This window comes from Pseudophryne corroboree, chromosome 3, assembly GCF_028390025.1.
Source record: "Pseudophryne corroboree isolate aPseCor3 chromosome 3, aPseCor3.hap2, whole genome shotgun sequence".
Lineage (NCBI taxonomy): Eukaryota > Metazoa > Chordata > Amphibia > Anura > Myobatrachidae > Pseudophryne > Pseudophryne corroboree.
In genome coordinates this window covers 53603300-54180015 of record NC_086446.1, presented here as the reverse complement: position 1 = coordinate 54180015, position 576716 = coordinate 53603300, and the positions used below count along the sequence as shown (strand labels likewise).

Genomic DNA, 576716 nt, shown 5'->3' with positions numbered 1-576716 from the left:
TGCCTCTGTTTACAGGCAAAAATTGTAGGCATCCTAATACAGTCAAAAAACTGTTAATATTGTAGACACTGTGATGGAGAAATACAGATTAGAATTAGTGGTGTGCTGTAGGTGTTTTTTATCACATAAAGGAGGAAATTAATTCCTGCTCTACAAGTGAACAAGCCCTTAGGGTGAAACGCGTTTTCTGCAAGGGGGGGGGGGCTCCGTCCACACAGTCTTATCATGGCATTATCCTAAAACACCGGTTCGGCTTCCCTGGCTTTCTGACTGATTGGAGATTCGTAAGCCCCCACTATCTTGTGGATTTATGCCACAGATAGCGACACTCCATTTAGGGAGATTCATATTAATTAATATTTTCCCTTATTACACATGTTATTTTTCAGTATGATCATTTTGTTGTCAATGGGCTTCTCCTCTATATTAGCTAAATTCTCAGTTTCTTTTCTAACTGAGGCCAGGATAGCATCACTAATAATATTGTTATCTTCTACATAAATGTAACCCTGCTTAAGGGTTTATACAGCACTTATACTGAGGTAGTTCAAATATTTTAATAAAAATTAAGTATAAGCATATTAAAGTTAACTAATGTTTTTATATGCATTTTCTGAGGTAAATAATATAGTTCACATATATGTACTTGTATGTACATTGATATAAATGTAGTGGTAAATACAATTAAAGCTTATTTTATGGTTTCACAGTTCATCTAAACGGTTAATGTCCTTGTGCTCCTAACTGTCAATCACCTAGTGGGGTGATTACCAGTGGGCGGGGCATCACCTCAGAGTGGGTCATGTGACTACTAGAGAAGGGTGGATAGGTGCTGTCAGTGTAGCTGACAATGAGACTGCAGATCCTCTGGTGAGAGCACACACCTCATTGCTGCTCCGGCCGTCGCCCACATTAGAGCTGAGTAGTATACATTGCGGCGGCCGGAGGGGGCTTAGTGTGTGACGCCAGAGCAGAGCTTCCTGGCTGTAAAGGTGGCGTCAACGGCATTGAGGCTCAGCACTGTTCACAGAACCCGGCATCAGTGCTAGTCAAATCAACCAGCAGTATTAGAAGGGCGCGTCTGTGACAGGGAGGCGGAGAGGGTTCCTTCCTGTACCCCAAGTTATGGCAGCTCTACCTACTACAGACACAGACTCTGACAGTCACAACACAGAAGCCGCAGCAGCAGAGGCTCCATTCTGTGTGGCTGTAAGTGTAAGGGAGAAGTTGGGGGAGTGTCGGCAAGAGGCGGAGACTGAGCAGCAGTGAGGCATTTGTAAGTGTAATACTATACTCACCCCAGCTACACCGAGGCAAAGTGACAGCCCCTGCCCTGCAGCTAATATTGCATGCACTTGTAACTTCAAAGGAGTAAATATCTTAGACTAATACTTTGTAGCTATTATAGCAGCTAAGTGACCGTTAATCCAAGAAGATAAAGTACAGTATAGCTGCATAAAATATAATTGATCTCATCTACGGAGGTTCATAATGTTATGATACCAGTACGTCTGACCGGAGGAGATCTTATGACGGAGGTCAGAGTACTGGAATGGAATGCTGGTTACGGGAGCAGGAAAGCCTAGTAACCCCTGGCGCCCTAACTCCGTTGTCTCGCCCGTGTTATCAGAAATCCCCTGCGAGACTATGGTTGCTTGAGCCCATGGCAGCCGCGTTTGAAGGGCGGATTATGTCTGCCCAACTCCGATGCCCCCTCAGGTCTTAATGGGAGACAAAGGGAAATCCGAGACAGGGTGATAACAAGGGGCCCTCTGACTAAGCAACCAGGCCAGGGGCTACAAGCTAACTAACTTAAATCAGAAGTATGTGCGGACTAACCGCCAGGAAAAAGGACAACCAAAAATCCACGAATCCGTTACTCCTATCCAGCACCGCTGGATACCAGAGTGGATTCGTGGGAGCGGAATCCTCCGCAAAAGCTCCGAAACACAATAACCAAATAATAAATAATAAGCGGTCTAGCCGCAACACACGGCTACGCCGCGACTCACGAACACCACAGGATGTTAAAGGTGCTCGGTCAGGACTCCAGGAAAAGATGACGACTTCCGAGTATTGGACCACTGAGGACAGGAACGACCGGATAGACAGGACTGGAAAACTCTCTGCAACAGACACAGCAAACAGGAAGCTATTACCGGCGTCTGTGAGAAGTCCAGAGAGTGCTTTAAACTGGGAGCTCTCCAATCAGGAGCCAGACAGGGTAATTTCACAATAATGCCGTGCAGCTGCATGCTGCATGGCCAGGATACCAATCAAGTGTTTAATCAAGACCCAGCAACGGGGAACGCGGTCCGACAGTGGCGTCCCCGTTGCTAGGGTCAGAGCGGCTCCGTGCGCCCGGCGTCTTAGCGTTGCTAGGGAGCCGGCGGCTGTCCGCGTGCGGCGTCCCTAGTTGCTAGGCGCCGGGCCGCACTGACGGGCGGACCCTCGGCACCTAACAGTACCCCCCCCTTGAGGAGGGGTCAAGGAACCCCTAAGGCCAGGTTTCTGAGGAAATTCTCGAAAAAATGCCTTTTTGAGCCTCGGGGCATGGAGATCCTCATCCAGGACCCAAGACCTTTCTTCTGGACCATAACCTCTCCAATGTACCAAAAAATAAAGCCGACCCCGGGACAACTTGGAATCGAGAACCTTCTCCACCAAGAACTCCTGCTGACCCTGTACATCTATTGGTGATTTCCCCTGAGAGATCTTCCGAGGAAATCTACTGGAAGAAACGTATGGTTTCAATAAGGAGCAATGGAAGGTATTTCCGATCCGGAGAGTTCTTGGTAAACGTAACCGGAAAGCAACTGGATTGATTTTTTTTACAATAAGAAATGGTCCAATAAACTTAGGGCCCAATCTGGCCGAGGTTTGTCGAAGTTTAATGTTGCGAGTCGACAACCATACCCTATCTCCAACTTTAAAAGTGCACGGCCGCCGGAGCCTGTCAGAAAAATTTTTCTCCCGAAATGCCGCTTTTTTGAGAGCAAGGTGCACTTTTCTCCAAATGAGTCTGAGATGAGCGGTCAAAGTCAGTGAGGAGACAGAGGAATGTTGAAAAAAGGAATTAGCTCTGGGGTGAAAACCAAAAACTGTAAAAAATGGAGACACATTGGTGGAGGAATGACAGGCATTGTTGTAAGCAAACTCCGCCAATGGAAGAAACTCGGACCAGTCATTTTGGAGTTTGGCTGAGTACAAACGCAAATACTGTTACAATGACTGATTAACTCGCTCAGTCTGCCCGTTGGATTGGGGATGGTAGCCAGACGTTAAAGACAATTTCATCTTTAAAGAGGCACAAAAAGACTTCCAAAATTGTGCAATGAATTGTGGACCCCGATCAGAAACAATATCAGTGGGTAACCCATGAAGTCTGAAAACATGGCGGAGGAACAAAACTGCCAATCCCTGGGCAGATGGCAATCGGGGAAGAGAAATGAAATGGGCCATCTTGCTAAAACGGTCAACTACCACCCATATGACTCGGCATCCAGCTGACAGAGGTGAGGTCCATCACAAAATCCATGGAAATATGAGACCATGGCCTGAGAGGAACATTCAAGGGCATAAGTTGACCGATAGGCAAGGAACGGGGAACTTTATGCTGTGCACAGACCTGACACGAAAAAACAAACTCCTTAGTGTCTTTGGAAAGACCTGGCCACCATACTGAGCGGGAGACAAAGTCTTAGCGATCCCCGGATGCCCGGCAACTTTGCTGTCATGGAACTCCGTCAAAACAGTTGCTCTCAAAAACTCAGGGACATAAAGACAACCAGCAGGAGTATTTCCAGGAGCTTGATGTTGAAGCTGCTTTAATTGGGTAAACAAATCTTGTGTGAGGCCTGCCCGAATGACTGAAGACGGAAGTATGGGAGTAACAGGACTGACATCATGAACTGGAAGAAAACTGCGTGACAGGGCATCCGCCTTGGTATTCTTGGAACCTGGCCTGAAGGTAATAATAAACTTGAAACGGGTAAAAAATAAAGCCCAACGAGCTTGCCGGGCATTCAGCCGTTTAGCTGATTCAATGTACTGAAGATTTTTGTGATCAGTCAAGACTGAAATGGTATGTGTTGCTCCCTCAAGCCAATGCCTCCACTCCTCGAAGGCCCATTTAATAGCCAGTAATTCCCGGTTACCAACATCGTAGTTGGATTCAGCAGATGAGAATTTCCTGGACATAAAGGCACAAGGATGTAATTCAAGAGAATTCGGATCCTTCTGAGATAGGATAGCCCCTACTCCAACCTCCGAGGCATCAACCTCAACAATGAAAGGCAATTCTGGGTTGGGATGTCTGAGGACTGGGGCTGAGACAAAGGCTTGTTTCAAAGCCTGAAAAGATAACTCAGCTTCACATGACCAGTTGGTTGGATCCGCTCCCTTCTTAGTCAGTGCCACAATGGGAGCAACTAGGTCAGAGAAAGAGTGAATAAATCTTCTATAATAATTCGCAAACCCTAAAAAGCGCTGAATTGCTTTTAAGTTGGTGGGTTGCGCCCAACTAAGGATGGCTTGGAGCTTCTTCGGTTCCATACAGAATCCCCGAGGGGAAATAATGTACCCTAAAAAGGATACCTCCGTAACATGAAATTCACACTTCTCCAGTTTGGCATACAGGTGATTTTCAAGTAATTTCTTTAGAACCTGACGCACCTGGGTAACGTGTTGTTCAATAGAGTCAGAGTATATCAAGATATCGTCTAAATAGACTACTACGAATCTTCCAAGAAAATCACGGAGCACATCGTTAATGAGATCCTGGAAAACTGCCGGAGCGTTAGACAGGCCGAATGGCATAACCAGATACTCATAGTGACCCGACTGAGTACTGAATGCCGTTTTCCACTCATCCCCTGACTTGATTCGGATGAGGTTATATGCTCCTCTCACGTCAATCTTAGAAAAAATCACAGCCGAACGTAGCTGATCAAAGAGGACAGAAATCAGGGGCAAAGGGTAAGTATTTTTTACTGAGATTTTATTCAATGCTCTAAAGTCAATGCAAGGTCTAAGTGATCCATCCTTCTTCTCTACAAAGAAGAAGCCTGCACTTAAAGGGGATTTAGATGGCCTGATAAATCCTTTCCCTAGGCTTTCTTTAACATATTCATTCATGGCCACAGTTTCTGGTCCGGACAATGCATATAACCTTCCTTTAGGCAAAGTGGCACCAGGAATTAGCTCAATAGCACAATCATAAGGCCGATGGGGAGGCAGAATGTCCGCATTGCCCTTGGAAAATACATCAACAAAATCCTGGTATTCCACAGGAATGGGTGCGGGAATGACAGCAGCTATTCTGATGGGAAGCGTAATACATTCCTTATTACAGATGGTACCCCATTGTGAGATCTCCCCCGACTGCCAATTAATGATGGGATTATGAAAGGCCAGCCAAGGGTGACCCAGAACCACTGGAACTGCTGGGCAATGGGTAAGGAAAAATTCATTTTTTTTCGGAATGAAGAGCTCCTACAGACAATAGTACAGGAGGTGTACAGAGAGAAATAACCCCATTGGACAAGGGACTCCCATCTAAACCATGCATGGTGATACACCTACCCAAGGCTAACTGAGGAATACCTAAGGCCTTGGCCCATGTTAAGTCCATAAAGTTTCCTGCAGCTCCACTGTCAACAAAAGCCGACACCGAGGAACAGAGGCTGCCAAAGGAAACTTTAGCTGGGACTAATAGTGAATTATTTGAGGAGATAAGCTGCAGACCAAAGTGAACCCCCTCACAATTCACTTGGTCGAGGTGTTTCCCGACTTGTTCGGACAACTACGGGCAAAATGTCCCTTATTCCCACAGTACAGACAAAGACCAGAATTTTGCCTTCTGGTTCTTTCCTCAGGAGACAGCTTGGAGAGACCCATCTGCATGGGTTCCTCTATGTCCACAGGAATGGAAAAAACACAAGGGGTAGACCCGACAGGTGCTCCTTTTTCAGCCCTCCGCTCTCTGAGACGACGATCAATCTTAATAGAAAGCTCCATGAGTTTATCAAGAGTCTCAGGAGCGGGATACTGAAGGAGACTGTCTTTTATAGACTCAGATAAGCCGAGGCGAAACTGACTGCGCAGGGCTGGGTCATTCCATCCACAGTCGTTCGACCAACGGCGAAACTCCGTACAATAAATCTCTGCGGGATTCTTAACCTGTCTGAGAGCACGCAAATGACTCTCGGCGGATGCCTCTCTATCAGGGTCATCATACAATAGCCCCAAAGACCCCAGAAAGGCGTCTACAGACAACAATGCTGGATCGTCTGTTTTTAAACCAAAAGCCCAGGTCTGGGGATCCCCCTGAAGTAAAGAAATAATAATTCCGACCCGCTGAGATTCCGTACCTGAGGAGACTGGTCTTAAACGAAAATAAAGTTTACAAGACTCTTTAAAATTAAAAAACTGCTTTCTATCCCCAGAAAAACGGTCAGGCAAATGCATTTTCGGTTCAGGAATGACCCTTGGGGAAGTTCGTAACAGATCTTCCTGTGACCTCACCCGAAGGGATAGATCCTGAACCATCTGAGTAAGTTCTTGAATCTGACTAACTAGAAGCTGACCAGGATTTGGCCCTACACCAGTGGGATTCATGAGGCCGACAAATCTTCCAAACTGAATTAAGGGAAAGAATCAAACCCTGTTTAATTTAAAATTTTAGTTTGGCCGGTAATAATGTTATGATACCAGTACGTCTGACCGGAGGAGATCTTATGACGGAGGTCAGAGTACTGGAATGGAATGCTGGTTACGGGAGCAGGAAAGCCTAGTAACCCCTGGCGCCCTAACTCCGTTGTCTCGCCCGTGTTATCAGAAATCCCCTGCGAGACTATGGTTGCTTGAGCCCATGGCAGCCGCGTTTGAAGGGCGGATTATGTCTGCCCAACTCCGATGCCCCCTCAGGTCTTAATGGGAGACAAAGGGAAATCCGAGACAGGGTGATAACAAGGGGCCCTCTGACTAAGCAACCAGGCCAGGGGCTACAAGCTAACTAACTTAAATCAGAAGTATGTGCGGACTAACCGCCAGGAAAAAGGACAACCAAAAATCCACGAATCCGTTACTCCTATCCAGCACCGCTGGATACCAGAGTGGATTCGTGGGAGCGGAATCCTCCGCAAAAGCTCCGAAACACAATAACCAAATAATAAATAATAAGCGGTCTAGCCGCAACACATGGCTACGCCGCGACTCACGAACACCACAGGATGTTAAAGGTGCTCGGTCAGGACTCCAGGAAAAGATGACGACTTCCGAGTATTGGACCACTGAGGACAGGAACGACCGGATAGACAGGACTGGAAAACTCTCTGCAACAGACACAGCAAACAGGAAGCTATTACCGGCGTCTGTGAGAAGTCCAGAGAGTGCTTTAAACTGGGAGCTCCCCAATCAGGAGCCAGACAGGGTAATTTCACAATAATGCCGTGCAGCTGCATGCTGCACGGCCAGGATACCAATCAAGTGTTTAATCAAGACCCAGCAACGGGGAACGCGGTCCGACAGTGGCGTCCCCATTGCTAGGGTCAGAGCGGCTCCGTGCGCCCGGCGTCTTAGCGTTGCTAGGGAGCCGGCGGCTGTCCGCGTGCGGCGTCCCTAGTTGCTAGGCGCCGGGCCGCACTGACGGGCGGACCCTCGGCGCCTAACACATAAACATTGTAGAGATAGCTACATTACTCAGCTCACATAATAAGCAGCACCATCTGTGACATTGCTACCTATTGCGTTAACTCCATAACAGTTGCAGAGAGAAGAGTAGCTAACAGAACTACACACACGTTAGTAGAAGAGTGGCAGGACCGTGGAGTGGCTGCATGTGTGACTCCATATAGTAAATGAGAGGCTCGTAACTAAGATCTAATGGAGGCAGATGAAGAGAAATATGCTGCCTTTTTGGATTTTAGACAAATGTAGCTATAATATGTAAAGCAAAGTTAAAAACAGGAAAGGAAATTTTTATTTGATGGTTACAGTTGAGTTTTATGGAGGAGTGCATGAAATATAAAAGGACTGAACTCTTTCCTGAAGGAGATTAAACGCAGCTATATTGAGTAGGTGAATTGTAATTTTCTGCGTGAATCAAAAACATTTATACATTCAACTAAAGAGTTTGTTAAACAGAGAAATATAACTTCAAACTCAGTTTAGGCTTACAAGGAGAAGCGACAACATACAGTACAGCACATATAGTGCTGACTAATCCTTCACAGTGGAACTAGTGAAATACTTAAAGATATCTCACAGTTAACAAAACTTAAGATCCTCCTTAAAGGGCCCCAACGTAAGTGCACCGACGTTACTGCAGAACACAGTGAGACAAATTTGAACCCAGGTTTATAGTTATGATTTTTGGTTTTATTTTGTTATTTGTATTTAATAGGGCATATCTATGTGTTCTGCAACTACATACGGCGCAACTATTCGATAAATGTTAATGTTGGAAATGTTATTATACCTATGTGCTTACATTAAAACCTATGTACTTGTCTGTTGCATAACATTCTAGTGTAATATTCTTTGTGAAAGCAGATAAAGAGTACAGGTATTCTTATACAGCAACAATTTCAGGTGTAAATGTCATGGTATTGTTTAAAATAGTACAATTGTAATCTCACATGCCTATACATAGGACACAGATTGCCTACCTATCAGGCTTACCCAAGCAAGCCAAATAGAATATAGCTTGGGTGAAGGCACATATGTATTAAGTACCCCTGGGTGGTGAGAGAGGGGTTACATTTGGAGGCACTGTTGAGATTAAGCGGTTGATGAAGGAAGTGCATATTCAGAACAAAGGCAAGGGAGAGATCCAGCTCCATGTCATCCTTCTGCAACCTTACATTACCAACGTTTCTCGAAATTCAAAGGTAGAGTAAATCAGTCCCAGGATCAAGAAACAGCAAATTCAGATGCTAAAGACTTGATAACTTTAGAAGCTTCGTCAGAGGAAGAACATAGTCTCAGTGACAATCATAGTGAAGTACATGATCCCTTTACCCTAGCCAAATATCTTAAATTTTCCATCCAAAGTCCAGTACTAAATGAAGTCAATAGGTCAGGTGTAGAAGAACAAGGGAAACCAGCACGATCAGAGAACACTATCCCAGGGAGGCATGAAGGCTCTGTAGTTCCATCTCTCCCTAGTTGGCCAACAGTCAAAATGATTGAGATGAGGTGGCTTGCTAACGGATGTGAATGAATATAAACTATTTTAGCATAGTGAGTAAGGTAGATGGTGCATTGGCCCCTACAGATAGAAAATGGTGACAATGCACCAGGGGGAGAAATGTAACCCTGATTAAGGGTTTATACAACACTTGTACTGAGGTAGTTCAAATATTTTAATAAAAATTAAGTATAAGCATATTGAAGTTAACTAATGTTTTTATATGCATTTTCTGAGGTAAATAATATAGTTCACATATATGTACTTGTATGTACATTGATATAAATGTAGTGGTAAATACAATTAAAGCTTATTTTATGGTTTCACAGTTCATCTAAATGGTTAATGTCCTTGTGCTCCTAACTGTCAATCACCTAGTGGGGTGATTGCCAGTGGGCGGGGCATCACCTCAGAGTGGGTCATGTGACTACTAGAGAAGGGTGGATAGGTGCTGTCAGTGTAGCTGACAATGAGACTGCAGATCCTCTGGTGAGAGCACACACCTCATTGCTGCTCCGGCCGTCGCCCACATTAGAGCTGAGTAGTATACATTGCGGCGGCCGGAGGGGGCTTAGTGTGTGAAGCCAGAGCAGAGCTTCCTGGCTGTAAAGGTGGCGTCAACGGCATTGAGGCTCAGCACTGTTCACAGAACCCGGCATCAGTGCTAGTCAAATCAACCAGCAGTATTAGAAGGGCGCGTCTGTGACAGGGAGGCGGAGAGGGTTCCTTCCTGTACCCCAAGTTATGGCAGCTCTACCTACTACAGACACAGACTCTGACAGTCACAACACAGAAGCCGCAGCAGCAGAGGCTCCATTCTGTGTGGCTGTAAGTGTAAGGGAGAAGTTGGGGGAGTGTCGGCAGGAGGCGGAGACTGAGCAGCAGTGAGGCATTTGTAAGTGTAATACTATACTCACCCCAGCTACACCGAGGCAAAGTGACAGCCCCTGCCCTGCAGCTAATATTGCATGCACTTGTAACTTCAAAGGAGTAAATATCTTAAACTAATACTTTGTAGCTATTATAGCAGCTAAGTGACCGTTAATCCAAGAAGATAAAGTACAGTATAGCTGCATAAAATATAATTGATCTCATCTACGGAGGTTCATAAACATTGTAGAGATAGCTACATTACTCAGCTCACATAATAAGCAGCACCATCTGTGACATTGCTACCTATTGCGTTAACTCCATAACAGTTGCAGAGAGAAGAGTAGCTAACATAACTACACACAAGTTAGTAGAAGAGTGGCAGGACCGTGGAGTGGCTGCATGTGTGACTCCATATAGTAAATGAGAGGCTCGTAACTAAGATCTAATGGAGGCAGATGAAGAGAAATATGCTGCCTTTTTGGATTTTAAACAAATGTAGCTATAATATGTAAAGCAAAGTTAAAAACTGTAAAGGAAATTTTTATTTGATGGTTACAGTTGAGTTTTATGGAGGAGTGCATGAAATATAAAAGGACTGAACTCTTTCCTGAAGGAGATTAAACGCAGCTATATTGAGTAGGTGAATTGTAATTTTCTGCGTGAATCAAAAACATTTCTACATTCAACTAAAGAGTTTGTTAAACAGAGAAATATAACTTCAAACTCAGTTTAGGCTTACAAGGAGAAGCGACAACATACAGTACAGCACATATAGTGCTGACTAATCCTTCACAGTGGAACTAGTGAAATACTTAAAGATATCTCACAGTTATCAAAACTTAAGATCCTCCTTAAAGGGCCCCAACGTAAGTGCACCGACGTTACTGCAGTACACAGTGAGACAAATTTGAACCCAGGTTTATAGTTATGATTTTTGGTTTTGTTTTGTTATTTGTATTTAATAGGGCATATCTATGTGTTCTGCAACTACATACGGCGCAACTATTCGATAAATGTTAATGTTGGCAATGTTATTATACCTATGTGCTTACATTAAAACCTATGTACTTGTCTGTTGCATAACATTCTAGTGTAATATTCTTTGTGAAAGCAGATAAAGAGTACAGGTATTCTTATACAGCAACAATTTCAGGTGTAAATGTCATGGTATTGTTTAAAATAGTACAATTGTAATCTCACATGCCTATACATAGGACACAGATTGCCTACCTATCAGGCTTACCCAAGCAAGCCAAATAGAATATAGCTTGGGTGAAGGCACATATGTATTAAGTACCCCTGGGTGGTGAGAGAGGGGTTACATTTGGAGGCACTGCTGAGATTAAGCGGTTGATGAAGGAAGTGCATATTCAGAACAAAGGCAAGGGAGAGATCCAGCTCCATGTCATCCTTCTGCAACCTTACATTACCAACGTTTCTCGAAATTCAAAGGTAGAGTAAATCAGTCCCAGGATCAAGAAACAGCAAATTCAGATGCTAAAGACTTGATAACTTTAGAAGCTTCGTCAGAGGAAGAACATAGTCTCAGTGACAATCATAGTGAAGTACATGATCCCTTTACCCTAGCCAAATATCTTAAATTTTCCATCCAAAGTCCAGTACTAAATGAAGTCAATAGGTCAGGTGTAGAAGAGCAAGGGAAACCAGCACGATCAGAGAACACTATCCCAGGGAGGCATGAAGGCTCTGTAGTTCCATCTCTCCCTAGTTGGCCAACAGTCAAAATGATTGAGATGAGGTGGCTTGCTAACGGATGTGAATGAATATAAACTATTTTAGCATAGTGAGTAAGGTAGATGGTGCATTGGCCCCTACAGATAGAAAATGGTGACAATGCACCAGGGGGAGAAATGTAACCCTGATTAAGGGTTTATACAACACTTATACTGAGGTAGTTCAAATATTTTAATAAAAATTAAGTATAAGCATATTGAAGTTAACTAATGTTTTTTATATGCATTTTCTGATGTAAATAATATAGTTCACATATATGTACTTGTATGTACATTGATATAAATGTAGTGGTAAATACAATTAAAGCTTATTTTATGGTTTCACAGTTCATCTAAACGGTTAATGTCCTTGTGCTCCTAACTGTCAATCACCTAGTGGGGTGATTGCCAGTGGGCGGGGCATCACCTCAGAGTGGATCATGTGACTACTAGAGAAGGGTGGATAGGTGCTGTCAGTGTAGCTGACAATGAGACTGCAGATCCTCTGGTGAGAGCACACACCTCATTGCTGCTCCGACCGTCGCCCACATTAGAGCTGAGTAGTATACATTGCGGCGGCCGGAGGGGGCTTAGTGTGTGAAGCCAGAGCAGAGCTTCCTGGCTGTAAAGGTGGCGTCAACGGCATTGAGGATCAGCACTGTTCACAGAACACGGCATCAGTGCTAGTCAAATCAACCAGCAGTATTTGAAGGGCGCGTCTGTGACAGGGAGGCGGAGAGGGTTCCTTCCTGTACCCCAAGTTATGGCAGCTCTACCTACTACAGACACAGACTCTGACAGTCACAACACAGAAGCCGCAGCAGCAGAGGCTCCATTCTGTGTGGCTGTAAGTGTAAGGGAGAAGTTGGGGGAGTGTCGGCAGGAGGCGGAGACTGAGCAGCAGTGAGGCATTTGTAAGTGTAATACTATACTCACCCCAGCTACACCGAGGCAAAGTGACAGCCCCTGCCCTGCAGCTAATATTGCATGCACTTGTACCTTCAAAGGAGTAAATATCTTAGACTAATACTTTGTAGCTATTATAGCAGCTAAGTGACCGTTAATCCAAGAAGATAAAGTACAGTATAGCTGCATAAAATATAATTGATCTCATCTACGGAGGTTCATAAACATTGTAGAGATAGCTACATTACTCAGCTCACATAATAAGCAGCACCATCTGTGACATTGCTACCTATTGCGTTAACTCCATAACAGTTGCAGAGAGAAGAGTAGCTAACAGAACTACACACAAGTTAGTAGAAGAGTGGCAGGACCGTGGAGTGGCTGCATGTGTGACTCCATATAGTAAATGAGAGGCTCGTAACTAAGATCTAATGGAGGCAGATGAAGAGAAATATGCTGCCTTTTTGGATTTTAAACAAATGTAGCTATAATATGTAAAGCAAAGTTAAAAACTGGAAAGGAAATTTTTATTTGATGGTTACAGTTGAGTTTTATGGAGGAGTGCATGAAATATAAAAGGACTGAACTCTTTCCTGAAGGAGATTAAACGCAGCTATATTGAGTAGGTGAATTGTAATTTTCTGCGTGAATCAAAAACATTTCTACATTCAACTAAAGAGTTTGTTAAACAGAGAAATATAACTTCAAACTCAGTTTAGGCTTACAAGGAGAAGCGACAATATACAGTACAGCACATATTGTGCTGACTAATCCTTCACAGTGGAACTAGTGAAATACTTAAAGATATCTCACAGTTAACAAAACTTAAGATCCTCCTTAAAGGGCCCCAACGTAAGTGCACCGACGTTACTGCAGTACACAGTGAGACAAATTTGAACCCAGGTTTATAGTTATGATTTTTGGTTTTGTTTTGTTATTTGTATTTAATAGGGCATATCTATGTGTTCTGCAACTACATACGGCGCAACTATTCGATAAATGTTAATGTTGGAAATGTTATTATACCTATGTGCTTACATTAAAACCTATGTACTTGTCTGTTGCATAACATTCTAGTGTAATATTCTTTGTGAAAGCAGATAAAGAGTACAGGTATTCTTATACAGCAACAATTTCAGGTGTAAATGTCATGGTATTGTTTAAAATAGTACAATTGTAATCTCACATGCCTATACATAGGATACAGATTGCCTACCTATCAGGCTTACCCAAGCAAGCCAAATAGAATATAGCTTGGGTGAAGGCACATATGTATTAAGTACACCTGGGTGGTGAGAGAGTGGTTACATTTGGAGGCACTGCTGAGATTAAGCGGTTGATGAAGGAAGTGCATATTCAGAACAAAGGCAAGGGAGAGATCCAGCTCCATGTCATCCTTCTGCAACCTTACATTACCAACGTTTCTCGAAATTCAAAGGTAGAGTAAATCAGTCCCAGGATCAAGAAACAGCAAATTCAGATGCTAAAGACTTGATAACTTTAGAAGCTTCGTCAGAGGAAGAACATAGTCTCAGTGACAATCATAGTGAAGTACATGATCCCTTTACCCTAGCCAAATATCTTAAATTTTCAATCCAAAGTCCAGTACTAAATGAAGTCAATAGGTCAGGTGTAGAAGAACAAGGGAAACCAGCACGATCAGAGAACACTATCCCAGGGAGGCATGAAGGCTCTGTAGTTCCATCTCTCCCTAGTTGGCCAACAGTCAAAATGATTGAGATGAGGTGGCTTGCTAACGGATGTGAATGAATATAAACTATTTTAGCATAGTGAGTAAGGTAGATGGTGCATTGGCCCCTACAGATAGAAAACGGTGACAATGCACCAGGGGGAGAAATGTAACCCTGATTAAGGGTTTATACAACACTTATACTGAGGTAGTTCAAATATTTTAATAAAAATTAAGTATAAGCATATTGAAGTTAACTAATGTTTTTATATGCATTTTCTGAGGTAAATAATATAGGCCCTCATTCCGAGTTGATCGCTCGGTATTTTTCATCGCATCGCAGTGAAATTCCGCTTAGTACGCATGCGCAATATTCGCACTGCGACTGCGCCAAGTATTTTTACAATGAAGAAAGGATTTTTACTCACGGCTTTTTCATCGCTCCGGCGATCGTAGTGTGATTGACAGGAAATGGGTGTTACTGGGCGGAAACACAGCGTTTTAGGGGCGTGTGGATGAAAACGCTACCGTTTCCGGAAAAAACGCAGGAGTGGCCGGAGAAACGGGGGAGTGTCTGAGCGAACGCTGGGTGTGTTTGGGACGCAAACCAGGAACGACAAGCACTGAACTGATCGCACAGGCAGAGTAAGTGTGGAGCTACTCTAAAACTGCTAAGTAGTTTGTGATCGCAATAATGTGAATACATCGGTCGCAATTTTAGGATGCTAAGATACACTCCCAGTAGGCGTAGGCTTACCGTGTGTAACTCTGCTAAATTTGCCTTGCGACCGATCAACTCGGAATGAGGGCCATAGTTCACATATATGTACTTGTATGTACATTGATATAAATGTAGTGGTAAATACAATTAAAGCTTATTTTATGGTTTCACAGTTCATCTAAACGGTTAATGTCCTTGTGCTCCTAACTGTCAATCACCTAGTGGGGTGATTGCCAGTGGGCAGGGCATCACCTCAGAGTGGGTCATGTGACTACTAGAGAAGGGTGGATAGGTGCTGTCAGTGTAGCTGACAATGAGACTGCAGATCCTCTGGTGAGAGCACACACCTCATTGCTGCTCCGGCCGTCGCCCACATTAGAGCTGAGTAGTATACATTGCGGCGGCCGGAGGGGGCTTAGTGTGTGAAGCCAGAGCAGAGCTTCCTGGCTGTAAAGGTGGCGTCAACGGCATTGAGGCTCAGCACTGTTCACAGAACCCGGCATCAGTGCTAGTCAAATCAACCAGCAGTATTTGAAGGGCGCATCTGTGACAGGGAGGCGGAGAGGGTTCCTTCCTGTACCCCAAGTTATGGCAGCTCTACCTACTACAGACACAGACTCTGACAGTCACAACACAGAAGCCGCAGCAGCAGAGGCTCCATTCTGTGTGGCTGTAAGTGTAAGGGAGAAGTTGGGGGAGTGTCGGCAGGAGGCGGAGACTGAGCAGCAGTGAGGCATTTGTAAGTGTAATACTATACTCACCCCAGCTACACCGAGGCAAAGTGACAGCCCCTGCCCTGCAGCTAATATTGCATGCACTTGTAACTTCAAAGGAGTAAATATCTTAGACTAATACTTTGTAGCTATTATAGCAGCTAAGTGACCGTTAATCCAAGAAGATAAAGTACAGTATAGCTGCATAAAATATAATTGATCTCATCTACGGAGGTTCATAAACATTGTAGAGATAGCTACATTACTCAGCTCACATAATAAGCAGCACCATCTGTGACATTGCTACCTATTGCGTTAACTCCATAACAGTTGCAGAGAGAAGAGTAGCTAACAGAACTACACACAAGTTAGTAGAAGAGTGGCAGGACCGTAGAGTGGCTGCATGTGTGACTCCATATAGTAAATGAGAGGCTCGTAACTAAGATCTAATGGAGGCAGATGAAGAGAAATATGCTGCCTTTTTGGATTTTAAACAAATGTAGCTATAATATGTAAAGCAAAGTTAAAAACTGGAAAGGAAATTTTTATTTGATGGTTACAGTTGAGTTTTATGGAGGAGTGCATGAAATATAAAAGGACTGAACTCTTTCCTGAAGGAGATTAAACGCAGCTATATTGAGTAGGTGAATTGTAATTTTCTGCGTGAATCAAAAACATTTCTACATTCAACTAAAGAGTTTGTTAAACAGAGAAATATAACTTCAAACTCAGTTTAGGCTTACAAGGAGAAGCGACAACATACAGTACAGCACATATAGTGCTGACTAATCCTTCACAGTGGAACTAGTGAAATACTTAAAGATATCTCACAGTTAACAAAACTTAAGATCCTCCTTAAAGGGCCCCAACGTAAGTGCACCGACGTTACTGCAGTACACAGTGAGACAAATTTGAACCCGGGTTTATAGTTATGATTTTTGGTTTTGTTTTGTTATTTGTATTTAATAGGGCATATCTATGTGTTCTGCAACTACATACGGCGCAACTATTCGATAAATGTTAATGTTGGCAATGTTATTATACCTATGTGCTTACATTAAAACCTATGTACTTGTCTGTTGCATAACATTCTAGTGTAATATTCTTTGTGAAAGCAGATAAAGAGTACAGGTATTCTTATACAGCAACAATTTCAGGTGTAAATGTCATGGTATTGTTTAAAATAGTACAATTGTAATCTCACATGCCTATACATAGGACACAGATTGCCTACCTATCAGGCTTACCCAAGCAAGCCAAATAGAATATAGCTTGGGTGGAGGCACATATGTATTAAGTACCCCTGGGTGGTGAGAGAGGGGTTACATTTGGAGGCACTGCTGAGATTAAGCGGTTGATGAAGGAAGTGCATATTCAGAACAAAGGCAAGGGAGAGATCCAGCTACATGTCATCCTTCTGCAACCTTACATTACCAACGTTTCTCGAAATTCAAAGGTAGAGTAAATCAGTCCCAGGATCAAGAAACAGCAAATTCAGATGCTAAAGACTTGATAACTTTAGAAGCTTCGTCAGAGGAAGAACATAGTCTCAGTGACAATCATAGTGAAGTACATGATCCCTTTACCCTAGCCAAATATCTTAAATTTTCCATCCAAAGTCCAGTACTAAATGAAGTCAATAGGTCAGGTGTAGAAGAACAAGGGAAACCAGCACGATCAGAGAACACTATCCCAGGGAGGCATGAAGGCTCTGTAGTTCCATCTCTCCCTAGTTGGCCAACAGTCAAAATGATTGAGATGAGGTGGCTTGCTAACGGATGTGAATGAATATAAACTATTTTAGCATAGTGAGTAAGGTAGATGGTGCATTGGCCCCTACAGATAGAAAACGGTGACAATGCACCAGGGGGAGAAATGTAACCCTGATTAAGGGTTTATACAACACTTATACTGAGGTAGTTCAAATATTTTAATAAAAATTAAGTATAAGCATATTGAAGTTAACTAATGTTTTTATATGCATTTTCTGAGGTAAATAATATAGTTCACATATATGTACTTGTATGTACATTGATATAAATGTAGTGGTAAATACAGCTTATTTTATGGTTTCACAGTTCATCTAAACGGTTAATGTCCTTGTGCTCCTAACTGTCAATCACCTAGTGGGGTGATTGCCAGTGGGCGGGGCATCACCTCAGAGTGGGTCATGTGACTACTAGAGAAGGGTGGATAGGTGCGGTCAGTGTAGCTGACAATGAGACTGCAGATCCTCTGGTGAGAGCACACACCTCATTGCTGCTCCGGCCGTCGCCCACATTAGAGCTGAGTAGTATACATTGCGGCGGCCGGAGGGGGCTTAGTGTGTGAAGCCAGAGCAGAGCTTCCTGGCTGTAAAGGTGGCGTCAACGGCATTGAGGCTCAGCACTGTTCACAGAACCCGGCATCAGTGCTAGTCAAATCAACCAGCAGTATTAGAAGGGCGCGTCTGTGACAGGGAGGCGGAGAGGGTTCCTTCCTGTACCCCAAGTTATGGCAGCTCTACCTACTACAGACACAGACTCTGACAGTCACAACACAGAAGCCGCAGCAGCAGAGGCTCCATTCTGTGTGGCTGTAAGTGTAAGGGAGAAGTTGGGGGAGTGTCGGCAGGAGGCGGAGACTGAGCAGCAGTGAGGCATTTGTAAGTGTAATACTATACTCACCCCAGCTACACCGAGGCAAAGTGACAGCCCCTGCCCTGCAGCTAATATTGCATGCACTTGTACCTTCAAAGGAGTAAATATCTTAGGTACAGTATGGGATTAGGTGCGCCAAAGGGACAAATTGGAGTTTGTTTGAAAAGGGATGATGTGTAAAATGATAGTCAAACTAATTTTTGAATCTCACAAGGGTGTTCTTTTATTTAAATCAGAAAAAAGGGGGGGAGGGGTGATAATGGATATGGAGAAAAGGGGAGTGAAAGAGCTGGGGGGAGGGGGAAGGAAAAAGGTTGTGAAATTTTTTTGTAAATGTCTCAATATCCGTATTAATGGATATATTATGGGTTAGTATGACGTATTGAAGGCACTCAGGTCAGTGGCGTCCCACCTCTGTAGTGCCTATATTCTTGTAATGCTGTCCAGAGCCTGTATGTGGTAAAATTTGTTTAGTCAGGAAAAAAGTAGAAAAATGCAGAAAAATGATGGGGGTCCCCCCGGAGGGTCGGTGCGGCAAGGGGTCCTGGTGATCGCTAAGGGTTAGGTAATGAGGGCTCCGGACATACCGTCCGCCCCTGGGCTCTGTCAGTACACAGTGTCGCTCTTTTGAGAACACTGTGACTGGCTGTGCCAATTGGGGAAGCGGTCACCGTCTTGGAGAGGGAGAAGGACGACTGCTTCTAGCCCTGCTGGGCTATCTGCCATGTCCTTTCCTCTCCTACAGAGTCCCTTACCTTATCCTCGTAGCCCCGTCTTGTTCCCTCTTGCCGGCGGCCTTCTCCGTTCCTCTTCGGCGGCGTTCTCCTCTTCCTTCCGGGTTGTTCCGATCACGTGATCAGGGTGCGAGGTCGCGATGTTATCCGGCCGTGCAGCAGCGGTTCCCTCTCTCCCGTCTTCGTTTATTTTTGGCTCTTTCTGTCTGGAGGTTGTGTTAAGTAGTAGGTCATGAATAAAAGCAGGGTGCTGCACCCTGCTTTTATTCACGACCTACTACTTAACACAACCTCCAGACAGAAAGAGCCAAAAATAAACGAAGACGGGAGAGAGGGAACCGCTGCTGCACGGCCGGATAACATCGCGACCTCGCACCCTGATCACGTGATCGGAACAACCCGGAAGGAAGAGGAGAACGCCGCCGAAGAGGAACGGAGAAGGCCGCCGGCAAGAGGGAACAAGACGGGGCTACGAGGATAAGGTAAGGGACTCTGTAGGAGAGGAAAGGACACGGCAGATAGCCCAGCAGGGCTAGAAGCAGTCGTCCTTCTCCCTCTCCAAGACGGTGACCGCTTCCCCAATTGGCACAGCCAGTCACAGTGTTCTCAAAAGAGCGACACTGTGTACTGACAGAGCCCAGGGGCGGACGGTATGTCCGGAGCCCTCATTACCTAACCCTTAGCGATCACCAGGACCCCTTGCCGCACCGACCCTCCGGGGGGACCCCCATCATTTTTCTGCATTTTTCTACTTTTTTCCTGACTAAACAAATTTTACCACATACAGGCTCTGGACAGCATTACAAGAATATAGGCACTACAGAGGTGGGACGCCACTGACCTGAGTGCATTCAATACGTCATACTAACCCATAATATATCCATTAATACGGATATTGAGACATTTACAAAAAAATTTCACAACCTTTTTCCTTCCCCCTCCCCCCAGCTCTTTCACTCCCCTTTTCTCCATATCCATTATCACCCCTCCCCCCCCCCTTTTTTTTCTGATTTAAATAAAAGAACACCCTTGTGAGATTCAAAAATTAGTTTGACTATCATTTTACACATCATCCCTTTTCAAACAAACACCAATTTGTCCCTTTGGCGCACCTAATCCCATACTGTACCTACCATTATCGAAGTTTGAGGAACTTCTGCAAATAGGTAGCAGCCTTAGGGCAAACCAAATACCCACCTGCATGAGCGCTGGATAACCTCCCCTTTTAGAGTAAATATCTTAGACTAATACTTTGTAGCTATTATAGCAGCTAAATGACCGTTAATCCAAGAAGATAAAGTACAGTATAGCTGCATAAAATATAATTGATCTCATCTACGGAGGTTCATAAACATTGTAGAGATAGCTACATTACTCAGCTCACATAATAAGCAGCACCATCTGTGACATTGCTACCTATTGTGTTAACTCCATAACAGTTGCAGAGAGAAGAGTAGCTAACAGAACTACACACAAGTTAGTAGAAGAGTGGCAGGACCGTGGAGTGGCTGCATGTGTGACTCCATATAGTAAATGAGAGGCTCGTAACTAAGATCTAATGGAGGCAGATGAAGAGAAATATGCTGCCTTTTTGGATTTTAAACAAATGTAGCTATAATATGTAAAGCAAAGTTAAAAACTGGAAAGGAAATTTTTATTTGATGGTTACAGTTGAGTTTTATGGAGGAATGCATGAAATATAAAAGGACTGAACTCTTTCCTGAAGGAGATTAAACGCAGCTATATTGAGTAGGTGAATTGTAATTTTCTGCGTGAATCAAAAACATTTCTACATTCAACTAAAGAGTTTGTTAAACAGAGAAATATAACTTCAAACTCAGTTTAGGCTTACAAGGAGAAGCGACAACATACAGTACAGCACATATAGTGCTGACTAATCCTTCACAGTGGAACTAGTGAAATACTTAAAGATATCTCACAGTTAACAAAACTTAAGATCCTCCTTAAAGGGCCCCAACGTAAGTGCACCGACGTTACTGCAGTACACAGTGAGACAAATTTGAACCCGGGTTTATAGTTATGATTTTTGGTTTTGTTTTGTTATTTGTATTTAATAGGGCATATCTATGTGTTCTGCAACTACATACGGTGCAACTATTCGATAAATGTTAATGTTGGCAATGTTATTATACCTATGTGCTTACATTAAAACCTATGTACTTGTCTGTTGCATAACATTCTAGTGTAATATTCTTTGTGAAAGCAGATAAAGAGTACAGGTATTCTTATACAGCAACAATTTCAGGTGTAAATGTCATGGTATTGTTTAAAATAGTACAATTGTAATCTCACATGCCTATACATAGGACACAGATTGCCTACCTATCAGGCTTACCCAAGCAAGCCAAATAGAATATGGCTTGGGTGAAGGCACATATGTATTAAGTACCCCTGGGTGGTGAGAGAGGGGTTACATTTGGAGGCACTGCTGAGATTAAGCGGTTGATGAAGGAAGTGCATATTCAGAACAAAGGCAAGGGAGAGATCCAGCTCCATGTCATCCTTCTGCAACCTTACATTACCAACGTTTCTCGAAATTCAAAGGTAGAGTAAATCAGTCCCAGGATCAAGAAACAGCAAATTCAGATGCTAAAGACTTGATAACTTTAGAAGCTTCGTCAGAGGAAGAACATAGTCTCAGTGACAATCATAGTGAAGTACATGATCCCTTTACCCTAGCCAAATATCTTAAATTTTCCATCCAAAGTCCAGTACTAAATGAAGTCAATAGGTCAGGTGTAGAAGAACAAGGGAAACCAGCACGATCAGAGAACACTATCCCAGGGAGGCATGAAGGCTCTGTAGTTCCATCTCTCCCTAGTTGGCCAACAGTCAAAATGATTGAGATGAGGTGGCTTGCTAACGGATGTGAATGAATATAAACTATTTTAGCATAGTGAGTAAGGTAGATGGTGCATTGGCCCCTACAGATAGAAAACGGTGACAATGCACCAGGGGGAGAAATGTAACCCTGATTAAGGGTTTATACAACACTTATACTGATGTAGTTCAAATATTTTAATAAAAATTAAGTATAAGCATATTGAAGTTAACTAATGTTTTTATATGCATTTTCTGAGGTAAATAATATAGTTCACATATATGTACTTGTATGTACATTGATATAAATGTAGTGGTAAATACAATTAAAGCTTATTTTATGGTTTCACAGTTCATCTAAATGGTTAATGTCCTTGTGCTCCTAACTGTCAATCACCTAGTGGGGTGATTGCCAGTGGGCGGGGCATCACCTCAGAGTGGGTCATGTGACTACTAGAGAAGGGTGGATAGGTGCTGTCAGTGTAGCTGACAATGAGACTGCAGATCCTCTGGTGAGAGCACACACCTCATTGCTGCTCCGGCCGTCGCCCACATTAGAGCTGAGTAGTATACATTGCGGCGGCCGGAGGGGGCTTAGTGTGTGAAGCCAGAGCAGAGCTTCCTGGCTGTAAAGGTGGCGTCAACGGCATTGAGGCTCAGCACTGTTCACAGAACCCGGCATCAGTGCTAGTCAAATCAACCAGCAGTATTTGAAGGGCGCGTCTGTGACAGGGAGGCGGAGAGGGTTCCTTCCTGTACCCCAAGTTATGGCAGCTCTACCTACTACAGACACAGACTCTGACAGTCACAACACAGAAGCCGCAGCAGCAGAGGCTCCATTCTGTGTGGCTGTAAGTGTAAAGGAGAAGTTGGGGGAGTGTCGGCAGGAGGTGGAGACTGAGCAGCAGTGAGGCATTTGTAAGTGTAATACTATACTCACCCCAGCTACACCGAGGCAAAGTGACAGCCCCTGCCCTGCAGCTAATATTGCATGCACTTGTAACTTCAAAGGAGTAAATATCTTAGACTAATACTTTGTAGCTATTATAGCAGCTAAGTGACCGTTAATCCAAGAAGATAAAGTACAGTATAGCTGCATAAAATATAATTGATCTCATCTACGGAGGTTCATAAACATTGTAGAGATAGCTACATTACTCAGCTCACATAATAAGCAGCACCATCTGTGACATTGCTACCTATTGCGTTAACTCCATAACAGTTGCAGAGAGAAGAGTAGCTAACAGAACTACACACAAGTTAGTAGAAGAGTGGCAGGACCGTGGAGTGGCTGCATGTGTGACTCCATATAGTAAATGAGAGGCTCGTAACTAAGATCTAATGGAGGCAGATGAAGAGAAATATGCTGCCTTTTTGGATTTTAAACAAATGTAGCTATAATATGTAAAGCAAAGTTAAAAACTGGAAAGGAAATTTTTATTTGATGGTTACAGTTGAGTTTTATGGAGGAGTGCATGAAATATAAAAGGACTGAACTCTTTCCTGAAGGAGATTAAACGCAGCTATATTGAGTAGGTGAATTGTAATTTTCTGCGTGAATCAAAAACATTTCTACATTCCACTAAAGAGTTTGTTAAACAGAGAAATATAACTTCAAACTCAGTTTAGGCTTACAAGGAGAAGCGACAACATACAGTACAGCACATATAGTGCTGACTAATCCTTCACAGTGGAACTAGTGAAATACTTAAAGATATCTCACAGTTAACAAAACTAAAGATCCTCCTTAAAGGGCCCCAACGTAAGTGCACCGACGTTACTGCAGTACACAGTGAGACAAATTTGAACCCGGGTTTATAGTTATGATTTTTGGTTTTGTTTTGTTATTTGTATTTAATAGGGCATATCTATGTGTTCTGCAACTACATACGGCGCAACTATTCGATAAATGTTAATGTTGGCAATGTTATTATACCTATGTGCTTACATTAAAACCTATGTACTTGTCTGTTGCATAACATTCTAGTGTAATATTCTTTGTGAAAGCAGATAAAGAGTACATGTATTCTTATACAGCAACAATTTCAGGTGTAAATGTCATGGTATTGTTTAAAATAGTACAATTGTAATCTCACATGCCTATACATAGGACACAGATTGCCTACCTATCAGGCTTACCCAAGCAAGCCAAATAGAATATAGCTTGGGTGGAGGCACATATGTATTAAGTACCCCTCGGTGGTGAGAGAGGGGTTACATTTGGAGGCACTGCTGAGATTAAGCGGTTGATGAAGGAAGTGTTATGCACACCAGTGCCTACAGGAAAGTACTGGTGTCAGAACTGTTATGCACTCCAGTGTCTGCTGGAATGTACTGGTGTTTGAACTGTTATGCAAAACAAATGGACTCACAGACAAACTGGGGAATATGACATAACGTACACAGAAGGTGATAGGGTAACAAAATACACACAAAGTGAACAGAGAAGCCCAGAGGCTAAGGACCTGGCTATCTCCCTTGTATTAGAACTGCTCAGATGTAAAAAGCAAGATGTTGTGTTTTAATACGTAGAGAACCCGAAATGCTGTTGCTAAGGGCAACAGCAAAACCCTAAAGGGTTACCAACGGGTGTGGCAGTAAACTCCTTGGTCAGAGATGGAATGATAGACACAAGGAGAGTCTCCACAATCCTGATTCTCACTTGCAGTGCACAGGTTTTAGCTTACTGCCACTAAACTGACCCCTGACACCTAGCACAGTGAGACAGGATTAGACAGGCAAGTCTTAGAATACAGCCGCAAACTTGCTAAGTTCACAGAGTAGTAACAGAACCCCAGCAAGCTAAACGACTGACTCCAGTCTTACTGCTAGGTCTGGATTGGCAGAGTGTAATACCAAATCCCCAGGCCTATTTGCAGTAAGCAACAAACAAATACAAAGCTACACAGTACTGGCTAGCTTTCATGAACTGACTAACCAACAAAGATTCAGCAGCATCTGCTTACCCTGAAAAGAGGCCTTATAAAGCAGGTGCTGTCCACGCCCCACTCAGACCTCACAGACTGTGAGCACAAAAACCAGCACCGGATCCCCTGCCGTGCACAGAGCCTATAACCACTGCACAGCAAAAGACCCGAACCGGAGTATCAGCTGCGCTCAGGTTACTCCACTAGTCTCCCGGTTGCCATGACGACGTGGCAGCACAGGGCAGGAGACCCTAACAGTACCCCCCCTCTGACGAGGGGTCAAAGAACCCCTACCACCGGGTTTATCGGGGAACTGCGAGAAGAAAGAGCGTATCAGTCTGGGGGCATGAAGATCACAACTGCGCACCCACGACCGCTCCTCCGGGCCATACCCCTTCCAGTGCACCAAAAATGACAGCCGACCCCGAACCACCTTGGAGTCAAGAATCCTTTCAACAACAAACTCCCTCTGGCCACGTATCAGAAGAGGGGAAGGTCTTCCACTGGAAGAAGGATTACTAATCGCCCGTTTTAAAAGGGAACAATGAAATGTTTTATTGATACCCAAAGAACGGGGCAGATCTAACTGAAATGCCACCGGATTGATAACCCTGGTGATCTTATAAGGGCCGATGAACCGGGGGCCTAACTTATGAGTTGGCTGTCTCAACTTCAAATTCTTGGTAGACAACCAGACGAAGTCTCCTAATTTGAAGCTGCAGGGTCTTTTCCGCTTATCAAAAACCCTTTTGGTCACTAATGACACAGACACAAGGGCTTTCTTCACTTTCCGCCAAATACCTCTAAGGACCGAAACCCCAGAGGAACCACCAGGCGTGGAGTCCAGGGGGTCAAAAGAATTGGCCTTAGGATGATGCCCATACACACAAAGGAAGGGAGAGATCCCTGTAGCAGAGTGAGCCGCGTTGTTATAGGCAAACTCCGCCATGGACAGATGAGCAACCCAGTCAGTCTGACACTTGGAGACATAACACCTGAGGAACTGCTCCAAGGACTGGTTCACCCTTTCAGTCTGCCCATTAGACTGCGGATGGTAGCCTGACGACAAGCTGACAGAAATCTGGAGATCGGAACAAAATGCCCTCCAGAATTTGGCCACAAACTGGGATCCGCGGTCAGAGACCACATCAAGTGGCAACCCGTTAAGACGCACAACATGCAGCATAAATAATTCAGACAGGCGTCTGGCTGATGGCAGCCCAACCAGTGGAACGAAGTGCGCCATCTTCGAAAACCTGTCAACGACAACCCAGATGGCTGTCATCCCCGAGGATTTGGGCAAGTCCACCACAAAATCCATTGAAATGTGGGTCCATGGCTTAGATGGGATAGAGAGTGGATGTAATGGGCCAACAGGAACCCCTCTAGGAGTCTTATTTCGGGCACAGATGTCACATGCCCGAACCCACTGATCCACATCCTTAGCCACCGAGGGCCACCACACCGCCCTAGATAGCAACTCCCGAGTTCTGGCAATACCCGGGTGACCTGCCGACTTCTTGGCATGGAATTCCAGGAACACTCGCTGTCTTAACCTAGGAGGCACAAACAAAAGACCTACCGGAAGGTCTGGAGGAGCCTGCTCCTGTGCTCTAAGGACTAATGATAAGAGGTCCTGGGTAATGCCCACTTTAATACATGATGGGGAAACAATGGGCAACGGCTCCTCGGTGGTCTCCTGGATTGGAGCAAAACTCCGCGAGAGCGCATCAGCCTTGATGTTTTTTGACCCAGGGCGATATGTTATCAAAAAATTAAAGCGAGCAAAAAACAAAGCCCATCGTGCCTGCCTGGCATTGAGACGCTTCGCTGACTCTAAATATGCCAGATTCTTATGGTCAGTGAGAATTGAGACCACAAACTTAGCCCCCTCAAGCCAGTGTCTCCACTCCTCGAGTGCATCCTTAATAGCCAACAATTCCCGGTTACCCACGTCATAATTCATCTCGGCAGGCGAAAATTTACGGGAAAAGTAAGCACAGGGATGAAGGCGATTATCAGACACTCCCATCTGAGAAAGCACTGCCCCAATACCCATCTCAGAGGCATCCACCTCCACCACAAAAGGACGCTCTGGATCTGGGTGTCGCAGCACCATGGCCAAAACAAATGCCCTTTTGAGACGGGCAAAAGCCGCTTTAGCCTCACAAGACCAGTGAGCAACATCCGCCCCTTTCTTAGTGAGTGCCACCAAGGGCGCCACTATAGACGAAAATCCAGCGATAAATCGTCTATAAAAATTCGCAAAGCCCAGGAAACGCTGAAGCGCCTTCAAACTAGTGGGCTACACCCAATCCAGGACTGCCTGTACCTTGGAACCCTCCATTTGGAAACCTTCTGGGGAGATAATATATCCTAGAAATGCGATTTGCTGAACTTCAAATTCGCACTTCTCCAGCTTCGCCCCAAGCCGGTGGTCTCTGAGTTTCTGGAGGACTAAGCATACATGCTTCCGATGTTCCTCCAGGGAATGGGAGAAGATTAGGATGTCATCTAAGTATACAACTAAGAATCTATCCAAATATTCCCTGAGCACATCATTCATGAAATCCTGGAAGACTGCCGGGGCATTACAGAGCCCAAAAGGCATCACCAAATATTCATAATGCCCTGAGTGGGTATTAAAGGCTGTCTTCCATTCATCCCCCTCTCTTATTCGGATTAGATTGTACGCACCGCGTAGGTCAATCTTAGAAAAAATGGTGGCAGTACGAAGCTGGTCAAACAAGACCGAAATGAGAGGCAGTGGGTATGAGTTTTTAATCGTGATACGGTTCAATTCCCTGAAGTCGATGCAGGGTCGCAACGAACCGTCCTTTTTACCCACGAAGAAGAACCCCGACCCAACTGGAGACTGTGAAGGTCTGATAAATCCCTTAGCCAAGTTCTCCTGAATGTACTCTGCCATAGCCTGAGTCTCAGGACGTGACAGGGAGTACAACCTGCTCTTGGGAAGCTTAGCATTTGGCAACAAATCAATGGCACAGTCATAGGGGCGATGGGGAGGTAGTACCTCTGCAACTTTTTTGGAGAACACGTCCGCAAAATCTGCATAACACCCTGGCAATCCTGGCAAACTTAGCTGCGAGAGCCTGACTGGAAGGCTCAAGCAACTCCTGAAACAATCAGTACCCCAACTAAGAATCTCCCCAGAGACCCAGTCAAATTGAGGATTGTGGGCCCTTAACCAGGGTAACCCCAACACCAATGGGGCAAAAGTACAGACAGTCACATAAAAGGACAATTTTTCAGAGTGTGTGGCTCCAATAAACAAAGAAATCTGGCTAGTGCAAGAGGTAATTTTACCTTGGGATAATGGTTCCCCGTTTAACCCACAAATCTCAATTTCCGATGCCAAGGGTACTAAGGGAACAGAGTGTTTCAGGGCGAATTGGCGGTCCATAAAAACCCCGTCGGCCCCACTGTCCACAAAGGCCTCAGTCTTAACAGTTTGACCGAGGATCTTCAAGGTCACCGGAATGATAAAAGTCTTCTTGGGAAATTCTGACTTCTGGCCTGACAGGATATTTCCCATCACCCTCAGGCCCTGAAGTTTTCCGGCTTTTCTGGGCATGATACTACCACATGACCTTTATTCCCACAGTACAAACACAACCCCTGCTGTCTCCTCCGCATCTTCTCACGCGAGGAGAGGCATGTAGCCCCAATCTGCATAGGCTCCTCAGAAAATTCCTCAGAGTCTGAGGTTCCCTTGGGAAGGAAGGAAATCTCAGTCTCCCTTTCAAGCCTACGCTCTCTCAGCCGTCTATCCACCCGGATGGATAACTGCATGAGCTGATCCAAGCTATCAGGCAAGGGATATTGTACCAGTTGGTCCTTTATCTGGTTAGAAAGACCTCTTCGGTACTGGTGTCTCAGGGCTGGGTCATTCCACTGGGTATCATGGGCCAACCTCCGAAACTCCGTACAGTAAACCTCAACTGGCCTTCGCCCTTGCTTAAGGATCGAAATCTGAGCCTCGGCTGAGGCCGTCTTGTCAGGGTCATCATACAACATGCCCAGTGCCGTAAAAAAAGCATCAACACTTTTAAGCGACGGACAGTCAGGCTGCAACCCATATGCCCAGACCTGTGGGTCTCCTTGTAGCAAGGAAATCACTATGCCCACCCGCTGAATCTCCGACCCAGAAGACTGAGGCCTAAGCCGGAAGTATAGCTTGCAGCTCTCCTTGAAACAAAAGAACTGCGAGCGATCTCCAGAAAAACGATCCGGGAGATTTACTTTCGGCTCCTTAACCCCTGCAGGTGCTGCTGCTGCGGGAGCTCCGCCAGCAGCCTGGGAGGTGTGCATTTTAATGGACAAATCATTAAATTGTCGAGTCAGGACCTGCACCTGATCGACCACCTGTTGCAACGTATTTTGAGGGGTATGCTCCATATTCCCACAAAATTTCAACAGGAGTATTAGGCTGCTGAATATGTTATGCACACCAGTGCCTGCAGGAAAGTACTGGTGTCAGAACTGTTATGCACTCCAGTGTCTGCAGGAATGTACTGGTGTTTGAACTGTTATGCAAAACAAATGGACTCACAGACAAACTGGGGAATATGACATAACGTACACAGAAGGTGATAGGGTAACAAAATACACACAAAGTGAACAGAGAAGCCCAGAGGCTAAGGAACTGGGTATCTCCCTTGTATTAGAACTGCTCAGATGTAAAAAGCAAGATGTTGTGTTTTAATATGTAGAGAACCCGAAATGCTGTTGCTAAGGGCAACAGCAAAACCCTAAAGGGTTACCAACGGGTGTGGCAGTAAACTCCTTGGTCAGAGATGGAATGATAGACACAAGGAGAGTCTCCACAATCCTGATTCTCACTTGCAGTGCACAGGTTTTAGTTTACTGCCACTAAACTGACCCCTGACACCTAGCACAGTGAGACAGGATTAGACAGGCAAGTCTTAGAATACAGCCGCAAACTTGCTAAGTTCACAGAGTAGTAACAGAACCCCAGCAAGCTAAACGACTGACTCCAGTCTTACTGCTAGGTCTGGATTGGCAGAGTGTAATACCAAATCCCCAGGCCTATTTGCAGTAAGCAACAAACAAATACAAAGCTACACAGTACTGGCTAACTTTCATGAACTGACTAACCAACAAATATTCAGCAGCATCTGCTTACCCTGAAAAGAGGCCTTATAAAGCAGGTGCTGTCCACGCCCCACTCAGACCTCACAGACTGTGAGCACAAAAACCAGCACCGGATCCCCTGCCGTGCACAGAGCCTATAACCACTGCACAGCAAAAGACCCGAACCGGAGTATCAGCTGCGCTCAGGTTACTCCACTAGCACTTGTCTCCCGGTTGCCATGACGACGTGGCAGCACAGGGCAGGAGACCCTAACAGGAAGTGCATATTCAGAACAAAGGCAAGGGAGAGATCCAGCTACATGTCATCCTTCTGCAACCTTACATTACCAACGTTTCTCGAAATTCAAAGGTAGAGTAAATGAGTCCCAGGATCAAGAAACAGCAAATTCAGATGCTAAAGACTTGATAACTTTAGAAGCTTCGTCAGAGGAAGAACATAGTCTCAGTGACAATCATAGTGAAGTACATGATCCCTTTACCCTAGCCAAATATCTTAAATTTTCCATCCAAAGTCCAGTACTAAATGAAGTCAATAGGTCAGGTGTAGAAGAACAAGGGAAACCAGCACGATCAGAGAACACTATCCCAGGGAGGCATGAAGGCTCTGTAGTTCCATCTCTCCCTAGTTGGCCAACAGTCAAAATGATTGAGATGAGGTGGCTTGCTAACGGATGTGAATGAATATAAACTATTTTAGCATAGTGAGTAAGGTAGATGGTGCATTGGCCCCTACAGATAGAAAACGGTGACAATGCACCAAGGGGAGAAATGTAACCCTGATTAAGGGTTTATACAACACTTATACTGAGGTAGTTCAAATATTTTAATAAAAATTAAGTATAAGCATATTGAAGTTAACTAATGTTTTTATATGCATTTTCTGAGGTAAATAATATAGTTCACATATATGTACTTGTATGTACATTGATATAAATGTAGTGGTAAATACAATTAAAGCTTATTTTATGGTTTCACAGTTCATCTAAACGATTAATGTCCTTGTGCTCCTAACTGTCAATCAACTAGTGGGGTGATTGCCAGTGGGCGGGGCATCACCTCAGAGTGGGTCATGTGACTACTAGAGAAGGGTGGATAGGTGCGGTCAGTGTAGCTGACAATGAGACTGCAGATCCTCTGGTGAGAGCACACACCTCATTGCTGCTCCGGCCGTCGCCCACATTAGAGCTGAGTAGTATACATTGCGGCGGCCGGAGGGGGCTTAGTGTGTGAAGCCAGAGCAGAGCTTCCTGGCTGTAAAGGTGGCGTCAACGGCATTGAGGCTCAGCACTGTTCACAGAACCCGGCATCAGTGCTAGTCAAATCAACCAGCAGTATTAGAAGGGCGCGTCTGTGACAGGGAGGCGGAGAGGGTTCCTTCCTGTACCCCAAGTTATGGCAGCTCTACCTACTACAGACACAGACTCTGACAGTCACAACACAGAAGCCGCAGCAGCAGAGGCTTCATTCTGTGTGGCTGTAAGTGTAAGGGAGAAGTTGGGGGAGTGTCGACAGGAGGCGGAGACTGAGCAGCAGTGAGGCATTTGTAAGTGTAATACTATACTCACCCCAGCTACACCGAGGCAAAGTGACAGCCCCTGCCCTGCAGCTAATATTGCATGCACTTGTAACTTCAAAGGAGTAAATATCTTAGACTTATACTTTGTAGCTATTATAGCAGCTAAGTGACCGTTAATCCAAGAAGATAAAGTACAGTATAGCTGCATAAAATATAATTGATCTCATCTACGGAGGTTCATAAACATTGTAGAGATAGCTACATTACTCAGCTCACATAATAAGCAGCACCATCTGTGACATTGCTACCTATTGCGTTAACTCCATAACAGTTGCAGAGAGAAGAGTATCTAACAGAACTACACACAAGTTAGTAGAAGAGTGGCAGGACCGTGGAGTGGCTGCATGTGTGACTCCATATAGTAAATGAGAGGCTCGTAACTAAGATCTAATGGAGGCAGATGAAGAGAAATATGCTGCCTTTTTGGATTTTAGACAAATGTAGCTATAATATGTAAAGCAAAGTTAAAAACTGGAAAGGAAATTTTTATTTGATGGTTACAGTTGAGTTTTATGGAGGAGTGCATGAAATATAAAAGGACTGAACTCTTTCCTGAAGGAGATTAAACGCAGCTATATTGAGTAGGTGAATTGTAATTTTCTGCGTGAATCAAAAACATTTCTACATTCCACTAAAGAGTTTGTTAAACAGAGAAATATAACTTCAAACTCAGTTTAGGCTTACAAGGAGAAGCGACAACATACAGTACAGCACATATAGTGCTGACTAATCCTTCACAGTGGAACTAGTGAAATACTTAAAGATATCTCACAGTTAACAAAACTTAAGATCCTCCTTAAAGGGCCCCAACATAAGTGCACCGACGTTACTGCAGTACACAGTGAGACAAATTTGAACCCGGGTTTATAGTTATGATTTTTGGTTTTGTTTTGTTATTTGTATTTAATAGGGCATATCTATGTGTTCTGCAACTACATATGGCGCAACTATTCGATAAATGTTAATGTTGGCAATGTTATTATACCTATGTGCTTACATTAAAACCTATGTACTTGTCTGTTGCATAACATTCTAGAGTAATATTCTTTGTGAAAGCAGATAAAGAGTACAGGTATTCTTATACAGCAACAATTTCAGGTGTAAATGTCATGGTATTGTTTAAAATAGTACATTTGCAATCTCACATGCCTATACATAGGACACAGATTGCCTACCTATCAGGCTTACCCAAGCAAGCCAAATAGAATATAGCTTGGGTGGAGGCACATATGTATTAAGTACCCCTGGGTGGTGAGAGAGGGGTTACATTTGGAGGTACTGCTGAGATTAAGCGGTTGATGAAGGAAGTGCATATTCAGAACAAAGGCAAGGGAGAGATCCAGCTCCATGTCATCCTTCTGCAACCTTACATAACCAACGTTTCTCGAAATTCAAAGGTAGAGTAAATCAGTCCCAGGATCAAGAAACAGCAAATTCAGATGCTAAAGACTTGATAACTTTAGAAGCTTTGTCAGAGGAAGAACATAGTCTCAGTGACAATCATAGTGAAGTACATGATCCCTTTACCCTAGCCAAATATCTTAAATTTTCCATCCAAAGTCCAGTACTAAATGGAGTCAATAGGTCAGGTGTAGAAGAACAAGGGAAACCAGCACGATCAGAGAACACTATCCCAGGGAGGCATGAAGGCTCTGTAGTTCCATCTCTCCCTAGTTGGCCAACAGTCAAAATGATTGAGATGAGGTGGCTTGCTAACGGATGTGAATGAATCTAAACTATTTTAGCATAGTGAGTAAGGTAGATGGTGCATTGGCCCCTACAGATAGAAAACGGTGACAATGCACCAGGGGGAGAAATGTAACCCTGATTAAGGGTTTATACAACACTTGTACTGAGGTAGTTCAAATATTTTAATAAAAATTAAGTATAAGCATATTGAAGTTAACTAATGTTATTATATGCATTTTCTGAGGTAAATAATATAGTTCACATATATGTACTTGTATGTACATTGATATAAATGTAGTGGTAAATACAATTAAAGCTTATTTTATGGTTTCACAGTTCATCTAAACGGTTAATGTCCTTGTGCTCCTAACTGTCAATCACCTAGTGGGGTGATTGCCAGTGGGCGTGGCATCACCTCAGAGTGGGTCATGTGACTACTAGAGAAGGGTGGATAGGTGCTGTCAGTGTAGCTGACAATGAGACTGCAGATCCTCTGGTGAGAGCACACACCTCATTGCTGCTCCGGCCGTCGCCCACATTAGAGCTGAGTAGTATACATTGTGGCGGCCGGAGGGGGCTTAGTGTGTGAAGCCAGAGCAGAGCTTCCTGGCTGTAAAGGTGGCGTCAACGGCATTGAGGCTCAGCACTGTTCACAGAACCCGGCATCAGTGCTAGTCAAATCAACCAGCAGTATTAGAAGGGCGCATCTGTGACAGGGAGGCGGAGAGGGTTCCTTCCTGTACCCCAAGTTATGGCAGCTCTACCTACTACAGACACAGACTCTGACAGTCACAACACAGAAGCCGCAGCAGCAGAGGCTCCATTCTGTGTGGCTGTAAGTGTAAGGGAGAAGTTGGGGGAGTGTCGGCAGGAGGCGGAGACTGAGCAGCAGTGAGGCATTTGTAAGTGTAATACTATACTCACCCCAGCTACACCGAGGCAAAGTGACAGCCCCTGCCCTGCAGCTAATATTGCATGCACTTGTAACTTCAAAGGAGTAAATATCTTAGACTAATACTTTGTAGCTATTATAGCAGCTAAGTGACCGTTAATCCAAGAAGATAAAGTACAGTATAGCTGCATAAAATATAATTGATCTCATCTACGGAGGTTCATAAACATTGTAGAGATAGCTACATTACTCAGCTCACATAATAAGCAGCACCATCTGTGACATTGCTACCTATTGCGTTAACTCCATAACAGTTGCAGAGAGAAGAGCAGCTAACAGAACTACACACAAGTTAGTAGAAGAGTGGCAGGACCGTGGAGTGGCTGCATGTGTGACTCCATATAGTAAATGAGAGGCTCGTAACTAAGATCTAATGGAGGCAGATGAAGAGAAATATGCTGCCTTTTTGTATTTTAGACAAATGTAGCTATAATATGTAAAGCAAAGTTAAAAACTGGAAAGGAAATTTTTATTTGATGGTTACAGTTGAGTTTTATGGAGGAGTGCATGAAATATAAAAGGACTGAACTCTTTCCTGAAGGAGATTAAATGCAGCTATATTGAGTAGGTGAATTGTAATTTTCTGCGTGAATCAAAAACATTTCTACATTCCACTAAAGAGTTTGTTAAACAGAGAAATATAACTTCAAACTCAGTTTAGGCTTACAAGGAGAAGCGACAACATACAGTACAGCACATATAGTGCTGACTAATCCTTCACAGTGGAACTAGTGAAATACTTAAAGATATCTCACAGTTAACAAAACTTAAGATCCTCCTTAAAGGGCCCCAACGTAAGTGCACCGACGTTACTGCAGTACACAGTGAGACAAATTTGAACCCGGGTTTATAGTTATGATTTTTGGTTTTGTTTTGTTATTTGTATTTAATAGGGCATATCTATGTGTTCTGCAACTACATACGGTGCAACTATTCGATAAATGTTAATGTTGGCAATGTTATTATACCTATGTGCTTACATTAAAACCTATGTACTTGTCTGTTGCATAACATTCTAGTGTAATATTCTTTGTGAAAGCAGATAAAGAGTACAGGTATTCTTATACAGCAACAATTTCAGGTGTAAATGTCATGGTATTGTTTAAAATAGTACAATTGTAATCTCACATGCCTATACATAGGACACAGATTGCCTACCTATCAGGCTTACCCAAGCAAGCCAAATAGAATATAGCTTGGGTGGAGGCACATATGTATTAAGTACCCCTGGGTGGTGAGAGAGGGGTTACATTTGGAGGCACTGCTGAGATTAAGCGGTTGATGAAGGAAGTGCATATTCAGAACAAAGGCAAGGGAGAGATCCAGCTCCATGTCATCCTTCTGCAACCTTACATAACCAACGTTTCTCGAAATTCAAAGGTAGAGTAAATCAGTCCCAGGATCAAGAAACAGCAAATTCAGATGCTAAAGACTTGATAACTTTAGAAGCTTCGTCAGAGGAAGAACATAGTCTCAGTGACAATCATAGTGAAGTACATGATCCCTTTACCCTAGCCAAATATCTTAACTTTTCCATCCAAAGTCCAGTACTAAATGGAGTCAATAGGTCAGGTGTAGAAGAACAAGGGAAACCAGCACGATCAGAGAACACTATCCCAGGGAGGCATGAAGGCTCTGTAGTTCCATCTCTCCCTAGTTGGCCAACAGTCAAAATGATTGAGATGAGGTGGCTTGCTAACGGATGTGAATGAATCTAAACTATTTTAGCATAGTGAGTAAGGTAGATGGTGCATTGGCCCCTACAGATAGAAAACGGTGACAATGCACCAGGGGGAGAAATGTAACCCTGATTAAGGGTTTATACAACACTTGTACTGAGGTAGTTCAAATATTTTAATAAAAATTAAGTATAAGCATATTGAAGTTAACTAATGTTATTATATGCATTTTCTGAGGTAAATAATATAGTTCACATATATGTACTTGTATGTACATTGATATAAATGTAGTGGTAAATACAATTAAAGCTTATTTTATGGTTTCACAGTTCATCTAAACGGTTAATGTCCTTGTGCTCCTAACTGTCAATCACCTAGTGGGGTGATTGCCAGTGGGCGTGGCATCACCTCAGAGTGGGTCATGTGACTACTAGAGAAGGGTGGATAGGTGCTGTCAGTGTAGCTGACAATGAGACTGCAGATCCTCTGGTGAGAGCACACACCTCATTGCTGCTCCGGCCGTCGCCCACATTAGAGCTGAGTAGTATACATTGTGGCGGCCGGAGGGGGCTTAGTGTGTGAAGCCAGAGCAGAGCTTCCTGGCTGTAAAGGTGGCGTCAACGGCATTGAGGCTCAGCACTGTTCACAGAACCCGGCATCAGTGCTAGTCAAATCAACCAGCAGTATTAGAAGGGCGCATCTGTGACAGGGAGGCGGAGAGGGTTCCTTCCTGTACCCCAAGTTATGGCAGCTCTACCTACTACAGACACAGACTCTGACAGTCACAACACAGAAGCCGCAGCAGCAGAGGCTCCATTCTGTGTGGCTGTAAGTGTAAGGGAGAAGTTGGGGGAGTGTCGGCAGGAGGCGGAGACTGAGCAGCAGTGAGGCATTTGTAAGTGTAATACTATACTCACCCCAGCTACACCGAGGCAAAGTGACAGCCCCTGCCCTGCAGCTAATATTGCATGCACTTGTAACTTCAAAGGAGTAAATATCTTAGACTAATACTTTGTAGCTATTATAGCAGCTAAGTGACCGTTAATCCAAGAAGATAAAGTACAGTATAGCTGCATAAAATATAATTGATCTCATCTACGGAGGTTCATAAACATTGTAGAGATAGCTACATTACTCAGCTCACATAATAAGCAGCACCATCTGTGACATTGCTACCTATTGCGTTAACTCCATAACAGTTGCAGAGAGAAGAGTAGCTAACAGAACTACACACAAGTTAGTAGAAGAGTGGCAGGACCGTGGAGTGGCTGCATGTGTGACTCCATATAGTAAATGAGAGGCTCGTAACTAAGATCTAATGGAGGCAGATGAAGAGAAATATGCTGCCTTTTTGTATTTTAGACAAATGTAGCTATAATATGTAAAGCAAAGTTAAAAACTGGAAAGGAAATTTTTATTTGATGGTTACAGTTGAGTTTTATGGAGGAGTGCATGAAATATAAAAGGACTGAACTCTTTCCTGAAGGAGATTAAATGCAGCTATATTGAGTAGGTGAATTGTAATTTTCTGCGTGAATCAAAAACATTTCTACATTCCACTAAAGAGTTTGTTAAACAGAGAAATATAACTTCAAACTCAGTTTAGGCTTACAAGGAGAAGCGACAACATACAGTACAGCACATATAGTGCTGACTAATCCTTCACAGTGGAACTAGTGAAATACTTAAAGATATCTCACAGTTAACAAAACTTAAGATCCTCCTTAAAGGGCCCCAACGTAAGTGCACCGACGTTACTGCAGTACACAGTGAGACAAATTTGAACCCGGGTTTATAGTTATGATTTTTGGTTTTGTTTTGTTATTTGTATTTAATAGGGCATATCTATGTGTTCTGCAACTACATACGGTGCAACTATTCGATAAATGTTAATGTTGGCAATGTTATTATACCTATGTGCTTACATTAAAACCTATGTACTTGTCTGTTGCATAACATTCTAGTGTAATATTCTTTGTGAAAGCAGATAAAGAGTACAGGTATTCTTATACAGCAACAATTTCAGGTGTAAATGTCATGGTATTGTTTAAAATAGTACAATTGTAATCTCACATGCCTATACATAGGACACAGATTGCCTACCTATCAGGCTTACCCAAGCAAGCCAAATAGAATATAGCTTGGGTGGAGGCACATATGTATTAAGTACCCCTGGGTGGTGAGAGAGGGGTTACATTTGGAGGCACTGCTGAGATTAAGCGGTTGATGAAGGAAGTGCATATTCAGAACAAAGGCAAGGGAGAGATCCAGCTCCATGTCATCCTTCTGCAACCTTACATAACCAACGTTTCTCGAAATTCAAAGGTAGAGTAAATCAGTCCCAGGATCAAGAAACAGCAAATTCAGATGCTAAAGACTTGATAACTTTAGAAGCTTCGTCAGAGGAAGAACATAGTCTCAGTGACAATCATAGTGAAGTACATGATCCCTTTACCCTAGCCAAATATCTTAAATTTTCCATCCAAAGTCCAGTACTAAATGAAGTCAATAGGTCAGGTGTAGAAGAACAAGGGAAACCAGCACGATCAGAGAACACTATCCCAGGGAGGCATGAAGGCTCTGTAGTTCCATCTCTCCCTAGTTGGCCAACAGTCAAAATGATTGAGATGAGGTGGCTTGCTAACGGATGTGAATGAATATAAACTATTTTAGCATAGTGAGTAAGGTAGATGGTGCATTGGCCCCTACAGATAGAAAACGGTGACAATGCACCAGGGGGAGAAATGTAACCCTGATTAAGGGTTTATACAACACTTATACTGAGGTAGTTCAAATATTTAAATAAAAATTAAGTATAAGCATATTGAAGTTAACTAATGTTTTCATATGCATTTTCTGAGGTAAATAATATAGTTCACATATATGTACTTGTATGTACATTGATATAAATGTAGTGGTAAATACAATTAAAGCTTATTTTATGGTTTCACAGTTCATCTAAACGGTTAATGTCCTTGTGCTCCTAACTGTCAATCACCTAGTGGGGTGATTGCCAGTGGGCGGGGCATCACCTCAGAGTGGGTCATGTGACTACTAGAGAAGGGTGGATAGGTGCTGTCAGTGTTGCTGACAATGAGACTGCAGATCCTCTGGTGAGAGCACACACCTCATTGCTGCTCCGGCCGTCGCCCACATTAGAGATGAGTAGTATACATTGCGGCGGCCGGAGGGGGCTTAGTGTGTGAAGCCAGAGCAGAGCTTCCTGGCTGTAAAGGTGGCGTCAACGGCATTGAGGCTCTGCACTGTTCACAGAACCCGGCATCAGTGCTAGTCAAATCAACCAGCAGTATTAGAAGGGCGCGTCTGTGACAGGGAGGCGGAGAGGGTTCCTTCCTGTACCCCAAGTTATGGCAGCTCTACCTACTACAGACACAGACTCTGACAGTCACAACACAGAAGCCGCAGCAGCAGAGGCTCCATTCTGTGTGGCTGTAAGTGTAAGGGAGAAGTTGGGGGAGTGTCGGCAGGAGGCGGAGACTGAGCAGCAGTGAGGCATTTGTAAGTGTAATACTATACTCACCCCAGCTACACCGAGGCAAAGTGACAGCCCCTGCCCTGCAGCTAATATTGCATGCACTTGTAACTTCAAAGGAGTAAATATCTTAGACCAGTGGTTCTCAAACTCGGTCCTCAGGACCCCACACAGTGCATGTTTTGCAGGAAACCCAGCAAGTACACAGGTGTATTAATTACTCACTGACACATTATAAAAGACCCACAGGTGGAGCTAATTATTTCACTTGTGATTCTGTGAGGACACCTGCAAAACATGCACCGTGTGGGGTCCTGAGGACCGAGTTTGAGAACCTGTGTCTTAGACTAATACTTTGTAGCTATTATAGCAGCTAAGTGACCGTTAATCCAAGAAGATAAAGTACAGTATAGCTGCATAAAATATAATTGATCTCATCTACGGAGGTTCATAAACATTGTAGAGATAGCTACATTACTCAGCTCACATAATAAGCAGCACCATCTGTGACATTGCTACCTATTGCGTTAACTCCATAACAGTTGCAGAGAGAAGAGTAGCTAACAGAACTACACACAAGTTAGTAGAAGAGTGGCAGGACCGTGGAGTGGCTGCATGTGTGACTCCATATAGTAAATGAGAGGCTCGTAACTAAGATCTAATGGAGGCAGATGAAGAGAAATATGCTGCCTTTTTGGATTTTAAACAAATGTAGCTATAATATGTAAAGCAAAGTTAAAAATCTGGAAAGGAAATTTTTATTTGATGGTTACAGTTGAGTTTTATGGAGGAGTGCATGAAATATAAAAGGACTGAACTCTTTCCTGAAGGAGATTAAACGCAGCTATATTGAGTAGGTGAATTGTAATTTTCTGCGTGAATCAAAAACATTTCTACATTCAACTAAAGAGTTTGTTAAACAGAGAAATATAACTTCAAACTCAGTTTAGGCTTACAAGGAGAAGCGACAACATACAGTACAGCACATATAGTGCTGACTAATCCTTCACAGTGGAACTAGTGAAATACTTAAAGATATCTCACAGTTAACAAAACTTAAGATCCTCCTTAAAGGGCCCCAACGTAAGTGCACCGACGTTACTGCAGTACACAGTGAGAGAAATTTGAACCCGGGTTTATAGTTATGATTTTTGGTTTTGTTTTGTTATTTGTATTTAATAGGGCATATCTATGTGTTCTGAAACTACATACGGCGCAACTATTCGATAAATGTTAATGTTGGCAATGTTATTATACCTATGTGCTTACATTAAAACCTATGTACTTGTCTGTTGCATAACATTCTAGTGTAATATTCTTTGTGAAAGCAGATAAAGAGTACAGGTATTCTTATACAGCAACAATTTCAGGTGTAAATGTCATGGTATTGTTTAAAATAGTACAATTGTAATCTCACATGCCTATACATAGGACACAGATTGCCTACCTATCAGGCTTACCCAAGCAAGCCAAATAGAATATAGCTTGGGTGGAGGCACATATGTATTAAGTACCCCTGGGTGGTGAGAGAGGGGTTACATTTGGAGGGACTGCTGAGATTAAGCGGTTGATGAAGGAAGTGCATATTCAGAACAAAGGCAAGGGAGAGATCCAGCTCCATGTCATCCTTCTGCAACCTTACATTACCAACGTTTCTCGAAATTCAAAGGTAGAGTAAATCAGTCCCAGGATCAAGAAACAGCAAATTCAGATGCTAAAGACTTGATAACTTTAGAAGCTTCGTCAGAGGAAGAACATAGTCTCAGTGACAATCATAGTGAAGTACATGATCCCTTTACCCTAGCCAAATATCTTAAATTTTCCATCCAAAGTCCAGTACTAAATGAAGTCAATAGGTCAGGTGTAGAAGAACAAGGGAAACCAGCACGATCAGAGAACACTATCCCAGGGAGGCATGAAGGCTCTGTAGTTCCATCTCTCCCTAGTTGGCCAACAGTCAAAATGATTGAGATGAGGTGGCTTGCTAACGGATGTGAATGAATATAAACTATTTTAGCATAGTGAGTAAGGTAGATGGTGCATTGGCCCCTACAGATAGAAAACGGTGACAATGCACCAGGGGGAGAAATGTAACCCTGATTAAGGGTTTATACAACACTTGTACTGAGGTAGTTCAAATATTTTAATAAAAATTAAGTATAAGCATATTGAAGTTAACTAATGTTTTCATATGCATTTTCTGAGGTAAATAATATAGTTCACATATATGTACTTGTATGTACATTGATATAAATGTAGTGGTAAATACAATTAAAGCTTATTTTATGGTTTCACAGTTCATCTAAACGGTTAATGTCCTTGTGCTCCTAACTGTCAATCACCTAGTGGGGTGATTGCCAGTGGGCGGGGCATCACCTCAGAGTGGGTCATGTGACTACTAGAGAAGGGTGGATAGGTGCTGTCAGTGTTGCTGACAATGAGACTGCAGATCCTCTGGTGAGAGCACACACCTCATTGCTGCTCCGGCCGTCGCCCACATTAGAGATGAGTAGTATACATTGCGGCGGCCGGAGGGGGCTTAGTGTGTGAAGCCAGAGCAGAGCTTCCTGGCTGTAAAGGTGGCGTCAACGGCATTGAGGCTCAGCACTGTTCACAGAACCCGGCATCAGTGCTAGTCAAATCAACCAGCAGTATTAGAAGGGCGCGTCTGTGACAGGGAGGCGGAGAGGGTTCCTTCCTGTACCCCAAGTTATGGCAGCTCTACCTACTACAGACACAGACTCTGACAGTCACAACACAGAAGCCGCAGCAGCAGAGGCTCCATTCTGTGTGGCTGTAAGTGTAAGGGAGAAGTTGGGGGAGTGTCGGCAGGAGGCGGAGACTGAGCAGCAGTGAGGCATTTGTAAGTGTAATACTATACTCACCCCAGCTACACCGAGGCAAAGTGACAGCCCCTGCCCTGCAGCTAATATTGCATGCACTTGTAACTTCAAAGGAGTAAATATCTTAGACTAATACTTTGTAGCTATTATAGCAGCTAAGTGACCGTTAATTCAAGAAGATAAAGTACAGTATAGCTGCATAAAATATAATTGATCTCATCTACGGAGGTTCATAAACATTGTAGAGATAGCTACATTACTCAGCTCACATAATAAGCAGCACCATCTGTGACATTGCTACCTATTGCGTTAACTCCATAACAGTTGCAGAGAGAAGAGTAGCTAACAGAACTACACACAAGTTAGTAGAAGAGTGGCAGGACCGTGGAGTGGCTGCATGTGTGACTCCATATAGTAAATGAGAGGCTCGTAACTAAGATCTAATGGAGGCAGATGAAGAGAAATATGCTGCCTTTTTGGATTTTAAACAAATGTAGCTTTAATATGTAAAGCAAAGTTAAAAACTGGAAAGGAAATTTTTATTTGATGGTTACAGTTGAGTTTTATGGAGGAGTGCATGAAATATAAAAGGACTGAACTCTTTCCTGAAGGAGATTAAACGCAGCTATATTGAGTAGGTGAATTGTAATTTTCTGCGTGAATCAAAAACATTTCTACATTCAACTAAAGAGTTTGTTAAACAGAGAAATATAACTTCAAACTCAGTTTAGGCTTACAAGGAGAAGCGACAACATACAGTACAGCACATATAGTGCTGACTAATCCTTCACAGTGGAACTAGTGAAATACTTAAAGATATCTCACAGTTAACAAAACTTAAGATCCTCCTTAAAGGGCCCCAACGTAAGTGCACCGACGTTACTGCAGTACACAGTGAGAGAAATTTGAACCCGGGTTTATAGTTATGATTTTTGGTTTTGTTTTGTTATTTGTATTTAATAGGGCATATCTATGTGTTCTGAAACTACATACGGCGCAACTATTCGATAAATGTTAATGTTGGCAATGTTATTATACCTATGTGCTTACATTAAAACCTATGTACTTGTCTGTTGCATAACATTCTAGTGTAATATTCTTTGTGAAAGCAGATAAAGAGTACAGGTATTCTTATACAGCAACAATTTCAGGTGTAAATGTCATGGTATTGTTTAAAATAGTACAATTGTAATCTCACATGCCTATACATAGGACACAGATTGCCTACCTATCAGGCTTACCCAAGCAAGCCAAATAGAATATAGCTTGGGTGGAGGCACATATGTATTAAGTACCCCTGGGTGGTGAGAGAGGGGTTACATTTGGAGGGACTGCTGAGATTAAGCGGTTGATGAAGGAAGTGCATATTCAGAACAAAGGCAAGGGAGAGATCCAGCTCCATGTCATCCTTCTGCAACCTTACATTACCAACGTTTCTCGAAATTCAAAGGTAGAGTAAATCAGTCCCAGGATCAAGAAACAGCAAATTCAGATGCTAAAGACTTGATAACTTTAGAAGCTTCGTCAGAGGAAGAACATAGTCTCAGTGACAATCATAGTGAAGTACATGATCCCTTTACCCTAGCCAAATATCTTAAATTTTCCATCCAAAGTCCAGTACTAAATGAAGTCAATAGGTCAGGTGTAGAAGAACAAGGGAAACCAGCACGATCAGAGAACACTATCCCAGGGAGGCATGAAGGCTCTGTAGTTCCATCTCTCCCTAGTTGGCCAACAGTCAAAATGATTGAGATGAGGTGGCTTGCTAACGGATGTGAATGAATATAAACTATTTTAGCATAGTGAGTAAGGTAGATGGTGCATTGGCCCCTACAGATAGAAAACGGTGACAATGCACCAGGGGGAGAAATGTAACCCTGATTAAGGGTTTATACAACACTTGTACTGAGGTAGTTCAAATATTTTAATAAAAATTAAGTATAAGCATATTGAAGTTAACTAATGTTTTCATATGCATTTTCTGAGGTAAATAATATAGTTCACATATATGTACTTGTATGTACATTGATATAAATGTAGTGGTAAATACAATTAAAGCTTATTTTATGGTTTCACAGTTCATCTAAATGGTTAATGTCCTTGTGCTCCTAACTGTCAATCACCTAGTGGGGTGATTGCCAGTGGGCGGGGCATCACCTCAGAGTGGGTCATGTGACTACTAGAGAAGGGTGGATAGGTGCTGTCAGTGTTGCTGACAATGAGACTGCAGATCCTCTGGTGAGAGCACACACCTCATTGCTGCTCCGGCCGTCGCCCACATTAGAGATGAGTAGTATACATTGCGGCGGCCGGAGGGGGCTTAGTGTGTGAAGCCAGAGCAGAGCTTCCTGGCTGTAAAGGTGGCGTCAACGGCATTGAGGCTCAGCACTGTTCACAGAACCCGGCATCAGTACTAGTCAAATCAACCAGCAGTATTAGAAGGGCGCGTCTGTGACAGGGAGGCGGAGAGGGTTCCTTCCTGTACCCCAAGTTATGGCAGCTCTACCTACTACAGACACAGACTCTGACAGTCACAACACAGAAGCCGCAGCAGCAGAGGCTCCATTCTGTGTGGCTGTAAGTGTAAGGGAGAAGTTGGGGGAGTGTCGGCAGGAGGCGGAGACTGAGCAGCAGTGAGGCATTTGTAAGTGTAATACTATACTCACCCCAGCTACACCGAGGCAAAGTGACAGCCCCTGCCCTGCAGCTAATATTGCATGCACTTGTAACTTCAAAGGAGTAAATATCTTAGACTAATACTTTGTAGCTATTATAGCAGCTAAGTGACCGTTAATCCAAGAAGATAAAGTACAGTATAGCTGCATAAAATATAATTGATCTCATCTACGGAGGTTCATAAACATTGTAGAGATAGCTACATTACTCAGCTCACATAATAAGCAGCACCATCTGTGACATTGCTACCTATTGCGTTAACTCCATAACAGTTGCAGAGAGAAGAGTAGCTAACAGAACTACACACAAGTTAGTAGAAGAGTGGCAGGACCGTGGAGTGGCTGCATGTGTGACTCCATATAGTAAATGAGAGGCTCGTAACTAAGATCTAATGGAGGCAGATGAAGAGAAATATGCTGCCTTTTTGGATTTTAAACAAATGTAGCTATAATATGTAAAGCAAAGTTAAAAACTGGAAAGGAAATTTTTATTTGATGGTTACAGTTGAGTTTTATGGAGGAGTGCATGAAATATAAAAGGACTGAACTCTTTCCTGAAGGAGATTAAACGCAGCTATATTGAGTAGGTGAATTGTAATTTTCTGCGTGAATCAAAAACATTTCTACATTCAACTAAAGAGTTTGTTAAACAGAGAAATATAACTTCAAACTCAGTTTAGGCTTACAAGGAGAAGCGACAACATACAGTACAGCACATATAGTGCTGACTAATCCTTCACAGTGGAACTAGTGAAATACTTAAAGATATCTCACAGTTAACAAAACTTAAGATCCTCCTTAAAGGGCCCCAACGTAAGTGCACCGACGTTACTGCAGTACACAGTGAGAGAAATTTGAACCCGGGTTTATAGTTATGATTTTTGGTTTTGTTTTGTTATTTGTATTTAATAGGGCATATCTATGTGTTCTGAAACTACATACGGCGCAACTATTCGATAAATGTTAATGTTGGCAATGTTATTATACCTATGTGCTTACATTAAAACCTATGTACTTGTCTGTTGCATAACATTCTAGTGTAATATTCTTTGTGAAAGCAGATAAAGAGTACAGGTATTCTTATACAGCAACAATTTCAGGTGTAAATGTCATGGTATTGTTTAAAATAGTACAATTGTAATCTCACATGCCTATACATAGGACACAGATTGCCTACCTATCAGGCTTACCCAAGCAAGCCAAATAGAATATAGCTTGGGTGGAGGCACATATGTATTAAGTACCCCTGGGTGGTGAGAGAGGGGTTACATTTGGAGGGACTGCTGAGATTAAGCGGTTGATGAAGGAAGTGCATATTCAGAACAAAGGCAAGGGAGAGATCCAGCTCCATGTCATCCTTCTGCAACCTTACATTACCAACGTTTCTCGAAATTCAAAGGTAGAGTAAATCAGTCCCAGGATCAAGAAACAGCAAATTCAGATGCTAAAGACTTGATAACTTTAGAAGCTTCGTCAGAGGAAGAACATAGTCTCAGTGACAATCATAGTGAAGTACATGATCCCTTTACCCTAGCCAAATATCTTAAATTTTCCATCCAAAGTCCAGTACTAAATGAAGTCAATAGGTCAGGTGTAGAAGAACAAGGGAAACCAGCACGATCAGAGAACACTATCCAAGGGAGGCATGAAGGCTCTGTAGTTCCATCTCTCCCTAGTTGGCCAACAGTCAAAATGATTGAGATGAGGTGGCTTGCTAACGGATGTGAATTAATATAAACTATTTTAGCATAGTGAGTAAGGTAGATGGTGCATTGGCCCCTACAGATAGAAAACGGTGACAATGCACCAGGGGGAGAAATGTAACCCTGATTAAGGGTTTATACAACACTTATACTAAGGTAGTTCAAATATTTTAATAAAAATTAAGTATAAGCATATTGAAGTTAACTAATGTTTTTATATGCATTTTCTGAGGTAAATAATATAGTTCACATATATGTACTTGTATGTACATTGATATAAATGTAGTGGTAAATACAATTAAAGCTTATTTTATGGTTTCACAGTTCATCTAAATGGTTAATGTCCTTGTGCTCCTAACTGTCAATCACCTAGTGGGGTGATTGCCAGTGGGCGGGGCATCACCTCAGAGTGGGTCATGTGACTACTAGAGAAGGGTGGATAGGTGCTGTCAGTGTAGCTGACAATGAGACTGCAGATCCTCTGGTGAGAGCACACACCTCATTGCTGCTCCGGCCGTCGCCCACATTAGAGTTGAGTAGTATACATTGCGGCGGCCGGAGGGGGCTTAGTGTGTGAAGCCAGAGCAGAGCTTCCTGGCTGTAAAGGTGGCGTCAACGGCATTGAGGCTCAGCACTGTTCACAGAACCCGGCATCAGTGCTAGTCAAATCAACCAGCAGTATTAGAAGGGCGCGTCTGTGACAGGGAGGCGGAGAGGGTTCCTTCCTGTACCCCAAGTTATGGCAGCTCTACCTACTACAGACACAGACTCTGACAATCACAACACAGAAGCCGCAGCAGCAGAGGCTCCATTCTGTGTGGCTATAAGTGTAAGGGAGAAGTTGGGGGAGTGTCGGCAGGAGGCGGAGACTGAGCAGCAGTGAGGCATTTGAAAGTGTAATACTATACTCACCCCAGCTACACCGAGGCAAAGTGACAGCCCCTGCCCGGCAGCTAATATTGCATGCACTTGTATAACTAGAGATGAGCGGGTTCGGTTTCTCTGAATCCGAACCCGCCCGAACTTCATGTTTTTTTTCACGGGTCCGAGCGACTCGGATCTTCCCGCCTTGCTCGGTTAACCCGAGCGCGCCCGAACGTCATCATGACGCTGTCGGATTCTCGCGAGGCTCGGATTCTATCGCGAGACTCGGATTCTATATAAGGAGCCGCGCGTCGCCGCCATTTTCACACGTGCATTGAGATTGATAGGGAGAGGACGTGGCTGGCGTCCTCTCCATTTAGATTAGGGTTGAGAGAGAGAGAGAGAGAGATTGACCTGAGGCTGTGATACTGTAGAAGAGAGTGCAGAGTTTAGTGACTGACGACCACAGTGACCACCAGACAGTGCAGTTGTTTGTTTTATTTAATATATCCGTTCTCTGCCTGAAAAAAACGATACACACAGTGACTCAGTCACATACCATATCTGTGTGCACTGCTCAGCCCAGTGTGCTGCATCAATGTATATATATATCTGACTGTGCTCAGCTCACACAGCTTATAATTGTGTGGGAGACTGGGGAGCACTGCAGTGCCAGTTATAGGTTATAGCAGGAGCCAGGAGTACATAATATTATATTAAAATTAAACAGTGCACACTTTTGCTGCAGGAGTGCCACTGCCAGTGTGACTAGTGACCAGTGACCTGACCACCAGTATATATAATATTAGTAGTATACTATCTCTTTATCAACCAGTCTATATTAGCAGCAGACACAGTACAGTGCGGTAGTTCACGGCTGTGGCTACCTCTGTGTCGGCACTCGGCAGCCCGTCCATAATTGTATATACCACCTAACCGTGGTTTTTTTTTCTTTCTTTATACATACATACTAGTTACGAGTATACTATCTCTTTATCAACCAGTCTATATATTAGCAGCAGACACAGTACAGTGCGGTAGTTCACGGCTGTGGCTACCTCTGTGTCGGCACTAGGCAGCCCGTCCATAATTGTATATACCACCTAACCGTGGTTTTTTTTTCTTTCTTTATACATACATACTAGTTACGAGTATACTATCTCTTTATCAACCAGTCTATATATTAGCAGCAGGCACAGTACAGTGCGGTAGTTCACGGCTGTGGCTACCTCTGTGTCGGCACTCGGCAGCCCGTCCATAATTGTATATACCACCTAACCGTGGTTTTTTTTTCTTTCTTTATAGTCATACTAGTTACGAGTATACTATCTCTTTATCAACCAGTCTATATTAGCAGCAGACACAGTACAGTGCGGTAGTTCACGGCTGTGGCTACCTCTGTGTCGGCACTCGGCAGCCCGTCCATAATTGCATATACCACCTAACCGTGTTTTTTTTTTCTTTCTTTATACATACATACTAGTTACGAGTATACTATCTCTTTATCAACCAGTCTATATATTAGCAGCAGACACAGTACAGTGCGGTAGTTCACGGCTGTGGCTACCTCTGTGTCGGCACTCGGCAGGCAGTCCGTCCATAATTGTATACCACCTAACCGTGGTTTTTTTTTCTTTCTTCTTTATACATACATAGTTACATAGACATCTCTTTATCAACCAGTCTATATTAGCAGCAGACACAGTACAGTACGGTAGTTCACGGCTGTGGCTACCTCTGTGTCTGCACTCGGCAGGCAGTCCATAATTGTATACTAGTATCCATCTCCATTGTTTACCTGAGGTGCCTTTTAGTTGTGCCTATTAAAATATGGAGAACAAAAATGTTGAGGTTCCAAAATTAGGGAAAGATCAAGATCCACTTCCACCTCGTGCTGAAGCTGCTGCCACTAGTCATGGCCGAGACGATGAAATGCCAGCAACGTCGTCAGCCAAGGCCGATGCCCAATGTCATAGTACAGAGCATGTCAAATCCAAAACACCAAATATCAGAAAAAAAAGGACTCCAAAACCTAAAATAAAATTGTCGGAGGAGAAGCGTAAACTTGCCAATATGCCATTTACGACACGGAGTGGCAAGGAACGGCTGAGGCCCTGGCCTATGTTCATGGCTAGTGGTTCAGCTTCACATGAGGATGGAAGCACTCAGCCTCTCGCTAGAAAAATGAAAAGACTCAAGCTGGCAAAAGCAGCACAGCAAAGAACTGTGCATTCTTCGAAATCCCAAATCCACAAGGAGAGTCCAATTGTGTCGGTTGCGATGCCTGACCTTCCCAACACTGGACGTGAAGAGCATGCGCCTTCCACCATTTGCACGCCCCCTGCAAGTGCTGGAAGGAGCACCCGCAGTCCAGTTCCTGATAGTCAGATTGAAGATGTCAGTGTTGAAGTACACCAGGATGAGGAGGATATGGGTGTTGCTGGCGCAGGGGAGGAAATTGACCAGGAGGATTCTGATGGTGAGGTGGTTTGTTTAAGTCAGGCACCCGGGGAGACACCTGTTGTCCGTGGGAGGAATATGGCCGTTGACATGCCAGGTGAAAATACCAAAAAAATCAGCTCTTCGGTGTGGAGGTATTTCACCAGAAATGCGGACAACAGGTGTCAAGCCGTGTGTTCCCTTTGTCAAGCTGTAATAAGTAGGGGTAAGGACGTTAACCACCTCGGAACATCCTCCCTTATACGTCACCTGCAGCGCATTCATAATAAGTCAGTGACAAGTTCAAAAACTTTGGGTGACAGCGGAAGCAGTCCACTGACCAGTAAATCCCTTCCTCTTGTAACCAAGCTCACGCAAACCACCCCACCAACTCCCTCAGTGTCAATTTCCTCCTTCCCCAGGAATGCCAATAGTCCTGCAGGCCATGTCACTGGCAATTCTGACGAGTCCTCTCCTGCCTGGGATTCCTCCGATGCATCCTTGCGTGTAACGCCTACTGCTGCTGGCGCTGCTGTTGTTGCCACTGGGAGTCGATGGTCATCCCAGAGGGGAAGTCGTAAGCCCACTTGTACTACTTCCAGTAAGCAATTGACTGTTCAACAGTCCTTTGCGAGGAAGATGAAATATCACTGCAGTCATCCTACTGCAAAGCGGATAACTGAGGCCTTGGCATCCTGGGTGGTGAGAAACGTGGTTCCGGTATCCATCATTACTGCAGAGCCAACTAGAGACTTGTTGGAGGTACTGTGTCCCCGGTACCAAATACCATCTAGGTTCCATTTCTCTAGGCAGGCGATACCGAAAATGTACACAGACCTCAGAAAAAGAGTCACCAGTGTCCTAAAAAATGCAGCTGTACCCAATGTCCACTTAACCACGGACATGTGGACAAGTGGAGCAGGGCAGGGTCAGGACCATATGACTGTGACAGCCCACTGGGTAGATGTATGGACTCCCGCCGCAAGAACAGCAGCGGCGGCACCAGTAGCAGCATCTCGCAAACGCCAACTCTTTCCTAGGCAGGCTACGCTTTGTATCACCGGTTTCCAGAATACGCACACAGCTGAAAACCTCTTACGGCAACTGAGGAAGATCATCGCGGAATGGCTTACCCCAATTGGACTCTCCTGTGGATTTGTGGCATCGGACAACGCCAGCAATATTGTGTGTGCATTAAATATGGGCAAATTCCAGCACGTCCCATGTTTTGCACATACCTTGAATTTGGTGGTGCAGAATTTTTTAAAAAACGACAGGGGCGTGCAAGAGATGCTGTCGGTGGCCAGAAGAATTGCGGGACACTTTCGGCGTATAGGCACCACGTACAGAAGACTGGAGCACCACCAAAAACTACTGAACCTGCCCTGCCATCATCTGAAGCAAGAAGTGGTAACGAGGTGGAATTCAACCCTCTATATGCTTCAGAGGTTGGAGGAGCAGCAAAAGGCCATTCAAGCCTATACAATTGAGCACGATATAGTAGGTGGAATGCACCTGTCTCAAGCGCAGTGGAGAATGATTTCAACGTTGTGCAAGGTTCTGATGCCCTTTGAACTTGCCACACGTGAAGTCAGTTCAGACACTGCCAGCCTGAGTCAGGTCATTCCCCTCATCAGGCTTTTGCAGAAGAAGCTGGAGACATTGAAGGAGGAGCTAACACGGAGCGATTCCGCTAGGCATGTGGGACTTGTGGATGGAGCCCTTAATTCGCTTAACAAGGATTCAATCTGTTGAAATCAGAGCACTACATTTTGGCCACCGTGCTCGATCCTAGATTTAAAGCCTACCTTGGATCTCTCTTTCCGGCAGACACAAGTCTGCTGGGTTTGAAAGACCTGCTGGTGACAAAATTGTCAAGTCAAGCGGAACGCGACCTGTCAACATCTCCTCCTTCACATTCTCCCGCAACTGGGGGTGCGAGGAAAAGGCTCAGAATTCCGAGCCCACCCGCTGGCGGTGATGCAGGGCAGTCTGGAGCGACTGCTGATGCTGACATCTGGTCCGGACTGAAGGACCTGACAACGATTACGGACATGTCGTCTACTGTCACTGCATATGATTCTCTCAACATTGATAGAATGGTGGAGGATTATATGAGTGACCGCATCCAAGTAGGCACGTCACACAGTCCGTACTTATACTGGCAGGAAAAAGAGGCAATTTGGAGGCCCTTGCACAAACTGGCTTTATTCTACCTAAGTTGCCCTCCCACAAGTGTGTACTCCGAAAGAGTGTTTAGTGCCGCCGCTCACCTTGTCAGCAATCGGCGTACGAGGTTACATCCAGAAAATGTGGAGAAGATGATGTTCATTAAAATGAATTATAATCAATTCCTCCGCGGAGACATTGACCAGCAGCAATTGCCTCCACAAAGTACACAGGGAGCTGAGATGGTGGATTCCAGTGGGGACGAATTGATAATCTGTGAGGAGGGGGATGTACACGGTGATATATCGGAGGGTGATGATGAGGTGGACATCTTGCCTCTGTAGAGCCAGTTTGTGCAAGGAGAGATTAATTGCTTCTTTTTTGGGGGGGGTCCAAACCAACCCGTCATATCAGTCACAGTCGTGAGGCAGACCCTGTCACTGAAATGATGGGTTGGTTAAAGTGTGCATGTCCTGTTTTGTTTATACAACATAAGGGTGGGTGGGAGGGCCCAAGGACAATTCCATCTTGCACCTCTTTTTTCTTTTCTTTTTCTTTGCATCATGTGCTGATTGGGGAGGGTTTTTTGGAAGGGACATCCTGCGTGACACTGCAGTGCCACTCCTAAATGGGCCCGGTGTTTGTGTCGGCCACTAGGGTCGCTAATCTTACTCACACAGTCAGCTACCTCATTGCGCCTCTTTTTTTCTTTGCGTCATGTGCTGTTTGGGGAGGGTTTTTTGGAAGGGACATCCTGCGTGACACTGCAGTGCCACTCCTAGATGGGCCCGGTGTTTGTGTCGGCCACTAGGGTCGCTAATCTTACTCACACAGCTACCTCATTGCGCCTCTTTTTTTCTTTGCGTCATGTGCTGTTTGGGGAGGGTTTTTTGGAAGGGACATCCTGCGTGACACTGCAGTGCCACTCCTAGATGGGCCCGGTGTTTGTGTCGGCCACTAGGGTCGCTAATCTTACTCACACAGCTACCTCATTGCGCCTCTTTTTTTCTTTGCGTCATGTGCTGTTTGGGGAGCGTTTTTTGGAAGGGCCATCCTGCGTGACACTGCAGTGACACTCCTAGATGGGCCCGGTGTTTGTGTCGGCCACTAGGGTCGCTAATCTTACTCACACAGCTACCTCATTGCGCCTCTTTTTTTCTTTGCGTCATGTGCTGTTTGGGGAGGGTTTTTTGGAAGGGACATCCTGCGTGACACTGCAGTGCCACTCCTAGATGGGCCCGGTGTTTGTGTCGGCCACTAGGGTCGCTTATCTTACTCACACAGCGACCTCGGTGCAAATTTTAGGACTAAAAATAATATTGTGAGGTGTGAGGTATTCAGAATAGACTGAAAATGAGTGTAAATTATGGTTTTTGAGGTTAATAATACTTTGGGATCAAAATGACCCCCAAATTCTATGATTTAAGCTGTTTTTTAGTGTTTTTTGAAAAAAACACCCGAATCCAAAACACACCCGAATCCGACAAAAAAAATTCGGTGAGGTTTTGCCAAAACGCGTTCGAACCCAAAACACGGCCGCGGAACCGAACCCAAAACCAAAACACAAAACCCGAAAAATTTCAGGCGCTCATCTCTAGTCATAACTGCAGGAGCATTACCACTGGGGGCATAACTACTGGGGCTAAATGACTGGGGGCATTACTACAGAAACATTACTACTGGGGGCATTACCATTAAGTGCATTACTACTGGGGGCTGTACTAATGATGGCATTGTAAAGGGGGCACTTTATAAGGGGCAACACTCCTGGGGACATAAGGGGCAATACTATTGCGGGCATTGTATAAGGGGCAACACTACTATGGGCACTATATAAGGGGCACTACCACTGTGGGCACTACCAGTACAGTGGACATTGCATAAGGAGCACTACTACTGTGGTCATTGTATAAGGGGCGCTACTGCTATGGGCATTATGTGTATTACAGGGTGCTACTACTGTGGGCATTATTACTATTGTGTGACCACGCCCCTTTCTTTTTGAGATCATGCCCCTTTTTTGAGGCCACACACCCTTTTTTGGCGGCGTGCGTAATAACTTTATTTCTTTTTCTCCTTGGGGAGGGGGGTGAGTTCCAGCACCTCTCTAGGACCACTCTATGCACTGGGTTTAAGGTTTGGTACATGGGATGGTTCATCAAACATGAAAAGCTGTATTGCTGGAGAAAACTGAGGCTTTGACTGACACAAAAGGCTCATTTTCGCTTTGCTCTATATATTAATGTGGTTACTGCTCATGATAACCACGCTGGGGAAACCTACTTAAGTCTTAAAAAGGATCTCCTGGTTCTGGTTATATCATTCTCACATGGCATAGCCAGAATAGAAGCATTAAGAAATGTTATATTTTTTTTTAAATAAAGCGCTTGTGTAATTCAGTTCTGGTTAAATTCTGTTTTACACAAAAAAGGAACTTGCTAATCTTCAACTGTAGCTCACCTGTGCTTGTGGCTGTCTGATACTCAGCTGTAGCTCACCGGTGCTAAGTGGTTATCTGATATGCAGCTGTAGCTCACCAGTGCTGCATGGCTATCTGATACACAGCTGTATTTTACCAGTGCTATGTGGCTATCTGATACTCAGCTGCATTTTACCAGTGCTACATGGCTATCTGATACTCAGCTGTAGCTCACAGTGCTGCGATCCTATCTGATACTCAGCTGTAGCTCACAGTGCTGCGATCCTATCTGATATGCAGCTGTAGCTCAACAGTGCTGCGTGGTTATCTGATACTCAGCTGTAGCTCACCATTGCTATGTGGTTATCGGATATTCAGCTGTAGCTCACCAATGCTGCATGACTATCTGATCTGATACTCAGCTGTATTTTACCAGTGCTACGTGGCTATCTGATACTCAGCTATAGCTCACCAGTGCTGCATGCCTATCTGATACACAGCTGTAGCTCACCAGTGCTGGGTGGCTATCTGATATGCAGCTGCAGCTCACCAGTGCTGTGTGGCTATCTGATACACAGCCGTAGCTAACCAGTGCAGCATAGCTATCTGATACTCAGCTGTATTTTACCAGTGCTACGTGGCTATCTGATACTCAGCTGTAGCTCACCAGTACTGCGATCCTATCTGATATGCAGCTGTAGCTCACCAGTGCTTTGTGGCTATATGATATGCAGCTGTAGCTCACCAGTGCTGCGTGCCTATCTGATACACAGCTGTAGCTCACCAGTGCTGTGTGGCTATCTGATACGCAGCTGTAGCTCTCCAGTGACACATGGCTATCTGATACGCAGCTGTAGCTCACCAGTGCTGCGTGGCTATCTGATACACAGCTGTAGCTCACCATTGCTATGTGGTTATTGGATACTCAGCTGTAGCTCACCAGTGCTATATGGTTATCGTATACTCAGCTGTAGCTCACCAGTGCTGCATGGCTATCTGATCTGATACTCAGCTGTATTTTACCAGTGCTACGTGGCTATCTGATACTCAGCTGTAGCTCACCAGTGCTGCGTGGCTATCTTATATGCAGCTGTAGCTCACCAGTGCTGGGTGGCTATATGATACACAGCTGTAGCTCACCAGTGCTGTGTGGATATCTGATACGCAGCTGCAGCTCACCATTGCTAAGTGGTTATTGGATACTCAGCTGTAGCTCACCAGTTCTACATGGCTACCTGATCTGATACTCAGCTGTATTTTACCAGTGCTACGTGGCTATATGATACTCAGCTGTAGCTCACCTGTGCTGCATGCCTATCTGATATGCAGCTGTAGCTCACCAGTGCTGTGTGGCTATCTGATGCGCAGCTGTAGCTCACCAGTGACGCATGGCTGTCTGATACGCAGCTGTAGCTCACCAGTGCTGCGTGGCTATCTGATACACAGCTGTAGCTCACCATTGCTATGTGGTTATTGGATACTCAGCTGTAGCTCACCAGTGCTATATGGTTATCGTATACTCAGCTGTAGCTCACCAGTGCTACATGGCTATCTGATCTGATACTCAGCTGTATTTTACCAGTGCTACGTGGCTATCTGATACTCAGCTGTAGCTCACCAGTGCTGCGTGGCTATCTTATATGCAGCTGTAGCTCACCAGTGCTTGGTGGCTATATGATACACAGCTGTAGCTCACCAGTGCTGTGTGGCTATCTGATCTGATACTCATCTGTATTTTACCAGTGCTACGTGGCTATATGTTACTCAGCTGTAGCTCACCAGTGCTGCATGCCTATCTGATATGCAGCTGTAGCTCACCAGTGATGCATGGCTGTCTGATACACAGCTGTAGCTCACCAGTGCTGCGTGGCTACCTGATACGGAGCTGCAGCTCACCATTGCTAAGTGGTTATTGGATACTCAGCTGTAGCTCACCAGTTCTACATGGCTACCTGATCTGATACTCAGCTGTATTTTACCAGTGCTACGTGGCTATATGATACTCAGCTGTAGCTCACCAGTGCTGCATGCCTATCTGATATGCAGCTGTAGCTCACCAGTGCTGCGTGGCTATCTGATACGCAGCTGTAGCTCACCAGTGCTGCGTGGCTATCTGATACGCAGCTGTAGCTCACCATTGCTAAGTGGTTATCGGATACTCAGCTGTAGCTTACCAGTTCTACATGGCTGCCTGATCTGATACTCAGCTGTATTTTACCAGTGCTACGTGGCTATATGATACACAGCTGTAGCTCACCTGTGTTGCATGCCTATCTGATAAGCAGCTGTAGCTCTCCAGTGACGCATGGCTGTCTGATACGCAGCTGTAGCTCACCAGTGCTGCGTGTCTACCTGATACGCAGCTGTAGCTCACCAGTGCTGCGTGGCTACCTGATACGCAGCTGTAGCTCACCATTGCTATTTGGTAATCGGATACTCAGCTGTCACTCCCCAGTTCTAAATGGCTACATCATCTGATACTCAGCTGTATATTACCAGTGCTACGTGGCTATCTGATACTCAGCTGTAACTCACCAGTGCTGCGTGGCTATCTTATATGCAGCTGTAGCTCGCCAGTGCTGGGTGGCTATCTGATACTCAGCTGTAGCTCACCAGTGCTGTGTGGCTATCTGATCTGATACTCATCTGTATTTTACCAGTGCTACGTGGCTATCTTATATGCAGCTGTAGCTCACCAGTGCTGTGTGGCTATCTGATACGCAGCTGTAGCTCACCAGTGACGCATGGCTGTCTGATACGCAGCTGTAGCTGACCAGTGCTGCGTGGCTACCTGATACGCAGCTGTAGCTCACCATTGCTATGTGGTTATCGGATTCTCAGCTGTAGCTCACCAGTTCTACATGGCTACCTGATCTGATACTCAGTTGTATTTTACCAGTGCTACGTGGATATATGATACTCAGCTGTAGCTCACCTGTGCTGCATGCCTATCTGATATGCAGCTGTAGCTCACCAGTGCTGTGTGGCAATCAGATATGCAGCTATATGCCACCAGTGCTGTGTGGCTATCTGATACGCAGCTGTAGCTCCCCAGTGCTGCGTGTCTACCTGATATGCAGCTGTAGCTCACCAGTGCTGCGTGGCTACCTGATACGCAGCTGTAGCTCACCATTGCTATGTGGTTATCGGATACTCAGCTGTAGCTCCCCAGTTCTACATGGCTACCTGATCTGATACTCAGCTGTATTTTACCAGTGCTACGTGGCTATCTGATACTCAGCTGTAGCTCACCATTACTGGGTGGCTATCTGATATGCAGCTGTAGCTCACCAGTGCTGTGTGGCTATCTGATATGCAGCTATATGCCACCAGTGCTGTGTGGCTATCTGATACGCAGCTGTAGCTCCCCAGTGCTGCTTGGCTACCTGATACGCAGCTGTAGCTCACCATTGCTATGTGGTTATCGGATACTCAGCTGTAGCTTCCCAGTTCTACATGGCTACCTAATCTGATATTCAGCTGTATTTTACCAGTGCTATGTGACTATCTGATACTCAGCTGTAGCTCACCATTACTGGGGTTGCTATCTGATATGCAGCTTTAGCTCACCAGTACTGGGTGGCTATCTGATATGCAGTTGTAGCTCACCAGTACTGGGTGGCTATCTGATATGCAGCTATATGCCACCAGTGCTGTGTGGCTATCTGATCTGATACTCAGCTGTATTTTAGCAGTGCTATATCGCTATCTGATACGCAGCTATACCTCACCAGTGCCACATGGCTATCTTATACGCAGCTGTAGCTCACCAGTGCTGTGTGGCTATCTGATCTGATACTCAGCTGTATTTTACCAGTGCTACATGGCTATCTGATATTCAGCTGTAGCTCACCATTGTTATGTGGTTATCGGCTACTCAGCTGTAGCTCACCAGTGCTATGTGGTTATAGGATACTCAGCTGTAGCTCACCAGTACTGCATGGTTATCTGATCTGATACTCAGCTGTATTTTACCAGTGCTACGTGGCTATATGATACTCAGCTGTAGCTCACCAGTGCTGCGTGGCTATCTTATATGCAGCTGTAGCTCACCAGTGCTGGGTGGCTATCTGATACACAGCTGTAGCTCACCAGTGCTGTGTGGCTGTCTGGTCTGATACTCAGCTGTATTTTGCCAGTGCTACGTGGCTATATGATACTCAGCTGTAACTCACCAGTGCTGCATGGTTATCTGTTCTGATACTCAGCTGTAGCTCACCAGTGCTGCGTGGCTATCTGATACACAGCTGTAGCTCACCAGTGCTGTGTGGCTGTCTGGTCTGATACTCAGCTGTATTTTACCAGTGCTACGTGGCTATATGATACTCAGCTGTAACTCACCAGTGCTGCATGCCTATCTGATATGTAGCTGTAGCTCACCAGTGCTGTGTGGCAATCTGATACGCAGCTGTAGCTCCCCAGTGCTGCGTGTCTACCTGATATGCAGCTGTAGCTCACCAGTGCTGCGTGGCTACCTGATACGCAGCTGTAGCTCCCCAGTGCTGTGTGGCTATCTGATACGAAGCTGTAGCTCCCCAGTGCTGCGTGTCTACCTGATACGCAGCTGTAGCTCACCATTGCTATGTGGTTATCGGATACTCAGCTGTAGCTCCCCAGTTCTACATGGCCAGAGCCGGCCTTAGCTATAGGCAGGCTAGGCATTTGCCTAGGGCATCCAAGCATGTCTAGGGGCATCCAAGCATGTCCCTGCAGTATCTCATGTTGGGAGGGACAGTCTGCAAACTAACTGTTACTTTCCAAATGTATTCAATCAGTACTGGTATACACTGCTGTTTACATTTGTCAAATAAAAATGCATACTCTCCCTTAAAGTTCTTTAAACTCCCTCTGACATGCTTGAATGCCCCTGACTTGTGAGACCTCAGACAGACAGCAGAAGCCCAGTAACTGCAATTCCTGGACCTGTGACATTTTCACTGACTATATAAGGTTATTACTAAATGGCTCCTTATGATACCACGTGTATTTGGAAGATTGCTTCACATTAATCTGACATCACCTATACTCATACTTGCCTACCTGACCCTCTCCATGAGGGAGAAAATGCCCTGTTCCTGGACTTTCCTGGTAATGTATGATTGCCATCACCTGTGGTGAGCTAGGTAATTGATAAGAAAGGTGTTTCACCACAGGTGATGGTAATCATACATTACCAGGAAAGTCCAGGAACAGAGCATTTTCTCCCTCATGGAGAGGGTCAGGTAGGCAAGTATGCCTATACTGTTTGTGCACATGGGGGAGGGGGACCCTGCCATCCTGTGTGTGTCCCTTATCCCTGTGCAAACCCCAGGTGTCTGCAGGGACATAACATGGGCATGTGTTCTCCCCACACTTTATTTCCTAGTCAGTCCATGCCGTAAAATTCCCCTGCCAGGATGGTATACTCTGTGAGGTCACATCCCTTGTACGGGTGTCCCTTGAACGGGTGCGAGCGCAAACACGCACCCACCCACCCATCCTGCCATTCCCTATCTCACAAAACGCAGTCACAGATCCTGGGAGCTGCATGGGCGCACACACTGACTGCAAGCACGCCAGCAAGCAAAAGTAAGTTTTATCAAAAAAGCTACAAGTATTACTAATGTGGGGCATATGTGTAAGGTGCATTACTGTGTGGAATTATGTGTATTATGGGCATTACTGTGTGCCATTATGCAGGGTTGAACAGGTCCACAGGGTAACCCCCCCGGTGGGCCCCACTGCCTCAGTGTTGCTGCGTCAGATGCAGAACTAGCGGCGGGGCTAGGGGGCACCAGACAAAATTTTGCCTAGGGCATCAAATTGGCTAGGGCCGGCTCTGTACATGGCTACCTGATCTGATACTCAGCTGTATTTTACTAGTGCTACGTGGCTATCTGATACTCAGCTGTAGCTCACCATTACTGGGTGGCTATCTGATATGCAGCTGTAGCTCACCAGTGCTGTGTGGCTATCTGATATGCAGCTATATGCCACCAGTGCTGTGTGGCTATCTGATACGCAGCTGTAGCTCACCAGTGCTGCATGGCTACCTGATACGCAGCTGTAGCTCCCCAGTGCTGCTTGGCTACCTGATACGCAGCTGTAGCTCACCATTGCTATGTGGTTATCGGATACTCAGCTGTAGCTCCCCAGTTCTACATGGCTACCTGATCTGATATTCAGCTGTATTTTACCAGTGCTATGTGACTATCTGATACTCAGCTGTAGCTCACCATTACTGGGGTTGCTATCTGATATGCAGCTTTAGCTCACCAGTACTGGGTGGCTATCTGATATGCAGTTGTAGCTCACAAGTACTGGGTGGCTATCTGATATGCAGCTATATGCCACCAGTGCTGTGTGGCTATCTGATCTGATACTCAGCTGTATTTTAGCAGTGCTATATCGCTATCTGATACGCAGCTATACCTCACCAGTGCCACATGGCTATCTTATACGCAGCTGTAGCTCACCAGTGCTGTGTGGCTATCTGATCTGATACTCAGCTGTATTTTACCAGTGCTACATGGCTATCTGATATTCAGCTGTAGCTCACCATTGTTATGTGGTTATCGGCTACTCAGCTGTAGCTCACCAGTGCTATGTGGTTATAGGATACTCAGCTGTAGCTCACCAGTACTGCATGGTTATCTGATCTGATACTCAGCTGTATTTTACCAGTGCTACGTGGCTATATGATACTCAGCTGTAGCTCACCAGTGCTGCGTGGCTATCTTATATGCAGCTGTAGCTCACCAGTGCTGGGTGGCTATCTGATACACAGCTGTAGCTCACCAGTGCTGTGTGGCTGTCTGGTCTGATACTCAGCTGTATTTTGCCAGTGCTACGTGGCTATATGATACTCAGCTGTAACTCACCAGTGCTGCATGGTTATCTGTTCTGATACTCAGCTGTAGCTCACCAGTGCTGCGTGGCTATCTGATACACAGCTGTAGCTCACCAGTGCTGTGTGGCTGTCTGGTCTGATACTCAGCTGTATTTTACCAGTGCTACGTGGCTATATGATACTCAGCTGTAACTCACCAGTGCTGCATGCCTATCTGATATGTAGCTGTAGCTCACCAGTGCTGTGTGGCAATCTGATACGCAGCTGTAGCTCCCCAGTGCTGCATGTCTACCTGATATGCAGCTGTAGCTCACCAGTGCTGCGTGGCTACCTGATACGCAGCTGTAGCTCCCCAGTGCTGTGTGGCTATCTGATATGAAGCTGTAGCTCCCCAGTGCTGCGTGTCTACCTGATACGCAGCTGTAGCTCACCATTGCTATGTGGTTATCGGATACTCAGCTGTAGCTCCCCAGTTCTACATGGCTACCTGATCTGATACTCAGCTGTATTTTACTAGTGCTACGTGGCTATCTGATACTCAGCTGTAGCTCACCATTACTGGGTGGCTATCTGATATGCAGCTGTAGCTCACCAGTGCTGTGTGGCTATCTGATATGCAGCTATATGCCACCAGTGCTGTGTGGCTATCTGATACACAGCTGTAGCTCACCAGTGCTGCGTGGCTACCTGATATGCAGCTGTAGCTCACCAGTGCAGCTTGGCTACCTGATACGCAGCTGTAGCTCACCATTGCTATGTGGTTATCGGTAGAGATGAGCGCCTGAAATTTTTCGGGTTTTGTGTTTTGGTTTTGGGTTCGGTTCCGCGGCCGTGTTTTGGGTTCGAACGCGTTTTGGCAAAACCTCACCGAATTTTTTTTGTCGGATTCGGGTGTGTTTTGGATTCGGGTGTTTTTTTCAAAAAACACTAAAAAACAGCTTAAATCATAGAATTTGGGGGTCATTTTGATCCCAAAGTATTATTAACCTCAAAAACCATAATTTACACTCATTTTCAGTCTATTCTGAATACCTCACAATATTATTTTTAGTCCTAAAATTTGCACCGAGGTCGCTGTGTGAGTAAGATAAGCGACCCTAGTGGCCGACACAAACACCGGGCCCATCTAGGAGTGGCACTGCAGTGTCACGCAGGATGTCCCTTCCAAAAAACCCTCCCCAAACAGCACATGACGCAAAGAAAAAAAGAGGCGCAATGAGGTAGCTGTGTGAGTAAGATTAGCGACCCTAGTGGCCGACACAAACACCGGGCCCATCTAGGAGTGGCACTGCAGTGTCACGCAGGATGGCCCTTCCAAAAAACCCTCCCCAAACAGCACATGACGCAAAGAAAAAAAGAGGCGCAATGAGGTAGCTGTGTGAGTAAGATTAGCGACCCTAGTGGCCGACACAAACACCGGGCCCATCTAGGAGTGGCACTGCAGTGTCACGCAGGATGTCCCTTCCAAAAAACCCTCCCCAAACAGCACATGACGCAAAGAAAAAAAGAGGCGCAATGAGGTAGCTGTGTGAGTAAGATTAGCGACCCTAGTGGCCGACACAAACACCGGGCCCATCTAGGAGTGGCACTGCAGTGTCACGCAGGATGTCCCTTCCAAAAAACCCTCCCCAAACAGCACATGACGCAAAGAAAAAAAGAGGCGCAATGAGGTAGCTGTGTGAGTAAGATTAGCGACCCTAGTGGCCGACACAAACACCGGGCCCATCTAGGAGTGGCACTGCAGTGTCACGCAGGATGGCCCTTCCAAAAAACCCTCCCCAAACAGCACATGACGCAAAGAAAAAAAGAGGCGCAATGAGGTAGCTGTGTGAGTAAGATTAGCGACCCTAGTGGCCGACACAAACACCGGGCCCATCTAGGAGTGGCACTGCAGTGTCACGCAGGATGTCCCTTCCAAAAAACCCTCCCCAAACAGCACATGACGCAAAGAAAAAAAGAGGCGCAATGAGGTAGCTGTGTGAGTAAGATTAGCGACCCTAGTGGCCGACACAAACACCGGGCCCATCTAGGAGTGGCACTGCAGTGTCACGCAGGATGTCCCTTCCAAAAAACCCTCCCCAAACAGCACATGACGCAAAGAAAAAAAGAGGCGCAATGAGGTAGCTGACTGTGTGAGTAAGATTAGCGACCCTAGTGGCCGACACAAACACCGGGCCCATCTAGGAGTGGCACTGCAGTGTCACGCAGGATGTCCCTTCCAAAAAACCCTCCCCAATCAGCACATGATGCAAAGAAAAAGAAAAGAAAAAAGAGGTGCAAGATGGAATTGTCCTTAGGCCCTCCCACCCACCCTTATGTTGTATAAACAAAACAGGACATGCACACTTTAACCAACCCATCATTTCAGTGACAGGGTCTGCCACACGACTGTGACTGATATGACGGGTTGGTTTGGACCCCCCCCAAAAAAGAAGCAATTAATCTCTCCTTGCACAAACTGGCTCTACAGAGGCAAGATGTCCACCTCATCTTCACCCTCCGATATATCACCGTGTACATCCCCCTCCTCACAGATTATCAATTCGTCCCCACTGGAATCCACCATCTCAGCTCCCTGTGTACTTTGTGGAGGCAATTGCTGCTGGTCAATGTCTCCGCGGAGGAATTGATTATAATTCATTTTAATGAACATCATCTTCTCCACATTTTCTGGATGTAACCTCGTACGCCGATTGCTGACAAGGTGAGCGGCGGCACTAAACACTCTTTCGGAGTACACACTTGTGGGAGGGCAACTTAGGTAGAATAAAGCCAGTTTGTGCAAGGGCCTCCAAATTGCCTCTTTTTCCTGCCAGTATAAGTACGGACTGTGTGACGTGCCTACTTGGATGCGGTCACTCATATAATCCTCCACCATTCTATCAATGTTGAGAGAATCATATGCAGTGACAGTAGACGACATGTCCGTAATCGTTGTCAGGTCCTTCAGTCCGGACCAGATGTCAGCATCAGCAGTCGCTCCAGACTGCCCAGCATCACCGCCAGCGGGTGGGCTCGGAATTCTGAGCCTTTTCCTCGCACCCCCAGTTGCGGGAGAATGTGAAGGAGGAGATGTTGACAGGTCGCGTTCCGCTTGACTTGACAATTTTGTCACCAGCAGGTCTTTCAACCCCAGCAGACCTGTGTCTGCCGGAAAGAGAGATCCAAGGTAGGCTTTAAATCTAGGATCGAGCACGGTGGCCAAAATGTAGTGCTCTGATTTCAACAGATTGACCACCCGTGAATCCTTGTTAAGCGAATTAAGGGCTGCATCCACAAGTCCCACATGCCTAGCGGAATCGCTCCCTTTTAGCTCCTTCTTCAATGCCTCCAGCTTCTTCTGCAAAAGCCTGATGAGGGGAATGACCTGACTCAGGCTGGCAGTGTCTGAACTGACTTCACGTGTGGCAAGTTCAAAGGGCATCAGAACCTTGCACAACGTTGAAATCATTCTCCACTGCACTTGAGACAGGTGCATTCCACCTACTATATCGTGCTCAATTGTATAGGCTTGAATGGCCTTTTGCTGCTCCTCCAACCTCTGAAGCATATAGAGGGTTGAATTCCACCTCGTTACCACTTCTTGCTTCAGATGATGGCAGGGCAGGTTCAGTAGTTTTTGGTGGTGCTCCAGTCTTCTGTACGTGGTGCCTGTACGCCGAAAGTGTCCCGCAATTTTTCTGGCCACCGACAGCATCTCTTGCACGCCCCTGTCGTTTTTTAAAAAATTCTGCACCACCAAATTCAAGGTATGTGCAAAACATGGGACGTGCTGGAATTTGCCCATATTTAATGCACACACAATATTGCTGGCGTTGTCCGATGCCACAAATCCACAGGAGAGTCCAATTGGGGTAAGCCATTCCGCGATGATCTTCCTCAGTTGCCGTAAGAGGTTTTCAGCTGTGTGCGTATTCTGGAAAGCGGTGATACAAAGCGTAGCCTGCCTAGGAAAGAGTTGGCGTTTGCGAGATGCTGCTACTGGTGCCGCCGCTGCTGTTCTTGCGGCGGGAGTCCATACATCTACCCAGTGGGCTGTCACAGTCATATAGTCCTGACCCTGCCCTGCTCCACTTGTCCACATGTCCGTGGTTAAGTGGACATTGGGTACAACTGCATTTTTTAGGACACTGGTGAGTCTTTTTCTGACGTCCGTGTACATTCTCGGTATCGCCTGCCTAGAGAAGTGGAACCTAGATGGTATTTGGTAACGGGGGCACACTGCCTCAATAAATTGTCTAGTTCCCTGTGAACTAACGGCGGATACCGGACGCACGTCTAACACCAACATAGTTGTCAAGGACTCAGTTATCCGCTTTGCAGTAGGATGACTGCTGTGATATTTCATCTTCCTCGCAAAGGACTGTTGAACAGTCAATTGCTTACTGGAAGTAGTACAAGTGGGCTTACGACTTCCCCTCTGGGATGACCATCGACTCCCAGCGGCAACAACAGCAGCGCCAGCAGCAGTAGGCGTTACACGCAAGGATGCATCGGAGGAATCCCAGGCAGGAGAGGACTCGTCAGAATTGCCAGTGACATGGCCTGCAGGACTATTGGCATTCCTGGGGAAGGAGGAAATTGACACTGAGGGAGTTGGTGGGGTGGTTTGCGTGAGCTTGGTTACAAGAGGAAGGGATTTACTGGTCAGTGGACTGCTTCCGCTGTCACCCAAAGTTTTTGAACTTGTCACTGACTTATTATGAATGCGCTGCAGGTGACGTATAAGGGAGGATGTTCCGAGGTGGTTAACGTCCTTACCCCTACTTATTACAGCTTGACAAAGGGAACACACGGCTTGACACCTGTTGTCCGCATTTCTGGTGAAATACCTCCACACCGAAGAGCTGATTTTTTTGGTATTTTCACCTGGCATGTCAACGGCCATATTCCTCCCACGGACAACAGGTGTCTCCCCGGGTGCCTGACTTAAACAAACCACCTCACCATCAGAATCCTCCTGGTCAATTTCCTCCCCAGCGCCAGCAACACCCATATCCTCCTCATCCTGGTGTACTTCAACACTGACATCTTCAATCTGACTATCAGGAACTGGACTGCGGGTGCTCCTTCCAGCACTTGCAGGGGGCGTGCAAATGGTGGAAGGCGCATGCTCTTCACGTCCAGTGTTGGGAAGGTCAGGCATCGCAACCGACACAATTGGACTCTCCTTGTCGATTTGGGATTTCAAAGAACGCACAGTTCTTTGCGGTGCTTTTGCCAGCTTGAGTCTTTTCAGTTTTCTAGCGAGAGGCTGAGTGCTTCCATCCTCATGTGAAGCTGAACCACTAGCCATGAACATAGGCCAGGGCCTCAGCCGTTCCTTGCCACTCCGTGTGGTAAATGGCATATTGGCAAGTTTACGCTTCTCCTCCGACAATTTTATTTTAGGTTTTGGAGTCCTTTTTTTACTGATATTTGGTGTTTTGGTTTTGACATGCTCTGTACTATGCCATTGGGCATCGGCCTTGGCAGACGACGTTGCTGGCATTTCATCGTCTCGGCCATGACTAGTGGCAGCAGCTTCAGCACGAGGTGGAAGTGGATCTTGATCTTTCCCTAATTTTGGAACCTCAACATTTTTGTTCTCCATATTTTAATAGGCACAACTAAAAGGCACCTCAGGTAAACAATGGAGATGGATGGATTGGATACTAGTATACAATTATGGACGGGCTGCCGAGTGCCGACACAGAGGTAGCCACAGCCGTGAACTACCGCACTGTACTGTGTCTGCTGCTAATATATAGACTGGTTGATAAAGAGATAGTATACTCGTAACTAGTATGTATGTATAAAGAAAGAAAAAAAAACCACGGTTAGGTGGTATATACAATTATGGACGGGCTGCCGAGTGCCGACACAGAGGTAGCCACAGCCGTGAACTACCGCACTGTACTGTGTCTGCTGCTAATATATAGACTGGTTGATAAAGAGATAGTATACTCGTAACTAGTATGTATGTATAAAGAAAGAAAAAAAAACCACGGTTAGGTGGTATATACAATTATGGACGGGCTGCCGAGTGCCGACACAGAGGTAGCCACAGCCGTGAACTACCGCACTGTACTGTGTCTGCTGCTAATATATAGACTGGTTGATAAAGAGATAGTATATTCGTAACTAGTATGTATGTATAAAGAAAGAAAAAAAAACCACGGTTAGGTGGTATATACAATTATGGACGGGCTGCCGAGTGCCGACACAGAGGTAGCCACAGCCGTGAACTACCGCACTGTACTGTGTCTGCTGCTAATATATAGACTGGTTGATAAAGAGATAGTATACTCGTAACTAGTATGTATGTATAAAGAAAGAAAAAAAAACCACGGTTAGGTGGTATATACAATTATGGACGGGCTGCCGAGTGCCGACACAGAGGTAGCCACAGCCGTGAACTACCGCACTGTACTGTGTCTGCTGCTAATATATAGACTGGTTGATAAAGAGATAGTATACTCGTAACTAGTATGTATGTATAAAGAAAGAAAAAAAAACCACGGTTAGGTGGTATATACAACTATGGACGGGCTGCCGAGTGCCGACACAGAGGTAGCCACAGCCGTGAACTACCGCACTGTACTGTGTCTGCTGCTAATATATAGACTGGTTGATAAAGAGATAGTATACTCGTAACTAGTATGTATGTATAAAGAAAGAAAAAAAAACCACGGTTAGGTGGTATATACAATTGTGGACGGGCTGCCGAGTGCCGACACAGAGGTAGCCACAGCCGTGAACTACCGCACTGTACTGTGTCTGCTGCTAATATAGACTGGTTGATAAAGAGATAGTATACTACTAATATTATATATACTGGTGGTCAGGTCACTGGTCACTAGTCACACTGGCAGTGGCACTCCTGCAGCTAAAGTGTGCACTGTTTTAATATAATATTATGTACTCCTGGCTCCTGCTATAACCTATAACTGGCACTGCAGTAGTGCTCCCCAGTCTCCCCCACAATTATAAGCTGTGTGAGCTGAGCAGTCAGACAGATATATAATATATATAGTAGAGATGAGCGGGTTCGGTTTCTCTGAATCCGAACCCGCCAGAACTTCATGTTTTTTTTCACGGGTCCGAGCGACTCGGATCTTCCCGCCTTGCTCGGTTAACCCGAGCGCGCCCGAACGTCATCATGACGCTGTCGGATTCTCGCGAGGCTCGGATTCTATCGCGAGACTCGGATTCTATATAAGGAGCCGCGCGTCGCCGCCATTTTCACACGTGCATTGAGATTGATAGGGAGAGGACGTGGCTGGCGTCCTCTCCGTTTAGAATAGATTAGAGAGACACTTGATTTACTAATTTTGGGGAGCATTAGGAGTACTCAGTACAGTGCAGAGTTTTGCTGATAGTGACCACCAGTTTTATTTATAATCCGTTCTCTGCCTGAAAAAAGCGATACACAGCACACAGTGACTCAGTCACATACCATATCTGTGTGCACTGCTCAGGCTCAGGCCAGTGTGCTGCATCATCTATTATCTATATATAATATTATATATATCTGTCTGACTGCTCAGCTCACACAGCTTATAATTGTGGGGGAGACTGGGGAGCACTACTGCAGTGCCAGTTATAGGTTATAGCAGGAGCCAGGAGTACATAATATATTATATAGTGAGTGACCACCAGACACACAGTGCAGTTTATTTAATATATCCGCTCTCTGCCTGAAAAAAGCGATACACACAGTGACTCAGTCAGTCACATACCATATCTGTGTGCACTGCTCAGGCTCAGGCCAGTGTGCTGCATCATCTATTATCTATATATAATATTATATATATCTGTCTGACTGCTCAGCTCACACAGCTTATAATTGTGGGGGAGACTGGGGAGCACTACTGCAGTGCCAGTTATAGGTTATAGCAGGAGCCAGGAGTACATAATATTATATTAAAATTAAACAGTGCACACTTTTGCTGCAGGAGTGCCACTGCCAGTGTGACTAGTGACCAGTGACCTGACCACCAGTATATATAATATTAGTAGTATACTATCTCTTTATCAACCAGTCTATATTAGCAGCAGACACAGTACAGTGCGGTAGTTCACGGCTGTGGCTACCTCTGTGTCGGCACTCGGCAGCCCGTCCATAATTGTATATACCACCTAACCGTGGTTTTTTTTTCTTTCTTTATACATACATACTAGTTACGAGTATACTATCTCTTTATCAACCAGTCTATATATTAGCAGCAGACACAGTACAGTGCGGTAGTTCACGGCTGTGGCTACCTCTGTGTCGGCACTCGGCAGCCCGTCCATAATTGTATATACCACCTAACCGTGGTTTTTTTTTCTTTCTTTATACATACATACTAGTTACGAGTATACTATCTCTTTATCAACCAGTCTATATTAGCAGCAGACACAGTACAGTGCAGTAGTTCACGGCTGTGGCTACCTCTGTGTCGGCACTCGGCAGCCCGTCCATAATTGTATATACCACCTAACCGTGGTTTTTTTTTCTTTCTTTATACATACATACTAGTTACGAGTATACTATCTCTTTATCAACCAGTCTATATATTAGCAGCAGACAGTACAGTGCGGTAGTTCACGGCTGTGGCTACCTCTGTGTCGGCACTCGGCAGCCCGTCCATAATTGTATATACCACCTAACCGTGGTTTTTTTTTCTTTCTTTATACATACATACTAGTTACGAGTATACTATCTCTTTATCAACCAGTCTATATTAGCAGCAGACACAGTACAGTGCGGTAGTTCACGGCTGTGGCTACCTCTGTGTCGGCACTCGGCAGCCCGTCCATAATTGTATATACCACCTAACCGTGGTTTTTTTTTCTTTCTTTATACATACATACATACTAGTTACGAGTATACTATCTCTTTATCAACCAGTCTATATATTAGCAGCAGACACAGTACAGTGCGGTAGTTCACGGCTGTGGCTACCTCTGTGTCGGCACTCGACAGCCCGTCCATAATTGTATATACCACCTAACCGTGGTTTTTCTTTCTTTCTTTATACATACTAGTTACGAGTATACTATCTCTTTATCAACCAGTCTATATATTAGCAGCAGACACAGTACAGTGCGGTAGTTCACGGCTGTGGCTACCTCTGTGTCGGCACTCGGCAGCCCGTCCATAATTGTATATACCACCTAACCGTGGTTTTTTTTTCTTTCTTTATACATACATACTAGTTACGAGTATACTATCTCTTGATCAACCAGTCTATATATTAGCAGCAGACACAGTACAGTGCGGTAGTTCACGGCTGTGGCTACCTCTGTGTCGGCACTCGGCAGCCCGTCCATAATTGTATATACCACCTAACCGTGGTTTTTTTTTCTTTCTTTATACATACATACTAGTTACGAGTATACTATCTCTTTATCAACCAGTCTATATATTAGCAGCAGACACAGTACAGTGCGGTAGTTCACGGCTGTGGCTACCTCTGTGTCGGCACTCGGCAGCCCGTCCATAATTGTATACTAGTATCCAATCCATCCATCTCCATTGTTTACCTGAGGTGCCTTTTAGTTGTGCCTATTAAAATATGGAGAACAAAAATGTTGAGGTTCCAAAATTAGGGAAAGATCAAGATCCACTTCCACCTCGTGCTGAAGCTGCTGCCACTAGTCATGGCCGAGACGATGAAATGCCAGCAACGTCGTCTGCCAAGGCCGATGCCCAATGTCATAGTACAGAGCATGTCAAATCCAAAACACCAAATATCAGTAAAAAAAGGACTCCAAAACCTAAAATAAAATTGTCGGAGGAGAAGCGTAAACTTGCCAATATGCCATTTACCACACGGAGTGGCAAGGAACGGCGGAGGCCCTGGCCTATGTTCATGGCTAGTGGTACAGCTTCACATGAGGATGGAAGCACTCAGCCTCTCGCTAGAAAAATGAAAAGACTCAAGCTGGCAAAAGCAGCACAGCAAAGAACTGTGCATTCTTCGAAATCCCAAATCCACAAGGAGAGTCCAATTGTGTCGGTTGCGATGCCTGACCTTCCCAACACTGGACGTGAAGAGCATGCGCCTTCCACCATTTGCACGCCCCCTGCAAGTGCTGGAAGGAGCACCCGCAGTCCAGTTCCTGATAGTCAGATTGAAGATGTCAGTGTTGAAGTACACCAGGATGAGGAGGATATGGGTGTTGCTGGCGCTGGGGAGGAAATTGACCTGGTGGATTCTGATGGTGAGGTGGTTTGTTTAAGTCAGGCACCCGGGGAGACACCTGTTGTCCGTGGGAGGAATATGGCCGTTGACATGCCAGGTGAAAATTAGAGATGAGCGGGTTCGGTTTCTCTGAAACCGAACCCGCACGAACTTCATGTTTTTTTCACGGGTCCGAGCAGACTCGGATCCTCCCGCCTTGCTCGGTTAACCCGAGCGCGCCCGAACGTCATCATGACGCTGTCGGATTCTCGCGAGACTCGGATTCTATATAAGGAGCCGCGCGTCGCCGCCATTTTCACACGTGCATTGAGATTGATAGGGAGAGGACGTGGCTGGCGTCCTCTCCATTAGAAATTAGATTAGAAGAGAGAGAGAGATTGTGCAGAGTCAGACAGAGTTTACCACAGTGACCAGTGCAGTTGTTGTTAGTTAACTTTTATTTATTTTAATATAATATATCCGTTCTCTGCTATATCCGTTCTCTGCCTGAAAAAAAAGATACACAGCAGCAGCCAGTCACACAGTGTGACTCAGTCTGTGTGCACTCAGCTCAGCCCAGTGTGCTGCACATCAATGTATAAAAGGCAAAGCTTATAATAATTGTGGGGGAGACTGGGGAGCACTGCAGGTTGTTATAGCAGGAGCCCCCAGGAGTACATAATATTATATTAATTTAAAATTAAACAGTGCACACTTTTGCTGCAGGAGTGCCACTGCCAGTGTGACTAGTGGTGACCAGTGCCTGACCACCAGTATAGTAGTATATTGTTGTATGTATTGTATACTATCTCTTTATCAACCAGTCTATATTAGCAGCAGACACAGTACAGTGCGGTAGTTCACGGCTGTGGCTACCTCTGTGTCGGCAGTCGGAACTCGGCAGGCAGTCCGTCCATCCATAATTGTATTACAATATATACCACCTAACCGTGGTATTTTTTTTTCTTTCTTTATACCGTCGTCATAGTGTCATACTAGTTGTTACGAGTATACTACTATCTCTTTATCAACCAGTGTACAGTGCGGTAGTTCACGGCTGTGGCTACCTCTGTGTCGGCAGTCGGCAGGCAGTCCGTCCATCCATAATTGTATTATTATTATAATATATACCACCTAACCGTGGTTTTTTTTTCATTCTTTATACCGTCGTCATAGTGTCATACTAGTTGTTACGAGTATACTACTATCTCTTTATCAACCAGTGTACAGTGCGGTAGTTCACGGCTGTGGCTACCTCTGTGTCGGCAGTCGGCAGGCAGTCCGTCCATCCATAATTGTATTATTATTATAATATATACCACCTAACCGTGGTTTTTTTTTCATTCTTTATACCGTCGTCATAGTGTCATACTAGTTGTTACGAGTATACTACTATCTCTTTATCAACCAGTGTACAGTGCGGTAGTTCACGGCTGTGGCTACCTCTGTGTCGGCAGTCGGCAGGCAGTCCGTCCATCCATAATTGTATTATTATTATAATATATACCACCTAACCGTGGTTTTTTTTTCATTCTTTATACCGTCGTCATAGTGTCATACTAGTTGTTACGAGTATACTACTATCTCTTTATCAACCAGTGTACAGTGCGGTAGTTCACGGCTGTGGCTACCTCTGTGTCGGCAGTCGGCAGGCAGTCCGTCCATCCATAATTGTATTATTATTATAATATATACCACCTAACCGTGGTTTTTTTTTCATTCTTTATACCGTCGTCATAGTGTCATACTAGTTGTTACGAGTATACTACTATCTCTTTATCAACCAGTGTACAGTGCGGTAGTTCACGGCTGTGGCTACCTCTGTGTCGGCAGTCGGCAGGCAGTCCGTCCATCCATAATTGTATTATTATTATAATATATACCACCTAACCGTGGTATTTTTTTTTCTTTCTTTATACCGTCGTCATAGTGTCATACTAGTTGTTACGAGTATACTACTATCTCTTTATCAACCAGTGTACAGTGCGGTAGTTCACGGCTGTGGCTACCTCTGTGTCGGCAGTCGGCAGGCAGTCCGTCCATCCATAATTGTATTATTATTATAATATATACCACCTAACCGTGGTTTTTTTTTCATTCTTTATACCGTCGTCATAGTGTCATACTAGTTGTTACGAGTATACTACTATCTCTTTATCAACCAGTGTACAGTGCGGTAGTTCACGGCTGTGGCTACCTCTGTGTCGGCAGTCGGCAGGCAGTCCGTCCATCCATAATTGTATTATTATTATAATATATACCACCTAACCGTGGTTTTTTTATACCACCTAACCGTGGCAGTCCGTCCATAATTGTATACTAGTATCCAATCCATCCATCTCCATTGTTTACCTGAGGTGCCTTTTAGTTCTGCCTATAAAATATGGAGAACAAAAAAGTTGAGGTTCCAAAATTAGGGAAAGATCAAGATCCACTTCCACCTCGTGCTGAAGCTGCTGCCACTAGTCATGGCCGAGACGATGAAATGCCAGCAACGTCGTCTGCCAAGGCCGATGCCCAATGTCATAGTACAGAGCATGTCAAATCCAAAACACCAAATATCAGAAAAAAAAGGACTCCAAAACCTAAAATAAAATTGTCGGAGGAGAAGCGTAAACTTGCCAATATGCCATTTACCACACGGAGTGGCAAGGAACGGCTGAGGCCCTGGCCTATGTTCATGGCTAGTGGTTCAGCTTCACATGAGGATGGAAGCACTCAGCCTCTCGCTAGAAAACTGAAAAGACTCAAGCTGGCAAAAGCACCGCAAAGAACTGTGCGTTCTTTGAAATCCCAAATCCACAAGGAGAGTCCAATTGTGTCGTTTGCGATGCCTGACCTTCCCAACACTGGACGTGAAGAGCATGCGCCTTCCACTATTTGCATGCCCCCTGCAAGTGCTGGAAGGAGCACCCGCAGTCCAGTTCCTGATAGTCAGATTGAAGATGTCAGTGTTGAAGTACACCAGGATGAGGAGGATATGGGTGTTGCTGGCGCTGGGGAGGAAATTGACCTGGTGGATTCTGATGGTGAGGTGGTTTGTTTAAGTCAGGCACCCGGGGAGACACCTGTTGTCCGTGGGAGGAATATGGCCGTTGACATGCCAGGTGAAAATTAGAGATGAGCGGGTTCGGTTTCTCTGAAACCGAACCCGCACGAACTTCATGTTTTTTTCACGGGTCCGAGCAGACTCGGATCCTCCCGCCTTGCTCGGTTAACCCGAGCGCGCCCGAACGTCATCATGACGCTGTCGGATTCTCGCGAGACTCGGATTCTATATAAGGAGCCGCGCGTCGCCGCCATTTTCACACGTGCATTGAGATTGATAGGGAGAGGACGTGGCTGGCGTCCTCTCCATTAGAAATTAGATTAGAAGAGAGAGAGAGATTGTGCAGAGTCAGACAGAGTTTACCACAGTGACCAGTGCAGTTGTTGTTAGTTAACTTTTATTTATTTTAATATAATATATCCGTTCTCTGCTGGCGCTGGGGAGGAAATTGACCAGGAGGATTCTGATGGTGAGGTGGTTTGTTTAAGTCAGGCACCCGGGGAGACACCTGTTGTCCGTGGGAGGAATATGGCCGTTGACATGCCAGGTGAAAATACCAAAAAAATCAGCTCTTCGGTGTGGAGGTATTTCACCAGAAATGCGGACAACAGGTGTCAAGCCGTGTGTTCCCTTTGTCAAGCTGTAATAAGTAGGGGTAAGGACGTTAACCACCTCGGAACATCCTCCCTTATACGTCACCTGCAGCGCATTCATAATAAGTCAGTGACAAGTTCAAAAACTTTGGGTGACAGCGGAAGCAGTCCACTGACCAGTAAATCCCTTCCTCTTGTAACCAAGCTCACGCAAACCACCCCACCAACTCCCTCAGTGTCAATTTCCTCCTTCCCCAGGAATGCCAATAGTCCTGCAGGCCATGTCACTGGCAAGTCTGACGAGTCCTCTCCTGCCTGGGATTCCTCCGATGCATCCTTGCGTGTAACGCCTACTGCTGCTGGCGCTGCTGTTGTTGCCGCTGGGAGTCGATGGTCATCCCAGAGGGGAAGTCGTAAGCCCACTTGTACTACTTCCAGTAAGCAATTGACTGTTCAACAGTCCTTTGCGAGGAAGATGAAATATCACAGCAGTCATCCTACTGCAAAGCGGATAACTGAGGCCTTGACAACTATGTTGGTGTTAGACGTGCGTCCGGTATCCGCCGTTAGTTCACAGGGAACTAGACAATTTATTGAGGCAGTGTGCCCCCGTTACCAAATACCATCTAGGTTCCACTTCTCTAGGCAGGCGATACCGAGAATGTACACGGACGTCAGAAAAAGACTCACCAGTGTCCTAAAAAATGCAGTTGTACCCAATGTCCACTTAACCACGGACATGTGGACAAGTGGAGCAGGGCAGGGTCAGGACTATATGACTGTGACAGCCCACTGGGTAGATGTATGGACTCCCGCCGCAAGAACAGCAGCGGCGGCACCAGTAGCAGCATCTCGCAAACGCCAACTCTTTCCTAGGCAGGCTACGCTTTGTATCACCGCTTTCCAGAATACGCACACAGCTGAAAACCTCTTACGGCAACTGAGGAAGATCATCGCGGAATGGCTTACCCCAATTGGACTCTCCTGTGGATTTGTGGCATCGGACAACGCCAGCAATATTGTGTGTGCATTAAATATGGGCAAATTCCAGCACGTCCCATGTTTTGCACATACCTTGAATTTGGTGGTGCAGAATTTTTTTAAAAACGACAGGGGCGTGCAAGAGATGCTGTCGGTGGCCAGAAAAATTGCGGGACACTTTCGGCGTACAGGCACCACGTACAGAAGACTGGAGCACCACCAAAAACTACTGAACCTGCCCTGCCATCATCTGAAGCAAGAAGTGGTAACGAGGTGGAATTCAACCCTCTATATGCTTCAGAGGTTGGAGGAGCAGCAAAAGGCCATTCAAGCCTATACAATTGAGCACGATATAGGAGATGGAATGCACCTGTCTCAAGTGCAGTGGAGAATGATTTCAACGTTGTGCAAGGTTCTGATGCCCTTTGAACTTGCCACACGTGAAGTCAGTTCAGACACTGCCAGCCTGAGTCAGGTCATTCCCCTCATCAGGCTTTTGCAGAAGAAGCTGGAGGCATTGAAGAAGGAGCTAACACGGAGCGATTCCGCTAGGCATGTGGGACTTGTGGATGCAGCCCTTAATTCGCTTAACAAGGATTCACGGGTGGTCAATCTGTTGAAATCAGAGCACTACATTTTGGCCACCGTGCTCGATCCTAGATTTAAAGCCTACCTTGGATCTCTCTTTCCGGCAGACACAGGTCTGCTGGGGTTGAAAGACCTGCTGGTGACAAAATTGTCAAGTCAAGCGGAACGCGACCTGTCAACATCTCCTCCTTCACATTCTCCCGCAACTGGGGGTGCGAGGAAAAGGCTCAGAATTCCGAGCCCACCCGCTGGCGGTGATGCAGGGCAGTCTGGAGCGACTGCTGATGCTGACATCTGGTCCGGACTGAAGGACCTGACAACGATTACGGACATGTCGTCTACTGTCACTGCATATGATTCTCTCAACATTGATAGAATGGTGGAGGATTATATGAGTGACCGCATCCAAGTAGGCACGTCACACAGTCCGTACTTATACTGGCAGGAAAAAGAGGCAATTTGGAGGCCCTTGCACAAACTGGCTTTATTCTACCTAAGTTGCCCTCCCACAAGTGTGTACTCCGAAAGAGTGTTTAGTGCCGCCGCTCACCTTGTCAGCAATCGGCGTACGAGGTTACATCCAGAAAATGTGGAGAAGATGATGTTCATTAAAATGAATTATAATCAATTCCTCCGCGGAGACATTGACCAGCAGCAATTGCCTCCACAAAGTACACAGGGAGCTGAGATGGTGGATTCCAGTGGGGACGAATTGATAATCTGTGAGGAGGGGGATGTACACGGTGATATATCGGAGGGTGAAGATGAGGTGGACATCTTGCCTCTGTAGAGCCAGTTTGTGCAAGGAGAGATTAATTGCTTCTTTTTTGGGGGGGGTCCAAACCAACCCGTCATATCAGTCACAGTCGTGTGGCAGACCCTGTCACTGAAATGATGGGTTGGTTAAAGTGTGCATGTCCTGTTTTGTTTATACAACATAAGGGTGGGTGGGAGGGCCCAAGGATAATTCCATCTTGCACCTCTTTTTTCTTTTCTTTTTCTTTGCATCATGTGCTGATTGGGGAGGGTTTTTTGGAAGGGACATCCTGCGTGACACTGCAGTGCCACTCCTAGATGGGCCCGGTGTTTGTGTCGGCCACTAGGGTCGCTAATCTTACTCACACAGCTACCTCATTGCGCCTCTTTTTTTCTTTGCGTCATGTGCTGTTTGGGGAGGGTTTTTTGGAAGGGACATCCTGCGTGACACTGCAGTGCCACTCCTAGATGTGCCCGGTGTTTGTGTCGGCCACTAGGGTCGCTAATCTTACTCACACAGTCAGCTACCTCATTGCGCCTCTTTTTTTCTTTGCGTCATGTGCTGTTTGGGGAGGGTTTTTTGGAAGGGCCATCCTGCGTGACACTGCAGTGCCACTCCTAGATGGGCCCGGTGTTTGTGTCGGCCACTAGGGTCGCTAATCTTACTCACACAGCTACCTCATTGCGCCTCTTTTTTTCTTTGCGTCATGTGCTGTTTGGGGAGGGTTTTTTGGAAGGGACATCCTGCGTGACACTGCAGTGCCACTCCTAGATGGGCCCGGTGTTTGTGTCGGCCACTAGGGTCGCTTATCTTTCTCACACAGCTACCTCATTGCGCCTCTTTTTTTCTTTGCGTCATGTGCTGTTTGGGGAGGGTTTTTTGGAAGGGACATCCTGCGTGACACTGCAGTGCCACTCCTAGATGGGCCCGGTGTTTGTGTCGGCCACTAGGGTCGCTTATCTTTCTCACACAGTCAGCTACCTCATTGCGCCTCTTTTTTTCTTTGCGTCATGTGCTGTTTGGGGAGGGTTTTTTGGAAGGGACATCCTGCGTGACACTGCAGTGCCACTCCTAGATGGGCCCGGTGTTTGTGTCGGCCACTAGGGTCGCTTATCTTTCTCACACAGTCAGCTACCTCATTGCGCCTCTTTTTTTCTTTGCGTCATGTGCTGTTTGGGGAGGGTTTTTTGGAAGGGACATCCTGCGTGACACTGCAGTGCCACTCCTAGATGGGCCCGGTGTTTGTGTCGGCCACTAGGGTCGCTTATCTTTCTCACACAGTCAGCTACCTCATTGCGCCTCTTTTTTTCTTTGCGTCATGTGCTGTTTGGGGAGGGTTTTTTGGAAGGGACATCCTGCGTGACACTGCAGTGCCACTCCTAGATGGGCCCGGTGTTTGTGTCGGCCACTAGGGTCGCTAATCTTACTCACACAGCTACCTCATTGCGCCTCTTTTTTTCTTTGCGTCATGTGCTGTTTGGGGAGGGTTTTTTGGAAGGGACATCCTGCGTGACACTGCAGTGCCACTCCTAGATGGGCCCGGTGTTTGTGTCGGCCACTAGGGTCGCTTATCTTACTCACACAGCGACCTCGGTGCAAATTTTAGGACTAAAAATAATATTGTGAGGTGTGATGTGTTCAGAATAGGCTGAAAATGAGTGTAAATTATGTTTTTTGAGGTTAATAATACTTTGGGATCAAAATTACCCCCAAATTCTATGATTTAAGCTGTTTTTTAGGGTTTTTTGAAAAAAACACCCGAATCCAAAACACACCCGAATCCGACAAAAAAAATTCGGTGAGGTTTTGCCAAAACGCGGTCGAACCCAAAACACGGCCGCGGAACCGAACCCAAAACCAAAACACAAAACCCGAAAAATTTCCGGCGCTCATCTCTAGTGAAAATACCAAAAAAATCAGCTCTTCGGTGTGGAGGTATTTCACCAGAAATGCGGACAACAGGTGTCAAGCCGTGTGTTCCCTTTGTCAAGCTGTAATAAGTAGGGGTAAGGACGTTAACCACCTCGGAACATCCTCCCTTATACGTCACCTGCAGCGCATTCATAATAAGTCAGTGACAAGTTCAAAAACTTTGGGTGACAGCGGAAGCAGTCCACTGACCAGTAAATCCCTTCCTCTTGTAACCAAGCTCACGCAAACCACCCCACCAACTCCCTCAGTGTCAATTTCCTCCTTCCCCAGGAATGCCAATAGTCCTGCAGGCCATGTCACTGGCAATTCTGACGAGTCCTCTCCTGCCTGGGATTCCTCCGATGCATCCTTGCGTGTAACGCCTACTGCTGCTGGCGCTGCTGTTGTTGCCGCTGGGAGTCGATGGTCATCCCAGAGGGGAAGTCGTAAGCCCACTTGTACTACTTCCAGTAAGCAATTGACTGTTCAACAGTCCTTTGCGAGGAAGATGAAATATCACAGCAGTCATCCTACTGCAAAGCGGATAACTGAGGCCTTGGCATCCTGGGTGGTGAGAAACGTGGTTCCGGTATCCATCATTACTGCAGAGCCAACTAGAGACTTGTTGGAGGTACTGTGTCCCCGGTACCAAATACCATCTAGGTTCCATTTCTCTAGGCAGGCGATACCGAAAATGTACACAGACCTCAGAAAAAGAGTCACCAGTGTCCTAAAAAATGCAGCTGTACCCAATGTCCACTTAACCACGGACATGTGGACAAGTGGAGCAGGGCAGGGTCAGGACTATATGACTGTGACAGCCCACTGGGTAGATGTATGGACTCCCGCCGCAAGAACAGCAGCGGCGGCACCAGTAGCAGCATCTCGCAAACGCCAACTCTTTCCTAGGCAGGCTACGCTTTGTATCACCGCTTTCCAGAATACGCACACAGCTGAAAACCTCTTACGGCAACTGAGGAAGATCATCGCGGAATGGCTTACCCCAATTGGACTCTCCTGTGGATTTGTGGCATCGGACAACGCCAGCAATATTGTGTGTGCATTAAATCTGGGCCAATTCCAGCACGTCCCATGTTTTGCACATACCTTGAATTTGGTGGTGCAGAATTTTTTAAAAAACGACAGGGGCGTGCAAGAGATGCTGTCGGTGGCCAGAAGAATTGCGGGACACTTTCGGCGTACAGGCACCACGTACAGAAAACTGGAGCACCACCAAAAACTACTGAACCTGCCCTGCCATCATCTGAAGCAAGAAGTGGTAACGAGGTGGAATTCAACCCTCTATATGCTTCAGAGGTTGGAGGAGCAGCAAAAGGCCATTCAAGCCTATACAATTGAGCACGATATAGTAGGTGGAATGCACCTGTCTCAAGTGCAGTGGAGAATGATTTCAACGTTGTGCAAGGTTCTGATGCCCTTTGAACTTGCCACACGTGAAGTCAGTTCAGACACTGCCAGCCTGAGTCAGGTCATTCCCCTCATCAGGCTTTTGCAGAAGAAGCTGGAGGCATTGAAGAAGGAGCTAAAAGGGAGCGATTCCGCTAGGCATGTGGGACTTGTGGATGCAGCCCTTAATTCGCTTAACAAGGATTCACGGGTGGTCAATCTGTTGAAATCAGAGCACTACATTTTGGCCACCGTGCTCGATCCTAGATTTAAAGCCTACCTTGGATCTCTCTTTCCGGCAGACACAGGTCTGCTGGGGTTGAAAGACCTGCTGGTGACAAAATTGTCAAGTCAAGCGGAACGCGACCTGTCAACATCTCCTCCTTCACATTCTCCCGCAACTGGGGGTGCGAGGAAAAGGCTCAGAATTCCGAGCCCACCCGCTGGCGGTGATGCAGGGCAGTCTGGAGCGACTGCTGATGCTGACATCTGGTCCGGACTGAAGGACCTGACAACGATTACGGACATGTCGTCTACTGTCACTGCATATGATTCTCTCAACATTGATAGAATGGTGGAGGATTATATGAGTGACCGCATCCAAGTAGGCACGTCACACAGTCCGTACTTATACTGGCAGGAAAAAGAGGCAATTTGGAGCCCTTGCACAAACTGGCTTTATTCTACCTAAGTTGCCCTCCCACAAGTGTGTACTCCGAAAGAGTGTTTAGTGCCGCCGCTCACCTTGTCAGCAATCGGCGTACGAGGTTACATCCAGAAAATGTGGAGAAGATGATGTTCATTAAAATGAATTCTAATCAATTCCTCCGCGGAGACATTGACCAGCAGCAATTGCCTCCACAAAGTACACAGGGAGCTGAGATGGTGGATTCCAGTGGGGACGAATTGATAATCTGTGAGGAGGGGGATGTACACGGTGATATATCGGAGGGTGAAGATGAGGTGGACATCTTGCCTCTGTAGAGCCAGTTTGTGCAAGGAGAGATTAATTGCTTCTTTTTTGGGGGGGGTCCAAACCAACCCGTCATATCAGTCACAGTCGTGTGGCAGACCCTGTCACTGAAATGATGGGTTGGTTAAAGTGTGCATGTCCTGTTTTGTTTATACAACATAAGGGTGGGTGGGAGGGCCCAAGGACAATTCCATCTTGCACCTCTTTTTTCTTTTCTTTTTCTTTGCATCATGTGCTGATTGGGGAGGGTTTTTTGGAAGGGACATCCTGCGTGACACTGCAGTGCCACTCCTAGATGGGCCCGGTGTTTGTGTCGGCCACTAGGGTCGCTAATCTTACTCACACAGTCAGCTACCTCATTGCGCCTCTTTTTTTCTTTGCGTCATGTGCTGTTTGGGGAGGGTTTTTTGGAAGGGACATCCTGCGTGACACTGCAGTGCCACTCCTAGATGGGCCCGGTGTTTGTGTCGGCCACTAGGGTCGCTAATCTTACTCACACAGCTACCTCATTGCGCCTCTTTTTTTCTTTGCGTCATGTGCTGTTTGGGGAGGGTTTTTTGGAAGGGACATCCTGCGTGACACTGCAGTGCCACTCCTAGATGGGCCCGGTGTTTGTGTCGGCCACTAGGGTCGCTTATCTTACTCACACAGCGACCTCGGTGCAAATTTTAGGACTAAAAATAATATTGTGAGGTGTGAGGTATTCAGAATAGACTGAAAATGAGTGTAAATTATGGTTTTTGAGGTTAATAATACTTTGGGATCAAAATGACCCCCAAATTCTATGATTTAAGCTGTTTTTTAGTGTTTTTTGAAAAAAACACCCGAATCCAAAACACACCCGAATCCGACAAAAAAAATTCGGTGAGGTTTTGCCAAAACGCGTTCGAACCCAAAACACGGCCGCGGAACCGAACCCAAAACCAAAACACAAAACCCGAAAAATTTCAGGCGCTCATCTCTAATATATAGATGATGCAGCACACTGGCCTGAGCCTGAGCAGTGCACACAGATATGGTATGTGACTGACTGAGTCACTGTGTGTATCGCTTTTTTCAGGCAGAGAACGGATATATTAAATAAACTGCACTGTGTGTCTGGTGGTCACTCACTATATAATATATTATGTACTCCTGGCTCCTGCTATAACCTATAACTGGCACTGCAGTAGTGCTCCCCAGTCTCCCCCACAATTATAAGCTGTGTGAGCTGAGCAGTCAGACAGATAATCAGATATATATAATATTATATATAGATAATAGATGATGCAGCACACTGGCCTGAGCCTGAGCAGTGCACACAGATATGGTATGTGACTGAGTCACTGTGTGCTGTGTATCGCTTTTTTCAGGCAGAGAACGGATTATAAATAAAACTGGTGGTCACTATCAGCAAAACTCTGCACTGTACTGAGTACTCCTAATGCTCCCCAAAATTAGTAAATCAAGTGTCTCTCTAATCTATTCTAAACGGAGAGGACGCCAGCCACGTCCTCTCCCTATCAATCTCAATGCACGTGTGAAAATGGCGGCGACGCGCGGCTCCTTATATAGAATCCGAGTCTCGCGATAGAATCCGAGCCTCGCGAGAATCCGACAGCGTCATGATGACGTTCGGGCGCGCTCGGGTTAACCGAGCAAGGCGGGAAGATCCGAGTCGCTCGGACCCGTGAAAAAAAACATGAAGTTCGTGCGGGTTCGGATTCAGAGAAACCGAACCCGCTCATCTCTAGTTATCGGATACTCAGCTGTAGCTCACCAGTTCTACATGGCTACCTGATCTGATACTCAGCTGTATTTTACCAGTGCTACGTGGCTATCTGATACTCAGCTGTAGCTCACCGTTACTGGGGTTGCTATCTGATATGCAGCTTTAGCTCACCAGTACTGGGTGGCTATCTGATATGCAGCTGTAGCTCACCAGTACTGGGTGGCTATCTGATATGCAGCTGTAGCTCACCAGTACTGGGTGGCTATCTGATATGCAGCTATATGCCACCAGTGCTGTGTGGCTATCTGATCTGATACTCAGCTGTATTTTAGCAGTGCTATATCGCTATCTGATACGCAGCTATACCTCACCAGTGCCACATGGCTATCTTATACGCAGCTGTAGCTCACCAGTGCTGTGTGGCTATCTGATCTGATACTCAGCTGTATTTTACCAGTGCTACATGGCTATCTGATATTCAGCTGTAGCTCACCATTGTTATGTGGTTATAGGCTACTCAGCTGTAGCTCACCAGTGCTATGTGGTTATAGGATACTCAGCTGTAGCTCACCAGTGCTGCATGGTTATCTGATCTGATACTCAGCTGTATTTTACCAGTGCTACGTGGCTATCTGATACTCAGCTGTAGCTCACCAGTGCTGCGTGGCTATCTTATATGCAGCTGTAGCTCACCAGTGCTGGGTGGCTATCTGATACACAGCTGTAGCTCACCAGTGCTGTGTGGCTGTCTGGTCTGATACTCAGCTGTATTTTACCAGTGCTATGTGGCTATATGATACTCAGCTGTAACTCACCAGTGCTGCATGGTTATCTGATCTGATACTCAGCTGTAGCTCACCAGTGCTGCGTGGCTATCTGATACACAGCTGTAGCTCACCAGTGCTGTGTGGCTGTCTGGTCTGATACTCAGCTGTATTTTACCAGTGCTACGTGGCTATATGATACTCAGCTGTAACTCACCAGTGCTGCATGCCTATCTGATATGTAGCTGTAGCTCACCAGTGCTGTGTGGCTATCTGATACGCAGATGTAGCTCACCAGTGACGCATGGCTGTCTGATACGAAGCTGTAGCTCACCAGTGCTGCGTGGCTACCTGATACGCAGCTGTAGCTCACCATTGCTGTGTGGTTATCGGATACTCAGCTGTAGCTCACCAGTTCTATATGGCTACCTGATCTGATACTCAGCTGTATTTTACCAGTGCTACGTGGCTATCTGATACTCAGCTGTAGCTCACCATTACTGGGTGGCTATCTTATATGCAGCTGTAGCTCGCCAGTGCTGGGTGGCTATCTGATACACAGCTGTAGCTCACCAGTGCTGTGTGGCTATCTGATCTGATACTCAGCTGTATTTTACCAGTGCTACGTGGCTATCTGATACTCAGCTGTAACTCACCAGTGCTGCGTGGCTATCTTATATGCAGCTGTAGCTCACTAGTGCTGTGTGGCTATCTGATACGCAGCTGTAGCTCACCAGTGACGCATGGCTGTCTGATACGCAGCTGTAGCTGACCAGTGCTGCGTGGCTACCTGATACGCAGCTGTAGCTCACCATTGCTATGTGGTTATCGGATTCTCAGCTGTAGCTCACCAGTTCTACATGGCTACCTGATCTGATACTCAGCTGTATTTTACCAGTGCTACGTGGCTATATGATACTCAGCTGTAGCTCACCTGTGCTGCATGCCTATCTGATATGCAGCTGTAGCTCACCAGTGCTGTGTGGCTATCAGATATGCAGCTATATGCCACCAGTGCTGTGTGGCTCTCTGATACGCAGCTGTAGCTCACCAGTGCTGCGTGTCTACCTGATATGCAGCTATAGCTCACCAGTGCTGCGTGGCTACATGATACGCAGCTGTAGCTCACCATTGCTATGTGTTTATCGGATACTCAGCTGTAGCTCCCCAGTTCTACATGGCTACCTGATCTGATACTCAGCTGTATTTTACCAGTGCTACGTGGCTATCTGATACTCAGCTGTAGCTCACCATTACTGGGGTTGCTATCTGATATGCAGCTTTAGCTCACCAGTACTGGGTGGCTATCTGATATGCAGCTATATGCCACCAGTGCTGTGTGGCTATCTGATCTGATACTCAGCTGTATTTTAGCAGTGCTATATCGCTATCTGATACGCAGCTATACCTCACCAGTGCCACATGGCTATCTTATACGCAGCTGTAGCTCACCAGTGCTGTGTGGCTATCTGATCTGATACTCAGCTGTATTTTACCAGTGCTACATGGCTATCTGATACTCAGCTGTAGCTCACCATTGTTATGTGGTTATCGGCTACTCAGCTGTAGCTCACCAGTGCTATGTGGTTATAGGATACTCAGCTGTAGCTCACCAGTGCTGCATGGTTATCTGATCTGATACTCAGCTGTATTTTACCAGTGCTACGTGGCTATCTGATACTCAGCTGTAGCTCACCAGTGCTGCGTGGCTATCTGATACACAGCTGTATCTCACCAGTGCTGTGTGGCTGTCTGGTCTCATACTCAGCTGTATTTTACCAGTGCTACGTGGCTATATGATACTCAGCTGTAACTCACCAGTGCAGCATGCCTCTCTGATATGTAGCTGTAGCTCACCAGTGCTGTGTGGCTATCTGATACGCAGATGTAGCTCACCAGTGACGCATGGCTGTCTGATACGCAGCTGTAGCTCACCAGTGCTGCGTGGCTACCTGATACGCAGCTGTAGCTCACCATTGCTATGTGGTTATCGGATACTCAGCTGTAGCTCACCAGTTCTATATGGCTACCTGATCTGATACTCAGCTGTATTTTACCAGTGCTACGTGGCTTTCTGATACTCAGCTGTAGCTCACCAGTGCTGTATGGCTATCTGATCTGATACTCAGCTGTATTTTACCAGTGCTACATCGCTATCTTATACTCAGCTGTAGCTCACCAGTGCTGATACTCAGCTGTATTTGACCAGTGCTATGTGGCTATCTGATACTCAGCTGTAGCTCCCTAGTGCTGCGTGCCTATCTGATATGCAGCTGTTTCTAACCTGTGCTGTGTGGCTATCTGATCTGATACTCAGCTGTATTTTAGCAGTGCTATATCGCTATCTGATACGCAGCTATACCTCACCAGTGCCACATGGCTATCTTATACGCAGCTGTAGCTCACCAGTGCTGTGTGGCTATCTGATCTGATACTCAGCTGTATTTTACCAGTGCTACATGGCTATCTGATATTCAGCTGTAGCTCACCATTGTTATGTGGTTATCGGCTACTCAGCTGTAGCTCACCAGTGCTATGTGGTTATAGGATACTCAGCTGTAGCTCACCAGTACTGCATGTTTATCTGATCTGATACTCAGCTGTATTTTACCAGTGCTACGTGGCTATATGATACTCAGCTGTAGCTCACCAGTGCTGCGTGGCTATCTTATATGCAGCTGTAGCTCACCAGTGCTGGGTGGCTATCTGATACACAGCTGTAGCTCACCAGTGCTGTGTGGCTGTCTGGTCTGATACTCAGCTGTATTTTGCCAGTGCTACGTGGCTATATGATACTCAGCTGTAACTCACCAGTGCTGCATGGTTATCTGTTCTGATACTCAGCTGTAGCTCACCAGTGCTGCGTGGCTATCTGATACACAGCTGTAGCTCACCAGTGCTGTGTGGCTGTCTGGTCTGATACTCAGCTGTATTTTACCAGTGCTACGTGGCTATATGATACTCAGCTGTAACTCACCAGTGCTGCATGCCTATCTGATATGTAGCTGTAGCTCACCAGTGCTGCGTGTCTACCTGATATGCAGCTGTAGCTCACCAGTGCTGCGTGGCTACCTGATACGCAGCTGTAGCTCCCCAGTGCTGTGTGGCTATCTGATACGAAGCTGTAGCTCCCCAGTGCTGCGTGTCTACCTGATACGCAGCTGTAGCTCACCATTGCTATGTGGTTATCGGATACTCAGCTGTAGCTACCCAGTTCTACATGGCTACCTGATCTGATACTCTGCTGTATTTTACTAGTGCTACGTGGCTATCTAATACTCAGCTGTAGCTCACCATTACTGGGTGGCTATCTGATATGCAGCTGTAGCTCACCAGTGCTGTGTGGCTATCTGATATGCAGCTATATGCCACCAGTGCTGTGTGGCTATCTGATACACCACTGTAGCTCACCAGTGCTGCGTGGCTACCTGATATGCAGCTGTAGCTCACCAGTGCTGCTTGGCTACCTGATACGCAGCTGTAGCTCACCATTGCTATGTGGTTATCGGATACTCAGCTGTAGCTCACCAGTTCTACATGGCTACCTGATCTGATACTCAGCTGTATTTTACCAGTGCTACGTGGCTATCTGATACTCAGCTGTAGCTCACCGTTACTGGGGTTGCTATCTGATATGCAGCTTTAGCTCACCAGTACTGGGTGGCTATCTGATATGCAGCTGTAGCTCACCAGTACTGGGTGGCTATCTGATATGCAGCTATATGCCACCAGTGCTGTGTGGCTATCTGATCTGATACTCAGCTGTATTTTAGCAGTGCTATATCGCTATCTGATACGCAGCTATACCTCACCAGTGCCACATGGCTATCTTATACGCAGCTGTAGCTCACCAGTGCTGTGTGGCTATCTGATCTGATACTCAGCTGTATTTTACCAGTGCTACATGGCTATCTGATATTCAGCTGTAGCTCACCATTGTTATGTGGTTATAGGCTACTCAGCTGTAGCTCACCAGTGCTATGTGGTTATAGGATACTCAGCTGTAGCTCACCAGTGCTGCATGGTTATCTGATCTGATACTCAGCTGTATTTTACCAGTGCTACGTGGCTATCTGATACTCAGCTGTAGCTCACCAGTGCTGCGTGGCTATCTTATATGCAGCTGTAGCTCACCAGTGCTGGGTGGCTATCTGATACACAGCTGTAGCTCACCAGTGCTGTGTGGCTGTCTGGTCTGATACTCAGCTGTATTTTACCAGTGCTACGTGGCTATATGATACTCAGCTGTAACTCACCAGTGCTGCATGGTTATCTGATCTGATACTCAGCTGTAGCTCACCAGTGCTGCGTGGCTATCTGATACACAGCTGTAGCTCACCAGTGCTGTGTGGCTGTCTGGTCTGATACTCAGCTGTATTTTACCAGTGCTACGTGGCTATATGATACTCAGCTGTAACTCACCAGTGCTGCATGCCTATCTGATATGTAGCTGTAGCTCACCAGTGCTGTGTGGCTATCTGATACGCAGATGTAGCTCACCAGTGACGCATGGCTGTCTGATACGAAGCTGTAGCTCACCAGTGCTGCGTGGCTACCTGATACGCAGCTGTAGCTCACCATTGCTGTGTGGTTATCGGATACTCAGCTGTAGCTCACCAGTTCTATATGGCTACCTGATCTGATACTCAGCTGTATTTAAAAAAAAAAAAAAACTATAACCAGGCGCTAATGTATCATTACCATATTTAGATAATAGTATTACTGGTAAAAAAATTTTGCTTTATAAATGATATTACATTCTGCGTACAAACCAGCTGCAGGAGAAAGCTTGACTTGGGGTAAGTCAAGTCAAAAAGAACCGGCACTACACAGTCCCGGTAACACTAGAACAGCAAACGAATCCCCTCCTGCGCTATAAATGTTATGATATGGCTCAGAGTTCAATGAAAAACAAATATATAACTTATTATATTATATATATTTTTTATTTTATTTAATAGTATTTCATATAAATATATATATAAATTACACTTCTGACCGGTCAAATATGAAAAATCATTTACATATCTCTTGCCTAACTAAAGGAGGTGGATCTAGGATAAACTTCTGTGCACAGAAAAAATGTAAAAATATAAAATTAATAAAAAATCAGTCCATATGAAAAAGGTTACCCGCTAGATTCACACCCATGGAATAGGTAGCATATTCATGTGTTGTATTGTATTGGATATCCTCAATACGTTACCACTTTGCAAAGAAGACAATGTTGTGCAATAGAACTGCTCCCCGCAGGAGCCTTACATGCGGCTTGCACCAGTGGTTGTCACACGGGAAAGTTCAAATGACATGTGAGACGGACTCGGGCTGCGGGAACGGCGCTTCACTAGCGCCTGCTGTGCTGATATTTCACCCGACTTCCAGGCTCTATGAGTCCACGTCTCCAAGTGCCGTATGCAGACACCTCAGTCACGGTTGTAATGTCCCGTTCTCCGTTGCTTCCACAGATAATACTGCTGAATGAAGGTCTATTATAAGGGTGTAATGTAGCTGGTATATGGGTCCAAAAAGATCTGCTTCTGACGCGTTTCGCTCCTCTTATGGGGGCTTCCTCATTCTATGAGCCCCCATAAGAGGAGCGAAACGCGTCAGAAGCAGATCTTTTTGGACCCATATACCAGCTACATTACACCCTTATAATAGACCTTCATTCAGCAGTATTATCTGTGGAAGCAACGGAGAACGGGACATTACAACCGTGACTGAGGTGTCTGCATACGGCACTTGGAGACGTGGACTCATAGAGCCTGGAAGTCGGGTGAAATATCAGCACAGCAGGCGCTAGTGAAGCGCCGTTCCCGCAGCCCGAGTCCGTCTCACATGTCATTTGAACTTTCCCGTGTGACAACCACTGGTGCAAGCCGCATGTAAGGCTCCTGCGGGGAGCAGTTCTATTGCACAACATTGTCTTCTTTGCAAAGTGGTAACGTATTGAGGATATCCAATACAATACAACACATGAATATGCTACCTATTCCATTGGTGTGAATCTAGCGGGTAACCTTTTTCATATGGACTGATTTTTTATTAATTTTATATTTTTACATTTTTTCTGTGCACAGAAGTTTATCCTAGATCCACCTCCTTTAGTTAGGCAAGAGATATGTAAATGATTTTTCATATTTGACCGGTCTGAAGTGTAATTTATATATATATTTATATGAAATACTATTAAATAAAATAAAAAATATATATAATATAATAAGTTATATATTTGTTTTTCATTGAACTCTGAGCCATATCATAACATTTATAGCGCAGGAGGGGATTCGTTTGCTGTTCAGCTGTATTTTACCAGTGCTACATCGCTATCTGATACTCAGCTGTAACTCACCAGTGTTGCGTGGCTATCTTATATGCAGCTGTAGCTCGCCAGTGCTGGGTGGCTATCTGATACACAGCTGTAGCTCACCAGTGCTGTGTGGCTATCTGATCTGATACTCAGCTGTATTTTACCAGTGCTACGTGGCTATCTGATACTCAGCTGTAACTCACCAGTGCTGCGTGGCTATCTTATATGCAGCTGTAGCTCACTAGTGCTGTGTGGCTATCTGATACGCAGCTGTAGCTCACCAGTGACGCATGGCTGTCTGATACGCAGCTGTAGCTGACCAGTGCTGCGTGGCTACCTGATACGCAGCTGTAGCTCACCATTGCTATGTGGTTATCGGATTCTCAGCTGTAGCTCACCAGTTCTACATGGCTACCTGATCTGATACTCAGCTGTATTTTACCAGTGCTACGTGGCTATATGATACTCAGCTGTAGCTCACCTGTGCTGCATGCCTATCTGATATGCAGCTGTAGCTCACCAGTGCTGTGTGGCTATCAGATATGCAGCTATATGCCACCAGTGCTGTGTGGCTCTCTGATATGCAGCTGTAGCTCACCAGTGCTGCGTGTCTACCTGATATGCAGCTATAGCTCACCAGTGCTGCGTGGCTACATGATACGCAGCTGTAGCTCACCATTGCTATGTGTTTATCGGATACTCAGTAGAGATGAGCGCCTGAAATTTTTCGGGTTTTGTGTTTTGGTTTTGGGTTCGGTTCCGCGGCCGTGTTTTGGGTTCGAACGCGTTTTGGCAAAACCTCACCGAATTATTTTTGTCGGATTCGGGTGTGTTTTGGATTCGGGTGTTTTTTTCAAAAAACCCTAAAAAACAGCTTAAATCATAGAATTTGGGGGTAATTTTGATCCCAAAGTATTATTAACCTCAAAAAACATAATTTACACTCATTTTCAGCCTATTCTGAACACATCACACCTCACAATATTATTTTTAGTCCTAAAATTTGCACCGAGGTCGCTGTGTGAGTAAGATAAGCGACCCTAGTGGCCGACACAAACACCGGGCCCATCTAGGAGTGGCACTGCAGTGTCACGCAGGATGTCCCTTCCAAAAAACCCTCCCCAAACAGCACATGACGCAAAGAAAAAAAGAGGCGCAATGAGGTAGCTGTGTGAGTAAGATTAGCGACCCTAGTGGCCGACACAAACACCGGGCCCATCTAGGAGTGGCACTGCAGTGTCACGCAGGATGGCCCTTCCAAAAAACCCTCCCCAAACAGCACATGACGCAAAGAAAAAAAGAGGCGCAATGAGGTAGCTGTGTGAGTAAGATTAGCGACCCTAGTGGCCGACACAAACACCGGGCCCATCTAGGAGTGGCACTGCAGTGTCACGCAGGATGGCCCTTCCAAAAAACCCTCCCCAAACAGCACATGACGCAAAGAAAAAAAGAGGCGCAATGAGGTAGCTGACTGTGTGAGTAAGATTAGCGACCCTAGTGGCCGACACAAACACCGGGCACATCTAGGAGTGGCACTGCAGTGTCACGCAGGATGTCCCTTCCAAAAAACCCTCCCCAAACAGCACATGACGCAAAGAAAAAAAGAGGCGCAATGAGGTAGCTGTGTGAGTAAGATTAGCGACCCTAGTGGCCGACACAAACACCGGGCCCATCTAGGAGTGGCACTGCAGTGTCACGCAGGATGTCCCTTCCAAAAAACCCTCCCCAATCAGCACATGATGCAAAGAAAAAGAAAAGAAAAAAGAGGTGCAAGATGGAATTATCCTTGGGCCCTCCCACCCACCCTTATGTTGTATAAACAAAACAGGACATGCACACTTTAACCAACCCATCATTTCAGTGACAGGGTCTGCCACACGACTGTGACTGATATGACGGGTTGGTTTGGACCCCCCCCAAAAAAGAAGCAATTAATCTCTCCTTGCACAAACTGGCTCTACAGAGGCAAGATGTCCACCTCATCTTCACCCTCCGATATATCACCGTGTACATCCCCCTCCTCACAGATTATCAATTCGTCCCCACTGGAATCCACCATCTCAGCTCCCTGTGTACTTTGTGGAGGCAATTGCTGCTGGTCAATGTCTCCGCGGAGGAATTGATTATAATTCATTTTAATGAACATCATCTTCTCCACATTTTCTGGATGTAACCTCGTACGCCGATTGCTGACAAGGTGAGCGGCGGCACTAAACACTCTTTCGGAGTACACACTTGTGGGAGGGCAACTTAGGTAGAATAAAGCCAGTTTGTGCAAGGGCCTCCAAATTGCCTCTTTTTCCTGCCAGTATAAGTACGGACTGTGTGACGTGCCTACTTGGATGCGGTCACTCATATAATCCTCCACCATTCTATCAATGTTGAGAGAATCATATGCAGTGACAGTAGACGACATGTCCGTAATCGTTGTCAGGTCCTTCAGTCCGGACCAGATGTCAGCATCAGCAGTCGCTCCAGACTGCCCTGCATCACCGCCAGCGGGTGGGCTCGGAATTCTGAGCCTTTTCCTCGCACCCCCAGTTGCGGGAGAATGTGAAGGAGGAGATGTTGACAGGTCGCGTTCCGCTTGACTTGACAATTTTGTCACCAGCAGGTCTTTCAACCCCAGCAGACCTGTGTCTGCCGGAAAGAGAGATCCAAGGTAGGCTTTAAATCTAGGATCGAGCACGGTGGCCAAAATGTAGTGCTCTGATTTCAACAGATTGACCACCCGTGAATCCTTGTTAAGCGAATTAAGGGCTGCATCCACAAGTCCCACATGCCTAGCGGAATCGCTCCGTGTTAGCTCCTTCTTCAATGCCTCCAGCTTCTTCTGCAAAAGCCTGATGAGGGGAATGACCTGACTCAGGCTGGCAGTGTCTGAACTGACTTCACGTGTGGCAAGTTCAAAGGGCATCAGAACCTTGCACAACGTTGAAATCATTCTCCACTGCACTTGAGACAGGTGCATTCCATCTCCTATATCGTGCTCAATTGTATAGGCTTGAATGGCCTTTTGCTGCTCCTCCAACCTCTGAAGCATATAGAGGGTTGAATTCCACCTCGTTACCACTTCTTGCTTCAGATGATGGCAGGGCAGGTTCAGTAGTTTTTGGTGGTGCTCCAGTCTTCTGTACGTGGTGCCTGTACGCCGAAAGTGTCCCGCAATTTTTCTGGCCACCGACAGCATCTCTTGCACGCCCCTGTCGTTTTTTAAAAAATTCTGCACCACCAAATTCAAGGTATGTGCAAAACATGGGACGTGCTGGAATTTGCCCATATTTAATGCACACACAATATTGCTGGCGTTGTCCGATGCCACAAATCCACAGGAGAGTCCAATTGGGGTAAGCCATTCCGCGATGATCTTCCTCAGTTGCCGTAAGAGGTTTTCAGCTGTGTGCGTATTCTGGAAAGCGGTGATACAAAGCGTAGCCTGCCTAGGAAAGAGTTGGCGTTTGCGAGATGCTGCTACTGGTGCCGCCGCTGCTGTTCTTGCGGCGGGAGTCCATACATCTACCCAGTGGGCTGTCACAGTCATATAGTCCTGACCCTGCCCTGCTCCACTTGTCCACATGTCCGTGGTTAAGTGGACATTGGGTACAACTGCATTTTTTAGGACACTGGTGAGTCTTTTTCTGACGTCCGTGTACATTCTCGGTATCGCCTGCCTAGAGAAGTGGAACCTAGATGGTATTTGGTAACGGGGGCACACTGCCTCAATAAATTGTCTAGTTCCCTGTGAACTAACGGCGGATACCGGACGCACGTCTAACACCAACATAGTTGTCAAGGACTCAGTTATCCGCTTTGCAGTAGGATGACTGCTGTGATATTTCATCTTCCTCGCAAAGGACTGTTGAACAGTCAATTGCTTACTGGAAGTAGTACAAGTGGGCTTACGACTTCCCCTCTGGGATGACCATCGACTCCCAGCGGCAACAACAGCAGCGCCAGCAGCAGTAGGCGTTACACGCAAGGATGCATCGGAGGAATCCCAGGCAGGAAAGGACTCGTCAGACTTGCCAGTGACATGGCCTGCAGGACTATTGGCATTCCTGGGGAAGGAGGAAATTGACACTGAGGGAGTTGGTGGGGTGGTTTGCGTGAGCTTGGTTACAAGAGGAAGGGATTTACTGGTCAGTGGACTGCTTCCGCTGTCACCCAAAGTTTTTGAACTTGTCACTGACTTATTATGAATGCGCTGCAGGTGACGTATAAGGGAGGATGTTCCGAGGTGGTTAACGTCCTTACCCCTACTTATTACAGCTTGACAAAGGGAACACACGGCTTGACACCTGTTGTCCGCATTTCTGGTGAAATACCTCCACACCGAAGAGCTGATTTTTTTGGTATTTTCACCTGGCATGTCAACGGCCATATTCCTCCCACGGACAACAGGTGTCTCCCCGGGTGCCTGACTTAAACAAACCACCTCACCATCAGAATCCTCCTGGTCAATTTCCTCCCCAGCGCCAGCAACACCCATATCCTCCTCATCCTGGTGTACTTCAACACTGACATCTTCAATCTGACTATCAGGAACTGGACTGCGGGTGCTCCTTCCAGCACTTGCAGGGGGCATGCAAATAGTGGAAGGTGCATGCTCTTCACGTCCAGTGTTGGGAAGGTCAGGCATCGCAAACGACACAATTGGACTCTCCTTGTGGATTTGGGATTTCAAAGAACGCACAGTTCTTTGCGGTGCTTTTGCCAGCTTGAGTCTTTTCAGTTTTCTAGCGAGAGGCTGAGTGCTTCCATCCTCATGTGAAGCTGAACCACTAGCCATGAACATAGGCCAGGGCCTCAGCCGTTCCTTGCCACTCCGTGTGGTAAATGGCATATTGGCAAGTTTACGCTTCTCCTCCGACAATTTTATTTTAGGTTTTGGAGTCCTTTTTTTTCTGATATTTGGTGTTTTGGATTTGACATGCTCTGTACTATGACATTGGGCATCGGCCTTGGCAGACGACGTTGCTGGCATTTCATCGTCTCGGCCATGACTAGTGGCAGCAGCTTCAGCACGAGGTGGAAGTGGATCTTGATCTTTCCCTAATTTTGGAACCTCAACTTTTTTGTTCTCCATATTTTATAGGCAGAACTAAAAGGCACCTCAGGTAAACAATGGAGATGGATGGATTGGATAGTTTACTAGTATACAATTATGGACGGACTGCCACGGTTAGGTGGTATAAAAAAACCACGGTTAGGTGGTATATATTATAATAATAATACAATTATGGATGGACGGACTGCCTGCCGACTGCCGACACAGAGGTAGCCACAGCCGTGAACTACCGCACTGTACACTGGTTGATAAAGAGATAGTAGTATACTCGTAACAACTAGTATGACACTATGACGACGGTATAAAGAATGGAAAAAAAACCACGGTTAGGTGGTATATATTATAATAATAATACAATTATGGATGGACGGACTGCCTGCCGACTGCCGACACAGAGGTAGCCACAGCCGTGAACTACCGCACTGTACACTGGTTGATAAAGAGATAGTAGTATACTCGTAACAACTAGTATGACACTATGACGACGGTATAAAGAATGAAAAAAAAACCATGGTTAGGTGGTATATATTATAATAATAATACAATTATGGATGGACGGACTGCCGACACAGAGGTAGCCACAGCCGTGAACTACCGCACTGTACACTGGTTGATAAAGAGATAGTAGTATACTCGTAACAACTAGTATGACACTATGACGACGGTATAAAGAATGGAAAAAAAACCACGGTTAGGTGGTATATATTATAATAATAATACAATTATGGATGGACGGACTGCCTGCCGACTGCCGACACAGAGGTAGCCACAGCCGTGAACTACCGCACTGTACACTGGTTGATAAAGAGATAGTAGTATACTCGTAACAACTAGTATGACACTATGACGACGGTATAAAGAATGGAAAAAAAACCACGGTTAGGTGGTATATATTATAATAATAATACAATTATGGATGGACGGACTGCCTGCCGACTGCCGACACAGAGGTAGCCACAGCCGTGAACTACCGCACTGTACACTGGTTGATAAAGAGATAGTAGTATACTCGTAACAACTAGTATGACACTATGACGACGGTATAAAGAATGGAAAAAAAACCACGGTTAGGTGGTATATATTATAATAATAATACAATTATGGATGGACGGACTGCCTGCCGACTGCCGACACAGAGGTAGCCACAGCCGTGAACTACCGCACTGTACACTGGTTGATAAAGAGATAGTAGTATACTCGTAACAACTAGTATGACACTATGACGACGGTATAAAGAATGGAAAAAAAACCACGGTTAGGTGGTATATATTATAATAATAATACAATTATGGATGGACGGACTGCCTGCCGACTGCCGACACAGAGGTAGCCACAGCCGTGAACTACCGCACTGTACACTGGTTGATAAAGAGATAGTAGTATACTCGTAACAACTAGTATGACACTATGACGACGGTATAAAGAATGGAAAAAAAACCACGGTTAGGTGGTATATATTATAATAATAATACAATTATGGATGGACGGACTGCCTGCCGACTGCCGACACAGAGGTAGCCACAGCCGTGAACTACCGCACTGTACACTGGTTGATAAAGAGATAGTAGTATACTCGTAACAACTAGTATGACACTATGACGGTATAAAGAAAGAAAAAAAAATACCACGGTTAGGTGGTATATATTGTAATACAATTATGGATGGACGGACTGCCTGCCGAGTTCCGACTGCCGACACAGAGGTAGCCACAGCCGTGAACTACCGCACTGTACTGTGTCTGCTGCTAATATAGACTGGTTGATAAAGAGATAGTATACAATACATACAACAATGAATATACTACTATACTGGTGGTCAGGCACTGGTCACCACTAGTCACACTGGCAGTGGCACTCCTGCAGCAAAAGTGTGCACTGTTTAATTTTAAATTAATATAATATTATGTACTCCTGGGGGCTCCTGCTATAACAACCTGCAGTGCTCCCCAGTCTCCCCCACAATTATTATAAGCTTTGCCTTTTATTCATTGATGTGCAGCACACTGGGCTGAGCTGAGTGCACACAGACTGAGTCACACTGTGTGACTGGCTGCTGCTGTGTATCGTTTTTTTTCAGGCAGAGAACGGATATAGCAGAGAACGGATATATATTAAAATAAATAAAAGTTAACTAACAACAACTGCACTGGTCACTGTGGTAAACTCTGTCTGACTCTGCACAATCTCTCTCTCTCTTCTAATCTAATTTCTAATGGAGAGGACGCCAGCCACGTCCTCTCCCTATCAATCTCAATGCACGTGTGAAAATGGCGGCGACGCGCGGCTCCTTATATAGAATCCGAGTCTCGCGAGAATCCGACAGCGTCATGATGACGTTCGGGCGCGCTCGGGTTAACCGAGCAAGGCGGGAGGATCCGAGTCTGCTCGGACCCGTGAAAAAAACATGAAGTTCGTGCGGGTTCGGTTTCAGAGAAACCGAACCCGCTCATCTCTAATACTCAGCTGTAGCTCCCCAGTTCTACATGGCTACCTGATCTGATACTCAGCTGTATTTTACCAGTGCTACGTGGCTATCTGATACTAAGCTGTAGCTCACCATTACTGGGGTTGCTATCTGATATGCAGCTTTAGCTCACCAGTACTGGGTGGCTATCTGATATGCAGCTATATGCCACCAGTGCTGTGTGGCTATCTGATCTGATACTCAGCTGTATTTTAGCAGTGCTATATCGCTATCTGATACGCAGCTATACCTCACCAGTGCCACATGGCTATCTTATACGCAGCTGTAGCTCACCAGTGCTGTGTGGCTATCTGATCTGATACTCAGCTGTATTTTACCAGTGCTACATGGCTATCTGATACTCAGCTGTAGCTCACCATTGTTATGTGGTTATCGGCTACTCAGCTGTAGCTCACCAGTGCTATGTGGTTATAGGATACTCAGCTGTAGCTCACCAGTGCTGCATGGTTATCTGATCTGATACTCAGCTGTATTTTACCAGTGCTACGTGGCTATCTGATACTCAGCTGTAGCTCACCAGTGCTGCGTGGCTATCTGATACACAGCTGTAGCTCACCAGTGCTGTGTGGCTGTCTGGTCTGATACTCAGCTGTATTTTACCAGTGCTACGTGGCTATATGATACTCAGCTGTAACTCACCAGTGCTGCATGGTTATCTGATCTGATACTCAGCTGTAGCTCACCAGTGCTGCGTGGCTATCTGATACACAGCTGTAGCTCACCAGTGCTGTGTGGCTGTCTGGTCTGATACTCAGCTGTATTTTACCAGTGCTACGTGGCTATATGATACTCAGCTGTATCTCACCAGTGCAGCATGCCTCTCTGATATGTAGCTGTAGCTCACCAGTGCTGTGTGGCTATCTGATACGCAGATGTAGCTCACCAGTGACGCATGGCTGTCTGATACGCAGCTGTAGCTCACCAGTGCTGCGTGGCTACCTGATACGCAGCTGTAGCTCACCATTGCTATGTGGTTATCGGATACTCAGCTGTAGCTCACCAGTTCTATATGGCTACCTGATCTGATACTCAGCTGTATTTTACCAGTGCTACGTGGCTTTCTGATACTCAGCTGTAGCTCACCAGTGCTGTATGGCTATCTGATCTGATACTCAGCTGTATTTTACCAGTGCTACATCGCTATCTTATACTCAGCTGTAGCTCACCAGTGCTGATACTCAGCTGTATTTGACCAGTGCTATGTGGCTATCTGATACTCAGCTGTAGCTCCCTAGTGCTGCGTGCCTATCTGATATGCAGCTGTTTCTAACCTGTGCTGTGTGGCTATCTGATCTGATACTCAGCTGTATTTTACCAGTGCTACGTGGCTATCTGATACTCAGCTGTAACTCACCAGTGCTGCGTGGCTATCTTATATGCAGCTGTAGCTCACTAGTGCTGTGTGGCTATCTGATACGCAGCTGTAGCTCACCAGTGACGCATGGCTGTCTGATACGCAGCTGTAGCTGACCAGTGCTGCGTGGCTACCTGATACGCAGCTGTAGCTCACCATTGCTATGTGGTTATCGGATTCTCAGCTGTAGCTCACCAGTTCTACATGGCTACCTGATCTGATACTCAGCTGTATTTTACCAGTGCTACGTGGCTATATGATACTCAGCTGTAGCTCACCTGTGCTGCATGCCTATCTGATATGCAGCTGTAGCTCACCAGTGCTGTGTGGCTATCAGATATGCAGCTATATGCCACCAGTGCTGTGTGGCTCTCTGATATGCAGCTGTAGCTCACCAGTGCTGCGTGTCTACCTGATATGCAGCTATAGCTCACCAGTGCTGCGTGGCTACATGATACGCAGCTGTAGCTCACCATTGCTATGTGTTTATCGGATACTCAGCTGTAGCTCCCCAGTTCTACATGGCTACCTGATCTGATACTCAGCTGTATTTTACCAGTGCTACGTGGCTATCTGATACTAAGCTGTAGCTCACCATTACTGGGGTTGCTATCTGATATGCAGCTTTAGCTCACCAGTACTGGGTGGCTATCTGATATGCAGCTATATGCCACCAGTGCTGTGTGGCTATCTGATCTGATACTCAGCTGTATTTTAGCAGTGCTATATCGCTATCTGATACGCAGCTATACCTCACCAGTGCCACATGGCTATCTTATACGCAGCTGTAGCTCACCAGTGCTGTGTGGCTATCTGATCTGATACTCAGCTGTATTTTACCAGTGCTACATGGCTATCTGATACTCAGCTGTAGCTCACCATTGTTATGTGGTTATCGGCTACTCAGCTGTAGCTCACCAGTGCTATGTGGTTATAGGATACTCAGCTGTAGCTCACCAGTGCTGCATGGTTATCTGATCTGATACTCAGCTGTATTTTACCAGTGCTACGTGGCTATCTGATACTCAGCTGTAGCTCACCAGTGCTGCGTGGCTATCTGATACACAGCTGTAGCTCACCAGTGCTGTGTGGCTGTCTGGTCTGATACTCAGCTGTATTTTACCAGTGCTACGTGGCTATATGATACTCAGCTGTAACTCACCAGTGCTGCATGGTTATCTGATCTGATACTCAGCTGTAGCTCACCAGTGCTGCGTGGCTATCTGATACACAGCTGTAGCTCACCAGTGCTGTGTGGCTGTCTGGTCTGATACTCAGCTGTATTTTACCAGTGCTACGTGGCTATATGATACTCAGCTGTATCTCACCAGTGCAGCATGCCTCTCTGATATGTAGCTGTAGCTCACCAGTGCTGTGTGGCTATCTGATACGCAGATGTAGCTCACCAGTGACGCATGGCTGTCTGATACGCAGCTGTAGCTCACCAGTGCTGCGTGGCTACCTGATACGCAGCTGTAGCTCACCATTGCTATGTGGTTATCGGATACTCAGCTGTAGCTCACCAGTTCTATATGGCTACCTGATCTGATACTCAGCTGTATTTTACCAGTGCTACGTGGCTTTCTGATACTCAGCTGTAGCTCACCAGTGCTGTATGGCTATCTGATCTGATACTCAGCTGTATTTTACCAGTGCTACATCGCTATCTTATACTCAGCTGTAGCTCACCAGTGCTGATACTCAGCTGTATTTGACCAGTGCTATGTGGCTATCTGATACTCAGCTGTAGCTCCCTAGTGCTGCGTGCCTATCTGATATGCAGCTGTTTCTAACCTGTGCTGTGTGGCTATCTGATCTGATACTCAGCTGTATTTTACCAGTGCTACGTGGCTATCTGATACTCAGCTGTAACTCACCAGTGCTGCGTGGCTATCTTATATGCAGCTGTAGCTCACTAGTGCTGTGTGGCTATCTGATACGCAGCTGTAGCTCACCAGTGACGCATGGCTGTCTGATACGCAGCTGTAGCTGACCAGTGCTGCGTGGCTACCTGATACGCAGCTGTAGCTCACCATTGCTATGTGGTTATCGGATTCTCAGCTGTAGCTCACCAGTTCTACATGGCTACCTGATCTGATACTCAGCTGTATTTTACCAGTGCTACGTGGCTATATGATACTCAGCTGTAGCTCACCTGTGCTGCATGCCTATCTGATATGCAGCTGTAGCTCACCAGTGCTGTGTGGCTATCAGATATGCAGCTATATGCCACCAGTGCTGTGTGGCTCTCTGATATGCAGCTGTAGCTCACCAGTGCTGCGTGTCTACCTGATATGCAGCTATAGCTCACCAGTGCTGCGTGGCTACATGATACGCAGCTGTAGCTCACCATTGCTATGTGTTTATCGGATACTCAGCTGTAGCTCCCCAGTTCTACATGGCTACCTGATCTGATACTCAGCTGTATTTTACCAGTGCTACGTGGCTATCTGATACTAAGCTGTAGCTCACCATTACTGGGGTTGCTATCTGATATGCAGCTTTAGCTCACCAGTACTGGGTGGCTATCTGATATGCAGCTATATGCCACCAGTGCTGTGTGGCTATCTGATCTGATACTCAGCTGTATTTTAGCAGTGCTATATCGCTATCTGATACGCAGCTATACCTCACCAGTGCCACATGGCTATCTTATACGCAGCTGTAGCTCACCAGTGCTGTGTGGCTATCTGATCTGATACTCAGCTGTATTTTACCAGTGCTACATGGCTATCTGATACTCAGCTGTAGCTCACCATTGTTATGTGGTTATCGGCTACTCAGCTGTAGCTCACCAGTGCTATGTGGTTATAGGATACTCAGCTGTAGCTCACCAGTGCTGCATGGTTATCTGATCTGATACTCAGCTGTATTTTACCAGTGCTACGTGGCTATCTGATACTCAGCTGTAGCTCACCAGTGCTGCGTGGCTATCTGATACACAGCTGTAGCTCACCAGTGCTGTGTGGCTGTCTGGTCTGATACTCAGCTGTATTTTACCAGTGCTACGTGGCTATATGATACTCAGCTGTAACTCACCAGTGCTGCATGGTTATCTGATCTGATACTCAGCTGTAGCTCACCAGTGCTGCGTGGCTATCTGATACACAGCTGTAGCTCACCAGTGCTGTGTGGCTGTCTGGTCTGATACTCAGCTGTATTTTACCAGTGCTACGTGGCTATATGATACTCAGCTGTATCTCACCAGTGCAGCATGCCTCTCTGATATGTAGCTGTAGCTCACCAGTGCTGTGTGGCTATCTGATACGCAGATGTAGCTCACCAGTGACGCATGGCTGTCTGATACGCAGCTGTAGCTCACCAGTGCTGCGTGGCTACCTGATACGCAGCTGTAGCTCACCATTGCTATGTGGTTATCGGATACTCAGCTGTAGCTCACCAGTTCTATATGGCTACCTGATCTGATACTCAGCTGTATTTTACCAGTGCTACGTGGCTTTCTGATACTCAGCTGTAGCTCACCAGTGCTGTATGGCTATCTGATCTGATACTCAGCTGTATTTTACCAGTGCTACATCGCTATCTTATACTCAGCTGTAGCTCACCAGTGCTGATACTCAGCTGTATTTGACCAGTGCTATGTGGCTATCTGATACTCAGCTGTAGCTCCCTAGTGCTGCGTGCCTATCTGATATGCAGCTGTTTCTAACCTGTGCTGTGTGGCTATCTGATCTGATACTCAGCTGTATTTTAGCAGTGCTATATCGCTATCTGATACGCAGCTATACCTCACCAGTGCCACATGGCTATCTTATTAGAGATGAGCGCCTGAAATTTTTCGGGTTTTGTGTTTTGGTTTTGGGTTCGGTTCCGCGGCCGTGTTTTGGGTTCGAACGCGTTTTGGCAAAACCTCACCGAATTTTTTTTTGTCGGATTCGGGTGTGTTTTGGATTCGGGTGTTTTTTTCAAAAAACACTAAAAAACAGCTTAAATCATAGAATTTGGGGGTCATTTTGATCCCAAAGTATTATTAACCTCAAAAACCATAATTTACACTCATTTTCAGTCTATTCTGAATACCTCACACCTCACAATATTATTTTTAGTCCTAAAATTTGCACCGAGGTCGCTGTGTGAGTAAGATAAGCGACCCTAGTGGCCGACACAAACACCGGGCCCATCTAGGAGTGGCACTGCAGTGTCACGCAGGATGTCCCTTCCAAAAAACCCTCCCCAAACAGCACATGACGCAAAGAAAAAAAGAGGCGCAATGAGGTAGCTGTGTGAGTAAGATTAGCGACCCTAGTGGCCGACACAAACACCGGGCCCATCTAGGAGTGGCACTGCAGTGTCACGCAGGATGTCCCTTCCAAAAAACCCTCCCCAAACAGCACATGACGCAAAGAAAAAAAGAGGCGCAATGAGGTAGCTGTGTGAGTAAGATTAGCGACCCTAGTGGCCGACACAAACACCGGGCCCATCTAGGAGTGGCACTGCAGTGTCACGCAGGATGTCCCTTCCAAAAAACCCTCCCCAAACAGCACATGACGCAAAGAAAAAAAGAGGCGCAATGAGGTAGCTGACTGTGTGAGTAAGATTAGCGACCCTAGTGGCCGACACAAACACCGGGCCCATCTAGGAGTGGCACTGCAGTGTCACGCAGGATGTCCCTTCCAAAAAACCCTCCCCAATCAGCACATGATGCAAAGAAAAAGAAAAGAAAAAAGAGGTGCAAGATGGAATTGTCCTTGGGCCCTCCCACCCACCCTTATGTTGTATAAACAAAACAGGACATGCACACTTTAACCAACCCATCATTTCAGTGACAGGGTCTGCCACACGACTGTGACTGATATGACGGGTTGGTTTGGACCCCCCCCAAAAAAGAAGCAATTAATCTCTCCTTGCACAAACTGGCTCTACAGAGGCAAGATGTCCACCTCATCTTCACCCTCCGATATATCACCGTGTACATCCCCCTCCTCACAGATTATCAATTCGTCCCCACTGGAATCCACCATCTCAGCTCCCTGTGTACTTTGTGGAGGCAATTGCTGCTGGTCAATGTCTCCGCGGAGGAATTGATTATAATTCATTTTAATGAACATCATCTTCTCCACATTTTCTGGATGTAACCTCGTACGCCGATTGCTGACAAGGTGAGCGGCGGCACTAAACACTCTTTCGGAGTACACACTTGTGGGAGGGCAACTTAGGTAGAATAAAGCCAGTTTGTGCAAGGGCCTCCAAATTGCCTCTTTTTCCTGCCAGTATAAGTACGGACTGTGTGACGTGCCTACTTGGATGCGGTCACTCATATAATCCTCCACCATTCTATCAATGTTGAGAGAATCATATGCAGTGACAGTAGACGACATGTCCGTAATCGTTGTCAGGTCCTTCAGTCCGGACCAGATGTCAGCATCAACAGTCGCTCCAGACTGCCCTGCATCACCGCCAGCGGGTGGGCTCGGAATTCTGAGCCTTTTCCTCGCACCCCCAGTTGCGGGAGAATGTGAAGGAGGAGATGTTGACAGGTCGCGTTCCGCTTGACTTGACAATTTTGTCACCAGCAGGTCTTTCAACCCCAGCAGACCTGTATCTGCCGGAAAGAGAGATCCAAGGTAGGCTTTAAATCTAGGATCGAGCACGGTGGCCAAAATGTAGTGCTCTGATTTCAACAGATTGACCACCCGTGAATCCTTGTTAAGCGAATTAAGGGCTGCATCCACAAGTCCCACATGCCTAGCGGAATCGCTCCCTTTTAGCTCCTTCTTCAATGCCTCCAGCTTCTTCTGCAAAAGCCTGATGAGGGGAATGACCTGACTCAGGCTGGCAGTGTCTGAACTGACTTCACGTGTGGCAAGTTCAAAGGGCATCAGAACCTTGCACAACGTTGAAATCATTCTCCACTGCGCCTGAGACAGGTGCATTCCACCTACTATATCGTGCTCAATTGTATAGGCTTGAATGGCCTTTTGCTGCTCCTCCAACCTCTGAAGCATATAGAGGGTTGAATTCCACCTCGTTACCACTTCTTGCTTCAGATGATGGCAGGGCAGGTTCAGTAGTTTTTGGTGGTGCTCCAGTCTTCTGTACGTGGTGCCTGTACGCCGAAAGTGTCCCGCAATTCTTCTGGCCACCGACAGCATCTCTTGCACGCCCCTGTCGTTTTTTAAAAAATTCTGCACCACCAAATTCAAGGTATGTGCAAAACATGGGACGTGCTGGAATTTGCCCATATTTAATGCACACACAATATTGCTGGCGTTGTCCGATGCCACAAATCCACAGGAGAGTCCAATTGGGGTAAGCCATTCCGCGATGATCTTCCTCAGTTGCCGTAAGAGGTTTTCAGCTGTGTGCGTATTCTGGAAACCGGTGATACAAAGCGTAGCCTGCCTAGGAAAGAGTTGGCGTTTGCGAGATGCTGCTACTGGTGCCGCCGCTGCTGTTCTTGCGGCGGGAGTCCATACATCTACCCAGTGGACTGTCACAGTCATATAGTCCTGACCCTGCCCTGCTCCACTTGTCCACATGTCCGTGGTTAAGTGGACATTGGGTACAGCTGCATTTTTTAGGACACTGGTGACTCTTTTTCTGAGGTCTGTGTACATTTTCGGTATCGCCTGCCTAGAGAAATGGAACCTAGATGGTATTTGGTACCGGGGACACAGTACCTCCAACAAGTCTCTAGTTGGCTCTGCAGTAATGATGGATACCGGAACCACGTTTCTCACCACCCAGGATGCCAAGGCCTCAGTTATCCGCTTTGCAGTAGGATGACTGCTGTGATATTTCATCTTCCTCGCAAAGGACTGTTGAACAGTCAATTGCTTACTGGAAGTAGTACAAGTGGGCTTACGACTTCCCCTCTGGGATGACCATCGACTCCCAGCGGCAACAACAGCAGCGCCAGCAGCAGTAGGCGTTACACGCAAGGATGCATCGGAGGAATCCCAGGCAGGAGAGGACTCGTCAGAATTGCCAGTGACATGGCCTGCAGGACTATTGGCATTCCTGGGGAAGGAGGAAATTGACACTGAGGGAGTTGGTGGGGTGGTTTGCGTGAGCTTGGTTACAAGAGGAAGGGATTTACTGGTCAGTGGACTGCTTCCGCTGTCACCCAAAGTTTTTGAACTTGTCACTGACTTATTATGAATGCGCTGCAGGTGACGTATAAGGGAGGATGTTCCGAGGTGGTTAACGTCCTTACCCCTACTTATTACAGCTTGACAAAGGGAACACACGGCTTGACACCTGTTGTCCGCATTTCTGGTGAAATACCTCCACACCGAAGAGCTGATTTTTTTGGTATTTTCACCTGGCATGTCAACGGCCATATTCCTCCCACGGACAACAGGTGTCTCCCCGGGTGCCTGACTTAAACAAACCACCTCACCATCAGAATCCTCCTGGTCAATTTCCTCCCCAGCGCCAGCAACACCCATATCCTCATCCTGGTGTACTTCAACACTGACATCTTCAATCTGACTATCAGGAACTGGACTGCGGGTGCTCCTTCCAGCACTTGCAGGGGGCGTGCAAATGGTGGAAGGCGCATGCTCTTCACGTCCAGTGTTGGGAAGGTCAGGCATCGCAACCGACACAATTGGACTCTCCTTGTGGATTTGGGATTTCGAAGAATGCACAGTTCTTTGCTGTGCTGCTTTTGCCAGCTTGAGTCTTTTCATTTTTCTAGCGAGAGGCTGAGTGCTTCCATCCTCATGTGAAGCTGAACCACTAGCCATGAACATAGGCCAGGGCCTCAGCCGTTCCTTGCCACTCCGTGTGGTAAATGGCATATTGGCAAGTTTACGCTTCTCCTCCGACAATTTTATTTTAGGTTTTGGAGTCCTTTTTTTACTGATATTTGGTGTTTTGGATTTGACATGCTCTGTACTATGACATTGGGCATCGGCCTTGGCAGACGACGTTGCTGGCATTTCATCGTCTCGGCCATGACTAGTGGCAGCAGCTTCAGCACGAGGTGGAAGTGGATCTTGATCTTTCCCTAATTTTGGAACCTCAACATTTTTGTTCTCCATATTTTAATAGGCACAACTAAAAGGCACCTCAGGTAAACAATGGAGATGGATGGATTGGATACTAGTATACAATTATGGACGGGCTGCCGAGTGCCGACACAGAGGTAGCCACAGCCGTGAACTACCGCACTGTACTGTGTCTGCTGCTAATATATAGACTGGTTGATAAAGAGATAGTAAACTCGTAACTAGTATGTATGTATAAAGAAAGAAAAAAAAACCACGGTTAGGTGGTATATACAATTATGGACGGGCTGCCGAGTGCCGACACAGAGGTAGCCACAGCCGTGAACTACCGCACTGTACTGTGTCTGCTGCTAATATAGACTGGTTGATAAAGAGATAGTATACTCGTAACTAGTATGTATGTATAAAGAAAGAAAAAAAAACCACGGTTAGGTGGTATATACAATTATGGACGGGCTGCCGAGTGCCGACACAGAGGTAGCCACAGCCGTGAACTACCGCACTGTACTGTGTCTGCTGCTAATATAGACTGGTTGATAAAGAGATAGTATACTCGTAACTAGTATGTATGTATAAAGAAAGAAAAAAAACCACGGTTAGGTGGTATATACAATTATGGACGGGCTGCCGAGTGCCGACACAGAGGTAGCCACAGCCGTGAACTACCGCACTGTACTGTGTCTGCTGCTAATATATAGACTGGTTGATAAAGAGATAGTATACTCGTAACTAGTATGTATGTATAAAGAAAGAAAAAAAAAACACGGTTAGGTGGTATATACAATTATGGACGGGCTGCCGAGTGCCGACACAGAGGTAGCCACAGCCGTGAACTACCGCACTGTACTGTGTCTGCTGCTAATATAGACTGGTTGATAAAGAGATAGTATACTCGTAACTAGTATGTATGTATAAAGAAAGAAAAAAAAACCACGGTTAGGTGGTATATACAATTATGGACGGGCTGCCGAGTGCCGACACAGAGGTAGCCACAGCCGTGAACTACCGCACTGTACTGTGTCTGCTGCTAATATATAGACTGGTTGATAAAGAGATAGTATACTACTAATATTATATATACTGGTGGTCAGGTCACTGGTCACTAGTCACACTGGCAGTGGCACTCCTGCAGCAAAAGTGTGCACTGTTTAATTTTAATATAATATTATGTACTCCTGGCTCCTGCTATAACCTATAACTGGCACTGCAGTAGTGCTCCCCAGTCTCCCCCACAATTATAAGCTGTGTGAGCTGAGCAGTCAGACAGATATATAATATATATAGATGATGCAGCACACTGGCCTGAGCCTGAGCAGTGCACACAGATATGGTATGTGACTGACTGAGTCACTGTGTGTATCGCTTTTTTCAGGCAGAGAACGGATATATTAAATAAACTGCACTGTGTGTCTGGTGGTCACTCACTATATAATATATTATGTACTCCTGGCTCCTGCTATAACCTATAACTGGCACTGCAGTAGTGCTCCCCAGTCTCCCCCACAATTATAAGCTGTGTGAGCTGAGCAGTCAGACAGATATATATAATATTATATATAGATAATAGATGATGCAGCACACTGGCCTGAGCCTGAGCAGTGCACACAGATATGGTATGTGACTGAGTCACTGTGTGCTGTGTATCGCTTTTTTCAGGCAGAGAACGGATTATAAATAAAACTGGTGGTCACTGGTCACTATCAGCAAAACTCTGCACTGTACTGAGTACTCCTAATGCTCCCCAAAATTAGTAAATCAAGTGTCTCTCTAATCTATTCTAAACGGAGAGGACGCCAGCCACGTCCTCTCCCTATCAATCTCAATGCACGTGTGAAAATGGCGGCGACGCGCGGCTACTTATATAGAATCCGAGTCTCGCGATAGAATCCGAGCCTCGCGAGAATCCGACAGCGTCATGATGACGTTCGGGCGCGCTCGGGTTAACCGAGCAAGGCGGGAAGATCCGAGTCGCTCGGACCCGTGAAAAAAAACATGAAGTTCTGGCGGGTTCGGATTCAGAGAAACCGAACCCGCTCATCTCTATATCTTATACGCAGCTGTAGCTCACCAGTGCTGTATGGCTATCTGATCTGATACTCAGCTGTATTTTACCAGTGCTACATCGCTATCTTATACTCAGCTGTAGCTCACCAGTGCTGATACTCAGCTGTATTTGACCAGTGCTATGTGGCTATCTGATACTCAGCTGTAGCTCCCTAGTGCTGCGTGCCTATCTGATATGCAGCTGTTTCTAACCTGTGCTGTGTGGCTATCTGATCTGGTACTCAGCAGTATTTTACCAGTGCTGCGTGGCTATCTGATATGCAGCTGTAGCTCACCAGTACTGGGTGGCTATCTGATATGCAGCTGTATCTCACCAGTACTGGGTGGCTATCTGATATGCAGCCGTAGCTCACTAGCAGTGGCGTAACTACTGCCCCCGCAGCCCTCGCGGTGGCTTGGTGGCGAAGTGCTGCGGGGGCGATTCCACTGATCTAGCGCAGATTGACATGCGGTGTAATGGGCATTACGGTGTGTGGCATAATGTATCACGGACATTACGGTGTGTGTCATAATGTTTCACAGGCATTACGGTGTGTGGCATACTATATCACGGGCATTGTGGTATGTGGTATAATGTCTCAGGGGCATTGCAGTGTGTGGCATAATGTATAACGGGCATTGCGGTGTGCGGCATAGGGTATAACGGGCATTTCAGTATGTGTCACAGTCATTACGGTGTGTGTGGTATACTATATCATGGGCATTGTGGTATGTGGTATAATGTCTCAGGGGCATTGCAGTGTGTGGCATAATGTATAACGGGCATTGCGGTGTGCGGCATAGGGTATAATGGGCATTTCAGTATGTGTCACAGTCATTACGGTCTGTGTGGTATACTATATCAACGGTATTGTGTTATGTGGTATAATGTCTCAGGGGCATTACGGTGTGTGGCATAATGTATCACAGACATTGCGATGAAAGGCATAATTGTCACAGGCATTACGGTGTGTGGTATACTATATCACGGGCATTGTATGTGGTATAATGTCTCAGGGGCATTGCAGTGTGGCATAATGTACAACGGGCATTGAGGTGTGTGGCATAGGGTATAATGAGCATTGTGGTATGTGTCACAGGCATTACGGTATGTGGTATACTATATCACGGGCATTGTGATATGTAGTATAATGTCTCAGGGTCATTGCAGTATGTGGCATAATGTATCACGGACATTGCGGTGTGTGTCATAATGTGTCAGGCATTACGGTGTGTTGTATACTATATCATGGGCATTGTGGTATAATGTCTCAGGGCCATTTCAGTGTGTGTCATAATGTGTCACAGACATTGTATGTACTATTATGTATCAGGGGCATTGCAGTGTGTAGCATAATGTATAATGGGAATTGCGATTCCTGTCATAATGTGTCACAGGCATTACGGTGTGTGGCATAATGTGTCGGGGGCATTACAGTGTGTGCATATTGTGTCATGTGCATTATTGTGTGCGGCATAATGTCTAAGGGCCATTGTGTGGCATTATGTGGCATAATGTATACTGGGCATTACCATAAGGAGGAAAAATGACAAATAATGTAAGAGGCATGAGTCAGGATTATTTTACTTTCCTGTGGTGGCTAACGTCTGTGTGTGCAGGTTGCAAAACTGGGGTATAAGGTAGTCTTTTCCTGCAATGCCACACCCCTTTATGCCTAACCACGCCCATTTCAACGAAGCCATGCCTCTTTTTGCTGCGCGCGCATGTTTGTCTTTTTACTAGTGCCAATTATGTGGGATGGGGGGGGGGGGGGGGGGGGCGCTGAAGAAGTTTTTTGGCTTGGGGGAGAAAAAATTCTAGTTACGCCACTGCTCACCAGTGCGGCATGGCTATCTGATCTGATACTCAGCTATATTTTACCAGTGCTACATGGCTATCTGATATTCAGCTTTAGCTCACCAGTGCTGATACTCAGCTGTATTTTACCAGTGCTATGTGGCTATCTGATACTTAGCTGTAGCTCCCCAGTGCTGCTTGCCTATCTGATATGCAGCTGTTTCTAACCATTGCTACGTGGCTATCTGATACTCATCTGTAGCTCACCAGTGCTGCATGGCTATCTGATCTGATACTCAGCTGTAGCTTACCATTGCTACATGGCTATCTGATACTTATCTGTAGCTCACCAGTGCTGCATGGCTATCTGATATGCAGCTGTATTTTACCAGTGCTGTGTAGCTATCTAATATGCAGCTGTAGCCAGGGGCGGATTGGGAACTAAAAGTGGCCCTGGAAAAATTTCTAGAAGTGGCCCCATGTGGGAGCCAACACCAAAGTAGGTGGGATCAGTACACAAGGCCATAAATATGGGGTGCGAGCAGTGCCATCGCGAAAGGTTCCTGGGGGGCAGCACCGTTACTGTGCCTTGGATGTACTTAGAATTTAAACTTTTGTTTCCACGTGCCTTCAGACTGGCACTGCACTGTAAATGCTCAGTATGAGCCGAAATTCACATTACGCCACACAGTATGAGTCAAATTCAGATTACGCCACACAGTATGAGCCGAAATTCACATTACCCCACACAGTATGAGCCAAACTCACATTACCCCACACAGTATGAGCCAAACTCACATTACCCCACACAGTATGAGCCAAATTCACATTAACCCACACAGTATGAGCTGAAATTCACATTAACCCACACAGTATGAGCTGAAATTCACATTACGCCACACAGTATGAGCCAAATTCACATTAACCCACACAGTATGAGCTGAAATTCACATTACACCACACAGTATGAGCCAAATTTCACATGACGCCACACAGTATGAGCCAAATTCACATTAACCCACACAGTATGAGCTGAAAATCACATTACCCCACACAGTATGAGCTGAAAGTCACATTACGCCACACAGTATGAGCCAAAAATCACATTATACCACACAGTATGAGCCAAAAATCACATTATACCACACAATATGAGCCAAAAATCACATAAACCCACACAGTATGAGCTGAAATTCTCATTACCACACACAGTATGAGCCAAATTCTCATTACCCCACACAGTATGAGCCAAATTCACATTACACCACACAGTATGAGCCAAAATTCACATTATGGCACACAGTATGAGCTGAAATTCACATTACGCCACACAGTATGAGCCAAATTTCACATTACGCCACACAGTATGAGCCAAATTCACATTAACCCACACAGTATGAGCTGAAATTCACATTACACCACACAGTATGAGCCAAAAATCACATTAACCCACACAGTATAAGCTGAAAATCACATTACGCCACGCAGTATGAGCCAAATTCACATTATTCCACACAGTATGAGCCAAAATTCACATTACCCCACACAGTATGAGCCAAATTCTCATTACCTCACACAGTATGAGCCAAATTCACATTATGCCACACAGTATGAGCCAAAATTCACATTACGCCACACAGTATGAGCCAAATTCACATTATGCCACACAGTATGAGCCAAAATTCACATTACCCCTCACAGTATGAGCCAAATTCACATTATGCCACTGTTAGGCGCCGGGGTCCGCTCGTCCGTGCGGCCCGGCGCCTAGCAACCAGGGACGCCTTACGCTTACAGCCGCCGGCTCCCTGGCAACGCTAGACGCCGGGCGCACTGAGCCGCACGGACCCTAGCAACGGGGACGCCACTGGCGGACCGCGTTCCCCGTTGCTGGGTCCAGTTAAAATGATTGTGCACCTGTTTCCTGGCCGTGCAGCAAGGCAGCTGTACGGCATTTATGTAATCAGCCCTGTCAGCAGCTGATTGGAGGACTCCTGTTTATATGCACTCTCAGGGCTTCTCACAGACGCCGGTAATAGCTTCCTGCATGCTGTCCTTGTTTGCTGAGAGTCTGTTTCCAGTCTTGCTGTATCCGGTCGTTCCAGTCTTCAGTAGTCCTGTACTCGGAAGTTGTCATCTTGTTCCTGGAGTCCTGACTGATCACCGTTTAACATCCAGTGGTGTTCGTGAGTCGCGGCTTTGCCGTGTGTTGCGGCTTGGCCGCTTTACCATTTATTATTTGTGTTTTGGAGCATTTTGCGGAGGGTTCCGCTTCCACAGTTCCACAGGTCCACTCTGGTATCCGGCGGTGCTGGGTAGGAGTATTGGACAAGTGGATTTTTGGTTGTCCTTTTCCCTGGCGGTTTTTCCACACATACTTCAGGTCTTTGCTAGTTAGCTTGTTGCCCCTGGCCTGTTGTCAGTCAGAGGTCCTCTTGTTATCATTCTGCCTCGGATTTCCCTTTGTCTCTCATTAAGACCGGGGGGCACCGGAGTTGGGCAGACATAATCCGCCCTTCAAACGTGGCTGCCAGGGGCTCAAGAAACCATAGTCTCGCAAGGGATTTCCGATAGCATGGGTGAGACAATAGAGTTAGGGCGCCAGGGGCAACTAGTCTTTCCTGCTCCCGTTACCAGCATTCCATTCCAGCGCTCTGGTCATTGTCATAAGATCTCCTCTGGTCAGGAGTGCTGGAATCATAACATTATTACCGGCCACACCAAAACTTAAAATTAAACGGGGTTAAATTTTTTTCTCATTCAGTTTTGTAAGAGTTTATCGGCCTCATGAATCCAACAGGTTTAGGGCCAAATCCTGGTCCTCTCTTAGTCAGCCAGATTCAAGAACTTACTCAGATGGTTCAGGATCTTTCCCTTCGGGTGAAGTCGCAGGAAGATCTTTTGCGAACTTCCCCGAAGGTAGTCCCTGAACCAAAGATGCATTTGCCTGACCGTTTTTCTGGTGATAGGAAAGAGTTTTTTAATTTTAAAGAATCCTGTAAACTTTATTTTCGTTTAAGACCGATCTCCTCGGGTACTGAATCTCAGCGGGTTGGGATTATTATTTCTTTGCTCCAGGGGGATCCTCAGACCTGGGCATTTGGTTTAAAAGCAGAGGATCCGGCCTTGTTGTCAGTAGACGCCTTTTTTGGGTCTTTAGGGCTATTGTATGATGACCCTGATAGAGAGGCATCCGCTGAAGGTCAGTTGTGCGCTCTCAGACAGGGTAGGAATCCTGCAGAGGTTTATTGTACGGAGTTTCGCCGTTGGTCGAACGACTGTGGCTGGAATGACCCAGCCCTGCGCAGTCAGTTTCGCCTCGGCTTATCAGAGTCTATAAAAGACAGTCTCCTTCAGTATCCCTCTCCTGAGACTCTCGATAAACTCATGGAGCTTTCTATTAAGATTGATCGTCATCTCAGAGAGCGGAGGGCTGAAAAAGGAGCACCTGTCAGGACAACTCCATGTGTATATTCCATTCCTGAGGACGTAGAGGAGCCCATGCAGATGGGTCTCTCCCGGCTGTCTCCTGAAGAAAGAGCCAGAAGGTAAAACTCTGGTCTTTGTTTGTACTGTGGGGGTAAGGGACATTTTGCTCGTAATTGTCCGAACAAGTCGGGAAACGCCTCGACCAGGTGAATTGTGAGGAGGTTCACCTAGGTCTGCACCTTATCTCCTCGAATAACTCCCTTTTAGTCCCAGCTAAAGTTTCCTTTGCCAGCCTCAGTTCTTCGGTGTCGGCTTTTGTTGACAGTGGAGCTGCAGGAAACTTTATGGATTTAACTTGGGCTAAGGCCTTAGGCATTCCTCAGTTATCTTTGGGTAGGTGTTTCACCATGCATGGCTTAGATGGGAGTCCACTGTCCAATGGGGTTATTTCCCTCTGTACACCCCCTGTACTACTTACGGTAGGAGCTCTTCATTCTGAAAAAATCGAGTTCTTCCTTACCCATTGCCCAGCAGTTCCAGTGGTTCTGGGTCACCCTTGGCTGGCCTTTCATAATCCCACCATTGATTGGCGGTCGGGGGAGATTTCACAATGGGGTACCTTCTGTGATAAGGAATGTATTACGTTTCCAGTCAGAATAGCAGCTGCCATTCCTGAACTCATTCCCGTGGAATACCAAGAGTTTGCTGATGTGTTCTCCAAGGCCAATGCAGACATTCTGCCTCCACATCGGCCTTATGATTGTGCTATTGAGCTAATTCCTGGTGCCGCATTGCCAAAGGGAAGGTTATATGCTTTATCCGGGCCAGAAACTGCGGCCATGAATGATTATGTTAAGGAGAGCCTAGGGAAAGGATTTATTAGGCCATCAAAATCTCCTTTAAGTGCAGGCTTCTTCTTTGTGGAGAAAAAGGATGGCTCGCTTAGACCTTGCATTGACTTTAGAGCCCTGAATAAAATCTCAGTTAAAAATACTTATCCTCTGCCGCTGATTTCTGTCCTCTTTGATCAGCTGCGTTCGGCTGTGATTTTTTCTAAAATTGACCTAAGAGGAGCGTATAACCTCATCCGAATCAAGTCTGGAGATGAGTGGAAGACGGCCATCAGTACTCAGTCGGGTCACTACGAGTACCTGTTGATGCCGTTCGGCTTGTCTAAGGCTCCAGCAGTTTTCCAGGACCTCATTAACGATGTGCTCCGTGACTTCCTAGGGAAATTCGTGGTCGTTTACGTAGACGACATCCTGATTTATTCTGACTCAATTGAACAACATGTTACCCAGGTGCGTCAGGTTCTTCAAAAGTTACGTGAGAATCATCTATATGCCAAGCTGGAGAAATGTGAGTTTCATGTCACGGAGGTATCTTTTTTAGGGTACATTATTTCCCCTCGGGGATTTTTCATGGAACCTAAGAAGCTCCAGGCCATCCTTAGTTGGGCGCAACCCACCAATTTAAAAGCAATTCAGCGCTTTTTAGGGTTTGCGAATTATTATAGGAGGTTCATTCATTCTTTTTCCGACCTGGTTGCTCCCATTGTGGCTCTGACAAAGAAAGGAGCGGATCCTACCAACTGGTCGCGTCAAGCTGAGTTGTCCTTTCGGGCCCTGAAACAAGCTTTTGTCTCGGCTCCAGTCCTCAGACATCCCAATCCAGAATTGCCCTTCGTTGTGGAGGTTGATGCCTCGGAGGTTGGAGTGGGGGCTATACTATCTCAAAAGGATCCGGAGTCTCTGGAACTACATCCTTGTGCCTTTATGTCCAGGAAATTCTCCTCCGCTGAATCCAACTATGGTAACCGGGAGTTACTGGCAATAAAATGGGCTTTCGAGAAGTGGAGGCATTGGCTGGAGGGAGCAACACATACTATTTCAGTATTGACTGACCATAAAAACCTGCAATACATCGAATCAGCTAAGCGGCTGAATGCCCGGCAGGCTCGTTGGGCTTTATTCTTTACTCGTTTCAAATTTATTATCACTTTCAGGCCAGGTTCCAAAAATACCAAGGCGGATGCCCTGTCACGCAGTTTTCTTCTGGTTCACAATAACAGTCCGGTTACTCCCATACTTCCATCTTCAGTCATTTGGGCAGGCCTCACACAAGATTTATTTACCCAGTTAAAACAGCTTCAACACCAAGCTCCTGGAAATACTCCTGCTGGTCGTCTTTACGTCCCTGAGTTTTTGAGAGCTACTGTTTTGACTGAGTTCCATGATAACAAAGTTTCCGGGCATCCGGGGATCTCTAAGACTTTGGAGTTAGTCTCCCGCTCAGTATGGTGGCCTGGTCTTTCTAAAGATGTTAAGGAGTTTGTTTTTTCATGTCAGGTTTGTGCACAGCATAAGGTTCCCCGTTCCTTGCCTATCGGGCAATTTATGCCCTTAAATGTCCCCCTCAGGCCATGGTCTCATATTTCCATGGATTTTGTGGTAGACCTTCCCCTTTCAGCCGGATTCCGAGTCATATGGGTGGTAGTGGATCGTTTTAGCAAGTTGGCTCATTTCATTGCTCTTCCCCGACTGCCATCTGCCCAAGGATTGGCAGTTTTGTTTCTCCGCCATGTTTTCAGACTTCATGGGTTGCCCACTGATATTGTTTCTGATCGGGGTCCACAATTCATTGCACAATTCTGGAAGTGTTTTTGTGCTTCATTAAAGATGAAATTGTCATTAACATCTGGTTACCATCCCCAATCCAACGGGCAAACCGAGCGAGTTAACCAATCATTGAAACAGTATTTGCGTTTGTACTCAGCCAAACTCCAGAATGATTGGTCCGAGTTTCTTCCATTGGCGGAGTTTGCTTACAATAATTCTTGTCATTCCTCCACTAATGTGTCTCCATTCTTTTCAGTTTTTGGTTTTCACCCCAGAGCTAATTCTTTTTTTCAACATTCCTCAGTTTCCTCGCTAACCTTAACCTCCCATCTCAGAGCCATTTGGAAAAAAGTGCACCTTGCTCTCAGAAAAGCGGCCTTTCGAGAGAAAAAATTTTCTGACAGGCTCCGACGTCCTTGCACTTTTAAGGTGGGAGATAGGGTATGGTTGTCGACTCGTAACATTAGACTTCGACAATCCTCGGCTAGATTGGGACCCATATTTATTGGACCATTTCATATTATTACAAAAGTCAACCCAGTTGCTTTCCGGTTACGTTTACCAAGATCTCTCCGGATTGGAAATACGTTTCATTGCTCCCTGTTGAAACCATACGTTTCTTCCAGTAGATTTCCTCGGAAGATCTCTCAGGGAAGATCTCCAGTGGATGTACAGGGACAACAGGAGTTCCTGGTGGTTCTCGATTCAAAATTGTCCCAGGGCAGGCTTTATTTTCTGGTTCACTGGAGAGGCTATGGTCCAGAGGAAAGGTCTTGGGTCCTGGATAAGGATCTTCATGCCCCGAGGCTCAAGAGGGCATTTTTTCGAGAATTTCCTCGGAAGCCTGGCTTTAGGGGTTCCTTGACCCCTCCTCAAGGGGGGGGTACTGTTAGGCGCCGGGGTCCGCTCGTCGGTGTGGCCCGGCGCCTAGCAACCAGGGACGCCGTACGCTTACAGCCGCCGGCTCCCTGGCAACGCTAGACGCCGGGCGCACTGAGCCGCACGGACCCTAGCAACGGGGACGCCACTGGCGGACCGCGTTCCCCGTTGCTGGGTCCAGTTAAAATGATTGTGCACCTGTTTCCTGGCCGTGCAGCAAGGCAGCTGCACGGCATTTATGTAATCAGCCCTGTCAGCAGCTGATTGGAGGACTCCTGTTTATATGCACTCTCAGGGCTTCTCACAGACGCCGGTAATAGCTTCCTGCATGCTGTCCTTGTTTGCTGAGAGTCTGTTTCCAGTCTTGCTGTATCCGGTCGTTCCAGTCTTCAGTAGTCCTGTACTCGGAAGTTGTCATCTTGTTCCTGGAGTCCTGACTGATCACCGTTTAACATCCAGTGGTGTTCGTGAGTCGCGGCTTTGCCGCTTTACCATTTATTATTTGTGTTTTGGAGCATTTTGCGGAGGGTTCCGCTTCCACAGGTCCACTCTGGTATCCGGCGGTGCTGGGTAGGAGTATTGGACAAGTGGATTTTTGGTTGTCCTTTTCCCTGGCGGTTTTTCCGCACATACTTCAGGTCTTTGCTAGTTAGCTTGTTGCCCCTGGCCTGTTGTCAGTCAGAGGTCCTCTTGTTATCATCCTGCCTCGGATTTCCCTTTGTCTCTCATTAAGACCGGGGGGCACCGGAGTTGGGCAGACATAATCCGCCCTTCAAACGTGGCTGCCAGGGGCTCAAGAAACCATAGTCTCGCAAGGGATTTCCGATAGCACGGGTGAGACAATAGAGTTAGGGCGCCAGGGGCAACTAGTCTTTCCTGCTCCCGTTACCAGCCACACAGTATGAGCTGAAATTCACATTACACCACACAGTATGAGCCAAATTCACATTAAGCCACACAGTATGAGCCAAACTCACATTACCCCACACAGTATGAGCCAAACTCACATTACCCCACACAGTATGAGCCAAACTCACATTACCCCACACAGTATGAGCCAAATTCACATTAACCCACACAGTATGAGCTGAAATTCACATTACGCCACACAGTATGAGCCAAATTCACATTAACCCACACAGTATGAGCTGAAATTCACATTACGCCACACAGTATGAGCCAAATTCACATTAACCCACACAGTATGAGCTGAAATTCACATTACACCACACAGTATGAGCCAAAAATCACATTATACCACACAGTATGAGCCAAAAATCACATTAACCCACACAGTATGATCTGAAAATCACATTACCGCACACAGTATGAGCTGAAATTCACATTACGCCACACAGTATGAGCAAAAAATCACATTATACCACACAGTATGAGCCGAAAATCACATTAACCCACACAGTATGAGCCAAATTCTCATTACTCCACACACAGTATGAGCCAAATTCTCATTACCCCACACAGTATGAGCCAAATTCACATTACGCCACACAGTATGAGCCAAAATTCACATTATGCCACACAGTATGAGCCGAAATTCACATTACGCCACACAGTATGAGCCAAATTTCACATTACGCCACACAGTATGAGCCAAATTCACATTAACCCACACAGTATGAGCTGAAATTCACATTACCCCACACAGGGGTAAATTTACTAAGCTCCCGATTTTGACCGAGATGCCGTTTTTTCATCAAAGTGTCATCTCGGTAATTTACTAAGCACTAATCACGGCAGTGATGAGGGCATTCGTAATTTTTTGCAAGTCCAAGTAAAAAATTACGAATGAATACACCATCGGTCAAAACGCGGCTGTTTAAGTATGAATCTCGGTCATTTACTAAGAAGTGCAAAGCAAAAAAAGAACAAACACTGCCGTGAAAAATTACAACTCGTAAAAAAGTGCTAAAAAAAAACAGACCTTTTTTTTTTCCCGTGATTACATAGGCATGCACGGATCCATGAGATCCGTGCATGTATATCAATGGGAAGGGGTGGGAAAGTGCTTATTTTTTAAAAAAAAATTGCGTGGGGTCCCCCCTCCTAAGCATAACCAGCCTCGGGCTCTTTGAGCCGATCCTGGTTGCCAAAATATGGGGAAAAAAATGACAGGGGTTCTCCCATATTTAAGCAACCAGCATCGGGCTCTGGTCCTGGTCCTGGTCCCAAAAATACGGGGGACAAAAAGAGTAGGGGTCCCCCGTATTTTTAAAACCAGCACCGGGCTCCACTAGCTGGACAGATAATGCCACAGCCGGGGGTCACTTTTATATAGTGCCCTGCGGCCGTGGCATCAAAAATCCAACTAGTCACCCCTGGCCGGGGTACCCTGGGGGAGTGGGGACCCCTTCAATCAAGGGGTCCCCCCCCCCAGCCACCCAAGGGCCAGGGGTGAAGCCCGAGGCTGTCCCCCCCCATCCAATGGGCTGCGGATGGGGGGGCTGATAGCCTTTGTTGTAATTGAAAAGATATTGTTTTTAGTAGCAGTACTACAAGGCCCAGCAAGCCTCCCCCGCATGCTGGTACTTGGAGAACCACAAGTACCAGCATGCGGCGGAAAAACGGGCCCGCTGGTATTTGTAGTACTACTACTAAAAAAATACCCAAAAAAAGACAAGACACACACACACACCGTGAAAGTATAATTTTATTACATACATACACACATACATACATACTTACCTTATGTTCCCACGCAGGTCGGTCCTCTTCTCCAGTAGAATCCAAGGGGTACCTGTTGAAGAAATTATACTCACCAGATCCAGGGGCCCAGGGTCCTCGGAGAAATCCTTTGTAATCCACGTACTTGAAAAAAACAACAAAACGCTTACCCGAGCCACGCACTAAAAGGGGACCCATGTTTTCACATGGATCCCCTTTTCCCGACTGCCAGAAAACCCACTCTGACTTCTGTCTAAGTGGGTTTCCTCAGCCAATCAGGGAGCGCCACGTTGTAGCACTCTCCTGATCAGCTGTGTGCTCCTGTCTTCACTGACAGGCAGCACGCGGCACTGTTACAATGTAGCGCCTATGCGATACATTGTAACCAATGCTGGGAACTTTCTGCCCTGCGGTTGACCTAAAGTGACGTCACCGCTGAGCAGAAAGTTCCCAGCATTGGTTACAATGGAGCGCATAGGCGCTACATTGTAACAGTGCCGCGTGCTGCCTGTCAGTGAAGACAGGAGCACACAGCTGATCAGGAGAGTGCTACAACGTGGCGCTCCCTGATTGGCTGAGGAAACCCACTTAGTCAGAAGTCAGAGTGGGTTTTCTGGCAGTCGGGAAAAGGGGATCCATGTGAAAACATGGGTCCCCTTTTAGTGCGTGGCTCGGGTAAGCGTTTTGTTGTTTTTTTCAAGTACGTGGATTACAAAGGATTTCTCCGAGGACCCTGGGCCCCTGGATCTGGTGAGTATAATTTCTTCAACAGGTACCCCTTGGATTCTACTGGAGAAGAGGACCGACCTGCGTGGGAACATAAGGTAAGTATGTATGTATGTGTGTATGTATGTAATAAAATTATACTTTCACGGTGTGTGTGTCTTGTCTTTTTTTGGGTATTTTTTTAGTAGTAGTACTACAGGTACCAGCGGGCCCGTTTTTCCACCGCATGCTGGTACTTGTGGTTCTCCAAGTACCAGCATGCGGGGGAGGCTTGCTGGGCCTTGTAGTACTGCTACTAAAAACAATATCTTTTCAATTACAACAAAGGCTATCAGCCCCCCCATCCGCAGCCCATTGGATGGGGGGGGGGCAGCCTCGGGCTTCACCCCTGGCCCTTGGGTGGCTGGGGGGGGGACCCCTTGATTGAAGGGGTCCCCACTCCCCCAGGGTACCCCGGCCAGGGGTGACTAGTTGGATTTTTGATGCCACGGCCGCAGGGCACTATATAAAAGTGACCCCCGGCTGTGGCATTATCTGTCCAGCTAGTGGAGCCCGGTGCTGGTTTTAAAAATACGGGGGACCCCTACGCTTTTTGTCCCCCATATTTTTGGGACCAGGACCAGGCGCAGAGCCCGATGCTGGTTGCTTAAATATGGGGGAAACCCTGTCATTTTTTCCCCCATATTTTTGCAACCAGGATCGGCTCAAAGAGCCCGAGGCTGGTTATGCTTAGGAGGGGGGACCCCACGCATTTTTTTTTTATTTTACAGTGTTTAATAAAAAAAAAAAAAAAAAATGAACCCCAGTACGGATCACACAGATCCGGCCGAGATTGATTGTAAAAAAAGTCGGCAGTGTTTTGCTAATCACTGCCGTAAAAAACTAAAAAAAACCACGAATGACATCGACATCGGAAGAAAAGAAAAACCCGAATACGACAGCTTAGTAAATTAGTCGTAATCAATTCAAAAAGTTGCAATTTTACACTGTCGATGTCATTCGTGATTGAACTTGGACATGATTCTGGAAAATACGAATCTTAGTAAATGTACCCCACAGTATGAGCCAAACATTAAAGATGAGCGCCGGAAATTTTTTGGGTTTTGTGTTTTGGTTTTGGGTTCGGTTCCGCGGCAGTGTTTTGGGTTCGAACGCGTTTTGGCAAAACCTCACCGAATTTTTTTTGTCGGATTCGGGTGTGTTTTGGATTCGGGTGTTTTTTTTTAAAAACACTAAAAAACAGCTTAAATCATAGAATTTGGAGGTCATTTTGATCCCAAAGTATTATTAACCTCAAAAACCATAATTTACACTCATTTTCAGTCTATTCTGAATACCTCACACCTCACAATATTATTTTTAGTCCTAAAATTTGCACCAAGGTCGCTGGATGACTAAGCTGGGCGACCCTAGTGGCCGACACAAACACCGGGCCCATCTAGGAGTGGCACTGCAGTGTCACGCAGGATGGCCCTTCCAAAAAACCCTCCCCAAACAGCACATGACGCAAAGAAAAAAAGAGGCGCAATGAGGTAGCTGTGTGAGTAAGATAAGCGACCCTAGAGGCCGACACAAACACCTGGCCCATCTAGGAGTGGCACTGCAGTGTCACGCAGGATGGCCCTTCCAAAAAACCCTCCCCAAACAGCACATGACGCAAAGAAAAAAAGAGGCGCAATGAGGTAGCTGTGTGAGTAAGATAAGCGACCCTAGTGGCAGACACAAACACCTGGCCCATCTAGGAGTGGCACTGCAGTGTCACGCAGGATGGCCCTTCCAAAAAACCCTCCCCAAACAGCACATGACGCAAAGAAAAAAAGAGGCGCAATGAGGTAGCTGTGTGAGTAAGATAAGCGACCCTAGTGGCCGACACAAACACCGGGCCCATCTAGGAGTGGCACTGCAGTGTCACGCAGGATGTCCCTTCCAAAAAACCCTCCCCAAACAGCACATGACGCAAAGAAAAAAAGAGGCGCAATGAGGTAGCTGTGTGAGTAAGCTAAGCGACCCTAGTGGCCGACACAAACACCTGGCCCATCTAGGAGTGGCACTGCAGTGTCACGCAGGATGGCCCTTCCAAAAAACCCTCCCCAAACAGCACATGACGCAAAGAAAAAAAGAGGCGCAATGAGGTAGCTGTGTGAGTAAGATAAGCGACCCTAGTGGCCGACACAAACACCGGGCCCATCTAGGAGTGGCACTGCAGTGTCACGCAGGATGTCCCTTCCAAAAAACCCTCCCCAAACAGCACATGACGCAAAGAAAAAAATAGGCGCAATGAGGTAGCTGTGTGAGTAAGATAAGCGACCCTAGTGGCCGACACAAACACCGGGCCCATCTAGGAGTGGCACTGCAGTGTCACGCAGGATGTCCCTTCCAAAAAACCCTCCCCAAACAGCACATGATGCAAAGAAAAAAAGAGGCACAATGAGGTAGCTGTGTGAGTAAGATAAGCGACCCTAGTGGCCGACACAAACACCTGGCCCATCTAGGAGTGGCACTGCAGTGTCACGCAGGATGGCCCTTCCAAAAAACCCTCCCCAAACAGCACATGACGCAATGAAAAAAAGAGGCGCAATGAGGTAGCTGTGTGAGTAAGATAAGCGACCCTAGTGGCCGACACAAACACCGGGCCCATCTACGAGTGGCACTGCAGTGTCACGCAGGATGGCCCTTCCAAAAAACCCTCCCCAAACAGCACATGACGCAAAGAAAAAAAGAGGCGCAATGAGGTAGCTGTGTGAGTAAGATAAGCGACCCTAGTGGCCGACACAAACACCGGGCCCATCTAGGAGTGGCACTGCAGTGTCACGCAGGATGGCCCTTCCAAAAAACCCTCCCCAAACAGCACATGACGCAAAGAAAAATTAAAGAAAAAAGAGGTGCAAGATGGAATTGTCCTTGGGCCCTCCCACCCACCCTTATGTTGTATAAACAGGACATGCACACTTTAACCAACCCATCATTTCAGTGACAGGGTCTGCCACACGACTGTGACTGAAATGACGGGTTGGTTTGGACCCCCACCAAAAAAGAAGCAATTAATCTCTCCTTGCACAAACTGGCTCTACAGAGGCAAGATGTCCACCTCATCATCATCCTCCGATATATCACCGTGTACATCCCCCTCCTCACAGATTATCAATTCGTCCCCACTGGAATCCACCATCTCAGCTCCCTGTGTACTTTGTGGAGGCAATTGCTGCTGGTCAATGTCTCCGCGGAGGAATTGATTATAATTAATTTTAATGAACATCATCTTCTCCACATTTTCTGGATGTAACCTCGTACGCCGATTGCTGACAAGGTGAGCGGCGGCACTAAACACTCTTTCGGAGTACACACTTGTGGGAGGGCAACTTAGGTAGAATAAAGCCAGTTTGTGCAAGGGCCTCCAAATTGCCTCTTTTTCCTGCCAGTATAAGTACGGACTGTGTGACGTGCCTACTTGGATGCGGTCACTCATATAATCCTCCACCATTCTTTCAATGGTGAGAGAATCATATGCAGTGACAGTAGACGACATGTCCGTAATCGTTGTCAGGTCCTTCAGTCCTGACCAGATGCCAGCATCAGCAGTCGCTCCAGACTGCCCTGCATCACCGCCAGCGGGTGGGCTCGGAATTCTGAGCCTTTTCCTCGCACCCCCAGTTGCGGGAGAATGTGAAGGAGGAGATGTTGACAGGTCGCGTTCCGCTTGACTTGACAATTTTCTCACCAGCAGGTCTTTGAACCCCAGCAGACTTGTGTCTGCCGGAAAGAGAGATCCAAGGTAGGTTTTAAATCTAGGATCGAGCACGGTGGCCAAAATGTAGTGCTCTGATTTCAACAGATTGACCACCCGTGAATCCTGGTTAAGCGAATTAAGGGCTCCATCCACAAGTCCCACATGCCTAGCGGAATCGCTCCGTGTTAGCTCCTCCTTCAATGTCTCCAGCTTCTTCTGCAAAAGCCTGATGAGGGGAATGACCTGACTCAGGCTGGCAGTGTCTGAACTGACTTCACTTGTGGCAAGTTCAAAGGGCATCAGAACCTTGCACAACGTTGAAATCATTCTCCACTGCGCTTGAGACAGGTGCATTCCACCTCCTATATCGTGGTCAGATGTATAGGCTTGAATGGCCTTTTGCTGCTCCTCCAACCTCTGAAGCATATAGAGGGTTGAATTCCACCTCGTTACCACTTCTTGCTTCAGATGATGGCAGGGCAGGTTCATGCGTTTTTGGTGTTGCTCCAGTCTTCTGTACGTGGTGCCTGTACGCCGAAAGTGTCCCGCAATTCTTCTGGCCACCGACAGCATCTCTTGCACGCCCCTGTCGTTTTTTTAAAAATTCTGCACCACCAAATTCAAGGTATGTGCAAAACATGGGACGTGCTGGAATTTGCCCATATTTAATGCACACACAATATTGCTGGCGTTGTCCGATGCCACAAATCCACAGGAGAGTCCAATTGGGGTAAGCCATTCCGCGATGATCTTCCTCAGTTGCCGTAAGAGGTTTTCAGCTGTGTGCGTATTCTGGAAAGCGGTGATACAAAGCGTAGCCTGCCTAGGAAAGTGGTGGCGTTTGCGAGATGCTGCCACTGGTGCCGCCGCTGCTGTTCTTGCGGCGGGAGTCCATACATCTACCCAGTGGGCTGTCACAGTCATATAGTCCTGACCCTGCCCTGCTCCACTTGTCCACATGTCCGTGGTTAAGTGGACATTGGGTACAACTGCATTTTTTAGGACACTGGTGAGTCTTTTTCTGACGTCCGTGTACATTCTCGGTATCGCCTGCCTAGAGAAGTGGAACCTAGATGGTATTTGGTAACGGGGGCACACTGCCTCAATAAATTGTCTAGTTCCCTGTGAACTAACGGCGGATACCGGACGCACGTCTAACACCAACATAGTTGTCAAGGCCTCAGTTATCCGCTTTGCAGCAGGATGACTGCTGTGATATTTCATCTTCCTCGCAAAGGACTGTTGGACAGTCAATTGTTTACTGGAAGTAGTACAAGTGGGCTTACGACTTCCCCTCTGGGATGACCATCGACTCCCAGCAGCAACAACAGCAGCGCCAGCAGCAGTAGGCGTTACACGCAAGGATGCATCGGAGGAATCCCAGGCAGGAGAGGAATCGTCAGAATTGCCAGTGACATGGCCTGCAGGACTATTGGCATTCCTGGGGAAGGAGGAAATTGACACTGAGGGAGTTGGTGGGGTGGTTTGCGTGAGCTTGGTTACAAGAGGAAGGGATTTACTGGTCAGTGGACTGCTTCCGCTGTCACCCAAAGTTTTTGAACTTGTCACTGACTTATTATGAATGCGCTGCAGGTGACGTATAAGGGAGGATGTTATGAGGTGGTTAACGTCCTTACCCCTACTTATTACAGCTTGACAAAGGCAACACACGGCTTGACACCTGTTGTCCGCATTTCTGTTGAAATACCTCCACACCGAAGAGCTGATTTTTTTGGTATTTTCACCAGGCATGTCAACGGCCATATTCCTCCCACGGACAACAGGTGTCTCCCCGGGTGCCTGACTTAAACAAACCACCTCACCATCAGAATCCTCCTGGTCAATTTCCTCCCCAGCGCCAGCAACACCCATATCCTCCTCATCCTGGTGTACTTCAACACTGACATCTTTTATCTGACTATCAGGAACTGGACTGCGGGTGCTCCTTCCAGCACTTGCAGGGGGCGTGCAAATGGTGGAAGACGCATGCTCTTCACGTCCAGTGTTGGGAAGGTCAGGCATCGCAACCGACACAATTGGACTCTCCTTGTGGATTTGGGATTTCGAAGAACGCACAGTTCTTTGCGGTGCTACTGCTTTTGCCAGCTTGAATCTTTTCATTTTTCTAGCGGGAGGCTGAGTGCTTCCATCCTCATGTTAAGCTGAACCACTAGCCATGAACATAGGCCAGGGCCTCAGCCGTTCCTTGCCACTCCGTGTGGTAAATGGCATATTGGCAAGTTTACGCTTCTCCTCCGACAATTTTATTTTAGGTTTTGGAGTCCTTTTTTTACTGATATTTGGTGTTTTGGATTTGACATGCTCTGTACTATGACATTGGGCATCGGCCTTGGCAGACGACGTTGCTGGCATTTCATCGTCTTGGCCATGACTAGTGGCAGCAGCTTCAGCACGAGGTGGAAGTGGATCTTGATCTTTCCCTAATTTTGGAACCTCAACATTTTTGTTCTCCATATTTTAATAGGCACAACTAAAAGGCACCTCAGGTAAACAATGGAGATGGATGGATACTAGTATACTTATGGATGGACTGCCGAGTGCCGACACAGAGGTAGCTACAGCCGTGGACTACCGTACTGTGTCTGCTGCTAATATAGACTGGATGATAATGAGATGTAGTATATATAAAGAAGAAAGAAAAAAAAACCACGGGTAGGTACTAGGTGGTATACAATTATGGATGGACTGCCGAGTGCCGACACAGAGGTAGCTACAGCCGTGGACTACCGTACTGTGTCTGCTGCTAATATAGACTGGATGATAATGAGATGTAGTATATATAAAGAAGAAAGAAAAAAAAACCACGGGTAGGTACTAGGTGGTATACTATTATGGATGGACTGCCGAGTGCCGACACAGAGGTAGCTACAGCCGTGGACTACCGTACTGTGTCTGCTGCTAATATAGACTGGATGATAATGAGATGTAGTATATATAAAGAAGAAAGAAAAAAAATAACCACGGGTAGGTACTAGGTGGTATACAATTATGGATGGACTGCCGAGTGCCGACACAGAGGTAGCTACAGCCGTGGACTAACGTACTGTGTCTGCTGCTAATATAGACTGGATGATAATGAGATGTAGTATATATAAAGAAGAAAGAAAAAAAATAACCACGGGTAGGTACTAGGTGGTATACAATTATGGATGGACTGCCGAATGCCGACACAGAGGTAGCTACAGCCGTGGACTAACGTACTGTGTCTGCTGCTAATATAGACTGGATGATAATGAGATGTAGTATATATAAAGAAGAAAGAAAAAAAATAACCACGGGTAGGTACTAGGTGGTATACAATTATGGATGGACTGCCGAGTGCCGACACAGAGGTAGCTACAGCCGTGGACTACCGTACTGTGTCTGCTGCTAATATAGACTGGATGATAATGAGATGTAGTATATATAAAGAAGAAAGAAAAAAAATAACCACGGGTAGGTACTAGGTGGTATACAATTATGGATGGACTGCCGAGTGCCGACACAGAGGTAGCTACAGCCGTGGACTAACGTACTGTGTCTGCTGCTAATATAGAGTCTAGACTGGATGATAAATTATTGATGAGATGAAATCAATATAATATCACTGTACTGCAGCCGGACAGGTACTATATATATTTATTATGTAATGACTGATGACGGACCTGCTGGACACTGTCAGGTCAGCAGCACAGCACCGCAGACTGCCAGTCTGCTACAGTAAGCTACTATAGTAGTATGTAATAGTATAAAGAATGAAAAAAAAAAAACCACGGGTAGGTGGTATACAATATTATATATATATATATATATATATATTATATACAATTTTATATATATATATATATATTAAACTGGTGGTGATTGATTATTAAACTGGTGGTCAGGTCACGTTGCAACTTGCAACTAGTACTCCGAGGCCTAAGCAGACTATCACAAAATAAAAAATATATTATTATACTGGTGGTCAGTGTGGTCACACAATGGCAGTGTGGCACTGACTCTGGCAGCAAAAATGTGCTGTGCACTGTACGTTATATGTACTCCTGAGTCCTGCTCTCAGACTCTAACTGCTCCCCACTGTCAGTGTCTCCCCCACAAGTCAGATAATTAATACAATACACTGCAGTCACACTATCTAATCTTCTTATCTATATCACTTCAGCAAGTAGTATATATAGTAGTATAGTAGTACTCCTCCTAAGTAATAATGCTCCCCAAAATTACTACTAGTACTGTGTCTCTCTCGTCTCTCTCTACTGTGTCTCTCTCTCTACTGTGTCTCTCTCTCTTCTCTAAACGGAGAGGACGCCAGCCACGTCCTCTCCCTATCAATCTCAATGCACGAGTGAAAATGGCGGCGACGCGCGGCTCCTTATATAGAATCCGAGTCTCGCGATAGAATACGAGCCTCGCGAGAATCCGACAACGGGATAATGACGTTCGGGCGCGCTCGGGTTAACCGAGCAAGGCGGGAAGATCCGAGTCGCTCGGACCCGTGAAAAAAAATATGAAGTTCGGGCGGGTTCGGATTCCGAGGAACCGAACCCGCTCATCTCTACCAAAAATCATATTAACCCACACAGTATGAGCTGAAAATCACATTACACCACGCAGTATGAGCCAAATTCACATTATGGCACACAGTATGAGCCAAAATTCACGTTACCCCACACAGTATGAGCCAAATGCTCATTACCCCACACAGTATGAGACAAATTTGCGTTATGCCACACAGTATGAGCCAAAATTCACATTACCCCACACAGTATGAGCCAAATTCACATTATGCCACACAGTATGAGCTGAAATTCACATTACACCACACAGTATGAGCCAAATTCACATTAAGCCACACAGTATGAGCTGGAATTCACATTACCCCACACAGTATGAGCCAAACTCACATTACCCCACACAGTATGAGCCAAACTCACATGACGCCACACAGTATGAGCCAAATTCACATTAACCCACACAGTATGAGCTGAAATTCACATTACGCCACACAGTATGAGCCAAATTCACATTAACCCACACAGTATGAGCTGAAATTCACATTACGCCACACAGTATGAGCCAAATTCACATTAACCCACACAGTATGAGCTGAAATTCACATTACACCACACAGTATGAGCCAAAAATCACATTATACCACACAGTATGAGCCAAAAATCACATTAACCCACACAGTATGATCTGAAAATCACATTACCCCACACAGTATGAGCTGAAATTCACATTACGCCACACAGTATGAGCAAAAAATCACATTATACCACACAGTATGAGCCAAAAATCACATTATACCACACAGTATGAGCCAAAAATCACATTAACCCACACAGTATGAGCCAAATTCTCATTACTCCACACACAGTATGAGCCAAATTTTCATTACCCCACACAGTATGAGCCAAATTCACATTATGCCACACAGTATGAGCCAAAATTCACATTATGCCACACAGTAAGAGCCGAAATTCACATTACGCCACACAGTATGAGCCAAATTTCACATTACGCCACACAGTATGAGCCAAATTCACATTAACCCACACAGTATGAGCTGAAATTCACATTACCCCACACAGTATGAGCCAAAAATCATATTAACCCACACAGTATGAGCTGAAAATCACATTACACCACGCAGTATGAGCCAAATTCACATTATGCCACACAGTATGAGCCAAAATTCACGTTACCCCACACAGTATGAGCCAAATGCTCATTACCCCACACAGTATGAGACAAATTTGCGTTATGCCACACAGTATGAGCCAAAATTCACATTACCCCACACAGTATGAGCCAAATTCACATTATGCCACACAGTATGAGCTGAAATTCACATTACACCACACAGTATGAGCCAAATTCACATTAAGCCACACAGTATGAGCTGGAATTCACATTACCCCACACAGTATGAGCCAAACTCACATTACCCCACACAGTATGAGCCAAATTCACATTAACCCACACAGTATGAGCTGAAATTCACATTACGCCACACAGTATGAGCCAAATTCACATTAACCCACACAGTATGAGCCAAAAATCACATTATACCACACAGTATGAGCCAAAAATCACATTAACCCACACAGTATGAGCTGAAAATCACATTACCCTACACAGTATGAGCCAAATTTCACATGACGCCACAAAGTATGAGCCAAATTCACATTAACCCACACAGTATGAGCTGAAAATCACATTACCAAACACAGTATGAGCTGAAATTCACATTACGCCACACAGTATAAGCCAAAAATCACATTATACCACACAGTATGAGCCAAAAATCACATTAAACCACACAGTATGAGCCAAATTCTCATTACCCCACACACAGTATGAGCCCCATTCTCATTACCCCACACAGTATGAGCCAAATTCACATTACGCCACACAGTATGAGCCAAAATTCACATTATGCCACACAGTATGAGCCAAATTTCACATTACGCCACACAGTATGAGCCAAATTCACATTAACCCACACTGTATGAGCTGAAATTCACATTACACCACACAGTATGAGCCAAAAATCACATTAACCTACACAGTATGAGCTGAAAATCACATTACGCCACGCAGTATGAGCCAAATTCACGTTATGCCACACAGTACGAGCCAAAATTCACATTACGCCACACAGTATGAGCCAAATTCACATTATGCCACACAGTATGAGCCAAAATTCACATTACCCCACACAGTATGAGCCAAATTCACATTATGCCACACAGTATGGGCCAAAATTCACATTACCCCACACAGTATGAGCCAAATTCACATTATGCCACACAGTATGAGCTGAAATTCACATTACACCACACAGTATGAGCCAAATTCACATTAAGCCACATATTATGAGCTGAAATTCACATTAAATATGCCCCCAGTAGTGCCATATACAAATACCCCCAGAGGTGCCAGATACAGATAATCCCCCAGTAGTGCTCATCGCCGCCGCCGCTGCTGGTTTGCTGCCACTACTTGTCCTCCTCACTGATGCCCCCCTGCGGGGGTGACCATTTGAAACATAGCGCTGGCCGTCAGCATATCAAAGCTTTCGGTCCATCAGCCACTCAAGAGCCGCTGCTGCTTGTCCGCAAGGTCCGATTGGCTGGTGGCCGACACCACATTTAGAATGGCCAGGAGCGGGGAAGGGGGGTGTTGAGAGAATTGATCGGCAAGGAAGGTGCTGACAGCCAGGTGGGATTCAGGCAGGGCCAGTTCTCCTGATAGCGGGTGGTGGCCACTGCGTGCACTGCACTACATTGGGTCAGCCATCGGGGAGGTGGCCCCACACACCAATAACCCCAGAATCTGCCAAACTGTGTTTAATCCATGTGCTCCTTGCATGTATCTGCTTACCTACCTCAGCAATATCTCCCTAATTAAAATTTATTTAATTTAAATATCCACCGGGGCTTCCCCCCCTCCAGCAAAACTAATGGCCAGTCCGGCCCTGCCTAACACATAATGTAACTTTAATGGACATATACTGGACCCATACACTGACAATAAGATGATGGTTTTTAGACTTATCATATTGGGGGCCATTATGACCAGATAGCTCGCTGCAGTTGTTCGTAGCGATCGGGTCGGAACTGTGTATGCGTCGGTGCCGCAGGCTCTTGATTGGCTGATGGACCGCAAGCTTTGATATGCTGAAGGCCGTCGTTTCCTAGCGATCGCCTCTGCCTGATTGACAGGCAGAGGCGGTCGATGGGTGGGAGGGTGCGGCACGGCTTCATAAGAGCTGCCATTATGGGGCGCAGTCCGGACCTTGCGGGGGGCGGGCCGCAGTGGCTGCATGATGTCACAAGCAGCCACTGGGACCAGTGGCAGCGACGAGCAACTCCAGGCCAGCCGCAGGAGCTGCGTTGCCAGGGAGTTACTCAACAAGTACAAAAGCATCGCCGCTGTGCAATGCTTCTGTACTTGTGCGGAAGGGGGGGGGGGCGGACAGACATGCGGGGCAGACTAGCCCTGTGCTGGGCGTCCCCACGTATGTCTGGGAACATGATTGTAGCCGTGCTAAATTGAAAATTGTGGGCCGTGGGAGGGGCGGAGCCTTAGCTCCTGGATGGTGCTGCTGTAACCAGGCAAAAAAAATAAAAATCCTGAGGGAAGGAGATCTGGCTAGAGAAATTGGCACTGAAGGGCCTCCACACTGCTGTTCTGCAGCAGCTGATCGTTGCGGAGCAGGGAGAGCACTTCTCCAACATAGCACCTCCCTGCTCACCCCCTCTTCGGGCCTCACACAGTGCACACTCCGATCATGTCTCTACCTGAAGGTCTTGTCACACACTGATGCCGACAAGTGAAGAGCCTCTGCTCAGACTGCCCTGCAGGACTCTTAAGGCAATGTGACGTCTCCCTTGCACACCCTGCCCTCTGGCATTTCTGGACTTGTGGGAGACTCAGGGAAAAAAACTTTTACCCAGATTTGCCTACCCTCCTAGCAGGAGGCTGAATGCGGGAGGGAAGAGCAGCTGACAACGTGTAAGGGGTGGGTGGGGGTGCGGGGCCGGCTCTCCTGATAGTGCCCAGTGGCTACAGCAAGGCACAGCAGATGATGTGGAGGGGGTGTGGGAGAGGGAGCATGGGGAGGCTCTCCCCACAGTGACTGCTTACCGCAGTGCACTCAGTTATTTCATGAAACAGTTCACAGGTGACACGGGGGGGGCATGTAGGAAAGGCGGCCCCTCACACCGGCCGTCCCACCGGGGGGGGGGGGGGGGGGGGTCATGGCCAATCCGGGCCTGGTTGTAGCTTACCAGTGCTGCGTTGCTATCTGATATGCAGCTGTAGCTTACCAGTGCTGTGTGGCTATCTGATATGCAGCTGTAGCTTACCAGTGCTGTGTGGCTATCTGATATGCAGCTGTAGCTTACCAGTGCTGTGTGGCTATCTGATATGCAGCTGTAGCTTACCAGTGCTGTGTGGCTATCTGATACGCAGCTGTAGCTCACCAGTGCTGTTTGGCTTCCTGATACGCAGCTGTAGCTCACCAGTGCTGTTTGGCTTCCTGATACGCAGCTGTAGCTCACCAGTGCTGTTTGGCTTCCTGATACGCAGCTGTAGCTCACCAGTGCTGTGTGGCTATCTGATACATCATACACAGCAGTAGCTCACCAGTGCTGTGTGGATACCTGATACGCAGCTGTAGCTCACCAGAGCTGGCTATCTGATACGCAGCTGTAGCTCACAAGTGCTGTGTGGCTATCTAATATGCAGCTGTAGCTTACCAGTGCTGCGTGGCTATCTGATAAGGTTCACTACGATATGCCGGCGGTCGGGCTCCCGGCGTCCAGCATACCGGAGCCCGAACGCCGGCTTACCGACAGTGTGGCGAGCGCAAATGAGCCCCTTGCGGGCGCGCTGCACTCGCCACGCTACTGGCACGGTGGCACGCGTTATTCTCCCTCCAGGGGGGTCGTGGACCCCCACGAGGCAGAATAAGGGTCGGTATGCCGGCTGTCGGGATCCCGGCGCCAGTATACTGTGCGCCGGGATCCCGTCAGTCGGCATGCAGAAGACCACCCATCTGATACGCAGCTGTAGCTTACCAGTGCTGCATGGCTATCTGATACACAGTTGCAGTTTACCAGTGCTGCATGGCTATGTGATATGCAGCTGTATTTTACCAGTGCTGGGTGGCTATCTGATACTCAGCTGTAGCTCACCAGTGCTATGTGGCTATAGGATATGCAGCTGTAGTTCACCAGTGCTGCGTGGCTATATGCAGCTGTAGCTCACCAGTGCTGCATATCTATCTGATACGCTGCTGTAGCTCACCAGTGCTGCGTGGCTATCTGATATGCACCTTGGACATTGGACATACACCACTAATGTTTTCACAACATCTGATGCTGCTATCAATGGTGCAACAAGTGTACTGCACCATCGATGTCAAACCCACTTTCCATGGCCATAGATCATCACTGGATTCTAAACATCGATGATCAATGCCCATCCCTAGACATGAGGTGTTTGCAGTGTCATAAAAGAGGGGGGTTGAAGTTGATTAATGGTTAAAAGGAGACATACAGGAAGGACAGACATATAAAGTACATTTTATCTAGCTATTGTATGTGCAATACATACAATGTAAGAAGTTCTATAGGACAGACATACCCCTGCGGTGGTCACAGTACAGGACGTTGGCAGAGCTGGAGGAGGTAATATAAAATCTGTATTACATATTGTATTATATTATTATTTAGAATATTTCACTAATACACAACATATACTGGAATTTATTCACAGCAATGTAATAACTGATCTGTATTATTCTATATAAAATAGCACTAATATACTATATATACATATAATATATTATGCCTCACACACATGGCTAGATAGGTCTTGAAGGGTGGCTGTATCTCTCTCTCTCTCTCTCTCACTATATATATATATATATATATATATATATATATATATACACAGTATATGTAAACACTTTTTATTTCTCAATATACTGTATACAAACAGTACATATATTAAACAACCCCATTTTCCTTTATTAAATGTATTCGGAGTAAGTCCATTAAGAGGCTGTACATACTACACTATGGGGGATATTCAGTCACCTGCAATCATTGATCATGGGTAACTGTCTCGCCGGGGGCTATTCAATTAGCCTCGATAAGCTGGCGTGAGAAGCGGCTTATCTGGGATTTTGTTTCACCTGCCTCAGGCAGGCGAAACAAAATCCCCCAAAACAGCCCCGTTTTCAGCCGAAAGTGGGTCTGTTTCTACTGAAAACACAGTGGGGGGTAATTCCAAGTTGATCGCAGCAGGATTTTTGATAGCAATTGGACAAAACCATGGAGGTCATTCCGAGTTGTTCGCTCGCAAGGCGATTTTAGCAGAGTTGCTCACGCTAAGCCGCCGCCTACTGGGAGTGAATCTTAGCTTCTTAAAATTGCGAACGACGTATTCGCAATTTTGCGATTACAAACTTCTTAGCAGTTTCAGAGTAGCTTCAGACTTACTCGGCATCTGCGATCAGTTCAGTGCTTGTCGTTCCTGGTTTGACGTCATAAACACACCCAGCGTTCGCCCAGACACTCCCCCGTTTCTCCAGCCACTCCTGTGTTTTTTCCGGAAACGGTAGCGTTTTTCCCCACACGCCCATAAAACGGCCTGTTTCCGCCCAGTAACACCCATTTCCTGTCAATCACACTGCGATCGCCTGAGCGATGAAAAAGCCGTGAGTAAAATTCCAAACTTCATAGCAAATTTACTTGGCGCAGTCGCAGTGCGGACATTGCGCATGCGCACTAAGCGGAAAATCGCTGCGATGCGATGAAATTTACCGAGCGAACAACTCGGAATGAGGGCCCATGTGCACTGCAGGGGAGGCAGATATAACACTGCAGAGAGAGTTATAGGCCCTACACACTGGCCGATATACTGAAAGATATGAACGATCTCGTTCATAAATGAACGAGAACTCGTTCATATCTTTCAGTGTGGAGACTCCAGCGATGAACGATGCGTGGCCCCGCGCTCGTTCATCGCTGGTCTCCCGTCGGCTGTGCATGCAGGCCAATATGGACGATCTCGTCCATATTTGCCTGCACTTCAATGCAGCCGGGTGACGGGGGGAGTGAAGAAACTTCACTCCCCCCGTCACTGCCCCCCCGCCGCCGGGTCGCTCGTCGGCCGTATCCGCCGTCGGGCAGCTCGGCGGCGGGTCGGCCAGTGAGTAGGGCCCCTTAGATTTGGGTGGAGTGTGTTCAATCTGCAATCTAATTTGCAGTGTAAAAATAAAGCAGCCAGTAGAAACAAAATAACCCACCCAAATCTTACTCTCTCTACACATGTTATATCTGCCTCCCCTGCAGTGCACATGGTTTTGCCCAATTGCTATCAAAAATCCTGCTGCGATCAACTTGGAATTACCCCCAGTATTCGCTGAACCTGTTTGTTTTCGGGTGAAAAGGATGTTTTTTTATGGGTGAAAAGAATCACCTGAAGCTTCTTTGACAGTAATTGAATACCCCCCTAAGGGCTATATTTTCTATAGGTCATTTATCATTGACTTTAATCAATTTCAAAACAATAAAAATCGATCTAACTTTATATTTTGTGTCAGGAACACTCTTACTAACAGATTATTATTTTTTATATTAATTTATAAATGTTGATATACTTTTGCCATCCAATGGGCATCAGCTGCTTTTACACAAAAAAAACCCCAGTATGAATTGGTTTTGATTGTCATTTAAAAGCCATCATCTATACACGTCAAATTTGAAGCCCTACCCCGCTGTAAATCTAATGAGAAATCACGGTCGATTTTAAGCACTGCTTTGCTGTTTTAAAAATGTAAAAATTTGTAAAATGTAAAAAAAAAAAATGAGGTTTGGTCCCTACCTTACTTGCCCTGGGCTTCTGAGCCTAGGCTGGTATTAAAAAATATGGGTGTCAAACTGCATGGGGGCCTCCCTATTTTCCAATAACCAGGACTAGGCTGAGGATAACCAGGACTGCTGATGCTATAGCAGGGGGCATGCAGCAACCAGCTGCCGAATGATCAGCCCAGGACTCATATCCTAGGAAAATGGGGACCTTTCTCCACAACCACAACTAGGTGCACCCCCAGGGCTCTGCACCCCCAGGGCTATTGGCACAGAGGTAATGTCATTGATAAAGCAAAGATGATATTGTTATTTAAAGGTGGACTGCAGGTCCCAGCAAGCCTGCCAAAGCATGATGACACTTGATGGACCACAGGTACCAGCATGCCCAGACATTAAGGGTCCACTGGCTCCTGTCCTCCACCTGCACAATAATATTAATAGAAGCCCAGTAAACACACACACCAACTATTTTAATATCTTATGAAATAAAGACACCATAACACATCCCTGATTTACCCACTTATTTCTTACATAAGAAGTAAGAAAGAGAGAGGAGTCATTTACACAAGAGCCCTTCTAAAGGTAACTTTCTATCACACAGAATTGGCACTTGTATAAAGAGAATGATTTTTATATAAATATAATATAAATTTCTAAGTATACATATAGTAAATATAAGTACAATATGTTTAAACTAATTCAACATATAAATGTGTAATAAATAAAAAATCATTTAAGCGTATACTTTTAGTAAAAACACACATTTTACAGGTGTAACTACAAAAACAATCATGGCCTATTGCGAAACTCGCCAGTAAAAGCTGGCGAAAAATAGTTATGCAAAGTTTCAGACAATTTACACGAAAAACCAGTGATACATAAGGTTCCCATTCATTTTCAATAGAAGTTGGAAAAGTTTGAAAAAATAACTGAAAAATATAATTTATCAAAAAAAATTGATAAAATCGAAAAACTTACATACTTTCAGACAATACTTAAAAAATGTGAAAAGTATAGAAAAGCGAATTTTGGGGGTGATTCCAAGTTGATCTCAGCAGGAAATTTTTTAGCAGTTGGGCAAAACCATGTGCACTGCAGGGGAGGCAGATATAACATGTGCAGAGAGAGTTAGATTTGGGTGGGGTGTGTTCAAACTGAAATCTAAATTGCAGTGTAAAAATAAAGCAGCCAGTATTTACCCTGCACAGAAACAAAATAACCCACCCAAATCTAACTCTCTCTGCACATGTTATATCTGCCCCCCCCCCCCCACCCCCTGCAGTGCACATGGTTTTGCCCAACTGCTAGAAAATTTCCTGCTGCGATCAACTTGGAATTACCCCCTTTATCTCTTTTTTTAACGCAAATAACTGTTGATTCATCAGGCCCATTATTTTATATCTCCTTATACAGTAGATTATACTAGAGATGAGCGTCTGAAATTTTTCGGGTTTTGTGTTTTGGTTTTGGGTTCGGTTCCGCGGCCGTGTTTTGGGTTCGAACGCGTTTTGGCAAAACCTCACCGAATTTTTTTTGTCGGATTCGGGTGTGTTTTGGATTCGGGTGTTTTTTTCAAAAAACACTAAAAAACAGCTTAAATCATAGAATTTGGGGGTCATTTTGATCCCAAAGTATTATTAACCTCAAAAACCATAATTTACACTCATTTTCAGTCTATTCTGAATACCTCACACCTCACAATATTATTTTTAGTCCTAAAATTTGCACCGAGGTCGCTGTGTGAGTAAGATAAGCGACCCTAGTGGCCGACACAAACACCGGGCCCATCTAGGAGTGGCACTGCAGTGTCACGCAGGATGTCCCTTCCAAAAAACCCTCCCCAAACAGCACATGACGCAAAGAAAAAAAGAGGCGCAATGAGGTAGCTGTGTGAGTAAGATTAGCGACCCTAGTGGCCGACACAAACACCGGGCCCATCTAGGAGTGGCACTGCAGTGTCACGCAGGATGTCCCTTCCAAAAAACCCTCCCCAAACAGCACATGACGCAAAGAAAAAAAAGGCGCAATGAGGTAGCTGTGTGAGTAAGATTAGCGACCCTAGTGGCCGACACAAACACCGGGCCCATCTAGGAGTGGCACTGCAGTGTCACGCAGGATGTCCCTTCCAAAAAACCCTCCCCAAACAGCACATGACGCAAAGAAAAAAAGAGGCGCAATGAGGTAGCTGTGTGAGTAAGATTAGCGACCCTAGTGGCCGACACAAACACCGGGCCCATCTAGGAGTGGCACTGCAGTGTCACGCAGGATGTCCCTTCCAAAAAACCCTCCCCAAACAGCACATGACGCAAAGAAAAAAAGAGGCGCAATGAGGTAGCTGACTGTGTGAGTAAGATTAGCGACCCTAGTGGCCGACACAAACACCGGGCCCATCTAGGAGTGGCACTGCAGTGTCACGCAGGATGTCCCTTCCAAAAAAACCCTCCCCAATCAGCACATGATGCAAAGAAAAAGAAAAGAAAAAAGAGGTGCAAGATGGAATTGTCCTTGGGCCCTCCCACCCACCCTTATGTTGTATAAACAAAACAGGACATGCACACTTTAACCAACCCATCATTTCAGTGACAGGGTCTGCCACACGACTGTGACTGATATGACGGGTTGGTTTGGACCCCCCCCAAAAAAGAAGCAATTAATCTCTCCTTGCACAAACTGGCTCTACAGAGGCAAGATGTCCACCTCATCTTCACCCTCCGATATATCACCGTGTACATCCCCCTCCTCACAGATTATCAATTCGTCCCCACTGGAATCCACCATCTCAGCTCCCTGTGTACTTTGTGGAGGCAATTGCTGCTGGTCAATGTCTCCGCGGAGGAATTGATTATAATTCATTTTAATGAACATCATCTTCTCCACATTTTCTGGATGTAACCTCGTACGCCGATTGCTGACAAGGTGAGCGGCGGCACTAAACACTCTTTCGGAGTACACACTTGTGGGAGGGCAACTTAGGTAGAATAAAGCCAGTTTGTGCAAGGGCCTCCAAATTGCCTCTTTTTCCTGCCAGTATAAGTACGGACTGTGTGACGTGCCTACTTGGATGCGGTCACTCATATAATCCTCCACCATTCTATCAATGTTGAGAGAATCATATGCAGTGACAGTAGACGACATGTCCGTAATCGTTGTCAGGTCCTTCAGTCCGGACCAGATGTCAGCATCAGCAGTCGCTCCAGACTGCCCTGCATCACCGCCAGCGGGTGGGCTCGGAATTCTGAGCCTTTTCCTCGCACCCCCAGTTGCGGGAGAATGTGAAGGAGGAGATGTTGACAGGTCGCGTTCCGCTTGACTTGACAATTTTGTCACCAGCAGGTCTTTCAACCCCAGCAGACCTGTGTCTGCCGGAAAGAGAGATCCAAGGTAGGCTTTAAATCTAGGATCGAGCACGGTGGCCAAAATGTAGTGCTCTGATTTCAACAGATTGACCACCCGTGAATCCTTGTTAAGCGAATTAAGGGCTGCATCCACAAGTCCCACATGCCTAGCGGAATCACTCCCTTTTAGCTCCTTCTTCAATGCCTCCAGCTTCTTCTGCAAAAGCCTGATGAGGGGAATGACCTGACTCAGGCTGGCAGTGTCTGAACTGACTTCACGTGTGGCAAGTTCAAAGGGCATCAGAACCTTGCACAACGTTGAAATCATTCTCCACTGCACTTGAGACAGGTGCATTCCACCTACTATATCGTGCTCAATTGTATAGGCTTGAATGGCCTTTTGCTGCTCCTCCAACCTCTGAAGCATATAGAGGGTTGAATTCCACCTCGTTACCACTTCTTGCTTCAGATGATGGCAGGGCAGGTTCAGTAGTTTTTGGTGGTGCTCCAGTCTTCTGTACGTGGTGCCTGTACGCCGAAAGTGTCCCGCAATTTTTCTGGCCACCGACAGCATCTCTTGCACGCCCCTGTCGTTTTTTAAAAAATTCTGCACCACCAAATTCAAGGTATGTGCAAAACATGGGACGTGCTGGAATTTGCCCATATTTAATGCACACACAATATTGCTGGCGTTGTCCGATGCCACAAATCCACAGGAGAGTCCAATTGGGGTAAGCCATTCCGCGATGATCTTCCTCAGTTGCCGTAAGAGGTTTTCAGCTGTGTGCGTATTCTGGAAAGCGGTGATACAAAGCGTAGCCTGCCTAGGAAAGAGTTGGCGTTTGCGAGATGCTGCTACTGGTGCCGCCGCTGCTGTTCTTGCGGCGGGAGTCCATACATCTACCCAGTGGGCTGTCACAGTCATATAGTCCTGACCCTGCCCTGCTCCACTTGTCCACATGTCCGTGGTTAAGTGGACATTGGGTACAACTGCATTTTTTAGGAGACTGGTGAGTCTTTTTCTGACGTCCGTGTACATTCTCGGTATCGCCTGCCTAGAGAAGTGGAACCTAGATGGTATTTGGTAACGGGGGCACACTGCCTCAATAAATTGTCTAGTTCCCTGTGAACTAACGGCGGATACCGGACGCACGTCTAACACCAACATAGTTGTCAAGGACTCAGTTATCCGCTTTGCAGTAGGATGACTGCTGTGATATTTCATCTTCCTCGCAAAGGACTGTTGAACAGTCAATTGCTTACTGGAAGTAGTACAAGTGGGCTTACGACTTCCCCTCTGGGATGACCATCGACTCCCAGCGGCAACAACAGCAGCGCCAGCAGCAGTAGGCGTTACACGCAAGGATGCATCGGAGGAATCCCAGGCAGGAGAGGACTCGTCAGACTTGCCAGTGACATGGCCTGCAGGACTATTGGCATTCCTGGGGAAGGAGGAAATTGACACTGAGGGAGTTGGTGGGGTGGTTTGCGTGAGCTTGGTTACAAGAGGAAGGGATTTACTGGTCAGTGGACTGCTTCCGCTGTCACCCAAAGTTTTTGAACTTGTCACTGACTTATTATGAATGCGCTGCAGGTGACGTATAAGGGAGGATGTTCCGAGGTGGTTAACGTCCTTACCCCTACTTATTACAGCTTGACAAAGGGAACACACGGCTTGACACCTGTTGTCCGCATTTCTGGTGAAATACCTCCACACCGAAGAGCTGATTTTTTTGGTATTTTCACCTGGCATGTCAACGGCCATATTCCTCCCACGGACAACAGGTGTCTCCCCGGGTGCCTGACTTAAACAAACCACCTCACCATCAGAATCCTCCTGGTCAATTTCCTCCCCAGCGCCAGCAACACCCATATCCTCCTCATCCTGGTGTACTTCAACACTGACATCTTCAATCTGACTATCAGGAACTGGACTGCGGGTGCTCCTTCCAGCACTTGCAGGGGGCGTGCAAATGGTGGAAGGCGCATGCTCTTCACGTCCAGTGTTGGGAAGGTCAGGCATCGCAACCGACACAATTGGACTCTCCTTGTGGATTTGGGATTTCAAAGAACGCACAGTTCTTTGCGGTGCTTTTGCCAGCTTGAGTCTTTTCAGTTTTCTAGCGAGAGGCTGAGTGCTTCCATCCTCATGTGAAGCTGAACCACTAGCCATGAACATAGGCCAGGGCCTCAGCCGTTCCTTGCCACTCCGTGTGGTAAATGGCATATTGGCAAGTTTACGCTTCTCCTCCGACAATTTTATTTTAGGTTTTGGAGTCCTTTTTTTACTGATATTTGGTGTTTTGGTTTTGACATGCTCTGTACTATGCCATTGGGCATCGGCCTTGGCAGACGACGTTGCTGGCATTTCATCGTCTCGGCCATGACTAGTGGCAGCAGCTTCAGCACGAGGTGGAAGTGGATCTTGATCTTTCCCTAATTTTGGAACCTCAACATTTTTGTTCTCCATATTTTAATAGGCACAACTAAAAGGCACCTCAGGTAAACAATGGAGATGGATGGATTGGATACTAGTATACAATTATGGACGGGCTGCCGAGTGCCGACACAGAGGTAGCCACAGCCGTGAACTACCGCACTGTACTGTGTCTGCTGCTAATATATAGACTGGTTGATAAAGAGATAGTATACTCGTAACTAGTATGTATGTATAAAGAAAGAAAAAAAAACCACGGTTAGGTGGTATATACAATTATGGACGGGCTGCCGAGTGCCGACACAGAGGTAGCCACAGCCGTGAACTACCGCACTGTACTGTGTCTGCTGCTAATATATAGACTGGTTGATAAAGAGATAGTATACTCGTAACTAGTATGTATGTATAAAGAAAGAAAAAAAAACCACGGTTAGGTGGTATATACAATTATGGACGGGCTGCCAAGTGCCGACACAGAGGTAGCCACAGCCGTGAACTACCGCACTGTACTGTGTCTGCTGCTAATATATAGACTGGTTGATAAAGAGATGGTATACTCGTAAATAGTATGTATGTATAAAGAAAGAAAAAAAAACCACGGTTAGGTGGTATATACAATTATGGACGGGCTGCCGAGTGCCGACACAGAGGTAGCCACAGCCGTGAACTACCGCACTGTACTGTGTCTGCTGCTAATATATAGACTGGTTGATAAAGAGATAGTATACTCGTAACTAGTATGTATGTATAAAGAAAGAAAAAAAAACCACGGTTAGGTGGTATATACAATTATGGACGGGCTGCCGAGTGCCGACACAGAGGTAGCCACAGCCGTGAACTACCGCACTGTACTGTGTCTGCTGCTAATATATAGACTGGTTGATAAAGAGATAGTATACTCGTAACTAGTATGTATGTATAAAGAAAGAAAAAAAAACCACGGTTAGGTGGTATATACAATTATGGACGGGCTGCCGAGTGCCGACACAGAGGTAGCCACAGCCGTGAACTACCGCACTGTACTGTGTCTGCTGCTAATATAGACTGGTTGATAAAGAGATAGTATACTCGTAACTAGTATGTATGTATAAAGAAAGAAAAAAAAACCACGGTTAGGTGGTATATACAATTATGGACGGGCTGCCGAGTGCCGACACAGAGGTAGCCACAGCCGTGAACTACCGCACTGTACTGTGTCTGCTGCTAATATAGACTGGTTGATAAAGAGATAGTATACTCGTAACTAGTATGTATGTATAAAGAAAGAAAAAAAAACCACGGTTAGGTGGTATATACAATTATGGACGGGCTGCCGAGTGCCGACACAGAGGTAGCCACAGCCGTGAACTACCGCACTGTACTGTGTCTGCTGCTAATATATAGACTGGTTGATAAAGAGATAGTATACTCGTAACTAGTATGTATGTATAAAGAAAGAAAAAAAAACCACGGTTAGGTGGTATATACAATTATGGACGGGCTGCCGAGTGCCGACACAGAGGTAGCCACAGCCGTGAACTACCGCACTGTACTGTGTCTGCTGCTAATATATAGACTGGTTGATAAAGAGATAGTATACTCGTAACTAGTATGTATGTATAAAGAAAGAAAAAAAAAACCACGGTTAGGTGGTATATACAATTATGGACGGGCTGCCGAGTGCCGACACAGAGGTAGCCACAGCCGTGAACTACCGCACTGTACTGTGTCTGCTGCTAATATAGACTGGTTGATAAAGAGATAGTATACTACTAATATTATATACTGGTGGTCAGGTCACTGGTCACTAGTCACACTGGCAGTGGCACTCCTGCAGCAAAAGTGTGCACTGTTTAATTTTAATATAATATTATGTACTCCTGGCTCCTGCTATAACCTATAACTGGCACTGCAGTAGTGCTCCCCAGTCTCCCCCACAATTATAAGCTGTGTGAGCTGAGCAGTCAGACAGATATATAATATATATAGATGATGCAGCACACTGGCCTGAGCCTGAGCAGTGCACACAGATATGGTATGTGACTGACTGAGTCACTGTGTGTATCGCTTTTTTCAGGCAGAGAACGGATATATTAAATAAACTGCACTGTGTGTCTGGTGGTCACTCACTATATAATATATTATGTACTCCTGGCTCCTGCTATAACCTATAACTGGCACTGCAGTAGTGCTCCCCAGTCTCCCCCACAATTATAAGCTGTGTGAGCTGAGCAGTCAGACAGATATATATAATATTATATATAGATAGATAATAGATGATGCAGCACACTGGCCTGAGCCTGAGCAGTGCACACAGATATGGTATGTGACTGAGTCACTGTGTGCTGTGTATCGCTTTTTTCAGGCAGAGAACGGATTATAAATAAAAGTGGTGGTCACTGGTCACTATCAGCAAAACTCTGCACTGTACACTACTGAGTACTCCTAATGCTCCCCAAAATTAGTAAATCAAGTGTCTCTCTAATCTATTCTAATTCTAAACGGAGAGGACGCCAGCCACGTCCTCTCCCTATCAATCTCAATGCACGTGTGAAAATGGCGGCGACGCGCGGCTCCTTATATAGAATCCGAGTCTCGCGATAGAATCCGAGCCTCGCGAGAATCCGACAGCGTCATGATGACGTTCGGGCGCGCTCGGGTTAACCGAGCAAGGCGGGAAGATCCGAGTCGCTCGGACCCGTGAAAAAAAACATGAAGTTCTGGCGGGTTCGGATTCAGAGAAACCGAACCCGCTCATCTCTAGATTATACATGGTCCTTTATGCATGGAATTAGTCACTGTAGTGCAGAGAGAGGGGGGGAGAGGGTACAAATTACCTGGGCCCAGGTCTGATGGAGGGGCCCAGTGGGGGCCCAGGCCCACGCCTCCTTTGATTAGTCCATGCCCCCTAAAAAGTACCTGGGCACAGCCAGACTCTCTACTGCACTAGCTGGGAGGCATGCCATACTCCTGTGAGTGAGTGCTTCTCATGTGCTAGACATGCCCCCAAAGAGGCGTGGCCATGACCCCGCATGCTGTGGTCACACCCCCTCCAGTGGGGGCAGGGGGGCCCAGAAAATTGTTGTACCGGGGTCCAGGATTTCTCTTGATTTCTGATGCCTGCTGTAGATTAATGTTAACCTGTATAACTGTGACTGTATCCAGTTACTTTTTATGATTTTGCAGAGACAGGTTATAGCTTTGGGAAAAGTCTCATGGTTTACAAGTCTATGTGTAGTGTGATAAAAAGTATTTAAGTCCATATGATAAAAACAGTTCATTACTCGGATCTGTCAAGATTCTGGCAGTGTAACCTGATGTTAGTTGTTCAGCTCTATTAATTAGTCACTGATTAAGCTGTAAATGTAGTTATAGTGTAACTGCTCTATAGAGAGCTTTGTCTATTCTACCCAGTAGAGTTAATTAGGGGCCTCTTTATTACGGCATTTTTTTTCATAAAATGATGTGAAACTATAGGGAGCCAGATTAGGGCGGGGATGAAGGGGCATACTGTACCCCGGGCCCCCTCTGTCAAGGGGCCCCCCAGCCCGAGCACACTGACATCACTAGCTCTCCCTTTTATGCAGCAGCAGAACCAGGCTGCCAGAATCATGTGAGATGGAGAGTAAGCACTGCAGGCAGAGACAGATTTCATGAGATTCCGACAAAGCTTCCTGAGCAGAGGGGAGAGAGCTGTAAGTGACCCAGGGATTCCAGCTTCTCATCCTCCGCCTGGGTGTCTGTGTCCTGTGTAACCTGTTATCTAATGAGAGCAGTCACATCTAGAGAGAAACATGCACAGAGTCCTCCTGAGTCCTGTCCCAGTGTCTTAGTAGTACAGAGGCTGCTGCTACTGTATTTTTGCAAGATAAATGGTAGATTTTATGTTTCTATGTGTATTTTAAGTTAAGTTGCCTTTGTTCCAGTACAGAACACAAATATCATAAAATAGTTCCCTCTCTATTAGGTGGAAATAAAAACAGTACCCAGGCATTTTTAAACTATTAGTTTAATTTGAATATACGCCATTGGTTTATATTTAATATACACAATTCATACCTCCCAACATGACCCATTCCATGAGGGACAAAATCCTCTCTACCTGGACTTCCCTCTTAATTTATGATTGTAATCATTTTTGTTGAAACACCTTTTTTTTATCAATAAAACAGTTCAACACGTGATGCCAGTCATGTATTAAGAGGGAAGTCCAGGCAGGGCCGTAACTACGTGTGTGCCAAGGGGGCTTGGCACACAGCGCAGTTGCCCTGAGGGCGCATGGCCAGCGGCATGTAATGAGTCAAATTGACTCATTACATGCCGCCTCTAAGTCCCTGCACCGTGCGCCGCAGCCGCGCTGGAGGAGAGACCAGCGCCGGGCAAGTGAGAAGGAGGAGGAGGGAGGGGGAGCAGGGAGCCGCAGCAGCGCTATTTCATTGGTGGTAAGCAGTGGCGTAAGTTCGTCCTAGACGCCCGGAGGCAATATAAATACAGGTGCCCCCCTATATAGAGGCAAACATTTTTTATATATATATATATATATATATATATATATATATATATATACATACACACCACACCAATATTGATCCTGCAGGCTATATATATATTTATATATATATATATATCCTGCCATTCTTTGCAAGCATAATGGCGTATGCATGAACAAATTTCCAAAGGACAGCTCTTGCGGTGAGAGCTATTCTTTGCCATGATACAGTAGAACTTCCCGGTGTATGATCCGGAGTCCTATCTGTGCATGCGTGGGCTGATGCGCCCCACTAGGGGGTGCTGGGAGGGGTCCAATGGGAAATGTGATAGAAGCCCATCTAAAGATGGTGTTGCCCACCGCATCCAAGCCCTGGGGTCTAGGCTTGGTGGATAAGTAGTAAGCCGCCAAACCTCTGAAAACTGCATTTTTGGAGGTTTGGCTGCATTTTTAACCTTGTGCTAATGATACATCCCTGCAGACCAGTGCCAGTTTAGGGTCCACATGGGCCTGGAGCTGAAAGTGAGTCTATTATGTGACCGATACTGCGGGAGGGGAGGCAATCATTTTGCTGGCTGTCGGGATTCCTAGCGGTCAGGATACCGACACCAGAATACCGTCTCACAGGTCTTATTCCCATTCGTGGGTGTCCACAACACCAATAGAGTGGGATGGGAACCACCGAGACCACTGCGTTGCGAGCGTAACAAGCAAGGGCCTTCATTGCGCACGCCCCCTGCCAGAATTCTGACGGACGGGATGCTGCTGTCAGGATGCTGACAGACGGCATCCCGTCTGTCGGTAAAACATATGTATTCCCTGCGGGAGGACAATTAATTATGGGAGGAAGATGGGGAGGGATGGTCGCGGGCGGGCAGAAGGACTTGGCAAATGGGGGGGGGGGGCAGATGGAGTAACAGAGGTCTGGAGGACGGGATGAGGCAGGATGTCATTGTATATATGACAAAAATGCAGATTCATTAAACGGGCATTGAAACGTTGCACTACTTCAATTGGTGTCAGTGTGCAAATCATTGGAGTGCCGCACCACCTCTATTTTGCTAAACTACTTTGCTGTGAGGGCACCCAATGTATTAGTCTATTATGTGGCTGTGCCAGACCCCTACCTCTATCTATATATGCAAACATACATACAGTATACTGGCAGTGCACTTGTACAGGGAGAAAGGGAGCATAGATGGATACCTTGTGTAGTGAAAGAAGGCTCTTCTCTCCTCCCCAATTACCAGAGGCAGAGCGCAATAAGAAGTGGAATCCAAGGCAAGCGTGGTACCAGCTCTTAAACACCGCCTCGCACGTGTGTCCATCCATCCCGTCCCCCCCTTCCCCACAGCAGCGGGGCAACGGTAGCAGCAGCTCCTCTTCTACCTCCCACAGCAGGCGCGCACCAGCGTACTCTCCTGGGGTTTGCGCTGTAGTGGCGGCTTACAGGAATGAGTCAGTTCAGTGACGTAACTAGAAATTTTTCTCCCCCAAGCCAAAAAATTATTCGCCCCCCCCCCCTCCATAATTGGCAGTATAGAGTGTGTGGCTTCGTTGGGATGGGCGTGGCTTACCATAAAGGGGCGTAACATTGCAGGAAAAGACTGTTTTCCAACCTGCACGCCCAGGCGGGAAAGAAAATTAATCCTGATTCATGCTCCTTACATTATTTGTAATTTTTCCTCCTTATAGTAATGCCCAGTATACATTATGCCACATACTGCAGTGGCCCTTAGACATTATGCCACACACAATAATGCACATGACACAATATGCACACACCATAATGCCCCCGACACATTATGCCACACACCGTAATGCCCCCGACACATTATGACAGGAATCGCAATGCCCGTTATACATTATGCTACACACTGCAATGCCCCTGATACATTATACCACACACCGTAATGCCTGTGACACATTATGACAGGAATCACAATGCCCGTTATACATTATGCTACACACTGCAATGCCCTTGATACATTATAGCACATACAATGTCTTTGACACAGTATAACACACACCACAATGAGCCTGAGACATTATACCACATATCACAATGCCCGCGATATAGTATACCATACACCGTAATGCCCGACACATTATGACACACACCGCAATGTCCGTGATACATTATGCCACACACCGTAATGCCCATTATACATTAAGTTCTACAGTAAGGCTTCTAATTACTTTTAAATTACCTGCTCGTTGCCAGGGGTTTCATGCTCTTGGTTCCATGCACGGTGCCAGGGGTTTTCATGCTCAGGTTGTTATGCTCGTTGCCAGGGGTTTCATGCACTGGGTGTCATGTTCGTTGCCAGCGGTTTCATGCTCTTGGTTCCATGCACGGTGCCAGGGGTTTTCATGCTCAGGGTGTCATGCTCGTTGCCAGGGGTTTCATGCACTGGGTGTCATGCTCGTTGCCAGCGGTTCCATGCACGGTGCCAGGGGTTTTCATGCTCAGGGTGTCATGCTCGTTGCCAGGGGGTTCATGCACTGGGTGTCATGCTCGTTGCTAGGGGGTAGTGCGTGTTGCTAGGGCCGTGCTCCCAGTGCCACATATGCCCCCAGTGCCAGATATTCCCCCACAGTGTCAGGTATATGCCTCCAGTGCCAGGTACATGCCCCCAGTGCCAAATATACCCCCCCCAAGTGCCACATATGCCCCCTCAGTGCCTGCTCCCCCCCGTGCCAAATATTCCACCACAGTGCCACATATGCCCCCTCAGTGCCTACTCCCCCACAGTGCCAAATATTCCACCACAGTGCCACATATGCCCCCTCAGTGCCTACTCCCCCACAGTGCCAGCTACATGCCCCCAGTGCCAGATATTCCTCCACAGTGCCAGGCATATGCCCCCAGTGCCAGATATTCCCCCACAGGGCCAGGTATATGCCCCCAGTGCCAGATATTCCCCCACAGTGCCAGGTGTATGCCCCCAGTGCCAGATATTCCCCCACAGGGCCAGGTATATGCCCCCAGTGCCAGATCTCCCCCCCACAGTGCCAGGTATATGCCACCAGTGCCAGATATTCCCCCACAGGGCCAGGTATATGCGCCCAGTGCCAGGTATATGCCCCCAGTGCCAGATATTCCCCCACAGGGCCAGGTATATGCCCCCAGTGCCAGATATTCCCCCACAGGGCCAGGTATATGCGCCCAGTGCCAGGTATATGCCCCCCAGTGCCAGATCTTCCCCCCAGTGCCAGGTATATGCCCCCCAGTGCCAGGTATATGCCCCCAGTGCCAGGTATATGCCCCCCAGTGCCAGGTCTTCCCCCCCAGTGCCAGGTATATGCCCCCCAGTGCCAGGTCTTCCCCCACAGTGCCATGTATATGCCCCCCAGTGCCAGGTCTTCCCCGACCAGTGCCAGGTGTATGCCCCACAGTGCCAGGTATATGCCCCCCAGTGCCAGGTATATGCCCCCCAGTGCCAGGTCTTCCCCCCCAGTGCCAGGTATATGCCCCCCAGTGCCAGGTATATGCCCCCAGTGCCAGGTATATGCCCCCCAGTGCCAGGTCTTCCCCCCCAGTGCCAGGTATATGCCCCCCAGTGCCAGGTATATGTCCCCCAGTGCCAGGTCTTCCCCCCCAGTGCCAGGTATATGCCCCCCAGTGCCATGTATATGCCCCCCCAGTGCCAGGTCTCCTCCCCCCCCAGTGCCAGGTATATGCCCCCCAGTGCCTGCTCCCCCCCTTGTGTTGGAGGGACACGGAGCGCATCGCGCGTCTCTCCTGTGTCCCTCCCTGGCTCTCTCCCCCGGCTGGTCTAATACAGGAAGTGCCGGTTCGTGAGCCAATCAGAGCTCACGAACGGCACTTCCTTAGACCGGCAGGGGGAGAGAGCCAGGGAGGGACACAGGAGAGACGCGCGATGCGCTCCGTGTCCCTCCAACACAGCAGGGAGGGAGACCGCAGATTGACATGCGGACGCTCGTCCGCATGTCAATCTGTGTACCTGTCAGAGGCGCCACTGCGAGGCGCCCTCTGCAGGTTAGGAGCCCGGCGGCAGCCGACTCCGCTGCCTCCCGGACTTCCGCCCCTGGTGGTAAGCGCCGCTGCAGCATCCCCCCTTCCGTCTGTATTGGCGGCCCGGCGCAGCTGTGGATGCTGGGATGCGGTTCCTTCATCCCAGCATCCACAGCAGCGCCAGGCAACCAATACGGAAGGAGAGGGGGATGCTGCAGCGGCGCTCACTACCAATGAAATAGCGCTGCTGCGGCTCCCTGCTCCCCCTCCCTCCTCCTCCTTCTCAACTGCCTGCACACTGCACAGAGAGGGAGATGCCTGCCAGCACGAGGAGCCTGTCAGCGGGGAGAAGGTAAGTATATCCCTCTCTCTCTCTCTCTCTCTCTCTCTCTCTGGGGGACACCGTCTGCCGCAATGTGTAAAAAGGGGGACTGGCTGCCGCAATGTATAAAAAGGGGGTCTGGCTGCCGCAATGTGTAAAAAGGGGGGGTCCTGGCTGCCGCAATGTGTAAAATGGGGTCCTGGCTGCCGCAATGTGTAAAATGGGGTCCTGGCTGCCGCAATGTGTAAAAAGGGGGACTGGCTGCCGCAATGTATAAAAAGGGGGTCTGGCTGCCGCAATGTGTAAAAAGGGTGCCTGGCTGCCGCAATGTGTAAATAGGGGGCCTGGCTGCCGCAATGTGTAAAAAGGGGGACTGGCTGCCGTAATGTGTAAAAAGGGGGACGCTGTCTGCTGTAATGTATAAAAGGGTCTCTACCTGGTGTAGTGGCGCTACTGTGCAGCGTAATTTGAATAATGTAGACTACTGTGCACCGTAGTATGAATGGCTGTTATTTTGTGGCCACACCCCTTCCCCGTGAAGCCACGCCCCTATAATTTTTTTGCGCGCCTGCGGATCGCACTGCCCCTGTCTTGCATGGGGGGGGGGGGCACTGTCGTTTCTTGCACACAGCACTAAAATGGCTAGTTACGGCACTGAGTCCAGGTAGAGGGAATTTTGTCCCTCATGGAATGGGACATGTTGGGAGTTATGCACAATCTAATATACACCCTACCCATAAACCAAGGCCCTCCAGTCTTAAGAGCCCAGGGCCCCCCCAAGACTTAATCCGGCCCTGGAGAATTAGCAGCGTGGTTTACCCTGATTCACTGCATGGCTATATAGGCTATTTAATTGAATATCTTTTTTTCACACAACATGGTAAACAGCCACGGGGTAAACCCTGCAACTAATTGAATTATCCCCTATATGTATCACTGCTGCAGTACATACTTATAACCTTGTAGAACCTGGCAGCATTGGACTTATGCTCTGCTCCCGGACTTCAAACTCCACTTCCCACAGTTATCAGATTTAAGAACCACATCCCAGTGAAGCCATGATTAAGCTCCGCCTCCCAGTGATGTCAGCAATCAATACTAGGGGGCAGGAAGGAGGAGGCTGGATAGGTAGAGAAAGGCAGTGACATGGGCTAACTGTGTCTCTGCAAGAGGCAATGGCGTCATGGCAGGTGCAATCATGTCCCATGTACAGCTTTAGCCTATGACATCAGGACCTGAGTCTATCAAGTCTCAGGGCCCCAGTGTCCATGTAGAGGAGGTGGCCATTTTAGCTGGGACCGAGAGAGAAAAGAGAAGACCCATGTTGCCCTGGTATTTTGGGGGTTATGTGGCCCTAGCCATGAGGGCTCAGTATTTAAAGGGGGGGGGGGGAAGCCCCTATGCTAAAAAGGGTCTCCCTGACAGCAAACCCTGGGGGCAGTCAGGAGGGGGAGTTACCCTTTGGACTAAGAGGAGGGGCTTGCCCGTATGAGGCAGAAAGGGGACCCCTTTAAAAAGCCACACATAATCGTAGAGCACCCAGTGAGGTTGGGCAAGTGGCACAGGCAGTGGCTGCAGTGTGAGTACAACTGTGTATGGGGATTTACTGTCATGTAGCAGACAGCTGTTTGCTGTGATTTGAGAGAGACTGTAATCGTAGATTCTTTGGCACCACTGGTCCCAGAATGTCCTGGTATATACTGCTGTTATATCATCATATCTTATCATGTCACTGCAGTTAAGCACTGTGCTGGAGGGGGTGTTCTACTGTGGTCTAATGTAACAGTTTTGGGATAGCCATCGTTGGGTTACCCATCGATGGTCACCATTGATGGTTGACATCGATGGTGTGAAACCATCTGCAAGGGAACCATCGATGGTTTCACCCACCGATGGTCACCACTGAATTACTATTATTATTATGCTGTGGGCCAATCAGAGCCCAGGGGCGGGGCTTCATGGGAATGTTGGGGGTGGAGTTAAACTCAGTAATTCTACGCAGTACTCCCTGGATGGCTGCCTCACCTGGTACCCTGTCATGGTGGAATACACAACCCATGGAAGTTATTACTCAAAATGTCTACACTAATCCTGCATTATGCTTACTGTGCGCTCCAGGTTTTCTTCTTTTTCTATGTCTGCAGCTTGTCTATTGCTGTATTACTTAATTCTACTGAATTATGTGGCTAATTCAGATCTGATCGCTGCTGTGCGTTTTCGCACCGCGGGCGATCAAGTCTGAACTGCGCATGCATCTCAGCCCAGTGATTGCCTTTGCCTGATTGACAGGCAGAGGCGTACGCTGGGTGGGAGGGGGGCGTTGGGTCGCCATTTTGGGGATGCGGGTGTGGGGGGCGTGCCGCGGTGGCTGCGTGACATCACATGCAGCCACTGCAACCCGGAGAGTGACGGGTAGCTCCCTGCCAGCGCGCAGGGGGGGGGGGGGGGGGGGGGGCAGAGCCAGACATGCGGGGCGGACTATCCCTGTGCTGGGTGTCCCCCCGCATGTCTGTGAAAGTGATCGTAGATGTGCTAAATTTGGCACATCTATGATCAAGTCTGAATTAACCCCTATATGCATTGTTTTTGATGTCTGTAAAGCACCTTGAGTCCTGCTGGATATTATTCTACATCGCCCATAGACCATCAATGACTTTGAATCACTAGTGTGCCCTGAGCAGTCTCCAGGTGTGCCGCCATAGAAGCAGAGCCCGTCAGTATTTTGCCGCTACTGAAACGATCTGGAACGATCCATACTGGTGGGTTTAGTGGTTGCAGAGCCAGTTCTAATATTGGGCCCGGGCAGTATTCGGCTCTTCTGGCTTTCTCAGATGTGGCTCAGGTGTTACCTATGGAGAAGCTGCAACATCACCATTATATTGGAATGTGCCTTGGCAATATTTAAATCTTGTTCAGTGTGCTGCGAGCTGTAAAAGGTTAAAAATCTCTGCTATAGCTGATACAATTAATATGCAGGAGGAGTTGGCAAGATATAAAGTACAGTAGCCTAACATAATCATTATGCTTTGTGCTGGAAGAGAGGAGTAAGTTCTAAAGTTATACCTGCTATTACCCTGATTTGTCCTGTTTTTATGAGATGGTCTGATGCCTGATCTATTTGCACTGGCACCTGTAATTCACTACCACAGCACACCTGTATTAAACACCCGAGTATTCAGTGAACCTCTGGTACCTGTGCCTTACCCAAGACCAGCCAGAACAGTAAGTGTGGTGCAGACATTTGTACCCAGTTCCAGGGGTTTAAAGCCTAATGCAGAAGGGTTCACAGAAATCTGCAAAAAGCTACCTATCGGTGCAGATCATAGTCCCCATTATTATCAATGGGGACTACGATCTGACCCTTTTATTGAGTTTGGTCTCATAGGTTTACATAGTCCTCACATGATACAAACAACTGTATGCTTATGGTGATATATTTGCAGGAGAGGGATCCTGCTATCCCTCTCCAACAGCCTCCGCTGGTACCAGAATGTTATACTGTGCACACGCATAGTGGCCCTCATTCCGAGTTGTTCGCTCGCAAGCTGCTTTTAGCTGCTTTGCACAAGCTAAGCCGCCGCCTACTGGGAGTGAATCTTAGCATAGTAAAATTGCGAACGAAAGATTCGCAATATTGCGAAAAGTCTTCTCTGTGCAGTTTCTGAGTAGCTCGAGACTTACTCTGCCAGTGCGATCAGTTCAGTGCTTGTCGTTCCTGGTTTGACGTCACAAACACACCCAGCATTCGCCCAGACACTCCTCTGTTTCTCCAGCCACTCCCGCGTTTTTTCCAGAAACGGTAGCGTTTTTTCCCACACGCCCATAAAACGACCAGTTTCCGCCCAGAAACACCCACTTCCTGTCAATTACATTACCATCACCAGAACGAAGAAAAAACCTTGTAATGCTGTGAGTAATATTCCTAACTGCATAGCAAATTTACTTGGCGCAGTCGCAGTGCAAACATTGCGCATGCGCAATAAGCAGAAAATCGATGCGATGCGAAGAAAATTACAGAGCGAACAACTCGGAATGACCACTTGTGTTAGATTCCGTAGAGGAAAAGACTCCTCCAATATGCTGGGAATGTACTGTAAGTCACAGAGACAGCGTTTATTGCTTCTGCTGTCCCTGCCAGTTAACATTAGTACATACAGTAGCAGGGATAGTTTCACTTAAAATGAAAATATCTATTGCAATACTGTTAACACTGCAGTACTGCAAATATAATACATAGGGCCCTAAGGAGTCTATGTACTAAGGGCCTAATCACTAATGTGCGAAACTGCACAGTGGACGATTATTGAATGACTGCGCATGTGTACGGATCGTAATGAACAGGTGCAACGCCAAACTGCAAGGTGAACATAGGCTGATTTGCAGGAAGTGGACGTTTGTGGGTGGTAACTGGGCGTTTTCTGGGAGTATCAGGAAAAACGCGGGCGTTCCCAACAGGGCCGTCTTAACAGCAGTGTAGGCCCCTGGGCACAGCAATGCACTGGGCCCCCTACCCATCCTCCAGCAGTAGGGGTGGGGGGTGCTAGCAGCGGCAGATTTGATGTCCCGCGGGCCGTAGTGGGTGCTCTATCTTTCACTCAGCATGCAGGACCTGGAACAGTAATTTCTGCTAATTACTCCTTTACTGCACAGATGGGGCTAAACTGTAAAAGGGGGCATTGGGCTGAATGAAGAAGCTCCGGTACGTGACTTCCAGGGTGCTAGGGGGTGTTTAATACGTAGGGGAGGGGTTAATAGTGGAGTGGGCTAAATATTTATAATTTTCTGGTTGGAGAGCAGCTTGCCTGGCTGCAGATATCTCAAGTTCCTGAAAATGTATTTCTTAGCTTTGAATCGGTTTAAAAAACTAGAGAGTCCCACCTTTCAGAAGGTTCTGAGGAGTTGGGGATCAGATTTCTGGAGCCAGAGCAATCCACCAATGAAAATCTAAAACTGCATATTCGGCGTCTGGAGCTGGAGCAGGGACCAGCTGCTTGAAGGCTGATATCTCTGGTTCTGGCAATACTAGAGACAAGCTGCCAGTGTCCACAGAAAGTGGAGAGTCTCGGGTTTTGGAGTATACCCTCAGAAAAACTCTAAGTCAGACAGAACCCGAGATATGTGGCTGGGAGGAGCAATTAACAGGTTTGGATTGGGACCACTGCTTTCAAGTCGGATATCTCCGGTTCCCCAGGTCCGATTTTCAAAAATCTGGTACCCCTGGAAAGAGGGGACCCTCAGCTATCAGCCTAGGGCCCTTATACTCCTGGGGCCCTTGGGCAAGAGCCCATTGAGCCCATACGAAAAGACGGCCCTGGTTCCCAAGCATTTTCAGGGTGGGTGTGTGATGTCAGCTCCGGCCCCGAACAGCCTGATTGTTTTGTACTGAAGGAGTAAGTCCTACACAGACTGGAAAAATCATTAGCTGGTGAATGAGTTGTGAACGGATTTGCATATGTCTGCCGAAGTTTTAGTATGGCGTACGCATGCATTCGCACACTTGCACAAGGTGTGCTTTCTCTCTCTATGGGCGGCGGCTAGCTGATCGTAGCCCTCTGCAAAAACGCACGGCAGCGATCGGGTCTGAATGAGTCCCTAAGCCTTGAAGAGAGCTAAAGAGGATGTAGATAGTATCAGCCAATTAGCTCCTAACTGCCATGTTACAGGCGGCATTTAAAAAAATGACAATTAGGAGCCGGTTGGTTGGTACTTTATCTCTCTCCATGTTATCTCTCTCTAAGGCTTAGTACATTGATTTCTAATAGTCAGTGACTGAGCTGTAAATGTAGTTACTGGTGGAAATCTACTAAGGTCTCGATTTGATTTAGTTTACTAAACACAAATCACAGCAGTGTTGGGGCCACAGGCATTTCTATAATGTGTGCAGTACACGGGTCCCTTAGTCCAGAGGGGGCCACACCGCACACACTGCACCCATTGTTCTAATACTCACCCCTGTGGAGTCCCGCGCCGACATCACTGGTGCTGTTAAAACCCTGTGAAAGTGGCGCAGCGGCCATTTTCATGGAGTTCTGCACATGCGCAGTAGACAAATCTCTAGGAAAATGGCCGCCGCACCGTTTTCCTGGATATCTGTGCATGCACAGTAGAATCTGAGCTCTCTAGTGCTCAGACTCTACAGCAATCCTGCAGAGAGGAGGGGGCCCGTACGGGTGGGGCAGCACACGGGCCTCCTCCTCTTTTAAAGCACCCCTGGTTGGGGCAATTCCTATTGAGATACACTGCCGTCCACACAAATCCGAATCAATAGTCCATCGGTCAAACACGGTTGTATTTTCACATACACCTCATACAACGTGAAAATTTACTAAGAATTCAAATTCTGGCAGGTTTGGAGAATCATGCACGGATCAGTGAGATTTGTGCATGCTTCTATGTGTAGCAGTATGAGAAAGAGTTAAAAATAAAAATAGCGTGGGGTCCCCCCTCCTAAGCATAAACAGCCCTTGGCTCTCTGTGCCGGTCCTGGTTGTTAAAATACCAGGGAAAATTATAGGGGTCCCCACTCCCCCAGGGAACCCCGGCCAGGAGTGACTAGTTGGGGGGGAGGGGGGGAGTAATGTCAAAGCTGCAGGGACCTATATAAATGTGTCCCCCAGCTGTGGCATTATCTCCCTGGCTAGTGGAGCCCGGTGCTGGTTTTAAAAATGCAGGAGACCCCTATGTTTTTGGTCCCCCATATTTTTGGAACCAGGACCGGTCCAGTAGACTGGGGCAGGTTGTATAAATACTGAGGAACCCCTGTGCAATTCTTTCCAAGTGTTTTAGCAACCAGGACCTGCTCAAAGAGCCCAGGGATGGTTATGCTTAGAAGGGGGGACCCCATGCTATTTTATTTTTTATTTTTAACTATTTCAATACTGTACACATTTGAAGCCCTGCATGAATCTCACTGATCTGGCTGGGCTTCATTGTGTTATGTCCGGCAGTGTTTTACTAATCTTTCCTGTAAACACTGCCCCGACATAGGGCCTAATTCAGACCTGATCGTAGCAGCAACTTTGTTAGCAGATGGGCAAAACCATGAGGGTCATTCCGAGTTGATCGTAGCTGTGCTAAATATAGCACAGCTACGATCATAAACTCAGGCATGCAAAGGGACGCTTAGCACAGGGCTAGTCCAACCCACATGTCAGTACCACTGCTCCCCGCACAAATTCAAATGCATTGCACAGAGGCGACGCCTTTGTTTTTGAGGAGTAACTCCTGCCCAGTGCAGCTCCTGCGGCTGCCACTGCCCGTACCCCCAACGGTCCAGCCACGCCTGCATTGGCCGGGCCGCTCCCCCTAAATGGTGGCTTAACGCCGCCGTTCAGCCCCCTCCCACCCAGCGGCCACCTCTGTCTCAGGAGTGATCACTAGGTAACGAAAGCTGCCATGCGCCGGCGCATGTGCAGTTCCAAACCGATTGCTGCTCTGCAACAAACTGCAGCGAGCAATCGGGTTGGAATGACCCCCCATGTGCACTGCAGGGGGGCAGATATAACATGTGCAGAGAGAGTTAGATTTGGGTGGGGTGTTAAAACTGAAATCTAAATTGCAGTGTAAAAATAAAGCAGCCAGTATATACCATGCACAGAAACAATATAACCCACCCAAATCTAATTCTCTCTGCACATGTTATATCTGCCCCCCTGCAGTGCACATGGTTTTGCCCATCTGCTAACAAAGTTGCTGCTGTGATCAGGTCTGAATTAGGCCCATAGGTGGTCATTCCGAGTTGATCGCTAGCTGCATTCATTCACTGTGCAACGATGAGGCAAAAAAACTGTCACTTCTGCGCATGCGTATGCAGCTCAATGCGCACGTGCAATGTACTAATACATTGGCTGATGTAGTTTCATACAGGGTCTAGCAAAGATTTTCAGTCGCACTGCTGGCCGCAGAGTGATTGACATGAATGGGGCGTTTCTGGGTGTCAACTGACCGTTTCCAGGGAGTGTTCGAAAAAATGCAGGCGTGTCAGGAAAAATGCAGGTGTGGCTGGGCGAACGCAGGGCGTGTTTGTGACATCAAAACAGGAACTGAACTGTCCGAAGTGAACTCAAGTGCTGAGTAGGTATTAAGCTACTCTAAAACTGCACAAAAAAACTTTGCCACCTCTCTGCGATCCTTTCGTTCGCATTTCTGCTAAGCTAAAATACACTCCCAGTAGGAGGAGGCATAGCGTTTGCACGGCTGCTAAGAACAGCTAGCGAGCGAACAACTCGAAATGACCACCATAGTGCCCTGAGGAAGCCTATTAGAGCGAAATGCGCATTGGTGGTGTAGCGATGTGTCTCCCATTGAATATTATACACTAGCAATTGACAAATTATGAACTCTTGATTTTTGATATATGTAGGAATTTGGCTGTGATCTATCTAATAGGATAATTGAAATGTTATATTTGCTTTACGGGTTAATCTGTGGCCCAGCTCTATCAGCTGCTATGCTTCTCATGCAACCCTTACATACAATGGGATGGTGATGATTATGACTGTATTGTAACCAAAGATAGGAGACTGTGCACATACAAATCCAGAACTGTCAGTACACCACATACACTATCAAGTACATACAAGTGTCTCTATTGTGCTGATAGTGATACAGTATATGCGGTCACCTCACATTGATTACCAGTTACTATAAGAAATACAGTGCAGTATATTGTGTGACATGTACAAGTGTCTCTATTGTACTGATAGTGATATAGTATTTGTGCTCACTTTAGACTGATAATCGGTCACTACCAGGAATATAGGGGGTAATTCCAAGTTGATCGCAGCAGGATTTTTGATAGCAATTGGGCAAAACCATGTGCACTGCAGGGGAGGCAGATATAACATGTGCAGAGAGAGTTAGATTTGGGTGGGTTATTTTATTTCTGTGCAGGGTAAATACTGGCTGCTTTATTTTTACACTGCAAATTAGATTGCAGATTGAACACACCCCACCCAAATCTAACTCTCTCTGCACATGTTATATCTGCCCCCCCCTGCAGTGCACATGGTTTTGCCCAACTGCTAAAAAATTTCCTGCTGCGATCAACTTGGAATTACCCCCATAGTGCGGTAAATTGTGTGGTACTACCCTAATAAGGGTCAATTCTGACCATTATACTGCACATATAATTGCTCTAGAGATACTGAAGGGACAGCAGTAGTCTTGCAATATATATAACCCTCCAGCTTCTTATCACCATGGCATTAATATAATATGGCCAAGGGGCAGCTTAGCTAATATACAGTATATTACTTATCTTAATTGTGGTGTATTTCTGATTCATGTAGTAATTGGCAATAACCGCACTGATAAGTGACTGATATCTTCCATACCAGTATAGCAAAATAATCCTCGTAATTATAGAACACATTTTAACCATTAACTCATAGTACTCCAACTCCTACTTTTCTTTGTTGATATGCAGCCCACTATTGAAGCCATATACATGTATACACTGCCCGCTGTCTGTGTGTAACTGTACTGTCATTATCTAGCTGGTGAAATTGACTTATATTTTACTGATTCTCATAGTAAACATATTCCCAGCATCATAACAGGCTCAGTCTACATTTATTAGGGTATTTGGATATTCCAGTAACATTGCCCTGCAACCATTTATTATGTACCAATATAATGCCCTAATATTAAATAGCTGCACTATTGTGCTATATCATTTCTACTGTTATTATTATATGCCTCTGCAGAGCCGGCCCAAACCAATATGATGCCCTAGGCAAGATTTTCGCTGGTGCCCCCTAGCACTACAGCTAGTTCCACCTCTGACCTTGCACCTCTTTCCCAGCACCATCACCTCTCACCCATAGCAGTCCTTATTTTGGTGTTTGTACCCCCTATATTTTAAATAGGAACAAGTCACACATTTGGCGCACAGCTTAAAAAGGAGTGTGTTTTTGCTGGCAAGGGGCATGGCTACACAATAGTAACCCCAAATCCAATTACACAACACAGTACTGCAACTTTATTCACATTTGATCATGCGATAGTGTACATAATTCATATTACATCCCACAGTAGTATCACTTTACCTTATAAACGTTACTCCTCACAGTAGAGCTACTTATTCACATTACATCACACTGAATTGCTCCTTATTCACATTACACCACACCGTATTGCTCTTTATTCACATTAGATGACACAGTAGTGCCCTTTCTATACGCAACGCCACATAGTAGAGCACCTTATACACATAATGCCACACATTAGTAATGCATTTATACACCTAATTCCACACAGTAATAACCCTTACACATATGACACCTTATTAATGTCCTTATAAACATAACGCACCTTACACATTAGGACAACCTTTATTAATGCCCTTTTACACATAATGTCTATTACACAAATGCCTCACATTATTAATGCCCTTATACACATAATGACACACATAGTGCCCCTTACACATATATTGCACATTATTAATGCATTTTTTACATGACACACATAATGCTCCTTACACATATTCCGAACACTACTGCACAACCAACCCACTCACATGCACACAGCACTCACACTGCCACTAACACTGTGACCTCTGCTTGGATACAGATGTCTCCTCATAAATCTTGCCTCAATGCTAACGCCGGGCATACCTTTTTTAATGAAAATGCATCTTATTTGCATTGCTATGTGGCTAGGATGTACAAACAGCTTCTGCTGATTAAAATGATATGCAGCATGCCGATATACTGTGTGAGACTGTGGCTGTATCTGCATATGAAATGCTACACACAGAATATAGGCATGCTGCATATCATTTTAATCAGCAGAAGCTGCTGATGCCCCTGGGCATATCAAATGCCCTAGGCAATTGCCTAGTTTGCCTATGCCTATGGCCGACTCTGTGCCTCTGGCTGTTTCATAGTGGTAGTGAACTAGTGTTACTACATTTAGATACATTAGTTACCACCGAGTTGTATCATAATATGTATCTACCTCCAGCTGCTGAACAGTGGCAGTAAATCAGTATTGCAACATTTAGATACACTTGTTAGTACTACCTTGTATCATTACCTTTATATAGTGGACTGCAACACTTTCTTACCGTAAGACACTTGTCTTATTTTACAATCCACTTGATCAACGGAAGATTCATAGATCATATCTACTGAGCTAGTGCTGTTACATCACTCCACATAGTTCTAATTCTGGGTTCATTAATGTGTCAATAATAAAACACACACAATACACATAGGAAAGAACACATCTGCTATTGTTTTTAAATCTTTATTCACTGAATTGTTTTTTCATTCTTTTCACATTTTTCTTCTGATTTTAATACTTTGCTCGTTAAATAATAAAGGACGTTGCTAGTCCCAATATTACAAAAATAGGACAGGTATGGAAAACTCGGGGTTAGGTGCCATCAAAGGGAGTATGGAGTATAAGATGTGTAAGTAAGAAAAGGAAAGGAACATGAGGAAAGAAGTCCCTGCTCTTGCGAGCTTACAATCTAAAAGGTGAAGGGCTTACAGACCAGAGTGACACAGATGGGGTAGACAATGAGCATAGACAAGAAGGTTAGGAGGATAGTTGGCTGGGTTTGGTGAAGAAGTGGGTCTTGAGAGCCCGTTTGAAGTTTTGTAGAGAGGTTGAGAGTCGGATGGGGAGAGGTAGAGAATTCCAGAGATAGGGAGCAGCACGTGCAAAATCTTGTAGGTAGGAGTGGGAGGAGGTAATCAGTTGGCAGGAAAGATGGCGTGCATTAGCAGAGCGAAGAGGACGGGTGGGAATGTAAACAGAGATAAGGTCAGAGATGTAAGAGGGAGAAGAGTGGGTGAGGGCTTTGTAGGTGAGAGTAAGAAGATTGAATTGGATTCTGAATGGGAAGGGTAGCCAGTGAAGGTCCTGCAAGAGAGGGCATGTGGATGTAGTACGTTTGGTGAGGAAGATGAGATGGGCAGAAGCATTGAGTATAGATTGGAGTGGAGAGAGGCATTTTTAAGGGAGGCCAGATAGGAGTAGTCCAATCTGAAGATGACCAGTGAGTGGATGAGGGTTTTAGTAGCATCCTGGTTGAGAACGGGGCTGATCCTGGAGTTGTTTTTGAGATGGAAACGGCAGGTTTGTGAGAGGTACTGAATGTGTGGTTTGAATGAGAGGGTGGCATCAAGGATTACTCCAAGACATCACACTTGGGGACAGGAGGAGAAAGTTGTGCCATCAATGGATAATGAAATTGTGGGAGGAAAGGTTATGCAGGAGGGAGGGAAGATGATCAGCTCAGTCTTACACATGTTAAGTTTAAGAAAGTGCTGGGACATCCAGGAGGAGATACTGTAGCAGAGAGACAGTTGGAGATAAGAGTGTGGAGAGCAGGGGAGAGGTCAGGGGAGGAAAGGTAGATTTGAGTATCATCAGCGTAGAGATTATATTTTAAGTCAAAAGCGCTAATGAGCTCACCTAATGAGGATGTGTAGAGAGAGAAAAGGAGGGGCCCAAGAACAGAACCTTGGGGGACACCTACTGGTAGAGGAAGTGTGGGGGGAGGTGGAGTCATGAGAGGAGATAGAGAAGGAACGGTCAGAAAGGTAGGAGGACAGCCAGGAGAGGGCAGTATCATGCAATCCAAGGGAGTAAAGGATTTGCAGGAGGAGTTGGTGGTCTACAGTGTCAAAAGCAGCAGAGAGGTCAAGGAGAATAAGCAGAGAGTAGTGGCCCCTGGATTTAGCAGCAAGGAGGTCATTACATATATATATATATATATATATATATATATATATATATATATACACACTGAATAGAAGGGACCTCACTCAAAGGTTTTTCCACAAAAAAGCTTGTATTGAAAGCAAATAATCAGGACATTACATCAACGTTTCGATGCAAGGCTGCTCCGTCTTCAGGATGTATCCTAACACATACACAGTGATACAAACAACAAAAAAACATTGACTTACCCCACTTACTGTATGTACCATACACAGTGCTCTAATTGCTCCCCCACGTGCAGAGCGCGGGACCCTGCTTGTGCGGCGGGGCTCACCATAGTGACGTCACTCCATGTCCATGGCAACAGCTCAGGCCACTGGGGTGTTCCTATTGGTGTCATCCCGTCGCCCGGACAACCGGAACGCAGTGTGCATCACCAACCAAGAACACCTCACGCGGTGCCTGGATGCCTGTCACAACTGCACCAGTGTCCTCAGCAGAGGCGTAACTAGGGGTTTTGGAGCCCAGGGCAAGATCAATAATGGCGCCCCCCCCCCCAAAAAATAATAATAATAATAATAATAATAATAATAATAATAATAATAATAAAAATATTAAATAAATAAAATGATAATAATACAAAAAAAATACAAAAGGAAAGTATGTGCAGACGCCACCGGTGTCACTGTATACAAAGATGTCAGGGTGTGTATGTACAGATGTAGGTGCAGTGGTTGAAGTTGAATTTTTGAAGGCGGAATGAAAGAGTGCAGATAGAAATTATGCGCGCGCGCGCTCCGGAAAAGGGGCGCGGTCACTCAAAAGGGGCGTGTCCTTCAGTGTAGTAGGACCCCTTATACTATCTAGTACTGGTGCCCCTTTCACATTATAGCACACAGTATGAGCCGAAATTCACATTATAGCACACAGTATGAGCCGAAATTCACATTACCCCACATGGTATGAGCCAAAATTCACATTATAGCACACGGTATGAGACGAAATTCACATTACCCCACATGGTATGAGCCAAAATTCACATTATAGCACACAGTATGAGCCGAAATTAACATTACCCCACATGGGGGTAAATTTACTAAGGTGGGAGATTTTTAGAACTGGTGATGTTGCCCATAGCAACCAATCAGATTATATCTATTATCTGCTAGAAGCAGCTAGATAAATGGTACGTAGAATCTGATTGGTTGCCATGGGCAACATCACCAGTTCTAAAAATCTCCCACCTTAGTAAATTTACCCCATGGTATGAGCCAAAATTCACATTATAGCACACGATATGAGCCGAAATTCACATTATAGCACATGGTATAATTCACATTATAGCACACGGTATGAGCCAAAATTCACATTACTCCACATGGTATGAGCCAAAATTCACATTACCCCACACGGTATGAGCCGAAATTCACATTATAGCACACAGTATGAGCCGAAATTCACATTACCCCACATGGTATGAGCCAAAATTCACATTATAGCACACAGTATGAGCCGAAATTCACATTACCCCACATGATATGAGCCGAAATTCACATTACCCCACACGGTATGAGCCGAAATTCACATTACCCCACACGGTATGAGCCGAAATTCACATTATAGAGGTATGAGCAAAAATTCACATTATAGCACACGGTATGAGCCAAAATTCACATCACCCCACATAGTATGAGCCGAAATTCACATTACCCCACATGGTATGAGCCAAAATTCACATTACCCCACATGGTATGAGCCAAAATTCACATTACCCCACACGGTATGAGCCGAAATTCACATTACCCCACACGGTATGAGCCGAAATTCACATTATAGCTCACAGTATGAGCCGAAATTTACATTACCCCACATGATATGAACCAAAATTCACATTATATACACACGGTATGAGCCGAAATTCACATTATAGAGGTATGAGCAAAAATTCACATTACTCCACATGGTATGAGTTAAAATTCACATTATAGCACACGGTATGAGCCAAAATTTACATTATTCCACATAGTATGAGCCAAAATTCACATTACCCCACATGGTATGAGCCAAAATTCACATTACCCCACATGGTATGAGCCAAAATTCACATTACCCCACACGGTATGAGCCGAAATTCACATTATATACACACGGTAAGAGCCGAAATTCACATTATAGAGGTATGAGCAAAAATTCACATTACTCCACAATGTATGAGTTAAAATTCACATTATAGCACACGGTATGAGCCAAAATTCACATTACCCCACATAGTACGAGACGAAATTCCCATTACCCCACATGGTATGAGCCAAAATTCACATTACCCCACACGGTATGAGCCGAAATTCACATTACCCCACATGGTATGAGCCAAAATTCACATAACCCCACATAGTATGAGCCGAAATTCACATTATAGCACACGGTATGAGCCAAAATTCACGTTACAGCACATGATATGAGCCAAAATTCCCATTATAGAGTAAGGGGATCCTACCCCCAGAATTAACATGGCCTGTGGGGCACTATGGTGAGGGGAGCCCACCCCCTTAATAGACTAATTGCAGAGTTTAGCATCGGGAGGGCGGCAGCGGTTTCTCACCCCAAGCTGCGGCGCTTCTGCCACCTCCGACACTCCACATCTTCGACACCACCCGGGATGCAGAGCACCGCACCGGGTATGCACCCTTTTAAGTGTGGTCTGCTGCGCTCCGAAGGGGTTCTTCTTTCCTGCTGCAGGATCCCGATGTGCGCCTTCCTCCCTGCTGTTACTGTCACAGTAAGCATTAGTATCGTTTACTGCAGAGGCCATTTACTGAGGCATATGTGTTAAACCTCGGGAACTGAGATGCCCTTCTCACCATACAGCTGTGTGGCCGAGCCGGGCGGGGGGACAGCCAGCAGCAGCATGCCAGATATCAGCAGCAGAGGGTGCGGGCTGTACATACTTGAGGCAGCTGGATATTCAACAGTGCTGAAAGCCTCCGGAGCCCGCACCCCCGGAGCTGCAGTACACCGGCAGAGGACACCTATCTCCCGAACCCTGCGTAGCCCAAAGCTGGAGATCAGCAGCATGTTGAACGCGGAAGCAGAAGCTGCTTATTGCCGGTCAACATGCGGCTGATCTCCGGCTTGGGGCTCCGCACGTGCCTTACAGACCTCACCCTCGGCTGCTGATATCCGGCATGCTGCCCCTGCTGCTGACTTTCCACCTGCCCGGCTCGCTCACCCAGCTGGATGGTGAGTGAGAAGGGCATCTCCATGCCCGTGGTTTAATACATATCCCTCTTCGGTAAATGGTCATTAGTACATCCCGCCCACACACACAGACTGCCCCTCCCCCTTACTTACACACACACACACACACACACACACACACTGGCCACCCCCAAACCCCACACACACCCACTCAGACTACACACACATTCTCATACTTTCCCCTTCCCCACACACACTGGACTGCAAAAATGTACACACACTCACACTGTCCCACACACACACAATTAACACACACGCACACTGTCCCACACACCAGTGGCGTGCGGTGAGGTCAGTGGCTGGTGAGGCACTACAGCAATAATGCCCGCCGAATCCTGACGATGACCCCTACCGCCACCGAGCCAATGCCCATTACTGCCTCTGAGCCAATGCCCGCTGCCACCGCCAATGGCTTCCAAACTCGCCCACCATCAACTGACCCAGCCCTCCGCCACTAACTTGTATCTCAGTCCGATGCCGCCACTGCCCGCTGCATGCCTGCTCATCATACTTGTGATATATTGTACATTTTTATTGAAAAAAAATAATAATTAGTGTTTGGGACTGGGAAGGGAGTGGGAGGAGGACATGAATGCTATTCTGTTGTCCAGGGCTTCCATTACCTTAATGGAGAAGGGTATGAATGGGTTAAAAAAAAATAAAAAATACGTGAGGTCCCCCCTCCTAAGTATAACCAGCCTCGGGCTCTTTGAGCCGGTCCTGGTTGTTTAAATACTGGGAAAAAATTGGACAGGGGTTCCCCGTATTTATACAACCAGCATCGGGCTCTTAGTCCGGTCCTGGTTCCAAAAATACGGGGGACAAAAGATGTAGGGGTCCCCCCGTATTTTTAAAACCAGCACCGGGCTCCACTAGCCAGGGACATAATGCCACAGCCGGGGGACACATTTATGTAGGTCCCTGCGGCCGTGGCATTACCCCCCCAACTAGTCACCACTGGCCGGGGTTCCCTGGAGGAGTGGGGACCCCTAAAATCAAGGGGTCACCCCCCCTCCAGGCACCCAAGGGCCAGTGGTGAAGCCCGAGGCTGTCCCCCCCATCCGTGGGCTGTGGATGGGAGGCTGATAGCCATGTAAGTAAAAAAAGAATATTGTTTTTTTTTGTGGAACTACAAGGCCCAGAAAGCCTCCCCCGCTTGCTGGTACTTTGAGAACCTCAAGTACCAACATGCAGGGAAATAACGGGCCCGCCGGTACCTGTAGTTCTACAACAGAAAAAATACCCAAATAAAAACACAACTCACACACCGTGACAGTAAAAATTTATTAAAACACACTGACACACTCACACATACTTACCTATATCCCACGCTGGTCACGTCCACTTGTCCAGTAGAATCCAATAGGGGAATCTGTAAAAATGAGAGACCCATTACTTACCTACATCCCACGCCGGTCACGTCCACTTGTCCAGTAGAATCCAATAGGTGAATCTGTAAAAATGAGAGACAGATTACTTACCTACATCCCACGCCGATCATGTCCACTTGTCAGTAGAATTCAGTAGAGGAATCTGTAAAAATGAGAGACAGATTACTTACCTACATCCCACGCTGTTCACTTCCACTTGTCCAGTAGAATCCAATAGGGGTACCTTTAAAAATGAGAGACAGATTACTTACCTACATCCCACGCTGGTCACGTCCACTTGTCCAGTAGAATCCAATAGGGGAATCTGTAAAAATGAGAGACAGATTACTTACCTACATCCCACGCTGTTCACGTCCACTTGTCCAGTAGAATCCAATAGGGGTACCTTTAAAAATGAGAGACAGATTACTTACCTACATCCCACGCTGGTCACGTCCACTTGTCCAGTAGTATCCAATAGTGGTACCTGTAAAAATGAGAGACAGATTACTTACCTACATCCCACGCTGGTCACGTCCACTTGTCCAGTAGAATTCAATAGGGGTACCTGTAAAAATGAGAGACAGATTACTTACCTACATCCCACGCTGGTCATGTCCACTTGTCCAGTAGTATCCAATAGTGGTACCTGTAAAAATGAGAGACAGATTACTTAGCTACATCCCACGCTGGTCACGTCCACTTGTCCAGTAGAATCCAATAGGGGAATCTGTAAAAATGAGAGACAGATTACTTACCTACATCCCACGCTGTTCACGTCCACTTGTCCAGTAGAATCCAATAGGGGAATCTGTAAAAATGAGAGACAGATTACTTACCTACATCCCACGCTGTTCACGTCCACTTGTCCAGTAGAATCCAATAGGGGTACCTTTAAAAATGAGAGACAGATTACTTACCTACATCCCACGCCGGTCACGTCCACTTGTCCAGTAGTATCCAATAGTGGTACCTGTAAAAATGAGAGACAGATTACTTACCTACATCCCACGCTGGTCACGTCCATCGGTCCAGTAGAATTCAATAGGGGTACCTGTAAAAATGAGAGACAGATTACTTACCTACATCCCACGCTGGTCACGTCCACTTGTCCAGTAGAATCCAATAGGGGAATCTGTAAAAATGAGAGACCCATTACTTACCTACATCCCACGCCGGTCACGTCCACTTGTCCAGTAGAATCCAATAGGGGAATCTGTAAAAATGAGAGACAGATTCCTTACCTACATCCCACGCTGTTCACGTCCACTTGTCCAGTAGAATCCAATAGGGGTACCTTTAAAAATGAGAGAGAGATTACTTACCTACATCCCACGCTGGTCACGTCCACTTGTCCAGTAGTATCCAATAGTGGTACCTGTAAAAATGAGAGACAGATTACTTACCTACATCCCACGCTGGTCACGTCCACTTGTCCAGTAGAATTCAATAGGGGTACCTGTAAAAATGAGAGACAGATTACTTACCTACATCCCACGCTGGTCACGTCCACTTGTCCAGTAGAATCCAGTAGGGGTACCTGTAAAAATAAGATTTTACTTACCGATAAATCTATTTCTCGGAGTCCGTAGTGGATGCTGGGGTTCCTGAAAGGACCATGGGGAATAGCGGCTCCGCAGGAGACAGGGCACAAAAAGTAAAGCTTTTCCAGATCAGGTGGTGTGCACTGGCTCCTCCCCCTATGACCCTCCTCCAGACTCCAGTTAGGTACTGTGCCCGGACGAGCGTACACAATAAGGGAGGATTTTGAATCCCGGGTAAGACTCATACCAGCCACACCAATCACACCGTACAACTTGTGATCTAAACCCAGTTAACAGTATGATAACAGCGGAGCCTCTGAAAGATGGCTTCCTTCAACAATAACCCGAATTAGTTAACAATAACTATGTACAATTATTGCAGATAATCCGCACTTGGGATGGGCGCCCAGCATCCACTACGGACTCCGAGAAATAGATTTATCGGTAAGTAAAATCTTATTTTCTCTATCGTCCTAGTGGATGCTGGGGTTCCTGAAAGGACCATGGGGATTATACCAAAGCTCCCAAACGGGCGGGAGAGTGCGGATGACTCTGCAGCACCGAATGAGAGAACTCCAGGTCCTCCTTAGCCAGAGTATCAAATTTGTAAAATTTTACAAACGTGTTCTCCCCTGACCACGTAGCTGCTCGGCAAAGTTGTAATGCCGAGACCCCTCGGGCAGCCGCCCAAGATGAGCCCACCTTCCTTGTGGAGTGGGCCTTTACAGATTTAGGCTGTGGCAGGCCTGCCACAGAATGTGCAAGTTGGATTGTGCTACAGATCCAACGAGCAATCGTCTGCTTAGACGCAGGAGCACCCATCTTGTTGGGTGCATACAATATAAACAACGAGTCAGATTTTCTGACTCCAGCTGTCCTTGCAATATATATTTTTAATGCTCTGACAACGTCCAGTAACTTGGAGTCCTCCAAGTCACTTGTAGCCGCAGGCACTACAATAGGCTGGTTCAGATGAAATGCTGACACCACCTTAGGGAGAAAATGCGGACGAGTCCGCAGTTCTGCCCTGTCCGAATGGAAAATCAGATATGGGCTTTTGTAAGATAAAGCTGCCAGTTCTGACACTCTCCTGGCCGAAGCCAGGGCTAGAAGCATGGTCACTTTCCATGTGAGATATTTCAAATCCACCTTCTTTAGTGGTTCAAACCAATGAGATTTTAGAAAGTCCAAAACCACATTGAGATCCCACGGTGCCACTGGAGGCACCACAGGAGGCTGTATATGTAGCACTCCCTTAACAAAGGTCTGGACTTCAGGGACTGAAGCCAATTCCTTTTGAAAGAAAATCGACAGGGCCGAAATTTGAACCTTAATAGATCCCAATTTGAGACCCATAGACAATCCTGATTGCAGGAAATGTAGGAATCGACCCAGTTGAAATTTCTCCGTCGGAGCACTCCGATCTTCGCACCACGCAACATATTTTCGCCAAATTCGGTGATAATGTTGCACGGTTACTTCCTTCCTTGCTTTAATCAAAGTAGGAATGACTTCTTCCGGCATGCCTTTTTCCTTTAGGATCCGGCGTTCAACCGCCATGCCGTCAAACGCAGCCGCGGTAAGTCTTGAAACAGACAGGGACCCTGCTGAAGCAAGTCCCTCCTTAGAGGTAGAGGCCACGGATCTTCCGTGATCATCTCTTGAAGTTCCGGGTACCAAGTCCTTCTTGGCCAATCCGGAACCACTAGTATCGTCCTTACGCCTCTTTGCCGTATAATTCTCAATACTTTTGGTATGAGAGGCAGAGGAGGAAACACATACACCGACTGGTACACCCAAGGCGTTACCAGCGCGTCCACAGCTATTGCCTGCGGATCTCTTGACCTGGCGCAATACCTGTCCAGTTTTTTGTTGAGGCGAGACGCCATCATGTCCACCATTGGTCTTTCCCAACGGGTTACCAGCAAGTGGAAGACTTCTGGATGAAGTCCCCACTCTCCCGGGTGAAGATCGTGTCTGCTGAGGAAGTCTGCTTCCCAGTTGTCCACTCCCGGGATGAACACTGCTGACAGTGCTATCACATGATTCTCTGCCCAGCGAAGAATCCTTGCAGCTTCTGCCATTGCACTCCTGCTTCTTGTGCCGCCCTGTCTGTTCACATGGGCGACTGCCGTGATGTTGTCCGACTGGATCAACACCGGTTTTCCCTGAAGCAGAGGTTCTGCCTGGCTTAGAGCATTGTATATTGCTCTTAGTTCCAGAATGTTTATGTGAAGAGACGTTTCCAGGCTCGTCCATACTCCCTGGAAGTTTCTTCCTTGTGCGACTGCTCCCCAGCCTCTCAGGCTGGCGTCCGTGGTCACCAGGATCCAATCCTGTATGCCGAATCTGCGGCCCTCCAATAGATGAGCACTCTGCAACCACCACAGAAGAGACACCCTTGTCCTTGGAGACAGGGTTATCCGCAGGTGCATCTGAAGATGCGACCCTGACCATTTGTCCAACAGATCCCTTTGGAAAATTCTTGCGTGGAATCTGCCGAATGGAATTGCTTCGTAAGAAGCTACCATTTTTCCCAGGACTCTTGTGCATTGATGTACAGACACCTTTCCTGGTTTTAGGAGGTTCCTGACAAGCTCGGATAACTCCTTGGCTTTTTCCTCCGGGAGAAAAACCTTTTTCTGAACCGTGTCCAGAATCATCCCTAGGAACAGCAGACGAGTTGTCGGCATTAACTGGGATTTTGGAATATTCAGAATCCACCCGTGCTGTTTTAGCACTTCTTGAGACAGTGCTAATCCCATCTCTAGCTGTTCTCTGGACCTTGCCCTTATTAGGAGATCGTCCAAGTATGGGATAATTAATATGCCTTTTCTTCGAAGAAGAATCATCATCTCGGCCATTACCTTTGTAAAGACCCGAGGTGCCGTGGACAATCCGAACGGCAGCGTCTGAAACTGATAGTGACAGTTTTGTACAACGAACCTGAGGTACCCCTGGTGTGAGGGGTAAATTGGAACGTGGAGATACGCATCCTTGATGTCCAAGGATACCATAAAGTCCCCCTCTTCCAGGTTCGCTATCACTGCTCTGAGTGACTCCATCTTGAACTTGAACTTCTTTATGTACAGGTTCAAGGACTTCAGATTTAGAATAGGCCTTACCGAGCCATCCGGCTTCGGTACCACAAAAAGAGTGGAATAATACCCCTTCCCTTGTTGTAGAAGAGGTACCTTGACTATCACCTGCTGAGAGTACAGCTTGTGAATGGCTTCCAAAACCGTCTCCCTTTCGGAGGGGGACATTGGTAAAGCAGACTTCAGGAAACGGCGAGGTGGATCTGTCTCTAATTCCAACCTGTACCCCTGAGATATTATCTGCAGGATCCAGGGATCTACCTGCGAGTGAGCCCACTGCGCGCTGTAATTTTTGAGACGACCACCCACCGTCCCCGAGTCCGCTTGAGAAGCCCCAGCGTCATGCTGAGGCTTTTGTAGAAGCCGGGGAAGGCTTCTGTTCCTGGGAAGGAGCTGCCTGTTGCTGTCTCTTCCCTCGACCTCTGCCTCGTGGCAGATATGAATAGCCCTTTGCTCTCTTATTTTTAAAGGAACGAAAGGGCTGCGGTTGAAAAGTCGGTGCCTTTTTCTGTTGGGGAGTGACTTGAGGTAGAAAGGTGGATTTCCCGGCTGTAGCCGTGGCCACCAAATCTGATAGACCGACTCCAAATAACTCCTCCCCTTTATACGGCAAAACTTCCATATGTCGTTTTGAATCCGCATCGCCTGTCCACTGTCGCGTCCATAAAGCTCTTCTGGCCGAAATGGACATAGCACTTACCCGTGATGCCAGTGTGCAGATATCCCTCTGTGCATCACGCATATAAAGAAATGCATCCTTTATTTGTTCTTACGACAGTAAAATATTGTCCCTGTCCAGGGTATCAATATTTTCAATCAGGGACTCTGACCAAACTACCCCAGCACTGCACATCCAGGCAGTCGCTATAGCTGGTCGTAGTATAACACCTGCATGTGTGTATATACTTTTTTGGATATTTTCCATCCTCCTATCTGATGGATCTTTAAGTGCGGCCGTCTCAGGAGAGGGTAACGCCACTTGTTTAGATAAGCGTGTTAGCGCCTTGTCCACCCTAGGAGGTGTTTCCCAGCGCTCCCTAACCTCTGGCGGGAAAGGGTATAATGCCAATAATTTCTTTGAAATTATCAGCTTTTTATCAGGGGCAACCCACGCTTCATTACACACGTCATTTAATTCTTCTGATTCAGGAAAAACTATAGGTAGTTTTTTCATACCCCACATAATACCCTGTTTAGTGGTACCTGTAGTATCAGCTAAATGTAACGCCTCCTTCATTGCCAAAATCATATAACGTGTGGCCCTACTGGAAAATACGGTTGATTCGTCACCGTCACCACTGGAGTCAGTGTCTGTGTCTGGGTCTGTGTCGACCGACTGAGGCAAAGGGCGTTTCACAGCCCCTGACGGTGTTTGAGTCGCCTGGACAGGCACTAATTGATTGTCCGGCCGTCTCATGTCGTCAAACGACTGCTTTAGCGTGTTGACACTATCCCGTAGTTCCATAAATAAAGGCATCCATTCTGGTGTCGACTCCCTAGGGGGTGACATCCTCATATTTGGCAATTGCTCCGCCTCCACACCAATATCGTCCTCATACATGTCGACACACACGTACCGACACACAGCAGACACACAGGGAATGCTCCTAACGAAGACAGGACCCACTAGCCCTTTGGGGAGACAGAGGGAGAGTTTGCCAGCACACACCAAAAGCGCTATATATATAACAGGGATAGCCTTATAATAAGTGCTCCCTTATAGCTGCTTTATATATATCAAAATATCGCCATAAATTTGCCCCCCCTCTCTGTTTTACCCTGTTTCTGTAGTGCAGTGCAGGGGAGAGACCTGGGAGCCGTCCTGACCAGCGGAGCTGTGAGAGGAAATGGCGAAGTGTGCTGAGGAGATAGGCCCCGCCCCTTTTCCGGCGGGCTCGTCTCCCGCTATTTAGTGAATCCAGGCAGGGGTTAAATATCTCCATATAGCCTCTGGGGGCTATATGTGAGGTATTTTTAGCCTTTATATAGGTTACATTTGCCTCCCAGGGCGCCCCCCCCCAGCGCCCTGCACCCTCAGTGACTGCGTGTGAAGTGTGCTGAGAGGAAAATGGCGCACAGCTGCAGTGCTGTGCGCTACCTTTAGAAGACTGCAGGAGTCTTCAGCCGCCGATTCTGGACCTCTTCTGACTTCAGCATCTGCAAGGGGGCCGGCGGCGCGGCTCCGGTGACCATCCAGGCTGTACCTGTGATCGTCCCTCTGGAGCTGATGTCCAGTAGCCAAGAAGCCAATCCATCCTGCACGCAGGTGAGTTCACTCCTTCTCCCCTAAGTCCCTCGTTGCAGTGATCCTGTTGCCAGCAGGACTCACTGTAAAATAAAAAACCTAAGCTAAACTTTTTCTAAGCAGCTCTTTAGGAGAGCCACCTAGATTGCACCCTTCTCGGCCGGGCACAAAAATCTAACTAGAGTCTGGAGGAGGGTCATAGGGGGAGGAGCCAGTGCACACCACCTGATCTGGAAAAGCTTTACTTTTTGTGCCCTGTCTCCTGCGGAGCCGCTATTCCCCATGGTCCTTTCAGGAACCCCAGCATCCACTAGGACGATAGAGAAAATGAGAGACAGATTACTTACCTACATCCCACGCTGGTCATGTCCACTTGTCCAGTAGTATCCAATAGTGGTACCTGTAAAAATGAGAGACAGATTACTTACCTACATCCCACGCTGGTCACGTCCACTTGTCCAGTAGAATCCAATAGGGGTACCTGTAAAAATGAGAGACAGATTACTTACCTACATCCCACGGCGGTCACGTCCACTTGTCCAGTAGAATACAATAGGTGTACCTGTAAAAATGAGAGACAGATTACTTACCTACATCCCACGCCGGTCACGTCCACTTGTCCAGTAGAATACAATAGGGGTACCTGTAAAAATGAGAGACAGATTACTTACCTACATCCCACGCCGGTCACTTCCACTTGTCCAGTAGAATCCAGTAGGGGAATCTGTAAAAATGAGAGACAGATTACTTACCTACATCCCACGCCGGTCACGTCCACTTGTCCAGTAGAATACAATAGAGGTACCTGTAAAAATGAGAGACAGATTACTTACCTACATCCCACGCCGGTCACGTCCACTTGTCCAGTAGAATCCAATAGGGGAATCTGTAAAAATGAAAATTATATTTACAAACTTCAATTCACAGGAGGAGAGACAGAGAGAGAGAGAGAGAGAGAGAGAGAGAGAGAGAGAGAGAGAGAGGCCGGGGGGGGGGGGGGCGGAGAGAGAGAGACTAACCTGCTGCTGCTGGGGAGAGCCGCACACACTGCAGGGCCACGCCAGGAGGACAAAGCCGGCGGAGGAGGGGGAAGCCGCACACCACCGCTCCTGTCAGCGGGAGGACGGAGCCGGTGGAGGAAGGGGAGAGCCGCAAGATACCGCTCCTGTCAGCGGCCGAGGACGGGGGACGGGGGGAGGGCACACTGCAGACGCTAATCACCGCCGGGACAATTAACACACACTCACACTGTCACATACACAATTAACACACACGTACACTGTCCCTCACACACACACAATTAACACACACACACTGTCACACACACACAATTAACACACACTCACACTGTCACACACACATAATTAACACACACACTGTCCCTCACACACACAATTAACACACAATTAACACACACGTACACTGTCCCACACACACACACACAACACACTCACACTGTCACACACACACAATTAACACACGCACACTGTCCCTCACACACACAATTAACACACTCACTGTCACACACACACAATTAACACACACTCACACTGTCTCACACACACACACACACACACACACACACACACACAATTAACACACACGCACACTGTCCCTCACACACACAATTAACACACTCACACTGTCACACACACACAATTAACACACACGCACACTGGCCCGCACACACACACACAATTAACACACTCACACTGTCACACACACACAATTAACACACACTCACACTGTCACACACACAATTAACACACACGTACACTGTCCCTCACACACAATTAACACACACTCACACTGTCACACACACACAATTAATACACACTCACACACACACAATTAACACACACCCACACTGTCCCTCACAGACACAATTAACACACTCACACTGTCACACACACACACACACACACACACAATTAACACACACGTACACTGTCCCACACACACACACAAAATTAACACACGCACACTGTCCCTCACACACAATTAACACACACTCACACTGTCACACACAATTAACACACACACGCACACTGTCCCTCACACACACAATTAACACACTCACACTGTCACACACACACAATTAACACACACTCACACTGTCACACACACACACAATTAACACACGCACACTGTCCCTCACACACACAATTAACACACTCACACTGTCACACACACAATTAACACACACGCACACTGTCCCTCACACACACACACACACACAATTAACACACTCACACTGTCACACACACACACAATTAACACACTGTCACACACACACAATTAACACACACGCACACTGTCCCTCACACACACAATTAACACACTCACACTGTCACACACACACAATTAACACACTGTCACACACACACAATTAACACACACGCACACTGTCCCTCACACACACACACAATTAACACACTCACACTGTCACACACACACAATTAACACACTGTCACACACACACAATTAACACACACGCACACTGTCCCTCACACATACAATTAACACATGCACACTGAGTCACACTCACACTGTCACACACACACCGTCCTGCACCCCCTCCCCCCTCCAAACTGTATGGCCCGCTCACCTGCAGTACTTCTGAGGCCGCGCGCGCGTACCTCCGAGATCGCGGTCACGCGCAAGCGCGATCGCGCACAATACAATTTGCAGGGAGGAGGAGGGGAGGGGAGTAGGGGAGGCTCCAGTCCTGGCTGCCGCTGCCTGTCCAGTGTGACAGGCACAGCAGCCGGGGAGACAGGGAGACCGCCGCGGGTAGCGCCGGCGGAATCCCTGTCGCATGGGGGCGAGCGGGCCGTGCAGGTGCCGGTGGCGCCTTCTCTGTTGGGGCTTCCACGGCGCCCAGGGCACGTGCCCTGCTCGCCCCATGCTAGATACGCCTCTGGTCCTCAGCAAAGGTCCTTGCGGCATCTGCAATGTGTGAACAAATATACAAAAAGTGAATATAAAAACAAAGTGAAATTAAAAATACACATACCCAGCGGGTACATCGGTCTGTAGGTCAAAGCATAAGCAATATCGTTGATTGATGGTATGACTGCTGCAAAATATAATCTATATGGACCACTTAGCCTATCCATGTACACTTAATGCATGCAAATAACATATTGTACTACAGCATGCTGTGGTCCACGGCACAGCCGGCCCTAACCAATATGATGCCCTAGGCAAGATTTTGGCTGGTGCCCCCTAGCACCACTGCTGGTTCCACCTCTGACCTTGCACCTCTTTCCTAGCACCATCACCCCTCACCCACAGCAGTCCTTAATTTGGTGTTTGTACCCCCTATATTTTAAATAGGAATAGTTCGCACATTTGGCGCACAGCCCAAAAAGGGGTGTGTTATTGCTGGCAAGGGGCATGGCCACAAATAGTAACCCCGCTTCCAATTACGCCACACAGTACTGCAACTTTATTCACATTTGATCATGTGATAGTGTCCATAATTCATATTACATCCCACAGTAGTATCACTTTTCCTTATAAACCTTACTCCTCACAGTAGAGCCCCTTATTCACATTACATCACACTGAATTGATCCTTATTCACATTACACCACACCCTATTGCTCTTTATTCACACTAGACGACACAGTAGTGCCCTTTCTATGCACAACACCACATAGTAAAGCACCTTATACACATAATGCCACATATTAGTAATGCATTCATACACAATTACACACAGTAATGCCCCTTACACATATGACACATATTATTAATGTCCTTATAAACATAATGCGCCTTACACATTATGACAACCTTTATTAATGCCCTTTTACACATAATGTCCCTTACATATATGCCACACATTATTAATGCCCTTATACACATAATGACACACATAGTGCCCCCTACACATTTGCTGCACATTATTAGTGCCCCTATACACATAATGACACACATACAGTAGTACCCTGTTACACATATGCTACACATTATTAATGACCTTATACACATAATGACACACATAGTGCCCCTTTACACATGTTTCACATTATTAATGCATTTTTACATGACACACATAATGCTCCTTACACATATTCCGAACACTACTGCACAACCAACCCACTCACATGCACACAGCACTCACACTGCCACTAACACTGTGACCTCTGCTTGAATACAGATGTGTCCTCATAAATCTTGCCTCAATGCTAACGTCATTCACCTTTTTCTAATGAAAATGCATCTCATTTGCATTGCTATGTGGCTAGGATGCACAAGCTGCTTCTGTTTATTAAACTGATATGCAGCATGCCTATATACTGTGTGAGACTGTGGCTGTATCTGCATATGAAATGCTACACACAGAATATAGGCATGCCGCATATCATTGTAATCAGCAGAAGCTGCTGATGCCCCTAGGCATATCAAATGCCCTAGGCAATTGCCTAGTTTGCCTATGCCTATGGCTGGTTCTGGTCCACGGGAAACATATACCACCATATGAAAAGCTTTCTATATTCAGCAAATACAGGCTGTTACACCTCTACATGTCTAACAATTCACACATTCTATGCTCCATCTAGCAAGAATCACACCAGGTGGTGGTGTATTCAATATGTTTGTTCTACAGATGAACGAGGCAGACTGACACTAAGCATTACTACAGTATTACAACATAATTTTTCATTTAGCCCACGTGGTGCATCTGTATCATATATATATATGTTCTTCGGACGTAAGTCAGCTGCGCCTTCAGTGTTCAACAACAAATTGTGACTGTTGCTATTATCCAAAAGTGATAATCAAATATGCGTACCGAACATAGGAAGAATATCAGCTTGTAGTTGTATCTTTGCAATAAGTCTTCCTCCTAGCCTCCTCTTCCCACAATCGCTCAGATGTTACTGTATATGATATTTCACATAAGAAGTGGATGGGGACAGTGTATCAGTAAAGCGCACCTCGTAATATAAAGTGACTCTGTGCTTACATGCAAAAAAGTGCTAAACTGCTCAATGTGCAAAAAATGTGGATGCCACCTTGTGGTAATACTATATTCACCAAACAAGGACAGTGACAAAACCTCCAATGTAGGTATCACCCAAAATACTCACTTTTGGGATATCATGTGTCTAGATAGATTTTCAGAGTTGTCCATAACACAGTAAACCTTAAAACCAAAAAATTCCCAACAGGGAAGAACACATCTGATAGTGTAATATTGTTTTTTTAAAATATTTATTACACTCTACACAACAAAATATTAAAATGGACTCGTACAATTTAAAAAGAACATATGCGCTTATCTATTTATCATGTGGCAGAGCGGAAGACCAGCGGTAAGTGCCCAACGCATTTTGTCCCTTAAAGTATGTTGCGACTTCTTCAGGGGTTAGTAACTGTTGGAAACTGCTGGCCCGCTGCCCTCTACCCTGCTGCCCACTTGCGAGTTTAGTCATGTGTTGACCCAGCGTTGGACTGTGCGATTCATGCTGAATTGTGTCATTGTAGCCATGCCCTTCTCCGTACAATTCCAGTAATCCCAACAGTGCAAAGCAGGGGGTAAGGCGGTGATGTCACGCCCCTGGGACTCCCACATACTGTACCACCTCCTAATGGAGCCACACCCCATGCCCAGCTTCTGCTGCGCCCACCTGGCTGCCCTCTCCTGGAGAGGGCAGCCAGGAAGTCAGCAGCAATAGCCCAAAAACTGCAGTTGTGTGAAAGTGTGTAAGTCCTATTAAAAGGTCTCCAATGAGACCTGCTTACAGATATTTTCTCATACATCTTTGCTGCAGTCATGCCAAACAGCCCTTCTTGGCATGCCAGGTCGGGGCCGGGTGTATTTTTGCTTCTTCTTTGCCACAAATGCTTCTTAATTGCAATGCAATGAGGAGATTGAGCTGATTAATATATCTGTGTGCGACTGAGTCCCTGAATCTACATAAAAAGTGCTACAATGAAGCAGCCGCAGCTTTTTTTCTAATACAAGTTCTGTGCTGCTCCATACAGACTCAGGGCCTTATTCAGCATGGATTGCAATTGCAAAGCTGCTCACAATCCTTAGCAAATGCAAATGCAGGAGGAGGTGCATATCACCTCCTTCCTGCATACCACCTCCTCCCTGCATACCACCTCCTTCCTGCATACCACCTCCTCCCTTCATATCACCTCCTCCCTGCATACCACCTCCTCCCATCATATCACCTCCTCCCTTCATATCACCTCCTCCCTGCATACCACCTCCTCCCATCATATCACCTCCTCCCATCATATCACCTCCTCCCATCATATCACCTCCTCCCTCCATATCACATCCTCCCTGCATATCACCTCCTCCCTGTATACCACCTCCTCCCTGCATATCACCTCCTCCCATCATATCACCTCCTCCCTTCATATCACCTCCTCCCTGCATATCACCTCCTCCCTGCATACCACCTCCTCCCTGCATATCACCTCCTCCCATCATATCACCTCCTCCCATCATATCACCTCCTCCCTGCATATCACCTCCTCCCATCATATCACCTCCTCCCTTCATATCACCTCCTCCCTGCATACCACCTCCTCCCATCATATCACCTCCTCCCTGCATATCACCTCCTCCCATCATATCACCTCCTCCCTTCATATCACCTCCTCCCTGCATACCACCTCCTCCCATCATATCACCTCCTCCCTTCATATCACCTCCTCCCTGCATACCACCTCCTCCCATCATATCACCTCCTCCCATCATATCACCTCCTCCCATCATATCACCTCCTCCCTGCATATCACCTCCTCCCTGCATACCACCTCCTCCCTGCATATCACCTCCTCCCATCATATCACCTCCTCCCATCATATCACCTCCTCCCTGCATATCACCTCCTCCCATCATATCACCTCCTCCCTTCATATCACCTCCTCCCTGCATACCACCTCCTCCCATCATATCACCTCCTCCCTGCATATCACCTCCTCCCATCATATCACCTCCTCCCTTCATATCACCTCCTCCCTGCATACCACCTCCTCCCATCATATCACCTCCTCCCTTCATATCACCTCCTCCCTGCATACCACCTCCTCCCTGCATATCACCTCCTCTCATCATATCACCTCCTCCCATCATATCACCTCCTCCCTGCATATCACCTCCTCCCATCATATCACCTCCTCCCTTCATATCACCTCCTCCCTGCATACCACCTCCTCCCATCATATCACCTCCTCCCTGCATATCACCTCCTCCCATCATATCACCTCCTCCCTTCATATCACCTCCTCCCTGCATACCACCTCCTCCCATCATATCACCTCCTCCCTTCATATCACCTCCTCCCTGCATACCACCTCCTCCCATCATATCACCTCCTCCCTTCATATCACCTCCTCCCTGCATATCACCTCCTCCCTGCATATCACCTCCTCCCTGCATACCACCTCCTCCCTGTATATCACCTCCTCCCTGCATACCACCTCCTCCCATCATATCACCTCCTCCCTGCATACCACCTCCTCCCATCATATCACCTCCTCCCTTCATATCACCTCCTCCCTGCATATCACCTCCTCCCTGTATATCACCTCCTCCCTGCATATCACCTCCTCCCTGCATACCACCTCCTCCCATCATATCACCTCCTCCCTTCATATCACCTCCTCCCTGCATACCACCTCCTCCCATCATATCACCTCCTCCCATCATATCACCTCCTCCCATCATATCACCTCCTCCCTGCATATCACCTCCTCCCATCATATCACCTCCTCCCTTCATATCACCTCCTCCCTGCATACCACCTCCTCCCTGCATATCACCTCCTCCCATCATATCACCTCCTCTCTTCATATCACCTCCTCCCTGCATACCACCTCCTCCCATCATATCACCTCCTCCCTGCATATCACCTCCTCCCATCATATCACCTCCTCCCATCATATCACCTCCTCCCTGCATATCACCTCCTCCCTGCATATCACCTCCTCCCTGCATATCACCTCCTTCCTGCATACCACCTCCTCCCTGCATACCACCTCCTCCCTGCATATCACCTCCTCCCATCATATCACCTCCTCCCTGCATACCACCTCCTCCGTGCATATCACCTCCTCCCTGCATACCACCTCCTCCCATCATATCACCTCCTCCCTTCATATCACCTCCTCCCTGCATATCACCTCCTCCCTGCATATCACCTCCTCCCATCATATCACCTCTTCCCATCATATCACCTCCTCCCTTCATATCACCTCCTCCCATCATATCACCTCCTCCCTTCATATCACCTCCTCCCTGCATACCACCTCCTCCCATCATATCACCTCCTCCCATCATATCACCTCCTCCCTGCATACCACCTCCTCCCTGTATATCACCTCCTCCCTGCATACCACCTCCTCCCATCATATCACCTCCTCCCTGCATATCACATCCTCCCTGCATACCACCTCCTCCCTGTATATCACCTCCTCCCTGCATACCACCTCCTCCCATCATATCACCTCCTCCCTGCATATCACCTCCTCCCTGCATACCACCTCCTCCCATCATATCACCTCCTCCCATCATATCACCTCCTCCCTGCATATCACCTCCTCCCTGCATACCACCTCCTCCCATCATATCACCTCCTCCCTGCATATCACCTCCTCCCTGCATATCACCTCCTCCCTGCATACCACCTCCTCCCATCATATCACCTCCTTCCTGCATATCACCTCCTCCCATCATTTCACCTCCTCCCTTCATATCACCTCCTCCCTTCATATCACCTCCTCCCTGCATACCACCTCCTCCCTGCATATCACCTCCTCCCATCATATCACCTCCTCCCTGCATATCACCTCCTCCCATCATATCACCTCCTCCCTGCATATCACCTCCTCCCTGCATACCACCTCCTCCCATCATATCACCTCCTCCCTGCATACCACCTCCTCCCTGCATACCACCTCCTCCCATCATATCACCTCCTCCCATCATATCACCTCCTCCCTGCATATCACCTCCTCCCTGCATACCACCTCCTTCCTGCATACCACCTCCTCCCATCATATCACCTCCTCCCTGCATATCACCTCCTCCCTGCATACCACCTCCTCCCATCATATCACCTCCTCCCTGCATACCACCTCCTCCCATCATATCACCTCCTCCCTGCATACCACCTCCTCCCTGCATACCACCTCCTCCCATCATATCACCTCCTCCCATCATATCACCTCCTCCCTGCATATCACCTCCTCCCTGCATAAAACCTCCTTCCTGCATACCACCTCCTCCCTGCATATCACCTCCTCCCTTCATATCACCTCCTTCCTGCATACCACCTCCTCCCTTCATATCACCTCCTCCCTGCATACCACCTCCTCCCATCATATCACCTCCTCCCTGCATATCACCTCCTCCCTGCATACCACCTCCTTCCTGCATACCACCTCCTCCCATCATACCACCTCCTCCCATCATATCACCTCCTCCCTGCATATCACCTCCTCCCTGCATACCACCTCCTCCCTTCATATCACCTCCTCCCTGCATACCACCTCCTCCCATCATATCACCTCCTCCCTTCATATCACCTCCTCCCTGCATACCACCTCCTCCCTTCATATCACCTCCTCCCTGCATACCACCTCCTCCCATCATATCACCTCCTCCCTGCATATCACCTCCTCCCTGCATATCACCTCCTTCCTGCATACCACCTCCTCCCATCATATCACCTCCTCCCTGCATATCACCTCCTCCCTGCATACCACCTCCTCCCTGCATACCACCTCCTCCCATCATATCACCTCCTCCCTGCATATCACCTCCTCCCTGCATATCACCTCCTTCCTGCATACCACCTCCTCCCTGCATACCACCTCCTCCCTGCATATCACCTCCTCCCTGTATACCACCTCCTCCCTGCATATCACCTCCTCCCTGCATACCATCGCTTCCCTGCATACCACCTCCTCCCTGCAAACCACTTTCTGCCCTGCATATCACCTCCTCCTTGCATACCACCTCCTCCCTTCATATCACCTCCTTCCTGCATACCACCTCCTCCCATCATATCACCTCCTCCCTTCATATCACCTCCTTCCTGCATACCACCTCCTCCCATCATATCACCTCCTCCCTTCATATCACCTCATTCCTGCATACCACCTCCTCCCTGCATATCACCTCCTCCCATCATATCACCTCCTCCCTGCATATAACCTCCTCCTTGCATACCACCTCCTCCCTGCATACCACCTCCTCCCTGCATATCACCTCCTCCCTGTATATCACCTCCTCCCTGCATACCACCTCCTCCCTGCATATCACCTCCTCCTAGCATACCACCTCCTCCCTGCATACCACCTCCTCCCTGCATACCACCTCCTCCCTGCATATCACCTCCTCCCTGCATACCACCTCCTCCCTGCATACCACCTCCTCCCTGCATACCACCTCCTCCCTGTATACCACCTCCTCCCTGCATATCACCTCCTCCTTGCATACCACCTCCTCCCTGCATACCACCTCCTCCATGCATACCACCTCCTCCCTGTATATCACCTCCTCCCTGCATATCACCTCCTCCCTGTATATCACCTCCTCCTGCATATCACCTCCTCCCTGCATATCACCTCCTCCCTGCATATCACCTCCTCCCTGCATACCACCCCCTCCCTTCATATCACCTCCTCCCTGCATACCACCTCCTCCCTGCATATCACCTCCTCCTTGAATACCACCTCCTCCCTGCATACCACCTCCTCACTGCATACCACCTCCTCCATGCATACCACCTCCTCCCTGTATTTCACCTCCTCCCTGTATATCACCTCCTCCCTGCATATCACCTCCTCCCTGTATATCACCTCCTCCCTGCATATCACCTCCTCCCTGCATACCACCTCCTCACTGCATACCACCTCCTCCATGCATACCACCTCCTCCCTGTATTTCACCTCCTCCCTGTATATCACCTCCTCCCTGCATATCACCTCCTCCCTGTATATCACCTCCTCCCTGCATATCACCTCCTCCCTGTATATCACCTCCTCCCTGCATATCACCTCCTCCCTGCATACCACCTCCTCCCTGCATACCACCTCCTCCCTGCATACCACCTCCTCCCTGTATACCACCTCCTCCCTGCATATCACCTCCTCCTTGCATACCACCTCCTCCCTGCATACCACCTCCTCCATGCATACCACCTCCTCCCTGTATATCACCTCCTCCCTGCATATCACCTCCTCCCTGTATATCACCTCCTCCCTGCATATCACCTCCTCCCTGCATATCACCTCCTCCCTGCATATCACCTCCTCCCTGCATACCACCTCCTCCCTGTATATCACCTCGCCCTGCATACCACCACCTCCCATCGTATCACCTCCTCCCTGCATATCACCTCCTCCCATCATATTACCTCCTCCCTTCATATCACCTCCTCCCTGCATACCACCTCCTCCCATCATATCACCTCCTCCCTTCATATCACCTCCTCCCTGCATACCACCTCCTCCCATCATATCACCTCCTCCCTTCATATCACCTCCTCCCTGCATACCACCTCCTCCCATCATATCACCTCCTCCCTTCATATCACCTCCTCCCTGCATACCACCTCCTCCCTGCATATCACCTCCTCCCTGCATATCACCTCCTCCCTGCATACCACCTCCTCCCATCATATCACCTCCTCCCTGTATATCACCTCCTCCCTGCATACCACCTCCTCCCATCATATCACCTCCTCCCTGCATATCACCTCCTCCCATCATATCACCTCCTCCCTTCATATCACCTCCTCCCTGCATACCACCTCCTCCCATCATATCACCTCCTCCCTTCATATCACCTCCTCCCTGCATACCACCTCCTCCCATCATATCACCTCCTCCCTGCATATCACCTCCTCCCTGCATACCACCTCCTCCCTGCATATCACCTCCTCCCTGTATATCACCTCCTCCCTGCATATCACCTCCTCCCTGTATATCACCTCCTCCCTGCATATCACCTCCTCCCTGCATACCACCTCCTCCCTGCATACCACCTCCTCCCTGCATACCACCTCCTCCCTGTATACCACCTCCTCCCTGCATATCACCTCTTCCTTGCATACCACCTCCTCCCTGCATACCACCTCCTCCATGCATACCACCTCCTCCCTGTATATCACCTCCTCCCTGCATATCACCTCCTCCCTGTATATCACCTCCTCCCTGCATATCACCTCCTCCCTGCATATCACCTCCTCCCTGCATATCACCTCCTCCCTGCATACCACCTCCTCCCTGTATATCACCTCCTCCCTGCATACCACCTCCTCCCATCATATCACCTCCTCCCTGCATATCACCTCCTCCCATCATATTACCTCCTCCCTTCATATCACCTCCTCCCTGCATACCACCTCCTCCCATCATATCACCTCCTCCCTTCATATCACCTCCTCCCTGCATACCACCTCCTCCCATCATATCACCTCCTCCCTTCATATCACCTCCTCCCTGCATACCACCTCCTCCCATCATATCACCTCCTCCCTTCATATCACCTCCTCCCTGCATACCACCTCCTCCCTGCATATCACCTCCTCCCTGCATATCACCTCCTCCCTGCATACCACCTCCTCCCATCATATCACCTCCTCCCTGTATATCACCTCCTCCCTGCATACCACCTCCTCCCATCATATCACCTCCTCCCTGCATATCACCTCCTCCCATCATTTCACCTCCTCCCTTCATATCACCTCCTCCCTGCATACCACCTCCTCCCATCATATCACCTCCTCCCTTCATATCACCTCCTCCCTGCATACCACCTCCTCCCATCATATCACCTCCTCCCTGCATATCACCTCCTCCCTGCATACCACCTCCTCCCATCATATCACCTCCTCCCTGCATATCACCTCCTCCCTGCATACCACCTCCTCCCATCATATCACCTCCTCCCTGCATATCACCTCCTCCCTGCATATCACCTCCTCCCTGCATACCACCTCCTTCCTGCATATCACCTCCTCCCTGCATATCACCTCCTCCCATCATATCACCTCCTCCCTGCATATCACCTCCTCCCATCATATCACCTCCTCCCTGCATATCACCTCCTCCCTGCATACCACCTCCTTCCTGCATATCACCTCCTCCCTGCATACCACCTCCTCCCATCATATCACCTCCTCCCATCATATCACCTCCTCCCTGCATATCACCTCCTCCCATCATATCACCTCCTCCCTGCATATCACCTCCTCCCTGCATACTACCTCCTTCCTGCATACCACCTCCTCCCATCATATCACCTCCTCCCTGCATATCACCTCCTCCCTGCATACCACCTCCTCCCATCATATCACCTCCTCCCTGCATATCACCTCCTCCCTGCATATCACTTCCTCCCTTCATATCACCTCCTTCCTGCATACCACCTCCTCCCATCATATCACCTCCTCCCATCATATCACCTCCTCCCTGCATATCACCTCCTCCCATCATATCACCTCCTCCCTGCATATCACCTCCTCCCTGCATACCACCTCCTTCCTGCATACCACCTCCTCCCATCATATCACCTCCTCCCTGCATATCACCTCCTCCCTGCATACCACCTCCTCCCATCATATCACCTCCTCCCTGCATATCACCTCCTCCCTGCATACCACCTCCTTCCTGCATATCACCTCCTCCCATCATATCACCTCCTCCCTGCATACCACCTCCTCCGTGCATATTACCTCCTCCCTGCATACCACCTCCTCCCATCATATCACCTCCTCCCTTCATATCACCTCCTCCCTGCATATCACCTCCTCCCTGCATATCACCTCCTCCCATCATATCACCTCCTCCCATCATATCACCTCCTCCCTTCATATCACCTCCTCCCATCATATCACCTCCTCCCTTCATATCACCTCCTCCCTGCATACCACCTCCTCCCATCATATCACCTCCTCCCATCATATCACCTCCTCCCTGCATACCACCTCCTCCCTGTATATCACCTCCTCCCTGCATACCACCTCCTCCCATCATATCACCTCCTCCCTGCATATCACATCCTCCCTGCATACCACCTCCTCCCTGTATATCACCTCCTCCCTGCATACCACCTCCTCCCATCATATCACCTCCTCCCTGCATATCACCTCCTCCCTGCATACCACCTCCTCCCATCATATCACCTCCTCCCATCATATCACCTCCTCCCTTCATATCACCTCCTCCCTGCATATCACCTCCTCCCTGCATACCACCTCCTCCCATCATATCACCTCCTCCCTGCATATCACCTCCTCCCTGCATACCACCTCCTCCCATCATATCACCTCCTCCCTGCATATCACCTCCTCCCTGCATATCACCTCCTCCCTGCATACCACCTCCTCCCATCATATCACCTCCTTCCTGCATATCACCTCCTCCCATCATATCACCTCCTCCCTTCATACCACCTCCTCCCTGCATATCACCTCCTCCTAGCATACCACCTCCTCCCTGCATACCACCTCCTCCCTGCATACCACCTCCTCCCTGCATATCACCTCCTCCCTGCATACCACCTCCTCCCTGCATACCACCTCCTCCCTGCATACCACCTCCTCCCTGTATACCACCTCCTCCCTGCATATCACCTCCTCCTTGCATACCACCTCCTCCCTGCATACCACCTCCTCCATGCATACCACCTCCTCCCTGTATATCACCTCCTCCCTGCATATCACCTCCTCCCTGTATATCACCTCCTCCCATCATACCACCTCCTCCCATCATATCACCTCCTCCCTGCATATCACCTCCTCCCTGCATACCACCTCCTCCCTTCATATCACCTCCTCCCTGCATACCACCTCCTCCCATCATATCACCTCCTCCCTTCATATCACCTCCTCCCTGCATACCACCTCCTCCCGTCATATCACCTCCTCCCTGCATACCACCTCCTCCCATCATATCACCTCCTCCCTGCATATCACCTCCTCCCTGCATACCACCTCCTTCCTGCATACCACCTCCTCCCATCATATCACCTCCTCCCTGCATATCACCTCCTTCCTGCATACCACCTCCTCCCTGCATACCACCTCCTCCCTGCATATCACCTCCTCCCTGTATACCACCTCCTCCCTGCATTTCACCTCCTCCCTGCATACCATCGCTTCCCTGCATACCACCTCCTCCCTGCAAACCACTTTCTGCCCTGCATATCACCTCCTCCTTGCATACCACCTCCTCCCTTCATATCACCTCCTTCCTGCATACCACCTCCTCCCATCATATCACCTCCTCCCTTCATATCACCTCCTTCCTGCATACCACCTCCTCCCATCATATCACCTCCTCCCTTCATATCACTTCCTCCCTGCATACCACCTCCTCCCTTCATATCACCTCATTCCTGCATACCACCTCCTCCCTGCATATCACCTCCTCCCATCATATCACCTCCTCCCTGCATATCACCTCCTCCTTGCATACCACCTCCTCCCTGCATACCACCTCCTCCCTGCATATCACCTCCTCCCTGTATATCACCTCCTCCCTGCATACCACCTCCTCCCTGCATATCACCTCCTCCTAGCATACCACCTCCTCCCTGCATACCACCTCCTCCCTGCATACCACCTCCTCCCTGCATATCACCTCCTCCCTGCATACCACCTCCTCCCTGCATACCACCTCCTCCCTGCATACCACCTCCTCCCTGTATACCACCTCCTCCCTGCATATCACCTCCTCCTTGCATACCACCTCCTCCCTGCATACCACCTCCTCCATGCATACCACCTCCTCCCTGTATATCACCTCCTCCCTGCATATCACCTCCTCCCTGCATATCACCTCCTCCCTGCATATCACCTCCTCCCTGCATATCACCTCCTCCCTGCATACCACCCCCTCCCTTCATATCACCTCCTCCCTGCATACCACCTCCTCCCTGCATATCACCTCCTCCTTGCATACCACCTCCTCCCTGCATACCACCTCCTCACTGCATACCACCTCCTCCATGCATACCACCTCATCTCTGTATTTCACCTCCTCCCTGTATATCACCTCCTCCCTGCATATCACCTCCTCCCTGTATATCACCTCCTCCCTGCATATCACCTCCTCCCTGCATACCACCTCCTCCCATCATATCACCTCCTCCCTGTATATCACCTCCTCCCTGCATACCACCTCCTCCCATCATATCACCTCCTCCCTGCATATCACCTCCTCCCATCATATCACCTCCTCCCTTCATATCACCTCCTCCCTGCATACCACCTCCTCCCATCATATCACCTCCTCCCTTCATATCACCTCCTCCCTGCATACCACCTCCTCCCATCATATCACCTCCTCCCTTCATATCACCTCCTCCCTGCATACCACCTCCTCCCATCATATCACCTCCTCCCTTCATATCACCTCCTCCCTGCATACCACCTCCTCCCTGTATATCACCTCCTCCCTGCATATCACCTCCTCCCTGCATACCACCTCCTCCCATCATATCACCTCCTCCCTGTATATCACCTCCTCCCTGCATACCACCTCCTCCCATCATATCACCTCCTCCCTTTATATCACCTCCTCCCTGCATACCACCTCCTCCCATCATATCACCTCCTCCCTGCATATCACCTCCTCCCATCATATCACCTCCTCCCTTCATATCACCTCCTCCCTGCATACCACCTCCTCCCATCATATCACCTCCTCCCTTCATATCACCTCCTCCCATCATATCACCTCCTCCCTGCATATCACCTCCTCCCTGCATACCACCTCCTCCCATCATATCACCTCCTCCCTGCATATCACCTCCTCCCTGCATACCACCTCCTCCCATCATATCACCTCCTCCCTGCATATCACCTCCTCCCTGCATATCACCTCCTCCCTGCATACCACCTCCTTCCTGCATATCACCTCCTCCCTGCATATCACCTCCTCCCATCATATCACCTCCTCCCTGCATATCACCTCCTCCCATCATATCACCTCCTCCCTGCATATCACCTCCTCCCTGCATACCACCTCCTTCCTGCATATCACCTCCTCCCTGCATACCACCTCCTCCCATCATATCACCTCCTCCCATCATATCACCTCCTCCCTGCATATCACCTCCTCCCATCATATCACCTCCTCCCTGCATATCACCTCCTCCCTGCATACCACCTCCTTCCTGCATACCACCTCCTCCCATCATATCACCTCCTCCCTGCATATCACCTCCTCCCTGCATACCACCTCCTCCCATCATATCACCTCCTCCCTGCATATCACCTCCTCCCTGCATATCACCTCCTCCCTTCATATCACCTCCTTCCTGCATACCACCTCCTCCCTTCATATCACCTCCTCCCTGCATACCACCTCCTCCCATCATATCACCTCCTCCCTGCATATCACCTCCTCCCTGCATACCACCTCCTTCCTGCATACCACCTCCTCCCATCATATCACCTCCTCCCTGCATACCACCTCCTTCCTGCATACCACCTCCTCCCTGCATACCACCTCCTCCCTGCATATCACCTCCTCCCTTCATATCACCTCCTTCCTGCATATCACCTCCTCCCTGTATATCACCTCCTCCCATCATACCACCTCCTCCCATCATATCACCTCCTCCCTGCATATCACCTCCTCCCTGCATACCACCTCCTCCCTTCATATCACCTCCTCCCTGCATACCACCTCCTCCCATCATATCACCTCCTCCCTTCATATCACCTCCTCCCTGCATACCACCTCCTCCCGTCATATCACCTCCTCCCTGCATACCACCTCCTCCCATCATATCACCTCCTCCCTGCATATCACCTCCTCCCTGCATACCACCTCCTTCCTGCATACCACCTCCTCCCATCATATCACCTCCTCCCTGCATATCACCTCCTCCCTGCATACCACCTCCTCCCTGCATACCACCTCCTCCCATCATATCACCTCCTCCCTGCATATCACCTCCTCCCTGCATATCACCTCCTTCCTGCATACCACCTCCTCCCTGCATACCACCTCCTCCCTGCATATCACCTCCTCCCTGTATACCACCTCCTCCCTGCATATCACCTCCTCCCTGCATACCATCGCTTCTCTGCATACCACCTCCTCCCTGTAAACCACTTTCTGCCCTGCATATCACCTCCTCCTTGCATACCACCTCCTCCCTTCATATCACCTCCTTCCTGCATACCACCTCCTCCCATCATATCAACTCCTCCCTTCATATCACCTCCTTCCTGCATACCACCTCCTCCCATCATATCACCTCCTCCCTTCATATCACTTCCTCCCTGCATACCACCTCCTCCCTTCATATCACCTCATTCCTGCATACTACCTCCTCCCTGCATATCACCTCCTCCCATCATATCACCTCCTCCCTGCATATCACCTCCTCCTTGCATACCACCTCCTCCCTGCATACCACCTCCTCCCTGCATATCAACTCCTCCCTGTATATCACCTCCTCCCTGCATACCACCTCCTCCCTGCATATCACCTCCTCCTAGCATACCACCTCCTCCCTGCATACCACCTCCTCCCTGCATATCACCTCCTCCCTGCATACCACCTCCTCCCTGCATACCACCTCCTCCCTGCATACCACCTCCTCCCTGTATACCACCTCCTCCCTGCATATCACCTCCTCCTTGCATACCACCTCCTCCCTGCATACCACCTCCTCCATGCATACCACCTCCTCCCTGTATATCCCCTACTCCCTGCATATCACCTCCTCCCTGTATATCACCTCCTCCCTGCATATCACCTCCTCCCTGCATATCACCTCCTCCCTGCATATCACCTCCTCCCTGCATACCACCCCCTCCCTTCATATCACCTCCTCCCTGCATACCACCTCCTCCCTGCATATCACCTCCTCCTTGCATACCACCTCCTCCCTGCATACCACCTCCTCACTGCATACCACCTCCTCCATGCATACCACCTCCTCCCTGTATTTCACCTCCCCCCTGTATATCACCTCCTCCCTGCATATCACCTCCTCCCTGTATACCACCTCCTCCCATCATATCACCTCCTCCCTGCATATCACCTCCTCCCATCATATCACCTCCTCCCTTCATATCACCTCCTCCCTGCATACCACCTCCTCCCATCATATCACCTCCTCCCTTCATATCACCTCCTCCCTGCATACCACCTCCTCCCATCATATCACCTCCTCCCTTCATATCACCTCCTCCCTGCATACCACCTCCTCCCATCATATCACCTCCTCCCTTCATATCACCTCCTCCCTGCATATCACCTCCTCCCTGCATATCACCTCCTCCCTGCATACCACCTCCTCCCATCATATCACCTCCTCCCCGTATATCACCTCCTCCCTGCATACCACCTCCTCCCATCATATCACCTCCTCCCTGCATATCACCTCCTCCCTTCATATCACCTCCTCCCTTCATATCACCTCCTCCCTGCATATCACCTCCTCCCTGCATACCACCTCCTCCCATCATATCACCTCCTCCCTTCATATCACCTCCTCCCTGCATACCACCTCCTCCCATCATATCACCTCCTCCCTGCATATCACCTCCTCCCTGCATACCACCTCCTCCCATCATATCACCTCCTCCCTGCATATCACCTCCTCCCATCATATCACCTCCTCCCTGCATATCACCTCCTCCCTGCATATCACTTCCTCCCTTCATATCACCTCCTTCCTGCATACCACCTCCTCCCATCATATCACCTCCTCCCTGCATATCACCTCCTCCCATCATATCACCTCCTCCCTGCATATCACCTCCTCCCTGCATACCACCTCCTCCCATCATATCACCTCCTCCCTGCATATCACCTCCTCCCTGCATACCACCTCCTCCCATCATATCACCTCCTCCCTGCATACCACCTCCTCCCATCATATCACCTCCTCCCTGCATATCACCTCCTCCCTGCATATCACCTCCTCCCTGCATACCACCTCCTTCCTGCATATCACCTCCTCCCTGCATATCACCTCCTCCCATCATATCACCTCCTCCCTGCATATCACCTCCTCCCATCATATCACCTTCTCCCTGCATATCACCTCCTCCCTGCATACCACCTCCTTCCTGCATATCACCTCCTCCCTGCATACCACCTCCTCCCATCATATCACCTCCTCCCATCATATCACCTCCTCCCTGCATATCACCTCCTCCCATCATATCACCTCCTCCCTGCATATCACCTCCTCCCTGCATACCACCTCCTTCCTGCATACCACCTCCTCCCATCATATCACCTCCTCCCTGCATATCACCTCCTCCCTGCATACCACCTCCTCCCATCATATCACCTCCTCCCTGCATATCACCTCCTCCCTGCATATCACCTCCTCCCTTCATATCACCTCCTTCCTGCATACCACCTCCTCCCTTCATATCACCTCCTCCCTGCATACCACCTCCTCCCATCATATCACCTCCTCCCTGCATATCAACTCCTCCCTGCATACCACCTCCTTCCTGCATACCACCTCCTCCCATCATATCACCTCCTCCCTGCATATCACCTCCTCCCTGCATACCACCTCCTTCCTGCATACCACCTCCTCCCTTCATATCACCTCCTCCCTGCATATCACCTCCTCCCTGCATATCACCTCCTCCCATCATATCACCTCCTCCCATCATATCACCTCCTCCCTTCATATCACCTCCTCCCATCATATCACCTCCTCCCTTCATATCACCTCCTCCCTGCATACCACCTCCTCCCATCATATCAACTCCTCCCATCATATCACCTCCTCCCTGCATACCACCTCCTCCCTGTATATCACCTACTCCCTGCATACCACCTACTCCCATCATATCACCTCCTCCCTGCATATCACATCCTCCCTGCATACCAACTCCTCCCTGTATATCACCTCCTCCCTGCATACCACCTCCTCCCATCATATCACCTCCTCCCTGCATATCACCTCCTCCCTGCATACCACCTCCTCCCATCATATCACCTCCTCCCATCATATCACCTCCTCCCTTCATATCACCTCCTCCCTGCATATCACCTCCTCCCTGCATACCACCTCCTCCCATCATATCACCTCCTCCCTGCATATCACCTCCTCCCTGCATACCACCTCCTCCCATCATATCACCTCCTCCCTGCATATCACCTCCTCCCTGCATACCACCTCCTCCCTGCATATCACCTCCTCCCATCATATCACCTCCTCCCTGCATATCACCTCCTCCCATCATATCACCTCCTCCGTGCATATCACCTCCTCCCTGCATACCACCTCCTCCCATCATATCACCTCCTCCCTGCATACCACCTCCTCCCTGCATACCACCTCCTCCCATCATATCACCTCCTCCCATCATATCACCTCCTCCCTGCATATCACCTCCTCCCTGCATACCACCTCCTCCCTGCATATCACCTCCTCCCATCATATCACCTCCTCCCTGCATATCACCTCCTCCCTGCATATCACCTCCTCCCATCATATCACCTCCTCCCTGCATATCACCTCCTCCCTGCATACCACCTCCTCCCATCATATCACCTCCTCCCTGCATATCACCTCCTCCCTGCATACCACCTCCTCCCATCATATCACCTCCTCCCTGCATATCACCTCCTCCCTGCATATCACCTCCTCCCTGCATACCACCTCCTTCCTGCATATCACCTCCTCCCTGCATATCACCTCCTCCCATCATATCACCTCCTCCCTGCATATCACCTCCTCCCATCATATCACCTCCTCCCTGCATATCACCTCCTCCCTGCATACCACCTCCTTCCTGCATATCACCTCCTCCCTGCATACCACCTCCTCCCATCATATCACCTCCTCCCATCATATCACCTCCTCCCTGCATATCACCTCCTCCCATCATATCACCTCCTCCCTGCATATCACCTCCTCCCTGCATACCACCTCCTTCCTGCATACCACCTCCTCCCATCATATCACCTCCTCCCTGCATATCACCTCCTCCCTGCATACCACCTCCTCCCATCATATCACCTCCTCCCTGCATATCACCTCCTCCCTGCATATCACCTCCTCCCTTCATATCACCTCCTTCCTGCATACCACCTCCTCCCTTCATATCACCTCCTCCCTGCATACCACCTCCTCCCATCATATCACCTCCTCCCTGCATATCAACTCCTCCCTGCATACCACCTCCTTCCTGCATACCACCTCCTCCCATCATATCACCTCCTCCCTGCATATCACCTCCTCCCTGCATACCACCTCCTTCCTGCATACCACCTCCTCCCTGCATACCACCTCCTCCCTGCATATCACCTCCTCCCTTCATATCACCTCCTCCCTTCATATCACCTCCTTCCTGCATACCACCTCCTCCCTTCATATCACCTCCTCCCTGCATACCACCTCCTCCCATCATATCACCTCCTCCCTGCATATCACCTCCTCCCTGCATACCACCTCCTTCCTGCATATCACCTCCTCCCATCATATCACCTCCTCCCTGCATACCACCTCCTCCGTGCATATCACCTCCTCCCTGCATACCACCTCCTCCCATCATATCACCTCCTCCCTTCATATCACCTCCTCCCTGCATATCACCTCCTCCCTGCATATCACCTCCTCCCATCATATCACCTCCTCCCATCATATCACCTCCTCCCTTCATATCACCTCCTCCCATCATATCACCTCCTCCCTTCATATCACCTCCTCCCTGCATACCACCTCCTCCCATCATATCACCTCCTCCCATCATATCACCTCCTCCCTGCATATCACCTCCTCCCTGCATACCACCTCCTCCCATCATATCACCTCCTCCCTGCATATCACCTCCTCCCTGCATACCACCTCCTCCCATCATATCACCTCCTCCCTGCATATCACCTCCTCCCATCATATCACCTCCTCCCTGCATATCACCTCCTCCCTGCATATCACTTCCTCCCTTCATATCACCTCCTTCCTGCATACCACCTCCTCCCATCATATCACCTCCTCCCTGCATATCACCTCCTCCCATCATATCACCTCCTCCCTGCATATCACCTCCTCCCTGCATACCACCTCCTCCCATCATATCACCTCCTCCCTGCATATCACCTCCTCCCTGCATACCACCTCCTCCCATCATATCACCTCCTCCCTGCATACCACCTCCTCCCATCATATCACCTCCTCCCTGCATATCACCTCCTCCCTGCATATCACCTCCTCCCTGCATACCACCTCCTTCCTGCATATCACCTCCTCCCTGCATATCACCTCCTCCCATCATATCACCTCCTCCCTGCATATCACCTCCTCCCATCATATCACCTCCTCCCTGCATATCACCTCCTCCCTGCATACCACCTCCTTCCTGCATATCACCTCCTCCCTGCATACCACCTCCTCCCATCATATCACCTCCTCCCATCATATCACCTCCTCCCTGCATATCACCTCCTCCCATCATATCACCTCCTCCCTGCATATCACCTCCTCCCTGCATACCACCTCCTTCCTGCATACCACCTCCTCCCATCATATCACCTCCTCCCTGCATATCACCTCCTCCCTGCATACCACCTCCTCCCATCATATCACCTCCTCCCTGCATATCACCTCCTCCCTGCATATCACCTCCTCCCTTCATATCACCTCCTTCCTGCATACCACCTCCTCCCTTCATATCACCTCCTCCCTGCATACCACCTCCTCCCATCATATCACCTCCTCCCTGCATATCAACTCCTCCCTGCATACCACCTCCTTCCTGCATACCACCTCCTCCCATCATATCACCTCCTCCCTGCATATCACCTCCTCCCTGCATACCACCTCCTTCCTGCATACCACCTCCTCCCTTCATATCACCTCCTCCCTGCATATCACCTCCTCCCTGCATATCACCTCCTCCCATCATATCACCTCCTCCCATCATATCACCTCCTCCCTTCATATCACCTCCTCCCATCATATCACCTCCTCCCTTCATATCACCTCCTCCCTGCATACCACCTCCTCCCATCATATCAACTCCTCCCATCATATCACCTCCTCCCTGCATACCACCTCCTCCCTGTATATCACCTACTCCCTGCATACCACCTACTCCCATCATATCACCTCCTCCCTGCATATCACATCCTCCCTGCATACCAACTCCTCCCTGTATATCACCTCCTCCCTGCATACCACCTCCTCCCATCATATCACCTCCTCCCTGCATATCACCTCCTCCCTGCATACCACCTCCTCCCATCATATCACCTCCTCCCATCATATCACCTCCTCCCTTCATATCACCTCCTCCCTGCATATCACCTCCTCCCTGCATACCACCTCCTCCCATCATATCACCTCCTCCCTGCATATCACCTCCTCCCTGCATACCACCTCCTCCCATCATATCACCTCCTCCCTGCATATCACCTCCTCCCTGCATACCACCTCCTCCCTGCATATCACCTCCTCCCATCATATCACCTCCTCCCTGCATATCACCTCCTCCCATCATATCACCTCCTCCGTGCATATCACCTCCTCCCTGCATACCACCTCCTCCCATCATATCACCTCCTCCCTGCATACCACCTCCTCCCTGCATACCACCTCCTCCCATCATATCACCTCCTCCCATCATATCACCTCCTCCCTGCATATCACCTCCTCCCTGCATACCACCTCCTCCCTGCATATCACCTCCTCCCATCATATCACCTCCTCCCTGCATATCACCTCCTCCCTGCATATCACCTCCTCCCATCATATCACCTCCTCCCTGCATATCACCTCCTCCCTGCATACCACCTCCTCCCATCATATCACCTCCTCCCTGCATATCACCTCCTCCCTGCATACCACCTCCTCCCATCATATCACCTCCTCCCTGCATATCACCTCCTCCCTGCATATCACCTCCTCCCTGCATACCACCTCCTTCCTGCATATCACCTCCTCCCTGCATATCACCTCCTCCCATCATATCACCTCCTCCCTGCATATCACCTCCTCCCATCATATCACCTCCTCCCTGCATATCACCTCCTCCCTGCATACCACCTCCTTCCTGCATATCACCTCCTCCCTGCATACCACCTCCTCCCATCATATCACCTCCTCCCATCATATCACCTCCTCCCTGCATATCACCTCCTCCCATCATATCACCTCCTCCCTGCATATCACCTCCTCCCTGCATACCACCTCCTTCCTGCATACCACCTCCTCCCATCATATCACCTCCTCCCTGCATATCACCTCCTCCCTGCATACCACCTCCTCCCATCATATCACCTCCTCCCTGCATATCACCTCCTCCCTGCATATCACCTCCTCCCTTCATATCACCTCCTTCCTGCATACCACCTCCTCCCTTCATATCACCTCCTCCCTGCATACCACCTCCTCCCATCATATCACCTCCTCCCTGCATATCAACTCCTCCCTGCATACCACCTCCTTCATGCATACCACCTCCTCCCATCATATCACCTCCTCCCTGCATATCACCTCCTCCCTGCATACCACCTCCTTCCTGCATACCACCTCCTCCCTGCATACCACCTCCTCCCTGCATATCACCTCCTCCCTTCATATCACCTCCTTCCTGCATACCACCTCCTCCCTTCATATCACCTCCTCCCTGCATACCACCTCCTCCCATCATATCACCTCCTCCCTTCATATCACCTCCTCCCTGCATATCACCTCCTCCCTGCATATCACCTCCTCCCATCATATCACCTCCTCCCATCATATCACCTCCTCCCTTCATATCACCTCCTCCCATCATATCACCTCCTCCCTTCATATCACCTCCTCCCTGCATACCACCTCCTCCCATCATATCACCTCCTCCCATCATATCACCTCCTCCCTGCATACCACCTCCTCCCTGTATATCACCTACTCCCTGCATACCACCTACTCCCATCATATCACCTCCTCCCTGCATATCACATCCTCCCTGCATACCAACTCCTCCCTGTATATCACCTCCTCCCTGCATACCACCTCCTCCCATCATATCACCTCCTCCCTGCATATCACCTCCTCCCTGCATACCACCTCCTCCCATCATATCACCTCCTCCCATCATATCACCTCCCCCCTTCATTTCACCTCCTCCCTGCATATCACCTCCTCCCTGCATACCACCTCCTCCCATCATATCACCTCCTCCCTGCATATCACCTCCTCCCTGCATACCACCTCCTCCCATCATATCACCTCCTCCCTGCATATCACCTCCTCCCTGCATACCACCTCCTCCCTGCATATCACCTCCTCCCATCATATCACCTCCTCCCTGCATATCACCTCCTCCCATCATATCACCTCCTCCCTGCATATCACCTCCTCCCTGCATACCACCTCCTCCCATCATATCACCTCCTCCCTGCATACCACCTCCTCCCTGCATACCACCTCCTCCCATCATATCACCTCCTCCCATCATATCACCTCCTCCCTGCATATCACCTCCTCCCTGCATACCACCTCCTCCCTGCATATCACCTCCTCCCATCATATCACCTCCTCCCTGCATATCACCTCCTCCCTGCATATCACCTCCTCCTTGCATACCACCTCCTCCCTGCATACCACCTCCTCCCTGCATATCACCTCCTCCCTGCATATCACCTCCTCCCTGCATACCACCTCCTCCCTGCATATCACCTCCTCCTAGCATACCACCTCCTCCCTGCATACCACCTCCTCCCTGCATACCACCTCCTCCCTGCATATCACCTCCTCCCTGCATACCACCTCCTCCCTGCATACCACCTCCTCCCTGTATACCACCTCCTCCCTGCATATCACCTCCTCCTTGCATACCACCTCCTCCCTGCATACCACCTCCTCCATGCATACCACCTCCTCCCTGTATATCACCTCCTCCCTGCATATCACCTCCTCCCTGTATATCACCTCCTCCCTGCATATCACCTCCTCCCTGCATATCACCTCCTCCCTGCATATCACCTCCTCCCTGCATACCACCCCCTCCCTTCATATCACCTCCTCCCTGCATACCACCTCCTCCCTGCATATCACCTCCTCCTTGCATACCACCTCCTCCCTGCATACCACCTCCTCACTGCATACCACCTCCTCCATGCATACCACCTCCTCCCTGTATTTCACCTCCTCCCTGTATATCACCTCCTCCCTGCATATCACCTCCTCCCTGTATATCACCTCCTCCCTGCATATCACCTCCTCCCTGCATACCACCTCCTCCCATCATATCACCTCCTCCCTGTATATCACCTCCTCCCTGCATACCACCTCCTCCCATCATATCACCTCCTCCCTGCATATCACCTCCTCCCATCATATCACCTCCTCCCTTCATATCACCTCCTCCCTGCATACCACCTCCTCCCATCATATCACCTCCTCCCTTCATATCACCTCCTCCCTGCATACCACCTCCTCCCATCATATCACCTCCTCCCTTCATATCACCTCCTCCCTGCATACCACCTCCTCCCATCATATCACCTCCTCCCTTCATATCACCTCCTCCCTGCATACCACCTCCTCCCTGCATATCACCTCCTCCCTGCATATCACCTCCTCCCTGCATACCACCTCCTCCCATCATATCACCTCCTCCCTGTATATCACCTCCTCCCTGCATACCACCTCCTCCCATCATATCACCTCCTCCCTGCATATCACCTCCTCCCATCATATCACCTCCTCCCTTCATATCACCTCCTCCCTGCATACCACCTCCTCCCATCATATCACCTCCTCCCTTCATATCACCTCCTGCCTGCATACCACCTCCTCCCATCATATCACCTCCTCCCTGCATATCACCTCCTCCCTGCATACCACCTCCTCCCATCATATCACCTCCTCCCTGCATATCACCTCCTCCCTGCATACCACCTCCTCCCATCATATCACCTCCTCCCTGCATATCACCTCCTCCCTGCATATCACCTCCTCCCTGCATACCACCTCCTTCCTGCATATCACCTCCTCCCTGCATATCACCTCCTCCCATCATATCACCTCCTCCCTGCATATCACCTCCTCCCATCATATCACCTCCTCCCTGCATATCACCTCCTCCCTGCATACCACCTCCTTCCTGCATATCACCTCCTCCCTGCATACCACCTCCTCCCATCATATCACCTCCTCCCATCATATCACCTCCTCCCTGCATATCACCTCCTCCCATCATATCACCTCCTCCCTGCATATCACCTCCTCCCTGCATACCACCTCCTTCCTGCATACCACCTCCTCCCATCATATCACCTCCTCCCTGCATATCACCTCCTCCCTGCATACCACCTCCTCCCATCATATCACCTCCTCCCTGCATATCACCTCCTCCCTGCATATCACCTCCTCCCTTCATATCACCTCCTTCCTGCATACCACCTCCTCCCTTCATATCACCTCCTCCCTGCATACCACCTCCTCCCATCATATCACCTCCTCCCTGCATATCACCTCCTCCCTGCATACCACCTCCTTCCTGCATTCCACCTCCTCCCATCATATCACCTCCTCCCTGCATATCACCTCCTCCCTGTATATCACCTCCTCCCTGCATATCACCTCCTCCCTGTATATCACCTCCTCCCTGCATATCACCTCCTCCCTGCATACCACCTCCTCACTGCATACCACCTCCTCCATGCATACCACCTCCTCCCTGTATTTCACCTCCTCCCTGTATATCACCTCCTCCCTGCATATCACCTCCTCCCTGTATATCACCTCCTCCCTGCATATCACCTCCTCCCTGTATATCACCTCCTCCCTGCATATCACCTCCTCCCTGCATACCACCTCCTCCCTGCATACCACCTCCTCCCTGCATACCACCTCCTCCCTGTATACCACCTCCTCCCTGCATATCACCTCCTCCTTGCATACCACCTCCTCCCTGCATACCACCTCCTCCATGCATACCACCTCCTCCCTGTATATCACCTCCTCCCTGCATATCACCTCCTCCCTTCATATCACCTCCTCCCTGCATACCACCTCCTCCCTGCATATCACCTCCTCCTTGCATACCACCTCCTCCCTGCATACCACCTCCTCACTGCATACCACCTCCTCCATGCATACCACCTCCTCCCTGTATTTCACCTCCTCCCTGTATATCACCTCCTCCCTGCATATCACCTCCTCCCTGTATATCACCTCCTCCCTGCATATCACCTCCTCCCTGCATACCACCTCCTCCCATCATATCACCTCCTCCCTGTATATCACCTCCTCCCTGCATACCACCTCCTCCCATCATGTCACCTCCTCCCTGCATATCACCTCCTCCCATCATATCACCTCCTCCCTTCATATCACCTCCTCCCTGCATACCACCTCCTCCCATCATATCACCTCCTCCCTTCATATCACCTCCTCCCTGCATACCACCTCCTCCCATCATATCACCTCCTCCCTTCATATCACCTCCTCCCTGCATACCACCTCCTCCCATCATATCACCTCCTCCCTTCATATCACCTCCTCCCTGCATACCACCTCCTCCCTGCATATCACCTCCTCCCTGTATATCACCTCCTCCCTGCATACCACCTCCTCCCATCATATCACCTCCTCCCTGTATATCACCTCCTCCCTGCATACCACCTCCTCCCATTATATCACCTCCTCCCTGCATATCACCTCCTCCCATCATATCACCTCCTCCCTTCATATCACCTCCTCCCTGCATACCACCTCCTCCCATCATATCACCTCCTCCCTTCATATCACCTCCTGCCTGCATACCACCTCCTCCCATCATATCACCTCCTCCCTGCATATCACCTCCTCCCTGCATACCACCTCCTCCCATCATATCACCTCCTCCCTGCATATCACCTCCTCCCTGCATACCACCTCCTCCCATCATATCACCTCCTCCCTGCATATCACCTCCTCCCTGCATATCACCTCCTCCCTGCATACCACCTCCTTCCTGCATATCACCTCCTCCCTGCATATCACCTCCTCCCATCATATCACCTCCTCCCTGCATATCACCTCCTCCCATCATATCACCTCCTCCCTGCATATCACCTCCTCCCTGCATACCACCTCCTTCCTGCATATCACCTCCTCCCTGCATACCACCTCCTCCCATCATATCACCTCCTCCCATCATATCACCTCCTCCCTGCATATCACCTCCTCCCATCATATCACCTCCTCCCTGCATATCACCTCCTCCCTGCATACCACCTCCTTCCTGCATACCACCTCCTCCCATCATATCACCTCCTCCCTGCATATCACCTCCTCCCTGCATACCACCTCCTCCCATCATATCACCTCCTCCCTGCATATCACCTCCTCCCTGCATATCACCTCCTCCCTTCATATCACCTCCTTCCTGCATACCACCTCCTCCCTTCATATCACCTCCTCCCTGCATACCACCTCCTCCCATCATATCACCTCCTCCCTGCATATCACCTCCTCCCTGCATACCACCTCCTTCCTGCATACCACCTCCTCCCATCATATCACCTCCTCCCTGCATATCACCTCCTCCCTGTATATCACCTCCTCCCTGCATATCACCTCCTCCCTGTATATCACCTCCTCCCTGCATATCACCTCCTCCCTGCATACCACCTCCTCACTGCATACCACCTCCTCCATGCATACCACCTCCTCCCTGTATTTCACCTCCTCCCTGTATATCACCTCCTCCCTGCATATCACCTCCTCCCTGTATATCACCTCCTCCCTGCATATCACCTCCTCCCTTCATATCACCTCCTCCCTGCATACCACCTCCTCCCTGCATATCACCTCCTCCTTGCATACCACCTCCTCCCTGCATACCACCTCCTCACTGCATACCACCTCCTCCATGCATACCACCTCCTCCCTGTATTTCACCTCCTCCCTGTATATCACCTCCTCCCTGCATATCACCTCCTCCCTGTATATCACCTCCTCCCTGCATATCACCTCCTCCCTGCATACCACCTCCTCCCATCATATCACCTCCTCCCTGTATATCACCTCCTCCCTGCATACCACCTCCTCCCATCATGTCACCTCCTCCCTGCATATCACCTCCTCCCATCATATCACCTCCTCCCTTCATATCACCTCCTCCCTGCATACCACCTCCTCCCATCATATCACCTCCTCCCTTCATATCACCTCCTCCCTGCATACCACCTCCTCCCATCATATCACCTCCTCCCTTCATATCACCTCCTCCCTGCATACCACCTCCTCCCATCATATCACCTCCTCCCTTCATATCACCTCCTCCCTGCATACCACCTCCTCCCTGCATATCACCTCCTCCCTGCATATCACCTCCTCCCTGCATACCACCTCCTCCCATCATATCACCTCCTCCCTGTATATCACCTCCTCCCTGCATACCACCTCCTCCCATTATATCACCTCCTCCCTGCATATCACCTCCTCCCATCATATCACCTCCTCCCTTCATATCACCTCCTCCCTGCATACCACCTCCTCCCATCATATCACCTCCTCCCTTCATATCACCTCCTGCCTGCATACCACCTCCTCCCATCATATCACCTCCTCCCTGCATATCACCTCCTCCCTGCATACCACCTCCTCCCATCATATCACCTCCTCCCTGCATATCACCTCCTCCCTGCATACCACCTCCTCCCATCATATCACCTCCTCCCTGCATATCACCTCCTCCCTGCATATCACCTCCTCCCTGCATACCACCTCCTTCCTGCATATCACCTCCTCCCTGCATATCACCTCCTCCCATCATATCACCTCCTCCCTGCATATCACCTCCTCCCATCATATCACCTCCTCCCTGCATATCACCTCCTTCCTGCATATCACCTCCTCCCTGCATACCACCTCCTCCCATCATATCACCTCCTCCCATCATATCACCTCCTCCCTGCATATCACCTCCTCCCATCATATCACCTCCTCCCTGCATATCACCTCCTCCCTGCATACCACCTCCTTCCTGCATACCACCTCCTCCCATCATATCACCTCCTCCCTGCATATCACCTCCTCCCTGCATACCACCTCCTCCCATCATATCACCTCCTCCCTGCATATCACCTCCTCCCTGCATATCACCTCCTCCCTTCATATCACCTCCTTCCTGCATACCACCTCCTCCCTTCATATCACCTCCTCCCTGCATACCACCTCCTCCCATCATATCACCTCCTCCCTGCATATCACCTCCTCCCTGCATACCACCTCCTTCCTGCATACCACCTCCTCCCATCATATCACCTCCTCCCTGCATATCACCTCCTCCCTGTATATCACCTCCTCCCTGCATATCACCTCCTCCCTGTATATCACCTCCTCCCTGCATATCACCTCCTCCCTGCATACCACCTCCTCACTGCATACCACCTCCTCCATGCATACCACCTCCTCCCTGTATTTCACCTCCTCCCTGTATATCACCTCCTCCCTGCATATCACCTCCTCCCTGTATATCACCTCCTCCCTGCATATCACCTTCTCCCTGTATATCACCTCCTCCCTGCATATCACCTCCTCCCTGCATACCACCTCCTCCCTGCATACCACCTCCTCCCTGCATACCACCTCCTCCCTGTATACCACCTCCTCCCTGCATATCACCTCCTCCTTGCATACCACCTCCTCCCTGCATACCACCTCCTCCATGCATACCACCTCCTCCCTGTATATCACCTCCTCCCTGCATATCACCTCCTCCCTGTATATCACCTCCTCCCTGCATATCACCTCCTCCCTGCATATCACCTCCTCCCTGCATATCACCTCCTCCCTGCATACCACCTCCTCCCTGTATATCACCTCCTCCCTGCATACCACCTCCTCCCATCATATCACCTCCTCCCTGCATATCACCTCCTCCCATCATATTACCTCCTCCCTTCATATCACCTCCTCCCTGCATACCACCTCCTCCCATCATATCACCTCCTCCCTTCATATCACCTCCTCCCTGCATACCACCTCCTCCCATCATATCACCTCCTCCCTTCATATTACCTCCTCCCTGCATACCACCTCCTCCCATCATATCACCTCCTCCCTTCATATCACCTCCTCCCTGCATACCACCTCCTCCCTGCATATCACCTCCTCCCTGCATATCACCTCCTCCCTGCATACCACCTCCTCCCATCATATCACCTCCTCCCTGTATATCACCTCCTCCCTGCATACCACCTCCTCCCATCATATCACCTCCTCCCTGCATATCACCTCCTCCCATCATATCACCTCCTCCCTTCATATCACCTCCTCCCTGCATACCACCTCCTCCCATCATATCACCTCCTCCCTTCATATCACCTCCTCCCTGCATACCACCTCCTCCCATCATATCACCTCCTCCCTGCATATCACCTCCTCCCTGCATACCACCTCCTCCCTGCATATCACCTCCTCCCTGTATATCACCTCCTCCCTGCATATCACCTCCTCCCTGTATATCACCTCCTCCCTGCATATCACCTCCTCCCTGCATACCACCTCCTCCCTGCATACCACCTCCTCCCTGCATACCACCTCCTCCCTGTATACCACCTCCTCCCTGCATATCACCTCCTCCTTGCATACCACCTCCTCCCTGCATACCACCTCCTCCATGCATACCACCTCCTCCCTGTATATCACCTCCTCCCTGCATATCACCTCCTCCCTGTATATCACCTACTCCCTGCATATCACCTCCTCCCTGCATATCACCTCCTCCCTGCATATCACCTCCTCCCTGCATACCACCTCCTCCCTGTATATCACCTCCTCCCTGCATACCACCTCCTCCCATCATATCACCTCCTCCCTGCATATCACCTCCTCCCATCATATTACCTCCTCCCTTCATATCACCTCCTCCCTGCATACCACCTCCTCCCTTCATATCACCTCCTGCCTGCATACCACCTCCTCCCATCATATCACCTCCTCCCTGCATATCACCTCCTCCCTGCATACCACCTCCTCCCATCATATCACCTCCTCCCTGCATATCACCTCCTCCCTGCATATCACCTCCTCCCATCATATCACCTCCTCCCTGCATATCACCTCCTCCCTGCATATCACCTCCTCCCTGCATACCACCTCCTTCCTGCATATCACCTCCTCCCTGCATATCACCTCCTCCCATCATATCACCTCCTCCCTGCATATCACCTCCTCCCATCATATCACCTCCTCCCTGCATATCACCTCCTCCCTGCATACCACCTCCTTCCTGCATATCACCTCCTCCCTGCATACCACCTCCTCCCATCATATCACCTCCTCCCATCATATCACCTCCTCCCTGCATATCACCTCCTCCCATCATATCACCTCCTCCCTGCATATCACCTCCTCCCTGCATACCACCTCCTTCCTGCATACCACCTCCTCCCATCATATCACCTCCTCCCTGCATATCACCTCCTCCCTGCATACCACCTCCTCCCATCATATCACCTCCTCCCTGCATATCACCTCCTCCCTGCATATCACCTCCTCCCTTCATATCACCTCCTTCCTGCATACCACCTCCTCCCTTCATATCACCTCCTCCCTGCATACCACCTCCTCCCATCATATCACCTCCTCCCTGCATATCACCTCCTCCCTGCATACCACCTCCTTCCTGCATACCACCTCCTCCCATCATATCACCTCCTCCCTGCATATCACCTCCTCCCTGTATATCACCTCCTCCCTGCATATCACCTCCTCCCTGTATATCACCTCCTCCCTGCATATCACCTCCTCCCTGCATACCACCTCCTCACTGCATACCACCTCCTCCATGCATACCACCTCCTCCCTGTATTTCACCTCCTCCCTGTATATCACCTCCTCCCTGCATATCACCTCCTCCCTGTATATCACCTCCTCCCTGCATATCACCTCCTCCCTGTATATCACCTCCTCCCTGCATATCACCTCCTCCCTGCATACCACCTCCTCCCTGCATACCACCTCCTCCCTGCATACCACCTCCTCCCTGTATACCACCTCCTCCCTGCATATCACCTCCTCCTTGCATACCACCTCCTCCCTGCATACCACCTCCTCCATGCATACCACCTCCTCCCTGTATATCACCTCCTCCCTGCATATCACCTCCTCCCTTCATATCACCTCCTCCCTGCATACCACCTCCTCCCTGCATATCACCTCCTCCTTGCATACCACCTCCTCCCTGCATACCACCTCCTCACTGCATACCACCTCCTCCATGCATACCACCTCCTCCCTGTATTTCACCTCCTCCCTGTATATCACCTCCTCCCTGCATATCACCTCCTCCCTGTATATCACCTCCTCCCTGCATATCACCTCCTCCCTGCATACCACCTCCTCCCATCATATCACCTCCTCCCTGTATATCACCTCCTCCCTGCATACCACCTCCTCCCATCATGTCACCTCCTCCCTGCATATCACCTCCTCCCATCATATCACCTCCTCCCTTCATATCACCTCCTCCCTGCATACCACCTCCTCCCATCATATCACCTCCTCCCTTCATATCACCTCCTCCCTGCATACCACCTCCTCCCATCATATCACCTCCTCCCTTCATATCACCTCCTCCCTGCATACCACCTCCTCCCTGCATATCACCTCCTCCCTGCATATCACCTCCTCCCTGCATACCACCTCCTCCCATCATATCACCTCCTCCCTGTATATCACCTCCTCCCTGCATACCACCTCCTCCCATTATATCACCTCCTCCCTGCATATCACCTCCTCCCATCATATCACCTCCTCCCTTCATATCACCTCCTCCCTGCATACCACCTCCTCCCATCATATCACCTCCTCCCTTCATATCACCTCCTGCCTGCATACCACCTCCTCCCATCATATCACCTCCTCCCTGCATATCACCTCCTCCCTGCATACCACCTCCTCCCATCATATCACCTCCTCCCTGCATATCACCTCCTCCCTGCATACCACCTCCTCCCATCATATCACCTCCTCCCTGCATATCACCTCCTCCCTGCATATCACCTCCTCCCTGCATACCACCTCCTTCCTGCATATCACCTCCTCCCTGCATATCACCTCCTCCCATCATATCACCTCCTCCCTGCATATCACCTCCTCCCATCATATCACCTCCTCCCTGCATATCACCTCCTCCCTGCATACCACCTCCTTCCTGCATATCACCTCCTCCCTGCATACCACCTCCTCCCATCATATCACCTCCTCCCATCATATCACCTCCTCCCTGCATATCACCTCCTCCCATCATATCACCTCCTCCCTGCATATCACCTCCTCCCTGCATACCACCTCCTTCCTGCATACCACCTCCTCCCATCATATCACCTCCTCCCTGCATATCACCTCCTCCCTGCATACCACCTCCTCCCATCATATCACCTCCTCCCTGCATATCACCTCCTCCCTGCATATCACCTCCTCCCTTCATATCACCTCCTTCCTGCATACCACCTCCTCCCTTCATATCACCTCCTCCCTGCATACCACCTCCTCCCATCATATCACCTCCTCCCTGCATATCACCTCCTCCCTGCATACCACCTCCTTCCTGCATACCACCTCCTCCCATCATATCACCTCCTCCCTGCATATCACCTCCTCCCTGTATATCACCTCCTCCCTGCATATCACCTCCTCCCTGTATATCACCTCCTCCCTGCATATCACCTCCTCCCTGCATACCACCTCCTCACTGCATACCACCTCCTCCATGCATACCACCTCCTCCCTGTATTTCACCTCCTCCCTGTATATCACCTCCTCCCTGCATATCACCTCCTCCCTGTATATCACCTCCTCCCTGCATATCACCTCCTCCCTGTATATCACCTCCTCCCTGCATATCACCTCCTCCCTGCATACCACCTCCTCCCTGCATACCACCTCCTCCCTGCATACCACCTCCTCCCTGTATACCACCTCCTCCCTGCATATCACCTCCTCCTTGCATACCACCTCCTCCCTGCATACCACCTCCTCCATGCATACCACCTCCTCCCTGTATATCACCTCCTCCCTGCATATCACCTCCTCCCTGTATATCACCTCCTCCCTGCATATCACCTCCTCCCTGCATATCACCTCCTCCCTGCATATCACCTCCTCCCTGCATACCACCTCCTCCCTGTATATCACCTCCTCCCTGCATACCACCTCCTCCCATCATATCACCTCCTCCCTGCATATCACCTCCTCCCATCATATTACCTCCTCCCTTCATATCACCTCCTCCCTGCATACCACCTCCTCCCATCATATCACCTCCTCCCTTCATATCACCTCCTCCCTGCATACCACCTCCTCCCATCATATCACCTCCTCCCTTCATATTACCTCCTCCCTGCATACCACCTCCTCCCATCATATCACCTCCTCCCTTCATATCACCTCCTCCCTGCATACCACCTCCTCCCTGCATATCACCTCCTCCCTGCATATCACCTCCTCCCTGCATACCACCTCCTCCCATCATATCACCTCCTCCCTGTATATCACCTCCTCCCTGCATACCACCTCCTCCCATCATATCACCTCCTCCCTGCATATCACCTCCTCCCATCATATCACCTCCTCCCTTCATATCACCTCCTCCCTGCATACCACCTCCTCCCATCATATCACCTCCTCCCTTCATATCACCTCCTCCCTGCATACCACCTCCTCCCATCATATCACCTCCTCCCTGCATATCACCTCCTCCCTGCATACCACCTTCTCCCTGCATATCACCTCCTCCCTGTATATCACCTCCTCCCTGCATATCACCTCCTCCCTGTATATCACCTCCTCCCTGCATATCACCTCCTCCCTGCATACCACCTCCTCCCTGCATACCACCTCCTCCCTGCATACCACCTCCTCCCTGTATACCACCTCCTCCCTGCATATCACCTCCTCCTTGCATACCACCTCCTCCCTGCATACCACCTCCTCCATGCATACCACCTCCTCCCTGTATATCACCTCCTCCCTGCATATCACCTCCTCCCTGTATATCACCTACTCCCTGCATATCACCTCCTCCCTGCATATCACCTCCTCCCTGCATACCACCTCCTCCCTGTATATCACCTCCTCCCTGCATACCACCTCCTCCCATCATATCACCTCCTCCCTGCATATCACCTCCTCCCATCATATTACCTCCTCCCTTCATATCACCTCCTCCCTGCATACCACCTCCTCCCTTCATATCACCTCCTCCCTGCATACCACCTCCTCCCATCATATCACCTCCTCCCTTCATATCACCTCCTCCCTGCATACCACCTCCTCCCATCACATCACCTCCTCCCTTCATATCACCTCCTCCCTGCATACCACCTCCTCCCTGCATATCACCTCCTCCCTGCATATCACCTCCTCCCTGCATACCACCTCCTCCCATCATATCACCTCCTCCCTGTATATCACCTCCTCCCTGCATACCACCTCCTCCCATCATATCACCTCCTCCCTGCATATCACCTCCTCCCATCATATCACCTCCTCCCTTCATATCACCTCCTCCCTGCATACCACCTCCTCCCATCATATCACCTCCTCCCTTCATATCACCTCCTCCCTGCATACCACCTCCTCCCATCATATCACCTCCTCCCTGCATATCACCTCCTCCCTGCATACCACCTCCTCCCATCATATCACCTCCTCCCTGCATATCACCTCCTCCCTGCATACCACCTCCTCCCATCATATCACCTCCTCCCTGCATATCACCTCCTCCCTGCATATCACCTCCTCCCTGCATACCACCTCCTTCCTGCATATCACCTCCTCCCTGCATATCACCTCCTCCCATCATATCACCTCCTCCCTGCATATCACCTCCTCCCATCATATCACCTCCTCCCTGCATATCACCTCCTCCCTGCATACCACCTCCTTCCTGCATATCACCTCCTCCCTGCAAACCACCTCCTCCCATCATATCACCTCCTCCCATCATATCACCTCCTCCCTGCATATCACCTCCTCCCATCATATCACCTCCTCCCTGCATATCACCTCCTCCCTGCATACCACCTCCTTCCTGCATACCACCTCCTCCCATCATATCACCTCCTCCCTGCATATCACCTCCTCCCTGCATACCACCTCCTCCCATCATATCACCTCCTCCCTGCATATCACCTCCTCCCTGCATATCACTTCCTCCCTTCATATCACCTCCTTCCTGCATACCACCTCCTCCCATCATATCACCTCCTCCCATCATATCACCTCCTCCCTGCATATCACCTCCTCCCATCATATCACCTCCTCCCTGCATATCACCTCCTCCCTGCATACCACCTCCTTCCTGCATACCACCTCCTCCCATCATATCACCTCCTCCCTGCATATCACCTCCTCCCTGCATACCACCTCCTCCCATCATATCACCTCCTCCCTGCATATCACCTCCTCCCTGCATACCACCTCCTTCCTGCATATCACCTCCTCCCATCATATCACCTCCTCCCTGCATACCACCTCCTCCGTGCATATCACCTCCTCCCTGCATACCACCTCCTCCCATCATATCACCTCCTCCCTTCATATCACCTCCTCCCTGCATATCACCTCCTCCCTGCATATCACCTCCTCCCATCATATCACCTCCTCCCATCATATCACCTCCTCCCTTCATATCACCTCCTCCCATCATATCACCTCCTCCCTTCATATCACCTCCTCCCTGCATACCACCTCCTCCCATCATATCACCTCCTCCCATCATATCACCTCCTCCCTGCATACCACCTCCTCCCTGTATATCACCTCCTCCCTGCATACCACCTCCTCCCATCATATCACCTCCTCCCTGCATATCACATCCTCCCTGCATACCACCTCCTCCCTGTATATCACCTCCTCCCTGCATACCACCTCCTCCCATCATATCACCTCCTCCCTGCATATCACCTCCTCCCTGCATACCACCTCCTCCCATCATATCACCTCCTCCCATCATATCACCTCCTCCCTTCATATCACCTCCTCCCTGCATATCACCTCCTCCCTGCATACCACCTCCTCCCATCATATCACCTCCTCCCTGCATATCACCTCCTCCCTGCATACCACCTCCTCCCATCATATCACCTCCTCCCTGCATATCACCTCCTCCCTGCATATCACCTCCTCCCTGCATACCACCTCCTCCCATCATATCACCTCCTTCCTGCATATCACCTCCTCCCATCATATCACCTCCTCCCTTCATACCACCTCCTCCCTGCATATCACCTCCTCCTAGCATACCACCTCCTCCCTGCATACCACCTCCTCCCTGCATACCACCTCCTCCCTGCATATCACCTCCTCCCTGCATACCACCTCCTCCCTGCATACCACCTCCTCCCTGTATACCACCTCCTCCCTGCATATCACCTCCTCCTTGCATACCACCTCCTCCCTGCATACCACCTCCTCCATGCATACCACCTCCTCCCTGTATATCACCTCCTCCCTGCATATCACCTCCTCCCTGTATATCACCTCCTCCCATCATACCACCTCCTCCCATCATATCACCTCCTCCCTGCATATCACCTCCTCCCTGCATACCACCTCCTCCCTTCATATCACCTCCTCCGTGCATACCACCTCCTCCCATCATATCACCTCCTCCCTTCATATCACCTCCTCCCTGCATACCACCTCCTCCCGTCATATCACCTCCTCCCTGCATACCACCTCCTCCCATCATATCACCTCCTCCCTGCATATCACCTCCTCCCTGCATACCACCTCCTTCCTGCATACCACCTCCTCCCATCATATCACCTCCTCCCTGCATACCACCTCCTCCCTGCATACCACCTCCTCCCATCATATCACCTCCTCCCTGCATATCACCTCCTTCCTGCATACCACCTCCTCCCTGCATACCACCTCCTCCCTGCATATCACCTCCTCCCTGTATACCACCTCCTCCCTGCATATCACCTCCTCCCTGCACACCATCGCTTCCCTGCATACCACCTCCTCCCTGCAAACCACTTTCTGCCCTGCATATCACCTACTCCTTGCATACCACCTCCTCCCTTCATATCACCTCCTTCCTGCATACCACCTCCTCCCATCATATCACCTCCTCCCTTCATATCACCTCCTTCCTGCATACCACCTCCTCCCATCATATCACCTCCTCCCTTCATATCACTTCCTCCCTGCATACCACCTCCTCCCTTCATATCACCTCATTCCTGCATACCACCTCCTCCCTGCATATCACCTCCTCCCATCATATCACCTCCTCCCTGCATATCACCTCCTCCTTGCATACCACCTCCTCCCTGCATACCACCTCCTCCCTGCATATCACCTCCTCCCTGTATATCACCTCCTCCCTGCATACCACCTCCTCCCTGCATATCACCTCCTCCTAGCATACCACCTCCTCCCTGCATACCACCTCCTCCCTGCATACCACCTCCTCCCTGCATATCTCCTCCTCCCTGCATACCACCTCCTCCCTGCATACCACCTCCTCCCTGCATACCACCTCCTCCCTGTATACCACCTCCTCCCTGCATATCACCTCCTCCTTGCATACCACCTCCTCCCTGCATACCACCTCCTCCATGCATACCACCTCCTCCCTGTATATCACCTCCTCACTGCATACCACCTCCTCCATGCATACCACCTCATCTCTGTATTTCACCTCCTCCCTGTATATCACCTCCTCCCTGCATATCACCTCCTCCCTGTATATCACCTCCTCCCTGCATATCACCTCCTCCCTGCATACCACCTCCTCCCATCATATCACCTCCTCCCTGTATATCACCTCCTCCCTGCATACCACCTCCTCCCATCATATCACCTCCTCCCTGCATATCACCTCCTCCCATCATATGACCTCCTCCATTCATATCACCTCCTCCCTGCATACCACCTCCTCCCATCATATCACCTCCTCCCTTCATATCACCTCCTCCCTGCATACCACCTCCTCCCATCATATCACCTCCTCCCTTCATATCACCTCCTCCCTGCATACCACCTCCTCCCATCATATCACCTCCTCCCTTCATATCACCTCCTCCCTGCATACCACCTCCTCCCTGCATATCACCTCCTCCCTGCATATCACCTCCTCCCTGCATACCACCCCCTCCCTTCATATCACCTCCTCCCTGCATACCACCTCCTCCCTGCATATCACCTCCTCCTTGCATACCACCTCCTCCCTGCATACCACCTCCTCACTGCATACCACCTCCTCCATGCATACCACCTCATCTCTGTATTTCACCTCCTCCCTGTATATCACCTCCTCCCTGCATATCACCTCCTCCCTGCATACCACCTCCTCCCATCATATCACCTCCTCCCTGCATATCACCTCCTCCCATCATATCACCTCCTCCCTTCATATCACCTCCTCCCTGCATACCACCTCCTCCCATCATATCACCTCCTCCCTTCATATCACCTCCTCCCATCATATCACCTCCTCCCTGCATATCACCTCCTCCCTGCATACCACCTCCTCCCATCATATCACCTCCTCCCTGCATATCACCTCCTCCCTGCATACCACCTCCTCCCATCATATCACCTCCTCCCTGCATATCACCTCCTCCCTGCATATCACCTCCTCCCTGCATACCACCTCCTTCCTGCATATCACCTCCTCCCTGCATATCACCTCCTCCCATCATATCACCTCCTCCCTGCATATCACCTCCTCCCATCATATCACCTCCTCCCTGCATATCACCTCCTCCCTGCATACCACCTCCTTCCTGCATATCACCTCCTCCCTGCATACCACCTCCTCCCATCATATCACCTCCTCCCATCATATCACCTCCTCCCTGCATATCACCTCCTCCCATCATATCACCTCCTCCCTGCATATCACCTCCTCCCTGCATACCACCTCCTTCCTGCATACCACCTCCTCCCATCATATCACCTCCTCCCTGCATATCACCTCCTCCCTGCATACCACCTCCTCCCATCATATCACCTCCTCCCTGCATATCACCTCCTCCCTGCATATCACCTCCTCCCTTCATATCACCTCCTTCCTGCATACCACCTCCTCCCTTCATATCACCTCCTCCCTGCATACCACCTCCTCCCATCATATCACCTCCTCCCTGCATATCACCTCCTCCCTGCATACCACCTCCTTCCTGCATACCACCTCCTCCCATCATATCACCTCCTCCCTGCATACCACCTCCTTCCTGCATACCACCTCCTCCCTGCATACCACCTCCTCCCTGCATATCACCTCCTCCCTTCATATCACCTCCTTCCTGCATATCACCTCCTCCCTGTATATCACCTCCTCCCATCATACCACCTCCTCCCATCATATCACCTCCTCCCTGCATATCACCTCCTCCCTGCATACCACCTCCTCCCTTCATATCACCTCCTCCCTGCATACCACCTCCTCCCATCATATCACCTCCTCCCTTCATATCACCTCCTCCCTGCATACCACCTCCTCCCGTCATATCACCTCCTCCCTGCATACCACCTCCTCCCATCATATCACCTCCTCCCTGCATATCACCTCCTCCCTGCATACCACCTCCTTCCTGCATACCACCTCCTCCCATCATATCACCTCCTCCCTGCATATCACCTCCTCCCTGCATACCACCTCCTCCCTGCATACCACCTCCTCCCATCATATCACCTCCTCCCTGCATATCACCTCCTCCCTGCATATCACCTCCTTCCTGCATACCACCTCCTCCCTGCATACCACCTCCTCCCTGCATATCACCTCCTCCCTGTATACCACCTCCTCCCTGCATATCACCTCCTCCCTGCATACCATCGCTTCTCTGCATACCACCTCCTCCCTGTAAACCACTTTCTGCCCTGCATATCACCTCCTCCTTGCATACCACCTCCTCCCTTCATATCACCTCCTTCCTGCATACCACCTCCTCCCATCATATCACCTCCTCCCTTCATATCACCTCCTTCCTGCATACCACCTCCTCCCATCATATCACCTCCTCCCTTCATATCACTTCCTCCCTGCATACCACCTCCTCCCTTCATATCACCTCATTCCTGCATACTACCTCCTCCCTGCATATCACCTCCTCCCATCATATCACCTCCTCCCTGCATATCACCTCCTCCTTGCATACCACCTCCTCCCTGCATACCACCTCCTCCCTGCATATCACCTCCTCCCTGTATATCACCTCCTCCCTGCATACCACCTCCTCCCTGCATATCGCCTCCTCCTAGCATACCACCTCCTCCCTGCATACCACCTCCTCCCTGCATACCACCTCCTCCCTGCATATCACCTCCTCCCTGCATACCACCTCCTCCCTGCATACCACCTCCTCCCTGCATACCACCTCCTCCCTGTATACCACCTCCTCCCTGCATATCACCTCCTCCTTGCATACCACCTCCTCCCTGCATACCACCTCCTCCATGCATACCACCTCCTCCCTGTATATCCCCTACTCCCTGCTTATCACCTCCTCCCTGTATACCACCTCCTCCCTGCATATCACCTCCTCCTTGCATACCACCTCCTCCCTGCATACCACCTCCTCCATGCATACCACCTCCTCCCTGTATATCCCCTACTCCCTGCTTATCACCTCCTCCCTGCATACCACCTCCTCCCATCATATCACCTCCTCCCTGCATATCACCTCCTCCCATCATATCACCTCCTCCCTGTATATCACCTCCTCCCTGCATACCACCTCCTCCCATCATATCACCTCCTCCCTGCATATCACCTCCTCCCTTCATATCACCTCCTCCCTTCATATCACCTCCTCCCTGCATACCACCTCCTCCCATCATATCACCTCCTCCCTTCATATCACCTCCTCCCTGCATACCACCTCCTCCCATCATATCACCTCCTCCCTGCATATCACCTCCTCCCTGCATACCACCTCCTCCCATCATATCACCTCCTCCCTGCATATCACCTCCTCCCTGCATACCACCTCCTCCCATCATATCACCTCCTCCCTGCATATCACCTCCTCCCTGCATATCACCTCCTCCCTGCATACCACCTCCTTCCTGCATATCACCTCCTCCCTGCATATCACCTCCTCCCATCATATCACCTCCTCCCTGCATATCACCTCCTCCCATCATATCACCTCCTCCCTGCATATCACCTCCTCCCTGCATACCACCTCCTTCCTGCATATCACCTCCTCCCTGCATACCACCTCCTCCCATCATATCACCTCCTCCCATCATATCACCTCCTCCCTGCATATCACCTCCTCCCATCATATCACCTCCTCCCTGCATATCACCTCCTCCCTGCATACCACCTCCTTCCTGCATACCACCTCCTCCCATCATATCACCTCCTCCCTGCATATCACCTCCTCCCTGCATACCACCTCCTCCCATCATATCACCTCCTCCCTGCATATCACCTCCTCCCTGCATATCACCTCCTCCCTTCATATCACCTCCTTCCTGCATACCACCTCCTCCCTTCATATCACCTCCTCCCTGCATACCACCTCCTCCCATCATATCACCTCCTCCCTGCATATCAACTCCTCCCTGCATACCACCTCCTTCCTGCATACCACCTCCTCCCATCATATCACCTCCTCCCTGCATATCACCTCCTCCCTGCATACCACCTCCTTCCTGCATACCACCTCCTCCCTTCATATCACCTCCTCCCTGCATATCACCTCCTCCCATCATATCACCTCCTCCCATCATATCACCTCCTCCCTTCATATCACCTCCTCCCATCATATCACCTCCTCCCTTCATATCACCTCCTCCCTGCATACCACCTCCTCCCATCATATCAACTCCTCCCATCATATCACCTCCTCCCTGCATACCACCTCCTCCCTGTATATCACCTACTCCCTGCATACCACCTACTCGAATCATATCACCTCCTCCCTGCATATCACATCCTCCCTGCATACCAACTCCTCCCTGTATATCACCTCCTCCCTGCATACCACCTCCTCCCATCATATCACCTCCTCCCTGCATATCACCTCCTCCCTGCATACCACCTCCTCCCATCATATCACCTCCTCCCATCATATCACCTCCTCCCTTCATATCACCTCCTCCCTGCATATCACCTCCTCCCTGCATACCACCTCCTCCCATCATATCACCTCCTCCCTGCATATCACCTCCTCCCTGCATACCACCTCCTCCCATCATATCACCTCCTCCCTGCATATCACCTCCTCCCTGCATATCACCTCCTCCCTGCATACCACCTCCTCCCTGCATATCACCTCCTCCCATCATATCACCTCCTCCCTGCATATCACCTCCTCCCATCATATCACCTCCTCCCTGCATATCACCTCCTCACTGCATACCACCTCCTCCCATCATATCACCTCCTCCCTGCATACCACCTCCTCCCTGCATACCACCTCCTCCCATCATATCACCTCCTCCCATCATATCACCTCCTCCCTGCATATCACCTCCTCCCTGCATACCACCTCCTCCCTGCATATCACCTCCTTCCATCATATCACCTCCTCCCTGCATATCACCTCCTCCCTGCATATCACCTCCTCCCATCATATCACCTCCTCCCTGCATATCACCTCCTCCCTGCATACCACCTCCTCCCATCATATCACCTCCTCCCTGCATATCACCTCCTCCCTGCATACCACCTCCTCCCTGCATATCACCTCCTCCCTTCATATCACCTCCTCCCTGCATACCACCTCCTTCCTGCATATCACCTCCTCCCTGCATATCACCTCCTCCCATCATATCACCTCCTCCCTGCATATCACCTCCTCCCATCATATCACCTCCTCCCTGCATATCACCTCCTCCCTGCATACCACCTCCTTCCTGCATATCACCTCCTCCCTGCATACCACCTCCTCCCATCATATCACCTCCTCCCATCATATCACCTCCTCCCTGCATATCACCTCCTCCCATCATATCACCTCCTCCCTGCATATCACCTCCTCCCTGCATACCACCTCCTCCCTGCATATCACCTCCTTCCATCATATCACCTCCTCCCTGCATATCACCTCCTCCCTGCATATCACCTCCTCCCATCATATCACCTCCTCCCTGCATATCACCTCCTCCCTGCATATCACCTCCTCCCTGCATATCACCTCCTCCCTGCATACCACCCCCTCCCTTCATATCACCTCCTCCCTGCATACCACCTCCTCCCTGCATATCACCTCCTCCTTGCATACCACCTCCTCCCTGCATACCACCTCCTCACTGCATACCACCTCCTCCATGCATACCACCTCCTCCCTGTATTTCACCTCCTCCCTGTATATCACCTCCTCCCTGCATATCACCTCCTCCCTGTATATCACCTCCTCCCTGCATATCACCTCCTCCCTGCATACCACCTCCTCCCATCATATCACCTCCTCCCTGCATATCAACTCCTCCCTGCATACCACCTCCTTCCTGCATACCACCTCCTCCCATCATATCACCTCCTCCCTGCATATCACCTCCTCCCTGCATACCACCTCCTTCCTGCATACCACCTCCTCCCTTCATATCACCTCCTCCCTGCATATCACCTCCTCCCATCATATCACCTCCTCCCATCATATCACCTCCTCCCTTCATATCACCTCCTCCCATCATATCACCTCCTCCCTTCATATCACCTCCTCCCTGCATACCACCTCCTCCCATCATATCAACTCCTCCCATCATATCACCTCCTCCCTGCATACCACCTCCTCCCTGTATATCACCTACTCCCTGCATACCACCTACTCGAATCATATCACCTCCTCCCTGCATATCACATCCTCCCTGCATACCAACTCCTCCCTGTATATCACCTCCTCCCTGCATACCACCTCCTCCCATCATATCACCTCCTCCCTGCATATCACCTCCTCCCTGCATACCACCTCCTCCCATCATATCACCTCCTCCCATCATATCACCTCCTCCCTTCATATCACCTCCTCCCTGCATATCACCTCCTCCCTGCATACCACCTCCTCCCATCATATCACCTCCTCCCTGCATATCACCTCCTCCCTGCATACCACCTCCTCCCATCATATCACCTCCTCCCTGCATATCACCTCCTCCCTGCATATCACCTCCTCCCTGCATACCACCTCCTCCCTGCATATCACCTCCTCCCATCATATCACCTCCTCCCTGCATATCACCTCCTCCCATCATATCACCTCCTCCCTGCATATCACCTCCTCACTGCATACCACCTCCTCCCATCATATCACCTCCTCCCTGCATACCACCTCCTCCCTGCATACCACCTCCTCCCATCATATCACCTCCTCCCATCATATCACCTCCTCCCTGCATATCACCTCCTCCCTGCATACCACCTCCTCCCTGCATATCACCTCCTTCCATCATATCACCTCCTCCCTGCATATCACCTCCTCCCTGCATATCACCTCCTCCCATCATATCACCTCCTCCCTGCATATCACCTCCTCCCTGCATACCACCTCCTCCCATCATATCACCTCCTCCCTGCATATCACCTCCTCCCTGCATACCACCTCCTCCCTGCATATCACCTCCTCCCTGCATATCACCTCCTCCCTGCATACCACCTCCTTCCTGCATATCACCTCCTCCCTGCATATCACCTCCTCCCATCATATCACCTCCTCCCTGCATATCACCTCCTCCCATCATATCACCTCCTCCCTGCATATCACCTCCTCCCTGCATACCACCTCCTTCCTGCATATCACCTCCTCCCTGCATACCACCTCCTCCCATCATATCACCTCCTCCCATCATATCACCTCCTCCCTGCATATCACCTCCTCCCATCATATCACCTCCTCCCTGCATATCACCTCCTCCCTGCATACCACCTCCTCCCTGCATATCACCTCCTTCCATCATATCACCTCCTCCCTGCATATCACCTCCTCCCTGCATATCACCTCCTCCCATCATATCACCTCCTCCCTGCATATCACCTCCTCCCTGCATATCACCTCCTCCCTGCATATCACCTCCTCCCTGCATACCACCCCCTCCCTTCATATCACCTCCTCCCTGCATACCACCTCCTCCCTGCATATCACCTCCTCCTTGCATACCACCTCCTCCCTGCATACCACCTCCTCACTGCATACCACCTCCTCCATGCATACCACCTCCTCCCTGTATTTCACCTCCTCCCTGTATATCACCTCCTCCCTGCATATCACCTCCTCCCTGTATATCACCTCCTCCCTGCATATCACCTCCTCCCTGCATACCACCTCCTCCCATCATATCACCTCCTCCCTGTATATCACCTCCTCCCTGCATACCACCTCCTCCCATCATATCACCTCCTCCCTGCATATCACCTCCTCCCATCATATCACCTCCTCCCTTCATATCACCTCCTCCCTGCATACCACCTCCTCCCATCATATCACCTCCTCCCTTCATATCACCTCCTCCCTGCATACCACCTCCTCCCATCATATCACCTCCTCCCTTCATATCACCTCCTCCCTGCATACCACCTCCTCCCATCATATCACCTCCTCCCTTCATATCACCTCCTCCCTGCATACCACCTCCTCCCTGCATATCACCTCCTCCCTGCATATCACCTCCTCCCTGCATACCACCTCCTCCCATCATATCACCTCCTCCCTGTATATCACCTCCTCCCTGCATACCACCTCCTCCCATCATATCACCTCCTCCCTGCATATCACCTCCTCCCTTCATATCACCTCCTCCCTTCATATCACCTCCTCCCTGCATACCACCTCCTCCCATCATATCACCTCCTCCCTTCATATCACCTCCTCCCTGCATACCACCTCCTCCCATCATATCACCTCCTCCCTGCATATCACCTCCTCCCTGCATACCACCTCCTCCCATCATATCACCTCCTCCCTGCATATCACCTCCTCCCTGCATACCACCTCCTCCCATCATATCACCTCCTCCCTGCATATCACCTCCTCCCTGCATATCACCTCCTCCCTGCATACCACCTCCTTCCTGCATATCACCTCCTCCCTGCATATCACCTCCTCCCATCATATCACCTCCTCCCTGCATATCACCTCCTCCCATCATATCACCTCCTCCCTGCATATCACCTCCTCCCTGCATACCACCTCCTTCCTGCATATCACCTCCTCCCTGCATACCACCTCCTCCCATCATATCACCTCCTCCCATCATATCACCTCCTCCCTGCATATCACCTCCTCCCATCATATCACCTCCTCCCTGCATATCACCTCCTCCCTGCATACCACCTCCTTCCTGCATACCACCTCCTCCCATCATATCACCTCCTCCCTGCATATCACCTCCTCCCTGCATACCACCTCCTCCCATCATATCACCTCCTCCCTGCATATCACCTCCTCCCTGCATATCACCTCCTCCCTTCATATCACCTCCTTCCTGCATACCACCTCCTCCCTTCATATCACCTCCTCCCTGCATACCACCTCCTCCCATCATATCACCTCCTCCCTGCATATCAACTCCTCCCTGCATACCACCTCCTTCCTGCATACCACCTCCTCCCATCATATCACCTCCTCCCTGCATATCACCTCCTCCCTGCATACCACCTCCTTCCTGCATACCACCTCCTCCCTTCATATCACCTCCTCCCTGCATATCACCTCCTCCCATCATATCACCTCCTCCCATCATATCACCTCCTCCCTTCATATCACCTCCTCCCATCATATCACCTCCTCCCTTCATATCACCTCCTCCCTGCATACCACCTCCTCCCATCATATCAACTCCTCCCATCATATCACCTCCTCCCTGCATACCACCTCCTCCCTGTATATCACCTACTCCCTGCATACCACCTACTCGAATCATATCACCTCCTCCCTGCATATCACATCCTCCCTGCATACCAACTCCTCCCTGTATATCACCTCCTCCCTGCATACCACCTCCTCCCATCATATCACCTCCTCCCTGCATATCACCTCCTCCCTGCATACCACCTCCTCCCATCATATCACCTCCTCCCATCATATCACCTCCTCCCTTCATATCACCTCCTCCCTGCATATCACCTCCTCCCTGCATACCACCTCCTCCCATCATATCACCTCCTCCCTGCATATCACCTCCTCCCTGCATACCACCTCCTCCCATCATATCACCTCCTCCCTGCATATCACCTCCTCCCTGCATATCACCTCCTCCCTGCATACCACCTCCTCCCTGCATATCACCTCCTCCCATCATATCACCTCCTCCCTGCATATCACCTCCTCCCATCATATCACCTCCTCCCTGCATATCACCTCCTCACTGCATACCACCTCCTCCCATCATATCACCTCCTCCCTGCATACCACCTCCTCCCTGCATACCACCTCCTCCCATCATATCACCTCCTCCCATCATATCACCTCCTCCCTGCATATCACCTCCTCCCTGCATACCACCTCCTCCCTGCATATCACCTCCTTCCATCATATCACCTCCTCCCTGCATATCACCTCCTCCCTGCATATCACCTCCTCCCATCATATCACCTCCTCCCTGCATATCACCTCCTCCCTGCATACCACCTCCTCCCATCATATCACCTCCTCCCTGCATATCACCTCCTCCCTGCATACCACCTCCTCCCTGCATATCACCTCCTCCCTGCATATCACCTCCTCCCTGCATACCACCTCCTTCCTGCATATCACCTCCTCCCTGCATATCACCTCCTCCCATCATATCACCTCCTCCCTGCATATCACCTCCTCCCATCATATCACCTCCTCCCTGCATATCACCTCCTCCCTGCATACCACCTCCTTCCTGCATATCACCTCCTCCCTGCATACCACCTCCTCCCATCATATCACCTCCTCCCATCATATCACCTCCTCCCTGCATATCACCTCCTCCCATCATATCACCTCCTCCCTGCATATCACCTCCTCCCTGCATACCACCTCCTCCCTGCATATCACCTCCTTCCATCATATCACCTCCTCCCTGCATATCACCTCCTCCCTGCATATCACCTCCTCCCATCATATCACCTCCTCCCTGCATATCACCTCCTCCCTGCATACCACCTCCTCCCATCATATCACCTCCTCCCTGCATATCACCTCCTCCCTGCATACCACCTCCTCCCATCATATCACCTCCTCCCTGCATATCACCTCCTCCCTGCATATCACCTCCTCCCTGCATACCACCTCCTTCCTGCATATCACCTCCTCCCTGCATATCACCTCCTCCCATCATATCACCTCCTCCCTGCATATCACCTCCTCCCATCATATCACCTCCTCCCTGCATATCACCTCCTCCCTGCATACCACCTCCTTCCTGCATATCACCTCCTCCCTGCATACCACCTCCTCCCATCATATCACCTCCTCCCTTCATATCACCTCCTCCCTGCATACCACCTCCTCCCATCATATCACCTCCTCCCTTCATATCACCTCCTCCCTGCATACCACCTCCTCCCTGCATATCACCTCCTCCCTGCATATCACCTCCTCCCTGCATACCACCTCCTCCCATCATATCACCTCCTCCCTGTATATCACCTCCTCCCTGCATACCACCTCCTCCCATCATATCACCTCCTCCCTGCATATCACCTCCTCCCTTCATATCACCTCCTCCCTTCATATCACCTCCTCCCTGCATACCACCTCCTCCCATCATATCACCTCCTCCCTTCATATCACCTCCTCCCTGCATACCACCTCCTCCCATCATATCACCTCCTCCCTGCATATCACCTCCTCCCTGCATACCACCTCCTCCCATCATATCACCTCCTCCCTGCATATCACCTCCTCCCTGCATACCACCTCCTCCCATCATATCACCTCCTCCCTGCATATCACCTCCTCCCTGCATATCACCTCCTCCCTGCATACCACCTCCTTCCTGCATATCACCTCCTCCCTGCATATCACCTCCTCCCATCATATCACCTCCTCCCTGCATATCACCTCCTCCCATCATATCACCTCCTCCCTGCATATCACCTCCTCCCTGCATACCACCTCCTTCCTGCATATCACCTCCTCCCTGCATACCACCTCCTCCCATCATATCACCTCCTCCCATCATATCACCTCCTCCCTGCATATCACCTCCTCCCATCATATCACCTCCTCCCTGCATATCACCTCCTCCCTGCATACCACCTCCTTCCTGCATACCACCTCCTCCCATCATATCACCTCCTCCCTGCATATCACCTCCTCCCTGCATACCACCTCCTCCCATCATATCACCTCCTCCCTGCATATCACCTCCTCCCTGCATATCACCTCCTCCCTTCATATCACCTCCTTCCTGCATACCACCTCCTCCCTTCATATCACCTCCTCCCTGCATACCACCTCCTCCCATCATATCACCTCCTCCCTGCATATCAACTCCTCCCTGCATACCACCTCCTTCCTGCATACCACCTCCTCCCATCATATCACCTCCTCCCTGCATATCACCTCCTCCCTGCATACCATATCCTTCCTGCATACCACCTCCTCCCTTCATATCACCTCCTCCCTGCATATCACCTCCTCCCATCATATCACCTCCTCCCATCATATCACCTCCTCCCTTCATATCACCTCCTCCCATCATATCACCTCCTCCCTTCATATCACCTCCTCCCTGCATACCACCTCCTCCCATCATATCAACTCCTCCCATCATATCACCTCCTCCCTGCATACCACCTCCTCCCTGTATATCACCTACTCCCTGCATACCACCTACTCGAATCATATCACCTCCTCCCTGCATATCACATCCTCCCTGCATACCAACTCCTCCCTGTATATCACCTCCTCCCTGCATACCACCTCCTCCCATCATATCACCTCCTCCCTGCATATCACCTCCTCCCTGCATACCACCTCCTCCCATCATATCACCTCCTCCCATCATATCACCTCCTCCCTTCATATCACCTCCTCCCTGCATATCACCTCCTCCCTGCATACCACCTCCTCCCATCATATCACCTCCTCCCTGCATATCACCTCCTCCCTGCATACCACCTCCTCCCATCATATCACCTCCTCCCTGCATATCACCTCCTCCCTGCATATCACCTCCTCCCTGCATACCACCTCCTCCCTGCATATCACCTCCTCCCATCATATCACCTCCTCCCTGCATATCACCTCCTCCCATCATATCACCTCCTCCCTGCATATCACCTCCTCACTGCATACCACCTCCTCCCATCATATCACCTCCTCCCTGCATACCACCTCCTCCCTGCATACCACCTCCTCCCATCATATCACCTCCTCCCATCATATCACCTCCTCCCTGCATATCACCTCCTCCCTGCATACCACCTCCTCCCTGCATATCACCTCCTTCCATCATATCACCTCCTCCCTGCATATCACCTCCTCCCTGCATATCACCTCCTCCCATCATATCACCTCCTCCCTGCATATCACCTCCTCCCTGCATACCACCTCCTCCCATCATATCACCTCCTCCCTGCATATCACCTCCTCCCTGCATACCACCTCCTCCCATCATATCACCTCCTCCCTGCATATCACCTCCTCCCTGCATATCACCTCCTCCCTGCATACCACCTCCTTCCTGCATATCACCTCCTCCCTGCATATCACCTCCTCCCATCATATCACCTCCTCCCTGCATATCACCTCCTCCCATCATATCACCTCCTCCCTGCATATCACCTCCTCCCTGCATACCACCTCCTTCCTGCATATCACCTCCTCCCTGCATACCACCTCCTCCCATCATATCACCTCCTCCCATCATATCACCTCCTCCCTGCATATCACCTCCTCCCATCATATCACCTCCTCCCTGCATATCACCTCCTCCCTGCATACCACCTCCTTCCTGCATACCACCTCCTCCCATCATATCACCTCCTCCCTGCATATCACCTCCTCCCTGCATACCACCTCCTCCCATCATATCACCTCCTCCCTGCATATCACCTCCTCCCTGCATATCACCTCCTCCCTTCATATCACCTCCTTCCTGCATACCACCTCCTCCCTTCATATCACCTCCTCCCTGCATACCACCTCCTCCCATCATATCACCTCCTCCCTGCATATCAACTCCTCCCTGCATACCACCTCCTTCCTGCATACCACCTCCTCCCATCATATCACCTCCTCCCTGCATATCACCTCCTCCCTGCATACCACCTCCTTCCTGCATACCACCTCCTCCCTGCATACCACCTCCTCCCTGCATATCACCTCCTCCCTTCATATCACCTCCTTCCTGCATACCACCTCCTCCCTTCATATCACCTCCTCCCTGCATACCACCTCCTCCCATCATATCACCTCCTCCCTGCATATCACCTCCTCCCTGCATACCACCTCCTTCCTGCATATCACCTCCTCCCATCATATCACCTCCTCCCTGCATACCACCTCCTCCGTGCATATCACCTCCTCCCTGCATACCACCTCCTCCCATCATATCACCTCCTCCCTTCATATCACCTCCTCCCTGCATATCACCTCCTCCCTGCATATCACCTCCTCCCATCATATCACCTCCTCCCATCATATCACCTCCTCCCTTCATATCACCTCCTCCCATCATATCACCTCCTCCCTTCATATCACCTCCTCCCTGCATACCACCTCCTCCCATCATATCACCTCCTCCCATCATATCACCTCCTCCCTGCATACCACCTCCTCCCTGTATATCACCTACTCCCTGCATACCACCTACTCCCATCATATCACCTCCTCCCTGCATATCACATCCTCCCTGCATACCAACTCCTCCCTGTATATCACCTCCTCCCTGCATACCACCTCCTCCCATCATATCACCTCCTCCCTGCATATCACCTCCTCCCTGCATACCACCTCCTCCCATCATATCACCTCCTCCCATCATATCACCTCCTCCCTTCATATCACCTCCTCCCTGCATATCACCTCCTCCCTGCATACCACCTCCTCCCATCATATCACCTCCTCCCTGCATATCACCTCCTCCCTGCATACCACCTCCTCCCATCATATCACCTCCTCCCTGCATATCACCTCCTCCCTGCATACCACCTCCTCCCTGCATATCACCTCCTCCCATCATATCACCTCCTCCCTGCATATCACCTCCTCCCATCATATCACCTCCTCCCTGCATATCACCTCCTCCCTGCATACCACCTCCTCCCATCATATCACCTCCTCCCTGCATACCACCTCCTCCCTGCATACCACCTCCTCCCATCATATCACCTCCTCCCATCATATCACCTCCTCCCTGCATATCACCTCCTCCCTGCATACCACCTCCTCCCTGCATATCACCTCCTCCCATCATATCACCTCCTCCCTGCATATCACCTCCTCCCTGCATATCACCTCCTCCTTGCATACCACCTCCTCCCTGCATACCACCTCCTCCCTGCATATCACCTCCTCCCTGCATATCACCTCCTCCCTGCATACCACCTCCTCCCTGCATATCACCTCCTCCTAGCATACCACCTCCTCCCTGCATACCACCTCCTCCCTGCATACCACCTCCTCCCTGCATATCACCTCCTCCCTGCATACCACCTCCTCCCTGCATACCACCTCCTCCCTGCATACCACCTCCTCCCTGTATACCACCTCCTCCCTGCATATCACCTCCTCCTTGCATACCACCTCCTCCCTGCATACCACCTCCTCCATGCATACCACCTCCTCCCTGTATATCACCTCCTCCCTGCATATCACCTCCTCCCTGTATATCACCTCCTCCCTGCATATCACCTCCTCCCTGCATATCACCTCCTCCCTGCATATCACCTCCTCCCTGCATACCACCCCCTCCCTTCATATCACCTCCTCCCTGCATACCACCTCCTCCCTGCATATCACCTCCTCCTTGCATACCACCTCCTCCCTGCATACCACCTCCTCACTGCATACCACCTCCTCCATGCATACCACCTCCTCCCTGTATTTCACCTCCTCCCTGTATATCACCTCCTCCCTGCATATCACCTCCTCCCATCATATCACCTCCTCCCTTCATATCACCTCCTCCCTGCATACCACCTCCTCCCATCATATCACCTCCTCCCTTCATATCACCTCCTCCCTGCATACCACCTCCTCCCATCATATCACCTCCTCCCTTCATATCACCTCCTCCCTGCATACCACCTCCTCCCTGCATATCACCTCCTCCCTGCATATCACCTCCTCCCTGCATACCACCTCCTCCCATCATATCACCTCCTCCCTGTATATCACCTCCTCCCTGCATACCACCTCCTCCCATCATATCACCTCCTCCCTGCATATCACCTCCTCCCATCATATCACCTCCTCCCTTCATATCACCTCCTCCCTGCATACCACCTCCTCCCATCATATCACCTCCTCCCTTCATATCACCTCCTGCCTGCATACCACCTCCTCCCATCATATCACCTCCTCCCTGCATATCACCTCCTCCCTGCATACCACCTCCTCCCATCATATCACCTCCTCCCTGCATATCACCTCCTCCCTGCATACCACCTCCTCCCATCATATCACCTCTTCCCTGCATATCACCTCCTCCCTGCATATCACCTCCTCCCTGCATACCACCTCCTTCCTGCATATCACCTCCTCCCTGCATATCACCTCCTCCCATCATATCACCTCCTCCCTGCATATCACCTCCCCCCATCATATCACCTCCTCCCTGCATATCACCTCCTCCCTGCATACCACCTCCTTCCTGCATATCACCTCCTCCCTGCATACCACCTCCTCCCATCATATCACCTCCTCCCATCATATCACCTCCTCCCTGCATATCACCTCCTCCCATCATATCACCTCCTCCCTGCATATCACCTCCTCCCTGCATACCACCTCCTTCCTGCATACCACCTCCTCCCATCATATCACCTCCTCCCTGCATATCACCTCCTCCCTGCATACCACCTCCTCCCATCATATCACCTCCTCCCTGCATATCACCTCCTCCCTGCATATCACCTCCTCCCTTCATATCACCTCCTTCCTGCATACCACCTCCTCCCTTCATATCACCTCCTCCCTGCATACCACCTCCTCCCATCATATCACCTCCTCCCTGCATATCACCTCCTCCCTGCATACCACCTCCTTCCTGCATACCACCTCCTCCCATCATATCACCTCCTCCCTGCATATCACCTCCTCCCTGCATACCACCTCCTTCCTGCATACCACCTCCTCCCTGCATACCACCTCCTCCCTGCATATCACCTCCTCCCTTCATATCACCTCCTTCCTGCATACCACCTCCTCCCTTCATATCACCTCCTCCCTGCATACCACCTCCTCCCATCATATCACCTCCTCCCTGCATATCACCTCCTCCCTGCATACCACCTCCTTCCTGCATATCACCTCCTCCCATCATATCACCTTCTCCCTGCATACCACCTCCTCCGTGCATATCACCTCCTCCCTGCATACCACCTCCTCCCATCATATCACCTCTTCCCTTCATATCACCTCCTCCCTGCATATCACCTCCTCCCTGCATATCACCTCCTCCCATCATATCACCTCCTCCCATCATATCACCTCCTCCCTTCATATCACCTCCTCCCATCATATCACCTCCTCCCTTCATATCACCTCCTCCCTGCATACCACCTCCTCCCATCATATCACCTCCTCCCATCATATCACCTCCTCCCTGCATACCACCTCCTCCCTGTATATCACCTCCTCCCTGCATACCACCTCCTCCCATCATATCACCTCCTCCCTGCATATCACATCCTCCCTGCATACCACCTCCTCCCTGTATATCACCTCCTCCCTGCATACCACCTCCTCCCATCATATCACCTCCTCCCTGCATATCACCTCCTCCCTGCATACCACCTCCTCCCATCATATCACCTCCTCCCTGCATATCACCTCCTCCCTGCATATCACCTCCTCCCTGCATACCACCTTCACCATCATATCACCTCCTTCCTGCATATCACCTCCTCCCATCATATCACCTCCTCCCTTCATATCACCTCCTCCCTTCATATCACCTCCTCCCTGCATACCACCTCCTCCCTGCATATCACCTCCTCCCATCATATCACCTCCTCCCTGCATATCACCTCCTCCCATCATATCACCTCCTCCCTGCATATCACCTCCTCCCTGCATACCACCTCCTCCCATCATATCACCTCCTCCCTGCATACCACCTCCTCCCTGCATACCACCTCCTCCCATCATATCACCTCCTCCCATCATATCACCTCCTCCCTGCATACCACCTCCTTCCTGCATACCACCTCCTCCCATCATATCACCTCCTCCCTGCATATCACCTCCTCCCTGCATACCACCTCCTCCCATCATATCACCTCCTCCCTGCATACCACCTCCTCCCATCATATCACCTCCTCCCTGCATACCACCTCCTCCCTGCATACCACCTCCTCCCATTATATCACCTCCTCCCATCATATCACCTCCTCCCTGCATATCACCTCCTCCCTGCATAAAACCTCCTTCCTGCATACCACCTCCTCCCTGCATATCACCTCCTCCCTTCATATCACCTCCTTCCTGCATACCACCTCCTCCCTTCATATCACCTCCTCCCTGCATACCACCTCCTCCCATCATATCACCTCCTCCCTGCATATCACCTCCTCCCTGCATACCACCTCCTTCCTGCATACCACCTCCTCCCATCATACCACCTCCTCCCATCATATCACCTCCTCCCTGCATATCACCTCCTCCCTGCATACCACCTCCTCCCTTCATATCACCTCCTCCCTGCATACCACCTCCTCCCATCATATCACCTCCTCCCTTCATATCACCTCCTCCCTGCATACCACCTCCTCCCTTCATATCACCTCCTCCCTGCATACCACCTCCTCCCATCATATCACCTCCTCCCTGCATATCACCTCCTCCCTGCATACCACCTCCTTCCTGCATACCACCTCCTCCCATCATATCACCTCCTCCCTGCATATCACCTCCTCCCTGCATACCACCTCCTCCCTGCATACCACCTCCTCCCATCATATCACCTCCTCCCTGCATATCACCTCCTCCCTGCATATCACCTCCTTCCTGCATACCACCTCCTCCCTGCATACCACCTTCTCCCTGCATATCACCTCCTCCCTGTATACCACCTCCTCCCTGCATATCACCTCCTCCCTGCATACCATCGCTTCCCTGCATACCACCTCCTCCCTGCAAACCACTTTCTGCCCTGCATATCACCTCCTCCTTGCATACCACCTCCTCCCTTCATATCACCTCCTTCCTGCATACCACCTCCTCCCATCATATCACCTCCTCCCTTCATATCACCTCCTTCCTGCATACCACCTCCTCCCATCATATCACCTCCTCCCTTCATATCACTTCCTCCCTGCATACCACCTCCTCCCTTCATATCACCTCATTCCTGCATACCACCTCCTCCCTGCATATCACCTCCTCCCATCATATCACCTCCTCCCTGCATATCACCTCCTCCTTGCATACCACCTCCTCCCTGCATACCACCTCCTCCCTGCATATCACCTCCTCCCTGTATATCACCTCCTCCCTGCATACCACCTCCTCCCTGCATATCACCTCCTCCTAGCATACCACCTCCTCCCTGCATACCACCTCCTCCCTGCATACCACCTCCTCCCTGTATACCACCTCCTCCCTGCATATCACCTCCTCCTTGCATACCACCTCCTCCCTGCATACCACCTCCTCCATGCATACCACATCCTCCCTGCATACCACCTCCTCCCTGTATATCACCTCCTCCCTGCATACCACCTCCTCCCATCAAATCACCTCCTCCCTGCATATCACCTCCTCCCTGCATACCACCTCCTCCCATCATATCACCTCCTCCCATCATATCACCTCCTCCCTTCATATCACCTCCTCCCTGCATATCACCTCCTCCCTGCATACCACCTCCTCCCATCATATCACCTCCTCCCTGCATATCACCTCCTCCCTGCATACCACCTCCTCCCATCATATCACCTCCTCCCTGCATATCACCTCCTCCCTGCATATCACCTCCTCCCTGCATACCACCTCCTCCCATCATATCACCTCCTTCCTGCATATCACCTCCTCCCATCATATCACCTCCTCCCTTCATATCACCTCCTCCCTTCATATCACCTCCTCCCTGCATACCACCTCCTCCCTGCATATCACCTCCTCCCATCATATCACCTCCTCCCTGCATATCACCTCCTCCCATCATATCACCTCCTCCCTGCATATCACCTCCTCCCTGCATACCACCTCCTCCCATCATATCACCTCCTCCCTGCATACCACCTCCTCCCATCATATCACCTCCTCCCTGCATACCACCTCCTCCCTGCATACCACCTCCTCCCATCATATCACCTCCTCCCATCATATCACCTCCTCCCTGCATATCACCTCCTCCCTGCATAAAACCTCCTTCCTGCATACCACCTCCTCCCTGCATATCACCTCCTCCCTTCATATCACCTCCTTCCTGCATACCACCTCCTCCCTTCATATCACCTCCTCCCTGCATACCACCTCCTCCCATCATATCACCTCCTCCCTGCATATCACCTCCTCCCTGCATACCACCTCCTTCCTGCATACCACCTCCTCCCATCATACCACCTCCTCCCATCATATCACCTCCTCCCTGCATATCACCTCCTCCCTGCATACCACCTCCTCCCTTCACATCACCTCCTCCCTGCATACCACCTCCTCCCATCATATCACCTCCTCCCTTCATATCACCTCCTCCCTGCATACCACCTCCTCCCTTCATATCACCTCCTCCCTGCATACCACCTCCTCCCATCATATCACCTCCTCCCTGCATATCACCTCCTCCCTGCATACCACCTCCTTCCTGCATACCACCTCCTCCCATCATATCACCTCCTCCCTGCATATCACCTCCTCCCTGCATACCACCTCCTCCCTGCATACCACCTCCTCCCATCATATCACCTCCTCCCTGCATATCACCTCCTCCCTGCATATCACCTCCTTCCTGCATACCACCTCCTCCCTGCATACCACCTCCTCCCTGCATATCACCTCCTCCCTGTATACCACCTCCTCCCTGCATACCATCGCTTCCCTGCATACCACCTCCTCCCTGCAAACCACTTTCTGCCCTGCATATCACCTCCTCCTTGCATACCACCTCCTCCCTTCATATCACCTCCTTCCTGCATACCACCTCCTCCCATCATATCACCTCCTCCCTTCATATCACCTCCTTCCTGCATACCACCTCCTCCCATCATATCACCTCCTCCCTTCATATCACTTCCTCCCTGCATACCACCTCCTCCCTTCATATCACCTCATTCCTGCATACCACCTCCTCCCTGCATATCACCTCCTCCCATCATATCACCTCCTCCCTGCATATCACCTCCTCCTTGCATACCACCTCCTCCCTGCATACCACCTCCTCCCTGCATATCACCTCCTCCCTGTATATCACCTCCTCCCTGCATACCACCTCCTCCCTGCATATCACCTCCTCCTAGCATACCACCTCCTCCCTGCATACCACCTCCTCCCTGCATACCACCTCCTCCCTGCATATCACCTCCTCCCTGCATACCACCTCCTCCCTGCATACCACCTCCTCCCTGCATATCACCTCCTCCCTGCATACCACCTCCTCCCTGCATACCACCTCCTCCCATCATATCACCTCCTCCCTGCATACCACCTCCTTCCTGCATACCACCTCCTCCCATCATATCACCTCCTCCCTGCATATCACCTCCTCCCTGCATACCACCTCCTCCCATCATATCACCTCCTCCCTGCATACCACCTCCTCCCATCATATCACCTCCTCCCTGCATATCACCTCCTCCTTGCATACCACCTCCTCCCTGCATACCACCTCCTCCCTGCATATCACCTCCTCCCTGTATATCACCTCCTCCCTGCATACCACCTCCTCCCTGCATATCACCTCCTCCTAGCATACCACCTCCTCCCTGCATACCACCTCCTCCCTGCATACCACCTCCTCCCTGCATATCACCTCCTCCCTGCATACCACCTCCTCCCTGCATACCACCTCCTCCCATCATATCACCTCCTCCCTGCATACCACCCCCTTCCTGCATACCACCTCCTCCCATCATATCACCTCCTCCCTGCATATCACCTCCTCCCTGCATACCACCTCCTCCCATCATATCACCTCCTCCCTGCATACCACTCCTCCCATCATATCACCTCCTCCCATCATATCACCTCCTCCCTGCATACCACCTCCTTCCTGCATACCACCTCCTCCCATCATATCACCTCCTCCCTGCATATCACCTCCTCCCTGCATACCACCTCCTCCCATCATATCACCTCCTCCCTGCATACCACCTCCTCCCATCATATCACCTCCTCCCTGCATACCACCTCCTCCCTGCATACCACCTCCTCCCATTATATCACCTCCTCCCATCATATCACCTCCTCCCTGCATATCACCTCCTCCCTGCATAAAACCTCCTTCCTGCATCCCACCTCCTCCCTGCATATCACCTCCTCCCTTCATATCACCTCCTTCCTGCATACCACCTCCTCCCTTCATATCACCTCCTCCCTGCATACCACCTCCTCCCATCATATCACCTCCTCCCTGCATATCACCTCCTCCCTGCATACCACCTCCTTCCTGCATACCACCTCCTCCCATCATACCACCTCCTCCCATCATATCACCTCCTCCCTGCATATCACCTCCTCCCTGCATACCACCTCCTCCCTTCATATCACCTCCTCCCTGCATACCACCTCCTCCCATCATATCACCTCCTCCCTTCATATCACCTCCTCCCTGCATACCACCTCCTCCCTTCATATCACCTCCTCCCTGCATACCACCTCCTCCCATCATATCACCTCCTCCCTGCATATCACCTCCTCCCTGCATACCACCTCCTTCCTGCATACCACCTCCTCCCATCATATCACCTCCTCCCTGCATATCACCTCCTCCCTGCATACCACCTCCTCCCTGCATACCACCTCCTCCCATCATATCACCTCCTCCCTGCATATCACCTCCTCCCTGCATATCACCTCCTTCCTGCATACCACCTCCTCCCTGCATACCACCTCCTCCCTGCATATCACCTCCTCCCTGTATACCACCTCCTCCCTGCATATCACCTCCTCCCTGCATACCATCGCTTCCCTGCATACCACCTCCTCCCTGCCAACCACTTTCTGCCCTGCATATCACCTCCTCCTTGCATACCACCTCCTCCCTTCATATCACCTCCTTCCTGCATGCCACCTCCTCCCATCATATCACCTCCTCCCTTCATATCACCTCCTTCCTGCATACCTCCTCCTCCCATCATATCACCTCCTCCCTTCATATCACTTCCTCCCTGCATACCACCTCCTCCCTTCATATCACCTCATTCCTGCATACCACCTCCTCCCTGCATACCACCTCCTCCCTGCATATCACCTCCTCCCTGTATATCACCTCCTCCCTGCATACCACCTCCTCCCTGCATATCACCTCCTCCTAGCATACCACCTCCTCCCTGCATACCACCTCCTCCCTGCATACCACCTCCTCCCTGCATACCACCTCCTCCCTGCATACCACCTCCTCCCTGTATACCACCTCCTCCCTGCATATCACCTCCTCCTTGCATACCACCTCCTCCCTGCATACCACCTCCTCCATGCATACCACATCCTCCCTGCATACCACCTCCTCCCTGTATATCACCTCCTCCCTGCATACCACCTCCTCCCATCAAATCACCTCCTCCCTGCATATCACCTCCTCCCTGCATACCACCTCCTCCCATCATATCACCTCCTCCCATCATATCACCTCCTCCCTTCATATCACCTCCTCCCTGCATATCACCTCCTCCCTGCATACCACCTCCTCCCATCATATCACCTCCTCCCTGCATATCACCTCCTCCCTGCATACCACCTCCTCCCATCATATCACCTCCTCCCTGCATATCACCTCCTCCCTGCTTATCACCCCCTCCCTGCATACCACCTCCTCCCATCATATCACCTCCTTCCTGCATATCACCTCCTCCCATCATATCACCTCCTCCCTTCATATCACCTCCTCCCTTCATATCACCTCCTCCCTGCATACCACCTCCTCCCTGCATATCACCTCCTCCCATCATATCACCTCCTCCCTGCATATCACCTCCTCCCATCATATCACCTCCTCCCTGCATATCACCTCCTCCCTGCATACCACCTCCTCCCATCATATCACCTCCTCCCTGCATACCACCTCCTCCCTGCATACCACCTCCTCCCATCATATCACCTCCTCCCATCATATCACCTCCTCCCTGCATATCACCTCCTCCCTGCATACCACCTCCTTCCTGCATACCACCTCCTCCCATCATATCACCTCCTCCCTGCATATCACCTCCTCCCTGCATACCACCTCCTCCCATCATATCACCTCCTCCCTGCATACCACCTCCTCCCATCATATCACTTCCTCCCTGCATACCACCTCCTCCCTGCATACCACCTCCTCCCATCATATCACCTCCTCCCTTCATATCACCTCCTCCCTGCATATCACCTCCTCCCTGCATAAAACCTCCTTCCTGCATACCACCTCCTCCCTGCATATCACCTCCTCCCTTCATATCACCTCCTTCCTGCATACCACCTCCTCCCTTCATATCACCTCCTCCCTGCATACCACCTCCTCCCATCATATCACCTCCTCCCTGCATATCACCTCCTCCCTGCATACCACCTCCTTCCTGCATACCACCTCCTCCCATCATACCACCTCCTCCCATCATATCACCTCCTCCCTGCATACCACCTCCTCCCTTCATATCACCTGCTCCCTGCATACCACCTCCTCCCATCATATCACCTCCTCCCTTCATATCACCTCCTCCCTGCATACCACCTCCTCCCTTCATATCACCTCCTCCCTGCATACCACCTCCTCCCATCATATCACCTCCTCCCTGCATATCACCTCCTCCCTGCATACCACCTCCTTCCTGCATACCACCTCCTCCCATCATATCACCTCCTCCCTGCATATCACCTCCTTCCTGCATACCACCTCCTCCCTGCATACCACCTCCTCCCATCATATCACCTCCTCCCTGCATATCACCTCCTCCCTGCATATCACCTCCTTCCTGCATACCACCTCCTCCCATCATATCACCTCCTCCCTGCATATCACCTCCTCCCTGCATATCACCTCCTCCCTGCATACCACCTCCTTCCTGCATATCACCTCCTCCCTGCATATCACCTCCTCCCATCATATCACCTGCTCCCTGCATATCACCTCCTCCCATCATATCACCTCCTCCCTGCATATCACCTCCTCCCTGCATACCACCTCCTTCCTGCATATCACCTCCTCCCTGCATACCACCTCCTCCCATCATATCACCTCCTCCCATCATATCACCTCCTCCCTGCATATCACCTCCTCCCATCATATCACCTCCTCCCTGCATATCACCTCCTCCCTGCATACCACCTCCTTCCTGCATACCACCTCCTCCCATCATATCACCTCCTCCCTGCATATCACCTCCTCCCTGCATACCACCTCCTCCCTTCATATCACCTGCTCCCTGCATACCACCTCCTCCCATCATATCACCTCCTCCCTTCATATCACCTCCTCCCTGCATACCACCTCCTCCCTTCATATCACCTCCTCCCTGCATACCACCTCCTCCCATCATATCACCTCCTCCCTGCATATCACCTCCTCCCTGCATACCACCTCCTTCCTGCATACCACCTCCTCCCATCATATCACCTCCTGCCTGCATATCACCTCCTCCCTGCATACCACCTCCTCCCTGCATACCACCTCCTCCCATCATATCACCTCCTCCCTGCATATCACCTCCTTCCTGCATACCACCTCCTCCCATCATATCACCTCCTCCCTGCATATCACCTCCTCCCTGCATATCACCTCCTCCCTGCATACCACCTCCTTCCTGCATATCACCTCCTCCCTGCATATCACCTCCTCCCATCATATCACCTCCTCCCTGCATATCACCTCCTCCCATCATATCACCTCCTCCCTGCATATCACCTCCTCCCTGCATACCACCTCCTTCCTGCATATCACCTCCTCCCTGCATACCACCTCCTCCCATCATATCACCTCCTCCCATCATATCACCTCCTCCCTGCATATCACCTCCTCCCATCATATCACCTCCTCCCTGCATATCACCTCCTCCCTGCATACCACCTCCTTCCTGCATACCACCTCCTCCCATCATATCACCTCCTCCCTGCATATCACCTCCTCCCTGCATACCACCTCCTCCCATCATATCACCTCCTCCCTGCATATCACCTCCTCCCTGCATATCACCTCCTCCCTTCATATCACCTCCTTCCTGCATACCACCTCCTCCCTTCATATCACCTCCTCCCTGCATACCACCTCCTCCCATTATATCACCTCCTCCCTGCATATCACCTCCTCCCTGCATACCACCTCCTTCCTGCATACCACCTCCTCCCATCATATCACCTCCTCCCTGCATATCACCTCCTCCAAGCATACCACCTCCTTCCTGCATACCACCTCCTCCCTGCATACCACCTCCTCCCTGCATATCACCTCCTCCCTTCATATCACCTCCTTCCTGCATACCACCTCCTCCCTTCATATCACCTCCTCGCTGCATACCACCTCCTCCCATCATATCACCTCCTCCCTGCATATCACCTCCTCCCTGCATACCACCTCCTTCCTGCATACCACCTCCCCCCATCATATCACCTCCTCCCTGCATATCACCTCCTCCCTGCATATCACCTCCTTCCTGCATACCACCTCCTCCCTTCATATCACCTCCTCCCTGCATACCACCTCCTCCCATCATATCACCTCCTCCCTTCATATCACCTCCTCCCTGCATACCACTTCCTCCCTTCATATCACCTCCTCCCTGCATACCACCTCCTCCCATCATATCACCTCCTCCCTGCATATCACCTCCTCCCTGCATACCACCTCCTTCCTGCATACCACCTCCTCCCATTATATCACCTCCTCCCTGCATATCACCTCCTCCCTGCATACCACCTCCTCCCTGCATACCACCTCCTCCCATCATATCACCTCCTCCCTGCATATCACCTTCTCCCTGCATATCACCTCCTTCCTGCATACCACCTCCTTCCTGCATACCACCTCCTCCCTGTATATCACCTCCTCCCTGCATATCACCTCCTCCCTGCATACCACCTCCTCACTGCATACCACCTCCTCCCTGCATATCACCTCCTCCCATCATATCACCTCCTCCCTGCATATCACCTCCTCCCTGCATACCACCTCCTCCCATCATATCACCTCCTCCCTGCATATCACCTCCTCCCTGCATACCACCTCCTCCCATCATATCACCTCCTCCCTGCATATCACCTCCTCCCTGCATACCACCTCCTCCCATCATATCACCTCCTCCCTTCATATCACCTCCTCCCTGCATACCACCTCCTCCCATCATATCACCTCCTCCCTGCATACCACCTCCTCCCATCATATCACCTCCTCCCTGCATATCACCTCCTCCCTGCATACCACCTCCTCCCTGCAAACCACTTCCGCCCTGCATATCACCTCCTCCGTGCATACCACCTCCTCCGTGCATACCACCTCCTCCGTGCATATCACCTCCTTCCTGCAAACCACTTCCGCCCTGCATACCACCTCCTCCCTGCATACCATCTCATCCCTGCATACCACCTCCTCCCTGCATATCACCTCCTCCCATCATATCACCTCCTCCCTGCATATCACCTCCTCCCTGCATACCACCTCCTCCCATCATATCACCTCCTCCCTGCATATCACCTCCTCCCTGCATACCACCTCCTCCCATCATATCACCTCCTCCCTGCATATCACCTCCTCCCTGCATACCACCTCCTCCCATCATATCACCTCCTCCCTTCATATCACCTCCTCCCTGCATACCACCTCCTCCCATCATATCACCTCCTCCCTGCATATCACCTCCTCCCTGCATACCACCTCGTCCCTGCAAACCACTTCCGCCCTGCATATCACCTCCTCCGTGCATACCACCTCCTCCCTGCATACCACCTCCTCCTTGCATACCACCTCCTCCCTGCATATCACCTCCTCCCTGCATACCATCGCTTCCCTGCATACCACCTCCTCCCTGCAAACCACTTTCTGCCCTTCATATCACCTCCTCCTTGCATACCACCTCCTCCCTGCATACCACCTCCTCCCTGCATACCACCTCCTCCCTGCATACCACCTCCTCCTTGCATACCACCTCCTCCCTGCATATCACCTCCTCCCTGCATACCATCGCTTCCCTGCATACCACCTCCTCCCTGCAAACCACTTTCTGCCCTGCATATCACCTCCTCCTTGCATACCACCTCCTCCCTTCATATCACCTCCTTCCTGCATACCACCTCCTCCCATCATATCACCTCCTCCCTTCATATCACCTCCTTCCTGCATATCACCTCCTCCCTGCATACCACCTCCTCCCATCATATCACCTCCTCCCATCATATCACCTCCTCCCTTCATATCACTTCCTCCCTGCATACCACCTCCTCCCTTCATATCACCTCATTCCTGCATACCACCTCCTCCCTGCATATCAACTCCTCCCATCATATCACCTCCTCCCTGCATATCACCTCCTCCTTGCATACCACCTCCTCCCTGCATACCACCTCCTCCCTGTATATCACCTCCTCCCTGCATACCACCTCCTCCCTGCATATCACCTCCTCCTAGCATACCACCTCCTCCCTGCATACCACCTCCTCCCTGCATATCACCTCCTCCCTGCATACCACCTCCTCCCTGCATATCACCTCCTCCCTGCATACCACCTCCTCCCTGTATATCACCTCCTCCCTGCATACCACCTCCTCCCTGCATACCACCTCCTCCCTGTATACCACCTCCTCCCTGTATATCACCTCCTCCCTTCATATCACCTCCTCCCTTCATATCACCTCCTCCCTTCATATCACCTCCTCCCTGCATACCACCTCCTCCCATCACATCACCTCCTCCCTGCATATCACCTCCTCCCTGCATATCACCTCCTCCCTGCATATCACCTCCTCCCTGCATATCACCTCCTCCCTGCATATCACCTCCTCCCTTCATATCACCTCCTCCCTTCATATCACCTCCTCCCTGCATACCACCTCCTCCCATCATATCACCTCCTCCCTGCATATCACCTCCTCCCATCATATCACCTCCTCCCTGCATATCACCTCCTCCATTCATACCACCTCCTCCCATCATATCACCTCCTCCCTGCATACCACCTCCTCACTGCATACCACCTCCTCCATGCATACCACCTCCTCCCTGTATATCACCTCCTCCCTGTATATCACCTCCTCCCTGCATATCACCTCCTCCCTGTATATCACCTCCTCCCTGCATATCACCTCCTCCCTGCATACCACCTCCTCCCTGCATACCACCTCCTCCCATCATATCACCTCCTCCCTTCATATCACCTCCTCCCTTCATATCACCTCCTCCCTGCATACCACCTCCTCCCTTCATATCACCTCCTCCCTGCATATCACCTCCTCCCTGCATATCACCTCTTCCCATCATATCACCTCCTCCCTTCATATCACCTCCTCCCTGCATACCACCTCCTCCCATCATATCACCTCCTCCCATCATATCACCTCCTCCCTTCATATCACCTCCTCCCTTCATATCACCTCCTCCCTGCATACCACCTCCTCCCTGTATATCACCTCCTCCCTGCATATCACCTCCTCCCTTCATATCACCACCTCCCTTCATATCACCTCCTCCCTGCATACCACCTCCTCCCTTCATATCACCTCCTCCCTGCATATCACCTCCTCCCTGCATATCACCTCCTCCCATCATATCACCTCCTCCCTGCATACCACCTCCTTCCTGCATATCACCTCCTCCCTGTATATCACCTCCTCCCTTCATATCACCTCCTCCCTGCATATCACCTCCTCCCTGCATATCACCTCCTCCCATCATATCACCTCCTCCCTGCATACCACCTCCTTCCTGCATATCACCTCCTCCCTGTATATCTCATCCTCCCTGCATATCACCTCCTCCCTGCATATCACCTCCTCTATGCATATCACCTCCTCCCTGCATACCACCTCCTCCCTGCATACCACCTCCTCCCATCATATCACCTCCTCCCTTCATATCACCTCCTCCCTGCATACCACCTCCTCCCTTCATATCACCTCCTCCCTGCATACCACCTCCTCCCATCATATCACCTCCTCCCTGCATATCACCTCCTCCCTGCATATCACCTCCTCCCTTCATATCACCTCCTCCCTTCATATCTCCTCCTCCCTGCATACCATCTCCTCCCTGCATACCACCTCCTCCCATCATATCACCTCCTCCCTTCATATCACCTCCTCCCTGCATATCACCTCCTCCCTTCATATCACCTCCTCCCTGCATACCACCTCCTCCCATCATATCACCTCCTCCCTGCATATCACCTCCTCCCTGCATATCACCTCCTCCCATCATATCACCTCCTCCCTGTACATCACCTCCTCCCTGCATACCACCTCCTCCCATCATATCACCTCCTCCCTTCATATCACCTCCTCCCTGCATACCACCTCCTTTCATCATATCACCTCCTCCCTGCATATCACCTCCTCCCTGTATATCACCTCCTCCCTTCATATCACCTCCTCCCTTCATATCACCTCCTCCCTGCATATCACCTCCTCCCTGCATATCACCTCCTCCCATCATATCACCTCCTCCCTGCATACCACCTCCTTCCTGCATATCACCTCCTCCCTGTATATCACATCCTCCCTGCATATCACCTCCTCCCTGCATATCACCTCCTCCCTGCATATCACCTCCTCCCTGTATATCACCTCCTCCCTGCATACCACCTCCTCCCTGCATATCACCTCCTCCCTGTATATCACCTCCTCCCTGCATATCACCTCCTCCCTGCATATCACCTCCTCTATGCATACCACCTCCTCCCTGCATATCACCTCCTCCCTGCATATCACCTCCTCCCTGCATACCACCTCCTCCCTGCATACCACCTCCTCCCATCATATCACCTCCTCCCTTCATATCACCTCCTCCCTGCATACCACCTCCTCCCTTCATATCACCTCCTCCCTGCATACCACCTCCTCCCATCATATCACCTCCTCCCTGCATATCACCTCCTCCCTGCATATCACCTCCTCCCTTCATATCACCTCCTCCCTTCATATCACCTCCTCCCTGCATATCACCTCCTCCCTGTATATCACCTCCTTCCTGCATACCACCTCCTCCCTGTATATCGCCTCCTCCCTGCATATCACCTCCTCACTGCATACCACCTCCTCCCTTCATATCACCTCCTCCCTGCATACCACCTCCTCCCTTCATATCACCTCCTTCCTGCATATCACATCCTCCCTGCATACCACCTCCTCCCTGCATATCACCTCCTCCCTGCATATCACCTCCTCCCTGCACACCACCTCCTCCGTGCATACCACCTCCTCCCTGTATATCACCTCCTCCCTGCATACCACCTCCTCCGTGCATACCACCTCCTCCCTGTATATCACCTCCTCCCTGCATACCACCTCCTCCCTGCATACCACCTCCTCCCTTCATATCACCTCCTTCCTGCATATCACCTCCTCCCTGCATACCACCTCCTCCCTGCACACCACCTCCTCCCTGCATACCACCTCCTCCCTGCACACCACCTCCTCCCTGTATATCACCTCCTCCCTGTATATCACCTCCTCCCTGCATATCACCTCCTCCCTGCATACCACCTCCTCCATGCATACCACCTCCTCCCTGTATATCACCTCCTCCCTGTATATCACCTCCTCCCTGCATACCACCTCCTCCCTGCATACCACCTCCTCCCTGCATACCACCTCCTCCATGCATACCACCTCCTCCCTGTACATCACCTCCTCACTGCATGTCACCTCCTCCCTGTAGCAAGACTGCAGTGCAATAGCAGTCTGAGATGAATATCATGACCAGCTGTCGCGATGTTCATCTGTGACGGCAGGCTCAGTATGCCTGAGCTTACTCAGACTACCTGTGACAGGGTGGCTTGCGAGGCCAAGGAAACTGCATGTGCGAACACCTCTGCCTGTCAACCAGGCATTACAGGGGCGAAGGGGGCAGCAATGGCGCCGCAGCAGGATAAGGAGGAGGGGTGCCGGGTGGCCCGAAGGCGTGAACGCCGGGGGAGGGGGGGTTGGCTGCAGGGAGGCAGGACCCCCTCCCCTTTGCATCACCTGCAGGGAGCCCTGGGCCAGTAAAAGGTGCGGCCCAGAGGCAGGGGGGGGGGCGGGGAGGAGGGAGAGGCAGATAAAGCAGCAGCCGGGGGGAGGGAGTTAATAGCTCCATTTTCCCCACACAGGAAAGGAAGCCCACCCACCCGCCCTGAGTTGGCAAGGAACAGGGTTGGTAGTAGCTAGGACAGGGATATGGGCCAAGGGAGCGCAGGACTTAGGCAGTTTTTTTGTTTTTTTCATCACTTGCTTACAAATGACACGTTGTGAAAAGTTATTACGGTGTTTTGTTTTATCGCAATAAACATGGTTTGGTGTAAATCGTTTGTATTTTCTTGTCAGAGCGGGTTGCGGGGAAGGAGCGGTGCACAAGGCATGGTAAGGGGGGATTGTCAGAATGCCTCGCATAAGTCACCAATTAGTAGGCCGTACGCCTGGTTCCAGCTAAATGCGGCAGGGGCCATACGGGTTGCGCGCCGTGGTAGGGTGTTATGCGCATGGTAGCTGGTCCCCCAGCGGAGGGGGCGTGGTCCGTCGGCCCGCAAGGGCGGGCCGGGTACGCCTCAGGCGGGGAGGGGGCATGGCCGTTGCCGGTAAGGCACGCCCCAGGCGTTTCTCTAAACAGCGGGAGAGCCGTGCACCGCTTCCTCTCCTTTTTACCCTGCAATGGTGTGTTTTTGGTATTAGGTGGAAATAAAGCTGTGACCATTTATTCTTTGCACAAAATGACAAGTCTCGTCTCCAGTTATTTGATTAGAGCAAGCCGGCGGGGCACCAGAAGGTCACCCTCTCCATCCTTACTGCAATATGTTCTGCACATGCATAGTTTCCAGACTATTGGGAAACTGCCTGTTGGATCGCTTATGCAATCCAACCTGAATTAGGCCCTCAGTCATACACAATATACAAGTGTCATATATAAAATTAATCAGCACAGTCTCCTCATGTGTACTAATCACATTGCATTGCAATTAAGATGCATTTTCAGAAAAAAAGATGATCAACGTTAGCAGCGTTCCACTGGACCTGGCAGCTCACTCACATCAGGCATCTTGCATTGTATGGAATATTGAGGCTAGATCATTGGTTCTCAAACTGTGTGCCGCGGCACCCTGGGGACACTTGCAGTTGTGCCCTGGATTGGTGGTCCAGGACCAACTAAAATTATTTATGGTTAATGTAATAGGCAAAACCAATACTGGTGGCTGCCAATAATACAATATGTGGACAAACAGAAGCAAATCTTGTCCCTCACCACAGACAGTAACTGAATCATATAAGAAACTTTTGGCCCAGGGGTGCATTGAAAGAAACTGAGACTCTATGTATGAGGTTACATCTGTACCAAGGTAAAACCAATAGCACAGCGCTGGGAGATATATAATTAATACCTTCCTAAGGTTATATATTACAATATAGACTTTTGGTCAAACACAATTGAAACAAGTTATCCAAAGGGTAACACACATGCAGCGGCTGTAGTTAGGGTTACTACCTCATCCCTTTAATTCCGGACACATATTAATTACACAGGTTCTGTGGCTGATTAAAACCAGGTGAAATGGAGTCTTGAATTCAGCCAGCCACAGAACCTGTGGAATTAATAGGTGTTCGGAATTAAAGGGATGAGGTGGTAACCCTAGCTGTAGTGTGCATGTGCGACCCTTCACTATGGGATCGCATCCCAGAAGGATGCGATCGCAAAGTGATTGACAGGTGAAAGACATCCGGGGGTGGAAACGCCGGGTTGGGGGTAAGGAGAGCTGGAGACGCAGGCGCGTCACAGACATTTTCTAGGCCGGCCGATGACATCACCTGTTTTTCCTGTGATAGAAAACATGGCAGTGGGACTCCTGCTTACACAGACATGCTGCTTAGACAGGTGTCAACCTCTATTTGATGCGATCACAATTGAATTACCCTGTGCTGGGCAGGCCCCAGCATCAGGGACGTGCAGGCAGGGGAGGCAGGGCCTCCCCTGTAATTAATGATTCAAATAATACAAAGAAGATACTTGTGACATATATTCTGTGTCATAAGTATCTCCATTATATTAATCTAATAATTTGTACTATTAGGATGGGTATGGGAGGCACCGACAGTTGTGCCTCCCGTTATCAATGGGAAAGATGTGGGAGTGGGGGGCGGGGCCAAGCCATGTGCAATAAAAGCACATTGAAAATATAATGGAAAGCGGCACCTACTAAAGTGCCGCTTTGATACATGGACATGCTTTCAACCCATGATCTGTCACTGGATCAGCTGCCATCACTAACTGGGTGCAGGCAAATGCGGCGGAGATGTGGCGGAGATGTGGGAGGCGGGATGCAACGGAGATGCAGGTGGCGGGACGCAGCAGAGGTGCAAGCGGCAGTGGTGGCAGGCATGGATCCGAGATCCCTGCCTGCCATTCTGCAGAGTTTGGCAGCAGAGCGGTACCCATTTTAAAAATGGCACCTTAGCATAATTTTTTAAATTAAAGATGGCCGCTGCGAGTTAATCGCAGCTGGCTGCATCATAGCCCCACCCCTCAGGCTGACTTATATAAGTCAGCGCGAGGCAGCAGCTGTCAGTGCAATGGCAGAGGAGGAGAAGTGAAGAGCTCCTGAAGACATGAAGAACCAATGAAAGTCCTGGATGGGCGGCAGCCACGAAAAAGAGCTTAAAGGCCACTGCCCACCAGGTGAAGATGCCGGAAGCACTGGGATGGTGGCGGCCATGCAAAAGAGCTTAACGGCTGCCCATTCCCAGGTGAAGACGCTGGAGGAAGATGCCGGAAGCCCTGGGAAGGTGGCGGCCATGCAAAAGAGCTTAAAGGCTGCCCATTCCCAGGTGAAGATGCTGGAGGAAGATGCCGGAAGCCCTGGGAAGGTGGCGGCCATGTAAAAGAGCTTAAAGGCTGCCCATTCCCAAGTGAAGACGCTGGAGGAAGATACCGGAAGCCCTGGGAAGGTGGCGGCTGTGCGAAAGAGCTTAAAGGCCACCACCTCCCAGGTGAAGTCCCTGAACAATAATTTTTCTTTGAAAACTGTCTTGTATTTATTTTAATATTTTCTTTACAGGAGGACTACAGGTGCCAGTGGGCCCCTTAATGTCCGGGCATGCTGGAACTTGTGGTTCTCCAAGTGCTGGCATGCTGCGGCAGGATTGCTGGGACCTGTAGGCTGCCTGTAAAGAACAATATTATACCATGAACCCCGCACCCACCACCACCAGGGGTGCGATAGCCCAGTGCTGGTTGCTGCTCAGGAGGGGGGACCCCATTTAAATTTTTGGGGTCCCCATTTTCTGAGGAATGCCAACCCTAGGCTGACTGGTTTGGGGAGTGTCTAATGTTATGGCAGGGGGACCCCATGCTGAGTGTCTCCCCTGCTATGGCATTATCCCCCCTGGCTGCTGCAGCCTGGTGCTGGTTTTAGTGATACGCTTTTTCTTCCCCCCAGGGGTGGCGGAAGGGTTGGTTAGCAGCCAGTGCCTCCCCAGCCACTGACCTCATCGCACGTCACTGCCCAGCATGTGCGTAGAATGGTCCAGATGTTGCTGCAATAGCAAAATCTGCGACCATCACTGAAAAACCTCCTATATTTGCTAAATAGTCAGAGCAAGATGTCTAACATAAATGAATAATAATAGTAAACATTTCATGTATATGTGTGAACTGGTTTGGGCTAAGTTTAATTGTTTAATTAAAAAATACAACTACATTTATACATTTAAAATAGCAAAAATATCTTTACATATAAAAATATGTTTAAAAGAAACAGTCCTGAGATGTTGCTAACTGAACAGGTAATGTGGCGGTGCAAGGACCACTAGACTACTAGTTTTATAGGCTTCCCCATACAAAGACTGTGGGAAACCTTCACCAGACAGGACATGTTATCACTTCCCAGTGGTAAATTTTGTGTGTATTATTATTATTATTATTATTATTATTACTGGAAATAACTAAAACATTACTTTTTATGTTTATGGCAAAGAGAAACAATGCCTTTGAAAAATCAACCCTTTGTACCTTGAAATTGCACTCTGAAAATGTTCTTAATTTTCATACTTTATATGATTAAATATTTAGTGTAATACTTATACTACAGAGAGCATCACAGTGACTGCCATATAATTCAGAGAGCATTACAGCCATATAATATAGAAAGCACCATAGTGACCACCATATAATACAGAGAGCATCACAGTGACTGCCATATAATTCAGAGAGCATTACAGCCATATAATATAGAAAGCACCATAGTGACCACCATATAATACAGAGAGCATTACAGTGACAGCCATATAATACAGAGAATATCGCAGTGACTGTGATATAATACAGAGCATCAGTTACCACCATATATTACAGAGAGCATTGCAATGAGCAATATATAATATAGACAGCATCAGTAACCACCTCTATTATAGAGACCATTGCAGTGAGTGCCACATGATACAAAGAACTCAAATGACCACCACAAAATACACAGGACATCACAGTCACTCCCTCTGTATGACCCTGAAATGGGGTAAATCAGACTGCTGTGGATGGATGAGGGATCAGAGCTTTTCATGATCTGGGGTCAGTACTAAGGATCACATGGGAACACAGCTGATGACAGACCAGGGGGCAGTGCTTATTGCAGTCTGAGGGCAGAGTTTATCATAGTCCTCGGAATGAGCTTCAGGTGACACGGGGGGGACAGGTTTTGAATGATTGTGCATGGCTGCTGGTGGCTAGGATGGTATACAGATGGATCCACAGTTATCTTGGCAAGTTTGCTGCGCCTAGGCACAACAAGGTTTATTAACATAAACCCTTCATTTTTTGTTCTCAGCTGCAATACAATACAGAGAACAATACAACTGCCCAGTCTCAATTAATCCTACTAAAGGTCAAGATAAAGATGGACCCATCTGTAGGTGGAGTTTTGTACAGCCGGGACTGGAGTCAAATGGTGGAATGTTACTGGTAATGACAGGAGAAAGTGTTTTTTTTTTGTCAATACTCTCTGCAATGCAAGGGATCCTGTGGGCCTATTTTCAATGGAGGGCTTAGATCTGCAGCTCCATCCGCCCCATTTTTAATCCAGCTCTGCCCTGCATGCAGCTACATTTTCTTTTGTGTGCAACTCAGAACCTGCCCCTCTGCGAGTCATGGTGGCAGGAGAGGAGCTGCTTAAACATGATTAAATGCAGGTTGGACACTACTGTATTTCTTGTTTTCAGAGGTTTCTGCCAGTAGGAGACCCTGATGTTTGTAGGTTCTGTCTGGATGATATTGGAGCAGATGTATAAAAACTCTGGCTTGGCTGCGTAATAGGCCGCAGCACTCTTTCCAATCCTACTATTACTATGTGGTACCAATGTTCTCTAATAAGTGCTGGCATTGCTAGGCTTACACTGTGCTGCCAATGCCATAACATTTCTGGAGCTATCTGCTAATTATTGATACTTTGGATACATTTCCGAGTTCTTGAAATGGTTATATAAAGTGTTACTATTAATTCAGAAAAACATTTAGATAATGGCAGAGGTTGCCAAAACAACCTCTGCACCATGTCAGTGATTGATGAAAGACACCAGTAACCAGATTTATCCTGAATAACCTGCTTTTTATTTCCTACTAGGACAAGTACTGTAGAATCAGACTGTCTCCTGCATGATGGCTGAATCCTCATTAACAGGTGAGTAAAAGATCCATCATCATTATTAGTAAAAAGCAGTTCAGGTAATTCCATACCTCACAACTGTTTCTATTTCAGGGGGACAGTCCCACTGTTCGGACACTGTCCTGCTGTCCCACCTGAGGGTGGGGCAGGAAGGTTGGGAGCTATTGATCCTCACTGTCCTGCACAGCAAATTGGGTGATCTCTGAGAAGATGGGGATTGCTGGGCACAACCCCAAAATGACAAAAATGGGGATGTGATGCTAGACCACACGCCAGCCCAATGCTGTGAAACCATCTGCGAAGTAACCATCTATGGTTTCATCCACTGATGGTCATCCCCTTTATTATTCTATGGACTGCACGCCAATCAGAGCCTGGGAGTGGGGCTTTGTGGGTGTCAGGGGGTGGGGCTTTGCTTGCGTCCAGGCACCTTTGAAAAAAAATATATCTATATTCGATGTTTCTGTATCATTGATGGTGTGAAACAATCTGGTTCCGGTCAATGGCCATTCCTACCCGGTCAATGGCCATTCCTACCCACTGTTGTGCAGCTAATGTAATAAAGCTATAAGTCCCAGCATGCCTCCTGTTCCACTACAGCTGGAGGGCCATGGATTACATAAACGCTGTAAGTGATATTTTATATACTCTGACCAAACATTATTGTAACTGTTACTAATAAATGGTCATATAAAGCTTCCCTGTATATAATTACTTACACCAAATGGTTTTATCATGTTACTCATTCCCAATTACACTTATTTGGTTGGTTATTAAAGGGACTTCTCTTTAATTTTGTGGCTTGTATTTCTGTTTCTTTTTCAGTGCTTTTCAGCCCTGTCTTTATATTAGCAGATACAGATTTATATTTCCGCTAGGATCACGGCAGTCATGTAGTGGTCACTACACAGTTTGCTGTGCATTAAATTGTGAGGCACCACAAAATTAACATCACTTCTGATGATATTAATACAGGGCTGAAATACGCTGATTAAAGCCAAGAAGACATGGCAATGCAATTAGCAGGAGTTGTAGGAGGGAGTTTGCAAGCTTATAAATAAAATGAATCAGATGATGGTGCGGTAGGGCCTGATTCATGTTTGTAAGTGAAACAAAAAAAGCAAGCATTTGGCAAAAATATGTGCACTGCAGGCGGGGCAGATGTGACGTGCACAGAGAGTTAGATTTTAGTGGCTTGCATTTTTTCTGTGCAGGGTAAACACTGGCTGCTTTTGCATGTGACCCACTAATGTTAGACAATTTATTTTTACACTGATTTCAGTTTGAACACAACCAACCCAAACCTAATCTCCCTGCACATGTCACATCTGCCCCACATCCAGTGCAACATGGTTTTACCCAGTTACTTGCTTTACTATCAAACAGGAAACAGGCCCATAGTCTCAGTGGTGAAACGGTTCCTCTGTAAAACAGTTATAGGACCTTACTCTGTTCTCCCCAGGTGCTCAGTGTGAGAGGAACAGGACACCGGGAGACATTCTGTATGAGGCTCTGGAAGATCTGACACAATATGACTTCAAGAGATTTAAGAACAAGTTGTCTGATTTCTTTAATGGAGGGCGAGGCCCCATCCCACGTGGGCGCCTGGAAACTGCAGATTATGTTACCACAAAAAATGTTCTCACAGATGTTTATGGAAAGGAAGCAGCTCTGGATGTGACCATAGATGTCTTCAAGCTGATCAGTCTCATGGGTCCTGCAGAGGCTCTCCAGCACCAAGTGACACAACATGGTTAGTTCCAGTAAGGTGCACAGATAATGGGGAGTTCTCTCATGTGACTTACTTGTACTTTCATACATAGGAATATTATATCCCATGGATTAATCCATTTATCATGGTGAGCACATTCAGTTTATGTCTGTTAAGAAGAATGTGGAGGATGTTGGAAGACTGACAGTCTTGCTAGTTTTTAGACCGCACATGCAAGCCTCCCAGTGCCTCTATTCCTAATGTCAATTCACACTTATGACTGCAGGAGGACACGTCACACACAGGACAGTCACTGTGCACTTCCTCTTATACTGACTGCAGGAGGACACATCACACACAGGACAGTCACTGTGCACTTCCTCTTATACTGACTGCAGGAGGACACATCACACACAGGACAGACACTGTGCACTTCCTCTTATACTGACTGCAGGAGGACACATCACACACAGGACAGTCACTGTGCACTTCCTCTTATACTGACTGCAGGAAGACACATCACACACAGGACAGTCACTGTGCACTTCCTCTTATACTGACTGCAGGAGGACACATCACACACAGGACAGACACTGTGCACTTCCTCTTATACTGACTGCAGGAGGACACATCACACACAGGACAGACACTGTGCACTTCCTCTTATACTGACTGCAGGAGGACACATCACACACAGGACAGTCACTGTGCACTTCCTCTTATAATGACTGCAGGAGGACACATCACACACAGGACAGTCACTGTGTGCTTCCTCTTATACTGACTGCAGGAGGACACATCACACACAGGACAGTCACTGTGCACTTCCTCTTATACTGACTGCAGGAGGACACATCACACACAGGACAGTCACTGTGCACTTCCTCTTATAATGACTGCAGGAGGACACATCACACACAGGACAGTCACTGTGTGCTTCCTCTTATACTGACTGCAGGAGGACACATCACACACAGCACATTCACTGTGCACTTCCTCTTATACTGACTGCAGGAGGACACATCACACACAGGACAGTCACTGTGCACTTCCTCTTATAATGACTGCAGGAGGACACATCACACACAGGACAGTCACTGTGTGCTTCCTCTTATACTGACTGCAGGAGGACACATCACACACAGGACAGTCACTGTGCTCTTCCTCTTATACTGACTGCAGAAGGACACATCACACACAGGACAGTCACTGTGCACTTCCTCTTATACTGACTGCAGGAGGTCACATCACACACAAGACAGTCACTGTGCACTTCCACTTATACTGACTGCAGGAGGACACATCACACACAGGACAGTCACTATGCACTTCCTCTTATACTGACTGCAGGAGGACACATCACACACAGGACAGTCACTGTGCACTTCCTCTTATACTGACTGCAGGAGGTCACATCACACACAAGACAGTCACTGTGCACTTCCTCTTATACTGACTGCAGGAGGTCACATCACACATAGGACAGTCACTGTGCACTACCTCTTATACTGACTGCAGGAGGACACATCACACACAGGACAGTCACTGTGCACTTCCTCTTATACTGACTGCAGGAGGACACATCACACACAGGACAGTCACTGTGCACTTCCTCTTATACTGACTGCAGGAGGACACATCACACACAGGACAGTCACTGTGCACTTCCTCTTATACTGACTGCAGGAGGACACATCACACACAGGACAGTCACTGTGCACTTCCTCTTATACTGACTGCAGGAGGTCACATCACATACAGGACAGTCACTGAGCACTTCTACTTATACTAACTGCAGAGGACACATCACACACAGGACAGTCACTGTGCACTTCCTCTTATACTGACTGCAGGAGGACACATCACACACAGGACAGTCACTGTGCACTTCCTCTTATACTGACCGCAGGAGGACACATCACACACAGGACAGTCACTGTGCACTTCTTCTTATACTGACTGCAGGAGGACACATCACACACAGGACAGTCACTGTGTACTTCCTCTTATACTGACTGCAGGAGGACACATCACACACAGGACAGTCACTGTGCACTACCTCTTATACTGACTGCAGGAGGACACATCACACACAGGACAGTCACTGTGTACTTCCTCTTATACTGACCGCAGGAGGACACATCACACACAGGACAGTCACTGTGCACTACCTCTTATACTGACTGCAGGAGGACACATCACACACAGGACAGTCACTGTGCACTTCTTCTTATACTGACTGCAGGAGGATACATCACACACAGGACAGTCACTGTGCACTTCCTCTTATACTGACCGCAGGAGGACACATCACACACAGGACAGTCACTGTGCACTTCTTCTTATACTGACTGCAGGAGGACACATCACACGCAGGACAGTCACTGTGCACTTCCTCTTATACTGACTGCAGGAGGACACATCACACACAGGACAGTCACTGTGCACTTCCTCTTATACTGACTGCAGGAGGACACATCACACACAGGACAGTCACTGTGCACTTCCTCTTATACTGACTGCAGGAGGACACATCACACACAGGACAGCCACTGTGCACTTCCTCTTATACTGACTGCAGGAGGACACATCACACACAGGACAGTCACTGTGCACTTCCTCTTTTACTGATTACAGGAGGACACATCACACACAGGACAGTCACTGTGCACTTCCTCTTATACTGACTGCAGGAGGACACATCACACACAGGACAGTCACTATGCACTTCCTCTTATACTGACTGCAGGAGGACACATCACACACAGCACATTCACTGTGCGCTTCCTCTTATACTGACTGCAGGAGGACACATCACACACAGGACAGTCACTGTGCACTTCCTCTTATACTGACTGCAGGAGGACACATCACACACAGGACAGTCACTGTGCACTTCCTCTTATACTGACTGCAGGAGGTCACATCACACACAGGACACCCACTGTGTACTTCCTCATACTGGCTGCAGGAGGACACATCACACACAGGACAGTCACTGTGCACTTCCTCTTATACTGACTGCAGGAGGACACATCACACACAGGACAGTCACTGTGCACTTCCTCTTATACTGACTGCAGGAGGACATATCACACACAGGACAGTGACTGTGCACTTCCTCTTATACTGACTGCAGGAGGACACATCACACAGGACAGTCACTGTGCACTTCCTCTTATACTGACTGCAGGAGGACATATCACACACAGGACAGTCACTGTGCACTTCCTCTTATACTGACTGCAGGAGGACACATCACACACAGGACAGTCACTGTGCACTTCCTCTTATACTGACTGCAGGAGGACATATCACACACAGGACAGTGACTGTGCACTTCCTCTTATACTGACTGCAGGAGGACACATCACACAGGACAGTCACTGTGCACTTCCTCTTATACTGACTGCAGGAGGACACATTACACACAGGACAGTCACTGTGCACTTCCTCTTATACTGAGTGCAGGAGGACTCATCACACACAGGACAGTCACTGTGCACTTCCTCTTATACTGACTGCAGGAGGACACATCACACACAGGACAGTCACTGTGCACTTCCTCTTATACTGACTACAGGAGGACACATCACACACAGGACAGTCACGGTGCACTTCCTCTTATACTGACTGCAGGAGGACACATCACACACAAGACAGTCACTGTGCGCTTCCTCTTATACTGACTGCAGGAGGACACATCACACACAGGACAGTGACTGTGCACTTCCTCTTATACTGACTGCAGGAGGACACATCACACACAGGACAGGCACTGTGCACTTCCTCTTATACTGACTGCAGGAGGACACATCACACACAGGACAGTCACTGTGCACTTCCTCTTATACTGACTGCAGGAGGACATATCACACACAGGACAGTGACTGTGCACTTCCTCTTATACTGACTGCAGGAGGACACATCACACAGGACAGTCACTGTGCACGTCCTCTTATACTGACTGCAGGAGGACATATCACACACAGGACAGTCACTGTGCACTTCCTCTTATACTGACTGCAGGAGGACACATCACACACAGGACAGTCACTGTGCACTTCCTCTTATACTGACTGCAGGAGGACATATCACACACAGGACAGTGACTGTGCACTTCCTCTTATACTGACTGCAGGAGGACACATCACACAGGACAGTCACTGTGCACTTCCTCTTATACTGACTGCAGGAGGACACATTACACACAGGACAGTCACTGTGCACTTCCTCTTATACTGAGTGCAGGAGGACTCATCACACACAGGACAGTCACTGTGCACTTCCTCTTATACTGACTGCAGGAGGACACATCACACACAGGACAGTCACTGTGCACTTCCTCTTATACTGACTACAGGAGGACACATCACACACAGGACAGTCACGGTGCACTTCCTCTTATACTGACTGCAGGAGGACACATCACACACAAGACAGTCACTGTGCGCTTCCTCTTATACTGACTGCAGGAGGACACATCACACACAGGACAGTGACTGTGCACTTCCTCTTATACTGACTGCAGGAGGACACATCACACACAGGACAGGCACTGTGCACTTCCTCTTATACTGACTGCAGGAGGACACATCACACACAGGACAGTCACTGGGCACTTCCTCTTATACTGACTGCAGGAGGACACATCACACACAGGACAGGCACTGTGCACTTCCTCTTATACTGACTGCAGGAGGTAACATCACACACAGGACAGTCACTGTGCACTTCCTCTTATACTGACTGCAGGAGGACACATCACACACAGGACAGTCACTGTGCACTTCCTCTTATACTGACTGCAGGAGGACACATCACACACAAGACAGTCACTGTGCACTTCCTCTTATACTGACTGCAGGAGGACACATCACACACAGGACAGTCACTGTGCGCTTCCTCTTATACTGACTGCAGGAGGACACATCACACACAGGACAGTCACTGTGCACTTCCTCTTATACTGACTGCAGGAGGACACATCACACACAGGACAGTCACTGTGCACTTCCTCTTATACTGACTGCAGGAGGACACATCACACAGGACAGTCACTGTGCACTTCCTCTTATACTGACTGCAGGAGGACACATTACACACAGGACAGTCACTGTGCACTTCCTCTTATACTGAGTGCAGGAGGACTCATCACACACAGGACAGTCACTGTGCACTTCCTCTTATACTGACTGCAGGAGGACACATCACACACAGGACAGTCACTGTGCACTTCCTCTTATACTGACTACAGGAGGACACATCACACACAGGACAGTCACGGTGCACTTCCTCTTATACTGACTGCAGGAGGACACATCACACACAAGACAGTCACTGTGCACTTCCTCTTATACTGACTGCAGGAGGACACATCACACACAGGACAGTCACTGTGCACTTCCTCTTATACTGACTGCAGGAGGACACATCACACACAAGACAGTCACTGTGCACTTCCTCTTATACTGACTGCAGGAGGACACATCACACACAGGACAGTCACTGTGCGCTTCCTCTTATACTGACTGCAGGAGGACACATCACACACAATACAGTCACTGTGCACTTCCTCTTATACTGACTGCAGGAGGACACATCACACACAGGACAGTCACTGTGCACTTCCTCTTATACTGACTGCAGGAGGACACATCACACATAGGACAGTCACTGTGTACTTCCTCTTATACTGACTGCAGGAGGACACATCACACACAAGACAGTCACTGTGCACTTCCTCTTATACTGACTGCAGGAGGACACATCACACACAGGACAGACACTGTGTACTTCCTCTTATACTGACTGCAGGAGGACACATCACACACAGGACAGTCACTGTGCACTTCCTCTTATACTGACTGCAGGAGGACACACCACACTTGTGAGAGGTGCGAGTGCGGTGCGTGTGGTGCCTGCTGCCGTGCAGGTGTAGACTCTGTACTCACCAGGCGCCGCTCTCTCTCACCTTCAGGTACCGGAACCTCCAACGGACCTGGAAATCTTCAGTCGGATCCGGACACAGCGATTCCCTCTCGGAGCTGACCGACGACCGAGCTGAGGAGAGAATAATTTACCTTAAAGGGGTATCGACCCTTCTTCCACTGGAACAGGGGATACCCCAGGGGTGACCGAGACCTTCACCAGTTGGGTGAATGGTCATCACCGGCACAAAGCCTCAGCCACCCAGATTTCACACACTCGCGCTCTCGCACGTAGTGTGATGAAAAGGATTCTCACGTCCGTGAGCAATCCCGATTCCGGCGCTCGGGGACAGACAAGGGACAAACGCACACAGATGTTACTCACCGTCAGTTTCGCACTGCGAACGTCTTCTTCTCTTACAGGTCCCTGTAAGGAGGTAAACAAACAAGCAAACAGCCGTGCAGGGCCTAACTCTAACCTAGTGTCACACCCTATACTAACTACAACGGCAGAGCCCTCGAACTAGCTCTGTGGGTGTGGTGCAACAAAACTAAACACACTTAACGAGCTCACACTTTGCCCCGCACGGTAACATACGTCACGATACACAATGCAAGCGACGGTACGGTCCCTTTAGTTACCCGACTCAGAACACCCAGTAGTGGGGGCCGCACAGCTCACCCACCTACCGTACTCTCTCCTTAGGGGCTCAGGCCGAGCGGGCCTGCCTACCTAACACCTCAGGGTGGCCTGGGCCTAGTGCCCAGTGCCACCTTTATTCACCTTGGAGGGGGTCCTTACTCGCTGGGCCTAGCGCCTCCTGACTGCGCCCAGGCCGGAGGCCTGACTTCACCCACGGGCCTAGCGCCCGCCTAACTTATTGCCCGTTGGGTGACCTGGGCCTTGTGCCCAGGGTCACCTCAATGTATCCCTAATTGGCCAAAATACACTAGGGCCTAATGCCCTCTAATGCCCCACAGGCCTATTGCCTGATGTGCCCCTCAGGCCTAATGCCCGCCTAACCGCTGCCACAGGCCGGTGGCCTGACTATCCTTATGGGCCTAGTGCCCAACCTGTGCCCCCAGGCCTAGTGCCTGCCTATCTGGGCCGCAGGCCGGGAGGGAGGGTCCGCCTAAATGCCCCCCACGGGCCAGGAGGGCCCGCCTAAATGCCCCCACGGGCCAGGAGGGCCCGACTAAATGCCCCCACGGGACAGGAGGGCCCAACTATGTGCCCACGGGCCGGGAGGGCCCGACTACTTGCCCACAGGCCGGGAGGGCCTGACTGTGCCCACGGGCCTAATGCCCGAACACCCGGTGATATAGGGAGGGGCGGGTACAGGGGCACCTGAGAAGGGCCTACCTGACCCGCTGGGAGAGGCACCAGGGGGGAGCTTCGTCAGCCCTTTGCTTCCCACCCCTGGTGACCTCTCCGGTGCTCTCCTTCAATCTTCGGCCGCTGGCCCGTCCTGGCCAGCGGCGCCGCCATCGCCGCGCCGCGTCCAGCCGCCGCTGGACATCTTCCTGCCGCCGGACGTCTTCAGGCCTCTTCCGCGGCCACCCGAACTCCGACCGCGAAGACCTCTTCTGGCTCCTCCGCGCGGCGTCTCTCCTCTTCGCGCTCTTCTTCCGCGCGCTCCGTCCCTTCGGCTTCGGCTCCCGCCCGGCGTCTGACGTCAGACGCCGGGGGCGGGGCCTATGACGCGGCGAGCGCCGATTGGCTCGCCGCGCTTGCTCCGGATTGGCCGGCGCCCCGCGAGCCGTGATTGGCTCGCGGACGGCCCCCTATTCAAAAAGCCGCGGGCGGCGCTTCTCATTGGCGGCCCCAGCGGCGCCAAGTTTAAAGCGCCGCCGCGCCGCTACCCGCCGCCACGCACTGACAGGCGCAGGGGACAGACAAGCTGCCCCAGCGCCGCTCACAGCCAGCACCGCTGATGTGCCCACAGGGCACATCTTTACATCCCCCCCCCCCCTTTTTCCTTTGTATTCCCTACAAAGTTCTTCACGACGTCCATTGTCCGCGGGTCAGGGAATTCCGAGGTCCCTTCGGCGAGATTGTGTTCGAAGGCCCAGCCTGGACCGGCCGTGACCCCACACCCTTCCTCCTCCAGCTCCGGGTTCCTCTTACGTCCTGACCTCCATCGGCGGATCCTCTGGGGGAGTGGCATCTCCTCACGGTCGCTCGACGTTGGCCACCAAGGGGAATCTTCCTCTACGGGGACAACAGTCACCCACCCTTGACCTCCGATATCGTCTGTGGCTTCGTCCCTGTCTTCCGGGTGTGGTATCGACCACCACCCACCAGCGGAATCCTCCGGGGCATCCGTTTCCTCCCGGGCAACAGCCAACATATGTCGCATTTCCTCGTGGGGCATCTCCAAAGGTCCTGTGTCTTCCTCTGGAACGGGTCCTCCCACGGCATCACAGTCCTGTCCCCGTACGTACGTCCATTTCGGCACTCCCGGCAGGTACTGTTGCTCCAGGTCTATCTCCTCCTCTTCACGGAGGGCATTCAGCTGGGAGCATGACTCCACCCGATCCTGCCAGTCACTCTCGTCGGCGCTTCCGATGCCAGAGTCGTCCTCCATCTGTTCTGGGAGGGATTCGTCGGCGGACAGCTCACCGTAGTCCGAGTCCTCCTCCGATATCTGGACTGGGGTATTATTTTCCTCCTCAGCGTACTTCTTCGCTTCCGCTGGCACCTCTGCTTCCTCAGCGTACTCCTTCGCTTACGCTGGAATCGTTACTTCCTCAGCATACTCCTTTGCTTCCGCTGGCATCTCTTGGTACCCAGGACACTCCTGTTCCGCACGTCCTGGTCGTGGACGGTTCCATCGCGGGGAGCTTCCGGACGTCTCAGTCACTGGGTCTTCACGCTTTTCTTGGCAGCGTGGCCTCTTCACCTCCCAGTCGTCCACCTCCGCCTCATGCGGGAAAGGTTTCTGCCTTACTGGGGTCACTTTCTTGGGACAAAGTAGGTCCGCGGCATCTTCCCAGGGGCACTCACTGGCCGCATGTCCTGGTCGCCGACACTTCCAACAAGGGAGGGCCACTGCCACCTTCTCCAAGACGGGTTCCTGGTCCACCTCCTTCACTGGGGAATCTTCACCCGTTGGTTCCGGCTCAGAGGAAATGGGCACCTGCGAACTAACTTCAAGCAAGGCCTTCCGCTCCATTTCCCTGGTTTCCTCCTCCCATCTCTGGGCGCGACCATCCGCAACCATCCGGTCTTCATTCCACGGACAATCGGGAAGCGCATGTCCTCTCGCCTCGCAGAGCGCACACACCGGCTCTGCAGCCACCCGGTCCCAAAGTTGCTGACGATACTCCGTCATCTGCTTCACCGTGGCCTCGTAGTCCGTCCTGTCCTCTGTCCATGGACATTCCAGGAGCCGATGTCGGGGATCTCCACAGCTTTCACACCAGGGATCAACCTCGTCTTCGCTCAACTCTTCGCCCCAGAGACAACTGTTGTGCTCATGCCCGTAGTTTCCGCAGAGCAAACACAGGGACTCGTTCATCGCTTGGCCCTTCTGACGTCTTCGGTCCGCTTCCTGGACCACCTTCCTTGGGGACGTCTCTCGCCAAGTACACTCGCCGGCAAAGTGTCCTGTTTGCCGACATTTCTTGCAGGGCGTCACAGCGGCCTTCTTGCGCCCCTTCTCCCGGCGCTCTTCTTTTCCACGCTGGACCGACCGCTGCACCATCTTCAGGATGTCTGCCCCAGACACCGTCACCCAGTCGCTCTGGTCCGCATACATCCGGGGGTGAGTCTTCTCCGGAGCCGTCCGCAGGGAGGTCTTCTTGGTGGTGTTCCACATCGTGTCCGTGATCCGGTCTCTCTGATCCTGCCGACTACGCCAAGTGTGAGAGGTGCGAGTGCGGTGCGTGTGGTGCCTGCTGCCGTGCAGGTGTAGACTCTGTACTCACCAGGCGCCGCTCTCTCTCACCTTCAGGTACCGGAACCTCCAACGGACCTGGAAATCTTCAGTCGGATCCGGACACAGCGATTCCCTCTCGGAGCTGACCGACGACCGAGCTGAGGAGAGAATAATTTACCTTAAAGGGGGTATCGACCCTTCTTCCACTGGAACAGGGGATACCCCAGGAGTGACCGCGACCTTCACCGGTTGGGTGAATGGTCATCACTGGCACAAAGCCTCAGCCACCCAGATTTCACACACTCCGGTGCTCTCCTTCAATCTTCGGCCGCTGGCCCGTCCTGGCCAGCGCCGTCGCCGTCGCCGCGCCGCGTCTAGCCGCCGCTGGACATCTTCCTGCCGCCGGACGTCTTCAGGCCTCTTCCGCGGCCACCCGAACTCCGACCGCGAAGACCTCTTCTGGCTCCTCCGCGCGGCGTCTCTCCTCTTCGCGCTCTTCTTCCGCGCGATCCGTCCCTTCGGCTTCGGCTCCCGCCCGGCGTCTGACGTAAGACGCCGGGGGCGGGGCCTGTGACGCGGCGAGCGCCGATTGGCTCACCGCGCCTGCTCCGGATTGGCCGGCGCCCCGCGAGCCGTGATTGGCTCGCGGACGGCGCCGGATTCAAAAAGCCGCGGGTGGCGCTTCTCATTGGCGGCCCCAGCGACGCCAAGTTTAAAGCGCCGCCGCGCCGCTACCCGCCACCACGCACTGACAGGCGCTGGGGACAGACAAGTTGCCCCAGCGCCGCTCACAGCCAGCACCGCTGATGTGCCCACAGGGCACATCTTTACACACTCACGGCAGTCAATGTGCACTTCCTCTTATACTGACTGCAGGAGAACACATCACACACATGACAGTCACTGTGCACTTCCTCTTATACTGACTGCAGGAGGACACATCACACACAGGACAGTCACTGTGCACTTCCTCTTATACTGACTGCAGGAGGACACATCACACACAGGACAATCACTGTGCACTTCCTCTTATACTGACTGCAGGGGGACACATCACACACAGGACAATCACTGTGCACTTCCTCTTATACTGACTGCAGGAGGACACATCACACACAGGACAGTCACTGTGCACTTCCTCTTATACTGACTGCAGGATGACACATCACACACAGGACAGTCACTGTGCGCTTCCTCTTATACTGACTGCAGGAGGACACATCACACACAGGACAGTTACTGTACACTTCCTCTTATACTGACTGCAGGACACTTCACACACAGGACAGTCACTGTGCACTTCCTCTTATACTGACTGCAGGACACTTCACACACAGGACAGTCACTGTGCACTTCCTCTTATACTGATTACAGGAGGACACATCTCACACAGGACAGTCACTGTGCACTTCCTCTTATACTGACTGCAGGAGGACACATCACACACAGGACAGTCACTGTGCACTTCCTCTTATACTGACTGCAGGAGGACACATCACACACAGGACAGTCACTGTGCACTTCCTCTTATACTGACTGCAGGAGGACACATCACACACAGGACAGTCACTGTGCACTTCCTCTTATACTGACTTCAGGAGGACACAGCACACACAGGACAGTCACTGTACACTTCCTCTTATACTGACTGCAGGAGGACACATCACACACAGGACAGACACTGTGTACTTCCTCTTATTCTGACTGCAGGAGGACACATCACACACAGGACAGTCACTGTGCACTTCCTCTTATACTGACTGCAGGAGGATACATCACAAACAGGACAGTCACTGTGCACTTCCTCTTATACTGACTGCAGGAGGACACATCACACACAGGACAGTCACTGTGCACTTCCTCTTATACTGACTGCCGGAGGACACATCACACACAAACTCTTCGTCCCAGAGACAACTGTTGTGCTCATGCCCGTAGTTTCCGCAGAGCAAACACAGGGACTCGTTCATCGCTTGGCCCTTCTGACGTCTTCGGTCCGCTTCCTGGACCACCTTCCTTGGGGACGTCTCTCGCCAAGTACACTCGCCGGCAAAGTGTCCTGTTTGCCGACATTTCTTGCAGGGCGTCACAGCGGCCTTCTTGCGCCCCTTCTCCCGGCGCTCTTCTTTTCCACGCTGGACCGACCGCTGCACCATCTTCAGGATGTCTGCCCCAGACACCGTCACCCAGTCGCTCTGGTCCGCATACATCCGGGGGTGAGTCTTCTCCGGAGCCGTCCGCAGGGAGGTCTTCTTGGTGGTGTTCCACATCGTGTCCGTGATCCGGTCTCTCTGATCCTGCCGACTACGCCAAGTGTGAGAGGTGCGAGTGCGGTGCGTGTGGTGCCTGCTGCCGTGCAGGTGTAGACTCTGTACTCACCAGGCGCCGCTCTCTCTCACCTTCAGGTACCGGAACCTCCAACGGACCTGGAAATCTTCAGTCGGATCCGGACACAGCGATTCCCTCTCGGAGCTGACCGACGACCGAGCTGAGGAGAGAATAATTTACCTTAAAGGGGGTATCGACCCTTCTTCCACTGGAACAGGGGATACCCCAGGAGTGACCGCGACCTTCACCGGTTGGGTGAATGGTCATCACTGGCACAAAGCCTCAGCCACCCAGATTTCACACACTCCGGTGCTCTCCTTCAATCTTCGGCCGCTGGCCCGTCCTGGCCAGCGCCGTCGCCGCGCCGCGTCTAGCCGCTGCTGGACATCTTCCTGCCGCCGGACGTCTTCAGGCCTCTTCCGCGGCCACCCGAACTCCGACCGCGAAGACCTCTTCTGGCTCCTCCGCGCGGCGTCTCTCCTCTTCGCGCTCTTCTTCCGCGCGATCCGTCCCTTCGGCTTCGGCTCCCGCCCGGCGTCTGACGTCAGACGCCGGGGGCGGGGCCTATGACGCGGCGAGCGCCGATTGGCTCGCCGCGCTTGCTCCGGATTGGCCGGCGCCCCGCGAGCCGTGATTGGCTCGCGGACGGCCCCCTATTCAAAAAGCCGCGGGCGGCGCTTCTCATTGGCGGCCCCAGCGGCGCCAAGTTTAAAGCGCTGCCGCGCCGCTACCCGCCGCCACGCACTGACAGGCGCAGGGGACAGACAAGCTGCCCCAGCGCCGCTCACAGCCAGCACCGCTGATGTGCCCACAGGGCACATCTTTACATCCCCCCCCCCCTTTTTCCTTTGTATTCCCTACAAAGTTCTTCACGACGTCCATTGTCCGCGGGTCAGGGAATTCCGAGGTCCCTTCGGCGAGATTGTGTTCGAAGGCCCAGCCTGGACCGGCCGTGACCCCACACCCTTCCTCCTCCAGCTCCGGGTTCCTCTTACGTCCTGACCTCCATCGGCGGATCCTCTGGGGGAGTGGCATCTCCTCACGGTCGCTCGACGTTGGCCACCAAGGGGAATCTTCCTCTACGGGGACAACAGTCACCCACCCTTGACCTCCGATATCGTCTGTGGCTTCGTCCCTGTCTTCCGGGTGTGGTATCGACCACCACCCACCAGCGGAATCCTCCGGGGCATCCGTTTCCTCCCGGGCAACAGCCAACATATGTCGCATTTCCTCGTGGGGCATCTCCAAAGGTCCTGTGTCTTCCTCTGGAACGGGTCCTCCCACGGCATCACAGTCCTGTCCCCGTACGTACGTCCATTTCGGCACTCCCGGCAGGTACTGTTGCTCCAGGTCTATCTCCTCCTCTTCACGGAGGGCATTCAGCTGGGAGCATGACTCCACCCGATCCTGCCAGTCACTCTCGTCGGCGCTTCCGATGCCAGAGTCGTCCTCCATCTGTTCTGGGAGGGATTCGTCGGCGGACAGCTCACCGTAGTCCGAGTCCTCCTCCGATATCTGGACTGGGGTATTATTTTCCTCCTCAGCGTACTTCTTCGCTTCCGCTGGCACCTCTGCTTCCTCAGCGTACTCCTTCGCTTACGCTGGAATCGTTACTTCCTCAGCATACTCCTTTGCTTCCGCTGGCATCTCTTGGTACCCAGGACACTCCTGTTCCGCACGTCCTGGTCGTGGACGGTTCCATCGCGGGGAGCTTCCGGACGTCTCAGTCACTGGGTCTTCACGCTTTTCTTGGCAGCGTGGCCTCTTCACCTCCCAGTCGTCCACCTCCGCCTCATGCGGGAAAGGTTTCTGCCTTACTGGGGTCACTTTCTTGGGACAAAGTAGGTCCGCGGCATCTTCCCAGGGGCACTCACTGGCCGCATGTCCTGGTCGCCGACACTTCCAACAAGGGAGGGCCACTGCCACCTTCTCCAAGACGGGTTCCTGGTCCACCTCCTTCACTGGGGAATCTTCACCCGTTGGTTCCGGCTCAGAGGAAATGGGCACCTGCGAACTAACTTCAAGCAAGGCCTTCCGCTCCATTTCCCTGGTTTCCTCCTCCCATCTCTGGGCGCGACCATCCGCAACCATCCGGTCTTCATTCCACGGACAATCGGGAAGCGCATGTCCTCTCGCCTCGCAGAGCGCACACACCGGCTCTGCAGCCACCCGGTCCCAAAGTTGCTGACGATACTCCGTCATCTGCTTCACCGTGGCCTCGTAGTCCGTCCTGTCCTCCGTCCATGGACATTCCAGGAGCCGATGTCGGGGATCTCCACAGCTTTCACACCAGGGATCAACCTCGTCTTCGCTCAACTCTTCGCCCCAGAGACAACTGTTGTGCTCATGCCCGTAGTTTCCGCAGAGCAAACACAGGGACTCGTTCATCGCTTGGCCCTTCTGACGTCTTCGGTCCGCTTCCTGGACCACCTTCCTTGGGGACGTCTCTCGCCAAGTACACTCGCCGGCAAAGTGTCCTGTTTGCCGACATTTCTTGCAGGGCGTCACAGCGGCCTTCTTGCGCCCCTTCTCCCGGCGCTCTTCTTTTCCACGCTGGACCGACCGCTGCACCATCTTCAGGATGTCTGCCCCAGACACCGTCACCCAGTCGCTCTGGTCCGCATACATCCGGGGGTGAGTCTTCTCCGGAGCCGTCCGCAGGGAGGTCTTCTTGGTGGTGTTCCACATCGTGTCCGTGATCCGGTCTCTCTGATCCTGCCGACTACGCCAAGTGTGAGAGGTGCGAGTGCGGTGCGTGTGGTGCCTGCTGCCGTGCAGGTGTAGACTCTGTACTCACCAGGCGCCGCTCTCTCTCACCTTCAGGTACCGGAACCTCCAACGGACCTGGAAATCTTCAGTCGGATCCGGACACAGCGATTCCCTCTCGGAGCTGACCGACGACCGAGCTGAGGAGAGAATAATTTACCTTAAAGGGGGTATCGACCCTTCTTCCACTGGAACAGGGGATACCCCAGGAGTGACCGCGACCTTCACCGGTTGGGTGAATGGTCATCACTGGCACAAAGCCTCAGCCACCCAGATTTCACACACTCCGGTGCTCTCCTTCAATCTTCGGCCGCTGGCCCGTCCTGGCCAGCGCCGTCGCCGTCGCCGCGCCGCGTCTAGCCGCCGCTGGACATCTTCCTGCCGCCGGACGTCTTCAGGCCTCTTCCGCGGCCACCCGAACTCCGACCGCGAAGACCTCTTCTGGCTCCTCCGCGCGGCGTCTCTCCTCTTCGCGCTCTTCTTCCGCGCGATCCGTCCCTTCGGCTTCGGCTCCCGCCCGGCGTCTGACGTAAGACGCCGGGGGCGGGGCCTGTGACGCGGCGAGCGCCGATTGGCTCACCGCGCCTGCTCCGGATTGGCCGGCGCCCCGCGAGCCGTGATTGGCTCGCGGACGGCGCCGGATTCAAAAAGCCGCGGGTGGCGCTTCTCATTGGCGGCCCCAGCGACGCCAAGTTTAAAGCGCCGCCGCGCCGCTACCCGCCACCACGCACTGACAGGCGCTGGGGACAGACAAGTTTCCCCAGCGCCGCTCACAGCCAGCACCGCTGATGTGCCCACAGGGCACATCTTTACACACTCACGGCAGTCAATGTGCACTTCCTCTTATACTGACTGCAGGAGAACACATCACACACAGGACAGTCACTGTGCACTTCCTCTTATACTGACTGCAGGAGGACACATCACACACAGGACAGTCACTGTGCACTTCCTCTTATACTGACTGCAGGAGGACACATCACACACAGGACAATCACTGTGCACTTCCTCTTATACTGACTGCAGGGGGACACATCACACACAGGACAATCACTGTGCACTTCCTCTTATACTGACTGCAGGAGGACACATCACACACAGGACAGTCACTGTGCACTTCCTCTTATACTGACTGCAGGATGACACATCACACACAGGACAGTCACTGTGCGCTTCCTCTTATACTGACTGCAGGAGGACACATCACACACAGGACAGTTACTGTACACTTCCTCTTATACTGACTGCAGGACACTTCACACACAGGACAGTCACTGTGCACTTCCTCTTATACTGACTGCAGGACACTTCACACACAGGACAGTCACTGTGCACTTCCTCTTATACTGATTACAGGAGGACACATCTCACACAGGACAGTCACTGTGCACTTCCTCTTATACTGACTGCAGGAGGACACATCACACACAGGACAGTCACTGTGCACTTCCTCTTATACTGACTGCAGGAGGACACATCACACACAGGACAGTCACTGTGCACTTCCTCTTATACTGACTGCAGGAGGACACATCACACACAGGACAGTCACTGTGCACTTCCTCTTATACTGACTTCAGGAGGACACAGCACACACAGGACAGTCACTGTACACTTCCTCTTATACTGACTGCAGGAGGACACATCACACACAGGACAGACACTGTGTACTTCCTCTTATTCTGACTGCAGGAGGACACATCACACACAGGACAGTCACTGTGCACTTCCTCTTATACTGACTGCAGGAGGATACATCACAAACAGGACAGTCACTGTGCACTTCCTCTTATACTGACTGCAGGAGGACACATCACACACAGGACAGTCACTGTGCACTTCCTCTTATACTGACTGCCGGAGGACACATCACACACAAACTCTTCGTCCCAGAGACAACTGTTGTGCTCATGCCCGTAGTTTCCGCAGAGCAAACACAGGGACTCGTTCATCGCTTGGCCCTTCTGACGTCTTCGGTCCGCTTCCTGGACCACCTTCCTTGGGGACGTCTCTCGCCAAGTACACTCGCCGGCAAAGTGTCCTGTTTGCCGACATTTCTTGCAGGGCGTCACAGCGGCCTTCTTGCGCCCCTTCTCCCGGCGCTCTTCTTTTCCACGCTGGACCGACCGCTGCACCATCTTCAGGATGTCTGCCCCAGACACCGTCACCCAGTCGCTCTGGTCCGCATACATCCGGGGGTGAGTCTTCTCCGGAGCCGTCCGCAGGGAGGTCTTCTTGGTGGTGTTCCACATCGTGTCCGTGATCCGGTCTCTCTGATCCTGCCGACTACGCCAAGTGTGAGAGGTGCGAGTGCGGTGCGTGTGGTGCCTGCTGCCGTGCAGGTGTAGACTCTGTACTCACCAGGCGCCGCTCTCTCTCACCTTCAGGTACCGGAACCTCCAACGGACCTGGAAATCTTCAGTCGGATCCGGACACAGCGATTCCCTCTCGGAGCTGACCGACGACCGAGCTGAGGAGAGAATAATTTACCTTAAAGGGGGTATCGACCCTTCTTCCACTGGAACAGGGGATACCCCAGGAGTGACCGCGACCTTCACCGGTTGGGTGAATGGTCATCACTGGCACAAAGCCTCAGCCACCCAGATTTCACACACTCCGGTGCTCTCCTTCAATCTTCGGCCGCTGGCCCGTCCTGGCCAGCGCCGTCGCCGCGCCGCGTCTAGCCGCTGCTGGACATCTTCCTGCCGCCGGACGTCTTCAGGCCTCTTCCGCGGCCACCCGAACTCCGACCGCGAAGACCTCTTCTGGCTCCTCCGCGCGGCGTCTTTCCTCTTCGCGCTCTTCTTCCGCGCGATCCGTCCCTTCGGCTTCGGCTCCCGCCCGGCGTCTGACGTAAGGCGCCGGGGGCGGGGCCTGTGATGCGGCGAGCGCCGATTGGCTCACTGCGCCTGCTCCGGATTGGCCGGCGCCCCGCGAGCCGTGATTGGCTCGCGGACGGCGCCGGATTCAAAAAGCCGCGGGCGGCGCTTCTCATTGGCGGCCCCAGCGACGCCAAGTTTAAAGCGCCGCCGCGCCGCTACCCGCTGCCACGCACTGACAGGCGCTGGGGACAGACAAGTTGCCCCAGCGCCGCTCACAGCCAGCACCGCTGATGTGCCCACAGGGCACATCTTTACACACTCACGGCAGTCAATGTGCACTTCCTCTTATACTGACTGCAGGAGAACACATCACACACAGGACAGTCACTGTGCACTTCCTCTTATACTGACTGCAGGAGGACACATCACACACAGGACAGTCACTGTGCACTTCCTCTTATACTGACTGCAGGAGGACACATCACACACAGGACAATCACTGTGCACTTCCTCTTATACTGACTGCAGGGGGACACATCACACACAGGACAATCACTGTGCACTTCTTCTTATACTGACTGCAGGAGGACACATCACACACAGGACAGTCACTGTGCACTTCCTCTTATACTGACTGCAGGAGGACACATCACACACAGGACAGTCACTGTGCACTTCCTCTTATACTGACTGCAGGAGGACACATCACACACAGGACAGTCACTGTGCACTTCCTCTTATACTGACTGCAGGAGGACACATCACACACAGGACAGTCACTGTGCACTTCCTCTTATACTGACTGCAGGATGACACATCACACACAGGACAGTCACTGTGCGCTTCCTCTTATACTGACTGCAGGAGGACACATCTCACACAGGACAGTCACTGTGCACTTCCTCTTATACTGACTGCAGGACACTTCACACACAGGACAGTCACTGTGCACTTCCTCTTATACTGATTACAGGAGGACACATCTCACACAGGACAGTCACTGTGCACTTCCTCTTATACTGACTGCAGGAGGACACATCACACACAGGACAGTCACTGTGCACTTCCTCTTATACTGACTGCAGGAGGACACATCACACACAGGACAGTCACTGTGCACTTCCTCTTATACTGACTGCAGGAGGACACATCACACACAGGACAGTCACTGTGCACTTCCTCTTATACTGACTGCAGGAGGACACATCACACACAGGACAGACACTGTGTACTTCCTCTTATTCTGACTGCAGGAGGACACATCACACACAGGACAGACACTGTGTACTTCCTCTTATTCTGACTGCAGGAGGACACATCACACACAGGACAGTCACTGTGCACTTCCTCTTATACTGACTGCAGGAGGATACATCACAAACAGGACAGCCACTGTGCACTTCCTCTTATACTGACTGCAGGAGGACACATCACACACAGGACAGTCACTGTGCACTTCCACTTATACTGACTGCAGGAGGACACATCACACACAGGACAGTCACTGTGCACTTCCTCTTATACTGACTGCAGGAGGACATATCACACACAGGACAGTCACTGTGCACTTCCCCTTATACTGACTGCAGGAGGACACATCACACACAGGACAGTCACTGTGCACTTCCCCTTATACTGACTGCAGGAGGACACATCACACACAGGACAGTCACTGTGCACTTCCTCTTATACTGACTGCAGGAGGACACATCACACAGGACAGTCACTGTGCACTTCCTCTTATAGTGACTGCAGGAGGACACATCACACACAGGACAGTCACTGTGCACTTCCTCTTATACTGACTGCAGGAGGACACAGCACACACAGGACAGTCACTGTACACTTCCTCTTATACTGACTGCAGGAGGACACATCACACACAGGACAGACACTGTGTACTTCCTCTTATTCTGACTGCAGGAGGACACATCACACACAGGACAGTCACTGTGCACTTCCTCTTATACTGACTGCAGGAGGATACATCACAAACAGGACAGTCACTGTGCACTTCCTCTTATACTGACTGCAGGAGGACACATCACACACAGGACAGTCACTGTGCACTTCCTCTTATACTGACTGCCGGAGGACACATCACACACAGGACAGTCACTGAGCACTTCCTCTTATACTGACTGCAGGAGGACACATCACACACAGGACAGTCACTGTGCACTTCCCCTTATACTGACTGCAGGAGGACACATCACACACAGGACAGTCACTGTGCACTTCCTCTTATACTGACTGCAGGAGGACATATCACACACAGGACAGTCACTGTGCACTTCCTCTTATACTGACTGCAGGAGGTCACATCACACACAGGACAGTCACTGTGCACTTCCTCTTATACTGACTGCAGGAGGACACAGCACACACAGGACAGTCACTGTACACTTCCTCTTATACTGACTGCAGGAGGACACATCACACACAGGACAGACACTGTGTACTTCCTCTTATTCTGACTGCAGGAGGACACATCACACACAGGACAGTCACTGTGCACTACCTCTTATACTGACTGCAGGAGGATACATCACAAACAGGACAGTCACTGTGCACTTCCTCTTATACTGACTGCAGGAGGACACATCACACACAGGACAGTCACTGTGCACTTCCTCTTTTACTGATTACAGGAGGACATATCACACACAGGACAGTCACTGTGCACTTCCTCTTATACTGACTGCAGGAGGACACATCACACACAGGACAGTCACTATGCACTTCCTCTTATACTGACTGCAGGAGGACACATCACACGCAGCACATTCACTGTGCGCTTCCTCTTATACTGACTGCAGGAGGACACATCACACACAGGACAGTCACTGTGCACTTCCTCTTATACAGACTGCAGGAGGACACATCACACACAGGACAGTCACTGTGCACTTCCTCTTATACTGACTGCCGGAGGACACATCACACACAGGACAGTCACTGAGCACTTCCTCTTATACTGACTGCAGGAGGACACATCACACACAGGACAGTCACTGTGCACTTCCCCTTATACTGACTGCAGGAGGACACATCACACACAGGACAGTCACTGTGCACTTCCTCTTATACTGACTGCAGGAGGACATATCACACACAGGACAGTCACTGTGCACTTCCCCTTATACTGACTGCAGGAGGACACATCACACACAGGACAGTCACTGTGCACTTCCCCTTATACTGACTGCAGGAGGACACATCACACACAGGACAGTCACTGTGCACTTCCTCTTATACTGACTGCCGGAGGACACATCACACACAGGACAGTCACTGAGCACTTCCTCTTATACTGACTGCAGGAGGACTCCTCACACACACAGGACAGTCACTGTGCACTTCCTCTTATACTGACTGCAGGAGGACACATCACACAGGACAGTCACTGTGCACTTCCTCTTATAGTGACTGCATGAGGACACATCACACACAGGACAGTCACTGTGCACTTCCTCTTATACTGACTGCAGGAGTACACATCACACACTGGACAGTCACGGTGCACTTCCTCTTATACTGATTACAGGAGGACACATCTCACACAGGACAGTCACTGTGCACTTCCTCTTATACTGACTGCAGGAGGACACATCACACACAGGACAGTCACTGTGCACTTCCTCTTATACTGACTGCAGGAGGACACATCACACACAGGACAGTCACTGTGCACTTCCTCTTATACTGACTGCAGGAGGACACATCACACAGGACAGACACTGTGCACTTCCTCTTATACTGACTGCAGGAGGACACATCACACACAGGACAGTCACTGTGCACTTCCTCTTATACTGACTGCAGGAGGACACAGCACACACAGGACAGTCACTGTACACTTCCTCTTATACTGACTGCAGGAGGACACATCACACACAGGACAGACACTGTGTACTTCCTCTTATTCTGACTGCAGGAGGACACATCACACACAGGACAGTCACTGTACACTTCCTCTTATACTGACTGCAGGAGGACACATCACACACAGGACAGACACTGTGTACTTCCTCTTATTCTGACTGCAGGAGGACACATCACACACAGGACAGTCACTGTGCACTTCCTCTTATACTGACTGCAGGAGGATACATCACAAACAGGACAGTCACTGTGCACTTCCTCTTATACTGACTGCAGGAGGACACATCACACACAGGACAGTCACTATGCACTTCCTCTTATACTGACTGCAGGAGGACACATCACACACAGCACATTCACTGTGCGCTTCCTCTTATACTGACTGCAGGAGGACACATCACACACAGGACAGTCACTGTGCACTTTCTCTTATACTGACTGCAGGTAGATACATCACAAACAGGACAGTCACTGTGCACTTCCTCTTATACTGACTGCAGGAGGACACATCACACACAGGACAGTCACTGTGCACTTCCTCTTATACTGACTGCCGGAGGATACATCACACACAGGACAGTCACTGAGCACTTCCTCTTATACTGACTGCAGGAGGACACATCACACACAGGACAGTCACTGTGCACTTCCCCTTATACTGACTGCAGGAGGACACATCACACACAGGACAGTCACTGTGCACTTCCTCTTATACTGACTGCAGGAGGACATATCACACACAGGACAGTCACTGTGCACTTCCCCTTATACTGACTGCAGGAGGACACATCACACACAGGACAGTCACTGTGCACTTCCCCTTGTACTGACTGCAGGAGGACACATCACACACAGGACAGTCACTGTGCACTTCCTCTTATACTGACTGCCGGAGGACACATCACACACAGGACAGTCACTGAGCACTTCCTCTTATACTGACTGCAGGAGGACTCCTCACAAACACAGGACAGTCACTGTGCACTTCCTCTTATACTGACTGCAGGAGGACACATCACACAGGACAGTCACTCTGCACTTCCTCTTATAGTGACTGCATGAGGACACATCACACACAGGACAGTCACTGTGCACTTCCTCTTATACTGACTGCAGGAGGACACATCACACACTGGACAGTCACTGTGCACTTCCTCTTATACTGATTACAGGAGGACACATCTCACACAGGACAGTCACTGTGCACTTCCTCTTATATTGACTGCAGGAGGACACATCACACACAGGACAGTCACTGTGCACTTCCTCTTATACTGACTGCAGGAGGACACATCACACACAGGACAGTCACTGTGTACTTCCTCTTATACTGACTGCAGGAGTACACATCACACAGGACAGACACTGTGCTCTTCCTCTTATACTGACTGCAGGAGGACACATCACACACAGGACAGTCACTGTGCACTTCCTCTTATACTGACTGCAGGAGGATACATCACAAACAAGACAGTCACTGTGCACTTCCTCTTATACTGACTGCAGGAGGACACATCACACACAGGACAGTCACTGTGCACTTCCTCTTTTACTGATTACAGGAGGACATATCACACACAGGACAGTCACTGTGCACTTCCTCTTATACTGACTGCAGGAGGACACATCACACACAGGACAGTCACTATGCACTTCCTCTTATACTGACTGCAGGAGGACACATCACACACAGCACATTCACTGTGCGCTTCCTCTTATACTGACTGCAGGAGGACACATCACACACAGGACAGTCACTGTGCACTTCCTCTTATACTGACTGCAGGAGGACACATCACACACAGGACAGTCACTGTGCACTTCCTCTTATACTGACTGCAGGAGGACATATCACACACAGGACAGTCACTGTGCACTTCCTCTTATACTGACTGCAGGAGGATACATCACAAACAGGACAGTCACTGTGCACTTCCTCTTATACTGACTGCAGGAGGACACATCACACACAGGACAGTCACTGTGCACTTCCTCTTATACTGACTGCCGGAGGACACATCACACACAGGACAGTCACTGAGCACTTCCTCTTATACTGACTGCAGGAGGACACATCACACACAGGACAGTCACTGTGCACTTCCCCTTATACTGACTGCAGGAGGACACATCACACACAGGACAGTCACTGTGCACTTCCTCTTATACTGACTGCAGGAGGACATATCACACACAGGACAGTCACTGTGCACTTCCCCTTATACTGACTGCAGGAGGACACATCACACACAGGACAGTCACTGTGCACTTCCCCTTATACTGACTGCAGGAGGACACATCACACACAGGACAGTCACTATGCACTTCCTCTTATACTGACTGCAGGAGGACACATCACACACAGGACAGTCACTGTGCACTTCCTCTTATAGTGACTGCAGGAGGACACATCACACACAGGACAGTCACTGTGCACTTCCTCTTATACTGACTGCAGGAGGACACATCACACACTGGACAGTCACTGTGCACTTCCTCTTATACTGATTACAGGAGGACACATCTCACACAGGACAGTCACTGTGCACTTCCTCTTATACTGACTGCAGGAGGACACATCACACACAGGACAGTCACTGTGCACTTCCTCTTATACTGACTGCAGGTGGACACATCACACACAGGACAGTCACTGTGCACTTCCTCTTATACTGACTGACTGAGGACACATCACACAGGACAGACACTGTGCTCTTCCTCTTATACTGACTGCAGGAGGACACATCACACACAGGACAGTCACTGTGCACTTCCTCTTATACTGACTGCAGGAGGACACAGCACACACAGGACAGTCACTGTACACTTCCTCTTATACTGACTGCAGGAGGACACATCACACACAGGACAGACACTGTGTACTTCCTCTTATTCTGACTGCAGGAGGACACATCACACACAGGACAGTCACTGTGCACTTCCTCTTATACTGACTGCAGGAGGATACATCACAAACAGGACAGTCACTGTGCACTTCCTCTTATACTGACTGCAGGAGGACACATCACACACAGGACAGTCACTGTGCACTTCCTCTTATACTGACTGCCGGAGGACACATCACACACAGGACAGTCACTGAGCACTTCCTCTTATACTGACTGCAGGAGGACACATCACACACAGGACAGTCACTGTGCACTTCCCCTTATACTGACTGCAGGAGGACACATCACACACAGGACAGTCACTGTGCACTTCCTCTTATACTGACTGCAGGAGGTCACATCACACACAGGACAGTCACTGTGCACTTCCTCTTATACTGACTGCAGGAGGTCACATCACACACAGGACAGTCACTGTGCACTTCCTCTTATACTGACTGCAGGAGGACACATCACACACAGGACAGTCACTGTGCACTTCCTCTTATACTGACTGCAGGAGGACACAGCACACACAGGACAGTCACTGTGCACTTCCTCTTATACTGACTGCAGGAGGACACATCACACACAGGACAGACACTGTGTACTTCCTCTTATTCTGACTGCAGGAGGACACATCACACACAGGACAGTCACTGTGCACTTCCTCTTATACTGACTGCAGGAGGATACATCACAAACAGGACAGTCACTGTGCACTTCCTCTTATACTGACTGCAGGAGGACACATCACACACAGGACAGTCACTGTGCACTTCCTCTTATACTGACTGCCGGAGGACACATCACACACAGGACAGTCAGTGAGCACTTCCTCTTATACTGACTGCAGGAGGACACATCACACACAGGACAGTCACTGTGCACTTCCCCTTATACTGACTGCAGGAGGACACATCACACACAGGACAGTCACTGAGCACTTCCTCTTATACTGACTGCAGGAGGACACATCACACACAGGACAGTCACTGTGCACTTCCTCTTATACTGACTGCAGGAGGACATATCACACACAGGACAGTCACTGTGCACTTCCCCTTATACTGACTGCAGGAGGACACATCACACACAGGACAGTCACTGTGCAATTCCCCTTATACTGACTGCAGGAGGACACATCACACACAGGACAGTCACTGTGCACTTCCCCTTATACTGACTGCAGGAGGACACATCACACAGGACAGTCACTGTGCACTTCCCCTTATACTGACTGCAGGAGGACACATCACACACAGGACAGTCACTGTGCACTTCCTCTTATACTGACTGCCGGAGGACACATCACACACAGGACAGTCACTGAGCACTTCCTCTTATACTGACTGCAGGAGGACACATCACACACAGGACAATCACTGTGCACTTCCTCTTATACTGACTGCAGGAGGACACATCACACACAGGACAGTCACTGTGCACTTCCTCTTATACTGACTGCAGGAGGACACATCACACACAGGACAGTCACTGTGCACTACCTCTTATACTGTCTGCAGGAGGACACATCACACAGGACAGTCACTGTGCACTTCCTCTTATACTGACTGCAGGAGGACACATCACACACAGGACAGTCACTGTGCACTTCCTCTTATACTGACTGCAGGAGGACACATCACACACAGGACAGTCACTGTGCACTTCCTCTTATACTGACTGCAGGAGGACACATCACACACAGGACAGTCACTGTGCACTTCCTCTTATACTGACTGCAGGGGGACACATCACACACAGGACAGTTACTGTGCACTTCCTCTTATACTGACTGCAGGAGGACACATCACACACAGGACAGTCACTGTGCACTTCCTCTTATACTGACTGCAGGAGGACACATCACACAGGACAGTCACTGTGCACTTCCTCTTATAGTGACTGCAGGAGGACACATCACACACAGGACAGTCACTGTGCACTTCCTCTTATACTGACTGCAGGAGGACACATCACACAGGACAGTCACTGTGCACTTCCTCTTATAGTGACTGCAGGAGGACACATCACACACAGGACAGTCACTGTGCACTTCCTCTTATACTGACTGCAGGAGGACACATCACACACAGGACAGTCACTGCGCACTTCCTCTTATACTGACTGCAGGAGGACACATCACACACAGGACAGTCACTGTGCACTTCCTCTTATACTGACTGCCGGAGGACACATCACACACAGGACAGTCAGTGAGCACTTCCTCTTATACTGACTGCAGGAGGACACATCACACACAGGACAGTCACTGTGCACTTCCCCTTATACTGACTGCAGGAGGACACATCACACACAGGACAGTCACTGAGCACTTCCTCTTATACTGACTGCAGGAGGACACATCACACACAGGACAGTCACTGTGCACTTCCTCTTATACTGACTGCAGGAGGACATATCACACACAGGACAGTCACCGTGCACTTCCCCTTATACTGACTGCAGGAGGACACATCACACACAGGACAGTCACTGTGCACTTCCTCTTATACTGACTGCAGGAGGACACATCACACACAGGACAGTCACTGTGCACTTCCTCTTATACTGACTGCAGGAGGACACATCACACACAGGACAGTCACTGTGCAATTCCCCTTATACTGACTGCAGGAGGACACATCACACACAGGACAGTCACTGTGCACTTCCCCTTATACTGACTGCAGGAGGACACATCACACACAGGACAGTCACTGTGCAATTCCCCTTATACTGACTGCAGGAGGACACATCACACACAGGACAGTCACTGTGCACTTCCTCTTATACTGACTGCAGGAGGACATATCACACACAGGACAGTCACTGTGCACTTCCTCTTATACTGACTGCAGGAGGACACATCACACACAGGACAGTCACTGTGCTATTCCCCTTATACTGACTGCAGGAGGACACATCACACACAGGACAGTCACTGTGCACTTCCCCTTATACTGACTGCAGGAGGACACATCACACACAGGACAGTCACTGTGCACTTCCCCTTATACTGACTGCAGGAGGACACATCACACACAGGACAGTCACTGTGCACTTCCTCTTATACTGACTGCCGGAGGACACATCACACACAGGACAGTCACTGAGCACTTCCTCTTATACTGACTGCAGGAGGACACATCACACACAGGACAGTCACTGTGCACTACCTCTTATACTGTCTGCAGGAGGACACATCACACACAGGACAGTCACTGTGCACTTCCTCTTATACTGACTGCAGGAGGACACATCACACAGGACAGTCACTGTGCACTTCCTCTTATACTGACTGCAGGAGGACACATCACACACAGGACAGTCACTGTGCACTTCCTCTTATACTGACTGCAGGAGGACAAATCACACACAGGACAGTCACTGTGCACTTCCTCTTATACTGACTGCAGGAGGACACATCACACACAGGACAGTCACTGTGCACTTCCTCTTATACTGACTGCAGGAGGTCACATCACACACAGGACAGTCACTGTGCACTTCCTCTTATACTGACTGCAGGAGGACACATCACACACAGGACAGTCACTGTGCACTTCCTCTTATACTGACTGCAGGAGGACACAGCACACACAGGACAGTCACTGTACACTTCCTCTTATACTGACTGCAGGAGGACACATCACACACAGGACAGACACTGTGTACTTCCTCTTATTCTGACTGCAGGAGGACACATCACACACAGGACAGTCACTGTGCACTTCCTCTTATACTGACTGCAGGAGGACACATCACACACAGGACAGTCACTGTGCACTTCCTCTTATACTGACTGCAGGAGGATACATCACAAACAGGACAGTCACTGTGCACTTCCTCTTATACTGACTGCAGGAGGACACATCACACACAGGACAGTCACTGTGCACTTCCTCTTATACTGACTGCAGGAGGACACATCACACACAGGACAGTCAGTGAGCACTTCCTCTTATACTGACTGCAGGAGGACACATCACACACAGGACAGTCACTGTGCACTTCCCCTTATACTGACTGCAGGAGGACACATCACACACAGGACAGTCACTGTGCACTTCCTCTTATACTGACTGCAGGAGGACACATCACACACAGGACAGTCACTGTGCACTTCCTCTTATACTGACTGCAGGAGGACATATCACACACAGGGCAGTCACTGTGCACTTCCCCTTATACTGACTGCAGGAGGACACATCACACACAGGACAGTCACTGTGCAATTCCCCTTATACTGACTGCAGGAGGACACATCACACACAGGACAGTCACTGTGCACTTCCCCTTATACTGACTGCAGAAGGACACATCACACACAGGACAGTCACTGTGCACTTCCTCTTATACTGACTGCCGGAGGACACATCACACAAAGGACAGTCACTGTGCACTTCCTCTTATACTGACTGCAGGAGGACACATCACACACAGGACAGTCACTGTGCACTACCTCTTATACTGTCTGCAGGAGGACACATCACACAGGACAGTCACTGTGCACTTCCTCTTATACTGACTGCAGGAGGACACATCACACACAGGACAGTCACTGTGCACTTCCTCTTATACTGACTGCAGGAGGACATATCACACACAGGACAGTCACTGTGCACTTCCTCTTATACTGACTGCAGGAGGACACATCACACACAGGACAGTCACTGTGCACTTCCTCTTATACTGACTGCAGGGGGACACATCACACACAGGACAGTTACTGTGCACTTCCTCTTATACTGACTGCAGGAGGACACATCACACACAGGACTGTCACTGTGCACTTCCTCTTATACTGACTGCAGGGGGACACATCACACACAGGACAGTTACTGTGCACTTCCTCTTATACTGACTGCAGGAGGACACATCACACACAGGACAGTCACTGTGCACTTCCTCTTATACTGACTGCAGGAGGACACATCACACAGGACAGTCACTGTGCACTTCCTCTTATAGTGACTGCAGGAGGACACATCACACACTGGACAGTCACTGTGCACTTCCTCTTATACTGACTGCAGGAGGACACATCACACACAGGACAGTCACTGCGCACTTCCTCTTATACTGACTGCAGGAGGACACATCACACACAGGACAGTCACTGTGCACTTCCTCTTATACTGACTGCAGGAGGACACATCACACACAGGACAGTCACTGTGCACTTCCTCTTATACTGACTGCAGGAGGACACATCACACACAGGACAGTCACTGTGCACTTCCTCTTATACTGACTGCCGGAGGACACATCACACACAGGACAGTCAGTGAGCACTTCCTCTTATACTGACTGCAGGAGGACACATCACACACAGGACAGTCACTGTGCACTTCCTCTTATACTGACTGCAGGAGGACACATCACACACAGGACAGTCACTGAGCACTTCCTCTTATACTGACTGCAGGAGGACACATCACACACAGGACAGTCACTGTGCACTTCCTCTTATACTGACTGCAGGAGGACACATCACACACAGGACAGTCACTGAGCACTTCCTCTTATACTGACTGCAGGAGGACACATCACACACAGGACAGTCACTGTGCACTTCCTCTTATACTGACTGCAGGAGGACATATCACACACAGGACAGTCACTGTGCACTTCCCCTTATACTGACTGCAGGAGGACACATCACACACAGGACAGTCACTGTGCAATTCCCTCTTATACTGACTGCAGGAGGACACATCACACACAGGACAGTCACTGTGCACTTCCCCTTATACTGACTGCAGGAGGACACATCACACACAGGACAGTCACTGTGCACTTCCTCTTATACTGACTGCAGGAGGACACATCACACACAGGACAGTCACTGTGCACTTCCTCTTATACTGACTGCAGGAGGACACATCACACACAGGACAGTCACTGTGCACTTCCTCTTATACTGACTGCAGGAGGACACATCACACACAGGACAGTCACTGTGCACTTCCTCTTATACTGACTGCAGGAGGACACATCACACACAGGACAGTCACTGTGCACTTCCTCTTATACTGACTACAGGAGGAGACATACACACACAGGACAGTCACTGTGCACTTCCTCTTATACTGACTGCAGAGGACACATCACACACAGGACAGTCACTGTGCACTTCCTCTTATACTGACTGCAGGGGGACACATCACACACAGGACAGTTACTGTGCACTTCCTCTTATACTGACTGCAGGAGGACACATCACACACAGGACAGTCACTGTGCACTTCCTCTTATACTGACTGCAGGAGGACACATCACACAGGACAGTCACTGTGCACTTCCTCTTATAGTGACTGCAGGAGGACACATCACACACAGGACAGTCACTGTGCACTTCCTCTTATACTGACTGCAGGAGGACACATCACACAGGACAGTCACTGTGCACTTCCTCTTATACTGATTGCAGGAGGACACATCACACACAGGACAGTCACTGTGCACTTCCTCTTATACTGACTGCAGGAGGACACATCACACACAGGACAGTCACTGTGCACTTCCTCTTATACTGACTGCAGGAGGACACATCACACACAGGACAGTCACTGTGCACTTCCTCTTATACTGACTGCAGGAGGACACATCACACAGGACAGTCACTGTGCACTTCCTCTTATACTGATTGCAGGAGGACACATCACACACAGGACAGTCACTGTGCACTTCCTCTTATACTGACTGCAGGAGGACACATCACACACAGGACAGTCACTGTGCACTTCCTCTTATACTGACTGCAGGAGAACACATCACACACAGGACAGTCACTGTGCACTTCCTCTTATACTGACTGCAGGAGGACACATCACACACAGGACAGTCACTGTGCACTTCCTATTATACTGACTGCAGGAGGACACATCACACACAGGACAGTCACTGTGCACTTCCTCTTATACTGACTGCAGGAGGACACATCACACAGGACAGTCACTGTGCACTTCCTCTTATACTGACTGCAGGAGGACACATCACACACAGGACAGTCACTGTGCACTTCCTCTTATAGTGACTGCAGGAGAACACATCACACACAGGACAGTCACTGTGCACTTCCTCTTATAGTGACTGCAGGAGGACACATCACACACAGGACAGTCACTGTGCACTTCCTCTTATACTGACTGCAGGAGGACACATCACACACAGGACAGTCACTGTGCACTTCCTCTTATACTGATTGCAGGAGGACACATCACACACAGGACAGTCACAGTGCACTTCCTCTTATACTGACTGCAGGAGGACACATCACACACAGGACAGTCACTGTGCACTTCCTCTTATACTGACTGCAGGAGGACACATCACACACAGGACAGTCACTGTGCACTTCCTGTTATACTGACTGCAGGAGGACACATCACACACAGGACAGTCACTGTGCACTTCCTGTTATACTGACTGCAGGAGGACACATCACACACAGGACAGTCACTGTGCACTTCCTGTTATACTGACTGCAGGAGGACACATCACACACAGGACAGTCACTGTGCACTTCCTCTTATACTGACTGCAGGGGGACACATCACACACAGGACAGACACTGTGCACTTCCTCTTATACTGACTGCAGGAGGACACATCACACACAGGACAGTCACTGTGCACTTCCTCTTATACTGACTACAGGAGGACACATCACACACAGGACAGTCACTGTGCACTTCCTCTTATACTGACTGCAGGAGGACACATCACACACAGGACAGTCACTGTGCACTTCCTCTTATACTGACTGCAGGAGGACACATCTCACACACAGGACAGTCACTGTGCACTTCCTCTTATACTGACTGCAGGAGGACACATCACACACAGGACAGTCACTGTGCACTACCTCTTATACTGTCTGCAGGAGGACACATCACACAGGACAGTCACTGTGCACTTCCTCTTATACTGACTGCAGGAGGACACATCACACACAGGACAGTCACTGTGCACTTCCTCTTATACTGACTCCAGGAGGACACATCACACACAGGACAGTCACTGTGCACTTCCTCTTATACTGACTGCAGGAGGAAATATCACACACAGGACAGTCACTGTGCACTTCCTCTTATACTGACTGCAGGGGGACACATCACACACAGGACAGTTACTGTGCACTTCCTCTTATACTGACTGCAGGAGGACACATCACACACAGGACAGTCACTGTGCACTTCCTCTTATACTGACTGCAGGGGGACACATCACACACAGGACAGTTACTGTGCACTTCCTCTTATACTGACTGCAGGAGGACACATCACACACAGGACAGTCACTGTGCACTTCCTCTTATACTGACTGCAGGAGGACACATCACACAGGACAGTCACTGTGCGCTTCCTCTTATACTGACTGCAGGAGGAAACATCACACACAGGACAGTCACTGTGCACTTCCTCTTATAGTGACTGCAGGAGGACACATCACACACAGGACAGTCACTGTGCACTTCCTCTTATACTGACTGCAGGAGGACACATCACACACAGGACAGTCACTGCGCACTTCCTCTTATACTGACTGCAGGAGGACACATCACACACAGGACAGTCACTGTGCACTTCCTCTTATACTGACTGCAGGAGGACACATCACACACAGGACAGTCACTGTGCACTTCCTCTTATACTGACTGCAGGAGGACACATCACACACAGGACAGTCACTGTGCACTTCCTCTTATACTGACTGCAGGAGGACACATCACACACAGGACAGTCACTGTGCACTTCCTCTTATACTGACTGCCGGAGGACACATCACACACAGGACAGTCAGTGAGCACTTCCTCTTATACTGACTGCAGGAGGACACATCACACACAGGACAGTCACTGTGCACTTCCTCTTATACTGACTGCAGGAGGACACATCACACACAGGACAGTCACTGAGCACTTCCTCTTATACTGACTGCAGGAGGACACATCACACACAGGACAGTCACTGTGCACTTCCTCTTATACTGACTGCAGGAGGACACATCACACACAGGACAGTCACTGAGCACTTCCTCTTATACTGACTGCAGGAGGACACATCACACACAGGACAGTCACTGTGCACTTCCTCTTATACTGACTGCAGGAGGACACATCACACACAGGACAGTCACTGTGCACTTCCTCTTATACTGACTGCAGGAGGACACATCACACACAGGACAGTCACTGTGCACTTCCTCTTATACTGACTGCAGTAGGACACATCACACACAGGACAGTCACTGTGCACTTCCTCTTATACTGACTGCAGGAGGACACATCACACACAGGACAGTCACTGTGCACTTCCTCTTATACTGACTGCAGGAGGTCACATCACACACAGGACAGTCACTGTGCGCTTCCTCTTATACTGACTGCAGGAGGACACATCACACACAGGACAGTCACTGTGCACTTCCTCTTATACTGACTACAGGAGGAGACATACACACACAGGACAGTCACTGTGCACTTCCTCTTATACTGACTGCAGAGGACACATCACACACAGGACAGTCACTGTGCACTTCCTCTTATACTGACTGCAGGAGGACACATCATACACAGGACAGTCACTGTGCACTACCTCTTATACTGACTGCAGGAGGACACATCACACACAGGACAGTCACTGTGCACTTCCTCTTATACTGACTGCAGGAGGACACATCACACAGGACAGTCACTGTGCACTTCCTCTTATAGTGACTGCAGGAGGACACATCACACACAGGACAGTCACTGTGCACTTCCTCTTATACTGACTGCAGGAGGACACATCACACAGGACAGTCACTGTGCACTTCCTCTTATACTGATTGCAGGAGGACACATCACACACAGGACAGTCACTGTGCACTTCCTCTTATACTGACTGCAGGAGGACACATCACACACAGGACAGTCACTGTGCACTTCCTCTTATACTGACTGCAGGAGGACACATCACACACAGGACAGTCACTGTGCACTTCCTCTTATACTGACTGCAGGAGGACACATCACACAGGACAGTCACTGTGCACTTCCTCTTATACTGATTGCAGGAGGACACATCACACACAGGACAGTCACTGTGCACTTCCTCTTATACTGACTGCAGGAGGACACATCACACACAGGACAGTCACTGTGCACTTCCTCTTATACTGACTGCAGGAGAACACATCACACACAGGACAGTCACTGTGCACTTCCTCTTATACTGACTGCAGGAGGACACATCACACACAGGACAGTCACTGTGCACTTCCTATTATACTGACTGCAGGAGGACACATCACACACAGGACAGTCACTGTGCACTTCCTCTTATACTGACTGCAGGAGGACACATCACACAGGACAGTCACTGTGCACTTCCTCTTATACTGACTGCAGGAGGACACATCACACACAGGACAGTCACTGTGCACTTCCTCTTATAGTGACTGCAGGAGGACACATCACACACAGGACAGTCACTGTGCACTTCCTCTTATACTGACTGCAGGAGGACACATCACACACAGGACAGTCACTGTGCACTTCCTCTTATACTGATTGCAGGAGGACACATCACACACAGGACAGTCACAGTGCACTTCCTCTTATACTGACTGCAGGAGGACACATCGCATACAGGACAGTCACTGTGCACTTCCTCTTATACTGACTGCAGGAGGACACATCACACACAGGCCAGTCACTGTGCACTTCCTCTTATACTGACTGCAGGAGGACACATCACACACAGGACAGTCACTGTGCACTTCCTCTTATACTGACTGCAGGAGGACACATCACACACAGGACAGTCACTGTGCACTTCCTCTTATACTGACTGCAGGAGGACACATCACACACAGGACAGTCACTGTGCACTTCCTCTTATACTGACTGCAGGAGGACACATCACACACAGGACAGTCACTGTGCACTTCCTGTTATACTGACTGCAGGAGGACACATCACACACAGGACAGTCACTGTGCACTTCCTCTTATACTGACTGCAGGAGGACACATCACACACAGGACAGTCACTGTGCACTTCCTCTTATACTGACTGCAGGAGGACACATCACACACAGGACAGTCACTGTGCACTTCCTGTTATACTGACTGCAGGAGGACACATCACACACTGGACAGTCACTGTGCACTTCCTCTTATACTGACTGCAGGGGGACACATCACACACAGGACAGACACTGTGCACTTCCTCTTATACTGACTGCAGGAGGACACATCACACACAGGACAGTCACTGTGCACTTCCTCTTATACTGACTACAGGAGGACACATCACACACAGGACAGTCACTGTGCACTTCCTCTTATACTGACTGCAGGAGGACACATCACACACAGGACAGTCACTGTGCACTTCCTCTTATACTGACTGCAGGAGGACACATCTCACACACAGGACAGTCACTGTGCACTTCCTCTTATACTGACTGCAGGAGGACACATCACACACAGGACAGTCGCTGTGCATTTCCTCGTAAGGAGGAGACATCTCACATATCTTTATATACCATGTATAAATGCCAGTAGTATCAGCATTAACAGTGAGTAAATTTTCCGTAATTGGTATTTAATGTTGTCAGCACTTATACATATGTAAGTAGCATTCATACTGTGCTGTATAAAACTGATCACATGATGCCCCTCAACTCTTATCAGTCTCCTCAATGGCTCCTAGGGCCGTATTCAGAGCTGCACTCAATGCCATGCTCACTGCACATTTCAGATGGCTGTTCCTGGGTGGTGACTGGGAGGTGTCTAGAAATGCAGGCAAAAATGTGCAATTCAGTGGGCGTGTTGTGGGAGTGTCATTGGCATGTCGGTGCAAGCATAGGAGGCCATGGACAGATGGAGAAATTGCACCTACAATTTTTGGTGGTGCAACTGATCAGTATAACAGTGAGCATGGATGTTAAAATTGGGTGTCTCTGTCCATGCACATTCAGCCACATGGATGTACACCAGGGAAGTAGTGTGTAGGCCATTTGTATAAGCTCACAGATGGGCAACTGCCAACAGACACTGCATACCCTCCAACATTTTACACATAAAAACCAGTACAAATAGGGAAGGGGGCGTGGTCACGGGTAAAGGGGGAGTGGCCACACCCATATTCCTATACTTTCAATTGAAGTTTGGAGAGTCAAAAATTGGTACAGACCATAAAAAAAGGTACTGTACCTGCCAAAAAGGTACAGTTGGAGGGTATGACACCGCTGCATGTACAGAATCACCTCTTAGTATTGCTATTACTTGCACTAGGGTATATAGTATAATACTTATATAATGTATAATTTACATTTCGGCTCTTATCTTTACAGTTAAATCACAGAAGATGTCTTCCAATGTGACGCTTGAAGGTTAGTAAAATATTCTCTTTTGATACTTGTAGCCAAATGTAGCCAAAATGTGCCTATATATCAGGGGGGGGGGGGGGAAGCTGGAGGATAAATATAATAGCAGGTGAGTGCCCATTGTTTTGAAGGGACAATTATTTGAAAGGCAAAACCGGGCTGGTATTATATGTGCAGGATCAACATCTGGACACAGTGCCTAATTCAGACCTGAATGTAGTGCAAGGCTATGATCAGTTACTCAGACATGCAGGGGGACGCCCAGCACAGGGCTAGTCTGTCCCGTATGTCTGGCCCTAACCCCCACAGCGGCGATGCTTTTGTACTTGACGAGTAGCTCCCTACTTGGGCAGCTCCTGCACGCTGGCAGGGAGCTACCCGACACTGTGCAGGTCGCAGCGGCTGCGTGTGACATCACATAGCTGCCGTGTCCCGCCCCCCACATGGTCCGGGCACGCCTGTGCTGTCCAGACCACGACTCCAAAATGGCGGCCCAATGCCGCAGGCCCGCCATCTCCCGCCCAGCGACTGCCTCTGCCTGTCAATCAGGCAGAGATGCCAATCGCATCTCTGGCATGCACCGGATCACTGCGGCGCTGGCGCATGCGCGCAGTTCAGACCTGATTGCCCGCTGTGCGAAAACACACAGCAGCAATCAGATCTGAATTAGGCCCACAGAACGGTGACTGAGTCCATCACCAAACAGCTGAAAAGTACCCTTTTGATGCAAGCACTTAATTAAGGGTGCATTACATTGTGCACTATTATATTGGGAAGGGTGGCTAAAGTTATAGTGAGCATGATATAAAGGTGCATGAAGATGCCAATGTTGGCACAGTTGAGAGATTATTACTGTAGTGCACATGCACCAGAGCCACACTGCACTCACCCAGCAAGTGCTTTGCGATGAGGCCAAGGGCGTAGCTACCATAGATGCAGGGGGTGCCGCTGCTATGGGGCCCAGAGCAGAGAGGAGCTACCTTCTCTGTCACAGTTACATATGTTATAAACATTTTTCACCATTGGTAGATTCATAGGGTCCCTTGCAGGGTGTAGTAGGGTATGCCGGCGACCGGGCTCCCGGCGGCCAGCATACCGGCACTGGAATCCCGACCGCTGGCATACCGACAGCTGGGCAAGCTCAAATGAGCCCCTTGCGGGCCCGCTGCACTCGCCACGCTCCGGGCACGGTGGTGCGCTATGCGTGCCACGCTATCTATTCTCCCTCCTGGGGGGTCGTGGACCCCCAAGAGGGAGAAAAGCTGTCGGTATGCCAGCGGTCGGGATTCCGGTGCCGGTATGCTGGTCGTCGGTAGCCCGGCCACCGGCGACCTGAAGACCACCCTCCCTTGCAAACCTTTGCCTTGGGACCTGCAATATATCTAGTTATGGTCCTGGACCTGCTCATTGTATTGTGGTATAAAATGAACTAGAGGGATTTTTTTTTACATAATATGGACTGGGGCACTGTAATGTAGCACAATATGAAGTGGAGCCACTATAGTGTGGCATAATAAGAACTGGGGTCACTGTATGTCATAATGTGAATTGGGAGTACTGTGCTGCATAATGTGTACTGGCAGCCCTACAGTGTGCCATTATTTGAACTAGGGCACTACTATGGTTCATAAAAAGCTAGAGCACAACAATGGGGCATCACATTAACTAAGGCACTAATATGGTTCATAAAATGAGCTAGGGCACTATTATGGGGCATACAATGAACAACTGATGCAGAGAGGTGAGGTGTCTCTCTAGAAGCATTGGGACAGGGACCCCTTCAAAATATTACTATGGGGCCCACAAACTTTTGGCTATTCCCCTTGATGGGGGACTCAGGATTTGCCCATTTATTAAGTCCTTTGAGAGACCTCAACCTAATGCCTGATGCTCTGATGACCACCCCAAATGAACCAAAACTGGATGTTTCTCTGAGATGGTTGACATTGAACAAGTTTTTGGTGGCAGTTTCTCCTGATAAAACACTATGGTGCACGGAGCTCTTTCAAAATATAACTATGGGGATAACTTTCCTGGATCTCTATTAAAATTAGAGATGAGCAGTATGGTTTTTACACAATCCCAACACCCTCAAACTTAAAGGATCTGAGTTCCAATTCCCGTATCTGATCTTCCCGCCACACTAAGATCCCAGAATGAGGCAAAACATTGGATCTCTTGGGTTAAGCCTTTTCCCAGAGTTGGACGTTGTGTGTTTTGGATTTCATATAAAATTCCCTCCCTCATGATCAGGCACCATTTCACACGGAGAGTGGAGGGAGAAGGTATATTAAGGAGCTGGAGCACTTTGTTTTCTTTAAACCACACCATTAGCACACTATTAGAGCACCATTAGGGTGCTACTGTTAGGAGTGAACCCCAGTTTAGTTGTACAGTTTTATTTGAATAATACTTGCTAGGTGTAGGTGCCTGGGAACTGGGAAAGGTGACTGTATGGCTGCAAGCATCATTGTCAGTGTTTGTTAGTGTGTGTGGTTCTGCAAAAAAGTTAAAGTGAACCTGCACTTTTCTTATTTTGCCTAGAGAAATTTATTCTACAGTATTGCTGGTCACTTGTGTATGAGTCTGGGCAGAGACAGTGTTGATTATTTTATGGGGGAAATTCAACTGTTAGCGTCGGCAGCTGTCTCTTCTGCACACCTGATGGAGCTATTTAATTGTTACACTTGTCAGGCGTGAATAGCTGCTGGCACCAGTATTTCAGCTCACACCCTCTGGGGGGGCAAGCTGAAATGTGCAAAAAGTGACCTGTTTGGTCGACCAAATGGCATTTTTCATGATTGTGCCCATTAGTTAGTTTGGTGCCGCTAATTTACGCAGCTAAACCTGACATAATCGGTGAGATAAGCATGATAAGCAGTAAAAATTTAATATCGCCCCTACAATCTCCCGCCACTTTAGACAGGAGATCAGGCTGCATTAACAATTTATTCTCCCCTCCCCCCAATCTGTCCAAATACAGTACTTCACTGTTGCACGATTCCAGCATGCCAATCCTCCAGATACGCCAATCTAAGAATCGCCACCTGTTACACCTTTCTGTTTACCTCAGAGCGTGTGGTTAATCAACACAGTCACTGCCACCAGCAGAAGAGAATTTTGCTTACCAGCCAGGCTAAGCGAACTTTGAGGGACTGCGACCAGGGTGAGCTTCTGTTCTCACCCCCACACACAATTATTTATACTTAGAAAAATAGGTAACATGGGCCACTCAGGCCATGGGTGAAAACACAGAAAGTAGAACTAGAATTATGGAATTTAATTCAAGAAAACGTCTTCAAAGCTTATAGTTACAAAATGGTAACAAACATAATACAGTAAATTAAATAGTCACACAAGTAATAACAATCTCAAGAAATAAAATAAGGAAAAAAGATAACATTCAGATCACCTATAGAGTCGAATGATGGCATGGAAGTGAAGTCTTTTCCAGTTAGCTTGGTTTATCATGATCCTAAGGATCCCTTCACAACAATAAGCTTCTTGCACTCAGTGCTTCTGAAATTTAAATGCACTGCAATTCACTGCCAGTCCCCACCTCTTGGAATTCCTTTTGAACCCTTCCAAAGCCAGATTAGATTGAGTATAAGGTTACATATATGGGGTCTCTTAGCCATTCTAGCAGGGATTGATTCCCATATCTCTACTGCCTATTTGAAAATTGGGAAATAGGCATGTGTAACTAGCCTGGACCCATTTTACAACTTGCCTCAGGAAAAGAGCTTCACACTTGGGTAAACAGTGTGTCTTCTCTGGACTGCAGGTTTGACTCCTACTGTGTTATACAAAAACTCCATCCTCTTATCATAGCCCCATACAGGATTATATGGCTGATTAGCATCTTGTATCTGGACTTCTAGTGGATATGAGCACATTCCAGCAGAGCAATTACCTTTCCAACCAAGCAAAGCCATTTAACTTGTACAATACATTGATACATCGATCCATCACCCAATGCGAATAATACAATGTTTTAATCTTTCCCATTTCAATATAAAATTGGATGGGCACAACAGCTGTGTCTGAGCTGCATCCAAAGAAGCCATCTTTTGTGTGTTTTCCTGGCTGTTACAAAAATAATAATTGAAAATATATATTTTTTTTCCTGTTTTAAAAAACAAACAGAATTTTTTTTATTATTATGGGGGATGCAACTTATATTAGTTGGGTTGTGTTACTGGATGCCTGGGTGTTATGTGCCCCCTATCTATACTACAAAATAATTATCATTATTAATGAAGACCAATTGTTCCTGCTATATTAAAATTGAAACAATAATAGTCTTTCATCTTTTTTTTCATAATGAAACTAAATAATATTTTGCACTGTGTGTTATTAAAAGTGACGCAGCATATAATAGCTGTCCCATGTTACTGGGTTGTTGTATCCCCATATCCTGTATCCCAAAATCATAAGTGGTGAAAATACCTTTTCTTTTGCTGGTGTCAACAAAATTATACAGTCTTTTAATAAATCTGCTTGGTAAAGGTAACAGTTGGCCCTCCTTTCCCTATCTTATTGAACGCTCGCTTGGTGTTGTGGCAGTTAAGTTCAACAACAGTAACTTTACTCCTGTCCTGGTTTTAAAAAATAAACTCAGTGCTAGTGCGTAATTTGCTGTGCTATATAAGAAACGGGATCCGGTCTCTAAGTCGACAGTAACTAGGTCGACATTGTCTAGGTTGACCACTATTGGTCGACAGTAACTAGGTCGACAGGGTGTCTAGGTCGACAGGGTCTTTAGGTCAACATGTTCTAGGTCGACAGGTCAAAAGGTCGACATGAGTTTTTTAAAAAAATATCTTTTTTTTAACCCTTTCATACTTAACGATCCACGTGGACTATGATTGGAACCTCGCCCGAAGCATGGCGAGCGAAGCGAGCCATGCGAGGGGACACGGTGCACTAATTGGGGTTTCTGGTCACTGTACGAAGAAAACGACACAAAAACCCCCCATAAATAACTCATGTCGACCTAAAGACCCTGTCAACCTAGACACCCTGTTGACCTAGTTACTGTCGACCAATAGTGGTCGACCTAGACATTGTCGACCTAGTTACTGTCGACCTTCAATACCACACCCATAAGAAACTGTTAATAAATAAACATCTACTGAAGGTCTTCATGGGCAAAGGTGGTGTATGAAAGGACACCTCAAATCTAAACAGTATTTCACAATGGTTAAGAAAACATTACCTGTAACTACTTCCGAAAAATGTAAAATTGCCAGCATGCCATACACCACACACAATGGCAAGGAAAGGCTCTGACTATGGCCATTCTTTGTGAGTGGTAGTGCTGCTACTGCTGTTTCATTCAATAAAAGGCCTATTGCGAAAGCTAGGGTCAAACACAGTCAGGATTCTTCTGCAACCTCATATTCAACACCCTCTCACCTGAGTCAAGATGAATCACCTTTAAAACAGACAAATCACTGCACATAAAGAATACTAAGCCTAAAGAACAAATTCTGTGTCCACAAACAACACAAATCCCTCTCAGGAGAGTCTAGGGGTGTCCACGATAGCTATGTTTGGGTCAACATTTCTGTTTCTGACACTGTAATCCTAGAGAAGCCTCCTTCCACCAATTCTGAACCCTCTGCAAATATAAGGATGAGTAGTAGTAAAAGTAAGAATGGTAATGGTTACTAATGAGGATTTTGATGATGAATGTGTTGGACAAGAAGTTGATCAAATACAGTAGGAGAATGTTGTTTGTGTCAAAGTAAGTCAGCCACCAGTGGCAGTAGTTCTTGCCAGTGATAATAATAAGAAGAAGGAAATTGTCATGCCTGGGCTCAGAACCAAAAAATCCACCTCTTAGCTTTGGCATAATTTTTACCCAAATCCTGTCAATATTTGTCAAGGCATCTGTACTATTTGTGAGGCCAAACTTAGAAGAGGTGGGACCTAGGCAACTCATCTGTTACAGCATTTGCAGCGAATTCATGCAAAGTATTTATGAAAATCTGAAAAATCCTGTAAAATAAAAACAAGCAGTCCAGCATCAGATGCCAGCAATTTGTACCAACACATACAATCTCCACCATGAACACCCTCATCAAAGTCTTCATTAATGATCAGAGGTAGTCCTGCTGCATCCTATTTGCAAAGACTAACCAATTTTTCCCCTACCCAAGATTCCCAAGGAGAATCCTTCCTCGCTAGGGCTGCTGCTGCTGTTGGGGGTGACTCATACCAGAAGGGGACCAAGAAGAAAACTTGTAGTTTCAAACAGCAATTGACTGTGAAATAATCTTTTACAAGAGTAACCAATTATAAAAGCTGCCATTCTGTTACACAGTGGATCACTGAATCCATGAGGGTTATTACACCATTAGATCTGCATACTATATCAGTCATCAATGCATCTAGTTTTAGACAAGTTGAGGTCATGTGTCCCTGCTACCAAAATCCATCTCAATTCCATTTTACCAGATCAGCAATAACTCACCTTTACCAGGAAGTTAAACAAAAAATTATTCTCTGCCTACAAAATGCCATTGTAATGACTTTCTACGGTACTACATATATGTGGACATGCGGAACTGGTCAATCTAAAGATTTCATGATTGTGACATCCCACTGGGTGGGTATACCAACTTTAGCAGCAGTATCTAACACACAAAACTACTGTAGTTCATTTGCAGGCAGGGTACTCCCTGTATCACTGGCTTCACTAAGAGGCATAATGGTGCCAATCTGCTGGAAAAACTCAAGGATGTGATAGCAAAGTGGGTTACCCTGCTAAAATTCTTCTCAGGATTTGTAATTTCTGATAATGCAAATAACATTGTATGAGCATTATGAGTGGGTGAATTTCAATATGTACCATGTTGGGTACACACAATAAACATGGTGGTTTTTTAACACTACATCAGTCATCTCCTGAATCCTAACTGGAATGGATAATAAATGTCCATGATTGACAGATAGGTTTCCAGTACTGTTGCAACCACTCTCTAAATAACTACCTAGAAAAGGAAGGTTTTTTTCCCAGTCTGTGGTTAGTCATGCCATTGGGATCTAAATAAGGTTTTTTTTGGCATTTGTTTTTAAAGAGGTCAAACTATTACATTACATTTTGTAGTTCGACATCAAACAGGAGGTTGTTTGGCAATAATTTTTCACACAAAAGATGGATCGTAGAATAAACTGTATTAAATAGATTTGGTGACAACCATCATTAAATATTTTTCCAGGAGAGAAGATTTTAATAATACAGAACCTTTTTTATTATTTTAATGGGACCTTGGAAAGTTCCCTTCCAACTAAGCCATAAAAAACACGAGGTGCCAGAAATTCTAAGCACTCACTCCACTTTAGTGGTGGCAACCTCATGAGCAAAAAGGTCTGAAGCTTCAGGACAGATATCTAACCTACACCTTCTCTAGTCACTATGATATTTTAAATTATACTGACATGCAATTTTAGAGACATGTCCTCCATTCAGTCATTGAAATAGACTCTTGACTATGCTGCATATCTGACTTCATTTTCTTCGTGCCCTGGCGATTATATTGCTTGGGCTGCCTTGGAGGATAAAATAGTAAAATAGCAAATTATACTTATACAGATGATAATTTTCCTTGAAATATAAGATGGAAACCTGGATTTCCCCAGAATTTCTCTATATAGTCTGGAAAGTAAGATGTTCATTGTATTATACTGCCATGCAATATTTGTTAATTATACTGTTTTATAACATATTTTTTTAAATAGTCAACTCCATCTATTTAATTGTTATAAATTGCGCATCTCCATACAGGACAGACCAGCAGACCATAGTCCTGTTTCTCCTAAATTAGCCTAACTTCAGCCAGTATAGGCATGGCCCACACTGACTTTCCATAACACACTGCCAACAGGATCCAATCACAGTGCTTGGCCATGTTCTATATAACTTCTGTTGCAAGGAAATACCTGTATATGTGCTATACTGCTAACATAGAGGAAATGGTTGCTTCCAGTTATCACTAGAGTTGGAAGGTTTGAAACAGCCAAGACTATGCTCCATGTGAGGCCTGGGTCAACCTATGGTTCTCCAGCTGTTGTGAAACTATACAACCCAGCATGTCCTGCCACAGTTTTAGCAATCCCCAATAGCAGATCTGTGGCAGGGCAGCTGGAGAGCCACAGGTTAGCCAGGCCTGCTCTATATCATGGACATTTAAAGTACTAACTGTTGTATTTGTGAGCAGGGAGTACCACCTTCACAAAAAATATTCCTGGGACCCCAGATAGAGTCACAGTATCTTCACTTCTAATTTAAATGCAGAAACTGCATCGTTTCATTTTAAAGAAAGTTTAAAATATATGTTTAGTTTTTGTATTTGTTCCTCTTAGTAATAGTCATATTATTAATGCGTATAATTTCATTTTTGGAAATGTTTTCTCTATATTGAGACTATTGGTTTACAGTACAAGCTATGTTTTCATATACATTTCGAACAAGGTGTCATTGACTCTAACAGATGTAATTTAGGTTGTCTATGGCAAGGTATTTACTATTGTATTAATAGCTTCTTTTAAATCCTAAACAGGCTGCAGAGTAAGATACATGGATCAGATGAGAAATAAATACCATGTTATTAAACATCATGATAAAAGATTAGGGAAAGGTCTGAATCTGAAGAAAGAATACACCAGTCTTCTACTGATCAAGAATCACCGTGATGAGAAGGAGAGACAACATGAAATAACAGCTTCAGGCCAGAAGCATCTACGGATTATGGAAGACAGATCATCAGATAAATATTCCCCAACCACTATACCGGCTCTATTTGATCCTGATGATAATGGAATTATTCCCAAGACTGTGGTGTTACAGGGACCTGCCGGGATAGGAAAGACTATGACATCCCAGAAGATCATGCTGGACTGGGCCTCCGGGGAACTGTATAAAGACAAGTTTCAGTTTGTTTTCTACATAAGCTGTAGAGAAGTCAACACCATCACTGGTAATATAAGCCTGGCTGGGTATCTATCCAGCTATTTTGGAAGGATATGTCCATCTGATCTGTTGCAATCAATCTTCCATACCTCTGAAAAAATACTTTTTATTGTTGATGGTTTAGATGAATTAAAATGGTCATCTGTAAATGATACTAAGGTTTGTGATGACCCATTTCAGGAGGTCTCAAAAGAAATCCTTCTGAAGAGTTTGTTTAAGAAAACACTGCTCAGTGACAGCTCACTAATCATCACCACAAGACCACTCTCACTGTTGAAGTTGAAGGATTTTGCTGAATATCTTCGATATGTGGAGATTCTGGGGTTTACAGGGAAAGACCGTGAGGAATATTTCTATAATTTCTTTGAAACCAGAGAACTAGCAGACCTGGCCATTAGTACAATTAAGGACAATGATATGCTGTTCACCATGTGCGCTGTTCCTGTAATTTGCTGGATTGTATGTACAGTTTTGAAACCGTTACTGAAAGAAGGATTATCTGTGATTGGTGCCAAGACATCCACTTCCATTTACCTGTTGTACCTAAAGAGTTTAATAAAGTATCACGGAAGGGACTCTGCCCACTCTATAAACTCACTTATAAAGAGGCTGTGTGCTTTGGCCAATGAAGGGATTTTGGACCAGAGAATTTTATTTGAAGAATCAGATCTTGATAGACATGGACTGTCTATGTTAGAGCTGGAGTCTGTGTTTCTGAATGAGAACATCTTCCAAAGGGAGACTGACACCTGCACCTGCTACAGCTTCATCCATCTGAGTGTGCAGGAGTTCTTTGCTGCTCTCTACTATGTCCTGGATGACATATCTGTGAAACAACCTTACACTGACTTAAAAATTTGTAAAGTAAAACGTTTACTGGAGGCATCAGAAGACCGGCCACATCTAAAATTAACTATACAATTCCTATTTGGTCTTTCAAGTGAAAAACAAATTCAGGAGACTCAGAGAACAATTGGTTGTCCCATTTCCTTCAGGGGAAAACCTGTCTTGGAGGAATGGCTAAAGTTAAAGTCACCAGTCTGCTATAATGAAATACTAAGCTGTCTGTATGAGACACAGGATGAGGAATTTGTGGGGAAAGTGATGTCTCATTTTCTTAAAATTACAATCTCTACTAGTCTCTATCATGTGAAAGGGACCCAGGAGAATATTAATTACCGAGCTTTAGCCTACTGCTTGGAGAGAAGTACAAAACGACATACTGTACATTTTTATGGCTACATCATAGGTGTACAGGCTTGGAGTGTTCTATCTAAAGCACTTTCTAAGTGTTCACAACTTTGGTACGTATTTGACACATCACTTAGAATGTTGTTTTTTTATTTTTTATTTGAGGCCTGTAGATGTCCAGGAAGCAAATCAATTGTCCGAACCTAATATTAGTTGTGTGATTCTATTATGTTACCTAACTCATACAGATGTAGCCAGTATCATTCATACCACGGTACGTATGCAGTATGCACTGGGCTGCAATTAGGAATTAATGGCATGCACATTCATAGGCATGCGCGTTACTCGTTCACGGACACACTTGCTGCACAATCTATGCTGCAATGTATATACATTGTAGGATGTATGAGCGCAGCTATATCTGTACCTCTCAACTGTCCTGTTCCAGAGGGAAAGTCCTGCTAATTGGACACTGGTGGTCATTCTGAGTTGTTCACTAGCTGCATTCATTCGCTGTGCAGCGATGAGGCAAAAAAACGGCACTTCTGCGCATGCATATGCGGCGCTATGCGCATGCATGGCGTACTATTACAATGAACGATGTAGTTTTACACAGGGTCTAGCGATGCTTTTCGGTCACACAGGCAGCCGCAGAGTGATTGACATGAAGTGGGCGTTTATGGGTGTCAACTGACCGTTTTCAGGGAGTGATCTGAAAAACACAGGCGTGCCAAGAAAAACGCAGGAGTGGCTGGGCGAACGTAGGGCGTGTTTGTGATGTCAAATCAGGAACTGAATGGTGTGAAGTGATCGCAAGCGCTGAGTAGGTCTGGAGCTACTCTGAAACTACACACATTTTTTTTTGTAGCCGCTCTGCGATCCTTTCGTTCGCACTTCTGCTAAGCTAATATACACTCACAAAGGGCGGCGGCTTAGCGTTTGCATGGCTGCTAAAAACTGCTAGCGAGCGATCAACTCAGAATAACCCCCACTGTTGCGCCATCCTACCTGTGGGTCGCACTATCCTGTGGGTAGTTTTTTTGGCGGAAGTCTGAGAACACCGCTGCTCTGCAAAGCAGTGAGTGATCTCTGAATAGATGCCATGTGCAAGGAGGTGAGCAGGCAGCCCCAAAAATGCAGAAATTAGGGTTGTGCACAAAAATATAGAGTCCGTGGGACTAAATGTCGGGAGGTACAAATGTGTCCTTTTAAGTTGTGGCTGCAATAAACATTCATCATAGCACACAATTCCAGACATACTATAGGGCCAGATCAGCATGAGTTGTAGATGTGCAAAAAAAGGCACTTCTACAACTATTCACTCTGACATGCAGGGGGGCGGACCCAGCACAGGGCAAGTGCACCCCACATGCTGGTCCCTGCCCCCCCACCCCTGCAAACATGTGAAAGCATCACACAATAACAATGCTTTTGCATGTGTAGGGTTGCCCTCTGCCTACACAGCCTAGTTGCGAAGGCAGACAGCTATCTGCCATCTTTTGGCTCGCTGAGTAGCTGGTGTATAACACGGTAGATGAAAGGAGCAGTATAAAGGCAGGTATTTAATTACCTCTCCCGTGTGCTGGCTGACCCGAGTGTCCTCGGGTAAAGTCCGCTGTAATGCCCACTATTGTGGTGTGAGGGAGGGATGAGCCCGTAGCAGGCTTGCCAGAACTTAGGCATCTTTGAAAAAGTCACGTGATTCGTGACAAAACTAGTCATGACTCCTCCCCCTTTTTTGTCACTGGGACATCTGCACGGCTGTTACAGCTTCATCACCAGTAGCGCTCCCCCAATTCTGAAGCGGCACTTCTACCTCATTTGAGAGCAGCACACTGGGTGTTTTCTGGCGCATTCTGGCAAGCCTGCTACGGGCTCATCCCTCCCTCACATCACAATAGTGGTCATAACAGCGGACTTTACCCGAGGATGCTCGAGTCAGCCAGCACACGGGAGAGGTAATCAAATACCTGTCTTTATACTGCTCCTTTCATCTGCCATGTTATACACCAGCTACTCAGTGGACACTATATTGCTACTTAACAAGTCGATCCGGGAGCCTCACCCAGGGGTGTATCTACCTATTGGCCAGGATGGCACTCGCCAGGGGTGCCAGGCATGGAGGGGGCGCCGCCTGGCTGTGCCACACGCGGCCAAAGGATAGAAAAGCAGTACTGTCAGACTGTACCTGGTGAGAGTCTGTTACTGCTGGAGTGGCGCCGGTGTCCGTCAGCACCGCACTGCACTAGTGATCAGACAAGTGTCCGGCAGCACCGCACTGCACTAGTGAGCAGACAAGTGTCCATCAGCACCGCACTGCACTAGTGATCAGACTAGTTTCCGTCAGCACCGCACTGAATAGTGATCAGACTAGTGTCCGTCAGCACCGCACTTGTAATCAGACTCAAAATAAACTACAGCTACCAGCAGCCCTTGTTGCTGGGAGCTCCCGGCAGCAAGGGTTGCTGGGAACTGTAGTTATTGTGAGTCTGATTACAAGTGCGGTGCTGCCGGACACTAGTCTGATCACTAGTCCAGTGCGGTGCTGACGGAAACTAGTCTGATCACTAGTGCAGTGCGGTGCTGACGGACACTTGCACCGCATCGGCAGTAACAGACTATCACCAGGTACACAGCAATTGTTATATAGCACAGTGCTATAGATCTATTTGTTGTTGAAGATAATAAATAAGTGTCGGTGTTTGGGAGAAGGGACTGTAGAATCTGGAAAACTACAACGATTTTCATGCATGTTAGATGTAAGTAAGTAGTAAGTAAGTGAAAACTTTAACTTGTTTAGTGTAATAAAGAAAATACAAATCTTACCTATTTCAAGGCCAGGGTCAAGGAAATGTATATCAGTTAATTGTATAACTGATCATTTTATCTTGGAAGTGATGGCACCCTGATGTTTTATCTAACAGGAAGTACTTCTACCATCCAACTAATGGTGTTTGGTTAATGGCTGGGTCCATTTGAGGCTCATCTCACAGCATCTCATTAGCATTTCATTCGGGATGCAGTCAAGATGCCAGTGTTTGGCACCCCGGCGGTCGGAAAGCTGACGCCAGCATCCCGACATAGATAGCGATGCAGAGTGCCAAAATCCGGATCGAGTTGGTGCCAAAGTCGAGTTGGTGCAAGCCACGTGGGAGGGTTAGGGTAAGGCTGCGAGGGCGGGAGGGCTAGGGTTAGGCTGCGAGGGCGGGAGGGCTAGGGTTAGGCTGCAGGAAGGGAGATTAGGAAGAGTGGGTTAGGGTTAGGCACCACTGAAGAGGCTGTTGGGCGGGGGGGGAGGTGAGGCTGTAGGAAAGGTGGGTTAGGAAGGAGGGATGGTGTAACGTGTATCTGAGATACTACTGTGCGGTGTAATGTGAATGAGGGACACTACTGTGTGGCATAATTTGAATTTGCTTTTGACCCCGCCCCTCGAATGCCGCTGTTGGAAAAATGGAAGCCACATGCAGGACCCACTCTGCACATGTGCAGAATGGATCGCTAATTGGGAAACTGCGCATCCGTTCTGAATTAGCCCCATTGTCAATACGGAGGGAGATCAGTGTTTTGCTACTTCTGCTTCTGTTCTGTCTTTTCCTCCCGAAATATTTTTGGCCATAATTGAATTCCCCCCATTTTGTTTGAGGTTTTAAAGTTTACAGTATTTGATATAGTATCTTGGCATATGCTTTACAATTTCGTTACTTACGGTAAGCTTTGCGTCTGTTTTTTGTGCAGGTTCCTGAAATGTACATTTCCTGTTACAGAGGACGTGACTCAGGCTGGAGCCAGTTTATTTGGATTGTTTGGACAGTGTCAGATCAAGAAACTATTGTAAGTAGATTATAGACAAGGCAAACAACAAAATCTTTCACAGCAGCCCAGTAAACCAGTGAAGCCGAGGCCATATGGAGGGTGCTTTACAGGTAGCTGTGGTCCTGTCAATTTAATAATAATTCCCGAATGGTAGCCCCACTCTTCTGGTTATGCCGTAGGCACTGTTTATGACAACATGGGGGTGGGGGAAGGTGGTAGCACAGAGCACATTGCCCTGCTGTTATGGGGAGTGAAGTCATACATATTAAGTTAGGGCATAACTACTACCTTGTGGACCTCATAGAGACACCTCCCTCTATGCAGTGTCCACCGGAATGGGTTCATGTAGTCAGTGACCAGCTGCTTGTGCTGTCAGTTGTGATTACAGGAGCAGTATCATAGTGACAGGTCTTGGAGGTGTGTGATGAATCCCACCCCACTCTGACACTATGACACTGGACTGCATGTGATTATGGGTTTGATATATTATGTCAACATTCATCATATCGACATTGAAAAAATGGCAACATGGTCAGAATGCCGGCAATGTCAGTAAGTCTATCCCTAAAATCAGGAGCAGATGGGCCATAGGCCTTGCCTGGTAGATTCCTGGTAGGCTGACGTGTCTGTGTGGCCTGTTTTGTGTGTTGTCATGTGACCCCACATGACCGGCAGCTCACCACACTCAGTACACTGCATTGTCCTCATTCATTCTGTTTTTCCATCTCTGCAGTACAGTAACTCTGCTATCCAGTGATGCTGCCATGGCTACACGGTATGTTATACCTCTTGTGCTGCCCATGTCAGGTCACTTCTACAAAATTTTACAGGGACACTTTTAGTTCCCTTTCCCCCCTGATCTCAGACACAACTGCAGCAAAAGACTTAAGGGGGGTACTCACGGAGCGATTGCTGCTTAAAATCTAAGCAATCTGACTAGATTGCTTAGATTTTAAGCACGATCGCTCCGTGTGTAGCCCCCTCAGCGATAGCGATGCGCAGCCCCGCACATCGCTATCGCCGCTGCTAGATTGGCCTGCATGCAGGCCAATCTAGCGGGTCGCTCACTTCACCCGCTGGGTGAAGTGAGCGCCCCCCCCCCCCCCGTCTCCCCCCGCACGCTCAGCACAGATCGCGCTGTGCTGAGCGCCGGGAGAGATGTGTGCTGAGCGGTTCGCTCAGCACACATCTCTCCAACGTCGGCTGGTGAGTACTGGCCTTTAAGGAAGGCTGCAATTGTGTACAATCAGGCCCTATGAGAAGGAATCCCACCCCCCAACAGACCCCACCCCCTCATCAGACCGCACCCCCATTAGGGCTGCTTCCACAAATTTCCTGGGCTGGTACTCCATCCCAATCTGTTCCTGCCTAACGCTAACCATAATGTCGGCATTCTCACAATGTAAACAGCCTGTCCATGTTGATATTTGCCAGGTGTTGACATTTCAACCATGTTGACATCATAACCATCGACATTCTTGTGTCGGCATTGTGAATGGCGACTTGCAGACTTAATACCATTGATCATACGAGCAGGGTTTGCAATGGAGAAAAATAAGAAAATACTATTTAGTTGGACACACTTAAACCATGAATGAATTGGATTTTACTAAAATATAACTTTTATTATTTTTCCCCTTAAAATGAACAAAGAACAGAAATGTGATCTGTGAATGTGACCTGTTCACTAATAGGAAAAAGTATATATATATTCTATGTAATACTTCAACAAATATATATACTGTGTGGATAATAAGAATCACCCTGTTATGATGAAGCCTATCAGCAAAATGCAAGCTGATACTTGCTGGTCCCAACCAGGAGATCTGGAACCTCTGTCAAGCACAGCACTGGAACATAATGACTGACTGCAGGTAATCTACATGTGTTCCAATGGGAGGTGCTTGATAGACAGTAAAAAAGTTGACAGTCAAAAAGTCGAGAAGGTCAAAAGATCAACGTATGTTAGACACATGTTTTTTAGTTTTTTTTTACACCTTTTGCTGCATTTCCTATACATGTCACAAACTATTACCTTCAGTAACCTTGTGGCGAGTGAAGCCACTGCGCCCGAAGCATGGCGAGCGAAGCCACTGCGCCCGAAGCATGGCGAGCGAAGTCACTGCGCCCGAAGCATGGCGAGCAAAGCCACTGCACCCGAAGCATGGCGAGCGAAGCCACTGCACCCGAAGCATGGCGAGCAAAGCCACTGCACCCGAAGCATGGCGAGCAAAGCCACTGCACCCGAAGCATGGCGAGCGAAGCATGGGGTAAAAAAAATGGTGTAAAAAATGTTAAAAACACAAAACACCACAATTTTGTTTATACTCTTATGATCCACATATATGTATACAGGGCAGTCGAGAGCCAAGCTGGGCCCAGGTACTTTTCAAGGGGTGTGGCCTAATCACAGGAGGTGTGGTCATGTACTCTTAGAAAAAAAATACTGAAAAAATTGTATTTTAAGCACCTCCACGGCCACACTGCACCCCAGTACACAGCAGCATGTGCTGGGCTTAGGAGAAGAGCTGCAGCTGCTGCTGCCAGGTAAGGGGGAGGGGTTCTGGGTCCCTAATGGACCCTCACTGGGCCCCTCCATCAGACTTGGGCCCGGGTAATTTGTACCCTCCCCCCCCCCTCTCTCTACACCACTGTATGTATATACTGGGCCGGATGTAATGAAGTCCGAGTTGACCAAAGGTGCGGGGTCCCGTTCATACTCAGACATTTTTTTTTAAAGCTGCAATCATGTACAAGGCAAAACCATGCTGTATAAATGCTTGCTGCTTTAAAAAAAAGTCAGAGTTTGGCCAGGAACCCGGACTCCAGCCAACTCGGACTTCATTATTTCCGGCCCAATATGTTTTATATTAGAAAATGTGTACTTTTTCCTAATAAAGAACAGGTCACATTCACAGACCATTATTATTCTGTGGTCATTTTATGTGTAAAACTATAAAAATTATATTTTAATAAAATCCAATGAATTCATTGTTTCAGTGTGATCCACAAAAAAAGTATTTTCTTTTCTGCTGCAAAACACTAATTGTTATAGGTCACTCTTAAGGGTCCTGATTCAGATGCCGTTGCAACTTTGATGGTGTCACAACGGGTTGAGTATGCGTGACCGTCAGTCAGGAGACAGATGGCCACCATACCGACGGCGGGATCCCGGCGGTCAGGAAACAGATGGTCACCATACCGACGGCGGGATCCCGGCGGTGGTATGCCGTTGAGGAGGGTGAGTGCAACAAGCCCCTTGCGGGCTCGGTGGCGTGCTGCACTCACCACAGGTTCTATTCCCACTGTATGGATGTCATGCAGGGGCATCTCTAGGGAGGATGGGACCCGTGTGCAGACTCCATGTGTGGGCCCCCTCCTCTGCCGTAGCCATCGCGCTGCTGCTAGTGCTCTGAGCGCTGTAGACTCGGCCACAGTGTCAGAGTCTGCCACGCCATTTTTTTCGGAGTCCTACGCTTGCGCTGTAGACTCTGGCACTGTGCCAGAGACTCTAGTGGTCAGTGCGCTAGCAGCGGCACGACGGCTACGGGAGAGGAGGGGGCCCACACATGGTCAGTGATGGACTCCGGAAAGGTAAGTATAGGAGAAATGGGTGCAGTGTGTGCGGTGTGGGCCCCGCCGGGACTCATGGGCCTGTGTGCAACGCACACACTGCACACATTTTAGAAACGCCAATGGTGTCATGGACACCCAAGAGTCGGAATAGTTCCTGCTAGTAGGCATGTAGACTGTCAGGATTGTAAGTGGGCAGGATGTAGGGGGAGGTCAGGAGACCGCCGGTCACATAACTACAACCTGTCACAACTGAGCGATTATCTATCATCATGGCTGCCGTGTGCATGCACCAAAGTACCTTTGCGACACCGCTCCAGTGAGAAATCAGCCACAGAGTGATTGACAGGAAGAGGCCGTTCGCTGGTGGTAACAGGGAGTGTCTGTAAAAATGCAGGCATTTCATGACTATTTTCAGAGCATGTCTTGGCGTGCGACTGCAATCTTGTACACATAAAACATGGTGCAAGCATTGCAGGCCCTGCGCCTATTCTGCGCAGCCTTGTAGGAACTGAGGCAGTCCTCCTATCTGAATGGCAGTTGCGACAGCGTACGCAGTTGCTGAAAATGTTGCGATGGGCATCTATTTGCTAGTGGTCAGCTGCTACACTTGCGTTGCCTCTCAGATCATCACTGAAAAGGATCGCTACTATGGTCGGAATCAGGCCCAAGGATACCACCTTTCTGTAAAAATAAAAAGGGGTTTGACCTTCTAATTTTGTAATGGTGCCCCACATGCCTCTTTATACTGTATGACATCAGAGCCCCTCAATCACCTTTATTATAGCATCAGAGCCCTATCATGCTGCTTTATATAACAGAACCCCTCATTTCCCTTTATATGGCATGAGACCCCCTGCTACCACTTTATATGGCATCACAATCCCTCATGCCCCTATATATGCTATAGCCCTTCATGCCCCTTTATATGGTTATGTTGGAATCAGAGCCCTTTATTCATGAGTAATGCCTATAGTGTTCCTTTATATATCCCGGCTTAGTACAGCGCCTTTGACGGAGAGGCTCCCACACCAGGTGATATACTACAAAGTGAAGTTGACTATCACTATCCATTTTGCTACCTAACATTACAGCACGTTTGTCCGCAAGTCCAATACTGGGACACTCTTTACTAATGAGATTCCACTGTATTTAAGGAGGACAGTGACTTATAACAAAGGCACTTTTCATCAGTCTCCTTCTCACAACCATTTCAGCTCGTGGACGCACGGCTGATTTTTATGAAGCATCAATACAGCCCTAATTAGGGTTATTAAAAGCTTTTCATTGATATTTAATTCTATTCAAATTTGCTCAGGAGATATGGCAATCTTGTTCATATTTATATAATATCAATTGTTTATTTTTAGACTAGTTTATGTACTGCACTTTTATGTGGATGACACATTAATATTTTAAATAAACAATATACTGGATTCATTTTGCGCTCCCATTCTTTTTTCCTTTATATATCAGTCTGAACCCCTTGTGGCTTTTATATGCCCTCATGATTAGCACTATGGTCCCCATGCCCTTTGAGTTACTTACCTTGTACATACACTGTGACTATTAGCTCTCAATCTTAAATCACCATGGTATTAACACCTTCATTGCTGAGTGTTTTATCAGTTCTCTGCTGAATATCTGGCCTTACCAATTTGATGCCTTAGGCAAGATTTGTCTGGCGCCCACTAGCACTGGTGCTAGTTCCGCCTCTGACCCAGCACTGTTTTATTCCCCACATAATGATGCCCCTTGCACCATATTATGCCCTACACAGTGATGCCCCATGCTCCATTTTATAACCCACACAGTACTGCTGCCATGGCTGGTAAGATGTCCCCCGCTGCCTTGCAACAGAGTGCCTAATTCAGACCTGGTCACTAGGGTGCATTTTTTGCATCCCTGCGATCGAGTAGTCGCCACCTACAGGTGAAGGGTATTAACTGTATGTAGGTGAGCGAACGCTTGTCCTGGAGAGCTGCACAAACCGGAGTTTATGCAGTCTCTGCACATCCCAGGACTTACTCGCCCGCTGCAATGATCGGGGCCGGGGCTGACATCAGGAATCCTCCCACAAAACACCTGGTCCCTCCTGCGTGTTTCCGGACACGCCTTAAAAACGTCAGTTGCCACCCACAAATGCCCTCTTCCTGTCAATCTTCTTGCATTCGTCGGTGCAATGGGATTTTTTCCACCATCCCGTCGCTGCCTGGTGCCCCCCGTCGCTACCGACAGTCGCACCTGCACATTGCGGTGCATAGGCATGCACAATTCAGGCCAGATCGCCCGCTGTGCAAAAACAGCGCAGCAGTGATCAGGTCTGAATTACTCCCAGAGTGTGTTAGGGGGAGAGCGAGAACATATTAGGGAGAGAGAGAGCTGTCAGGGAGAGAGAGAGCAAGAGCACATCAGGGAGGGAAAGAAAGCGAGAGCAAGAGGAGAGAGAAAGAGAGAGCTTGTCTGAGAGAGAGCGAGAGTGCATCAGGGAGGGAAAGAGAGCGAGAGCAAGAGGAGAGAGAAAGAGAGAGCTTGTCTGAGAGAGAGCGAGAGCGCATCAGGGAGGGAAAGAGAGCACATCAGGGAGAGAGAGAGAGCGAGAGCAAGAGGAGAGAGAAAGAGAGAGCTTGTCTGAGAGAGAGCGAGAGCGCATCAGAGAGGGAGAGAGAGCACTTCAGGGAGAGAGAGAGCACGCCAGGGAGAGTGTGTCAGGGAGAGAGAGAGCATATCAGACAGAGAGAGAGTATCAGGGAGAGAAAGACGGTGAGACAAAGAGAGGGGAAGAGTGAGAGGGGTGCTAAAAGAGTGGGGGAGAGAGAGAAGGAAGGAGGGAAGGACAGGGAAAGACACTACCTGTTACAGCCTGGCTAAGCTCCAACACAGTTCTCTGATGGGGGTGGGCACTTCACGGCATTAGGCCCTGCCCTCTTCCCACCCGCAAATCGTGGCACTGCAGTGACCTGCTGCCAGGAACTGGCCAGGTAGAGGTAGAGTGGGTCAGCCGGGCTGAGGCAATATTTGCCACAGTGTCGGGGCCCTCAAAATGTGGGGGTCCCAGGTCGACCACCCGATCCGCCCCACCTATAATCTGTCCCTGCATCAATGTACCAATTGCAATCCAGCCACATTGCAGACATGTGTGTGACTCAGTGTCAGGCCCTATATGACTGTACATGCACCTTCCCTCCTCTATGTTCAGAAGTTCTTTTTTTTTATTATGACTTTTCATACAAAAAAAAAATGACCTAATGTAGATCCCTCATCTCTCCTCAGTGTACGGAACTGTGGTCTGACCTCCTCCTGCTGTGTTGATTTCCGCTCTGTTATTACTACAAACCACTCTCTGACCCTGCTGGACCTGTCATGTAATGCTCTGGGGGACTCTGGAATAAAGCTTCTGTGTGAGGGACTGAGACATCCAGACTGTACCCTGCAGGAACTTGAGTAAGAACTGTCTTAGCATTTATATGTCTGCCACCCAAGTATAAGACAAAATCACTGAAAAATTACAACTTATTAACTTTTAGGTCATCTGAATGTAAATTTCAGGAACTCTTTTCTTTTTTTTGTATGTTTTTGTTTTTATTGGTATTACTTTTGGGCCATTTTTTGGGTTTTGGTTTTGGATCTGTATCTCCATCGTGTTTTGCATCTGTATTGATTTTGCCAAAACTGCCCTTGCGGGTTTTGGTTCTGTATATTTTTTTTTTAAATCATAAAAGCAGCTAAAATAACATAATTTGGGGGTGTTTTTGTTCCTACAGTATTAAAACCTCAATAACATTAATTTCCACTAATTTCCAGTCTATTCTGAACACATCACAGCTCACAATAATGTTTTTATCCAGTTTAGGCCAAAGGTTGCATCGAGGTAGCTGGATGACTAAGCTAAGCGACAGCAGTGGGGATCAAATACGTGGCAGTTAACAATATATTTTTAAATGCTGTAATCATCTGGTAAAATTATTTGAAAATTAGGATAAAGTTCTTCTGTTCCTCAAAGATATATTTGATATGCAGAAGGTTGACTATGTAAGTGTGGAGAGTTTAGTTATATTAATTTAATGTAAATTTAGTTAACTTATAATTATTATTAATAATAATATTAATTTGAATTAATCACAATGTGTTGATAAGAAGAATTATGAAAATAGGACAATAAGGGGTAACTCAGACCTGACTATAGCAGCAATTTTGTTAGCAGATGGGCAAAACCATGTCCAGTGCAGGGGAGGCAGATATAACGTGCAGAGAGAGTTAGATTTGGGTGGGGTGTGTTCAAACTGAAATCTAAATTGCAGTGTAAAAATAAAGCAGCCAATATTTACCCTGCACAGAAACAAAATAACCCACCCAAATCTAACTCTCTCTACACATGTTATATCTGCCTCTCCTGCACTGCATATGGGTGGTCATTCTGAGCTGTTCGCTCGCTAGCTACTTTTAGCAGCAATGCAAATGCAAAGCCGCCGCCCTCTGGGAGTGTATCTTAGCATAGCAGAATTGCTAACGAAAGATTAGCAATTCTGCTATTAAGTATTTCCTTGCAGTTTCTGAGTAGCTCCAGACCTACTCCTAGATTGCGATCACCTCAGTCCATTTAGTTCCTGGTTTGACGTCACAAACACACCCAGCATCCGGCCAGCCACTCCCCTGTTTCTCCAGCCACTCCTGTGTTTTCTGCTGGCACGCCTGCGTTTTTTAGCACACTCCCGGAAAACACTCAGTTACCACCCAGAAACACCCACTTCCTGTCAATCATTCTCCGATCAACAGAGCAACTGAAAAGCTTTGTTCGCCCGTGAGTAAAATTGCATAGTTTTGTGTGAAATTGCTTAGCACGTGCGCCCTGCAGTGCATACGCATGCGCAGAACTTCCGGATTTTAGCCTATTAGCAATTCTGCTAAAAATAGCAGCGAACGAACATCTCGGAATGACCACCATGGTCTTGCCCATCTGCTAACCAAATTGCTGCTACGATCAGGTATGAATTACCCCCTAAGTTATAACATAAGAATATGACCTATGGACACAGCACCCTGAAATGGATGGAGCACACCTGGATGTATACTGGGAAGATACAGCACAAAATATTTAAAAAGAATGTATTTAAAAAAAAAAAAAACAATGCATTAGGCAAGGCTCAAGATTTCAGTTCACAAAAAAGATGATTAAGGCAAAGAAGAATAAACAAAGAAAATATTTTAGATACTGTAATCATGATTTTAATTTATTTTTGATTATGTTTTTCTGTTCCTCAAATATATCTTTGATATGCACAAGGTTCACTGTACAAGTGTGGAGAGTTTAGTTATATTAATTTAATTTAATTTAAATTTAGTTAATTTATAATTATTATTAATATTAATTTGAATTAATCACATTCTAATTATTTTGAATAATATTAATTTTAATTAATCTTCAATGCGGTGATAAGAAGAATTATGAGAATAAAACAATAAGTTATAACATAATAATATGAGCTACGGACACAGCACCCTGAAATGGACAGAGCATGCCTGGATGTATACTGGGAGGATACAGCACATTTAAAAAAAAAAAAAAAAGAATGTATTTAAAAAAATGATGCATTAGGAGAGGCTCAAGATTTCAGTTCACAAAAAGATGATTATGGCAAAGAAGAATAAAAAAGACAATATTTTAGATGCTGTAATCATCATTTTAATTTATTTTTGATCAAGTTCTTCTGTTCCTCAAAGATATCTCTGATATGCAGAAGGTTCGCTATACAAGTGTGGAGAGTAAAGGTATATTAATTTAATTTAGTTAATTTATAATTATTATTATTAATAATATTAATAATATTAATTTGAATTAATCACAATGTGGTGATAAGAAGAATTATGAAAATAGGACAATAAGCTATAACATAAGAATATCAGCACCCTGAAATGGACGGAGCACACCTGAATGTATACTGGGAGGATACGGCATAATCTATTTTAAAAAAAAGATGTTGTTTTTTTTTTTTTTTTTTATTGGGGGGGGGGGGGGGGGGGGTGACTGACAGAACACCAATAGATGGATGTAGCAGCCGCAGTCTCTGGATGTACTGTATACTGGGATGACACAGCGCAAAATATTAATTTAAATCAAAATATATATATTATTTTTTATATCACACACTGCGGTTACAGTGCACAAATGAGCAAAAAATATGTATTATTTTTTTAAATCATACACCAGTGGCTACAGTGTTGCACAAATGAGTCAGAATTATATACTGTATAATTACACATTGTGGTTGACCTTCACAGACACCGTCGCACAAATGAGTCAGAAATATGTAGAAGTATTTTTTATATCACACACCAGCGGTTACATTGTCGCACAAATGAGTCAGAAATATATATAATAATTACACACTGCGGTTGACTTCACCGACAGCATCACACAATGCATTTATGAGTAGGAAATAATATACTGTGGTCTGACCAGCAGTGTCACAGTACTCTTGAAAATAAAATAAAAATTGTATAGTACACTGGGTTACAGTACAAACAAAAATAAATATATATTTTTTACAATATAATTTTAGGCTTTTTCTTTTTAGCTTTTATTATTTAAATTTACACAAGGGCAGAGCCCCTTGATGGACAGACAGATCACTCCTTTCAGATACAGCAGACAGAGAGAGCACCACTTTTTCAGACTCAGCTGACAGAGAGAGCACCCCTTTTTCAGATACAGTAGACAGAGAGAGCACCCCTTTCAGATACAGCAGACAGCACCCCCTTTTCAGATAAATCAGAGAGAGCACCCCTTTTTCAGATGCAGCAGAGAGAGAGAGAGAGAGAGCTCCCCTTTCAGATACAGCAGACAGAGAGAGAGCACCCCTTTTTCAGATACAGTAGACAGAGTGAGCCCCCTTATTTAGATACAGCAGACAGAGAGCACCCCTTTTTCAGATACAACAGACAAAGAGCGCACCCCTTTTAGACTTAGCAGACAGAGGGAGCACCCCTTTTTCAGATACAGCAGACAGAGAGAGCACCCCTTTCAGATACAGCAGACAGAGAGAGCACCCCTTTTTCAGATACAGCAGACAGAGAGAGCACCCCTTTCAGATACAGCAGACAGAGAGAGCACCCCTTTCAGATACAGCAGACAGAGAGAGCACCCCTTTCAGATACAGCAGACAGAGAGAGCACCCCTTTCAGATAAAGTAGGCAGAGAGCACCCCTATTTCAGATACAGCAGGCAGAGAGAGCACCCCTTTCATTTACAACATACAGAGCACCCGCCCCATGCCACGCCAGACACAGTACTGGAGACAGACACGTCCGTCCAGTACACTCTCCAATGCCGAAGTGAAGATGTCGCTGATCACCGGGGACTTATAAAGAATCAAAAACCCCTGAGAATCCGACAGTGGGATGATGACGTTTTGCCTCATTTTGGGATCCGAGTAAGGCGGGAAGTCCCAAGCCGAACTCGGATCCCGGCTCGGATCGCAAACTTCAGGAATGGGGGGGGAGGGGTGTTCAGTTTCCTGGGAACCAAAACCCTCTCATCCCAGTATTACAGTGTATCTGCAGTGTAAGCCACTGGGGCCTTTACCCACCCATTTACTGACCGTGTGCATGGCTGTTGTTCTCAAGCCATGACTGTGTGCATATCTACTGCTAGAAGCCCACACTCTTACCCACCTACTAGCTTCAGGGATCTATTTGTTTAACAATAGATGACAATGCAGGGTAGGCGTCAGTGTTCAGGTTTTTATAACGCTAGCGAAATGCAGGGTAGGCAAGTGCTACTGTACCTTACCAGTGGGCTGCGGCTACTGAGAGTCGGGTCAGCCAGAGTAAAGAGGATCTCGCCTGGCAAGCCAGTTTTCAAATCCCCATGGGTACTGCTTTGGCGGAGATGCATGTCAGGAGGCTGATGTTGCAAGGTACAGGGGGACATCTTACCATCCATGGCAGCATGCTACTGTGGGAGGGGGGGGGGGGTTTACTAGCCACAGCGGCATGTTATGGGGGGTTTACCTGCCGAACCAGCCTGGGCCCCTAGACTCGTGGCCATTAAGTGCATATGAAGAGACAGCCCAGCCTTGACCTCCAGTGTGTTACACAGTCTATTCTGTAAGCACCCACCTTAAATAGACTATACCTGATAATTATTTCCATTCTACAGTATGTTGTCTCATTTCTAGTATACCTAATATCACCATATCTACTGCTCATGGTGTTGGGAGAGATTTATCAATCAGTGTAAAGAGTAGTAAAGTGGAAAATAGTACATTGTGAAGGTCCATTTTGAATATCCATATAATCACTACATACTGAAGCGGACAACTGAAGAATTGGCCCATAGCAACCAGCTATGAGGTAGCATTTATCAAGTATATTTTTCAAAAATATAGGTAGAAGCTGATTGGTTGCTATGGTCAACTTCTCCACTTGTTCACGTCTCCACTCCACTCCACTCATTACACTGCTTGATACATCCCCCCTCAGTCTATTACTTATCTCTAAGCACCAGATTTGATATAACCCTGTACTACTGCACACAAGACCTTGGGACAATGGAGTACTGATGAACACTTAGCTTTCAAGAGAAAATAGGGGTTGTGATTGGTGGAAACCAAATGCAATTCTGTGGGCTGATCAGGAAGCTGACAAAATACATTACAGGTGATGGTTAGCCTAGCTTGTATGGCTGTAAATAGTGGTATCTATGGAAATAGTGTCTGTTTGCAAAACAGTGCCATTATGTTGCAGAGCGTGGAAATGCAGCAACAGGGCTTAAGACTTTTGTAGCATCAGGTAGAAGGAGAATAATTTCATAGGAAGTTAAGATCTGTTTAATGCATGTTTTCCAAATCTGCCCCTACCATTAACCTTTACCTAGCTCACACTACTGATAAGAAAACGAGTGACCTCATCTCCAATACTCTGTACAGAGCTCCTTCCAATGGGGTTAGCAGAAAGGGAGTTGATATGAAGACCAGACCCTCACTGAATAGACACTGCAACTTGTAGTGAGCCCTGCTCCTAGGGCAAGGGGAGAATATTGGGGGAGCATATATAAGACAATGGGAGACTGGAGAGTATATACTGTAGGTCAGATGTGTTACCCCATCAGTGTAACTTTATAACACATTGGGTATTGGGTATTGGGTATGTGCATTGTTTGAGTTCTAGTTGGCGCCGCGGATGGCTGCCTCGGTGCTGCTCTGCCAAGCAGCCTTCGTTTTTAGTCTTATAGGTATAATATGTCTAATATGTTGAGTCTATTGTACAGTTGCAATGTGCAGTATCAACTCATACGTGTAATGTATGTAATGTATGCTACGTTTTTCACCCTTCTTATGCTATGTATTCCCCCTTCATGTTGCTGCTTGGTCATGCATTGTACCACAAATAATTCCTAGTGTACGTGAGTACACCTCGCCAATAAAGCTGATTCTGATTCTGATTCTGGTATTGTGTTGCACATGGGTCCCATCTGACCTTATACACCCCTGGGGTGGGCCCAACCACCTTTCTTGCAAGCAGGCGCAATAAAATTCATAAATAACCCCTTGAATCACTAATTAAAGTATAAGACCCAGAAATCTTACAATATAATTTAAAGACATACTGTTGGCAGATCAATGGGTGATATTTGTGTTTCTCAAGCTTAACAGTATATAGAAATAACTTTAATACAATAAGAAGCTATGAAAGTGGACAAGCACAGCACAAATTCTATTTTGTGGTGCAGGCTCATAGATTTGCAGAGCAAATCACAGCATCTGCGGAGAAAAATTATAATTTTTAAGTAAGAAACTCATTCATCATTCATTGATACAGATGTTTTTTGCATGGCAGTAATTGCACAGCAAGTGTGCCCGCTGCGTATACGTGTGCGTATATACACACACTCCATGTTAGCCTATGGAGTGAACGCCCACTGCGATCAGTCGCATCGCGGCATAGATGAGCGTGGCTATATCTGTATCTCCTGGTTACAATTCTTCCCAGATAATTTCTATATGGCTTCTTCATATCCCTCCATGCCGTGGCCTCTGCAGTGGCTCACTACCTCCATTTCAGTCATTCCTCCTGTCCAGGCTGCACTGCACCTGTACCAATGTATGCCCTCCAGGCTCCTTGCCAGGGGCATAGCCATAACTTTGTTGGCCCCATAGCAACATTTTGAAGAGGTCCCGTCCCAATGTTTCTAGAGAGACACTTCTCTGCAGCAGGTGTTAATTTTATGCCCTAATATAGTGCCCTAGTTCATTTTCTGAACCACAGTAGAGCCTTATTTAATGTTATACCCCATAGTAATGCCCTAGTTTCTTTTATAAATCGTAGTAGTGCTTAAGTTCACCCTAAGTCACATTTCAGAGCTGCCAGTACACATTATGCCGCACAGTACCCCCAATTCACATTATGATATATAATGCTTTCCGTTCATATTGTGCCTCATTACAGTGCCCTGGTTCATATTATATAACATTAAAATGCCCTCCTGTTCATTTTATACCACACTACAATGAGCAGGTCCAGGGGCAGGAAAATATTTGAAAGGACAATGGCAAAAAAAATTATATTACACATGTAATTTTGACAGGGAAGGTGGGCCCCTCTCATCTCTGGGCCCCATAGCAGCTGCACTGCCTGCACCTATGGTAGCTACGCCCTTGCTCCTTGATTATTTCTCATACTTCCAGGCTCCACAGCATCCACAGCCACTTGTGCCCATACTGCCTGTGGTAGAGGATAAAGGGAGGGAGATAAGACACCAGGGGCGGGATGTATTAACATACATCGCCGCCCCTCGCTGCCCATCACAGCGATGTTGAACGCATATGTACTAACATATGCAATCAACATCGCAATGTGGTGACGGAGGCCCCCTGTGGTGTGCGGGGGGGTCTCCGTCACCTCCCTGGGCTCTCCTTGCTCCTCAGCTGCCGGAAACAAGGCAGCAGGCTGTCCCTGGCACCCCCTCCTCCCCCCTGCACCCGGAAGGACCTCCAGCTGCGTTGCTAGGAGGGAGGAGGAATTTACCTTTCCGGGTCCAGGCTGCCTGGAGGAAGGTATGCCGGTGAAGAGAGGGGTCGGCATCTGCGGCGGGGGGTGACAGAGGCAGTGGGTTTGCAGCGGCTGGAAATAAGAAGCCCATAGGCTTCTATAGGGTATCGCCATCCAGAGATGGCGACACCCTGGGCGGTGAAAAACCGGCAGCCGGGTCTTAGTATATTTGAAAATGCTGTAAAATCCCCCAAAACAGGGGTTTTACCACATTTTTTTCTTTAGTATATCCCGCCCCAGGGGAAAGGATGCAGGGAGGGAGAGGAGACACTGGGGGCAGTAGATGCAGGGAAACAGCAGACAACAGGGAACAGGATACATGGAGGAAAAGACAACAGAGGGAGGATGCATAAAGGGAGAGGAGATATCAGGGAGAGAATGCAGTGAGGAAAAGACATCAGAGGAGAGAATGCAAAGAGGGGACAGACACTGCTGGACAGAATGTGGAGAGGAGACACCACGGGAGAGGATGCAAGAAGTTAGAGTATACCCCATGGAGAGTATATGGGAAGAGAGCTGGCACCAGCAGAAGGATGTGGGAAGAGAGCAGACAACAGGGGAGAGGATGCAGTGAGGCAGAGGAGACACTGGGGGACAGTATGTAGAAAGGGAGCAGAGACACTGGAGAAGAGGATGCTGGGACAAAGCAGACACCATGGTTGAGGTTGCAAGAACAGACACATGCAAAGAGAATGTGGGAAGCAGACATCTGGGCACAGGATGAAGGAAAGCAGAGGAGACACCAGGGGAAAGGATGTGAGGAGAGCGAAGACAATGGAAAGGATAATGTGCGGAGATGATGCAGGGAGAGAACATACGCTCGGGGGTAGGATGTGGAGCTGGAAAGCAGACACCGGAAGTGAAGATTCAGGGATGGAGAGGAAAAAGCAGGGAGAGGATGCGGTCAGGGAGAGGGAACACCAAGGGAGAGGATGTGGGGAGGATAACAAGACACCGGGATAGATAATATGGGAAAGACCAAAAACCAGGGTGAGGATACAGGGAGTGAGCAGACAGCAAGAGACAAAATATATGGAGGCAACAGACACCTGGGTAAAGGATGCAGGAAGGAAGCATACACCAGGGTAGAGGATGCAGGAAGGAGCATACACCAGGGTAGAGGATGCAGGAAGGAAACATACACCAGGGTAGAGGATGCAGGAAGGAAGCATACACCAGGGTAGAGGATGCAGAGAGCAAGAGGATACACTGAAGGAGAGAAAGCATGAAGGTACAGGGTACCAGGGTAGAGCGTGCAGAGGTAACGAGGAGACACATCAGGGGAAAGGGTGTGGGGAGGGGTTCAGTATAATTTGCCAGCGTTTGGGATTCTGGTGTTTATAATATAGACGGTGGTGAGTTTAGTCATACCCTCCAACATTTTACTCATAAAAATCGGTACAAATTCAAAAAGCGGGTGCCACACCTTTTTCCTATACTTTCAATGGAAGGTTTCAGAGTCAAAAACCGGTACAGACCATAAAAAAAGGTACTGTACCTGCCAAAAAGGTACAGTTGGAGGGTATGATTTAGTGCCTAACCCTAACCGCCCTCTCGTGGTGCCTAACCCTACCTCCCCACCCCCACCCCCGCAGCCTAACCCTAACATCTCCCGGGGCACAGCCTAAACCTACCCCCCCCCCACCCCACCCCACCCCTGGGTTTCTGCTACACTACCACCCCTCTCCAGCTGTAAACCTAATCCACGCTGTACTTATTATGGTCTGGGTGGCCGGCTGTTGGGATTCTGACGTCAGGGTTCTGGTGGCCGGTACATTAACCGCTTCCCGTAGGAGAGGAGACACCATGTTAGTGGATCCAGTGATGAGAGGTAGTACTGGGGGTGATTATGTGGTGATGGAGCAGATATCAGGGAAGAGAATGAAGGGATGGTGAGTAAACACAAGGGGAAGGGATGTGGTGGAGGGAGAGGAGACACCACAGGAAATCATGTAGGGAGGCAACAGACATCGGATAGAGGATGAGGGAAAGGAGCAGATAATGTAGGATAGAATACAGAGAGGGAGAGGAGATAATGGAAGAGGAAGCATGAAGGGAGAGGAGGTACCAGGGAAGAGAATGCAGTGAGTGATAGGAGATGCCAGGGGAGAGGATTCAAGGATGCAGAAGAGACACCAAGAGAGAATTATGCAGGGAGCGAGAGCAGACACTGAATGAGAGGATATGGAGAGAGAGCAGACACCAGGCAGTGCCGTAACTAGACATTTTAGCACTGTGTACAAGAAATGGCATCTGCGCCCCCCCCCACACCATATGTAAAATAGGGTCAGTGTGCGCCGTATGCGAGCGTCAGAAATATAGGGGCGTGGCTTCATGGGGTATAAGTGTGGCCACAAAATATTACCAATCCTTATTACAGTGCACAGTAGTCTCCATTATTCAAATTACGCTGGACAGCAGCGCCACTACACCAGGTAGAGCCCCTTTTTACACATTACGGCAGAGTCCCCCTTTTTACACATTACGGCAGAGTCTCCCTTTTTACACATTACGGCAGACAGCATCCCCATTTTACACATTATGGCAGACAGCATTGACTCATTACAATGCCACTGACTAAAGTCCCTTTGGAACGGGGATGTGGCCAGTTGCGCCCTCAGGGTGACTGCGCTGTGTGCCAGGCACACCTGGCACACATGTAGTTACGTCCCTGACACCAGGGGGTAAATTTACTTAGATAGGAGTTCTATTTAAGATGGGATGTTGCCCATAGCAACCAATCAGATTTCAGGTATTATCTTCTAGAAGGTGCTAGATAAATGAGAAGTAGAATCTGATTGGTTGCTATAGGCAACATCCCATCTTAAATAGAACTCCCATCTTAGTAAATTTACCCCCAGGTGAGAGGAGACACATAGAGAGATGATGTGGGTAAAGAGCAGTCAACAGGAGGTAAATTTACTAACAATCGTCTTTGGTCCAGATTTAAATAAGATCTGCATTGCAGAGATACATGAGAGTTTTTTTTAAAACCAAACACTCAAATTTACTAAGAATTGTGTTTAACAAAATAATGTTTGCCGATGGTTTAAGCAATCGTCTTTAATAGTGTGAGTGTTCAGCTGTGTTTGTGGCTAACTCTTTAGTCCTGCATGTGAGTAGCATGTTTTGAGAAGTCTGCACAGATCAGGGTGATCTGCGCAGTTCAATCCTCTGTAAAAGTAAAAAGAAGCTAAAAATCAGAAGAAAAAAGAGCTGGCCCTAAGTCAAAAATTGCAGGAAAAAAATGTGTAAGGGGTCCCCTGTATTTAATGAACTAGCAGTGAGTGCCCCATATTTTTAGAACCAGCACCAGGCTCCACTTGCAGGGAAGTAATGCCAGCAACTCTGGCTATATATGCGATAGCCCTCACTCACTCACTCACTGACTCATCACTAATTCTCTTACTTCCCAATATGTTAGTAAGCTAAAAATGTAACAAAGGTAGAGTTAATAAACTTTTCCTAAGGGGATTGACATAATGATGTTGTTACCAATGCGTGGCTTGCATTGCGTGAATGATTACGCCCAAATGGGCAATCGGATCAAGATTTGGATTGCACCTCTAGTGTGTAGAACTTAATAAACTACAAAAATGGTCCTGTCACTTTTTACTGTATCTGCTACGGGGGCTCCTCGGGTAACACCAAGAACCATGGATTCATATTTACTTACATTAACATGTTTCAAATGTACATCTCTATAGATTTAACAATTTTTTACACTCATTTATATTTACAACCGTGAAAATAAGAAACTCCTGTGCGAAGAATGGGTAGAAACGCAGCCCTCACGCACTCATCACTAATTCTCTTACTTTTTCACATGTTAGGGAACTAAAATGTAACATAGGTATTCTTCAGGTGGGAAATGGGAAAACGACGTAATCAGAATTTTAATAAACCTCCCCTAAGGGGATGAAAAAGGGGTTGACATTATAATGTCATTACAGATGCGCGGCTTGTGTTGCGTGAAGGATAACGTCCAAAGAATAATCGTATAAAAAGTTGGATTGCACCTCCAGTGTGTAGAATTTTATAAACTACAAAAATAGTCCTGTCACTTTTTACCGTATCTGCTAAGGGTTCTCCTCGGGTAACGCCAAGAACCCTGGATTCATATTTTCTTACATTAAGACATACTGTATATATATATATATATATATATATATATACGCACATTTTTAGAGAACACTACAAGAAAATGGATTTGGACACAAATCCTCTTTATACCACATTCATGCACTTAACTTGAGAACCCGCTGTTATTTAGTTACAATGCCCATTATGAATATCACATTTCAATATACTTCCATACCCAGGATTCAAACCTGTAACCTGTTGCATTCCAGTCAAACACCCTAGTCATTGGTCTACAGTATTTGATCCTGTATACAAAATATGAGATTCCTAAAGCCCAGTACCCACGGGCCGACGCTGGAGAGATGTGTGCTGAGCGAACCGCTCAGCACACATCTCTCCTGCCGCTCAGCACAGCGCGATCTGTGCTGAGCGTGCGGGGGGAGACGGGGGGCCGCTCACTTCACCCAGCGGGTGAAGTGAGCGACCCGCTAGATTGGCCTGCATGCAGGCCAATCTAGCAGCGGCGATAGCGATGTGCGGGGCCGCGCATCGCTATCGCCGAGGGGGCTACACACGGAGCGATCCTGCCGATATTCTAAGCAATCTAGTCAGATTGCTTAGAATATCGCTCCGTGAGTACCCCCCTTAACACTATGAACCTATTTGTACTTTGTAACAAAAATAATAATCAGCATTGCAATTCAGCATATCTATGTAATGTGCAGCCACACATCTAATGCCTTGCAGTCACACACTACATACATCTGCTCATCCGCAATGCTGATCATTTTTTCACAAAGTACAAGATAAGCTTCAAATAGTTAGAATTCTCTATCTTAGAATTATCTACCTTTCTATGTAAGGGTAGAGAGCTCAATGATTAGCTACATTTGTATATGCACATATAGGGGGTGATTTAGACCTTATCGCACGCAGTCGTTTTTTTTCACTGCTGTGACCAGGTAAATACCGCCTAAAGGGGGAGGGGGTAATCGGTGTGCAGGGGTGCAAACGGATATACAGAGAGCTGCACAAACAAATGTTTGCGCAGTCTCTGCACAGCTCAGGACTTACTCAGCTGCTGCAACAATCCAGACCGATGCTGATGTTAGAAACCCTCCTTCCGAACGGCTGGGCACGCCTGCGTTCTCCCAGACACTCCTTAAAAATGGTCAGTTGCCGCCATCAAACGCCCTCTTCCTGTCAATCTTCTTGTGATCGCTGGTGCGATCGCTTTCTTCATAAAATCCATCGCTGTCCGGCGATCCCCGTTGCGGTGCATACGCATGCGCAGTTCAGACCCGATCACACCGCTGCAAAAACAGCTAGTGGGCAATCGGGTCTAAATGAGGCCCATAGAGCTTTTCCCGTAAGTAAAATGCCCATCAGTGCCCATCACTTTTATGGTTGTCAACCAATCAGTATCTGCTACCATGGTTACAGGACAGTGATTAGCTGTCAGTGGCCTACCTGTTAGCCAATAAGCAGTCTGTTTCTGATTTTTAACTATTTCTTTAATATTACACAGAGAAACATTGAACAGATCACACTGATCTTTGCAGGTTATTGCAAACTTGATGCTACGGGGGACGTCTATTGGCAGAGTGTATTTTGGTCTGAATATACTCCGTGTTTAAAACACGATTCTTAGTCAATTTCCGTGTTGTATTCTTTTCTACTGAAAGTATTTGTAAGTTGGTTCAAGCAGTGTATTACTGGAAATTACTGTAACGTAGCATTTCGTATGCAGATACAGTCACACACAGAATATAGGCATGCTGCATATCATTGTAATCCGCAGAAGCTGTTTGTGCTTACTAGTCACATAGCAATGCAAATATCATGCATTTACGGCAAAATAGGCACCCGACACTATCAGAGCTGCCAACTGACTCACACCAGGCATCTCCTGCTGCATGGCGTTGATAATGTCAAATATTACCTTAAAACATAAAGCTATGTACTAATACCGTGGAGCCGTTATGACCGCTAGACCACGTGCACGTGCTACGCACTTTGCACGCTATTTGCGTACAGAGTACCGTACGTGGTACGGCACGTTGCGTACACACGCTGCGCTGAGTGTACGGAATACACACAGCGAGCGCACATGCAGTTGATAACCTTTTAGACCTTAAACACAGTTAGAATATGCTTACACTGAGAACCTTAATAACCACGTACTGTATGGTATAACACTTAAACATTAAACACTGTGAATACTTTATGAGCGGTTAATACGCTAAGTGAGACCCTTTATAGTAAATTGAGAATACACAAGACCTGGTATGAGTTTAAAAACCACTCCGGCTCTAACACCAAGTGGATGATTCTTTTAGTATAAAAAGGGGAAAAACAATACAGCTTATACACTACAGTCCTAACATCAATATCTAAACAGAATAACGAGGAAAAGTATAAACATTAGCAAAGCGATCGCAAATACAAGCAAACAGAATGAGAATGAATGGCATACACAAAAGGATAACAAAATGGCTACAGAGAACTTACACACGTGGGAATGATTCGCAAGCGCGTTCCAGGAGTCCAGCCCTCAGTCTTCAATGTGAAAACCTTGCAGAGAGAGTGAGTGACTGGCCCAGGGATGGTGGTCTTATATACACAGCATACAGTAACAATACAATGGTCCCTTTAATCTCATTGTTCATTGGACACAGGAATGTGTCTCTGCATTATAACAAAAGGTCATAGGTGGGTTTAAGCAGGTGGGCTGTGTCTATTTCCAACTGCCCAGGTGGGAGGTATCCTCAGGATTCCCGCCGTATCTGTAATAAACTGCAAATACAGTAAATGTCTATAAACTACTTTTGTACATAACTATACGCAGAAGCGAGCGATCTGTTCCTAACCAACACTGAAATGTTACCATTAAAATGCTCTTCAGCTAGACACTAAACACCACCTTTCGACCTTTCTCTGACCCTTCCTATCATGCAAAGAGGAATTCCTCTGTCCAAGAATCATTTACACTAAACATACTTGCTGACACTGTTAAGGGGAATATTATCTACAAAACACACTATATGGGTTAAATATATTGATATTGAATCGCCCACTACATGCTCACAAACTCTACCGTAAATGCGCATACCACGCACCAAAGCGCACGGCCGTAGGAGCTCCATTATGCTAAGTGCGAATATGCGTACGCACGGCAGAGTGTGTGCACACGCAGCGGGCATGTGCATGGGGTTAGTACAAGGCATGTGAATCATGATATTTTTCGACTTTGACAGTCCACCCTTTGGCAGTCAATAATAACTGCCACTATCTAAACACTTCAAGCTGAAAAATATATAATACCATGAACTTATCTATTTATGATTGGGAGTAGGGAGGAGAGGAGAAGGTGGGAAATGTATGACCTAATGAGATAGTAAAAGCATGTATGTATGAAATCCATGTCTGAGGGGTCATGTATCATCGTGCCGTACGTGTTCTAAACCAAGCTTCGAGGTATTGCGAAGTATACATTGAATCCTTCTTATCCCGTATTAAGGGTCTGTAAATGGGCTAACAAACTCTACCAAGCTCTTTTCGGCTTTTTAGTTCCAACAAATGGGGTGCACATTAGTTGATGATACATGAAGGGGGGAAATATGTGAGTGCTACTATATGAGTCTATATCACCTGTCGACTATGTGTGTCACTACCCGAAGATAGTAGAGATGAAGATAAGAAACATGCGTTATAAATGCATTCGTATGATTATGTATGTGGTCGTCTTCGGGCGTTGGTTGGAGTCTTGTTGATGTCTTGTTGATGTCTGGTCCTGGTTGCTATATCTTTGCTGTAAATGGCAAGCAAAGCTCTTCAAGTGTCCATAAAAATTACAGTCTCTAAGGGTTCACCAATTGTCGGTGAAACAGTTCATCAATGGTCTGTATAATGGGTCATCAAATTCTTCTTCCGAGTAGATGTCTTTTTACCTTGGAGAAAAACAAAAGAGAAACGGGTGAAAGAAACGGACCGTGGAATCACATCTCATCACAACATTGTCACAATTGATGGGTCATAAATTAAACTAGTTGTTGTTACAATGCCCTCGCTCCTCAAACTCATTAATTTGGTACTTTGCTGGCAATTCATTAAAATTCGAACACATCTGAATACCAGACCAATCATTATGATAACTCACAGGATACACAAGAGGAATTTCCCTACAGCAATGATAACATTTTGAGCCCATTCTCCCAGACCTGAGAACCAATTGCGTGGGTTCAACCATGATACCCAGCCGGTCAGTTCATTACCCACAGCAGTCAGGGTGAGGTTGTGTCTCCTTCGGAACTCCCACTTCAATTGCAAGATATCTTCCATCTTTTGATCTATGACCTCTGCTGGGTCCTCTGTGCTGTTTGTGATATATGTACAACACTTCACACCATATTGAGTTGCTAGGGTGACACAATACCCTCCTGTTACTTCTGTGATGTAATTGAGAACCATCCTGTGCTGGATCAGTTCCATTTTGTAAGCTTGCAATTCTCTCCCAGTATACCTGAAGGTGTCATCATACATCTCGGTGATATTATCTATCAGGTGCGCTAGCGCAGTAATATACCTAAAATTTATAACTCCTCTGGCGGTACGGGTGATATCTAGCGCGAGTAGGAGTTGAATCCCGGTGGATTCGTGGATCAAATCAGAGGCTGCATGCTCTGTCCTATCTACAAGGTGTCTCTTTACAATGTGTTCGTAATGGGTGTGAGTGTAAGGAGCTAGAGCATTGCGGTGAACGTCTTTCATCTTTTCATGGGTAATGGTCATTACTTCCGGAAACACCCTTCCAATCTAACACAATCCCTCTGAGTTTGGGGCAAGCCACTTATACGCCTTCCTCCCACATATGAAATATGCATCATTGGGGGAGGACATATGGGACTGAATATGACATCACCATATTACAAACCTTCCAGGTGAAAAATCCTATCCCTAACTCCCCAGCCTCACCCTGACCCACCCCCTAGTGCTTAAACCTAAGCCTCCCCAACATACTTACAATTGGAATGCCAGCAGTCAGAATTCCGGCGTCAGTATTGACAGTATGTCGTGATAATGGTGTCGGTCTACTGACCAGTGTCAGAATTCTGGCACCGGGATTTCAACTGTCAGCATCCCGAGTGCTGGGTAGCCAACTATATCCCCCAGGGAGAGTGGATGAACGGAGTAAGATGTCACCCCAGGGGAAAGAATATGGGGAGATAGCAGACGCTGGAGGAAAGGATGCAGCGAGGGAGAAGGGACATTAAGGAGAGGATGCAGGGAGGGAGCAAACAAAAGGGGAGAGAATGCAGGAGGTAGCAGACACCAGGAGTGAGGACGCGGGAAGGGAGCAGAAACCAGGGTAGAGGATGCAGGGACAAGAGGATGAATGAATTGAGGGAAGGTATCAGGGGAAACAATGCAGTGAGGGAGAAGGATGCAAAGAGGGAGAGGAAACACTGGAGAAGAGGACGAGTAAAGGTAGAGGAGGTTCCAGGGGAAAGGTAGCTGCGAGAGAGAGGAGACACCATTGGGAGCGGATGCAGGGAGGGAGATGAGACATTGGTGGAGGGGTTACAAGGGCCGAGAGGAGATGCTGAGATGCTGAACCAGAACCGGAAGTGACGTTCATGTGCGGAGCATGCGCACACACAGGGACGGAGCGGGATGGAGCGGTCGCACCAGCTGCAAGGTGCAAGAGCCACGATCCATGGCGTGAGCCAGCAGCTGGTGGGAGCCAGCAGCCTAACGGACGGAGGGGAGAGGAGCAGAGAGGAGGGAAGCTGATCCAGGCAGCCACAGCAGCAGCCTGAGCCACTGCCTGCCTGTACCGCACCACAGCATCTGAGCACAGATCGGAGGAGCAGATAAGCATCAACTTTCCTTGATCAATTGTCTCCTTGTCCATTACTGTATTTTTTGTATTTAATTCCTTGTGTCCATTACTGTATTTTAATTGTACTTAATTTGTACTTTTTGTGTTTTTCCCTTATTTATTGTCCTTTATTGTTCCTTATATATTTGTCTCCATATATAGATTGTCCCACTCTTTTTTTGATTTTTTGAAGGTAATAGGGAGTTAGCACTAATTAAAAATGGGTGGGGTCGCGATTAAGATTCTCACTCAGTGCGTGTCGTGCATGATGTATGTGCACCTGGAACAAGAGTCCGAGTGTGAATACATCTGTGCGAGATGTGAGCAAACGGCTTCCCTGGAAGCCCAGGTGCCTGATCTAGAGCAGACCGTTACGAGACTGAGGGATATTCACAATCTCAAGCAATGCGGTGGAGGAGTTGCAAGGGGGATCACTGGTAGGAGAGGATGATCAGGTAGCCAGCTGGGTCACAGTTAGACGGAAGAAGAAAAGGGGGAGGGGGAGACAGGACATCTCCAATCTGCCCAACCCCAATAAATTTGCCTGATTGGATGAAGATTCTGAGGATGGCAGTGAGGAAATGATGGAACCGGAGGGGACTGTTCCCTCTAGCAACCAGAGGAGCGGTCCCTCCAGTGCAGATGGGAAAATAGTGAGGTACCTAGTCAGATTGTGGTGGTAGGGGATTCTATTATCAGGAGGACAGACAGGGCAATCTGCTACCGGGGCCATGATCACCATACAGTCTGTTGTCTCCCGGGTGCTCGGGTATGGCACATCGCAGACCGGGTAGATAGATTGTTGGGAGGGGCTGGTGAAGACCCGGTGGTATTGGTGCATGTTGGCAATAATGACAAAGTTAGCGGAAGGTGGGATGTCCTTAAAAAAGACTATAGGCAATTAGGCAAGAAATTTAAGGCAAGGACATCTAGGGTAATATTCTCCGAAATATTACCTGAGCCACGCGCTAGCTCAGGGAGGCAGAGGGAGATTAGGGAGGTAAATGTGTGGCTTAGAGACTGGTGTAGGAAGGAGGGGTTTGTGTTCTTGGAACACTCGGTGGACTTCTCAGTCAGGTGCCATCTTTTTTGTCATGACAGATTGCACCTGAATGAGGAGGGGGCTGCGGTGCTGGGGGGCAGGACGGTTAGAAGGTTGGAGGAGCTTTTAAACTAGGAGCCTGGGGGGAGGGTTTAGCTAGAAACAGCGGGTCAATCAGAGAGGACAGCAAGGATGGGGGTAGTGAACAAATTGGTGGTGGAGAAGGGGGGAGTGAAAGATCAGCCGGCAAGACAAGGATATTTGCATTAGTATTGACACCGGAAATACAGACAGATATTCCCAATTTATTACCTAAAAGGAAAGATACTAACATCAGAGGGGGGGGGGGGGGGGGGGGCTTAGTAAGCCTTAATAGGTCAAATAGGGATATTAGTGAGAGGCTATATTATGTATGATGGGGGAAAGGGAGGTAGGACAATAACAGTTGGTAAGGTTAATTCTAGAAAGGCACTAGAAATTATAGATAAGTTACCAATAAAACAAAAAGACAAGGGAGATGCTAAGCTAAAATTTATGCTTGCGAACGCAAGAAGCCTATCATGTAAAATGGGGTAATTGGAATGGCTTGTATCAAAATCTCAATATGATATTATAGGTATTACGGAAACATGGTGGGACGACTCTCACAACTGGTTTGCGAATTTGGAGGGATATTCTCTTTTCAGGAGGGACAGGGTTACCAAATGAGGAGGAGGGGTATGTCTCTTGTTAAACCATCACTAAAACCAATCTTAATAGATGGTATTTATGAGGGGGCTTGAGATAATGTGGAGTCACTATGTGTTGAGATCACAAGTGGAGGCATTGAACCAAAGAAAATAGTCATTGGCACATGCTACAAGCAACCAGATATTAGCGTTCATGACGAGGAACAACTTTTACAGCAAATGGAAAGAGCTGCGGGAATGGAGGACATCCTAGTGTTAGGTGATTTTAACTATCCTGATAAAAATTGCAGTAAGGATTCATGTGTAAAAACTAAGAGCAGCAGGTTTTTTTAAATACATTAAAGGATCAATACTTGACTCAATTAGTCGAGGACCTAACTAGAGGTAAAACTATTCTGGACCTAGTTATTACCAATAATGTGGACATTATATCAAACACTAAAGTTGGGGAGACCTTGGGAAACAGTGCTCACTATATGATCACATTCGACATCAGTTTCGAGAAACATAGCTATAAGGGAGCAACCAAAACATTTAACTTTAGAAAAGGTAACTTCAATATGCTGAGATGGGTACTAAATGACATTGACTGGGAAGTTTTGTTTCATGGCAAGGACACATCGGAAATGTGGGATGCTTTAAAATGGTTGCTTGAAAGCAATGTTCACAAATGAATTCACTTGAGCAGAAAAAACGCAGGAGTACTAAGCACAAACCAATGTGGCTTAATAAGGAGGTCAAGGAAGCAATGGCTAATAAGAGGCGTGCTTTCAACACATTTAAATCTAATGGAGAGGAGGAATCATTCCTGTGTTACAAGTAATGCAATAAAGATGCAAAAAGGTAATTAGAGCAGCTAAAATTGTAAACGAAAAGCAAATCGCTATAGAGAGTAAAACCAATCCTAAAAAGTTTTATAAATATATAAACAGTAAAAGGTTAAATAAGGAGAACGTAGGCTCATTAAAAGATGAATTAGGAGCTTTGATAAATGACGACAAATTAAAAGATGAAATATTGAACAACTTTTTTTCCCCAGTATTCACTAGGGAGGATGAGCTGGTGACAGTATTGCATAATGACAGGGAAGGTAATGACTCGTGGCTTGATGCTTGTTTAAGTGAGGAAGTAGTCCTGGAGAGGCTAAGCAAGGTAAAGATTAATAAATCAACAGGCCCAGATGGTTTTCATCCGAGGGTTATTAGGGAGCTTAGGTCACAGCTAGCAAAACCCCTATACTTGATTCTCCATAGTTCAACTAGATCATGCATGGTACAAAAGGATTGGCGCATAGCTGAGGTAGTGCCTTTATTTAAAAAGGGAATTAAAAATAATCCTGGAAACTATAGACCACTTAGTTTAACCTCTATAGTGGGTAAAATATTGGAAGGTATTTTGAGGGATAGCATAGAGGAGCACCTACAGGCTACTAAGTTTATTAGCAAAAGTCAGCATGGGTTTGTAAGGAACAGATCATGTCAAACCAACTTAATTAGCTTCTATGAGGAAGTGAGCAAGAATCTTGACCAGGGAAATGCAGTGGACGTGGTGTATTTAGATTTTGCAAAAGCCTTCAATACAGTGCCTCATAGGCGACTGATCAACAAATTAAGGGAACTTGGCCTAGGATATACTGTACTATTTGTAGATGGATAAGTAATTGGCTAGATAACAGAGTACAATGAGTAGTGGTCAATGGTGTGCTCTCCAGCTGGGCACCAATAGTTAGTGCAGGCATTCCCAACCGCGGTCCTCAAGGCACACCAACAGTGCTGGTTTTAGTGATATCCAGGCTTCAGCACAGATGGTTAAATCAAATAACTGAGGTACTAATTAAGTCACCTGTGTTCAAGCCTGGATATCACTAAAACCAGGACTGTTAGTGTGCCTTTAGGACCGTGGTTGGGAAACACTGAGTTAGTGGAATACCACAAGGCTCCATTCTTGGCCCACTGCTGTTCACTATATTTATCAATGATCTAGGAATAGACCTGGAAAGCACAGTGTCAATCTTTGCAGATGATACTAAACTGTGTAAGGCATAAGTCTGCAAACTTGGTCCTCATTACATCACACAGTGCATGTTTTGCAGGTCTCTTCATAGAATCACAAGTGAAATAATTAACTCCACCTGCGGACCTTTTAAAATGTGTCTGTGAGTAATTAATACACCTGTGCAGCTGCTGAGTTACCTGCAAATCATGCACTGTGTGAGGTAATGAGGACAGAGTTTGCAGACCTATGGTGTAAGGCACAGGTTCTCAAACTCGGTCCCCACACAGTACATGTTTTGCAGGTCTCCTCACAGAATCACAAGTGATATAATTAGCTCCACCTGTGGACCTTTTAAAATGTGTCAATGAGTAATTAATACACCTGTGCACCTGCTGGGTTACCTGCAAAACATGCACTGTGTGGGGTCCTGAGGACCGAGTTTGAGAACCACTGGTGTAAGATAATTAATTCAGAAGGCGATGTGGAGTCTACAGCAGGCCTGGTCAAACTGGTCCTCAAGATCTATCAACAGTTCACGTTTTCCAGGCCTCCTGGAGATCTGTAGAATTATCAGTTAGGAATGAATGCAGCACATCCTAATTAGTAATGACTACACCTGTGCACCAGCCGGGTGGTCTGGAAAATGTGAACTGTTGATAGATCTTGAGGACTGGTTTGGCCAGCCCTGCTCTACAGAATTACTTATTTAATCTTGAAACCTTGTTGTCTAAATGGATAATGAGGGTCAATATAGAAAAATGCAAAGTTATGCATTTTGGGACAAAAAACACACTTGCATCCTACACTCTAGATGGGGAAAATATAAGGGTAACTATGGTGGATAAAGATTTGGGAGTGCTCATAGATAATAGGCTTAATAACAGTACACAATGTCAAATTGCCGCAAAGAAGGCAAGTGCTTGCGTGCATTGGGGGTAATTCCAAGTTGATCGCAGCAGGATTTTTTTTTTAGCAGTTGGGCAAAACCATGTGCACTGCAGGGGAGGCAGATATAACATGCGCAGAGAGAGTTAGATTTGGGTGTGGTGTGTTCAATCTGCAATCTAATTTGCAGTGTAAAAATAAAGCAGCCAGTATTTACCCTGCACAGAAATAAAATAACCCACCCAAATCTAACTCTATCTGCACATGTTATATCTGCCTCCCCTGCAGTGCACATGGTTTTGCCCAACTGCTAAAACAAATCCTGCTGCAATCAACTTGGAATTACCCCCATTAAATGGAGCATTGAGACAAGGGACGAGGATGTAACCCTGCCGCTGCACAATTATTGGTAAGTCCGCAAATGGAATATTGTGTTCAGTTTTGAGCACCATTTTATAAAAAAAAGATATTGGGGGACTAGAAAGAGTTCAAAGAGGAGCTACTAAATTGATTAAAGGGTTAGAGACACTGGAGTACAAGGAAAGGCTTACTAGGTTAAATACGTATACACTAGAGAAGAGGCGTCTAAGAGGAGAAATTATTAATATTTCAAATATGTAAAGGGTCATAACAAGGAGATAGCAGCGGATTTGTTTATTAAAATAACTCTGTATAGGACGCGTGGGCACTCATTTAGGCTAGAGGAGAGAAAATTCCATACACAACATAGGAAAGGGTTCTTCATGGTAAGGGCAATAAAGATTTGGAACTCCCTGCTGATGAAGGTAATAATGGCAGACTCTGTAAATGCATTTAAAAACAGATTGGACAAATTTCTAACTGGAAAATGTACCCAGGGCTATAGCATTTAACATATTGACATTAAATTATCTGGGAGTGGTAAGATTCATACAGTAGCTGCCAATTGGTACTAAACCATTACTCCAGCAGGCGCATTATAATATGGACCGAATAACACAGAATACAGGTTGAACCCAATGGGCATTTTGCTTCTTTTCAAGCTCACTGACTATGTAACTATGTAAGGGTGGAGAAGAAACCTCCAATGGAGAGGATGCAGGGAGCAAAATGACACTAGGGCATAGAATGTAGGGAAAGTGAGGAGACAACAGGGGAGAGAATGTGGGTAGAGAAAGAGGAAGCATAGGGGAGAAATTGGTGAAGAGGAGGGGGGGAGTGAGCAGACACAGGTGGATGAAGATGCAGAATGCAGTTTTGTGGAAAGAGGATGCAGAGAGGGAGTGGAAAAAAGTGAGAGAAGATACTGGGAGGGAGCAAACACTGGGGAAGAAAGGGAAAGGTGATTTTGTGGAGTTCCGTGACTGGGAACAGTGCTGGGTGATCATTGTCATCTGGAGCCAGGGGAGAAGCAGCATCAGGGATCAGCATCAGCACTGATTCATTGAAACAGATCTCCAGTGAAACCTTGTGCCCCTTTTTCCACCAATTTGCATTTTCTTTTACCCCAAAAGTGACATGTCATTATTGGCCAATTAAAAATAATTAAAAACTTCTATGTGCCTAATTAGTCATTGCGGGGGGTGTTCAAGGGGTTTTGAACCAAATCCTGACATTTTTATTTAAAATATGGATTTTACCCAAGCTTATCACCTGCTCAGTGGTGGTTAAGTGAAATTTGTGGTAAACCAATGGAGAATTATCGCCAGTAATTTATAACAGACAATTAAACAGTGGCTTGTCGCAACAAAATCCCTGTGTTTATCGCAAAAACGTTTTGTTGCACCTAATTGAATCCTCCCTACAGATGTGTCCCTTTGTATCGTTGCCTGCGATGCAAACGCAGGCAGAGAATCTGGGCATGGCTTTCACGTTAGCATATACTCACACACCAGCGAATGCTGCTCCTTTGATCACTTCCTTTGAAGCGCTATGTGATCATTTGGACGCTCCCACTGCCTGGCTGCCTGCCTGAGAAGGGGACAAGGCTGCTTCATGTAGGCATGGGTAGCGGCTTTCATTCTACTGCTACCTGTGGTAAGATCAGACTGTGCTCATTGCTTGTACGCACCCACGAATATTAGCATGTGAATGGCGGCATGGTGGTGCATATACCCGCAATGCGTTTGCATCTGGGAATGAAACGCCATGCCACATTTTAAGGAAAAGATATGTGAGGACACATCTGTATATACAATTACTATGCTTATATGTGTTATATTGCTGGATTGTACATCACCTACCATTACTATGCTTATATGTGTTATATTGCTGGATTATATATCACCTGCCATTACTATGCTTATATGTGTTATATTGCTGGATTGTACATCACCTACCATTACTATGCTTATATGTGTTATATTGCTGGATTGTACATCACCTGCCATTACTATGCTTATATGTGTTATATTCCTGGATTGTACATCACCTACCATTACTATGCTTATATGTGTTATATTGCTGGATTGTACATCACCTACCATTACTATGCTTATATGTGTTATATTGCTGGATTGTACATCACCTACCATTACTATACTTATATGTGTTATATTGCTGGATTGTACATCCCCTGCCATTACTATGCTTATATGTGTTATATTGCTGGATTGTACATCACCTGCCATTACTATGCTTATATGTGTTATATTGCTGGACTGTACATCACCTACCATTACTATACTTATATGTGTTATATTGCTGGATTGTACATCACCTACCATTACTATGCGTATATGTGTTATATTGCAGGATTGTACATCACCTGCCATTACTATGCGTATATGTGTTATATTGCAGGATTGTACATCACCTACCATTACTATGCTTATGTGTTATATTTCTGGATTGTACATCACCTACCATTATTATGCTTATATGTGTTATATTGCTGGATTATATATCACCTACCATTACTATGCTTATATGTGTTATATTGCTGGATTATATATCACCTGCCATTACTATGCTTATATGTGTTATATTGCTGGATTGTACATCACCTGCCATTACTATGCTTATATGTGTTATATTGCTGGATTGTACATCACCTGCCATTACTATGCTTATATGTGTTATATTGCTGGATTGTACATCACCTACCATTACTATGCTTATATGTGTTATATTGCTGGATTATATATCACCTGCCATTACTATGCTTATATGTGTTATATTGCTGGATTGTACATCACCTACCATTACTATGCTTATATGTGTTATATTGCTGGATTGTACATCACCTGTCATTACTATGCTTATATGTGTTATATTGCTGGATTGTACATCACCTGTCATTACTATGCTTATATGTGTTATATTGCTGGATTGTACATCACCTGCCATTACTATGCTTATATGTGTTATATTGCTGGATTGTACATCACCTGCCATTACTATGCTTATATGTGTTATATTGCTGGATTGTATATCACCTGCCATTACTATGCTTATATGTGTTATATTACTGGATTGTACATCACCTACCATTACTATGCTTATATGTGTTATATTGCTGGATTGTACATCACCTGCCATTACTATACTTATATGTGTTATATTGCTGGATTGTATATCATCTGCCATTACTATGCTTATATGTGTTATATTGCTGGATTATACATCACCTACCATTACTATGCTTATATGTGTTATATTGCTGGATTGTGCTCCATGGTTCGACAACAGTGTTAGTGAGCTCAAGAAAAGGGGGCGTAGACTGGAAAGACGATGGAGGAAGACTAACCTAGTGGATGACAAAATAAAACTAATAAAGCATAACGAAGAATATCAATCGACAATCACTCGTAAGAAAGCACAGTTCCTGTCAAATGAGATCACAGCAGCAAACAATAGGCCAGCTCAACTTTTCCGCACAGTGGAGATGCTTTGCAAGCCAGCATGCCTGCAGACTGATGAGACCCTCTCCCAGGCAAGATGCAACGAGTTTGCAAACTTCTTTGCAGATAAAATATCCACCATCCGGGCTGGAATCTCCACAGTGCCATCAAAGGAGTGCCAAACTACAAAGCCCGCCAATATAAGCTACCTGCCTTCATGGACCAGCTTTGATCCAGTGGATGTAAAGGACACTGCTGAAATTGCTCGGATTTTGCGTCCCACCACCTGTGATCTGGACCCAGCCTTAACCAAGCTTCTAATAGGTTGTATGGATATAATTGGTCCTGTCTTTACAAAAATTGTTCAATGCTCTTTGCAGACAGGCATTTTTCCTGGACCCCTAAAGGAAGCAATTGTTAGACCGCTTCTTAAAAAACCTAATTTAGATCCCGACTGCATGACCAACTACAGACCGGTATCAAACCTTCCTTTCCTAGGAAAGGTTATTGAGAAAGTCGTTGCAAATCAACTGGAAACCCGCCTGACAACCCATGATATTTATGATCCATTTCAATCAGGATTCAGGAGAAGACATAGCACTGAAACAGCCCTGGTGTGTGTGTTAAATGATCTTCTGATGGCAAAAGACAGAGGTGACTGTTCAATATTAATCCTTCTGGATCTCTCGGCAGCATTTGATACCGTGGACCATGGGCTTCTGATTGAGCGACTGATACATTTCTGTGGTCTGGATGGCACAGTCCTAAGATGGTTCAAATCATTTCTCACAGGCAGGTCACAGAGAGTATCATCTGGATTATACTCATCACCACCAGTGTCATTGCCATGTGGTGTCCCACAAGGTTCTATACTATCCCCCATGCTTTTTGCAGTATACATGCTCCCATTGGGCGAAATAATCAGGCGCCATGGCCTGGTCTACCACTGCTATGCAGATGATACACAACTGTACTTGTCCTTTGCTCCGGGCACTGATAACCCAATAGCAACCCTTAATGGCTGTCTAGCTGAACTACAGGAGTGGATGAGCGCCAGCTGGCTGCGACTGAACCCGGATAAAACAGAGGTCCTTATGATACGACCGCAACATCAAAGGACAAGACTGCAGCATAGCCAACCAACTGGACTTACACTCGGGGATTCAGAATTACAGACCAGTGATCGTGTGCGGAATCTTGGCGTTGTCCTGGATGGTGGCTTGACACTTAAACATCAGATATCAGCCACAATCAAATCCTCATTCTTTCACCTGAGGAACATAGCCAGAATCAAGCACTTAATTCCCTCAGATGATATGCCAAAAGTCATACATGCATTTGTATCATCTCGTTTAGACTACTGTAATGCCCTCTACCTTGGTCTCCCAGCAAAAGAATTGCAGCGCTTACAGCTGGTGCAAAACACAGCTGCCAGGCTATTAACCAACCAGCCCCGTTCTAGCCACATAACACCCATCCTCTACTCCCTTCACTGGCTGCCTGTACGATGGCGAATCATCTTCAAGATTGGCTTACTGAGTTTCAAAGCATTACATGACCAAGGCCCAAGGTACCTCAAACAGCTTCTGACCCCATACTGGCCCACTCGATTACTGCGATCTGTAGATGAAGGACTTTTAGCAGTACCTAGAATCTACCGTAATTCATCTGGGGGTCGAGCTTTTAGTCATGCGGCTCCGACTCTATGGAACTCACTTCCCCGCACAGTGCGAGAGGCCCCAACTATAGAATCCTTCAAAAGTAGACTCAAGACTTTTCTGTTTACTCAAGCATTCCCATAATTGTCCCTTTTAGTATCTTCATGCTTCTGTATTTTATGAAAATGTACTTCATTATTTTCTGTACTATATTATGCTATGTATCTGTTAAGCGCCTTGAGTCCTATGGGAGAAAGAGCGCTATATAAATAAAATTATTATTATTATTATTATTATCCTCTGCCATTACTATGCTTATATGTGTTATATTGCTGGATTGTATATCACCTGCCATTACTATGCTTATATGTGTTATATTGCTGGATTGTACATCACCTACCATTACTATGCTTATATGTGTTATATTGCTGGATTGTACATCACCTGCCATTACTATACTTATATGTGTTATATTGCTGGATTGTACATCACCTGCCATTACTATGCTTATATGTGTTATATTGCTGGATTGTACATCACCTGCCATTACTATGCTTATATGTGTTATGTTGCTGGATTGTAAATCACCTACCATTACTATGCTTATATGTGTTATATTGCTGGATTGTATATCACCTGCCATTACTATGCTTATATGTGTTATATTGCTGGATTGTACATCACCTACCATTACTATGCTTATATGTGTTATATTGCTGGACTGTACATCACCTGCCATTACTATGCTTATATGTGTTATATTGCTGGACTGGACATCACCTACCATTACTATACTTATATGTGTTATATTGCTGGATTGTACATCACCTACCATAACTATGCTTATATGTGTTATATTGCTGGATTGTACATCACCTACCATTACTATGCTTATATGTGTTATGTTGCTGGATTGTACATCCTCTGCCATTACTGTGCTTATATGTGTTATATTGCTGGATTGTACATCACCTGCCATTACTATGCTTATATGTGTTATATTGCTGGATTAAACATCCCTGCCATTACTATGCTTATATGTGTCATATTGCTAGATTGTACATCACCTGCCATTACTATGCTTATATGTGTTATAGATAGATAAGTATAAGCCAGCTTAATTATTGTATAAGTGATATTGCTTGTCTTCTATTTTTTATTTTTGCTGCTTTTTCTTTGAGTGTAACAGGGAGTTAGACCTTGCAAACAATATGGGAGGGGCTGTGATTGAGGACCTCACTCAGTGCATGTCGTGCAAGATGTATGCACACCTGGAGCTACCGGCCCAGTGTGAATACATCTGCACGAGGTGTGTGCGAACTGTTGCCCTGGAAGCCCAGGTAACTGATCTAGAGCAAACGGTTACGCGACTGAGGGGGATTCACAATCTCGAGCGTTGTTTAGACAGAACGGTGGAGGAGTTGCGGGAGGGGTCACTGGTAGAAGAGGATGATGATCAGGTAGCCAGTTGGGTCACAGTTAGAAGGAAGAATAAGAGGGGGAGGCATGACATCTCCGAACTATCAAACCCGAACAAATTTGCCCGATTGGACGAGGAATCGGAGGATGATAGCGAAGAAATGACGGTGCCGGAGGAGACTGCTCCCTCTAGCATCCAGAGGTGCGGTCCCTCTGGCGCGGTTGGGATAAAAGATAGAGAGGTACCTAGTCAAATGGTGGTGGTAGGGGATTCTATCATCAGGAAGGCAGATAGGGCAATCTGCTACCGGGACCATGATCGCCGTACAGTCTGTTGTCTCCCGGGTGCTCGGGTACGGCACATCGCGGACCGGGTAGATAGATTGTTGGGAGGGGCTGGCAAAGACCCGGCGGTCTTGGTGCACGTTGGCACCAATGACAAAGTTAGCGGAAGGTGGGATGTCCTTAAGAAAGACTATAGGGACTTAGGAAAGAAACTGAAGGCAAGGACATCTAAGGTAATATTCTCGGAATTATTACCCGTGCCACGCGCTAGTCCAGGGAGGCAGGGGGAGATTAGGGAGGTAAATGTGTGGCTTAGGGATTGGTGCAGGAAAGAGGGGTTTGTGTTCCTGGAACACTGGGCGGACTTCTCAGTCAGACGCCATCTCTTTTGTCGTGACGGATTGCACCTGACTGAGGAGGGGGCAGCGGTGCTGGGGGGAAGGATGGTTAGAAGGTTGGAGGAGATTTTAAACTAGGAGCCTGGGGGGAGGGTTTAGCTAAAAACTACGGGTCATGCAGTGAGAATAGTGGGGATGGCGGTAGTAAACAAAATGGGGGAGAAGTTGGGGGGAGGGTAAGAGCAGGCAGTAAGGTTATTAACATGGGTACTAAAAGGGATTTTACCAAAGCACTAACCAATGACGATTACAGGTCATCCTTGCCACATAAGGTGAAAGATGTCCCTAATGCAAGGGAAAATACTTATCTTAGTTGTATGTATGTAAACGCCAGAAGCATTACTGGTAAAAAGGGTGAACTAGAAATACTTGCAGCAAGCAAACAGTATGATATTATAGGCATTACTGAAACTTGGTGGGATGAATCTCATGATTGGACAGTCAATCTAGAGGGCTATACACTGTTTAGGAGAGACAGACTAAATAAAAAGGGTGGAGGGGTGTGTCTGTACGTAAAGCCGTTTTTAAAACCTAATATATGGGAAGATACTCAGGAGGGGACTGTAGACACTGTTGAGACACTATGGCCCTCATTCTGAGTTGATCGCAGCAGCAAGAAAGTTAGCAATTGGGCAAAACCATGAGCACTGCAGGGGAGGCAGATATAACATGTGCAGAGAGAGTTAGATTTGGGTGGGTTATTTTGTTTCTGTGCAGGGTAAATACTGGCTGCTTTATTTTTACACTGCAAATTAGATTGCAGATTGAACACACCCCACCCAAATCTAACTCTCTCTACACATGTTATATCTACCCCTCCTGCAGTGCACATGGTTTTGCCCAATTGCTAACTTTCTTGCTGCTGCGATCAACTCAGAATGAGGGCCTATGGGTAGAAATTGCATGCGGGGAAAAAGGAACAAAAAAGTTAGTATTGGGTGTATGCTATAGGCCGCCTGGTATCAGCGCATCTGATGATGAATTGTTACTAAAGCAAATTGAAAAAGCAGCAGGAGTAGGAGACATAGTAGTGATGGGAGATTTTAACTATCCAGAGATAAACTGGAAAAACGATTCATGTGATACTGCTAGGGGCAATATGTTTTTAAACACACTAAATGATAACTACCTAGTCCAACTAATTGAGGAACCAACTAGGTACAATGCAATCTTAGACCTGGTATTAACAAACAATCAGGATTTGGTATCGGGTATTATAGTAGGGGAACCCATAGGAAACAGCGACCATAATATGGTCACATTCAATATCAGTTTCTACAAACAGCCCTATACTGGCTCAACTAGGACTTTAAATTTTAGCAAAGCAAATTTTAAAATGATGAGGGTATTTTTCAGGGATATTGAATGGGAAGGTTTGTTTTTAGGAAAAAATACTACGGAGAAATGGGAGGTACTAAAATTCCTGCTAGCTAAAAATACACTCAAATATATTCCTATGAGTAGCAAAAAAGGGAATAAAAATCATAAACCGATGTGGCTTAACAAAAAGATTAAGGAACTTATGGGCAAGAAAAGGCGAGCATTTAAAAAATACAAATCTGACGGGGAAGCAGAGTCATTTCAGCACTATAAGGAATGTAACAAAAATTGCAAAAAGGAAATAAGAGCGGCTAAAGTAGAAACTGAAAAACTAGTAGCAAAGGAAAGCAAAGCAAATCCCAAAAAATTATTTAAATACATCAATAGCAAGAGATTAAAAAAGGAGAGTATAGGCCCTTTGAAGGACACGTTGGGAGTCTTAAGCAAAAATGATAATGACATAGCGAACACACTAAATTAGTTTTTTTCAACAGTATTCACTAGAGAGGACCCAATTCAGGGACTGACACACAATCTCAATAAGGACAATATCACACTGATAGGTACTTATTTAAGCGAGGAAGTAGTCTGTCACCGATTAAAACATTTAAAGATTAATAAATCACCAGGGCCCGATGGTATTCATCCAAGGGTTCTAATGGAGCTTCACTCTGTACTGGCAAAACCGCTATCTCTGATCTTTGAGGATTCAGTTATATCAGGTATGGTTCCCAAAGACTGCCGTATAGCGGAAGTAGTGCCTATATTCAAAAAGGGAAGTAAAGCTGAACCAGGTAATTATAGACCAGTTAGTCTTACATCTATAGTGGGGAAAGTATTGGAAGGTATTCTAAGAGATAGTATTCAGAAGTTCCTTGAAACCAATAAGGTCATTAAAAGGAATCAACATGGGTTTATGAAGGACAGATCCTGTCAAACCAACTTACTTGGCTTTTATGAAACAGTAAGCGCAAACCTAGATCAGGGTAAAGACGTGGATGTAATCTTTTTAGACTTTGCCAAAGCGTTTGATACTGTACCACACATGAGACTTATATACAAGCTACAAGAATCAGGGATAGGAAGCACAATATGCACTTGGGTCAAAAACTGGTTAGATAATAGGAAGCAGCGTGTTGTGGTTAATGGATATTTTTCAACTTGGACTGAAGTACTAAGTGGTGTGCCGCAAGGCTCAGTATTAGGACCGCTATTGTTCAATATTTTCATTAACGACCTAACAGAAGGTCTAGAGAGCATGGTGTCAATTTTTGCAGATGATACCAAATTGTGTAAGGCTATAAATACAGAGGAGGATGCCGAGTCTCTTCAGAACGACTTAGTTAAATTAGAAGCATGGGCAGCCAAATGGAGAATGCGCTTCAACACAGACAAGTGTAAGGTAATGCACTGTGGTAACAAGAACAAAAATTACACCTACCTACTAAATGGGGTAAAACTAGGGGATTCTGTACTGGAAAAGGACTTAGGTGTCCTCATAGATAGCAAGCTAAGCAGTAGTACCCAAAGTAGGACTGCAGCAAAGAAGGCTAATAAGATACTAGCATGCATAAAACGGGGTATTGATGCTAGGGACGAGAGTATTATACTCCCATTATATAAATCACTTGTGAGGCCACACCTTGAATACTGTGTACAGTTCTGGGCACCGTACTACAAAAAGGATATCCTGGAGCTTGAAAAGGTACAAAGGAGGGCGACCAAACTAATTAAGGGCATGGAGACGATGGAATACAAGGAAAGGCTTGAAAGACTAGGCATGTTTACATTGGAAAAGCGGAGACTAAGAGGGGATATGATCAACATCTACAAATATATAAGGGGACAATACTCAGAGCTTGCGCGGGACCTGTTTTTGGTTAGATCAACACAGAGGACTCGTGGACACTCGCTCAGGTTAGAGGAGAGGAGATTCCGCACAATACGGCGTAAAGGCTTTTTCACGGTAAGGACAATACGTGTTTGGAATTCCCTGCCCGAGGGAGTTGTAATGGCGGAATCTGTCAACACCTTTAAGAATGGGTTAGATAAATTCCTATTGGATAAGGATATCCAGGGGTATGGTGCATAGTCATGCATCATAGTTACTATTTAGTCAAATCATCATGCAGAGGACACCACAAATAGGTTGAACTCGATGGACAATTGTATTTTTTCAACCTCAGATACTATGTTACTATGTTACTATATTGCTGGATTGTACATCACCTGCCATTACTATGCTTATATGTGTTATATTGCTGGATTGTACATCACCTGTCATTACTATGCTTATATGTGTTATATTGCTGGATTGCACATCACCTGCCATTACTATGCTTAGATGTGTTATATTGCTGGATTGTACATCACCAGCCATTACTATGCTTATATGTGTTATATTGCTGGATTGTACATCCTCTGCCATTACTATACTTATATGTGTTATATTGCTGGATTGTACATCACCTGCCATTACTATGCTTATATGTGTTATATTGCTGGATTGTACATCACCTGCCATTACTATGCTTATATGTGTTATATTGCTGGATTTTATGTCACCTGCCATTACTGTGCTTATATGTGTTATATTGCTGGATTGTACATCACCTGCCATTACTATGGTTATATGTGTTATGTTGCTGGATTGTACATCCTCTGCCATTACTATGCTTATATGTGTTATATTGCTGGACTGTTCATCCCTTGCCATTACTATGCTTATATGCATTATATTGCTGGATTGTACATCCCCTGCCATTACTATGCTTATATAGATGGAGACTTGCTCACTTATGCTGTCTATGGCGTAAGTTGTGAACATGGAGTTGCAGTGTGCCTTGGCGCAAGTTGGCGCATCTAGTTGTAGGAAGGCGCACAGAGCTTAGAAAGGCATGTGTAATACTAGTGATCATCCACCAGATGTCGCTTTTTAAAATCACCACTGCGCATGCGTGAGGTGTCCAATAAAATACTATAGTGCAAGAATCACCATTGCTCATGTGCGAGGTCTCCATTGAAATACACTATCGAGCAAGAACTACTTTACTATACAGTACTTTATGTAAAGTAGACATTTTTCTCAGAAAATGCTATTGCATAGGTTATGCATATACTGTACAGTATATGGGCACTGCTGTACGTGCGTCCCATTATGCTATTTAAAACACAGGGGCTATGGGGATAGATAAGTGAGCTTTGGGCAACGTACATACCAGTCCAGACTCTATCACCGAGCAGGTTATCATTGAAGCCCACATCTATAGAGCGAGTGACAGCATAGGTTTTCAATGTATCAGGGCAATGCTGTATATGCGTCACATTGCGCTATTTAAAACAAATAGGGGCTATGGGCATACGCAAGCTCTGTCTGGTCAATGTACTTTAGCAGGCCAGACTCGAGCACCGAGCTGGTTACCATAATGGCTGCCAAGAGTGAACCAGGGCTTCATAGAAGCCCACATCTATGGAGTGAGCGATGGCATAGGTTTTGCATGTTTAAAGGCAATGCTGTATATGCGTCTCATTACACTATCCCACTGGTTTTGCTTATGCTGTATTGGCTACGGGACTTGGACGCTCACATAACCATAACGCCAGTGGACCATTGCTTTAACATGTTAGTTTGCATCTATATGCACTATTTTTATTTAGTGATTTGTCTACAGGACTTGGACGCTCACATATCCCTAACGTCAATGGACCATTGCTTTAACGTGTTAGTTTGTGTCTGTATAATTTATTGATTAATTGATTTATTTTTGGGTCTCAACAGAGAATGGATATTTTTTACAGCATCTCTGAAGCCCAGCATTCACAAAGTACTCTAGGCTGGCTACCTACTCCGCTGGTTAACCCCCACCTCTCTCCTCCCGCTTCCATTTGAGACTGCTCATTTCACAGACAGGGAGGCCAGCTTACAGTCAATAAATTGACAACACAATATGTAAATTTATGGCTGATACTATAGTCACTTTGGTTGGGGAAAGGGACTAGAGAGGCCCTGAGTGAATGTACATTAAACAGTACTGTAAGTGCTTATACTGTATAAAGTACAGTACTGTGCTACAGATTTTGTGTGGCAGACGCTCGGACAGTTGGTTATGGAAACTGGACTTTTCTTGTGTGCATAAATCTATTGAATGTAAGGTTCTTAAACGTATGAATATTAAAAAAATTAAATAATTCATAAAGTGTCTAGAATTTTTTTTTTGCACTTTGGGAATTGAACCCGGGAGTATGAGCATGGGGCGCGGCACACCTCACCGCTTGGCCACAACACCTGCTGATAGAGACATAAGCTTGTGTAAATGTAAGCAGTGATCCCTTCCCATTGGTTTTGCTTATGCTGTATTAGCCACGGGACATGGACTCTTGCATAACCCTAACGCCAATGGACCATTGCTTTAACACATTAGTTTGCATCTATATACACTATTTTTATTTATTTATTTGTTTATGGGACTTGAATGCTCACATATCCCTAACATCAATGGACCATTGCTTTAACACATTAGTTTGCGTATGTATACACTATTTTTATTTATTGATTTTTTTATTTTTATTTTTTTGATCGACTCTCTCTGTTTGACCATTGGTCTGTGTGTACAGTATAAAATTACAGTTGTCACTGGCCATTTGGCAGAGCTTGTATATCAATCCGCCACTATTCACTCTACAGTACTGGAGCATTACCCACCCAGTGGTGAAAATGTGTATTGCATGCTGTTTATGTTGTCGTGCCTCAACACGCCTGCCCGTGCAACAAATCAACAACCTGAGCTATAGCTAAGGCGCGACTAATCCACCGTTTAGGAGGAGTAACTGCAACGATGTGGGAGGCTCCATCTGTATATGTTTAATTGCTGGATTGTATATCACCTGCCATTACTATACTTATATGTGTTATATTACTGGATTGTACATTACCTGCTATTACTATGCATATCTGTTTTATATTGGTGGATTGATTAATGTAAGAAAGTGCTTCCTTAATTAGATATTTGAATGATAATAAAGGTGCCTGAACCTCATGGAAAGTCATTTGGCCACATCAATATTCAGTAACCCAATAATAACATTCTCATGACATAGGCTCATGACATAGTCATATACACCAATAGCTGACATAGGTGAATCCACTGGATCCAAAGTTTTGTTATTTATTTTCAAATTTAATTTGAGCTTATAGTACTGCTTGGTGGCTTGTGACAATTAGAAATAACCTAATGTAGATCCCTCATCTCTCATCAGGTTACGGAGCTGTGGTCTGACCTCCTCCTGCTGTGATGATCTCCGCTCTGTTATTACTACAAACTGCTCTCTGACCAGACTGGAGCTGACACAGAATGTTCTGGAGGACTCTGGAATAAAGATTCTGTGTGAGGGACTGAGGCACCCGGCCTGTACCCTGAAATATATCATGTAAGATCTGCCTGACTGTTAATATAACTGTTCTCTCAGTACAAGGCATAGACCACACAGGGCACAAACAGGCAAATACAGTAGCTACAGTAATAGAGTTTCTCTTATGTTATCTGAGTATAATTTTTGGAGGAAAATTATTATATCAATTAGTACCATCCAGCCATTGCTTTGCTTTAATACAATTTTTTTTCTTCATAAGAACAAGTATTTGGCATGAGTTATTAGCCTATTGTCACTAGTTATATAAAAATATTCTGGACATTTCCTCTCATGAGCTGTTTGGAGACACTGATAGAAAAATTAGACAGATGTCTGATGACACTCTAATTGTTTGTACTTATTTTTTATATAGAAAAGTAAATGCATTTGTAGAGCCACACACATGGAAACCCCAGCACAATCTCCACTGTGTGATGTCACATCTTGCCCAATGTCGCAAGCTTTGTATGGTTGATCGTCTTCTAGCTGGACTTCATCAGGACTTCATCAAAACACCTGATGAAGTCCCGCTATAAGCAATTTAATGGTGAAACATGTTGAGAGGATTCTAACTGATTCCATATCCTGAGGCTAAAATTTAGATAAGCTGTTTATGATCTTTTTGTCTGTACGGGCATATATATATATATATATATATATATATATATATATATAGAAACAGAAAGTTCAGCACTCACCAAAATAAGCTCACTTATCCTCACAACATCAATGAATAAATGATGGGGGTTTAGTTAGTGAATTGACCAATGCACGGAAGCCTGCAAACCGCTCGCCACGGTTCCCCTTCTTCATGCAGGTCCTACACTATCACAAAATCATAAAATTTAAAACCTGGCAACTGCATCACATAATATAACTGCAAATATGCCCACTTGGTATATATATATATATATGAGACCCTGATGCATCTAGCCCCCCAGGGTACAGAATATAGGGGGTAATTCCGAGTTGCAAAACCATGTGCACTGCAGGGTTGGGGGGGGGGGGGGGGGGGGGCAGATATTACATTTGCATAGAGAGTTAGATTTGGGTGAGTTATTTTGTTTATGTGCAGGGTAAATACTGGCTGCTTTATTTTTACACTGCAATTTAGATTTCAGTTTGAACACACCCCACCCAAATGTAACTCTCTCTGCAAGTGTTATATCTGCCACACCTGCAGTGCAAATGGTTTTGCCCAACTGCTAACAGAATTTGCTGCTGCGATCAACTCAGAATTATCCCCATAGTGATAGCAATATGTGTGATACAGGAGATGAAATCCACACAACAGCTACAGGCACACTCAGTCACAGGTACAATGCAGAAGTTATTACATATAAACAATAAAACTGCACTGGACTAATAAAACTACATATAAATATGTATGAATATAGATATAACCATGCACAGTAAATACAGGATGTAAATATTCAGGTAGCAGTACACTTGTTCTTAACTAACACTGTCTAAAACGACATGTAGAATACTTAAGTGCCTGTAAAATGCACAGCGCTGATGGGACAGGCGGCTTTACAGAGAAGACAGAGCCCTACAGTCCCGGAGATCAGCCCAGCTCGTAGTGAAGTTGGTGCCAAAATCTCTGTCAGGAAATGAGGGAGAGAGAAAAGCAGCTACAGGGCGGGAACACCAGTAGTAGATGGCGCCTGGAGCTGGGGGAGGGGCTACAGGTCAGCGCCTTATGCCCTATGCTGGTCTTCCCCACCGGGTACTGTGGAGCCTATTGTAAATGGATTTTAGTTAATCCGACCTGTACTCCCTACCCTGGTGGATATAGTGGGGTTCCCTGTGCAGTACAGTATTCACGCAAGTGGTGCGGTCCATCTCCTGGGACCGCGACCGGACCGCGATTTACCGGCGGGTCCCACCTTATCTCCTCCCTGATGTGCAGCCACGCAATCCTGAGGGCGTCAGCGGTGGTGTGCCTGATAACCAGTGCACCTCCTCTGCAAGTACCCACTGCTGGGGAGGTTGATGAAGCCATAGCACAGAATGTCAGAATGACATCCACAGTGCTGCAGCCCTTAAAGTCTTCTTAAAAGCTCTTTTCATGGCTGCCTAGCACAGCCCCACCTGTTAGTGAACTTTCAAACTGAGCTCCAGTGCCTGGAGGCAGGGCTATAGAGGAGGCAGTGCAATGCATCCTGGGAACAGTCAAAGCTTTAGCCTGTTGGTGCCTCGGATCAAGATCCAACTCTACATTCCGGTGTATTCCTTGTGGAATCCCAGTGTACCCCGCTGCAGAAATACAGATAAAATTTTGAAGAGTTCATTCTATATGCATTCTCTTATACATACAGCTGTTCAAGGGTTGAAACCTTGGCAACACCCACTACTTATATATATAAGTTGTAACACTGTAGGGGAACCGGATCCCGTTTCTTGGGGCAGCAGGTAGCAGCTGAGAAATCATACAAGTCCAGCTTTTATGGTGCAACTGGCCACAACCAGTTTTATTAAACAGAAAATAAAACAAACATCAAAAGAAAATACCTTGCCTGTCCGGCACTAACTAAACACAAGACGTTCCTGTCTCTAAACAAAAACACAGAGTTTTTCAGTCAACACTGAATGGCTCACTTGTGTAAGGAAGCGTATTTCTCTCACAGAGATCCTGCAGTCTGTACACACTAATCAGGCTAGGAGCCCTATAAGGCTCTTGCACAGCTGAACGCCCTGATTAGCCCTCTGTGAGGTCAAAGATCCGAACTGGGCCTAATGTCTGGAACTTGCCCTCTCTCTCTATCTCTCTCTCAGGGCCCTTATCCAGCTTTTCCAGCAAACTGAAAAGGTTCTAACAAAACAAAAGCATTTTCCTAGAAGTTTTCATTTTTTAAAACATGTAAGACAAGAACCTGGGACAAACATACCTGCCCTCAAACACTATCCCAGTGTTCTTGTCACATATCCCCCTCCCCTGTTTCGACCTAGGGGCCGGAACACTTGTAGTCCCCAAACAGAAGATGCTGGACATCGCATCTGCATTGGCCAATTGTGTACCCGGTCTATGTTCAACAGTAAACTTAAAATCTTGCAGCGCTAGAAACCATCTAGTTGCACGAGCATTCTGACCTCTATTTACATACATCCATTTTAAAGGGGCGTGATCTGTCACTAGTCTAAACTGTCTACCCAAGAGGTAATATCTCAAGGTATCTAATGCCCACTTAATGGCCAAAGCCTCCTTTTCCACAATAACATACATTTTTTCATGCTCATTGAGTTTCCTACTCAAATAAATGATAGGGTGTTCATCCCCATCTCTGGTTTGGGACAACAAGGCCCCTATGCCTACCTCTAAGGCATCCGTCTGTAATTCTTTAGAAAACACTTTTTCTGCGTCAGCGTTCCATTTCACTATATTTGACTGCTTCCCTTTGGTAAGGTCTGACAACGGCACTGCTGTAGTCGCAAAATTGGGAATAAACCGTCTATAGTGCCCAGTTATTTCCAAAAAATCCCTTACCTGTTTTTTATTCACTGGACAAGGCCAGTTTGAATAGCATCAATTTTATTCAGTTGGGGCCTAATCAGACCTCTGCCTATGGTGAAGTCCAAGTATTTAACCTCCTCCATTGCGAGGCAGCACTTCTTTGGGTTAGCAGTTAACCCTACTTCTCTGATTGAGTCCAGTACGGCTTGTACTTTAACCAAATGGGACCCCCAGTCCATGCTGTGAATTACCATATCATCCAAATAAGCAGCTGCATATTTTCTATGGGGCCTCAAAATTTTATCAATTGCCCGTTGAAAGGTTGCTGGAGCCCCATGCACCCCAAAGGGTAAAATCTTATACTGGTATAGCCCCTCCGGAACCGAAAAGGCTGTTTTTTCTTTTGCGCTTTCAGATAAAAGGTATTTGCCAGTAACCTTTGGTTAGGTCCAATGTGGTGAGAAACCTGGCTATTCCCAGCCTTTCTATGAGCTTATCCACACGGGGCATGGGGTATGCGTCAAATTTGGACACCTCATTTAACTTACGAAAGTCATAACAGAAGCGTATGCTACCGTCTAGCTGCGGGATGAGAACTATGGGACTAGACCACTCACTGTTAGATTCCTCTATGACTCCAAGTTCTAACATGTTTTTAACTTCTTTAGAAACAGCTTCTCGCTGAGCTTCAGGAATCCTATATGGCTTTAAATGGACCCTGACCCCTGGTTCTGTGGCAATGTCATGTTTTATTATGGTCGTTCGGCCAGGCAGCTCTGAAAATATCTCCCTATTTTGGATGAGAAATTCTTTAACCTGATTGTTCTGATCAACTGATTATGTCTCTGACACCTTTACTGCGGGAAGCAACCGAGGTGAAGACACTGAAGGGCAAGGCTCCGCTGACAGAGACAACCTATCTTTCCAGGGTTATATTAAGTTAACGTGGTAGATTTGTTCGGGTTTTCTCTTTCCCGGTTGGTATACTTTGGAATTAACCTCATTCACTTTTTCCCTAATCTCAAATGGACCCTGCCATTTAGCTAGGAACTTGCTTTTCACAGTGGGTACCAAAACAAGAACTCTATCTCCAGGAGCAAATTCCTGTATCTTGGCACTCCGGTTATATATCCTCTGTTGAGCACTTTGGGCCTGTTCCATGTGCTCTCTGACAATAGGTAACACGGCTGCAATCCTATCCTGCATTTGTGTTACATGTTCAATAACGCTTCTATAAGGAGTGGGCTGTCCTTCCCACGTCTCTTTGGCAATGTCCAACAGCCCTCTGGGGTGTCTACCATAAAACAAATCAAATGGAGAAAACCCCGTAGAGGACTGAGGAACTTCTCTGATGGCCATTAACAAGTAGGGCAACAAACAATCCCAGTTTTTCCCATCTCTATCAACAACCTTTTTTAACATACTTTTTAATGTTTTATTAACCCTTTCCACCAACCCATCAGTTTGGGGATGGTAGATGGACGCCCTGAGGTGAGTGACCTTAGATAATTTGCACAATTCTTTCATGATCCTTGACATAAATGGAGTACCTTGGTCAGTCAAAATTTCTTTTGGTATTCCCACTCTACTAAAAACCTGCACCAGCTCCCTAGCTATTGCCTTGGTTGTGATAGTGCATAAAGGGACAGCCTCAGGATATCAAGTGGCATAGTCCATTATTACCAGGATATACTGATGGCCCCGAGCGGACTTTAACAAGGGCCCCACGAGATCCATGGCTATTCTGTCAAACGGGACCTCTATAATAGGCATGGGAACTAGTGTGCTCCTGGAATGGGGTCTAGGGGCATGATACTGGCATTCAGGACAGGAAGAACAATATTCAGACACTTCTTTATAACCCCCTGGCCAAAAGAAACTTTGTAAAACTCTTTCAGTGTTTTTTTCAGCCCCTAAATATCCTGCTGTAATGTGACTATGAGCTAAATCTAGTACCGTTCTCCGATAAGGCTGGGGAACTACCAGCTGTTCCACCACATCCTCACCCCTTTTGACAATGTGGTACAAGAGCTCATTACAGATGGCCATGTGGGGATACGTAACCCTGTCACCTGGTACCACAGGTTCCCCATTAACAATCTTAACATTCTCTCTAGCCTAAAGTTCCGAAGACACACGTACATCCATAAAATCACTGTGATTATCAACTGGCTCTTTACTTCTCACATCTGTTGATAAACGTGATTCCCACAGTTTCCAAAAATGAGGAAAATCCCTCCCTATTATGTACAGTCACAAGAAAATCACCATTCGAGTCCATGAGCGCTCATATAAGCAAAGAAAGAGAAAAAGAGAACATACATAGTGTATACCATCTTCTTATTATACAAATCACTGTTTAGGAAACATGTCAAATCTCCCGTACCAGATTGAATGGGTCTACCTTGAATTGGTAGACAAACACGCTTTATGTGCAGCTGAGGTATAGCCCGTCAGAATTTTTCTTTTATCAGGTCTCCTCCTCAACGCGGTACACCCAAAAAGAGAAATCAAACTCCAATAGTGTAACACCGTTTAATTCACCATTAAAAAACATACATAAGGAAGATATAGATGGTCTCTCACCAATGGAATTGGTCCACCATAGGCAGACAAAACAGCAAGGTTAAAGATGATATTCACAGGCGTCCCTGGAACCCGCAGTACAGCTCCACTGGTGAAATCACAAATATTCCCCAAAGACAATCCTCCTGCCAACGCGTTTCGACACGTCCTGTGTCTTTTTCAAGGCATGCCTTGAAAAAGACACAGGACGTGTCGAAACGCGTTGGCAGGAGGATTGTCTTTGGGGAATATTTGTGATTTCACCAGTGGAGCTGTACTGCGGGTTCCAGGGACGCCTGTGAATATCATCTTTAACCTTGCTGTTTTGTCTGCCTATGGTGGACCAATTCCATTGGTGAGAGACCATCTATATCTTCCTTATGTATGTTTTTTAATGGTGAATTAAACGGTGTTACACTATTGGAGTTTGATTTCTCTTTTTGGGTGTACCGCGTTGAGGAGGAGACCTGATAAAAGAAAAATTCTGACGGGCTATACCTCAGCTGCACATAAAGCGTGTTTGTCTACCAATTAAAGGTAGACCATTCAATCTGGTACGGGAGATTTGACATGTTTCCTAAACAGTGATTTGTATAATAAGAAGATGGTATACACTATGTATGTTCTCTTTTTCTCTTTCTTTGCTTATATGAGCACTCATGGACTCGAATGGTGATTTTCTTGTGACTGTATCTAACTTGAAGTGATAGGCGACACTTCCTTTCCATTTTTGAGACCAGAGGGCAGCCATCTTGGCGCACAGTAGATTATTCAAACATTTTTTCCCTCCCTATTATGGCCTCATGCACCAAGGTGGGGACCAGTCCTACTTTAACAATTGCTGACCCACAAAAAGTTTCTATATTCACTTCAGCAGTGACTTAATGTTGGGTATCCCCATGTATACAAGTTACCCCAATAGGCATTTGCTGGACCTTTAAGGGGTTCACTAACCCAGCTTTCACAAGGGTAACTAAACTTCCTGAATCTAGCAAGGCCTCTACCCAGTTACCCTCTAAGAACACGTCACACATTTGTTTTTCCAGCTCAGGTGAAGGTACCACAGTACAGGCTAACCTAACAAAGAAAGACATTCTGCGACATTCAAAGGCAGCATCACATTGCATGGGTTCTTGCGTGACTGGGCATATGGCAATAACATAACCTGGCATACCACACCTAAAACATTTAACCACACGATTATCAACCCGTTTGGGCAGCATAGACCGTTCTAGCCCCATTGGCCTGTCTCCAGGGCCAGTGTTTACAGTCTCTCCAGCCTTGCGTTCTCTTAACCGCCCAGCAACGTTTTCCCACGGAACAGTCTTACCAGTCTTTACTGAAGGGCGCTGTCGAGGATCTTTGGGTTGCTGAGTAGTCATCAGTAATTCCTCTGCTGCCAAATACCTCTCTACCATGTCCACTAATTGGTCAGCATTACCCGGGTTTCCATGGCTCACCCACTTGCGCAGGACCATGGGCAAAGATCTCAAATAGCAGTCCATGATGACTCTTTCAACCATCTGGGAACCAGTTAATGTCTCTGGCTGTAACCATTTTTTTGTTATCTGAATAAGGTCGTGCATCTGGGAGTGAGGAGGCTTCTCCATGGCGTACACCCAACGGTGCACCCATTGTGCTCGTACTGACAGCGTGACTCCTAGGCGGGTCAGGATCTCAGTCTTTAGTTTATCATAGTCCCGAACCTCAGCAGGGCTTAAATAAAAGTATGCTTTTTGGGGCTCACCTGACAGAAAAGGTGCCAGCAGACTGGCCCACTGTGCTTTTGGCCAGTTCTCATGCTCGGCAGTCCTTTCAAACGTGGTCAGGTAGGCCTCCACATCATCAGCCTCTGTCATTTTCTGCAGGAAGTGACTAGCCCGTATAGAACTAGAGCTGGTCGGAGCACTGACGGCCACATCTCCAATCCGGGCTGCAAGGCTCTGCACCACTTCTGTTAAGGCCTGTCTATCCTGGCGCTGTTGCCTGTAAAGTTTGTCAATAGCCACCTGCTGCTGTCTCCTATTTTCCTCCATTGCCACCTGCTGCTGTCTGTTAGCCTCCCGCTGAGCCGCTGTAGCTTGCAGCAAGGCTTTTAGCAGTTCCCCCATGTCAACAGATTTTTCAGGCGGCTTTGTAGCTGCTTTCACCCAGGACATATATCAAATCCTCAGGGGTGAGTCTCAGCAACTTCACACTGGGCTGTATCTGCATATACCACCGTTTTCTGCAGGCCTCATAAAGCTGCTGCATTCACTTATGCGCAGAACGGAATGCTTGCATTCTCCACCAAGTTGTAACACTGTAGGGGAACTGGATCCTGTTTCTTGGGGTAGATGGCAGCAGGCAGCAGCTGAGAAATCATACAAGTCCAGTTTTTATGGTGCAACTGGCCACAACCAGTTTTATTAAACAGAAAATAAAACAAACATCAAAAGAAAATACCTTGCCTGTCCGGCACTAACTAAACACAAGACGTTCCTGTCTCTAAACAAAAACACAGAGTTTTTCAGTCAACACTGAATGGCTCACTTGTGTAAGGAAGCGTATTTCTCTCACAGAGATCCTGCAGTCTTCTCAGGCAGTCTGCACACACTAATCAGGTTAGGAGCACTATAAGGCTCTTGCACAGCTGAAAACCCTGATTAGCCCTCTGTGAGGTCAAAGATCCGAACTGGGCCCAATGTCTGGAACTCGCCCTATCTCTCTCTCTCAGGGCCCTTATTCAGCTTTTCCAGCAAACTGAAAAGGTTCTAACAAAACAAAAGCATTTTCCTAGAAGTTTTCATTTTCTAAAACATGTAAGACAAGAACCTGGGACAAACATACCTGCCCTCAAACACTATCCCAGTGTTCTTGTCACAATATATATATATATATATATATATATATATATATATATATATAGTGCTACACAGTATATACTGTTTTTTATTTTTATTTCTGTGCATTTCAGTCATCTCATACTGCCTAAATCCTCAGTGCCCTGTATTTACTGTCACATAACACAGGGGGTTATTTGCAGGTATTGTGTTTGCCTGGCTATATTGTACTGTTACGCTCTAAGGCTACATTCCCTATAATGTCTACCACACAGGGCAGGAAATCCACAGACGCTTCTGCATCCTGCAGTGCTGTCACCATGGATTTACTGGTGGGGGAAGTGTTAGCTGCTGGTTTAGATACTGGGTGCCATACATCTCCCAGTCCACCTTTAGCACCTGTGGCCAATCAGGAACCACCTTGGGCAGTGTTTTCAAGTATGCTGACAATGCTTGTAACACGTCTTATGCCCCCTGTGGGACTTCCTGTGCCATTACAGCCACATATTGTCCTTGTAGTTAATCAGCCCTGGGCACACATTCTGCCTACCAGTTACAACAATTAAATCAATCTTTAATTAGATAAAAGTCTACCCCACGCCCATCTGGGGCCAAGGGGTCATCTAAGCAGGCCATCTCTTCCTCACAAACCACTAATATTTTGGATAATTCTTCTGATGAGGATGGGGAATATACTGATCCGTCAGACACTGATACAGTTGCTTCTGATGAGGAATCAACAACCCAGGTTATGTTCCTGACCTAGTGGAGGCTATGAAGCTGATTCTCCAAATTGATGATCAGATCGAGCCCACAACTACGTCTAAGAAATGTGATAAGTTCAAACGTCAGAAGGTTGCTAAAGTAGTTTTATCACATTCTGACCTTTTAATTGATATACGTCAGGAATCCTGGTCATCTCCAGGAAAGAAGTTTTCCCTGTCTAAAAAGATGCTAGCTTGTTATCCTATCCCTGCGGAGTTGAGTATCAAGTGGGACTCACCACCGCCGGTGGACTCTCATTTCGCCCGTCTCATGCTGTCATCTACTCTGCCTGTCACCACTGTAACCTTACTGAAGGAACCGATAGATAAGCGTGTGGAGGGTTGCCTGAAGTCTATTTACTCTCTTACCAGTGCTGTATATAGACCCACTATGGCAGCCTCCTGGGCTGTGAAAGGAATTGTAGCATGGGTTCAGGCAATTGAGGATGAGCTGCCTCAGGATTTTTCTGACACTGCCAGACAATATCTGTCTTATATTACCACAGCCTCTCACTATATTCAAGAGGAGGCCTCTGATGCAGGCATAATGGCTGCCAAGGCATCTACTACATCTATCCTGGCTCTCCGAATTCTGTGGTTGAGGTCCTAGAAGGTGGATCTGGACTCCAAAAAGACCTTGGAGGTGCTCCCTTTTAAAGGGATACATACTATTTTGGGAAGATCTGAACAAGATTGTGACTGACTTGGCGACTGCCAAGACTGCGCTTCTCCCAAGTACTAATCCTTCTGCTCTGAAGGCTAAAAGTACCACCTTTTGTTCCTTTCGACCTCCAGGGAAATCAAAAGGTCAGGTGTACCTGAGACAGGCTCATGCTTCCAAAACCCCTAAGCCCAAATCTAAACAATATTGGGCCGCCAGTCAGCCTGCTTCCAAACAAGACAAGCCTGCTACATGAAGGGGCGGGCCTCCCACTGGAGGACCCCAGGGTGGGAGGCCAACTTCTGCAGTTCACCCAGGCCTGGTTAAATACCACTTCAGATGCCTGGGTGTGGGAAGTTGTCTCTCATGGGTACGCAAACTCTTTCAAGAGACGTCCCCCTCACCAGTTTTGCACGACGGTTATACAACATATCCATTAAAAGCACAAGCTCTACACTTGGTTGTACAATCCCTCCTGTTTACAGGAGTGGTAGTGCTGGTACCTTTGTCTCAGATAGCAAGGGGTTACTATTTGACCATGTTTCTAGTTCCAAAGCCAAATGGGTCCTTCCAAACTCAAATCTTTGAACAAATTTGTGAGAGTATCCAAATTCAGTATGGAGATTCTGTGCTATATTCTGCTGGCCATGGAGCCCAAGTACTATATGGTATCCCTGGACATACAGGATGCTTACCTGCACATACCTATTGCCATGTCACATCAGCAATATCTGCGGTTTGCTATTGGCAACCTACATTATCAATTCCAGGCCTTGCCTTTTGGATTGACCACGGCCTCTCTGATCTTCACCAAGGTCATGACTGTGATGATGGCCCTTCTCCGAAATCAGGATATCAGGATCCTGCCATATCTGAACGACTTGCTGATCCTGGAACACTCCCAAGAAGTATTCCTCAGTCATCTAGAACCGACAGTCCAATTCCTACAAGCCCACGGGTGGCTCATCAACTGGAAGAAGTTCTTGCTGGTCCATGCTTGGAGCATGTTGCGATAAACTCGGCAATACAAGTACTTGGCCTCATGGTGTTGGCTTTTGATATGGTGGAGTACGCTCAATTTCATTCCTGCCCTCTGCAGAGGTTAATTCTTTCCAAGTGGGACGTCCTGACTCATCAGATCATGTCTAAAATGATCTCCGTGACTCCAGAGGTTCATCTGTCACTGAGCTGGTGGCTACAGGACCAACAGTTAAGCAGTGGCCATCCCTTCTGGATTTCCAACTGGGTCCTCCTAACGACAGATGCCAGTCTGCGGGGTTGGGGTGCAGTGTTGGAGCAACACTCTCTCCAGGGTCGGTGGACCAGGGAGGAATCTCTCCCAATAAACATTCTGGAATTGCAGGCAGTGCCCTCAAGGTTCTTATTTCTGCCTTGTCGGTGTGGTTTCAGAGGAAAATTGTGTCTCTTCACATTTTCACTCAGGGTGTTTTAAGGATGCAGCCTCCCTATGTCCCTCCTGTGGCTCCATGGGATCTGTCTGTTGTTTTGAATGCCCTACAAGAGTCTCCATTTGAACCTCTTGAGTCTGTGGACCTTAAATGCCTCTGCATTAAGGTCATTTTTCTGTGGGCTATTGCCTCTGCCACAGCCGGGGGACACTTTTATATTGGTCCCTGCGGCCCTGGCATTAAATCACCAACTAGTCACCCCTGGTCGGGGTACCCTGGAGGAGTGGGGACCCCTTAAATCAAGGGGTTCCCCCTCCAGCCACCTAAGGACCAGGGGTGAAGCCTGAGGCTGTCTCCCCATCCGTGGGCAGTGGATGGAAGGCTGATAGCCTTTTGTGTAAAAAAAGAATATTGTTTTTTGTAGCAGAACTACAAGTCCCAGCAAGCCTCCCCCGCAAGCTGGTACTTGGAGAACCACAAGTACCAGCATGCGGGGCAGGAATGTACCCGCTGGTACCTGTAGTTCTACTACAAAAAAAATACCCAAATGAAAACAAAATACAGACACTGTGAAAGTAAAAGTTTAGTTAACATACATGCACACTTACATACATACATACTTACCTATGTTGACACAAAGCACTTGCTCCTCTTGTCCAGTAGAATCCAGGGGTACCTGTAAATAAAATTATACTTACAAAGATTCCGGTGTAGATCGGTCCTCTGCTTAAAAGTTATAATCCACGTACTTGTTAAAATAAAATAATGAAATACCCGATCCACGAACTGAAAGGGGTACCATGTTTACACATGGAACCCCTTTTCCCAAATGTCGGGACCACTCCGTGACTCCTGCCAAAGAGTGTCCCTTCAGCCAATCAGGGAGCGCCACATCATGGCACTCTCCTGATTGGCTGTGCGCTCCTGCACTGTCAGTCAGGCGGCGCACTGTGGATACAATGTACCACAGCGGCGCTACATTATATCCAATGGTGGGAACTTTGCGGTCTGCGGTAGACCGAAAGGTTAATTGGAGTCACTCTTGTGGTTGGCCCACTTAACCTCGCGGTCTACCGCAGACTGTAAAGTTCCCACCATTGGATATAATGTAGCGCCTCTGCAGGAGCGCACAGCCAATCAGGAGAGTGCCATGACATGGCGCTTCCTGATTGGCTGAAGGGACCCTCTTTGTCAGGAGTCATGGAGGGGCCCCAACATTCGGGGAAAGGGGTTCCATGTGTAAACATGGGACCCCTTTCAGTTCGTGGATCGTGTATATTGTTTTTTTATTTTAACAAGTACGTGGATTATAACTTTTAAGAAGAGGACTGATCTACACCGGATTCTTTGTAAGTATAATTTTATTTACAGGTACCCCTGGATTCTACTGGACGAGGACCGAGTGCTTTGTGTCAACATAGGTAAGTATGTATGTATGTATGTATGTATGTATGTATGTATGTAAGTGTGCATGTATGTTGATTAAACTTTTACTTTCACTGTGTCTGTGTTTTGTTTTTATTTGGGTATTTTTTTTGTAGTAGAACTACAGGTACCAGCGGACCCGTTTCCCCCCCCCCCCCCCCGCATGCTGGTACTTGTGGTTCTCCAAGTACCAGCTTTGGGAGGAGGCTTGCTGGGACTTGTAGTTCTGCTACAAAATATTCTATTTTACACAAAAGGCTATCAGCCTCCCATCCACTGCCCACGGATGGAGGGGGCAGACTCGGGATTCACCCCTGGTCCTTGGGTGGCTGGAGGGGGGACCGCTTGATTTAAGGGGTCCCCACTCCTCCAGGGTACCACGGCCAAGGGTGACTAGTTGGTGATTTAATGCCAGGGCCACAGGGACCAATATAAAAGTGTCCCCCGGCTGTGGCATTATCTCTCTGACTAGTGGAACCCAGTGCTGGTGATAAAAATATGGGGGACCCCTACATTTTTTGTTCCCCATATTTTTTGCACCAGGACCAGGTGCAGAGCCTGGTGCTGGTTGTTTAAATATGGTGGGACCCCAGTCAATTTTTTACCCCGTATTTTTACAACCAGGACCGGCTCAAAGAGCCCGAGGCTGGTTATGCTTAGGAGGGGGGAGCCCACGTAAAAATGTTTTCAGATTTTTAACTCTTTCACACCCCTTCCCACTGATAAACATGCACGGATCTCACTGTTCCATGCTTGCCTATCTTAATACGATAAAAAAAGCAGGTCTATTTGAATACTGCTGTTTTACAATTTGTACTTTTTCATGGCAGTGTTTGGCTATTGCCAGCAGTGATTGTGAATACGAATTTTTAGTAAATTACTGAGTTGTATAACATAACAGGCGTGTTTGACCGATGGTGTATTCATTCATATTTTTTTTCTTTGCCTTAAAAAAATAATACAAATGCCCTCATCACTGCCGAGATTTTAGTTTAGTAAATTCCCGAGATGACACTTTGAAGAAAAAACTCAAAATCGGTCAAAATCGGGAGCTTAGTAAATAAACCACCCAGTGTTCGGGATTACAACAGGCAAGGCTGCAACACAAACAGTCTTCCTTCCACCTTCGTTTGTATTTCAAAGATGTTTGGCCACCAAATGGCTGGCTAATTGACACTTACTTGTACTAAGCAAGTCTGGAACTAGGACATTTACCATACGACTTCCTTTGCAAAATTGTCTCAAGAACAATTTTCAAGGCCTTTTCAGAAACAAAATACCTTGTACTTTCTTCATAAGTGCTCTGTCCATGCAGTTCATCATTCTCCAACTGCGCACTGCGCAGCGATATAACATATGACACATTATTAAAAAATGTAAATATCCGGTGCCTAGCACCCACAATACATTTAAAGATGGCGCCTAGTGCCAGTGCACAGTTTAAAAGTGGCGCCAAGTGCCCATTGTCCTCCTAATGGCGCCAGGCACTAGGGGTTAAGGCCTTCAGTGCCACGGCCCCCATTGGCCACCAGGGCTGTCCGGTCACACTCCTCCCCCCCAATTCAAGTGGGGAAAACCAGGGAGCCATGTCCCAACGATTTGGCTCCTGGTCCTGCAGTCTCTTGGGTTGAAGGAGACGCTACCTGGGGGGTGTAGGCTCCGGCCTAGACAGTTCATCCATAGTGCAGAGGGCCTCTCTTCGTGGGTGCACAATGTTCAAATATTCCACCTGAAGTCCAAGTTCAAGGCTCCACCAAAAAAGTCTGTCCGATTTCCCCCATGTATGTTGTAGCCACCCAAACGGTGGATGGTAAGTCACCACTGTGGGGGGCCAGTTACACAAGCAGAGTAAAAACTGGCCCACTGTATACACAAGTGCCACCCAAGGTGTCCCAGCTGTGGCATACCCCACCTCCCACCATAGCAGTGTTCTGCTCAAACAGACTACAGGGTGCTCCTGCCCATATGACTCCTTCTGGCTCAGCACTGCTCCCAGTTCGTGCTGCGGCACTGTAGTTCGTACCACAACGTCCTGGTCAAGCATGTGCGCCATCAGCACTGGATCGGGTACCAGAGCCTCCTTCAATGACTGGAATGCCAACTCACAAGTGGGTGCAAAGTCCACTGACTTGGGAATACCCTTCCTAGCCATTTCTGCAAGGGGGTTCACTACAGGACTAAAGTCAATGACAGCGTGTCCGTAGGGCCTTACAAGTTCTAAGGGCAGTACCAGTCTGGGTGACAGCCTCTGATTGCCTCTGCTTTGGGCCTACCCCTGTCTCCTCCCACATGGTGCCCCAGGCACTGCACCTCCGTTATTCCTATCTGGCAACTGTCTGCCCTAACTGTCAGACCTGCCCCCCAATCCTCTTTTGTCGACCTATGACTCGGGAAACCTACCCTGTCACCTAGGGCTGCTCTTTCCTCCTCGTATGCTTCCTGTGCCACAGTGATGGTGGCCAGATCACCAGCCTCTGGATCCTGTGTGGCATCCACTACAGGGAGGCTGCGTGTCTTCCACGATCTACTGCGCACAGGCAGGGGACCTATGTCCACAGCAACTTGCTGTAAAGGTTCTCCTATGGGCAGAGGCCCAGAGACAACACAACCGCTGGGGTGCCCCAGCTGACAATGCATGTCACCAGCCTTACAGTTCGTTTCGGCATCAACCGACATTCCAGACCAGGTAAGCTCTGTGTCAAGCACTTCAGCATATGGTCTATCTCTGAGTGGCTGTCCAAAGGGGTTTCACTGACGTAAACACTTCCCGCCAGGTCAAACTTCCTGCCACAACCCTGTCAAGGCTGCTGCCAGACTGGCGCCTCATGCCTTTCAGGAATGGGTCAGAGAGTTGAGCCTCCCTAAACTCCTGCCTGCAGCCCTCAATCTCTCCTAAATTGGGACACTCTACAGGGGGATCTAGGTGGGGACTACTAGGGTCAGTCTGGTAGGGGTCAGTCACGGAAAAGTCAGTGTGGTTTCTCATACTCATCGCCGGAGTTGGCAAACCACTTGTGTCAGGAACATCATTGGGCACCCCCACAGGATCAAACGAGCTGGAACCAACATCCTCTGCATTGCTAGGGGACATACTGTAGGCATACCAGAGGCAAAAGGCATGCAGGGTCGATGTGCCGATCTAGCCACTGTAATCTTTTCCTCTGGGTTGGTTGAGACTGTGGCTGGCTCTGCTGGCAGATGTCTAGCAGCTGTAGTCTTTTCCTCTGGCTGGGTTGTGCTGGAGTAGTTGATGTCAACGGTGGTTGTGGAACTTGACTCCAGGGAATGGCGCCAGCAAACGTTTCCTAGGACCACATCAGTTGGGAGACCATCCATGGTGGCAACTTCTCGCAACTCTGGTCCAGCTCCCCAGTCCAGGTAGATTCTTGCCATGGGAACCGCTTTTTCCATTCCATCTGCCAGGGTGACCTTGGCAGTGCGACCCTGCAATACTGCAGCAGGATCTATAAGGTGGGGGCTCACTACAGTGACTGAGGCCCCAGAGTCTCTTAGGCCTTTCCCCTGCAGGGGTCCCACATGGACCGGCTGCAGGGGCCTCCACATATTGTATAGGGGCTGTTTGGCCATGCAGGTGAATCTCTCTGAAGAGTGCACCTGTTCCTCGCCACACTCCAGCAAACTGACTGGAGGGGGAACAGTCTCTGTAGGCTCATTTCCGCTCGTCAAACAAGCGAGCCAGGCTCCAGCACTCAGATTTGGGGCATGAGTCTGGGGTGCTTGGGATGCAGGACAGTTCATCCTCAGATGTATGATTTTCCCACAGCCGTAGCACTTCTTCTCCAGTCATGGCACCGATGATCTCTGCTCACTTGCAGGGACACTGCAGTGCTGTTGCTGGCCAAGATCACCCAGGTTGGAAGATGCTTGCTTTGGGGGGCGATGAGCTGAAGAGGGGTGTCCCCCTGGTGGTACAGTCTTTTGGAGTTGGCTGTTGGCTGGGCGCTTCTGCCCCTGTGGCCGAATTGCCACATACTTTTCGGCTAACTGGGCAGCCATCTTTAAGCTGGGTGGCTCCCGGGCTAGCACCCACTCCTTCACTTCTGGGGTGCACCTGCGATAGAACTGCTCCCTGCAGATCAGGTCGTTCAGTGCATCCCATGTAGTGGCTTCAGAATCCTTCACCCACTTCCCCACGTACTGCCGCAGCTGGGTGGCGAACTGCTCATGGGTGCTGTTAGGGTTCTTGGGCAAGGCTCTGAATTTCTTCCTGTACGACTCTGGAGTGATGAAGAATAGCTGGAGGAGGGCCTTTGCGACTTCGTCGTAATCCCCACAGTCCTCCGTGGCCACTCCCCGATAGGCCTCCAAGGCCTCTCCATGCAGAGTGGGTACAAGGTGTCACACCCACTCCGACTTGAGTAAATCATATAGTTTACAAGTCCTTTCAAAAACTTGTAAATGTCCATCAATGTCCCCATTACTGTCTGCAAACTTGGCAAACTGAATACGTCCTGATCTGTGTACATGAGTGGTCAACGGCTCCCGGGGTACCATGGCTTGTGATGCCACATCCGAATGACAAGCATGCATTCTTGCTCTGTTGCCCTTTCCCCCAGTTCCGCTAGCCGATCTGCTAGGGTATCCATGCCGTTCCCCCTGGGACGTTGGGATCCTGGCCCTGCTAGGGATTGCTGGGAAACATGGTTGTTGCTAAAAGGGGTGGGGCTTGTGGTTCTCACCGGTTCCATACGAAGGTCCACTTGTGGGCAGTCCTCTGCGATGCTGACGCCATCAGTGCTTTCCACCTCCTTCAGACTTGACTCCTCCAAGCTTATGAGCGCCGCCTTCATGACGCTTCTGGACGCATTGAAAAGGATATCCACACTCTTCTCCTAGCACACGATCTCCATATCACCCTTAGACGTTCCTCTGAAGTCCATCATCTTGTGCGTTCTCCTGTGCTGCAGTTACTCCTCTCCTGAGTAAATCGGCTTCTGCAATCGGGTGACCGAAAAGCCACCTGTGATTATCCCACTGCTATGCCACCAATTTCTGTGTCCGGACGGTCCCATAAGAAAGCCCTCACAGCTTAGCGTCTCATCCCCAGTACACAGAATGGATGTTTAGGTCACACAAGACCTGGCCACATAGGGGATCCACGCTTACCGTCAGTAACCGCCTGTTACTGACTCCACCCACTGCACCGTGGGCGGGTTTATGCTGCCACCACCAAACTCCTAACATGCTGTGGCATTTGGAACCACGGTTCTGCTCTGTATGTGCCGACACGCTGCCTTACCACACCTGTGTGGTGTTGACGAATCCCGACTAGTCACTTGACTAGGCCTCTACCGGTAGCTGGCGGAAAGCGGAACTTGGAGATGCTGGTTACACCCTGGACAGCCGAATAACGATACTATGTTTGGCATAGCCCTGTAGGTCACAAGATGAAGCAATCTTCTTGAGGCAGATGATGTTTAATGCCAACAAATAGTTCTGAAAAGAACTCCGCAATACAGGAGATGTTACAGCAGAATGAAACTGGTGTAATACACTCTGGGGCTCACAGGCCTCCTCTTTTTATACAGTAAAATCACAAACACAATCAGGATATCTTGCAAAATATAAATAATTTAAATTTTAAAAGGATATAAGTGCATGAAGCAATTTCCTCCTTCCTGTCACACTCAACGTTTGGTATAATTTGAACTCCAATTCCTACCACCTGGGAGTTTACACTTCGCCATTGAGACATTTAACACATAGCTTCAAAATACAAATGTTTCTGTCTCATTCACATCTCCATGCAAACCCAGTGTTTGGTATTACAACAGGAAAGGCTGCAACACAGTCTTCCTTCCACCTTCGTTTGTATTTCAAAGATGTTTGGCCACCAAATGGGCGGCTAATTGAAACTTACTTGTAAATAGCAAGTCTGGAACTAGGACAATTACCATACGACTTCCTATGCAAAAGTGTCTCAAGAACTATTTTCAAGGCCTTTTTAGAAACAAAATACCTTGTACTTTCCTCATAAGTGCCCTGTCCATGCAGTTCATCATTCTCCAACTGCACACTGCGCAGCGATATAACATATGACACATTATTAAACATATTTTAAATACCTAGCACCCACAATACATTTAAAGATGGCGCCTAGTGCCAGTGCACAGTTTAAAAGTGGCGCCAAGAGCCCATTGTCCTCCTAATGGCGCCGGGCACTAAGGGTTAAGCCCTTCAGTGCCACAGCCGCCATTGTCCATGTGGCCACCAGGCTGTCCAGCCACAAGTATTAAATAGCATGAACAGCTTCTAACGTACAGTGAAAAGTGTTATCTTTCTAAGTATAATGGGGAGAGATAAAAGCTCCTCCCTAATTTCCTGGATGCCAAATCATCGTCCTTAGTATTTCTGTACAGTATTTAACATTTGAGTACTGAATAGCCCGAACAGCCTGTAACGCACAGTGACAAGTGTTATCTTTCTAAGTATAATGGAGAGAAATAAAAGCTCCTCCCTAAGTTCCTGGATGCCAAATCCCTGTGCTTAGAATCTTTGTACAGTATTTTCTATTTGAGTACTAAATAGCATGAACAGCTTGTAACGTACAGCGACAAGTGTTATCTTTCTAAGTATAATGGTGAGAGATAAAAGCTCCTCCCTAAGTTCATGGATGCCAAATCACTGTGCTTAGAATCTTTACAGTATTTTGCATTTGAGTACTGAATAGCACGAACAGCTTCTAACGTACAGCGACAAGTGTTATCTTTATAAGTATAGTGGGGAGAGATAAAAGTTCCTCCCTAAGTTTGTGGATGCCAAATCACTGTGCTTAGCATTTCTGTGCAGTATTTTCTATCTAGCCAGACACCCCGCATCCCGTGCAAGCTTGGCGTACAACTGGTGGGGACCCGACACACGGTTGCTTTCCCTTTCCCTTTGCAGTGTCACATAAACTAGTGGTTGGTCTGCCCCGAAAGCCAAGAGTCTCCTCTTTTGTATGGCACTGGTCCTGAATCTCTGGGACACCCAGAACCAGAGATATCAGTACACAAAGTGGACCCATTTTCCCATAGACAATAATGGGCGCGTTAATTCAGACCCACCATGAGTTTTCACGCTTGCCATGAGCCTTGTGGTGATCACATAAACTTTGGGTTGGTATCCTTCGGTAGCTAATCGTCTCCCCTTCCATACCAACCTGATTCTGAGCTAATTGGACCCTCTGAAACTGAGATATTAAGCTTTAAGACCATTTTAATTGAATTTAATTTTATAGCTCACATAAACCAAACATCAATGGACTATTGCTTTTACACATTTGTTTGTGTCTGTACACACTACTTTTATTTATTGATTTATTGGTTTCTTTTTTTGGGTCCCGAATGATAATTGAAATTTTCTACAGAGTCGCTGACCTCCACTGGTTAATCCCCACCTCCCTCCTCACCCTTACCCCTCCCCTTATGCTGTTACGGGACTCGTACGCTCATATTGAAAAACACGGTATTTTACACAGCCAACCCCATCCCCCTTCCCACTGCCTCCCCCTACCCCCATGCCCCTTCTCCCCTTTGCAGCCTACACAGTTCATACAATAGACAGGGAGGGAGGTCAGGTTACAACAAATGTGCAACATAATACTACAGTATACTGTACTGTATATGAAAATCACATAGAGAACTGCAGTCGCATTGATAGTTGTGTAAATGATACAGTAGCAGTGATACCTTCTCATAAAGTACAACACAGATTCTGTAATGCCGACGATCTACAGTACTGTGTTGCTCGAACAGTTAGTTGCGTCATAATACACTCATTTATATTTACTGGTATGTCTACAGGTGCTCATTACCGCTGTGTATTATAGATAGCGGAATGAGTCGCTCCTGCAGATTTACCCTGATTTATGTGAAACCTGTGTGCACCCTTCCATTGAATGTATTACAATGGATTGCATAGAAAAAATAATAATAAAGTGAATGTCAGGTGGAAAAAAAAAATATAGATTGGCACTTTGGGTATTGAACCCGGTACTCTCAGCTGCATGGAAGTTACACAAGTTCATCTGTAAAAGCAATGCTAGCAGTTATTTCTTCTCATTGGTGTTTGTTTATGCTGTTAGGGGACTCGGACGCTCATATTGCAATACACAGTATTTAGTGCACTGTACATACTTTAACGTCAATGAGCTACATTATTCCTTTCACACATTAGTTACATCTGCATACACAAGTGTTTGAACACTCTCGTTTGCTTCTGTATAAACTTTTTGTTTACTCTCTCCGTCTGACCATTGGTCACCATCTGTGTGTACACTATGCAGTACAAGACTGTATATTAACATTACAGTCGTCACTGACCATTTGCCAGAGCTTGAACTGTAGATTAATCCGCTGCTATTCAAACTAAAGTACTGAATTAGTGGAGCATTAGCCACCCAGTGGTGGAGATGTGAATTGCATGCTCGTGCCTCAACGCGCCTGTCCATGATTAAACTCAGCAACCTAAGTTATTGCCTAGGTGTGACTAAACCTCCGTCTAGGCACAGAAATAGCCAAGATAACAGAGGATCAATCTGTATGCGCAGGCTGGACTCCCAGCTCCTGGTGCTATCAAAGCCCATTCTACTCAGTCTGTTGAACCTTCTTGGGTGGCCGGCTGAGGCGTGTCTGCCGAACAAATGTGCAAGGTGGCTACGTGGTCCTCAGTGAACACGTTCATTAGGTTCTATACCTTTGATACTTCTGACTCCCAGGATGCGTCCTTTGGATGCCGGGTTCTTGTACCCACTACAGTGCATCCCCTCCTATGAGGAACTGCTTAAGGACATCCCCAACATATTCCCTGTTGAATCCCAGTGTACCCCACTGCAGAAAAGGAGATTTATGGTAGACTTACCATAGTTAAATCTCTTTCTGCGAGGTACACTGGATTCCACAGGGCACCATCCCTGACGAACTTAGCTTCTTTGGGTTTGTATGGCATTAGCCGCTGGTCCCTTCTCCTGTCATGAGAATGTGGTTCTATGTGACTAACATCTGCTGTCTCTTTTACCTGCTACTGCATTGGACTGGATAACGAAACTGAGCACCAGCGCCTGGAGGCAGAGCTAAAGAGGACATGGTGCAATGCATCCTGGGAACAGTCAAAGCTTTAGCCTGTTGGTGCCTCGGATCAAGAGCCAACTCTACACCCCAATGTATTCCCTGTGGAATCCAGTGTACCTCGAGAAAGAGATTTAACTATGGTAAGTCTACCATAAATTTCCTTTTTAAAAATATAATGTTTTAGAAACTTTGGGTGTAATCATATAAGGTATATAGAACATCCACGGTTCACATCCACATTGGTAAGATCCATATAATTCAGAGCACTGACCACTGCTAAAGTATTATAGTAATGATAACAACAACAACCACAAGTCTCTTACAGTGTTGTTGTGTTGTGTTGCATCAGACCAGTGGTAGTGTCCTGTCCATCAGTCATTCCAGTGACGATATACGTTGCTGCTATATGTCCACTGCTACAGCATTATATTAATTATAACAACAACAACCACAAGTCTCTTACAGTGTTGTTGTGTTGCATCAGACCAGTGGTAGTGTCCTGTCCATCAGTCATTCCAGTGACGAGGCAGTCACAGTGGTATACGCTGCTGCTATATGTCCACTGCTACAGTATTACAATAATTCTATCAACAGCCACAAGTCTCTTACAGTGTTGTTGTGTTGTGCTGCATCAGACCAGTGGTAGTGTCTTGGCCATCAGCCATCAGTCATTCCTGTGCCGCATATTGTGTTATATAACTCCAAAAAAATAATGGGGAACAAAAATTTGGAGGATAAAATAGGGAAAGATCAAGAACCACTTCCTCCTAGTGCTGAAGCTGCAACCACTAGCCATGACATAGACGATGAAATGCCATCAACAGCGTCTGCCAAGGCCGATGCCCAATGTGATGATAGAGGGCATGCAAAATCCAAAAAGCCAAAGTTCATTAAAAATACCCCAAAAAAGAAATTTAAATGGTCTGAGGAGAAACGTAAACTTGCCAATATGCCATTTACGACATGGAGTGGCAAGGAACGGCTGAGGCCCTGGCCTATGTTCTTGACTAGTGGTTCAGCTTCACATGACGATGGAAGCCCTCATAACTGAGGCCTTAACACTTATGTTGGTGTTAGACGAGCGCCCGATATCCGCCATTAGTGCAGTGGGATTTAGACAATTGATGGAGATATTGTGTGTCCGGTACCAAATCCCATCTAGATTCCACTTCACTAGGCAGGCAATAGCAAGATTTTGCCATTTAATTCCAGTGATTTGGACGTATAATTACTGTGATTTTGTCAATTAATTTCAGTGATTTATAATTATTAATTACAGTGATCTTGCCATTTAATTCTAGTGATTTGGATGTATAATTACAGTGATTTTGGCAAGTAATGTCAGTGATTTATAATGATTAGTTACAGTGATCTTGCCATTTAATTCCACTGCTTTGAACGTATAATTACAGTGATTTTGCCAATTAATGTCAGTGATTTACAAATATTACTTACAATGATCTTGCCATTTAATTCCAGTGATTTGGACGTATAATTACAGTAATTTTGCCAATTAATTTCAGTGATTTATAATTATTAATTACAGTAATCTTGCCATTTAATTCCAATTACTTGTATGTATAATTACAGTGATTTTGCCAATTAATGTCAGTGATTTATAATTATTAATTACAGTGATCTTACCATTTAATTCCAGTGATTTGGACGTATAATTACAGTGATTTTTCCAATTAATGTCAGTGATTTATAATTATTAATTACAGTGATCTTGCCAATTAATAATTACATTTATTTTGCCAATTAATGTCAGTGATTTATAATTATTAATTACAGTGATCTTCCCAATTAATTCCAGTGATTTATAATTAATAATTACAGTGATCTTGCCAATTAATTCCAGTGATTTGGACGTATAATTCCAGTTGGAATTGTTTGTGTCGCTTGGCTTAGTCATACAGCTACCTCATTGCACCTCTTTGACATCTTTGTATGAGGTGCTGTTTGGGGCCTAGTTTTTGAAAAGTGCCATCCTGTGTGACACTGTCGTATGAGTCCAGGGGTACTGCTGTATTAGTCCTGGGGTACTGCCGTATAAGTCCACCAATTGCAGATTTTTTTAAAAGTGACTAGAGCGTGCTGGAGATGCTGTCAGTGGACTGAACAATTGCGGCCCATTCTCGACATTCAGCCACTGTGTGACACTACTTGATGGGCCAGGTGGTTGTGTCGCTTAGCTTAGGCCTACAGCAACCTCTGTGCACCTTTTTTTTCTTCTTTGCATCATGTGCCGTTAGGGGCCTTTTTTTTATATCTGCCCTCCTGTCTGACCCTGCAGTGCCACTCCTAGATGGGCCAGGTGTTTGTGCCGCCCACTTGGGTCGCTTAGCTTAGTCATCCAGTGACCTCGGTGCAACCTTTTGGCCTAAAAACAATATTGTGAGGTGTGAGGTGTTCAGAATAGACTGGAAATGAGTGGAAATGATTGTTATTGAGGTTAATAATACCATAGGAGCAAAATTAGCCAAAACTAAAACACAAAAGCGGAATTAGAACCAAAACCAAAACACAAAACACAAAAAGGGCCCGCCGCACATCTCTAATAAATATATATATATATATATATATATATATATATATATATATATATATTGCATTCAGCATCCCAGCTGTTGGGATGACTGCAGTCATGTGACTGATGAAGGAACCTGACTCCAGTCAGGAGACTGGTGCCGGATCACCGACAGCCTGGAAGCCGAATGTAAGCATCAGGGTTCAATGTTAGGGTTAGGACCTTGGGGAAGGTTGGGGTTAGGCACTAGAGGGTTAAGGCACAGGCACTATAAATATATATACACACATGTATACACACATATATACATATATTACACACGCAATGTCTGGCACGCTAGCAAGTGTATTGGCTGTTGTGGGTGCCCTCACAGCATGATCCCAATAAAGGCAGCATACAGAAGTATGAAGGTGCGGCACTCCACTCTTAACACATCACAACATAGCCATGCCATTAGTCTAGCCATGGCTATGTTGTGATTTGTTGAGAGTGGAGTGCTGCCCCTTTGTATTTCTACAATATATATATATTAGAGATGAGCAGGTTCGGTTCGTCGAGATCGGAACCCCCCCCAAACTTCACGTGGTTTACACGGGTCCGAGGCAGCCTCGGATCTTCCCACCTAATACGCAAAACCTGAACAAGGCCGAACGTCATCATCCAGCTGTCGGATTCTCGCTAGATTCGGATTCCATATAAAGAGCCGCGCGTCGCCGCTATTTTCACTCGTGCATTTTTGATTGAGCAGAGAGGACGTGGCTACGTTCTCTGCCTGAAAAGCTCAATATCTGTGCTCAGTGTGCTGCATTGTTGTGACCAGTATATAGTAGTACAGTGCTACATTAGGGTGACCACCAGTATATAGTAGTACAGTACAGTAGTCCATTGCTGTGTCTTGCAGCTCTGTGTCAGACTCAGTTCTAGTATCCTGATCAGTGCTCAAAATCTGCTGCATTGTTGTGACCAGTATATAGTAGTACAGTGCTGCATTGTTGTGACCACCAGTATATAGTAGTATAGTACAGTAGTCCATTGCTGTGTCTTGCAGCTCTGTGTCAGACTCAGTTCTAGTATCCTGATCAGTGCTCAAAATCTGCTGCATTGTTGTGACCAGTATATAGTAGTACAGTGCTGCATTGTTGTGACCACCAGTATATAGTAGTATAGTACAGTAGGCCATACTGTTATCTTGCTGCACCGTGTCACTTCTAGTATCCTGATCAGTGCTTAATATCTGTGCTCAGTGTCAGTGCTGCATTGTGGTGACCAGTATACTACAGTACAATAGTCCAGTGCTGTTCTCGCTGCTCAGTATCAGTTCTCCGTGGTATCATCAGTGATCAGTATAATCAGTGCTCAGTAAAATCAGTGATCAGTATAATCAGTGATCAGTATAATCAGTGATCAGTATAATCAGTGTGCTGTTAGACGTGTGCCCGTTTTCCGCCATCAGTGCAGTGGGATTTAGACAATTGATGAAGTTATTGTGTCCCCGGTAACAAAATCCCATCTAGATTCCACTGCACTAGGCAGGCGATAGCGAGATTTTACCAATTAATATCAGTGATTTATAATTATTAATTACAGTGATCTTGCCAAATAATTCCAGTGATTTTGTCATTTTCTTCCAGTGATTTGGACCAATAATACCATTGATTAGAACGAATAATTCCTGTGATATTGAGGTGTTTGTGTTGCTTAGCTTAGCCATCCAGCGACCACAGTGCACCTCTTTTTCTCTTTTTTTTACATCATGTGCTGTTTGGGGACTATTTTTTTAAGTGCCATCCTGTCTGACACTGCAGTGCCACTCCTAGATGAGCCAGGTGTTTGTGCCGCACACTTGGGTCGCTTAGCTTAGTCATCCAGCGACCTTGGTGCAAATTTTAGGATTAAAACTAATATTGTGAGGTGTGTGGTGTTCAGAATAGACTGGAAATGATTGGAAATTATTGTTATTGAGGTTAATAATACTATAGAATCAAAAGTACCCCCAAATTATATGATTTAAGCTGTTTTTGAGGATTTTTTGAAAAAAACAAAACACCAGAATCCAAAACACTCCCGAATCCGACAAAATTTTTTAAGGGAGGTTTTGCCAAAATGCGTCCGAATCCAAAACACGGCCACGGAACCGAATCCAAAACCTGTGCACATCTGTAATATTCAGTGTCCTATCACCCGCTGACAAACCGCAGGGCAGAGCTGGAACCGGAACTACATGCGTTCCAGAGCCATGTTTATTTGCATTCTACCTATTAAAAATACACAATCTATGGGCGGTATTAAAATTATATATCGCGCCCAATCCCCTTTCTAAAGTGATCCCCGTTATCGCACATATCATGCCCATAGTAATCAGGTTTATCTGCGTAAAGGGTAAGGCACCCTCGCTACCCCAAGGGTAGTGAGCTGGAATGATTATACCACACCCATCAGAAGAAACAGAACGGGTGTGGAAGGGGGTGAATATAATTGAATACCGCCCTATGTGTTTAATATTATTCCTACCCATATGGAGCATTATGGGAACACATGTATGTGAAATATTATATAAATTACCTCCTTGACCACATCAAAATGTCAACTTAGGTGTTATACTGTATGCAGAGGTGGATTGGCCATAGGGTCGACAGGGAAGATTCCCGGTGGGCCGGCGCACCCCTGGGGCCTGTTTTGTTTGAGGACATGTGGTCCTATTTATACTGTAGACATAGTGAATAAGATGCCAAACAATTTGCATATATGAGAATGACTTAGCCTGTGATTGCAGATGATCTAGTGTATGCTCTGTCTGCCTGCTTGGCTGACATATAAGATTGAGCGAATAGTGATTGGGATACGGTTGGTGTAATAAGCAAGAAAATATATCTTTCTAAAAAATTATATAGTTTCCTAAATTCTAAAGATGTATCATATAATGTGCTCATAACATTTGATTTTATTTCCTTTTAACTTCCCCCTTGATGCTGGACATGCCCACTATCTGGAAAGTCTTGGGGGGAGGGTGCTGCTGCCATGGCCCATGGCTAGACCTTACACCTCTGGTGCTGCCCATGTGGAGCCACTAGTACAAATTTTTCCAGGGCCGCTTTTTGTTCCCAATCCGCCACTGCCCAGACGGCATTTGTTCTCAGACCTTCAGGGTCTCTTGATAGAGTGTCCTCTTCTACTTCCGCAGCACCCAGTCCTCCTTGTTCAGGGCCCTTGTGTCTACCAGGATTTTTCCCGGCTGGCTCTGATGGCATGGCTCTTGAAGCTTCAGTACTGAGGGCCAAAAGTTTTTCTGAGGCGGTCATTCAAACTATGTTGAATGCATGTAAACCGGCTTCTGCTTGGATTTATCATAGGGTCTGGAATTCTTACTTCACCTGGTGTGTGACTAATAATTATGATGCATACAAGTTCAGTACTGCCAAACTTTTGGCTTTCCTGCAACAGGACCTGGACTTAGGCCTTTGTCTGTCCTCCCTCAATGTTTATATTTCTGCCTTGTCGATATGGTTTCAGAGAAAAATTGCTACTCTGCCTGATGTTCATATATTCACTCAGGGTGTTTTATGGATTCAACCTCCCTATGTCCCTCCTGTGGCTCCTTTGGATTTGTCGGTTCTTCTGGATGCCTTACAAGAGTCTCGGTTTGAACCTCTTGAGTCTGCGAACCTTAAGTGGCTTACTCTTAAGGTCTTGGTTTTGCTGGCTATTGCCTCTGCTAGATGGGTTTCAGATTTGGGTGCCTTGTCCTGTCGGTCACCCTTTCTGATTTTTCATGGTGACCGGGCAGTTCTTAGAACTCGCCCTGGTTGTCTGCCTAAGGTGGTGTCGTCTTTCCACCTTAACCAAGAGATTGTGGTTCTGGCCTTTACCTCTCCAGGTTTATCCTCCAAAGTGCGGTCTTTGGATGTGGTACAGGCTCTCCATATTTATGTGAAGAGAACAGGAGATCTGATTCTCTCATTGTCCTTTTTGGTTTTCACAACTGTGGCTGGCCTGCTAATAAGCCAGATAGATTAGAATGGTGATTGCACATGTTTATATATAGGCTGGCCTGCCAGCTCCTGCTACCTTCAAACCCCATTTTTCTCGGTCTGTTGGACCTTCTTGGGCGGCCCTCCGTGGTGCGACCCATGAACAATTGTGCAAGGCAGCTATGTGGTCCTCAGTGAACATGTTCATAAGGTTCTATGCCTTCTATACTTCCACCTCACAGGATGCCTCCTTTGGATGCTGGGTTCTTGTTCCCGCTACAGTGCATCCCCTCCCATGAGGAACTGCTTTAGGACATCCCTAATGTAATTCCTTGTGGAATCACAGTGTACCCCGCTGCAGAAAAGGACATTTATGGTAAGACCTTACCTTTGTTAAATCTCTTTCTGCGAGGTACACTGGATTCCACAGGGCGCCCACCCTGACGCACTTAGCTTCTTTGGGTTTGTATGGCAATAGCTGCTGACACTTTCTCCTGTTGTGATAATGTAGTGTATGTGGCTACTAACCGTTGTCGTCTCTTTTACCTGCTACTGCATTGGACTGGTTAACAAAACTGAGCTCCAGTGCCTGTAGGAGGGGATACAGAGGAGGTAACGCTAAGCATCCTGGGAACAGTCAAAGCTTTTAGCCTACTGGTGCCTCGGATCAAGATCCTACTCTACATCCCGTTGTAATTCCCTGTGGAATCCAGTGTACCTCGCAGAAAGAGATTTAACAAAGGTAAGTTCTTACCATAAATCTCTCTCTCTCTCTCTCTCTCTCTCTCTGTCTCTCTCTCTCTCTCTCTCTCTATATATATATATATATATATATATAATGTCCATGATAAATATACACACATAAATATACATTAACCAGTGAATTCCCATATAAATGCATCTGCTAGTACCTTAAATTTAATGTAGTACTATTGTCCTAGAACATGAGGACATACACTGAACCTGGGGGGAGGTAGTTTCAAATTAAATTTAATGACTTCATATAAAGGTTGTGGATAAATGGAGTAGTCTCCCATCAGAGGTGTAAGCAATTTAAACATGTTTTGGATAGGCATAAGGATATCGTTACAAAATATTAATGATCAAATAGGGTTGAAGTTGCCAAAAGGATAAATGTAAATGGGCAGACTAGATGGGCCAAGAGGCTTTTATCTGCCATCAAATTCTATGTTTATATATTAATGTGCTTAATAAATATCTCCACTTTACAGTCTCCTTTGGGAATTATGGGATTTGCATTATTCTGCATTACTTTACATACTAAAAAAGCAATTGTTTCCCCAGCACCCTGAATGATAACAGTAACCAGATATAAATCCCACATGATAATAGAATTCAGAGATCTTCGTTACACATATTTGCGCAAATGTGTGGTTAAGCCCCAAAGCCGCATCAAGGCCTCTCTGTATATTTGGGGTCCCTAGCGCTATATCTAGGTGCAGGGTGTGGCACCCCAAAACACCAGAATGAGCCAGAAAGCCCAGCGTGGCATACCAGTGTAAAAAACTATAGTGTTAATAAATTAGTATTTAGGAAGCCGAAGCTATAGAGAAAGTGATACAAACATGAAATGTAATTAAAATAGAGAAAAAGTGTTAAAAAATTAATAAGTGAAAAGTGTTAATAGAATGTAAAGGTATGCCACACTAAAGCCATCCAGCTCAGCCAGTCCAGAGGCACCACACCTCACACCTCCATTACCCCAATCTGTGTCTAATATTAACCAGCAAGGAGCCACATGATAATGGCTCCTTACTAAAATATGTCTAAGCTAAGAGCTACCTACCTTGGAGCAACCCCATAATGCTCCATGTGGCATGTCAGGGCCTGCACCTCCTCCTAATGCAGAAACCTCTCTGCCTCTAACAACAGACATATAGATTGGTAAATACTCAATTAGCTTAGTGATATTCAGGTGCTCGAAAGGAAGGGGTATTTCTGAGCAAGAAAAAAAGCAATTGTTTCCCCAGCACCCTGAATGATAACAGTAACCAGATATAAATCCCACATGATGATAATAGAATTCAGAGATCTTCGTTACACATATTTGCGCAAATGTGTGGTTAAGCCCCAAAGCCGCATCAAGGCCTCTCTGTATATTTGGGGTCCCTAGCGCTATATATAGGTGCAGGGTGTGGCACCCCAACACACCAGAATGAGCCAGAAAGCCCAGCGTGGCATACCAGTGTAAAAAACTATAGTGTTAATAAATTAGTATTTAGGAAGCCGAAGCTATAGAGAAAGTGATACAAACATGAAATGTAATTAAAATAGAGAAAAAGTGTTAGAAAATTAATAAGTGAAAAGTGTTAATAGAATGTAAAGGTATGCCACACTAAAGCCATCCAGCTCAGCCAGTCCAGAGGCACCACACCTCACACCTCCATTACCCCAATCTGGGTCTAATATTAACCAGCAAGGAGCCACATGATAATGGCTCCTTACTAAAATATGTCTAAGCTAAGAGCTACCTACCTTGGAGCAACCCCATAATGCTCCATGTGGCATGTCAGGGCCTGCACCTCCTCCTAATGCAGAAACCTCTCTTGATGCGGCTTTGGGGCTTAACCACACATTTGCGCAAATATGTGTAACGAAGATCTCTGAATTCTATTATCATGTGGGATTTATATCTGGTTACTGTTATCATTCAGGGTGCTGGGGAAACAATTGCTTTTTTTCTTGCTCAGAAATACCCCTTTCTTTTGAGCACCTGAATGATCTCACTAAGCTAATTGAGCATTTACCAATCTATATGTCTGTTGTGAGAGGCAGAGAGGTTTCTGCATTAGGAGGAGGTGCAGGCCCTGACATGCCACATGGAGCATTATGGGGTTGCTCCAAGATAGGTAGCTCTTAGCTTAGACATATTTTAGTAAGGAGCCATTATCATGTGGCTCCTTGCTGGTTAATATTAGATCCAGATTGGGGTAATGGAGATGTGAGGTGTGGTGCCTCTGGACTGGCTGAGCTGGATGGCTATAGTGTGGCATACCTTTACATTCTATTAACACTTTTCACTTATTAATTTTTTAACACTTTTTCTCTATCTTAATTACATTTCATGTTTGTATCACTTTCTCTATAGCTTCGGCTTCCTAAATACTAATTTATTAACACTATAGTTTTTTACACTGGTATGCCACGCTGGGCTTTCTGGCTCATTCTGGTGTTTTGGGGTGCCACACCCTGCACCTAGATATAGCGCTAGGGACCCCAAATATACAGAGAGGCCTTGATGCGGCTTTGGGGCTTAACCACACATTTGCGCAAATATGTGTAACGAAGATCTCTGAATTCTATTATCATGTGGGATTTATATCTGGTTACTGTTATCATCCAGGGTGCTGGGGAATCCAATTCCTTTTTTCTTGCTCAGAAATACCCCTTCCTTCCGAGCACCTGAATGATATCACTAAGCTAATTGAGCATTTACCAATCTATATGTTACTTTACATACTGTAATGCAGGAGATATTGCTGATATCTCCCGTGTTAGGCTGCTAATAAGTAACTATGGCCCTCATTCCGAGTTGTTCACTCGCAAGCTGCTTTTAGCAGCTTTGCACACGCTAAGCCGCCGCCTACTGGGAGTGAATCTTAGCATAGTAAAATTGCGAACGAAAGATTCGCAATATTGCGAAAAGACTTCTCTGTGCAGTTTCTGAGTAGCTCGAGACTTACTTTGCCAGTGCGATCAGTTCAGTGCTTGTCGTTCCTGGTTTGATGTCACAAACACACCCAGCGTTCGCCCAGACACTCCTCCGTTTCTCCAGCCACTCACGCGTTTTTCCCAGAAACGGTAGCGTTTTTTCACACACGATCACCAGAACGAAGAAAAAACCTTGTAATGCCGTGAGTAATATTCCTAACTGCATAGCAAATTTACTTGGCGCAGTCGCAGTGTGAACATTGCACATGCGCAATAAGCAGAATATCGCTGCGATGCGAAGAAAATTACCGAGCGAACAACTCGGAATGACCACCTATGTTCTTTAGATTTTTCCTTTAGTCATTTGGAACCAGCTTTTTTTATATGATGTAAATGTCCAGTGATGACGTCATGCTAATTGTAAGGCTGTAGTATATGACAAATACACTAATCCAGATCCCTCATCTCTCATCAGGTTATGGAACTGTGGTCTGACCTCCTCCTGCTGTGATGATCTCCGCTCTGTTATTACTGCAAACCGCTCTCTGACCAGACTGGACCTGTCACACAATGCTCTGGAGGACTCTGGAATAAAGCTTCTGTGTGAGGGACTGAGACATCCAGCCTGTACCCTGCAGGATCTTAGGTAACATCCTACTCAGTATTATTATTACTGTTACTGTATCTCAGCAATAGCCATAGACCACACAAGGCACAAACATGAGTTTCTCTTATGTTTTCTGAGTATTTTTTTGTTTTAGTATATATATTTTTTTCCTTAAGAATTTTTTTTTTAGCATGAGTTATTAGCCTATAACTGCTATTTATTTAATAAAGTCTGAACATTTCCAGTTGTAAGATGCTTGGAAACAGACAGATTAGACAGATGGGTGATGCTTTTATTCTATGTAGGTACTTACTTTTTATACAGATATTTAAAAAAAATGGTAATGTATTTGTAAATTGCATGTATGGAAAACTGCCGCACAAATTTTGCTATGTGATTCAGATCTTTCCCAATGTCACATGCTTTACATGGAGGAACAAGTGGACATCCAATAAAAGGACTTGGCTGTATTGGTGTTGTTCCATGCAGAACATGAATTAGACATATAGGGGGAAATTCACATGGGGGTGTGAGATTTAGCATGGTAAAAACCTAGAATACCTCAAGACCAATTTTGGATTACCGTTCATATACATGCTCCCAGTATCCATGGTATCCAGTTAAAACAATTTGGTCGTGGTGTTTTCAGCATTGAAAGCAGGGCTCAACATGAAACTAAAAAAAGATACTCAACTGCCCGATGGTCTCCCCTCCATCTTCCAACTGGCTCTGGGACTGCTGGGAGGCACAAGGGCTGCTGGGAGATGTAGTTCTCCCAGCATACAGCTCCAAGGGTGATGACACCGTACGGGGGGGGGCAGGGTGTGAACACACACTCACACAACACTACATACTCACCACTACGGCAGAGGACCAGTTCGGAAGGTGAGCAACTACAGACTGATTACGCTAACTAGAAACTTCCGATTGCTTAGTTAGTCAGATGAGGGGAGGGGGGGGGGGGGGGGGGGCACGCTAGGGTGCCAGAGCATGTCTCAGTGATTTAAAAATAACAAAAAAAAATATTTTAAGAAAAATCAGACTTGCTCTGGGAATGCGTGTCACCACATGCCATTTTCAGTCTTTTAATTGAATTGGAAAACCCAGCAGCTGTGGGAAAAACCCAGCAGTTTCCTGCTGTCAATTAAATTCCACCCTCCATGGTTCCTACTGTCAAACTCATAAGAGAACTAGAATTTGTACTGCAGCATTGAGATTATTTGATAAAAAGAGGTAAAAAAGGGATGTGGTATGTTAGGACGATAGTTATCTTGTCGACATACCAGAGTTGGAACTACCATTGGTGCAGCAGGTGCATTGCATCAGGGCCCCTGAGGACTAAGGGGCCCAATGCTTTTCTGACCAACAATGAGTAATCCCCTCCCCCCCCCCACACACACACCATTTTGAGCAATGTTGGATGAATGGCCCAGAGCAGAGAGCAGGGTGGGCCCCACTGCCAAAGGGATCTGCTCCTTACCGTAGGTAGGTAGGGCTGACCTTGTGTTTGCCAGACTGATAGAGGAGTCCGGCCACCTACCAGTCCTGATGATCACAGCCACATACTCAAATTAACAGCTGTACTTTTTTTTAAATTCACTGCTGTCTGTATTAAAGGCGGCTCAAAACCGGTATAACTGGCATTGTCAGAGTCTGCCCGACCAAGTGCCAAACTGAGGAAAGCACAAGGGGATGGGGTCCTTGTCACAGACAGAGCACAGGCCACTGTGTTCTTGCCCCCACCAAGGTACATGACCCTTATCCACACCATACAGGACATTGTACCCCTGTACCCACTTTCTCTCCCTCTCACCCACTGTCTCCCTGTCATCCACTGCCTACCCCCATCACCCTCTGTCACCCCCTGCTTTCTGCTGTCACTCTATCCTACCCTTTTCATACTGTTGACACCCTCTGCTTTACACTGTCACCCTCTGCCTCTCCCTGTCACCCACTGCTGTGTGGCATATTGTGAACTTCGGTTGGAGTGAGAAGGGGGGCCCAAATTATATTTTTGCACCTGTGCCCACTACTCACAAGTTCCGCCTCTGCGACATACATCAGGTCAACATGAGTATACTGACATAGACAAAAAGTCTGCAAGCAACAGTTCGATATTAGCAATTCAACAGTGACCATGTGGACATTCCTCATACATACATACATACATACAGTACATTACACTGATGACACGTTGACATGATACTATGACAACATAACGTTCCTGGTGGCCCAGTGGTCACTACCTGGTATCATTGGCTTCAATGGCTCAAGTTAATCTTGCCTTTTCCTGCATTCATGTAACTGTCACATCTGGTGCAATGTCACAGATAAACCTTGGGAGGATAAAGTTGTCATCTTATGATGCACATGGAGGGGTAGAAATAGAGTTTGCACATGGCTCATATACTGATGGGTTGGGTATGGGAGAATGGCACATAGAATGCCGGCAGTCACAAGACCAACAGCAGCATCCCAATGCATAGAATCCTAACACCTGGTTGGTAAGTGTACTAACCCTCTCACAACCCTAACCCTCACCCTCCCTTCCCGCAGCCAAACCCTAACTATCCCCGACATACATATGTTCAGGATGTCGGCTGCCGGGATTCTGGCATTGGGATCCTAATGGGTGTTGGGATTCCAGCACTAATTTTCTGCCTGCTGTCATTCTAAAAGTCAGCATTGCCACTACATCCCATACCGACACGTAAGCAGATGAATATATAGAGTAGGTGTAATAGGGTGCCCTAAATGCGTGAAATACACATGGAGAGTGTAATTATCTCATGTGCGCTTAATTAAAAGGTAATACTTCCCTTAATACTTCCTATATGCATATGTTCTTGAATTCGTTTCACATGTAAAAAAATAGATATTAAGCATATAGTGTAGTAAATTTGAATAGGGCAAGATTTAATACAATGAATGATCAAATACAAAATAAAACATAAAAACACACATAAAATGCAGATCTGGATTAATAAAAGTTATTTTCTCCCAAATGGAGGGTAATAAAGGTGGAGGATTACCAGATGAAAGTGTTAAGTGGGCGTATCAGATGTAACCTTAGGGTAACTGGCTCCGGAACCGGGTTCCCTCGTCCACGTTCCAATCGTCTGGTTAGCCTTTCACCTGTTGAGGGTTCAGTGAATACTCCACTCTCCTGCTGCTACGCGTTTCGGGAATCTCCCTTCATCAGGCAGTGAGAGTGAAGTGAACAGGATATCCTATTTATACCTTAGACCACCATTACTTCCGGTTCAAAGGTCGTGTCTAAACAATAGTAAAAATACTTTGGATAATACCTAGATTTCACATAGATGAATATTACCAAAATACAAATAGATGGTGGGTCTCATGAAAACAGAACTTATACATCTTTTAAAGATGATTTTTAAAATTACATCATGATTTCCGGAAGTGACATCCATATGACTTCCGGTCCCGGCTGGGATGAGTGTTTACGTATAATCTATCAACCAGTTTTTTAAGCTGTTTATTTACAATGAATAATAGTCCCCTCAGTCTGTGTAGCATTGTTGTGAGGTGAGTCATGATCGTAGAATGGCAGAGCGTTTAGCGCGTCTCCCGGTGGAACGCCCTTGGAACGCATAAGGGCTTCCGGTGACGTACTTCCGGTCAGCCTTTGACGGAGCTTTCAGTGATTCTTCTAGTGGAACGCACTTGGGGCGCACAGTGGCTTCCGGTAACTTACTTCCGGTCACCAGCATCGAATAAAGTGAAACTAAAAAGTCTTGCCATGTGTTAAATCTTGTATTGTCCATAAATCTTTTTCGCTCAGTCACTTATATATAGATCTTTTGATATAATAAATCTAAACAGGAGGCATTCCCTTCCGTGAAACATGTTGTCAGGATCTTTAAATCACATGCTTCCTGGATTCCAGCTCCATTTTGCTAATGGGCAACAATGCCCATACTGCTGGTTTAACATTAGAGACAATAATATGTGTCATTAAAAGAGCATATTGAAATTAACATATTTATATGTAAAGGACATCAAACTGATATAGTGTGGAAAAAAAGGGAGAAATTGGTGCTTGGTGAAAGAGAAACATGAGTTGTTACAGAAAATAGTGAAAGTGAAAAAAGGATTAGAGGAACCATTTCAACTCGAAATCTGTGTTGAGTCCATGCGGGGTGAGGCTTTTAACTTTGTGAATCCATTTCATTTCGCTTTTTGCCAGACGAGTGGCTTCGTCTCTATATCTCCAGTTATTCTTTACATTCTCGATTGCTAGAAAACGGATGATAATCTTAGTGGAGCAGTTGTGGACTTTTTTGAAATGGTTGGATAAAGAGTGTGTAGTTAAGCCCTTCTTGATATTACGGAGGTATTCGCTTAATCTAGTCTTCAGGGCTCTACTAGTCCGGCCTATATATACCAGGTTGCAACTACATTCAATCAGGTACACCACATTAGTAGTGTGCCATGTCATAAATTGCTGTAGTTCAGATTTACTACACTATATGCTTTATATCTATTTTTTTACATGTGAAACTAATTCAAGAACATATGCATACAGGAAGTATTAAGTGAAGTATTACCTTTTAATTAAGCGCACATGAGATAATTGCAATCTCCATGTGTATTTCACGCATTTAGCGCACCCTATTACACCTCCTCTATATATTCACCATTTCACATCGGTTCAAGGGAATACCATTGGTGCAAGGGGGTAGATGCTTTTGCTATTGGCGCCATATTCGTTCTCTATACTTTTTCTATACCACAGTACGACTATACCCTGAATTAGAGAACCTGTAGGCGACAACATGTTTTCCCATCTGAAAAGCAGAGAAGAAAAATGCAAGGAAAAAATTCCTCACCACATCCCCCACTATGGTGGATGAAGACTTAATGACAACGATGGACCGTTTGGAAAAACTACTATTAAAAGAGAATCGCAACCGGTGGGAATGCGCAACCTTAGAATAGTACGTAGCTGATCAAATTATCCCGAAGGGACTAAGAATCAAGAAACTACCTTCTTACGACGACAGCAGCGGTAAGTTTAAAGACGAGTGGATGCGCACATTGGAGCTCTGCTCATATACACTAATAGAGTTAATCATGAAAGAACGCAGAGACAAATTAAAAAGATCAGATCACGGCAATCCAAACCAACATTGAATCTTCCCAGGAATTACCGGAATACAAGAAAAAAGAAAAGGAGATACAACAGAGAATTGTGATTAACACAAAAGAAATAATGATTAAAAAACAGAAAAAATTAAAACGAGACCATGAATACTACAAAAAAGAAGGGAAGGACCCCTTTGCACATATGAAAGAAGATAACTCCATGGTGTCTCATGGTATCTATATACTCCATTACTGAAGATCAAGAAGTCATCTCACCTGAATCTGATCAAGAATTGAATATCACGCACCGAGAAGATTGCCCCCGCTATATGAAAGATAAGATACCAGTCAATTTCAAACGGGGATCAAGAATCCAAAATAGGACTCAAAGGAGATCATCGCCGAAGAATTATCAGACAAGAGGCAACAACCCCAGAGAAAAAGAATATGTAGAGGACATCTCACCTGAGAGAGAAGATGATTTTGTGCAAAGGAGCCCTAGAAGAAATACAGGGAGAACCCAGTATTTTTCACCAATAAGAAAGGAAAGAACAGCGGGCAGAACCTTCAACAATAGAAATTATCAGCACCATAGGTTCAGAAGTCCACATCGCTATAGAGACTGGAATAGGAGATATCAGAACTATGGAGATGAAGGCAATAGAAATTGGAGAATTAATATGGACAACAGAGACAGGACCGATATGAAAAGACAAGATGACCATGTCCATTTTTTAAAGAGACGCCAATACCAGAAATACTAAAAAAAAGAAAAAGGGGGAAGCGAAGAGGAATAAAAAAGAAGAAAAAAAACCACAAAAAAATTCAGTGATACGGAGCCATTCGACAACCACTGCTAACAACACCATTGAACCGACACAAGGTAAAATCTTTAATCTGAGCAACAGGAACCTCACCGACATAGAAGAAAAACTGCTGTTAAAAGGGCTCAAATACGCACCAACAAATAAACCTTCCCCATTTGATGTATATATTGATGTGGAGAAGTTCATAAGAAAACTGACAGTTAAAAAATTATTCTTAACAAAAAGTCCTGCGGATCTGAAAGAGATGGACAACACGAGAGAACAATTCAAGAAAAAATCTACCTTTTATCCGAAATACCTGAAGGGAAGCCTCATGGATAGTTTTGACAAATCAGTCTTAGAGGATATGGAAAGACTAGATAAAGTGAAAACGTAGAAGTGGAACCTGTCAAAAAAAGAACGTTTGGCATTGAAGGCACTTCAGAAAGATGATAATATTGTGATCAAACCATGTGATAAAGGAGGAGGAGTGGCTATACTGAATAAGGAAGATTACATGAAAGAGATCTACCGCCAATTAGAAGATGGAGGTACATATTCAAAATTAAGAAGCGATCCCACCAATAGAATGAAAAATGCCCTCAGTCAACTGCTAAAGACACACTTTGACAAAAAAACAATCACCGAGAAAGAATTTGAGTACCTCAACGTTCTAGATCCTGCAACACCAACCATCTATGTGTTACCGAAGGTACATAAGAATCCTACGGAACCACCAGGAAGACCAATCGTGGCAGGGGTGGGCAGCCTAACAGCCAATCTTTTGGAATTTATTGATGCCCACCTACAACCACTGGTAACAAAGACGGATTTTCACCTTAAGGACACCACTGACATACTACAAAAGATCAACACATTTGAATGGTCTGAGGAAATGTGGATGGCAACGGCCGATGTGGAAGCACTATACACTAACATACCACACGAAAAGGGATTAGAAGCCATCAAATATTAACTGGATAAGACAGACTACTCGGTGGATAAAAAAATAATTCCTTCTGGAAGGAATAAGATTCATACTTAAAAATAATTACTTCTATTTTGATGGGACATACTATAACCAACTTGTCGGAACCGCAATGGGGACCAAATTTGCGCCAAGTTTTGCAAACCTATTTATGTCCCACTGGGAAGAAAAAAATATCAAAACGAATCAAACATTTGGAAAAGACCTCATCTTGTGGTATCGTTATATTGACGACATTATCTTTTTTTGGAAAGGCACCGAAGAAGCCCTCAGGACTTTCTCAGAGGACCTTAATTCTAATGATCTGAACATCAAACTGAGTGTTACAACCAGCCGAACAGAATTAAGCTTCTTGGATTTATCGCTATACATCGAAGATGGCAAACTGGAGACCAAATGTTTCAAAAAACCAACAGACGCCAACAATTACATTGCAATAACTAGGGAGCATCATTCCAACTGGCTTACCAGCGTCCCCAAAAGTCAATTCCTAAGACTGAGACGAAATTGCAGCAAGAAAACAGTGTGCGAAGAACAAATAGACACCATGAAAACGGGTTTTATAAACAAAGGTTATGATGAAAATAAATTAGAAAAATTCAAAAATGAAGCCCTCCAACAAGACCGCACTAAACTCTTGGAAGGGACTAAGAAAATGAAAGAAAAGGAGGATAAAATCCAATTTGCTTTCATTACTCAGTATAACAGCCAACACAGGAAAATGGAAGCCATCGTGCGGAGACATTGGCATCTTTTGTTGAAAGACCCTGTGTTGAAAGGAGTGCTACCACAATTACCACGCTTTATCTACAGAAAAGCCCCCAATTTGAAAGACAAACTCACTAGAAGTGCCTTACCATACCAGGTTCACCATCCTATAAGAAATAAAGGTTTCTTCAGATGTGGGACGTGCCAATCTTGTCGAGAGATCAAATCAGAAGGATCCAAATATGAGGAATTCACTGTTAAGGGAATTAAATACAACTACAGCAATTCATGACATGTCACACTACTAATGTGGTGTACCTGATTGAATGTAGTTGCAACCTGGTATACAGTATATAGGCCAGACTAGTAGAGCCCTGAAGACTAGATTAAGCGAACACCTCCATAATATCAAGAAGGGCTTAACTACACACTCTTTATCCAACCATTTCAAAGAAGTCCACAACTGCTCCACTAAGAATATCATCCGTTTTCTAGCAATCGAGAATGTAAAGAATAACTGGAGATATAGAGACGAAGCCACTCGTCTGGCAAAAAGCGAAATGAAATGGATTCACAAAGTTAAAAGCCTCACCCGGCATGGACTCAACACAGATTTCGAGTTGAAATGGTTCCTCTAATCCTTTTTTCACTTTCACTATTTTCTGTAACAACTCGTGTTTCTCTTTCACCAACCACCAATTTCTCCCTTTTTTTCCACACTATATCAGTTTGATGTCCTTTACATATAAATATTTTAATTTCAATATGCTCTTTTAATGACACATATTATTGTCTCTAATGTTAAACCAGCAGTATGGGCATTGTTGCCCATTAGCAAAATGGAGCTGGAATCCAGGAAGCATGTGATTTAAAGATCCTGACAACATGTTTCACGGAAGGGAATGCCTCCTGTTTAGATTTATTATATCCAAAGATCTATATATAAGTGACTGAGCAAAAACAATTTATGGACAATACAAGATTTAACACATGGCAAGACATTTCAGTTTCACTTTATTTGATGCTGGTGACCGGAAGTACGTTACCGGAAGCCACTGTGCGCCCCAAGTGTGTTCCACTAGAAGAATCACTGAAAGCTCCGTCAAAGGCTGACCGGAAGTACGTCACCGGAAGCCCTTATGCGTTCCAAGGGCGTTCCACCGGGAGACGTGCTAAACGCTCTGCCATTCTATGATCATGACTCTCCTCACAATAATGTTACACAGACTGAGGGGACTATTATTCATTGTAAATAAACAGCTTAAAAGACTGGTTGATAGATTATACGTAAACACTCACCCCAGCCGGGACCGGAAGTCATATGGATATCACTTCCGGAAATCGTGATGTAATTTTAAAAATCATCTTTAAAAAATGTATAAGTTCTGTTTTCATGAGACCCACCATCTATTTGTATTTTGGTAATATTCATCTATGTGAAATCTAGGTATTATCCAAAGTATTTTTACTATTGTTTAGACACGACCTTTGAACCAGAAGTAATGGTGGTCTAAGGTATAAATAGGATATCCTGTTCACTTCACTCTCACTGCCTGATAAAGGGAGATTCCTGAATGCGTAGCAGCAGGAGAGTGGAGTATTCACTGAACCCTCAACAGGTGAAAGGCTAACCAGACGATTGGAACGTGGATGAGGGAACCCGGTTCCGGAGCCAGTTACCCTAAGGTTACATCTGATACGCCCACTTAACACTTTCATCTGGTAATCCTCCACCTTTATTACCCTCCATTTGGGAGAAAATAACTTTTAATAATCCAGATCTGCATTTTATGTGTGTTTTTTATGTTTTATTTTGTATTTGATCATTCATTGTATTAAATCTTGCCCTATTCAAATTTACTACACTATATGCTTTATATCTATTTTTTTACATGTGAAACAAATTCAAGAACATATGCATATAGGAAGTATTAAGGGAAGTATTACCTTTTAATTAAGCGCACATGAGATAATTACACTCTCCATGTGTATTTCACGCATTTAGCGCACCCTATTACACCTACTCTATATATTCACCATTTCACTTCGGTACAAGGGAATACCATTGGTGCAAGGGGGTAGCCGCTTTTGCTATTGGCGCCATATTCGTTCTCTATACTTTTTCTATACCACAGTACGACAAGTAAGCAGATTTATTATGTATTATTTATTTTTGTATTAGTTATAGCCAGTATATTTGTAAATAGTATATTTTTGTTTGTTTTTTATAAAAAAAAATCCATTCATATAAATCAGTGTGTGAGGTGATGTCTTTAGGATAATCTGGACACTTGTGTGTTGCAATCCTGCTACAATGTTTTGATTGCATCTATAAACTGATACATACTGTATCAATAGTTGATGCAAAGATAAAACAGTATCAATTTATGTGAACTGGCAAGCATTAGAAACTAGAAGCAGGATGAGGGTTTGTTATTTTTTTTCTGATGGTGTCCAAAAAGTCCCTCTGGGTTTAACAACATAACATATACCCATAATACAGTGGTTGCCAAACTTCTTTGAATCACGGCGCCCTAGAGTATCAGAATTTTTTTCACGGCACCCCTAGGGCAAGTTTTTATTGAGAGATTTAGAATAAATAGTAAATGAAGTAAATTGTGTTTATATGTCATCCTTTGGTTTAGTTAAGTGGTGAGGGACAGGAATTGCTTCTGTTTGTCCACATATTTTATGACTGGCAGCCACCAGCACCAGTTTTGCCTATTACATTGATCATAAATAATTTAAATTGGTCCTGGATCACCAATCCAAGGCACCCCTGCAAGTGTCCCGAGGCGCCCTAGGGAGCCGCAGCACACAGTTTGGGAACCACTGCCATAATAGGTACCCCGCTCTTAAGAAGGGGATGGGTGCACTATCTAAGAAGTATCTCAAAACAGTCAGGGGTTGCTAAATTATGACATCATGCTGAGCGTCATGCTGTACAAATTATAAGAAAAAGCTAATTACAGATCCCTCATCTTTCATCAGGTTATATGGATGTGGTCTGACTTCCTCCTGCTGTGATGATCTCCGCTCTGTTATTACTACAAACCGCTCTCTGACCAGACTGGACCTGGATCAGAATGCTCTGGGAGACTCTGGAATAAAACTTCTGTGTGAGGGACTGAGACATCCGGCCTGTACCCTGCGACATCTTTCGTAAGATCTGTCTTAGTACAAGTTATCTCCATATAGTATAAAACACATAAGGCACAAAAACAGGAAAATAGATACTGGATTTTCTTCTTTGTTATCTGAGTAAATTTGTATGGAAATATTGGCCCTCATTCCGAGTTGTTCGCTCGGAGTTTTTCATCGCATCGCAGTGAGAATTCTCTTAGTGCGCATGCGCAATGTTCGCACTGCGACTGCGCCAAGTAACTTTACTATGAAGAAAGTAAGTTTACTCACGGCATTTTCATCGCTCCGACGTTCGCATTGTGATTGACAGGAAATGGGTGTTACTGGGCGGATGCACGGCGTTTTAGGGGCGTGTGGCAGGAAACGCTACCGTTTCCGGAAAAAACGCAGGAGTGGCCGGAGAAACGGTGGGAGTGCCTGGGCGAACGCTGGGTGTGTTTATGACGTCAGCCAGGAACGAAAAGCACTGAACTGATCGCACAGGCAGAGTAAGTCTGAAGCTACTCAGAAACTGCTATCTCGTTTGTAATCGCAATATTGCGCCTACGTCGGTCGCAATTTTAAGAAGCTAAGATTCACTCCCAGTAGGCGGCGGCTTAGCGTGTGTAACTCTGCTACATTCGCCTTGCGAGCGAACAACTCGGAATGAGGGCCATTATTCTCTTCATTGCTACATTACAACCATTGCTTTGTTTTAATACAAGTTTCTTACTTAAGAAGTAGTTGTTTGCATGAGTTATTAGACTATTACCAGTTACAGTATATAATAAATTCTGGACATTTCACATTATTTGTACCTTTTATAAAAAAATTAAAAAAACTTTAATGCAATTGTAGAACCACACACATGGAAATCGCAGCACAAATTCCGCTGGTGATGTTACGCCTTACCCAATGTCACATGGTCTGCATAACTGAAAAAGTAGTTATCTAATAAAAGGACTTGGGTTAATGGGTGGTGTTCTGTGCCAAATAGGAATTAGACATATAGTGATTCCTACTTTAACATTCACTTAACAAAAATAAGATTTGTGCTGCTACAATGAGATTATGTAAGATAGCTAAGTAAAGAAAGATGTACAGTACTTTGGGTAGGTAGGATGTAGCTTGGGCAGGGGGGATGTCAGGAGGATGCACCTCTATTTTCTCCTTTCATAAGAAATAGATGTTTCTGGTCATTCAAATGTGGTGGAAATCAAGCCTCATACTCTCCTTATAAAATATGACATATCTGGCTCCTTCCAGATGCACTTCTTCCAGAAACAAATCCACACTCATAACCTGCTCCCTTTCACGGTTACAGGACTTTGGGCCACAACCGCACTATGCGTACTCCCCAATGATACTATTCAGTTTGGATAGTTTACAGATGCTATGCTCAGTGTAGGAGGCAGCATGGAAAATGTGGAGCCAGTGCTGTAACTAGACCTTTTGGTGCCCTGTGCTAGAGAGAACTAGTGCCCCCCCCCCTCCCATATTCCAAACAAGGAAATCGTGTGCTGCAGGCATGCACCAACAACTATTCATGGGGGAAGGGTGTGGCCACAGAAAAGTACCAATTCACATTACACCACGCAGTAGAGCCCCATTATAAAATATATGTAAAATAAAGCCACTTATATAAAGTATATGTATATTAGAGATGAGCGGGTTCGGTTTCTCTGAATCCGAACCCGCCCGAACTTCATGGTTTTTTTCACGGGTCCGAGCAGACTCGGATCCTCCCGCCTTGCTCGGTTAACCCGAGCGCGCCCGAACGTCATCATGACGCTGTCGGATTCTCGCGAGACTCGGATTCTATATAAGGAGCCGCGCGTCGCCGCCATTTTCACACGTGCATTGAGATTGATAGTGAGAGGACGTGGCTGGCGTCCTCTCCATTTAGATTATAAGAGAGAGAGATTTACTGGAGCTTAGGACTAGGAGGAGTACTGTAGAAGTGTAGAGAGTGCAGAGAGTTTACTAGTGAGTGACCACCAGACAGTGCAGTTTATTTAATATATCCGTTCTCTGCCTGAAAAAAGCGATACACACAGTGACTCAGTCACATACCATATCTGTGTGCACTGCTCAGGCTCAGCCCAGTGTGCTGCATCATCTATATATATTATATATCTGTCTGACTGCTCAGCTCACACAGCTTATAATTGTGGGGGAGACTGGGGAGCACTGCAGTGCCAGTTATAGGTTATAGCAGGAGCCAGGAGTACATAATATTATATAGTGAGTGACCACCAGACAGTGCAGTTTATTTAATATATCCGTTCTCTGCCTGAAAAAAGCGATACACACAGTGACTCAGTCACATACCATATCTGTGTGCACTGCTCAGGCTCAGCCCAGTGTGCTGCATCATCTATATATATTATATATCTGTCTGACTGCTCAGCTCACACAGCTTATAATTGTGGGGGAGACTGGGGAGCACTGCAGTGCCAGTTATAGGTTATAGCAGGAGCCAGGAGTACATAATATTATATTAAAATTAAACAGTGCACACTTTTGCTGCAGGAGTGCCACTGCCAGTGTGACTGACCAGTGACCTGACCACACTGACCACCAGTATAGTTAGTAGTATACTTATATTGTGATTGCCTGAAAAAGTTAAACACTCGTCGTGTGACTTCACTTGTGTGTTGTTTTTTTTTTTATTCTATAAAAATAAAACTCATTCTGCTGACAGACAGTGTCCAGCAGGTCCGTCATTATATAATATATAATATATACCTGTCCGGCTGCAGTAGTGATATATATATATTTTTTATATCATTTATCATCCAGTCGCAGCAGACACAGTACGGTAGTTCACGGCTGTGGCTACCTCTGTGTCTGCACTCGGCAGGCAGTCCGTCCATAATTGTATACCACCTAACCGTGGTTTTTTTTTCTTCTTTATACATACATACTACTACGACATCTCTTTATCAACCAGTCTATATTAGCAGCAGACACAGTACAGTACGGTAGTTCACGGCTGTGGCTACCTCTGTGTCTGCACTCGGCAGGCAGTCCGTCCATAATTGTATACCACCTAACCGTGGTTTTTTTTTCTTTCTTCTTTATACATACATAGTTACATAGACATCTCTTTATCAACCAGTCTATATTAGCAGCAGACACAGTACAGTACGGTAGTTCACGGCTGTGGCTACCTCTGTGTCTGCACTCGGCAGGCAGTCCGTCCATAATTGTATACCACCTAACCGTGGTTTTTTTTTCTTTCTTCTTTATACATACATAGTTACATAGACATCTCTTTATCAACCAGTCTATATTAGCAGCAGACACAGTACAGTACGGTAGTTCACGGCTGTGGCTACCTCTGTGTCTGCACTCGGCAGGCAGTCCGTCCATAATTGTATACCACCTAACCGTGGTTTTTTTTTCTTTCTTCTTTATACATACATAGTTACATAGACATCTCTTTATCAACCAGTCTATATTAGCAGCAGACACAGTACAGTACGGTAGTTCATGGCTGTGGCTACCTCTGTGTCTGCACTCGGCAGGCAGTCCGTCCATAATTGTATACCACCTAACCGTGGTTTTTTTTTCTTTCTTCTTTATACATACATAGTTACATAGACATCTCTTTATCAACCAGTCTATATTAGCAGCAGACACAGTACAGTACGGTAGTTCACGGCTGTGGCTACCTCTGTGTCTGCACTCGGCAGGCAGTCCGTCCATAATTGTATACCACCTAACCGTAGTTTTTTTTTCTTTCTTCTTTATACATACATAGTTACATAGACATCTCTTTATCAACCAGTCTATATTAGCAGCAGACACAGTACAGTACGGTAGTTCACGGCTGTGGCTACCTCTGTGTCTGCACTCGGCAGGCAGTCCGTCCATAATTGTATACCACCTAACCGTGGTTTTTTTTTCTTTCTTCTTTATACATACATAGTTACATAGACATCTCTTTATCAACCAGTCTATATTAGCAGCAGACACAGTACAGTACGGTAGTTCACGGCTGTGGCTACCTCTGTGTCTGCACTCGGCAGGCAGTCCGTCCATAATTGTATACCACCTAACCGTGGTTTTTTTTTCTTTCTTCTTTATACATACATAGTTACATAGACATCTCTTTATCAACCAGTCTATATTAGCAGCAGACACAGTACAGTACGGTAGTTCACGGCTGTGGCTACCTCTGTGTCTGCACTCGGCAGGCAGTCCGTCCATAATTGTATACCACCTAACCGTGGTTTTTTTTTCTTTCTTCTTTATACATACATACTACTACGACATCTCTTTATCAACCAGTCTATATTATTAGCAGCAGACACAGTACAGTACGGTAGTTCACGGCTGTGGCTACCTCTGTGTCTGCACTCGGCAGGCAGTCCGTCCATAATTGTATACCACCTAACCGTGGTTTTTTTTTCTTTCTTCTTTATACATACATAGTTACATAGACATCTCTTTATCAACCAGTCTATATTAGCAGCAGACACAGTACAGTACGGTAGTTCACGGCTGTGGCTACCTCTGTGTCTGCACTCGGCAGGCAGTCCATAATTGTATACTAGTATCCATCTCCATTGTTTACCTGAGGTGCCTTTTAGTTGTGCCTATTAAAATATGGAGAACAAAAATGTTGAGGTTCCAAAATTAGGGAAAGATCAAGATCCACTTCCACCTCGTGCTGAAGCTGCTGCCACTAGTCATGGCCGAGACGATGAAATGCCAGCAACGTCGTCTGCCAAGGCCGATGCCCAATGTCATAGTACAGAGCATGTCAAATCCAAAACACCAAATATCAGAAAAAAAAGGACTCCAAAACCTAAAATAAAATTGTCGGAGGAGAAGCGTAAACTTGCCAATATGCCATTTACGACACGGAGTGGCAAGGAACGGCTGAGGCCCTGGCCTATGTTCATGGCTAGTGGTTCAGCTTCACATGAGGATGGAAGCACTCAGCCTCTCGCTAGAAAAATGAAAAGACTCAAGCTGGCAAAAGCAGCACAGCAAAGAACTGTGCATTCTTCGAAATCCCAAATCCACAAGGAGAGTCCAATTGTGTCGGTTGCGATGCCTGACCTTCCCAACACTGGACGTGAAGAGCATGCGCCTTCCACCATTTGCACGCCCCCTGCAAGTGCTGGAAGGAGCACCCGCAGTCCAGTTCCTGATAGTCAGATTGAAGATGTCAGTGTTGAAGTACACCAGGATGAGGAGGATATGGGTGTTGCTGGCGCTGGGGAGGAAATTGACCAGGAGGATTCTGATGGTGAGGTGGTTTGTTTAAGTCAGGCACCCGGGGAGACACCTGTTGTCCGTGGGAGGAATATGGCCGTTGACATGCCAGGTGAAAATACCAAAAAAATCAGCTCTTCGGTGTGGAGGTATTTCACCAGAAATGCGGACAACAGGTGTCAAGCCGTGTGTTCCCTTTGTCAAGCTGTAATAAGTAGGGGTAAGGACGTTAACCACCTCGGAACATCCTCCCTTATACGTCACCTGCAGCGCATTCATAATAAGTCAGTGACAAGTTCAAAAACTTTGGGTGACAGCGGAAGCAGTCCACTGACCAGTAAATCCCTTCCTCTTGTAACCAAGCTCACGCAAACCACCCCACCAACTCCCTCAGTGTCAATTTCCTCCTTCCCCAGGAATGCCAATAGTCCTGCAGGCCATGTCACTGGCAATTCTGACGATTCCTCTCCTGCCTGGGATTCCTCCGATGCATGCTTGCGTGTAACGCCTACTGCTGCTGGCGCTGCTGTTGTTGCTGCTGGGAGTCGATGGTCATCCCAGAGGGGAAGTCGTAAGCCCACTTGTACTACTTCCAGTAAGCAATTGACTGTTCAACAGTCCTTTGCGAGGAAGATGAAATATCACAGCAGTCATCCTGCTGCAAAGCGGATAACTGAGGCCTTGACAACTATGTTGGTGTTAGACGTGCGTCCGGTATCCGCCGTTAGTTCACAGGGAACTAGACAATTTATTGAGGCAGTGTGCCCCCGTTACCAAATACCATCTAGGTTCCACTTCTCTAGGCAGGCGATACCGAGAATGTACACGGACGTCAGAAAAAGACTCACCAGTGTCCTAAAAAATGCAGTTGTACCCAATGTCCACTTAACCACGGACATGTGGACAAGTGGAGCAGGGCAGGGTCAGGACTATATGACTGTGACAGCCCACTGGGTAGATGTATGGACTCCCGCCGCAAGAACAGCAGCGGCGGCACCAGTAGCAGCATCTCGCAAACGCCAACTCTTTCCTAGGCAGGCTACGCTTTGTATCACCGCTTTCCAGAATACGCACACAGCTGAAAACCTCTTACGGCAACTGAGGAAGATCATCGCGGAATGGCTTACCCCAATTGGACTCTCCTGTGGATTTGTGGCATCGGACAACGCCAGCAATATTGTGTGTGCATTAAATATGGGCAAATTCCAGCACGTCCCATGTTTTGCACATACCTTGAATTTGGTGGTGCAGAATTTTTAAAAAAACGACAGGGGCGTGCAAGAGATGCTGTCGGTGGCCAGAAGAATTGCGGGACACTTTCGGCGTACAGGCACCACGTACAGAAGACTGGAGCACCACCAAAAACTACTGAACCTGCCCTGCCATCATCTGAAGCAAGAAGTGGTAACGAGGTGGAATTCAACCCTCTATATGCTTCAGAGGTTGGAGGAGCAGCAAAAGGCCATTCAAGCCTATACAATTGAGCACGATATAGTAGGTGGAATGCACCTGTCTCAAGCGCAGTGGAGAATGATTTCAACGTTGTGCAAGGTTCTGATGCCCTTTGAACTTGCCACACGTGAAGTCAGTTCAGACACTGCCAGCCTGAGTCAGGTCATTCCCCTCATCAGGCTTTTGCAGAAGAAGCTGGAGACATTGAAGGAGGAGCTAACACGGAGCGATTCCGCTAGGCATGTGGGACTTGTGGATGGAGCCCTTAATTCGCTTAACAAGGATTCACGGGTGGTCAATCTGTTGAAATCAGAGCACTACATTTTGGCCACCGTGCTCAATCCTAGATTTAAAGCCTACCTTGGATCTCTCTTTCCGGCAGACACAAGTCTGCTGGGGTTGAAAGACCTGCTGGTGACAAAATTGTCAAGTCAAGCGGAACGCGACCTGTCAACATCTCCTCCTTCACATTCTCCCGCAACTGGGGGTGCGAGGAAAAGGCTCAGAATTCCGAGCCCACCCGCTGGCGGTGATGCAGGGCAGTCTGGAGCGACTGCTGATGCTGACATCTGGTCCGGACTGAAGGACCTGACAACGAATACGGACATGTCGTCTACTGTCACTGCATATGATTCTCTCAACATTGATAGAATGGTGGAGGATTATATGAGTGACCGCATCCAAGTAGGCACGTCACACAGTCCGTACTTATACTGGCAGGAAAAAGAGGCAATTTGGAGGCCCTTGCACAAACTGGCTTTATTCTACCTAAGTTGCCCACCCACAAGTGTGTACTCCGAAAGAGTGTTTAGTGCCGCCGCTCACCTTGTCAGCAATCGGCGTACGAGGTTACATCCAGAAAATGTGGAGAAGATGATGTTCATTAAAATGAATTATAATCAATTCCTCCGCGGAGACATTGACCAGCAGCAATTGCCTCCACAAAGTACACAGGGAGCTGAGATGGTGGATTCCAGTGGGGACGAATTGATAATCTGTGAGGAGGGGGATGTACACGGTGATATATCGGAGGGTGATGATGAGGTGGACATCTTGCCTCTGTAGAGCCAGTTTGTGCAAGGAGAGATTAATTGCTTCTTTTTTGGGGGGGGTCCAAACCAACCCGTCATATCAGTCACAGTCGTGTGGCAGACCCTGTCACTGAAATGATCGGTTGGTTAAAGTGTGCATGTCCTGTTTTGTTTATACAACATAAGGGTGGGTGGGAGGGCCCAAGGACAATTCCATCTTGCACCTCTTTTTTCTTTTCTTTTTCTTTGCATCATGTGCTGATTGGGGAGGGTTTTTTGGAAGGGACATCCTGCGTGACACTGCAGTGCCACTCCTAAATGGGCCCGGTGTTTGTGTCGGCCACTAGGGTCGCTAATCTTACTCACACAGTCAGCTACCTCATTGCGCCTCTTTTTTTCTTTGCGTCATGTGCTGTTTGGGGAGGGTTTTTTGGAAGGGACATCCTGCGTGACACTGCAGTGCCACTCCTAGATGGGCCCGGTGTTTGTGTCGGCCACTAGGGTCGCTAATCTTACTCACACAGCTACCTCATTGCGCCTCTTTTTTTCTTTGCGTCATGTGCTGTTTGGGGAGGGTTTTTTGGAAGGGACATCCTGCGTGACACTGCAGTGCCACTCCTAGATGGGCCCGGTGTTTGTGTCGGCCACTAGGGTCGCTAATCTTACTCACACAGCTACCTCATTGCGCCTCTTTTTTTCTTTGCGTCATGTGCTGTTTGGGGAGGGTTTTTTGGAAGGGCCATCCTGCGTGACACTGCAGTGCCACTCCTAGATGGGCCCGGTGTTTGTGTCGGCCACTAGGGTCGCTAATCTTACTCACACAGCTACCTCATTGCGCCTCTTTTTTTCTTTGCGTCATGTGCTGTTTGGGGAGGGTTTTTTGGAAGGGACATCCTGCGTGACACTGCAGTGCCACTCCTAGATGGGCCCGGTGTTTGTGTCGGCCACTAGGGTCGCTTATCTTACTCACACAGCGACCTCGATGCAAATTTTAGGACTAAAAATAATATTGTGAGGTGTGAGGTATTCAGAATAGACTGAAAATGAGTGTAAATTATGGTTTTTGAGGTTAATAATACTTTGGGATCAAAATGACCCCCAAATTCTATGATTTAAGCTGTTTTTTAGTGTTTTTTGAAAAAAACTCCCGAATCCAAAACACACCCGAATCCGACAAAAAAAATTCGGTGAGGTTTTGCCAAAACGCGTTCGAACCCAAAACACGGCCGCGGAACCGAACCCAAAACCAAAACACAAAACCCGAAAAATTTCAGGCGCTCATCTCTAATGTATATGCCATGAGCTGAATGGACATAGAACCAGTGTAGAGTAGGGAGAGGGAGAGAGAGGTGGAAAGGAAGAAAGAGAGGTGAAGGGGGAGAGAGAGAGAGAGAGAGAGAAGGAGACAGAGGGAAAGAGAGTAAAAGACTGGGAGACAGAAGGAGAGATATGGAGATGGAGGAGGAGAGTAAGGGAGATGCAGGGGGGAGGAAGAGAGATGGAGGGGGATGGAGAAAGAGAGAGTGGGTAGAGAAAGAGGAGACAGTGAAAGGGGAGATGGAGAGAGAGGGGAAGCAGGGACAGAAGGAGGGGAAGAGGAAGAGATAGGGAGAAAAAGAGGGGGGAGATGGAGAGAGGAAGAGAGAGAGGGGAGGGAGAGATGGAAGAGGAGAGGAAGAGGGAGGTACAGCAGGCTGATAGAGAGGGGCAAGGGAGATAGAGAGGCATGAGAGAGAGATGGTTGAGAGAGAGATGGGGGTGAGGGAGAAAGTACTGAATGAAAGAGAGGGTCGAGAGAGAGAGAGCATGAAAGAGAGAGAGAAAAGGTTGAAAGAGAGAGAGAGAGAGAGAGAGAGGTGGTTTGAGGGAGAGAGAATAGGGGGTGAGGGAGAGAGAGCTGAGGGAGAGAGGGGCTAAGCAGCACTTGCCACTTGTACTGCACTTGTGTTTCTTTTTTCCTACCTGGCCTTGCATCAGTGGTATTGACAATCAGTGGCTGCTGCTGCTGTGGTGCCAGGAACAGTCAGGGTATGTTGGAGTGTGGAATAGAAGTAGGAAGAGAGTGCCCCCTCCTCCCTCTCCGTCAATCCGGACCAGGCAGCATTATTGAGTCAGAGGAGGGAATAGCTGAGAAAAGAAATAGCGGATCCCCCCCCCCCTCCAGCCGTGACCCAAAAAAGACTGTGTGCATTGGCAGCGGACCCTGGCTCCGGTGTACTGAGAGTTGCCGCTCTGGTCCCTGCAATTCAGGAGCCAGCAACTATCTCTGGCGTACTCACAGCTTCCACTCAGGTCCCTGCAGTTCAGTGTGGGCATGGGAAGCTGGCACAGCAGCAGCTGTAAAGATCCTGGCTTCAGCATACTGACACAGCTGCCAGCCCGATGGCAGCTGAAAAGACCCCAGCTCTAATCCCTGCAGTAATGGCCCGCAGCTGGTGCATGCAAAGAGGATCGCAGGTGGATGCGGATGTTAAGCCCACAGGGCAATTGCGCTACGTGCCATGCACCATCTGCCCACACCTAGTTATGGCCCTGGGTGGAGCATGTAATAGTGAGAAAAAAATGGGTATTGACATGATGCCACGCCCATTTTTCATGCTCACCCCTGTACAAAGAAGGTGATCACCAGGGGTGGATTGGGACACTGGGAGAGTCCACCACTCGGCTGGGACACCTGCTCCCCTCAGTGGCCGTGCTCCTTATATGCTGGGCTGATTCATATATCGGTGGCTGTCATGAACTGTGCCTTTGCACACGCGCAGAATCTCATTAAAGCCGCAGCAAAGAATTCACTGTGTGCCAACCTCAAAGCAAATGACTAGCGGCAGCCAGGGCAGTGAGGGGCTGGGCATAACACATATCGAGGATGGCTATCATTACTATACAGTGACCAGCCAACCTACCTTGAGCTCAGAGTGGGCTGCAAGGATCAGCCCTCCTCTTCCTGCTCCATGGCTGAGTCAATTTTTGTGCTTCCTCTGCATCCTCTCCTCACCACACTTATTGTCTGCTTTCTGCTTCACAGAAGGATGAGGTAGAAAGAAACTAGGCTGGGGGAGAGATGATACTCCCTCATCTTATAAGTAGTAATAGCTGTGGCTGAGAGCACTGTTAATGGGTCAGCAACATTAATCAGATATATGGAGCGATCTAAAGTTCTATCATAGTCTGTGTGTCTGTAAAAGTAAGTTACTAATTGAAATAATATTCCACCTTCAAATCATTTGCTCATCATGTTACACTCTGTTCCAGGGATCCAGTAGTTAAATAGTGCTAATCAGTGCTCCTGTAGAGGTGGTGGAACTCACCCATTGTTGTTATGCCCCCCAAGGTGTGTCCTCCAACCACCCCCCCCCAACCCACCCCCCACAGCCACTAGGTGGATCTACCCTGATATGGTGCCTTGACAATGCCAGATTCACAACTAGGGTTAATGATGTTCAGAGCAAATAAGAGAAATGTTGCCCCTGAAACTGTACTATTTTGGCAGTATAGTTATGTAGGTACTAAACTACACATTGGCAACACAAATAATGGAAGTGCAAGAACAAGGTGTAAAACCTCAAAACAACTGGGGTGAATACGATGTGCACACGTAAACACAGTATTGTGTATAAGGTATTGAAAGTGAATGTACAACGATACCACCATACGGAAGCGCACACGATACTTATGAGAAAATAGGTCCTTCACTGAATATCCCAGGAAGATCTACTGTAGCTGCTTGATGCTACTCAATGCCACCAAAAAACAAAATTGCCCTAGTCATTGGTGCTCCTCCACTTTATATCAGTTTTGTTTTGTCAGCTAAGCAGGCCCTGAGATCTCTAACCTGACCTAAAAACACCCCACTCCACCATTATATTTTTGCTTTTTTTACTGACTTGATGATATTGTAGTCTACCTTCACTAACACCCTAGCAGCACCCACACTGCTTATTCAGTAATAAAATCCCTAACAACCCTCATTGACTTTCAACAACTCTTCCCCTAAAACACTCAGAATACTACTCAGAGATATGTAAGACAAGTATGACCCCCCTACACCTCCCTCCAGCATCCACTCACTGTTGCTGACCAGTATAGGGCTTAGAGACACCTGTGGGCTGCTGTGTGTCATCTGTGTGAACCTCCCACAGCCAGAACAGAGCACTCCGGCCTGTGAGCCCACTTCTATTGTGCGCAGCGGTGGCCATGTATTCTGCCTGGCATGTCCAGCTCCTCTGCTCTCTGTCCGCCACTGGGAATGAGACCAGACATCGCTCCATGACATCAGTGCATCTCATTCCCAGCCTGCCATAGGAGGGGGAGGTGGGCCATGCCACTGTAGTACTACCCGCCTCCCTAATCTATTTTCTTCTATCCTCCATACCCACAAGCATTACCTGAGAACTCTCCTCTTCAGGCAGCTTATCACATCCCATTACCACCCACATAACCTCCCTAAGCTATCCTACTACTTACCACCCACTCAGGGCAGTAGAGAGCCTGGCTGGGCCCAGGTACTTTTAGGGGGTGTGGACTAATCACAGGAGGTATGGTCATGCACCCTTAGAAGAAATACTTGCAAAAAGTGGAATTTTAAGTGCCTCCATGGCCACTCGTGCAGCCCAGCATACAGCACCGTGTGCTGGGCTGAGGAGATAAGATGCAGCTGCTGCTGCCATGTAAGGGGGAGGGGGTCTGGGGCCCCCACTAGGTCCTCACTGGGCCCTTTTATCAGACCTGGGCCTGGGTAATTTGTACCATCTCCCCCCTCTCTTGGCACCACTGCACCCACTACACAGTGTACATATAACTGACGTGATCTCTTGCTATGCCTAATCTCACACTAGGAGAGACCTCTTGTACTGTCTCCCAATGAGAATTATTTTGCTGATTGCTTATCAAGTAGCAAAGGTATGAATGTCTAAATTCTGGATCTATTACATAGGTGATGCCATGGATTACAGCATCCAGCCTGGCAGGGAAGGGATTACAGGAGATCCTTCTCAAGCAGTACTATAGCTATATGCTAGGGTTGTGGTTCATAGGGTCAACCACACTTAGATCCACAGTGTCTAGGTAGATCCACTATTGGTCGACAGTGGCTAAGTTGACACCCAGAATAGGTAGACACAAGCTTTAGGTCGACATGAGCAAGGTCAATATCACAAACGGTCGACATGTGGTTTTTTAAAATTTTGGGTGTCATTTTCTTCGTAGAGTGACCGGTAACCTCATGACTCGCTTTGCTTGCCATGCTTTGGGCAAGGTGCCTCGCTGCACTTGGCACAGGTTACCATACCCAATTGTAGTCCATGTGAATCGTAAAGTATGAAAAAGTTTAAAACATTTTAAAAAATTGTGAAAATATCATGTCGACCTTTTGTCATGTAGACCTAGTACATGTCCACCTAGTGGCCATGTCGACCAATAGCGGTCAACCTAATGACTGTCGACCTAAGTGTGGTCCACCTAGAGACAGGATACCATATGCTAGACCTACTAATGTCATCTGCAGATGCTGTTATTAATTGGAGACAAGCTAGAAAAAGCTATTTTTTTTTTTGCTTGGTAATTAGATCCACATTGCAGTTATAGGATCTACACTATTTTGCATAAGTTTGCATAATGCAGGAGTTATTTCTGATATTTACTGCATTGAGAAGTTGTTAAATAATTTCATTACTTAGATTTTTGTGTTACTCATTTGGAAACCGTCATTTTTGCATAAGTTAAGGCTTTATAAAAAGTTAGTAAATGTTCAGTGATAGCATCATTCTGAGTGTGATGCTGGAAATAATAAAAAATGACCTAATCCAGATCCCTCATCTCTCATCAGGTTAGAGCACTGCGGTCTGACCTCCTCCTGCTGTGATGATCTCCGCTCTGTTATTACTACAAACCACTCTCTGACCACACTGGACCTGTCAGAGAATGCTCCAGATGGGCCAGGAATAAAACTTCTGTGTGAGGGACTGAAACACCCGGCCTGTACCCTGCAGGATCTTAGGTAAGATATGTCTCCATGATAATGTAACTGTTGTGAGTATACAATGGTATATGTCTATCTATCTATCTATCTATCTATCTATCTATCTATCTATCTATCTATCTATCTATCTATCTATCTATCTATCTAATCCATCCATCCATCTCCATATAACAATGGTGAGTCATATTGCTACGGTAATTTACTTATCCACTTAACCCTTTCATGCATAGAGGCTGCTACAGTGGAAAGCTGCTTTTAAGTCCTTATTTCTTATAGGGAGCCATTTATCAATCACTACATTTGTAGAGGAATCTGGGAGGTAAATTTACTGAGGGCCTAATTCAGACCTGAACACGAAAACAAAATCTTTATCTAATGTGCAATGGGCAAAACCATGTGCACTGCAGGTGTGGCAGATGTAACATGTGAAAAGAGAGTTAGTTTTGGGTGGGTTATAGTAGATAGAGAACTGCTTTTCATCAAACTAATTTGACAGGTTGACATGCCCCTTTTCAACACCTCTCGTTCCCGCCCTTTTTTTAATTGAGTGTGATATAAAAAACTGATATAAAATTGATATCAAATGAGAATTGATTTGCTATTAAGAAAAAAAATGGTCCCTTAGACAATCAGCGCATATATGTCACAATCTGCAGTGGCAAACGCAGGATTTGCAAGGGGGGGTTTCCAGAACTGGGCGGAGCCAATCACGGGGGTGGGGAGTGAGGTGACCCAGTATATGCTGGGTCCGTAAAACTAGTGTGCCTGCATGTGTGTGTATGTATATATATATATATATATATAGCTACACATATATATATATATATATACACACATACACACACACATACATATACACGGGTGGTCTTCAGTATGCCGGCGGTCGGGCTCCCGGCGACCAGCATACCGGCGCCGGGAGCCTGACCGCTGGCATACCGACACTTATTCTACCTCGTGGGGGTCCACGACCCCCCTGGAGGGAGAATTGAATAGTGTGGCGCGTGTAGTGTGGCGAGCGCAGCGAGCCCGCAAGGGGCTCATTTGCGCTCGCCACACTGTTGGTAAGCCGGCGGCCGGCCTCCCGGCGCTGGTATGTTGGTCGCCGGGAGGTCGGCCGCCGGGAGATCGTAGTGAACCCATATACACATATACATAGCATATTAAACATGCATATATATATATATATATATATATATATATATACACACACACACACATACAGTACACATATATATACACATGTGTATATATATACATATATCTATCATGTGTGTGTGTGTGTGTGTGTGTGTGTGTGTGTGTGTGTTTATATGTATGTATGTATGTATATACATGTGTATATATGTAGGCACATGGATATATATGTACTATAATTAAAATAAAGTAAACTTTTATTGCACTTGCAAGTGCCACCAGGAAGACAGCAGGCTGCAGAGGACGCTAGACAGTCATTAATAATACTCATGCAGCGGGGGGGGGGGGAATTTTTTTTTTTAGTGGAGGGGGATTTCTGGGTACTCGGAACCCCCCCTGGGTGCGCCACTGATCTGTCTCAAATCATATCATTTGGTGACTTCTGCCATCTGTCCTGTATCCTGTGTGTTTTCTGCTGGCTGGGATAAACAGCTCACCAGACATACATAGTAACATAGTATCTGAGGTTGAAAAAAGACAATTGTCCATCGAGTTCAACCTATTTGTGGTGTCCTATGCATGATGATTTGACTAAAATTTCTGACTGATGCTGCTGTCAGCCATTGCATTTTATCCCTATTTATAGTAACTATAATGCATGACTATGCACCATACCCCTGGATATCCTTATCCAATAGGAATTTATCTAACCCATTCTTATCTGTGCATTTTGGTGACCAAAAGTATATAGTTGTACAGTATAGTAGGCCATTGCTGTATCTTGTAGCTCTGTGTCTCTGCAAGTATCCATTCCATATCTGTGCTGCATTTTTGTGAGCAGTATATATAGTAGTACAGTGCAGCATTTTGGTACCAACAGTATATAGTTGTACAGTACAGTATGCCATTGCTGTATCTTGCAGCTCCGTGTCTCTGCAAGTATCCATTCCATATCTGTGCTGCATTTTTGTTAGCGTGTATATATAGTAGTACAGTGCAGCATTTTGATGACCAACAGTATATAGTTGTACAGTACAGTAGGCCATTGCTATTGATATAATAATATTACTGGCATATAATCCCACACATTAAAAAATGGAGAACAAAAGTGTGGAGGGTGAAACAGGGAAAGATCAAGATCCACTTCCACCTCGTGCTGAAGCTGCAGCCACTAGTCATGGGAGAGACGATTCAATGCCATCAATGTCGTCTGCCAAAAAACAAAATTTCAGTAAAATGACCCAAAAATCTAAATTAAAAGCACCTGAGGAGAAGCGTAAACTTGCCAATATGCCATTTACGACACGGAGTGGCAAGGAACGGCTGAGGCCCTGGCCTATGTTCATGGCTAGTGGTTCAGCTTCACATTAGGGTGGAAGCACTCATCCTCCTGCTAGAAAACTGAAAAGAGATAAGATGGGAAAAGCATAGCAAAGAACTGTGCGTTCTTCTAAATCACAAATCCCCAAGGAGAGTCCAATTGTGTTGGTGGTTGCGATGCCTGACCTTCCAAACACTGGATGGGAAGAGGTGGCTCCTTCCACCATTTGCACGCCCCCTGCAAGTGCTGGAAGGAGCACCCATAGTCCAGTTCCTGATAGTCAAATTGAAGATGTCACTGTTGAAGTACACCAGGATGAGGATATGGGAGTTGCTGGTGCTAAGGAGGAAATTAACAAGGAGGATTCTGATGGTGAGGTGGTTTGTTTAAGTCAGGCACCCGGGGAAACACCTGTTGTCCGTGGGATGAATATGGCCATTGACATGCCTGGTCAAATTACAAAAAGAAATCACCTCTTCGGTGTGGAATTATTTTAATAGAAATGCGGACAACAGGTGTCAAGCCGTGTGTTGCCTTTGTCAAGCTGTAATAAGTAGGGGTAAGGACGTAAACCACCTAGGAACATCCTCCCTTATATGTCACCTGGAGCGCATTCATCAGAAGTCATTGACAAGTTCAAAAACTTTGGGTGGCAGCGGAAGCAGTCCACTGACAACTAAATCCATTCCTCTTGTACCCAAGCTCCTGCAAGCCACACCACCAACTCCCTCGGTGTCAATTTCCTCCTTACAAAGGAACGCCAATAGTCCTGCAGGCCACGTCACTGTCTGTCGAGTCCTCTCCCAACTGGGATTCCTCCGATGGATCCTTGAGTGTAACGCCTACTGCTGCTGGTGCTGCTGTTGTTGCTGCTGGGAGTTGATCGTCATCCCAGAAGGGAAGTCGGAAGACCACTTGTACTACTTCCAGTAAGCAATTGACTGTCCAACAGTCCTTTGCGAGGAAGATGAAATATCACAGCAGTCATCCTGCTGCAAAGCGGATAACTCAGGTCTTGGTAGCTGTGTTGGTGTTAGACGTGTGTCCGGTATCCTACGTTAATTCACAGGGACTTAGAGCATTTCTTGAGGTAGTGTGTCTCCGGTACCAAATACCATCTAGGTTCCACTTCTCTAGGCAGGCGATACCTAGAATGTACACAGACGTACACAGACGTCAGAAAAAGACTCACCAGTGTCCTAAAAAATGCAATTGTACCCAATGTCCACTTAACCATGTGGACAAGTGGAGCAGGGCAGACTCAGGACTATATGACTGTGACAGCCCACTGGGTAGATGTATTGCCTCCCGCAGCAAGAACAGCAGCGGCGGCACCAGAAACAGCATCTCGCAAACGCCAACTCATTCCTAGGCAGGCTACGCTTTGTATCACCGCTTTCCATAAGAGGCACATAGCTGACAACCTCTTACGGAAACTGAGTAAGATCATCGCAGAATGACTTACCCCAATTGGACTCTCCTGGGGATTTGTGACATCGGACAATGCCAACAATATTGTGCATGCATTACATGTGGGCAAATTCCAGCACATCCCATGTTTTGTACATAAATTGAATTTGGTGGTGCAGAATTTTTTTAAAAACGACAGGGGCGTGCAAGAGATGCTGTCAGTGTCTTGAAGAATTGCGGGCCACTTTCGGCATTCAGCCACCAGGTGCTGAAGACTGGAGCACCAGCAAACTCTCCTGAACCTGCCCCGCCATCATCTGAAGCAAGAGGTGGTAACGAGGTGGAAATCAACCCTCTATATGCTTGAGAGGATGGAGGAGCAGCAAAAGGCCATTCAAGCCTATACATCTGCCTATGATAGAGGCAAAGGAGGGGGAATGCACCTGATTCAAGCGCAGTGGAAAATGATTTTAACGTTATGCAAGGTTCTGCAAGCTCCGTGAGTACCTCCCTTTACAGAGATACAATACCCGCACACGTGGAATACTTTGGATATACCTGATTGTAGGTTGCAAATAACATGGGGTGGCACACTGACTCAAATGATGGCAGGAGTTATGAGCTTGTGCATTAAACTCGGTTTTTATGAAACAATTGAATCACTAGTGGATGTAATCAATGCGGAAATTGTGAAACATAAACTGGAGGTTTCAGACTAATGTATGACCCATTTGAATGTATTGTATCAAACAACAATAATCAGGGTTATCAAGTGCCGGCACTTAACTGACAAGCATACTGGGCTTACTACCTAAAACTGCCATTTTAAAACAATGCACCAACATTAATGGGGGTGAAAATACGTTGTACGTGTACACAGACATTATTGAACACCAGAGGGTCGGGGATAGTTATGTACCGCTGCTTCGCGCTGCTGAAATTAAGGACCATAACAATGGGATGGTCGCAATTCAATACAAGAAACCTGATTTTAGACATAATTCAGATCTGATCACAGCAGTAAATGTGTTAGCTAATGGGCAAAACCATGTGCACTGCAGGGGGGCAGATATATAGTAATATGTGCAGAGAGCGTTAGATTTGGGTGGGGTGTGTTCAATTGAAATCTAAATTTCAGTGTAAAAATAAAGCAGCCAGTATTTACCCTGCACAGAAACAATATAGCCCACCCAAATCCAAAACTCTCTCTGCAAATGTTACATCTTCCCCACCTGCAGTGCACATGGTTTTGCCCATTAGCTAACAAAGTTGCGGCTGTGATCATATCTGAATTACCCCCATGTATCTTTGTGCAAAATGCATTTTGATATGATCATCCTAGAGATAAAGAACGACCAGAATAAGAACATTTCATTTAAGCTTGGGAAAGCGATCATGAAATTACATTTTAGATGACACAAAACTGATTTCTGTTAAATAGAATAGTAGTCATTAAAATTATGGTGATCCGGCATTGTACGCACAATATTATAAAGTATATGTCAGTAATGGTTTACTGGGGTTTCACGGCAGCGCTTACATGTGCAGCTGTGGTTTAGGCGGCATATTTTGAAGCCTGTTCAGAAAAGTTGTGCCTCTTTACTGAAGGGGTCTGGAGTTAGCTAAACTGCACGTGAAGAGCGCTGTGCGTTATATCGCAGAAGACTTTATTGGCCAAGCCACGGTGGCTGCTATGAATAAATTGCACAAGTCAAATAAAAAAAACAAGATGGTTCATTTTAATATATACAAGAAAAGGGGCAGCTAGAAGAAAATGAAAGCTATCAACAGCACTTCCGCCTTGGTGTGTGCCCCTTTTAATAAAAAAACAGAGACAGCAAAACTAAAATAAGAAAATAAAATTGACACAAAGGGTTGGTGATATTTTTTAGACATGTCGTTCATACACAATAAGTCTGTTGAATGCGCAAAATCAGAGCTGGATCTTTTTGATGTACCCCCAATGCAAACTAGTGTGGAGAAAAGTCTTTACAATGAACTTCGGCCCTCATTCCGAGTTGTTCGCTCGGTAATTTTCTTCGCATCGCAGCGATTTTCCGCTAATTGCGCATGCGCAATGTTCGCACTGCGACTGCGCCAAGTAAATTTGCTAAGAAGTTTGGTATTTTACTCACGACATTACAAGGTTTATTCTTCGTTCTGATGATCGGAGTGTGATTGACAGGAAGTGGGTGTTTCTGGGCGGAAACTGGCCGTTTTATGGGAGTGTGTGAAAAGTTGCTACCGTTTCTGGGAAAAATGCAGGAGTGGCTGGAGAAATGGGGGAGTGTCTGGCCCAACGCTGGGTGTGTTTGTGACATCAAACCAGGAACGACAAGCACTAAACTGATCGCACTGGAAGAGTAAGTCTCGAGCTACTCAGAAACTGCACAGATATATATTTTCGCAATATTGCAAATCTTTCGTTCGCAATTTTGCTAAGCTAAGATTCACTCCCAGTAGGCGACGGCTTAGCGTGTGCAATGCTGCTAAAAGCAGCTTGCGAGCGAACAACTCGGAATGAAGGCCTTCAACCCTTTAGCAGTGTAATCTGAGAAAGCGCTGCTTGAATTTTATTTAGTGGCCAGCGGCAAACACTACTATGATCAGAACAACACCCTGCTGTATGTGATGTGTAAGATCGTATGACCCGATTACAATCCGATACCCCAAGGGCCTCGAGTAGCCCTTATTAATTATCCCATAGTGTCTTTATTCAGTCAAGTGGATGTATCTCTGGGCGACAGGCTCATATCACAATCCAACAATCTGTACTCCTATTGAGCCTACAATGAGAGTATATTGAATTAAATCTCTGATGCTTTATCCACAAAGCATACCACAGGCTTATTTTACTTTTTAAGATGTGGCTGGATAACATAACAGCAGGGCTCTGGATTGAGCAAGTACAGGTTTTATAAAATGTTTAAGAGCAACAGCTTAGAGTCACACTGTTGAATTACTGGGACCGCTGCACTGCGGTTTTTTTCATCAACATAAACTAATCTTAAACGCTGTTGATTTGAAAATAAAACTCACCAAAAACAAAGACTCGCTCTGCTTAATGTCAGACGCCTTTAAAATACAGATTGTCACAGCATCCCTGTTTGTGAAAAGAGTTCAGTTCTCGCTGGCCGTCCAGATCAGACACATGCAGGCTTTACTGAATGGCAATGCAAAATACGCCATTGACCATATGGAAATGAAAATCTACAGCATACCTGCAAGAAGTAGAGTGTTTAATTTAGAAAATCTGTACCAAAAACACTCATAGCTGCGTTTGTAGACAACAAAGCATTTTCAGGAGCCTATGAACGGAACCCACTACATTTTGAACATAAAAATGTGAACTTTGCATCTCTCTATCTGGACGGAACACCTCACCTGGCCAAGCTGTTTCATCTGGACTTTGAACACTGTAATGCAATGCATGAATACATGTTTCTCATACAGATAACAAATAAGAAGAAATCAGATATCGATATACTGATTGACCGTGAAGAGTACCTCGATGGTTAAATGCTATTTGCTTTTGATCTATTGCCTGAACAGGAAAGTGTTGAGCACCTATCCCTAATAAGAATGGCAATCTACGTGCCAAATTTTGCTTTGCAAAAGCATTGGACTGGACAGTCAATGTGATAACATACTCTCTATTTGATAATATTGCCTAAATTATTCAAAGGTTATTTATAAATTAAATAAACTAACACTATGCTGCTGAAAATTACAGATAAATTGCATTCTGTGCACAGCGTCAAGCAGGTGGCATATTTTTAAATGAACTTCTCATTGTGATGTGTTGCCTGATGGTAAACTGACACAATACCTTAGCAAATTTGTAACCAATATGCATAGTAGTGAACAGCCAGGTGAACACTGTTGTTATTTAATGAACATGGCATTTGTTATTTTTTTTTATTCTTACGGTCTCTCCCCGGACAGTGACATTTTCCCAAAGACTATAATCAATTTTCTACGTTTTAATTAAAAAAATATTTTTTACCAAAAACGTCAGTTGCAAGACTTTTCAAGCGATGTGTGCAGTCAGTATTGTAATTACTTTCTAAATTTTATGTGTAAAAACTACAAATATGCTGATTTCTTGACTCATTTTAACAATGATACAAAATGTAATGATTAATTTGTTTCAAAATTTGTAAGACGCATGCCAAGAAGGTATTGTTTGAGTCATTATAAGGATAAATTTATGCAGAATTGTGTAACTTGCTGTAATAACCGCTGTGTTTGATGCATTTTATGTACAATACACCGTAACTATGATGATTTTACAATAAACAAATAATATTGTTAATGTTTATGCTGGTCTGGTTGTAAGTTTCTTTCAAATACCCTGATTAGAATACAGAAAAAAGGGTCTTTCTAAATTATAAACATATTTTATTGGATTATATAGTTTATTTACAGATACATAGTCGATGCATTATAATAATATGTCATTTATTTACATTTTTACATGTAAAAACTACAAATATGTGGAACTCTTGACAACTTTTAGTAATAATACAAAACAAATATCATGGTGCAAACTAATCACACAAATTCTAAGGTACAAAATAAAGAAAAAAAAGTTATAGGTTATAGAGTTAACCACTGTGATTCCTGAAACAGATAAATGGCTCTTTTCCTAGGTAGTAAGTAACCATGTGGCGTTGTTAGGCCAGGGGAACTTAAAACATGCGTCTTTTTTTAAAGGGTTGCAGTGGTGCAGGCGATGTTACAGCACCATCAGAGTCATCGTACGCCTCTTCCTTTAAATGGTCTGGCTACATTCTATTTGTTGCATTACCAACAAACGTGGATGGCACATTTATTTCAGAAAAAGCATGCATAAATTTAGGCCAACCATTCGGCATCTTACGACTCGACATGCTATGGTTTTGCATGATGCTTCTTATTAAATCCAGTATGTTGGATACCGGTACAGACTTGCCTTTATACAGAAACTCACTTTAGCATTTCAGTTTGTGATGTTCTTAGAGCGCATCATTTAATTCAATAGTAGTTTCACAGTTTTTTTCATACCTCGCATTAACACAGCTAAAAAATTTCATGAAAAACGCCAACGGTTGCATCCGGCTGTGCTTGGTTAATTGTTTCATCAATGACATTTGAACCAGGTAATAGAAGAGTTAAAATTGACATTTCTCTATCAGTCTGGTTACTCAACACCAGATACCTCTGGCTGTGTAGCATTTTGGCTTTTCATATTCTGATAAATTGTTATACTGTAGTATGTTTACAATCTCTACATATAGACCTTGTGTTGCTATTTTACGTATGATATCACTACTGGGTTTGTTTTGTAAATGTTCTATCTACCGCTGAGGCACCAGGTACATTTTCTCAGCATATTCCATCAGCGATTAGTCAGAAGCCCTGTTATTAATGGAATAGCAAAACCAAACAATGACCTAATAAACTCTTTTTACCAATGGCACATTTCTTATTACAAAGCAATTTTATAAGGTCACGTTTCTTTTTAAGGTAATTCACTATTTTACCTTAAAGCGTGTTGAGAGCTATCGCAAAAATGGCTGTCACCAAATCGTTTGAAGTGTTGGATAAAATATCACTTCATTGGGTCGGTGTCGCCTTTATTATCAATTTTAAAAGCAACGAATTATGGCGTATCAGTGCAAACATGTTTATGGCTGATAGGACTATGATGAATGACTAAAAGAGCTGCACTTTTAATGACATAAGCAACCGGCTCATCTGGTTGCAATAAACTGTTTCATAAACCGTACTCGTCAAGCATATTGGTTCTTAAATCAACCAGTAAATAGCCATAAGGTAAACTCGTCACATTTTGAAAAACTTCTAGAAAGAATTTACTATTGCCAGGGTACATCTGTCTAACCGAGGAACATATGTCACCTGCAATTTATCCCGGAGATTTTTGAAACAGACCATATATTTTGTGTTTAAATGTATCATCCTGCTCTTTTAAAAACATTTTGCACTATGTACATGAAGCTGAGATTTCTATGGTGTACATAATTTGTGAACACTTTCTTAATCTCAGAATTTTTACTACCTGACTCCATGAGATCATCAACAACAACAAAATAATCCTATTGGGGAAAAGTTGGAAGTCATTAAAAGCATCAGTTAGACCCTCTATAAAACGAATGCATGGGAAATCACGCAGAATTTGATCCTACATAGGCTGCCAACAGCCGTAAAACCAAACGGTATTTTCAGGCACATTCGATATGTACGTAGAGGCATTTTGCAGCAGCATTTTTCAAAATAAAATTTCCCCAAATTGGATGGACCGGCTAAAATACATGAGAAGGGGTGTTGCAGCAGGACGTCCATTTTAATACCTGAACAGAACTATTGTGAAGTTATCTGCAAGTTTCCATTGAGTGTAAATGCAATTTTGTGTTTTTGCAGGGTGTGCGTTTCAATCTGCCAGTACTTTTTAAACCGGACTATACAGGGTTGACGGATCACAATTATTTTCATTGCCTTCGAGGTTTAAAGGATAATCTAAGACCAGTTCTTACAGACTGTCAAAGTTAACATGTTGCGCATTATCAACATTGAGCACTATACATTTAACTTTTAAACTGATCTTTCCACTGTTTAGGCGATAACTATATGACTTGGAGCCTGATGAGACAAACTCAGTTATATGGGTCCCCGACACATGTTCGCTAGATAATCACCCAATGGTGGTTTCCAATCACCAGGCCTGCTGACAAAAATCACATAGTTTGTACCCATAGTAAAGACAATGTTCTTATGACCTATCCAGTAGGTTGTACAATTCAATGCGTGCTTAGATAAAGGCAATTGCTGCGATTAATATATTGGTATTTTAAGTTCCACATAACCATGGCAGTGCTATCATCTATGAAGTCTAGCAGACACCTCATAGGGCTTTAAAAAAGTGTATTGAAAAACTAGACAAGTGTTGGGCATGTTACTACGTTGACCAAACTTCCCCCATAAGTAGTTTAAAAACGATTTTGAAATTTGTCTTTTTACGGGATTGATTTCTATGTGATCGAGCCTTTAAGACACGCCTTCATTTTTTAATAGGCATCTTTATATACGCGTGGCATTTCTAAGTGTCTGTACAACAATTGGGATAACCAGAAGCCTCTTGTTTACCCCTTAGATGCATTTTAATGTAACCTGAAAACAAAATTGTTAGATCGTTCATAAAAATACCACACCTTTTACACACTTTGCACGGCTCTTTCTGTCCAGTGTCAACTAACTGTCCAGAATTAAGATAAAATATTTAATTTTACTTGTGGAGCTGCAGGTCCCAGCAAGCCTCCCCCACATGCTGGTACTTGCAGAACCACAAGTGCCAGCATGCAGGGTATTAAATGGCTCACTGGTACTTGTAGTACTTGCAGTTCCTCCTGTAAAGAAATATTACAATAAAGACACACACACACACACACCTTAAATAGTATAACTTTAATAAAACATACGTTCACACTCACACTTACATGTACTTACCAGGTGGTCTTCAGTATGCCGACTGACGGGTTCCCAGCGCACAGTATACCGGCGCCGGGATCACGACAGCCGGCACACCAACAGCCGGCATACCGACACTTATTCTCCCTCGTGGGGGTCCACAACCCCCCTGGAGGGAGAATAAAATAGCGTGGCGCGCATATTGCGCCACCATGCCCGTAGCATGGCGAGTGCAGCGAGCCGCAAGGGGCTCATTTGCGCTCGCCACACTGTCGGTAAGCCGGCGGTCGGGCTCCCGGCGCCGGTATGCTGGTCGCCGGGAGCCCGACCGCCGGCATACCATAGTGAACCCGTACTTACCTACATCCCTCATAGCCATTCACATCCACTTGTACATATCGAAATCCATAGGATACCTGTTAGAAGAAAATATACTCATCTATTTCCAGTGTTGGTCATTCCTCTTCGATCCATGTAGGCATCCATGGGGTTAAAATATAACAATCTGCAAAAATCCTGATCCAGAATGGACAAGTAGAAGTGTATGTTTTCACATACACTTCTACTATGTGAATTCCTGCCTCTACGTGACTAATGTCACTCGAGGGATGCAGCAGCCAACCAGGAGCCACTACCATAGCAAAAGCTTCCTGATCGGCTTTAGTCTCCACATGCTCTGCCTATAACAGTTTGCACATAGGTGTGCTGGTTCTTAAAATGCTGGGGGACCCCTACACTATTTTCCCCCAGTATTTAAGAACCAGAACCAGCTCAAAGAGCCCGGGGCTGGTTATACCTGGGAGGGGGGACCACACACACAGTTTTTCCCCCTGATTGTTAACTCTTACAGAGAAGCCTGCACAGATCTCACTGATTCATGCATGATTCTCCACACATGCCAGCCACAAGGTGTTCTATTTGAAAGTTCCATTTCTGTATGGAATCCATTCTTTTGCTGCAGTGTTAGTGTTAGATTGGCAATGATTGCAAATACAAATCCTTGGTAAATTCCCATGTTCTGTGAGGTGTATGTGAAAAACCAACCATGTTTGGCTGATGGTCTATTTATTCATAACTCAATATGACTTCATAAAACTCTGTTGTGTCTGATGTTTAGTAAATTACTGAGATGCATCTTTGGCCAGCAATGCAATCTTGAATGGAATTGGGAGCTTAGTAAATTTCCCTATGGGTGCAATATTATCACCCAAGATTGCATTGCACAATGCACATAGATCAGCTAGATGTATGATGGAGCACATGCAGGCAAGGGAGTAGCTATCATCGGTGAAGGGAGTGCATCTGCTATGGATTGCAAAGCTGAGAGGGGCCCATCTTCTGTGTCATAGTTACATGTATATTATTCATGTTTCACCATTGGGAGATACATAGGGGCTAAAACAAACTTTTGCCTTGGAGCCTACAATATATCTAGCACCTGGAGACCAGGACTGGCACAGAACAATAAAGCTTTGTGGGGCTCCCAGGATGCAGTGGGCTCCTCTGCCTTCATACTTCATCGCCATGCTCAGGCACATCAGTTTTTTCTGGTGCCAGCATGGAGCTGGTCACACTGAACAGAACTGCACACTGCAGGCCAAGCTTTCATTTTTTTTTTACATCTTTACATTTCTTTAACTTTTTCAGTAAGCGATCAGCGGCTGGCAGTCCATCGGGAGCACTGCTGCTCCAACACCCCCATCAAGATGCCTCGCCACAACTGGGTGTGTGATTTTGGCATGGGAATGCACAGAGTCTCTCCCATTCGCATTAATTGTGCACGTGAGTGGCTCAAGCACATGCGCATCTCAGCCCAGCCACAATGGCGTGCCTCGCATGGGGCACTGCGGCGCAGTTGGAGCCATGATTACCGTGGCTCCATCTGTAGGTCCAATGTTTCCCTAATACTCCATTACTGGACCACGGCAAAGCACAATCGCTTTCTGGAGTTAAATGATCCCTCATAGAATCGGGATCATCATCCCTGTTTCACAGTCTCAGAGGTTCTATTCTACCCTCTTTATAGATAAGAAACCAAATACTGTGCAATTCTGAATCTCAAATTGCTAAACAAGTACCTCAAGGTCCCCAGGTTCTGTAAGGGAACTGTACGATCCATTGTCCTAGCTATGTGACCTGGAGGTGGGTATGGGACTCAGGGTTGACAGTGCCTAGGTCAACACACATTATCTAGACACCTATTGGTCGACAGTGAGTAGGTCGACACATGAAATGGATCAAAATGACCATTAAGTCGACATGGAAAAGGGTCAACATGAGTTTTTCATGTTTTATTGGTGTTGTTTTCTTTGTAAAGTGATGGGGAACCCCAATTACTGCACCGTGTCCCCTCGCATTGCTTGCTTTACTTGCCATGCTTTGGGCAAGGTGCCTTGCTCCACTACTGCTGTGCTCGGCACAGGTTACCATTCTCAGTTGTAGTCCACGTGGATCGTAAAGTGTGAAAAAGTAAAAGAAATTGAAAAACTCTGGTTAAACTTTTTGCATGTTGACCTTGTACATGTTGACTTAACGGCTGTGTTTACCTATTTCCTGTGTTGACCTACTCACTGTTGACCAATAGGTGTTGAATTAATGTGTGTCGACCTAGACACTGTCAACCCAGAGTCCGGACACCCTGGAGAATATATGGTCTCCCTAGATATTCAGGATGCGTACCTCCATGTACCTATAGCACCCTGTCATCAACAATATATCTACGCTTTGCTGTTCTGCAACAGCATTTCCAATTCCAGGCCCTTCCCTTCGGACTGTCCACAGCCTCCAGGGTGTTCAACAAACTCATGGTGGTAATAGTGGCCACTCTCCGAAAACTGGGAATTCAGATATTGCCTTACCTGGATGACCTGTTCTTCTGGCACAGTCTCCAATGGTGCTGGAAACTCACTTACAGAAGACAGTGGCCTTCCTTCAGTACCATGGATGGCTAATCAACTGGCCCAAATCCTCCCTCATTCCATCACAGAGGAGGCAGCACCTGGGAGCACTGCTGTATGCCAGAGGTTAACGCATATTCCTTCATCAGAACAAGAATGCAACATTGCTGTTGCGCATCTGCAACCTTCTCAGCCGTCCCATGGTCTCAGTTCATTTAGCAATGCAGACCCTAGTTTCCATGGTCTTAGTGTTCGACATGGTGGAATATGCTCAATTTCACTCCAGGCCTCTTCAGCACCAGATACTCACCAAATGTATGGGGTTGCCATCTCAAATCAAATCCAAGAACCTTGATTCTGCCCCTATCTCTTCAGTCATCTCTATCATGGCTACACACAGCCAATTTAGACAAGGGCTGACCGTTCTGGATCCCATGCTGGAGAATCCTCACCATGGAAGTCAGTCTCAGGGGATGGGGGTTTATCGCAAGCAGTCTCAGGGTCGCTAGTCTCTTATGGAAAGGGCTTTCCCAATCAATTTCCTGGAACTTTGAGCTGTCTACACTGCCTTCTGACATGGCAGTGGCATATATAAACCATCAGGGCAGCCCATGCAGTGTGGCAGTGATGCCAAAGTTTGCACGGATTTATCGCCTGGGCAGACCACCACCTCCTGGCCTTATCCAAAATCTTCAATACAGGAGTCCTCAACTAGACTTGCTCAGTTGACAGGACATTCACACCAGGGAATTTTCTCTACACCCAGAGGTCTTTCAGATTCTGGTTCCCAAATGGTGACTTCTAGATGTCTACAGTGTCTCATGTCCTCCAGAAACAAGTATGAGGTTCCAGTATATGGGGCCAGGACAAAAGATCCAGGAGCAAGCTTCGTGGATGCCCTTGTTGTCCCCTGGGCCTTCCATCTTGCCTATCTCTTCCCTCCAGTGTCTCTTCTTCCCAGAGTACTGCAACAAATCAAAAAGGGTGGCGGCACACTCTTGTTTATAGATCTTTCCATATTGAAGCCCTTCCCTCTGCCTCTTCATCCAGACCTGCTCTCACAAGGGCCCTGCCTCCATCCAGACCAATATTACGTGTCTTTGATGGCATGGCTCTTGAGACATCCCTCCTAAGAGATAAAGGGAAACTTACGAGTCTTCTAAGTGAGACTTGGAAACCAGCCTCAGCTTGCATTTATCACTGGATTTGGCACTCCTACTTCCAGTGGTGTACTCTTCATAACTAAGAAACCTGGGTTATTGGCTTTCTTACAGTCAGGCCTTGCCATGGGTCTTCATCTGGCTTCTCTCAAGGTCCTGGTCTCAGCATTTTCTATCTGGTTCCAGAAGAGGCTGGCTACTCTACCAGATGTGCGTACCTTCCTTCAGGGTGTCCACCTATCACAGCCTCCCTTTGTCCCTCTGATAGCTCCTTGGGACCAACAGTATCCTTGGTGTTTTGGGCCTTACAACACTATCCATTTGAACCTCTGAAGATGGTTGACTTCAAATGGCTTACCGCAAAGACTCTTTTTCTGCTAGCTATTTCCTCAGCCCATAGAGTCTCTGACTTGGGAGCTCTCTCATATCGCTCCCCGTTTCTGATATTTCACCAGTACCAGGCGGTCCTTCGTAATAAACGTGGATTCCTACCTAAGGTAGTGTCTAAATTTCCTGTTAACAAACCAATTGTGGTACCAGCCTTCCGGGAACCTGGTCTTTCATCGGAAGACTCTTCGTTGGATGTGGTCCAGGCTCTTAGGATTTACGTGGACTACACTAGTTCTGTTAGAAAAACAGATTCCTTATTCATCGTCAATGATTCCACACGGGGTTGGCCTGCCAGTAAGCAAACATTGGCATGTTGGCTTTGCATGACCATCTCACAGGCGTACTCGAAGGCTGATATTCCTGTTCTGATTACAGTGATGGCCCATTCTACTCGCTATGTGGGTGCTTAGTGGGCAGCACACCATGGAGCATCTGCTGAAAAATTATGCAAGGCTACTACATGGTCTTCTGCCCACACATTTCTTAGGTTTTATGCCTTTGATACGTTTGCCTCTCAGGATGCAACCTTTGGCCACCAGGACCTCCTATCAGTATAAAATAATTCCCTCCCTGTAGCAACTGCTTTGGGATATCCTAAGGTTAACCTGTGGAGACCATGGACCCTGAAGAAGAGAAAAAAGTTATGGTAAAACTTACCTTTGTTAACTCTTTTTCTTCGAGTTTGCGGCAGATTTTTTTTTCTAGTGCGCACTACTCCACCCACAACTGTATAATCTAATAGTTTGATGACTCCCTCAACTGGCTTGCATTCTTGGCTGTACTAGAGACACAAATGTCTTGCCCTCTACAGGTCCTGTCAGATAGTGTGGCTCTTCCTGATGACTGACATAGCCTAATTAAATGTACATTAAGATTGACCAACTGCTCTGGACTTGATCATTACCATTCTAATGAAGCTTCCTCTTCTGCATGGACAGACTAGTAAGGGGGGTACACACGGAGAGATCTGTGCTTAAATTCTAAGCGACCTGACTAGATTGCTTAGAAATTAAGTATGGATCTCTCCATGTGTATGCCCATAGCGATAGCGATGTGCAGCCCTGCGCGTCGCTAACACTGACTCTAGATTTGGCATGCTGGGTTAAATGAGTGCCCCCTCCCATTCCCCCCTCCTCGCTCAGCACACATCACGCTGTGTGCTGAGCGGGCTGAGAGATGTGTGCTGAGCGGTCTGTGCTAGATCGCTCAGCACACATATCCCTGTGTGTACGGGGCTGTACATCAAGAGCTAACACAAGGTACTGTACTAGTATCCTTGGTGTGTTACCCTGTTTGAATGTACATTTAAATTGGACATCTTTTAATTCAGAATCTTCGGACTATAATTAACCAACCTAGTATCACATGAAAACTATAACTTGTGATATTGTAACATTGATAGTCTTTACTTAATACCTATATTCCTCACACCTCAATGGTACATAGTGAATGCCAATACCAAGTAATTCTGGTGGTCTTCTGTATGCCGAATGTCGGGATCCCGGCGCACAGTATACCGGCGCCGGAATCCCGACACCCAGCATACCAACAACTATTCTCCCTTGTGGGGTCCACGACCCCCCTGGAGGGAGAATAAAATAGTGTGGCGCGTGTAGCGAGCCACCGTGCCCGCAGCGTGGCGAGCGCAGTGAGCCCGCAAGGGGCTCCTTTGCACTCGCCACACTGTCGGTATGCCGGCGGTCGGGCTCCCGGCGCCGGTATGCTGGGCGTCGGGAGCCCGAGCGCCGGTATACCGTACGACACAGAGTCATTCCACTAGTGTCTCTTTAAATCCTCCTTACTGAGATAATCCATCAGTATTTCCCTAAGGATTCTGTCTCTTGGCAAAAGTTCCTGACTCAGTGAAAGGATGGACTCCCTTGGCAGGCTGTGGTTCTGATGTAGACAATTAGTATTGCCTGATCCATCATTCCTTTCTATAGGCTGACTCCCCCTCCCTGTTCTCTCAAGGATATCTCCAGCACCTGTGGGAAACTGATTCTGTTCTAAAACTCTCCCTGGCTCACTCCGGTTCTGTCCTTGGCTTCACCATTCTATGTCAGTATGACACATTGCAGTCAATTCTTCTACTGTTTTTTTTCTAATAAAACTGAATCATGTGAGTCCATATTAGTTCTATCATAGAATCAGCCACAGTTTTATCTGTCTAGCTGAGTAAATGCCGACCCAGCGTCGGCAGCTACTAACTCGGGTTGGGAGCTATAAAGTCTTAGATCCTGGCATTGTGGGATTAAATGCTGCAGAATCTTCACCAGTTTGAACTACAGATGTGTCCTCATATATCTGGCCTCAGTACACCACATAGCGGGAGATGCCTCGTGTGAGTGAGCTGACAGGTCCTATGCAACTCCGTTAGTGTCTGCCATCTTTTATTTTACAAAAATGTATCTTATTCGCATCACTATAGAAATAAGATGCACACGCAGACTCTGCTGATGAAAATATGTGGCATGCCTATATTCTGCTTGTTACTGCTTTACTTCTTGCAGCATTTGTCGCAGGTTACGCACTGCCATTCTTCTTCTGTGCATTCAACTTATTGAGCGGGATGTACTAAACGGAAAATGCATAAAACTCCCATTTACCGCATTTTCCTAATGTACTAACCCCTGGCCTGCAGGTCAGCACCGCGGTGGAGTTCGCCAGCTTTTGCTGGCTATTCCCCATAGAAGCCTATGGGCTTCTCTCTGCAGCGCTGTGTGAGGGATATGATTGGTTCCATCACAGCATGCCTCGCGCCCGCCCCCTACACCCTGCGCATGCGCAGACTGACTCCCTGGGCTAAATCCCGTAAGTCAGGCAGCCTCCGGGGATCGTGGAGGACAGCTCTTATCGGAAGAGCTGTCCTCTGCAATGCTAATTACATATGTAAGTACATATGTGATTATCATCATGGCGCTGGACAGCAATGTGCATTAGTACATCCCGCCCACTAGATCTTCTTGAGATTTCAGTGCCAAAATCTCTCTATCTCTTTCTCAACTTTTACCCTAGAAACTAAAACACAGTCTTCCAAAAGGGTTTTTAAACAATATCTTTGGGTCTCCCCACCAGTTCCCTATCTAACTAACTGTAGCCACAGATCTCAGTCTATCAGCAAACATCACACAGCATATGGTTCTAACAGGTTGGGTATGGGATACTGGCAGTGGTCAGAATACTGACATTGGCATCCCAACAACCTGCAATCCTGACAGAGGCACTGGAGCACAGTAACCTAATCCTAATGCTCCCCCTAACCCTTCCTCCCCACAGACTAACCATAACCCTCCCTCCATGCAGCCCAACCCTAATTCTCCCTTCCTGCAGCCTAAACCAAACCCTAACCCTCCCTGCAGCCTGACCCTAACCCTACCTCCCTGCAGCCTGACCCTAACCCTACCTCCCTGCAGCCTGAACCTAACCCTCTCTCCTCACAGCCTAACCATAACCCTACCTCCCTGCAGCCCAACCCTAATTCTCCCTTCCTGCAGCCTAAACCAAACCCTAACCCTCCCTGCAGCCTGACCCTAACCCTACCTCCCTGCAGTCTGAACCTAACCCTACCTCCTCACAACCTGACCCTAACCCTACCTCCCTGCAGCCTGACCCTAACCCTACCTCCCTGCAGTCTGAACCTAACCCTCTCTCCTCACAGCCTAACCATAACCCTCCCTCCCTGAGTCCTGACCCTAACCCTACCTCCCTGCAGCCTGACCCTGACCCTACCTCCCTGCAGCCTGACCCTGACCCTACCTCCCTGCAGCCTGACCCTAACCCTACCTCCCTGCAGCCTGACCTAACCCTCCCTCCCTGCAGCCTGACCCTAACCCTACCTCCCTGCAGCCTGAACCTAACCCTCTCTCCTCACAGCCTAACCATAACCCTCCCTCCCTGAGTCCTGACCATAACCCTCCCTCCCCGCAGCCTAACCTAACCCTCTCTCCCCGCAGGACAACCCATAACCCTCCCCCACCCACAGCCTAATCATAACCTTCCCTCCCTGCATCCTAACCATAACCCTCCCTCTCTGCATCCTAACCATAACCCTCCCTCCCTGAGTCCTGACCATAACCCTCCCTCCCCGCAGCCTAACCTAACCCTCTCTCCCCGCAGGACAACCCATAACCCTCTCCCCCCACAGCCTAATCATAACCTTCCCTCCCTGCATCCTAACCATAACCCTCCCTCTCTGCATCCTAACCATAACCCTCCATCCCTGCAGCCTAAACCTAATCCACCCACCCTGTAGCCTGACCCTAACCCTCCCTCCCTGCAGCCTGACCCTAACCCTCTCTCCCTGCACTGGCATTCTAACTGCCTTGATCCCAAAAGCTGGGATGTCAACTACATCCCGTTGTAACACAGGTTCTTGTCTCACATGTATCCAAAGCGTGTACCTTTCTTCGGACTCTCCTCTCAGTGGGTCCAAAGGGAATTATTGAAAAACTTTATCCTCTTTAGGCTCAGACTGGAGTTCTCCCATTCAGCCGGGCTTTTTGCATGGATGCGGAAATTCTGCTCCCAGTACTCCCCCATTGCTGCTTTCTTATTTCTACATCCATTGCTGCAGCTTGTCTGCCCCCTTCCACCTTTCACTGGACAAAAGCATTCCATTGTCTGCTCCCCCCACTCCATGCCCAATGTCCCTGCCCCTGACAGCCTCTCCATGTCTCTTTTTTAATACTCTCTGATATTATAGCTGTCTGGGCCCTGTTTCAAATTAATCTCAATTTATTATCATTCATAATCAGCTGTGGTAGTAGTGGTGGACGCTTCATTAGTATTGTTCTTCATTTTCTCCAGACATCAAGAGCATCTAGCCACAGGGTTACTGTAAGTACAGAGTCTTATATAACACACATGGTAAGGAGTGGATCTCACGGATTAGTGTGTGGCGATGTACACGGGTATAGGTGACCGGCGCTTGGGATCCCATCAGTGACCATACTGATGCTGGGATCCCGGGGATTAGAATGCTGATGGGGACACAAGTGCAATAAAGCCCCTTGCGGGCACGGTGCGCTCACCATACTGCAGGCTATGTGGCTCGCTGTGCTAACCACAGGTTCTATTCCCACTCTATGGGTGTTGTGAACATCAATGAGTGGGAATAGTCCTCGGCCCCTGCCAGCATTCTGGTGGCCTGGATCCCTGCGTTGGTATGCTGACCGCCTGAATGGTGACTACAACCCATGTACCCACACAAATGCAACAACAGGAGATGGTACAGCATGTTCTGGTATTTTTTCACTTTCTTGATGTGTCTTGTGTAAATACATGGCTGCTCTATACAATGTCTGGATTCAATGACAAGAGCGAGTTGGATTTCAAAGCATCCATTGCTCAAGCGTTGATCAATGCTGGATCTATGTAGCAATGTCAATGAGGAAGTTTAAGTGAGACACCAGATCCATTGAAGCACAGGACAATGTCAAAAGGGGTGTACTATGAATTGCCAGCTGTCAGGATCCCCACGCCTAGAATACTGGCGCCAGTATCCCGGCAGCCGGAATGCTGCCAGTGGGGTGAGTGCAAAAGAGCCCCTTGCAGGCTCGCTGCACTTGACATGCTGTGGACGCGGTGGTGCGCTATGCGCGCCATGCTATTTATCCTCCCTCCAGGGGTGTCGTGGACGGGGAGAATAGTTGTCAGTATACCGGCAGTCGGGATTCCGGCAGCGGTATAACGAGTGTCACCGATCAAAAGCACCCCCTGAAATCAGGTTCAGTGTGGGAAATCACTGGCCAAAGCTTGCAGACGCAAAACATGCTAACAGGTACCACGATGAAGCTTGTACACGTAAAACCAAGGGCCTAATTCAGACCTGATTGCTGGGCTGCTAATTTTGCTGTCCTGTGATCAGAGAGTCGCTGCCCAAGGTAGAGTGTAAATTCGCCCCGTGCAAGTGTGCAATCGCATGTGTACGCCAAGCTGCAAATGTCCCTCAAGTCAGCGGAGAGCTGCAAATCCATTCTCATCACACTCACCTTTGAATGGTTTTTCCACTGTGTGCAGTTGGTGCGCAGCCCAGGACTTACTCCTACAGTGCGATGAGAACAGGCTGATCGGGGCTGGAGCTGATGTCACACACCCTCCCTGAAATCCCTTGGGAACGCCTGCATTTTCCATGACACTCCCAAAAAATGGTCAGTTACCACCCCCAAACGGCCGCTTCCTGTCAATCAGCTTGTGAATGGCTGTGCAATTGAAATGTTTGCACCAGCTTGTCGCTGTTCGGTGATGCCTGTTGTTGTTTGCCAATGCGCATGCGGATTGCGATGCATATGCATGCGCAGTCTATCGATACTCGCCCGCTGTGTGAAAACGCACAGCAGCGATCAGGTCTGAATCGGGCCCTGAGTACATGCATGCAGTGTCTTGAGCCTTTGTGTCCAGGGTGCTTCTCCAACTTTCATACTAAGGTCCAGATTTATCAAGCCTTGGAGAGTGATAAATAGCACGGTGATAAAGAACCAACTAATCAGCTCCTAACTGCCATGTTACAGGCTGTGTTTGAGAAATGACAGTTAGGTGCTGATTGGTTGGTACTTTATCACCATGCAATTGATCACTCTCCAAAGCTTGGTAAATCTGGGCCTAAGTGTTAAAATCAGTCAAATTCAGTTCATAAAAAAAAGGCTAACTTTCTAGGTATAAAGTAAACTTAAAATTGTTGTGTTATTAATATGGAGGACATTTTTGTTTCTGTATAAATATATCCATAAGTAGGTGTAAAAAATGCATTTAAATGTCTTATGCAAGAAAAAAACAAGAAAAAAACAACTAACATCTAAAATACTGTTCCTTTATGCTAATGCAGCACTATCGCATTTACATAGGCCAGACATACCTCCACTTATACAATCATCTAGTCTTCAGAGATACTTACACTACTTGGAGAGCAATTACAAAATGGCTCTCGCTAGATTACACCTCATCATATACCAATATGGGGAAATCCCCATTCTTCATTCCCCCCACTCTTCAAAATGTATGGTTCCATACATGTAACCTAAGGGAATCACAGTACTTGACCCAGGAGGGACTCATGTCTTTCCAACAACTTAGTGCAAAATTCTCTTTACCTCACAAGTGCTTTTTTATGTACTTGCAGGTTCATCGCTATATAAACTCTAAATCATCCAATGCCTTGCTTTTCACTACTGCCAAATCTAAACCCCTTAGAATCTCTCGTACGCTACTTAATACCACCTCATATCGTATTAGATACCTATATTCTGATTTATTTTCACGCAATCCTTTGAAAATATGGTCCAATTTGCAGAAAAAATGGTGTAAAGATCTTACTGGTTTAGAGAGTTTCTTACTTATGGTCTTCTCTGCAGATAAAGGTTAAAATCACTTGCCTCCGTGAAGCTCCAAGAAACCCACTATTAAACTTTTCTTAGACCTTATATTTCACCAAACTATAAGTATATGGTATCAGAAGACACTGGTCGCTGTCCAAAATGCTACATGTAACATGCCTCTTTTACTCATGTTTTTTGGTTGTGTACAAAAATAAAAAAATTCTGGTACAAAGTGCTTAATTTCGTCAAACAAACCTTTTAGACTCTACTCCACTTTTCACTTATTCCTTTCTTTTTTGATCATTTTGATATTTGGAAAGCTCGAGCCTCTATTGAACAAATTGTCCCCCTATTAACTCTTATAGTAACCTTAGCTAAGAACATTACCGTATCTTGAATAAGTGGATCAAGAAATCTACCCCCTCCCTGAGGGAATTACAGTCTCCTCTATTGGACCACTTATATCTGGATAGATGATACGCTCTGCTTACTATATAACATTGTGTTAAGCGTTTTTATAGAAAATGAGAACCCTACTTCCCGGTTATTCCATCAGAATCTCTGAATAATACATTCAAGGTTTTTGACCTGACTGCTTGGTACATGCTTCCATAACTATGGAAGGTCTACTTTTAATACTATTAGTATTATAACTATTTTGTTATGGGCAGGCTGGCTCTATGAATCTCTGATTCCCTTACACTCTCTCACCCCCCACCCCACCCCCTCCACCCCCACCACCCCCTCACCTAAATGAGTTATTTTATTATGTTAAAATTATGCTTCTGATGTATGTAATTTGCGGCCGAAATGTGGATATTATATTGTTAATGCTTTATTGCTTTGCCTGAATTGTGCTTGCAAGATCTGATGTACTCTTTAATGTGCAGCATATTACAGTATGTACCATGTTACTTTGAAGCACTTTAATTTAATGCTTTTAAAAAATAAATACTATTCCATAATAGAGCAATTGTTTAGTTTGCAGATGCATGATGTCCACTCAAGTTGACATGTATATAACTTCTCCTAGTTTTATAGTTTAATTTAAAAAAAAAAACTTTTTGTATTTTTATAAGGCCTGAAGACTAATCTTTTTTTTTTTTTTAGATATTACATTAGGCTATCATAATTCATGCATGAAAGGGTTAAGGCATTGCTAAAAGACAATAAACACTTACTTGTAACAATAAATACAATAAACACTACTCTTGTAACCAGTAGCGAATCTTGCTATGGGTACATGGGATTTTTGCCCGGGGCACCACCTTCCAGAGGGCGCCACCACTGTGGCAAGATCTGGTACGGATGGTACCCTCCAGTGCTGTGCGGCGCTGTGCTGTCACTGCTGTGTGGTGCGCGGTTACGTCATTGTGCACAGCATTGTGGGAGCGGCACATAGATGCTAGGGGTCATAATTGACCTCTAGTGTCTATGCTGTGCTATGGGAGAGATGTCATGATGTCTCTCGCGTGGCGGCCGGAGACAGAGGACAGCAGCGGTTGGGAATCAGGAGCGGGGATGGTGAGTATTAATTAATTTCTTTTTTGTATTTTTTATTTTGTAAGCAACACAACTCTACTGGGGGCATAAACGGGGGGCACAACTCTACTGGGGGCAATACTACTGGGGGCACAAACGGGGGCACAACTCTACTGGGGGCATAACTGACCATGCCCCTTTATGAAGCCACGCCCCTATTTTCACCTGGGGCACCATAAGGGCTAGAACTGGCCCTGCAACTGTATACTGTATCTGTCAACCGTTACAATATAATAGTGACACGATTCAGTACAATATTACTAACAACATATCAGGAATTTAACTATATGAAGTATACAAAATGGCAGTGAACAAACACTAATGCCCTTATGCATGACACATATGGCCAGATAAAGCCTTGAAGGGGGTGGGCGCACTTAACACAGGGGAACCCGCCCCCTCTCCAGCCAGTGATGGACTGGGTCCTCTTTCCGGCCCTCGCATCTGTGTGTGCGCGCATGTAAAAGGGGGCGCGTATGCCAGGAAAGGGGCGCATGGTAGCTGCAAATGGGGGCGTTTCACGAGTCAGGGGGTGTGGACTTGCAGCTCACCCCCATATTGCTTAGCAAGAAGGTGTGCGGACACAGCAAATGGGGGCGTGCTGCGAGCCAGGGGGCATTGGATCATGGCACACCCCCATATTGCCTAGCAACGGGGAACTACAAGCGGCGGTTGTGCCGGGTATTTACCAGAAGTGCCAGATGGACAGTCTGGCCCTGCTTCAGCCCTCCATGTCTTGTCAGCCCCACCCCCACTTGTCATCCTGCGCATCCCCACTATGGGACTGCACAGTGCAAGTGCAGCAGTGTGCTCTGGGGAGAGAATGGTGTGTATAATTGTGTATATTAAATTCAAACCAATGGTGTATAATAGAGTTTAACTAAAAATAGTTTCATAATGAGTGGGTACTGTTTATAGTTTCACATAATTGACAGATAACAATTTTATAAGTTTTCTTGTAGTGGAACAAAGACAACTTAAAATACACATAAAAAAATCAAATATATAATCTACTGTACATTAGTTTGTCACATGCAAGAGTGGCCGCAGCTTCTGCACTACTTACACACTGGGAGAGAACTCAGGACTCTCTGTGTGTCTCTCTCTAGTCCCAAATGCTCTCATCAGATAATAGGATACACAGTCAGGGGCATATCTACCTATTGGCCAGGATGGCACTCGCCAGGGGCGCCAGCCGAGGAGGGGGCACCGGCCGGTAGTGCCACCCTCGGCCAATGAGTGGAATCTCTTAGTAGTGGCATCGCCTGGGCTGGAGGATCTCACAGTAGTCAGGAACAGGTGCCGGTGTTCGGCATCGCAATGAACTAGTGAAGAACGTGAAAGTAAACTGCAGTTCCCAGCAGCCCTTGCTGTCGGGGGCTCCTGGCAGCAAGGATTGCTGTGAGCTATCATTTACTTTGACTTTCTTCATAAAGTGTGATGCGGTGCTGAAGTGTGGTGTTCCTGCCTACTGTGCAATCCTCCAGCCCAGGCGATTCCCAGCTCATCACACTAGGTACTTCAACACAGGGACGTGCAGTCAGAGGAGGCAGGAGAGGCAGAGCCTCACCTGTCATACTCCCTGTGTTATGATTCCAGTACTTCTGACGTGAGGAGATCTTATGACAGAGGCCAGAGTACTGGAAGGAAATGCTGGTTACGGGAGCAGGAAAGCCTAGTAACCCCTGGCGCCCTAACTCCGTTGTCTCGCCCGTGTTATCAGAAATCCCCTGCGAGACTATGGTTGCTTGAGCCCATGGCAGCCGCGTTTGAAGGGCGGATTATGTCTGCCCAACTCCGATGCCCCCTCAGGTCTTAATGGGAGACAAAGGGAAATCCGAGACAGGGTGATAACAAGGGGCCCTCTGACTAAGCAACCAGGCCAGGGGTTACAAGCTAACTAACTAAAACCAGAAGTATGTGCGGACAAACCGCCAGGGAAAAGGACAACCAAAAATCCACTAAACCGTTACTCCTATCCAGCACCGCTGGATACCAGAGTGGGTTTATGGGAGCGGAATCCTCCGCAAAAGCTCCGAAACACAAAATAACCAAATAATAAATAGTAAGCGGTCAAGCCGCAACACACGGCTACGCCGCGACTCACGAACACCACAGGATGTTAAAGGTGCTCGGTCTGGACTCCAGGAAAAGATGACAACTTCCGAGTACTGGATCACTGAGGACAGGAACGACCGGATAGAGCAGGACTGGAAAACTCTCTGCAACAGACACAGCAAACAGGAAGCTATTACCGGCGTCTGTGAGAAGTCCTGAGAGTGCCTATAAATGAGAGCCCTCCAATCAGGAGCCAGACAGGGCTAATTACAATATGCCGTGCAGCTGCATGCTGCACGGCCAGGAACCCAGTGTAGTGATTAACTAAGACCTAGCAACGGGGAACGCGGTCCGACAGTGGCGTCCCCGTTGCTAGGGTCTGTGCGGCTCCGTGCGCCCGGCATCTAGCGTTGCTAGGGAGCCGGCGGCTGTCCGCTTGCGGCGTCCCTAGTTGCTAGGCGCCGGGCCGCACTGACGAGCGGACCCTCGGCGCCTAACAGTACCCCCCCCCCCTTGAGGAGGGGTCAAGGAACCCCTAAAGCCAGGTTTCCGAGGAAACTCTCGAAAAAATGCCCTCTTGAGCCTCGGGGCATGGAGATCCTTATCCAGGACCCAAGATCTTTCCTCTGGACCATAACCTCTCCAGTGTACCAGAAAATAAAGCCGACCCCGGGACAATTTGGAATCGAGAACCTTCTCCACCAAGAACTCCTGCTGACCCTGTACATCTACTGGTGATTTCCCCTGAGAGATCTTTCGAGGAAATCTACTGGAAGAAACGTATGGTTTCAACAAGGAGCAATGGAACGTATTTCCGATCCGGAGAGTTCTTGGCAAACGTAACCTGAAAGCAACTGGATTGATTTTTTTTATAATATGAAATGGTCCGATAAATTTGGGGCCCAATCTGGCTGAGGTTTGTCGAAGTTTAATGTTGCGAGTCGACAACCATACCCTATCTCCTACTTTAAAAGTGCAAGGCCGCCGGAGCCTGTCAGAAAAATTTTTCTCCCGAAATGCCGCTTTTCTGAGAGCAAGGTGCACTTTTCTCCAAATGAGTCTGAGATGAGAGGTCAAGGTTAGCGAGGAGACAGAGGAATGTTGAAAAAAGGAATTAGCTCTGGGGTGAAAACCAAAAACAGTAAAAAATGGAGACACATTGGTAGAGGAATGACAGGAATTGTTGTAAGCAAACTCCGCCAAAGGAAGAAACTCGGACCAATCATTTTGGAGTTTGGCTGAATACAAACGCAAATACTGTTTTAATGATTGATTAACTCGCTCAGTCTGCCCGTTGGATTGGGGATGATAGCCAGACGTTAAAGACAACTTCATTTTTAATGAGGCGCAAAAAGACTTCCAAAATTGTGCAATGAATTGTGGACCCCGATCAGAAACAATATCAGTGGGTAACCCATGGAGTCTGAAAACATGGCGGAGAAACAAAACTGCCAATCCCTGAGCAGATGGCAGTCGGGGAAGAGCAATGAAATGGGCCATCTTGCTAAAACGGTCCACTACTACCCATATGACTCGGCATCCGGCTGACAGAGGGAGGTCTACCACAAAATCCATGGAAATATGAGACCATGGCCTGAGAGGAACATTTAAGGGCATAAGTTGACCGATAGGCAAGGAACGGGGAACTTTATGCTGTGCACAGACCTGACAAGAAAAAACAAACTCCTTAATGTCTTTGGAAAGACCAGGCCACCATACTGAGCGGGAGACTAATTCCAAAGTCTTAGAGATCCCCGGGTGCCCGGCAATTTTGCTATCATGAAACTCAGTCAAAACAGTTGCTCTCAAAAACTCAGGGACATAAAGACGACCAGCAGGAGTATTTCCAGGAGCTTGATGTTGAAGCTGCTTTAACTGGGTAAATAAATCTTGTGTGAGGCCTGCCCGAATGACTGAAGACGGAAGTATGGGAGTAATAGGACTGTTATCATGAACTGGAAGAAAACTGCGTGACAGGGCATCCGCCTTGGTATTCTTGGAACCTGGCCTGAAGGTGATAATAAACTTGAAGCGAGTAAAAAACAAAGCCCAACGAGCCTGCCGGGCATTCAGCCGTTTAGCTGATTCGATGTACTGAAGATTTTTGTGATCAGTCAAAACTGAAATGGTATGTGTTGCTCCCTCAAGCCAATGCCTATACTCCTCGAAAGCCCATTTAATAGCCAGTAATTCCCGGTTACCAACATCATAGTTGGATTCAGCAGATGAGAATATCCTGGACATAAAGGCACAAGGATGTAATTCAAGAGAGTCCGGATCCTTCTGAGAGAGGATAGCCCCTACTCCAACCTCCGAGGCATCAACCTCAACAATGAAAGGCAATTCTGGGTTGGGATGTCTGAGGACTGGGGCTGAGACGAAGGCTTGTTTCAAGGCCTGAAAAGATAACTCAGCTTCACGTGACCAGTTGGTTGGATCCGCTCCCTTCTTAGTCAGTGCCACAATGGGAGCAACCAGGTCGGAAAAAGAATGAATGAATCTTCTATAATAATTCGCAAACCCTAAAAAGCGCTGAATTGCTTTTAAGTTGGTGGGTTGCGCCCAACTAAGGATGGCTTGGAGCTTCTTTGGTTCCATACAGAATCCCCGAGGGGAAATAATGTACCCTAAAAAGGATACCTCCGTGACATGAAATTCACACTTCTCCAGCTTGGCATATAAGTGATTTTCACGTAATTTTTGAAGAACCTGACGCACCTGGGTAACATGTTGTTTAATAGAGTCAGAATAGATCAAGATATCGTCTAAGTAGACGACTACGAATCTTCCAAGAAAATCACGGAGCACATCGTTAATGAGATCCTGGAAAACTGCCGGAGCGTTAGACAGGCCGAATGGCATAACCAGATACTCGTAGTGACCTGACTGAGTACTGAATGCCGTTTTCCACTCATCTCCTGCTTTGATTCGGATGAGGTTATACGCTCCTCTCAGGTCAATCTTAGAAAAAATCACAGCTGAACGTAGCTGATCAAAGAGGACAGAAATCAGCGGCAAAGGGTAAGTATTTTTTACTGAGATCTTATTCAAGGCTCTAAAGTCAATGCAAGGTCTGAGTGATCCGTCTTTCTTCTCCACAAAGAAGAAGCCTGCACTTAAAGGGGATTTAGATGGCCTGATAAATCCTTTCCCTAGGCTCTCTTTAACATACTCATTCATGGCCACAGTTTCTGGTCCGGACAATGCATATAACCTTCCCTTTGGCAATGTGGCACCAGGAATTAGCTCAATAGCACAATCATAAGGCCGATGGGGAGGCAGAATGTCCGCATTGCCCTTGGAAAATACATCAACAAAATCCTGGTATTCCACGGGAATGGGTTCGGGAATGGCAGCAGCTATTCTGATGGGAAACGTAATACATTCCTTTTTACAGATGGTACCCCATTGTGAGATCTTCCCCGACTGCCAATCAATGATGGGATTATGAAAGGCCAGCCAAGGGTGACCCAGAACCACTGGAACTGCTGGGCAATGGGTAAGGAAAAATTCAATCTTTTCGGAATGAAGAGCTCCTACCGAAAGTAGAACAGGGGGTGTACAGAGAGAAATAACCCCATTGGACAAGGGACTCCCATCTAAACCATGCATGGTGATACGCCTACCCAAGGCTAACTGCGGAATACCTAAGGCCTTGGCCCACGTTAAGTCCATAAAGTTTCCTGCAGCTCCACTGTCAACAAAAGCCGACACCGAAGAACAGAGGCTGCCAAAGGAAACTTTAGCTGGGACTAACAGGGAATTATTCGAGGAGATAAGCTGCAGACCAAAGTGAACCCCCTCACAATTCACTTGGTCGAGGCGTTTCCCGACTTGTTCGGACAATTACGGGCAAAATGTCCCTTACCCCCACAGTACAAACAAAGACCAGAATTTTGCCTTCTGGTTCTTTCTTCAGGAGACAGCTTGGAGAGACCCATCTGCATGGGCTCCTCTATATCCACAGGAATGGAAAAAACACAAGGAGTAGACCCGACAGGTGCTCCTTTCTCAGCCCTCCGCTCTCTGAGACGACGATCAATCTTAATAGAAAGCTCCATGAGTTTATCGAGAGTCTCAGGAGCGGGATACTGAAGGAGACTGTCTTTTATAGACTCAGATAAGCCGAGGCGAAACTGACTGCGCAGGGCTGGGTCATTCCAGCCACAGTCGTTCGACCAACGGCGAAACTCCGTACAATAAATCTCTGCGGGATTCCTACCCTGTCTGAGAGCACGCAACTGACTCTCGGCGGATGCCTCTCTATCAGGGTCATCATACAAAAGCCCTAGAGACCCCAGAAAGGCGTCTACAGACAATAATGCGGGATCCTCTGTTCTTAACCCAAAAGCCCAGGTCTGGGGATCCCCCTGAAGTAAAGAAATAATAATGCCAACCCGCTGAGATTCCGTACCTGAGGAATTTGGTCTTAAACGAAAATAAAGTTTACAAGACTCTTTAAAATTAAAAAACTGCTTCCTATCACCAGAAAAACGATCAGGCAAAAGCATTTTCGGTTCAGGGACGACCCTCGGGGAAGTCCGTAAAAGATCTTCCTGTGACCTCACCCGAAGGGAAAGATCCTGAACCATCTGAGTAAGTTCTTGAATCTGGCTAACTAGAAACTGGCCAGGATTTGGCCCTACACCAGTGGGATTCATGAGGCCGACAAATCTTCCAACTAAAAAAAAGGAAAAAATCAAACCCCGTTTAATTTTAAGTTTTGGTCTGGCCGGTAATAATGTTATGATTCCAGTACTTCTGACCTGAGGAGATCTTATGACAGAGGCCAGAGTACTGGAAGGAAATGCTGGTTACGGGAGCAGGAAAGCCTAGTAACCCCTGGCGCCCTAACTCCGTTGTCTCGCCCGTGTTATCAGAAATCCCCTGTGAGACTATGGTTGCTTGAGCCCATGGCAGCCGCGTTTGAAGGGCGGATTATGTCTGCCCAACTCCGATGCCCCCTCAGGTCTTAATGGGAGACAAAGGGAAATCCGAGACAGGGTGATAACTGTTATGATTCCAGTACTTCTGACCTGAGGAGATCTTATGACAGAGGACAGAGTACTGGAAGGAAATGCTGGTTACGGGAGCAGGAAAGCCTAGTAACCCCTGGCGCCCTAACTCCGTTGTCTCGCCCGTGTTATCAGAAATCCCCTGCGAGACTATGGTTGCTTGAGCCCATGGCAGCCGCGTTTGAAGGGCGGATTATGTCTGCCCAACTCCGATGCCCCCTCAGGTCTTAATGGGAGACAAAGGGAAATCCGAGACAGGGTGATAACAAGGGGCCCTCTGACTAAGCAACCAGGCCAGGGGTTACAAGCTAACTAACTAAAACCAGAAGTATGTGCGGACAAACCGCCAGGGAAAAGGACAACCAAAAATCCACTAAACCGTTACTCCTATCCAGCACCGCTGGATACCAGAGTGGGTTTATGGGAGCGGAATCCTCCGCAAAAGCTCCGAAACACAATGTAACCAAATAATAAATAGTAAGCGGTCAAGCCGCAACACACGGCTACGCCGCGACTCACGAACACCACAGGATGTTAAAGGTGCTCGGTCTGGACTCCAGGAAAAGATGACAACTTCCGAGTACTGGATCACTGAGGACAGGAACGACCGGATAGAGCAGGACTGGAAAACTCTCTGCAACAGACACAGCAAACAGGAAGCTATTTACCGGCGTCTGTGAGAAGTCCTGAGAGTGCCTATAAATGAGAGCCCTCCAATCAGGAGCCAGACAGGGCTAATTACAATATGCCGTGCAGCTGCATGCTGCACGGCCAGGAACCCAGTGTAGTGATTAACTAAGACCTAGCAACGGGGAACGCGGTCCGACAGTGGCGTCCCCGTTGCTAGGGTCTGTGCGGCTCCGTGCGCCCGGCGTCTAGCGTTGCTAGGGAGCCGGCGGCTGTCCGCTTGCGGCGTCCCTAGTTGCTAGGCGCCGGGCCGCACTGACGAGCGGACCCTCGGCGCCTAACAGTACCCCCCCCTTGAGGAGGGGTCAAGGAACCCCTAAATCCAGGTTTCCGAGGAAACTCTCGAAAAAATGCCCTCTTGAGCCTCGGGGCATGGAGATCCTTATCCAGGACCCAAGATCTTTCCTCTGGACCATAACCTCTCCAGTGTACCAGAAAATAAAGCCGACCCCGGGACAATTTGGAATCGAGAACCTTCTCCACCAAGAACTCCTGCTGACCCTGTACATCTACTGGTGATTTCCCCTGAGAGATCTTTCGAGGAAATCTACTGGAAGAAACGTATGGTTTCAACAAGGAGCAATGGAACGTATTTCCGATCCGGAGAGTTCTTGGCAAACGTAACCTGAAAGCAACTGGATTGATTTTTTTTATAATATGAAATGGTCCGATAAATTTGGGGCCCAATCTGGCTGAGGTTTGTCGACGTTTAATGTTGCGAGTCGACAACCATACCCTATCTCCTACTTTAAAAGTGCAAGGCCGCCGGAGCCTGTCAGAAAAATTTTTCTCCCGAAATGCCGCTTTTCTGAGAGCAAGGTGCACTTTTCTCCAAATTAGTCTGAGATGAGAGGTCAAGGTTAGCGAGGAGACAGAGGAATGTTGAAAAAAGGAATTAGCTCTGGGGTGAAAACCAAAAACAGTAAAAAATGGAGACACATTGGTAGAGGAATGACAGGAATTGTTGTAAGCAAACTCCGCCAAAGGAAGAAACTCGGACCAATCATTTTGGAGTTTGGCTGAATACAAACGCAAATACTGTTTTAATGCTTGATTAACTCGCTCAGTCTGCCCGTTGGATTGGGGATGATAGCCAGACGTTAAAGACAACTTCATTTTTAATGAGGCGCAAAAAGACTTCCAAAATTGTGCAATGAATTGTGGACCCCGATCAGAAACAATATCAGTGGGTAACCCATGGAGTCTGAAAACATGGCGGAGAAACAAAACTGCCAATCCCTGAGCAGATGGCAGTCGGGGAAGAGCAATGAAATGGGCCATCTTGCTAAAACGGTCCACTACTACCCATATGACTCGGCATCCGGCTGACAGAGGGAGGTCTACCACAAAATCCATGGAAATATGAGACCATGGCCTGAGAGGAACATTTAAGGGCATAAGTTGACCGATAGGCAAGGAACGGGGAACTTTATGCTGTGCACAGACCTGACAAGAAAAAACAAACTCCTTAATGTCTTTGGAAAGACCAGGCCACCATACTGAGCGGGAGACTAATTCCAAAGTCTTAGAGATCCCCGGGTGCCCGGCAATTTTGCTATCATGAAACTCAGTCAAAACAGTTGCTCTCAAAAACTCAGGGACATAAAGACGACCAGCAGGAGTATTTCCAGGAGCTTGATGTTGAAGCTGCTTTAACTGGGTAAATAAATCTTGTGTGAGGCCTGCCCGAATGACTGAAGACGGAAGTATGGGAGTAACAGGACTGTTATCATGAACTGGAAGAAAACTGCGTGACAGGGCATCCGCCTTGGTATTCTTGGAACCTGGCCTGAAGGTGATAATAAACTTGAAGCGAGTAAAAAACAAAGCCCAACGAGCCTGCCGGGCATTCAGCCGTTTAGCTGATTCGATGTACTGAAGATTTTTGTGATCAGTCAAAACTGAAATGGTATGTGTTGCTCCCTCAAGCCAATGCCTCCACTCCTCGAAAGCCCATTTAATAGCCAGTAATTCCCGGTTACCAACATCGTAGTTGGATTCAGCAGATGAGAATTTCCTGGACATAAAGGCACAAGGATGTAATTCAAGAGAGTCCGGATCCTTCTGAGAGAGGATAGCCCCTACTCCAACCTCCGAGGCATCAACCTCAACAATGAAAGGCAATTCTGGGTTGGGATGTCTGAGGACTGGGGCTGAGACGAAGGCTTGTTTCAAGGCCTGAAAAGATAACTCAGCTTCACGTGACCAGTTGGTTGGATCCGCTCCCTTCTTAGTCAGTGCCACAATGGGAGTAACCAGGTCGGAAAAAGAATGAATGAATCTTCTATAATAATTCGCAAACCCTAAAAAGCGCTGAATTGCTTTTAAGTTGGTGGGTTGCGCCCAACTAAGGATGGCTTGGAGCTTCTTTGGTTCCATACAGAATCCCCGAGGGGAAATAATGTACCCTAAAAAGGATACCTCCGTGACATGAAATTCACACTTCTCCAGCTTGGCATATAAGTGATTTTCACGTAATTTTTGAAGAACCTGACGCACCTGGGTAACATGTTGTTTAATAGAGTCAGAATAGATCAAGATATCGTCTAAGTAGACGACTACGAATCTTCCAAGAAAATCACGGAGCACATCGTTAATGAGATCCTGGAAAACTGCCGGAGCGTTAGACAGGCCGAATGGCATAACCAGATACTCGTAGTGACCTGACTGAGTACTGAATGCCGTTTTCCACTCATCTCCTGCTTTGATTCGGATGAGGTTATACGCTCCTCTCAGGTCAATCTTAGAAAAAATCACAGCCGAACGTAGCTGATCAAAGAGGACAGAAATCAGCGGCAAAGGGTAAGTATTTTTTACTGAGATCTTATTCAAGGCTCTAAAGTCAATGCAAGGTCTGAGTGATCCATCTTTCTTCTCCACAAAGAAGAAGCCTGCACTTAAAGGGGATTTAGATGGCCTGATAAATCCTTTCCCTAGGCTCTCTTTAACATACTCATTCATGGCCACAGTTTCTGGTCCGGACAATGCATATAACCTTCCTTTGGCAATGTGGCACCAGGAATTAGCTCAATAGCACAATCATAAGGCCGATGGGGAGGCAGAATGTCCGCATTGCCCTTGGAAAATACATCAACAAAATCCTGGTATTCCACGGGAATGGGTTCGGGAATGGCAGCAGCTATTCTGATGGGAAACGTAATACATTCCTTTTTACAGATGGTACCCCATTGTGAGATCTTCCCCGACTGCCAATCAATGATGGGATTATGAAAGGCCAGCCAAGGGTGACACAGAACCACTGGAACTGCTGGGCAATGGGTAAGGAAAAATTCAATTTTTTCGTAATGAAGAGCTCCTACCGAAAGTAGAACAGGGGGTGTACAGAGAGAAATAACCCCATTGGACAAGGGACTCCCATCTAAACCATGCATGGTGATACGCCTACCCAAGGCTAACTGCGGAATACCTAAGGCCTTGGCCCACGTTAAGTCCATAAAGTTTCCTGCAGCTCCACTGTCAACAAAAGCCGACACCGAAGAACAGAGGCTGCCAAAGGAAACTTTAGCTGGGACTAACAGGGAATTATTCGAGGAGATAAGCTGCAGACCAAAGTGAACCCCCTCACAATTCACTTGGTCGAGGCGTTTCCCGACTTGTTCGGACAATTACGGGCAAAATGTCCCTTACCCCCACAGTACAAACAAAGACCAGAATTTTGCCTTCTGGTTCTTTCTTCAGGAGACAGCTTGGAGAGACCCATCTGCATGGGCTCCTCTATATCCACAGGAATGGAAAAAACACAAGGAGTAGACCCGACAGGTGCTCCTTTCTCAGCCCTCCGCTCTCTGATACGACGATCAATCTTAATAGAAAGCTCCATGAGTTTATCGAGAGTCTCAGGAGCGGGATACTGAAGGAGACTGTCTTTTATAGACTCAGATAAGCCGAGGCGAAACTGACTGCGCAGGGCTGGGTCATTCCAGCCACAGTCGTTCGACCAACGGCGAAACTCCGTACAATAAATCTCTGCGGGATTCCTACCCTGTCTGAGAGCACGCAACTGACTCTCGGCGGATGCCTCTCTATCAGGGTCATCATACAAAAGCCCTAGAGACCCCAGAAAGGCGTCTACAGACAATAATGCGGGATCCTCTGTTCTTAACCCAAAAGCCCAGGTCTGGGGATCCCCCTGAAGTAAAGAAATAATAATGCCAACCCGCTGAGATTCCGTACCTGAGGAATTTGGTCTTAAACGAAAATAAAGTTTACAAGACTCTTTAAAATTAAAAAACTGCTTCCTATCACCAGAAAAACGATCAGGCAAAAGCATTTTCGGTTCAGGGACGACCCTCGGGGAAGTCCGTAAAAGATCTTCCTGTGACCTCACCCGAAGGGAAAGATCCTGAACCATCTGAGTAAGTTCTTGAATCTGGCTAACTAGAAACTGGCCAGAATTTGGCCCTACACCAGTGGGATTCATGAGGCCGACAAATCTTCCAACTAAAAAAAGGGAAAAAATCAAACCCCGTTTAATTTTAAGTTTTGGTCTGGCCGGTAATAATGTTATGATTCCAGTACTTCTGACCTGAGGAGATCTTATGACAGAGGCCAGAGTACTGGAAGGAAATGCTGGTTACGGGAGCAGGAAAGCCTAGTAACCCCTGGCGCCCTAACTCCGTTGTCTCGCCCGTGTTATCAGAAATCCCCTGCGAGACTATGGTTGCTTGAGCCCATGGCAGCCGCGTTTGAAGGGCGGATTATGTCTGCCCAACTCCGATGCCCCCTCAGGTCTTAATGGGAGACAAAGGGAAATCCGAGACAGGGTGATAACAAGGGGCCCTCTGACTAAGCAACCAGGCCAGGGGTTACAAGCTAACTAACTAAAACCAGAAGTATGTGCGGACAAACCGCCAGGGAAAAGGACAACCAAAAATCCACTAAACCGTTACTCCTATCCAGCACCGCTGGATACCAGAGTGGGTTTATGGGAGCGGAATCCTCAGCAAAAGCTCTGAAACACAATGTAACCAAATAATAAATAGTAAGCGGTCAAGCCGCAACACACGGCTACGCCGCGACTCACGAACACCACAGGATGTTAAAGGTGCTCGGTCTGGACTCCAGGAAAAGATGACAACTTCCGAGTACTGGATCACTGAGGACAGGAACGACCGGATAGAGCAGGACTGGAAAACTCTCTGCAACAGACACAGCAAACAGGAAGCTATTACCGGCGTCTGTGAGAAGTCCTGAGAGTGCCTATAAATGAGAGCCCTCCAATCAGGAGCCAGACAGGGCTAATTACAATATGCCGTGCAGCTGCATGCTGCACGGCCAGGAACCCAGTGTAGTGATTAACTAAGACCTAGCAACGGGGAACGTGGTCCGACAGTGGCGTCCCCGTTGCTAGGGTCTGTGCGGCTCCGTGCGCCCGACGTCTAGCGTTGCTAGGGAGCCGGCGGCTGTCCGCTTGCGGCGTCCCTAGTTGCTAGGCGCCGGGCCGCACTGACGAGCGGACCCTCGGCGCTTAACAATAACAAGGGGCCCTCTGACTAAGCAACCAGGCCAGGGGTTACAAGCTAACTAACTAAAACCAGAAGTATGTGCGGACAAACCGCCAGGGAAAAGGACAACCAAAAATCCACTAAACCGTTACTCCTATCCAGCACCGCTGGATACCAGAGTGGGTTTATGGGAGCGGAATCCTCCGCAAAAGCTCCGAAACACAAAATAACCAAATAATAAATAGTAAGCGGTCAAGCCGCAACACACGGCTACGCCGCGACTCACGAACACCACAGGATGTTAAAGGTGCTCGGTCTGGACTCCAGGAAAAGATGACAACTTCCGAGTACTGGATCACTGAGGACAGGAACGACCGGATAGAGCAGGACTGGAAAACTCTCTGCAACAGACACAGCAAACAGGAAGCTATTACCGGCGTCTGTGAGAAGTCCTGAGAGTGCCTATAAATGAGAGCCCTCCAATCAGGAGCCAGACAGGGCTAATTACAATATGCCGTGCAGCTGCATGCTGCACGGCCAGGAACCCAGTGTAGTGATTAACTAAGACCTAGCAACGGGGAACGCGGCCCGACAGTGGCGTCCCCGTTGCTAGGGTCTGTGCGGCTCCGTGCGCCCGGCGTCTAGCGTTGCTAGGGAGCCGGCGGCTGTCCGCTTGCGGCCTCCCTAGTTGCTAGGCGCCGGGCCGCACTGACGAGCGGACCCTCGGCGCCTAACACCCTGTCAATAATCCAGAGTTTTAACTAAAAAAATTATTAGAATAATACAAAGATAATATTTATAACTTATAAACATCTTCTTTGTATTAAAGTAATCATTTGTTTAGGTAAAACACTCCAGATGTACGGATATCCCTGGAACGGAAGGGAGAAACGAGACGTGAGGCAGCAACAGCTCTGCCTCACTTCTCATGTTTGGAGACTGCTGCAGAACTACTCTGTAGAGTGAGGCGGGGCTTCACAGAGGTCAATCACACCACTTACAAAAAGAGCAAATTGAGGCATGCCTCACAGAGGCTTGAGCTATGATTGGAGACTTCATATCATGTGACCATCCAGGAAGAGACCGGAGCTCCGTACCCACTGTTATAGTAGCGCACACCTTTCACAGGGGATGAAGCTGCCTGTCTCCCACTGTGCCGCTGGGACCCGCATACCGAGAGGAGGTTGCAGCAGCTAGCAGAGGAAGCCTGGCCGTATGCCAAGAGAGAGGCTCGCAGACCCGAGTAGCCTGTCCGCCGCCGAGCTCAGTCTCTCCAGCGGGGGAGTGAACACCTGCACTGCCAGTGAAAGATGGGGGGAAAAGAAGTCCAGCAGGTACCTGGCTGATATGGGGCAATGCTTAGGCTCAGCTCTCTAATTACGTGTCCGCTTGTACTGTGTGTGTGTATACTGGTCTGTGCATATGTGCATGCCTATAATTCAGTGTGTAATTATTATGAGTACAGTGCCTTTATATATATATATATATATATATATAGAGAGAGAGAGAGAGAGAGAGAGAGAGAGAGAGAGAATAGAGTTCGGCACTCACACTTTCCTTATGGCTGGTAACAGCGCCGGGTACCCTCCACATCAATGGAATATAATGCAAACAGTCGGCGGCACTCCCGGACTTGAAATAATCACCAAACAGGTACTTTTCAACGTTTCGATTTAGTTATAAATCGTCATCAGGAATAACAAATAATAAAAGTTTTACCTTTTATACCATCACCTCCGTGACCCACACGCCAAACCAAGCTGATTTCCAGCTTTAGCTGACATCATCAGCTGCAGTCACGCAACTGACTCATCAGCCAGCGCCAGCTCTTCCAGTGTTTACCTTCACCATAGTAACAGGGCTAACCATATCATACTCATCTGAAAGACAGTACAGGCTGCTGAGTACAATAAAAAACATTATAGCATGATAAAGAACTGTAGCAAACCTACATTACATAAATGCAACTTGAAAAAAAAGATCATAATAAATTATAATATACAGTCATGAAAAGCAACTAAGGGAAAGAAGTGCTATACATCAAGCATTAGAAGGAAAGGCAATAGATCAGCCTGTAGCCAGGCACTTTAAGCAATATGGGGGGTAATTCCAAGTTGATCGCAGCAGGAAATTTTTTAGCAGTTGGGCAAAACCATGTGCACTGCAGGGGGGGCAGATATAACACTTTCATAGAGAGTTAAGGTGCATACACACGGAGAGATTTTGGCTATGAGAGATTTTGACTAACTTTTCCCTTGAACTGGCAGTAGGAGATTTTGACTAACTTTACCAGAGATTTTGTCTAACTATGCAAGAGATTTTGGCTATGGGAGATTTTGGCTATGGGAGATTTTGACTATCTCATTTAAATAAATAAGGGGATGAGTGTCATATATAGGACGATTTTACAGGGTGGCTGGTATTTAAATAGCTGAAAGTTAAAAAAAAAATTTGCGTGGGGTCCCCCCTCCTATGTAAAACCAGCCTCGGGCTCTTTGAGCCAGTCCTGGTTGTTAAAATACAGAGGAAAAAATGAGTAGGGTTCCCCCATATTTAGACAACCAGCACCGGGCTCTGCGTCCGGTCCTGGTTTAAAAAATACGGGGGACAAAAGACATAGGGGTCCCCCGTATTTTCCAAACCAGCACCGGGCTCCACTAGCCAGGGAGATAATGCCACAGCCGGGGGACACTTTTATATTGGTCCCTGCGGCCGTGCCATTACCCCCCTAACTAGTCACCCCTGGCCGGGGTACACTGGAGGAGTGAGGACCCCTTAAATCAAGGGGTCCCCCCCTCCAGCCACCCAAGGGCCAGGGGTGAAGCCCGAGGCTGTCCCCCCCATCCGTGGCCCGGTGGATGGGAGGCTGATAGCCTTTCAATAGTAATATTGTTCTTTACAGGAGGCCTACAGGTCCCAGCAAGCCTGCCCCAGCATGTTGGCACTTGGAGAACCACAAGTGCCAGCATGCCCGGACATAAAGGGCCCGCTGGCACCTGTAGTCCACCTGTAAAGAAAATATAAAAAAAAAAACACAACACATTCTTTTAAAAATCCTTTATTAAACTGGGTCTTCACCTGGGGGCGGCGGCCTTTAAGCTCTTTTGCATGGCCGCCGCCTTCCCAGGGCTTCCGGCGTCTTCACCTGGGGGGGGCGCCACCTCCCCAGGGCTTCTGGGGTCTTGCTCCGGCGTCTTCACCTGGTGGGCGGCGGCTGCTAAGCTCTTTTGCATAGCCGCCGCCCATCCAGGACTTCCACGGCGTCTTCAGGAGCTCTTCTCCGCTCCTCCTCCGCCGTCGGACTGACAGCCGCTGCCTCGCGCTGACTTATATAAGTCAGCGGGAGGGGGCGGGGCGATGACGCGGCGAGCCGTGATTGGCTCGCGGCGGCCATCTTGAATTTCAAAAATGACGCTGAGGCGCCATTTTTGAAACTGGTACCGCTCCGCTGCCAAACTCTGCAATAGAAAGGTAAATTTCCCCCGCCCGCACCGCTGCCGCAACCCGCCGCCGCCCGCACCGCCACCGCAACCCACCGCCGCCCACACCGCCGCCGCAACCCGCCGTCGCCCACACCGCCACCGCAACCCGCCGCCGCCCGCACCGCCGCCACAACCCGCCGCCGCCCGCACCACCGCCGCCTGCACATCGCTATCGCTGGGAAAAATCGCTGGTCTCTTAAAGTGTTAGCGATTTTGACTAACTTTTGCAGCGACATAGCCAAAATTGACTTGCCTGCACTGACTATTTTTCCCAGCGATAGCGACCTAGCGGGGACGCGCATCGCTATCGCTGGCTGTGTACACACGGAGCGATCTGCACTAACTTTCTGAGCGATTTTGACTATATAGTCAAAATCGCTCAGTTATATCGCTCCGTGTGTATGCACCTTTAGATTTGGGTGGGTTATTTTGTTTCTGTGCAGGGTAAATACTGGCTGCTATATTTTTACACTGCAATCTAGATTGCAAAATAAACACACCACACCCAAATCTAGCTCTCTCTGCACATATTAAATCTGCCTCCCCTGCAGTGCACATGGTTTTGCCCAACTGCTAAAAAATGTCCAGCTGCGATCAACTTGGAATTACCCCCATGGTCATAGTCTAGCTCAACTAAGATACAAGATAATAAATCATGTGCCGGAATTAAAGAGAGAAGGTGATCATGATAAGTTGCTGTTACAGAAGGAAGCAAGGTGGATTTATAGATTAAATATGGTACAGCCGCACGGGTTGACTGCAGTGACGTGCGGTGAGGTCTGGGGCTGGGGAGGCACTGCAGCTAAACACCTCCCCCGGAAAGAAAAAAAGTGTAGCCCAGTGCTATGCCCCGCACCACTGGTGGCGGTGGGTGTGGGGTTCAATGTATGCTAATACTGTTCTTTACAGGTGGCCTACAGGTCCCAGCAAGCCTGCCCCAGCATGCTGGCACTTGGAGAACCACAAGTGCCAGCATGCCCGAACATAAAGGGCCCGCTGGCACCTGTAGTCCACCTGCAAAGAAAATATTGAAAAAAACCACACTATACATACTGTAAAAAAACCTTTATTAAACAGGGTCTTCACCTGGGGGCAGCGGCCTTTAAGCTCTTTTGCGCGGCCGCCGCCTTCCCAGGGCTTCTGGCGTCTTCACATGGGGGGCGCCACTCCCCAGGGATTCTGGCGTCTTCCTCCGGCGTCTTCACCTGGGAGGCGGCGGCCTTTAAGCTTTTTTGCATGGCCGCCGCCTCCCCAGGGCTTCTGGCGTCTTCCTCCGGCATCTTCACCTGGTGGGCGGCGGCAGCGACTGACAGCCGCTGCCTCGCGCTGACTTATATAAGTCAGCGGAGGGGGCGGGGCAATGACGGGGCGAGCCTTGATTGGCTCGCGGCGGCCATCTTGAATTTCAAAAATGACGCTGAGGCACCATTTTTGAAATGGGTACCGCTTCCGCTGCCAAACTCTGCAGAACTGTCCGTACTGCCACGTCCCGCTGCCGCTACCGCCGCCCGCATCACCGCCACCAGCATCTCCGCCACCCGGCCAGCCACATCCCGCACCTCCGCCGCCCGCACCTCATCACCACCAACGCACACACAGTGATTGACAGCGGATCCAGTGACGGATCCGCTGGCCAATCACTGTGGCCTCACTCACAGGGATGTGCTTTTATAGGTTGAAAGCACGTCCCTGTAGGAAAGCGGCACCTCTAATGGTGCCGCTTTCCCATGTTATTTCAATGGGCTTTTCCTGCCCATTGCTAGGCCCCACCCGCACCTGCCCCCCGCTCCCATATCTTTTCCCAAGCACTACGGGAGGCACCACGATCGGTGCCCCCCAAACTAATTATTCACACTTTAATGAGAAGTAAAATAATAAAGAAGATACTTATGTGTCATAAGTATCTTCTTTGTATTATTTTACTCATTAATGACAGGGGAGGCACTGCCTCCCCTGACTGCACGTCCCTGGTTGACTGAATATCTTTCATCCGTCTTGAGGAAGTCTCCATTTGCTAGGAGATGAAACGCGTTGACGCCCACTTCTCCCAACCGTGCTCTCCAGTTGGTCATCACCGCTGCATCGATCATCGTTACCGCTGTCCGTCGGCTGAACCTTGTCTGACCCCCACTGTGAGGTCTAGAGTACATCAGCCACAGTGCAACTGCCGGCAGACGCACAGATCATCAGCGGTCAGCGCTAACTATCGTTCAGAGAGGTACATAGTCTCCCAACGGGGCTGCTTTATTTTCAGTGCTGTAGAGGTGGCAATTACATTACATCATCCAAGCTACGAGCACTACTGCTAACAGAACCCTGCATTAAAATCAGTAAACAGCACGTGGGTAAAAATAAATTGACTGAATGCACTTTCATTGCACTAATGCCACTGTGAATTTCTACTGCGGAACATTTAATTTACAATACACTGAGACGCCAGTGTTACGACCATCTGTACCACCTGAGAGAGCTCTATTTTAACCATTTCATTGCATGCTTCTTAATTATTTGCATATTAACACCTCTTTCTGAAGAGGTACTAAAACAGCTTTAATTGCAAAACAATACATTTTTACTGCATGCTCATTATTAATTTGCAAAACTAACATCGCTTGTATAACAGTTAATAAATTGTTACTAATTATGTGTCTTGTTACATGTTATATCTGTTGTTTATAAATATTTTGTATAAAATAATTTATTATTATATACATTTGAGTCCTACTGAGTCAATTACTCTCCATGACAGACCACACATATTCACTTTACAAAGTGTTTCAGAGCTCAGAGTATTCTCTTTTTTCTAATAGGAAATGGGAGCATGCCATCAAAAATGCCATGCCCAATTTTGATGCTCACCTCTTTGGTGCACACAGAGGATGTTGGGAGGTTCGTCTATGGAATGCCCTCACACACTAAGACTTACCTCTAGCCTCTAATCCTATGGGAGGTGGTCAAGATCCCGCTGGACGGGATCCTGGCGGTCGAAATACCGACGCCAGAATCCCGACCAGCACAATCCCAACATATTCTCCCTCCGTGGGTGTCCACGACACCCATAGAGGGAGAATATAATAGTGTGCCGAGCGTAGCGAGGCACCGTGCCCGCAACGTGGCGAGCGAAGCGTGGGATTGTGTGGTCGGTATTTCGACCGCCGGGATCCCGTCCAGCGGGATTTAGTACTGATCCCAATCCTACATGCATTCCCTGAGAACTCCCCTTTTCAAGCAGCCTATCACATTCCAGTACCACCCACATATATTCCCTAAGCTATCCTAGTAATTACCTCCTACTACACAGTGGGCCTAATTCAAGGTTGATTGCAAAAGCAACATTTTCCTCTAAAGGATAAAACCAGGGGTTAAAGTGAGCAGTTCCGCCTCCTCCGGCTCCCCTAACCTGATGTGTGCCCGGTGTTGCAGGGAGATGCAGGGCGCCCGCTGAGATTGTGTTACCAGTGGGTGCCCGGATCTCTCTCCACAGCGGAAGCCGGAGGCAGGAGCTCACTACTGAGCTGCGGCTTCCAGATCTGTCAGTGCGTGCTCTGGGAGAAACATCATGACGTCTCTCCCATAGTGCCGAGGAGCGGACACCAGGAAGACTGCAGCGGTCGGATGTAGGAGCGGGGCTCGGTGAGTATAGTGTGTTTTTATTATTTTTATTTATATGTGTGAGTGCTTCTACTGGGGGCAAACTATAAGGGGACAAACTATAAGGGGGCAAGCTACTGGGGGCATAACTACAGGGGCATTACTACTTGGGGGCATTACTACTGAGGGAAAACTACAGTGGGGCTAAACTACAGGGGGAACATTACTACTGCAGGGCATTACTACTGGGGGCATTACTACAAGGGGACAAACTGCAAGGGGGCATAACTAAAGGGGCTAAACTACTGGAGGTATTACTACTTGTGGCTAAACTACAAGGGGGCAAACTACAAGAGGGCTAACTACAGGGGGGCATTACTACTGAGGGCTAAGCTACAAGGAGGCAAACTACAAGGGGGCAATCTACAAGGGGGCATTACTACTGGGGGCTAAACTACAAGGGGGCAAACTACAGGGGGTCTTACTTCTGGGGGCATTACAACAAGGGAGCAAGCTACAAGGGGGCTAAACTACTGGGTGCATATCTACAGGGGCTAAACTACTGGGGGCATATCTACAGGGGCTAAATTACTGGGGGCATAACTACAGGGGCTAAACTACTGGGGGCCTTACTACTTGGGGGCTAAAATACTGGGAGCATTACTAACAGGGGCTAACTACACGGGGGGGCTAAACTACTGGGGGCTAAACTACTGGGGGGCTAAACTACTGGGGGGCTAAACTACTGGGGGCATAACTGCATGGGCTAAACTACAGGAGACATTACCACTGGGGGTTAAACTACATGTGGCAAACTACATGAGGACTAAACTACAGGGGCTAAACTACTGGGGACATTACCACTGGGAGGCTAAACTAAAGGGGGGTAAACTACTGGGGTAATAACTGCAGGGGCCTTACCACTGGGGGCTAAACTACTGGGGGCATAACTACCGGGGCTAAATGACTGGGGGCATTACTACAGGTGACATTACTACTGGGGGCAATACTACACAGGGGCATTACCATTAAGGGTATTACTAATGAGGGCATTGTAAAGGTGGCACTTCATAAAGGGGCTGTTAGGATTACTAGATTTCTCTGTGTGTGCATAGCTGAAATGAGGTCAACTGAAGCCAGGTGAATATTAAACCAGGTTTATTGAAGAAAAGAACCAGCAAAATATCAGCATACGGAAACTGGATCCTTGATTAACATGGAATAAAACACAATATTTCCAGATAATTGTAATGGCAAGCAATAGAAACAGGGAGGATAGTTATGCTTGAGTATTGGTATAGTCCAGCTTGATTACAGAGGTGAAATAAACATGAAGATATCCGGGGTTAAACCAAGCAGGGGAAAAACAACATACCAGAATGTAGGAATCAGGCAGGGGTGGAAACAGACTGCAAATAATAGTTCAGGAATGTAGATGTTGATCGAGCAGGGTTAGAAGTCTTATAGCAAGGCATATGTAACGGCAAAACTGCAGGAAATGTCTCCAAGATGTTGGTATGGCAGAATCAGGACAGGATTACTAGAGAGAGCCTAGTCGCACTCCAGACGGAACCACAATGATCTGCCCCTAGATGCTGGTGAGCTGGAGCTAAATAGCAGCACAAGGTGTTGGCCCCAGCTGCTCACAATCAGGTAATCAACCTGCAGAGTGTTATGATTCTAATATTCAGGTCTGGGGCGATCTTATATGAAGGGACCTGAATACCAGAACGTAATGCTGGGAATGGGGAAAGGAATGGGAATAGCCCCTGGCACCTATCTCCGTTGTCTCGCCCGTGCTGTCAATACACTCTTGCGAGACTATGGTTTCTTGAGCCCATGGCAGCCGCGTTTGAAGGGCGGATTACGTCTGCCCAACTCCGATGCCCCCTCAGGTCTTAATGAGAGACAAAGAGTGAACCGAGACAGGGTGATAACAAGGGGCCCTCTAACTAAACAACAAGGCCAGGGGCTACTAACAAACCTAAAACTAAAGTATGCGCGGATTACCGCCAGGGAAAAGAACAACCAAAATACTCCACTTGTCCACTCTCCTACACGGCACCACCGAGTACCGGAGAGGACTGTGGAAGCGGATACCTCCGCAAATGCTCCAAAGCAAGAAAACAATATGAAGCGGCCTAGGCCGCAGCACGCGGCAGAGCCGCCACTCACGAAACCAAACGAGATTTTCTATAGACTGTCACAGGTGACTGAGGACCAGGAGAACTCCTTGGGATGAGATGACAAACACCAAGACTCAGGAACTCAGAGGACTGGAACGACCGGGCACAGCAGACCAGGAACAGAGGTTTACCAAACATGAGCAGCATGCAGGAAACTATCACCGGCGTCTGTGTGAGATCCTGAGAAGGCATTTAGCAGGGAATCCTCCAATCAGAGTACAGAATCTGATTACAACAAATGTCGTGCAGCTGCCTTGCTGCACGACCAGAGAAACATGTGTGCACACTAATTAATTAACCCAGCAACGGGGACGCGGCCCGCCTGTGGCGTCCCCGTTGCTAAGGTCCCGGCGGCTCAGCGTCCTAGCGTTGCTAGGGACCCGGCGGCTCAGGGCACCCGGCTTCCCTAGTTGCTAGGCGCCGGGCAGCGTGGCACCTAACACAGAGACAGAGTGTGCAACTGCCATTCAGACCTGAGGCAGCAAGTGAGACCCCTAGAGGCAGGAATGAGACAATGCAAGGCAACACAAACACAAACATTCCTAACATTATCCCCCCCTTAAACAGGCGCCTAAAAGTTCACCTTCTCTTCTTTTTTCCTCTCCTCTTTTTGGGTTGAAGGTGTCACAAAGACACTACTTGGCAATACAGGTCCATCAATTATGAGTCTAGGATCCTCCAGAAGCTCGCTCTCAGAATCGGAGCCACAACCCAACGGCAGAACTGACCTCTTATTTTCTTGGATGGTATCAAGAGCGAGTGGTAAATATGTAGAAGCCAAAGTTGCCGAGCAATCTGCGTGAACACCTAAAGATACATGCCCACATCTGAAAAACTGAGGGTGCTGCCCAGACTGCAAAGGCAGGTTCTCAGATGGACACACTTTAATAGGATTCATCTAGGAGAGCGGGGACAGTTGGTGGACTGAATCTTTCGGAGACTTCCTTGAGGAAAGCGGGAAATCTTGTAAAACTGGATCTTCCGCATCTATAAGACCATTTACCCACTTCAAGGCCCTCCCTCTGGACCTCATACATATGTTAGCAATGATATCAATAGGGGAAAAGTCATCAAAACTCAGATAGTACTTGAAGAGAGCTATACACTGAGAGATATCTCCATCAAAGTAAGGCAGTTCCATATTGACTTGGCTATCCAAATCAGAGGTTACATCAGGCAGGATAGACAACCGTGGCCTCTCAGACAAGATGGACTCTTCTTGGACCTTAGACAGGAAAGTCTCAGATGGCCCCAGCTGGGCAGACACCTCGGGCAAATCTTGGATCTCGGGCACTGGGGCAGTGGCCTTATTCTCAGGATCGGCAAGACGTGAAGACTTATTAACAGAACCCGTTAGTTTAACTTTATGGACTGGAACCGACAGACTTTGACTGGACATAGATATGATAATGTTTGAATCTTTTGATGACTTAGGACAGTCTAATTTTGGGGTGAATCTTTGTCGTACTGCTTTTATGAAGGCTGGAAGATCAGTGAGCAATGGATCTTTGGACTTGATGAAGGGCTCAACCCAGTCCAAAGCTTCCCCTCTGAAGGATCTGATGAAAAAATGAACTGCATTGACTGGAGTGATGTTGATTGATGGATCTGATTCGACGTATATGAGGTACTGACGAGCCAGGGCACTGAATTGAACAAGATCTCCTTCAAAGACAATACTGCATGGAGTTTTTAATTGGAGATCTTTCTTGGCACTGGTACTTGCACCAGACGCCCTTTCTAGGGTTGCAAGATCAGATGCCCCACCAGGGACTTCAGAATTGGGCATGAAAGGTGGAACCCCGTTTGGAACTTCAGGGTTTAATGACCCTTTTGGTGCCAGGCCATCAACTATCCTTTCTGGAATCTGGACAGGCAGAGCCCCCTCCTGGGGCTGGATAGGCAGAGCCCCCTCCTGGGGCTGGACAGGCAGAGCCCCCTCCTGGGGCTGGACAGGCAGAGCCCCCTCCTAGGGCTGGACAGGCAGAGCACCCTCCTGGGGCTGGACAAGCCTTGGCAGGACCTCTGGCAAGGCGGACACCTCTCGGACCTCTGGCAAGGCGGACACCTCTCGGACCTCTGGAAAGGCGGACACCTCTTGGACCTCTGGCAAGGCGGACACCTCCCAGACCTCTGGCAAGGCGGACACCTCTCGGACCTCTGGCATGGCAGACTTGGATGACTAAGTGACCCTGAAAGATAAAATAACATTTGGACTGACCATTGACACGGCAGTCCTTATTTGCCCAATAGATGGAAAAACAGCATCCTCATGCCGTGAGGCAAGGGCAACAGAGACCTCATGCCATGAGGCAAGGGCAACAGAGACCTCATGCCGTGAGGCAAGGGCAACAGAGACCTCATGCCGTGAGGCAAGGGCAACAGGGACCTCATGCCGTGAGGCAAGGGCAACAGGGACCTCATGCCCAAAGGCAAGGGCAGCAGGGACCTCATGCCTGAAGGCAAGGGCAGCAGGGACCTCATGCCCGAAGGCAAGGGCAGCAGGGACCTCATGCCCGAAGGCAAGGGCAGCAGGGACCTCATGCCCGAAAGCAAGGGCAGCAGGGATCGCATACCCAAAGGCAAGGGCAGTAGGGTCAGACTCCCCCCCTGGGGTCGCTGGGCCAGACTCCCCTCCTGGGGTCGCTGGGCCGGACTCCCCTCCTGGGGTCGCTGGGCCGGACACCCCTCCTGGGGTCGCTAGGCTGGACACCCCTCCTGGGGTCGCTTGGCCGGACACCCCTCCTGGGGTCGCTTGGCCGGACACCCCTCCTGGGGTCGCTGGGCCAGACACCTCTCCTGGGGTCGCTGGGCCAGACACCTCTCCTGGGGTCGCTTGGCCGGACACCCCTCCTGGGGTCGCTTGGCCGGACACCCCTCCTGGGGTCGCTTGGCAGGACACCCCTCCTGGGGTCGCTTGGCTGGTCACCCCTCCTTTTGAAATTTGAGCACCACAGTGGCATAACTGGGCAGAATTAGGCACTATGGCAGAATGAGGAAAGCTCTTTTTAGGTTTGCGAGCAGGACATAATTGAATAAAATGTCCAGACCTGCCGCAATAAAAACAAAGTTTTTTATCCCTTCTAAGTCTTTTTTCTTCCTCAGAGAGGCTGGGTCATGGAAAGCTCCAGAACTTGCCTTTGCTTGAGATTGGAAAACAGCGGCCAGAATTGAGAGCACCAGACTCATCTTTTCCCCTTTTTCCCTGCGTCTCCTTAAAGGGAACTGGTAATCTTATTGAATATTCAGACAGAGCAGACAGTATCTCTGAAGACAGGGTTTGAATATTCTCCAGTTTCTCTCTGAAATCCACTAGCAATGTAGAACCCACAAAAGGCATAAACTCGAGAGGCAGGGAATTTTTCTGAAATGAAGCCATTTTATGAAATTCAGCTATACCTCAAACTCCTGCACACGTTTATTTGGCAGATCATTCTGTTAGGATTACTAAATTTCTCTGTGTGTGCATAGCTGAAATGAGGTCAACTGAAGCCAGGTGAAGATTAAACCAGGTTTATTGTAGAAAAGAACCAGTAAAATATCAGCATACGAAAACTGGATCCTTGATTAACATGGAATAAAACACAATATTTCCAGATAATTGTAATGGCAAATAATAGAAACAGGGAGGATGGTTATGCTTGAGTATTGGTATAGTCCAGCTTGATTACAGAGGTGAAATAAACATGAAGATATCCGGGGTTAAACCAAGCAGGGGAAAAACAACATACCAGAATGTAGGAATCAGGCAGGGGTGGAAACAGACTGCAAATAATAGTTCAGGAATGTAGATGTTGATCCAGCAGGGTTAGAAGTCTTGTAGCAAGGCATATGTAACGGCAAAACTGCAGGAAATGTCTCCAAGATGTAGATATGGCAGAATCGGGACAGGATTACTGGAGAGAGCCTAGTCGCATTCCAGACGGAACCACAATGATCTGCCCCTAGATGCTGGTGAGCTGGAGCTAAATAGCAGCACAAGGTGTTGGCCCCAGCTGCTCACAATCAGGTAATCAACCTGCAGAGACAGAGGGGTAAATTTACTAAGATTCGTAATTTCCTAAAAAAGGTCAAAGTTCAATCACGAATGACATCGACAGTGTAAAACTGCAACTTTTTGAATTGATTACGATGGATTTACTAAGCTGTCGTATTCGGGTTTTTCTTTTCTTCCGATGTCGATGTCATTCGTTTTTTTTTACCTATTTTTACGGCAGTGATTAGCAAAACACTGCCGTTTTTTTTTACAATCAATCTCGGCCGGTTCTGTGTGATCCGTGCTGGGGTTCTTATTTTTTTTTTTTTAAATTAAACAATGTAAAATCCCAAAAAAAAATGCGTGGGGTCCCCCCTCCTAAGCATAACCAGCCTCGGGCTCTTTGAGCCGGCCCTGGTTGCAGAAATATGGGGAAAAAATTGACAGGGGTTCCCCCATATTTAAGCAACCAGCATCGGGCTCTGCGCCTGGTCCTGGTCCCAAAAATACGGGGGACAAAAAGAGTAGGGGTCCCCCGTATTTTTAAAACCAGCACCGGGCTCCACTAGCTGGACAGATAATGCCACAGCCGGGGGTCACTTTTATATAGTGCCCTGCGGCCGTGGCATCAAAAATCCAACTAGTCACCCCTGGCCGGGGTACCCTGGGGGAGTGGGGACCCCTTCAATCAAGGGGTCCCCCCCCCAGCCACCCAAGGGCCAGGGGTGAAGCCCGAGGCTGTCCCCCCCATCCAATGGGCTGCGGATGGGGGGGCTGATAGCCTTTGTTGTAATTGAAAAGATATTGTGTTTAGTAGCAGTACTACAAGTCCCAGCAATCCTCCCCCGCATGCTGGTACTTGGAGAACCACAAGTACCAGCATGCGGCGGAAAAACGGGCCCGCTGGTACCTGTAGTACTACCACTAAAAAAATACCCAAAAAAACACAAGACACACACACCGTGAAAGTATAATTTTATTACATACATACACACATACATACATACTTACCTTATGTTCCCACGCAGGTCGGTCCTCTTCCCCAGTAGAATCCAAGGGGTACCTGTTGAAGAAATTATACTCACGAGATTCAGGGGTCCAGGCTCCTCGGGAAATCCAGGGGTAATCCACGTACTTGACAAAAAAAACAAAACGGTGTCCCGACCACGAACTGAAAGGGGACCCATGTTTGCACATGGGTCACCTTTCCACGAATGCCAGAAAGCCACTCTGACTTCTGTCTAAGTGGGTTTCATCAGCCAATCAGGGAGCGCCACGTTGTAGCACTCTCCTGATCAGCTGTGTGGTCCTGTCCTCACTGACAGGCAGCACACGGCAGTGTTACAATGTAGCGCCTATGCGCTACATTGTAACCAATGATGGGAACTTTCTGCTCAGCGGTGACGTCACTTTAGGTCAACCGCAGGGCAGAAAGTTCCCATCATTGGTTACAATGTAGCGCATAGGCGCTACATTGTAACACTGCCGTGTGCTGCCTGTCAGTGAGGACAGGACCACACAGCTGATCAGGAGAGTGCTACAACGTGGCGCTCCCTGATTGGCTGATGAAACCCACTTAGACAGAAGTCAGAGTGGCTTTCTGGCATTCGTGGAAAGGTGACCCATGTGCAAACATGGGTCCCCTTTCAGTTCGTGGTCGGGACACCGTTTTGTTTTTTTGTCAAGTACGTGGATTACCCCTGGATTTCCCGAGGAGCCTGGACCCCTGGATCTCGTGAGTATAATTTCTTCAACAGGTACCCCTTGGATTCTACTGGAGAAGAGGACCGACCTGCGTGGGAACATAAGGTAAGTATGTATGTATGTGTGTGTGTATGTATGTAATAAAATTATACTTTCACGGTGTGTGTGTCTTGTGTTTTTTTGGGTATTTTTTTAGTAGTAGTACTACAGGTACCAGCGGGCCCGTTTTTCCGTCGCATGCTGGTACTTGTGGTTCTCCAAGTACCAGCATGCGGGGGAGGCTTGCTGGGCCTTGTAGTACTGCTACTAAAAACAATATCTTTTCAATTACAACAAAGGCTATCAGCCTCCCCATCCGCAGCCCATTGGATGGGGGGGGACAGCCTCGGGCTTCACCCCTGGCCCTTGGGTGGCTGGGGGGGGGACCCCTTGATTGAAGGGGTCCCCACTCCCCCAGGGTACCCCGGCCAGGGGTGACTAGTTGGATTTTTGATGCCACGGCCGCAGGGCACTATATAAAAGTGACCCCCGGCTGTGGCATTATCTGTCCAGCTAGTGGAGCCCGGTGCTGGTTTTAAAAATACGGGGGACCCCTACTCTTTTTGTCCCCCGTATTTTTGGGACCAGGACCAGGCGCAGAGCCCGATGCTGGTTGCTTAAATATGGGGGAACCCCTGTCATTTTTTTCCCCATATTTCTGCAACCAGGATCGGCTCAAAGAGCCCGAGGCTGGTTATGCTTAGGAGGGGGGACCCCACGCAATTTTTTTTGAAAAAATAAGCACTTTCCCACCCCTTCCCACTGATATACATGCACGGATCTCATGGATCCGTGCATGCCTATCCAATCACGAATAAAAAAAGCAGGTCTGTTTTTTTTTAGCACTTTTTTACGAGTTGTAATTTTTCACGGCAGTGTTTGTTCTTTTTTTGCTTTGCACTTCTTAGTAAATGACCGAGATTCATACTTAAACAGCCGCGTTTTGACCGATGGTGTATTCATTCGTAATTTTTTACCTGAACTTGCAAAAAATTACGAATGCCCTCATCACTGCCGTGATTAGTGCTTAGTAAATTACCGAGATGACACTTTGATGAAAAAACGGCATCTCGGTCAAAATCGGGAGCTTAGTAAATTTCCCCCAGAGTGTGCAACTGCCATTCAGACCTGAGGCAGCAAGTGAGACCCCTAGAGGCAGGAATGAGACAATGCAAGGCAACACAAACACAGACATTCCTAACAAGGGCATCACTCCTGGGGACATAAGGGGCACTACTACTGGGGGCATTACATAAGGGGAACCACTACTTTGGGCTCTATATAAGGGGCACTACCAGTACAGTGGACATTGCATAAGGAGCACTACTATTGTGGGCACTGTATAAGGGGTGCTACTGTAGTGGGCTTTATGTGTATTACGGGATGCTACTACTGTGGTTATTATTACTATTGTGTGACCACGCCCCCTTTTTGAGACCACGCCCATTTTTCAGCACTTCTTTGGGCATTATGTGCATTATGGGGTGCTACTACTGTGGGTATTATGTGTATTAGGGGTGCTACTACTGTGGGCACGCCCAATTTTTGAGACCACGCCCATTTTGGGGGGCGCGTGCCTGCGAAATGCGCAATACCTTTATTACATGGGCGCTGGGGGGGAGGGTGGGAAGTTCCACTACCTCTCTAGCACCACTTTAAGCACCGGACAAAACCATGTGCAGTGCAGGTGGGGCAGATGTAACGTGCAAAGAGAGTTAGATTTGGGTGGGGTGTGTTCAAACTGAAATCTAAATTGCAGTTTCAAAATAAAGCAGCCAGTATTTACCCTACGCAGAAATAATATAACCAACCCAGATTATATTTTACCATTAATCATTTGGAAACCGCTATTTTCACTTTATGTAAGGCTTGATAAAATATTAGTAAATGCTCAGTTATGGCGCCATGCTGAGTGTGAGTCTGCAAATTATGAAAAATAAACTAATCCAGATCCCTCATCTCTTATAAGGTTAAGAAAATGTGGTCTGACCTCATCCTGCTGTGATGATCTCCGCTCTGTTCTTACTACAAACCGCTCTCTGACCAGACTGCGCCTGTCAGCAAATGCTCTGAGGGACTCTGGAATAAAGCTTCTGTGTGAGGGACTGAGACATCCAGATAGCACCCTACCAGAACTGAGGTACTGAGTAAGATTTGTCTCTGTTGTATAACTGATCTCTCAGTACAAGCCTTAAACTGGGTACACATGACATACCTAGTACTAGTGTGGACCCATGTTTTGCACACTCCAGCCATTCAATAGCAGAATGCAGCATGTCATTTGGCTCCCACCCCACTGGACCCGGCATCTGCAAATTTGTATGCACTTGCTGCATGTCGGGTCCCATCCGTGGTGATGTTGTATTTGGTACATATTGATAAGTGCGTACCCAGCTATAGACCACACAAGGCATAGATACAGGAAAATAGTTATTGAATTTCCTCTTATGTTATCGAAGTATATTGTTATGAAACTGTTCATTGTATGTTCAACAAGAAAGAGAGGCAACTGGATACTCGAGAGAGTACAGAGGGGGAGAGGTCAGAAGAAGAGACATATAGTAGCATATCATCAGTATAATGACCGTCGCCTCTCCACTGCCCTGGTCACTGCTTCCCATGCTCGAGTTCAAGACTATGCCTGTGCTGCACCCCTTCAGTGGAATTCTCTCCTCCACTCCATTAGACTCTCACCGACCTTGCAAAGCTTCAAACTGGCACTAAAAACCCACCTATTCATCAAGGATACCCTGCCAATGCATAACCTAGCACTGAGGCTGCTCCACTGTCTGATGGCAGTATGTAAGCAAAGCCTTGAACAACTCGGGTTTGCTTACATACTGCCATCAGACTACCTCCCGCTTACTTGCACGGTCATGTCATCTGTCTGTCGCCCCTTCCCACTAGATTGTTAGCTCTTCAGAGCAGGGCCCTCTTTCCTCTTGTTGTCTAAGCCCTCTTCTCGACACATTTCACTCACAGCTCTCTCCTCAGCGACCATCTTTACACGCTTTTTCTCCTGCTGGTAAAGGCTCATCTCTATCTATGGCCATCAGCTCCTAGTAGTACGATGGTTACTCCCTCGCTACTTACATCTAAGCTGTATTATGTTTTGAGAATTGTGGTGCTCTTCGTTACCTGTACTCTATTTTTGTTATTTATTTACTGCTAAGTTTTGTCTCCCTGTACTGTCCTTTGTACGGCGCTGCAAAACACTTGTGGCGCCTTATACATTTTTTAAAATAATAATAATAATAATAATAATAATACTGGAATTGAAGGCCGAAGGAGCCTATGAGTGCACCCAGCTCCACCTCACCCCCTTCCAACTCAGTCCTGTAGGCTGCAGTGTCCCATGGTGGGGAAATGTTGGGGTAGGTGGCACTGTGTCAGCATAGCAGAGCAGCAGATGAATAGATGCTGGACACGGCATCCACGCAGTGCTGGAGACAATGGAAACAGCTTGGGTAATGCCCCAAGAGTGATAAGAAATGGAGTATTGCCACAAGGCCATGTGCATTTAGTGTATGAAGAAGGTGTTGACTCCCTGATGTTGGGAGGTATGCTTATTTAATGCCCTCACTCATGCACCAAGACTTTGCGCTAGCCTCCAAACCTTCATGCATTCCCTAAGAACACCTATGTTCAGGCAGCTTATCACATCCCAGTACCACCCACATAACCTCCTTCAGCTATTCTACTTATTACCTCCCACTACGCAGTGTACTTATAACTTCCATGTGTTCTCTTTCTATGCCTAATCTCACACCAGGAGAAGCCTCTAATACCATCCCCACACTGACTGCTCCCACTAAGAGTTTTTTTGGCACTTGTTTATCAAAGCAGCAATGAACAAACTTCCAAGTTGAGACGGTATATTTATTGCACTGGTGCAGCCATCGAGTAGCACATGCACACAGATATACAGTATCAGTAAGAGGAAGGAGGGGAGGATCATCAAACCTGCCAGGGAAGGGATCACTTGATCCTTCTCCAGTGGTACTATAGTTGTATCCCAGAACTGCTAATGCCATCCGCAGATGGTGATAGCAATTTGAGACAAGCTATAAAAAGTTAAAGTTTTCATGTGCTTGGAAAATGCTCCACTTTGCAGTCCCCACTGGGAATTCAGTGGTAAACGCAGGATTTCTAGAGGGGGATTTCCAAATGCATTCCACAATCTCCCACTTTGCGGAATATTGGAGAAAGTCGGCAGTCTGGGGGAGCGGTAGAGTAACCTAGTAACTAACAACCCTGGACATTAATGTAAACATTGGTCTTTTTATACACTGGATACGGTATTAATATTTAACATTATAGATGGTCTGTAGTATAGGCTGTATCAAATTTATTTAAATAATATAAAAAGATAAATGGTCAGGAAAAGGTTAAACATACTGTACCATAATAAATAAATGCACAAACATAATAGAACCAGTACTGCACTTTCCAAGCACACATTCTCCCACCTCATGGTAAGGCTCCTGTCTCTTCTTCCTGGTAGCTACTCTCTGGTCCAGTGCACTGGTTGAGGACTCAGATCCACACACACAGCAAACTTGGTAGAAGAAGTTGCTATCACTGTGCATATGCAGTAGCTCTGTTCTATCCCTTAAACTGCATAATATGATGGCAGTTCTAGCAATCAGATTATATACCATTGATATTGTCATCATGTGTGCCACTTCACTTGCCAAGAGGAGGGGCTTTCCGGGCAATCAGACACCCCCCCCTCCCCCCCCCCCCCCCCCCGCATTTGCCTATGGAATTACATGATCTGCAGTATTCTGCATTGCTTTGCATATTGCAGGAGATACTGCTGACATCTTCTGTGTTAGGCTGCCGATAAATAGCCTTGTTACTTAGACTTTCACCTTAGCCATTTGGATAAAAGTTAGTAAATATTCAGTGATGACTTCATGCTGAGTGTGAGTTTATAAGTAAAAAAAATGTCCTAATGAAGATCCCTCATCTCTCATCAGTTTAAGTATCTGTGGTCTGACCTCCTCCTGCTGTGATGATCTCCGCTCTGTTATCACTACAAACCACTCTCTGACCAGACTGGACCTGGCAGGGAACAAACTGAAGGACTCTGGAATAAAGCTTCTGTGTGAGGGACTGAAACACCCGGCCTGTGCCCTACAGGATCTCACGTAAGACCTGCCTCAGTGAAAATAGAACCATTCTCTCAGTACCTCATTCAGACCTGATCTCTGCAATGCGTTTTCGCACAGCGGGCGATCAGGTCATAATTGCGCATGTGCACGCACATTGGACAACAACAGCGGGCATCGCCGGTCAGCGACTGGATGGTGCAAACATTTCATTCGCACGGGCGTTCGCAAAGTGATTGACAGGAAGAGGCCGTTTGTGGGTGGTAACTGAGCGTTTACTGGGAGTGTCCGGAAAAACACAGGCATTTCCAAGCGTTTTCAGGGAGGGTGTGTGACGTCAGCTCCGGTCCCGATCAGCCCGTTCTCATCGCACTGAAGGAGTAAGTCCTTGGCTGCACACAGACTGCACACACTGGGTTTTTGCAGCTTGCCATACACATGCGTTTGCACACTTGTATGGGCGAATATACACTCCCCCTGGGGTGGGTCCTATCTGATCGCAGCACAACAAATTTAGCAGCCCAGCGATTAGGTCTGAATGAGGCCCATAGACCACACAAGGCACAGACACAGGAACATTGTTACTGGATTTTCCCTTATGTTATCTGGTTATATTTTTATGGAGCTTTTATTCTATTCATTGTTATGTTACAACCATTGCTTTGTTTTAATATAAGTTTTACTTAAGAACAAGTTTTATATAGTAGTTATTAGCCTATTATTACTAGCTATATTATACATTCTGGACATTCCCACTCTCATCAGATGTTTGGAAGACACGGACACATTTGACAGATGTGTGACGTTATTATTCTTTGCAGTTATTTTTTTATAACAAAAAACATTAATGCGACTGTAGAACCGCACAGATGGAAACAGCAGCACAAATCCCGCTGTGCGATGTCACATCTATCCCAGTGTCACAGGCATTGCATGGCTGAACAAGTGGACGTCCAGTAAAATGACTTGGGTGAATGGGTGGTGGTACCATGCTGAATAGGAATTAGATATACTGTAACTGCTCCAACCTTCTCACTCATGTAACAAAACTAGAATTTGTGCTGCAGCATTGAGATTATTTGAGATAAATGGTGTAGTTTGGGGAGGGGGGGGGGGGTATCGGGAGGACACAGCAATATTTTCTCCTTTCAACCTCCCTAAGCTTTTTTTGGGGGGGTTAGCAAATATAAATATTGGCGCCCCTTGATGGGATGAACTTTTTAAAGGGATATCGTGCATCGAAGGTACATACTGCAGAAAGGGGTGTGGTCTCACAAGAAAGGGGCATGACACAACTGTACCTCCAAGGGTACAGGGAGATAGTGGGTGATTAGGGAAGCAGGGGTTACAGGTAGATAGTGGGTTACTGGTGAGGCAGAGGTGACAGGGAGATAGTGGGTGGCTGGTGAAGGGCCATACTTATCTACTCTCCCGGAATGGCCGGGAGGCTCCTGAAAATCAGGTGGCACTCCTGGCCACCCAGAAAAGTGGGCAAGTCTCCCGCAAGTTGCCCGCAGCTGCGCGCACTCGCCAGCACCTGCCTGTACCGAGGGAAAGTGGGCGGGGGTGATGACGCAATTTGCAGCAAATCGCGTCACCGTAGCTCTGCCCTCTACTTTGCAGTGCCGGTAATGTGGGCATTGCCACAATGATGCAATCACGTCTGCACACCCCCGGACCACCCTTAGATGCTGAGCCCCTCCCCCTGGTGTGCCGACCTTGCTGCTACCTCCTGCAGGGAGCAGCTAGAAAGTTGCCAAGTATGTGACAGGTAGATAGTGGGTGACTGGGGCGGCAGGGATGACAGGTAGTGGGTGACTGAGGCAGGGGTGACGGGTAGATAGTGGGTGACCTTCCAGGTGCAGGTGTCCAGTCCAATCATTTTAACAAGCCTTCTCCCTCATCAGCCGCTCCACATAGGCAAACCATGCAATGTAACCCCAACTGCAAGCATCAAGTCCTCACCTCAATGGAGCCCTCATAGATAACAGATGCTGCTCTGGGTCCTCCCACAGTGCTTTTCAGCCCTGGATGCGAGGGGTGCCCAGCGTCCACTATGCCAGCAGTGTCCTGGGAGCGGCATTGCTGGTGGTGTCCTGGGGGTGGGGTTGCTGGCGGTGTTCTGGGAGTGGGGCTGCCAGCACGTAGCGGTGTCCTGGGAGAGGGGTTGCCAGCAGTGTTCTAGAAGGAGGGTATGTATGGAGGGAATGTAGTTATGTGACCGACGGTCCCAATAAATCTCCCTGCATCCCGAACTCTCAAAATACCAACAGTCAGCATGCTGACTAGAAGGGACTATTCCCATGACACCCATAGAGGGGTGGTCTTCAGTATGCCAAATGTCGGGATCTCGGCGCACAGTATACCGGCGCCGGAATCCTGACACCCGGCATACCAACAGACATTCTCCCTCCAGGGGGGTCCACGACACCCCTGGAAGGAGAATAAATAGCGCGCCTCCGTGCCCGCAGCACGGTGAGCGCAGCGAGCCAGCAAGGAGCTCCTTTGCGCTCGCCACGCTGTCGGTATTCCGGCGGTTGGGCGCCGGTATGCTGGTCGCCAGGAGCCCAGCCACCAGCATACCATACAACACCCCCATAGAGTGAGAATAGAACCTGTGGCAAGCGCAGCCCCCCCCCCCCCCCCCACACCATCACTACATGTGATGCTGATCGCCGGGATCCCGGCCGCTGTTAACACAGCCCCAACCCGTATGGAGAATGCAGCTGTGACACCCTCCATAGTGTGGCGTCTATGCGGCTGCATACTCTGCATAAGGATTGGGCTGGCCCTGTACACAGTGTGCATATAAGTTACATGTTTTCTCTTTCTGTGCCTTTCTGTGTCAGCAACTGAAAGAAGTTAGAACTTCCGAGTTCTCACCTGGTGTCTTTATTGTGCAGGAATGGCCATTGATTGGCACATGGAAAGATATATCAGTGAAAGGAAGGAGGGGAGGACCATCCAGCCTGCCAGGGGAGGGATCAGGAGATCCTTCTCCAGCAGTAATATAGCTGTATCCTAGACCTGCTAATGCCATCCGCAGATGGTGTTAGCAATTGGAGACATGCTACAAAATGTTCAGTGTTTTATGTGCTTGATAAATAGCTCCACATCCCAGTCCCCATTGGGAATCCTGTGTCCTGTGTTACTATGCATATCTCTGACATCTCCTGTGTCAGGCTGCTGTTAGATAGCGTTGTTACTTCCATTTTTACCTCAGCCATTTGGAAGCAGCAATGTTTGCATGATGTAAGGTGGTATCCAGATGATAGGTCCCAAGTCAGTAGGTCAACCCCAAATGGTCGACATGGTCAAAAGTTCTCCATGTAGAAGGTAGACAGTACAAAATGTCAGCAGGATCAAAAGGTCAACGTGTTCAACAGGTCGACATGACAATGGTCGGCACGCAAGTTTTTATTCACGTTTTCCAAGTTTTTCATCCATTACCATCCACGTGGACAATAATTGAGAATAGTAACCTTACCCAAAGTGTGGTGAGTCAAGCGGTACAGTAATGGGTTTTTTTTTTGTGGCCAAAAAAGTGAGAAAAAAACAAGAAAACAAAAAAACTTGTGTCAACCTTTTTTTTGTTGTTGACCATATCCATGTCAACATTTTGACCCTGGCTAACTTTTACCTGTTGTTCTTTTGACCCTGTCAATCTTTTCTATGCTGACCATTTTGGGGTCAACCTAATGACTGTAGACCTTTTTATTGTAGATCTAAGGAGCCAAACCCATGTAAGGATTGCTGAGTATTTAGTAAATGTCCAGTGATGACATCATGCTGCGTGTGAGGCTGGAAATGATAAGAAATGACCTAATACAGATCCCTCTTCTCTCATCAGGTTATGGAGCTGTGATCTGACCTCCTCCTGCTGTGATGATCTCCGCTCTGTTATTACTACAAACCGCTCTCTGACCGGACTGGACTTGAGATATAATGGTCTGACCAGCTCTGGAATAAAACTTCAGGCATGTGTGAGGCCGCCTCTGCAGCTTCTGTTGCAATAATATTGCGTTGCATCCTCAAAACTGTCTTATATGGGATGATTCAGAGTTGCACGGAAGCCGGCCACATTGCACCCCAGGAGATAATTGTAGATCTGGACCAGCCCTCAGAGATGGGTGCACCTTTGTGGCTGCACCACATGTGTCCATCCAGCTGTGATAGTAGCCACCATCACTATCAGCGCACATTCACATCAGCCCTATCCTCGGTGAAGGAGCCAGATCTCTGTGTATGCCCAACTCTGAATTGCCCTATACAGTATGCCCATAACACTCCCACATTCACAAGACATGACCTGTCCATAGTTGTGTGTACTCTGCATAAATGTCACACAGTGCAAGATGCATTCACAGAATGGACATTTGTGTGGCTGTGAGTAAGCCCCAATGTGATTCCTGTGGTACCTGCATCCAGGGGCGTAGCTAAGACATATGGGGCCCCATAGCAAATGTTTCTTTCCCCTCCTGCTCACAAACCTTGCTGAATTACGCAAACTGCTACCTTAATCGTCATCCCTCCGCAACCCACCCCTCCACCACCATCAGACACTGTGCTGGCGGGCACTCACCTCCTGTGCCCCGCGGCTTCTCCTCTATCAGTGTGCTGCTGCTGGCACATCTGTTGGCAATGTCCCAGCTGGCTGGCTCCATGTCTTTCCATCCTCTCTGATGCTGGGAGGAGCCAGACTATGCAATGCCACGCCTCCTCCCAGCAGCAGTGAGAACGGGGGGTCAGAGCCACCTTAATACTGACAGCAGATGTGCTTGCAGCAGCAGCACACTGCTGATAGAGGAGAAGTCACGGGCACAGGTCTGTGTTAATGTTAGTGTGTGGCTAGGAGGTAGCATATCCAGGTGCAGGGGGAGGGGAGGGCCAGGCCCTGGAAGTGGCCAGGGCCACTTAGCATCCGCACTCCCTGCACCTATGTTACCTATGCCTATGCCTGTATCTGTGCATACAGTGTATGGTGTAAAGTCAGCGTTAGATGTGAGCAGCCTCTCTCCCCTTCCTCTTACTGGTACCTGGCCCTCTGTACGACAGCACTGGTAGGTCTCATATATCAGCTCAGCCCCAATTCCTTCCCCTCCCTTTCCTTTTCTCAGGTTATACACATTCTTATTGTGCTTATTCTCATGTATCAATAGTGACACTGGAAGCTCTGCATTGGGATTCCACTGGGAGATCCTGGCTCTGTCTGCGGTTCACAATAGCAGCACCTTCATACTCAATATGGCTTGTGGTAGCCCCCCAGAATAATGTAATGCCTGTCTGCCTATAGATCATACTTGCCTGCTTCTGGGATCTTTCTGCTACGGGTGCTCCTCGGGTAACGCCAAGAACCATCTCCTATATATTTGCCTTGTCTGTGCCTGAACCTCTAACGCTGGGTGGAGTCACAGCTGTGGGTGGAGTCACAGAGCCCACCCACATGTGCAGCAAGTCTCTGTGCAGAGTGTTAGGTCCTGCTGCCTGTCCGCCATCTGCAACTCGGACTCCCCGGCCGCGGCGCCAGGGGCACAACACTGCCGCAGACATACACACTTAGGAGGGACGGGTGGTGCAGGAGAAGCCTTTCGTAGCCCTCCCTCACCCGCGCACACAGACCCGGCGCCTCCTCCACGCACGGTGACAGGGGGGTCAGAGTGGTCCCGGGGGTGAAGCATACAGTTTTACAATTGCCGTCCGCCCCAGCTCCCCCCCCCCTTAGTCTGTCACTACGTTCGGCTTGGTCGTGCCGATGTCCCTGCCCTTCCCACCAGACTGCCGCAGATGCAGTGGCTCATGCAGCACTGAGCCAGCGCTGCGCTATGCACACCTCTGTCCCAGCCTCCCGCCGGCGCCGAACACAAGGAGAGTGTCAATGTCGTCAGAAGGGGGGACACCAAAGTGCCAGCTGTACTGCTGTGACAGGAGCCGAGTGAGATAAGCCTCTGCAGCACTCGCCTCCTGTCACAGAGAAGAGCCGGCACACACTCTCTCCAGTCTCTGGGGGCAGCCAGCATCTTCAGGCAAGCTGGAAACACCCCCGGAGCGTGAGAGAACATACCCGCGAGGCTACTCCCCCTTTTAAATTTAGCCACACACCCTTTTCGGCTGCCGAAAACGCATGTGTATGTGTGTTGAGGAGGGGGGCTAGGGTGCTTTGGAGGGAAGGGTGGGGGGGGCCCAAGCTGTCACTGTACAGGGCCCCAAGTATTCAGTTGCCGCACGTTCGCACGTCACATTCCAACGCTGCCTCCCTCCATCCCCAGACGCTCTAACTCCACAACACACGGCCGGCCCGACAGCCCACAGACGGGGGATGAAACGGACAGAGTGCGTGATACTGTGGAGGGAGATATCTCAGGACGCTGCACCAATTTCACAGGTGAGAGAGCAGCGCTGTGAGTGTCGGAGGCAAACTGGGAGCCAGGAGAGAGCTCTGCCACCCCGATCTCACCCTTCTGGTGTCCACCCCCTCCACAACTTAACATGCTCTCTTTGTCAACTTCCTCTCTGGGGACTCCCCTCCCTACCGCCCCACGTCTCTGTAACCCCTCCCTACCGCCCCGCGTCTCTCTGTCCCCTCCCTACCGCCCTGCGTCTCTCTGTCCCCTCCCTACCGCCCTGCATCTCTGTATTCCCGCCCCACGTCTCTATATCCCCTCCCTACCGCCCCACTTCTCTCTATCCCCTCCCTACCGCCCTGCGTCTGTTTTCCCGCCTGCGTCTCTGTATCCCATCCCTACTGCCCTGCATCTCTGTATCCCCTCCCTACTGCCCCGCGTCTCTCTGTCCCCTCCCTTTCGCCCTGCGTCTCTGTATTCCTTCCCTACCGCCCTGCGTCTCTGTATTCCTGCCTGCCTCTCTGTATCCCCTCCCTACTGCCCTGAGTCTCTGTATTCCCGCCTGCGTCTCTGTATCCCCTCCCTACCGCCCTGCATCTCTGTATTCCCGCCCCGCGTCTCTGTATCCCCTCCCTACCGCCCCACGTCTCTCTGTCCCCTCCCTACCGCCCTGCGTCTCTGTATTCCCGCCTGCGTCTCTGTATCCCCTCCCTACCTCTCCGCGTCTCTCTGTCCCCTCCCTACCGGCCTGCGTCAATGTATTCCCGCCTGCGTCTTTGTATCCCCTCCCAACCGCCCTGCGTCTCTGTATTACCTCCCTGCATCTCTGTATCCCCTCCCTACTGCCCTGTGTCTCTGTATCCACTGCCTACCGCCCTGCGTCTCTATATCCCCTTCCTACCGCCCTGCGTCTCTGTATTCCCGCCCTGCTTCTCTGTATCCCCTCCCTATCACCCTGTGTCTCTGCATCCCCTCCCTACCGCCCTGCGTCTCTGTATTCCCGCCCTGCATCTCTGTATTCCCGCCCTGCGTCTCTGCATTCCCGCCCTGCATTTCTGTATCCGCTCCCTACCACCCTGCGTCTCTGTATACCCGCCCTGCATCTCTGTATTCCCACCCTGTGTCTCTGCATTACCACCCTGCATCTCTGTATCCCCTCCCTACCACCCTGCGTCTCTCTATCCCCTCCCTACCGCCCTGTGTCTCTCTATTCCCTCCCTACCGCCCTGTGTCTATCTATCCCCTCTCTACCGCCCTGCGTCTCTGTATTCCCGCCCTGCGTCTCTGTATCCCCTCCCTACCGCCCTGCTCTCTGTATCCCCTACCTACCAATCCGCGTCTCTCTGTCCCCTCCCTACCGCCCTGCGTCTCTGTATCCCCTCCCTACCGCCCTGCATCTCTGTATCCACTCCCTACCACCCCGCGTCTCTGTATCCCCTCCCTACCACCCCACGTCTCTGTATGCCCTCCTTACCGCCCCATATCACAGTATTCCCTCACTTCCGCCCTGCGTCTCTGTATCCCTTCCCTATCGCCCTGTGTCTCTGTATCCCCTCCCTACCTCTCCGCGTCTCTCTGTCCCCTCCCTACCGGCCTGCGTCAATGTATTCCCGCCTGCGTCTTTGTATCCCCTCCCAACCGCCCTGCGTCTCTGTATTCCCGCCCCGCGTCTCTGAATCCCCTCCCTACCGCCCCGCGTCTCTCTGTCCCTTCCCTGCTGCCCCACGTCTCTGTATCCCCTCCCTGCCGCCCTGCATCTCTGTATTATCGCCCTGCGTCTCTGTATCCCCTCCCTACCACCCCGCGTCTCTGTATCCCCTCCCTACCGCCCTGTGTCTCTGTATCCACTCCCTACTGCCCTGTGTCTCTGTATCCCCTCCCTACCACCCTGCGTCTCTGTATTCCCGCCCTGCGTCTCTGTATTCCCGCCCTGCATCTCTGCATTACCGCCCTGCGTCTCTGTATCCCCTCTCTACCGCCCTGCGTCTCTGTATTCCCGCCCTGCGTCTCTGCATTCCCGCCCTGCGTCTCTGCATTCCGGCCCTGCGTCTCTGCATTACCACCCTGCGTCTCTGTATCCCCTCCCTACCACCCTGCGTCTCTGTATCCCCTCCCTACCGCCCTGCTTCTCTGTATCCCCTCCCTACCGCCCTGTGTCTCTGTATCCACTCCCTACCATCCTGTGTCTCTGTATCCCCTCCCTGCCGCCCCACATCTATGTATCCCCTCCCTACCGCCCTGCGTCTCTGTATTACCTCCCTGCATCTCTGTATCCCCTCCCTACCGCCCTGTGTCTCTGTATCCACTGCCTACCGCCCTGCGTCTCTGTATCCCCTTCCTACCGCCCTGCGTCTCTGTATTCCCGCCCTGCGTCTCTGTATCCCCTCCCTATCACCCTGTGTCTCTGCATCCCCTCCCTACCGCCCTGCGTCTCTGTATTCCCGCCCTGCGTCTCTGTATTCCCGCCCTGCGTCTCTGCATTCCCGCCCTGCATTTCTGTATCCGCTCCCTACCACCCTGCGTCTCTGTATACCCGCCCTGCGTCTCTGTATTCCCACCCTGTGTCTCTGCATTACCACCCTGCATCTCTGTATCCCCTCCCTACCACCCTGCGTCTCTCTATCCCCTCCCTACCGCCCTGTGTCTCTCTATCCCCTCCCTACCGCCCTGTGTCTATCTATCCCCTCCCTACCGCCCTGTGTCTCTCTATCCCCTCCCTACCGCCCTGTGTCTATCTATCCCCTCCCTACCGCCCTGCGTCTCTGTATTCCCGCCCTGCGTCTCTGTATCCCCTCCCTACCGCCCTGCATCTCTGTATCCCCTACCTACCAATCCGCGTCTCTCTGTCCCCTCCCTACCGCCCTGCGTCTCTGTATCCCCTCCCTACCGCCCTGCATCTCTGTATCCACTCCCTACCACCCTGCGTCTCTGTATCCCCTCCCTACCACCCCACGTCTCTGTATGCCCTCCTTACCGCCCCATATCACAGTATTCCCTCACTTCCACCCTACCTCTCTGTATCCCTTCCCTACCGCCCTGTGTCTCTGTATCCCCTCCCTAACGCCCAGCGTCTCTTTATTCCCTCCCTACTGCCCCGCCTCTCTCTGTCCCCTCCTTACTGCCCCGCCTCTCTCTGTCCCCTCCCTACCACCCAGCGTCTCTGTATCCCCTCCCTAACGCCCCTCTGTATCCCCTCCCTACCGCCCAGCGTCTCTGTATCCCCTCCCTACCGCCCCACGTCTCTGTGTCCCCTCCTTACCCCCCTGTGCCCATACAGGGTCCATTCCACCAGCTCCTGGATACCCCCCCTGACAAACCCTCACCAGGAGGACAGGAGCCGTAACCCCCTGTGGTGCCCCCCGTAGTTACCGGTATATCGGTGATGCTCCGCTCTGCCGCCTCCTCCCTATCCCTCACACAGCAAGCGCAGGGCGTAAGCCCAGCACCGAGCACATGACCGCGCTGCCCAAGGCATTTGCCCTGGGAGCAGCGCCAGACTCCGCACCCTCCTCCTACTGCACCTGAGGGGGCGCGCACATAGCAGAGGGAACTGGTGCACCTGTGGCCGCGTGGAGGGCCCGCGTGCGCAACATGTCCGCATCACTACACCTGAAGGATGGTACAGTGTAGAGAGAGGACACAGCTGCCCCTGTTCTGCATTGTAGCAGCACTCCTCTGTGTCCGATGACATCATGGCTCTCATTACGAGTTGATCGGTCGCAAGGCGATTTTAGCAGAGTTACACACGCTAAGCCGCCGCCTACTGGGAGTGTATCTTAGCTTCTTAAAATTGCGAACGATGTATTCGCAATATTGCGATTACAAACTACTTAGCAGTTTCACAGTAGCTTCAGACTTACTCGGCATCTGCGATCAGTTCAGTGCTTGTCGTTCCTGGTTTGACGTCACAAACACACCCAGCGTTCGCCCAGACACTCCCCCGTTTCTCCGGCCACTCCTGCGTTTTTTCAGGAAACGGTAGCGTTTTCATCCACACGCCCATAAAACGCTGTGTTTCCGCCCAGTAACACCCATTTCCTGTCAATCACACTACGATCGCCAGAGCGAAGAAAAAGCCGTGAGTAAAAATACTATCTTCATTATTAAATTACTTGGCGCAGTCGCAGTGCGAATATTGCGCATGCGTACTAAGCGGAATTTCTCTGCGATGCGATGAAAAATACCGAGCGATCAACTCGGAATGAGGGCCCATATACCTCTTCATGCGGGTATTTCTATATCACATACATCCTTATCCGTATCCTATATATTGTTACACATAACATCACATAGTTATAGGTCCCGTACCCCCCCACCTGCATCCACCCCCCCTCCACCCGCAGCATCTACAGACTCCCTGCCTCATCATCGTGCCCTGCAGCCACTCTTCACGCCATCACAAGGGACTACTCCCCCCTCACCATCGGACGCCCTTTCGTCGTGCAATATTTAACCACTAACAAACCTAGGAAGGCAGGTAATACTCCATATAATATAAATATTGAACCCCAGCAAAGCGGCCTGGGGTTAAGGGGCATAGCCCCTTTCGATGGTATGAAGAGCGCCCGTAGGGCGCGATGAAGCACCTTGTGGATTAATATTTACTTACATTAAGACATCTCAAATTTAAATCTCTATAGATTTACCATATGTACAACCATGAGAATCAGAAATTCCTGTGCGAAGAAAGGGTAGAACAGCTAGTATTAACATAATAAAACCTGTTCCCGTATAGTCTTTTTGCATTTGTACATTAAGATATGGTATTAGTTATGAGAGATAATACTAGGATTTTAAATATGGCATCAGTCCTACACTATTTACTGATTATTAAATTTTAATACAAAAGATTATTATTAACACAACAGTTAATTACAGAAGATTAAGTGGGGAAAATCATTGGGGTTGGTACAGAGTTGAGAGTAAAGTAAAAACAGAAAGTAACTTTGCACCCAGAAAAACATGTTGCAATGCAATGCAGGTAAATACTGTACTGTATATTTATTATTTTTACATACAGGGTAAATACTGGCTGCTTTTACATGTAGCCCACACATGCTGGGCAGCTTTCATCTTACCCTGCATTTTAGATTTGAGTTTGAACACACCCATCTCACATCTACATCTCTCTGCACATGTTACATCTCCACATGCAGTGCAAGATGCATGCAAAGATACTTGTTCCTTATTGCTTTGCCCCATCTTAGAATCAGTGTGCGAGATTCAAATCGTATCCTGCCGGCAGCTACTAGATGGCGCCCAAACAGAGCTATTCAATTTTAGCTCCATTCGGGCGTGATGGCTGACGACGTCTGCATTCCAGCTCGCTCCCCCCTCGGGTGGCGAACTGAGATACGCAAAAAGTGACCTGTTTGCACACCCATATGGCACTTTTTGCGATCTCGCCCAGCACTTTGTTGCTAAATCCTACCTCTATGGGTGCAATCATTGTGATAACGGAACTCAATTGAATATTATCCCCGTGATCTCTTATCACTTTAGGCGGGAGATCGGGCACAATAATTGTCACAATCCTAGGCACGGCAATTCCCCAGATACACCAATCTGCAAATCCCTGCCATGTGACACCGCTACTAGATACCTGAGTGCGTACATTAATTTCACACAGTAACTGCCACCAGCCAAAGTACAAACATTATTCACAACATATACATACAACTGTTTTGAGATTTCAGTGACTCTGCGTATGTCGTATAAGGCTTCTGAAACGTTTCAACAGCAGAACTAATTGCGCATTCTATGACGTATGGATCTGTCCTTCTCAGACCTTGACCGACCGGTCCTGCGTAAGATTAATTCTTGTTAATTATGCGAAAATAAGCATTTTAAAAACAAATTAAAATTATTTAACAGTCGAACTTACGATCACAAGATTTAACTATATATATATATATATATATATATATATATATATATACATATATAGGAAACAAGGATTAATATTGCACCACTAGTGATACAGACAGATGTTATATAAAGGATATTGGCAATCTGAAATTACACTCCCCTGTGTTACTGTTGGGGCATCAGCTGGTATTCTTCAAATAAGTACAGGGATGGTTATTCCCTGAATGAGATTTATGAACAAAGGGGGGTTGAAGGATATATAGCAACGTAAGTGTCAGTATAATAAGTATATAATTGCCAGTTCTATTTAATTAAAAGGTATTTATTCACATACAATTACAAATAAAAGAAACATCTAAAAAATGGGACAATAATAAAAACACAACTGAACTAAAAGCACTTAAATGAATTCAATAAAACTACAATAAAAACAAGTATAAGAATTTTTTCATAACTTAAATGAGGTAGGTGAAGGTTCACCTACCTCATTTAATATACTTATACTGACACCTAGGTTGCTATATAGCCTTCATCTCCCCCCTTTGTTCATATATATATATATATATATATATATATATGTAAAATAACATTATTTATGCACCGTTAAACAACGTATGACCACTTACAAGTTAGCGGTTGATAAAGATGCTCATCAATTTGTGAAAGACGTGATCATGTCATGTCATCAGAAATGTCAAATACTTTGCGACTTGCTGACTGTTAAAAAAGATATAATGTAGATTATATTTATATTTATCATTAACTTATGTTTTTACATAATAATGCGAGCTTGTAAAGATATTTTAATGACTCTACAATCAAATAAAACGTACATAAATACATACCTCCATTATTATTTTATCCGAGGCTGCGTCTTGAAATAATCTTAATGCTGTAAGACAAAAATGATATTAAATGTATTTTAAATATACATGAACAAAACATATACGCTAAATATCATATTTACACAACACTTATGAATCACAAAAATATTGTAAACTATATTTAAATACGTTAAAACACTGAACATGTAATTGTGATAATCTTTTAAATACTTTTTAAATTAAAACATAAAATGTTAATTTGCTAATACATGCATTGCCAAAATAAACCACCAGATGTCACTCATTCATATGTAATAGACGTAGTTGGTTTTTAAAATATAACACACATCTATATTCAAAACTGATCATATATACCTATATATACAACATATGCAACATTCTTCAAAATAAGTAACACACTGCACCCCGCGGTTATTAGCAAAAAATCTACTTTTAGGAAAATATTATTTCACAGACAGGGTTAGCAATAGATATGCTTGCACAAATTAAATATGCGGTAATTAAAGTAAACATGCTGTATAAGAAAATTGATAGTGTCTAAGACAGAAAAAAATAGTAAAAAAAAAGTGAATAATTATAATACTTACATATTGCTGGCTCAGTATCTTCTGTGTGAGAGATTTCAACGCTGTGATGGAATGGATACAGGACGCCCCTTATAAAGCTGAAATGTTGTTGACACATGCAAAACTCAGACCCTACGGGTGGAGATATAGGGGGCATGTACAAATAGAGTTTTAAAAAACAGCTTATTTATTAATAAACACATAATTTTACACCTGATAATGTTATACATTTAATTTATACGGCATTATCTTACATAGAACATTGCCAACATTTTGAATATAAACATGCAATGTTTTTACAAATGATATTAGGTTCATATATATATATATATATATATATATATATAAATATATATATATATGATCATTGCTATCTCGCGTATATATTTTAGCAACATTTAGGTTTAATATGCATGTATCCATGTCTGTCAAGTATTGTCAATGTATCCATATTGTAGCATTTCAAAAATAACTATACAGACTTTCAGGACACGGCATTAATATGTTTAAATATTTAGCTCGTCAAATAATAAAAGCCGTTTAGTTCCTAGATGACATAGAATGATTTTACTGATTTGTACTATTTGTTATATGTGTTATTTTTATACTCTATTAGGCAATATCAATACAATTTAGCACTAGTATTATTCTTATTATTAGTTGGATTAGTGCAGCACAGTTAAATTGGTTCTTTCTCTCTCTTGTCCCCTAACTGCAGCTATTTGATAATATATCATTATTCATAGCATGTATGCAATTTTACACCTGACAACACGTCAATTACAAACCTGAATTCTCATAGCACTAGTGACAGATCTTGATTAATGCCTAGGCATGTCTGTTTGCAATAATAGTTCAACTATATCGGTCACAAACAGATTCCCATACAACTTGTGTGAGCTCATTATGTTTGCAAAAATAATGAGCTCACACAAGTTGTATGGGAATCTGTTTGCATGATACATTAAGAGATAACTTATCGGTAATAATAAGGATTACACAGGACTAGTTCTAGATCTTAATTAACCTGCACCTGGCTTGTCTTTGTGCATGGACATTAAGAGCTAACATCTGTAAAAATACACACATCGTAATAAGGATCCACAATCCTAAAGTCAGCTCTTAATTAAAGCAAATGGATTGTCTGTTTGCATGGAACATTAAGAGCTAACTTATCTGTAAAAATACACACATCATAATAAGGATCACATAGGTCTCAATGTCAAATCTTTATTAATACATCTGGCTTGTCTGTGTGCATGGGACATTAATGGTTCACCTATCTGTCACAAACAGATTCCCATACAACTTGTGTGAGCTCATTATGTGTGCAAAAATAATGCTAAATAAGTTTAATCCACTTTTAATTGTAAATTTATATCCAATACGCAGATCATGCTCCTTTTATAGTTTTTCCTGACCGGCTTATGTAATGTATACGCATCTTGTTTCTGCAGCCATTCTTTAATATCACCACTTTTAAACACATCTTTATTTGATGCATAAAACTTATCAACGCCGCTATAACTCTCTGGGTTTAATACGGTGTAATACGCATTTCTTCATATGCTTTTTTCGGTTAGCTGATCGTCGTAACACGATGCTTCTTTTGTTCGCAGGTATAGCAGAATACATTTTTATAGATATCACACTCGAATCTAATAAGCAGCATTCATAGCATGCATGCTTATTTTATAAATCAATTGGAAATAACATTTACTGTTGCAACTAAGCATTAACAACATACAAATCAATTGGAAATAATATACACTGATGCAACATCTAAGAGTTAATAAAAGGGAGGCCTTTCAATGATTAAACACCACTTATAACTCATTTTGTAAGCTTATTTTATATAAAACAACATCAGAAGGGGATGAACAGTGGACGTGTCAGGGGTTTTGGTTAGGGGTGTGGTTAGAGGCGGAATTTGCATATTTAGGGGCGTTTCCACCTGTCACTTTGAATTTGATGGAACATGGAGCTCTCTCTACTTACCTCTATGTCTGTCTGTTATTACCCAGTTTTGTTCTATTACAGTTGTACAACTGGTCTGCCTTTTTGACTTGCACATAGGCAACATGATACAATAAATCACCTTTTAATGCAAAATATGTGGTGCCCTCCATTGTTAGGGAAGACTTTATTCTGTCATTTATCGTAACCACATTTTGGGAAGCATTTCAATGTTACTATCATTCAAATGATCCAGTATCGAGAAGTGCCCAGACCTGACAGCCTTCAATTTGTTTTGCCACTTAAAACTAAGTTGACTTCTTAGGAAAGGCAGGTGCACATGCTTATGGCCGGTCTGGCTATTTTTCCTGTCACACACTGACATGAGCTCAGAGTACTTTGGACAATAGCAACAAATATGCCCGGAATCCCAACATTCATATTACCACAGGAGTTTTCACTAGAGTTTCTGCCAGGCCCCAAGTACCTGTATGTGGTCTGGGTACAGTTCTCTGGTCCTGGCCAGGCATTTTTGACTATAGCTAAATCTTCAAGGGTCTGGTGGTCAGCATGAAGAGCCCACCCAACGCAAACAGTGGTCTATGACTACTACCCCCACAATTTGTAAATCCACATTTGAATCAGGTTTCAACCATGCTTTACCTAATCTGGACAACTCTGCTAACTGTATAAAAAAAACACTACTACAGTATTTGTTAGTAGTCAATTAGAGATGAAATGAATGTATAATCTAAAAATAATTGAATTACATTTTTGCACAGGATAATAAAACAATTTCTGTATAGTAGATATAGCATAAAAAGCACAATAACAAGTACAATGGCAGTCAATTATAATAGTTAAAAATGAGTAAGTAAGCCCCACTCTCCTCTAGTACCAGAATTAGTATGCAACTTGTGTCCAATCACAATACAATATAAAAGGATATGTAACCTGTTCCTATTATAGTCCCTAGTAGTCCTCCCAAATGTGTTTAATGGGATATATACAGTTGCTTAGCAAGCATAAATATTGACCATTGTATAGTTATCACAGCCAATTGCAGGAGTTCCTTAATTAGCAGAAATAAATCACGCAGAAGTAAGAGTCTTTTGGGTTTAAATTGTGGCAAGTGCTGTTGTTCTTGATATACTTGGGAAGGTGCAAATCCCAGGCACTGTTTGGTTGCATGCAAAATCCAGGGGCTTGGTCCAGGTTTTGTCCAAAAAGCCGAGGTAAGTCCTGTGATATGTGAGGACCAGCAGGGGTGCACTACAACTAATGCGTCTCAATGTAGGTACTGCAGCTTTGTCAAAGGTGAGTTATGCAAGTGACTGTAGGGGTTTAAATACCCTAATCAATATGGCTGCTGATTACCACCTATAGCACATCAACCATTCCATCTAATATAAAAACTTAAACATGAATAAAATATCATATACAGCAGAAGGAAGACCCACTCATTCTTTATTTAATTATGACAATTAATATGTATTCTTTTTAATAGGCAGACAAAAAGTGCATTAATAATATAATGACATAGTATTTTGAAATACTTCCTGGCCATGTGACTAAGCACATGACCGGGAATGATGCAGTGAATATAATAGACCCTATCAGAGGTAGGGCTCGCATCAACAGTCACATGACCCGAGCTCTCCACTTATCTTAAAACTTGTAATGTTTACATTCTGGCATGGGTAGTTTACTCCAGTTTGCTCTCTTAGTTCCTGTGCTGGTCACATGATCTGGCCACATGCACAGGAGCACACCACTCAGCCACAGTATTTCATTATCTAGCCAGAATCACTCCCATAGGCCAGGTGCTGGTCAAGTGACATGGTCATGTGCACAGGAGAATCTCACTACGGTACATCTCCAAGCATTCATAGATAATTATGGATGTAGGACTCTGGAGTTCCAGAGTCTAAACACTAACATACCTCATGATCTGGCCATAGCTTAAATAGTCAGCATGTATGATGACCTCTCCAAGAAAGACAAGTTATTTCTTATTGATTCTGTTTCCTTAATTTTACAGCACAATCATTTTCTTTGTTAGGCACATTTTATCTACAGGTGATGGGAACAGCCATGGGTTGCAGGTTCGCTCTGAGCTGCACTAACCTCTACATGGGTCACTTCGAGGACCGACATGTGTGGGATGGTGGGTTTAGCAGGCACCAGGTCCTCTGTGGCCATTATATAGATAATATTTTTGTTATTTGGGATGGGGATCTCTCCACTGCACAAGATTTTGTTTCTTCTCTCAACTCCAATTTGTTTAATTTGCACTTCACATTTTCGTTTCATCCGACCCTGATGAACTTCTTGGATGTAACAATTGAAGCCAAAGGATATTCACTTCCATTTATACCAAAGAGGTGAGCACCAATGCCTACTTACACTACAAAAGTGCACACTATCCTGCTTGGAAAAGAAATATCACCAGGGGGAAACCTCTTTGCCTTTGAATAAACTGTACTGATATGTGCACCTTTGAAGAACAAGCAGGCAAAATGATAGAGGCTTTCTCGAAACGTTATCCAGAGGCATTAGTAGGAAATGCAACTAAATGAGACCAAAATAGTAGAAAGGGATAGCCTTCTAGAACCTGCAAATAAAACCCATCTGCAATGACTGGAGACTGGAAGAGATATGGCATTAGTAGTTGCATATAACAGTCACTGTACACAAATTAAGAAAATTGTACAAAAATATTCTATTATTCTAAAACAGGATAATTTACTAAGCAGACATTTACCTGAAAAACCTAACTTTATACAGTATTTAGGAAAAATAATTCTCTCAAAAATTTACTGGCCCTTATTTTAAAATCAGAAACAGTGACTGAAAAGTTGAAACAAAGACCATTGTGGCTACATCAAAACCTAAAAGAGTTCTACAAATGTGGAGGGAATAAATGTGGAGGTTTTTCTAACCATGTGGATAGAAAAATGTATATCCGGAGTGACTAGAGATCAGTCGTATGAAATAACCTGGTTTATAATTTTAATTCTACCTTTATATTTTATTTACTAACACGTGGGAGCAATCTACACTCTGTGGGGAGAACCACCAGAATGGTTCCACTTAGATTCCCGGAACACTGCAGAAATATTATAAACAGGGTGTTACCCACCACAGTGGGGACCCAAGATCTCCTAAACTAATAGGAATTTCACACATACCAGCTACTAAAAGAGGGAGAGACGGCTTTAAAAATCAGCAAGAAATTTATTGGATGTTCAAACTTAATACCATTTATCCTAATGGGTTAAACAAATCAGTAGAACGGTTATGAGAAAAACGTTGAGTGAATGTTACGCAAGCCCAGCAATCCTCAAGTCTCCTGCGTACTAAAGCTTCACCTGTAGCAGCCGCCTTTTCTACAGATGGAGCCATGCTAATCGTGGATCCGTCTGTGCATCGGCACGCCCGGCAAGGCGGACCACCGGGAGCGAACCGGGCATGTTTGCGTTGTAGACGTGCACACGCCCCATTCACTTTGAATGGGAGCGTCTGTGTATGCTCAGTAGCGGGCCGAGGTGCAGGCGTGCCTAGGCACGCCACTCACCCCCTGGCTGTGATGAAGATTAAGTCCACATGGTACTGTACTCAGATGCCCCCAGGTCTTAATGTGGACAAGGAAACTATTGGAGGCTTGTCAAGTGCAAGGAAAATATGCTGGAGCAGACACCCACCTGGCATGGAGTGGGTTGAGGCTGGACAGACAGGCACACACTAGACAAGGACTACACAAAACTGGACTGGCAGGTACTGGTAAATAGCAGGAGTATAACACACAGTGGTATCAGGACTGGATAAGATGCATATATCAACTGGTACATAAATAACAAGGAATGCTCCAGGCCAGTGGATGCTACTCCTGGCAACCACAGACACAAAGGAACATTACTACTGTTGGGAGATGATGACAGTGTCAGGAGTACGAGGTTCTCGGGAGCTGATTACTGTTTAATATCCAATGAATAATACAATGTACACCTACCAATAGCACATGGAACAAAGACACAAACAATGAACTGATTGCAGGAACAAACAATAGGGGTTCTGCAAAGCTGCAGCTGAGGAAGAAAGGAAGACAGTAAACTCACAAAGGTACTGTAGGCTCCCACACAGAGGGACAAGGGACAGACAATAAAGGTACTGCCAGTCTGCAGCTGTGGGGGAAAGGACAATGGACACCAACACAGAATTCTCCCAATAGGTGGATTACCTACGGGATGGGAGAGAACATATAACATACAACAAAGCAACAATAATGTGAGAGGCAGAAAGGGAACACAAAAGACTAGTACTGATACCAGAACAGGATTTAGCAAATGGGACAGGTAACAGAATGTCCTAGGGTTGACACGAAGATATAGACCAGAATCCATACCCTCCAACTGTACCTTTTTGGCAGGTACAGTACCTTTTTTTATGATGTGTACCGATTTTTGGCTCTCCAAACTTCCATTGAAAGTATTGGAAAAGGGGCGTGGCCATGCCCCCTTTACCCATGGCCACAGCCACGTTTCAAATTTGTACCGGTTTTTATGTGTAAAATGTTGGAGGTTATGAGAATCTGTGGCTAAGGCTGCGTAGCAAGTGCTCACACTGCAACAGAAACTGTATGACCAGCAAGCAGTGCAAGACTGATTCAGAAGATAAAGGAGACAGGATCCAATCACCAGCCTCCTGCAGCCAAGCCTCCACAGAGAACTAATACCATGCAGCTGTTACAGCAATAAAGCAGGCAGAACAGAGCTGCAATTAAACAGACAGAACAGAGCTGCAGACAGCACATGTAACAGTGTACCAGAAATGCAATGTAGAAAATGTTGCAGGATCCTTAATACAGGAAACAACATTAATGACCAGCAATGCATGCTGGTCCCAAACAGCCTATAAGGCTAGCAAACAGGCAGAGTCTATGATTGCTGATTGGCAAATTTACCAGGCAACTGACCTCAGCAATGTCCAGACAGCAGCACTTCTGTCAGGAACCAGTTGTCTCACTGCCCCTGGTGGTGAGACAACAAACAACAAGGACACAACAGACAGTACTAACAAGAACTAACAATAACGGAATGCAGTGATCTAGAGTTTGACCCCTGAGGAAGTCCCAGCATATACAAAGGGACGAAACGCGTTGGGTATTTCGCCGTCACTCCGCTCTCCTGAGATGACATTTCAGATAAGCTTTTAATATTTATTTATGATGTACGAGTCCATCCATATGTTTTGTCTTTTTTTGTAATTGCATTAAACCTTTTTTTTTTTAAAAAACGTAATTACACTATCAGAGGCTTTTTTCCTATATGGGAGTATTCCCTAATTTTAAGGCACCCTATGTTGTTGGATGACTGACAAGGAAAAATTCCAATACAGTACAGTGTCAAACGTGAGTGCATTTTTTCAATAGGAATAATACTCCTTACCTATTTAAACACTGTAGATCGGTGTTGCACCCTTAACAAATGGTATTTGAGCACATTACCTATATGGGTCTTTTTACCTGAATACAAATATAAGCACTCCAGCACTTTATTGCACATAGTCACTTTTTACAGTATTTTGCACAAGCTCAGCACGAAGTCACTATTAAGAGCATATGATTGACACATTGCTCTACATTTTTACACGTATATACTCCTCAAACGGATTCGGACGAGTACAAGAGGAAAAGGAACACGCACAAGGGGAACCCCCGATGAAAAGGCACCCTGTACAAAGCAGTTGATTATTCCGTATCTGGTACGCATATCATATTATTATTTAAGGATTCCTTGATGAATCACTTCTGAACACTGAAAGCGCAACCGAATTACCATTAGAACATATATATATATATATATATATATATATATACAAAGCCGGCCCTAGGCAAAGGCAAATGCCTAGGCCATTTGGAATGCCTAGAAGCACAAGCAGCTTCTGCTGATTAAAATGATATGCAGCATGCCTATATTCTGTGTGTAACTGCGTCTCTCTTTGCATATGACATGCATTACTAATGTGCGCCATTATGTGTATAAGGTGTACTACAGTACTTAGAAAACAGTATACCAGTGCTGGCTGAAAATGATAAGACGGTTTGCTTATATAAAGAGATAACACATTTATTATTACATTTAAAAACACAGGAATCGATTCCTATTACCCATTAATATTAGCACTTGCAGATGATGTTATCTCACTGGATAAAATATATATATTTCTTTTATTTCTTGCAATATTGTTTAGGTCTGTAAGTGCTGCAGCCATGAGCTGTTTTTCTAATGTGAAAGAACGTAATAAAAGAAGACAATCTTATTGGTCCAATCTGGGGGATTTGAATGCTAGATTACCTATACCTGATAAACCAGATTTAATTAAAGATTTTTATAGATTAGAAAACCTTTTGAAAACTGAATCCAAAAACTGGTTGGACAGTATTAATTTACAACAATACGTAAAAATTTTAAGTCATCTATTTTTCAAGAGAATCCAAATTATCAGAAGGAATGGGATCAATTATTAGATAATTGTTCCCTGGAATTAATTAAACTGATTATCAGGTACAGGAATGATAAGGTATCCTTGATTGAAAAAGAGATTGAGGAATTGAATAGAACCATGGAAAAATACAAAAACGGGGAAATATTTGAAAGGAAAGATAGAGCTGTAAATAAGAGGGTTATTAAATTTGAACAAAGTCTTATGGAGACAAAACAAAAGAAATGTAAACGTGATCTACAGGATTATGAGAACAATGTAGTTCACACAAATCAAGATTTACAGAAAACATCACTCAATATAAACGTAATACTTAACAGAGTACTTATAAAACACAGAGACAAGATCAACAGACTCCCAAACAATGGGATTTCACACATTACAATAGATTTTTGCCATTGACGGATTCAAGAGACAGTGACATAGATTCACCGGTAAGATCTAATACAAACAGATACAAGAACAATAGATCAGAAATAGGAAGAGGGAATGAGAGATACACTACAAGAGATACTGATAATCATGAACAGAAGGGAAGTTTTTTAGGGGCACGCCCCAAAACCAATGTAAGGTGGACAATGGACACCGGACAACGAACCACCCACAAAAGAAACAGAGATCTAAGTACAGAGGATGCAGAGGAGGAGGACATGGGGCACAAAAACCCAAGGAGGTTTTAGCTAACACTAAGTCTAGATCTAAACCCACTGTCTTCAATCTATCAGATAAAATCCTGTCAAGATCAGAACTCTACCTCCTAGAAAAAGGTCTTAAATTCTCACCCACTAGCAGTCCCAATATTTTTGAACTTTATGTTGACCTCAAAAGATATATTCATACCCTTTGTAGGAAATTATATTTTGCTAAAAAAAAGTTTAACCTCTAAGAAAGATGACTCTCAACCAATGGTTCTGGATAGTACAGACCATCTTATGCTTGCAACCCTTGAAGAGCTGTGGGACGAGAGTCATATACAAGCAGATTCAATAAGAAATGAGGAAAAAATATACGATGTGCAAAGGGAGGGATCTAAGTTTACAGCTAAATCCGAATTTTTTCCCATCTCAGCCAAAAGCAGCTGTATAGAGTCATTTTATAAGATCACGTTGGAAGATTTCAAAGAACTAGTGGGACAGAATGATCGCAGATTTTCCTCCAATCTTACTAGACAGGAAAAACAAGCAATTAAAGCTTTGACACAGGATACATCTATAATAATCAAAGAGGCCGATAAAGGTGGAGGCCTAGTTATTATGAATAGGTCATATTATTTGAAAGAGGCCTTGAGTCAATTAGAGAACAAACAGTTCTACAGTATTCTTACTCAAGATCCCACTTTAAGATTCACACAGGAACTTAGAATACTATTGGATTATGGTCTCAGTACAGGGCTCATATCCAGAGAAGAATCACGGTTCCTATTTCCTCACTTTCTCACCACTCCCACTTTTTTATTTTCTTCCAAAAATACACAAGTCTCTCACCTCTCCCCCTGGTTGTCCCATCATATCTGGAATCAATTCCCTCACTTACCAACCTCTCTTTTTACATTGGCTCCTTTCTTCAACCACAAGTACCAGTATTAAGGTTACATTTAAAAGACACAAAATATTTTCTAAATAAACTACAGGACATCCAGTGGAAGGATACTTATGCTTTCCTGACACTGGATGTACAGGCATTATATACCAATATTCCCCCATGTCACTGGTGTAAAGGTCATTTCTGAACTATTTGATAGGACACAAACTCTGGGTAAACAACATCAGTCCTTTCTTATACAATGCATCATTTTTATTTTATCACATAATTATTTTATTTTTAATCACAAGTTTTATCTGCAGCTCACAGGTACCGCCATGGGGTCCAGGTTTGCCCCCAGCTATGCGAATCTATACATGGGTGACTTTGAAGACACCCATGTGTGGTGCATTGGCTGGGAGGCGAACCTGGTCTTCTATGGCAGGTACATATATGATCTATTTATTATTTGGGATGGGGACTTTCTTTCAGCATATTATTTGGGATGGGGACTTTCTTTCTTTCTTTCTTTCTTTCAGTCACTAGTATTCAATCCAATTCACATAATCTCACCTTCACTTTTTCCTATAATAGGAGCCATGTAGTCTTTCTGGATGTGACCCTTGAGACCAAAAATAACTGAATAGTAACATATAATTTTGTCAAATCAGTGAATACCAATTCTTATTTACATTATAAAAGTGCTCACCATGCACCATGGAAGAATAATATACCTAAGGGATGTTATGCACACCAGTGCCTGCAGGAAAGTACTGGTGTCAGAACTGTTATGCACTCCAGTGTCTGCAGGAATGTACTGGTGTTTGAACTGTTCTGCAAAACAAATGGACTCACAGACAAACTGGGGAATATGACATAACGTACACAGAAGGTGATAGGGTAACAAAATACACACAAAGTGAACAGGGAAGCCCAGAGGCTAAGGAACTGGGTATCTCCCTTGTATTAGAACTGCTCAGATGTAAAAAGCAAGATGTTGTGTTTTAATACGTAGAGAACCCGAAATGCTGTTGTTAAGGGCAACAGCAAAACCCTAAAGGGTTACCAACGGGTGTGGCAGTAAACTCCTTGGTCAGAGATGGAATGATAGACACAAGGAGAGTCTCCACAATCCTATTTCTCACTTGCAGTGCACAGGTTTTAGCTTACTGCCACTAAACTGACCCCTGACACCTAGCACAGTGAGACAGGATTAGACAGGCAAGTCTTAGAATACAGCCGCAAACTTGCTAGGTTCACAGAGTAGTAACAGAACCCCAGCAAGCTAAACGACTGACTCCAGTCTTACTGCTAGGTCTGGATTGGCAGAGTGTAATACCAAATCCCCAGGCCTATTTGCAGTAAGCAACAAACAAATACAAAGCTACACAGTACTGGCTAACTTTCATGAACTGACTAACCAACAAAGATTCAGCAGCATCTGCTTACCCTGAAAAGAGGCCTTATAAAGCAGGTGCTATCCACGCCCCACTCAGACCTCACAGACTGTGAGCACAAAAACCAGCACCGGATCCCCTGCCGTGCACAGAGCCTATAACCACTGCACAGCAAAAGACCCGAACCGGAGTATCAGCTGCGCTCAGGTTACTCCACTAGCACTTGTCTCCCGGTTGCCATGACGACGTGGCAGCACAGGGCAGGAGACCCTAACAGTACCCCCCCTCTGACGAGGGGTCAAAGAACCCCTACCACCGGGTTTATCGGGGAACTGCGAGAAGAAAGAGCGTATCAGTCTGGGGGCATGAAGATCACAACTGCGCACCCACGACCGCTCCTCCGGGCCATACCCCGTCCAGTGCACCAAAAATGACAGCCGACCCCGAACCACCTTGGAGTCAAGAATCCTTTCAACAACAAACTCCCTCTGGCCACGTATCAGAAGAGGGGAAGGTCTTCCACTGGAAGAAGGATTACTAATCGCCCGTTTTAAAAGGGAACAATGAAATGTTTTATTGATACCCAAAGAACGGGGTAGATCTAACTGAAATGCCACCGGATTGATAACCCTGGTGATCTTATAAGGGCCGATGAACCGGGGCCCTAACTTATGAGATGGCTGTCTCAACTTCAAATTCTTGGTAGACAACCAGACGAAGTCTCCTAATTTGAAGCTGCAGGGTCTTTTCCGCTTATCAAAAACCCTTTTGGTCACTAATGACACAGACACAAGGGCTTTCTTCACTTTCCGCCAAATACCTCTAAGGACCGAAACCACAGAGGAACCACCAGGCGTGGAGTCCAGGGGGTCAAAAGAATTGGCCTTAGGATGATGCCCATACACACAAAGGAAGGGAGAGATCCCTGTAGCAGAGTGAGCCGCGTTGTTATAGGCAAACTCCGCCATGGACAGATGAGCAACCCAGTCAGTCTGACACTTGGAGACATAACACCTGAGGAACTGCTCCAAGGACTGGTTCACCCTTTCAGTCTGCCCATTAGACTGCGGATGGTAGCCTGACGACAAGCTGACAGAAATCTGGAGATCGGAACAAAATGCCCTCCAGAATTTGGCCACAAACTGGGATCCGCGGTCAGAGACCACATCAAGTGGCAACCCGTGGAGACGCACAACATGCAGCATAAATAATTCAGACAGGCGTCTGGCTGATGGCAGCCCAACCAGTGGAACGAAGTGCGCCATCTTCGAAAACCTGTCAACGACAACCCAGATGGCTGTCATCCCCGAGGATTTGGGCAAGTCCACCACAAAATCCATTGAAATGTGGGTCCATGGCTTAGATGGGATAGAGAGTGGATGTAATGGGCCAACAGGAACCCCTCTAGGAGTCTTATTTCGGGCACAGATGTCACATGCCCGAACCCACTGATCCACATCCTTAGCCACCGAGGGCCACCACACCGCCCTAGATAGCAACTCCCGAGTTCTGGCAATACCCGGGTGACCTGCCGACTTCTTGGCATGGAATTCCAGGAACACTCGCTGTCTTAACCTAGGAGGCACAAACAAAAGACCTACCGGAAGGTCTGGAGGAGCCTGCTCCTGTGCTCTAAGGACTAATGATAAGAGGTCCTGGGTAATGCCCACTTTAATACATGATGGGGAAACAATGGGCAACGGCTCCTCGGTGGTCTCCTGGATTGGAGCAAAACTCCGCGAGAGCGCATCAGCCTTGATGTTTTTTGACCCAGGGCGATATGTTATCAAAAAATTAAAGCGAGCAAAAAACAAAGCCCATCGTGCCTGCCTGGCATTGAGACGCTTCGCTGACTCTAAATATGCCAGATTCTTATGGTCAGTGAGAATTGAGACCACAAACTTAGCCCCCTCAAGCCAGTGTCTCCACTCCTCCAGTGCATCCTTAATAGCCAACAATTCCCGGTTACCCACGTCATAATTCATCTCGGCAGGCGAAAATTTACGGGAAAAGTAAGCACAGGGATGAAGGTGATTATCAGACACTCCCATCTGAGAAAGCACTGCCCCAATACCCATCTCAGAGGCATCCACCTCCACCACAAAAGGACGCTCTGGATCTGGGTGTCGCAGCACCTTGGCCGAAACAAATGCCCTTTTGAGACGGGCAAAAGCCGCTTTAGCCTCACAAGACCAGTGAGCAACATCCGCCCCTTTCTTAGTGAGTGCCACCAAGGGCGCCACTATAGATGAAAATCCAGCGATAAATCGTCTATAAAAATTCGCAAAGCCCAGGAAACGCTGAAGCGCCTTCAAACTAGTGGGCTGCACCCAATCCAGGACTGCCTGTACCTTGGAACCCTCCATTTGGAAACCTTCTGGGGAGATAATATATCCTAGAAATGCGATTTGCTGAACTTCAAATTCGCACTTCTCCAGCTTCGCCCCAAGCCGGTGGTCTCTGAGTTTCTGGAGGACTAAGCGTACATGCTTCCGATGTTCCTCCAGGGAATGGGAGAAGATTAGGATGTCATCTAAGTATACAACTAAGAATCTATCCAAATATTCCCTGAGCACATCATTCATGAAATCCTGGAAGACTGCCGGGGCATTACAGAGCCCAAAAGGCATCACCAAATATTCATAATGCCCTGAGTGGGTATTAAAGGCAGTCTTCCATTCATCCCCCTCTCTTATTCAGATTAGATTGTACGCACCGCGTAGGTCAATCTTAGAAAAAATGGTGGCAGCACGAATCTGGTCAAACAAGACCGAAATGAGAGGCAGTGGGTATGAGTTTTTAATCGTGATACGGTTCAATTCCCTGAAGTCGATGCAGGGTCGCAACGAACCGTCCTTTTTACCCACGAAGAAGAACCCCGACCCAACTGGAGACTGTGAAGGTCTGATAAATCCCTTAGCCAAGTTCTCCTGAATGTACTCTGCCATAGCCTGAGTCTCAGGACGTGACAGGGAGTACAACCTGCTCTTGGGAAGCTTAGCATTTGGCAACAAATCAATGGCACAGTCATAGGGGCGATGGGGAGGTAGTACCTCTGCAACTTTTTTGGAGAACACGTCCGCAAAATCTGCATAACACCCTGGCAATCCTGGCAAACTTAGCTGCGAGAACCTGACTGGAAGGCTCAAGCAACTCCTGAAACAATCAGTACCCCAACTAAGAATCTCCCCAGAGACCCAGTCAAATTGAGGATTGTGGGCCCTTAACCAGGGTAACCCCAACACCAATGGGGCAAAAGTACAGACAGTCACATAAAAGGACAATTTTTCAGAGTGTGTGGCTCCAATAAACAAAGAAATCTGGCTAGTGCAAGAGGTAATTTTACCTTGGGATAATGGTTCCCCGTTTAACCCACAAATCTCAATTTCCGATGCCAAGGGTACTAAGGGAACAGAGTGTTTCAGGGCGAATTGGCGGTCCATAAAAACCCCGTCGGCCCCACTGTCCACAAAGGCCTCAGTCTTGACAGTTTGACCGAGGATCTTCAAGGTCACCGGAATGATAAAAGTCTTCTTGGGAAATTCTGACTTCTGGCCTGACAGGATATTTCCCATCACCCTCAGGCCTTGAAGTTTTCCGGCTTTTCTGGGCATGATACTACCACATGACCTTTATTCCCACAGTACAAACACAACCCCTGCTGTCTCCTCCGCGTCTTCTCACGCGAGGAGAGGCGGGTAGCCCCAATCTGCATAGGCTCCTCAGAAAATTCCTCAGAGTCTGAGGTTCCCTTGGGAAGGAAGGAAATCTCAGTCTCCCTTTCAAGCCTACGCTCTCTCAGCCGTCTATCCACCCGGATGGATAACTGCATGAGCTGATCCAAGCTATCAGGCAAGGGATATTGTACCAGTTGGTCCTTTATCTGGTTAGAAAGACCTCTTCGGTACTGGTGTCTCAGGGCTGGGTCATTCCACTGGGTATCATGGGCCAACCTCCGAAACTCCGTACAGTAAACCTCAACTGGCCTTCGCCCTTGCTTAAGGATCGAAATCTGAGCCTCGGCTGAGGCCGTCTTGTCAGGGTCATCATACAACATGCCCAGTGCCGTAAAAAAAGCATCAACACTTTTAAGCGACGGACAGTCAGGCTGCAACTCATATGCCCAGACCTGTGGGTCTCCTTGTAGCAAGGAAATCACTATGCCCACCCGCTGAATCTCCGACCCAGAAGACTGAGGCCTAAGCCGGAAGTATAGCTTGCAGCTCTCCTTGAAACAAAAGAACTGCGAGCGATCTCCAGAAAAACGATCCGGGAGATTTACTTTCGGCTCCTTAACCCCTGCAGGTGCTGCTGCTGCGGGAGATCCGCCAGCAGCCTGGGAGGTGTGCATTTTAATGGACAAATCATTAAATTGTCGAGTCAGGACCTGCACCTGATCGACCACCTGTTGCAACGTATTTTGAGGGGTATGCTCCATATTCCCACAAAATTTCAACAGGAGTATTTGGCTGCTGAATATGTTATGCACACCAGTGCCTGCAGGAAAGTACTGGTGTCAGAACTGTTATGCACTCCAGTGTCTGCAGGAATGTACTGGTGTTTGAACTGTTCTGCAAAACAAATGGACTCACAGACAAACTGGGGAATATGACATAACGTACACAGAAGGTGATAGGGTAACAAAATACACACAAAGTGAACAGGGAAGCCCAGAGGCTAAGGAACTGGGTATCTCCCTTGTATTAGAACTGCTCAGATGTAAAAAGCAAGATGTTGTGTTTTAATACGTAGAGAACCCGAAATGCTGTTGCTAAGGGCAACAGCAAAACCCTAAAGGGTTACCAACGGGTGTGGCAGTAAACTCCTTGGTCAGAGATGGAATGATAGACACAAGGAGAGTCTCCACAATCCTATTTCTCACTTGCAGTGCACAGGTTTTAGCTTACTGCCACTAAACTGACCCCTGACACCTAGCACAGTGAGACAGGATTAGACAGGCAAGTCTTAGAATACAGCCGCAAACTTGCTAGGTTCACAGAGTAGTAACAGAACCCCAGCAAGCTAAACGACTGACTCCAGTCTTACTGCTAGGTCTGGATTGGCAGAGTGTAATACCAAATCCCCAGGCCTATTTGCAGTAAGCAACAAACAAATACAAAGCTACACAGTACTGGCTAACTTTCATGAACTGACTAACCAACAAAGATTCAGCAGCATCTGCTTACCCTGAAAAGAGGCCTTATAAAGCAGGTGCTGTCCACGCCCCACTCAGACCTCACAGACTGTGAGCACAAAAACCAGCACCGGATCCCCTGCCGTGCACAGAGCCTATAACCACTGCACAGCAAAAGACCCGAACCGGAGTATCAGCTGCGCTCAGGTTACTCCACTAGCACTTGTCTCCCGGTTGCCATGACGACGTGGCAGCACAGGGCAGGAGACCCTAACAAGGGACAGCTTATGCGTCTTAGACGCAACTGTTCCGATATATAGATACATTTAAGGTACAGGCTAATTAACTTTTAGAATCCCTTAAAAATAGGGACTATCCTCAATGGCTCTTGAATAAAGCTCTAGAAGAAGTGGTTAATATGAATAGACAGGATTTACTCCATCCATTTTCTTCTAAAAAGATAGATACATATAACACAGAGGGAAGATAAATGGCTTTCATTTGCAAATACAATAGCTGTGCTAAAGAAATCAAGACAATAATTCAAAGAAATTACAGGGTATTAAAACAAGATAATATTTTAGGGAGTCTTTTACCAAACAAACCACAGGTCATATATAGAAAAAATAGGGCTTTAAAAACCATATTGGCACCCAGTCATTATTAGACCCCACTGACAAAGAAAAATGGAGAGGGTTCAGACTGGTTAACTAAGAAACCCTTGGGTTTCCATAAATGTGGAAAGCATAGATGCACCATGTGCCAACACATGGAGCGTAAATTACACACATCTCGATTCCATCTTCAAATGAGAAATTTTATTTGAAATCCTTTCTGAACTGTGACTCCAAGTTTGTGATATATGTGTTAACATGTGGGTGTGGTTTGAATTATGTAGGGAGGACCACGAGACCATTACACACACGATTCATGGAACATCGACAAAACATAATATACAAATACATGGCCCACAGTGTATCACGACACTATTTTAATGTACATGGGAATAATCCCGCTTGTCTCTCAATAATTTGTCTTGAACATATTGCCCCTACAGACAGAGGGGGAGATAGATTTAATAGGCTGTGCTGTAGGGAAGTCTTCTGGATGTTGAAGTTCAATTCTATACATCCAGATGGACTCAACGAAGCAATTGAATTGAACTCAGTTCTCTAGTTAGAGGTGCCTGTTTCTGTGCTTACTTTGAGATTTAAAGTGGTTGGTATATAGAGGGGCGGGATTCAACTAAAAGAGTTCCATATTGATGGTCCCATAGATGGTGTCCCTTAATTGAGCATTACAATCAATAAATCATTGGATATAGAGAGAAAAATATGAAATATGTGTATCTGATCAATTGGATGCTATACTGTTCTATACATATTTACAAACGTATATATAGGAACCTCTCATCAGCTTGGATCCTTAGAGTACATAATTGTGATTAGATCGTTATATTTTTTGTATATACTCAGAAATTATGTTATATAGTACACCATGGATGGGTTATGATTATTAAATAAGTATTTATGTCTATATATTGTATTATATTCTCTAAAGATCTAAAATCCTTTGGATTCAAGAGGATTCACATGCACATATAGATCTGTGCATATACACTAATAATGATCTACACACTTATAGAAATATAACTATTGGACATTTGTATGAATCATGTTTAGTGATCTAAGTGTATGTTTATCAGTTTCCATGGTAACAGTTTTCTTCGAGATGTGCCCCAGCCCCATGTAATCAAGAACAGCCTATAGATGTGGGAGAGATATGGGTCATGTGACCAACTCACATTATATATCCCCTTTTGTGACTTTGAACCAAGAAACATCTATAAAACTGTTAACCTATTTATACGTTTGTAATATACAATATGGAACAGATTCTGGTTAGGGGATAAGTGTATGGGACCTTGGCAAGTGTGCAGGGCATGGGGTATGTTTCCAGCGGTCGCGGTCACGTGACTGGCAAGTCCGAGTCACGTGCGCGGAACTAAGCCGCATTACCGCTGACAGTTAAAAACCTCTTTGGATACAGAAATAGCATTGAGGTACCTCATAAGAAGGGGATACTTGGAGCTCCGATCACGGGGCCGAGATCACATGTCCCCATTTGGACCAATGAGATTGGATAGGACCTAGATCACGTGATATGTGTATCATGTGACTGGCCTTATCTGACCTTATTTTAATAATAAATAACAGTTTTAATCCTCGTTTTGACATGAGTTTTAATGGAGGAATTAAGTAGATGTTTATGATACCAAATATGTATGTATAAAAGTGTTTTAAGACGCTTTGCTTTTTTATGTTAGGCACTAAACAGGTGCTGGTTATTAAGTCATCTAGAAGGGTATAAATATATAACCCAACACAGATTGAGTTTATGCTCCTGAGGAAGTTGGATTACACTGCTGCCAGTGAAACGCGTTGAGCCTACTCACTTACCTGGATATCACTCTCCGACAAATCTCTGGGACTTTTTAATCCTTGGCTACAATCAGACACTTCCAATCACTGAGGACACTTTACAAACAAAGGCCTGATCCACCTATACAGCTAGCAATGGACCTTTCCTAAAGCTGATGCATCATATAATTTATTGTGGACTCTGTAACTATTCTTGTGTTCCAGTGAATGCTATCTGGAAACTGTCCTAGCTATAAGGATTTATTTAAAGCCATATAGGGGAGTTGAAATATATATATTTTATCCAGTGAGATAACATCATCTGCAAGTGCTAATATTAATGGGTAATAGGAATTGATTCCTGTGTTTTTAAATGTAATAATACATTTGTTATCTTTTTATATAAGCAAACCATCTTATCATTTTCAGCCAGCGCTGGTATACTGTTTTCTTTTTACCTATATATTGGAGGACCTGACCATCCTCCTACCATCTGCTGTTGACTGCGCACTTACATATTTCTTTCATTTCTTGCAGTACTACAGTACTTGGTGGCGAAACGTATAGAAAGGGCACTACTGTGTGGTCTAATGTGAATAAAGAGCAATATGGTGTGGTGTAATGTGAATAAGGGACACCACTGTGAGGAGTAACGTGATACTACTGTGTGTAACGTGAATAAGAGACACTATTGCATGATATAATGTGAATAAAGTTGAAGTACTGTGTGACGTAATTTCAACTGGGGGTATTATTGGATGCCATGCCCCTTCCCAACACCGAATATGCACACTGTTCCTATTTAAAATGTAGGGGGTTGGAGCAACAAAATGAGGACTGCTACGGGTGAGGGTAGATGGTGCTGGGAAAGGGGCAGGGCCGGATTAACAATGGGGCTAATGGAGCTGCAGCTCCAGGCCCACCAGCAAAATAGGCCCACGGCAACTGCATACTGCTGTAAATAGGAAAAAAGATTTCCTTCTACAACAGCTGGCCAGTGACACTGTTGTGGTGGGGTGGGCACAGCAGCAGAGCCAGCCAGCGCCTCCGCTCTATTGCTGCCGGCTGCGGGTACTGGGAGGATCTGGCGGCACTAGGACCTGGCAGCACCTCAGTGTAGAAATGAGGGGATGATGAGTGGGACGGGACAAGGGCCGGCTCTGCTATCACCGCGTACGCAGCTGACAAAACACAACATAAAGAGCGCCGGGCAGCCCAGATTACGTCCCCAGCCTACCCGGAAGCACATGCTGCATCCCCGGGCGGCCTGTAGTGTTCCTTTCATTGGCGGCCGCGGAAGGATGGGCCTCCCGGTTTACCTTCAGTGTGTCCGGTGCAGGAAAGGGTAGATACCTTTGAGCCTCCTATTCCAGCATTACAAGAGCCACCATCTGCCACTAACTGGTAATCTAAAGAATACTGTATATTACATAACACAGAGCTCTGCATTATGTAGCAACAGCACAAGGGCTTCCTGCAATACCCCCCTACCCACACTAATTCCTCTTCCACCCTACCCCCCCCCAGGCTAATTCCCCTCCTCCTCCCTCTGTCACCGGGCTACCCCTCTCCCCCGGGCTGATAACCCTCCTCCACCCTCTGTTGCCAGGCTACCCCCTCCCCAGGCTAGTACCCCTCCTCCTCCCTCTTTCACCAGGTTATCCCCCCCAGGCTAATCCCCCTCCTCCTCCCTCTGTCACCAGGCTACCCCCCCAGGCTAATCCCCCTCCTCCTCCCTCTGTCACCAGGTGTACCCCCCCCCCTCCGCAGGATAATTACTCTCCTCCCTCTGCCACCAGGCTAATCCCCCCTCCTCCCTCGTCACCAGGCTACTCCCCTCACCAAACCGATTCGCCTCCTCCCCCTCCTCCAGAGCCGGATTAAGGGGGAAGCCAGGGGGTGAGTACCCTGGGCTCCTATGTCTTAAGGGCCTCCTGGCCAGAGCTGCTAAGGTGTTGTCTTCCTTCTCCAGCCTCTGCCGCCAGCAGCAGCAGAGGATGGAGATTGCCTGAATGAGTCCCTGTGGCAGCGCTGCCAGAAAGGAGGGGGAAGGGAGGTGTTGCACAGTCACATATGGGACATCATACAGGTCCCCCCCCCCCCTCCTGACAGCTCCTGTTGTTGGAGGGAAGGATGGCGGGAGGCGCTTTATGGGTGCAGCAAGGAAATGGTTGATGACAGAAGGGGGAGGCCCCCCTGTCTTGGGTGCCCTGAGCCTCCCGAGGACTTGTTCCGGCCCTGCCCTCCTCCCCCTGTCACCAGGGTAACCCCCATCCCTCCGGCTAATCCCCCTCCTCCTCCCTCTGTCACCAGGCTAGTCACTACCAGGCTAATCACCCTCCTCCTCTCTCTGTCACCAGACTAACCACCCCAAGGCTAATTGCCCGACCTCCTCCCTCTGTCACCAGGCTAACCCCTCCCCAGGCTAATCCCCCTTCTCCTCCCTCTGTCACTAGGCTAATTCCCCCTCCTTCCCCTGTCACCACGCTAATCCCCCCTCACCAGGCTAATTCCCCCTCCTTCCCCTGTCACCAGGCTACCCCCCTCACCTAACTAATCCCTCTCCTCCCCCTGTAACAAGGCTAACCCCTCCCCTCACCTTCCTAACCCCCTCCTGCCCCTGTCACCAGGCTAACACCCTTCCTCACCAAACTAATCTCCCTCCTCCCCTTGTCACCAGGTTACCTCCCCTTCACCAGCCTAATCTTCCACCTCCTCCTGTCACCAGGCTAACCCCCCTCACCGGCCTTATCCCTCCTCTTCCCCCTGTCACTAGGCTAACATCCCCCCCACCACCACCACCACCAGGCTAATCCCCCTCCTCCCCCTGTCACTAGGCTCTAATCCTCCTCCTCCCTCTGTCACCAGGCTAACCCCCCATCACTAAACTAATCCGCCTCTCCCCTCTGCCACCAGTCAACCCCCCCTCACCAGATTTATCCCCCCTCCTCCCCCTGTGACCTGGCTAAACCCCCCACCTGGCAGATCCCCTTCTCACCAGAATGCCAGACTGCTCTTTCCCCTGTCTTCCTCCAATCTTTCATTGTTTTTCCCCATATCTCCCTCCCGTCTTCCTCCCATCTAGCCCCTTTTCTTCCTCCCATTCCCCATGTGCCTCCCATCTTCTCCTGTTCTTCCACTTGTCTCCCTCCCTTCTTCCTGCCATCTTCCCATTTCCCTCTCATCTCCTACTGTCCCTATTCTTATCTGTCTCTCTGTCTTCCTCCCATCTAGACCCTGTTCTTCCTCTTGTTTTCCTTCCATCTTCCACTGTTCTTCCTTATTTTTTTCTCCCCGCTTAATAAAATAATTATTGTAATACAACAATTTAAGAGCTGAGATTTTTCTGTTTCAAACACGTGTATGTATATATATATATATATATATATATATATATATATATAGGCTGTGGGAAGGCTCGGCACTCACTTGTGGGTAGTAGATACTTGCTGTGGTGCCATCCAGAGATAATGGAATCCTATGTAGATGCTTGGTAATGGCGGCACTCAGCAGACTCTTCAATAATGCAAAAGCCTTTTAATATCGGTCCGGTCGGGACCGATATTAAAAGGCTTTTGCATTATTGAAGAGTCTGCTGAGTGCCGCCATTACCAAGCATCTATATATATATATATATATATATATATATATATATGCGTGTTTGAATATACACATACACCAAAAAAAATATCTCTCTCACTCTCTCTCTCTCTCTCTCTCTCTATATATATATATATATATATATATAATATAGCACTGGTCACACACCCCTACCAATAGCCACACCCCCACCACACTGGTCACACTCCTTGTGGCGGCACTGTCAAAGTCGAAAAATATTGCAGTACACACATTACGTACAAACCACACACAGATGGCCTCTGCGCATGTACTTGTTTTCCCGTGCGTGCACATATCCGCAATTTGCGTATGGTCACTCCCGCGGTCCTGCACGTGGTATGGGTATTTACGGTAGAGTTTGTGAACGCATGGAGAGCTATCAAAACACATTACATATTATATCCAAATAGTGCACAATGTACACATAGTCTCCTTTCACCACATCAGAAAGTTATAGTTGTTTAAATGGTTGCAGAACAAAGAGATTCACCTTTGCAGGATAGGAGGGGACAGACTAAGGTTATAAGGTGGTGTTTGGTATCCAGCTGCTGGGTATTTTAAGGGAAACATTCCGGCATTGGTCTGCGGAAGATCGCATGTTCCTGCTGATAGTTATGTGCAGAAACAGAATATAGATATAAATTGTATTTACTCTATATTATGTACAGATGTTTCCACTATTACCTTTCTGAAAACAGAGCTATGGTAGTAAATTTGGCATGACATATATTCCTTGTGCTTTTGTGCCGTCATATTGTGCCGTGACAATTCGTGACAATTGATAGTTTCACCACTGGGTGGCCAGTGCATCACGTAACATAGCTTTGCACTAACATTGCTGTTAAATAGACACTGTAATCAGTATGGCCAGCTTTAAAGTCTAATTGCTAATTGTGTAGGTGTGAAAATCTCAGTGTGAGAGGCCTTTGAAGTAGACTCCTTGGGGGTTAGAGATTTTATCCTGGCTGGGGGATGTTACTATCAGTGACGTGCGGTGGGCACGTCCCTGCTTACTATACAGTATGTTGCTCAAAGCACAGAGGTGAATGAAATCTAAAGTGAAATTAAATAATAAGTTAATAAAAACCTTAGTGCTATAGAGTAAAAGAACATATTATAAGATTTTGCAATGATAAAATATTTCCAAATAAAGGGCCTCATTATGATTTGATCAGACGAAGATGCTTTTTTCAGCCCGTGCGACAAACTAACCTCCGCCTATGGGGGTTGTTTTTTTTCCCATACCAAGGCTTTGATCACTTGTGCAGGCCTGTTATGGTAAAAAAATGTTGTGCAGTTTCTAAGTAGTTCTGGACTTAGGGGGTCATTATGACCCAATCGCAGCGTGTTGTCGTTCGCACAGCTGCAATCGGGTCCCTACTGCACATGTGCGACGGCCGCTATGCGCACGCACGGCCATCGACGGGAAACGACGCTGGAACCGAAAAAAGCGATCGCTGCAATGATCGCACGAAGATTGACAGGCGGAGGGGGTACCTGGGCATCAACTCACCGTTTGCAGCCGTTTTCGGGGGGGAGGGGTAAGAAAACGCGGGTGTAGTGAGAGAAACGCAGGCGTGTCCAGGACGGGTGTTTGACGTCAGAGCCAGGACCGAACAGGCTGAAAACGTTGCAGCAGGTAAGTAAGTCACCGGCACCCCTGCACTGAGGACACCGCCGGCACTGCCCACACTGCCGGCACCCCTGCACTGGGGATGCTGCCAGCACTCCTGCGCTGATGACACCTCCTGCACTGCCGACACTGCTGGCACTTTTGCACCGAGGACACTTCCGGCACTCCCACACTGCCTGCACCCCTGACTGCTGACACTTCTGGCACCCCTGCGCTGGGGATACTGCCAGCACTCCTGCACTGAAGACACCTCTCGCACCAAGGACACTTCTGGCACTCCCACACTGCCGACACCCTTGAACTCCTGCACTAAGGACACCTCCAGTACTCCCGTACTGCCGACACTGCCGGTACCCCTGCACTGAGGACACCGCCGGCACTTTCCGCACTGCCGACACTCCTGCACTGGGTATACTGCCAGCATTCCTGCACTGAGGACACCTCCTGCACTGCCGACACTGCCGGCACCCCTGCACAGAGGACACTTCCGGCACTCCCACACTGCTGGCACCCATGAACTCCTGCAATGAGGACACCGCCCTCACTGCCAGCACTCCTGCAATGAGGACACCTTTTGCACTGCCGACACCCCTGCCCTGCCGGCACACCTATTGCTAGCACTCATGGACTGAGGACACCTCCCGCACTGCCGGCACTTCTACACCGAGGACACTACCGGCAACCCCACACTGCCGGCACCCCTGAATTCCTGCAATGAGGACACATCCCGCACTGTCGACACTGCTGGCACACCTGCACTGGGGATACTGCCAGCACTCCTAGACTGAGGACACCTCCCGCACTGCTGGCACCCCTGCACCGAGGACACTTCCGACACTCCCACACTGCCGACACTGCCAGCACCCCTGAACTCCTGCACTGGGGACACCTCCCACACTGCCAACACTGCTGGAACCCCTGCACCGAGGACACTTCTGGCACTCCCAAACTGCCGACACCCCTGAACTCTTGCACTAAGGACACCTCCAGTACTCCCGCACTGCCGACACTGCCGACACCTCTGCACTGAGGACACCACCGGCACTGCCTGCACTGCTGACACTCCTGCACTGGGGATACTGTCAGAATTCCTGCACTAAGGACACCTCCCGCACTGTCGACACTGCCGGCACACCTGCACTGGGGATACTGCCAGCACTCCTAGACTGAGGACACCTCCCGCACTGCTGGCACCCCTGCACCGAGGACACTTCAGACACTCCCACACTGCCGACACTGCCAGCACCCTTGAACTCTTGCACTGAGGACACCTCCCACACTGCCAACACTGCTGGAACCCCTGCACCAAGGACACTTCTGGCACTCCCAAACTGCTGACACCCCTGAACTCCTGCACTAAGGACACCTCCAGTACTCCCACACTGCCGACACTGCCAACACCCCTGCACTGAGGACACCACCAGCACTGCCTGCACTGCTGACACGTCTGCACTGGGGATACTGCCAGAATTCCTGCACTAAGGACACCTCCTGCACTGCCAACACTGCCGGCACCCCTGCACTGAGGTCACTTCCGGCACTCCCACACTGCCGGCACCCCTGAACTCCTGCAATGAGGACACCGCCCTCACTGCCGGCACTCCTGTAATGAGGACACCTTTTGCACTGCCGACACCCCTGCCCTGCCGGCACACCTATTGCTAGCACTCATGGACTGAGGACACCTCCCGCACTGCTGGCACTTCTACACCGAGGACACTTCCGGCAACCCCACACTGCCGGTACCCCTGAACTCCTGCAATGAGGACACCTCCCGCACTGTTGACACTGCCGACACCCCCGTTCTGCCGGCACATCTATTGCCAGCACTCCTACACTGAGGACACCTCCCACACTGCCGACACCGCTACCCTGCCGGCACACCTATTGTTAGCTCTCATGGACTGAGGACATCTCCCGTACTGCCAACACTGATGGGACCCCTGCACCGAGGACACTTCCGGTACACCCACATTGCCGACACTGCCAGCACCCCTGAACTCCTGCACTGAGGATACCTCCCACACTGATGGCATCCCTGCACCGAGGACTACATTGTTTGACCAGTAATGAGTGAAGCTGAAGCAATTATATTTTTAAATACATACCATATTTTTTTATTGCAAGGAACAAGAAATGTATTAAAAAAACTTTTAATATTGTAGCTGCATACACTAAAGTTAGAAGCTGAGAAAACTTGTGACAATAACTCGGCATTCAAATCGTATTTTTTATATATAGTGTACAGTACATGAAATATACAGTACAATAGCTGCTGCAGGAAATACAGTATCTACAGTAGCAATGACTGTTGCAGGATATACAGTATCTAACAATGGACAGTATTAGGTTAGGCAGAGGCTGTGGTTCAATACATGGCTTTGGGCTGAAATTAGCAGAGTTCCACGTTGGACATCATTATCCCAGGGCTGTACTCTGCGCATCCTTAGCAATGAATTCAAAGTACTCTTAATCTTTGTAATATCACTGTTTATTAGTTGGAATTTCTCCCCACATCGCTTCAGGATATCCTCCTTCAGATTTACCGGTAGCGCCCTTTTTATCTTGTTACCATCAAAGTTCACATTATTAACCCAAGCCAGGTACAATTGGTGTGGAACATGCTCCTGGAATATGGCTTGGGCATATCGATGAAGATGTCCCTTGCTCAGGGTGAACAGCAATAAATCTGTTTCAGGTGAGATGTTTCTGAGTGGTATGTTTTCCACAGGTCTTCCTGCTATCGCTGAAAAATCACTTTGTGTAAGTTGCTCAGGTGTGCTGAACCTGTGTGGCACTCCTGTATCACTATCCCCAGTCCTTCTTACTGTTGGTTGCTGTACTGGTGTTATCGGTGCAGTGGCATCGTTAGTGAAAAGTAAGTCATCTTCCATGCAGACATTGTCAAAATCATTTAAGAATTGTTTGGGATTTTGAGATTCTGTCTCTTTCATTGTAGTACTTTGCTTAGTAATAGCATTCTTCCACTCAACAGCAGCCTCTCGAACAGACTCATGGACAGTGTCCTGAACAACATTTCTAACAGTTTCCACCAAAGCAACACTCATAATGTCCACTTCAGCCCTGAGCTGTGTCCTCATCTCGACTCTCAATTCTTTTACCTCACCAATCAGCTGACTCACCAACTCAGCACAGGTGCTTGTATAGACACCATCACTGACTCCCATGTACTCAAGTTTACTACGGAGTCCAAGCGGGGATCTGGTGTGACTGTACTGTTCTCTGGTAAAACGTTGTCTTGCTCCATTATACCAATATCATCCATTAATGGCATAAAATTAGGTGTAGCTGGGTCCTTCTGGAAGTTCACTGCTTGCTCCACATCGATGTTGGCTTCCCAGTTTCGAGAAAGAACTGCACACTTTGCCTTTGCAGTTTTTTTCCTTGCATTTGGTACATTTTCTTTCCCCACTTTCTGTGGTTTAGTGGTCTTCGGTACCATACTGGCAAGCTTCTTGGAAACACGTCTATTTGGAGATTTGTTATAGAAAGAATTCTTCTTCATTCTGCTGGTCTTTGTTCACAGAAAGCGTAGTACTGTGAAGTCCAATAGGTAACAGACCACTATTTAAACTGTGAACTAATTTGTACACAATCCTGTCTCAAGTTCCCAAAGGTTGTCCTTGAAATGATTGGACAGCTTTATGAGACATCCCACATTCAAACCTGTATGTACTGGTCTGCTCTTATGACCTCCTCCACTTTTCTGCAGTACATAAAATTATACCTACTGTAAACAGTATGTTTGTACACACTACAAGATGACACGCACAATTTCAAAGAGTGTGAGCCAAATGATTGCTAATATGAAGAAGGAGAATAAGAAAATAAGTGAGATAAAACAGTGGCTGCAATACAGTGGTATTGAGGTCAGTTTACCCACGGTTCGTTATCATGCCTTTGAGAGGACTTTACTAAGAATCAACACACCTACAAAATGCACATGGTACGTATAGTCATTTTCAATATCTGTTGTTTCAATTGTTTACTTTACAGTTTCAAAATATATCACTATATTTAATATTATGAAGCCAGGAAATCACATTCTAGTTAAATGACTGCACTTTAATGTAGACATACAGTACATATTAGTGCTTAAAAATATGGTACCAAATAGTATTTCATACACTGATGCAGTATAATGTAATTAAATTACTGACAGTGATTGTGTGACTTTCATCCACTGTTTGCCTCAAAACACAGAAAGAAGGAACAAGAAATTTGGAGACAGTGCATGTGCTACTTTATGAGAATGAGACTGTACAAAAGTCTCAATACAACATCAATTAGCATTAACAAAAGGCAGGGGGGAGGGCAAATGGAGACCTAATTAGTTGTCTGTCTGGGGACAGTGCACTGGGCCTCATGTATGAAGCTTAAAAAGTGATAAAATGCAGAGTGATAAAGTACCAGCCAATCAGCTCCTTACTACCCTGTCACAGGCTGTGTTTGAAATATGACAGTTAGGAGCTGATTGGTTGGTGGTTTATCATTCTCCACTTTATCACTTTTTAAGGCTTAGTACATCTTACCAATTGTCTCCAAATTCATTTCTCATTCCCCCTTTGTGTTGAGGCAAACAATAGATGAAAGCAGGGTCTCTTTAAGAGAGCAGGAGGCACGTGTGATCGCTGACATCACTGGGCTGAAAATTGCTCAGTGCATACACACTGAGTGATTTCCCCCCTGCCCAGCGATGTCAGCGGGGGTGAATGGCTTTCCATAGCAGGACGCTATGGAAAGCTGTCTACCTCACCATTCATTTGCTGGTAATACCAGCAGATGAACATCTGCCGCCGGCGATGAAACTGAAACACACATCGGCGCTCACCGTTCATCGCCGGGGCATACACACTGGGCGGTTTTGAGCTGAAAGCAGCTCAAAACACCAAAAGGGAGCTGCTTTCAGCTCAAAATCGCTGGAGGAGAGAGCACCGATACACAGAGCTGGATTAAAGGGGGGGGGGAGTACGTACCCCGGGCCCCCCTTTCCAAAGGGCCCCCTGCCACACCACAGATCGGATCTCTCTTCCGATCCAATCTGCGGTGCTGGGCTCCCGGCTCACATCCTCACTGCATAGGCGGCCGCACAGGTAGGACAGCTGAGCTGAGCGACAGCTCAGCTGTCCAATAATATATGAATGAAGCAGCCAGTCCCTGCAGCCTGCGTGCCCATCCAATGACTGGCTACTTCATTCATACATTATTGGACAGCTGAGCCGTCGCTCAGCTCAGCTGTCCTGTTTGTGTGGCTACTGCTGCAGTGGGGACGGTAGTGCAGGGCAGGTCAGGAGGTCCGCCGTGTGCTGCTTGGGGAGCACATTAAGCTGCTGCATATATATATATATATATATATATATATTCAGCTGCCTTCTTTTTATTAGGAGCTCCACAGTATTAAGAGCCACAGGCCCCCCATGGTCTTAATCCGGCTCTGCCGATACACATACAGTACGATACATCCTTGTCATTTGTTTTTATTTAAACTCTTTGACAATACTGTATTCTTGCTGAATTGGCATAGATATACTATAGATAGTACTTTACATTTTGATTATAATCTCTAATTTTTCATCGACTGTACTTTAGGAGAGTCAAGAAAATAGTAGATGAGCTGACTGCTGATAATGATGGGCTTACTGCCATAGAACTCCGTCGTATTCTGCAAGCTGAGTATGGCCTTGACATCTCCTGTAGTAGCATAAAAAGAATGCGGAGGCAACTTGGTTGGACTTATGCCGGTGCTAGGTACTGTACAGTAAATTGAAATTTCAATTACAATTATAATACAATTTCTATACAGTTTGTATACAGTGCGGTAAACTAATTACATCTCTGAAATCAGCATCTGATTTTTCTTTAACATTATCTTAGTTTGGACGCTCAATTATCCTATTTCCACTGTAAAATGTATCCCATTTTACATTCCTTTCACAGGATGACTCACATGATTAGAGATGTTAACAAGGAAAAGAGAGTTCAACAGGCTCGTCAATGGATTGCTATTGGAGAAAATTTTGACAATGTCATATTTACAGATGAAACTTCTGTAGCACTTGAGAGGTTTGCAAGGAGGTCCTTCCGCAAACGTGGCCATTTATCATTTAAGCCATCTCCAAAGCACCCATTAAAAGTACATGTGTGGGGTGGTATCTCCCGCAGAGGCCCAGGACCAATTTTAATTTTTGAAGGTACATATAAAGTACAGTAGTAATGTACATTACTATGTTGTTTTTCAATATTTTCTATTTAGAACTACTGTCCAGTGACTACTGTAAGTCTATGGACTACGAGAAAAGGATTTACTGGTAGGTATATAAAATCCTGTTTTTTTTTATTGTTCTACGTCAGGTATCATGGATAAAACATTCTTCCAGTCCATGATCATTAATGATACTTTAGTGCCGTATGTAAGAAAGTATTGGTCATCTGGACATCGAATGTTCCAGGACATTGATCCAAAACATAGTGCTTCGGCCAAATTCATAGAGGAAAAAGGCATCATTTGGCAACGCACACCACCAGAGTAAGTACAGTTTTGCCCTGTAGACTGATGCTTCCTGTAAAGCATGAAATGCCAAATATTCCATTTTTAAATTCTCTCCCTTTATTGACTTTTCACAGATCACCGGACATGAATCCTATCGAGCTAGTGTGGTCTCAAATGAAAAGTTATATTCGTTCTCAATGTAAGCCAAGGACAAAAGAGCAACTGATTGATGGCATCAATACATTTTGGAAAAATGTACTTACATTGGAGACCTGTAATAATTATGTAGACCATTTATTTTCTGTGCTGCCAGTGATTATAGAAAGAAATGGACAAGCCAGCTGCATGTAATTGTAATGGGTCATATTGTCGACAAAAAGAAGGTCAACAGTCATTAGGTCGACCAATATTGGTCGACAGGCCATATGTCTACACATCAAAAAAGACAGTACGCAAACGAATAATGCATAGAATTTGCATAAAGGGCCCTTTACCTATCGTACTCATCCTTTCTGCAAATGCTTGAAATATCAAAATTAGACTACCTGCTTAAATTAATTAATTTGTTATATTGTATCTGTAACATGTACTTCACCCTAGTATTACATTTGTTATGCAAGCTTGAAAATTGTTTTTAAAAAAAAAAGTAGTCACCTCTGCAACACTGTATACTGTAATTGTGTATGGATTGTACAAAGCATCCAAGTGATTGCATTCAGTTTTGTCTAACTTACAGTATATTTATACTATTTAGTTGGAATTATTTTATCATTGCAAAGTCTTATAATATGTTCCGTTATCTTGTAGCACTATTAGGTTTTAATTAACTTATTCTTTAATGTCACTTTAGACTTCATTCACCTCTGTGCTCTGAGTAACAAATAACTCCAATTTTTGCATTAATAAACTGAGGCTCTGAATTGCTAAAAGTTCACTGTTTATTTCAAATTCCAGGACAGCAGCCCTTCCCCCACCCAGAATACATGTTACTGTGCTGTATCTCTATTCCCCAAGGAATCTACTTCAAAGGCCTCTCACACTGAGATTTTCACACCTACACAATTACAATTAAGAACTGGACTCTAAAGCTGGTAATACTGTACATCAGAATGACCTGAATACAATCACACACACATAGCGATTTGGGCTGCTTTTCTAATTGATTTGCTGTGTCACTTAGAAATACAGCACAAATCGCTATGTGTGTATGGACTATAGCGATAGTGATGTGCGTCCCTGCATGCTTGAAAGATCTAGTCATCACCCATGTTTTCTCTATTGCAAACACGGGCAGTGACAGATCGCTCAGCACACATCGCTGGTGCAGCTCTGTGTGCTGAGTGATCTTGCTGAGCCCGTGTGATCACCAATATCGCTGGGCAGAAAACAGTCAACATAGGTAAGTATGTGTGTGTCGACATGTGTGAAATAAAGTTTTACTGTCACGGTGTGTGTCTCCTGTTTTTATTTGGGTATTTTTTTTCCATTAGAACTACAGGTACCAGCGGGCACGTTTTTCTCCCGCATGCTGGTACTTGTGGTTCTCCAAGTACCAGCTTGCGGGGGAGGCTTGCTGGGACTTGTAGTACTACTGGAAAAAACAATATTCTTTCAATTTTCTCAAGGCTATCAGCCCCCCATCCGCAGCCTTTGGATGGGGGGGACAGCCTCGGGCTTCACCCCTGGCCCTTGGGTGGCTGGGGGGTGGACCCCTTGATTGAAGGGGTCCCCACTCCCCCAGGGTACCCCGGCCAGGGGTGACTAGTTGGATATTTAATGCCACGGCCGCAGGGCACTGTATAAAAGTGACCCCCGGCTGTGGCATTATCTGTCCAGCTAGTGGAGCCCGATGCTGGTGTAAAAAATACGGGGGACCCCTACTCTTTTTGTCCCCCGTATTTTTTGCACCAGCACCAGGCGCAGAGCCCGGTGCTGGTTTTAAAAATACGGGGGATCCCCTGTCCGTTTTCCCCCCGGATTTTTAGAACCAGGACCGGCTCGAAGAGCCCGAGGCTGGTTATGCTTTGGAGGGGGGACCCCACGCAATTTTTTGGGGGGTTTTTCCCATTCCATTAAAAAAATATATATATATATATATAATAATAATCTTTTTAAAAATATATAAATAATACTTGTGCCTCCAAAAAAGAGGGCACCAGGCAAGCTGTACATTTTACTACATTGGGAGTGCCGAATATCTACATCATATATATTATATATATATTTGCCTTGGCAGCCCAACCATGCTGGTATCCATAGTTCAGTATAAAAATAAGTAAATCTAATAAATGTATGGTGGTGAAAGAAAAGCCCAGTTTCACTGAAAAAAAGACACTTCTGCATGTTTTGAAATTAAAAAACAAAACAAAACTGAAGAACTGTAGGCAGGCACTGTCCGCCTACTTCGGTGACATCACAAGTTGGACAGAAGTTGGAAGGTTGGTTGGTCTGATGAAAAGTTGGTTAGATGTGTGGAGCACTGGTAAAAAGTTGGTGAGATGTGTGGGGCACTGTTTTAGTTGAACAGACAAGTTGGATGGTTGGAAGTTTGGAGTGTTGGAGAAAAGTTGGTCTGATGTATGGCTAGCATTAGTGCAGGAGTTCAGAGGTGTCGGCTGTGTGGGAGTGCAGCAGGTGTCCTCCTTGCAGAAGTTCAGGGGTGCCGGCAGTGTCAGCAGTGCAGGAGGTGTCCTCCTTGCAGGAGTTCAGGGGTGCTGGCAGTGTCGGCAGTGCGGGAGTACTGGAGGTGTCCTTAGTGCAGGAGTTCAGAGGTGTCGGCAGTGTTGGAGTGCCAGACGTGTCCTCGGTGCAGGGATGCCAGCAGTGTTGGCAGTGTGGGAGGTGTCCTCAGTGCAGGAGTTTAGGGGCGCCGGCAGTGCGGGCAGTGTCCTCAGTGCAGGGGTGCTGGCAGTGTGGGCAGTTCGGGAGTACTGGAGGTGTCCTTAGTGCAGGAGTTCAGGAGTGTCGGCAGTGTGGGAGTGCCAGAAGTGTCCTCGGTGAAGGAGTTCAGGGGTGTCGGCATTGTCGGCAGTGTGGGAGGTGTCCTCCTTGCAGTAGTTATAGGGTGCTGGCAGTGCGGGAGTGCCAGAAGTGTCCACGGTACCATCAACCAAGTGCAAGGAGGACATCTCCCGCACTACTGACACTCCAGCACTGGGGATACTGCCAGCCCTCCTGCACTGATTACACCACCTACACCTCTGCACCGAGGATACTACTGGCACTCCCACATGTATTGGAGATATATTAATACTTCACAATTAGCTGCCGCTGCTGATATTCCCGTGTGCCTGATGGATAAATTGCCCTGCACATATGGATGTCCATGTTGCTGCCCACGGTGCTGTTGGTGGCTAGAGGTGGGAGGAGAAGCCACCGGCATCCTTGATTCTGCTGACCGGAAGTCTGACCCGGTCACATGCTCGTTGCCAGGGGTTACATATGCTTTTTGCCATAGGGGTTATATGCTTAGAGCCAGGGGGTTACATGCTCATTCTGGGTAGCGCTGGGTAATGGTCTAGTAATACCCCTGGCATCTGTCTCCTATAAGGGCCGTCTTCCATGCTGTCTGCATGGAATCTGCAGCTTCCAGTAGTAGGTAGAGCCTAAGCATCTATTGTGCCGGTGCTGCGCCCCCCCAGGACTCAGCTATCCAGGCTGCAGCCTTATGGCTGACCAGGCCCTGGGTCTCATGTTTCTTCACCCACTTGTATGGCAGGCAGAGCACCCACTGACTTATGGAGCACAGCCCAAGCACAGGACTGATTTGTGGCAGACAGGCACAGCACCCACTTGTATGGCAGACAGAGCACCCAGTGACTTATTACGGCAACACAGCCTCAGCGCTGGACCGATTTGTGGCAGACAGACGCAGCACCCACTTGTATGGCAGACACTGTCGATCTTCAGACCGGATCCCAGTGAAATATATGTGGTATTGAAATACCAAAAATTCTCTCTACTCGCACCTTAACCACCAAACAATTGCAAAAAATGACAAGTATCAATAGTGCCTTTTAGTTAGTATCATAATTTCTATATTGAATCTCTGTGTGGAGTTTGTATGAACTCTTCATCAGCACATTATCAATCACAAGGAAAAAGATTTTTTAAACATATAGGCAACATTGAGCCAGGTACATGTTGGAAGTTAGTATGAGAGATGTATTGGAAAAATATTAATACTTCACAATTAGCTGCTGCAGCTGATATTCCCGTGTGCATGATGGATAAATTGCCCTGCACATACGGCTCATGGGGGTCATTCTGACCCGATCGCTGCTGCTGACCAGCCGCTGCGGGCCGTGTAGTAATGAGTAGCTCCCGGCCAGCACGCTAAAGCTGCGCTGGCCGGGAGCTACTCCTGAAGTACAAAAGCATCGCCGCTGTGCAATACTTTTGCACTTCTGCGGGGGGGGGGGGGGGCGTAACTGACCTGCGGGGCGGACTGGCCTTGTGCTGGGCATCCCCCACATGTCTCTGTTCCTGATCGTAGCCCTGCAAAATTTTGCAGGGCTACGATCAACTCGGAATGACCCCCCCATAGCTGCAATTTTGTTAGCAGATGGGCAAAACCATGGGGGTCATGCAGGCCTGATTGCACGCTAGGTTGTTTTGCTGAGCTGCGATCAGGACATAACTGCGCATGTGTGTGCCCCGCAATACGCAGGCGCGTTGCACAGGTACAAAGTGGATCGTTGCTGAGCAATGGATTTAATGAAGAATCCATTCGCACAGACAATCGCAAGGAGATTGACTGGAAGAAAACATTTGTGGATGTCAACTGACCGTTTTCTGGGAGTGTTTGGAAAAACGCAGGTGTGTCTATGCGTTTGCAGGGTGGGTGTCTGATGTAAATTCGGGGCAAACACTTTAGCCTGTTCGTGTCCGGAATTGACGTCAGACACCTGCCCTGCAAACGCTTGGACACGCCTGCGTTTTTCCAAACACTCCCAGAAAGCGTTCAGTTGCCACCCACAAATGCCCTCTTCCTGTCAATCTCCTTGCGATCTGCTGTGCGAATCGATTCTTCGTTAAATCCATTACTCAGCAATGATCCGCTTTGTACCCGTATGACGCACATGCGCATTGAGGTGCATACGCATGTGCAGTTTCGACCTGATCGCAATGCTGCAAAACAACCTAGCGTGCGATCATTTCGGAATGACCCCCTTGGTTTTGCCCATTTGCAAATAAAATGCTGCTAGAATCAGGTCTGAACTACTCCCTCTAGAATCTCTTTATCAGACTTTCTGCTTGCTCAGTTTCTGAAAATGCCACCTGCTGTCTGAAAAGTGGTACTGCACTATATTTCAGAGGAGATACACATGGCTTGCCGTGTATATCTTAAGAGGAAAGCTTATCTCGTGCCATGAACGGCAGGCCATGATACTTTTTTCAGAAAGGTAATAGTGGACATATCTGTACTATCCATCCATACCTGTGGTGCATTTCAGTTGTGCGCAGTATATATAGTAGTAGGCCATTGCTATTGATACTGGCATATAATTCCACACATTAAAAAATGGAGAACAAAAATGTGGAGGTTAAAAGAGGGAAAGATCAAGATCCACTTCCACCTCGTGCTGAAGCTGCTGCCACTAGTCATGGCCGAGACGATGAAATGCCATCAACGTCGTCTGCCACGGCCGATGCCCAATGTCATAGTAGAGAGCATGTAAAATCCAAAAAACTAAAGTTCAGTAAAATGACCCAAAATTCTACAGTATTTGCTGGCGTATAAGACTACTTTTTTGCCCTGAAAAACATGCCTCCAAGTGGGGGGGTCGTCTTATACGCCGGGTGCACTTCAGTTGGGATAGACATAGCTGCCATAGTGGCCTTCCGATACTCGCCCGGTGCCCATAGCGGCCTCCCAATGCCCGCCCACCTCATTCTACATACCATCCTGTATCGCGCTGTATTAAGTGCGGCCGCGGCGGGTCACTGGTGCCAATTACAGGGAGATGCAGGGACTGGCCGGAGGCGCTGCAGTCGTGTTGTGGCCGTACAATGGTGACAATGACAGGTACTGTAATGGCACTAATACTAATACTAATGGCACTCATGTGAAACCGGTAACAATAAATGCACACAGGGGTATACTTTTATACATTTTACAACTTTCTCCTCGCCCCCTCCCCCCTTCTTATGCATACCTTGATAAATACTCCCTGTCCAAATCTCTTATCAGGTCATAATATACAGTATGTCACAAATCTGATGTTCTTTTACGTTTTATTTGGTGTGTGTGGAAGGGGGTAGTCTTATACGGCGAGTATATAACAAACTCTATATTTTGAGTGGAAATGTTGGGGATCGTCTTATACGCCCAGTCGTCTTATACGCCGGCAAATACGGTAAATTGAAAGCGTCTGATGAGAAGCGTAAACTTGCCAATATGCCATTTACGACACGGAGTGGCAAGGAACGGCTGAGGCCCTGGCCTATGTTCATGGCTAGTGGTTCAGATTCACATGAGTATGGAAGCATTCATCCTCTCGCTAGAAAAATGAAAAGACTTAAGCTGGCAAAAGCACAGCAAAGAACTGTGCATTCTTCTAAATCACAAATCCCCAAGGAGAGTCCAATTGTGTCGGTTGCGATGCCTGACCTTCCCAACACTGGACGGGAAGAGTTGGCGCCTTCCACCATTTGCACACCCCCTGCAAGTGCTGGAAGGAGCACCCGCAGTCCAGTTCCTGATAGTCAAATTGAAGATGTCACTGTTGAAGTACATCAGGATGAGGATATGGGTGTTGCTGGTGCTGGGGAGGAAATTGACAAGGAGGATTCTGATGGTGAGGTGGTTTGTTTAAGTCAGGCACCCGGGGAGACACCTGTTGTCCGTGGGACGAATTTGGCCATTGACATGCCTGGTCAAAATACAAAAAAAATCACCTCTTCGGTGTGGAATTATTTCAACAGAAATGCGGACAACAGGTGTCAAGCCGTGTGTTACCTTTGTCAAGCTGTAATAGGTAGGGGTAAGGACGTTAACCACCTAGGAACCATCCTCCCTTATACGTCACCTGGACTGCATTCATCAGAAGTCAGTGACAAGTTAAAAAACTTTGGATGACAGCGGAAGCAGTCCACTGACCACTAAATCCCTTCCTCTTGTAACCAAGCTCCTGCAAACCACACCACCAACCCCCTCAGTGTCAATTTCCACCTTACACAGGAAAGCCAATAGTCCTGCAGGCCATGTCACTGGCAAGTCTGACGAGTCCTCTCCTGCCTGGGATTCCTCCGATGCATCCTTGAGTATAACGCCTACTGCTGATGGCTCTGCTGTTGTTGCTGCTGGGAGTCGATCGTCATCCCAGAGGGGAAGTCGGAAGACCACTTGTACTACTTCCAGTAAGCAATTGACAGTCCAACAGTCCTTTGCGAGGAAGATGAAATATCACAGCAGTCATCCTGCTGCAAAGCGGGTAACTCAGGTCTTGTCAGCCTGGGCGGTGAGAAACGTGTGTCCGGTATCCACCGTTAATTCACAGGCAACTAGAGACTTGATTGAGGTACTGTGTCCCCGATACCAAATACCATCTAGGTTCCATTTCTCTAGGCAGGCGATACCGAAAATGTACACAGACGTCAGAAAAAGAGTCACCAGTGTCCTAAAAAATGCAGTTGTGCCCAATGTCCACTTAACCACGGACATGTGGACAAGTGGAGCAGGGCAGACTCAGGACTATATGACTGTGACAGCCCACTGGGTAGATGTATTGCCTCCCGCAGCAAGAACAGCAGTGGCGGCACCAGTAGCAGCATCTCGCAAACGCCAACTCGTTCCTAGGCAGGCTACGCTTTGTGTCACCGCTTTCCATAAGAGGCACACAGCTGACAACCTCTTACGGAAACTGAGGAACATCATCGCAGAATTGCTTACCCCAATTGAACTCTCCTGTGTATATGTGACATCGGAAAACGCCACCAATATTGTGCATTCATTACATGTGGGCAAATTCCAGCACGTCCCATGTTTTGCACATACATTGAATTTGGTGGTGCAGAATTATTTAAAAAACGACAGGGGCGTGCAAGAGATGCTGTCAGTGGCCCGAAGAATTGCGGGCCACTTTCGGCATTCAGCCACCGCGTGCCGAAGACTGGAGCACCAGCAAACAGTCCTGAACCTGCCCTGCCATCATCTGAAGCAAGAGGTGGTAACGAGGTGGAATTCAACCCTCTATATGCTTCAGAGGATGGAGGAGCAGCAAAAGGCCATTCAAGCCTATACATCTGCCCACGATATAGGCAAAGGAGGGGGAATGCACCTGACTCAAGCGCAGTGGAGAATGATTTCAACGTTGTGCAAGGTTCTGCAACCCTTTGAACTTGCCACACGTGAAGTCAGTTCAGACACTGCCAGCCTGAGTCAGGTCATTCCCCTCATCAGGCTTTTGCAGAAGAAGCTGGAGACATTGAAGGAGGAGCTAAAACAGAGCGATTCCGCTAGGCATGTGGGACTTGTGAATGGAGCCCTTAATTCGCTTAACCAGGATTCACGGGTGGTCAACCTGTTGAAATCAGAGCACTACATTTTGGCCACCGTGCTCGATCCTAGATTTAAAACCTACGTTGTATCTCTCTTTCCAGAAGACACAAGTCTGCAAAGGTTCAAAGACCTGCTGGTGAGAAAATTGTCAAGTCAAGCAGAACGTGACCCGTCAACAGCTCCTCCTTCACATTCTCCCGCAACTGGGGGTGCAGGGAAAAGGCTAAGAATTTCGAGCCCACCCGCTGGCGGTGATGCAGAGCAGTCTGGAGCGAGTGCTGACATCTGGTCCGGACTGAAGGACCTGCCAACGATTACTGACATGTCGTCTACTGTCACTGCATATGATTCTGTCACCATTGAAAGAATGGTGGAGGATTATATGAATGACCGCATCCAAGTAGGCACGTCAGACAGTCCGTACGTATACTGGCAGGAAAAAGAGGCAATTTGGAGGCCCTTGCAGAAACTGGCTTTATTTTACCTAAGTTTTTCCCCCTCCAGTGTGTACTCCGGAAGTGTTTAGTGCAGCCGCTCACCTTGTCAGCAATCGGCGTACGAGGTTACTTCCACAAAATGTGGAGAAGATGATGTTCATCAAAATGAATTATAATCAATTCTTCCGTGGAGACATTCACCAGCAATTGCCTCCAGAAATTACACAGGGATCTGAGATGGTGGATTCCAGTGGGGACGAATTAATAATCTGTAAGGAGGGGGATGTACATAGTGAAAGGGGTGAGGAATCGGAGGATGATGATGAGGTGGACATCTTGCCTCTGTAGAGCCAGTTTGTGCAAGGAGAGATTGATTGCTTCTTTTTTGGTGGGGGACCAAACCAACCAGTCATTCCAGTCACAGTCGGGTTCGTTAAAGTGTGCATGTCCTGTTTATACAACATAAGGGTGGGTGGGAGGGCCCAAGGAGAATTCCATCTTGCTCCTCTTTTTTCTTTAATTTTTCTTTGCATCATGTGCTGTTTGGGGACCATTTTTTGTTAAGTGCCATCCTGCCTGACACTGCAGTGCCACTCCTAGATGGGCCAGGTGTTTGTGTTGGCCACTTGTGTCGCTTAGCTTAGTCACACGGCGACCTTGGTGCGCCTCTTTTTTTCTTTGCATAATGTGCTGTTTGGGGACTATTTTTTTGAAGTGCCATCCTGCCTGACACTGCAGTGCCACTCCTAGATGGGCCAGGTGTTTGTGTCGGCCACTTGTGTCGCTTATCTTAGCCATCCAGCGACCTTGGTGCAAATTTTAGGACTAAAAATAATATTGTGAGGTGTTCAGAATAGACTGAAAATGAGTGTAAATTATGGTTATTGAGGTTAATAATACTATGGGATCAAAATGACCCCCAAATTCTATGATTTAAGCTGTTTTTGAGGGTTTTTTTGTAAAAAAAACACCCGAATCCAAAACACACCCGAATCCGACAAAAAAATTTCAGGGAGGTTTTGGCAAAACGCGTCCGAATCCAAAACACGGCCGCGGAACCGAATCCATAACCAAAACACAAAACCCGAAAAATTTCCGGTGCACATCTCTAGTTATGCCACAAGGTCATACTCCTACAAACGTCATACCGAAAGGTGTGCGCACAAATATGGGTGTAGCTTTGTGACAACTCAGCGCGCGCATGATAGTGGCTCTTGCTCTTGACTCCAGATCTTTTCTGGCTCTTTGCCTCTGACTGGTTGGCTACCCCTGTGTTAGACAGACATTAGGTCGACAGGGTCAAAAGGTTGACATGAAAAAGACAATACAAAATGTCGACGTGAAAATGGTCGACATAAAAAAGGTAGACGCTTTTAAAAATAAAAAAAATTACATGTTTTCTCTAGCATCCATAAGGGATATTGGGGAACGCATTAGTACGATGGGGTATAGACGGGTCCAAAGGAGCCAGTGCCCTTTAATTTCTTTAACTGGGTGTGCTGGCTCCTCCCCTCTATGCCTCCTCTTACAGTTTAGTTTAGAAAAAAGTGCCCTCAGGAGAGGATGCACATTCTGGAAGCTCCAGAGTTTTTCTTCAATTTCTTTTAAAGTTTTATTTATTTCAGTATGCTGTTTGGGCAACAGCATACCTGCGACGAGGGAGTTAGGGTGGGACGGTCACTGGCCTCATGAGGTGCAGAGCCGCTTCCCGCTGCAGGACCATCATCCTGAGGGCCTGTTTGTTCAGCGGGGCACTGCGCCTTAGCTGTCACAGCATGCCGCACACCCCTAACGCTGCCTGAAGGTGATCATCTGGTGAGTACACACTGGGGGCCCCTCTAGGGGGATCCCCCGGTCCATTGTGCGGCGGAGCGCAGGTGAGGCAAACGGTCCCTCCTGGGGGTTTCCACTTTAGCCCTCTCGTGAGACTGGCTAAGCGGTGCCTGTACCAATAATTTATGTGAGGCTACAGGGCGTTAGGGAGACATGGCCAGTATAAAGATTTACAGTAGCTCCGGCGCCATTACAGGGGGCGGAGCTACACGAGAGCAGGCTCAGCAGCATTTTGGAGCCTTCCTCTGCATAAGCAGGAGCCTCTCACGGCTCCTCCAAACGGTCACATACTGGATCACTGGTACAGGGTGTAGAGGGGGAGAGCCGCTATTTGTGCACAATATAGATTCCCCTGACAGGGAATAATCATATAGACAGTGTTACTGTTTGCATTATAGATATATTTCTATATAAACCGCTAAATGCCTCACCAGGGCTCTGCAGCGTGGGTGTGCTGGTGTCCTCTCTTGTGTCTCCTCACATGCAATAGGGCAGGCTTTTGCTAATAATATCTCTCTGTGATTGTATGTGTATTATATCTGTTATTCATTATGGTGAAACAGAAGTTATGCAGTGTATGTAATGCCAGATTCTCACCTCTTTCATCTGGTTCCATATCGTGAGCAATGTAGTCAATCCTCACAGAATGCTGAGGACAATGTGGGGGAGAGTCTGGAGCCCTCCTGGCTGGGGGCTATCAAAAATATGTTGTCTGATATGTCATCTCAACTCACTGCAAATGCCAATAAAACACAAGAACTGCACAAAGTTGTAGCAGATCTGGCTGCAGAAGCTGATATTCCCCATCCCCCCCATCCACTAAAGGGGCACAGAAATGTGCTTTGCCTGCCCTCCTTCCTATCAGATTCTGATGATGATGTACAGGATGATGCGGACAGCATGGACCCCATAAGTGGGGATTCCACTCCTGCACAGAGTATTGAACCCCTCATATTGGCTATAATGGATGTGTTAAAGCTCCCCCTGGAGGACGCTACTAATCAGCAGTCGTTTTTCCTCCCACAAGACAAACTGACAGTCACTTTTCCCGAGTCCAAGGAATTGGATGATTTGTTTAAATTAGCCTGGAAAAATCTGGATAAAAATATCAGGTGTCAAAACGTTTTTTGAATACCTTCCCATTCGGGATCCGGTCTGAAGATCAACAATGTTCAGGTCGACCACTATAGGGTGACAGTCACTAGGTCGACAGGGTTTCTAGGTCGACAGGTCAAAAGGTCGACATGAGTTTTTCACTTTTTTTTTTTTTACATACTTAACGATCCACGTGGACTACGATTTGAACGGTAGAGCGAGGCACCTTGCCCGAAGCACCAGATCAGCTTCCACCAAGCTCTCAGTATGACGGTGCCCACCCACCCCGAGAGGATCTCGTGGTGGGATCTCAGTTACGTCACTACAGCCACATCTGGGAAGGTCCCTGCCAAGATGCCTGGGTAAGGGACCTTATCTCTCAGGGTTTTAAGCTGGAGTTCGACGGTGCTCCTCCCCAACGTTTTTTCAAATCAAGCTTACCAGCTATGGAAAATATGCATGTTACGCTGCTAATGGCCATCACAAAGTTGATCCAGTCCCAAGTCATTGTTCCGGTATCTCTGCTGCAACAAGGACAAGGTTACTATTCCAGTCTGTTTGTAGTTCCAAAACCAGACGGGTCAGTAAGACCCATTTTGAATCTGAAGTCCTTGAATACTTACCTGAATGTTTTCAAATTCAAGATGGAATCCTTAAAAGCGGTGATTGCAGGCCTGGAACAACAGGAATTCCTAGTGTCCCTGGATATCAAGGACGCCTACCTCCATATCCCGATTTGGCCTCCTCATCAGGCCTATCTGAGGTTCACCCTGCTGAACGATCACTACCTGTTCCAAGCGTTACCCTTCGGCCTGTCCACATCTCCGAGGGTGTTCACGAAGTAGATGGCAGAAATTATGTTTCAGCTCAGAGTCCAGGGGGTCAACATGGTCCCTTACCTGGATGATCTCCTGATAAAAGCAAGTTCCAGGTGTCGCGCTCGGCATAAGTTGGGGTTCCGACAACCGAGTTTTGATTGAAGGGACAGCTACCTGTGAGGAGAGTAAACGAGGTGGCTGAATGTAATTCCTCATGGGGTGGAAGCCAAACTAAGTGTTAATGTTGGCCAGAGGGCGTAAAGAAAAGGAGGACTTCGTAGGAAGATAACTGTAGTTTTAATGAATAATCAGGCTGTACACGAATATTGGAGCAATTGAAGAAACTGGAAGAATTAGAGTCTGGTTAAATGACTTGAAGAGTGAAGCTGAAGAACTCCGGTAAAGGAGAACTGAAGACTGCGTTTAATGATTAAAAGACGAGGCTGAAGAACTTGGACATTGAAGAAATGAGGACTGTGGTTTGTGATTGAAAGACGAGGCTGAAGAACTTGGACTTTGAAGAAATGAAGACTGTGGTTTGTGATTGAAAGACGAAGCTGAAGATCTTGGACTTTGAAGAAATGAAGACGTCTGCAGGGACTGCCGTTAGCACCCCGAGCTCCTCTACGACCTGGGACCCCGTGAGCGCTTCCACGAGTGGCAACGGACTTAGACAGCAGGACTGCAGCAGCGTTTAGGTAACCGATGGATAAGAGCAACCAGGACCAGGGTACCAGAAGTAACCTGGGAGCACAGAGCTGGAGAACCTTTCACAAGGAGGTAACATGAAGCACTGGCGCTCTCCCTCTGAGCCAGCCCCCTTTTGTAAGAGGAGAACACGCAGGATTGGCTGGACACAGATTGGGAACTTCATTGGTAATACTCTGGTCTCCAACATGGCTGCCCCAGCACAGGAGACATACTTAGCTGTTAGCACACAGCTTTAGCCAGCGTCTGTCTCTGACACACTATACTGTGTCTCCACTAGAGGACCTTACCGCAGCAATCCCCGCCGCAGCGCCCGGCTCTCCAGGCCCTTGGCAGCTGCACATCCATCAAGAAGGACCCGCCGCCAGCAGCTCCCTGCCGCCGCAGCCACGCCAACCAGTGGGATGGTAACCCGCAGGAGCACCCGGCGGAGGTAAGGTTACGGAGCCTGACACCAGGGAGCTTCTACTGCTCCATATAGATCGCTCTATCCAACTTCTATCACACCACGGGTGGATTCTCAATCTACAGAAGCTCACCTGGAGCCGTCTCAGCGGCTCCTGTTTGTAGGAATGCTACTGGATACTGTGGCGCAGAAAGTGTTCCTCCCAGAGAACACTCCAAAAAATGGTTCGCATGGCTCTCCAACCTGCTCGAGTATTCATTCATCTTTGCATAAAATTGTTGGGAAAGATGGTGGCCTCATACGAGGCGATACAGTATGGAAGGTTCCATACCAGGGCCTTCCAATTGGACATCCTGAACAAGTGGTCCGGTTCTCATCTTCAGATGCACCGGATGATTCAACTGTCACCCCAGGCCAGAATTTCCCTCCTGTAGTGGCTGCAGTCTTCCAATCTCCTGGAAGGTTGACGCTTCGGGATTCAGGATTGAATCCTCCTCACGATGGATGCGAGTCTTAGAGGATAGGAAGTTGTCACCCAGGGGGCGCAGTTCCAGGGCAGGTGGTCTGCCCAAGAGGCCTTACATCCGATCAACATCCTGGAACTTCGGTTTATCTACAATGCTCTGATTCAGGCCTCCCCTCTGCTCCGGGATATGGCAATCCAGGTTCAGTCGGACAATGCCACGGCTGCGGCGTACATCATTCAAGGAGGGACAAAAAGCAGGGCCTGCATGCGAGAAGTCTCAAGGATACTCATCTGGGCAGAAAGAAATGCAAGAGCATTGTCCGCAATCTTCATTCTGGGAGTGGACAACTGGGAAGTGGATTTCCTGAGTTGCCACAATCTCCACCCAGGTGAGTTGGGACTACACCCTCAGGTGTTTCAAATGATCATCGACAGGTGGGGTTGCCCCCAGATCAAAATGATGGTGTCTCGCCCCAAGAAACTTCGCTGCTATTGCTCACGAACCAGAAACCCTCAGGCGAGCGCGGTGGATGCGCTGACATCACCTTGGCCATACCAGCTGGTCTACCTATTTCCTCCGATCCCGCTGATTCCAAGAGTGCTTAAGAGGATCATGCATCAGGGAGTGCAGGCAATCCTGATTGCCCCGGACAGTATGGTACGCGGCTCTTCTGGACATGTCCGTAGAAGACCCTTGGCCTCTGCCATTAAGAAAGGATCTTCTTCAGCAAGGACCATTTGTCTACCCGGACTTACGGCGGCTACGTTTGACGGCATGGAGGTTGAGCAGAACATGCTTGCTCATGAAGGTATTTCCAAAAAGGTAATTGCCACTATGGTGCAAGCCAGAAAACCTGTGACGTCAAAACACTATTATCATATCGGGCGGAGATATGTCTCCTGGTGCGAGGAATGCACTTATCCATCTGTAGAGTTCCACTTGGGAAGATTCCTTCGTTTACTGCAGGCTGGAGTGGATAAAGGCTTACGTCTGGGATTCATTAAGGTCTAGATTTCAGCTCTTTCTATATTCTTCCAGAAGAAGTTAGCTGTGTTGACGGAAGTTCAGACCTTCTTGCAAGGTGTACTTCACATACAACCTCCTTTTGTGCTGCCCACGGCACCTTGGGAATTGGAGGCGTTGTTACGATTTCTACAGTCCTCCTGGTTTGAACCTCTGACGACGTTAGAAGACAAGTACCTCACGTGGAAGACGGTGATGTTACTGGCCCTGGCTTCTGCTAGGCGTGTCTCAGAATTGCGGGCCTTGTCGTATACAAGTCCTTACTTGGTCTTTTACGAGACCAGAGCGGAGCTCAGGACTAGACAGCAGTTCCTGCCAAAGGTTGTCTCCGCGTTTTACTTGACTCAACCTATTGTGATACCGTCCAGTTCTGGCACTTCTGCCCCTCCGGAGGCATCGGATGCGGTGTGAGCCTTAAAGATCTATGTCAAGAGGATGGCTTGGATCAGAAAGACGGATTCTTTGTTCGTGTTGTATGATGCACAGAAAAAGGGTTGCCCTGCTTTAAAGCAGTCCATTGCTCGCTGGCTTCGACTTTCTATCCAACAAGCCTATGTGTCGGCAGCCTTACCTGTTCCACAATCTCTGAAGGCCCACTCTACAATCGGCTGCCCGTGGATTCTCGGCTCTTCAACTGTGCCGAGCTGCTACCTGGTTGGAGAAGAACACCTTTGTGAAGTTCTACAAGTTTGATACCCTGGCCAAAGAGGATACCCAGTTTGGGCAGGTGGTGCTGCAGATGTCTCTGCACGTTCTCGCCCGTTCTGGAAGCTTTGGGACATCCCCATCATACTAATGAGTTCCCCAATATCCCTTATGGATGCTAGAGAAAATAGGATTTTAAATACGTTAAATACTTTTCTCGTAGTCCATAAGGGATATTGGGCGCCCGCCTCTGTGCGGTGACTTTCTGCAGGTTCTCTGTTATGGATTACCTGTTCAGCTGTTGCTGTTTATGTTGCCAGCAGTTGCTGGAACGGCTATGTTATGGTGTCCTGGTGTGAAAATCTCACCACGCTTATTGTTATATTCCGTCTCTCAAGTATGTCATTCTCTTTCGGGCACTGATTACCTATAACTGAGCTGTAGGAGGAGCTATAGAGGGGAGGAGCTAGCACAACTAGTTGAAGAAATTAAAGTGCACTGGCTTCTTTGGACCTGTCTATACCCCATCGTACTAAAGAGTTCCCCAATATCCCTTATTGACTACGAGAAAAGGATTTACCGTATTTAAAATCCTATTTTTGGACTTTTTCATACCTTCTCTATCCATGTCGGCATAGAGTTGATTATGAACATTGTGGCGAGCGCAGCGAGCCCAAAGCATGGCAAGTAAAGCCTTTCTACAATGGGGGTCCCAGATGACAAAACTATCCACACAAACCCCAAAAATGCAAAAAACAAATGGTGTCTACCTTTTTTATGTCGACCATTTTCATGTCAACCTTTTCACCCTGTCGACCATTTGACCCTGTCAACGTTTTGACTGTCTAACATGTGGTGTCTGTCTATTGATTGTTCTAACTAGACACTGTCTTATCTAGTATACCACACCCATTTCATCAACATAAGATATGTACAGTAGTTTCTTTCTATTTGACATACGTGGCTATAACTCTGCCCATTAATAGTATCATGTTGTTATATAGGGCCCTACATAATATATAATCAAAGTAATGGTCTGGAGATACACACATGAGCCAAAACATTATGACCACACCATTCCCCTATCAAGTAAATGTTTACTAATTGCATGTCAAGGCTATTTTAGATGGTAAGCTAACATTAGGTGTTTATAGTAGACATTTGAATGTAGAAGATATAGGGCCTAATTCAGACCTGATCACAGCAGCAAATTTGTTAGCAGATGGGCAAAACCATGTGCACTGCAGGGGGGGGGGGGGGCAGATATAACGTGCAGAGAGAGTTTGATTTAGGTGGGTTATATTGTTTCTGTGCAGGGTAAATACTGGCTGCTTTATTTTTACACTGCAATTTAGATTTCAGTTTGAACACACCCCACCCAAATCTATTTCTCCCTTTACATGTTATATCTGCCTCCCCTGCAGTGCACATGGTTTTGCCCATTAGCTAACTAATTTGCTGCTGCGATCAGGTCTGAAATAAGCCCATAGGCGAGAGTAGGCTTGCGTGATTTTGATACGAGACATCTTCATGGCCAGAAGACTGGGTCAGAGCATTTTCCAAAATGGCAAGGCTTGTGGGGTGCTCAAGGTCAGCAGGGGTGAGTACCTACCGACTTGTTTAAGGAGGGAAAATCCACCAACTGGAGTCTGTTAGGCGGTAAAGAATTATTGATATGTGAGAAAGGCTATCCTGTCTATAAACCAACAGAAGGTCTACTGTGGCTCAAACATCAGAAACTCAATGGCGGGGGTATGGTGATTTTGCAAGGTTCTGCTTAGAAACTCTCTGTACAGTCATTCATATGCACATAAAGTTGATGACGATTGGGAGGCTGGCAGTCGGAATACTGACAGTGGCATCCCAATGTACAGGATGCCAGCACCTGGAAAGTAAGTATGCTAACCCTCCCTGCAGCCTGACCCTAACCACCCCACCCCTCAGCCTAACCCTTCCCGGTGGTGCCTAAACTTAAACTCCCCCCCCCTCTCCTCCTCCAGCCTAACCCTGGCCTGATCCTAAGGAGTCCATGCATACTTAGTTTGGGATGCTAGCATTCAGGATTCTGGCACCAGCATTTTGATCCATGTTGGGATCCCGCAGCATTCTCCCATGGATGTGGCATCCTTCAAGTGCATAATGCAGATCAAGGCTATTTGGCAAGATTTAAGGATAAGTGTATGTGAATACTTCTGTAAGATGACATGCCACAGGAACCTGACGGCTGTCTGTCTTTGTATAAATCCTGTAAATTCATACATTGAGAGGCTTTCTCACCCCAGTGCTGAGCCTATTCTGGCACTTTCTGACCTAGCCATATTCCAACATCAGTATCAGTGATTGTTGTATTGCAGCCCCATACAAATTCTACTTTTCTGAAGCGGGGTACACTGGTTTTCCACAGGGAATACATTGGGGTGTAGAGTTGAATCTTGATCCGAGGCACCAACAGGGTAAAGCTTTGACTGTTCCCAGGATGCATTGCACCGCCTCCTCTATAACCCCACCTCCAGGCACTGGAGCTCAGTTTGTAAGTTGGTGCCTGCAGGCAGATAACAGGTGGGGCTGCGCTAGGCAGCCCTGAAAAGAGCTTTTACGAAGACTTCAAGTGCCGCAGCACTATTTATGTCAGTCTGACATTCTGTACTGCGGCTCCAACACCTCTCCAGCAGCGCTGCATACTACCGCAGCCGGGTTCCCGGGAACTTGCAGCGGAGGAGCACCGGTCTTCAGGCACACCACCGCTGACGCTCTCCAGGATTGCGTGGCTGCACTTCAGGGAGGAGGTAAGATGGTCCCCAATGTGGGACCCACCGGTAATCGCGATCCGGCTGCGGTTCCAGGAGATGGACTGCGCCTCTGGTGTGGACACTACTGCACAGGGACTCCACTATATTCATCATAATTTTTGGCGCCATCTTCACTACGAGCTGGGCTGATCTCCGGGACTGCTGGGCACGGTCTTCTCTGTAAAGCCGCCTGCTTCATCAGCGCTGTGCTTTTACAGGCACTTAAGTATTCTCCATGTCATTTTAGACAATGTTAGTTAAGAACAAGTGTACTGCTATCTGAATAATTAGTACAAGTATTCTGTGATATACATCCAGTATCTATTACTGTGCATTGTTATATCTATACCCATACATATTTATATGTAGTTTTTACTACTCCAGTGCAGTTTTATTGTTTATCTGTAATAACTTCTGCATTGTATATGTGACTGAGTGTGCCTATAGCTGTTGTGTCGGATTCCATCCTCCTGTATCACATATTTCTCTGACGTCCTAGTGGATGCTGGGGACTCCGAAAGGACCATGGGGAATAGCGGCTCCGCAGGAGACGGGGCACAAAAGTAAAAGCTTTAGGACTACCTGGTGTGCACTGGCTCCTCCCCCTATGACCCTCCTCCAAGCCTCAGTTAGATTTTTGTGCCCGAACGAGAAGGGTGCATACTAAGGGGCTCTCCTGAGCTGCTTAGAGTAAAAGTTTAAAGTAGGTTTTTTATTTTCAGTGAGACCTGCTGGCAACAGGCTCACTGCACCGAGGGACTAAGGGGAGAAGAAGCGAACTCACCTGCGTGCAGAGTGGATTGGGCTTCTTAGGCTACTGGACATTAGCTCCAGAGGGACGATCACAGGCCCAGCCATGGATGGGTCCCAGACAGGGACGGATTGGGGACAAAAAGCGGCCCTGGAAAAATTTGCACTAGTGGCCCCACATGGGCAGCACCAGAGGTGTAAGGTCTAGCCATGGGCCATGGCAGCAGCACCTTCCCCCCAAGACTTTCCAGATAGTGGACATGTCCAGCATCAAGGGGGAAGTTAAAAGGAAATAAAATTAAATGTTATGAGCACATTATATGATACACCTTTAGAATTTAGGAAACTATATGATTCTTTAGAAAGATATATTTTCTTGCTTATTACACCAACCGTATCTCAATCACTATTCACTCAATCTTATATGTCAGCCAAGCAGGCAGACAGCGCATACACTAGATCATCTGCAATCACAGGCTAAGTGGCAAAGAAATTTTCATATATGTAAATTATTTTGCATCTTATCCATTATGTCTATACATGTCCTCAAACAAAACAGGCTCTGCGGGTGCGTCGGCCCACCGGGGATCTTCCCTGTAAGCCCTATGGCCAATCCGCCTCTGGTCCCAGAGGTCGCGCCGCCGGCCCCCTTACAGAGCCAGAAGACTGAAGAGGTCCGGAAAATCGGCGGCAGAAGACGTCCTGTCTTCAATAAGGTAGCGCACAGCACCGCAGCTGTGCGCCATTGCTCTCAGCACACTTCACACTCCGGTCACTGAGGGTGCAGGGCGCTGGGGGGGGGGCGCCCTGAGACGCAATAAAAACACCTTATATGGCAAAAAATACATCACATATAGCTCCTGGGCTATATGGATGCATTTAACCCCTGCCTATTTTTCCTTAAAAAAGCGGGAGAAAGGCCGCCGAGAAGGGGGCGGAGCCTATCTCCTCAGCACACTGGCGCCATTTTTTCCTCACAGCTCCGTTGGAGGGAAGCTCCCTGACTCTCCCCTGCAGTCCTGCACTACAGAAACAGGGTAAAACAAGAGAGGGGGGCACTAAATTGGCAGATAAATCTATACAGCAGCTATATAGGGAAAAACACTTATATAAGGTTATCCCTGTATATATATAGCGCTCTGGTGTGTGCTGGCAAACTCTCCCTCTGTCTCCCCAAAGGGCTAGTGGGGTCCTGTCCTCTATCAGAGCATTCCCTGTGTGTGTGCTGTGTGTCGGTACGTTGTGTCGACATGTATGAGGAGGAAAATGGTATGGAGGCGGAGCAATTGCCTGTGTTAGTGATGTCACCCCCTAGGGAGTCGACACCTGACTGGATGGTCTTATGGAAAGAATTACGTGATAGTGTCAGCACTTTACAAAAGACTGTTGACGACATGAGACAGCCGGCAAATCAGTTAATACCTGTACAGGCGTCTCAAACACCGTCAGGGGCTCTAAAGCGCCCGTTACCTCAGGTGGTCGACACAGACACAGACACGGACACTGACTCCAGTGTCGACTGTGAGGAAACAAACGTATTTTCCAGTAGGGCCACACGTTACATGATCACGGCAATGAAGGAGGTTTTGAACATTTCTGATACTACAAGTACCACAAAAAAGGGTATTATGTGGGGTGTGAAAAAACTACCCGTAGTTTTTCCTGAATCAGATGAATTAAATGAGGTGTGTGATGAAGCGTGGGTTTCCCCCGATAAAAAACTGCTAATTTCTAAAAAATTATTGGCATTATACCCTTTCCCGCCAGAGGTTAGGGCGTGTTGGGAAACACCCCCTAGGGTAGATAAGGCGCTCACACGCTTATCAAAACAAGTGGCGTTACCGTCTCCTGATATGGCCGCCATCAAGGAACCAGCTGATAGGAAGCTGGAAAATATCCTAAAAAGTATATACACACATACTGGTATTATACTGCGACCAGCAATCGCCTCAGCCTGGATGTGCAGTGCTGGGGTGGCTTGGTCGGATTCCCTGACTGAAAATATTGATACCCTGGACAGGGACAATATATTATTGACTATAGAGCATTTAAAGGATGCATTTCTATATATGCGAGATGCACAGAGGGATATTTGCACTCTGGCATCAAGAGTAAGTGCGATGTCCATTTCTGCCAGAAGAGGGTTATGGACGCGACAGTGGTCAGGTGATGCGGATTCCAAACGGCATATGGAAGTATTGCCGTATAAAGGGGAGGAGTTATTTGGGGTCGGTCTATCGGACCTGGTGGCCACGGCAACGGCTGGGAAATCCACCTTTTTACCCCAGGTTACCTCTCAGCAGAAAAAGATACCGTCTTTTCAGGCTCAGTCCTTTCGTCCCCATAAGGGCAAGCGGGCAAAAGGCCACTCATTTCTGCCCCGGGGCAGAGGAAGGGGAAAAAGACTGCAGCAGACAGCCTCTTCCCATGAACAGAAGCCCTCCCCCGCTTCTGCCAAGTCCTCAGCATGACGCTGGGGCCTTACAAGCGGACTCAGGCACGGTGGGGGCCCGTCTCAAGAATTTCAGCGCGCAGTGGGCTCACTCGCAAGTGGACCCCTGGATCCTGCAGGTAGTATCTCAGGGGTACAAATTGGAATTCAAGACGTCTCCCCCTCGCCAGTTCCTGAAGTCTGCTTTACCAACGTCTCCCCCCGACAGGGAGGCGGTATTGGAAGCCATTCACAAGCTGTATTCCCAGCAGGTGATAATCAAGGTACCCCTCCTACAACAGGGAAAGCGGTATTACTCCACGCTGTTTGTGGTACCGAAGCCGGACGGCTCGGTGAGACCTATTTTAAATCTGAAATCCTTGAACACTTACATAAAAAGGTTCAAATTCAAGATGGAGTCACTCAGAGCAGTGATAGCGAACCTGGAAGAAGGGGACTATATGGTGTCTCTGGACATCAAGGATGCTTACCTCCATGTCCCAATTTGCCCTTCTCACCAAGGGTACCTCAGGTTAGTGGTACAGAACTGTCACTATCAGTTTCAGACGCTGCCGTTTGGATTGTCCACGGCACCCAGGGTCTTTACCAAGGTAATGGCCGAAATGATGATTCTTCTTAGAAGAAAAGGCGTCTTAATTATCCCTTACTTGGACGATCTCCTGATAAGGGCAAGGTCCAGAGAACAGTTAGAGGTCGGAGTAGCACTATCTCAAGTAGTACTACGACAGCACGGATGGATTCTAAATATTCCAAAATCGCAGCTGATTCCGACGACACGTCTCCTGTTCCTAGGGATGATTCTGGACACAGTACAGAAAAAGGTGTTTCTCCCGGAGGAGAAAGCCAGGGAGTTATCCGACCTAGTCAGGAACCTCCTAAGACCAGGCCAAGTGTCAGTGCATCAATGCACAAGGGTCCTGGGAAAGATGGTGGCTTCTTACGAAGCGATTCCATTCGGCAGATTCCACGCAAGAACTTTTCAGTGGGATCTGCTGGACAAATGGTCCGGATCGCATCTTCAAATGCATCAGCGGATAACCCTGTCTCCAAGGACAAGGGTGTCTCTCCTGTGGTGGTTACAGAGTGCTCATCTCCTAGAGGGCCGCAGATTCGGCATTCAGGATTGGGTCCTGGTGACCACGGATGCCAGCCTGAGAGGCTGGGGAGCAGTCACACAGGGAAGAAATTTCCAGGGCTTGTGGTCAAGCATGGAAACGTCACTTCACATAAATATCCTGGAACTAAGGTCCATTTACAATGCCCTAAGTCAGGCAAGGCCTCTGCTTCAGGTTCAGCCGGTGTTGATCCAGTCGGACAACATCACGGCAGTCGCCCACGTAAACAGACAGGGCGGCACAAGAAGCAGGAGGGCAATGAAGGAAGTTGCAAGGATTCTTCGCTGGGCGGAAAATCATGTGATAGCACTGTCAGCAGTGTTCATTCCGGGAGTGGACAACTGGGAAGCAGACTTCCTCAGCAGACACGACCTCCACCCGGGGGAGTGGGTACTTCACCCAGAAGTCTTCCACATGATTGTGAACCGTTGGGAAAAACCAAAGGTGGACATGATGGCGTCCCGCCTCAACAAAAAACTGGACAGATATTGCGCCAGGTCAAGGGACCCTCAGGCAATAGCTGTGGACGCTCTGGTAACACCGTGGGTGTACCAGTCAGTGTATGTGTTCCCTCCTCTGCCTCTCATACCCAAGGTACTGAGAATCATAAGAAGGAGAGGAGTAAAGACTATGGCCCTCATTCCGAGTTGTTCGCTCGCAAGGCGAATGTAGCAGAGTTACACACGCTAAGCCGCCGCCTACTGGGAGTGAATCTTAGCTTCTTAAAATTGCGACCGACGTACGCGCAATATTGCGATTACAAACGAGTTAGCAGTTTCTGAGTAGCTTCAGACTTACTCTGCCTGTGCGATCAGTTCAGTGCTTTTCGTTCCTGGCTGACGTCATAAACACACCCAGCGTTCGCCCAGGCACTCCCACCGTTTCCCCGGCCACTCCTGCGTTTTTTCCGGAAACGGTAGCGTTTCCAGCCACACGCCCCTAAAACGCCGTGCATCCGCCCAGTAACACCCATTTCCTGTCAATCACAATGCGAACGTCGGAGCGATGAAAATGCCGTGAGTAAACTTACTTTCATCATAGTAAAGTTACTTGGCGCAGTCGCAGTGCGAACATTGCGCATGCGCACTAAGAGAATTCTCACTGCGATGCGATGAAAATCTCCGAGCGAACAACTCGGAATGAGGGCCTATACTCGTGGCTCCGGATTGGCCAAGAAGGACTTGGTACCCGGAACTTCAAGAGATGCTCACGGAAGACCCGTGGCCTCTACCTCTAAGAAAGGACCTGCTCCAGCAGGGACCATGTCTGTTCCAAGACTTACCGCGGCTGCGTTTGACGGCATGGCGGTTGAACGCCGGATCCTGAAGGAAAAAGGCATTCCGGATGAAGTCATCCCTACCCTGATCAAAGCCAGGAAGGATGTAACTGTGCAACATTATCACCGTATTTGGCGTAAATATGTTGCGTGGTGTGAGGCCAGGAAGGCCCCTACAGAGGAATTTCAACTGGGTCGTTTCCTGCATTTCCTGCAAACAGGACTGTCTATGGGCCTAAAATTAGGGTCCATTAAGGTTCAAATTTCGGCCCTGTCAATATTCTTCCAAAAAGAACTAGCTTCAGTTTGTCACGATCCGGGTATCTGGACGCCATTACTTACCCTTCAGATGCCTCCTGAGGCTGGCTCAGCGTTCCAGGACCGGACCCCATCTGTTATACTGATGTCCACATTCCTGCCTCCTCTCCTGTCACTCTGAGACGCGGTCACCGCGGCGCCATGTTACATCTGGAATGGCGTCTCCCGCGGCCTCCGCCGCTGTCCCTGAGTTCCTGCATGCAGAGTGTCAGAGTGGCGACTGCGTCAGCCGCGGCCTCCGCTGTGCCCGCGTGGGTTAGATGTGCATTCATCAGTCTGGCGTCTCCTGTCTCCTGTGGCCGGCGCCGCCATTACTGTTTCAATTCTCACATGGATTACAAACCAAACTTCCCTCCAAGTGTCTGCATGGGCGCAGCCATCTTGGATTTTGTCATCTGATCATTTCCACCAATCTGCTGTCTGTATTGTTAATCTGCATAATTGCCTAGCCAATCCCTTCCTTGCTGCAGGTATAAATATGCTGTGCCTGAGCAAGGAAGACGTCAGTGCTTTGGTTGTCAAACCTAGTTCCAGTTTGTCTCTCTCCTGTGGTTGTTTTCCAGGTTCCAGCTCCTGTCTCAATACTTCCACTAAAGAAACCCGCACTAGCATTCCACCTGCGGTGTAGCCTGACTCTCCTATCCATTTGGACTCATCTGCTTCCAGCCACAGATCCACCTGCTTACAGCTTCCAGCTTCCAGCAGAGGTCAGCTCTTCTTAAAGTGCCGGTACCCTTTTCTGCAGATTACCATTCACCTTTGGTATTATTATTTCACCGCTCTCAAGCTCCACACATCATTCCATATTTCATCGCTCTCAAGCTACATTCTATTATTTAACTGGTTCCAGCCAGTATTCACTCCGTGTCAACATCAGTCTGGTTTCAGCCAGTATCCACAGCAGCCGTTTTACCCACAGCAGCCCAGCTTTTCCTGGAACACCAGCTGGTACGATCCTGGGCTATTTCCATTGCTACAGTCGGGCCTGGTAAGGACTTTCCACCTAGAATATTATTACAACTATCTCATACTACCAGAGCCCTGTGGTCCCTGCCACCCTGTAGTACCCAGGAACTGTATTATTTTTCTGCTGACTTTTATGTTTTCTTATTTGCTGCTGTGTTACGGAGTTTTGTCTTAATAAACATCATTGACTTTTATTCTGGTTGTCGTGGTCACGCCTTCGGGCAGTTATTCTACATGTTACTTACATGTCAAGGGGTCTGATACAACCTCCCAGGTTCCGTTACATCTCAGCCCCTACAACTGAGGCTGCCTCCCGTCAGCTCAGGCCCTCAGTTGTGACAGTAAGCACTGACCATATGAATCCAGCCGGAGACCAGGATCAAGCGGCTAGGCCGATGCAAGAACTGGCAGCCCGACTTGAACATCAGGAGGCTGCACAGGGCCACATCATCCGCTGTCTCCAGGATCTCTCTACTCGGCTGGATGGGATTCAGACAACCCTCCGTGGATCAGGCGCGTCCAGTGCGTCAACCACAGTGACTCCAGTTATAACCCCACCCACCTTACCCATTTATGTTCCACGTCTTCATCTTCCAACGCCAGCAAAATTTGACGGATCTCCAAGATTCTGCAGGGGATTTCTCAACCAGTGTGAGATTCAGTTTGAGCTACAACCTGGCAATTTTCCCAGTGACCGTACAAAAATTGCCTACATTATCTCTCTTCTCAGTGGCTCAGCCCTTGATTGGGCATCACCGTTATGGGAGAGGTCCGACATCCTGCTATCCTCCTACACTGCATTCGTGTCAACATTCAGGCGTATCTTCGACGAGCCAGGCCGGGTAACTTCAGCTTCATCTAAGATTCTCCGTTTACGCCAGGGATCACGTACTGTAGGACAATATCTTATACAGTTCCAGATCCTGGCATCCGAACTGGCATGGAACGACGAGGCCCTGTATGCTGCATTCTGGCATGGCTTATCTGAGCGTATTAAAGATGAGTTAGCTACCAGAGACTTGCCTTCTAAGTTAGATGAGCTAATCTCACTCTGCACGAAAGTTGATTTACGTTTCAGAGAGAGAGCAACTGAGCGTGGAAGATCATCTGCTCCAAAATCTTCTGCTCCTCCTCCTCGCCAACTGTCACCATCTAAAGATGAGCCCATGCAAATTGGCCGTTCCCGTTTAACTCCTGCTGAGCGCCGAAGACGTCTCTCCGAGTCTCTCTGTCTTTATTGTGCAGCTCCGTCTCACACCATTAATGCCTGTCCCAAACGTCCGGGAAACTCCAAATCCTAGCTCGCCAAGGAGAGGGCCGGCTAGGAGTAATGATCTCCTCTCCATCTCCTCAAGATTGTAATCTCCCAGTCTCGCTTCAAGTTGCTCAACGTTATCGGAACGTCATTGCCCTCCTTGATTCCGGAGCAGCTGGGAACTTTATTACCGAAGCCTATGTTAAACGGTGGTCCCTACCCACCGAGACTTCCTTCGTCCATCTCCTCAACTGCCGTGGATGGCAGCAAGATTTTTGATGAAGTTATTTCTCTAAGGACTCTACCAGTTCGTCTGAGAGAGGGAGTTCTTCATTCCGAATTTATTTCTTTTTTAGTGATTCCAAGAGCCACACATCCTGTGGTCCTGGGCCTTCCATGGCTCCGTCTTCACAATCCTACAATTGATTGGACGACTACGCAAATTCTGGCATGGGGTTCCTCCTGTGCTGAGACATGTTTGTTTAAAGTATTGCCTGTCTGTTCTTCCTCCCCCAGGTCGTCTGATGTTCCACCTCCTCCATATCAAGATTTCACGGATGTGTTCAGTAAAGCTTCTGCTGATATCCTTCCTCCTCATAGAGAATGGGACTGCCCGATTGATCTCGTTCCAGGGAAGGTTCCACCTCGAGGCCGAACTTATCCGTTGTCTCTGCCTGAGACGCATTCTATGGAGGAATACATTAAAGAGAACCTAGCAAAGGGGTTCATTCGACCTTCTTCTTCTCCAGCCGGCGCATGCTTCTTTTTTGTAAAGAAGAAAGATGGTGGTCTGCGGCCGTGCATCGACTACAGAGGTTTGAACGACATTACCATCAAGAACCGCTATCCTTTACCCCTGATTACTGAGCTCTTTGATAGAGTTAGCGGAGCTACCATCTTCACAAAGCTGGACTTGAGAGGTGCATACAATCTCATCCGGATCCGTGAGGGTGACGAGTGGAAGACCGCCTTTAACACCCGTGACGGACATTATGAGTACCTCGTCATGCCCTTCGGATTGAGCAATGCTCCAGCTGTCTTCCAGCATTTTGTCAATGAAATCTTCAGAGACATTTTATACCGTCATGTCGTGGTCTATCTAGATCACAGGTTCTCAAACTCGGTCCTCAGGACCCCACACAGTGCATGTTTTGCAGGTCTCCTCATAGAATCACAAGTGAAATAATTAGCTCCACCTGTGGACCTTTTAAAATGTTTCAGTGAGTAATTAAAACACCTGTGCACTTGCTGGGTTACCTGCAAAACATGCACTGTGTGGGGTCCTGAGGACCGAGTTTGAGAACCACTGATCTAGATGATATCCTCATTTTTGCCAACAATTTAGAGGAACATCGTTTTTGGGTAAAAGAGGTTCTGTCCCGTCTCCGTGTCAATCATCTCTATTGCAAATTAGAGAAATGCGTCTTTGAAGTCAAGTCCATTCCGTTTCTAGGTTACATTGTGTCCGGTTCCGGACTAGAGATGGATCCTGAGAAACTACAAGCAATCCAGAATTGGCCGATACCCTTAACCCTCAAAGGGGTCCAGAGGTTCTTAGGGTTCGCCAATTATTACAGAAAGTTTATACGAGACTTTTCCACCATTGTGGCGCCTATTACTGCTTTAACTAAGAAGGGTGCTAACCCGTCCAAGTGGTCTGAAGAAGCTACGCAAGCTTTTCATCTTTTGAAACAACGGTTCATCTCAGCACCAGTTCTGAAACAGCCCAACATCGACTCCCCTTTCATCTTAGAGGTGGATGCCTCCTCCGTTGGAGTAGGAGCGGTGTTATCTCAGAGGGCTAAAGATGGTCATTTACACCCTTGCAGTTTCTTCTCCCGGATGTTCTCCCCAGCTGAGCGCAACTATGCCATTGGCGACCAGGAGTTGCTAGCCATCAAGCTCGCTCTTGAAGAGTGGAGGTATCTGTTGGAGGGAGCTTCTCATTCAATCACCATACTTACAGACCACAAGAATCTGTTATATCTGAAAGGCGCACAATGTCTCAATCCTCGTCAGGCCAGATGGGCACTTTTCTTTTCCAGGTTCGACTTTAAGCTCCAGTTCTGTCCAGGCTCTCAGAATCGCAAGGCCGATGCCCTTTCCCGCTCATGGGAGCAAGAAAATGAGTCAGAGTCTTCAGACAAGCATCCTATTATAAATCCGTTGGCATTCTCCACGGTAGGGATGGACTCTACGCCCCCACCAGGGAAAAGTTTTGTGAAGCCGATGCTAAGGAAGAAGCTCATGCATTGGGCCCATGCTTCCCGTTTTGCCGGACATACAGGTATCCAAAAAACCCTGGAGTTTATCTCTAGGTCCTATTGGTGGCCAGCTCTGAAAAAGGACGTCATGGAGTTTATTGCATCTTGCCCAAAGTGTGCTCAACATATGGACCCATTTGTCGATGGATTTCATTACAGACTTACCCATGTGCAACAAGTTCAATACCATCTGGGTGGTAGTTGACCGGTTCACCAAGATGGCACACTTCATTCCTCTCACCAGTCTTCCGTCAGCTTCCAGGTTGGCTCAAGTATTCATACAAGAGATCTTCCGACTCCACGGTCTTCCTGAAGAAATTATCTCAGATCGAGGAGTTCAATTCACAGCCAAATTCTGGCGAAGTTTATGTCAAGTCCTCCAAGTCAAGCTAAAGTTTTCCACGGCTTACCATCCTCAGACCAATGGTCAAACTGAGAGGGTGAATCAGGACTTGGAGGCCTTCCTCCGCATCTATGTGTCTTCCTCTCAAGATGACTGGGTTCAATTACTTCCCTGGGCCGAGTTCTGTCATAACAACCAGTATCATTCCTCATCTTCTTCAACACCATTCTTCACTAACTTTGGATTCCACCCTAAAGTCCCTGAGTTCCAACCGCTTCCAGCAACTTCTGTTCCAGCAGTGGATATCACCTTGCATCAGTTTGCAAATAACTGGAAGAGTGTACGATCAGCTCTGCTCAAGGCATCGTTCAGGTACAAGAAGTTTGCGGATAAGAAGAGTAGAGCAGTTCCTGCTCTCAAGGTGGGTGATCGGGTATGGTTATCCACGAAGAATTTGAGGTTAAGAGTTCCCAGTATGAAGTTTGCACCTCGCTACATCGGTCCTTTTAAAATTGAACAAGTCATCAATCCTGTTGCTTACAGACTCCAGTTGCCTCCCTTCTTAAAAATACCCAGGACATTCCATGTTTCCCTGTTGAAACCGCTGATCCTGAATCGGTTTCATTCCTCACTTCCTCCAACTCCGAAAGTCCAAACTCAATGAGGCGTTGAGTATGAAGTGGCCAAGATCCTGGACTCACGTCACCGCTACGGTCAACTACAGTATCTTATTGACTGGAAGGGTTACGGCCCTGAGGAACGCTCATGGACCAATGCTTGTGATGTCCATGCTCCTGCCTTGGTCCGGAGATTCCATTCCAAGTTTCCTCAAAAGCCAAAGAAGTGTCCTGGGGCCACTCCTAAAGGGGGGGGTGCTGTCACGATCCGGGTATCTGGACGCCATTACTTACCCTTCAGATGCCTCCTGAGGCTGGCTCAGCGTTCCAGGACCGGACCCCATCTGTTATACTGATGTCCACATTCCTGCCTCCTCTCCTGTCACTCTGAGACGCGGTCACCGCGGCGCCATGTTACATCTGGAATGGCGTCTCCCGCGGCCTCCGCCGCTGTCCCTGAGTTCCTGCATGCAGAGTGTCAGAGTGGCGATTGCGTCAGCCGCGGCCTCCGCTGTGCCCGCGTGGGTTAGATGTGCATTCATCAGTCTGGCGTCTCCTGTCTCCTGTGGCCGGCGCCGCCATTACTGTTTCAATTCTCACATGGATTACAAACCAAACTTCCCTCCAAGTGTCTGCATGGGCGCAGCCATCTTGGATTTTGTCATCTGATCATTTCCACCAATCTGCTGTCTGTATTGTTAATCTGCATAATTGCCTAGCCAATCCCTTCCTTGCTGCAGGTATAAATATGCTGTGCCTGAGCAAGGAAGGCGTCAGTGCTTTGGTTGTCAAACCTAGTTCCAGTTTGTCTCTCTCCTGTGGTTGTTTTCCAGGTTCCAGCTCCTGTCTCAATACTTCCACTAAAGAAACCCGCACCAGCATTCCACCTGCGGTGTAGCCTGACTCTCCTATCCATTTGGACTCATCTGCTTCCAGCCACAGATCCACCTGCTTACAGCTTCCAGCTTCCAGCAGAGGTCAGCTCTTCTTAAAGTGCCGGTACCCTTTTCTGCAGATTACCATTCACCTTTGGTATTATTATTTCACCGCTCTCAAGCTCCACACATCATTCCATATTTCATCGCTCTCAAGCTACATTCTATTATTTAACTGGTTCCAGCCAGTATTCACTCCGTGTCAACATCAGTCTGGTTTCAGCCAGTATCCACAGCAGCCGTTTTACCCACAGCAGCCCAGCTTTTCCTGGAACACCAGCTGGTACGATCCTGGGCTATTTCCATTGCTACAGTCGGGCCTGGTAAGGACTTTCCACCTAGAAGATTATTACAACTATCTCATACTACCAGAGCCCTGTGGTCCCTGCCACCCTGTAGTACCCAGGAACTGTATTATTTTTCTGCTGACTTTTATGTTTTCTTATTTGCTGCTGTGTTACGGAGTTTTGTCTTAATAAACATCATTGACTTTTATTCTGGTTGTCGTGGTCACGCCTTCGGGCAGTTATTCTACATGTTACTTACATGTCAAGGGGTCTGATACAACCTCCCAGGTTCCGTTACATCTCAGCCCCTACAACTGAGGCTGCCTCCCGTCAGCTCAGGCCCTCAGTTGTGACACAGTTCCTGAAGTTCAGACGTTTGTCAAGGGGGTACTGCATATACAGCCTCCTTTTGTGCCTCCAGTGGCACCTTGGGATCTCAATGTAGTTTTGGGATTCCTAAAATCACATTGGTTTGAACCACTCACCACTGTGGACTTAAAATATCTCACATGGAAAGTGGTAATGCTGTTAGCCCTGGCTTCAGCCAGGCGTGTATCAGAATTGGCGGCTTTATCCTATAAAAGCCCTTACCTAATTTTTCATACGGATAGGGCAGAATTGAGGACTCGTCCTCAATTTCTCCCTAAGGTGGTTTCAGCATTTCACTTAAACCAGCCTATTGTGGTGCCTGCGGCTACTAGGGACTTGGAGGATTCCAAGTTGCTAGACGTAGTCAGGGCCCTGAAAATATATGTTTCCAGGACGGCTGGAGTCAGAAAATCTGACTCGCTGTTTATCCTGTATGCACCCAACAAGTTGGGTGCTCCTGCTTCTAAGCAGACGATTGCTCGTTGGATTTGTAGTACAATTCAGCTTGCACATTCTGTGGCAGGCCTGCCACAGCCAAAATCTGTAAAAGCCCATTCCACACGGAAAGTGGGCTCATCTTGGGCGGCTGCCCGAGGGGTCTCGGCTTTACAACTTTGCCGAGCAGCTACTTGGTCAGGGGCAAACACGTTTGCTAAATTCTACAAATTTGATACCCTGGCTGAGGAGGACCTGGAGTTCTCTCATTCGGTGCTGCAGAGTCATCCGCACTCTCCCGCCCGTTTGGGAGCTTTGGTATAATCCCCATGGTCCTTTCGGAGTCCCCAGCATCCACTAGGACGTCAGAGAAAATAAGAATTTACTTACCGATAATTCTATTTCTCATAGTCCGTAGTGGATGCTGGGCGCCCATCCCAAGTGCGGATTGTCTGCAATACTTGTACATAGTTATTGTTACAAAAATCGGGTTATTATTGTTGTGAGCCATCTTTTCAGAGGCTCCTCTGTTATCATGCTGTTAACTGGGTTCAGATCACAAGTTGTACGGTGTGATTGGTGTGGCTGGTATGAGTCTTACCCGGGATTCAAAATCCTTCCTTATTGTGTACGCTCGTCCGGGCACAGTATCCTAACTGAGGCTTGGAGGAGGGTCATAGGGGGAGGAGCCAGTGCACACCAGGTAGTCCTAAAGCTTTTACTTTTGTGCCCAGTCTCCTGCGGAGCCGCTATTCCCCATGGTCCTTTCGGAGTCCCCAGCATCCACTACGGACTATGAGAAATAGAATTATCGGTAAGTAAATTCTTATTTTCTATCACTATATTCTGTACCCTGAGAGGATAGGTGCATCAGGGTCCTATATATACACTGCTCAAAATAATAAAGGGATCACAATGTAACTCCAAGTCAATCACACTTCTGTGAAATCAAACTGTCCACTTAGGAAGCAACACTGATTGACAATCAATTTCACATGCTGTTGTGCAAATGGAATAGACAACAGGTGGAAATTATAGGCAATTAGCAAGACACCCCCAATACAGGAGTTGTTCTGCAGGTGGTGACCACAGACCACTTCTCATCTCCTATGCTTTCTGGCTGATGTTTTGGTCACTTTTAAAAGCTGGCGGTGCTTTCATTCTAGTGGTAGCATGAGACGGAGTTTACAACCCACACAAGTGGCTCAGGTAGTGCAGCTCATCCAGGATGGCACATCAATGCGAGCTGTGGCAAGAAGGTTTGCTGTGTCTGTCAGCGTAGTGTCCAGAGCATGGAGGCGCTACCAGTAGACAGGTCAGTACATCAGGAGACATGTAGGAGGGCAACAACCCAGCAGCAGGACCCCTACCTCCACCTTTGTGCAAGGAGGAACAGGAGGAGCACTGCCAGAGCCCTGCAAAATGTCCTCCAGCAAGCCACAAATGTGCATGTGTCTACTCAAACGATTAGAAACAGACTTTATGAGGGTGGTATGAGGGCCCGACGTCCACAGGTGGGGGTTGTGCTTACAGCTCAACACCGTGCAGGACGTTTGGCATTTGCCAGAGAATACCAAGATTGGCAAATTCGCCAGTGGCGCCCTGTGCTCTTCACAGATGAAAGCAGGTTCTCACTGAGCACGTGAGAGAGTCGGGAGACGCCAAGGAGAATGTTCTGCTGCCTGCAACATCCTCCAGCATGACCGGTTTGGCAGTGGGTCAGTAATGGTGTGAAGTGGCATTTCTTTGGCGGGCTGCACAGCCCTCCATGTGCTCGCCAGAGGTAGCCTGACTGCCATTAGGTACCGAGATGAGATCCTCAGACCCCTTGTGAGACCATATGCTGGTGCGGTTGGCCCTGGGTTCCTCCTATCGCAAGACAATGCTAGACCTCATGTGGCTGGAGTGTGTCAGCAGTTCCTGCAAGATGAAGGCATTGATGCTATGGACTGGCCCGCCCATTCCCCAGACCTGAATCCAATTGAGCACATCTGGGACATCATGTCTCGCTCCATCCACCAATGCCACGTTGCACGACAGACTGTCCAGGAATTGGCGGATGCTTTAGTCCAGGTCTGGGAGGAGATCCCCCAGGAGACCATCCACCACCTCATCAGGAGCATGCCCAGGCGTTGTAGGGAGGTCATACAGGCACGTGGAGGCCACACACACTACTGAGTCTCATTTTGACTTGTTTTAAGGACATTACATCAAAGTTGGATCAGCCTGTAGTGTGTTTTCCACTTTCATTTTGAGTGTGACTCCAAATCCAGACCTCCATGGGTTAATAAATTTGATTTCCATTGATCATTTTTGTGTGATTTTGTTGTCAGCACATTCAACTATGTAAAGAACAAAGTATTTAATAAGAATATTTCATTCATTCAGATCTAGGATGTGTTATTTTAGTGTTCCCTTTATTTTTTTTGAGCAGTATATATATATATATATATATATATATAGTGTCACACAGAATATACAATTTGGTGTTTTTCAGTCACCTCATACCGCTTAAATCATCTGTTTTGTGTACTGAATTTACTGTCACATTATACAGGGGGTTGTTTGCAGGTATTGTGTTTGGCTATATTGTACTGATATCCCCTACGGCTACATTCCTTATAATGTCTGCAACAAAGGGCGGGAAATCCACGGATGTTTCTGCATCCTGCAGTACTGTCGCCATGGATTTACCTGGGGGAGCAGTTTTAGCTGCTGATTCAGGTGCTAAGTACTGTACACCCAGTCACCCCGCAGCACCTGTGGTTAATCAAGACCCACCTTGGGCAGCGTTCTCAAGTATGCTGACTACACTTGTGACACGTCTTACGCCCCATGTGGGACCTCCTATGCCATTGCAGCCACATATTGTCCCTGTAGTTCATCCGCCCTGGGCGGATACTCTGTCTACCCTATTGCAACAATTAAATCATCAATCTTTGGTTAGACAAAAGTCTACCCCACGCCCCTCGGGGGCCAAGGGTTCATCTAAATGGGCCATTTCTTCCTCACAATCCACTAATATTTCAGATAATTCTTCCGATGAGGATGGGGAATATACTGATCCGTCAGACACTGATAAAGTTGCTTCTGATGATAAATCCACAACCCAGGTTGATGTTCCTGACCTAGTGGAGGCTCTTAAACTAATTCTTCAAATAGATGATGACATTGCGCCTACTACTGTGTCTAAGAAACCTGATAAGTTCAAACGCCAGAAGGTTGCTAAAGTAGTCTTACCACATTCTAACCATTTAATTGACATACGTCAGGAATCCTGGTCATCTCCAGGAAAGACAATTTCCCTGTCTAAAAAGATGCTAGCTCGTTATCTTATCCCTGCGGAGTTGAGTAACAAGTGGTAAACTCCACCGCCGGTGGACTCTCATGTCGCCCGTCTGGTGGTGTCATCTACTCTGCCTGTCACGACTGTCACCTCATTTATGGAACCGACAGATAGGCATGTGGAGGGATGCTTGAAGTCTATTTACTCACTCACCGGTGCTCTACATAGACCCACTATGGCAGCCTCCTGGGCTGCGAAAGGAATTGAAGCATGTGTTAAGGCAATTGAGGAGGAGCTGCCTCAGGATTTTTCTGACACTGCCAGACAATATCTGTCTTATATTACCACAGCCTCCCACTATATTCAGGAGGCAGCCTCTGATGCAGGTGTAATGGTGGCCAAGGCGTCTACTATGTCTATCCTGGCTTGTCGTATTATGTGGTTGAAGGTGGACCTGGACTCCAAAAAGGAGGTGCTCCCTTTTAAAGGAGACATCCTATTTGGGGAGGATCTGAACAAGATTGTAACTGACTTGGCTACTGCCAAGACTGCGTGTCTCCCAAATACTAATCCTTCGGCTCTTTCATTCCCTTCGATCTCCAGGGAAAGCAAAGGGTCGACCTTATCAGCGAAAGCTTTGTGCTTCCAAAACCACTAAGCCTAAATCTAAACAATCCTGGGCTGCCCATCAGCCTGCTTCCAAACAAGACAAGCCTGCTGCATGACGGGGCGGGTCTCCCCCTGGGGGACGCCAGGGTGTGAGGCTGACTTCTGCAGTATACCCCAGGCCTGGTTAGAGACCACTTCAAACGCCTGGGTGAGGGACGTTGTCTCTCACGGGTACGCAATCTCTTTCAAGAGACGTCCCCCTCGCCAGTTTTTCACAACGGTTACCCCGTCAGATCCGTTAAAAGCGCATGCTCTACACTTGGTTGTACAATCCCTCCTGGACACAGGAGTGGTAGTGGTAGCCGATACCTCTGTCCCAGAGAGGCAGGGGATACTATTCGACCCTGTTTCTAGTTCCGAAGCCAAATGGGTCCTTCCGGCCTATACTCAACCTCAAATCATTTAACAAATTTGTGAGAGTGTCCAAATTCCATATGGAAACTCTGCGCTCTATTGTACTGGCCATGGAACCCGAAGACTATATGGTATCCCTGGACATAGAGGATGCTTACCTGCATATTCCTATTGCCATGTTGCATCAGCAGTATCTGCGGTTTGCTATTGGCAACCTACATTATCAATTCCAGGCCCTGCCATTTGGTTTGACCACAGCCACTTGGATCTTCACCAAGGTAATGCCCGTGATGACGGCTCATCTCCGTCATCAGGGAATCAGGATCCTGCCATATTTGGACAATTTGTTGATCCTGGCGAACTCCCAAGAGGTTATCATCAGTCATCTGGAACAGACGGTCCAATTCCTACAAGCCCACAGGTGGCTCATTAACTGGAAACAGTCCTCGCTGGTCCCTGCTCGGAGCATGGTGCACCTGGGGGCACTCCTGGACACACACACCAGAGATTGTTTCTATTTCCAGAGAAAGTCCTGAAACTTCAGGACAGGATCAGATACTTCTCTCGCCCATGAGTGTCGATACACTCAGCAATGCAGGTACTAGGCCTCATGGTGTCAGCTTTCGACATGGTAGAGTACGCTCAATTTAATTTTCGCCCACTGCAGGGGTTAATCCTTTCCAAGTGGCATGGCCTGCCTCATCGGATCAGGTCTCAATTGATCTCCTTAACTTCGTCTGTCACTGAACTGGTGGTTACAGGAGCAACAGTTGAGCAGGGGCCGTCCTTTCTAGATCTCCAACTGGGTCCTCCTGACAACGGACGCCAGTCTGCGAGGTTGGGGCGTGGTGTTGGAGCAACACTCTCTTCAGGGTCGGTGGACCAGTGTCACAACTGAGGGTTTAGGCTGACGGGAGGTAGCCTCAGTTGTAGGGGCTGAGATGAAATTAAACCTGGGAGGTTTAATCAGACCCCTGGACATGTAAGTGCAGAATAATTACCCGAAGGTGTGACCATGACAACCAAGTTAAAATTCAAAATAAAAGTTTATTAACAGACTCCGTGATACAATAAGCAGCATTCAAGGTTAGCAATTGACAGTGGCAAATAACACAGTTCCTGGAACACATAACCATAGAAGGTATTGCAGAGCACTGGTAGGTTAGAACAGATGTAAAAGTCCTTTGATAGAAATCCTTACCAGGCCTGGTTGTAGTAGTGGAGATAGCCGAGGAACATGCCAGTAGTTGTAACAGGTGAATCTGATAACTTGAGTAAGCTGCTGTATCAGCTGGATGGAACCAGCCAGGTGGAAAAACACGGAGTGGATGCTGAATGTAATCAGCCAGGTAATGAAACACAGAGTGGGTGCTGAATGGAATCAGCCAGGTGATGAAACACAGAGTGGATGATGTGAGATGCTAGTGAGCGTAGAAACAGAATAGCTGATAGATGATTACCGGTGGTAGTGGATACTGCTGGTAAGATAGGATCCGCTGGATCAGCACCGGTGTTTTGTAGAAGCTGAAATCTGTTTGAAAGCTGGCTGCTGGAAGCAGGTAGTAGATAGCTGGAAACTGGACATCCACGGAGGACTGTAAAGTCAGGCTGCACCGCCGAATGGAAAGCAGGTGCAGGTCTCTTTGTGGATGCTGGAGACAGGAACTGGAACCTGGAGAAACAAGCCACAGGAGAGAGAGACTGGAACAAGGTATGACATTTAAAGCACTGACATCTATCTGGCCTAGACACAGGATACTTATACCTGCTGCTATGCAGGCATTGGCTAGGCAATTATGCAGATTCCAGAGATGGTGGATTGGAGGAATTGGAGCATGTGATCAAATCCAACATGGCTGCGCCCATGCTGGAACCTGGAGGGAAAACTGGTTTGAAATTAAATGTGCAAACATAGTGATAATGGCGGCGCCAGCCGCGGAGGACAGGAGACGCCAGATGACAGTTATATGCTGAGACACGTGGAGGACAGTGGAGGCTGAGGCAGGCATAATAAACCACTCTGAGAACCTGCAGCAATATCACAGGAACGGCGGCGGAGGCCGCGGAGGACGGGAGATGCCATGTTGGATTCAAACATGGCGCCGCTGCGGTAGTGTCTCAGAACGACAGGAGGGATGCACAGAGGGTTGACACAGATGAGATCCGGACTTGGAACGCTGGGCCAGTCTCAGAAGACACCTGAACGGCAGGTAATGGCGTCCAGATACCCGGATCATGACAGCACCCCCCCCCCCCCCCTTTAGGAGAGGCCCCAGGACACTTCTTAGGCTTTAAAGGAAACTTTGAGTGGAAATTTTGGACCAAGGCAGGAGCATGGACGTCTGAGGAATTGGTCCAAGAGCGTTCTTCAGGACCATAGCCCTTCCAGTCAATGAGGTACTGTAACTGACCGTAACATAAACATGAGTCCAAAATCTTGGCCACCTCGTACTCGACTCCCCGTTGAGTCTGAACTTTGGGAGCTGGAGGAAGTGCAGAATGAAACCGATTCAGGATCAGCGGTTTCAACAAGGAAACATGAAATGTCCTGGGTATTTTCAAGAAGGGTGGTAACTGTAATCTGTAGGCAATAGGATTGATGACTTGTTCAATCATGAAGGGACCGATGTAGCGAGGTGCAAATTTCATGCTGGGAACTCTCAACCTCAAATTCTTCGTGGACAACCACACACGTTCACCCACCTTGAGAGCAGGAACCGCTCTACGCTTCCTATCGGCAAACTTCTTATACCTGAATGAGGCTTTAAGCAGGGCTGCGCGGACGTTCTTCCAGTTATTTGAAAACTGACGCAAGGTGACATCCACTGCTGGAACAGAAGTTGCGGGAAGCGGTTGGAATTCTGGGACTTTAGGGTGGAATCCATAATTGATGAAGAATGGTGTCGAAGAAGATGAGGAATGGTATTGATTGTTGTAGCTGAACTCGGCCCAAGGAAGGAGTTGAACCCAGTCATCTTGAGAGGAAGACACATATATACGGAGGAAGGCCTCCAAGTCCTGATTCACCCTCTCGGTTTGACCATTGGTCTGAGGATGGTAAGCTGTGGAAAACTTTAACTTGACTTGGAGGGCTTGACACAAACTTCGCCAAAATTTGGCTACAAATTGTACTCCACGATCCGAGATGATCTCTTCAGGAAGACCGTGAAGTCGGAAGATCTCTTGTATAAACACTTGAGCCAACTTGGAAGCTGACGGAAGACCGGTGAGAGGGATGAAATGTGCCATCTTGGTGAACCGGTCAACTACCACCCAGATGGTATTAAACTTGTTGCACATAGGTAGATCAGTAACAAAGTCCATCGACAAATGGGTCCATGGTCGACGGGGAACAGATAATGGAACCAGTTGCCCCGCAGGCGACTGGCGGAAGACTTTGTGTTGGGCACACTTTGGGCAGGAGGCAGTAAATTCCATAACGTCCTTCTTCAGAGTTGGCCACCAGTAGGACCTAGAGATAAACTCCAGGGTTTTCTGAATGCCTGTATGTCCAGCAAAACGGGAAGCGTGGGCCCAATGCATGAGCTTCTTCCTTAGAACTGGTTTAACAAAACTTTTCGCTGGCGGGGGCATAGAGTCCATCCCTACCGTGGAGAATGCCAACGGATTAATAATAGGATGCTTGTCTGCAGACTCGGACTCATTTTCTTGCTCCCATGAGCGGGAAAGGGCATCGGCCTTACGATTCTGAGAACCCGGACAGAACTGGAGTTTAAAGTCAAACCTAGAGAAGAAAAGTGCCCATTTGGCCTGACGAGGGTTCAGACATTGTGCGCCTTTGAGATATAAAAGATTCTTGTGGTCGGTAAGTATGGTGATTGAATGAGAAGCTCCCTCCAACAGGTATCTCCACTCCTCCAGAGCGAGCTTGATGGCAAGCAACTCCTGATCGCCAATGGCATAGTTGCGCTCAGCTGGGGAGAACTTCCGGGAGAAGAAACTGCAAGGATGTAGATGACCATCTTTAGCCTTCTGGGATAACACCGCTCCTACTCCAACGGAGGAGGCATCCACCTCTAGAATGAAAGGAGAGTCGGTGTCGGGTTGTTTTAGAACTGGTGCAGAGATGAACCGTTGCTTCAGAAGGTGAAAGGCCTGCGTACCTTCTTCGGACCACTTGGACGGATTAGCACCTTTCTTGGTTAATGCAGTGATAGGCGCCACAATGGTGGAAAAGTCTCGTATAAACTTTCTATAATAACTGGCGAACCCTAAGAACCTCTGGACCCCTTTGAGGGTTAAGGGTATAGGCCAATTCTGGATTGCTTGGAGTTTCTCAGGATCCATCTCTAGTCCGGAACCGGACACAATGTAACCTAGAAACGGAATGGTTTTAACTTCAAACACACACTTCTCCAATTTACAATAGAGGTGATTGACACGGAGATGGGAAAGAACCTCCTTTACCCAGAAACGATGATCTTCTAGATTATTAGCAAAGATGAGGATGTCATCTAGATAAACCACGACATGGCGGTATAAGATGTCCCTGAAGATCTCATTCACGAAGTGCTGGAAGACTGCTGGAGCGTTGCTCAATCCGAAGGGCATGACGAGGTACTCATAATGTCCGTCACGGGTGTTAAAGGCGGTCTTCCACTCGTCACCCTCACGGATCCGGATGAGATTGTAAGCACCCCTCAAGTCCAGCTTTGTGAAAATGGTTGCACCACTAACTCTATCGAAGAGCTCTGTAATCAGGGGTAAAGGGTATCGGTTCTTGATGGTCGTTCTGACCTCTGTAATCGATGCACGGACGCAGACCACCGTCTTTCTTCTTAACGAAGAAGAAGCCTGCGCCGGCTGGAGAAGAAGATGGTCGGATGAAACCCTTCGCCAGGTTCTCTTTGATGTACTCTTCCATGGAGTGTGTCTCAGGCAGAGACAACGGATAAGTTCGGCCTCGCGGTGGAACCTTCCCTGGAATGAGGTCGATTGGGCAGTCCCATTCTCTATGAGGAGGAAGGATATCAGCAGAGGCTTTACTGAACACGTCCGTGAAGTCTTGATATGGAGGAGGTGGACCATCAGATGACCTGGGGAAGGAAGAACAAACAGGAAGAACTTTGGCTTAACAAGTCTCAGCACAGGAGGGACCCCATGCCAGTATTTGCGTAGTCGTCCAGTCAATCGATGGGTTGTGGAGACAGAGCCATGGAAGGCCTAAAACCACTGGATGTGTGGCTCTTGGAATCACTAGAAAAGAAATATACTCAGAATGAAGAACTCCCACTCTCAGACGAACTGGAAGAGTCCTTAAGGAAATGACTGCGTCAAAAATCTTGCTGCCATCCACGGCAGTCAAAGAGATGGACGAGGACAGTCTCTCGGTGGGTAGGGACCACCGTTTAACATAAGCTTCGGTTATGAAACTCCCAGCTGCTCCGGAATCAAGGAGGGCAATGACGTTCCTGTAACGTTGAGCAATTTGGAGCGACACTGGGAGGTTACAATCATGAGGAGATGGAGAAGAGATCATTACTCCTAGCCGGCCCTCTCCTTGGCGAGCTAGGATCTGGAGTTTCCCGGACGTTTGGGACAGGCATTGATAGTGTGCGACGGAGCTGCACAGTAGAGACAGAGAGATTTGGAGAGACGTCTTCGGCGCTCAGCGGGAGATAGACGGGAACGACCAATTTGCATAGGCTCATCCTTGGATGGAGATGGTTGACGAGGAGGAGGAGCAGAAGATTTAGGAACGGATGATCTTCCTCTCTCGGTTGCTCTCTCTCTGAACCATAGATCAACCTTTGTGCATAGTGAAATTAGCTCATCCAACTTAGAAGGCAAGTCTCTGGTAGCTAACTCATCTTTAATGCGTTCTGACAAGCCATGCCAGAATGCAGCATACAGGGCCTCGTCGTTCCAGGCCAGTTCAGATGCCAGGATTTTGAACTGTATAAGATACTGTCTCATAGTACGTGTTCCCTGGCATAGACGGAGAATCTCAGATGAAGCAGATGATACCCGGCCTGGCTCGTCGAAGATGCGCCTGAATGATGCCACAAAGTCAGTATAGGAGGACAGCAGGGGATCAGACTTCTCCCATAACGGTGATGCCCAATCAAGAGCTGAGCCACTGAGAAGAGAAATAATATAAGCAACTTTGATACGGTCACTGGGGAAGTTGCCAGGTTGAAGCTCAAAATGGATTTTGCATTGGTTGAGAAATCCCCTGCAGAACCTTGGAGATCCGTCAAATTTTGCTGGCGTTGGAAGATGAAGACGTGGTATGGAAATGGGTAAGGTGGGTGGGGTTACAGCTGGAGTCACTGTGGTGGACGCAGCAGACGTACCAGGTCCACGGAGGGTCGTCTGAATCCCATCCAGCCGAGTAGAGAGATCCTGGAGACAGCGGATGATATGACCTTGTGCAGCCTCCTGATGTTCGAGGCTGGCTGCCAGTTCTTGCATAGGTCTAGCCGCTTGATCCTGGTCTCCGGCTAGATTCATATGGTCAGTGCTTACTGTCACAACTGAGGGTTTAGGCTGACGGGAGGAAGCCTCAGTTGTAGGGGCTGAGATGAAATTAAACCTGGGAGGTTTAATCAGACCCCTGGACATGTAAGTGCAGAATAATTACCCGAAGGTGTGACCATGACAACCAAGTTAAAATTCAAAATAAAAGTTTATAAACAGACTCCGTGATACAATAAGCAGCATTCAAGGTTAGCAATTGACAGTGGCAAATAACACAGTTCCTGGAACACGTAACCATAGAAGGTATTGCAGAGCACTGGTAGGTTAGAACAGATGTAAAAGTCCTTTGATAGAAATCCTTACCAGGCCTGGTTGTAGTAGTGGAGATAGCTGAGGAACATGCCAGTAGTTGTAACAGGTGAATCTGATAACTTGAGTAAGCTGCTGTATCAGCTGGATGGAACCAGCCAGGTGGAAAAACACGGAGTGGATGCTGAATGGAATCAGCCAGGTAATGAAACACAGAGTGGGTGCTGAATGGAATCAGCCAGGTGATGAAACACAGAGTGGATGATGTGAGATGCTAGTGAGCGTAGAAACAGAATAGCTGATAGATGATTACCGGTGGTAGTGGATACTGCTGGTAAGATAGGATCCGCTGGATCAGCACCGGTGTTTTGTAGAAGCTGAAATCTGTTTGAAAGCTGGCTGCTGGAAGCAGGTAGTAGATAGCTGGAAACTGGACAGCCACGGAGGACTGTAAAGTCAGGCTGCACCGCCGAATGGAAAGCAGGTGCGGGTCTCTTTGTGGATGCTGGAGACAGGAACTGGAACCTGGAGAAACAAGCCACAGGAGAGAGAGACTGGAACAAGGTATGACATTCAAAGCACTGACATCTATCTGGCCTAGACACAGGATACTTATACCTGCTGCTATGCAGGCATTGGCTAGGCAATTATGCAGATTCCAGAGATGGTGGATTGGAGGAATTGTAGCATGTGATCAAATCCAACATGGCTGCGCCCATGCTGGAACCTGGAGGGAAAACTGGTTTGAAATGAAATGTGCAAACATAGTGATAATGGCGGCGCCAGCCGCGGAGGACAGGAGACGCCAGATGACAGTTATATGTTGAGACACGTGGAGGACAGTGGAGGCCGCGGCAGGCATAATAAACCACTCTGAGAACCTGCAGCAATATCACAGGAACGGCGGCGGAGGCCGCGGAGGACGGGAGATGCCATGTTGGATTCAAACATGGTACCGCTGCGGTAGTGTCTCAGAACGACAGGAGGGATGCACAGAGGGTTGACACAGATGAGATCCGGACTTGGAACGCTGGGCCAGTCTCAGAAGACACCTGAACGGCAGGTAATGGCGTCCAGATACCCGGATCGTGACAACCAGGAAGGAATCTCTTTGTCACGGCGCCGCGGTTTTCATACTTACCTCTCCGGGCGTGCTGGGTCTCCGTGCGGCCGTCCTCGCTGGCGGGTCCCCGGCGTCCGGCGCTCCGTCTAGCAGGCCTCCACGTCCGACGTCCTCGGGAGCTGCGGGTGACGTCATCGGCCCGTCCTCCAATCAGGCCCTGGCGGGAAGTTTAAATTCAGACGCCGGGCAGTGCTCCGGTGCCTGAGTATCATCGTTCAAACTGTACCTGTGATCTCCAGTGCTCCGTGCCTCCAGCACATCCATGCCTCCAAGCACCTCCGTGCCTCCAGCACCTCCGTGCCTCCCAGCACATCCGTGCCTCCAAGCACCTTCGTGCCTCCCAGCACCTCCGTGCCTCCAAGCACCTCCGTGCCTCCAGCACATCCGTGCCTCCAAGCACCTCCGTGCCTCCAGCACATCCGTGCCTCCAAGCACCTCCGTGCCTCCAGCACCTTCGTGCCTCCAAGCACCTCCGTGCCTCCAGCACATCCGTGCCTCCAAGCACCTCCGTGCCTCCAAGCACCTCCGTGCCTCCAGCACCTCCGTGCCTCTAAGCACCTCCGTGCCTCCAAGCACTTCCGTGCCTTCAGCACATCCGTGCCTCCAAGCACCTCCGTGCCTCCAAGCACCTCCGTGCCTCCAGCACCTCCGTGCCTCCAAGCACTTCCGTGCCTTCAGCACCTCCGTGCCTCCAAGCACCTTCGTGATTTACCAGCACCTGTCAAGTTCTCTCTTTCAGGAGACCTTCAGCGTCCGCACGTGCCTCCTGTCCGCCGATCAGATCCTGCATGAGGAAGACTTACATCCGGCCATCTCTGCTGCGGCCCAGTTGCGGTTCCACTTCCCGGTCATCGGAAGAAACCCCGAGTCCACAACCTCCTCAAACCAGGTCAGTGATAGTATACTCAGGCCCCATGGACCCGGGGAATCGGAACACGGACTCAAGTGCCATCCAGGACCTGGCTTCCCGTGTACAAAGTCAGGAAGCGGCACAAGGTCAGGTGATGCAGTACCTCCAGGAGTTGTCCGGACGTCTGGATCAGATTCAGGCGTCTCTAGCCTCAGTAATTCCGGCACCAGTTCCGGTAGCTGCACCACTTGCCACCTCCAGCAATGTCCAACCATCGGCCGGTGCCACTCCGCGCCTTCAGCTGCCTACGCCATCCCGTTACAATGGGAATCCTAAGAATTGTCGTGGTTTCTTAAACCAATGCGAGGTACATTTCGAGCTACTAGCTCACAACTTTCCTACAGACCGGTCCAAGGTAGCATATATTATTTCTCTGCTGGAAGGATCTGCCTTGGACTGGGTGTCTCCATTATGGGAACGTTCTGATTCACTGGTTTCCAATTACTCCGAATTCATCACGTCTTTTCGACAAATTTTTGACGAGCCCGGCAGGATGACCTCGGCCTCTTCTGACTTACTCCGCATCCATCAAGGCTCCCGATCCGTGGGTCAGTATGTGGTTCATTTCCAAACCATTGCCTCTGAACTTCGTTGGAATAATGAGGCTCTGAGAGCTGCTTTCTGGAACGGTCTTTCTGATCGCCTGAAGGATGAGTTGGTTACTCGAGAGCTTCCGGGTTCTTTAGAGGAATTGATCTCCCTCTGTGTCAAGGTAGATCTCCGGATGCAGGAACGTGGAGGAGAACGTAGTCGATCGGATTGTTCTAGGTTCCGGCTTCCTCCTGTAAGGCAAGCGGTGGGTCCAAGTCCAGACGAACCCATGCAGATTAACCGATCCCGATTGTCCCCGGAGGAGCGGCAACGTCGTCATGAGGGTAAGCTCTGCCTGTACTGCGGAGCTGCGGGTCACTTCATCAAGTCCTGCAAATCCCGTCCGGGAAACGAGAAGGCCTAGCTTGTTCCGGAGGAGTCAAGTTGGGGGTTACGACCAAATCTTCTCCCACTTCGGACTGTTTGCTTCCTGTAACGTTAATCACCAAGGCCACTTCCAAGTCTTTTGAAGCCCTGTTGGACTCTGGAGCTGCGGGGAATTTAGTTTCTTCCCTCTGTGTTCAAAGCCTGAATTTGGAAGTACGGTCCATCGAACGGCCTATTTCCTTGACAGCCATCAATGGTACTAGGATATCCAAGGGTATCATAACAGAACGCACGGTTCCAGTTAAACTACAGGTCGGGGCTCTACATCAAGAATACTTGGAGTTCCTGGTGATCCCGGAAATGCATCACGATCTGGTTCTCGGAATACCTTGGCTCAAAAGTCACAATCCCCATATCGATTGGAAGACCGCACAGATTCGGTCTTGGGGTTCTTTTTGTCACGTTAACTGTCTCACCCCTGTTTGTCCGCTTCGTGTTTCTTCTAAGGCGGAGGAGGAACCTATTCCAGAGGCATACCAAGAATTTAGAGATGTGTTTTCGGAACAAGCAGCCGACCAGTTACCACCCCATAGAGCTTGGGACTGCCCCATTGACCTTATCCCTGGAAAAATGCCGCCTCGGGGTCGCATTTATCCTCTGTCTCTCCCAGAGACACAGGCTATGTCTGACTATATCAAAACCAATCTTCACAAGGGATTCATCCGCCCCTCTACTTCCCCGGCTGGAGCGGGCTTTTTCTTCATGAAAAAAAAGGACGGAGGGTTAAGACCATGTATCGACTACCGCGGCTTAAATGATATTACCATCAAAAATAAATACCCCTTGCCTCTAATCACAGAGTTATTTGATAGAGTTCGAGGTGCCCATGTTTTCTCCAAGCTCGATTTGAGAGGGGCCTATAACCTTATACGCATCAGAGAGGGAGATGAATGAAAGACCGCCTTCAATACCCGGGATGGGCATTATGAGTACCTGGTGATGCCGTTCAGTCTTAGCAATGCTCCTGCTGTCTTCCAGGGATTCGTCAACAAAATATTCCGAGACATGTTATACCTAAGTGTCGTGGTGTATTTGGATGACATCCTGATTTTTTCAAAAGACCTTGCTGAACACAGATTACAAGTCAAAGAGGTACTCCGCCGTCTACGTGAGAATCATCTCTATGCCAAGATGTCCAAGTGTACCTTTGAAGTAACATCAATACCGTTCCTCGGTTATATTATCTCGGGGAAGGAGCTTCGCATGGATCCGGAGAAACTCTCTGCCATTCGGGACTGGGCACAGCCACTCTCCTTGAAAGCAATACAAAGGTTCCTGGGTTTTGCGAACTATTATAGAAAGTTCATTAGAGGTTTCTCCACCATTGTTGCACCCATTACCGCCCTAACGAGAAAGGGTTCCAACCCGGGGTTGTGGTCTCCCGAAGCCATAGAGGCCTTTTCCCACTTGAAATCAGCTTTTATGTCCGCTCCAGTACTCCAACAACCAAATTTTGAGGAACCTTTCTTCCTAGAAGTCGACGCATCCTCGGTCGGAGTTGGGGCCGTTCTCTCTCAGTATGCCTCAGATAAGAAATTACATCCGTGCGGCTTTCACTCTCGTAAATTCTCTCCAGCTGAACGGAATTACACTATTTGAGACCAGGAACTCTTGGCGATTAAATCTGCCTTGGAAGAGTGGAGATATCTCTTAGAGGGGGCCAAACATGTGACTACCATTTACACTGATCACAAAAATTTGTTGTATATCAAAACCGCACAGTGTTTGAATCCTCGCCAAGCTAGATTTTCTTTCATTATCAAATACCGAGCCGGGACTTTCAATACCAAAGCGGATGCACTGGGACAGTTCACAAACTCCCACAGATGATGAGGATTCCTTTGAACGGAGTTTAATTCTAAATCCAATTTCTGTCTCTGCTGCCTCGACTACTCCAGGTCCTCTTCCTGGAAGAATGTCCGTACCGGTCAAATTCCGGTCGAGGATACTTCAGTGGGCCCATATCTCCACATTCTCTGGTCATCCCGGCGCCCAGAAGATGTACAAGTTTCTGCAAAGATCTTACTGGTGGGACTCCATGAGGAAGGATGTACAGGATTACGTTAATTCCTGTCCCCAGTGTACACAGCATAAATCTCCCCGTTTACCTCCTGCTGGGTTGCTTCGTCCTCTGTCCATTCCTATGAAACCCTGGACTCATATTTCCATGGACTTCATCACTGACTTGCCCCATTCCAAGGGTTGCAACACCGTTTGGGTAATCGTCGACCGTTTTTCGAAGATGGCACACTTCGTTCCTTTGACTGGTCTACCAACAGCCCCGAAACTAGCTCTACTGTTCATCCAAGAACATTTTCGGTTGCATGGGTTGCCACAGGAAATAGTCTCTGATCGTGGGGTACAGTTCACCGCAAGGTTTTGGAAAGCCCTCTGTTCGACTCTACAGATTAAACTTAAGTTTTCCTCCGCTTATCATCCCCAAACGAATGGACAAACGGAACGAGTCAATCAAGATCTAGAGACTTTCCTCCATCTTTATCTCTCCCCTTCACAGGACAACTGGGTGGAGTTGTTACCTTGGGCAGAGTTTGCCCATAATCATTCGTTTCATTCTTCCACTGGTGAATCTCCATTTTTCATCAACTATGGGTTCCATCCAAGTGTTCCAGAATTACTAAGCCTTCCGATGGAAGAGGTTCCAGCCGTAACGTCCACTCTACTACACTTCAGACAAATTTGGAGTAAGGTTCATGCTAATCTTAAGAAGGTTTCAGTCCGCTACAAGTTCTTTGCGGATAAGAAACGGCGAGCCGCTCCACAATACAAGGTTGGCGACAGGGTATGGCTGTCCACACGTAATCTCCGGTTGAAGGTGCCCACCATGAAGTTTGCTCCAAGATTCATCGGTCCTTACCCTGTGCTACAAGTCCTGAATCCTGTGGTCTGCAAGCTGGGTTTACCTTCACACCTACGTATACCGAACGCCTTCCATGTTTCTCTTCTTCGTCCTCTCGTCCTTAATCGTTTCCATTCAAAGACCTCTAGCCCCACCTCAGTGGAGACTGAAACAGGAACAGACTTCGAGATCAAATATATTCTAGACTCGCGTTACCTTCACAATAATCTGCAATATCTGGTGGAATGGAAAGGATATGGTCCTGAGGAGAGAAGTTGGATAAAGGCTTCTGAGGTCTCGGCTCCTCGACTAGTCCGGATCTTCCATGCTAGACATTCTACGAAGCTGGGAAAGTGTCCAGGGGCCACTCCTAGAGGAGGGGGTACTGTCACGGCGCCGCGGTCTTCATACTTACCTCTCCGGGCGCGCTGGGTCTCCGTGCGGCCGTCCTCGCTGGCGGGTCCCCGGCGTCCGGCGCTCCGTCTAGCAGGCCTCCACGTCCGACGTCCTCGGGAGCTGCGGGTGATGTCATCGGCCCGTCCTCCAATCAGGCCCTGGCGGGAAGTTTAAATTCAGACGCCGGGCAGTGCTCCGGCGCCTGAGTATCATCGTTCAAACTGTACCTGTGATCTCCAGTGCTCCGTGCCTCCAGCACATCCGTGCCTCCAAGCACCTCCGTGCCTCCAGCACCTCCGTGCCTCCCAGCACATCCGTGCCTCCAAGCACCTTCGTGCCTCCAGCACCTCCGTGCCTCCCAGCACCTCCGTGCCTCCCAGCACCTCCGTGCCTCCAGCACATCCGTGCCTCCAAGCACCTCCGTGCCTCCAGCACATCCGTGCTTCCAAGCACCTCCGTGCCTCCAGCACCTCCGTGCCTCCAAGCACCTCCGTGCCTCCAAGCACCTCCGTGCCTCCAGCACCTCCGTGCCTCCAAGCACCTCCGTGCCTCCAGCACCTCCGTGCCTCCAAGCACCTCCGTGCCTCCAAGCACTTCCGTGCCTTCAGCACATCCGTGCCTCCAAGCACCTCCGTGCCTCCAAACACCTCCGTGCCTCCAGCACCTCAGTGCCTCCAGCACCTCCGTGCCTCCAAGCACCTCCGTGCCTCCAAGCACTTCCGTGCCTCCAGCACCTCCGTGCCTCCAAGCACCTCCGTGCCTCCAAGCACCTTCGTGATTTACCAGCACCTGTCAAGTTCTCTCTTTCAGGAGACCTTCAGCGTCCGCACGTGCCTCCTGTCCGCCGATCAGATCCTGCATGAGGAAGACTTACATCCGGCCATCTCTGCTGCGGCCCAGTTGCGGTTCCACTTCCCGGTCATCGGAAGAAACCCCGAGTCCACAACCTCCTCAAACCAGGTCAGTGATACTCTTCTCCCAATAAACATTCTGGAATTGCAGGCAGTGTTCAATGCGCTGACACTTGCCCTGCCTCTTGTACAGAACAGGCCTGTTCAAGTACAATTAGACAATGTCACCACGGTGGCATACATAAATCATCAAGTCGGCACTCAAAGCCGCATGGCAATGCTGGAATCATCAAAAATCCTCCATTGGGCAGAGCACCATCTGCCAGCAATATCGGCAGTGTTCATCCCTGGAGTCCTCAACTGGGAAGCGGATTTCCTCAGTCGTCAGAACGTTCTCACCAGAGAGTGGAGTCTTCATCAAGAAGTCTTTCAACTCCTAGTGGACAAGTGGGGCCTACCCGATGTAGACCTGATGGCGTCTCGACAAAAATCACAAGGTTCCGGTCTTCGGATCAAGGACAAGGGATCTTCAAGCAGCGTTCGTGGACGCAATGGCAATTCCATGGAACTTTCAGCTGCCATACGTGTTCCCTCCAGTGTCTCCTGCTCAGGGTTCTATGGAAGTACAAGCAAGAAATAGAAATACTACTGGTCGCTCCAGTGTGGCCCAGACGACATTGGTTCTCAGACCTGCAGGGTCTATCAGTTGAGCATCCTCTTCTACTTCCTCAATGCCCAGACCTCCTTGTTCAGGGCCCTTGTGTCTATCTGGACCTGGCCAGACTGGCTTTGACGGCATGGCTCTTGAAGCTTCACTCCTGAGGGCCAAGGGATTCTCAGAGGTGGTTATTCAAACTATGTTGAAGTCCCGCAAGCCGGCTTTTGCACGGATTACAGGGTCTGGAACTCTTACTTCACATGGTGTGCTGCTAAGAATTATGATGCCTGTTCATTCAGTACTTCTAGGCTTTTGGCTTTTCTGCAACAAGGCCTAGATTTAGGCCTTTATCTGGCCTCCCTCAAGGTTCAGATATCTGCCTTGTCGGTGTGGTTTCAGAGAAAAATTACGTCTATCCCTGATGTTCATACTTTCACTCAGGGCGTTTTACAGATTCAGCTTCCCTATGTCCCTCCTGTGGCTCCATGGGATCTGTCTGTTGTCTTAAATGCCCTACAAGAGTCTCCATTTGAACCTTTTGAGTCTGTGGATCTTAAATGTCTTACACTTAAGGTCATGTTTTTACTGGCTATTGCCTCTGCTAGGAGGGTGTCCGACTTAGGCGCCTTGTCCTGTTGTCCACCCTTTCTAATTTTTCATCGTGACCGGGCAGTTCTTCGTACTCGCCCTGGTTATCTACCTAAGGTGGTATCATCTTTTCACCTTAACGAAGAGATCGTGGTTCCGGCTTTTATCTCTTCTGGTTTGCCCTCCAAAGAGTGGTCTTTGGATGTGGTATGGGCTCTCCGTATTTACGTAGAGGACTGCCTCCTTCAGGAGGTCAGATTCCCTTTTTGTACTTTTTGGTTTTCACCAGCGTTGCTGGCCTGCGAATAAGCAAATTTTGGCCAGATGGATTAGAATGAGTGCACAAGCTTATGCGCACGCTGGTCTTCCAGCTCCTGCTGCTATCAAGGCCCATTCTACTCGGTCTGTTGGACCTTCTTGGTGGCAAGGTGGCTACGTGGTCCTCAGTGAACACGTTCATTAGGCTCCATGCCTTTGATACTTCCGCCTCCCAGGATGTTTCCTTTGAAAGCTGGGTTCTTGTGCCCGCTACAGTGCATCCCCTCCAACTGCTTTTGGACATCCCCGATGTTATTTCCTGTGGAATACCAGTGTACCCCACTGCAGAAAAGGAGATTTATGGTATAACTTACCATGCTTAAATATCTTTCTGCGAGGTACACTGGATTCCACAGGGCACTCACCCTGACACACTTAGCTTCTTTGGGTTTGTATGGCATTAGCCACTAGTCCCTTCTCCTGTAGTGAGAATGTGGTTCTATGTGACTAACATCTACCATCTCTTTTGCCTGCTACTGCATTGGACTGGTTAACGAAACTGAGCTCCAGTGCCTGGAGGTAGGGTTATAGACAGTGCAATGCATCCTGGGAACAGTCAAAGCTTTAGCCTATTGGTGCCTCTGATCAAGATCCAACTCTACACCCCGATGTCATTCCCTATGGAATCCAGTGTACCTCGCAGAAAGAGATTTAACAATGGTAAGTCTACCATAAATCTCCTTTTTTTTCCAAAAGGCTTTTCATTTTCAGAAAACATAATTAGTTTGTATTTTCCAAGTAAAGATAAAAGTACAGCTTATTTATTTATTTTTTTCTTATTAAACATTACCAAGAAATTTGTGGCATTTGCTTTCGCATTAATCCCCTTTCAAAACTACAAAAGGCCCATAGGTTGAAATAATAAAAATCTGCACTTGAAAACCAGTGTGTCCCTGAGTGTATTGAAGCCAGTATGAGGGTGATCCCTCCCCATTCCCTTCTACACAGGGGTGACAGTTAAGTTGCAAGGACATTCATAAAAATAAGGTAAATTAAACTATATTTACAGAGAAGCTCCTAACAAAACTTTCAAAACTGAAAGTGGATAAATCAATGGGGCCAGATGGGATACACCCAAGGATACTAAAAGCGCTAAAATATGTGCTCATGAGACCTTTAACAAATTTATTTAACCAGTCACTAAATGCAGGTGCCATTCCAAAAGACCGGAAAAGAGCAAATGTAGTTCCACTGCACAAAAGTGGAAGCAAGTAACTTCAGACCAGTAAGCCTTACATCAGTAGTATGGAAAGTAATGGAAAAACTATTGGAAGAGTTGTGGAATATCTTAAACTTACAAGATCCAAAACAGCATGGATTTACTGGTGTGAGATCATGGCAAACAAATCTTATTGACTTTTTTGACTCTGTGACGAAAATAATAGATCAAGGGGGAGCTGTAGATGTAGCATATCTAGACTTTAATAAGGCATTTGACACTGTCCCACATCGCAGACTGCTAAATAAACTTGAAAGCATAGGGGTGGATTATAAAAGTTAAATGGATTAGAACCTGGTTGCAGGATAGGAAACAGACGGTTGTCGTAAATGAAGTGCAATCTATGGAGGTAAATGTTACCAGTGGAGTACCCCAGGAATCTGTACTTGGACCAGTTCTCTTTAATATCTTTGTTGGTGACATTGCACATGGTATTGAAGGGAAAATATGCCTTTTTGCAGATGATACAAAGGTATGCAACAGGGTAGACACACCGGGAGGGGTAAAACAAATGATTGATGACCTAGGTAGGCTTGAGAAATGGTCAAGAAAGTGCCAACTACAGTTTAATGCTAAAAAATGCAAAATCATGCACTTGGGTCTCAAAAACCCAAAGGCTAAATATAGTATCAAGGGTACTATAATGGAAACTACTGAGGAGGAAAGGGATGTAGGAGTCCCTATTTCAAGTGACTTAAAGGCAGGAAAGCAATGCAACAAAGCAATGAGAAAGGCAAGTCAGATGCTTGGTTGCATAGGGAGAGGAATCCGTAGCAGGAAAAATGAAGTAGTAATGCCACTGTATAGGTCATTGGTGCGGCCCCATCTAGAATACTGTGTCCAGTTCTGGAGACCATATCTCCAGAAGGACATAAATACATTAGAGTGTACAAAGAAGGGCAACTAAAATGGCGCATGGCCTACATCACAAAACTTACCCGGAAAGGCTAAAAGATCTTAACATGTATAGTTTGGAGGAGAGAAGGGAAAGGGGGGACATGATAGAAACTTTCAAATATACCAAGGGTCTTAACAAATTCAGGAGTGAAACATTCTTCAGAGGAAGAGAAGTATTAGAACTCGAGGACATACACTGAAACTGGAGGGAGGCAGTTTCAGGGGAAATTTAAGGAAAAATTACTTCACAGAAAGGGTAGTGGATAAGTGGAAAAGTCTCCCATCAGAGGTAGTAGAGGCTGAGACGGTAAAGCAATTTCAACATGCTTGGGATAGGCATATCCTTACAAAGAATTAAGGTTCAAAAAGGGTTGAGATTACTTAAAGGATACAAAAAGGGGCAGACTAGATGGGCCAAGTGGTTCTTATCTGCCGTCAAATTCTATGTTACACTAGGAAAACTTAATGGTGTTCCAAGTATAGAAGTTACTGTCTGGTGATCACATTGAGGATTCCCCCAAATGTCTTACTGACAGGGTAGGGGTGTTGAGGCACTGTAGTCTGTAGTGCAGTGACCTAAGGCCCCCCCCCCCCCCCCCCCCCCACAGTGACATCATAATTTTGATATCTCTCCCGGAGGCTGAGGATGAGTCCTACTAATACCACTATCACATCAATAAACCGGGTTATTGCCAGGTTGCTGCCGGATCGAGGGGCAGTGTGAAAGCACCAAAGTGGATATCCCGGGTCGAGCAGTGTGAAAGCCCCTGACCCATGAAATTCATCCCAGGTCTCAGACAAAGGTGCTGATTGGCTGCTTATGTGTCTGCACAGAGCCGTCCACAGACCCTCATTTTAATTCCTTTGAAACCTCATCAATGTGAGACAGAAAAGTCCATTATAAATCGCACCACAGTGTTTTACATTGGTGACCCGGGTTCAGTATGAAAGGCACCAACCCAGGTTGAAACTGCAATGCGAAAGGGTCAAAAGCTGGGTCCGACCCAGGTTCAAAAGCTGGGTCCAACCCGGGTTTGCTATCTTCATAAAAACGACAGTGTAACAAACAGTGGTGACAGCCATTCAGCAGCTCATGTTATCACCTCATTAGGAGCCAGTGACATTATTGTGGAACTTCATGATTTGATCAACTGCATTCTGCCTGAACCGTGTGTCAATGACAGCTGTGGGGTATATGTCACACCTTAATAAATGTGATTATTCTTATATTTCTCTGGCAGGGTCCACAGGTTATCCACAGGATAACATTGGGATAGGATGATGTGACAGCAGATTTGCACCAATCGGTCAAAGCTTTCGGCCTCCCAGCATGCAACGGGCCCGTCCATATATCCCCGCCTCCTGGCTCAGGCAAATCGTTTTTTTGTTTGATGCGACAGGAGCCGTACCATGGTCAAAGGGCTGCTGATTTTTAGCAGCCATAAGTTTATTTTATTTTTATTGTCTTACTATTTTTTTGAGTGGCCTTGTCTAAAAAGCGTCTTACATGCACCTTAGAAAGAGTCGCTCCAACAACTCCCCGCCGACTTTGGCGTCTGTGTTCACTTGAGCGTCTGGGACCACTGTAGGTTTACGGGACGAGTGTGTACACTATTCGTGTCTGGATCCACTCAGCATTCACGAACGCAATGATCGATCCTGGAAGCGGGGTGAAGTCTCCCTGTATCCCACTCTCCTGAGCCGGGCAATACAGCACTGAGTCTCTATCTACCTTGTGAGTACAAATAGTAGGGTAAGTGCTTCATGCATATGAGTCTGTAAACTATTGCTGCTGTTTTCTTTCGCTATGTGACTGAATACTGTTAAAATTCCTATATAAAGTAATACAGTAATATGTTTCTACTACATACTTGAAATATATTTGTAGTTAAATATATGCTCATATTGCTGCATAACCTGTGACTGATGGCTAGTGTGATTGCTGACTTTACTATAATTCTATCAGTTTTTCTGTGTATTCCGATCCTCAATGCTGGGTGCAAAGCAGGGTAGGGTCGGGTTGTATGTCACTTCAACAAAATTTAAAGGGATTGCAGTCACAAATCGTGTAGTAACACTGTAAAGGTGTGTGATTTTTTTATCATGTCTAAGAGCGGCAAGGGTGAGGAAAATACACTCTCCACAGCAGCTCCAACACTCATTTCATGCAAAGCTGGGTTAACCTCTCAGGATCTGGTTCAGAATGGATTATGTGCAAATTGTTTTAGCTTTCACAGCAGCCTTTTAAATAATCAAGCAGGCACAAGTTCACATTGAACCCCCATGGGCTACTTTTGCACAGACATTATCCAGTATAGCTGAGCGGATAATGCCAGCTCTGATACCAAGGACAGGTTACTTTGATAACCCTTACATGCAACCTTCCTGGGGTTTATTTCATTCAGCAGAGAAAGCGGTAGCCTCTCAACAAAGACAAGCTGAGAGGCCGGTGGTAAGTAAATCACATAGATATGCAGAGCCGGCCATAGGCATAGGCAAACTAGGCAATTGCCTAGGGTATTTGATGTGTCTAGGGGCATCAGCAGCTTCTACTGATTAAAATGATATGCGGCATGCCTATATTCTGTGTGCAGCATTTCATAGGCAGATACAGCCACAGTCTCACACAGTATATAGGCATGCTGCATATCATTTTAATCAGCAGAAGCTGCTTGTGCATTCTAGCCACATAGCAATGCAAAATAAAAAAAGTGCCCGACGTTAGCATTGAGGCAAGATTTATGAGGACACATCTATATCCAAGCAGAGGCAGAGGTCACAGTGTTAGTGGCAGTGTGAGTGCTGTGTGCATGTGAGTGGGTTGGTTGTGCAGTAGTGTTCGGAACATGTGTAAGGAACATTATGTGTGTAATGTAAAAATGCATTAATAATGTGCAACATATGTGTAAGGGACACTATGTGTGTCATTATGTGTATAAGGGCATTAATAATGTGCGGCATGTGTGTAACAGGGTACTATTGTACGTGTGTCATTATGTGTATAGGGACACTAATAATATGCTGCAAATGTGAAGGGGGCACTATGTGTGTCATTATGTGTATAAGGGCATTAATAATGTGCAGCATATGTGTAAGGTACATTATGTGCAAAAGGACATTAATAAAGGTTGTCACAATGTATAAAGCGCAGTATGTTTATAAGGACATTAATAATGTGTCTCATATGTGTAAGGGGCATTACTGTGTGGCATTATGTGTATAAGGTGCTCTACTATGTGGCGTTGCATATAGAAAGGGCACTACTGTGTCATCTAATGTGAATAAAGAGCAATAGGGTGTGGTGTAATGTGAATAAGGAGCAATTCAGTGTGATGTAATGTGAATAAGGGGCTCTACTGTGAGGAGTAATGTTTATAAGGTAAAGTGATATTACTGTGGGATGTAATATGAATTATGGACACTATCACATGATCAAATGTGAATAAAGTTGCAGTACCATGTGGCGTAATTGGAATTGGGGTTACTATTGTGTGGCCATGTGCCTTGCCAGCAAAAACACACCCCTTTTTGGGCTGTGCGCCAAATGTGCGAGTTGTTCCTTTTTAAAATATAGGGGGTACAAACACCAAAATAAGGACTGCTATGGATGAGGGGTGATGGTGCTAAGAAAGAGGTGCAAGGTCAGAGGCGGAACCAGCGGTGGTGCTAGGGGGCACCAGCCAAAATCTTGCCTAGGGCATCATATTGGTTAGGGCCGGCTCTGTAGATATGAAACATCTTCACAGTCTACACATGTTTCAGATGAAGGCTTGTTGGAGAATGAGGACTCACGGAGATGAGAGGTAGACATACCTGAGCTTATTAGTGCTAAGAAAATCATTCTTTCCTTAGAAGAGGTGGCAGAGCCTGTGTTAAAATCCAAGGCACCTGTGTTTAAACGTCCTAAAACAGCTAGGACTGAGTTTTCTGGGTCAGAACAGCTGACGGAAATTATGAAAGAGGCTTGGGTTATGCCCAAGAAGTTTAGAATTCCAAGGAAATGGAATTCCAATTTTCCTCTTCCGGCTGGGGACTATTTAAAAAGGGAAGTGGCTCCCAAAGTAGAAACGCATGTCATTCGACTGGTGCAAAAATCGACATTACCTCTACTGTTAACATCCTTAAATGATGTCACAGATAGGAGAATTGAAGGTTTTCTTAAAACCATTGTTTCCTTGTCTGGGGCAATCATAAGACCAGCCATGGCTTCAGCCTGGATGGCAAAGGCAGTGGTAGCCTGGGCTTATGCATTGGATAAAAATCTTTTAATGGCATCTAGAGAGCAAAATGATTATCCTGCACATATCAAACAGGCAGCGACGTTTATGGAAGAGGCAGCCTTGGATATAGGTATTATTGCCTCTCAGGCATCAGCTTCAGCAGTAGCAGGTCGCAGAGTGGTTTGGCTACGTATATGGAAAGCTGATTAAGAAACCAAAAAGGTTCTGGAATCATTGCCTTTTACTGGAGATATTCCTTTTGGTAAAGTATTAAACAGTATTTCTGCTGCGGGGTACACTGGGCTCCACAAGGAATGGACAATGGGGTGTAGAGTAGGATCTTGATCCGAGGCACCAACAGGCTCAAAGCTTTGACTGTTCCCAGAATGCATAGCGCCCCCTCCTATATCACTCCGCCTCCCTGCACAGGATCTCAGTTTTGTAGTTGGTGCTGCAGTAGCAGGCACTTAACAGAGGGGCTGCTCCAGGCAGCCCAAAGAAGAGCTTTTCTTCTGAGGAAAAATGTGAAGACTTCAAGGGCAGCAGCAGTGTTACATGTCAGTGGACATTCACGGCTGCAGCTCCAGCTCTCCCCAGTGGCACTGTACACTCCCGAGCCCTGGTTGCCGGTAACTACAGCAGGAGGCTCCGGTTTTCTTGTCAGGCACACACGACGGGGGCTCTCCGGGATATCGTGGCCGCGCTTCGGGAGGTGGTAAGTGGGTCCCGCTTGCGGGACCCGGTCTTTATCGCAATCCGGAGTGGTCAGTGGGAGGCAGGCCGCACGCGCTGGACACTGTAGCAGTACAAGTGATCCCACTAGATCACCAGGGCATGGGACAGGTCAGGTTTTCTCTATAAACCATTTTATTAGAGCCCGCAGTACCCAGTGGTTTTGCCAGCAGGGGGATAGAGCTTGGAACTGAAGCCCCTCCCCCAGCCCCAGGGCGCCATTTTCTGCAAATGTTCCCGCCCTGGAGCTGCATATCTGTCTCACCCTCACTCCCTGGCAGTGTCTGCGGCGCCATTATCCCTCAGCTCACTGTTCCTGGGAAGGCTTGGGCAAATCCTCCTATGTAAAGCCGCCTGGTTGTCAGTGCTGTGACTTTACAAGACACTTAAGTATTCTACCTGCCTTTTTCAGTCAGTGTTAGTCAAGAAAGAGTGCACTTAGTCAGGGTTTTATAGTACAATTACCCTGTGATATACATCCAGTTCTTACTGTGCACTGTTATATCTATTGTTATATAGCTGTGTAAGCTAGTCCAGTGCAGTATTATTGTTAGTAATAACCTCTGCATTGTACAGACTGTGACTATTTGTGTGTGCATCTGATAGCTGAGTGGTGTCCATTTCGTGTCTTTCACTCAGCCTGCTATCCCTATATTCTATAACCTGAGGAGGCTTGGTGCGTCAGGTTTTATCTAATATAGGATTTTCACAAAGATATACTGTATTACGTATTTTTCCCTCTGATTTAGTCACCATATCTCTCCTTTATCTCTGCTGGTGCTGACTACATTGCGCAGGGGTTTGGGCTAGAGGCATTGTGCTGCTGACAAATTGTACAGTGTTACCTGATACCCTCAGAAGCAGACATGATATAACTTGAAGTAACGGTTCTGGGGCTGAACACACTGCCAGTGTTGCTGAAGCCACAGATACCTATGAGGAGAATATAGCAGCTTTGGGCTCTGGTTCTGGGGGCTCCTTGCCCCCCAGTGGAACGGTGGCAATGGGGGCAAATAATGACCCACCGTGGGCCGCTTTTTCCACGCTTCTGCATATGCTATTTCATAAACACCCCCTATGGGACCCCCAATGCCAGTGCAACCGTTTGTGGTTCCTGCAGCTAACCCGCCGTGGGCGGACGATTTATCTGCTCAAATAAAGAAGTTGAACCAGTCCCTGACTACTAAAAGTCTGACAGTCGCTCGCCTACATCCAAGGGGTCCTCTAAGCGAGCGCTTGTCTCCTCACAATCCACTGCTGTCACTGACACCTCGTCGGATGAAGATGGCACTTACACTGACCCCACAGGTTCTGACTCAGATACGGCTGATGGGGAGGGTGGGTCACATGTGGATGTTCCTGATCTTTTGGAGGCTATTAAGTTAATTTTACAGATTACGGATGATCCCGAGCCATCCAGAAGGTGATTAAACAAGTTTTACCTCACTAATTGATATACGTCAGGAACCCTGGGAAAACCCGGGTACAAAGTTTGTGCCTTAAAAGAAGATGCTGGCTCGCTATCCCCTCGCGCCGGAGCTGTCTAAGAATTGTGAAACACCTCCGCCAGTGGACTCACATGTGGCTAGGATGGTGGTTTCCTTAGCTCTACCGGTCACCACCGTCACGTCTCTAAAAGAGCCTACGGATAAACGTGTGGAGGGTTGTCTGAAAGCGATTTACACCCTCACGGGTGCTGCACAAAGGCCCACTATTGCAGCTACTTGGGCTGAAGAGGCCATTGAAGCATGGGCCTTGGAGTTAGATGATAAAATCTCCTCTGACCATGCTAGACAATGCTTGTCTTATATTGCCACAGCTTCTCGTTATATTAAAGAGGCGGCTTCTGATGCCGGTATCCTGGCAGCCAAGGCCTCTACTACGTCAGTCCTGGCTCGCCGGATATTGTGGCTGAGATCCTGGTCTGTGGATCTGGACTCTAGAAAAACCCTGGAGGTACTCCCTTTTAAGGGAGATATTCTGTTTGGGGAGGATTTAAATAAGATTGTGGCTGACTTGGCTACTGCCAAAACTGCCTGTCTGCCACGTACTGCTCCTTCTGTGTCGAAGACTAAAGGTACTTGCTTTCGCCCCTTTCGTCCTTCAGGTAAGGCAAAAGGTCAGGCCCGCACTTCCAAACCCGGTAAGCCTAAGCCCAAAAGAGCCTGGGCGGCCCGTCAGCCAGCTTCCAAGACAGATAAGCCTGCAGCATGATGGGGCGGGCCTCCCTCTGGGGAATCCCAGGGTGGAGGGCCGGCTTCTAGGGTATACCCAGGATGGTTGAAGACCACTTCAGATGCCTGGGTACGGGAAGTCATCACTCGAGGTTACGCCATAGCCTTCAAAAACCGACCCCCTCATCAATTTTGCCAGACAGATGTCCCGTTGGACAAGACAAAGGCAAACACTCTACATTCGGTGGTACAGACCCTCCTGGATACAGGAGTCGTAGTACAGGTGCCTCTTGCGCAGATGGGCCGGGGGTAATATTCTCCGCTGTTTCTAGTCCCAAAACCAAATGGGTCCTCCCGGCCCATTCTCAACCTCAAGGCATTGAACAGGTTTGTGAAGGTTTCCAAGTTCCGGATGGAAACCCTCCGCTCTATAGTTCTGGCCTTGAAACCTGGGGACTTCATGGTGTCCCTGGATATACAGGATGCTTACCTGCATATGCCTATAGCAGTGTCTCATCAGCAATACCTGAGATTTGCGATTGGCAACTGCTATTACCAGTTTCGGGTGTTACCTTTTGGTTTAACAACGGCTCCGCGAGTCTTTACAAAAGTCATGGTGGTGATGACGGTGGTACTCCGCCGTCAAGGGGTCAGGATACTGCCGTATTTGGACGACTTGTTAATCCTGGCAAATTCCCCAGAACTTCTGTGTCATCTAGATGTGACGGTCCGGTTTCTGCAAGCCCATGGGTGGCTCATCAACTGGAAGAAGTCATCCCTGATCCCTGCTCTGAGCATGGTGCATCTGGGAGCACTATTGGACACTCACAACCAGCGGTTGTTCCTGTCTCAGGAGAAAGTCCCGAAACTTCATGACAGGCTTCGTTGCTTCCTATCTCGTCCGCAAGTGTCAATACATTCGGCGATGCAGCTGCTGGGCCTCATGGTGTCAGCATTCGACATGGTGGAGTAATTTCATGCACGCCCTCTCCAGAGGCTGATTCTAGCCAAATGGGACAGCCTGCCTCACCGGATCAGGTCTCAAATGATCTCATTGACTCCGGAGGTCCGTCTATCGCTGCTCTGGTGGCTCCGGGACCAACAACTGTGCAGAGTCCGTCCGTTCTTTATATCCGACTGGGTCCTGTTGACGACAGATGCCAGTCTAAGAGGTTGGAGCACGGTGCTGGAGCAACACTCCCTTCAGGGGCGGTAGAACAAGGAGGAGTCCCTCCTCTCGATCAATATTCTGGAGTTGCGGGCGGTCTTCAATGCCTTGAACCTAGCCCAGCATTTAATTCAGAACCGTCCTGTTCAAGTACAGTCGGACAATGCCACCACAGTGGCTTACATAAATCATCAAGGCGACACTCGCAGCCGCCTAGCAATGAAGGAAGTCTCACGGATTCTACAGTGGGCAGAAAGCGATCTACCGGCCATATCGGCAATATTCATTCCAGGAGTCCTGAATTGGGAAGCATACTTTCTCAGTCGTCAGGAGGTGCCTGCCGGCGATTGGGGCCTCCATCCAGAAGTGTTTCAACTCCTAGTGGAAAGGTGGGGCCTTCCAGACGTAGATCTGATGGCGTCTCGACACAATCACAAGGTTCCGGGCTTCGGAGCAAGGACAAGGGATCCTCAAGCAGCATTCGTGGATGCGCTGGCGGTACCATGGAGGTTTCGGCTGCCGTTCGTGTTCCCTCTGGTGTCACTCCTGCCCAGGGTAATTCGGAAGTTCAAGCAAGAAAAAGGAATTCTGCTTCTCATAGCTCCAGCGTGGCCCAGATGGCACTGGTTCTCAGACCTGCAAGGCCTATCGTCAGAGCGTCCAATTCTACTTCCACAACGCCCAGACCTCCTCGTTCAGGGCCCCTGTGTCTACCAGGACCTAGCCCGGCTGTCTTTGACGGCGTGGCTCTTGAAGCTTCTGTCTTAAGGGCTAAAGGGTTTTCTGAGGCGGTCATTCAAACTATGTTGCGGGCCCGGAAACCGGCTTCGGCTCGGATTTACTATAGGGTCTGGCATTCTTACTTTGTTTGGTGCGCATCTAACGATTATGATGCTTCCAAGTTTAGTATAGCCAAGTTGTTGGCTTTTCTTCAGCAGGGCCTGGACTTAGGCCTGCGTCTGGCCTCCCTCAAGGTTCAAATATCTGCCTTGTCGGTGTGGTTTCAGAGAAAAATTGCGACCTTACCTGATGTGCATACTTTTACTCAGGGCGTGTTGCATATCCAACCTCCCTATGTCCTGCCTGCGGCTCCTTGGGACTTGTCGGTGGTTTTGGAGGCGTTACAAGAGTCTCTGTTTGAACCTCTTGGTTCAGCTGACCTTAAGTGGCTTTCCCTTAAGGGTTGTGTTTCTGATGGCTATCGTTTCAGCTAGAAGAGTGTCGGATTTGGGTGCCTTGTCCTGTAGTTCCCCATATCTGATAATATTTCACCGTGACCGGGCGGTTCTTAGGACTCGTCCCAGCTATCTACCTAAGGTGGTTTCTCCGTTCCACCTTCATCAGGAGATTGTAGTTCCGGCACTTGTTTCTCCTGATCTGTCTCCCAAAGAGCGGTCTTTGGATGTGGTACGGGCTCTTCGTATCTATGTGAAGAGAACTGCTCCTATTAGGAAATCTGATTCTCTTTTTGTTGTGTTTGGGTTTCACAAACGGGCCTGGCCTGCTCACAAGCAAACTCTGGCCAGATGGATTAGAATGGTGATTGCACATGCTTATGTGAAGGCTGGTCTCTCTGCTCCTGATCACATTAAGGCCCATTCTACTCGGCCTGTTGGACCTTCTTGGGCGGCACAACGTGGTGCGAACCTTGAACAATTGTGCAAGGCGGCTACGTGGTCCTCTGTGAACACGTTCATAAAGTTCTATGCCTTCGATACTGCCGCTTCCCAGGATGCTTCCTTTGGACGCCGGGTTCTTGTGCCCGCTACAGTGTGTTCCCTTCCATAAGGAACTGATTTAGGACATCCCCATTGTCCATTCCTTGTGGAGCCCAGTGTACCCTGCAGCAGAAAACGAGTTTTATGGTAAGAACTTACCTTTGTTAAAACTCTTTCTGCGAGGTACACTGGGCTCCACAAGGCGCCCACCCTGACGCACATAGTTTCTTTGGGTTGGTATGGCATTAGCCGCTGACACGTCTCCTGTCGTGAGAATGCAGTGTTGTGGCTACTAACCGTTGTCGTCTCTTTTCCTGCTACTGCATTGGACTGGTTAACTAAAAACTGAGAACCTGTGCAAGGAGGCGGGGTGATATAGGAGGCGGCGCTATGCATTCTGGGAACAGTCAAAGCTTTGAGCCTGTTGGTGCCTCGGATCAAGATCCTACTCTACACCCCATTGTCCATTCCTTGTGGAGCCCAGTGCACCTCGCAGAAAGAGTTTTAACAAAGGTAAGTTCTTACCATAAAACTCGTTTTTGGAAGCAGAAGCAGACTCCAAGAAATTAAAGTTTCCTTCCACACACAAAATCAAACTTACATTTTCAGCTTTTTGGCCCTTTCAGAATCAAGGAAAAGCGAAAGGAAAGGGTGATGGCAAACAGTCTCAATCTAATAAGTCTGGTAAGACTAAAAAGCATTGGGCTACAAGAGGTCCAGCTTCCAAATCAGAAGATATTCCATCAGCCTGATGGGGACTCCAAGGTGGGAGGCCGACTTCTTCAGTTTACACAGATCTGGCAGCAGTCTACCACAGATGCCTGGGTGCAAGAAGCGGTATCTCACGGTTATGCATTTGCTTTCAAGAAACACCCTCCTCCAAGGTTTTTTTTTACCAGCCTGTCTTCAGTGGAAATGAAGGCCACGGCTTTGCAAGAGGCAGTTCAGAAGTTGCTGCAGTCAGGAGTGATAATTCAAGTTCCTCCTGCACAATGAGGACAAGGTTTTTATTCCCATCTGTTTCTAGTCCAGAAGCAAAATGGGTCATTCCGGCCCATACTCAATTTCAAAGCACTGAACAAGTACATTTGGGTGCCTTGGTTTCATATGGAGACTTTACATTCCATTATTTTGGCCATGGAGCCGGAGGATTTTATGGTATCTCTGGATATCCAGGATGCTTACCTACATGTTCCTATATCACTGTCCCATTACCGCTATCTCAGGTTTGCTATCCTCCAGCATCATTTTCAGTTTCAGGCCCTACCTTTTGGACTGGACACAGCTCTCAGAGTATTCACCAAAATTATGGTGGTGATGGCATCTTATCTCAGTCATCAGGGGATAAGTATTTTCCCATACCTCAACAACTTATTAATCCTGGAACAGTCTCAGGAATTGTCTCAGGAATTGCATGTGATGGGGTTGATGGTGTTGACATTCGACATGGTGGAGTATGCTGTGTTGCATTCGAGGCCTCTGCAAAATCTGATCCTTTCCAAATGG

General features: G+C 47.4%; 1 protein-coding gene across 1 annotated transcript; it reads left to right on the top strand.

Annotated features, from left to right (window-relative positions):
- The first annotated feature begins 152263 nt into the window (after positions 1-152263).
- LOC135057153 (NACHT, LRR and PYD domains-containing protein 3-like) lies at positions 152264-470937 on the top strand. Its single transcript, XM_063963052.1, has 14 exons — positions 152264-152378; positions 255474-255530; positions 256978-257268; positions 294079-294117; positions 302679-304392; positions 308015-308110; positions 314939-315109; positions 351447-351617; positions 384416-384586; positions 395150-395320; positions 408818-408988; positions 463777-463947; positions 466790-466960; positions 470772-470937. Exons 2-14 carry the CDS (start codon positions 255506-255508, stop codon positions 470935-470937), a joined length of 3528 nt encoding a protein of 1175 aa, XP_063819122.1. The 5' UTR covers positions 152264-152378; positions 255474-255505.
- Positions 470938-576716: the final 105779 nt, after the last annotated feature.

Bases quoted from the DNA above. Each gene is read 5' to 3' on its own strand.
- LOC135057153 (XM_063963052.1), top strand. From the start codon at position 255,506: ATGATGGCTGAATCCTCATTAACAG. The intron at 304,393-308,014 runs GTACGTATTTGA...TTTTTTGTGCAG, and splicing joins TCTAAGTGTTCACAACTTTG to GTTCCTGAAATGTACATTTC. The intron at 466,961-470,771 runs GTAAGACCTGCC...TTCTCTCATCAG, and splicing joins TGTGCCCTACAGGATCTCAC to GTTATGGAGCTGTGATCTGA.